The following is a 483,932-nucleotide window of genomic DNA, read 5'->3' on the forward strand; positions in this document are numbered from 1 at the left end:
TCCATGAGAGTGTTTCCAGAAGAGAGTGGCATTTGGGTCAGTGGGCTCAGCAGGCTGCCCTCCCCAGGGCGGGGGACCTCGTCCAATCCGCTGAGGGCACTGAGGTCCTGGCAGAAGAAAAGGGGAAGGGAGGTTTCACTCCCTTTCTCTCTCTGCCTGACTTCTGAGCTGGGACATCAGTCTTCTCCTGCTCTCAGACTAGGAGTCACATCATCCATCGGCTCCCCCTGGTCATCAGGCCTTCAAAACCCAACTTTCTCACACCACTGGCTCTCCTGGGTCTCCAGGTTGCAGACAGCAGACGGGGGAACTTCTCAGCTTCCACAACTGCGTGAGCTAATTCCTCATAAGTCTGTCTGTCTGCCTGTCTGCCAATCAGTCAACCAATCAGATCTTCCACTAAATCTTTGGTATTTCCTCTTGGCTCTGTTTCTCCAAAAACCCTTGATACATCAAGCATGGTTCACATCCTGTTTCAAGAGCTTGAAGGTTTCAAAATAATTAGGCATACTAAACCTGTAATCACACTTTAAGAGGTTTTAGACAATTTAATTAGTTTATATTTACAATACATGCTTAAATGTCCAATGGGGTGCCTGGGTGGCCCAAGCCCCAATCACTCGGGTGATCAAGCCCCGAGTCACGCTCTGCACTGACAGCATGGAGCCTGCTTGGGGTTCTCTCTCTCTCCCCTTCTCTGCCCCTCCCAAAATAATGCTCTCTCTTTAAATAAATAAACAAATGAAAAGTTTAAAAAAAAAAAATCGAGTCACAAAGCCACTAAGCAGGGCCAGAGTGGGGATGGTGGCCAAGCGAAGGCAGGAGGTGGGAGACATATGGGGGGGCTATGAAAATAAGTAGGTACATGGAGAAGGCTTTCACTGCTAGAGAAAGAAGCAACAAGTATGGAAACGGAAAAGCCAGCATGTACTACTGGGTTACATTTGAGACTATCAATGTGAACTCGTAATTTTTGATCACCATAGATGTAATAATAAAATCAATACAAATGTGTAAATACACATTCACACTGACACACAAATATGTGCCCTAACCCTTAGGGGCCTGGGAACAACACCACTCAGCAGCAATCAACATCCTCTCGATAAATAACCAAGCGTCCTTTTTCCCAGACTCTGGTTGACGATTACCATCTTGCTAGGAGACCTAGGAACAAGTAGGAAGACATTCAAAACATCTCAGCTGATAATCTGACTGCATCTTCTCAAGAGGAGAAACAAAAAAAAGTAAGAAACTGTAAATGTGAGGCTACCTCAGAAAGATGTTATTTACCCAAGACCTTAGAGAGAAAACACTGCATTTCTCCTTATACCAGTAAATGTAAGCCTGGTAGTTGTATTCCAATACTTTTTAGCTGCAATTAGCATTTTAAATGTTCTCAAACACTTTAATTGCCCTCTGCTTTTTTCACATCTATTACTATTTACTCGAAGAAACAAGCAAGCGTAGAGTGGTTCGATGAAATGGAGTTAATGGCCTCAAAACTGCCCCCTTGGGAAACTGCCTGGTTATTCCAAGAATGCAGCTGTAGCTCGAGTCGTGTTTGTAACCCATCTTCTGCACTGCCCTTTAGAACTCACGGTTTACCCTTGGATGTAGAAAATCTTCACTGCCCTGAGTACATTTCATTCTCAAAATAGAGTCTAATACAGCTGGGTAATCAAACTGAGTAACAACTCGGGGCTGGAAAAAAAAAAAAAAAAGGCACAGAGAGACTGGAATCTCCAAACTATTTTAACTAATAGTGCAGTATAATCAAGCGTACAGTTTCCCAAAGTCACTTTTGGAGGATAACATTAACCTAGTTAAATAAACGGAATAATTTCATGGTCACACCTCAGATATGTTATATGTACTAGCTCATGGCATTAAAAAATGGCCCTTGCCAAAATACACCTCCCCCTGTTCTACCAGGCTACTTAGAATTCAGAATACTTTGACCTGAGGGACAGCGAGCTGCTGCTAAAATACCACATATTTTATACAACAAGTAGCATGATCCCTTACCATGAATTTGTTTGACACAATGAATTGTCAGCCTGACTGAAGCAAGACAGAGGACATAACTGATGGGGGCGGCGGGGGGGGGGGGTGTCAAAGAGGACAGTCACCAAAGGAAGACCCTAAAACCACCTTCTACTGAAGGTGAACACAGCAACCCCCCTTCGGTTCCAGATATCCACCTCCAACAGATCAGACAAACACAGCTGCGTGGTCCAAGCGCGTGGTGATTTTTATTAAGAATAACTTTGGTTCTAAGAATTCCACCCTCAGTTCTGTAATACTTTCCATTAAAAACAATTATACAAGAGCAAATACAAAAAATATTAAATTATGAAAACAAATCCATTAAGGCTCCCTTTATATATATTATATACACTCAAACAAGTCAAGATTTTTCAGAGTAGAAGAATAAAGTCAACTGTTGCAGCTTAGAAAGCAACACTACTTTACTACCAGGAGACTATAAAACACTGAACTATTTTAAGAAAACCACAGAGTGGAAAAATGGAGCCATTTCTGTCAAAAAGTGGCTCAAAGCACAAAACTGCCCGGATGTTCAGGAGTCCTAGGGGTTTGGACCGCACAGTATTAACGTGTGGAGGGGAGACTGGCACCCTTTTAAACTCAGGCTTGTGAGCTGAGCTGAGCTGACGGCTTCAGGGAGCTTCTCGACCTGTATATCCCACTGTTTGGTCATAAGACATCACCTCACGCTATTTACAAGTCTTCTGGCCAGACCTTGTACTACTCGCTACACGTAACTGTGCAGACTAGTGAGTGAGACTGGGTGGGAGATGCTTTTGTCCTTTTTCTTCCCAGTGAAGAACGAATTCTAGGTAAGTTCTAGGAACAGAATCGGTCCTTCTGAAGGAGTCTGTCGGGGACCCTTGAGAATTCTATCGAGTGGCAGAATTACTTCAGAGACGCAGGACTTAAGATCCAACATCCAGTTAGGTGAAAGGCTATGAGCTAGTCCTGAATCTTCATCCTGCAAATCTCATCATTAGTCCATATACACAAAGACAGCACTCCAGTCAGCGTGCAATCAGAAATGTACCTTCAAGAGGATCACGTGACATACCTTCTTCTCTCAAAGAGAAGGAGGATGGAAAAAAAAAAGTTACCATTCCATCCTTCAAAAGTAGACTATTACAGAGCAACATTTTATCTTCAGCATCTCATGTTTCGTTCAAATAATACCCACTGGTGAGAAATCACCCACTGCGGGTGTGGTCGACATGTCCTCTAACTGGCAGTATGTGCTGTCTCTGTGTTTACCTTCATCTTGTTCACATGAGGACTGAGTATGAGCCTGTCAACTATGAAAACTAAAGCATTCCCATAGAAAGCTAATTTCTACTATGCTTATTAGGATTAAAAGCTCGGGATCCAGTTTTCTATGAGCCTTTAAAGGAGAGGACTCTGCAATGTAGAAATTACTGGCTGAATCGTCTGGATGGAGAACATACTGAATCCACATGAATTCTTCCAGATCACCCCCAGTAAAATGTACCAGCGGTAATAAAACGTACTTTGCGTAAGGATTTCGCTGTTGTCCGCCTGGGACTCACTTACGATAGCAAGCTAGCTGGTGTGCGGAAGCTAGGCGGCCTCTCCCTTCACCTCAGCGTTTCCTGAGGTGCATACAGTGGTCATCACCGCTGACAGAGCAGCAAAAGAGTCTTTCTTCACCGGAAAAAAAAAAAAAAGGCAAGGCAAAGCAGTATGTGATCCTTGATCCGAAATTTCCAAAACTGGGTATTCTAATGATATCCAAAATGTACAGATGCTATCAACCTTCCACCTAGGCCTCCTGGAGACCGATCTACGTTTGTTTCACATTAGAATACCCAGACAAGTCCTCCTTGCCTGGCTCCCGATGGGAGTTTCCCCCACACTGTTCTCAAAGATTTGGGCCCTCTACTTTTGACACTGAAGTTGGGTTATATGGAACTAGTTTTTATACTCCAAAGGAGCGGAAGGATTGTTTCATATAAAGGGACTAGCTCGGCAAGAAATTCAAACACAAAACAAAACAAGATCCTAATAGTTATCAAAGCAAGAATTGGATTTATACAATGTGCCTTCTCTGACCTGGACTGTCACTATGGAGCATTCTAGTATCAGAGAACCAAAAGCAATTAAAATAAGATCAAGATGGACCTTTATGTGTTTTTTGTTTCCGTATGTTTTACGTGTAACTTGTTTGCGTATTTTTAGGTATTTTTGTTTCCATGTTTTTAAACCTTCTCACCCTATTTCTGAATCTTAATGCCAACAAAGGTAACAGCTGTGCTCAACATTAACATCAACATTCTCAGGTGTCAACCTAACACGGGTGACAGTAGGACTACACAAGACAATTCTGGATTCTCAACAGAGAATTTACAAATATAAGATGTAACAGATCAATGCCTTTCTATGTGATCTAAATTATCTAGCAGATACCTAAAGGAAAAAACAAAACACGTTTTGTTGTTTTTTGTTTTAGATTTTAGAAGGAGAAAGGCTCTCTGCCCCACTAAACTTGGACTGAAAGAAAAACCAAGTAGTGCAATTCTGAAGAATTTATTCCAGTGTCCTCTTTCTTTTTTGCTGTTGTGGTTTTGTTTTTGTTTTCTCTAAGTCTTTGAACACAGGTTCACTTATCCCAACGTAAGTGCTGGTCAACGTCCTTCATTTGGCGAATAGAAATCAACTGTCACAGGCCATTTATCCACCCAGATTGTAGGAAAACCAAAACCAAATCCTTTTTAAAGTAACAATTCTCTGCTGGCTGGGGTTCTCTCCAGGGGCTTCTGCCCTGAGCTTAAGTGCTGTGGAGACACCTGCACACGGCCTCCCCGTGTGGTGTGCCGGGCGCGCGGTCTCTGTGGCCCAGGCCTACGACTCCTGCGCTTGGGCCACTTCTTGGCCTGTTCTCCTGAGATTGCCTTTAACCTTCACAAACTCTGGGGTGTTTTCTTGTTCTTCTTGCAATTTCTGCTTCTCAAGTTCATGCTAAATGAAATTCAGAAACAGGAAAATTATTTACAAAATGAGAGGCTTTTCGAAACACTACTCCTCTTTCCAAAGTCCCTAACACCTTCATTTCCCAGTGGAGGAAATTCTCTCCCAGTCTCCACCTTAGGTGTATGTATGTACGGACATGTGCAGGCCCTGGGGTCGTCCTGCGAGGGAGCAGCAGCCCCCCCGGGTGGTACTACCAGCAAAACCAAAACCAAAAACCCCAAAATCAAGGCTACGGAAACAGGATCCTGAGACCAACGTGCAGTTGGTTGGTGAGGCTGAATCTCACTCAATTGCTTGAGCTCCCCAGTGCTCTGCTGTGAGTTCAGTGATATTCCCCAGTTTGGGCTTTGCCTCCTGAATCCTTGTCTTTACCTCATTTGAATGTATTTTATGTAGCCCATTAGCTGACATTCTGTCTCATAGTTTCCTTTTGTGAAATCAGCATTTACATCTGACATGTCTGGTAAATTTTGCTTGTTCCAACATTCTTATTTCTCAGGACAGAAGAGATAACTTTTGAGAGGAGTCAACCAGAGAAAGTCATATACTGCATGATCTCCCTTATTTGTGCAATCTAGAGAAACCAAAACTGTAAACGCAGAGAGTAAAATGGCGGCTAGCAGGGGCTGGGGGAAACGGGAGAGATGTTGGTTAAGGGTAGGAACTTGCAACCAGTAGAGAAGTAATACACAGCACAGCACAGTAATTACAGCCACCAAAACTATACTATGAACATAAACAAAAGTACACTATGAACAGAAACATGCTAAGTGACTAGACCTTTAGTTCCCAACGCTGAAGAAATGATAATTACGTGATGTGACAGGCGCTAGCTAACGCTTCAGTGGCAAACACACCGCAATATAAAAGCACCAAGTCAGCACGCAGTACACCTTAAACTCACATGATACTGAATGTCAGATGGATCTGAATAAAGGAAAAAGACAACTTTCATCTCACTCTCACCTGCTCCAGCTTCTGCTGCCGTTTTAATAGTTCTATTTCCAAGTCAGATTTCTTCTTTTGTGCTTCTTCTTCTTTCTGCTTTATTACTTGATCTCGTTTTCTCTTTTCCATCACCTTTTGCAGTTCTGGCTTATTCTGAGGGGCAAGACCCCTGCATTAATAAGTAAATAAATAACAAAATTAGAAAGTCTTAATCTTAAAAACAAAAACAAAAGAAAGTTTTAATCTAATGGGCACATCCTTCATCAACAGAAATTTACGGTGTCAGCCACAGAAAAGGGGTCTACTGAATTGGCAGCATCACTATGATGCCTACTAGCTGCTAGTCAGCATGGGTCGTGTCAGAAATTCACGAGCATGGAAGAAAGACAAGAACAACTTCCAAGAGTACGCAAAATGCATTCATTCAATAAAAATGGACTGAGCACGTACTGTGTGCCAGATACTAGGCTATGTAAAGGGTAGTGAGGATGGTTTGGAGGGGGGAAGGTCGGAATAGCAGGCTCATTCAATGGGTATTATGATCGCTTATGATGCTGATGGAGACGGAGAAGATGGAGATGAAGATGGTGGAGAAGACAGTGATGGAGAAGATGGAGATGACAGAGAAGAGGAGGACAGGGATGACACAAGATGAGGAAGGTGGAGATGGAGAAAACAGAGATGGAGATGAGGGGGATGGAGATGACAGAGGAGAACAGAGATGATGGAGATAGATAGAGATGGTGAGGATGGAGATACCCAGAATATGAGGTGCCTCCACCTGAAGTTTTAGGGAAACCTTCCCAAGATGGAGCCCCCGATCCCACATACTAAATATAGCCTTGAATCGAGTGCCTGCGTGGTTCAGTTGGTTACACATCCGACCCTTGGTTTCACCTCAGGTCACAATCTCATGGTTCGTGAGATTGAGCCCTCCGTCGGGCTCTGTGCTGACAGCACGGAGTCTGCTTGGGATTCTCTCTCCCTCTCTCTCTCTGTCACTAACCTGCTTTCTCTCTCTCAAAATAAATACTAAATACACACACACACACACACACACACACACACACACACAAACACATACATATTGCCTAGAGTTAGGCTAGCACAGAAATGTAAACAGCAAAATGGCCCTGGACCCCTCTTCCAAAATTCTCAAATCTGTCATAGGGCTCTTGTATACCAGAAGGCACGTCTAAGATTTCATCACTGCTGAGGGGGCAGAGAATTCTGATCCCTTGACTCCTAGTGCTCCATACAGTGGAACTGCTTCAGATGTGTAGTTTACTACTGATGATGCACGGAAATCAGGCTTCAGGGAAATTTTACTTTTCTAAGAGATAAATCAGGCTGCCTTCTTTGCAGATGGGGAGAAACAAAAGCAAAACTTAGACCATTCCCTAGCAACCCTGCACCCAAAATGTTTGGGGTAAGTCAAGGACATTTCCTTAGGTGGAACTTCTATGTTTAACTGTCAGCTAGGACATTGCTGGTTTCTATTTTTCTACCATTTCCTTAAGATTTCTTCAGTCCAGGCTTTCCACGGTGCTGGCTCAGTCAGCCTATCTCCTCCTGTCTTCCTTCTCTCTTTAGCAAGTCTCCACTAGCTCTCAGGTAATCTCAACTTGATACTAACATTTACTAAGAGCATTTAAAATAAAAATGAAACAAACCACAGAACAGGAAGAACATCATCAATTTCAGGCAGCACAGGGTGGAAGTGATGGTGGGCGTATTCACTCTCACGCACCCACACACATGCACACTTGACCTGTCAGTGACCCAGGCTTTTCTGGGCAGCAGGAAGGGCCCTACTGAATCAACTCAGGACTGAGATGGGCCCATGCACCTTCCCACGCACCTTCTGGTCCTGCTGATGGTGACTGCTAGTCTGTAATTCAGGAATGTCTACCTTGGTGGTGGTTCTCTAAACTATTTCAATCAACCAATGTGTCTCAGCATCTGGGAGTCATCTGAGTAACTGTTAAATCAAATAACAATTTCCCGAGTGTGGGCTCTGGCTGCAAGAAACTCGTCAACACACTCCTCTCAATGTCTTTCAAGTTCACGCTATTTCATCTGTAAACAAATCCTCAATTTCACACTTCTTCATTTATCTAACTATAATTTTTTAAGATTCTGGCATCTCCCCTATCTCCATTTTTTTAATCACAAATGTTTCAAAGTTGTTTACAGAGTAAAGACCAGGATATGCCATCACTACAGATAAAGGATGCATAGTCAAAATAACATGTATCCTCACTTTCCCAATTTTCATTAGCAGAACTTTTAGTAAAAAAGAAGAATGAAAAACATTAAATTCAGCCAAAAAAAAAAAAAAAAAGAAGAAGAAGAAGAAACAAAGGAAAGGAGATGAGTTACTTCTGTGATTTAATTAGTGTGTTTTGCAGTTACTAAGATCTTATGATGGGGGCACCTGGGTGGCTCAGTCGGTTGAGCGTCGGACTGTTGGTTTCAGCGCAGGTCATGGTCTCACGGTTTCATGAATTTGAGCCCCTCATCAGTCTCCTTGCTGACAGTGTGGAGCCTGCTTGGGGTTCTCTCTCTCCCTCTCTCTCTCTGCCCCTACCCGACTCACGCTATTTCTGTCTCTCTCAAAATAAATAAATTTAAAAATAAAGATTAAAAAAAAAAAAGATCTTACGGTGTCGACAGAAGTATCGAGGAACTATTCTGGAAGTCAAATATGAAGTGTAATAAAAACTACTTATGGGGCGCCTGGGTGGCGCAGTCGGTTAAGCGTCCGACTTCAGCCAGGTCACGATCTCATGGTCCGGGAGTTCAAGCCCCGCGTCGGGCTCTGGGCTGATGGCTCAGAGCCTTGAGCCTGTTTTCCATTCTGTGTCTCCCTCTCTCTCTGCCCCTCCCCCGTTCATGCTCTGTCTCTGTCCCAAAAATAAATAAACGTTGAAAAAAAAATTTTTTAATAAAAACTACTTATGGTACTTTGCTCACAATAAATGTAAGTGGCACCTGCGCGTAAGAAAATTTGTTTGTAAATAATCTGAGTAAAGACCCACTCAGTTCCATGACTATTAAAAAGCTTCAGTAGGATACCACAGACAGAATTAAGGGACTTACATTTTAGGATTAAGAATTTAGCTATCTACATAATTTAAATTTCAAAACTTTTCCTTTCCCTTTATTTCACTGGCAAAATTAACCTCAATGGTTATTAAATTCTTCTGGATTATGCAAAGGATGCTCAACAACTTTGATGTATGAACACTAAGCGGGCATTCTGCTGCAGCCTATGAATGGGTTTAACTAACATCCAGTATTCATTTTCTAGTCAAAGACTTTACACAATGGAGACAGTAAGATAAAATATTTAGCCACAGAAAGCTCAGGGAAATGGTGCTTATCTGATAAATGTTCTGCACTTACAGCAGTCAAAAAGTCATGCAAATTTAGTTAATATTTTATCACAGAAGATCACTTCACTTTCTGTGCTGAATGGAAAGTCAAGCACTGCCCATATGATTATGAGTTGAAAACTGGATCAGCCTGTAGAGAGTGCCCAGAGATAAAAACAAGCCACTCCAAATCTCATGGACTACAGTGTCATTCTTTGCATGCTAACAGCTGATTTCTCTTTAATCACTTCTGACAGATACAATTAACAAGCACTTTCAATTCCTCTATGATTGACAGGTGCTTAAGTCCTGATGGCTTTGAACCACTCAACACCAACAGTTATTTCTGGGTCTAGTTCCTGTGACTATAATGTGACAGAGGGCACCCAAGACAGTTTTTTAAATTCGTAAGTGCTCTTTGCAAAAACAAAACAAACAAAAATAGGTAGATAACATATACACCCATATATGTAAAAGTAAAAGCACACCTAAACTCCCTGTTAAGCAAATCTTGGGAGCACCACATACACTGTATTCCATGTGGTTAGAAATTTACAGAGTAGAGTCCTTGCCCCACGGACCATTTCCCATTCTTACACCCACAGATAACTAAGACTTTGGTCTGTCCTCTTCCATACTTTCTATGGCCTCCTCCTCATTCTTCTGAACATCTGCCTAAGATGTCATGGTACAGAAGTGCCATCATTTCCCCACTCCCCTGACAAACATTTAGGTTGTTTCCAATTGCTCCCTATTAAAAGCAATGCAGCAATGAACTTCCTTATACATGTATACCTGCCCTTTTATAGAACTATTTCTGTTGGCTAGATGCAAAAAAGTGCAACTGCTGGCTGACCAGCACATTTTACGTTTCAGTGGATATTTCCAAACTGCCCTCCAAGAGAGGCTCCAACAATTTATCTTTCTACCACTAGCGATGAAATGTACAGACAACTTTTGAAGGTACATTTCACATTTCACATAAACCACTGAATACATCAAGGGGCAGACTGGAAGGGTCTATATTCATTCACTCCACCCCCACCCCAGACACATAAAACCCATAAAGGTGAAATTCCCTCTCTCCTCACCTGGGAGAGCACGGAGCCAGAGGCGAGGGCTGGCTCAAACCCTAACGGAACAGCTCCCCTCCCCACCCAGCCAAATATCTCCTGGCCTAATTTTTTTCTTAGGGTGGAAGGGGAGGGTTGCATTTGGATTTCAAGTCCTTGATCTTTAAATCTTGGAATCTTCTGGTTTGACTTGTCTTTATCTACATTTTTGGCTTGAGTCATTTTTACCTGCATGGATTCTAAATGCAAATACTTCTAACTCAACTTCCCATATTTTTTGCCACGTGGTACAGCAACAAGTATCTACTGAGGAACTATCTGTCCAGCAAAGCACATAAAATGAACAACTAAAATCACAGGAAACGAAATTGCTGACTGGAAGGTACAAGCCAAAGAACCAATTTTAGAGATGTGTTTAGGTGATTGGATATTCTATATCTGTGGCCAAAAGTACTTTGTAGAGAAGATAGAATCTCTCTAAGTTATATAAGAAATATCCCTATATTTTTAAGACCTCTCAAACACTTTTTTTTTTTACATTTTTATGTTTGAGAGAAAGAGCCTGAGGGGGGGGGCAAAGAGAGGCGAGCAGGGATGGGGGGACAGAGGATCTGAAGCGGGCTCTGCGCTTCAATCCCTACATTTTACAGCATCAAGACTGCTGTGGGGCTCAAACTCATGAACCGTGAGATCATGACCTGACTGAAGTCAGATGCTCAATCGACTGAGCCACCCAGGTGTCCCGAACACTCATCTTTCAACTACAAAAAGTAATTTCTCTTGAAATCTGCCAACTACAAAAAATAATGCCTCTTGAAATCTGCCCTTTAAGCCACTGAGAAGCTGACCAAAGAACCTGAGAAGCTGACCAAAGGTCTTCATAATCAGACCTAATGGCAGACTGTAACCAGATCAAAATTTAAAAACTCTTAATCTAAAACTGATCTAGGTCCAAAAGACGGTAAGTAGAGGAGAATTATATCCTGGACAGGGTGTAGGTTTCAGAGTATTTACGAGTATCTACGAGTATTTGTTTTCCTAAACAGTGAATCTGCTTTTATCTTATGAGCTCTAAAATGTAACCTGAAAAACTCTGTGAACCAAATGCTCCCGGGTTTTGAGCCAAATTTATGCCTAAGTAGAGCAAAGGTACAGGGCTCCATGGAATGCTTGCTTTGCGTTGATCTCATTTCTGTCTCCCTTTCTTTTCTCCACTTTTTTTTCTGAGTGATACTATTACTCTATTTGGTTTATCTGTATGAATTGCTTTTTATTCTATGTTTATTCTCTGGGTTTTCTTGTATTTATATGTCAAATTAGGGTAACCCCAAGATAACACACACTGGGTTACTGGAAAGATCACTGGTTAAGATAAAATATGGGAAGGTCCTTTACAAATTGTAGAAAAGGAAGCAGACTTTCATTATGATTCAAGCCAAAAATCAAGTACAATTATCCTTTAACCAAATATATATATTATCCATCTGAAACTTCCTATCATTTGGCACAGAAATTTCTTTATTTTCTAAATTTAGAAATTTTATTTCTAAATAAAAACCCCAGAGTCTCTAGTAAGTATATATGATAGAAGATGAATCAGAGAAGAAACTGCCTGAGACATTTTCACTCCACAAACCAACTGTATTTCTAATGTGAGGACCCCACCAAACTAAGATCTTATCTTCAAAAACCTGAAAACATAGGATGAGATACATGCATTGGATTTTGAAACCCACCTTCCTGCCTTTTCGGTTTCTTTCCCCCCTCTTGATATACTTCAAAAGCCAGGCCACAGCCCTTCAGAGAAAAGGGGGAAGAAGCAATGGGAATTTTCAGAAGATGCTACATGGGAGGTGGAACATGGATGGGACTAACTGAACATTTATTTTTTAAATTTATTTACTTTTAATGTTTATTTATTTTTGAAAGAGGGGGGGGGGGAGGAGGAGAGAGGGAGAGAGACACAGAATCCAAAGCAGGTTCCAGGCTCTGAGCTGTCAGCACAGGGCTCAACTCAGGACTGAAACTCATGAACCACGAGCTAGATCGTGACCTGAACCGAAATCGGACGTTCACCCAACTGAGCCACCCAGGCGCCCCGAATTGAGCATTTGTTATACCCCAGTCATTTTAACAGGTATTCACACGTTATTATTTAAAATTTTTTTAAGTAGGCTCCATGCCAAGCATGGAGCCCATCGTGGGGCTTCAACTCACGATCCTAAGATCAAGACCTGAGCTAAGATCAAGAGTCAGACATTCAACCGAGTCACCCAGGCGCCCCTATTTATTTTGTTTTTATTAAATGTTTTTATTTATTTTTGAGAGAGAGAGAGAGAGAGAGAGAGAGAGAGCGCGCGCGTGTGAGCATGATCAGTGGAAGGGCAGAGAGAAAGAGAGACACAGGATCCAAAGCAGGCTCCAGGCTCTGAGCTGTGAGCACAGAGCTGGACACAGGGCTCAAACTCACAAACCATGAGATCAAGACCTGAGCTGAAGTGGGACACTCAACCAACTGAGCCGCCCAGGTGCCCCATCCCCTATTTATTTTTTGTAAGAAGGATATTTTTATCCCCCATTTCATAGATGAAGAAACGTGTATCAGGAAGGGGGACCTTGTCCAAGGTCATAAAGGTAGGTCAAGTTAAATGGCAAACCAGGATTTAGATGATTTCCCTCTAACCTCAGAGCAACATCCTCTCTACACCATGGTACTTGAGGGAACACCAGCATTCTCCCAAATTACTTGAGCTGGGCCTGGCTAAAGAGTCAGCTGTGTAAACAAGGAAAAGAAATCATGGGCCAGAGAAAGTCAGACAGAAGGAAGGTCTATTTTCACAGAAAATGCCTGTTCTAGAAAATTTGGAACCAGATTCGATTGTACAAACCTATACGTTTTAGATATAACCCAGGGTACTAAGTACATTTTTGTGGAATAATTTGTAGGCTATAATTCAGAGAACAAGTCTGCCAATTTTGGTTTTACCTTTGCCTCTCTTCTGACTTGGAGCCTTTTCATAGATACAATAGAAGAACAAAACCAAACCAAATAAAACAAAAACAGCTTGGGCCAGAATGTCTCTTACTAGAGATCAACCAAGTCCCCTCCTCCCACTTTACAGATAAGGCAACTGAGGACCAAGAGGTAAAAGATGATCAGAAAACCACTCAGTGGCAACGGCTACTCTTTTGGAGTACATTAAACTTTCGATCTTTGTACCAAAATGCAGGCATCATTTCCCAGGTAAGACTGCCTTCAAACTCTGTCGTCTATTTAGGAACGTACAGTTCTGCTTTGCTTTGGGCATGACATCAATTCTATATATTTTTTCTTTTATGTGACAAAGATGGTTAGAAGCTAAGCACTTATTCAAAAAGGATCAAACGTGCATTCAGTTTAATCAGCATGAATCTAACAGCATACTGGGGCACGTGAATAATGCGTGGCAGGGGTGCACTAGGGAAGGAGAACTGCCGCCAACATCTCTTCACATTTTTTTATTTTTATTTTTAAATTAGGCCTTCCTGCTAAAATATGACCCGGCTGCTTAACTTGGTCTGTATATCCTTCAGTTCAATGGGTACCTACTAAGGCTGAGTAAAGAGTGGGGCAATGAATGACCCATAAGGTCCCACAGTTAAGATCAAAAGTTTCATTCTGAAGATCCAAGAAGAGCTCCAAAGGAAGCTTAAAGGCTCTTAAATAAAGTAATTCTGTGTCCTAATAAATAAAAATAATTTTGTATCCTTGGCTCTCCCAGTCAACCTGCCCTGCCCAGAATCACTTAAAAAGCAAACTATACCAACCCAACATCCAAATTTTTTATAGCACACATGGAGCAAACTGTCTACAAAGAAGATAAAAGGTAAATGTTTTCTCTCTTCCAAAAAAATAATAAATGCCCCAAATGTAAGGGGCAAATTCAGAATTTTTATAAATCTAACAAATAAGGTATTCCTCTTCAACTTAGGATACTCTTTTATCCTTAATCGATCCCCTCACATCCAAATTCTAAAGCAGGTGGCTATTTTCAAAGAGGACACAGTTCTGTAGAATGCAGAGTCATTCCAGCAGATGACGGGACTTTATGGGGGGGAGAGGGGGTGCCCTGGCTCAAGGACACCAGAAAGAACAAGGCAGCCTTAAAAACCATCAGGAAAGGTAAACATCTCTGAAGCTGAAGTCCCCAAAGGAAAATTCTGCTCAAGAAACCACCGTACCTTTTTTGATTCATGAGAAGTTCCCTGTGAAGATCCTGATGGTTGCGGGATGTTTTGACAGGATTGACTAGTTTCTGAGGCCTAATTAGCTCCGGATTGTCATCTTCCACGTAGTCTGGCTCAGCCATGATGTTTCTCGGAATGAGATAGGCGTCCTTGAGGTCACTGTCCTCAGACGGGCCGTCTGAAAGAGAAAGGTGACACGGTCTCTGGTCTTTCCTGCTGAGGCGTGCCATCCCCCAGGGCCCGCTGCACTGCTTCACTGAAAACTCCTATGAAGCTTCGAGAAAGCAGGAGGCAGAGAAAAAGAGACACAACAATGGCCGTGGTTTTCCGGGTGACTAAAGCAAAGGGGACCCACGATCTGACTCTGGTCACTACTGCTCACACTTTAAGTTTCAGGTCACACAGGATGCTTCCTGCCAACATGTCAAAAGACCAACTTAACCCCATAACAAGCACCTGGACACCTGACCGGGCTCCTTCATTGCTTCTTTCAGCCCCCTCCCCCCACCCCCGCAATGAATGTGCACCAGTAATGGGCAGACCCATGACACCCATCAATGTTGCGAGGCTTCTAGAGCACAGAGCACTGCTTCTGATGTTGCCACTGGCCGGGGTCTCCTCTCCCCTTACATGAGCACCCAGCTCACACTGTCCTCCGCTCCCTCCTCAAACGTCACCTTCTCAGTGAGGTCTGACCTCTCCCTATCCTACTTAAACCCAACCCGGCCCCCAGTTCTTCCCTGCTGTCAGTCCTGTGAGTTGGCTTCTTGGTTACTGGCTCTCGAAAGCAAATGCTCCCGAGGGCGAGAATTTTGTCTTACCTACCCCCTCTCCAGCTGCCCTACAACAGTGCCAGAAAAAAAAGGAAGTGACAAGAAGGGAAGACAAAGGGAGAATACTTCGTAGCAAGAACGCGTCTGTATAGGTTTTTGGCGGGGAGGGCAGGCAGTCACTGGAGCACAGCGCATCAACTCCATGGAAAGCCTGGGCAGAGTCCCACGGCCTTTCTGGGCTCAGACTCCTGATCAGTAAAGCAAAAGGAACAGAGGACGATCCCCAGGGTCCCTTCCCCCCCCCCCCCACCGCCCCCACCCCGTGTTCAATTCTAGTCATTCATTCTATGATTTAAGTGTGTCCCCCCGCATAAGAGATGCTCAGGGCACAGGTCTCCCCCACACACGCCCCTGTAGCTACGCAGGGGCAGTGTGTGGCGCACAGTGGGCAGTCCACGAACATTCATGATATTTAATGAGACAGAAGAACAAACTCAGCGAGGGCAAGAGCTGGGAGGAAGAAGGCTGGCTGGGCATCAGGCTGGAAGCTGATGGGTCCAGCCGGCAGGCACTCCATTGCTGTGGACCCCTAGGCACTTTTGGTGTTGACCTCAATCCTGCTCCCCTGCCACCAAAACAAATCTGTCCAATATTTCAAGATAATTAACATGCCATTTCATGCTTCCCTGTCCCTGTATGATGACTTTATTTCCCAAACCAAAAATGAGACGCAGAGTCTGACTATGGCACAGTATTTGACACTGGGCCTTCCCTCAAAGTCCAGAGAACATGCTTACTAATTCTCTGGCCAGTTTGACGCCTCTAGACGGAACAGCGACCACAGAACAGGCCAAGGTTGGGGGAAGACCCGCACGTGCATGGGCTCACACCCAAAAAGGCCACCTTCCCCCACCTCTCCAGGGACACGGAGAGAACGATCCCCTCCACGCCTCCTGGCCCAGCAGTGGTGCAGATGTACTTCCACCATGACACAGAGGAGCCAGGGGTTTCTGCCTATTCTCTCCACGAGTCAGAATTGCTTCTTTTACAGCTCTAAATCCCCAGGCCCAGCAAAGTGCCTGGCACGTGGCAGAAGCTGAATAAATGTTAACTGAATCAAATCTGGTCTAAACTAAAAAAGTGGAGAGGTCTTCCAGGGATAAGCTCCTCGACAGAAGACACGTTCCATCTTTATTTCTGCCATGACATCAACCCACCGAGCAAACATGAAGTAAAAGCACGTATATTCACATAAGAGGGTGGGATGAAGGGAGGAGAGAACACACGGTGTTGTTTCCACGGACTCTGGGCACAGGAGTGAAGGGGTAGGCAGTGGAAAAAATAAAGATGTGTTTTCAACTAAAAATTTTAAAACAAAAACAAAAACTGGATCCAGTTGCAGTCAGTCACAAGCAGGAGTTTTGCTCTCAAGGTCATGAAGACGCTTTCCCAGATCCTGAACTATTCCAAACCACTGGTGTGTTCTTCCACACCCAAGGGGAAAAGATGTTCCAAGCAGCAGTCAGCAATCACCCAGGGCCCGGATGTGACCATGTGTGAGCCTAGCAACAACCCAACGAACAGAAGAACTAGAATCTTCACTTTGCAAACAATAAAACGGGGAAACAAAAAGTAACTTGTTCATGCTAATATTACTAGTAATGGGAAGCTCAAACTAAAATGAATGTCTCTGGTCTCAAACCTGTTCTCTCTACCAAATTTGCTATTTTTATAGCAAAATCTCTTGTAGATTAATGTGAAAATAAAGAGATTAAAAATCCAAAGAATAAAGAAACCAGCTAAAATAGAAAAACTGTGGATGCACTATTTGTTTATATATTTTAGGTTTAACGACATAACTGAGGCTCAGAATTACTGAACACTGAGACGCGCGTAACAACTTATGCCAAATATTCCTTGAACGCTATTGACATGGATCCTTTAAATCAGAATGCCTGCAACCGCACTGACTGGAGAATTACAAACCTTGACCGTGGCAAGTCAGCAAGCCCATCACGGCCATCCTGGCTTCAATACGCTGCCCCGCACCAAAGTGTGCTCTTTGACTGATAGGTGAAAGGCACCATACACACCTCTGTGTGGCCCCAGCGGTCTTTCCATTCTCATTAATGAGCAGACAAGAAGGCCTACAGGATCCCATAAAAGGATCTGTTTCTCTGCTCCAAACCATGGATAATCTCCATGACACTGAATCAAAACAGGTCACAGCCTCCTAAAGTCAGTATCACCTGGGGGAAGGGGAGCCCTGTGGACGTGGGGCAAAGCAAAGAACTCATGCAAAGGCCACAAGGCAGGAGTGTGCCTGGGGGGTGTGAGGAGCTGCAAAGAAGCCAGCGGGGCTGGAGGAGTGAGTGTTGGCGAGGACAGAGAGGTGATGCAAGCAGGGAGGGGTCATGTGTCATGGGGAATGTGAGGGCCACTGTAAGGACTCTTGGCCTTTACTCTGGAGACAGCAGAAAAGACATTCAGGATTTCGAGCAGAGAAGTGACCAGACCGGACTCCTACTTTTTTATTTTTTACATCTTGATTTTGTTTTGTTTTTTTCCGTCTATAATTATTTTTTTATTTAAAAAAAAAATTTTTTTTTAACGTTTATTCATTTTTGGGACAGAGAGAGACAGAGCATGAACGGGGGAGGGGCAGAGAGAGAGGGAGACACAGAATCGGAGGCAGGCTCCAGGCTCCAAGCCATCAGCCCAGAGCCTGACGCGGGGCTCGAACTCACGGACTCACGGACCGCGAGATCTTGACCTGAGCTGAAGTCGGACGCCCAACCGACTGAGCCACCCAGGTGCCCCGATAATTTTTTTTTTAATGTAATTTATTGTCAAATTGGCTAACATACAATGTGTACAGTGTGCTCTTGGTTTAGGGGGTAGATTCCCGTGATTCATCGCTTACATACAACAACACCCAGTGCTCATCCCAACAAGTGCCCTCCTCAATGCCCATCACCCTTTTCCCCCTCTTCCTGCCCCAAATCAACCCTCAGTTTGTTCTCTGTATTTAAGAGTCTCTTATGGTTGTTTTCTTTTTTTTACAATTATTTATTTTTGAGAGGCAGAGACAGTGTGAGCAGGGGAGGGGCAGAGAGAAAGGGAGACACAGAATCAGAAGCAGGCTCCAGGCTCTGAGCTGTCAGCACAGAGCCCGATGCGGGGCTCAAACCCATGAACCGTGAGATCATGACTTGAGCCGAAGTCAGATGCTTAACTGACTGAGCCACCCAGGCGCCCTAGGAGTCTCACGGTTTTAAAAGACCACTGTAGTTACTGAGTTTAAAACAGCAGCAGCAGGCAGGGAAAAAACTGGGCAGGAACAGTGATACGGGTGACACATGGGTTAGACCAGGATGGTTGCAGCACAGGTCAGACGGGTCAGGATAGGTGCTGACTGGAAAGCCTCTGAGGTTTCCTGAAGGACTGGACAAGAGTCACGAAAGGCATGGGAGAAGCACGGGGGACTCCAAGGTCCCTGGCCTAAGCTACGAAAGGGTTGGCGCCATCATGCAGGGGTGCTGGGAGTGGAGGTGGACACGCAGAGTCTGATGTACCTGTTGGACAGACGTCTAGGTGATGACAGCAAAAAGGCGAAGGCAATTAGTGCTCAAACCCTGGCTGACTCTTTCCTTTGCCTCACTGGTTTGACCTCCATGGTCTCTCACTTGCCACCCCCACCCCCCCCCGCCTCCCCAGGCCCCCCTCCCTCTGCCCTCCTTTCTCACAATCCCTGCAAGCAAAGGCAAACAAACAGGGTGCTCACTCCCAGTCTCTCCTGGATGTCGGTGCCAGGGTACAAGCACATCTCGGGTCTTGATGCCAAGATAGAGGTAGAGCTTTCAATGTGCAGAATGGGAAAGGCTTCGGTTCTGAATCTAGGAAACAAGCTCTAGCTTGGAATTTTCTTTGGATTCCTCTCTAGGTTTAGTATCTGGGAAGTGCTGCTTCTCCCAGGGGACCAGGCAGGAAGGCGGGCCTCAGCCTGTCCCCGCCTGGACTGAAGCAGACACCCTGCTGCACACGAAGGTGCAGACGCTCCCCTTCAAACCCTTTCTCACTGGTTTGCCCTTCTGCACAAGTGGGGCCAGGACAGGAGACACGAGGCCCCTCAGCCTCAGTCAAGTGTGACCTGAGGCCTGCCTGTGGACCAGGCTAAAGGAGTCCTTGTGGCCCCTTACGGAGTAGACCCTGCCGGGGTCTGGGAAAAGGTCACTTAGTGGGGTGAGCCCTGGGGATGAACCAGCAGGGAGCAACCTCTGTTAACCTCTAGTACTCATGGCAGTGGCGGTGGCCACTGAAGGATCTGGCGTCTGCATTCTGGCCACTTCTCAGTGACTTTCCACCCTCGAGCCATGACCAACACATGGAACGTAAATGACCTTCTTCTTCAACTTTCTTCCCTCTGTCAACCATCTTCCTAATCGCTACTAAGTCAATGGCACTGGAAAATGCCCTTCGGATCCTGAAGGAACTCTTTCATTTCACGGATCCTATCCACCAATTAAACTGAAATGGAGGGTGCCTGGGTGGCTCAGTTGGTTAAGCGCCGATGCTCAGTTCCAGCTCGGGTCACGATTTCATGGTTTGTGAGGTCAAGCCCCGCATAGGACTTTGTGCTGACAGCGCAGAGCCTGCTTGGGATTCTTTCTCTCCCTCTGTCTCTGCCCCTCCTCTGCTCACTATCAAAATAAATAACTTCAAAAAAAATTTAAACTGAAATGAACACTTACTGCCCCCAAATGTTCACATTTCCCTGCCTTCCTCACCAGCATGCCTTTGCCAGCACCATTCTCTCCAGCAGAGATGCTGATCCTCTTCAAGTACCTACCCCTGAACTGCTGTAAAGCCAAATTTCACTCAACCTTTCAGATCCAGATAAATGTCAAATCTCCCAAGCTACCTTTCCTAATTCCCCAGTTGCGATTAAACTCCCTGACTTCTCAACCCCAAAGGAATTTTCTCTGTTCCCTTTCCCTAACAGTCACCAATCCCCACCTTCTATTACAGCAATGTGTACAAAATCGTCATCCCTTCACTGCAAAGACCACATCTGGTCTATGTTCACATTCCTCACACTCCCTGGACAGGGTCAATAAATAGTAGTCAAATGAAGTAACTACCAGTAGAGGGAGCCCCTGAGCTGTCCGAAGTCCTAGCAACAAGTTGTGTGTGCAGCGCAGAAAGTGGAGTTGGGAGGTCAGGGTTTCCTCCTTGAGCATCAGGTAATCCTGAAGCCTGACAGACAAAGAGGATGAGGCAGAACTGTCTGGAAGGAAAAGTACTTTGTGCACCGACATTATTACTACATGACACATTCTTCATGAAGAACAACACGAAGATATTTTTGTCATACTCCCCTGATCAAATAAACCGATTTGTATTTTTTTTAATTTCAATTCAATAAAGGAAAACTAGTGTTGGCTCAGTGTAGGAGAAATAAAACTGGCTTGAGATCCTGGATAAAACTTAACTTTCCTGACCCTCCGTTCTCCCACCTGTTAAAGTGAGTGTTGTAAGAATTGGTTGAAATGTAGATTTATTTAAGTACTCCATACAATCTCTGGCATGTCTATGGAAATTCAATAAATAGAAGCTATTATTAGATAAAATGTGTGACCAACACCACTAACACAGTTTATTTAGAGGTCTGAGAAACCTTACATACAAAACTCCACCTCTTTAGGCCTTGGTTTCTTTAAAAACATAGGCGTTCAACTAAATGACCCACAGCCCTTCTCACTGGTAACATCCAGTAATTCTAAGACCCATTCATGCTACAAACATTAAGAACCTTCCAAAAAGGGGCACCTGGGTGGCTCGGTGGGTTGGGCATCTGACTTTGGCTCGGGTCATGATCTCATGATTCGTGAGTTTAAGCCCGGCTTTGGGCTCTGAGCTGACAGCACGGAGCCTGGAGCCTGCTGCAGATTCTCTGGCTCCCTCTCTCTCTCTGGCCCTTCTCCACTTGCATGCTCTCTCTCAAAAATAAATAAATGACCATTTAAAAAAAAAAAAACCTTCTGAAAAGTGTAAAAAGGTCTATCCCACCTTCAAGGTGCTACATGGAGCTGTGAATGGCTTAGCCAGAGGGCAGGGTAGAGCAAGACATAGGCCCCAATAGCAAGGTCCTTTTATGCCGCTCAGAGACCAAGGCAGCACTGAAATACCTTAACAAGTTGAGTAATAGAGAACTGCATTTTAGACTGACCCTAATACTAAATACATCTTAGAGATTTGAAAGCAAACCTAAAAACTCTGCCTTGGACCAGGAGGAGACGGTGGCATCATCTGGTACCCAAAGGCATTCGACAAGAACCCAGAAGACCCCCAACGCCACAAGCCCAAACACGGTGCACTGAAAAATACCACCTGATGAGAATTCTGCTTTAACTTCTGGAAATCCACAAACAGAAGTCATTATTAAACACTACTATCCCAGGAGACAAGAAAATACCAACATTAGAGATGGATTTTGAGTCCTGGCTTTGTTGTCCCGATCAAAAAGGTTCACTCTGGGCCCACTTCATGCCTATTCGCAGGCATTCTGTGTTGACTGCTTTCCAGAGGTAAATAACCATTCCCACAGAAACACGTCACAAGTGGATTAATAAAAAATATTTATTGCATCTGAATTTCCTCCTCACACTGTTTTTGGAGTCAGCAGTTTTATCTGCTATTTCTACATCAGAAAGATAAAATTTAAAACCTAATCCCATGAGATTTAAAAACCACATTTAGAAATTATGCTAAATTTCATGTTTACCTTAATATTTAAAATCAAATTCTACCTAGAAGCACTAATAATTGAAGCCTTTTTGAAAACAACACCCGAAACATGGCAATGTATGCAGGTATACTGTAGGCTACAGGTGTCCGGTGACCAATCAAAGTGAAACAAGTAAACTTCTGAATTGCTACAACTACTTCCGGCAAGTTAGAAGTAATTCCAAAGCACTCTTGAGGAGCAATTGTTTCCCAGGCTGACTCTAAGAGATTCTAGCAACCCTCTAACAATACTCTGAAAGAGCCCGATCACTTAAGATCGCAGGCGGCCAGCCCCAGGCCTAGGTCACCTGGCAATGGAAAGCCTGCCCTCAGTACCCACTAATCCCAGGAGGGAGGCAGGCTGTAAAGAGGAAGCTGAGAGAGCGGTGAGTGAGTTAAGACAAGAACTGTTCCCCAACAGCCAAGGGTTGCAACGACAAACTCCTGACTTGCCTGGAACCTACAAATTCATCAGGGACAGTGACACCATCTGGCACCTGAAGGCATTAGACAAGAGCCCAGGGGACCTCTGCGGCCACAAACCTAAACTAAGGCTTAGAAATGGCGCCCAACCAGAGCGGTCTGCACACAGAAACGTCACTTTTTCACCTCTGCCCGGCCCCACGACTGCTGCCACTTCAAACTCTCGATAAAGTGGCTGCAAATACGCTGCTGTACAAACGCCAAATGGTGACGCCCTTGGGAAAATACCAAACTCATTTTCTCATCAGTTTTTTCATCCCCTAAAAATGTATTTTTATAAAAAAGGCACATATTTTATATTTAGAACATGGGAAAGGAGGCAAGAAACATGGGGAAGACGGAACCCAGGCCATTATCAAAGCTAAGCCGGTCTGGCTGAGGCGAGACCAACCAGAAGGTGGCGACGGCTCCACAAATAACTAGATGTCCGTCTTCCTAACAACCACCAGGAGAGCAGGGAGGCCTCACCCCTGACCCTCAACACTGTTAAAAGTGCAGATATGCCACGAAAGCAATCCACTCTGGGGTCCCCATGGATCTCCCCTAGAAGGTGTACATTAAGCTTCTCCCCATCATTTAATTCTGGATGAGGCCCTATGAGGTAGGAGTTATTATTCCCTATGGCCTACAAAGGAGGCTCAGACAGCTTCAAGAACATGGGTTCCAGATCGTACTGACTGGGTCTAAATTCTAGATTTCTCATTTACTGTGTCTTTGGGCAGGTTACCTCACCAGTTAAAGAAAAAAAAAAAAACAGGAATGGCAGATTATCTCGTAGGGTTGTTAGGAAGGGTAAATGAGAAACGTATACCAAATACAGTGACTAGAAATCATAAATCTTCGGCAGATGTCATCTGATATTAGCGCCATCACTGGCAATATATAACAATTAGTAATAATAACATTGTTATTCCTGCACTGGGTCACACAGTTACTACAGGACAGGACTAGGATTTGAACTTGGGTCTGCCTGATTCCAAAGGGATGCTCTTTGACCAGTCCATTCTTCTGCATTGGGATAATGGGAAGGAAGACTTAAGTTTCGCTTTTAACAGGATGATGATCTCTACCTCTTGAAAAGATTTTAGAAGCCTTTTAACATCACAGCTTTACAACCCCAAACAGAAGACATCTTGCAGAAAATTGCATTAAAGTGAGGAAAGAAGTCAGGAAAGACACATGTTCTTTCAAACACAAAGGTTTTTCGAAGAATGTTCGCAGCAGTGCTATACTTAATAGCTCCACACAGGAAGTGATCCAAATGTCCATTATCAGGAGGATGGATAAACAAACTGGGCGCACTGATACACTGGAATACTACGCAGCAATGGGAATGAATGGACGACAAGGTTGAATCTCACAAATGTAACTCTGAGCAAAAGAAGCCAGACACAAGAGTCCATACTTCATTATTCCACATACATAATGTCCAAAAACAGGAAAAACCAATCTTTGGTGATAGATATCAGGATAAAGGATATCTTGGGAGTGGGCTGGGAGTGAAGGGAATACGACTTTCGGAGTGCTGATAATGTTCTGTTTCCTGATATAGGTTCTGGTTATACAGGTTTGTTCACTTGGAAAATGCACCACTCACTACACCTTTACGGCCTATGTCCTTCTCTGTATATACATCACACCACATTAAATACTGTACGTATCAAATAGCTATTAAAATTACTAAGAGATTATTTGGTTGCTGCTATGTTATTAGAATTTTGTCATTTCATCCATTTTAAACCTTGTTCAATCCTTGAGAAATAATACAGTATAATGGAAAAGAAAACCAGGCTTGAAGACCACCCATCCTGGATTAGATCCTGGTTACATCATCTACCAGTTATGTGATTTTTGTTACTTAACCTGGGTCTTGATCTCCTCAACTGTGAATCAGAGCTCACATACCTACATTTGCAGAGCAGTTGTAAGCATTAAAAGAAAACTTCTGGAAAACATCCACCACACACAGTACCTGCCCCTGCGGCATATGCTCAATAAATTAGACAGTTAAATAGTTCCAACAAATTAATTCATTAATCTACCTCTTCATTAACTAATGTTCTATTAAGTGAAAATGGATGGCCATATGCCACAGGTATACTAGCTGAGACAAAATTTAATGGATAAACCCAATCTTGGTCTCTGCTCATCTTCTCGATTTGGACTCATGTGACAGAGAGGGATGTGGGAGGGGGGCAGATTGGAGGGGGTGATGAAAATCCCTGATAGACAAGGCCAAAGCACAGACTGGAGCCTGCAGCTTGAGCCTGCCAATGCCTTGAAAATCTTGATAATTTCCCAATTACTACGCTTCAGTCTTATCTGCAGAACTGGATGGCCATTTCTCTCCAACTTCTCAGTAATCTGTTGCAAATAACTATTCTGAGCACGGAGCAATTATATGAATATAAGGGATCTCCAAAAGCATAACATTTCCTAACTTGGCCCAATATAGAGTTTAAGTCTTCAAACATCAAGACAACTTTACTTATGTTCACAATTTGCTTAACCTCCCGTAGCCCTTCAGGTAAGACTTGAATCCTGCACATTCCCTCCCTCTACCTTGAGGGCAGATTCTAGAATTCCCTGCTGCCCTCTGGTACTACCCTAATTCTGTGAGGAGTGAATGGTGGGAGGGAGACATCTCCTCAGCCCTGGCCAACAGAAGCATTCATCTGAAAGAAAAGAGAGTGGCAACCGGGTGACCGGCATCACAATCGTGGGCAATGACACGCAGCACAGCTGCATGACGGCAGCCCACACCACAGGGCATGTCACCACCTGCCAGGCTCCTGGGCCCCGCATGTCCCAGCCTGCTTAGTCCTCTCTGAAGCCCCCAATAGCACAGAATGGTTTCTCAACCAAACAAGCACAAGAAAATGGTGAGGCTCAAGCTCTCATCCAGAGATATTTCATACTGAGATGGGGGGTCTCCTTCTGGGCTGCTATCAAGAAGGTGGACTGTGCCAGGGAGTCGGTCAGACGTTCTTTCAGATAGGAGGTCCTATGCTCCGACCCTCAGGTCCGTCCACAAGGACAGTGATCCATGAGGCAGCCAAGCACAAAAAGCTACCAGTGGATCACTAACACTAACAGATCACAGAAAACAAATTCCGTGCACTGTGTTCCTATTTGCATAGCAGCCAATGCACACGGTTCTCCTCAGGCCTCCTGGCTCCTCAGCCGCTCCGTGGAATTCAAAGCTGTTGTCCATGTCCTCCTCGATGTGAAAGCCAGCCCCTTGGACGACCCTCCCCTGACCCTCCCTACCTGTCTGCCCAAGCGTCCTCTTCCCTCCCGCTCTCTCAGTGCCCATTGTTCTACAGAACAGGTCCCTAGCTCTATACTCTTGACTCTGGTGACCCAACATGCCCTTGGCCTTTCTGCTATATGAGCCATTTCTGAAGGGTATAGAAGATTCTTCCTTTCTTCCCAAGCTCCAGGTCAAAAGTTTCAACTGCCAACTGGATACTTCACATCTGAAGCAAACACGTGTCAAGTCGAGCTCAACCTCGGTGGCTGGTTTAATAAGTGCCCCCTTTGGGCCAGATAAGAATAGAACACTAAGCAGGACAGAGCCAACCCCTAATATTCTGGCGGAAATCATTCCTGGCAAATTGGAGTCGAAATTTTTGTTTTCAATAGCAACAGAGAGGACGCCACACACACCTGTCTCCCACTGTCAGAAATAATCCTGTGGCTGTCCCTTAACTTCCTAACTTCACCATAGGCCAGCCAGTTTTCAAACCGACGTTATCTCTGAAATGTCCTACACCTCAGCCTTGATAGGGAATCAACCAGTCAGTGCTTCTTTCTCATAATAAATGTCTTTGAGACCGTCACCCACTGCCCCTGCTATAGTCCTAGTTCACGCTTTCCTCCCCTCGTCTCCGAATCGAGCAGCTGGCCCTTCACCGGCCTCCACTCCTCCCGATCACTCTTCCCACTGCACCCCAGCCAAATCCAACGCACTATTTCATCAGATCAAGAACCGCCAGGCCAAATATCACTGCCACATCAGGATAAAGTCTTAACTTTCCACCTGGTTCCCAAGGTTCCCTACAATCTGGTCCTCAATCACCCTTGCAAACTTGTGGCTCCTCTCCAACACAAAGCCTCTACTCTGGCAAACCAGTCCACACAAAACCTGCACACATTCCCATCTCCACCTCTGTTCCTCATTTCCTCTCAGGTAAAATTCCCTCCTCAAGACCAATGAAAAGTCCTTGCAGAGACCCAGCTCAAAGCTTGCCTCGCCAAAAATCTTCCCACTGCCACTTCTCAGGAGCCCTCTTCCTCTCGTCTGCATCGATGTGGGCAATTCTGCTCGCTGACCCCTTACCCCACGAATCTGACACTTACCATGAATTAATTTTTCCTATGTATCCATGTTGTCTCCTTCAAGAACAGATGAGTGTCCTGGGGCGCCTGGGTGGCGCAGTCGGTTGAGCGTCCGACTTCAGCCAGGTCACGATCTCACAGTCCGTGAGTTCGAGCCCCGCGTCGGGCTCTGGGCTGATGGCTCAGAGCCTGGAGCCTGTTTCCGATTCTGTGTCTCCCTCTCTCTCTGCCCCTCGCCCGTTCATGCTCTGTCTCTCTCTGTCCCAAAAATAAATAAACGTTGAAAAAAAAAATTTTTTTTTTAAAATAAAAAAAAAAAAAGAACAGATGAGTGTCCTTTGGCAGGGAAGAGACCTTCGACTGACTTAAATCATCCCCACAGCTCTAGCACGGTGCCTCAAACATAAGCCACAGGAAGGAGAGTCAGACACGCAGGGACTACATGATGCAAAAGAACCAGAAGAAAGCTGGGGCCGCTAACTCCTTGTGACTTTGGCTGTGGACCATGCAGGCAACAGATCTGTGTTTACTCCCTATTGTGTGCCCAGCACCATGCCTGTGTCACCCATGGCCACTCCATAAAAGTGGACTGAATGATGGGGGAAAACACCGAAGGGTGAGAGTATCCAAATTAAGTAGCTCCTTTCCCAAAGCTTTTCCTCACTCCTCATGAGAATTCCCTCCCTTCTGGCCCAACAGCACACTGTTCCTACTTCTCTGAGGCTACTTAAGTCTACTTCTATTAAAACTGTATTTGAAGTTTTCTTCCCCTCACATTAAGCTCACAAAGGGGAAACCTGACTTTTACTTATTTCTCATCTTCAGAAACATCTCTGTGTGCTTTCCATATATCGTTCAACTAAAATCGGCCAGGTGATATGCAGCAAGTACAGAGCTCAGATTTACAAAAAAGGGGCAAAAACAGAGGGTGGAGGGGAGGTCAACCCTTACTTTAAACAAATTCTCTGTCCTCATCTTATGTTGAAGGAGCACAGAATGAGTTAGAGTGAAGTCTCTTCTCTCAATAAAGATCAGTACAGGGAACCAAATGTCCAGCAGACATTTTCCTAACCCAGAAGATTATCCTCCCTCTTGAACAAGATGACCCAATAAAATGCTCACTAAAAGCCCACACGACATCAAATGCTATGTGTAAAAAATGAGTCTTTTGCCACAGAAAGCTAACTCAAATTGTTGTCTGGTGAGAAATAAATATTAATACATCGGCTTGCATAAATATTCCCAAAAAGCAACTAGTACTTCATTAATATGCAGCCCATTAATCTGCACAAACCTCTAAGCAACTGAAATGCTGTCCAATTAACAGATTTCTTTAATAATTAATTACCTTAAAGTCATTGGCCTTAAAATTGCCTTAGACAGATAAATTACACTTATCAAGTAACATTTGATACATGACCATTAAGTGACTCAGAGCTTCTCTCTCTCCTACATAAAGCAGCTTGATGAGATCTGAAGTTCAAGGACCCTGCTTTTACCAGAGAAGACTCCTCTGTGGTCTAACAGTGTCACCCAGTGGTAGAAGGCACAGCTTGTGTTCACAGCAGCTGTTGTTTTTAAAAAGAAGCATTTGACACATGTGTTTACTAAAGGGGAAAAAAGAAAACCACTGTTTTGAATTGCACAAAGAAAACTAGTTATGTGTAAATCCTGGAAAACATGGAACTGGTACAGAGAGCTACCCTACAGCCAAGGTTACTTTGAAGCCCTCAGGGACCATACAACACTGTTCAGATCTGAAGAGAGGCACAAGCGAAGTTCCCTGACTCAGGGGCAGTGCACGTTTGACTCTAAATCAGTTCAGTCCTGGGGCGCCTGGGTGGCACAGTCGGTTAAGCGTCCGACTTCAGCCAGGTCACGATCTCGCGGTCCGTGAGTTCGAGCCCCACGTCAGGCTCTGGGCTGATGGCTCAGAGCCTGGAGCCTGTTTCCGTTTCTGTGTCTCCCTCTCTCTCTGCCCCTCGCCCGTTCATGCTCTGTCTCTCTCTGTCCCAAAAATAAATAAACGTTGAAAAAAAAAATTTAAAAAAAAATAAAAAATAAAAAATAAATAAATCAGTTCAGTCCTGGGGCTGAGCAACAGGACCGCAGTCACCAACCCCCACCCCGCCATCTGCTTTATTGTCTACCCTTCAGCCACTTCAGTTCTCAAAAACAGATCTTCCAGAACAAGGAAAGAATAACCAGCCAATTCTGTTCCAAGGCTGACTATCTGATTTTAAATACTTATGAGGTGAAGTTTAATTGAAAATAATAAATTATTTAACTTCCTTATCTGTAAAAAGAGAAGGCTGGACCAGATGACCCTTGAGATCCCTTACTAGTTCTAACATTCTGATAATACGGAAGAGTTCGGCTTATCGGTTGCTCTAAACCACAGGAGCTTAGAGCCAAGAGCTGCAGAGGTTGGCCCCATCATTACAGCCAGATGGACATGAGAAGCTGCTCCTGTGATACTCCTCACGTACCCCACTTTGGCCTCCACTCTGGCTCACCCTTGTTCCTCAGAACCATGCACTTCTCCACATGCAATCCACAGTGAGTAGGTTTTCTGCTAGTGATACTGAATTTCCCCGGATGCAGCCACCTTCACCCCAAGTGTGCCTGTAAGAGTCTCAACTGCCTGGCCCAGGGCTAGAGAGGTCCACATAGGAATGGAGCATGGGCCAGACTTTATTAGACCAAAACTCCAAATCGCGGGGGGGGGGGGGGGGGGGGGGGGGGGAGGAGGGGGACTCTGAAATATCACAGTGAAGAAAGAGACCTATACCATACAGGATAAATAAAAATGAAAAACTATTCCTCTTTGCTTAAAGTCTCCTATATCAAGTACGTATTGTGCCATAAATGAATAAATTCAAGTCTGACCCCTAAAAACAACAATGGAATCATGCTACAGTTGACCTTACTCCCCCTACCAGCTAGTTTCTCTTAATACATCTTTGTCTTCTCTATAAATCCATAGATATTCTTCTTGCTTATTCCCACCAAATCCCAAATACCTGTGACTTTTATAAAGTTATTAACAGTTTTTTCTCCTCATTCCCCTACATTTAGAAAACCAGCATCTACTCTCATGGACCACTTGCAAGAAGATAAACTTGTGCTGAAGAAGCAGCCTTTCTTAAGAATTTGTTGGCAGTCTGTGGCAAAAGGCTTTAACACAAAGACACCTTGGAACCTGATAATTTCACTTCCAGAAATTTACTCCAAGATAATAATCAGAGATGTAGACAAGAATGTATAAGAATATTTATCTATGATCTATGATAGCAAAACAAACAAACAAACAAACCTTGAAACCACCTGGGACACCTGAATGGTTCAGTTGGTTAAGCATCTGACTCTTGATTTCAGCTCAGGTCATGATCTCTCAGTTTGTGAGATTAAAGCCCCTCATCGGGCTCAGAGCCCACTTGAGATTCTCTCCCTCCCTCTCTCTCTGTCCCTCCCCCCACTCACTCGTGCTGTCTCTCGCTCTCTCTGAAAATAAAGAAATCAACTTAAAAATGAAACTACTTAAATATCTAATAATGGGATAATGGACTTAACGGACTTAAACATCCTATTTTTAGAATACACAATAAAATTGGAAATATTCACAATATATCAAATAGGAAAAAAATATCAGGCTCCAAAACAGTATGCCCCCTCTTTTCTAGTATGCCCGTCTGCGTGTACAAGAGCTACTCAAAGTGTAGTGCAAGGATCAGATGTATCAGCACCACCAGGGAACTTGCTAAATGCAAATGCCCAGCCTTTGAGAGACTAAATCAGGACAGCTGCAGGCAAGCCCAGCAGTCTATGCTTTCCTGCTCACTATGTGCCACACAACCTTTGGGGTAAGATACTGAAATTCCCGTTGGAGGGACGGAGACACGGAGGCGCACCGAAGCTAGCTAATTCACCTAAGGCTAAAAGGCTAGTAAGTGGAAGCATCACACAGCTACCTCCAGAGTCCATGCTTTTGAACCACTTTGCTCTAGTGCCTCCCCAGGTGAACTCATACTTGGAAGTGTGCACAGTGCTCTTTCCCTTAAATTAACAGCCTGATGCATCCCACCTATTGGTTTTTCTTCTTCGTTGTGTTTTAGCACTTCTGTTACAAAAAGCTCCTGACCGGAGTGGGGGTGTTTTGACACCATCACTGGCACCTCCATTAACATACCTCGTGGTGAGCACCTGCCTGACACCTTTGAAGGCTATAAAAAGATCTCTACATTAAATACCAGCCCACAATGGCAGAAACCTCAGTGCTCACCAGCGACAGACAACGCTGACCATGATACAGACTAAATATAGAAGGCCCTTGGGGCGCCTGGGTGGCTCAGTCGGTTAAGCGGCCGGCTTCGGCTCAGGTCATGATCTCACGGCCCGTGAGTTCGAGCCCCACGTCGGGCTCTGTGCTGACAGCTCAGAGCCTGGAGCCTGTTTCAGATTCTGTGTCTCCCTCTCCCTGACCCTCTCCCGTTCATGCTCTGTCTCTCTCTGTCTCAAAAATAAAATAAACGTTAAAAAATAAATAAATATAGAAGGCCCTTCTGTTACCAGCTAAAAGGAAGCTGCCACGTGGCAATCCCATACACACGCTTTACAAACCACGTGGTTTACCATTTAGGAAATTATGCAACTTTTGATCAATTTCTTTTTCTCTTCTGGCTTCCGCGTTATTTCAAAATTCACACATAACACATTTTTGTATTATGCTATCTTATATTCACAAAATTCAAATTTAAAAAAAAAAATGCTACCAGATTTTATTCCCAAACTGCAAGTTTCTAAATAAAAGAGACCCTCCCTCAGCACTTTTATTGTGTATTATTTTCTAAGGAAGAAACACCTCGGTCATTCATTTCAGGAAACTACAAAGGGAACGGACTGGGAAGATGGTTGATTTAGGCCTCATCACTCCTGAGAGGAAGGAAACTACACAGAATAGAAAAAATGTCCAGCTGGACTAGTTTTCAAAGCCCTCAAATATTCCTGTCTTCAAGAGCTGAATAATAGTTTCATAAAATTTATGACTTGGGCCAACTAACCAAGTATTTTCAAAAGAGAAGACTATCTTTAAAAGGACTTAGTGACAAAAACTTTAAAGGAGCACGAGAGACCATTTTTCCAACTTCCTCATTACTAACAGATAAGGAAACTGAGGCCCAGGAAAACAAAATGGCTTGGCGAAGCTCACAGAGAAAGGGGCAATGCCTGGGCCAGAACCAGTATCTGACTGGTCCACACTCTGTGTTCCACATTGGCTCTCTCACTTCTGATGACTCTACTCAACTTTCTCAGTTCATTTTCCACATTTTCTACTGATTTGGCACAATCACTAATACCACCATGAACACTACCTCTTGATCAATAACTGGATAGCATCGTTAAAGATGGTATGTTGAAATTACAAGTATGCTTTAATAACGGCACCAAGACTCTACCTCCTTTGGTATCCTGCCAGATTTCAAAAAAGTACAAATTCATTATGGTGATTAAAAAAAAAAAAAATCCTCTCAAGGTAGGAGAAAACTATGTTTGCCCCCCCCCCCCTTTTTTTGACCTGATACATTAGCGGTGAACTACAATGTAAACAACCACCACCATCAGTGACTGCTCAGACGCAGTAACTTCGGACATCCCCTTTAGACCCCCATTTACCTTCTCATCCTCTGTCAAATCCCACCCTTCGTCAACTATCAGGACTTAGGATAAAATTTTTTAAAAAATTACTGGAGAAGTGAAAATCTGCCCTACTGACAACTGGAGAAACAAAAGACCAACCTTATAAGCTGTCCCCAATACTGCCACCAGAACGTAGAGTATGCTCAGAATGGAACACAGGCCCACAATGCCACCAGAAACACGACAAGACGTCCCTCTTATCTCACTAAGAGGTGGGACTGCTAACTTTTTCCTAAGTGACAGCGCTCAGTCCACATTCACGTGCTGCCTCCTAGATAAGGGTTGTCGGTACACCCCATCACTGAACTGTGCCTGCTTCCTGACCACATCCAACCCAGGTCTGGCCCCATTCCCCAATCCCGCCTTCAAAACATGCAGCTCAAGCACAAACCCAACTCTGCTTTCCAAGAGAATCCCAACATTCTTCTGGACCACATTTGTCTACATCAGCGAGTTAAATGAACCCACTTTGATGGGACTATACCTAATCCTGGTGGTTGCTGGCTCATGGGATTCAACACGCTTTTGTCTTAATAAGTTACAGTAACAAGTGGTAGAGGAAAAAGAACCTGAAATAAAAGGCCCACAAACCTACAAATCCCGACATCACTCTTCTGGGTCTGCTTCCTTACTGATAAAATGACAGCCCGTAATCCTATCATTTTCATCTCCAACTTTTCATCTCCAGTCTGCCACATTTCGGCCACATGTGCGTCCAACAGATTTGCTTCTATGGGAGAACGTGCCCTGGCTTCCGGTCACTCACCTTACCCTTTCGCTGACAGAGTTTGTCTGGAGAACTTCATTTTTCACCTTTAAAAATAAGGGGGCGGGGAGAGAGAACTTCAGGCCAAAAACAATCGTTACAATGACGTGTTTTTCTGAACGGTTAGAATGTTCCACCATTATAAGAATGTAAGTGGACTTTTATTCGATTCCTGCTTCCACAAGGAAAATGGGGCACGTCTCCCGTCTGGCTCGAACTAAGCCCCCGAGAGCAGCTATGCACGTGGCCCAGGTACTTTGAATTAAAGCCTGTTTTCCCACTTGCTCCTCTTCAGGTTACCTCCTGGGCTTTCCGCGAACAACATCAGCCGCTCTTGTTACGGAAGCCACCACAACCAAGACCTTCGGGAATAGTAAAGCACCTGCTGTCAGCAGGGCCGGGGTCCGGGTTTCCTCCCGTGTACTTCCGCCCCGTCCCTCCTCCGCGTGGGCCTCGCCTCAGGCCCCGAGGAGAGGGACGGGGCCGCGCTCGCCGCCGTCTGGAGCTCGCAGCCGGCGGGGGACACAGGCACACGCCGCAAAGGCAGTGTGGCACGTACACCTGGAGGGCGAGGGGCGCACGCACGTCTCGGAGGCAGGGTCTCCCTAAGACCACCTCCTTCCGACTCCAGGTTCTCTCTGAGGGCTACGCGCACATCAGTGCGGACGCTCGGGGGCACACGGGACGCCGCCCGACTAGAAGCGGCTGAAACCACGGGCGCTCATCTGTAACTCACACAGGAACCTGGCGTCAGATGCCTCGGGGCTGCTCCGAGGCTCAGTGGCGTCATCGGGGACCCGGGCTCTCACTGTGGCGCTCCGCCTCGGCAGCCCCAGACGGCAGCTCCAGGAGGAGACGCAACTGGGCAAGCCTCCCGCCGTCGGGGGGGGGGGGGGGGGGGGCGTCACTCCCAGAAGCCCCTGGGGGTCTCCCTGCTCCTGATTGGCCAGAACGAGGTCATGTGATCACCAGAGACAACGGAAACTGGGAAAACGGGAAGACCGCATTGCGGACGGGGGAGGGGAGCACGAGGTCTGTCGCGTGAACAGTCAATTCTGTCACACACAAGACTGTTATGGGCTGAATGTGTCCCCTCCCCCCCATATTCATATGGTGAAGCCCTATCCCCCAGGATAATGGCACCTGAAGGCAGGGCCTCCGTGAGGTCATGAGGGTGGGACCCCATGATGACATTAACGTCCTTGTGAGAGGAAGAGACACCAGATCTCGCTCTTCCTCCACCGTGTGAGGGCAGTGAGAAGGCAGCCGTCTGCAAGCCAGGACGAGAGTCCCCACCAGGAACCAAGTCGGCCAGCACCGTATCTCGGACCTGCGGCCTCCAGAACCGTGAGAGACACATCTGTCGTTTATGAAACCCGGACTGTGGTATTTTGTTATGGCAGCCGGAGCGAACACATCCTGACAAGAGGCTCGCTGGGCCCCTCTGGGGGAGGTCACTCGTGGGCTCCAAAGCTGAAAGGGAAACCACAGCAACGCTAATTTCTTAGAAGTGTGTAGCCCTCACAGCATCAGGAGTAAAAGCTGCAATAAGCAACAAAGACAGGAGACTTCTTAACGGAAACCCTTTTATCCTTAGCTTTTCCCCCTACATAAAACCTCCCTTTTTAAACTGGGGGGCAGCGGGGGTTGGGGGGGGAAGTTTGGCAAGGGTTCAAATGTAATCACATTAGTAGTGGGCGTGGGCCCTGGAGCAAGGGAGTAGACTACTCTGCCTCCTAACTCGCTCTGCTTGAACTCTGCGGATTAATTCAGTTCCCTCCGGAAGCTTGTCATTCTAAGACCCCAGCCCTTACCGTTTCCCACGGCTGTGGCGGAGTCACAGGAAAACAGAACACGGTGTCCCCAGCTCCAGAAAGCATCTTGCTTCCCACAAGCCACTACTTCGGTCACCCCATCTCACAGGCACACGGCGTCTCCCACGGGGCTACTCCGAAGCCTTGACTATCTCTGCCTACAGTTAACAGGCAGAGGAAAGCTTTCAAAGTGAGAATGGGGAAAAAAATCAGAGCAACCTCCTTGGCAAACCAGCAACACAGGAAAATGAAAGCCTAAAAACAAGTGGCCAGCATTTACGCGAGCAGACCTTAGGTGCCGCAATGTCTAAAAAGTGTAACGGCCTTTAGTCTTATTGGAATAGGAAGGAGGCTCACTGTTTTGTTTTAATGATTATATTTATTTTTGAGAGAGACAGAGACAGAGCGTAAGGGGGGTGGGAGGCAGAGAAAGAGGGAGATACAGAATCCAAAGCGGGCTCCAGGCTCTGAGCTATCAGCACAGAGCCCGAAGCGGGGCTTGAACCCATGAACGGGAGATCATGACCTGAACTGAAGTCGGATGCCCAACAGACGGAGCCACCCAAGCTCCCCAGGGGCTGTTTTAGAAAATATTCAAGATTTCAATAATGCATGTATTTCTGGAGTAGAGGCCTTAGAGAAATAATCACTTAATTTTAGTAGTGAGAAAAAGATACTTAAGTCATAATCCAGATCCTAAAGAACTTGAGAGAGTCCATTCATCATTCAAACAGAATGCTTTTAAGACCAATTTATAACTACTGCAATAGTCTCCTATTTACTTCGTAGTGTCTACCCTCAAGTAAATTCTCAAGGTAAATCACACCTTCTTCCCCCGCATGCAACTATGCAAAACTGAAACCACTTACCACTGTCTACACCGCGACCCGCCCCCAGCCCCCAAGTACTAATATATCCTCCATCACTCACTCTGGCATTTCAGTCAAATCTATTACTCCCTAATAATACCACAGTCAAATGGTGTTTTCCCCAACCCTGCCATACCGTCAAGCTACTTAAATCCTACAGCTGCAATACTGATTAAGAAAAAGAACAGGACAGGCTGGTAACAGTAAATGCTCTGCCCAACACTAGTTCCACCTAAGATGGAGAACTGCTTCTCTCTCCCTGAAGTTGCCCAGGTTTTAAATGTTTTCCTTTCTCTCGTTGCAAGAGGACTCATTACTCAAGAACTCAGCATCCAGAAACCTCCCACCAGATCTCAGAGCCCCTGTCAAGAACTTCAGAACCTGATTTGAACAGTATCTGTTTTTAAATCCACACGAATAGTAGCTACTGTAATTTAATTCAATGAGAAGGGCAAGGACAAATGACATATCATCACATTCACAATGAAAACCTGTCCTTTACTTACAGCTGGTGATAAAGGAAATCATTCATCGCTTCCAGAAGAACAATTATAAAATCATTATCAAGAAACTACAGATGTATCACGATAGCTTAACTTCCCTTATGCCTTGGGGGGGGGGGGGGTAAAAACTTATCTGAAAAGCTTAATAAGGATAGGACAGCTTTACCTACTTAGATTAAGTATTCAAAGTTGAGTATACTAAAGGACCATGAAAAATGAGGTAATTTTTTCAAAATTTCTGCAAGGCAATTCAGGGTTCAAAATCTGGAAATAAATACTCTTTATAAAGTTTGTAATCTTACAAATGTCAAAATGAACACGATTCCAAGTTTTTGGGACCAAAATAGCTAAGATTTCAAATTCAGTTTATAATACAAAATCTGCAAACACAATGGTACGTGTGACATATTAGGAAGGACACTAATGACCTTATTTTCCTAATTTTATCCATGAATCTTCAGAAATGAAGTCATAAACCTCATTTGCTCTTTATAAAATGTATTAGTACTAGGGACGCCTGGCTGGCTCAGTCAGTTAAGCATCCAGCTATTGATTTCAGCTCAGGTCATGATCTCATGGTCTGTGAGATCAAGCTCCGTGTTGGGCTCTGAGCTGACAGTAAGGAGCCTGCTTGGAATTCTCTCCCTCCCCCCTCTCTCTAACCCCTCCCCCTCTTCTCTCTCTCAAAATAAATAAACATTTAAAAAAAACGTTTTGGGGCACTTGGGTGGCTCAGTCAGTTAATATCTAACTCTTGATATCGGCTTAGGTCATGATCTCAGGGTCCATGAGATGGAGCCCCACATCAGGCTCTGTACTGACAGGCTCCCTCTCTCTCTGCCCCTCCCCTGCTCACTCACTCTCTCTCAAAATAAACTTTAAAAAATAAAGAAATTTTTAAGAAAGTTTAAATAAAATATATGAGTTCTAGAAAAGATCTGTTACCATTCTTAAATTTCTTTACATCTGATAGCAATATACAAAAACCAATGTTAAAGATAGTTATAAGCATTTTCCTTCTATGTACTATCAGACTTGCTCTAAAGTTAATAAACTTTCTAAACTACCTCAAATCAATGGCTTTCAAACTCCTGTCTGTAATCCTCTTTATAGAGTAACCCAATAAACACCCGCACTAAAATCAGCTCAAGTAGAAGTTTCCAGAAGCAATACACTGCCTTTGCTATATGCTGTACACTCTGATGTTTTCACTGTTTTATTTTTTTGTAATGCTGGTTGTGACCGACTAAATTGACTTCATGACCCACTAATGGACGCAGCTTGAGAAATCCTGCCCTGACTCATTTATGTGAACTTGCTACAATAATTTAGCAGCACTCTCAAGACCAGAGAAGGCATCTGAAAATGTAAATTGGATGAGCTGCTGTATGCCAACTGTCATCATCCCTTCCAAATAGAAAACACTTAAAATCCATTACCTTTTCAAAATTTTATTTGGAAGAGTATTACTGATACTAGAGTCATCACCTCTCTTCTGCCTAATCTTTATCCTGACTCCATTCACTAAAGAACAACTTCACATCCTTCTAGCTGTGTGTGAATGAGTAAAGGAAGACAAACTAAAGATTACTTAGAGAATTCTATCTGTTCCTGGTTAGGTAAGTCTTTTTCCCTGCTTATGACAGAACATGGGCAATAGAGGAAGTATTGTATTTTCTCAACTTTCTAAAATATTTTTAAAAAGCAGTTTCAGGGACACCTGGGGGGCTCAGTCAGCTGAGCTTCTGACTTCGGCTCGGGTCATGATCTTGCAGTTCATGAGTTCGAGTCCCACATGGGCTCACTGCTGTCAGCACAGAGCCCGCCTTGGATCTGGATCCTCTGTCCCCTTCACTGCCCCTCCCCTGCTTGTGCACGCTCTCTCTCTCTCAAAAATAAATAATAAAACACTAAAATTAATTAGTAAAATAAAAAGCAGTTTCAATAATTTCTCTACCCACAAATAAAATTATATAGTACATCAATACTTTAATGTCATTTGTCTATTTTTTAAAAATGACAGTGTAACTCAGATAATATGTTTCTTAATACCAAAACAGTAATTCTATTTGCATAATCTCTTAAGAGGCAGAACAAAATTCTACACAGGGAGCTAAAGTCAACAATGAGTAAGAGAAAGGGCTGCAGTCCCGGGGACCCAAAACCAAACAAAGGCCATTTAGTCCCACCACAGAGGAAACGGGTCAGAAAATGTAAGGGAGAAACTAGAATTGATCTATTTCTCGTCCCGGTCAAAGATGGAAAGGCAACAGTAAGGGCAGTAGGGAACAGCAGAAGGAAGTTAAGCTCTAGAGTCTGAGAAACTCAAACCAGCTCTACCACACATTAGCTGTGTGACCTTAGTTCAACAATAAAAACACTTAAAATAATTGCTCAATAAATATTAACAGTGGGCGGGGCACAGTCCTAAATGTGCACACCCACCAACTCACTGAATTTTCACAACAAAACTCTGAGGCAGGTTCGGAGGACCAGAGAGAAACTAGGAAACTTGCCGATGCTCATACAGTGAGTCATGGGAAGGCCAGAATTCAAACACAGCCCAACTCATCCCAAAACCTCCGTGGGGGTTGCCTTCTGAGCCCCAGGTTTCCTTATCTTTCCCTCTCAGGGCCGCTGTGTGGATTAACACCTCCTGCCTGTCAGATAAGGAACCATCACCACCAAGATCCAGTGACACAGCTGCCCCAGCACAAGGCACAGGGTGTCTCACGCAAACCGACTTCACCTGTTCAGAGTTACAAACTTTATCTCTTTTTCTTCTACCCTCTCACTGCCCCACCCCCTCAGACACACCTCCCCCACAAATACCTTTCACTGACCTTAGGAAATATGTACTGGAGGGTAGAGCAACGTAACTTGGATCATGAGTATATTTACTGAAGGAAAGAAGGCGGGGGTATCTAACGTTTATAAGACGAGCAAAGCTGTCAGGCTTGATTCAGAGCCAAGACAGTGACGGGCTGAAAGCCACAGAGGCTGGGACTCAGACAGCATAGCAGGAGTGTGCTGGAACAATCCTCCGGGTTATGCTCATTTTACCACGGACAGCATGAAGGCAGGAGGGAGCCTAGGCGGGTAGTGCCGGTGTGGAATGGACTAGGCCAGTTGTGGCTGGGGGATCTGGCAGAAATAAAAGGGCAGGGCCTCAAATATGCCAGGAATTCTGCTGAGGGCAATAAACCACCACACAATGCAAAGCAGGATTGCATTAACATTGGTTTTGGAAACAGGAAGTACCCGTACCAAGTAGCTAGTAAGTGTCGACAGAATTTTTCAAAATCGGGTTACCTTCTCCTTTCTTTACACGTTAGTTGGCAAATGCCCTCCCCTCCAGTTCTTCACACAAAAAAAGGTGGGTAAACAGAGGCACTGACAGGCTGTTCAAAGGACATAACCACAGTACTACAATCAAGTTAATTTAACCAAGTTGTTGAAAGACAGGCCAGTGATACACCATCACCCGATTACTGAAATCAGACCATTTTTAAAAGTAAATATAGAGTAACTGTGTAGGTATGTATGCTCCTATGGTATAACAAGTCAGCTACAAACGTGACGCTCAATTTGTTGTTGTAGCAACAGCAGACAATGCCTGCTCAGACTAGGAGTTAGCATTTTACCTCTTTGTTTCACCTTATACTTCTATCACTATTATAAAAACCAACTTCTGAGAATTAAGATATCACTAGTTTGTCAAACCAAAGGGAAATACAACCAACAGTGTCACCTGGAAAAAAAGCACCCAGAACCCTAAATGACATAAATTGAATTTATGAATGTTCAGAAAACAAGACATTGTTACTATAAAACTATTTAATAATCTCAAGAGATAAAAAGTTTGTTTTCAGACTTCGGCAAAAAATTAACCATGAAACTAACTGCCAGATTAAATAATCTTATCTAAAAAAAGTAGTTTACTAATACACTTATTATTTTAAGGAAATGAAGGACTGATTACACTGTGAGCTTAGAATCATTAATGTCACTCCTACTGAAGTTATAATTTAATGCCTGATTATAAGATAAACATACAAAGTATCCTAGATTTTGTCTTTAATCTTTTATTTTGCCTCTTGTGCTTATTTTAAGATAAGTTCTATTTCCACCTCATTAGCAAGAAACAAACTTTGTTTTCTCTTAAAATGGTTCACTGCAGAGACAGAAATACTCGACTCCGTGACTTGGGATAATTGTGTATTATTTCCTTACTAAATCTGTCATTGCCCCTTTTCCCTACAATTAACTAAACATCACAGGTCCAAGAGCACAGGTCCAAACCTCAGAAATGCCAGGCCCTGTTCCTGGGTCTGCCATCCCTGAGGCTCCATGCATTCAGAAAATGTTCGTGCCCCTCAGGATCAGTTTCATCACCTATGAGCCCCAAACCAAGAGATCGGAGGTTCTGGGGCAGTCTGATCTAAACCTGAGACTTTTACACACACACACACACACACACACACACACACACACACACACACATATACACACGATGCAATGCAATGCACTGGGCAACACAGTCAGCCTCCATGAGACAGACTTTTCAAAGCCACACACATTCCCCTATCCCCCCCAAAATAGGAAACGTGGGAAATCTGCTCTTTATCTATCTGCAGCTATAATACAAACAGGGTGACTCCTAAAAGACCTATGACCCATAAGGAATGCATACCACAGCCTGGCTATGAAATGCAGCCCCTCATTGCCACCTTGGGGTTTTCAATAGTCTGAGGTGATCAGGCAGTAAGAGAAAGTAAACTGCAGTAAAAGAACATTACATTCCTTTCTCACTACTCAAGGCGGGGGGGGGGGGGGGGGGAGCACTATTTTATTAATAACCATTACTTCAAATGGCCTTCCAAAGAGCCCTTCCCTGTCATCAGAATTGATGTGAAAGTCAGTTATCTGATCTCAGAGATCTACAACAAAGTAGTCCGTGGTGACTCCTCCCAAAAGCACAGAAGATCTACAGGTGCTGATCACAGAGTTTCTGAATTGCTCCTGGCTCCGCCAGGATGCTCTAACTGAAAAAGGAAATACACCAGTCAGCACTCAGCCTGCCAGGTATCAGCCGGGTCACAATATTCTCATCTGTCACAGCCCTGACTCACGAGAGTTCTGCTCTTGACACAACAAAGCTGTGCAGAACCTCCAGCTTGATTAGCGACTCACTGTGTGTTCCTCCGGACTGCAGTCTGTAGGGTACGTGTGGGCCACGGCCACCGGCCTGGCTGTACTGGTGGCAGTGCAATTTCAGGGTAAAATCGGAGAAGGCCATCCCGGCACTGCCACTTGTCAGACACACCCAGATACCAACATTTCTGTGGCTAAAAAAGTAGCACCAAGAGGTTCATTATTAAAAAGAAAAACGCCAGAGCAGGAAGCCTGCACCAAGAATTGACTTTCTTCCCAAGTGTTATCCTAAAATGTAAATTAGGTCGGGTCACTGCACAATAGCTTCTCGGAACCCCTGGCAGCGGCCCCCCACTCCCCCCCTGACTGGACCAGGGACTGCTTCTCACCACACCACAGGCTCCAAACTCACCTCACTCTCTGCGCTCCGGCCACACTGGCCATCCTTTAACTCTTACCTGGCTGAGTCTTTGCACAGGCCATCACCCCCACCCAACAGCATTTCCTCCCAACCCATCCCACCTTCTCCCCACACTGGCTCATTCTCACCCTTTTAACCTCTACCCAAACCTTTCCAGATCACCCCATCTAACCGGGGTTCCTCCACCATCACTCCCTGTCCTGAGCTCGGGTCCCACCTCTCGCAGTCTGGAACTGTTTATCTAGTGCTGGACACAGGTTACTCGATCATCTCCCCTCCAGATACAGAGCCACCGGAGGGCCAGGGCCATTTCTCTTGTACACCACTGTATCTCCAGGGCTTAGAATATACTAAATGCTCAACCATCATTTCTTAAACTAATTCAGTATCTCAATAAATTTTGCAAGGAGAAAAGATGCAGCCCAGAAACCTTTTTATTTGTCCTTAATTGGTCATGATGAAGAAAAAAAACTGTAGTCACTGGTATTGGGCTAAATTAACTTCTCTATTTCTCTCTACTAAATACCCACCCTTGGTTGGGTCTGTGCTCTCCTGCAATGTCTTGATTCAAATGGGATTTTAAAAAAATCATTTGAAATGGGTAGTAGAAACTGTATTATCAGTGATGGTTTGGTTCTCAGGTAATCCACAGAAATACTCCTACTACTAACATTTATTCAGTCCTTACTACGTTCCAGGCACCGTTCAAACACCGTGTATTTCATCTCATGTAACCTCCAAGACAGTTCTATGAGGGAGGTATTTTCACGCCCACTGACAGAATAGGAACTGAGGCACAGAGACTTAGCAACTAGCTCAAGGTCATGCAACAGGAAGAGGTGGGTCAGCTCAGTGGGGGGTACGGCCAGAGCCTTGGCTTCTTCAGTACCACAGCCGGCTTCTTTCCCTCCTAGAGAAGTCCACTCCCAGGGGAAAGAGACCAGGCAGTGCTGTCTCTTCTCATTTTGGAACCAGGCCATTATTTGCTAAGTTTTTAGAGAAAAAAGACAATTCATCTTTTGACCCACTCGGCCTCAGTCCAGCTAATTCTGTCCTAATTCTTCCAGCTTGCCTTCCTATTCCTCAGCATCTCCCACTTCCCTGAACCCCCCATTCATGCATCTCTACCACTTTGCCATTCATCACACAGTCCGGAACTATTTTCCAACCCAGCCTACGACAAGTGTGTGAGCGTCTAAGTGTGCCCACGCACACGATCAAACGTGCAAACCTCTTCCATGCAGATGCAAACCTCTTTCCAAACTCCAATTTGCTCTCTCTAGCTTTCAGAAGTCAGGAGGTAATAAGTTACCTGAACTATTTCAGCCTGAGATATAAAAGATAAAATAACTCCTTGACCTTCCTAGAGATCCTAAAATGTGTAACTTATAAAGAGTTACTTGTTCACAAAGTACAGTTTGAATTAATACACAGCCTGAACATGACCAAAATCAGGTGGAAATTTCAAGAAGTGTCCAGGATGATAATTAAATGATTGAATGAAGCAGGCCACTGGCAACAGTACACCTGACTGCGATTTTCCTATCTACAGTCCTCCCTTTCTGAACTCAAGAGTCCAAGTTGCTCACAGGTATACTTGTGGGGAGAACAGCGGGGGGACTAGAAAACTGGGTATGGGAGGGGCACTGGGCAGGGAGATTGTACATTCAGTGTTTGGAGCTGGAGACCACCTACATTCTGCTGCTGAATTTTTAAAAACCCTTCAACACCTTAATAGTATGTTGTGCCAGGTATAATAAAAGTATGCCCAAAGAGCTTCAATTCTTAAGCTGCCAAGAGCTAAATGTGAAAGGCAGCCCAAAGTAGCAGATGAAGATGTAAGGGAAAAAAAACACTTCAACCACTGAGTTGTACAGCTCCAACTAAAGAGCAGCAAAATAACACATTCCTCAACAGGACATGCTGATTCTGCTTATTTACATGTGAACCCACTGGATTGGCTTAACCTCCATTTCCCTTCAAACACTCCACAGCTGTGATTTACAAACCTGGCTTGCACATCGGAATCACCTGTGGCACTTCAAAAACAATACCAGGGTCTAGCTCAGTGGAGAACCATGAAAGGAGGGTCAACCATGATCAGCCACACCCAGAACAGGGTCTGGGCTAGAACACGACCATGTATAGGGGAAAGGCCGGTAAGGGCGGCAAGAACCATTTTGTCCACTCGTCTCCTCTCCCTCCATCCCCAAGACCAGCCACCTGAACCAACCATCCATCCATCTACCCTTGGGTGAGCACCTCTTGTGCCAGCACTGAGTACCAGAGACACATGGCAGACAACACTGGCAGACCTGCCCTCAAGGAGCTTCCATTCTAGTGAAACCACAGCATGGAGATTTAAGTTACCCCTTTAAAAGGAGGGGGGTGTGGCAGCTGAAAAGGTCCCTCCACGCAATTTCAATCGGTCTTACTGAACTTAAGTCCCTTAAGGCCACAGCTTCTCATTCAGTCCTCAGAACTAAGTTTTCTGTTGCGTTGTGCTCTGCTTCAACTGGCACGACCCAACACACTGCTCTACTCAAAGGCTGGATCCAGGTAATCAAACCCTATTTCCTCAGTGCCCCTATGTGCCCCACATCCTCAGAGAGGGTGACTGGAATGTCCCAAAGTCAAGTTTGTCCAGTCAACATTCTGGGTCTTATATTTTCTCGTTTCTTCACTGCCTATCAGGCTTGGGGGATACAAAGGATATACAGGAGGGGCATCTGGGTGGTTCAGTTCCTTAAACATCTGACTCTTGATTTCGGCTCAGGTCATCATCTCACAATTTGTGAGTTTGAGCCCCACATCAGGCTCTATGCTGACAGCGTGGAGGCTGTTTGGGTCTCTCTCTCCCTCTCTCTCTCTGCCCCCCCCCCCCCCCCCCCCCCACTCTCTAAATAAATAAAAAGAAACTTTTAAAAAAAGAAATACTATTTTTTTTTTAATTTTTTTAATGTTTATTTATTTTTGAGAGAGAGAGAGAGAGTTCAAGCAGGGGAGGGGCAGACAGAGGGGGAGACACAGAATCCAAAGCAGGCTCCAGGCTCTGAGCTGTCCACACAGAGCCTGACGTGGGGCTCAAACCCACAAACCATGAGATCATGACCTGAGCTGAAGTCTGGCACTTAACCGACCGAGTCACCCAGGCGCCCCTAAAAGAAATATTATCTAAAAAAGAAAAACTGGGGCGCCTGGGTGGCGCAGTCGGTTAAGCGTCCGACTTCAGCCAGGTCACGATCTCGCGGTCTGTGAGTTCGAGCCCCGCGTCAGGCTCTGGGCTGATGGCTCGGAGCCTGGAGCCTGTTTCCGATTCTGTGTCTCCCTCTCTCTCTGCCCCTCCCCTGTTCATGCTCTGTCTCTCTCTGTCCCCCCAAAAATAAATAAACGTTGAAAAAAAAAAATTTAAAAAGAAAAACAAAGGATACACAAGAGTCCCTTTTAAACGTCTTTTGGTAAAAACTAAAGAAGATCTGTAACACATTAATATCACACACTGATTCAGAACTAAACTGTGTAAACAGCAGGGAACACAGATTAGTCAGAGGGTGAGCACCCCACTGAAGCAAGCCCTGAAAGAAGGGTTTGGCCAGGCAGGGTCAGCAATGACCAAGCAGGATATTTTAAGGGACACCAAGGGGCCCAGAGGCAAGAGAAATAATGGCAACACCAGCCTGACCAAATTGAGGAGGACTCACGAGGTAAAAAAATGGCAGGAAAGAAGGCTACATAGGTACGAGGACGAGTTTAACAAAGAGCTCTGAATCCAGATGTGGTTTACCTCTGACACTGTACGACCACTGTAGCAGGTCCCTGAGAAGAAGGAAGGCACTGATGGAAACTGTTTTTGTCACTAACTCTCCGATTTAGCCCAACATATATACCTGACACACCAGTTACTTTCAACAAGAACCTCATCAAAGTTGTTCATAACACTAGCATTAAAAAGCAAGTCAAAGTATTTACTCCAGAGTCCAAATATGTAAAAATTAAAAAATCAAACTGCTTCCCACCAATCTCTCGGGCTTTTTCGTGCTCCCATTTGCACCATCTACAGAGCACACTGGTGTTCTGGAAGCCACTGACAGACACGAGTATAAACAACTATCTGGCCGCTCACATCTAATTTTGTTCCAGAACATGTGACCATCAACTGCCTGTCCGGGATGGTGTTTGGCACAGTTTGAATCAAGGTATAACACAGCAAGCCTTTCATCCCGTCTTTCAAAAGACATATGACATCAGGAAATTAAATGCAATCTGTTTATAGCAGCCCATGACAGAGAATCTGGTGAATTCCTTCTTCCCTTAACTCATCAAGTATTTATTTCGTGCCCGTTAAGTGCCAGACACTATTCTAAACAATGTGGAAGTAGTAACAGAGGAAACAAAGCCCCCGCCCTCAAGAAACCCACATGAGGCGGGGCGGGCAAGCAAATAGAAATAGAGTAAAACCCTGGTTTGCAAGACTAATTCACCTGGAAACATGCTTGTAATCCAAAGCACTTGAATATCAAGGTGAATTTCAAGAACCACTCGCTCAGTTGTGATCCTGTGACATTTGCCATCAGGTACTACTCGTATTACAAGACGTCACTTTTTTATCAAATTAAAATTTATTAGAAATGTTTGCTTGTCTTGCAGAACACTTGCAGAACAAGTTACCTGCGTTGCAAGGTTTTACCATATATGTATTTATCAAGGAGTAAGTAAGGACTAGGGAAAGCAAACACAGGGAAGGAAACAGAGAATGAAAGGCTGGGCTATTTGGGATATTCAGGGAAGATTTCATTAAAGAAAGAACAGACACCTGAGTGGTATTTGAGCAACTTTCTGAATGAAGTTGCTATGTAGGGAGAGATCCACTCCAGGGAGAGCAACCAGCATGAGCAAACGCTGAGACTAGATACCAAGGGGGCCTGGGTGGCTGCAGCACAGGGAGCCAGCAGGAGGGAAGATGGAAAAGTGGTCAGGAACAGGATTTTGGCATCGATACCAAAGGCAGGCAAGGGTAAAACACCCCTGCAGTTCATGAAGTTTATGATTACGGTAATACAGTAATAACAACACTCCTCCTTCCTTACTTAGCCTGCAAATTCTTCTAAGCCCGCTCTATTACACAAAAGATGATGACAGATCTGAGAAATAAATGCAGTGCAAACAGCGGTTTCAATAACAACATGAACAAATCACTACCTATATCTGGAGTGCATTCCCTAGCCTCCCAAATGTTCAACTCATAAAATCTAATGGATATTAGAAGATTTCCAAATTTAATGATGACTTTAACCATTAAGGATGTCCCCGAGTAGAATATTCTCAACTGTTTTAGGCAGAGGATAGAATGGCCTTTTAATGTAAAACAATATTAGAATAGGCACTAGTTTCCCATCACAGTTTACACTTTAAAGTGGGCTATGCCTTAGTAAACAGCCCTGGAGAGATTGCAAACACTGCAAGACGTCACCAGCACATTAACTAAAGCCACAGACCTGTATGCTCAGCTGGAAATATCAAAGGGATGTTCTCATCTTTAAGATGATAAGTGGAGGATGCAAAACTGCTAATTTCCTTCTTCGTGGACGCACCGTAGCTTTTGTAGACATCTAATAATCACTTAATTATATCATAAGGAACATAAACAAAGAAATGCCAACAGGATGCCAACATAAAACAAAGAAATGTCCTCCATTTTCAGAAAAAGAGACCCATCAGCAGATTTGGATTCCTGTCCACACACTGAGGACAAAAGCCTTAAAGCAGCAATATTTTTGGACAATACAACATCAGGGACATAATAGCGAGCAAACATCCTTTCTAAATCCATGGGTAAGCAGGGAACTAATCCCCAGATGTGGGCTGCCCTTTGCATTTCTCTGAAGCCACTTCAACTTCCAGCCATAAAACCGTAAAGAGAAAAACGCCACACTCACCTCACTGACAAACTACTCAGAGGCAGTAAATGAGAGGTTAATTACACGATGATTTCCAGGATATTTCTCAACTATGACAGTAGCTTTATCACCTAGTACAAGATCCTTTTGCCAATTTACCTAGATAAGAAACAGGATTTGCCTGAGGTGTGACAGAAATGAGAAAAAGCAAATTATGTCCCTGCTATAAAATTCAGCAATTAATACTTTCCTTGAATAATTCTGAATACAGTTTCTTTAATACATCAATTAATTGCCACTAAACTAAAAAGTTAAATTCCTGAGGCTTAAAATAGCCACAGAAAGGTTACATCAGTTCTGTTAAATAAACAAAAACTTGAAAGGAAGAAATGATCTTGCTACCACTCCAACTATACATATTGGGGTTCTTGTAACAGGTGATCCAGGGATGAGGAAAATCATTTAATAGATACATTTATTCTTTATTTAAAAAACAAACAAACAAACAAACCCTGGGGCACCTGTGTGGCTCAATCAGTTAAGTGTCTGACTTCTGCTCAGGTTACGATCTCGCCGTTTGTGGGTTCGAGCCCCACATTGGGCTCTGTGCTGACAGCTCAGAGCCTGGGGCCTGCTTCAGATTCTGTGTCTCCCTCTCTCTCTGCCCTTCTCCCATTTGTGCTCTCTCAAAAATAAACATTAAAAAAAATTTTTTTAAGAAAAAAAAGGCCTTAATTTTTTCCCTGATTTTAGAAGCAATGTGCTGATTGTAGAAAATTTGGAAAATACATAAAAGTATAAAGAAAATCATCCATGAATGCATCAGGACACATTCCCATATTTTGCTATTTTCCTTTCAATTAGTGCAACACACACCTCTTCAAAATTAGGATCATACTGAATAGACCATTTATTACATTTAAAAGCATTTCATCTGCGATAAAATACTTTTTAAATACAGTTGCATAATATTTCATTATACAGATGTGTTGTAACTGACTTAATTATACCTCTTCTGTCTATTCAGAATGCAAGATGAACTACTGAATTGTAAAGTAACAGACCAGGAAAAGATCTATGTTATGGTTTCAGAACCTACATTGTACCTAACCTTTAAAAAACCACCACTAGTCATATATTAATGAAGTATCAAAGAATATCCATAGTTATCCGAAAAGGTTATTTCAATGCTCCCACCTTTCCCAGTTTGTTAGATATAATGAGGGTATTGCTATTTTTGTCATTTTAAGTACATTTTTTATTTTTTTGAGTTTTAATTTCTAACACAGTAAGAATCAATAGACTTTACAACAGAAAAAGTTCTTTGGGGTCCTCAAATACTTTTTAACAGCGTAAAGGAGTCCTGAGATCAAAAAAGCTTAAAAATCCTGGGCTGTAGAATGAAGGCTCTCTTTAACAAATACACCCATGTACTATTTTGTTTGTGTGTGACTGATTTCTGCTTAAATGAGATTGCTCCAAGGCTTTTGAGAAATCATCCTATCTGCATTGGGTGGAATTCTTCCTCTCCTGGCCCACGTTTAGTCTCTAAAAAACTAGGCTCCCAGATACTTAATATATTTCAGCATTCTACTGCCAAACACTTTCTTCAAGCAGATACAGCAAGGAAAACAGGACCCCAGAAAGTCAGAGATGTAAGATCTCTAACGACAATTACCTCTCCCTTGCTGGTTAAACACAGTAAGACAAAAAACTATCAAAATACATCTGGGTAAGAGCAGAGTGATTCAGATGATGGTATCTGACACACACTGTTTTTACTTCCTCTTATCAAAATTACACAGGCAATTGTGTGAATTCCACAGACCAAATTATACACACATACACCCTTCCACCTATCAGTGCCCAGAACTCAAGGGAAATAAGAAAACATGCACTTAGTTCCTGTTACAATGTTACTTTCTAATCAACAATCCAAAGCCCCAAAACGACTACAGCAGGATAGATATTCCTTATATTCAAGCACTGCAAGGCTACTATGCCACTGTCTTGGTTTTTTTTTTTTGTTTGTTTTTTGGTTTTTTTGAGAGTGAGTGAGAAAGAGAGAGAGAATGCACACATGCATGCATGGGAGAGGCAAAAGGAAAGAATCTCAAGCAGGCTCCACACCCCGCATGGGGCCCAGCACAGGGCTTGATCTCACAACAGACTGTGAGATCTTTTTTTCTTTAATGTTTTTTTAAATTTATTTTTGAAGGAGAGAGAGAGAGACAGAGCATGAGCGGGGAAGGAGCAGAGAGGGAGACACAGAATTCAAAGCAGGCTCCAGGCTCTATGCTGTCAGCACAGAGCCCGATGCGGGGCTCGAACCCACGAACCACGAGATCATGACCTGAGCTGAAGTCAGACGCTCAATCGACTAAGCCACCCAGGCGCCCCTGTGAGATCTTGACCTGAGCCAGAATCAAGAGGTGGGGGCTTAACGACCGAAGCCACCCAGGCGCCCTGTCCTGTTTTTCGGTAACATTCAGTTTCTACAAAGAAACAAAATGATCACACTTTATTTTTTTTAACTTTTTTTTAGAAAAAGAGAGCAGAGGGAGGGAGAGGGGGGAGGGAGGGAGAGAGGGAGATGAGGAGAGAGAGCGGGAGAGAGAGGGAGAGAGAGAATTCTAAGCAGGTTCCATGCCCAGTGTGGAGCCCCACATGGTGCTCAATCTCACAACGGTGAGATGATGATCTGAGCAGAAAGCAAGAGTCAGGTGCTTAACCTACTGAGCCACCCAGACACTCCAAAATGATCACACTTTAAAAAATCAGATTGTGGGGCGCCTGGGTGGCGCAGTCGGTTGAGCGTCCGACTTCAGCCAGGTCACGATCTCGCGGTCCGTGAGTTCAAGCCCCGCGTCGGGCTCTGGGCTGATGGCTCAGAGCCTGGAGCCTGTTTCCGATTCTGTGTCTCCCTCTCTCTCTGCCCCTCCCCCGTTCATGCTCTGTCTCTCTCTGTCCCAAAAATAAATAAACATTGAAAAAAAATTTTTTTTTAAAAATCAGATTGAAAATTTTAAATACTCTTTCATTATTAGAATATGTATTTGTAGCAGGTGCCCAGCACACTTCAACACCAAGGTTAAAGCAGTGAACAAACGAAGTTCCTACTCTCATGAGGTTTACATGCTAATGGGGGAAGCAGACACTTAACTAAGGAAGCAGCAGCAATGAACTACATTGGGCATTGGGTAGTAACAGAGGAAGCCCAGGAAACCCTGAGACAACAGGCTGCAGATGTCGAGAAGACCTTCGGGATGAAATCAGTCCCGGTGGCCAACCCTTCGTGGACATGTGGCAGCGCAGATCTTAAGAAGTTTAAGATTAATCAGAAAAACAAAGAAGGAGCTCAAGGGCAGGGATTTATATATAATGAAATCAAAACTCACCTGGGGAGACAATGAGGCCAGCCACCAAAACGGAGAAACAAGCTTGGTGGATCAGAGAAAATAGGAGTTTTAGACATGCTGCACTTTTGACGCCCATAAAACATGCAAGTGAATGTGTAAAGGAGGCACTGGCGAAAGTGCTTGAGCTCGAGAGTCACAAACAGGCTAGATACACGGACTTGGGAGCCAAAAATCTACAGGATGGGTGAAGAGGAGCCTGCAAAAGAGACCGAAGGGGAGTATCCAGGAAGAGCAGTGAATCCAGGGCTCAGGGCTCAGAGATAGGCGACTACTGCACAGAGGAACACGTTCTCAGCCATGGTAAACTGTGTTCAGCAAGAACTGCTGAGCGGTCCATCGAGAGCACAAGCAAGCACCCTCTGAACTCAGCAATAGGGAGGATGACTTTCCTTCAAGGCTGGCTTCGCGAGCATGCACCTGGGACGTGGTTTCGTGCTTTGCTGCCACCATCTTGAAATTCTTAATAATTTTTGAACAAGGAACCCTGCATTCTCATTTTGCACTAAACTCAGCACACTATGTAGCAAATTCTGCCTGAGAGCAGTTTCAGTAAAGTGGTGGAGATAAGGGGGGAAAAAAAAGGAATACAGTAGTGTGAGGAGTGAATGGGAATGAGCAAATTGAGACATGAGGCATGTGGTGGAGAGACCAAGGAGGCCCCCATGAACCTCATCCCCCACCTCTCATCCCCTAGTACAACCCCTTCCCTCTGAGTGGAAGTAGGACCTGTGACTCACTTCCACCCAACAGGATATGGCAAAAGTGACAGGATTATCACTCCCATGATTATTACATCTTGCTGGAGTCTCTCTCTTACCACCTGTCAGGAGCTGCCATGAAGTAAGTGGAACCCCATGGACCATGAAGTACAGGGACCTCTAGGAAAAGAGGGCAACTTAAGTCCCATGACTGCAAAGAAATGAATTCTGCCAATAACTCCGTGAGCTTAGAAGCAATTCTTCCCCAGGTGAACCTCGGATGAGACCACAGCCCTGTACACCCATGGACCGCAGCCTGAAGCACAGAACTCAGATATGCTAGGCCTGGATTCCTGACCCACAGAAATGGTGAGATAATAAATGCATGTCATTTTAAGCCACTACATTTATGATAATTTGTCATCCAGCAGTAGATAACGAAGTACAAACGAGAAAGGAGAATATCCTCTCCAGACGTTTCATCAAAGGGAAGGAGACAGAAAGTAGCAGCCAAAGTGCAGGGCACCAGGGAAGGTATGGGTTTCACGGTGTCCGTTGTATTCTGTTTTTAAGATGGGAAAGACGTGAGCATTGGCAAATCCTTATGATAAAGAAACACCAGGGCAGAGGTGGAAACAGGAGGTGGGAGAGGGTGGTGGGAGAGAAACTGATTTTCAGGAAGTGAGGGGGATACTTCTTGCACCATCAACAGAAAAATAAGAAAGGACCCAAGAATGGGCAGATTTGCAGAGGGGCAGTGGGAAGAAGAGGGCACAGCCTGGAAATGGCCATTTTATTAGTGGTGGAAGGATGATCTGCTGACAGCGAGGGACAAGCAGGGATGTAGCTGACTATAAAATTGGAGATTTGCGTGTTGAGAAGGTGGGACAGAGCCACCGTGGAGAGCAGGAGTGCTGAGGAGGAAAACATTTAATTTCCTAGCAGGGCTAAGTCCCTGGTGAAGGTGGGGACCAGGATCTTACAGTGGCATCTGTGACGTGGTCTGGCAGAAACTGGCAGTCCAGGCACAGACATGGGGACAGTGAGCTGCCCGATCCTCCAGGGTTGGGATGTGCCCTCACAGCAGGCAGAAGGGAAAAGGGGATTTGGTGTACTGAGAAGGGCACCGTGAAACGTTGGCCGTGGAGTCAGAAACCAGAGGCACCGTGACTGACACTGAGGGTGGGAGCAGGACAAGGGGCTCGAAATGGACCCAGAAGGGCAAATATCCGACGTCACCTGGGACAGCCCATCAGAGGAACTGGATTGGAGGTTCTGGAGGCTACAAATTTCAGACCCAAAGCAGCTCACCGTGTTAGCAAGATCTCAGACAGTGACTCTTTGAGGGTGATCCACCCGTTCCAGTTTGAGCATTGAAAGTCCCGTGTCTGGGGAAACTGGGATGGTTCTATAACTGAAAGTGATCCCTGAAGAAAGCCCCAGCCCCCAGTCCCAGGCAAATGAGGCCTGCTGGTGACCCACCTTGGCGGCCACTGGGATCAACTGATGAGCTCTAACAACTCCTGAAGGCTGGAGCAGGAGACTGCCGCCCAGAGGCCAAAACTTTGGAGCTAGGACTAGTAAATGACTGCACAGATGGCAGGAGATGATCACTAACCATAGCAAGCCCAGAAGGCCAAGGAGTGAGAGAGGAAGGATGTGAAAGCAGCCACGAGGAGCCGGGGCGCTATCTGGGTGTGGCAGAAGGTGCCATCTGTGCCCACCAGGGCACAGACAGCAGCAAACTCCAAGAGCCGGGTTCCATTAGGACCAGGAGGTGAAGACTTCTGGAGGATAAGCAGGCTGATCACGGAGCAGGAGTCACAGCACGAGGCAAGTGCAAAAATCTAGGGTAAGAAGGGGAAGCACAGGACAGTCCTCAGAGGAAAGTCCCTGGAGTTCCAGGGCTACAGGAGCCCACGGAGGTAACTGCAGGGAGAGAGGGAATAGGGTGGGAGGTAACCCCGTGTGGGGTGTGGGGTGGCTGCTGGTGACATACTAAATGGCACTCCAAAGGAGCTGGTGTCCCATGAAGTCTGTGGGACACAAGCACAGGTGTACTTTAACACAATGAGACTGCTATGTGGTACATACACATTTATCCTGAAGAAAAGAAATTAGGAATTTTCTAAGCTCCACCATGGGTTCCTCTGGTCCTTATCTAAAAGTCCTTTCTGCTTGGGACTCAATACTCAGATGTCTGTTTCACAAATAATCATTTTTTTCTGATATTCAAACCTTCACCCAACCCTGAGATTCTCCTTAAACCTCTCACATTTCACTAATAACTTGTATGTTACCTGAATCCAGAAAATCCTCATGGATTTAACTGATATGGAGGCCAATAACTACTACAGAAACCGAGTACAGGATATATTTCTTGACAATCAAGTGCCAAAGTTATCACATCACCGTGGAACAGAGAAGGAGAGAATAGGTGCTATGTTGTGCTGTGTCACAGGGAGTTGTGTTTTCTGGCGTGTGTGTGTGTGTGTGTGTGTGTGTGTGTGTGTTTATGCACATGTGCAAGCATGCATAGGTATTAAGAGTATATACCATCTGGAGATTTAAGTCCCGTAGAAGCTCGGAAAGACTCAATAATAGAACACCGTTTCAACAAAACCTTTTTAGCCTTATTTACAAAAATATACATGCAGAAAAACTTCCTCAACTGAAGAACAATTCGAGTACTTCTATTCAGTCTAACCTTGCTCTCAAGTTCTGGAGAAGACAGAGTTCAGCCAGGCCTTGGGTGGGGCGGGAGAACTAACCAAACAAAAAAGCACAGTGAGCTCACAAGTGCCAGGAGATCCGATGGTTACTCAACAGGTTGGGCCTGGGAAGGAAACCGAGGGCCCTTTGCCACCCCTCACACAGCCCACAAACAAGCTCCCTCTCCCCGTCCTCTCGTTAATTCAAGACCAGGCTTCATGAAGGAAAATGGGCCCCTATTCTCATAGGGTAGCCTACGAGCCCCAGCACAGCCCCAGCACAGCCCCCACCACGCAGGCTGGTTAAGCCAGAACTCCTCAAAAACCAGCACACAGACCCTGAAACAGAAACTCCCACCAACCAGGTTCATTTCCTACAAAGGCAGTTACCAACAAATAAATATTTCTAAATTAGTTTCATTACTACAGAAAGAGAATTCTTTTATAAAGTAAAGCTTTCAAAAGTTAAGCCAGAATATATAAAATTTAATTTATATATAAATAAATGTGAATGTGAACAAGGAAGATAGGAACCCTATGTTAATAAGGGTAACTCATATTTTTTTTCTCCAATGAAAAGACATTGCAAATGCACCTACCAAAAAACCAAAAACCAAAAAACAAAACCCAAACCCAAGAAAACCCAAAAGCCAGTATAGGAAGGAGACAGAGAGATCTATTGGTCTCTATCAACATTACACTGTCACCAAATATTTGTGCCAGGCAGCAGTGCGGTGCGGGAATAGGTAGCAAGACAAGTCAAAGCCACTGTGAAAATATTACACCACGATGAAGAAGAGCATTTACATCCCTTGTCGTCTTACACAGGTATTGACAGAGACTGAACGGTTTCATGATGGACACCCAAGAACCCATCTTTTGTGATCCCACCAAGGAACAAGAAGCAAATTCAACTCGGAGCCTGTCAGAGCGGTTTGCTGTTCCTGCACACGTGTGTTTTTTCTATCCACAACTACTAGGGAGAAGGGGAAAGCAATGAGCAAAACAATTTCAAATCAAGGGCTATTTAGCTAAAATGAAATACTTCAAAATACTTATCCATCCTATAATGTCCATGGAATAGTGACATTTTTACCAGAAGCGCGTATCTTCCAAAAAATTCCACAATTTAATCATCGGGGTCCCAAACATTGAATAGAGGATGAATAAATACATGGGGATAAAACATACTGGACACACAAAAGATATTTTTAAAAGGTAAAGGACAACTCATCCAGAGTATGACAGAGATGGTTGGGCATTTGAAGAAATCTTCAGGGGGGAAAAAACAGCCTCTTACAGAATGCTCTCCCTGGCAAAGACATGATGTCCAAAACTGTAACAAGATGTCACTTTTTATTTAGCCTCATATCATACAGGTCTGCTGTTCTGTTAAACCCACAAGTTCAAGTTCACACATTTGAAAGACTAGATTATTCAGTGACCCATGGGAAGATCTCAACATTTATTCCTACCTCAGATACACATTTTCTTGTTTAGTCTTATTCATGATCATCCAAAGTTTTAATGCTTTTTAAAACAATTTTTAATGTTTATTTCTTTTTGAGAGACAGAAAGAAACAGAGTGCAAGTTGGGGAGGGGCAGAGAGGAGGAGACAGAATCCGAAGCAGGCTCCAGGCTCTGGGCTGCCAGCACAGAGCCCCATGCGGGGCTCGAACTCATGAGCTGTGAGATCATGACCTGAGCCGAAGTCGGATGCTCAACCGACTGAGCCACCCAGGAGCCCCCCCCACACCCCCCACCCGATCATTCAAAGTTTAAAAAAAAAACCCAACCTTTAGTAAGACAAAGTTTACCCAAGAAATTGCACTACGCTTGTCACCTACTCAAGGCACAAGCAACAATAGGTTACTGAAAACAAACAGGTTACTGAGAATGAATGCTAAACTCTGGATATTTGCAGGCTCCTCACTCAAGGCAACAGATAAAAAGATCCAGGCAAGAATGCACCTCCCAATAGCAGTGGTGCCTTGGAGAGGGAAGGAAAAGTCCCCCAAACAAGAATTTACCACCACCACTTGCCCCTCCCCAAGAAGCTTTTTTTCTGAAAATCAAAACAGACAAAGTTCAACTTCAAAGGGAGATGTTGTAGCAAGTCCAGAAGGCGGGAAAGTTGGCATATCCATCTCTGTGTGCAAATGAATGACCTCATGAGGCATAGAAACGAGCAAACAATGCAAAACAAACTGTTCCAACTCTGGTACCAGTTACTGACCTTCCAGACCAATGGAACATGCTGTCTCTGGCAGCACAAGCAGAATGTGCATAAGAGAGCAGCTACTCTGCTTGAAAGCAAATACCTTCTACATACATTCGCTGAAATCTAATAACAAAAGCAAACACTTCCACCTATGAATCAGCGCCCTCTTTAAGTGGTGTGACAATACACGTATATAAACAAGTCAAATGCATGGGGGTCTCCCCAAGCCTGCATGTGCACCGTCCCCTGCCCAACACTCACACACCCTAACCATGCTCAGTCACCTTTCCAACTCAGTCACCCTCCCCAACTACAAGAGGATAGCCTTTAATATTCATTGTAACGCCACCACCAATACCTACAGCATGAAGGCTTTAAGGCAACTAAAACCTGAGCTCCTAAGGATCATAATTCATGACATATGGTCTACTTACGAAATGTGCTGGGAATTTTCTATTGTGGGGGAAATGTTTAACACAATGAAAAACTACAACCAGAGGAAGAAGGGCCTTGAGCTCTGGTCCCAATTCTGTCCAACTATCTGCGTGAAACTCTGGGCAAGGAATGGTCTACCTCTCTAAACCAGAGACATTTCCTTCTAGGTCTAGATTGTTATTATTAGGAAATATCAAATCTAGACCAAGGCACAGGGTGCGAAATTACCATTGGGGAGGCACACACGAGACATATTTAGTGAGCTAACTTCAGTGCTGGCCCACAGTACACTTGCTCCCCAATCAAGCTTGACACAGCAGTGACACAGAAAGAACCTGAGAGGCAGTACAGAAGGAGGCTCCATGGAAAACCCTGAAAACTGTTTACAAACCATGCCGCTTGGCTCACATGTGATTCACGAGCATTCCTTCCAAATGTATCACTGTGGACATGAGTCAGTCAGCTCTTCCTGCTCCTTCTTTCTATCTGCCCCTCCCACAGCACAGAAAACATGGCGCACCTCCCCACCTGCGAAGTGTCATAAGACCTGATACTTAAGATTTCAGGTCTATTCCACCTGTGAAAAAACATGGACAACCAACAGGGTTTAGTAAACCACACACACGTTTCGCCAAACCATACTGATCCCTAATACTATACATATTTCCCATGGTGTTTTATGTTATAATAGTACTGATTGTGACCCGCGGTATGAAATAAGAGATCCATCAAAAATAGATATGTAAACAAGATGTGTATAGACATACATAGTGGAATATTACTCAGCCTTTAAAAAGAATGAAATTCTGGGGCGCCTGGATGGTTCAGTTGGTTAAGCGTCCAACTCTTGATTTTGGCTCAGATCATGGTCTCACAGTTCCTGACATGGAGCCCCGCATCAGGCTCTGCACTGATAGCACGGGGCCTGCTTGGGATTCTTTCTCTCTTTCTCAAAATAAATCAGGAAGGAAGGAAGGAAATTCTGACACCTGTTACAACAGGAATGAACAATGATGATAGTATGTTGACTGAAATAAGGCAGACACACAAAGATGAATACCATATCATTCCATTTATATGAGGTATCTACAAAAATCAAATTTAGAGAGACAGAAAGTAGAATGGGGGTTGCCAGGGCTGGGGATGAGAGAGAACAGGGAGTTAGTGTTTTGTTTAATGAGTACAGAATTTCCATTTGGGAAGATGAGAAAGTTCTGGAGAGGTATAGTCATGATGTCTGGACAACAATGTGAATAACTGGGGCACCTGGGTGGCTCAGTCAGTTAAGTGTCCGGCTCCTAGTTTCGGCTCAAGTCATGATCTCATGGTTTGTGAGTTCAAGCTCTGCATCTGGCTCTGCCCGGACGGTGTGGAGCCTGCTTGGGATTCTTTCTCCCTCTCTCTCTGCTCCTCCCCCACTCATTCTCTCTCTCTCTCTCTCTCTCTCTCTCTCTCTCTCTCTCTCTCTCTCTCAAAATAAATAAATAAACATAAAAAGTTTAATGTGAATGTACTAAATGGCATTGAACCATATGCTTAAAAATGGTTAAGATCGTTGTGTGTCAACTATACTCAAAATTAAAAAACCATTTAAAAAATGACAAATTTTATGTTATGTTAGCACAATAAAAAACAAAGCTGAGAGTCAACAGCTCAGAAACTCCCCTAAAAAATGAAAGCCTTCTATACGACATGGTATTAATGAAACCGGAACAACGAGGAAAAATATTTCCAGTAGTATTCTGTAGCATTCGTGTGAGATAGTAAAAAATACATGTATTAGTCTCTGCCCCAACTTCCTGACACAGAGTTCCAAAAATCTAGCACTAGGAGAATCTCTCATTCTAGGAGTTGGTCTTTGACCCCACTGAACGGGGCTCTGAAACCAGGGTAAATTCCTAAGTGGCAAGAGCAATGGAGGCATCTTTTGTCCTACTGAGGCAACTCTGGGTGTACTCCTGATGGGGGCTGGTCACCAGAAAGACCAACCCATGATCAGAAACTTGGAATTTTCAGCCCCAGCCCTCAGTTCTCAGTTAATAATTGATCGTGCCTCCATGAGCAAGCCTCCATAAAAATTCCCAGCATTCGGGGCTCAAAGAGCTTCTGGGCTGGTGAATACACCCATACACCGGGGGGTGATGCACCTCGAATCTAGGAGACAGAAGCTCCTGCACTCAGGCCCCTCCTAGACCTTGCCCTATGTATTTTCTTCATCTGGGTTTTCATCTGGATCCTCCACCATATCCTTCAATAAACTGGTAACCAAGTGTTTCCCTGAGTTCTGTGAGCCATTCTAACACATAATCAAATCCGAGGGCGAGGAGGTCACGGGAACCTCTAATGTGTGGCCAAGCAGGGCAGAAGTTGGAGGTAACCTGGGAACCAAATACTTGCAGCTGGTGTCTGAAGCGGGGAGGTGGCCGTCACGTGGGACCACATCCAGGCAGAGAACGTCAAAACTGAGTTAAATTGCAGGACACACAGCTGAGGTCACTGAGAAACGCTTAGTGGGGAAAACCCCCCACACACTTGGTGTCACAAGTGGTGAGCGTGGCAGTCGTGTGTCAGAGTAAAGGAGAACCACAGGAGGAGAGACTGGGCAGTTTTGTTTTTCTTTACAGCTAGAATCCTAACGCTGCAATCAACATATACTACTGAGTCTTAGTTTGCTCCAACTATAAAACAGGAACAGGGATGTTTATTAATAAATTAAAGTCACAATGCCCCAAAAAAATGTTTGTTGATGAAAAAGTTGAGAACACTGTGAAAATTTAGTTAAGAATAGACATTATCAGATCACTAGGAAAAGGGGATGTTATTGGAAAATTTAGAAAAATCTTCCCAAACTATTCTGGGGTTAATATGTGTCACTGCTATTAAAAAGTAGGAAAAAGAATAAACACCGATTTCAAGCAGGAGCTCAAAAAGTGTATAATCATCCAAGGCTCTCTTTGATCAAAAAATTATCTCTTTTTAAAAACTCTTTTTATCTCAAAGACATGCTGACTGATACCACAGTGTCTGCCCCTGCTTTTTTTTTTAAGTTGAGAGCTGAGGATTTCAGCTCTCAAAAAATGGTAGCAGGGGCCGTGTTCTCTTACCCTGATTTCACACCCAGTGTCCTCAAATGCCAAGTCCTTTAAACTCAGATCTATAAAGCTATATTTATGACAACACACATCCACAGAGCCAACTCTGGATAAGCAGGCCCAACGTCTTTTCCACAAATGTAAATGAACATATGCACTTACAATCCACAATTTTCTATTCACCTATAACTCCAATGTTAAAGACATTTTTTCTCCAAATAACCATCTTTGGGCGACTAATGTTTTTATGGCTGCAGGCCAGGAGATACAAGGAGTTAAATTAAGTTTTATTAAAGGTATTAGCATTAACACCAGTAAGAATGGTGGCCCCTTTCCTCAGTTCTTCCCAAATGGTCTCAGTCCTACAGCTGGCACCTATTTCTGTGCTTACACAGGGCGTCACAGGGGTCTCCTTCTTTAGGTCCAAGTACATGAAAGTACAAAGCCCTTTTCCAATCAGGCAAGCTCAATAAGCAAAATGGTGTCAACCTCACTTGCAACGAATGAGCAACTACTTTGTCTAACCTATTTGTTAAACCCAAGCATGGGCCTAGCCTCCCTAACAGATGTAAGCTCCCCAAGGGTAAGTATCCTGCATACCGATATGTGCCCGGGACACTGGGTCTTCCATTAGGAGTTTAATAAACCTAAGTTACTACATTTCCACAAACTCAATCCATTTTTATCTATCTTTCCTCACCTTGCCAGATCTCTCTAAGTGATATTCTCAAGGTTAGAAATATACAGAAGAGGGGTGCCTGGGTTACTCAGGCGGTTAAGCATCGGACTCTGGATTTCGGCTCAGGTCATAATGTCACAGGTTCGTAGACTCGAACCCTACGTCAGGCTCCGCGCTTAGGATTCTCTCTCTCCCTTTTTTATCCCTCTCTATCTCAAAATAAATAAGTAAACATGTTTAAAAAAAGAAATATACGAAGAAAAGCATACAATAAACAAGTTCCTTCCCTATCAGGGACACACATTTCCTTCTAAGATGCTGAAATAATACTACCAGCTTATAAATATGACCGGTCTTTACTCGGGGAAGAAAAATCCATCTCAAACATGAAAAGAGATGGGATCTTGGCAAACTGTTCACTTTTTGCTCCTTGCTATAAAGTCAATAATAGGATTCTTTATTTAGGATCTATAGTCAGTCCACTATCAGGAAGCAAGTAAGGGCCACTGATAAGGCTAGAAAACAAACCACACCTCAGTCACCAGAACAAAGCGTAGGGAGTTCCTGTTCAAAGACAAACATGACAATTTTGGAAGAGATTAAGATGAGGGAGAGGCAGAAGAGAAGTAGGCACATCATGCCTGACTAATCATTGATAACTAACACTGACACAATCAAATGTCAACTCACAGAAGGCAGTGATTTGATTCACCTGCAATTTACCAACCATCCGAAATCCCTCTTCCAATCACTCTCTCCACAAAATAGACCATGTTTTTGTTCAAACATGCACTAAAAAGGACAGCCCTGTTCACAAATCTTAAGACTTTACCAAAATTATAACAAAGCAAAAAAACAAAACAACAACAAACCCCACATTCACTTGCTATTAACTTCTACAGACATCTCGGAAAAACCCTGGAACCAGACACCAGGAAAGGACACCCACTCATTAAGTTATGCATTAAGCTCAAGTCAGTAAATAAACCGATTTTCTAAGAGAAAAGATATCTCCTTAATGGTTTATGAAACAGTTACCAAAGTGACACACCGATTTTGAAAACTAATTTAGTAGAACGTAAGCTTCTAAGAACATAAGCAAAAGTAGGTTTTGCTATTTAAGCATCACTTCTCAACATCCACAGCAACTGACGTTAAGTCTCTAAACACAGGAAGGCACAGAGTTACTGAATAAATGGACTCCAATCTGTTGGAAACAGCAATGCTTAAAGAAACTGTATTTTAATATTCAGAAGCCAGTTATCTGTTTTCCCTATTACAGTGCAGATTCCTTCTGAAGCCTTCTACTGCAAAGTAACCAAAATCTTACCAGATTAAGAATACACCAAATAAAACCCATGAAAGATTCACCTCCAAACCCTACTCATGACTTACAAGTTCCTACCTCCCTGCCCAGCTGGCAAACGACCCTAAAATTGCTTCCCTGAGCTTATCAGCCGAACAAATGGAAACTCTAAGCGAACACAGAACTTTCCGTCAGTAGCGTCACCCAAGCAAAAACACACAGAGGCAACAGAATCTCAAAACCAGGTTGACTGCTCAATACCTGGGATGAGACACGGATAAAATCGTTTTGTCATTCCCCAGTTCTTCTTTCCAAAGAGATGGGGTACCTCAAAACAAATCATGTGTGCAACCAAATACATGGAATTTAAAAGTCAAGGCCACACTACAGAAGAAACAGCTAAAGTGTGAGCAATGAGCAACAGTGTAAACAGCATCCCCTGCTCATTTACCCACAAATAAAAGCCCACGGAACACATGGCTATTTTCAACTTAAAAACATGCAAACTGTTAAAGGCCAAAGCCATAGGATTATGCTTGGCCTTTAATTCACTGGCCTTTCATTCATTTTAATTTACCAAAAGGAAATGCTAATGTGATCCTCATACTTGGCCTCCCAAGACCCTGACTTCATACCAAAATGGAACTTAAAATAATGCATTCTGCAGAATTTTCTTCCCAAATATTTCCTTCCTTACTGAGAAGACAAACGATTTAGTTATACTCGAGGACTAAAACCTAAGGAACTCTTATCCCGTGTTGCTTGGGCAGTAGAGAAGGCTTAGGCATCATCGCCTCCAGTGGGAGAACACCTGGGGTTACAGCAAACCAAGAACAAAGCAGAGTCCTTGTTGCTGGAAACACCCGTTTCATGCACTTCATCTTCTACTGGGGGTACAGGGGGAGGGGAAAGACAGGCAAGAAGCAAAGGAGCTTATAAGGTATCCGCAGTGAGTCCGGTCAAGTGTTAGGAAAACGAATAAAGCAGGGTAAGAGGGTGCAGGTCGGGGGGCCGATTTTATAAGGGGTGATGGAGAGGCCTCTCAATATCTGGGATGAGCTTTCCAGAGAGAGGATCTGGAGATCCCCACACACCCTGGGCAAGCGTGTGCTTGGCCTGTTTAGGAAAAACAGAAAAGAGGCCAATGTGGCTGGAGCGAGGGGAGGAGGAAAGTGGTTGGAAACTGGGTCAGGGAGGTGGCAGGAGCCAGACCAGCTTCTGATGCACTCCAACACTTGGAGAAATGGCTGATTCAGGAATCAGAGTTCTACACCACCAAACGCGGTGGAAATCAACTCCTTACAGCGACCCCCCCTGCCCCAGCATTATAAAGCCCCTGGGAGGTTCCAGGGACCATCTCACTTCAGCTGCACCTGCGGGTGTCCACGCCCATAATAGCTGTGGAACCAATGCCCAGTTCCTGTAAGAAGACACAAAGTAGGGCGCTCAGGATTAATGCTGGAGATTGTGCCGGCTGCTCTCCCAGGTGGGCAGTTTCAGATTTGGCATACTGACCACACACTGCTCGTGACAACCACTGAAACTCCAGGTTATGATGCATTAGAATAAAATCCTGTCTTCAGTCGCAGAGTACATCATCATCATCCCACTTGCCACAGGTTACCAAAGAGATCGGCTTTTCTGGGGCACTGCCGATCTCAAATACTCTTTGCCGTCGTCCCCAGAAACGCATGCCTCATTCTCAATTTACCCTGGACATCATTAGCGAATAGACAGTGGCCATCCCTCTAGGAGACAGGTAACAGTTCTTCTAAAACCAAAACCAGAGTGGTGAGGCGGGCGTCATTAATAACATACCCACGTTTTTCAACCTTCGCCTGAGTGCTGGCTGTAGGCAGGCACACTATTAATGTGCTCGTTGTTATTTCTGTAAAACTCGATCAAGTGTACACTATTATCCCCATTTTACTGACAGAGCTGTAACCTGAAGACCCGGAAGGTGGGACCAAGCACTCTGATCCCAGAAGATGCCAAATCACACTGCTTCTCTTTAAGGAACCGGACAGTGAAAAATTAAACAGTTGACAAAAGTTACCCAGGGAGAGAGGGGAAGACACAGCCTTCCCCATTTGGCTAAAAAGACAACCTGTGCCTTAAAATCCAGAGTCAGGACTCTTTAGGGAGATATATGTAACCCAGAGCTAAGCATACAGGAGAAAGAATCTGCTCATTAATGACAAGTGACATGACATGCAGAAAACCACAGTACGGACCGCAGGACTCCAAAAACAGGATGTAAGCTCACCTTTCTGGGCAGACAGCCACCCACCCACCGGCTGCCCTCCTTTTACGTTTCAGTATTCTTTCATCCGGGGAAGATCGCAAGCTGGCTGTGTGTAGCTCTCCGTTTGTTTTACAAGGGGCCACGGAAGTTGTGGCCTGACACGCCACCCCACCCCAAGTCACAGGGTGAGGGGGGCTGGAGGAAGTAGAAGAGGCTCGGCCAGCCTGCCAACCTGCGTGCTGAGTTGCCAACACCAGCCGCCAGGAAGAAAGGGGAAACGTTCATGAAGGAAGTGAAGCAACAGAAGCAAAGGGCAGGCAAACCCACAACCGTACATTGTCCACTCACCGGGAGGGCCCTCTGTGTTCCAACGTGGATGGGACAGTCCTCAGGGTATCACTGGGCCCGGGGACACAGCACAACGTACAAGACAGTCCTTTCCCCCAAAAGGATCTGCTGTAAGGGGTGGTGGTGGTGATGGTGGTGGGCGGGGGGAGGGATGTTTCTAGGGTAGTTCTTAGGAGGGAGGGTTTCAGCTCAGGAAATGTGCGACTAAAATGATATAAAACAGGATGTAAATGGAGGCCTCTTAAAAGGAACTTCTTGCTCCGCACTGGCAGTGCAGAGCCTGCTTGAGATTCTCTGTCTCCCTCTCTCTCTGCCTCTCCCCTGCTCACTATCTCTCTCTCTCAAAATAAATAAATATTAAAGAAAATAATAAAGGAACTCCTAGCACTCTGAGTCTGAAACAGGGGCCGAGCACTCCTCGTGTGTTTTATAGCGTGAACGGCATGACTGAAGCCAGCCCAGCCCCATCTACACGCCTGAACCCCGTGGGCCCTTCAGTGTCTGACTCGCAACGGCAGAATTTAAGCAGCAGCACTCTGGAGGCCAAGATTAGGATGAGAGGGGCCCCAAACTCAGAGTTCCCAATCAGGCACGGAAACATGCAATCCGTGAGCAGGGGACCTCACAGAAATCCAAAGGAGGAAAAGCACCTGCCAGTAGGGACCATGTGCGGGAGAGCTCTGCCTTCTCACCCTGGGGCGCCCCAGTGCGCGGAACCTTTCACTCCGTTCCATCATAAACGAAGCAGTCTCAAACAGGACGACGTGCTGTGTGATGCCGGCACCCACATCAAATGGTGCTTCTGGAACTTCAAGAAGGAACAGCAACTCTTTTGGGGAATGGAGCTCTTAACAGAAGGGACAGAGAACCCGTGCCAAGGGGAACAAGAGACACACACAGGTACGTTATCAACAGTACCCAGATGGCACTGAGCCCTGTTCCCCCCTGCCATTGCTGCACACCCCAACTGCCAGGCAGCCAAGACCTCCTAAGACCCTTCTAATCAGGCTGAGTAGTAAAAGGAGGCCAAGCGTCCTTGCCTCTCTCACTCCTTTCTGCCTCTCACTGGTCCCAGGCATTAGGTGGAGCTGAGGCACCGCAGGAGCCCCAGGGAAAGCACAGCCCCCCAAGGAGGTCCAGGCAAAGAGGTGAGATGATGGTGCCACTAGGTGTGACCGGATTACAGGGAACAGCTCGTGGACTGCTGCCAAAACAGTCACTGAAAAAAACATAAACCCTGAGAGAAAAGAACGCTGAAAACCGTAATGCAGGATGTTCTTTGGAATCCAAATAATAAGCAGACAAAGAGATGGGAGCCAAGCTCCTCCAATGAGGGAGGAAGCCGTGGGCTTACCAGAGAACCTCATGTCAGTCAACCCTTTAATGGGGACCTTTGCTCAAACACACAACAAACACTTACCTGCAGCCATGGACATGTACCTAGGAAGCTAAATTATTTGTCAATGATGATGCCAGGTCACTTTGGAGTCCGGAGGAAGGCTCTACTAATAATTATACACGACACAAAAGACACAAACCAAGCTTAATCCCAGACAAAACAGAAGGTACCTCATCCCTGTGTATGAACCCAGTGGGCTGCTCTCTCCTGCCATTAATCACTAACCCTGGACCCCTCACCCAGCAGTCAGTCCCTGCGCTTACAGGAGCCCATGACCCACAAACGAACCAGGCAAGGACCTCCACTGGGCATCACTGCCAACTCCAGGTTACTGGTGACCTACTGACCTGATTTTCTCCTCTGCCGGCTGACCTTCCCAGCCCACTCACCACGTCCTCCTTACTTCCACTTTGCAGGCTGCACCACTGAAATCGTACCTTCTCTGCAGAACACATCCTGGTTTCTAAGAACTTTGCCTGTCCACAGATTCTAAACCTCTGTTCAGCTTGGCCGTTGCTCTGGGCTGAATGTTTACATCTCCCCAAAATTCCTATGTTGAAGCCCTAAAGTCCACTGTGATGGTATCTGGAGGTGGGGCCTCTGGGAGGCGTTTAGGTCACGAGAGTGAAGCCCTTGTGAATGGGATTAGTACCTTTATAAGAAGAGACGAGAAATGACCTCTCTCACCGCCATGTGACGGCCATCCGTCTTGCATATGTGCAAACCAGGAAGAGGGCCCTCACCAGACACCATATGTCTCAGCACCTCGATCTGAGACTTCCCACCTACAGAACTGTGAGAAATACATGTCCACTGTTTATGCCACCCAGTCTATGGTACTTGTTGTAGCCCCTGAGCTGACTAACACAGCCATATCCATACCTTCAGGTCCAGTGTTCTCTCTTCCACTCTCCAGTTAGGGCCCAGAGTCCAGCCTTGGCCCTTCACCCCCAACTTCCTAAGCCATCTCTCTGTTCTACCAGCCTTATAAAACTGGCTCAGCACTTCAGGTACAGAAGGCCCAGGATGATGGTACAGGTGAAGTGGGCACTCACCCCAAACCTTGGGCAAACTCTAGTGGAGTCCGATGGGACTGAATATTTTGTTCCACTGCGTGAGTGAAAACAATCACGTATAAGGTCATATCCAGACACCAGCTTGGGGGGAGCACACAAAGGAAGAACACTACCATTTGTGAATACCTATCTATACGCAGGCATGGTGCCAGGGGCTTTACCTGCATTCCCTGCCTAATAGTCACATTGTAGAGATGAGAAAACTGGAGCTCACAGAGGTCAAGGAACTTACTACACTACACCAGGCCTACCTAAAATAAGCCTCATGTTCTTTCTAGTATGCAAGTGTTTGAATAAATGAAAACCAAAACTTTTTAAAATTGTTTATAATGTTTACTATTTTTGAGAGAGACAGAGTCCGAACAGGGGAGGGGCAGAGAGAGAAGGAGACAGAGAATCTGAAGCAGGCTCCAGGCTCTGAGTTGTCAGCACAGAGCCCTACATGGGGCTCAAACTCACGAGCTAGGAGATCATGACTTGAGCCAAAGTCGGACGCTTAACAGACTGAGCCACCCAGGTGCCCCAATGATAACCAACACTATACAAAGCCTTGCAGGGAGGTAATGTGAACAGCATCTTTCCACAATCATGGAAAGAACTCATAAACTTGTTCCTAGAGAACTACATTCTCATATATTTACTTACAAAAATACATTCTTACATATTTATTCATTTAGAAAAAAATCATTAATTTATTCACTCCTAGGAAGTTGTTGCACTCAAAGTCAAAATGGGAACTGGCAAGAGTCCACAATAGTTGTCATACATTCAAACGAACTCCTCGGCTTTTGTTGGGGTTACAAATAACTAGTTTAATATCTCTAAGATTTTATATTAGTATGAACAAGCACTAAGAACAAACACATCAATAAAAAAGACAGTTTCTTAGGATGACAGAATTGTGAGTTGGTTTTTTTCCCCTCTAACATTCTTTTTCTGCAATAAAGTCGTCACCCTCACCCCAGCAACTAGGAAATTTTGATTTTGGTTTATATTCTTCTGTGGTGGCAACTGCCAGCACAGGCAGTACGTAGGGTGAGGCAAGGCGAGGGAGAGCGAAGGAAGCCACACTGAATTGGGGATCAAGGGAAGAGAGTTCTAGGCCTTCACAGGCACTAAGGAGCTGTGAGACGCTAGTCTACTCGGCACCGGTGAGCTTCAGCTGCCCCGTGAGAGCTCCACGTTCTGTGAGGCCTCATCCCCCAGTCAATCCTGTGACTACTGGAAACACTTTAGCAGGGGCTGGTGACTAGAGCCACACACTTCCGAGAAAATGGTGGGTGTGTATTTAAAGAGGATTATCAAGGGAAACATCTATGAGTAAAAACTCATTTGTCTCCATTTAAAGAGTCGTGTTTATCTACATGAGGTTCGTAGAGGGAATATCTAACGTTTTACAATTATTCTGAAGAGGCTATAAATAGGCAGGATGTGAAGTTAGTCAGCTATGCACTAGGGCTCACCAAGAAGCACATGTATGCAACATGTTCCGGACTATTTGTAAGCTGTTTGGTTTCTGGCACAAATGGAGAAAGAAGGGAAAAAAAAAAAGTCTTGGTACATCCAATCATTACAGATTTCAGCTGTACAAATCAAACAGGAAGCTCACGAAGAATGCAATTTAGAAGCATTTAAATCAAACAAAACAAAAAAATCCCTATTCTGGGCATATATATGGACAGCTGCAAAGCCAACTGTGTTTTTGTTTTACTGCAAATTGTTTAAAGTCACCAACAGAGCAGAGTACAAGAGACATCCAAGGGGACATGTCCCCGGTCATTAGCAGTGTCTCCGCATTCCCCCTCCCTGCATACTCAGTTAACACAGACCAACTGGTCTAATGAACACCCCTGTGGCACCCACACCAGGCTCTTCGGGAACAGTGTGGACAGAGAAAAAGGTGAATCTTTCATTCATTAGAAGCAAAAGGCTAATAATGCTCAGAAAACACAACATGGAAGAGGAGGAGGAGCAGGAGAGGGCGAGGCTCTCAGCCCAGAAACTGCTGCTTCCCAGACCCCACCACCAGCCAGTGCCTCGGAGATGTTTTCAAGCAGTTAAAGGATGAGGGGCAATCTGTCGTGAGTAATGATCAAAGGAATTTTGTCTTTAAGGCTGTGGGTTGGCACAGGGCATTTATCAAAAGAAAAAAGACACCCGTTCAAACCTACGTAGGTATCTCTTAAGTCCTAAACAATCTATCACCTAAGAGCTCACCATGCTAAGAAGCCAAGCAGAACTACTTGCTAAATAAACATATTAATTACTTAAATACTTATTAGGGCAAGTGCATCACTTTCCATTGGCCATATTTGCAATAAATTAGAGCTTATAGATTTTTAATGTAAATTTTTAGAGTATGTGGAAGGCTCTAGAATGGTAATGTTTATGGGCCATAAGGAATAAGGCATCCCTTTAGTAAAGAATAATGGTTTAAAAAATAATCATAAACAGGAAGGAAGGAAGGAAGGAAGGAAGGAAGGAAGGAAGGAAGGAAGGAAGGAAGGAAGGAAGGGAGGGAGGGAGGGAGGGAGGGAGGGAGGAAGGAAGAAAAGAAAGAAGGGGTGAAGAAAGGCGGTGCCACAGGTAGCTAGTACACATTCTCTGGAGCAAGTATATAAGAGTTTCATGTGGTCTTGGATTAGTTACTCAAGGTCTCTAGATCCCAGTGTCCTCCTCAGTAAAATAGAGTCATGAGGTGAGGATCAAAAGAGTGACACACATAAAGCATTTAGCATGTGCACAAGAAACACTGAGTATTAGTGACTGTCATTCTGCACTGAGCTCAGTTCCGTCTCCACCCATAATGGGCTGTGTGGTCTGAGGCAAGCTAGTTTTCATGGCTGAGTATCAGATTATTCACTAACAAAGGAGGAGTCTGGGTTAGATGATCTCTTGATCTCCATGGCTTCTCCAAGCTCAAACCCTTTATGACAACGTGACGTGGTTAACAACTTCAAACTCTTTTAGGCTTCTGGTACCCACACCTTTCTTTTAGGATTTATCGTTCACAGCCATGACTTGATTGATACCAAGTGTGTGGTCATAAACACAACTGCACAGTGTGAGACTGTGCCTTATGGGAACCCCAGAACCTGCTTCGTGACGATCCCTCTCACAAGTGGTTTCCGGGAACACACAGTGGCAAAAAAGGAATACGTGGCAAAAGAATCCACGTGTTGCCCTTCCAGTGGCTTTCAAACGTTGAGGCTGTCCCCAAATCAGAATGCTGGTATAGTGTGTCTGTTGTGTCCTGGAGCGATGGAGCATATGTAAATTAAATTCATTTGCCATAACGACCCTCCTTTCAAAGGAGCTCTCAATTACTTCCTGTTGGAAACACTGCAAGAATCTCTCCCTTCTGAGCCTAACATTGAAGTCAAAAAGTTGCCACTAAATCTACTTCTCTTAAATCAGGGTGGAAGAGAAACTAAACTAATTCAGATTTATCATTCTCCTCCCGCTGTTTTAAACTCATCAATGACTTACCTTTTCTAAGGAAAGATGGGGCTTAAATGTCCTTACACGTCAGGAGATTTAAAGTGACTATTCAGAAGGATAATCTGCCATGGTGTGCACCATCACATGGAATTCAATCACAAACCCACGTTTTAAGCTCCTAATTGAGGCGGCGGCCAGGCACCCAAGTTATGTAAGCAACAGGATTTAATGCTGCTGCTAACTAAGCAAAACTTACAATAAAATTAACCTGACGCAGTAACATTCATAAAAGATTGTGCAAAAGGCAATTCGCTCTAATGATAAGAAGTATTCACGCACAATACCTGGATGAAGCCAGACCAATTTTGTTTCTCTATTAATCCTCTAGACGTCCCTAAGCTGCATCAACATGGCTGGCTTTCCCTGATCCCTGGCCAGTGTAAATTCCATATCCCTCTCACTAACCATGTTCATGAAGAGAGAAGAATCAACAAACTCTCATGAAATACGTGATTTGGGTAAGAGTCCTCAACAGGGACTAACAGACATTAGGGGAAAGGACAAAGTGGAAATTCACAGTGGAAGGATCAAGTAGTCACCCCGTGAACGCAGTGACCCGCCACGGTATCACCGAAAGGGAGACACCCGTTTTCCTGAGAGGGTGCAACGTGAAATACACAACCCCACCAACAAACTGATCCTACCCAAATAACTGGACATGAATCTAATCCAGCTCGAGGGCTAATTTCCGGTGTACAGACCTACAGAGACGAGTGGAACAGGTTTAATGTTCCAAGTCCAGAATGTGGGCCACTCTCCAAGACAACTGACCTGATTCTTCAACAAATCAATAGTTTAGGGAGAGAAAGGTGGGGCAGAAGAGCTCTCCAGAGTTAAAAAGCTTCAGGATGCTCACAATCAAATGCAAGTATGGGCTCTGTTCTGAACCCAGTTTGAAGAAACCTACTGTAGAAGACATTTTTAAGTTAACAGGTGGACAGCTACCCTAGGGAGTTGGGGATTCTACAGGTCCCTGGGCTTCCACCACCCTTTGCCGTCTGATGCTTCTAGAACTGCATGTTCAGGCGCCCCGCGATGAAAGGGCACATCGGCAGAAAGTAGGGTACGGGTGGCTGGGCCCCACCAAGTCCTGTACAGGAAGAGGAAACTCTCAGGTAGGAAGACTCACAAGATTCACAGTTGGTAGAACAAGAGGCAGTTCCTGGGGTTACCCAAAGAAGAAGTTTACAGGTTCCTCTAGTTAACAATTTTTGCCAATAGGTTTCCAACAGCCCCCAGCTTCATCTGAAACCCATTCATGTAAAAAGCATAAAGTCACTGCTCTGAGCAGGAAAATCAGCATTCGAAGCAAGTTACCTGTGTACTGGGAGAAAACACAGGACCAACACCCAAGTGGCAAACTCCCTGTTGCAGTCTTGAGCGGTCCTCTACCTACCGCCTTGACTCCCTGGAGAGTTCTGTCGAGTTTCTTTTGGCTTCTCGCCTTTCTTGGTTTCAATATATCTGATGGAAAGGCACCTGGGTGGCTCAGTCCAATTCTTGGTTTCTGCTCAGGTCACGATCTCACAGGTTCGTGAGATCAAGCCCCAAGTTAGTCTCCATGCTCACAGCACAGAGCCTGCTTGGGAATCTCTCTCCCCCTCCCTCGCTCTCTGCCCCTCCCCCACTTGCTCACTCTCTCTCAAAATAAATAAACTCTACAAATAAATAAATAAATAAATAAATAAATAAATAAATAAATAAATAAATCTATCTATTGGAGGTATAACTTACATAATGTAAAGGGCACACAGCTCCATCAATTTTTACTCCCTGAAATTTTAATTTTATTTGATTGGCCTTTCCGATATAACATCCCCTCTCCTCGAGACTAGTAGGGCCAGTCAGAAGCAAGCCTGGAATGGAAGAACAAACAGGTCAGGGCCTGTTTACAACTCCCAAGCCCCGCACGCTGGTGGCCTCCACAGCTGACACGTGCTGTCCAGCCAGCCAAACAGTGAGCGCGAGCCAATGGTGATGGCAACTGAAGATGCGGCTTCTTTACTGCCACCTGTGAGTCTCTAACTCTGTCCCCAAACCCCACTTTCCCAAAGCTTCCAGCTCAAGGCACAGGGCTTTTCACCTGCGGCTCTGCGGAACCCCTCCCAATGGGTGCAGAACACTGGCCGTCCACTTTCGCCAGTTCCAAACACCTGCCATTTCACCACTTAATCTTCTTTTAAAACACGGCAGACGCCCCTGTGGTTCTAACCCTATGGAGACTTTTAAAGATCACAGGGAAATCTTTTCAGATCCAAATGTAGTATCACTGTTTCACTCTTTAAAACCATGTGTTCTAAAATAAAGAGCAGCTTTTATGTTTGCTATTTTGAACTTAGTAAACAGGGACCATAATTAAAAATTCCTAAAAAATGAAAGGTACTACACTTTCCCGCAGTTAGTTTAACGATGCCGTGATCCCATTTTAGAAAGTGAGGAAGCTACGGGGCCAGTAAAAAGTGTCTCCCCAGAAACGAAGGGCAGAATCCTGGTGTAAAGTTAGTCCTTATGCCAAAGAGGTTATCACTCATCGTGGCTAAAATTATATAACCAGCTCCTACCAAGCTCCTTGACAATCTAGGGGGAAAAAAAAAAAAGATAAACAGAAAAACACATAGGAGGTGTTTAAAACAGTTTGAAAATTTTCAGAATATTAGGGATACACAAAGAATTCTTCAGTAGGGAATATGAAATCCTCCAATACTAGTTATATGTGAACAGGGAAAAATACTGTTTAAATACAGATTTTGTTACAAAGAGGGGAAAATGTATTAATGTATAATATAATTATATAAACATCTTGAAAAATGCATGATGCCTAATTAAATTACATCCATTAATAAGGCAGTAGCCTGGGGACAGTTTGTACAAAAATGGCATTTCTGGTAAACATAATATTTAAAATACTACTCAAATACACAAGCTCTAATGACATAATTATGTGTTTTTAATTTGGTGCCATCCTTACGTTATGCCTAGAAGAAAGCAACTTCACAAATGAATCACTTTTAGACGCTATAGTTTCCATATGGCAATGCCAAAATAAAAATGCAGAGCAGATATTCTCCTTAAAGCTATAGTTTTGGATTTACCTGGCAAGTGCACTACCCCCACTGGGATCCCAAACCCCTTCTGAGCCTAGAAAGTCAAAAGTGTTACAAAAGAGCCCAGGGAAAACAGACGCGGTTCTGCAGACAGAAGCCCCGAGTTCGATCATCGTAACCTTGGGCAAGCTTTTAAATCTCTCTGTGTTTTAGTGTCTCATTTGTCAAACACGAATAATGCTACCTGCCTCACAGAATCACTTAGAAGATCACAGAAGACCATGAACACCACCACGCCCAGCGTAACAGTAAATGCTCAGTAAATGCCAGCTATTACGATTTTCATCATCTTCTCAAGGCCCATCTCTGTGGAAATCATTCTCATCAGCAAAAAGCACCTCTTTCTGACAAAGGCAAAAAACACTCCTCAAAAGCAGATGCGTTGTGCAATAGTGGGTGAGCTGCAAACACATTCTGTTAAAATATACAAAGCAGGACACAACGGGCCGCATACTGTGTGATTTCTTATGTGTGGATGAAATTTCTACAAAAGCGAAATTTTAGAGACAGAAGAAAGATGAGTGGCTGCCGAAGACTGGGGATGGGAACAGGAATGGACTGCAGAATCCATTTTTTAAAAACAAATTTTTTAATGCTTATTTATTTTTGAGAGAGAGAGAGACAGACAGACAGAGCATGAGCAGGGGAGGGGCAGAGAGAAGGAGACACAGAATCTGAAGCAGGCTCCAGGCTCTGAGCTGCCAGCACAAAGCCCAGTGTGGGGCTTGAACTCATGGGCTGCGAGATCACGACCAGAGCCGAAGTTGGACGCCTAAATGACTGAGCCACCCAGCTGCCCTTGGACTGCAGAATCTAAAACGGGTCTGGGGTGATAGTTGTTCAAGCACATAAACTACACACTATAAAACTGCACACTGACAATGGGTGAATTGTGTGAATGTGAATTATATCTCAATAAAGCTACACTACCATAAAATAAAAGAGGTGTGTTTCCAAAAAGTTTGCACAGGCTTTTCATACCACTCCGTGATAACAGCAAATTCAGGTATTTTACAGAACATAGCAAAAACAGTTCAGAATGCAAGCCTGGCAGGATCAGACTTGGATCCCAATCTTGACCCAGCTTCCTTCCGGGGCAAACTTTTCACTTCTCTAAGCCTCAGTTTCCACATCTGTGAAATGGGAACCTAAAAGGATTACTTTCAGAGGCTGCTGTGAGCATTGCATTATCCTCCCTTCCCCTCTGCCCCCACCCCCAGGGTTTTGCATATCAATAAATGGAGTCACCCTTTGTGCAATTGCTGAGGCTAAAAGTGTGGATGTTATTGAAGATTCCTTTCCCTCTTGAATATTAGCTCCAATCCATTAGTGAGTCTTGATGGTTCCATCTTTTTTTTTTTTAAGTAGGCTTCACGCCCAGTGCAGGGACCAACCCCCTGAGTTGAAGAACCCACCAGCTATAGAGCATGCAAACTTGACCTCACCCACAAGACAGCTCTAAGAGGTAGTCAAGTGTGACTGCCTCCATTTTACAGATGAAAAGCAAATAAATGACCTGCTCAGAAACTGTACTAATTAGTGGGGAGCTTGCGCTTAGGATTCTGAATTTTTTTTTTAATTTTTAAAAATTTATTTACTTTGAGAGAGATAAAGAGAGGGAACAGGGGAGGAGAGACAGAGAGGGAGGGAGGGAGGGAGAATCCCAAGCAGGCTCTGCACTGTCAGTGTGGAGTCCAACGTGGGGCTGGAACTCATGAACCCATGAGATCATGACCTGAGCCGAAATCAAGACTCCGGCCGCTTAACCAGAGCCATCCAGGCACCCCTAGGATTCTGAACATTTTAAAAATCTAGGTCTCGGGGCGCCTGGGTGGCGCAGTCGGTTAAGCGTCCGACTTCAGCCAGGTCACGATCTCGCGGTCCGTGAGTTCGAGCCCCGCGTCGGGCTCTGGGCTGATGGCTCAGAGCCTGGAGCCTGCTTCCGATTCTGTGTCTCCCTCTCTCTCTGCCCCTCCCCCGTTCATGCTCTGTCTCTCTCTGTCCCAAAAATAAATAAAAATAAACGTTGAAAAAAAAAATTTTTTTTTAAATAAAAAAAAAAAATCTAGGTCTCTCTCTCTCCAACACACTACACTATTCTGTGTGTCCATTAAAAAAAAGGAAGAAAAATAAGAAATCTGACCACAGCATTAGCTATTTTAAATGAAATTAAGTTATAAGGGAAAAGAATATTATAAAGAACGTCTTTCTACATAGACATATCCACCATGACATTCTTAACTTCCTCCAGGACATGGGAATTTTAATTCATCCACATTAGACATTCATAAACAACTTCTGATTATTTACACTGCAACAGTTTATAACACGACTCACTGTACAGTTTCATAGACTCATCAGCATACAGCAGGCCCAGGTGCCTGGATAAAATGTTAAGTTTCAACCTTACTCTTTCGGAGTGTGCTCTCCGTTTGTTATGTTAATAATGACTCAGAAAGGTATATACCAGAGTCACAGCCCTCTCTCCTATACACTTCATTATGACAAACCTTGTGTCCAAAAATAGAATAAAACGTGTCATTTCTAATATCAGAGCCAGGTTATCTTTACCAGGAGCCAGGTAAGGACAGGTGAGGAGAAAAGGGAGAAGGAAGTCCGTCCCCCTTCCCTACGGGTCCCTCATCTTGGCACCACTGTGGGGGGGGGGGGAGCAGAAGGGGGGTGTCCCGCATCTTGGCACCACGGCCACGGAGTTACTAAAAATCAGAATTATAAGACTGCAGGCAATGGCACAACAGCCTCCAGTCACGTGTCGGGAACCATGACCCTCTGGGGCTTCATGACCTTGCATTTGCCCCTGCCGTGCCAGGAGGTACGTCTTACTAAGTTCATGTCACACATTGAGAATACCAGAGCTCCTAAGGGTTCTGTAACTTGCTGTAGGTCACAAAGCTGGGGCCTGGATTCTAACTCGGACATGTCTGGCTTTAAAGCTCCAAACCTCTCCCCTACCCCATATTAAGAAATGCACCCCACTCCCCAGTCCTACCCTCCAGCCCAGGGCCGGGAGTGAGCAGGGTGGTCCCCACAAAAACTTCGGAGCAACACAAGCTGGCACTGAGAACAGCAAAGATCATCGAGAACCCTCCAAATCACATGTACCTACAACCAGCCAGGAAGCAGACAGCTGGTCTCTAACCCGCATTTTCTCATTCTTGTTTTCTGAGGAGACATCACAACACGTCTTCAACCCAGAAAGTTGCCTAGGCTGGGCATCCCCCCTATTTAAGACCTCTGGTTCTAACGACGGAGTTTATGATTCATTAGCACAAGCAGGAAAAGCACTGTGGGCAGCCCAGAGGCCCCTGTGTTTCACGGACTCTACAGGAGGGTTTTCTTCACACTGCAGAAGCCCAAGACTTTGCTACATTGCTGTCACCAAACCACGCCTCCCTCCTCTTCCCCACCTACACATCACCACAGAGCATAGGCGATGGCTACTGCTTTCCAAGTGCTCTGCGCCCACTGTTTCCCCCTAAATGAAATCTTTAGAACAGCTAAGGTGTTCACCTAGTTTTATTTTATTTTTAATATTTTTAAACTTATTTTGAGAGTACACATGCGCACACGGGTGGGGGAGGGGCAGAGAGAGCCTATCTCTCCAGGCTCCACACTGTCAGCACGGACAGGGCTTGAACCCATGAACCGTGAGATCATGACCCAAGCCGAGGCGAGATCAAGAGTCCAACTCTTAACCGACTGAGCCACCCAGGCGCCCCATGCGTTCACCTAGTTTTAAAGCAACGTTCCTTTCTCTGAACCTCTCCCCTCCGTTTTCCCTCCTAGAGCTCACCAGAGTTTGGAAAACATTCTTAAGTCTTCCCACAAGTTCCCCACAAACCCCATCTTATCTTCTCATCTGGAACAGAACTTCTGGTCACCACAGTCATAGTCAGTGCCCCTCCCCCCTCCCCGCATGACACTAGCCCTCAGCTCCTGGGAATCCCTCAGGTCAGGACCCCATGTCCCCAAACTGGTTTCTTGAGGTTCACCTCCAACAAGAACATGGGGACAACACTATCCTTTCCCCATTTCTCCTGGATCAGGGCCACAAAGTGCCCCGACCCCTCAGCCACACTCCAGACAACAACGAAAGGTCCTCCTCCTGGGTTCAGCCCCCACCCCTACCACCCTGCTCTTAAACTGCTCAGCCCTCAGCAAAGCACCCTCACTTCCCTCCCATGCCTCTCCCCAGCCTTCACCTTGAGTTAGCAACACGACCCCTCAGCCTTGGCCGGGATTTAGTCTTTCTTTCGGAGACACCTTAACTCACGAAGAGCTACTTTCCCCTCACAGCCCTTAACATGACTGTCATTAAACCATGTCTGTGTAATGTTGTGCAATTCTTTATTTTTTTTTTTTAATTTTTTTTTCAACGTTTATTTATTTTTGGGACAGAGAGAGACAGAGCATGAACGGGGGAGGGGCAGAGAGAGAGGGAGACACAGAATCGGAAACAGGCTCCAGGCTCCGAGCCATCAGCCCAGAGCCCGACGCGGGGCTCAAACTCACGGACCGTGAGACCGTGACCTGGCTGAAGTCGGACGCTTAACCGACTGCGCCACCCAGGCGCCCCTGTTGTGCAATTCTTTAAACAGCGTCCTCACCCGTCGCGCCATGAGGACAGGGACCGCATCCGCTGTCAACTACAATACACCCAGTGCGAGGCCAGAGCTGGCACAGAAGAGGCTCTAAGTAAAGGTCTGTTACGTGAAGGAGTGAATGAAAAGCAAAGCTTCCCCCACCGGCCTTAGAAACAGCCCCTCGCAGATTTGCCAAGGCTAAATGGCCACCTACACCAGCTTGCCAAATTATTTCTTTTACTAATGGGAAATGAAATCAGAAAGCTTCAACTCCTTTTCAGCCGAGTGTCCTAAGTATTGAGCATAAGGAAAAGCTCAGATGGATAAGGCCCGGCACTTTCTGCACCAGAAAGGAAAAGGGGAGAAAAATGATTTGCTTTCACAAAGGAAAAGCAAAAATAGGCCAAGATAAGACAAGGAAATTATACAAGAAAATGAAGCCTCATCGGGTCATTTGAGAACCACGTGGCCTTGGGCTGTGGTTCACACAGACTTCTCATTGGCACCGAAGCTTTCTCAACACAGATGCCCAAAGTGAGATGCGAAATAGGCCAGTGTCCACAACTACTTTCTCTAGACTTCAAGAGGGGTGGCCACCCCCAACATATCTGGGGACTTCCACAAATGCCTGAAATCTAGATCTTACTGAACCAAATTTCCTGATCCATTTTTAACAACATTCTGCACAGAGAATCCTGGAAGGAGGAAGGTGCAGACCGGACGTTAACAAGAACGCTAAGCCACAACAGGACTCTACTGTAGACGTTCTTTTCAGAGAAAAGTCTTCTACCCTGAAACCACTCCCACAGAAAACCAGTATAAATCTTTTCCATAAATTATTTTCCCTTGTGACATTTTAAACAATTAAGAAATCAAAGAAATGAATGAATAAGAGCACCCATCCTACCACAGTTCAGGAACAGGATTTCCCATAGCACTTCCCTAAAACATAAACCAAGTCTACTTTTAAACATCCCCAAGAATGGTTTCTGCAGTCCACAGGGGCAAGAGGCTGGCCGTCACAAACAGCCATAGCAAGCCCTTAACACTGGACCACTCCCAAATTTTACGCCCCTCCCACCCCACCCCCAGAAACGTTATTGAAAAAGAACAAAGCTACTCAACTCTGACCTCTAGTCCTGCTGGGTTTACGTTGCGTTTACAGTGCTTATGTAGTCTAAGGCCACAGGAGGGTTGAAAAATAATATCTAGAATTCTGAAATGTCCTATTTGAGTTTCTTTTGACTTCTGTACGTGGAAAGGCCCCATTATTTCTGAAGGAACGCTGACCATTACAGCACACAATGTACTTCTCCCGATAAACTTCACACCCTGACTTACAGGTCACTACTGAGCTGCAAAAGCTCCCTCTAAAGCATGAGTGCAGATAATGGAGCCCCAAGTTAGAACAGGAACAAAGAATGCACCTGATAGTTCATAGCCACAACTTCCTTCTCGTAAGTTTTTCTAACTTCGAAAAGGACTGCATCATCCTCACGATCAATCTACTTCTAAACAGTTGTCTCCAAGACCTCTTTTTACTTTGCATGGAGTAATGAAGATGTCCAGAAACTTTCCAAGTGGAAATTGTAGAAATGAAATGTCCGAAAACTTTACAAGTGGTAAACAGAAGTACGTAATAACAAAAGCATTCAGTGCCAAATCTGTGGTTGAACAATGTGTTGTTTTTTTGGCTTTTTTTTACAGAACACATGCACTCAAAACCACTCACTACTCACAGGGAAATCCTTTTTTTTTTACTTTCTCAAGGCAAAGTCTTTCTGAAGTAAACCTATATCTGGCTATAAAACCTCTATCATTCCTTGTTCTACAAAAAAGGTGTCCTTCCATCAACATTTCTTATGAAATCGGAGAATTTTACTTTTTAAATATTTTAAAAGCTGAAATACCTTTTTTTAAAATAGTCAATCCAAAACTAGTCCCGAAACCTGAATAACACAGTCCCTAAAACTTTTCTGTCAGTTCATTCTTCCAAATTAAGTGGAAACTACCTTGTTTTTCCTATTTCTTCCCTCCCCCCTTCTGTACAGGTGGTTTCTTGTAAGGCTATAAGAAAATATATTTCAGACAACTTGTTGGTATTAATTCTGTGTGAAAGTGGCTAACCACTATTGTAGACTATGGATGTATTTCAATCTGATGTGACTGGTAAAGATTAAGAATCAGTAACTCATTTATTCTCTCTCTCTCTCTCTCTCTCTCTCTCTCTCACACACACACACACACACACACACACACACACACACACACACACACACCATGGCTGCCAAGCCATAAATCAAGCTAAAATGCCTTATTCCTCAGAGTGTGTTTGGGCAGTAGACATAAGTGATCTTCTTTTCTGTTTTTTTTTTCAATTTTATAATAAACGTACATAATTCTATACTTGAAAGTTTTCAACTTGAAACTACTAAGAAATCTCCAGACAGCCATCCCAGATACTATTTCAACTTAAAGCAACTTGGATAACTAAGATCTCCAAAGTCATGGCCGGGCAACGTGGTCAGGGGAGAAAACGAACACCTCCGTTGGTGAGAAATCCTCAGGTTAAAGAATGTAAAGTCTAACAAGCATCCCGTTTTTCTGTATTTCCCTTTAATATCATACTCAAATCACAGAACTTTGCTCTACCGTCACTGACTTAAGTCTTTCTGAGGAAGGAAGGGTATGGTATCTTGCCGCTCAGAATAAGATCTGCAATTTATACCCTCAACAGGATTCCTCTTCATATTTCAGAAGTGGCTCTTACCATCCCCTACACAGCGTGTCAAAACTTGGCCACACATCTCCATGCGATCCCCGAGGCACCCGAAGATGCTTAGCGAGATACTATGGGAACCAAATTTCTAGGACTTCATGGGTGCAGACGCCGCCCAAGATACATACCGGGTTTACTGGATGAGTAGCAACGGAAAGGGGTCAAAAATGGAAAAGTTACTTGCAGACTGTTTGGAAACAGTGCGACAGTCACCTTTAAAGCAACGGGGCAACCCCCACCCCCCTCGGCCCCTCCTTTGTCTGCCCAGGCACAGGCTCGCTCGGGCCCCGGAGCCCGCTCCGGCCACCCCGAGCGCGCCCGCGCAGCGAGGGGCAACCGGGCGCCGAGGGCTCGGCATCTGGCCGCGCGCGGCGCACCCGGTGGGCAGCGCATCCCGCTCCAGGCAGGGTCTCTCCATTTTCAGGGCCGAGGAGGCAACAATAAGCCGAGCCGAGCGGCCGCCTGGGCTCCCCTTCCTCGCGGCGCCCCCCGCCTCCCCCAGCGCCCCTCGGGCGGGGGGGGGGGGGGGGCACGGCACCGGGCCCTGCCACGCCCCAGCCCTGCACCCCAGGCCCTCACCGAGCACGGCGCGGGGCGACCGGGGCTCCCCGCACGCCCACCGCCCTGCGCGTCGTCCTCTCGCGCACGCACGGACCCCCGCCCCACCGCGCGCGCCGCTCTCACGGCCGGCCGCGGGGAAGGAAAGCCGGCGGCCCTTTCCGCCCTGGGGTCCCCCGGGCCGGGGGTCGGGGAAGGGCCGGCGGCCGCGCAGTCTCCCCGGAGCGCACCCGCCTCCCCCGAGCTCCCAGTCTTTGTGTGCAAAGTAAGTGCGGGAGGCGAACCTACCTCGGCGCGCTCACAAAGGCGCGCGGCTCCCTCCCCGGCGCTCGCTCCGGGCGGCCGCGGCGGCGCCCGGCGACCCGGCAGCTCAGAGCGGCCCCGAGGCGGCGCGGGCGGCGGCTCTGACGACGGCGGCAGCGGCGGCCAGTCCAGCGCTGGGCGGCTCTTTCACACCCCGCGGCCCCGCGGCTCCGAATTAAGCGGCGGGGCGGGGCGGGGGCGGGGCGCGACTGCGGAAGCCCCGCCCAGACCCCGCCCCGCCGCGCTGGCTGCGGGCTCCGCGCTTGGGACCGCCGCGGCCCGAGGGGAGTGCGCCACGCCAGGCGGGGAGCTCGGAGAAAGTCTGGGGATTTGGTTCCGGGAGGTTTTCCTTCTGTTGTTCTAGTTTGATTGGCTTCAGAAACTTGGAAAGAGGAGAGGGAATGTTGGGAGAGAAAAAACTAAGTGTCACCAGATGAGAGAGAGAAATGGGAAGTCGAAGGTGGCGGGAGCACGTTCCCGGAGCCCACAATTAAAGATCTCTCTCTCCCCCACCTCTCTCTGTCTCGGTCTCTCCCCTGAACTACTCGGCTCTCGGCTCGTGGGTGTCTGGCCTCTGTCTTCACTCCACGCTTGTGAGGTTTAGCGACACTGTCCCTATTGAAATCCTACAAATAAGTCACAGAAGAAATCAGGGAGGAAACAGGTTTAATTGTATAAATTTACTGTCAAACCAGGACTTGAAACCCGGTGACCTGGAAATTTACCTAGATTCCTTCCCTGTCCCCACCCATCAAAGAGTAATTGGAGATTTGATTTGTGCACAAGGAGGAAAGGTTTGTTTCACCTTTTTTTTTCCTTCTCTGATTTTCGTTTTTTACAGCTCTCTTACAGCAAATTGCTTCTCTGCCCAACCCTAAGACTCTCAGATTACCATGTGCCTGAATCACAACAGGTACAAAACTAAGAAATTGAGAGTACCAAACAAGGACAGGTTGATGGATTTTAAATCAAAAGCTTTTTAATTTTCTTGGCAACAGATGCATAAGGTTTTATTTATTGGGAAGTTTTTCAGACTAAAGAGCGTGGGTCATGATCACACAGAACAGTCATATCAATTATGGATTTCAGTAAACAATTACTCCAAAGATGCTCTAAAGCCAGCCCTTTAAGGGCCTGGCCATCCTTAGGTCCTGAAGCCCACTGAGGGGTGGAATCACCTACCACAGGATTTAGAGAGTAAGAGGCTGTGTGAACTTTATCCATAGCGTTTCCTCTGAGTCTTTCTTTTCTCCCTGCCCTTGGATTGTGTTGTTTCTGTAATTAACAATGGGTCCACCAGTCACCAAACCAGAACCGGGGATCCAGACTAGATTCTCTATTCACTCCTCACAAGGGAGCCAACCCCAAGTCCTAGGAATCCTACAGGGATCCTCCCCATCCTACCCGCCCTGCCACAACTGCCTTTGGGGTGTGTAACCATACCCTGGCAGTGGTCTCTCTCCCAACTGTCCCCAGCCTCCAATTACACACACTTTTTCCCTGCAAACTGCTTCCCAGTGAACTTTCCCAATACAAATCTGTTCAAATTTAAACCCTTTAACAAGTGCCCAATTCCTACTACATAATCAAGTCTAAGCTCCTTGCTACAGTACCCCATAGGGCAGTATACTTCTTGATATCACCTTGACCTCCTACATCCCCCAAATGCCCAGGGCTTAGCTCAGCCAGAATGCTGTATTTGCTGAATGGCCCTGCTCTGTGAACACAAGAATAGAGGAAAGAATCTGTCACCTTGCATAGTCTGGTAATTATTGCACTATATTGTAAATATGTGTCTTCCTTGAGCAGAGTTTGTGCTTGATATATACATGTATCTTTACCCCTCATCCTTAACATACTATCTGGCATATAAGAAGTGTTAGGAACTGAATTATGTCCCCCCTAAATTCCTATGATGAAACACTAACCCTCAATATGACTGTATCTGGAAATAGGGCCTTTAGGGAAGTAATTAAGGTTAAATTAGGTCATAAAGGTGGGGACCTAATTTGGTAGTACTGGCGGACCTTTTAAGAGGAAGAGACACCAGAGTTTTCTCTCTCTCTAAAACATGCAGAAAAGAGGTCATGTGAGGACACAGCTGAAAAACAGCCATGTGCATGCCAGGGAGAGATCTCACCAGAAACCAGCCCTGCCCCCATGTCTGTTGTTTAAGAAGCCACCATTATGGGGGCACCTGGGTGGCTCAGTCGGTTAAGGGTCCAACTTCAGGTCAGGTCATGATCTCAAGGTTCATGAGTTAGGCCCAGAGCTGGGCTCTGTGCTGACAGCTCAGAGCCTGGAGCCTGCTTCGGATTCTGTGTCTCATTCTCTTTCTGCCCCTCCCCTGATTATGCTCTCTCTCTCTCTCTCTCTCTCACTCTCTCTCTCAATCTCTCTTTCTCTCTCTCAAATATAAACATTAAAAATTTTTTAAAAAAGAAGGCACTATTTATGGCACCCTGAGTGAACTAATACAAGGAGCATGCTTTAAATTCTAGATTCTAACCTTAGAAAAGCACTAACCCACCAGTGAGCCTGTAATGTCCCCTTAAAGCAGCCTGGGACACTTGTATCATGCCAACACAGTGAGAAGAGTGTCTGGATGTGGTAAGTAACTACATGGCATTTCCCCTTCCCTCTGAGAGGAATGAGAATATGTAGCTCATTCCATAGTCTGGGGTATAAATGTCCACAGGTTCTTAGCCATCACCCTACCTTTGTGTCAGGAAACATAATTTAAACAAAAACAGTAAGAGGAGATCAAATGTTTTCTTTGAACTTCTTGAGTCAAAGTCATTAAAAGAAAGGACACTGGGGCGCCTGGGTGGCTCAGTGAGGTATCAGACTTTGGCTCAGGTTATGATCTCACTGTTCCTGGTTTGAGCCCTGTGTTGGGCTCTGTACTGACAGCTTGGAGCCTGAAGCCTGCTTCAGATTCGGTGTCTCTCTCTATGTCATTCCCCTGCTAGTGTTCTCTCTCCCTCTCTCAAAAATAAAAATAAAATTAAAAAAAAAAATTAAGGGGCACCTGGGTGGCACAGTCAGTTAAGCATCTGACTTTGGCTCAGGTCATGATCTCACGGTCAGATAGTTCAAACCCCATGTCAGGCTCTATGCTAACAGCTCAGAGCCTGGAGCCTGCTTCAAATTCTGTGTCTCCCTCTTTCTCTGTCCCTCCCCTGATCATGCTGTCTCTCTCTCAAAAATAAATAAACATTAAAACAATTTTTTAATTAAAAAAAAAGAAAGAAAGGACATCAATTTACTAAATCCACTATTTTGGGATTAGCTCGTTTCTGCTCCATTCAGTCTCAGCGAGGCTCTGTCATGCATTTGCCAGAGACCAGCTTGTTGTGGGTGGCCTCAAAGTCCAGATGTTGACTGGAGCTGTCTGCTTGGGTACCTCAGATGCCCTGTACATAGCCTCTCGGGGGGATGGCTGGGACTTCCTCACAGGTCAGCTGTGTCCAGTGGGGGTGAAAGAGGAAGCCATAAGGCCCCAGGAGGGGCCTAGCAGGAGGTCTAGCAGCCAGGTCATTCTGTGACATCCTATCATTTGAAAACAACACAGAGCCAGCCCCAATATGAGGTTCAGAGAAACAGACTCCACCCCTTGGTAGTAAAAGCAGTGGTCACATTACAAAGGGACCGAAGTACCGGGATCCTAGGACAGGAGGATTCATGGCGGTCATCCCTGCAAATAATCTTCCCTGGAATCAGAGTTGAGGAACCACATAGTGGAGGGTAGCTGCGACAGCTGAGAGCGGTAGTCTCAAGGGAAATCATTCTTATTTATAAACAGGCAAAAGCCACTTGGAAGTTGAACATAAAGCCCACAACAACAGATTCTATAATTGGTACTGGCCTCATGTACTGAACCGATAGATCAAAGTAAATACTTCAGTTTTGCTTATTTGTCTTTGCTTTCAAATAAGAATGAGATTAGAAGGAAAAATGGCTTTAGGTCTCTAAAGAAGCTAAGCTTGACCCAATTCCAAATCAGTGTATTAGTTATCTATTGCTGCAAAACCAATTACCATAGACTTAATAACGTAATACAATACCCACATACCAGCTCATCTTTGCTTTAGTTCAGGCATGGCCGGGCTGGGTTCTCTGCTCAAGGTCCCCCAAAGCCAAATCAAGAACTTGGCAGAGCCCACGGCTCATCTCATCTGGAGCCCAAAGGTCTCATTGGCAGAATTCAGTTCCTTCTTTGTCCGGTTTGTCCAGTCTGTAAGATTAAGGTCCCCGCTTCCTGTTGGCTGTCAATTACCAGCCACTCTCAGATTCTGAAGGCTGCCCACATACCTCCCCATGTGGCCCTCTCCATTATCAAGTCAGCAACAGCACATCAAATCCTTCTCAGGCTTCCTCTCTGTGCCTCCCTCCACCTCCCTCTCCTTCCATCTCTGCCTCTAGACTCAGATTTACAGGGCTAGTGTGATTAGGCCAGGCCCTACCCAGATCACCTCCCTATCTTAAGGTCAACAGATTTGAGAACTTCTTCACCTCTGCAAAGTCCCTTCACAGCAGTACCTCGGTGTGTGTACCTTTTAAAATGAGGAGCATCTAGAAAGGATCAGAACGATACATCCAAATCAAAAAGTATGTGCTATAAGCAACATCATGAGCTGTTACATTGAAATAGCTTCTTTGCATGAGCATTTGTGAGCAAAAAAAGTGGAACCACTTTACTAAATATACTAATGGCACCAACAATAAAAATGAATATTCTCCCCTTTAAGAGTCATCCACTGCAAAGCATTTTACAAACTCTACAACAGAGCCACAATTCCTATTGAAACTGAACCCTCTGCCATTTCTAGGGAGCTTAAAGTTTAAGTTTTAATTTCAAAATCTTTAATATATGTGTTGCCTTAAAATACTTAATTTGGCTTTTACAAAACACTTGCTCTTTGTTATTGACAATTTTAAAATCAAAGGGACTATAAAATAGTGATTAGAAAGCTATAACTAAATATCACATCAGAATCAAGAGAAACAGCTGTTAGCCACATCAACAACTCCTGAATGGTGCAAAGATCTGAGTTTTATGTCTTTCTCTTCACATGAATCCAACACCAGGAAAGAGGATTTCCTGAGAGTCTTCCTGTATAGTAAAAATCTCTAAAAAAGCAAGAGGGAGAAAAACCCTCAAACCCTCATCCTGCCAAAAATATTAAGACATTTTAGTAGTAGATATTAATAAGTAAACAAACAACTTCATGTTTGAGCCCAATGAAGATAATTCCTATATGTTTCCCAATTCAAATAACTAACATGTAAAATAAAGAGCCAGTTCACTGAGAATATTCTACATTTTGCTCCAACTTTCTTTTCTTCTTTCTAATATGCATTCCAGATACATACATTTCTTTTAGCAGAAAGTATTCCTTAAAACTCTTGCATTGGTAATAACTAGTTAAATGCCACTTATATATTCTTATCTACCTTTTTTTTGAGAGAGAGAGAGAGGGCACAAGACAGAGAGCACAAGTGGGGAGAGGCAGAGGTAAAGGGAGAGAAAGTATCAGAGAATCTTAACCAGGCTCCACGTCCAACACAAAGTCCACAACTGTGAGATCATAACGTGAACCAAAATTAAGAGTCTGAAGCTTCACCCACTGAGCCACCCAGGCACCCTTATTCTCGTCTACCTTTTAGGCGATGCATAAAGTTCATGGAGTAATGGAATAAAGACTAAGTTGGACAGAAAAGATTTCAATCATGGCTGTTACCAACTAGTTTTGTGACCTCAGATGAGATGTTCAACTCACCAGAGGCTGTTTCCTCTGGCTTTGATGGTTAGTGATGGTATAGCAATCTATATCCCTATCTATATCTACCTATATCTTAGGTAAACTGATGGCTACCAAAGGGGAGGAAGGCAGGGGGGTAGCTTAAAAAGGTGATGGGGGGGGCGCCTGGGTGGCGCAGTCGGTTAAACGTCCGACTTCAGCTCAGGTCACAATCTCACGGTCCGTGAGTTCGAGCCCCGCGTCGGGCTCTGGGCTGATGGCTCAGAGCCTGGAGCCTGTTTCTGATTCTGTGTCTCCCTCTCTCTCTGCCCCTCCCCCGTTCATGCTCTGTCTCTCTCTGTCTCAAAAATAAATAAACATTAAAAAAAAATTAAAAAAAGGTGATGGGGATTAAGGAGGACACTTGTCGTGATGAGCACCGGGTGTTGTATGTTAAGTGTTGAATCACTAAATTCTACACCTGAAACGAATATTACACTACATGTTAACTCACTAGAATTTAAATAAAAACTTGGAAAAAATTATGGCACTTTTATATACATATAGACAGAGGTGCATGTTTCTTCTATAGAATTTATAGCATTAATGGTGTTTCTGTTGCTGTCCAGGCTTGGCTGGATAGGAAGACTGCTCCATCCACTTTGAGTTGACAACTAAAGTCCAAACTGCAGCTAATGTTAAATCTTGACAGAGAAAGTTTGCTTATTAACTCTGCTTAGAGAATCGTATCACCACACATTAGAAATGCTAAGGATTCCTGGGCTTTAAAAAATGCTCTTCGGGTGATAACATTCTTTAAGTTGTTCCACCAAAATTTAGCATGAACTACAATTCTAACTAATGTTAATGCTCACTGGATAATGTTGATAAATAGCTAAACTGTATAAGGAAAAAGAAAGGAAGAATGAATAGCAAAAGGACAAGAACCCTTGTCCGACAGCTGAAGGCAGTTCCTGGAAGTGTTCTGTAATGCTGCCTGTTCACCTCAGACAGCCACCCTCATAGCTCGGGACAACCTGCCCTGTCCTGATTCCAACTTGCCCCAGTGACCAGCCTTTTGCAAGTCAACAGCTGAGACACATGGCAGGAAACAGAACTTTGACACGCACTTTACCTCCCCAGCTCATCTCTCTCTACAACAACTGCTTATGGCATCTGCCATTGCCTGCATGAGAGCATAAACAACTACTTAAAAGGATAAAAGAAAGACTCTGCAGAAATGTAAGAAACTATCTTTTTGTCTGAAAGACCAATACAATTGACAAACCTCCGTCCAGAGTGATGAGAGACAGACACCCAGAAAACAAGTAAAAAATACATTAGGAATGAAAATGGACACATAACTATTGATACGCAAAGGCTAAAAAGTAAATGCAGAAACACTATGAGCAACTTTATTTGAAAATTCAGATGATATAGAAACATCCCTGCAAAAATACAACCAACTCAGGATTACATAGGAAACTTGGAGGGTCCCATAAACTTCCAATGAATTGAATTAGCAATTAGATTTCTCACAGAATGGGAGGAATCTAGTACTATGGAAATTGATTTTAAGAATTATTTGCTGGGGCAGCTGGGTGGCTCAGTCACCTGAGCATCCCACTCTAATTTTGGCTCAGGTCACAACCTCACAATCCTGAGACGGAGCCCCGTGTTGGGTTCTACACTGACAGCCCAGAGCCTGCTTAGGATTCTCTCTCTCCTTCTCTCTCTGCCCCTCCCCCCCCACCAAGTAAATTAATAAACTTAAAAAATTATTTGCTAATGACAATTCTTAGCTTGGTTAGAAATATTATTAATCTCTTTGACAGTTTATCAATGGGAATAATGAAAAGCAAAACTCCTCTTTTCACTGCTAACTTCTCTACTTACCATATGCCTGTCCCCTTACCAAGAGGACCCCTGATGGTCTTGAACCCACAGACTTCCAGATAATCTTCATTTCCTCTCTCAGGCCCCACCTCCCTGTAGGTCACAAAACCAAACCACTGCTTTCTCTATTATTTCTCTCAAATCCCCATTTTCCTCTTCATTTCTATCAAATTCTGCCCAGACTATAGATACTTCATACTCACTGAATGGACACCCACAATACCGTCCTTCTACCTGCCCCACACAGTGAACACTGCCTCCCAAGTCATAGCTCCAGCAGGCCACATCCACCAGACTAATACAGTACAACAAATTACACAAGGCTTCCACTCTCTGATCCAGACCATTGGCTTTTATTTTACTAAAATTCAAAGTTACTGCTTTAAGAAATGGCTCTCTCAAAAATAGAGCTACCATACGATCCAGCAATCCCTCTTTTGGGTATATATCCTAAGGAAATGGATTCAGTACCTTGAAGAGATACATGTATTCCACATTCATTGCAGCATTACTCACAATATCCAAGATGTGGAAACAACTTAAGTGTCCATCAACAAATGAACGGGTAAAGGAATATTACTCAGCTATAAAACAGAAGACCATCCTGCCATTTGTAACAACATGGATGAACCTGAAGGTCATTTTGCTAAGTGAAATAGGACAGACACAGAAAGAAAAGAACTGGGTGGTCTCACTTATATGTGGAATCTAAAAAAGTCAAATACCTAGAAGCAGAGAGTAAAACCATGGTTACCAGAGGTGGGGAAGTAGGGAGAAAAGGGAGGTGTTAGTCAAAGGGTACAAAATTGCAGTTATATACGACAAGTAAGTCTAGACATCTGATGTACAACATGATGACTATAGTTAATAATACTTTACTGAATACTCGGAATTTGCTAAGATAATAGATTTCAGATGCTTTCATCACACACACACACACACACACACACACACACACACACACACAAATGGTTTAAATGGTTTAACTATGTCAAGAGATGAATTAATTGGTTTGACTGTAGTAATCATTTCATTATGTTATGTATACCAATCAGCATGTTATACACCTTAAATATATACAGGTTTTATTTTTAAAAAAGAAATGGTTTTATTTTTCCCTAACCAGTTGTCCGAAAGACAATGCTAACAAATTCAGCTGAGCTGAATCTATAAAGGCAGGGGAAATTCACTCTTACAGAATAATGAATTCTCCCATGAATTATAGTTACTGATCAGAAATGAGAGAAGAACTCCACACATCCTCAGAAATAGTAGCTTCTTAAGGGTTTAGAAGGAGCTGGGTCTCTAATATTCTTACTTATAAACAATTATCAAAACATGTCTGGCTAATGGTTTCTGAATTAGCTCTTTTCTTTGTATGTTTAGGATGAAAATAGATGAGCTAGATCATGAAGAATTCTGAATATTTCTTCTTTCATGAAGTTTTTTTGATCTATTTTACTACTTTGGATAACAAATTTAATTCAATTCCTCATTTTTTCTATCCGAGCAAAATAAAACTGAATCACAAAATAAAACCTTTAGTAATCGATAATCATGTGGATTTGGAATGAATATTTTCTTCTATTGTCCTTATTTACTTTTGAACAAGTTGATAGTCCCAACAATGGGAAAAAATAAGATTTTTTCACAATCATAGAGAAGTCATCAAATAAGATAATACAAATGCCTTGGAGAACAGTGCCGCACTTTGTGTAAGATAAAGATACTTGGTTTGCCTACAGAGAGCCAAATATTACAGTGATTAGGTCCACAGTCCAACAGATTTGATTATGTGTTGTGTATCCCCTGTTCCCCAGCTGAGTGAACTTGGCCAAGTTATCCACTTCCCTAAGATTCAGGTTCCTCATTCGTAAAGTGGTGATTTATTCATTTATATTTTTAATTTTTTTTAATGTTTACTTATTTTTGAGAGACAGAGTGCGAGTGCAGGAGAGGCAGAGACAGAGGGAGACACAGAATCCGAAGCAGGCTCCAGGCTCTGAGTGTCAACACAGAGCCTAACGTGGGGCTCGAACCCACAAACTGTGAGATCATGACCTGAGCCGAAGTCGGACCCTTAACCAACTGAGCCACCCAGGTGCCCTAATTTACTCATTTATTTAACAAATATTTCTCAAGCATGTTCTTTGTCCCAGGTACTATTCTACTCCCTGAGAATACAAAGCATAAAATATCGCTACGATTATGGGGTGTATATTCTAAAAGAGGGAACCAAGCAGGAAAGGGAGAAAGGAGGAAGGAAGGAAGAAAAAAGGAAAAAAAAACAGAAAAGCATATAGTATGTCAGATAGCATTCATTATTGCTATGTTAGAGAAACACCTAATAAAGCTGAGACAGGGATGAAAAGTGGCGGTAGGACTGTGTCATTTTAAGCAGGATGGCAAGGAAGGCGTCTCTGAGACAATGCCATTTGAGCAAATACCTGAAGGACGTGAGGGGGTTCCTTGTGCAGGCTTCTGGAGGACAGGCCCTCTGGGCAGCTAGACTGGTAAGTGCAGAGGTCTTGAGGCGCCCACGGAGCAAATTCCAGGCGCGGCAGGAGGCCAGTGTGGCTGGAGAGCCAGAGCCAGGAGGGATGATACATGGTGAGGAAGGAGAGGTGCAGAGGAAAGCAGAACAGATGGTATAAGGCCCTGTGGGCTGTGGCAAGAAGAGCCTGGCCTTTTCTCTGAGCAAGCTGGGAAGCCATTGGCAGGTGTGGAGAAGACAGACCTGTTCTGATGCACATTTTAAAGGGATCACCAGGCTGCTGGGTTGAAAACAGACTGCAGGGGGGGCGCCTGGGTGGCGCAGTCGGTTAAGCGTCCGACTTCAGCCAGGTCACGATCTCGCGGTCCGTGAGTTCGAGCCCCACGTCGGGCTCTGGGCTGATGGCTCAGAGCCTGGAGCCTGTTTCCGATTCTGTGTCTCCCTCTCTCTCTGCCCCTCCCCTGTTCATGCTCTGTCTCTCTCTGTCCCAAAAATAAAAAAAAAAAAAAAAAACGTTGAAAACAGACTGCAGGGGAGCAAAGGTGGAAGAACACTTAGAAGGCTTGTGTACTGGGGAGGCTGGGTGGCTCAGGTCATGATCTCGCTGTTCCCGAGTTCGAGCCCCCCTTGAGCCCCATGTTGGGCTCTGTGCTGACAGCTCAGAGCCTGGATCCTGTTGCAGATTCTGTGTCTCCCTCTCTCTTTCTGCCCCTGCCTCTCGCTCTCTCTCTCTCTCAAATAAATAAACGTTAAATTAAAAAAAAAAAAAAGAAGAAGAAGAAGGCTTTTGAATTAATCCAGGAAGGAAAGCGTGGTGCTTTGAATCAGCATAATGAGAAGTGGCCACATTATAGATATTTTGAAGGTGGAGCCGACAGGATTTGCTAATGGATTAGATGTGGAAAACGGGAGGAGGAAAAAGAGTCAAGGGTGATTTCCAAGTTTTCAGCCTGAAGACCTGAGCGAATGGAATCCCTTTTTCCGAGAAGGGGAGGCTCTGAGAAGAACCACTTCGGGAGAGAATATCGGGAGTTCAGTTCGGGGTGTGCTGAATCTGAGGTGCCCTCAGTGAGCCAAAGGTATGAAGCCAGTGGTTGGAGAGGAGTTGATAGCCGAGAGAAGGGTGAGGCCAGAGCTATACATTTAAAAGTCATCAGCGGGCACACGATACTGACCGTGAGACTCCATCTATCACCCAGGGAATGACAGAGGTCTAGGCCTGGGCCACCCCCACATTTTGGGCTCAGGGAGATATGTGGAAACAAGCACAAGAGAATGAGAAGCACCTTGAGCAGGAATGGCCGTTGAGAGAATGGAAACCAGGAGAGTATGGAGGACGGGTGAGGCCGGGATCCGGGGAAGAAAGAGTGGTCGCCTGTGTCAAACACTGCGGGCAAGTCCGGGTCCGGGGAGGTGGGAGCTGGGGCCTGACGGGTGGATTTACCCACCCAAGTGTCACTGGTGGAGCTGTGGGCACAGAAGCCTTACCGTGGTGACTTCAAGAGAGAGTCAAGGGCGGGATAATTGGAGGCAGCTGGTGGCTTTTTTTTTTTTTTTTTTTTTTTTTAGGGAGGGGATTATAGAGCCAAGAAAGGTTCTGTTTCGTTTTGTTTTAAAAATGGAAGAAATTGGGGCACCTGGGTGGCTCAGTCGGTTGCGCATTCGACTTCAGCTTGGGTCATGATCTCACAGTTCATGGGTTCGAGCCCCGCATCAGGCTCTGTGCTGACCTCTTGCTCAGAGCCTGGAGCCTGCTTCCGATTCTGTGTCTCCTTCTCTCTCTGCCTCTCCCCGGCTCACGCTTTGTTTCTCAAAACTAAATACACGTAAAAAAAAAAAAAAAATTAAAGATGGAAGAAATTAATGGCATATCAAGGCCTGTGTGTAATCCTTGGTATGCTTTTTCTAAGCTGATGGGAATGATCCTGTATCTAGAGGATTAGTGATTATCTTTATTGGCCTTCTAAACATTAAACCCCGGCGCGACGCTCTGCTCCAGCTGATTTGCCTTTTACCTGCTCAACATAGACGCTCCCACCTCTGAATCTCCTTCGTGCTGTTTTCTCTGGCAGGAATGCTGTGGCTCTCCCTTTAATAGAGCTAATTTTTTACCCATATATTAAGTTTCAGCTCAAGTCCTATTTCTTTCTTTTTTTTTTTTAATTTTTTTTCAACGTTTATTTATTTTTGGGACAGAGAGAGACAGAGCATGAACGGGGGAGGGGCAGAGAGAGAGGGAGACACAGAATAGGAAACAGGCTCCAGGCTCTGAGCCATCAGCCCAGAGCCTGACGCGGGGCTCGAACTCCCGGACTGCGAGATCGTGACCTGGCTGAAGTCGGACGCTTAACCGACTGCGCCACCCAGGCGCCCCTCAAGTCCTATTTCTATGAGTCCTTCCCTAACTTTTGTAACCCAGATTAATTGCTTCCTTTATTTCCTTTCTATTTACTTTATTATTTTTTAATGTTTATTTTTTTAAGTTTTTTAATGTTTATTTATTTTTGAGAGAGAGAGACAGAGTGTGAGCAGGGGAGGGGCAGAGAGAGAGGGAAGCACAGAATCTGAAGTGGGACACTTAAGTGCTGAGTCACCCAGGCGCCCTTTTATTTCCTTTTTATAACACTTAGTATCTCTAGCACACTTATTAAGTATCTCTGTGTGTAAAGGACTGAGCTAGATTTGGGAGGAGAATAAGTTAAATGGAAGGCACAGTATCTACCCTCAGGAAGCTAACAAACGTGTTATCTGTTGTACATGATATTTTTTGTGCGTATCTTTTTTCCCCTAATTCTCTCATGAATCTTGAGGGCAGGCAGCGTTTTCACCCCCTTGGGGCTTAGCACCATAAGTGGAGCTATAGATTTTTGTTGAATTATATTAAAAAATCATTATGATAAAGTATTATTAGATCACTTCCCAATTATATAAAATGGTCACAAAAAAACTTTTCTTAACATCTTATTTTTTCAAATATTTTTTTAAAAAATTTTTGACGTGTATTTATTTTTGAGAAAGAGAGAGAGCACAAGCAGGGGAGGGGCTGAAAGAGAGGGAGACACCGAATCCAAAGCAGGCTCCAGGCTCTGAGCTGTCAGCACAGAGCCTGACACGGGGCTCAACCCACAAAGCGTGAGATCATGACCTGAGCAGAGGTTGGATTCTTAGCTGACTGCACCACCCAGATGCCCTCTTCAAATATTTTTATAATCATTATTTTAAATCTTTCTAAAGGATGTTAGGTATTTCCCTCCTGTTATTCAAAGGTCCTTAGAGACATTATTTAAAAAAAATAAATGATTGCAATCTGTTTATGGAAGGCAGAACTGGGTGTCTTTACTGGGAATTTTGATAAAGCTGAACTTAGGGCACATTGCATGTTTGCTAGAATAACTGTTCTTAAGACTCAGTTTTATATATAAGAGAAGGATCTGATTAGCGGTTCTATGGAGCAATTGGAAACTTGTGCTTCAAAAAATATCAAGGCCAATAAAGAGACAAGGGGCATTGTCTTAATTGAGATTCCCACTATTCTCAGTGCTCTCCTGATGACACAGAGTAAGCCCAGGGGACTACTAATGAGCTAGGAAATATGAATATGCATCAGCTGGAACCTGACCAAGAAGCTGATAAAGGGTATTGTTCCTCTCCTAGGTCTGCCTGCTATAAAAAGTAGAAGGGTCCCGTGAGTATACTGTGGGCAGGTTTGTGGAGATTTTCTGCTGCTTATTGGAGAACACCAAACTTTAGTAAACAAGAACAGCACTGATGAAAAATATGCTTGAGTCTCTCATCACAATCAGTTTAAATAAACTGGGGAGGAGGGGCGCCTGGGTGGCGCAGTCGGTTGGGCGTCCGACTTCAGCCAGGTCACGATCTCACGGTCCGTGAGTTCGAGCCCCGCGTCGGGCTCTGGGCTGATGGCTCAGAGCCTGGAGCCTGTTTCTGATTCTGTGTCTCCCTCTCTCTCTGCCCCTCGCCCATTCATGCTCTGTCTCTCTCTGTCCCAAAAATAAATAAACGTTGAAAAAAAAAAATTAAAAAAAAAAAAAATAAACTGGGGAGGGGAGCATGGGTGGCTCAATCGGTTAAGCATCTGACTTCAGCTCAGGTCATGATCTCACTCCCCATTAGTTGGAGCCCCGTGTTGGGCTCTGTGCTAACAGCTCAGAGCCTAGAACTTGCTTCGGATTCTGTGTCTCCCCCTCTCTCTGTCCCTCCCCCACTTGTGCTCTCTCTCTCTCTCTCTCTCAAAAATAAACAGTAAAAAAAATTAAATAGAGCGGGGAAAATACAAAATACAAAGCAACCACAAGATGGTCAGCGAGCAGGAGGAGGAAGAGAAGTGAGGGGGGAAGGAAGGATAGAGAAAAGGAAATGAGAAGAAGGAAGAGCTGACCCGGAACAAGAGGGGGGCAGGAGGGAGGAAGAGAAAATAGAGAGGGGATGAGGAAAAGGAAATTGGCAGGAGAAAGGCATAGGATATTTTAAGATGTTTTTTGAAGGTCAATCCCTGGTTTTCACTATGGATGAAAGCCTCAGGAAACAAACCTTCCTGTTGAGGCATGTGTGTGATTCTTGTTAGGTTCCTTCTCAGCAGTTGCTGAGTATTAAGAGAAGGGTATCTGTAAAGACAGGGGGTTGCACCTGAAGGCTGGGCCCTCTCTAGTTTCAACCCCTAAGGAAGACACAGGACTTTTTTTTTTTAATTAAAGTTTATTTTTGAGAGAGAGCAAGACAGAGCACAAGTGCGGGAGGGGCAGAGAGGAGGGAGACAAGGGTCCCAAGAGGGCTCCTTGCTGACAGCAGAGAGCCGGAAAAGGGGCTCAAACCCACACACTTTGAGATCATGACCTGAGCCGAAGTAGGACACTTAACTGACACCCACGACGTGGGTGGAGCCCACGACACAGGAGCCCCACGACACAGGACTCTGAACCTTGGAATGGAAAGTGAGAGAGAGCCCTGGGCTTATTCAGAAAGGAGCCATGCTGTTCAGGAGACACAGTCTTTTTTTTTTTTTTTTTTTTTAATGTTTTATTTATTTATTTTGAGAGAGAGTGGGGAAGGGGCAGAGAGAGAGAGAGAAAGCGAGAGAGAGAATCCCAAGCAGGCTCCACACTCAGCGTGAAGGTGGACATGGGGTTCAATCTCACGACCATGAAATCATGACCTGAGCTGAAATCAAGAGTCAGATGCTTAACCAACTGAACCACCCAGGCGCCCCCAGGAAACAGAGTCTTAAAAAAAAAAAAAGGCCCATGTCAAATATGATTTAACATAAAATTGTGCATTCTATCCTGTGAAGCTTGATGTATCATAATTTCACAATAGATAGGAGACATGAAAGTCATTTATCTGTATTTGAATGCAGACAACAGCAGAAGGATAAGGCCAGAGCAAGACGGATGAAAACCGAGAGAAAGTTGTCCTGGTAGGGAGCGCAGAACACAGCCATGTCCCAGAAGGGCTGTCTGCAGAAATAGGAAGGAACATTCAGGAAAATGCCAAAGAAGCAGCCTGAGGTGCACACAGGAGCCAGTGCTGGGGGTCTCACTGCTGTTCAACGTGTAGGTTTTCTAAATCTCTGATAGTCTAGAAGATGCAAGGAAAGATACTCCCCTACAAATTTCGGAGGGGGCTCGGCTCTCCTGACACCCTGATTTCACCCTTGCAGCTGCCAGCAGTGTCTGTCACGTGATAAATTTCTGTTGTTTTAAGCCACCCAGTTAGTGATCCTTTATTACAGCAGCCTAGGAAGTTAATACACACGGTAAGTGTGTGTTTTGCTTGATAGGAGCTGCCAACTGTTTTCCAAAGCACCTGAATTTACATTCCCACCAGCACTGCACGAGGATTTTGGTCATTCTACACTCCGTCAGCACTTGGTGTTGTCAGTGTTTTTTATCTTAACCATTCTAACAGGTGTGTAGGGATAGCTCAAGTGGTTTTAATTTTCATGTCCCCAATGGCTTATAATGTCAAACATCTTTTCATGTGCTTTCTTGCCTTCCATATATTTTCTTTAGTGGAGCATCTGTTCAAATATTCTATCCTGTTTTTATTGGTTGTGTGTTTTCTTAGTGATTAAGATGTAAGACTGTTTAAATCCCTTATTAATTGTATGTCTTGAAAGTATTTTCTCCCTGTACATAACTGTTCTTTTTTATTTTTGTAACAGTGTCTTCCAGAGAAGTAAAAACTTGAAGTGTGATGTCATATTCACTCACTTATTTTCTTTTACGGCTTGTATTTTCTGTGTCCTAGGTGAAAAAGACTTTGCCCAAGCCAAGGTCCCAAATAGTTTCTCTTATGTTTTCTTGTAGAAATTTTATAGTTTTTGTTTTTACATTTAGGTCAATGATCTATTTTTGCATGTGGTGGTAGGTAAGGGTGAGCTTGTTGTTTGGGCTTTTGTGGGGTTTTTTTTTGGCATAGGAATGTTCAATTGTTTCAGCTTCGTTTTTGAAAAGACCATTTTTCATACATTGAATTTCCTGGGTACATTTGTGGAAAATCAATGGACTGTATAAGTTCGGGTCTATCTCTGGAATTTCTGTTCTATACTACGTGTCTATGTATCTCTCATTAATTTTATTTTATTTGTCTTGCCTTTACAGTAAGTCTTAAAATCAGTGTGAGTCATTCAAATTTGTTTTTCCATAAAATTATTTTGGTTATGCTAGGTCATTTGCTTTTCCATATACATTTTAAGATTTTTTTTTTAATGTTTATTTATTTTTGAGAGAGAGAGAGAGACAAAGCGTGAGTGGGAGAGGGTCAGAAAGAGAGGAAGACACAGAATCCAAAGCAGGCTCCAGGCTCTGAGCTGTCAGCACAGAGCCCAATGCAGGGCTCAAACTCATGAACCGTGAGATCACGACCTGAGCTGAAGTCAGATGCTTAACCGACTGAGTTACCCAGGCACCCCTTCCATATACATTTCAGGATCAACATGTTGATTTTTTTTAAATCTGCTGAGATTTTAATTGAGATTGTATTAAATCTATAGATCAATTTGAAGAGAGCTGACATCACAATATTTAGTCTTATAATCCATAAACATGGTATATCTCCCCATTTATTTTGGTCTTTTTAGATTTTGCTCATCAATTTTTATATTCTTTGGTGCATAAAACATGCACGTATTTTGTTAAAGTTATTCCTAAGTATTTTATGCTTTCGATGCTATTATAAATGATATCTTTTTAAAAGTTTCAGTTTTCTGGGCACCTAGGTGGCTCAGTTGGTTAAGCTTCTGACGTCGGCTCAGGTCATGATCTCTTGGTCTGTAAGTATGAGCCCGACATCAGGCTCTGTGCTGACAGCTCAGAGACTGGAGCCTGTTTCAGATTCTGTGTCTCCCTCTCTCTCTGCCCTTCCCCCGTTCACTCTCTCTCTCTCTCAAATAAATAAAACATAAGAAAAAATTTTTTTTAAGTTTCAGTTGTCAATTACTAGTTGCTAGTGTACAGAAATACACAAGTTGATTTCCTTGTTTCCTATGAACTTGATAAGCTCTCATATTGGTTCCAGTAGCTGTTTCTGAGAATCCTTTGGGATGTGTGATGCAGCTAATAATGTCATTTGTAATACAGAGAGTTTTATTTCTTAGGTTCTCTGTTTTTTCAATTTGCAATTGCTTTCAGGGGACGCCAAGGGAAGGGGCATGCCTGAGGCAGATGAGAAGAAAAGGATCCATTCCTCCTTTCTATGCTTTGAAAGCACACCTTAAACTGTTGCTTATATTACAAAGACTCATTGTACAATTTTTCTGTTAAACTGTTCCTGTGTCATCGGTGTCTGTGACTGACTCCTACCGCAGACTGTTTGGTTCCAAGCTCTTCAGCGTTCAAACTGTAATGCTCACTTTGGATGAAATATTTCCTCTTGCTGGCCACTTTTTAAAACGTACACAAAATGGAACATTTTGTGGCTAGACATAAGCCAAATGCCGCAGGGCAAGGGGAAATTAAAGCAAGACATTTGATTAAAGAGTTAAGACCAAAGAATTAAAGAATGTAAAGGACAAAAAAGGAAGCTAATGCTTAGCTTAATCATGCTACAGGTCTATTAAAGGAAACAGATACAGAGCCTTGAGACCTCCCCCGGATTCCCAGACTAGAAGCATATGTTGATTTGAAGTTGGGGAAGACAGAAGGAGAATAAACAATATTTGAAATGGAAGGATTCAGATTCTTTGAGGTTTTCCCAGCTGATATGGGGTGGCACCAGCCCTGTTCGGCAGCTTGCTTGTTAGCTGCTGGAAATAATAAAGCACATGGGGAGCTAAAAGAAAGAGGAAGAAAAATCCTGCAGGGTGAAAAAAATACATACCAAAATACCTTGCAGTTGAGAGGAGATGTGTCAAGACAACATACACTGACAATGAAGTATATTCAAGTTGCTCTGTGATCCCCAGGTAGTTTCTCTTTGCTCATTACATAATACATCTTAAATACAGGAGAAACAACCCCCTTATACCCACATAATTTCTTCATTAATACCTGGTTTTTAAAATCTTGGTTATTTCATAAACACCAGTAATGAAGTCTGTCTTTCAACACGCATTTCAACGAACATTTGTGCATCCACACGGGGGCCATGCAGTGTTTCCAGAGAATATTAACATGAGAATATTTTAATAATACCAAATTAAAATATGTAGAATATTACAAATGAGGTCACTGCCCTCAGCAAGCTCATGGTCCAGGGGAAGAGATAGACAACTAAGCAAACCAGTTATGAAGTAATAAAATGCTGTGATGGACAAACATCTGGGAGCCAGGATGAGGGATTTTGAATCCAGATTGGAGAGGAGAGTCAGAGGAAGCTTCTGGAAGGATCCAGCACATAAGAAGTATGTTAAAGGATCTGTACACTAGGAATCCTCTTATTGGCTATTGGTTCGGATAGATGGTCAGTTGATCAGCACAGGGAATTCTTAAAAAAGTCATCTTTGCCTTACACACTTAATTTAGTGTAAACATAACTACAGGGCATTTGTTCACTCATTGACTTGATTGTACAGTCAAGGATTCCTTTTAAATGTAAGCCTTTCTAATTGGAATTCTCTTGTTTTCTTTCTCACACAAATCATGCTTACAATGCATTAACTACACAATTTCCCATTTGTTTCTTCAAATGGGAGCAAGAATGTGGAGAGAATTGCAAAGCAATCTGAGTAAAGAAGCCTTCTTGATTTTTACTACTTTGCTCGTTTTATATAATTCTCTTGCCCACACCTAATCTGACAGCAATTTGTCTCTCTCTCTTTTTTTTTTTAAAGTTTATTTATTTACTTTGAGAGACAGCACAAGCAGGGGAGGAGCAGAGAGAAGGAGAGACAGAATCCCAAGCAGGCTCCATACCTTCAGCACACAGCCCCATGCAGGGCTCGAACTCACAAACTGTGAGATCATGACCAGAGCCGAGACCAACGGTGCAATGCTTAACCAACTGAGCCACCCAGGCACCCGGACAGCAACTTGTCTTAAGCAGCTCATCTTCGTTCTTTTCCAAGCACTTGATCTGATTTTCATAATAATAACCCTTTCTTCTGACAGTCATGTTTTGTTGATTTACTTAATGTTTAATCATATTATAGTATTACAATAATAAGTACTCCAGGTGTAAACCAGTGTGAAGCAAACACATCTTAGTAAGCAGACAACTCAATCAGTAGAAGCAGAAGTGTGTGGAAAAGAGGGTATCAGCTGCAAGCATCTAGCCTATACCGGGCTCACCCGGTATATCCTACAGGGAGAACTTAGTGACAGTTCATCCATGAGGTGCTAAGTTCAGGTTCATTAAAAGGATATCTACTAGAGAAAAGGCACAGACATCCCAAGTAGAGTGAGCAGCACAGAGATATGGAGACGGGCACAAAAGCGACACACAGGCATGTGCAGGATGGTGGTGGGTTCAGACTTCAACTAAATATCTCACGATCGGGCTTTGAATTGTAAAGGCATATAAGACAGTCCATTTTCCTTAATATTTCTATCATCAAAAACCTCATCTTTCCTTAATATTTCTATCATTGGGGCGCCTGGGTGGCGCAGTCGGTTAAGCGTCCGACTTCAGCCAGGTCACGATCTCACGGTCCGTGAGTTCGAGCCCCACGTCAGGCTCTGGGCTGATGGCTCGGAGCCTGGAGCCTGTTTCCGATTCTGTGTCTCCCTCTCTCTCTGCCCCTCCCCCGTTCATGCTCTGTCTCTCTCTGTCCCAAAAATAAATAAAAAACGTTGAAAAAAAATTAAAAAAAAATTTCTATCATCAAAAACCTCATCTTTCCTTAATATATCTGTCAACAAAAACCTCATCTTTCTCAGTATTAATGCTCAACATTGCTGAGGATACCCATTTTTAATGAACTTGCCAACATCAGTTACAAAGCATTCTTCTGAGTAATGGAGTATTGTAAAATGTCAGTTGCCTGTGTCATCAACTGCCATGGTACGAAGTGGTACCAAACAAACAAACATAAAACAATGCAGAGGCTGGTGAAGCCAGCGCCCAATTCAGAAATGGAGGACCATTAAAAAAACCACTGGAAGTGCTGAAAGAGACTTCTAACAACACAAACAATCTAGTGGTCATAAGAATCAGGACGCCTGAGTGGCTCAGTCGGTGAAACGTCCCACTCCGGATTTTGGCTCAGGTCACCATCTCACGGTTCATGAGATCGAGCCCCGCATCGGACTCCACGCTGACAGTGTGGAGCCTGCTTGGGATTCTCTCTCGCCCCCTCTCTCTGCCCCTCCCCAGCTCGTATTTATTTCTCTCTCTCAAAATAAATAAATAAACTTTAAAGAAAGAATAATAAATACAACCATGAAACCTATCAGAAGATGTGAGAAGTGTAGAAGAATTCAAACATGGCTTGGAAAGGCTGCAGAAAAAATAGAGGAGCCAGCTCCAGTGGGACCATGGAGTTGTTTAGCCTTTATTTCAAAGTAAAAAAAAATAATATACATATACATATACATATACATATACATATACATATACATATACATATGTATGTATAATATATGTATATACATGTAATATATGTGTATATATGAGTAATATATGTGTATATACATACATAGGGGTCAACTCCCAAGGAGCTTGAAGCGCCCTGAGTAGTCTTCCATATTTGGGACAAGCTGCACTTCTGACAAACGCAGTAGAACAACACAAGCAGCTGACGATGTAGGGAGAAGAACACAGGGTAGTGGAACTATTAAATCAGTAACACAGACATCTTATAAACCCAAAGCACACACATAAAAAAAAGTGTATTAATCTTGATCAGTAAGTATTCAAGAGTAAGAAACATTTGTTCCTGGTGGCCCATTGCCCTTGACACAAGACAATAATTCTGTTGATCGGAAAGTCACTTCCATGTGTGTATGTGTGTGTGAATGTCTTCCGGCCCTGCCAGTTTTCCAACCTGGCACTAAATCTCTGCCCTGTCTCGACATCATCCTTCATTCCTTCTCCTTTGACCCTCTGACAGAGCCTCCTGTAGCCCCCACACCTCCCCAGGACAGCGAGCAGAACTTGGCCCTGGCTCTGGAGAAAGGACTTTGTGACTGCTCCAGCCAGGGCCTGACGGTCATCAATATGACTGTTCTGGCAGCCCTTCAGGGAGCTCATAAGAACAGGCAAACAGGAGGGAACAGCCCTGTTTTGCAGCTGTGACATGATGTGCCAAAACGGGCATTAATGTCGCGTGGAAGAAAAACAGGCGTAAGGAACAGAAAGGATTTGCTTCCTGTTAGAACTGAGCTGTGGTTTACAATCCAGATCAAATTTCTTGGTCATTTTTATGGTGACATTCTAGTTTCAGGATCTAGTGCTATTGCTTAGAAGGAGAAAAAATCGACACAGAGGAATAATTGAATTAAATAAATATTCAGCAGTGCTTTAGCCCAGACCCACTCAGTTTGACACTACAAGCAAAATCGTCCAACCCCGCATGCAGCTGCTTATGGATAAATGAACAGCTAATTTCAACAGGGCTGCTGAATAATCAAGGCTTAAAAGGAGACGTCCTAATGGAATCTGCTCTCTTGCCTACCTCATTAGAAAACCTCCAGCTGTACATCAAAGGGGCGCACATCCTCCTCTCTCATTAGGGCCGGGGGGAGGCTGGGGACACAGGGTCCCCCAAAAGTACACTCGGGACTCTTTTAAGACAGTGGCTGTTTTGAAGCTGGCAAAGGAGAAGAGAAGAGAAGAGAAAAGCGATCTCCTGTTATGGGTGATGATTTTGTTTTGTGTTTTGAGGGCTGGTCACTGCTGGCCACTGCCAGTCCCTGGGTGGCCTTGGATTTATACAACACTCTTCTTGTAGCATGAACTAGCCAAGACTCCCCTCCCCTCTCCTCTGTCTTCAATATACAATTCATTAGAGAACAATAAAAACAATGCTGTCTTATATTTGAATGGCCATTTAGAGTTTTCAATTGTACTATATTATCCAAGAGCTGGAAATCTTGGAATTTAGATGCAAAAGTGTGTATTCTCCTCTAACACTTCTGCTATTTGGTTTCTCATTTGGGGTCACAGTTATCACTGGACCTGACTTTCATGGGAACAGATGGTGGCATTTGGGATGGATCCTTTCATAGCTTTAGGTGTCTTGTAAGTCTTTGTGTACCTTCGCAAAGCTCTTTGGGCTGTGTATAAACAGTACCACTGAACCCATGTGGTTCATGTGGTTTTTGATCTGCTCTGATATGACGTATTTGAACCTTGCTCTGTCTCTTAGCCGTCACATTATAAATCCTCACGTACACAGATTTTCTTCCCTACCAATTGCCTATGCTCCCTGTTGTCATTATCATCTCTCTCCTCACAAGACACTCCTAATTAGATATGACCATGGCCTGAAGGTGATCTTCAGAACGGATATTTACGAAGCAGGCACCAATTATCACCCAGGCAATTTAGATAAATTGCCACTGCTCAAACACTGTAGTCTAAATTGTGGTCATATGATTAAAAAGGAGAATTTCTGAAATGAATGGTTATTAATTTATATAGTACGGCAATCTGATTATACCAAAAATATTTTTACCACAGTCCAAAATTTCCTACCTCCCAATATATTTAATATTATATTTAGAGTATTATAGTTAGAATGACTTTAGAAATTGATCACATAGCTGAACAGACAGCAGAGACATGCAGAATCTTAAGGATGTCATCCAAATACCAGTTTAAAGTAGCAGCTTTGCCAATTAGAAAGAATGCACAAAGAATGCAGAGTAAAAGGCACATTAAACAGATTGGTTGAATCCAAATAGGTTGTGAGGCAAAGAGGGGGAACAGAATTGGGGTTTGGTGGAAGGGTCACATGATATGCCTTAATCAGAGGACACAACTGAAAGTAATTAGAAAAGAATGAGCAAAGGGGAGTCCGGGTGGCTCAGTCGGTTAGGCGTCTGACTCTTGATCTCAACTCAGGTCATGATCTCAAGGTTCATGGAATGGAGCCCCACGTTGGGCTCTGTGCTGACAGTGCAGAACCTGCTTGGGATTCTCTCTCTCTCTTCCTCTCTCTCTTCCCTTGTGCCCCTCTCTCTCCCTCTCCCTCTCTCTCTCTCTCTCAAAATAAATAAAGGAACTTTAGAAAAGAATGTGCATGAATTCAGGGGACCTAGAACATACGTAGGACATCCACTTGGAGTCCCATGGTGGCAGAGCCATTAATAAGAAAGTCTAAAATATCATTAGTCATCTGAAATGCAAATCCAAACCACCATAAGATACCACTTCCCACACAAAAGGATCGCTATATATACATGTTAGATCGCTATATATATATGTTAGAAAATAACAAATGCTGGTGAAAATGTGGAGAAATTGGAACACTAATATGTTGCTAGTAGGGATGTAAAAGGGTTCAGCTGCCGTGGAAAACAGTCTGGTGGTTCCTCAAAAATCTAAACCATCTGGGGGTGGGGTGGCGTCTGGGTGGCTCAGTCAGTTAAGCGTCTGACTTTGGCTCAGGTCATGATCTCACTGTTCGTGGGTTCTAACCCCCCCCCGCCCCGTTGGGCTCTGTGCTGACAGCTCAGAACCTGGAGCCTGCTTCGGATTCTGTGTCTCCCCCTCTCTCTGCCCCTCCCCTGTTCACGCTCTGTCTCTTTGTCTCTCAAAATAAAAAAAAAAAAATTTTGTTTTTAAATCTAAACCATCTCTTTAGCCATCACATTATAAATCCTCACTTACATAGATTTTCACCACATGACCCAGCAATTCCCCTCCTAGGTATGTACCCCAAAGAAGTGAAAACAGATATCCACACAGATTCCTGTACAGGCACATTCATAGCGGCATTATTTGCAATAGTCAAAAGGTAGAAACAACCCAAATGTCTATCAATGGAAGAATCAATACACAAATTGTGGTATATTCATACAACAGGATATTATTCAACCATAAAAAGAAGAAAGGACTGGCACATGCTACAACACAGATGAACTTTAAAAACACTATGCTAAGTGGGGGTGCCTGGGTGGCTCAGCCGGTTAAGTGTCCTACTCTTGGTTTCAGCTCAGGTCATGATCTCAAGATTTCATGGGTTCCAGCCCCATGTCCGGCTCTGTGCTGCTGGCAAAAGCCTGCTTGGGATTCTCTCTTCCTCTCTCTCTGCCCCTCCCCCACTTGTGCTGTCTCTGCCTCTCAAAATAAATAAACTTAAAAAAACCCAACATTATGCTAAGTGAAAGAAACAAGACCAGAAGTTTACATATTGTGTGATTCCACTTATCTGAAATATCCAGAATAGGGAAATGCATAAAAATAAAGGGCAGGTGGTGGTTACCTGGGGCCCGGCGGTCATGAGTAATAGGGAGTAACTGTTCATGAGGACAGAGCTTTATTTTGGAGTGATGAAAATGTTTCAGAACTAAATACAGATGTCACTGTAGAAAGGTGTAAGTGCTAAAAATACTTTATTTTTTTAATTTTTAAATTTTTTTAGAATTTTTTAAAGTTTATTTATTTTGAGAGAGAGACCACTTGAGTGTGCACACAGGGAAGGAACAGAAAGCGAGGGGGAGAGAGAACCCCAAGCGGGCTCCGTGCTGTTGAGCCCGATCTCACGAAAGATGAGATCACGACCTGAGCTGAAATCAAGAGTCAGATGCTCAAGGGGCGCCTGGATGGCGCAGTCGGTTGAGCGTCCGACTTCAGCCAGGTCACCATCTCGCGGTCCGGGAGTTCGAGCCCCGCGTCGGGCTCTGGGCTGATGGCTCGGAGCCTGGAGCCTGTTTCCGATTCTGTGTCTCCCTCTCTCTCTGCCCCTCCCCCGTTCATGCTCTGTCTCTCTCTGTCCCAAAAATAAAAAATAAAAAACACTGGAAAAAAAAATTTTTTAATAAAAAAAAAAAAAGAGTCAGATGCTCAATCCACTGAACTACCCAGATGCCCCCACAGTGTAAGTAGTTTAAGTAAAATAAGGACAAGGGTGTAAATGTACTAAATTCCACTGATTTTTTATTTTAAAATGGTATATTTTCTATAAGGTGAATTTCACCTCTTTTCTTTTTTGAAGGCTCAATGTAGCAGTTTATTGGTGAGAAAAAATTATGCTGAATTTCTATAGTTTTTCATTGCACACCCAAGCTAGTCTCTCTAGTTTATGTGTGGTCAGCCTCTGAGAAGTTTGCCCCAATGCTCCTGGGATGGAAATCCCACTTCCTTGGAGTAGCGTTCCCCAGAATACTTAGAAAAAAACACTTGGAAAGAAAAATGACATCTAAGTGGTCTACTGGAATTGGTTCTTCGGTGGATATGTTTATTCTGACCGCAGGCCAGCTTAGAACTAAGTCTAAAGACAATTACATAAGTAGAAGTCATCGTATTTCTAATTTTTTGTTTACTTTTGTGTACCTTGTATTTGAAATGTTTGTATTGTTTAAAAGAATAATTGGCACGGATAATTGATTTAGACTTATGATTTTTAAAAAATTATTTTTTAATGTTTATTTATTTTTTGAGAGAGAGAGAGAGACGGAGCATGAACAGGGGAGAAGCAGAGAGATAGCGAGACACAGAATCAGAAGCAGGCTCCAGACTCCAAGCTGTCAGCATAGAGCCCAACACGGGGCTCAAACTCAAGAACTGCAAGATCACGACCTGAGACAAAGTCGGACACTTAACCGACTAAGCCACCCAGGCGCCCCTAGACAAGGTAAAACCTGGTTTGTAAACAGCATAAAAAATTTAGAAGAATTTAATATTATTCGTATAATTTCTATATTATGCTATTATATGTATTAGATTTATATTACTTAAGTAAGTTTTGGGAAGATTTTGGTGTTATAGAGATAAGGCAAGGCCTGAGAAATAAAGCTAAAGTCATAAACAGTAAAAATATTAAGTGTAACTTAAAGGATTTAAGTGGGACCAAAGATTAGTTGAAGAGCCTTTAAAGTGACTTTTTTTAGAAACATATCAGCATTATATATTGCAAAATGAGACTTATAAACTTAATCATTACTTTTAAATTTACTCTTTTAAATCGAGTATTAATATTAAAAAGCACGTAAATCATAGAAATGCAATCTTTTTACCTAAGATGCATGAAAATACATACAGTATGTTCTTTGAGGTCTCACTGTAAATGAACAATGTGTATCATGGTGAAACTCTTTGATGGAGCTTTATCTTCTTCCGCAGGATGCTGCATATGGATAGGGGTTTCCTTGGCTGCAGAATTTCCTGTTCTTTATGCCTCAAGCTCAGGACAATAATCAAGACTTTTAAGAAAACATGCAAAATGCACTTATCTTGCTCACGTCAGCCGGTTGTATTAAATTTAGCACTTTATGCCCCAAATGCAAAGTTAAAACTTGGTTGTTGAGTTCAATACGCCATCACTTCTCCCTCAGTGTTAAAAAAAAAAAAAAAAAAAAAGACTCACTGGAAACAGACTTGCAGGAAAAGATCTGAATGGCAAGACTGACCATCAGAATCATTAGCAAAATACATGATTGCGTACAAATGCCTACTGCTCCCAAAGAATCCCAACCAATAAAAAAATAAAACAATGCACCTGAATTTTACATACATATGTTTTACTTGGTGCCCATTTTCAAAACTGTGTTTCATAAAGAACTCTCTCCAAGAGCAGTCAATTCTGTGTATTAAAAGAAATAACTTCGGCAAAGGGCTTTCGAATGCTCTGGTTTGAAACTCCCTGAATGGGATCTAGTCTGTCTGAAATGGTTTACTTCATGGATGGTTATTATCATTTAGCATTTATTGAGAGCCAGCAAAACGCCTGAACAAAAGGAAACAGAAAGGCATGAATCTGCAATCTCAACTCTGCCTTCTATCCTGCTGTACAGATCATTACAAAGCCCTTTCTACTTAAATTGAAACAGCCCATCTTTTTTCTGGGACAGGTTGCAATGATCTCACATATGTTCCTTTATTTCCTTGTCACATATGAATCTCAGCGTTTCCCCCCTTCTCTGCCTGCCCACCATCCTACCACTTCTTCAACAGATCACTTCTTCAACAGATCCGCGCCTTGATCCTCTCCCCAGGCAACTCTCCCCGGATTTCCTTCCTGAACCACCACAACATCTCCTTACAGCCAGCATCCATAAAAAGTGCCTTATTGCCATTGTTCATTTCTGCAGGATGACCTTGTGCTCATGGGATGAACTTGGATAAACTTGGATAAACTTGGGCTTCCTTGTCCATCTTTTCTGTTAAGTTACCTGTTTAGATGAAAGAAATGAGCCAGTGTGTATATACTATGGGGGGGGGGGGGGAAGCGCTTTTAGAATCTATCCATTTTTTAAAGATAAATTCCTTTTCTAGAATTTGGCACGGATTCCTCAAGAGTAGATCAGATTGACTATGGTCATGTGAAAAGTTCCCTGATTGATTTACAAGAGGGCTACCACCAGGCCCTCCCACTCTGGCCTTTCAATTTCAGGAGATTCCCAGAGAAAGGAGAACATTCCTGAAAGATGATCCCATCTTTCCTCCTTCCACGACATCTTTGTCTCCCACCCTACTGACATCATAAATAATCCTGATTGTCCCTTTTCCGTCCCTCATTTATCACACACTCCTAAGCCCATTGAGCACTTCTAATGCAGGACTGGCTACATACATTGTGGGATCCAGTGCAAAATGAAAATACGGGATCCCTTGTTTTTTAAAAAAAGATGAAGCATTTCATTTACATTTTTTTTAATGTTTTATTTCTGAGACAGAGAGAGACAGAGCATGAGTGGGGGAGGGGCAGAGAGAGAGGGAGACACAGGCTCCAGGCTCTGAGCGGTCAGCACAGAGCCCGATGTGGGGCTTTGAACTCACAAACTGTGAGATCATGACCTGAGCCAAAGTCAGTCGCTCAACTGACTGAGCCACCCAGGCGCCCCAAAGATGAAGCATTTCAAGACGGCCACACTACTGCATGAAGTCCGGTGCAGGGCCCTTCTAAGCTCAGGCCCCTATCTGACTGTGCAGGTAGTATGTCCATGAAAATAAAAAGTGTAGATTTCTGACCATCAGAATCAGAATCCCCTCCATAGGATTCAAAAATGGGCATATGAAACTAATTATGTAAAGGAAATCCAAAAGTAACTTTTTCTTAGGGAAAGAATGGGGAAGAACAAAGGCCAGGAATAGAGGATGGCAGAGAGAGAGACACAGAATATGGCAGAGGAACGGAGAGCCTGGCCAGCAGAAGACAGACACGAGGGGGTGCAGGAGAAGAAGGGCCAGAGAGGGGAGGGGTTCAGAGAAGAGCTGGAGGCCCATGTTCAGAAACAAATAACCCACTAGTCAAAAGCACCTTAGTGAATGAAGGCCCCCCCCCCTCAAGAGACCACCGGTAGTTTAAATAGATCTCTAATTGTGAAACTGACTGACAGACAAGAGAAACTTTACTTTATAGTGTAAGAGAATCTATATGCATACTACAGGTGGGCTCCTGGCTCTCGAATAATAATGCAAGAGGATACAATGATGCCGAAACTGGCCCAAGCAAAACAATCAACTTTATATTACAGGAGGCATGACAAGATCCTGCAGTGCCTTGGCATAGAAATTCATTAAGTGTTCATTGATGAATTACGTTTTTTCATTGATGGATTCCTAAATTAACTCAATTAAATTTGTGAATTAATTTCTTGATGAACAAAAGTGTGAAACGACCAGCTAATGCCTGATCCACAAATTACTAAATTAGCTTCCACCGAACAAATGAAATTAAATAATATATACTAAGGCTCCAGCAAATAATTGTTGAACGAATGAATAAATGGCTAACCTCAGACAAATCCCCTATTAGCCCCCAAATCTCAGAATTGTAATTTTCCATTCTGAAACGTGACACCTTCTTTTCACAAGGCAGCCAGAGAAAATATTGACTCAAAAGACGTTTGATTGGCAGCACTAACCTCCTATTTCTTCTACTTCCCACATGGCGAGAAATTTAAAACATTTCTGGTCAATCGTTGTGCCACTTTGTGGCGCAAATATAAAACTTAGGGAAGAGATGAAATGAGTAGAAAGATGAAGCCTCGGCTCACATTGCCAGAAGTCAGGAATGTGAGGCCTTGCAGCGTTCTTACTGAATGCGAAGAAGTGGACTGTGATGTTTTTTCTGTAATTGAGTTATACTTTTAAGGCATCGTTAATTGATTTTCTAAGCCATACAAGACAGCGATCAAGGTTTCAAAATATATGCCCAAGCGTCCAAAATGTGGAGACCAGGCAGATAAGCCGGGGTTTATTCCCACAGCAGTAGCAGCCTTGCAAGAGGATGAGAGTGGGTAGTGAGAGAGGTGAGAAGGTTCTGCTTCTCGGAATGGCGGAGTCACATCTCCCAACGCAAACAACTGTCAACTTCAGAGAAAACCCAAAAACAGCCTCCCTGAAGGCGTGGCGAGTGACCAAAAAAGCGGGCAGAACTTGGAGAGAGGTCTACATTTGAGGAAGGAAAGGCACTAGCTGACTTTCCCCTTCCACAGCTCACAGCTTCAAGTTAGGTGGTGCCTTTGGGATGACGGGGAAGGGGGAGGTGACTAACACCTGAACAGACACCCACAGTCTTTCTGGCCCTGGGAACCAGAGGACAGAAGCAGGGGAGCCACGGCAGCTGCAAAGTGAGGGGAAGAAACCTGAGAAAGGAAAGCAGGAGAGAGGGAGCCTCGATTTCTCTGCATAAATGCTGCCCGTTATCTCTGGGCTGAGCCCTGAACTCTGTCTTCACCGTTAGACTTCAAGGCTTAAAAGAACTAAACAGAGATTTTAGCTGCTGCTCACTACTTCGGGAAACAAAAAATCAATATTCTCTGTCAGCGGTTCTCCATTGAGCGGGCTGGGGAGTGGCTGGGATGTTACCTCCCGCCTGTAAGAGACAGTGCTACATACCGAAGTACCGTTTCACTCAAACTGTCAGTTGCCACTTCACAGCCGTGGGGTGGCAGAGAACACAGCCACAGGTTATCACCCTATCTGCACCCACAGATTATCAGGAAAACAGAAAACAGGTGTTGGCAAAGTTGTGGAGAAACTGGAATCCTTAGGCATTGCTGGTGGGAATGTAAATGGTGCGGCTGCCGCAGAAAACAGGCTGGTGCCTCACAGTTTGACAGAGATTACTACAGGATCCAGCAGTTCCACTTCTGGGTGCATGCCCGAAGGAACAGGAAGCAGAAACTCGAACGGATCCTTGTACTCCCATGTATATAAGCAGCATTATTCACAATAACCAAAAGGTGGAAACAACCAAGTGTCCGTTAATGGACGAGTAGATGCACAAAATGTAGTCTGTACAGACAATCGAATGTTAGTCAGCTGTTAAGAGCAATGAAACTCTAACACCTGCTACAACGTGGATGAGCCTTGGAGACCTTATGCTGAGCGAGATAAGCCAGACACAAAAGGACAAAAATGATTTCCATTTTTATCCTATTTTCATATAAATGATTCCATTTCTATGCGGTATCTATAATAGTCTCAAATGTATAGAAACAGAAAGTAAACGGTGGGCACCAGGGGCTGGGAGGAGGCGGTAACAGAGAGTTAGTGTTTAATGGGTACAGAGTTTCAGTTTGGGATGAGGTCGGGAGATGGGTGACAGTGATCGTTGCACAACAATATGAACGCACTACTGTCACTGATGTGCACATAATAGTGGTTATGATGGTAAATTTGGGGCACCAAAATGGTAAATTTTAGGTGGCTCAGTCAATTGAGCAACCAACCCTTGATTTTCACTCCAGTCATGATCCCAGGGTCGAGGGATCAGGCCCCGTGTCGGGCTCCGTGCTGAGTGTGGAGCCTGCTTAAGATTCTCTTTCTCCTTCTGTTCCTCCCCTGCTCTCATGCTCGCGCTCTCTCTCTCTCTCTATCTCTCTCTCTCTCTCTCTCTCTCTCTCTCTCTGGAAAATTAAATAAAACAAAAATTTTTTAAATGGTAAACTCTATGTTATATACGTACATTATGTTTTTTAATACACACATGTCAGTATCTCCTTAAATGCTGCTCTAAGATTCAGAGAAGTTTCAGGCCTCCCTTGTTAGAACTGGGACATATTTTCCAGGTGAAACATTGTTACGAATGACAGTTAATTCTCATTTAGGCGCAAGATGACTTAGTCTTTAAACCAGGTCTAGAAACAATACCATTAGTTGTGATGTTGCTTCTATGCGAGAATACATTCTGAGGTTCTATTTCACACAACTCACTTTGAAACATCCGGAACATAACTATGTATTAGATGCTGCTTCTGCTTCAAGCTCAGGTACGCTCACCAGTTTCTCTGGCCATCCCCTCTGATCCTGAACACACAAGAGCATCATCTCCCACCCAGTCAGGATAGAATAAGTATGCTGTCAGGATTTTGCCATAACGTTACTCTCTGAAAAAGAAAACAACCCAAGTGTATGTTTCAGACAGAGAGGTAGAGGAGAGACAGACTTAGTATCACATGCCCACAGAACTAAACTTATAATGCATTCTGCCGTTTCTCTACATGTCTCCAGCACCTTTTGGAGGGAAAGTATATGATCTATTTAATAACTCAAAGTAATTATTTCTCTTTTTAAAATAAGAATCGGTAGTGGGGCACCTGGTTGTCTCAGTCAGTTAAACAGCCGATGTCAGATCAGGTCATGATCTCCTAGTTCGTGGGTTCCACTCCCACATCCGGCTCTGTGCTGACAGTTCAGAACCTGGAGCCTGCTTTGGATTCTGTGTCTCCCTCTCTCTCTGCCTCTCCCCTGCTCACGCTTTCTCTCTCTCTCTCAAAAATAAACATTAAAAAATCATAATAAAATAAGAATCGGTAGAGAAGCAAAGCATTGAACACTGTGCAAAATCAAGTTCTCAACTTAACGCAATTACCTCGCTCCCAACTCATCTGTTTCATTTTAAATAGTCCAGTGTTACATTTGAATTTACTCTCATGTTCACCAATGTACTTGTTTGTCTCATTCTTACATTTTATTCTTTCTTATTCTTTCCTCCAGTTTAATCTCCTTCTCCCTTGAACTCGTCCAGTTGCCCTTTTAGTGATGGTTTGTAGCAGCAAACTGTCATTGTTTGCCTAAAATGTCTTTTATATTTTGTCTTTATTTTACCCTCACAGTTGAGTAACAGTTTACTGGGATTCAAAATTCCAGGTTGACAGCCGCTGTCTCTTATTCTCTTAACACATTGATGATATGATTTGTTTGTTTCTTCTTTCTCTCCTTGTAATCAATAAGTCTTCCCCCGGTTTAACAGTGGCTCCTTTGTAAGTATCTCCACCCCACCTCCTCCCCATCTCCTCTGGTTTATTTCAAGACCTAGTTGTCTTTTTTTTTTTTTTTTTTTAGGTTTTTTTATATGAAATTTATTGACAAATTGGTTTCCATACAACACCCAGTGCTCATCCCAAAAGGTGCCCTCCTCAATACCCATCACCCACCCTCCCCTCCCTCCCACCCCCCATCAACCCTCAGTTTGTTCTCAGTTCTTAACAGTCTCTTATGCTTTGGCTCTCTCCCACTCTAACCTGTTTTTTTTTTTCCTTTCCCTCCCCCATGGGTTCCTGTTAATTTCTCAGGGTCCACATAAGAGTGAAACCATATGGTATCTGTCTTTCTCTGTATGGCTTATTTCACTTAGCATCACACTCTCCAGTTCCATCCACGTTGCTACAAAAGGCCATATTTCATTTTTTCTCATTGCCACGTAATATTCCATTGTGTATATAAACCACAATTTCTTTATCCATTCATCAGTTGATGGACATTTAGGCTCTTTCCATAATTTGGCTATTGTTGAGAGTGCTGCTATGAACATTGGGGTACAAGTGGCCCTATGCATCAGTACTCCTGTATCCCTTGGATAAATTCCTAGCAGTGCTATTGCTGGGTCATAGGGTAGGTCTATTTTTAATTTTCTGAGGAACCTCCACACTGCTTTCCAGAGCGGCTGCACCAATTTGCATTCCCACCAACAGTGCAAGAGGGTTCCCGTTTCTCCACATCCTCTCCAGCATCTAGAGTCTCCTGATTTGTTCATTTTGGCCACTCTGACTGGCGTGAGGTGATACCTGAGTGTGGTTTTGATTTGTATTTCCCTGATAAGGAGCGACGCTGAACATCTTTTCATGTGCCTGTTGGCCATCCGGATGTCTTCTTTAGAGAAGTGTCTATTCATGTTTTCTGCCCATTTCTTCACTGGGTTATTTGTTTTTCGGGTGTGGAGTTTGGTGAGCTCTTTATAGATTTTGGATACTAGCCCTTTGTCCGATATGTCATTTGCGAATATCTTTTCCCATTCCGTTGGTTGCCTTTTAGTTTTGTTGGTTGTTTCCTTTGCTGTGCAGAAGCTTTTTATCTTCATAAGGTCCCAGTAATTCACTTTTGCTTTTAATTCCCTTGCCTTTGGGGATGTGTCGAGTAAGAGATTGCTACGGCTGAGGTCAGAGAGGTCTTTTCCTGCTTTCTCCTCTAAGGTTTTGATGGTTTCCTGTCTCACATTTAGGTCCTTTATCCATTTGGAGTTTATTTTTGTGAATGGTGTGAGAAAGTGGTCTAGTTTCAACCTTCTGCATGTTGGTGTCCAGTTCTCCCAGCACCATTTGTTAAAGAGGCTGTCTTTTTTCCATTGGATGTTCTTTCCTGCTTTGTCAAAGATGAGTTGGCCATACGTTTGTGGGTCTAGTTCTGGGGCTTCTATTCTATTCCATTGGTCTATGTGTCTGTTTTTGTGCCAGACCTAGTTGTCTTTAGTGTTCTGCATTTTCACCTTCATATGCCTAGGTGTAGGCTTACTTTTTGTTATCTTGCTTAAGACTTCTTTTGACTCCTGCATCTGAAGATTCATGTCTTCAAACAATTCTGGAAGATCCTCAGCCCTATCTAACTCCGCTGCACTCCACAGCCCAGTACAGAGTGCCTATAGGTATCTCCTGTCTTCTTAGGCTCCGTTCACTCCCTCTCAACCTCTCTTTCACCTTCCACATGCCGTCATCTCTCAGTGCTCTACATTACCTGTGTAATTTCTTTAGATTTATCTTACTATTCAGTAATTCCTTAATCATAAAATCTGTTAACTCATCCTTTTCAACAGTATGTTGCATTTATAGAAATTCTATTTGGTTCTTCAATAAATGTGCCTATTCCTTTTTTCCCCTTATCTAATTCTTGTGTTCTTCTTATTCCTTTGCTTATGCTCTTAATCATTTTTTTAAATATTTATTTATTTTTGAGAGAGAGAGCACAAGCAGGGGAGGGGCAGAAAGAAAGGGAGACACAGAATCTGAAGCAGGCTTCAGGCTCTGAGCTGTCAGCACAGAGCCCGATGTGGGGCTCGAACCCACAAAGCGTGAGATCATGACCTGAGCCAAAGTCAGACGCTTAACTGACTGAGCCACCCAGGCACCACCACCGCCCCCCCCCCTTTTTTTTTGCTCTTAATCATTTTTAACATTCTTGTTTTTTAGCCTTTCCCATATTGTATTAATTTTCCAGGACTGTCATAATAAAATGCCACAGACTGGGTGGCTTAAACAACAGAAATTCATTTTCTCACGGTTCTGGAAGCCAGAAGGCCAAGATCAAGGTGCTGACAGAGTGGATTTCCTCCGAAATCTCTCTCCTTGGCTTGTAGATGGCTGTCTTCTCCCTGTGTCCTCACATGGTCTTTCCACTGTGTGGGTCTGTAGCTTGTTAAAAAAATTTTTTTAAATGTTTATTCATTATTGAGAGAGAGAGAGACAGAGCACGAGCAGGAGAGGGGCAGAGAGAGAGGGAGACACAGAATCCGAAGCAGGCTCCAGGCTCTGAGCTGTCAGCACAGAGCTGGATGCAGAGCTCAAACTCAAGACAGTGAGATCATGACCTAAACCGAAGTCAGATGCTTAACTGACTGAGCCTCCCACGTGCCCCTGTGTGGGTCTGTATCTTAATTTTGTCTTCTTATAAGGACACAATCAGGTTGGATTAGGGCCTACCCTGGAGGCCTCGTTTTGAACTAATCACTCCTATAATGGCCAAATACAGTCATCTGCTAAGATAGTGGAGTTAGAACTTTAACGTATGGATTTGGGGGGTGCCTTGGTGGCTCAGTCGGTTCACCGTCTGACTTCGGCTCAGGTCATGATCTTGAGGTTCACAAGTCTGAGCCCCTCAGTATATGTACAGCAGTATATGTAAAGATTAAGTGTATGTGATTGGACATACATGATGACATGTGCGAGATTCTAGGATCCATCCTGTGGGAGGCTGACAGTCCCCTCCTTTGAAGAAGCCAGCTGTCCTGTTGGGGCTGTCTCTATGAGGAAGCCCACACAGCAGATGAGGGCAGCCCCTGGCTGACAACCAGGAAAACCCTGAAGTCCTGCAGTCCTATAACCACAGGAATTGAGGTCTGCCACGTGTGGCTTGGCAGCGAGGACCCCTGTGGAGACCTCAGCCCAGCCGACACATTGAGGACAGCCATTGAAGGCTCTATGCAGAGGACCAGTTCAGAGGCTTGACCCACAGAAATGTGAGTTAACAAATGCATGTCATTTTTAGACAGGTCTGGGCAATTTGTTACACGGTAGGCAATAACTAACATACCCCACGCCTCCCCGGCTCATGTAGGTGTCCAGCCCAAGTCTTGAGATTCCCAAGACCTCCCAGCCCTGGGGCACCCACAGCACCAACTTACACCACTGCTATCTGGTTTTCTGTTGCCTCTCTTCACTCTGGGCTCCTAGGACTTCCCGTTATTTTAACAATTAGCTGTCTATTCACCAAAAAATCTTTGTTATTTTTGGTGCAGCATATTTAGGTTGTGTTTTAAAGTTTGTTTGTTTGTGTTTAGGCTGTATGGCTTTGGGGTCATTGTCCTCCTTGTGGTTAGAAATGGAAGGACTCCAGTCAAACCGGAAGCTCATGTTCTTTTCTCTTTACATTCTTCTCACAGAACATGTATCTGCTTCCCAAGTTCAAATATGACCTCTCTGGGGAAGACGCTCAAACTTTCATCTCGAAGTCTAACTTTTCCCTCAGAAACCCAATCTATATCTTCTTTTGCCTTTTTCAAATACCTTTCCCTTGGAAGTCTTATCTTGACATTAAGGCAGCTTACTTCTCCATTTTTTTTTTTTTTTTTTTTTTGGCCAGTCCTTCAGATTGATTATCTCCTAATCAGATTCCAATATACCCTTTTATTCACCCCTTCACCCAGTTGGCGGCCAAGAGCTCTTTATTTGTCTTTACAACACTTCCCACATCTGCTTCTTCCCTTTCACAGCTATTGCCAACCGCTCACTGTGGGCTCACTGTCTAGATGCCTGTGGTATTTTCTCCGTGCTTCCTCGTTTCCTCACCTTGGCTAACGCTGCTACCTCCATTCAGTCTGCTCAGCCTGTCCATATCTTACCTATCTTTAATTTTTTTTCTAATGTTTATTTATTTTAGAGAGAAAGAGAGAGAGAGAGAGCGCGCACACACAAGTCGGGGAGTGGCAAAGAGAGAGAGACACACACAGATCAAAAGCAGGCTCCAGGCTCTGAGCTGTCAGTGCAGAGCCTGATGCGGGGTTCAAACCCATGAACCGTGAGATCATGACCTGAGCTGAAGTTGGACACTTGGCCAACTGAGCCACCCAGGTGCTCCTTCTTACCTATCTTTAAACATCCAGCCCAAAGACAGCTTCCTCCAGGAAGCCTTCTCTGACTCCTCGGCACTCAAACAGTACTTGAAACCTTAGATCTGGGAAATGCCATGCTTTACTTCCCTGTGTCTTTGCCTGATAAAGTGCCTTCCAGAGACTGTGACTCAGATGTGAAAGACTACCTGATCCCTGGCTCAGAAAAATTAGGAAGTGAGTCAGGAAATCTGGTAGTAGAAAGGGCCACAGAACTGGGATTCACAAAATATGCAAAAAGCCACAAGATTCTTACTGCCACCAGCCTAACTCAGGGATCCACCAGACCCTGGGTCCGAGCCCAACCCCATGCCTGACTTCTTTCTTATTCCAATTCCAGCCCTGCTCCCAGAGTGGCTCCAAACCAGAAGGCTTACTGATTCTAGCCGAAAACCCCAGCTTCAGTGGCATAGAGTACCCTCTTTTACGAAGCCCTCCATAACCTCACCTATTCTTCCAGCTTCGTCTGCCACAAGCTTTTTCCTTTTTCCTAAACTCCAACCATTGCCAACACAGGCATCTGAATGTAAGGAGAATTTGCACCCTCCTGTTTTCACTGACACTGCCTCTACAGCCTGGAATGACCTTTCTCCTTTGAACCACAAAGGCTTATCTCAACATTAAGACTCAGCTGGAAAGGGAAGGGGAAAAAATAGTTACAAAGAGAGAGGGAGAGAGGCAAACCAAAAGAGACTCTTAAATACAGAGATCAGACTGACGGATGATGGGGGCTGGGGGAGAGGGGAAAATGGGTGATGGGCATTGGGGAGGGCACTTGTTGGGATGAGCACTGGGTGTTGTATGTAAGCGATGAATCACGGGAATCTACCTCCAAAACCAAGAGCACTCTGTACACACTGTATGTTAGCCGATTTGACAATAAATTGTATTAAAAACAAAAGACTCAGCCGGAGTCACCTCCTCCATGAAGTTTTCCCCAACTGCCACTCCCTCCCTCACTTACCTGTCTACTGCTATCTTGTCCATCTCTCCGAGTCTCCATTTGTATCCAGCACAGAGCATGGCCACGGTAACACACAGCACTTATTGAATGATTTCTATGTGTCAGGCACTATTATCAATATTTTACATGTATTAACTCATTTATCCCTGACAATGAGCTTTTGAGATGAAGACTACAGATGAGGAAACAGAGCAATTAGTAGTTTCCTTCAGGCCACGGAGCCTTAAGGAAGGCCACTAAGAAGTGGTCGAGCCAAGCTTTGAACTGAAGGCATCTGACTCCAGAGCCGGAACCATCAACCACACACTATCCTGCATCTCAGGAAGTGTGGACTAAACAAATGTGTGCACCGATGAATGACTTCTCTAGAAAGATGGGAGGTAATCGACTGTCCTTTTTCTTTTGCCTTCATTGCTCACGTCAGCACATCCTACATGACCTCTTCTTGGATCCACATCTCTCAGGGAGGTTCTTATTCAAACCTTTATTTCTAAGTTCTCTTGGGAATAAAGCAGAGGACTGACCAACTGTAGGCCACTAGAGCTCTCAAGTGCCCAATGTGACCTGGACGGATGTCCTCCCAAGTGAAATAAAAACAGCGAGGTTTTTTTTGCTTGCTGAATTTCCTAGGATAGCACCTTGCATAATTCCTAGCTAGGATTATAGAATTTTTTTTTCCAAGAGAGAGAGAGGGGAGAGGGGCAGAGGGAGAGAAAGAATCTTAAGCAGGCTCCACATGCAGCATGGAGCCAGACGCGGGGCTCAGTCCCACAACCCTGTGATCGTGACCTGAGCCAAAATCAAGAATCAGATGCCCAACCAACTGAGCTACCCAGGTGCCCCAAGAATTATGGAATTTGAGAGCTGGAAGGGTCTTATAGATGATGCATTCCAATCCCTTAATTTAATGACAAGGAGGCCAAGGCTCAGATCAGCAGTCATCAAACTTCCCACGGCCACACAGCTAGTTAGTGATTCCCAGGCCAAAGGCCAGAGGAGACAAAATACTCCAAAATCTGACATTATTTCCCTATCCTTTTTTTTTTTTTTTTTTTTGAGAGAGACAGAGTGTGAGCAAGGGAAGGTCAGAGAGAGAGGGAGACACAGAATGTGAAGCAGGCTCTAGTCTCTGAGCTGTCAGCACAGAGCCCAATGGGGGGGGTGCTCAAACCCACCAGCCATGAGATCATGACCTGAGCTGAAGTTGACCGCTTAACCGACTGAGCCACTCAGGTGCCCCCCCCCCCCTTTTTTTTAAATAGAAAACTTGCTTCAGGGCACCTGGGTGGCTCAGTGGGTTAAGCGGCCGACTTCAGCTCAGGTCATGATCTCATAGCTGGTGGGTTTGAGCCCCCCCCCCCGCTCCCCCCCGCCCCATTGGGCTCTGTGCTGACAGCTCAGAGCCTGGAGCCTGCTTCAGATTCTGTGTCTCCCTCTCTCTCTGCCCCTCCCCCACTCATGTTTGCCTTCTCTCCCTCTCTCTCTCTCTCTCTCTCTCAAAAATAAATAAACATTAAAAAAATTTTTAAATACAAAACTTGCTTCAAAGGAGTTGTGATCCAATTACAATGATTTCACCCTTTACTTAGCATAATTTGCTCCCACTTCCAAGGGGGATTGGAGTCAAAAGATTTATAGTGGTTCTATAATATCCTACGAGAGGAATGTTCTTTTGCTTCACAAATGAAAAGGTTACTTTTCTTTACTTCACTAGCTCTAGCTGAAGGGCAAATGTGCTTTAACAAAATGTGCTTCCTTAAATAATATAATTAATCATCAACAAAGTTCTACCACACTCTGTAGTTTCTTCTTAGGTAGATAAATAACCAAGTTGATACTTCCTAATGGCCCTTATCCAATACACACACACACACACACACACACACACACACACACACACAATGTATTACTGTACATACAATACTTGTATATGATCTATAATCATTATATATAATATACATAATATATTATTATATATAATGAATATGTGTTGTATATAATAAATACCAATAATACAATATAGAGTAACTACCAATCATGTATAATAACTACGATTTTGACAGGTAAACCAATAAAACACGTTTTTGGAGTTTGTGGCCCTCTGCCACATGAGACCCCTGAATAACTGAAGCCAGCAGTGGTTTGGGAACATATAAGTTGCTGCACTGAGGACCAACACTGGGTTAGACAAACTGACGCAAAGCCAAGTTAGGCCAGTTTTAGATGACTGACCCTCGGGTACAGGACCTCAGCAGACATTCCAAGCAGCCAGGAAATAATTCCAAAGGGCAATTTAAGGTCACCGTGGGCAAAGACATAAGAAAACAGCTGTCCAATGTGAGATTTTTTTAAAGCTGTTGTCATATGACTTATTTGGAAATTACCTAATGGTGCCAGTAAGGAGGAGGAATACATACCCTCCTTTGTCTTCTTATTCTCTCTCCCTCTGTCTACCCAATCCTGTTCTGAAATAAGGCAGAGCTGTGAAGGGAGAGGCCAACAGGTACTGCGAATCTATAATGATTCAACAATAGTCATAACGCTGGCTAACATTTATGGAATGCCTAATATTCCAATTTAATTCTCCATTTAATCCCTTACTGTGTACCTGGCATTGTGCATTCCATGTACTATATTGTGTTATCCTCATACCTCGCCAATGAGATGGTTTTAGTTCTCCAATTTTAAACCTAAGGAAATTTCCTGAAGTCAAACAACAAACCAGAGGTTGAGCTAGGAACCATAGCCGCCTTGTCTGATTTGGGGACTCATGACCAGGTGTTCCACTCACTCTGCCTGCCACTGCAAAGCCCATCAGCACCGTCCACATGAGCAGACACACATACATACATACTGCAAACATGGCCAATGTTTTCCTCTATGCTAGAAGCCAGAAAATGTGAGGGTCTTGTCCTGTTTTGCTTCAACTTTGCCATATAATCTTAAGTCATTTACTTTCTCTATGACTCAGTTTCTATACCTGTACAGTGAAAATTACAGTGAATTAAATTATAATTCTCCTCTACAGTGAAAATTTACCTGTCCTACTCTAGGTCAAGGTATTTTAATCACAGATTGAATAAAATAATTGTGAAAGCATCATGAAGGATGTAGCACATATATAGCATTGGTATGATTGTGTTTACTACAAAACACAAAAACAAAATACAAAAACCTTTCTTTCTCCTTGACAGACAGGAAAGGTCTTTCGTATATACTTCTTCCATCCCATTATTTTAATGACTAGTTACACAAAGCTGGCAATAAATCACCCCTTATTTATAAGAAGGAATAAATGCAGAGTGTCTGGTCTAGTAGATGTTCAATAAATATTAACTTCCTTACTTTGTTTGAACGGGCCTAGGAGGCAAAGCTTGTGCAATGGTTAGTTATGTGTCAACTTGACTAGGTGAGAGTGGCCAGATATTTGCTCAAACACTATTCTAGATGTTTCTGTAAGGTTTTTTTTTTAATATATTTTAGGTTCCAGTATAGTTAACCTACAATGTTATATTAGTTTCAGGTGTACAATAAACTGTTTCAACAATCTGTGAAGGTGTTTTTAGATGAGATTAACATTAAAAAAATTTTCTTTAATGTTTATTTACTTCTGAGAGAGAGAGAGAGACAGGGACAGAGCATGAGCAGGGAAGGGGCAGAGAGGGAGGCACAGAATCTAAAGCAGGCTCCAGGCTCTGAGCACAAAGCCTGACGTGGGGCTTGAACTCACCAGCCGTAAGATCATGACCTGAGCTGGAGTGGATGCTTAACCGACTCAGCCACCTAGGCCCCCCATAGATGAGATTAATATTTAAATCAGTAGTCCCAGCAAAGCAGGTTGCCCAATTGAATGTGGGTGGACCTCATCTAATCAGCTGAAGGCCTGAAAAGACCAACAAGTCTGACCTTCCCCTGAATGACAGGATTTTTTTCTACCTTTGAATTCAAACTGAAATGTCAGCTCTTTCTGGGTCTCCAGCCTGCTGGCCCTGGACTGGCACTGAACCACTGGCTTTTCTGACCTCTAAATGACCTAAAATAACCTCTGGCCATTTTACCCTGCATAGCTTCTAATCTTGGGTCTTACCTCCAAAATCACATGATCCAATTCTTTATACTAAATCTATCTCCTCCCCCTGTCTCTCTCTGTGTCTCTCTCGAAACAGACACAGACACAGACACAGACACAGACATAGATGTATCCTATTGATTCTGTATCTCAGAGAACCGTGACTAACGGAGCCTGCTACAGGCTCATTGAGTGCCACGGGAAAATATGTTTGCAACATTATAAAACAATCATCAGCCACGATCTTCCTGTATGCCATTAGGTTCAAAGTTGAAAATCCTGAGGGTGGTGGAGGGGGGAATTATGCCCTAGGACTCACTTAGCTATATCACAGCCCTACCGTCATGATTCAGGACGTATCCTTGGGGAATCCAGTTCTTTTCATGGCTAGGACCTCACTGTCCTTTCTGTCCTAGGGTGCAAATCACTTATTTGGCTGCAAAAGACTCTTTTATTGCCTGTCTCACATTCTCCACTTCATCAATCTTGAATAGGTGTCAACACCACAGAAGGCAGTGGCTTGATTCAGTAAGTCTAAAATGGTCCCCAAAGGCTTGTCACCTGGGTACATTATGAATGACTTTTAGATTTTTGCTCTCCTTTGGTCTAAGCCAGCCTGAGAAAGAACACACCGTGGTTGCCAGACTTTGGTGCTTTCTTCCCCTCCCCCACATCTCCACTGATTTATAATTCATTTTTTTTTCTGGTTAACCGTGACCATGGTCAAGACCACGCACAGCACCCTCAATAGACTCCTCAGCTTGTTGGAGGGGATATGGCTATTAACAAGACAGCCTGGCTCCCAGAGGGTTTGGCTACTGAGATGCATTTTTCTTCCTTTCTCAATTCCTAGTGGAAAATAATGCCTGAGAGGAAAATAAGACAAACAGTGGCAATTCAAATTTCCCCTGAGCTAGGGTTTATTTTTTATTTTTCCCAGATCCCAGATAAATTTTCTTCCTGGTTTCTGTTTTATGTCACATTGGCTGACATATGTCAAGCTCTTAACATTGATTAAAAATAGACCACTTGGATAGAAACAGACTATCGCAACACAAGGGAATTTTGCTGTTTCATTCCGTTGTTTTAATAAGTGTAAGGGTAATAAAAGACTTAGATAAATAGTCTTGGAGACCGAATCCCCTGTTTATCTACAGAACAGACGTAACTTCTCAGCTCCCCTTCCTTACACTGTAGTTGATTACTCAGAAAGGTAAGGTCACCCTACCTTCACCTCTGCCCTCTCGTAGAAAGAGTCAATTAAAGAGAATGTCTAGAATTGCACGGATTATCTTTGTTTAGGCTACAATCTTGCTTGACAGTTGTGTGGGTACATAACTTACTTCCTCTGTTAGATTGAGACCTCCCTGAGGTTCCAGACAGTGTCGTTCATGTCTTTCCCACAAGACACAGCGTGCTATCTTGACACACAATAGGAGACAACTGGCTGCAAATATTTGTCGGTTGAACAAACAAGTGAATAAAAATATTTTAGTAGGTGTAGATGACAAGCCTTCTAGGAGCTGTTAGGCTCAATTATAATGAGGTGCAGGCTATCATTCGTCACCAGCAGTCTTGGCCAGATATTCGGGACTGCGAATTATACTAGCCAATTGGTAGGTATGGTTGTATAACCACTTCCTATAAGATCACTATTCTCATCCAGATTGCTGTTTGAAAATGAACCAAGACATTTCCACTGTAATTCTGACTCCATGCTAGCACTATGTGATACAGTCTGTGCAGATTTACTTTCTCAGATACCTCCTGGGGCTGGAAAAAGAACAGGATCAGTGCCCCCCACCCCCCCAGTAAGGGTACCTATTGCTAAAACCTAGTAATATTTTGCTAGACTGAGGCGATGTTGTAAGGAGATACTTTAGGGGCACCTGGGTGGCTCAGTCAATTAAGCGTCTTACTCTTGATTTTAGCTCAGGTCATGATCTCACGGTTCATGAGCTCGAGCCCCAAGTCATGCTCTGTGCTGATGGCTTGGAGCCTGCTTGGGATTCTCTCCCTGCCCCTCTCCACCCCTCGCCCACTTGCGTGTGCACTCTCTCTCTCTCAAAATAAACTTTTTCTAAAAAAGAAGATACTTTATTATTGCCCCAATCATCTTGCATATTCACTATCACATTGAGATGCTGACATATATAAGGAATGAAGAATTCATTGGGCTTCTGTCAACAAAGTAAGAATGGGGTGAGAATAAATGCTTTAGAAAGTAAAGGCCTACTAAACTTTTTCTTAAGAGATTTAGCACATTTGAGAAAAATGTACAACTAGATTTTTGTCCAAAAAACACTCAGTTAAAATTTTCTTCAGGCATCTCAATATTTTCCATTTCTGGTCAAGATCTGAACAGCAAAAAGGAAGTATGATCTGAGGTAATTATGGTCTGCCCAGGAGCAAAACAGGCCCCAGACCTCATGAGGAAGCTTGACCAAAAGAGGAACAGAGCCGTTTGACTTAAAAAAACTGAACTGCTGGAGTTTTTTACTGACTGGCCCTAATTCAGAGCAGGTGCAATCACTCGGGCTGTTTGCTGACAGGCAACATGGAGGAGAGAAAACAAAAAGCAGGGAGAAGCACTGAACGCTCAGAGGCTTTCAGAGGCTCCTGTTGCTAGGGAACCACTTCCTCTGTGCTCATACCCAGCTAACTCAAGCTATTCAGATATCACTAGAATAATCTTTCTTAGGCTTAGGAAGAAAGGAAACAGCTCTCAAAGCTCAGACGTCATGGTAACACCAGGCAAGGCCTGGCTTTTCCAGCAGACGCTAACGAGCCAAGGATGCCGGGAGAGGACAGAAGTGAATGGGCATCTTGTTTTTACTCAGACGGTCAGGGGGCTGACTCCCTTCTCTCCTCTGCCTACCTAGGTATATCAGTTGCAAAGCAGCGACAACATGCGCACACGAGCACATCCAGCAATTGTATCATCAGTCAGAGCGGAGAAAAGGTTTTATTCATCTTCGGATGCCGACATCATCCAACGCGGTGCTTTACGCTCAGTTCTCCACGTGCGTTGAATTCAATTCTTTTCACAGAGATGACTGAGGATTTGGTTCTGTGTGCACTGTGTGGCGTGCTATGCTGCGTACAAAAATGAACGGATAGATTCCTCCCCGCGAGAAGCTTCCTGGTCTTGTAAGAGAAACACAAGCCTGGATGGACTTTGGCTACAAATGGCAGCAACACACACAACAGCAGCGTGAGGAAGATAGAAAGGTTTTTGTTGTTGTTGCTGTTCTTACACATAAAAGAAGCCTGCAGAAAGGTCATCCAGAGCTGGTATTGAGCCCCCTGGTCACAGAGACCCAAGTGTCTCCTGTGTTTTCCTCCCACTATCCTTAGGTGGCAGTTTCATCCTCAGTCACCCTGTGGTCCAAGATGGCCACCATGAGATCCGGTCAACATTCTAGGCAGGAAGAAGGGGAGGAGGGTGCTCTCTTGAGGGAGATTTCCAGAAGCCCCGCAGTAGTAGACACCGCATTTGAAATCTTTCTATAAACAACGTGAAAGCCCTCTCTCCCTGTGTTACTGTTTGGGGGGTGTGAAATCAGTCTTATTTTGTACGGTTATATATTTTTTTCATTGTGAAAATTATAGCATCGTATTACAGCAAATTTGGAAAATAGATTAATTTGTCCCCAAGACCAACATTTATTTAAGAACAACAAATACTTATTGCACACTCATTGCACTAGGAGCTAGGGCTGTGAGCTGAAAAGCCACTACAAGCATTCAGGATTTTCTTCTCCATTTTGTAAAACTATGCATCAGTTTTTGTGTTTTGTAGTTGTAATAAGAGTAAATAATTCTATATTCTACTTTTTGCACGTCACATTAAATCATTAGCTTTTTTTCCATTTTATTATATAACTAAATTTTAAATAAGTAACATATACTTATAGTAAAAATGAAATGTTATTTTTAAAAAAAAACAGCCACAGGGGCACCTGGATGGCTCAGTCGGCTAAGTGTCCGACTTCGGCTCAGGTCATGATCTCACGGTTCGTGAGTTCAAGCCCCACATCAGGCTCTGTGCTGATGGCTCAGAGCCTGGAGCCTGTTTCAGATCCTGTGTCTCCCTCTCTCTCTGACCCTCCCCCGTTCATGCTCTGTCTCTCTCTGTCTCAAAAATAAATAAACGTTAAAAAAAAATTAAAAAAAAAAACAGCCACAAAACAATAATGAGATGCCACTAGACACCTTCAGAATAACCAAAATCCAGAACACTGACAACACCAAATGTCTGTGAGGATGTGGACAAACAAGAACACTCACTCGTTGCTGGTGGGAATGCAAAGTGGTTTAGCCATTATGGAAGACATTATACTCTAACCATGGAGTCCAGCAACTGCACTCCTTAGTGTTTACCCAGAGGAGCTGAAACCTTATCTACCAACTTCATCCACATAAAAACATGCACACAGATGTCTACTGCAGATTACTCATAACTACCGTAACTTGGAAACAATTAAGATATCCTTCAGTAGATGAGTAAACTCTGGTCCATCCAGACAATGCAATATTATTCAGTGCTAAAAAGAAATAAGTTATCAAGCTGTGAAAAGACAGGAAGGAATCTTAAATACAGAGTACTAAGTGAAAGAAGCCAATCTGAAAAGGCTATATACGGTATGATTCCAACTATATGACATTTTGGAAAAGCCAAAACTATGGCGATAGTAAACAGATCAGTGGTCACCAGGGGTTGAGGAGGACGAAGGGATGAATGGGCAGAGCACAGAGGATTTTTAAGGAAGTGAAAATACTCTGCATGATGGACATATGTCATTGCACATTTGTCCAAACTATAGAACGTACAATACCAAGAGTGAACTCTGATGTAAACTACGGTGTTTGGGTGATTATGATGTGTCCGTGTGGGTCTGTCAATTATAACAAATGTTCCCCTCTGGTCGGGGATGTTGATAATGGAGAAGGCTATGCATGTGTCAGGGCAGGAGACATATGGGAAATATCTGTACCTTTTGCTCAATTTTGCTGTGAACCTAAAACTACCCTAAAAAAAAAAAAAAGCTCTATTGAAGATAAAACTCAGCCATATCCCTTTGCTCTTACCATCTTATACACTGTCCCAACTTGAAACCGCCAGCACCTGAGGTACATCCCATAGTTCCCTGGTAGGATGAAACTCTAGTCACCAAACATGATTATTTTCTTAATAACCAACCCTTGATTGACTGCCTACCTTATGCTATTTCACTTCCCCTCCCCACTACCTATGCTTCCTGGGATCTCCTCCAAAGAAGTTGTGCTAGAATCCTTGTCCCAGGATCTACTTCTGGGGGAACCAAATTAAGGTAACTCCTGACAACTTAGCTTATATAACATTGGCAGCCCTATCTGTAAGGGAGGCTGGGAAATGTAGTTTTATAGCTGGGCATAAAACCACACCCAACAATATCACAATCCTGTGGCTAAAGAAGAGAAGATGAATATTGGATAAACAATTGGCAGAGATAAGTCATGTGCACACATAATTATAAGTTATGGGCCATAAGAGAGGTGTTGGGGAGATTACTTCTCAGTATGTACTCCATTATTTCATCAAGACCTCAGAATTTGATTTGGACCTTTTAAGCCTAGGTATGATTTTAATAGATGAATAAGTACTCTGACAGTGATGTGTGGGATGGACAAGAGTAGGTAAGATCCAGAGGCAGAAAGATCAGTTAGGAGGAGCACTTGGGTGGCTCAGTCAGTTAAGCATATGACTGTTGATTTTGGCTCAGGGTCGTGAGATCAAGCCCCGTGTCAGGCTCTAGGCTGGGTGTGAAGCCTGCTTAAGATTCTTTCTCTCCCTCTGCCCCTCTCCCACATTGTGCATGAGCTCTCTAAATAAATAAATAAATAAATAAATAAATAAATAAATAAATAAATAATCATTAGGAAACTATTAAAATACTTTGGGCATGGGGGTGGGGGAATAATGACCTAAACTGGAGTGTGACAGCAGGACCAGAAAAGTTGGAATAGATATGAGAAATACTGCAAAGAAACTCAATACAGAGGTTAAGTGGAAAGTAGGAATCAAACATAACATTGAAGCTAAAAACCAAGATGGAGGGAAACAGAAATTATACAGTTGGAGAGAAGAGTCAAGTTTGGGGGGAGTTTGTTCTTATCTGCTTCTTCTAGATTTCAACATAATATCTTAATAGAGTGAAGCAGATTAAAAAACAAAGATCCTCAACTTCGCCAAATCTTGGGCGGGGGGGGGGGGGGGGGGAGTCAAGACTCATTTATTTCATCTCAACCAAAGCATGACTTCATATACCCAGGGGAAATTCCAGGAACTTGCCCTACTCCAGGGTGCCCTCCTTACAGGAAACCAGGAGCATTAACCTTCCTAAAGGGCACCAGATCTAAGATCCCTGCTGATAAACGTGCTCAAAGCAGAGACAAAATCTACTCCCTCAGTATGGTAGTGCTCAGAAATTCTCAACTCTGTTCAGAAGACATATTGGTGTTTGCAGAGTTGCTGAAATGGCTAAGGGTATAGGGCATTGGACTCAACTGGGCCTATGTTGGGATAAACTAAAGTTTTAAGGTTGAGTTTCCTTATCTGCAAAGTGGGGACAATGTAGTACCCACTCCATAGGGCTGTTCAGAAGATTACACAAGAAATTCACATAAAGCACTTAGCATAGCACCTAATGCATTGCAAGTACTTAGTAAATACTAGCTAGTGTCATTGTTAGAGTATCCGGCAAACATGTGTACCAGACATTTCACGTTCAGTTGTTAGAAAAGGACAATTCAGAGCATGTGATCCTGAATACACTCAAATCAAAAATGGCAGCTGGACCAGATGAACTCCGGATACACTCAATGGGAGCAGAGAAAGTGTGGACACCTGAAGGAAGTAACACGATGTTCCATTTTCCTTAAACATTTTCCAATGGTTGGATGGACCTGCATCCTATGAATCCACTTTATAGCAGAGCAGCCATGAAAAGAATGCAGACACAAGAAAAATGTTAAAGCTTGAACTTCTGGAAACGTGGCTATTAGGGTTGAGGGCATAAAACCAACAAGGCGAGACTTGAGGCCCTGTATCGGTGCTCAACACAGAGGGCAGGCTCCAGAATGTCCGTTGAACACATGGATGAGTTAACCATGTAACCAAATGAACTGATGCCACAGTATTTACAGTGACGGCCAAATACCAGCACTGGGCCTCTGCCAAACGTGCCCTGACTTTTCAAGTCCTTGATCTGGTTCGGCTCCCAAAAGCCAAGGGGGCAGTGTGTCCCTCTTGTCAGTTTCTCCTTGGATAGGAAAGCTGAAATTTTCCACGATTACTATATACACTGGAGTCATGCTTGATCGAAATCCATCTAAAAGGTGCCAGGCACACGGCCAGATGAGCAAATGCTCACAAAGGGAATGTGACATCAGTCTTGCTGAGCAAGAGCAGAAACAGAAGTCCTTTACCACAGCCCTCTCAGTGGGAACACCGTGACCCCTTAGCTCCCGTGAAAAGAAAAGGACTAGAGAGGCAGGTGTGGCCCCAGAGCTGTCCCTAGTCCTCCAATGTCCTGTGTCATTAAGGTGTGAGCTGGGGCTGCACTTATAGCTGTTCAGCCACACCCATCCATTAAGTGGTTCCCCTTCCCGGTGGTACCCTTCAGAGTCGCAAAATGTTTGTACCACTCCATTATCGAAATCATGAGAAGCCTCCGAAGAGTATGGAATTAGCCTCTGACCCACAAGAAAATGTAACTGTGGGGAGCTTCAGGGAACTGTGTGAAGATCGCTGGCTGAGGTCAGTGCTCACCAGCTTGATGCAAGCTAGCATTTCCTGCCCTGTTTCCATGGCAATGGCCCCCACACAATCTCACCTGCTCCTCAGACACAGGCAGGATGGGGATATAACCTCTCAGGGATGCGACACCAGCTGATTATTATTTTTTATCACTTAGGAAGGCAGGCTGGGTTTGGCCAGATTTTTCAATTTCTCAAGAGATATCAGAACCTAGATTTTTACAGGAAATTTTCCAGGCTTTAAACACTGGCAATCATTTTTTTTTTTTTTTTTAATTTTAAAGACTGCAGGCCAAAGAAAACGTATCTGACTTTGCCCTATGGGTAACGCCAGTCCTAAGCAGTTAAAAATCACCATTCAGGGGGCGCCTGGGTGGCGCAGTCGGTTAAGCGTCCGACTTCAGCCAGGTCACAATCTCGCGGTCCGTGAGTTCGAGCCCGCGTCAGGCTCTGGGCTGATGGCTCAGAGCCTGGAGCCTGTTTCCCATTCTGTGTCTCCCTCTCTCTCTGCCCCTCCCCCATTCATGCTCTGTCTCTCTCTGTCCCAAAAATAAATAAAAATGTTGAAAAAAAAAAAAGAAAAAAAAAATTAAAAAAAAAATCACCATTCAGGCTTTCAGAATTACTCACTGTTTTTGAATAGCTGTGTGGAACACAGACCACATACCAACCCTCAGCCATAATTTGTTACAGAAAATTCACTTAACATTTTACTATGGTATTTTATTGTCTCTCATCATCTCTCTGTGATGAAGGGTAAGGAAGCAGAGGTGTTCTTTTCTAAGCTGTTTTTTAAAAACAGGCTCAAAATAAGGTAAATGATTATTCAAGTTCACATAGATCCAATCAATAACTCAGCTGAACATTAGAGCTCATGTTTGGGACTCAAAAATAAATGGTTTTGTGACTCAAATCCACTCTTCAACTCATGTCAAGTGAGTTCAAAATGAGTCACAATGTGGCAGTATCTAAGCAACTATGCTTTGTGATAGTCAACTTCGAGATGGAAAAATCCTATTCCTTCTTAGTAATCATTCAACACCCCCCCAATTAATGGGTAAGGACAGAATGCTGCATTCAGAAAAGGTTGGAGAATTTTTTTTTTTTTTTTTGAGAGAGAGAGAGTGCACGGCCACACAGGGAAAGGGGAGGGGGTGGGGGAGGAACAGAGGGAGAGAGTGAATCTGAAGCAGGTTCCATACCCCAGGTGGAGCCCAACTTGGGGCGGCACCCCATCACCCTGAGATCATGACCTGAGCTGAAATCAAGAGTCAGAGGCTCAACTGACTGAGCCACCCAGGTGCCCCAAGGTTGGAGAATTTTTAAGAAGCTTAGGAAGGCCGCCATTTTGACCAGTTAATGAGGTAGTAATCAAAGCAGCTAGTTTGCATTTATATTAAAAAAAATATTTTCAGATTTTTTTTGTTTGTTTTTTGTTTTGGTTTTGTTTTGGTTGTGAGATCTTAGGCTCACTGATTCTTTTGAGTACGTTGTGGTGTGTTGAACGTGGTGCCGGTGCCAGGGGCCCCTGTCTCGTTATGGATGCCCCCAGAAGCCGTGTATGTGGGAGGTGAGGGCAACAGCAGGGGGGGCAGTGGGAGGAGAAGCCGGGAGGAAGGGCCACCAGCTACTTCTGTGGGTGACAGGGGGCTTGGCGCTCGGCGGCAACTCTGGGGCGCCAGGGCAGGGCGTGTGCCCCACAGCTGGCCTCCCCAAGGGGCCAGGGAACAGAGGTATTGCTTCACTAGGTCGCAGCAGCACTTGCTTGAGGGCTACTGAGGGGGGTCAGAGCAGGTTCTGGAACAAAACCCCTGAGGCAGACACCTGCAGGCCTGGAAATGGGGCATGTCCGCAGAAGTGGAGGTGGGGGCACGGTGGCCACACTCCCCAGCTTCAGCAATCCTGCACTGCCACCATCCCCCCTCGGAATCTGGATGATGGCATTTTCTCAATGAAGTGCCATACAAAAATGACTTTAGAACAAATTTTTTCAACCATATGGCTTGATCTGTGCTCCTCCCATATACAAATTCTGGAGCAGTGGCTGACCCACCAGGAATCCTTAAGTAGGTGGTGGGGTCTGACTGCCATGAAGCCAAATTGAACCCGGCTGAGTGAGTGAGGGAAATAAAGACGCTGACCTTAGGGGACCCCCTAGGACCAAAGAGCCACTTCATTTAAACGTTTGCAGGGATGGCACAAAAACAGACACATAGACCAATGGAATAGAATAGAAACCCCAGAACTAGACCCACAAACGTATGGCCAACTAATCTTTGACAAAGCAGGAAAGAACATCCAATGGAAAAAAGACAATCTCTTTAACAAATGGTGCTGGGAGAACTGGACAACAACATGCAGAAGGTTGAAACTAGACCACTTTCTCACACCATTCACAAAAATAAACTCAAAATGGATAAAGGACCTGAATGTGAGACAGGAAACCATCAAGACCCTAGAGGAGAAAGCAGGAAAAGACCTCTCTGACCTCAGCCATAGCAATCTCTTACTCGACACATCCCCAAAGGCAAGGGAATTAAAAGCAAAAATGAATTACTGGGACCTTATGAAGATAAAAAGCTTCTGCACAGCAAAGGAAACAACCAACAAAACTAAAAGGCAACAACGGAATGGGAAAAGATATTTGCAAATGACATATCGGACAAAGGGCTAGTATCCAAAATCTATAATGAGCTCACCAAACTCCACACCCAAAAAACAAATAACCCAGTGAAGAAATGGGCAGAAAACATGAATAGACACTTCTCTAAAGAAGACATCCGGATGGCCAACAGGCACATGAAAAGATGCTCAATGTCGCTCCTTATCAGGGAAATACAAATCAAAACCACACTCAGGTATCACCTCACGCCAGTCAGAGTGGCCAAAATGAACAAATCAGGAGACTATAGATGCTGGAGAGGATGTGGAGAAATGGGAACCCTCTTGCACTGTTGGTGGGAATGCAAATTGGTGCAGCCGCTCTGGAAAACAGCGTGGAGGTTCCTCAGAAAATTAAAAATAGACCTACCCTATGACCCAGCAGTAGCATTGCTAGGAATTTACCCAAGGGATACAGGAGCACCGATGCATAGGGGCACTTGTACCCCAATGTTTATAGCAGCACTCTCAACAATGGCCAAATTATGGAAAGAGCCTAAATGTCCATCAACTGATGAATGGATAAAGAAATTGTGGTTTATATACACAATGGAGTACTACATGGCAATGAGAAAGAATGAAATATGGCCCTTTGTAGCAACGTGGATGGAACTGGAGAGTGTGATGCTAAGTGAAATAAGCCATACAGAGAAAGACAGATACCATATGGTTTCACTCTTATGTGGATCCTGAGAAACTTAACAGAAACCCATGGGGGAGGGGAAGGGAAAAAAAAAAGAGGTTAGAGTGGGAGAGAGAGCCAAAGCATAAGAGACTGTTAAAAACTGAGAACAAACTGAGGGTTGATGGGGGGTGGGAGGGAGGGGAGGGTGGGTGATGGGTATCGAGGAGGGCACCTTTTGGGATGAGCACTGGGTGTTGTATGGAAACCAATTTGACAATAAATTTCATATATTGGAATAAATAAAATAAATAAATAAATAAATAAATAAATAAATAAACGTTTGCAGGGAAACGTGGGTAAATACCAACAAGAACACCACCACCAACAATCTTTGAGATTTAAAAACTTCACCTTTTGTCTCCTACCTAAGAGCCTTTGTGACAATGACCAGCTGGAACCTCTACATGATGATTTCCACTGTCCGCAACCTGAGAACAGGAGGAAGGGGACACCCCAAGGACAGAGTGGGCTGGGCATCCAAATGCGCAGCATGTGACACAAGCCCCAGCTTTCTAGTCTGAGGACAGGACACGAGCGGTAGAAGTGGGGAGAGAGGTTCCTGCAGGATGGAAACACTGGAAGACCACCATTTTGTGGTCTCGTGTATTTCCTGTAAGTGCTGCTTCATCATTGCTGCTTTTGTGTGTTAGTGTTGCCTTCACAATCCTGTCTGCTCTAAGGGATTCTTACAAACACCCAATAACAAATTTTAAACAAACAATGAAATAATAGAGGAAAGTAAAATAGCATAGAAACATCTTGTGACACACACACACACACACACACACACACACACACACACACACATGCACACGCACACAAATTAGGCAATTCTGCTCCAAGTATTGCCACATTGAAAATTCATTCCTAGTAACTGATTCATTTTATGACCTGGATAAACTTCTGGAAAGCCTCGTGTCTCCAGAAGTGCTGAGGGGACTAGTACTTGATAAAGCTACCAAGGTGTCTTCTGGGGTGCGTGGGCACAACACCAAAACCAGGCATTGCCTCTGCAGGTGCATTTCAGCTCCTCTTCAAGAAACAGGTGCCTGGTCAGTCAACCAGGCCAACCACCCCAATCAAGGGTGCCTTGAGGACAGAGACCTAAATCAAACTCTCACTTTTATTTGTTTGTGTTTTCTCATTTATGAACAATAAATGGTCTATTTAATTTCCTGAATAAAAGAAATCTGGAAATGATTAGCTCTCTGCCCATGGAGAGGGGAGAAAAACCAGAAACTGCTCTTGGGTGACCCTGAGGAGGATGGACGCTGTGGTTTCAGAGCTGTGGGTGGTAGTATCGCTTACTGGCTGTTGCCTAGGACAGCGCTGAGAACTCAGAAACCGGATTTCTTAAGTCTGACACGTTCTCAATGCAAAATAATATTAAGCTAGGAGCAGAGTGGTACATCTCTAACAGGCAGGCCAGGAAGTGTCCTTTCCTGCATGAAGGAAAACCATTGCTGCCTTGTGTTGCCAAAGACAAGAATCATCCCCACTCCCTCCCCACCACCGCCCACCAGAGAAGCATCTTCTTGGATTCGAGGGCAAGGCCAATTGATTTAACAGCAAAGAAAATCTAGCTGCACTCTCCCCCACCCCATGTCTTTCTCCTACTTACACTGATAATGCAGGACCTGTGAATAAATTCTAGAAACATCTTCCTCCTTATGAATATCTGTTAGAGCCCAAACATGGCCTCCCCATCCAGTGGTGTTTTCGTTTTTGGATTAGGGATTATATCACTTCTGCAGGTGCTTATTCCTCTGATAGACCATCACTTCTTGGGAAGAATTTATATGACAGTGAACATTCAGTCAACTAGTATTTGAAGTAGAGACAAAATAGTGGGACTCCTTAGGCTAAAACAAAAGCATGGTATCTAGGTCCCACACAGGAGTGTAGGGATCAGGACTTGGCCGGAAGTCATCTGCAACCCAGCAGCATTTTCTCTAGTAAAGGGCCTCCCAGAACCCACAGACTGTCCTACAGGCAAGGGAACGGAAAGAAGGTAAACTCAGGCACAGGAAGGACATTTAGCTCCTTGAAGGCAAGCCTCATGTCTCCCTCATCTTTGACCACCACCCCCCACCCATGGTTCTCTTCATGTTTGTTAGAGGCCCAGCTGAAACACAGTTTTGATATTAAAAGTTGTACTATAAGCCAGACTTGATCATTCATGCATGCACTCATACTTTAGTCAAACAACCATTTATTTTGAGCTCTTTCATATTCCAGACATTGTGTTGAGAGCTGGGGGAAAAAAAAAACAAATAGAAAAATGCACTCAGCGTTCAGATTCTGGCTGAGCTCATTGCTTCAGCGAAAGTTTAAAAGAAAAGAGCAAGCATTCCCTCTTCGTCCAACAAACATTTATTGAGCACCCACTATACATAGGCCTCTGTTGTAGGCATTCATGATGTACACAGTGGCCTATAAAATGCTCAAACACTGCTGCCTTCATGGAGCTCATTCTAGAAGGGGAAGACACACAAAGAGTAAATAAAGGACATGGTGTGCCAGAGTGGTAAGTGGCTTTCGGACAAGCAAGATGGGGCAAAGAGGTTAGAGTTGAAGGACAGATCACAGTTTTTTGCTCAGGGTGGTCAGGGAAAGGCTTGCTGAGAGCAGAGCCCTAACAGGAGGTAGGGACGGAAGCCATGCAGACCAAGACATCCAACCATCCCATATACAAATTTAGGGATCAGGTCATCTACAGCCCCCAGCAGCATCTTCTGTGATTAAAAGGCTTCCTAGGACCTCAGACTGTCAGTTCTAAGGTCAAGGGGATGGAAAGAGAGTAAACCCAGGACAAAGGAAGTGTACAGCATCTTCTGTTTTCTAACTTCCTTACCTGAACAGTCCTCTGTTCATTCTTTGGCCCGCGCCTCGGAAAAATCGGTAAGGAAAATAAATAACCTTTTTTTGCACAAAGTGGGGTGTGACTGAAATACAGTTGGCTGGGTGGAAAGCTCATTTTGACTGTTCTACTGTGACATGAAAGTTAAGACCAAACACTTTATTTGTCTGAATTGCCAGAGAATAGGTCATTTTCTCACCTCCCAAGGCTCCCTGCCAAAAGTGTCACCTTCCCGCAGGGGGCCAGCCTCACACACATGCACACACACACACACACACACACGCACATGCACACGCATGCACACACACACACACACGGCGATATCATGTCGCTTAAGCAGCTGTTCAGTGGAACCCTGGTCTCACTTCCTCATAAAGGTTACAAAAATACATACATTTTTTTTCCTTATTGCATTCATTTTTAGTTGAAGAATTTTAACCGTTTGGGGTTTACTTCACACACAAGAAACCTACAAACCACAGGAAATGAAAACTTGACAAAATGCAGATGATACAGACAGCCAACTCTGAAAGCGTGCCGGGCCCCACTCAGCCACAGGTGACCTTTAGCAAAAGGAGTGCTCCAATGAAATGTTCTGACTGTCATAAAATAGCTTCAACTTACAAGATTCTCCCATTATGATCTAAGTGTTGCAATCTTGGGGCCCCCAAAAGCCCCAGCTGAGTGCAACCAAAAAGATGATAAGGATTCAGCAAAGTGTTCTTGAATTTTAAACACATTTGAAAGTTGCTTTAGCATTCAAAAATATTTGGCCTGCTTTTAAAGCAACGCATGGGCAAGAAAAATGGCAAGACAGAGCCAACATTTTAAAAACACATTTTACTTTCTTTTTGAAATATAGCCACCAGAAAGGGTGCAATTCGTTAAAAAAAAAAAAAAACTCTCTCAAGAAAGCATAGCTGCCCATTCATCTGTCTCCCCGTCCACAAGGGAATGAATGAATAAATGAAGATAGGATGTGCTAATCTCCGAAAAGTAGTACTACATAATTTCTATCATTTAGCTAAAGATAAGATTAGTTTGGGCAAGATCTGGAGTTTCTTTATGTCAGCTTGTAAACCTGAGTCTCTGTACCGAAAAGGTAACGCTCACTTTTAACCTTGCTCAATATTGATGCCTTTTATAGGCTGTTGTGTGTACGTGCAGTGCTTGGCTTGTTCCAAGGGCCCTTCCATGGAATAGAAAGAGATTAAATTAAGCCTCATGGCAAAACTTCTCCATGGGAATGCAAGCTGGTGCAGCAACTCTGTAAAACAGCATGGAGGTTCCTCAAAAAACTAAAAATAGCACTACCCTACGACCCAGCAATGGCACTACTAGGCATTTATCCACGGGATATAGGTGTGCTGTTTCGAAGGGACACATGCACCCCTATGTTTATAGCAGCACTATCGACAATAGCCAAAGGATGGAAAGAGCTCAAATGTCCATCCAGGGATGAATGGATAAAGAAGATGTGGTATATACATACAATGGAGTATTACTTGACAATCAGAAAGAATGAAATCTTGCCATTTGCAACTACATGGATGGAACTGGAGGGTATTATGCTAAATGAAATTAGTCAGTCAGAGAAAGACAAAAATCATATGACTTCACTCATATGAGGACTTTAAGAGACAAAACAGATGAACATAAGGGAAGGGAAACAAAAATAATATAAAAACAGGGAAGGGGACCAAACAGAAGAGACTCATAAATATGGAGAACTGAGGGTTACTGGAGGGGTTGTGTGGGTGGGGGGGGGCTAAATGGGTAAGGGGCATTAAGGAATCTACTCCTGAAATCATTCATTGCTTCACTATATGCTAACTGATTCGGATGTAAATTTTAAAAAATAAAAAAAAATTAAAAAAAAAAACAAACAAACTTCTCCAAAAGTCAGAGCAACCACAGAAGGTTCTGGGAAAGGAACACCTCTCATGGCAATGCAAAAGGGAAAGAAAACCTACAGAAGGAAAGATCTGGGAGCAGATGGCAAAGTGAGCCATAGAGACCAAAATGTCTGCCAACTGTGATGTAGCAGCCGAGAAATGAGGCACCAAATCAGGTGAGAACATGTAAACCCTCCCCCTGTCCTTGGATACTTCCAATAACTGGCTTATCTTCAGAGGGTCATATTGTCAGCTCCTTGCTGACATATAGATCCTTCTGCTTGGAATTATGTTGTCCTTCTTGTCACAATTAGTAAAGTATCATTGTTTTTCTCTGTTTTTCACATAACACCATGGCCACCTCAAAGGAACTGTTACATATGGAAATCTTTCCTTCACAATATCTCCACTCATATCACCATTTTTCATGGGTCCATTACCTCATTCTTCCTTTTCCCTGTGCAGTTATAAGCAGAATGTTGTAGGAGAATGATGCAAGATATCTCCAAAATTGCACCTTTGCATAAAGGATCTAGCCTCACTTGTGCACAGACATAAAACTTGGTTTTAAGGAACACACAGTCTGATGGAATCTTCACTGAGCATCCCAATGATTCAAGGCCTTACTCAAGTCAAGAAAGTGACTAACCATACATTGTGTCTGTAACCAGAAAGCACTCCTCTTCTTACCTGTTTGCTAATGTTTAAAGTCCTTTTAACAGCCACCAAATTTTTTCATTCCATAGGTACATTTGCACCATAAAATACCAATAGGCTGTAGAAGAGGCAACATATTCAGGTAAATTAATTACGTACCAATGTATACATGCCTGATTGCATGTTCTTTTCTTTTAAAGCTTATTTATTTATTTTGAGAGAGAGAGAGTTCACATGAGCAAGGGAGGGGAGAGAAGGAGGAGAGAAAGAATCCCAGGCAGGCTCCATGCTAGCAGGTCATAGAGCCTGATGTGGGCTCAATCTCATGAACGGTGAGATCATGACCTGAGAGGAGACCAAAAACAAGATGCTCAAACCACTGAGCCACCCAGGAACCCTGCATGTTGTTTTGATGGTAGCAGAACTGGGGACCAAAGGTAGTGAGGAAGGAACCCTACTGTGGAGGGGCAGGGCCTGGAGAGGGCAGTCTTGAGGCAAAGGTAAATTTTATCTATCTGATGATGAACATGCCTAGCACTGGTCTTGCTAAAATGAAGCACCAGCTGACAGCCACTCATGGTGTATCACATTAAAAGAGACTTATTATAAATGGGCACTCTATCCACTCAGCTAATATATCCATAAAGTCAAGGGGAAGTGCTCCCTGATTCTGAGTAGGCATTAGGGTTCTATTACACGCAGGTCACTTACTTAAAAAAAAACCCTCAAATATACACAGACACTGAATTATTAGAGAGCAAATGACAGGTAATGATGGTAAAGTTTAAACACACTCCCAATTAACCTGTTCTAGCCCCTGGGTAGACCCTGTAAGTATAAATTATAGATCTCAGGATAAAGTGACTGATGCTTGAGGATTAGGTCAGCGGCCACAAAAAGAGGCTGAATGCCAAATAGGTATTGCTTAGATTCATTATATAGTATTTGGTTTTCACTTTATAAATATCCTGGCTAATGTGTCTTTCTTCACAAAAGGATTTCATATCTATTCTTCAAGACCCAACTCATATGCTGCAATCCCTTGGATAACTTCCTGGATCCGCCAAATTGAGTTTCTCTCACCTCATCCCCCACTCCTGTCTGTGTTTTAGCATGCACTGTATCAGACCTGTTGTCTTAGCCCTCTGTGTCCATGTTTTAGAGACATTATTTAAGTACAAGCTCTAAAGGCAAGACTTCCACAGAACCCTGCTTTCTCTAGAATTTACATTTTACTTGTTTTTTAAAGGGTACAATTTCTCCATAATTTACATTTTCCTTTTATTTGTTTAATGGCTGCATTTCTCATTTTCCCACAAACTCCATGAAACATGGAGTCATGTCTGTCCTAGTTACCACTCTAAATATGGCATTATTCCTAGCACAATGTCTAGCACATAGTAGGCACCCAATAAACATTTCTTAGTTATTGTATTTTATGTTCATACTTTTCAAATAACCTGGCAGACACAACTTACACATAATATGATTTCAAAGAATGGTTAATAAACACAGTATATCTGAACTAATGGATGAAAACTAGAGGCAAAGTACACTAGTGCCACAGTGTAGAGATGCACTTTTGGGAGTAAATCCTGAATAAACAAAAGGGGCTCTGTAGTAAGTCCCAAAGTTGGTGAACCCAAGCACTTTTTAGAAGTAGTGAGAAATTTTTGCATTTTCTTCTCAAAATTTCTACTTAGAGAATAGCATTATTTGGTGTTTTTTAAGAAAATAGATGAATATTTATTCACAATCCAAATTCTAAAGCCATACAATTCAATCACAAAGAAATGTGGATTATAGATTTCTAACTAAACTGTGTCCCTCTTTTTCTGCAGAATTATGTTCATTGGGATCTCTGACTCCAAATGTATTTCTGGAGGAAAATCTTTACCACTATATACATTTCTAGTAACACACTCGAAGGACTTAAAGATTGAAGAATGCTAGCAGACTGTTTGAGAATGGGATCCCTGATTTCTCACTCAGAGGTGTCATGGTGGGATGTGTTGGAGTCAACTCATGTCTTAGAAAAGCTTTAGTGAGTAGTTGTGCCTTCACAACATGTGAGGTAGTCAAGTCTTTGGATGTGAACAAATGCCTTCAAAATCTAGTGGGCACTATACCAAGAGAGCAAGTGATACCATTTATAACAGCAACCAGGAAACTCAAAATCTCTCGGCCAAATTTGCATTGACCCAGCAGTGGCCATTATCCCAGCCTTCTCTAGCTGAGGAACTGAAAATCAAGAGTGAGTGTGCAAAAGTAGCATTCAGAACAATTTTCATGGGTATGATACACAAGCTCCAACTCTGCCCACTCTGTACCGCTACTTTCAAACTCCAAAACTCCTTACAAGCATCATCAATTCAAGGAAGCTTCTTAGATTCTACTTCCTCAATGTAACCAGAGGGCTTTGGTTGTATCAGTCTTTTCACATTATTTCTTGTGTTCCAAACACATCTATGCCTTAGACTTTTGTTTTCTTGAAGGCATGTGTCATGTCTTATGCTCCTTTATAGCCCAATCTAAAGGGTCTACATCTAAAGTAGCTACAGAGTTGGCTCACATCAAACCCACCCTACCTATATCTCCATTATACAGAGAAAGAAAATACCTTGCATATAGTGGACACAAAGGACTCAAGTAAGAATTTACTGAAAGACTACCAGGTTCCAGCCACTGTCCAAGGTGCTAAGATATTGTTAAATAAGACAGGCAAGGTTTCTACTCTCTAGGGAACAATAAGTAACCAAACCAATCCATAGAAAGATAATTTTAGATTGTCATAAGAGTTATGAAACAAATAAAAATGGGCAATGACATGAGGAGTGGTAGGAAGGAATGACAAAGTGGCCTCAGGGAGTAGACATTTCAGTGGATACCTGAATGATGAGAAGGAGGCAGCGAAGCAAGGATCTGCAAGGGGAGAGTGTCCTAGGGAGAGGCACCAATATAAAGCAATGTTTGTTATTGTTGAGGATAGACACTTGGGAGGGGTATAGAGGGAGATGGTGGAGATGCTTAATTGTTAATTCTCTTTCCTCCATCTATATCAGAGCAGGGTGCCACCTCTCCCCCCCACTTTGCATTTTTTTCATTACCATTTCCATTTTCTCAATCCTGCTCTCTGATTTCCATTAAAATGTAAGAACACGAGCCTCTGCCAGCAGCAAACACATCTGGATCCCTCTTCTAACCCCTAAACATCTAAAACACCAAGCTAAAATCCATTTGAATACAGAAGCAGAGACTTAGCTTTCATTATTGTTAGGTCCATTCAACTAATGTTTGTTTTTATGAGCATTGCATGTCATTATCCTTACTGATCATAGTCAGCAACTAACTTATGAATTTACTCATCACTGTTTCTTTCCATAGTATCTCATAGGGAGTCCTATTATGGGGTAAATAGTCTTAGCAAAGCAGCGTATTTCACTATGCACTAACATAAAAAGAAACCCAGCAAACGCAACTAAGTGTCATTTCCCAAGGTAATCATAAAAACTTCAGTGAACAGCTACGCTACTTATTTTAGTATTCCCAAATTTGAAATTTCTTCATCATTATCATCATTTACTTCATTGCAAGTATTTGTTCATCAAGAACTGGAATCAATAAAAGAAAGAAGAGAAGCAGCTAATTTCGGCATGATGACCAGATTGTCTAGATATCGTGCCTGGAATACATCACAAGTGACATTTCTAGTCATGTTTCCAATCATTTGGAAAGTCACACAGACTTTCTCTGGCAACATGCAAAGCTTTTGGATGCTGCAAGCCCTGCTGTCAGCAACAGCAGCCCAGAAAAGGAGGCGTCGCACTGAATGTACTCTACCTGATGCCATCTTCTGTTCCGACTCGAGACATTTAGGTTCTTCCCGGGAGTCCTCTTCTTCCTGAGTTACAGCCCCACAAACCAGAAAAATAGGGAGACATTAAAAATATGCACTAATTTACATAAACACTTTATGCAAACCTACTGAATTAATATGAGTTCAAGATCTGAAAAAAATTAGACCAAACACTTAACAAACTGAGTCTTTGGACAAGCAACAAATTCAACACCAGATGTTGAGTAGAATAACTACAGGGGTGCTGGGTTACAAACTCTAGGGTGCCAGCACAGGGAAGTGTCTATGGATGTGGTCCCTGAATCAATACAATCCAGGGGCCCTCAGTGACTAACATGTTTGGGAGCATCGATTACTTAGGCAAAGTTGTGGTAGGTTCCTCCACAAGTCAGATATTCCACCAGCATGGTGTAACAAAGATAATTATGCTTTACTCTTCAATATTCAAAGAGCTGATTTCACCTATTTTTGAAAAATATATCACCATTCAGTTATTTTTTATCTCTGGGAAGTTGAGTAAACACATTCTTCTTTGAGTTCCGGTATGGTATTTTTTAATGACATTGTGACTCCTGTAACATTGCTGAAGTAGACCGAGCTAGGAGTGAGGGAGGTAAATTAAAAAGAATGTCTACAAGATGCTTTTCTAATTCTGTCTGCAAGATGACTTTACACTGATTCCCTCACTTATTTTTTTTCCTTCCTTGAACAAATATTTGAGTGCCTCTTACAGGCTATTTCTGTGGGACCTTAATTTCTATGCAAGATCCCTTCAATTACACTGCAAGCAGTTGTCTACTCAGCATCCTTCCCAGACTGGCACACTTTCTGCACATATTTTGTTCCTCCAAAGAATGTGGCCCACTAGAAGATGTTTTGGACCACAACAAAGCATGGGGGTGTGGAGTTCCATAAATGATAACCGAGGCTACTCTGTAACCAAAGTGGAACAATGGAACTCAAAAATTGATATTATCCATGGTAGGAGTACTCCCCCATTTGTTGTGAGTTTGCAGCTCCTAAGTACTATCTCATCTAGATGAGAATCCATCATACTCTCAGGCTTAGTTAGTAAGATAAAGAAGTGTTCTTTTCAACTCATGAAGAATAGTTTCTTTAAATTGTCATCACACTCAACTTACAAGGGAATTGATTTCACCTATGTTGGGAACAAATGCTTTTCCAGAGATCAAAAATCATCTTCAAATGTTTATCAGGGAGCAGTTCCAAAAACTTATTCTACTTTTGAAACCCATGAACCAGTATGGGCGATGTGAGTAAACACGCGTTCAGTTCAATTATCTCAAATTTAAAAGTTGTAAGAAATTTTAATGATAATTGCTTCCAAAATTATATTTCTAAAAGGGATGTGAATTAATACTACACCAAAGGGCATGTAAATGATAGAAAGCCCCATTATACATAAACTAACTACAGCACCTAATTTCTTGTTTCACAAGGCCAAACAGGACTGTATATAATGAAAACACAGGAGTGATTTTATAATACAGCTATAGGGAAAGTCTCTCAAAATGCCCAAATAACCAAATAAAATTGTTTCATAGATGAAAGTACTCTCCTTTGAGCCTGTAACAGTGTTTACTTTTTATTGCTTTGAATTCCAGAATTGTGAAATAATGTAGCCCTTCAGCTTTCCTCCGAACATATTATTTTATTTTAAAGTGCCCCTCCCCCAATTTTTCTCGTTAAATAGTAAAAATTGCAAAGCCCTGGAATGATCTGCAGATGGAAGGATATTTGGAATCCTCTTGGCTGGAGAGCTCTCAGCATAGAATAAACAAGCATCTGTCTTCGATAGTGTAAACTATGTTCTATTTAGAGAAAAAAGACTGAGCTTCTTAGATTCTTGTGTTTCTTCTCTTCAGTGCAAGTCTGTGATTTGCTGAATTTGTTCTCACTGGCTTTTCCCCAGCAGAGCTAGAATAAAATGACAACAGTCCAACTGTAGTAGACATCTGTTGATTTTGCTGCCTGGCATTCACTCACTCTATCTAGTAAGTGTGACCCGGTTTCCTCTTTAAAGTCATCCTCTTCCACTCTTCACCAACTGTGGCTCCTATGAAACCAGCCCAGAGCTCCATGGACCTCCCTCCATACTACTTACTCCAGGGGTGGTCATGTGACTCAGGGCAGGCCCATCAGTCCACTGCATTTCCGTGTGATTGGTTCCAGGAGTCATGTGACCCAATCAAGGCTAATGATAGATTTCCTCTGGACTTTGGAATAGGAATTTGACTCCTATTCTTACCCAGTAAAATCTGAAGCGACTTTGAGGTTTGGAGCTGGTGCTGTCACACGCAGCTGAGACAGACATCCACACAGAGAAAGGCAGAGCCAAGAGATGGACTGATACTGAGTCCCAGTGATATCATTAGAGCCCCAAATCCAAGCATTCCAGAAGAAAGCTTAACCTTGGACTTTTCAGCCTAAGTCAGCTATTATGTTCCTTTTTCCTAAACACACACACACACACACACACACACACACACACACACACACACATTTAGGGGCCCCTGGGTCCTCAGTCAGTTAAGGGTCAGACTCCATTTTGGCTCAGGGCATGATCTCTTCCTGGGATGGAGATCTGTGACAGACTCTGTGCTGTCAGTGTGGAGTCTGCCTGAGATTCTCTCTCTCCTTCTTTCTTTCTCCCCTTCCCCCCCACCCCGCCTCAAAATAAATAAATAAATAAATAAACATTTTTTTTAAACCACGATGATTTAAAAAATAAAAACCCATTTCTATCAGGTTTTCTGTCACTTCTAACAGAACCAGCCAATGCACCTCAGCTCTGGGCAGCCAGAGTGGCTGCGTTGGTCAATAGCTTCTGTGACTCACACACTATCTTGTATTTTAATCTATTTTTAAATGGAATATGACAGGGTTGATGCACTGACAAAGTGCTCAGAGGAAGTGCTAATACAATTTGGCAAACAACTGAGCTTTTCATCTATTTCTTCTGAGGTCTAATTCCAAGATGTTTTACTGAGAGGTCATGAGTTTTGTATTCTTTATGAGATGGTCAGTCAGGCTCGACCACAAGAGGAGTCAGAGGAGAGGAAAATCAGGAAAAAATAAGTCTATCACCCTCACAGGTCCTAGAAAAGAGGCTCAGCCCACCTCGGAGGGCCACATGGGAAAGACACCAGAGTGGTTGGGGGCAAGAGACAGGAGCTAGGGGAGTCTTTAGGACACGGACTTTATTGGGGTTTCCACAAGGGAAAGGCAAGGCAGGGTGCAGTAAATAGCTTAGGATTGGCTACTTTAAATAATCAGTGGGCTTTGAGCCATAGGGATGGTCGCTAGTTGCCTGGTACCTGGCGCTGAGATAATTAAGGCAGAGGGATATTGCCTCCTGGGGTACACAGGCCAGACAGAGAAGGTCCAACTCTGGATTGGTTAGTTTGCCTCGTGCAGGCACAGTCCAGGCTGGACCCTTTGTTGTCTCTAAGAAATGGCTAGCAGAAAGGTTTTTGAGATATGTCAAAACATTACAATATACAGAAAATTTAAAATATTTGCAATACATCACACTAAACCACAACCTGAGTATGTTTACAATGAGTGAGTTCAAGGTATGTTTTAGTACAAATAAGTTTTTTTTCCCCTAAGATTCACCTGTTTGAGCAATAGAAAATCAGTCAACCAATCGATCAATCATTAACTGTATAAGCTCAGTGACATACTTTGAGTCATTTTAAGCTGGCCTCATAGTGCAACACTGACAGCTGGCATTTCACTCTAGGAGAGCAAGTTTAGAAACAAGATGGTAGTTCAAGAGAAAAATAGCATTCTTGACCAAGAATTAAGGAGATTTAGTCCCATTCGTCTCCACCTGTTGGAACAAGTACATGACTGACTCTTGGCGTCAACTTCCTCCATCTGGAAAATGGATTCCAAATATAACCATCCCTTCCCAAGAAAGTTGAATTCTAATTTTAAATAACTGCTTCCCTGTCACCAAACGTTTGAGGAGTCTTCAAGTCTTCTCTCTTATGGACTGTACTACAAAGAACGTCTTTCAGTGTAAGGGTTTTTGTTATTTCAAATTATTTTGGATTAAAGTTTCAAAGGTAGGATTTTGGATCAAAGATCATGAATGTTTTTGAGGCTCTTGATGTAAAACTCCCCCCCATACAAAATATTACAGTAAATTAATGTGTTAAAATGTGACAGTTCTGTTACATCCTCTCTAGCAGCATCTAAGTCCACATTTTGATGGATATGAAGTCTCCCATTGGAGGTAATTTTAGAAATGGATATCCAAAACTCACCATATTCCAGTGCCAAGAGTATCTCTCATTTCACTTGTTTTATTTTGGCACTGCATTGCTATTAGTAAATACATTTTTAATCTTCCATGGAATCCCATATCTAAGCCTCATCTATCCCACTATTTTGTAGGATCTTCCAGGGCAAAAACTATGTTTCCTCTTCAAGCTTCATTCAGGCTCTACCCTCTTTGTCAACAGGTGCTTGTCAAACAATTGTTGAATGGATTCAATTGTTCCCCTACTTTACACTTTTGTTTAATATCCAACCCAGTAACACAACCCACAATGAAACTTTGAACATTGTCCCGCCTAATAACAAAGATCAGGTCATAGTTTCTATAAGGCCTTCCTGAAGCAGCTCCCATCTCCATCCCAAACTCTAACCCACTGTGTAGCAGTTCATTAGCCCTCAACAACTCTCTGAGGTAGGTGACCTTATTATCATCAGTCCTGTTTTATGGATGGAGAAACAGAGGCTCAGAGTGGCTCATTCACCCTGTAGTGGATACTATGATGTGACACCTGGAGACTCCCTCGGGACTGAAAGATTTATTGTCAGAGCTACAAGAAACGTGGTTAATAGACAGCACTCAGCTGTCAGCATCCTGGAAGAGAGTTGCTAGGGCTGGTGGTACTTGGACTTGTTGACTTGAAGGCAGAGGGGCCCAGCCCCCTCACTTGATCTCAAGACAGCTCTGAAGGACCCTCCTAGCTCCAGAGCTGCCTGTTAGTGGAGGGCTTCATTGAGAAACTTCATTGTATCCCATCATTTCTCTCTGCCTAATCCTTCATCCTTCTCTTTCTTTCCACAAGGGTTGATCCCCAAAACACTCCCTAATGAACTTTGCATATGCTACTCTCCATTTCAGAGTCAGCTTTCCGGGAACCCACCAACACACCCAAAGTAACATTTCCTGGAAGTGCCAAGAGGGAATTCAGACCCAGGTCTACCTGGCTCCAAGTCCGATGACATAAACCACTATACTAAAATCCCTCCTTAATATCAATCAGTGTCTCGCCCTTGTTCAAGCTATGGATGCCTGGGCCGCAGCTCAGTTTCTGATTTGCTAAGAATGAGGTTTGGGGTGACCAACCATCCTGATTTGCTTGGAGCTGAGGAGTTTTCCAGGATGCAGGACTTCTGGTGCGAAAACCAAGGAAGTCTTAGGGAAACTGAGATGAATTGGTCACACTAATTGGAGTGTGACCCTGGTATCTGCTATTCAAATGACCTCTAGATGTTTCTGATGCACTGAAAAAGCTTTAAAAATATCGTATATTTGTAAAAGAGAGTCCTAATTATGGATGAGTGTTTTTAAGCTAATATTTTGAACTCTCTGTTAGGCACTGCCTGTAAGAACTTTACAATCTGTTTAGCAAATATTATTGTCCTCATTTTACAGATGAGGAAACTTAACAACTAAGATCAGAGAAATTAAGGAACTTTCCCCAAGTCACACAGCTAATAAGTGAGCCTGCAGAAAAACCCCGTTGGTCTAGAATCTATGCTCATAACCACCTCTCCATAATGTACACCAAATGACTTGTTCTCTCTAAATTTCCTCATCTGAAGATGGAGATAATATATATATCCATGGGTTTTTGTGAGGATAAAATAAATCTGTACAGCATCTATTCCAACGCCTGCTGCAGAGGGAATATATATTATGCACCTTTCCTTTTCTTCCAGTGTAAACACTTTGTTGGGTTGTATGTCCATTTTTTTTTAATTTTTTTTCAACATTTATTTTTGGGACAGAGAGAGACAGAGCATGAACGGGGGAGGGGCAGAGAGAGAGGGAGACACAGAATCGGAAACAGGCTCCAGGCTCTGAGCCATCAGCCCAGAGCCCGACGCGGGGCTCGAACTCACGGACCGCAAGATCGTGACCTGGCTGAAGTTGGACGCTTAACCGACTGTGCCACCCAGGCGCCCCAGTATGTCCATTTTTTTGGTCCACTGGACCACTAAGGAAAGGATTACAGGTCATCCACCAAAAGCTCTTTCCTGACTATATTTAGAACCTAGAAAAATTCCATTTATGTCAATATATATTTACTGAGGAACCTCCATGTTCATGGAACTATGCTAAAAAACGTGGGGAATGCCACAGTGAATAGAATATAATCTTGGGCCTCCAGGAACTCATAACCACAGGAGAGACATATGACATTGATCTTAGTTTTCTTAGGGAATGAAAAATCCTAACTCTAACAAATAACTTTCTCTCCCCTCCTCTTCATGTGGTGTTGTGTGTAAATCATGTAGGATAAGGAGTAGAAAGAATTTCAATATTGGAACGTGAGAGAAAGAGCTTGGTTAGCACTTAGGACTAAGGGAAGGGTAATATAAATAAATTGGTTCACCCATGTCCTCAGCTTCCTCTTTCTGGGTGGGCAAACACAATTCCAAAGCTGTGAACAAGTCTTTGAGCCTTCAGAGAAATGACTCTGGACCCCAGTGCACAGGTGAGGTGTCAGAAGCATCCAGTCAATTTTAAGACATGTTACACAGTTGTCATTTTAAAGAATTAATGCAGCAGATACAACTATTCTGAAATGTGCCAAGAACAATAGAGCAAGTGGGTGGAGACAGAAGCAAAGCCCATTGTCATCTCACAGGGTGGTGGAAGGATGTGGGCCTTGGAGTTAGGGAGACCAGGGTTCAAATCCTGGCTGTGCCTTGTAGAAACTCTGTGAGCCTCAGTTTCCTCATCAAAATGTACAAGTAATCACTTGATGTCCTTGCAGGACTGCTGTGAAGGTTAATGAGATGACAAGTGTAAGAATATCATACTAGTCACTACTAACATGACATAGAGTGGTGACTGTCTGCTCATCCAGCATCCACCCACCCCATCTGGTAAGAGCTGCCATCTCCTGGCCTCAAGGATTAATCTAGGTAAGAGGATGCAACTTAATTTAGGCTAGTCATCCTGACTTTACTGGGACTTCTCTGCTTGGTTGATGGATGTCTTACAGTCTTAGGTAGGAGCCTCAGAGCCAGTGACAGTCATATCCTCTGAGATAGCCTAAGAGAATGAACCCAATGCTCAATGAGAAGCAGAGGCAAAAGGCAGAGTGGGAGCTATAATGGATGGTGGTCCTGTGTCCTATTCTGTGGTTTATTATTTCTATATTCCTCTGCCAAATCTATCAGTTTAGGCTACCCCTAACTTCTTGCTGCTCAGAGAATGCCCTTTCAGATAATTGTAGATGAAGGGGAGCCCAAGAAGGGCTGGGCCCATAGAGGATATTCTTCAGGAGCAAACACTGCAATTCACTAAGTTACCTAAGATCAGGGAGGCTCTGAGACCTTGACCAGAGGCTTGGTTCATTTACAGCCTACCCTACATGGTGCCCTAGAGTGCTACGTGCTTTTCTGCTTTTCTTCATCTCTACTTATAGGAAAACTAAGTAGTTACAGGGAAAAGAAAAAGAAAAAGAAAAAGAAAAAGAAGAGGTATTAGATCTCATGCTTGTAAACTTGTAGTTCTCAAACTTGGGTATGTATCCAAATCATGTGGAGGACATGGCAAAAATACAGAGAACCCAGCCCTTTTCCATTTCGACAAGCCTAGGTCTCTGGATTTTATTTTTATTTTTATTTGTTAGTGCTTTATTTGTATCATATTAATACAGTGGAAAAGCATGCACATTGGAGTCAGACGAATAGGTACAAATCGCAGCTCTCCCACTTGTGAGTCATGGGATTTTAGCAAGTTCCTTACATCACGTGTGCCTGCATTTTCTTGTGGGACAGTGTAGCTAATAATAGCTCTTCCCTCGGAGGGCTGTGGTGTGGTGAGTTTGTTAGTGGGTGTAAATGGAGCGATGCCCGGCACGTGAGGTGGTGGCGGCGGATGGTTTCCCCTTTTAGGGAAGTGACTTCCTGCAAAGGCACCAGCTCTATGTAAGAACAGTTTTGTGTCAGCTCATTTATCCGTCCATTGTTTCCACGAATAGGACCCTGGTCAACTGCTTAGTTGTGTTTAGATATATACTGACAAACGCTTTTAAAAATCTGGTGTTTTATCTCCTTTTGTGGTCCTTAAAGAGATCCCTGAAAGATGATAGTACAGATGGAAAGATGTTAGGAGTCATCTGACATCTCCAAGCAAACCTGTTTTCTTTTCTTGTGTATTTGCCAGTTTCTAAAATGTCATATTCAAAGGACTTTCCTTAATTCATTTTAGGTACATGGTTATAGTTCAGTTCATCTTACCATCTGGAAAGTTCCCTAACAATCAGACTAAAATTTCTCATGTTAACATCTCATTACTTCTTTTTTAATTTTTTAAATTTTTTAATGTTTATTTTTTTTTAATTTTTTTTTCAACGTTTATTTATTTTTGGGACAGAGAGAGACAAAGCATGAACGGGGGAGGAGCAGAGAGAGAGGCAGACACAGAATCGGAAACAGGCTCCAGGCTCCGAGCCATCAGCCCAGAGCCTGACGCGGGGCTCGAACTCACAGACCGCGAGATCGTAACCTGGCTGAAGTCGGACGCTTAACCGACTGCGCCACCCAGGCACCCCTACTGTTTATTTATTTTTGAGAGAGGGAGACAGAGACAGAGCACAAGCAGGGGAGGGGCAAAGAGAGATAGGGAGACACAGAATCCAAAGCAGGCTCCAGGCTCTGAGCTGTCAACACAGAGCCCGATGCGGGGCTCAAACCCACAAACTGAGAGATCATGACCTGAGCCAAAGTGGGACACTTAACCGACTGAGCCACCCAAGAGCCCCTCATTCCTTTTTTAAAACATATCCTAAATTTTTATTAAGTTTTTTATTTTAATTCCATGATAATTAACATACAGCGTCATATTAGTTTCCAGTGTACAATATAGTGACTCTACACTTCTATGCATTACTCAGTGTCCACATGATAAGTGTCCTCTTAATCCCCTTCATCTACTTCCCCCACCCCCACCCTCCTCCCCTCTGGTAAGCATCTGTTCTTTATAGTTAAGAGTCTGTTTCTTGATTTGTCAGTCTCTCTCTTCTTTTTTCCTTTGCTTGTTTGTTTCTTAAATTTCACATGAGTGAAATCATATGCTATTTGACTTTCTCTGACTTATTTTACTTAGCATTATACTCTCTAGATCCAACCATATTGTTGCAAATGTCAAGATTTCATTCCTTCTTATGACCAAGTGATATTCCATTATATATATCTATGTGTATATTTCCACATATAACTACATATATCTGTATATTTCTACATATATGGATATACCACATATATCTATTTATATCTACATATGTAGATATACCTATTTATATCTATATCTAATCTGTATCTATCACTTCTTTATCCATTTATCTATCCACGGACACTTGGGCTGCTTCCATAATTTGGCTATTATAAACAATGCTGAAGTAAACATCAAGGGTCCATGTATCCCTTTGAATTAGTGTTTTTGTATTTTTTGGGTAAATACCCAGTAGTGCAATCTCTGGATCATAAGGTAGCTTTACTTTTAACTCTTTAAGGAACTTCCATACTGTTTTCCCTAGGGGCTGCACCAGTTTGCATTCCCACCAATAGTGGACGAGGGTTCCTCTTTCTCCACATCCTCATCAACACTTGCTGTTTTTTGTGGTTTTGATTTTTGCTGTTCTGACAGATGTGCTATCTCATTGTAGTTTTGATTTGCATTCCTCTGATGATGAGTGATGTTGAGCACCTTTTCATGTGTCTATTGCCCATCTGGGTGTCTTCTTTGGAGAAATGTCTGTTCATATATTCTGTCCATTTTTTAATTGGATCATTTGTTTTTTGGGTGTTGAGTTGTATCAGGTCTTAATAGATTTTGGATACTAACCCTTTATCAGTTATGTCATTTGCAAGTATCTTCTCCCATTCAATAGGTTGTCTTTTTTTTATCATTTTATTTTTTCATCATTATGAGTATATTTGATTAGCTCTCCTGGTGATGCTAATACACACCCAAGTGTGAGAGTCACTATTGTAAAGGATGGAAGTTTGGCCCAGAACTCAGATAATATCATCCAAGCTCTCTCTTTTTCTGTCTCTCCATTTGTCTGTTTCTATGTGTCACTTCTCAGGCCCCTCTTCACTGCACAGTCAAGACCACCAGGAGCTCTGGAGCTACATCCTTTCAGCTCATGCTTCAAAGGGGGACAAGGAGTATTTTAGTCCCTGCGCTCACATTCAGAGTTCTAGGGGAAGACTGTGACTGGTCTATCTTGATTCACATAGTCACAGCACACGCCTATCAGGGAATGGGGACTATGATTTTCCAGACCCATACTATTGCCCCTTCCAAGAGCTGCTGGAGGGAGAGGTACTGTGATTGCAAGCCTCACTAGAACCTCAGAAAACAGAAAGGCACAGTTCCCTAAGGGAAGGAAGGCTGTGTCCTGAGGTAGGGGAGGAAGGATACTGGTCACATTGCTGTTGAAAATATATACTCCCAAGTAGGCTGAATTCTCCAAAGCCACAGGACTAAAAATGCCTACCATGTGCCAGGAGCTTCATATATGTTACATGTAACATGAGACAATATTTAAAACATTTAACAGTATGGATTAGCCACCAGCTGACCAGAATGGGGAGGGTCCTGGAGGTCCCAGAGGGAGAGGCCTTACTTAGCCCTTTAGTTCCTGGACTTGCAGAGTTTAGAGGTCCAGGAAAAGGGGTGATGTGGAACATGGATGCCACTTAGGGATTGGAGAACAGTTATTTATCAGTCAACACAATGGTATTTTGATATTGGAATAGCCAACATGTTCTTCCTGATGTATACCTGCTGAACATTTTCAACCCTCAGTATCATCAGCCACGCTTCTAAAATAGAAGTACATCATGGAAGTAAGCTATAATACACCAGAGGTATGCAAACCTCTCTCTAGAGTACCATTACACTCAAAGATTTGGGAAGGAAAGGGGCACCTGGGTGGCTTAGCTGGGTAAGTGCACGACTCTTGGTTTCAGCTCAGGTCATGATCTCACAGTTCATGGGATCAAGCCCCATGCTGGGCTCTGCACTGATGCTGTGGAGTCTGCTTGCAATTCTCTTTCTCTTTCCCTCTCCCCCCTTCAAAATAAATAGATATTTTAAAAATATTTGGGAAGGAAAACATTCCTTCCCAAACAAATCTGATGACATTGCAGAAGGGTGTGTAGAACAGACATAAATGTTTAGGATGATCATGAAATGTCAAAGAAGTTTGGATGCAGGGTCACTGACTTGGGGTTACTTCTATAGACAAGATTGGAAAGCATCGTCAGGGGAACTGCAATGTTGATATTTGTGCCCCCATTATACAGAAGGGGCCCTGGCAGGTTGAGGACTTTGTCTAACGGTGCATGTTTTAAATGGGGACAAGAATTCACACCATCTACCTGGGGCAGAGGCCCAGGTCTCTCAGCAGTATCATACTACCTTTAAAGTCTGCTCCTTGATGGTGTTATTTTTAGAAAATTCCATCTTAAGTGGCAACAGCTAGTTATCACCTAGCTATACTTGTGAAAGGACCAACTGAAGAGAATTTTGGATAAGGAAGAACTTTGCAAAGGAATGAACAATTGTTCCTCACAGTTAAGGAGGGCCATTTCAAAGACAGGCCATTGTCTGTTTCAAGGTCTAGAGAGCCCCAGGCCAAGAAAACCACAGAACCGATACTACATTTGTCACATGGTGGAAATTTCAGAACCAGGAGCAGAGGGAAGTTTGACACAGTCTCTACAACTGTAATTCAGCACACTGGTCCAAAATTTAAAGCTGCAAAATGAGTGCAAAAATATTCAAATTAAAATAAACTGTCAGACTCCTGGCAAATGGAAGGAGTAAAATCTGGTTGCCTGTACATGTTGCTATAGACTGAATGTTTGTGCCCCCCTCAAATTCAGATGTGGAAATCCTAACACGCAAGGGGATGGTATTTGGAGGGGAGGCCTTTGGGGGTGATCAGGTCATGAAGGTGGAACCGTTAGAGGAGATGAGTGCCCTTATAAAAGGGACCCCAGGGAGTTCCCTTGCCTTTTCCACCTGTCAGGACATAGTCAGGAGAAGGCCATCAATGAACCAGGAAGCAAACTCTCACCAGACCCTAAATCTGCTGGTGCCTTGATCTTGGACTTTCCAGTCTCTAGAACTGTGAAAACTACACGATCATTGTTTAAGCCACCCAGTGCATGGTAGTTGCGTGAGCAGACTAACACCCTAAATTACTGAGGGTTATTATACATCCTGCGTAGAGATTTGTATTACAGTTCTTGAATGAGTGACAGGAGAATCATAAAACTCTTCAGCTACTTACAGCATCTAGTTCTACTCCAGAAACACTTGTTGAATGAATAAATGAATAAATAAATGAATGTTTTTTTAAGAAAAAAATTTTCCAAAATATTCTTTCTTCCTTCCTTCCTTCCTTCCTTCCTTCCTTCCTTCCTTCCTTCCTTCCTTCCTTCCTTCCTTCCTTCCTTCCTTCCTTCCTTTCTGTAAAACTGAAACTCCAGGAAGCTATGCGTCTATCATGTGGCTTCAAGCACTAGGAGGCACACTGCCAAATAATCCTGGGAGAAGATGTAAGTTTGAGAGATCACGTACCAAAAGGATTTCCTACATACGCTGTGAATGAGAGAAGCAGGATTTATGTTGGAAATCAGGGCACTAGTTTTTATTCTTCTCCATACTGGTTCACAAAATTAGCAATATCTCATATCTGCCTAGTACCTCTCAATTTATAAAGAGCTGTCCAATACATGGTTTTATTTGACTCCTTCAAAAACTTGGTGTGCTGGGCACAGCATTATCTCCCTGTCTAGGGAAAATGTACTGTTTCCTCTGCTCATACTTACACTTCTGACCCAGATGTGTGGGTTTTGTCCCACACTGAACAATTCTCTGACACCAGCTCGGTATTCACAGTCCACTTCGACACTAACCAGAGTTAGCACAGACCCCCCAGGTTAAGGGCTCAGACCCTCCCCCGCCCCAAGGTTGGTCCCACTTGAAACTCCAATCAATAGTAGGTCTCTGTGTTACCTACAAATTCTGTTCAACTTGGTTACAAATTGGAGGTTCCCACAACTCCCTCCTTGGGCTTGGTAATTTGCTAGAGATCCCAGAACCCAGGAAAACAGTTTACTTACTACTGCTGATTTATTACAAAGGATATTTTAAAGGATATACATGAACAACCAAAGAGGTACATAGGGCAAGGTCTGAAAGGGTCCTGAGTGCAGGAACTTCTGTCTCCATGGGGCTGGGGTGCACCACCCTCCCAGCAGGTAGATGTATTCACCAACCTATAAGATTTCCCAAACCTGTACTTTGGGGATTTTTATGAAGGCTTCATCATGTAGACATGATCAATTATTAACTCCATTTCCAGCCCCTCTCCTCTTTCTGGAGAATTGGTTGGCAGCAGGGGTGGAGGGGAAGGGAGCGGGAAGCTGAAATTTCCAAGCTCCTAATCATGGATTGGTCTTTCTGGTGAGCAGTCCCCATCCAGGACCTCAGCTAGTGTTGTCTCATTAGAACAAAAGGTGCTCCTATCAGCCAGGAAATTCCAAGGTACTTAGGAGCTCTGTGAAAAACCGGGGCAGAGAACAATATCATACACACGTGTGTGTGTGTGTGTGTGTGTGTGTGTGTGTGTGTGTGTGTGTGTACATATATATTTCTTACTATCTCACACCCCCATTTTCCATTTGAGGAATTTGGGCTCCACAGTCACAACTGTAAAGAAAGGCAAGGCCAGACACTGTTCACTAACCACTAGAGTTTTCCAGAGCTCCCATCCATCCCTCAGAGTTTAGGCAGAGGGATCAGATTATAGGAGGGGGACCCAAAAGCAGAGAGGGGGCAACGGTGCTGGTTGACCCACACTGAAGCAGAGACCCACACTGAAGCAGTGTGAACATGTTCTTAGAGCTATCACAAGAATTCTAGAGGTGACTTCTCAGCCCTGGGTTTCATGTCCTGATCAGCCTTACTTGCAGAACTTATTCTAAGCTGAGACATTTATGGAAGCTGGAATTATGTTTGTGTAGAGGTCACACCCCTAGGTAGTGACACCCAACAGCTCTTTTGATTTCCTGTAGAACCTTCCAGAATAACTGAAAATTTGATGGTGGACTTTTTTTGGGAAACCTAAATTTTTCTAGTCCTAGCTGAAACTGAAGCTGGTGGTAAGGAAATTTAGGCTCAATGTCCGACACCCAACTGCTTTTCCTGAAGCTTGAATCAACAGAGAGTACTATTTATAAATTGCCCAAGTGAACTTAAAATTTTGTCTAGATTCATCCTGGCGAAAAAAAGGCTAAATTGGGGGTTGCTTGATGTCAACTAAGGAACGGAAGAGAGGGAGGAAGGAGAAAGCCGACCTGCTGTCCTGCCTTCTCCTGGGCTCCAGCACTATGCAGGGTCCTGACTAAGCACACATCTTAAAGCAACATCATTTTTAAATATAATTGCACCAGCTCTTTTAATTACAATAGTGTTTTGGAACTCATGGCTTTTCAGTTTCCCTCACAGAAGCTTTATGCTCAAAAAAGGCCTAGCAAAGCCAGAGAGGACTAAGGATTTCCCTGGGTCAATATATACCTCTCATCTTTCCGGCTGTGGTCCCAATAAGAGAATTTTTGGGAAAAAAATTTTTTCTTCCACGCGTCCTCATTAATGTCATTGTAGAAAGACAATGACATCTGGTGGGAAATGACAGCCACCTGCCAGTCTCACAGAATTGTGTGAAGTTGACGAGGTTCACACGGCCCTGGCCTTCACTTCCTCCTTAACAAAATGGACAGGAATGCAGCCCTTCTCCAGGCCAGGGCAATGCTTCCAGATCAAATAAGGGAGTGATTGCAAAAAGCATCCCAAGCTTTTTTACATAACAGAAGGCTCAACATTCTTATTTGGAAAGAGAATTATGAAGGTCAGTTATCTTTTTGCTTCATTAAAGCCCAGACACTTCCGTGTATATACAAAATCAACACAAATGGATAGAATTCTGTCACCTTGCACACAATGATCACTCAGCAAATATTTATATTTTGTGGGCTAACCTCACCATATAGACAATTGCAGGTCTGCTTGGAATGCACAGAAAACTCAGCAGAAGGAACAGGTTGGGGGTAGGGCAGATTATAATGAAAAGTGCTGCTCAGAGTTCTTTTCTTCCCTTTTCATTCCCTTTTCTGCCTATAAATGCTTCTCTGCCCAATTCTTACTTGTGGATAGAACCTGATAGACCCACTCCAAGACCATAACGGTCAAGGTCATACACATGCACACTCAAACATAAATACACACAAACACACACATAGACAAACACATAAACACACACATACACAAATACAAATACACAAGTATATCCACACAAATGCACACATATGCACACAATTGAAACACACACACATATACACATACTTAAATACACAAACACACATACATGCACACTTAAATACACATACATACACATAAACATAAACACACAAATGCACATGTACACACGTACACAAACACACACATAAACACACATACACATACTACTCAAACACACATACATGGACAAATATAAACACAAACACACACATACATACACACACAAACACACATATATAAACATATACACATAAACACATATACATGTACTGACACATGCATGCATGTACGTACACAAACAAGTACACATACAAACATGCACACAACCTACCCAGAGTGGACAACACAATAAGGAATGACCTGGTAACGAAATCCTTCGGTTGCTAAGCCTTCCATGCCCCCTGCCCCTGCCTCTGACCTTCATATTGGGAACCATGTTGTCTATTTCAGCATCTCTTTTGTCAGAGCTTCCAGACAGAGGAGTTACTGGGAACTTGAGTGTTAACTTAAGCGATGCCCAAAGTTCCTTTACAAGGAATTAATAACCAGAGTTCCCTTCTTCCAGATGTTCCTCCACAGTCGGGGCGCCCCTCCACCCACCTTCCTGCTGGCGGACGCTTCCCACAGCCGCTGCAGACGTGCTCCAGATGGACCGCTGCCCCAGCGCTCTCAATGAGCCTTGCCTACTCTTCTAAGGGAGAAGAAATGTGCTTCCTGGGGAAGGGGTCAATAGTGGGCTTTAATCTAGAAAACCAGGGAAGAAGTACTATAGTCGAATGGCAAGCATTTTTAATTTCATGGGAAACTGAGTCATTCAACAAGCAGTGATTTGAGCACCCACTCTGTGCCTGTCAGTGGATTCAGTGTGGAAGAGACAAGAGGGACCAATGCATGGCCCTGACCTTCAAGGACTCCCTAGAGCAGGAAACCAATCATTAGAACAGGAGAAGCACTAGGGAGGGTAAAGAGGAAGGGACTCAGGAGTCTGCATGTGACAAGAGGGGAGAGAAGGACAACTTCTCAGGGGAGATGACACCACGTGGGAAGGGGTGGTTTTCCAGGTAGGGAACCACTTTGAGAAAGAAAAAAAAAAAACACCTCTGATATTTTTTGCTTTCAATTTCTTTCTAAAGTTTTTAAAGTGTATTTATACCTTATATCTCAGAGACAGCCTATGTACCCTATGTCTTCCATGGGTCCCATTGTTCTCTGCCTCCCATTTATCTGTGAGGATAAATCACAGGTTCCCTTGCCCTCTGGCCCCCCACTGCAGTCCTGGGGAACAAGGTGCAGGAGGCCTGAGGGAGGATGGTGAGGTCAAGGCTCTTATTCCGCTCTCCCATCAAGACAGTCTTCTCTAGGAAATGTTCTTTTTTTCTAAGTTCCTGTTGCGGCTTCCTCTCCACCCTCATCCCTTTGGGTTTAGGAGCAGTAACAGCTCTTGCCCTGAGACTAGTATCCCTTGCGGTTCCTCTTCATCCCACCCACACCTAACAAAAGTTGCTTTATTAAGCTCTCCTTGAATTATTCTAATTGGAGGGCCATCTGTTTCCTGTTGGGATCTTGACTGATAGAGCAAATAGCAAATATATCAGGGAGGGAAGGATGCAAAAACTATATAAACGTGTGTGTGTGTGTGTGTGTACATATATGCCAGTGACAGTAGTGATAGTGTCTGATTTAGTCATTTATTGCACAGCCATTTATTGATGACCAACTATGGGAAAAATACAATGGATAAGGAAACCACACTTTCTGGATTTTATCAGAGTGTCAGTTACAACATTTTTTGTTATGGTCAGATTATGTATTTTAATTTGGAGTTCATTAAATATGATCTCAATAGCCATGGGCAAGGGGAAGATGAGTATGATGAATCAGTTCTCTTAGTGTTTATACTCAAGCATAGCTTAGTTCTCTACAGTTCAAGTCAATAAAAGAAAAAAAGCAAGTGGAGAAAGTCTGAGATATGATCAAGTACCAGATGTACATTTTTCAGGTTACACTATGGGTAACCTCACCTGCTAGGAGGTAAGTCTGTTGCTTTGGGGTCAAAGCAGTGGTGAAAATGAAGTCTCACCATGAGCCAGACAGCAGAAGCTTCACATACAATATTGAATCTATTCTTCAAGGAAACCCCTATAAACCAGGCATGGTTTTTCTCATTTTGCAGAAAGCTGAGGCTTAAAACATTAAGCAGTGAGCAGTACTAGTTAGCATCTGGATTCAGATTCAAGTCTATATCCAAGACCCATTCCTCTTTATTCTACGTCTCTTCCAGGAATAGACCACTCACGGCCAAGACCAGAGGGTATTTGGTGAATAAGAGACAATTACAGCTTTGAAGGCAAAGGGCTATCCTGCAATTTTGGCTTACTCTCTGTTATTATATCTGCACAGTGAGAAATGGGCTGGGAAACCAACCTTACAGGAATTTCCTTTTGATTCTGCATGGGAGAAAGAGACCTCAGCTAACAATCTGCTCTGAGATCAGAAAGAAGGTCAAGGGGCAAACAAAACAAGCTGTACTCCAGCGGCACACCAAGATTTGTTTCCGTGGAGTCTATGGCTCCCTTTGAACTATCTAATAATTATTAGTTTCAGGAGGTAGTAGAGTTTAGCATGTCAATGGGAGGGTATCTAAGGGACACATTTGAAACTTAAGGCTGTCCTGGGGCGCCTGGGTGGCTCAGTCACTTGAACGTCCAACTCTACTTCGGCTCAGGTCATGATCTCATGGTTTATGAGTCTGAGCCCCGCATCAGGCTCTATGCTGGCAGCATAAAGCCTGCTTGGGATTCTCTCTCTCCTTCTCTCTCTGCCCCTCCCCCACTCATTCTCTCTCCCTCTCTCTCAAAAATAAACATTAAAAAATTTTTTAAAAAGAAATTTAAGGCTGTCCTACCTGTGATTAGCTACACTGGGGCTAAGACTGAGCAGCTTTGCTCTCTGCTTCCTTTGGGTACAGGACAACCAATCTAATCACACAAGAGGATTCTTATGAGTGGCAAGTAATACAAACGCTTATAAATTTAAAGTAATCCATAAATTTTGAAGAATTCAAATTTAAGACCTGTTGATGCTCTTATAAAAGCCTACCTTCCCTTCCCTTTAAGTACCCATATACCATGGTTTAAGTACCCATATACCACGGTTTATGCCCATTGTCCCAGAATGATTATTAATGCTGTCTTCTTTCCTTCTCAGAAGTGTTGTTTTAGATGATAAATTATCACTCTATTTTTGCTATATATAAGTGATTGATAAAAGAAAGTGAGGCAGTGGGATCCTGAGCTTCAAATACCCCAGGTCTAGCTTCGGAATAAGTGCTGTCTTGCTGCGTGTGCCTAGGTTATTCAATTAACCTCTCTGATCCTTTATGTGCCAAATGAGAAGAAAACATGTGGCCAGTGACTTTTATGAACAATAACAAGCAGAAATCGTTCATAAAGTTATACATCCTGGAGCCAGAAACAACCTGGAGAGATCATTTAGCACACCGGGGCTATGAAGAGCCATCCAAAAATCACAATGATCTAGTCAGTTTTCCCCAAAGATTTCTATTGTTTTGAAGAAGTCTAGCAACTCAACCCAGCCAAGGTAAACCAAATGATAGAGAGCTGATGGCCTGGTGACTCAAGTCTTTTATCAAGTGGAATTCTAACTACTAATCACACTTTGTCTGTTTGTTGCATTTGCCAGAAGAAAATATCTAGTGGCCCCAGTGCCCTATTAACAAACATCAGAAAGGTGACCGTCCTGGATTCAGCAGCGGGTTCTGAATGGGGATTGTACTTGCCACTTCATGAGCAGATTTCACAGAGAAGGGTGGGATGGGGGGACCCCAATCCCAAGGGCCTGTCAGGTGTAACCAGGGGCACCATGACTGGATCCAGTGATTTGTTTCTTCAGTGTCCCTGAAGACTGTCACAGTCTGCTCCTCTCTGTCTTGTTTGCTCTTGCCTCAAGTCAGCTATGTCTCCAATCCCCAGTCCTCAACAAGTCCTAGCAATTTTATTCAGATAATGTCTGATAAATTATCAATTTAGAGGGATACAGGGGGTGGGGAGGTACAACGAAAAAATAAGCCACCAATGTGCATGGTATTTGGCCCAAAGCCTAGAAAGGGAGCTGATCCCATCCTTAGGCCTCTACTGAGGGTAGAGACAGAAAGGATATAATACCTCAGCCACTTAATGGACAAACTAGAAAAGGCTCCCCTGGTCCCTCTGCTCCTTCATCTTCTTGTAACTTCTCCTTTCCTCCTTGTCCTCATCCTAGACCCCCAACCCTGCCTCCTCCAAGCCCACCTCAGTCCCAGAAATGACACCGGGAAGTTCCTTAAGATTTGCCATGGCTGGAATCTGGAATCATTTCCAGGGCAAGAGTCCTGGGTTTTTTAAATAACACAGGGGTTTGCATTTGTGGAATTGGAAAGTCTGCGATGCCTGCACAACAATTAATCATAGGCCAAATTCAAATTTGTGTGCCAAAAATTTATAAAGTACTGTGTTACAGAATCTGTTTTTCTCCCTCTTATGACAGCTTTAGAGGAACGGAGGAGGGGCAAATAAAAATAGCCACTTTCCAATGCCTCTACTTCTAGGGTAACATATAAGGGTGTCCTTGAAAGCTAGATCATCCTTCTGCAAAATGGTTGCCTGTGGGCTTCAGTGTGAGCAACTACTGTTTGAGCATAGAGTTTGTGACATCCATCTCAATGTACTTTCATCCAGACTATTTCTACGGTTTTGTGCCTTTATCGCCATGGGGCCAATTGCCACACATTGGCCCAGTCCCAGTTCAACTTGTGGTCTTGAAACACAAATACCAAGATTAAAAATAGTGTCCATAGTGGGGCACCTGGGTGGCTCAGTTGGTTAAGCATCTGACTCTTGATTTCGGCTCAGGTCATAATCTCAGAGTTGTGAGATCAACCCCACATTGGGCTCTGCGCTGAGCATGGAGCCTGCTTATTCTCTCTCTCTCTCTCTCTCTCTCTCTCTCTCTCTCTCTGCCCCTCCCCCACTCACGCATGCTTATGCATATGCATTCACTCTCTCAAAAGAAATAAACATTTAAATAATAATAATAATAATGTTCACAGTATTTTTAAAATCCATAAAAACAAATCATTCCTATAGTAATACTCCTAAGCCAACTTCGATCATGGTGGATTTGCCAAGAGAGAGGCAGAAACCCACTGTGGGCAGTTCCCTGTGTCTTTCTAATTTAGCAATCAAACTCCCAATTGAACGAGTTATTTGAGTAAAAGGAGAAAGAAGGGATAATGTCAAGTGTAGGTGGAACTAAAATGCAATACCTGGAGGGCTATTGGAGAATATTGGAAACTATTCACCAAAAAGTTACCGCTTACACTCACACGTCTATCATACTTAACAATTATAAAAGATAGTTCACATACGTTATCTCACATGAGCTGTGAAACAGCCCTTGGAGGAAAACACTATCATACTCACTTACCACTTGGACATGCTAGGGCTCAAAAAGGTTATTATGTGATTGACCAAGATCGTAGAGCTAATACTCAACTCCAGATCTGTCTGCTTTCCACTCTGGGGTTTATCTCACTATAGCCTGGCTATATGCTCCTGTATACCGTGTATAAACTAGTACGCCAGCTTTCAGGGAATTACAGATTAGAAAGCATTGCCCTGCCCTCTTTGAGGCTAAGTCATAAATGCAAATAACTCTAATACAAAGCAGATGTGACCACTGCAAAAGTGGCATGAACACATGCTGTGGAGGTTTGGAAAAGGATACAACCGTAATTTGGGGGGAGATTAGGAAAATCTTGGTGACAGAAATAGGTTTGCGTTGAAGCATGGATACCCGGCATACTGTGATCAGGGAGGGTGGGTAGGTTGTCGGGTCAAGGGACAACATGAGGAAAAGCAGGGAAAGTATGGTGTGTGACGAGAATAGTAAGACATGGGTTCTACTCACAGGCCATTTGTACCTCCTAAGGCTTTTGTACCTCCTAAGCATGAGCACCTCCTAAGGCTTTTGATTTAATTCTCAAGGCTTCTGGGAAGCCCACTTTGGAACAAAAACATCGCCCATCCTGAAGATTAGTCTGCAAACTGTGTGCAGACTGGGTTAACATGGGGAAAGCCTGTAAGCGGGGAGGACAGGGAAGAGTCCATTAAAAAAAAAAAAAGGCAGTAATGACCACTGTGATGCAGGGGCTAACTAAATGAGGTCATGCAAAATCTAGGAGAAAAATCAACAGAGTCAAGAAATAATCCCCAGTGGAAAGGCTATTCTTTGAAGGTGAGCCATTTCTTTGGGCAAGTTATGAAGCTGGAGGGAAGCACCATCACAATGAATGGCCATTAAGCCTGGCATCCCCCAGGGCACCTTGCGAGATAAAGGAGCCTGGCTCCCTGACTTGTAACTTTCAGAACTCCAGAAAAATTGACTGGATGGCTTACTTCCATATGGAAGCCTTGGGGGCATTTCAGTGTCTGCAGAGAATTTAACGTAGGGAGAGTAATTGGTGCCGACATCAGACGAGATCCAATAAAAAGATGAACGTCCTGATTCTAAAATGACAATAAAAATGAGGGTGAAGAAGGGGGTGGCAGCTAAAAAAAACAAAACAAAACAAAACAAAAAAAACCCAGCCTGGGCCTATCTCTGTATCCTGACCTGGATCCATGAAGCACAATCTGCTGCAGCTCCCAGGGCATCCATTTTCTGCCATAAACAGCAATGACACTCTCCTTCCCAGATGTCGAAACAGACTAAATAACCTCCACTTGCCACTGGCAGCTCTGACAGCAGAAGTTACCTGAAATCGCACCAGCCCTGGATGAACTCTCGGCCCAGCCGGTCCCTTGGATGCTACAAGCAGGCCGGAAACAAATGGCGCTGGGAGCTGGCACAAAAATTTAGCCGTGCTCACTAATAACCTTCACCTGGGGGTCAGGAGCCCATCGGACGGTGACACACGCGTGCGGCGCAGGCGCCTATGCACGCGCACGCGCACGCGCGCGCACGCGCTTTCGTACGTACCCGCACCCACATCTCCCCTCCCCCCTGACGTGGCCTCTCCGCACGCTGTAAAGCAGCGAGCGCCTCGTGTCCTTGCCAGGCTGGAACCGGAAGTGGGACCCAGTCATACTTGTCCTGGAAAAGTGACCTCTGCTGCTCATTTCTTCTGGAGGTAAGCACTGAATTCATCTCATCTGAGTGGTATTAAAACATTCTTGGGACACCTGGGTGGCTCAGTCGTTAAGCGTCCCACGACGTCGCCTCAGGTTGTGATCTCACAGTTCGTGGGTTGGAGCCCCCCCCCCACCCCCCCGGGGCTCTGTGCTGACCCCTCAGAGCCTGGAGCCTGCTTCGGATTCTGTGTCTCCCTCTCTCTCTCTCTGCCCCTTCCCCACTCGTACTTTGTGTCTCGCTCTCAAAAATAAACATTAAAAAAAGAATTAAAAAAACCTTTAAAAATTAAAAAAAAAAATTCTTTAATGTCTTAGTTTAACCTCATGGTTCCTGACATCTCGTTAATCTCTGTCGACTCTAACAGACTTGTTTTTAAAAACCCTGGGGCCAGGCCAAGCCCTCCATTGTAAGTGGTAAGGACAGCCCAATCGTATTTTCGTATTTTCGTATTTTCGGACTCTCCCAGGATCAGCGAATGTGGGAACAGAGAAAAAGAAGACAGCAAAAGCCTTCCAGTCCATCAGCTCGGGCTACGCGTCAGGAAGGGGAGACCTAACGGCATGGCTGATCCCAGGCAAGGAATTTCTTAAATTACTATTATTCCTAACACAATGTGTGAGAGAAGAGGGAATTGTGTGGTGCCATAGCGGTGACCTTCAGTAACACTAGCCCATTGCAGACTTGTCCCTCTGGCGGTGTTTGGAGACTCACATTAATGAGGGAGGGCCGAAAAGGTGTAAGGAAGTAGGTAAGCACACTCAAACGTACCTCTTAGCAAACGAAACAGAATTTAAAACTGTCATACCATTAAAGCCGACTCTAAGAGGTCCATGAAAAAAAAAAATTGTCAGAAATAAAAACTCTTCTAATTCTTCTTTTCAAATGAAGAATAGAGAATACACTGGTAAGTAAATGCAAGAGGGACACCTGGGTGGCTCAGTGGGCTAAGCATCTGACTCTTGATTTTGGCCCATGATTGGTGAGTTTGAGCCCCGTTTGGGGCTCCATGTGCGGACAGCGCAGAGCCTGCTTCGGAGTCTCTCTCTCCCTCTCTCTCTCTGCCCCAGTCCTGCTCATGCTGCTCTCTCCTTCCATCTCAAAATAAATAAACTTAAAAAAAAATAATTAATGACCACCGGTCTCACAAAAAGCGCATTTGTTCTTAAGGAACAAAAAAATACATGGTTTGTTTATGTATGTACACAATATTATATGTACATTTAATATATATAAACATGTATGTGTGTCCATGTCTAACCCATATGTGACCAACCTTCTGTCATAGATCCTCAAAGAATGTTAAGTGGTTGAACGAAATCCATCTCCCAAAATCAGGATTTGAGAGATATTAAGGCTTAGAAAGAGAAATCTAATCACTTTATTTTCTCTAAATTTGTAAATATTATAAAAGACTAGTAGTAAAGTTTTCAGTAAATTGCTGGGCAAAATAAGTACAATAAATGAATCATCCAAACAAAGTAACAGGTTTGAATGGATAGCTAACAAGGTGTTCGAAGTCATAGAAGAACCTGCTAACAAATGGTTTTCTAGTCTTTCCTCTAAAAATGTTGAGAAGTTATAGCCCATCTTCAGGAAAGTGGGTCCCTAGAGATAAGTCCCTGACAAAACCAGGAAAAAATACGGGGGACACCTGGCCCAGTTGGGTGGTTAAAAATTAAACTGGACGTATCTGAAGTGAAATCAAAACAGTACAGCCCATTGAATGGGAGAAAATATTCGCAAATCATGTATCTCATCAGAACTTAATGTATATGGAACACCTACAACTCAACAACAAAACCAAAAACTAATAACCCAGTTCAAAAATGGACAAAGACCTTGAGTAGATATTTCTCCCCAAAAGATATACAAATGTCCAATAAACACATGAAAAGACGCTCAGCATCATAAATGATTAGAGAAATGCAAATCAAACCACAATGAGATACCACTTCACACTCACTATGATCACTGTTATCAAAAAAAGAACAACAAGTGTTGATTTGGATGTAAAGAAATTGAACATTTGTACATTGCTGGCGGGAATGTAAAATGGTGCAGTCACCATGGAAAAAAATATGGTTGGTCCTCAAAAAATCAAATGTAGAAGTGTTACATTCCTCAGCAATTCTCCTAGGTTTATACATAAAAGAATCGAAAGCAGGGACTCCAACAGACATTTGTACACCCATGTTCATAGCAGTCTTGCCACAATAGCCAAATATGTCCATTGATGGAGAAGTGAATAAACAAAATGTGATATATACATGCGATGGAATATTATTCAGCCTTAAAAAGGAATGAAATTCTGACATGATACGACATGGATGAACTTTGAAGACATTATGCCAAGTGAAATGAGCCAGACACAAAAGGACAAATACTGCATGATTCCTCTTATATGAGGTACCTAAAATAGTCAAATTCATAGAAAGCAGAATGGTGGTTGCTAGGGACTGAGGGGGAAGGGGAAACAGGGAGTTAGTGTTTAATGGGTAATGAGTTTCAGTTCCAGAAGAGACTCTGGAGGTGGATGTTGGTTATGGTTACAAAACAGTGTGAATGCACTTAACGCCATTGAACTATACACATAGAGTGGTTTAGGGGCCCCTGGGTGGCTCAGTCGGTTAAGCATCTGACTCTTAATTTTGGCTCAGCTCATGATCTCATGGATCATGAGATAGAGCCCTGCATCAGGCTCTATGCTAAACATGGAGCCTACTTAAGATTCTCTTCCTCCTTCTCCTCTGCTCCTCTCCTGCTTGCATGTGAGCACACACTGTCTCTCTCCCTCTCTCTCATAATTAAACAAATAAATGAAAAAATTCTTAAAAGAGTGGTGTAAATGGTAGGATTTAAGTTAGCTATATTTAACCACAATAAAAGAGTAAAAAAAAATAATTTTACACATTCTAGCTCCGATTCTGTCACAGCCACTCCGTATGTGAGTTCGTAAGCTGTCATAGCTACCTCTCTCTCATCTACTTCCCTTCATTGTTGCCACAGTGAGATTCTTCTCAAGGATACAGAGACCGGACCTCTGGGTCAGGTGCTCATCACATGCAGCAGCTCAGAGAATTTGTGCCTCCAGGTGACTTCCAGGAGCTCTCTACTTGGAACCAGGATAAAAAGAACAACGATCGCCATCAGAGTGTCCCTGAGATTGAAGAGAGGTGAGCCCAGTACCGCAGAGGAAAAGGCTCTGTTCTCACGGCTGTGATCTCCACGGGCTGCTCTTGCAACTGGGGGAAGTCCGGTCTCCCAGGACATACTCTCCTCCCTTCTGTGAGCTGTGGCATCTGGGATAGATTAAGGAGCTACATTACTGCAGTAAGTAGGAGGCCCCCATATTTGTTTTCTTTTTCATTTTTCATTCTCTTAAAATCACTTTATTCTTTCTGTCCTTAAACATGGCTTCCTACCCTCACTTTACCATAATAATGAGATACCAATACATTTTGGATTTTTTAAAACTTCAAGAGTATCTCAATGAATCCCATCTTGTGGAGGAGATGGCAAACTTATAAGGAAAAAAAAAAAATACAAATTCAGACCAGGCTGTGGAAGACACAGCACATGTTAATGGCTAGGAATGGCAGGGCCTTCAGCCCCTGGAATTGCTGAAAAACCTTCCAGCTGAAACACTCTGTCGCATTCTCCCTTCCATTTCCCATCGTGCCATACCTTTTTATGACTCCCCAGTCTCTCCACCTTAGGAAGTTTGAACCCAGATTGATTCCCACCAATTTCAGAATCTATGGAACTGAATTTCCCGTGGAAACAGCCTCTTCTGCAAAGAGGCAGCCAGGCCACATTTACTCTTTTCTTTAGGCATCAGATCTCAACCCTGGCAGTATGTTTGAAGACAAATATGGGTAAGTTGGACTTAATTAAAACGTAACTGGTTGCAAAAGCCACTGCTAGTAGAATGAAAAGACAAGCAATAGCCTGGGAGAAAATATTTACAAAACACACCTCTGAAGAAGGACTGGTATCCAGAATATACTCTGGATAAAAGTACTCTTAAAGCTCAACAATAAGAAAACAAACAACCCCATTTAAAAATAGGCTAAAGATCTAACTATCTGAATGGAAACCTTTCCAAAGAAGATATCCAGAAGGCAAATGAGCACATGGAACATATTTCATCAGGGAATTGCAAATTAAAACAATTCAGTACCACTACACACTTATTAGAATGGCCAAAATCCAGAACACTGACAACATCAAATGCTGGCAGGGATTGGGAGCAACAGAAACTCTCATTCATCACTTGTGGGAATGTAACATGTTGCAGCCATTTTGAAAGACAGTTGGGCAGTTTCTTACGAAACTAGACAAACTCCTACCACATTACCCAGCAATTGCAGTGCTCAACATTTATACAAATGAGTTGGAAACATGTCCATATAGAAACCTGTACATGAATGTTTATAATAGTTTTATTTATAATTGCTAACACTTGGAAGCAACCAAGAGGTCTTTCAATAGGTGAATGGATAAACAAATTGTGGCACATCCAGACAACAGAATGTTACTCAAGTATAAAAATAAATGAGCTACCAAGCCATGAAAAGACATGGAGGACTCTTAAATGCCTATTACTGAGTGAAAGAAGCCAACCTGAAAAGGCTACATACCGTACGTTTTACTACATGACATTTTGTAAAAGGGCAAAACTGAAGGTAGTAGAAGATAAGTGGTTTCCAGGGGTTCTAAAGAAGGAGGGAGAAATACGTGAAGTACGGGGAATTTTTAGAGCAATGAAACTCTTCTGTATACTACTTGGTGGATACATGTCAGTATGCATTCTTCAAAACTCATGAAATGTACAACACAAAGAGTGAACCTTAATGTAAACTATGGACTTTAGTTAGCATAATGTATCAGCCTTGGCTCATCAGTTGTTACAAAGGTACCATGTCAAAGCAAGATATTAGTGGGTGAAAGGGGGGTGAGGAGAGGGGGAGGAAGGGCCAGGAGGTATGGGAACTCTCTGCTTTCCACTCAGTTTTTCTATAAACCTAAAACTAATCCCCCCAAAAAGTTTGATTTAATATATATATACATATATATATATATTTGGGAGTGTTTAAAAAATACTGATTACTAGGCTCTAATCCAAAGATTCTTATTCTTATTTGACACATGGGTTTCCCCAAAGTAGTCTTAGGCTTAAATCCACAGTTTGCTGCCAAAGAGCAAGAAATCCCCCAAGTTACCAAGTCAGGAAGACATGATTTTCCAGACTGGTCCATCAGCATCACTTAAGATAAGTACACACATCTACTGATATTTTAGGAAGTCACAGAAGGGAGGGGGACTGACTGGAAGCCAAGGCCATTGATACAGAGTCTGAGGCTTAATGATTTATAAACTCATTGCTGGAAAGAGGTTTAAGGAGCAAAATTGTCAGAGCTTCAGATGACAAGTGGCTTTTATACTAAATTCTTTCTCAGAAGTTCTTAAGAAAGGCTTTGTTTCAGAACATGAGTCCAGAATTCATACTTGCTTTGGGCTACAGTTTCTAGAGATGTCCTTAGTGGTGGCCAAGACTAGCAGCGTGACCCCCTTTCCCTTTAGGGCTTCTTATCTCCTTGGACTTCTCTTCCTAAACACCGGGTTTCTGGTGCAGCCCTGGTCTTGGCTGCTGAGCCTCAGGATGGCCCTTCCCTCCTCCCGCCTCTCCCCCAGAAGTGGACACCCTGCTGCTTCTTACTGTACAGACAGGGTTAGAATCTCACTCAAATCCATGGTCACTTCTGGCTAACCAGATTAAGTTAACTACATTGTTGTAATGGGGGATAATGGACTATTATGTTACCCTCTGTCAACAATGACACTATGCATCAAAAGCCTCTATATGGTTCATGTCCCTTGGCCCTGCAATTCCATAAATGTCAGCAAAACTTTAGCTATAAGGATGTCTGCTTTACAGCGTGGTTAATATTACACAGAAAACATTTTGAAAATATTTTGCAGGGGACTCCTTCTCAAAAACTTTACCTGTAACCATCACCTTTATGGCCCCAAGGAGAGGAGGGAGGGAATGCTACCTAGAGCTGGAGGACTTTGTGACAGGAAAGTCTTGGAGCAGGAAAAAATAATGCAAATCACTTGACATTTCTGGAGGAGAGGGAAAGAGAATAGGGAACTTGGGAAGGGGGGGTTGGGGATAGGCAGATGTGGGTATTCTGTTTTCCTTATTTTGCATCGGAATTCTGGAGTAAGACTTGTTAAATGAGTTGAGCAGAAAAATCAGAACATCAGGGTTCATGGTTGTCTAGCTTAGGGGCTCCTGCAAGCATTTGGGAGAAGGTTCTTATTCAGTCATGTCCCAGATGGGGCTGGAGAGCTGCCATCTCAGCACTGGTGGTAGGAGGGGGCTGTTGGGGTACCCCAAGGACATATTCCTGGACTCCTTCAGTCTGTTAGCCCAGAGACTTTACAAGTGTCTATGTGCCTTAATGTGGGCACAGAGGATTGGTAGGCTAGTGTTCTTGGCTCAGGACACAGAGGTGACAATGTGCTGGGACTTTAACATAAGATTCAAATGGCTGGTACCAGGAAATCCAGTAGTAGGAGCCACATAATGGCTCCAGAGGTCATAAGAGACTGTTACAGCTCAACAGACATCAGGCCCAGGACAAATCAAACCCACTAATCTTCCTTAGAGGGCAATATGGATCCAAAGCCTTAAACCACAACCCCACCTGTCCTACCAGAAGTCCAGACTCAAACTCAGGGAGGAAACTTGGAAACTGAACATTCATTCAAAGAAACTGACCTGAATGGAATTACTTAATCCAGAAAAAACAGAATTTTCATTTTCTTCCTACAATAGTGTTGGAGGCCAGATTACATCAATGATGGAAAATAAATGACATTTCTTGGCTCATCTGTGTAGTGCTGTGTTAAATTTTCAAACCACTACATTTACCATATAGCCAAGTTACCCTTAGGCAGGAGGTTGGAGGACCCTTCTTCAGAGACCTAACCCAGGGAAGGGAACATTGATTATTGTTGTTGGCGTGTTTATGATACAAAGCTGGTGGTCCACCCATTATCCTGTAGTGAAATCACTAAGTGGCAAACTCCAGATCTCACAAAAAGAGTTTCTGACCTCCTTTTTACTACTTTCTTGTAACTATGAATGGACAATCAAGGCTCAGCAAAGCTCACTTGAGAACTTACAACATGAGAGAGAAACAAACAAACAAAAAAAGATGGGGAACTCAGAAGAATCAGAGATAATACAAAGAGTAGGGGGGAAAATTTTTAAAGTCATTAACATCTTCAGAGAGAAAGGAGAAGATCTTTAAAACAACAGATGATATGCAGAAAGGAAATAATCAGAGCTCAAGAAAGAACCTTTAGAAATTACAAATATGACAGTGAAATTAAAAGAGGCCAGAAGATAAAAATCAAAGGTATCTCCCAGGAAATGAAACAGAAAGTTCAGTAGGATAGAAAAGTAAAAGAAAAAGATCAATTCAGGGCTGTTTTAGTTACCTATCACTATGTAATTAGTTACCCCCAAATGTAGTGGCTGAAAACAACAATAAACGTTTATTATCCCACACAGTGTTTGTGGGTCACCCAGTAGTTAGCTGAGTGGTTCTGGCTTGGGGTCTGTCCTGAGCTTGTGGTCAAGCAAGATGTTGGCTAGGCCTGCAGTCACATAGGGCTTGACTGGACTGCAGGGTCACTCCCAAGATGGCTCCCTCATAGGGCAGCTTGTCGCTGGCTGTTGGCAGGCTGTCCCTGGTCATGTGTATAGAGCTTCTTGAGTGTCCTCGTGACATGGCAGCTGGCTTGCCCCGGAACAAATAATCCAAGAGAGAGAGCAAGTAGGAAGTTGCAGTGCCTTTCAGAAGTAACATACCAATCCTTCCATCACATTCTGCTTGCTAGAAGTGAGTCACTAAGTCTGTCCCAGGGAAAGGGAGCTAGAAAGGATTAATGGTAATGAAATGACTCATAGTTTTGCCAGGCAGTGGTTCATGAGGTGGAAAGAACACAGGTGCTGATGTCAGATGGTCATGGGCTTGAATCTTGGCCCCTCCTCAAGCAAATTAACCTCTCTTCAGTTTTCTCCCCTCTAAAATGCATATGATACCACTGTACTTGGTTTTAGTGAGTTGAGAATAAACCATTTAAGGTGACTTGCACAGTGTCGGTGACCAATAAATTACAGTTACTATTATTAATATTGTAATGCCTTTGAGTAAAATAGAAAGGATGTGGTTTATTCTGATGTCCTGGCTACATCCCAAACCAGAACTCAGAAAAACAGCAAAACCCCCTCTGGATGGCCTCACTAATCAGCAGCTAAGCAAGTGCAGTGCTTTGCTCTATCATTTCTGAATGATGATGTGGATTCTGCCTAGAGCCCATAAAAAAAGCCCTCTGGCATATGGGTGTGTGGATTTGGAGGAAACTTTTCAGCTAGTGAAGGTCATGTTTTAGTTTTTAGTTCTTGGCAGGTCTTTTGCCAAAATATGTTTGAATCTCCAACCTCACAGCAGAGTCAATAACAGCATGATTTAGTGAGTGGCACAAAGTCATCAACCATCCTGACATCAAAACTCCCCTAGTGAGACGAGCATTCATTGGTAAATTTAGGCCTAATTTTGGTTCTCCATCCTCCCCTCAGTAAACGAAGTGCATTCCTGTTTATAACCTACCTGGCTTTTATGAAATCAGTGATGTGGGACATGGAAAAACAGTACGGCTTTTTGTGACGTTGGTTTGGATTTTTGAGGTAGGTGAATTACATCAGTAATAATTCCAACTTTGGTTTGTGTGCACATCCCTATTTTATGCGGCCATTACAGTTGTTGATCAACAACTTGAAAAGTGGGAAGAATTGAAATTTTCATTCCTAGTTCTACAGATGAGGAAACAAACTCAAAAAAAAAAAAAAAAATGAAGCAACATTCCTGAAATCATACTTGTTTGTGCAGAACTAAGATCAGAGTTCAGGTCTTCACAGGGTCCAGTGCACGTCCCATCACCTCCCATCCCATGGCACTTCACTAGTGATAGGAGGGGAGGAGCCTTCACTATCAGATGGTGCATCAAAGCAGGATCCCTGGCCCTCTGATTTGAGGTTCACTGGACAAAGCCTGCCCCAGTGACACATGCTCAGGCGTGGGCCTTAGGCCTCAGTTTAGCCAGGGACATAGTCTCTTTTGGCCATGGTTTCTTGGCTCTAAAATGAGAATCCTGACCTACTTTGTTCGACTGTCCTCAGGGAAGAGATAAATATTTTTAGAGAAAATTAGAAATGTGTTTGTAAATGTCCTGATACAATATAATAATACTTTGCCTTCAATGACGCATTTTTTTTCCTCTTGAGAATCTAAAAGAAATTCATAATATTTCCATTAACTAAGTATCTTGTGGAGGATGAAAGATACAAAAGTGTCAATAATTTGCTTTGGAAAAACCACACAAGTCATTTGCCCATTTGTTTTCAGATTCATTCTGTCCTCTCCCCACTACATTTTTTGGGCTCCCTTGCTCTCTAGGTGGGAGGGACTAATGGGGACAGTTTATACTCCCCCTCCACCGTGAAAGCACAGACCAGTACCATAATCAGCCTGCCATTTCAGTAAACCCTGGAGTCCTAGCCCACGCCAGCCCCAATTGTCCCACCAAGACAGCCACAGGGCAGTATACCCTGTGGGTATACCAGGGCAGTATATACACAGGGACACCCCTGGTTAGCTCCCACTACAACCCCAGCTTTTGCACCAATGTGACAGGTGCAAAGCACCCAAGAACTCTCCAGGACCACCCTACTTTGGCTTTAGACAACTTGCTAGGGTACCCTCAGTACAGAGCACCCTAAAACATCTTGTTTGACATCTGCTTCAAATTCAGCTGCCTTGCTAGGGTGCCCCTTGTGAGGAGTGCCCCAGAACCCCAGGCCCATGCCTGCATAGTTTCAGCCACCCCACAGGACACCCCCTGTGGAGAGTGCCCCAGAACACTCTCTCCCATGCTGGCCTCAGATCCAGCCACGCAGCTAGGCCGCCTGCTGTGCTGGACAATTGGGGCCACTCCAGCTTGCACCCAATTCAGCTTCCGCTGACCTGCCAAGACACCTCTGTGGAGAGCCCTGGGACACCTCAGCTTGCACTTAATTCAGCTTCAGCTCTCCTTCCAGGGCACATTTTGCACAGAGAGTCCTGGGACCACATTGGCCCATGCCCAGTTTAGCTCTAGCTGCCTGCCAGGACATTTCCAGTGTAGAGTGCCCTAGGACATCCTGGTCTGAACCTCACTTCAGCTTCAGTAGCCCCTTCAGGGCACCCTCAGTGTGGAGAATCTAGGAACACCCTGATTTATATCCACTTCTACTTCAACTATCCTGCCAAGATGCCCTGTGTGTGTAAAATGCCAGATCTCTCTAGCTTGCATCCGCTTTAGTTTCAGCTATCCTGCAAGAACACCCTCTGTGCAAAGAGCTCAGGGACTTCCTGGCTCACACACTACATCAGCTACCCTACCAAAGCACCCCCTGTGCATTGCACCCTGGGACAACCTGGCTGGCACTGGTTTCAGCTTCGGCTTTTCTGTCAGGATACCCTCAGTGCACAGACCCTGGGATACTGCAGCCTATATCCACTTCAGTTTTAGCTGTCCTGACAGGGCACCCACTATGTGCAAAGCCCAGGACGCCCAGCCCATGCCGGTCACAGGTCCAGCCAGCCAGCAAAAGTCACCGAGCACATACAGTCTACATAGGACACAACCAAACACATGACCATTCCTTCAAGTTTAGGAGAAGTAGCTGTTCTGCCTAATCCGTAGAAAAAAAACAGAGAAGGGCAAGTAAAATGGGGAAACAGAGGAACATTCTCCAAAAGAAAGAACAAGAAAAAACTTCAGAAAAAGAACTAAACGAAATGGAGATAAGCAATATGTCTGATAAAGAATTTAAAGTAATAATCTTAAAGATACGCACCTGGAGAGAAGAGTGGAAAAACTCAGACCTTCAATAAAGAGAGGAAATGTTAAAAGGAACCAGTTAACATTGAAGCTTACAATAACTGAAAAAAAATTCTAGAACACCTAGAGGGAATCAACAGCAGAGGAACGTATCAGCAGTCTGGAAGACAGGGTAATGGAAAGCACCCAAGCTGAACAGCAAAAACAGAAAAGGACCTTAAAATTTTTTTTAATAGGTTAAGGGATCTCTTTGACAATATCAAGAGAACAAGCATTCACATTATAGGGGGCTCAGAAGAAGAGAGAGAGAGAAAAATGGGTAGAAACCTTACTTGAAGAAATAATAGCTGAAAACTTATGTAGAGAAAAACATAGACATCCAAGTCCAAGAAGCACAGAGTTCCAAACAAGATGAACCCAAGGAGGTCCAAACCATGACACATAGGAATTAAAATGTCAAAAGGTAAAAGCAGAATCTTAAAAGCAGCAAGAAAGAAACGAAAAATTACATACAAGGGAAAACCTATAAGGCTACCAGCTGATTCAGCAGAAACTTCGCAGGCCAGAAAGGAGTGGCATGATACATTCAAAGTGCTAAAAGGCAAAAACTTACAACCAAGAATACTTTACCTAGCTAGGTTATCATTCAGATTTGAAGGAGAGATAGTTTCTCAGACAAAAAATAGTTTATCACCATTAAACCACCCTTACAAGAAATGTTAAAAGCACTTATTTTTTTAAATTGTTTATTTCTGTTTGTTTGTTTGTTTTGAGTAATCTCTGCACCCAATGTGGGGCTCAAACTCACAACCCCAAGATCATGAATTGCACATTCTACCAACTGAGCCAGCCAGGTGCCCCCTTAAAGGTACTTCTTTAAGTGGAAAAAAATGGCCATAATTGGACATAATAAAATTACAACTAAAAGGATGTAAAATATGACAACATCTACATAAAATGTGGAGGAGGGAATAAAGAGGAAAAGAACAGTAGAGGAAAAAGAAAAAAATTATTGAAGAAAAGAAAAAAATGACCATCAAATTAATATAGACTGCTATTTACTTAGTATGGTATATATGAATCTCATGGTAACCACAAATCTAAAACCTGTGATAGATACACAAACAAGAGAAACAAAACCAAACATAAACTGTAGAAACTCATCAGTCACAAAGAAAGAGCAAGAGAAGAATAAAGGAACAAGGAACATAAAAACAACCATAAAACAAGTAACAAAATGGCAATAAGTATATACCTATCAATAATTACTTTAAATGTAAATGGCCTAAATGCTCTTATCAGAAGACATGGGGGAACAAAATGGATAAAAAGCAAGACCTGTCTATATACTGTCTATAAGAGACTCAACTCAGACCTAAAGACACATACAGACTGAAAGTGAAGGGATGGAAAAAACATTACCATGCAAATAGAAGAGAAAAAAAATCCAGAAGAGCAATACTTATATCAGACAAAATAGACTTTAAAACAAAGACTGTAAGAAGAGACAAAGATGAACATTATGTAATGATTAGGGGGTCAGTCCAACAAGAGAATGTAACAGTTGTAAATATCTATGCATCCAATACTAGAGTACCTAAATACATAAAGTAAATATTATTGGACATAAAAAGAGAAATTGAAGGGGGCACCTGGGTGGCTCAGTCAGTTAAGCATCTGACTCTTGATCTCTGCTCAGGTCATCATCTCATAGTTCATAGGATAGAGCCCCACATTGGGCTCTGTGCTGACAGCACAGAGCCTGCTTGGGATTTTCTCTCTTCCTCTCTCTGCCCCTCCACTGCTCGCTTACTCTAAATAAATAAACAAGTAAACAAACATATAAAAAAAGAGAAAGTGATGGTATTGATGGTAATAAAGTAATACTAGAGGCCTTTAATATCTCACTTATATCAATGTATAGATCATCCAGGCAGAAACTGAACAAGGAAACTGTGTCTTTGAATGATACATTGGATCAGATGGACATAACAGATATATACAGAATATTCCATACAGAACCAACAGAATATACATTCTTTTCAGATGCACATGGAATGTCCTCCAGAATAGATCACATATTAGGTCACAAAATAAGCCTCAATAAATTTAAGAAGATTGGAATCATACCATATATCTTTTCTGATCACAATGGTATGAAACTAGAAATAAATTACAAGAAAAAATCTGGAAAAAACACAAATACATGGTGATGAAACAACATGATACTAAACAACAAGTGGGTCAACAAAACAAGAAAAATTTTTTAAAAATACATGGAGACAAATAAAAATAAAAACATAACAGTCCAGGGACACCTGGGGGGATCAGTTGGTTAAGTGTCTGACTCTTAATCTCTGCTCAGGTCATGATCTCACAGTTCATGAGACTGAGCCCCACATTGGGCTCTGCACTGACAGCATGGAGCCTGCTTGGGATTCTCTCTTTCCCTGTCTGTCTCTCTGTCCCTCTCACTTGCTCATGCACACACACTTTCTCTCTCAAATAAAATTTTTAAAAAGAATAAAAAGAAAACACAACAGTTGAAAATCTTTGGGCCATAGCAAAAACAGTTCTAAGAGGGAAATATATAAAGATACAGTCCTAACTCAAGAAATAGGAAAAAGCTCAAATAAACAATTTATAGCTAATAGGACTAGGAAAAGAAGAACAAACAAAGCCCAAGGTGAGTAGAGAAAGGAAATGATAAAGAACGGAGCAGAAGTAAATGACGTAAAAACTAAAAACAGAAAAAAAAAAAAGAAAAGAAAAGAAACATCATTGAAAACATCAATGCAACTAAGAGCTGGCTCCTTGAAAAGATAAATAAAATTGATAAACCTGCCACCACACTCATCAAGAAAAATAAATAGAAAGGACCTAAATAAATAAAACCAGAAACAAGAGGAGAAACAACATCTAACACCACAGAAATACAGAGAATTATAAGAGAATAGTATGAAAAATTATGTCAACAAATTGGATAACCTAGAAGAAATGGACAAATCTTAGAAACATACAATCTTCCAAAACTGAACCAGGAAGAAATAGAAAATCTGAAGAGACTGATTACAAGTAACACAATTGAATCAGCAATTAAAAAAACTACCAAAAAATGAAAGTCCAGGACCAGATGGATTCACTGGAGAATCTTACCAAACATTTCAAGAAGAGTGAATACCTATTCTTCTCAAACTATTCCAAAAAGTAGAAGAGGAAGAAAAGCTTCCAAATACATTCTATAAGGCCAGCATTACCCTGATATCAAAACCAGACAAAGACATCACACACACAAAAAAAGAAAACTATAGGCCAATATCCCTAATGAACATAGACGCAAAAATCCTCAACAAAATATTAGTAAACCAAATTCAACAGTACATTAAAAAGAACATTGACCATGATTAAGTAGGATTTATTCTGGGGATTCAAGGATGGGTCAATATTTGCAAATCAGTCAGTGTGGTACACCACATGAACCAAACAAAGGATAAAAATCATATGATCATCTCAATAGATGCAGAAAAAGCATTCGAAAAATTCAACATCCATTCATGATAAAACTCTTAACAAAGTGGGATGAGAGGGAACATACCTCAACATAATAAAGGCCATATATGAAAAATCCACAGCTAACATCATACTCAATAGTGAAAAACTGAGAGCTTTTTCTCTTAGATCAGAAACAAAACAAGGATGTCCATGCAGAAAAATGAACCTGGACCACTTTCTTGTACCATACACAAAAATAAACTCAAAATGGATGAAAGACCTCAATGTAAGACAGGAAGCCATCAAAATCCTCAAAGAGAAAGCAAGCAAAACCTTTTTGACCTTGGCCACAGCAGCTTCTGACTCAACACATCTCCAGAGGCAAGGGAAACAAAAGCAAATATGAACTATTGGGACTTCATCAAAATAAAAAGCTTCTGCACAACAAAGGAAACAATCAGAAAAACTAAAAGGCAGCCGACAGAATGGGAGAAGATATTTGCAAATGACATCAGATAAAGGGTTAGTATCCAAAATCTAGAAAGAACCTATCAAACTCAACACCCAAAAAAACAAATAATCCAGTGAAGAAATGGGCAGAAGACATGAATAGACACTTCTCCAAAGAAGACACCCAGATGGCCAACCGACACATGAAAACATGCTCCACATCTCTCATCATCAGGGAAATACAAATCAAAACCACAATGAGATACCACCTTACACCTATCAGAATGGCTAACAATAACAACTCAGGCAACAACAGATGTTGGCAAGGATGCAGAGGAAGAGGATCTCTTTTGCACTGCTGGTGGGAATGCAAGCTGGTGCAGCCACTCTGGAAAACAGTATGGAGGTTCCTCAAAAAATTAAAAATAGATCTACCCTACAACCCAGGAGCTGCACTACTAGGTATTTATCCAAGGGATACAGGTGTGCTGTTTCGAAGGGACACATGCACCCCAATGTTTATAGCAGCACTATTAACGATAGCCAAAGTCTGGAAAGAGCACAAATGTCCATCGATGGATGAATCGATAAAGAAGATGTGGTACATATATACAATGGAATATCACTCAGCAATCAAAAAGAATGAAATCTTGCCATTTGCAACAATGTGGATGGAACTAGAGGGTATTATGCTAAGTGAAATTAGTCAGGGAAAGACAAATATATGACTTCACTCATATGAGGACTTTAAGACATAGAACAGATGAACATAAGGGAAGGGAAGCAAAAATAATATAAAAACAGGGAGGGGGACAAAAAACATAAGAGACTCTTAAATATGGAGAAGAAACAGAGGGTTACTGGAGGGGTTGTGGGAGGGGGGATGGGCTAAATGAATAGGGGGCATTAGGGAATCTACTCCTGAAATCATTGTTACATTATATGCTAACTAATTTGGATGTAAATTAAAAGAATAAAATAAAAAATAATAAATTTTAAAAATAAAATTAAAAAAGATGTGGTAAATATATACAATGGAGTATTACTTGGCAATCAAAAAGAATGAAATCTTGATATTTGCAACTACATGGATGGAACTAGAGGGTATTAACTAAATGAAATTAGAGAAAGACAAATGTCATATGACTTCACTCATATGAGGACTTCAAGATACAAAACACATGAACATAAGGGAAGGGAAGCAAAAATAATATAAAAACAGGGAGGGTGACAAAACATAAGAGACTCTTAAATATAGAGAACAAACAGAGGGTTGCTGGAGGGGTTGTGGGAGGGGGGATAGGCTAAATGGGTAAGGGGCATTAGGGAATCTACTCCTGAAATCATGTTGCACTATGTGCTAATTAACTTGGATGTAAATTAAAAATAAATAAATTATTAAAAAGAGAAAAATAAAGAAATGAAACAAGAATGTCCATTCTTACCTTGTTTTATCTGACATATTACTAGAAAGTCCTAGCCACAGCAATCAGGCAAGAAAAAGAAAGAGGCATCCGTATTGGTAAAGAAGAAATGAAAGTGTCACTATTTGCAGAGGACATGATACTAATATATGTAGAAAATCTTAAAGACCACCAAAAAATATTAGAAGTAATAAATGAACTCGGTAAAGTTGCAGGATACAAAATTAATACCCAGAAACTACCAGTGGTTTTTTACACACATAACAAAGGAGCAGAAAGAAATATTAGGAAAACTACACCATTTACAATTGCATCAAAAAGAATGAACTACATAGAAATAAACCTAACCAAAGAAGTGAAAGACCTGTACTTCAAAAGCTATGAAACATTGAGGAAAGACATTGAAGATGATACAAACAAATGGAAAGATTTCCCCTGCTCATGTATTAGATGAATTAATACTGTTAAAATGTCCATTTACCCCAATCAATCTACAGATTCAGTGCAATCCCTGTAAAATTACCAACAGCATTTTTCACAAAACTAGAACAAATAATCCTAAAATTTATAAGGAATCACAAAAGACCCTGAATAGCCAAAGGAATCTTGAGAAAGAACAAAGCTGTAGAAATCACAATTCCAGATTCCAAGATATACTACAAAACTGTAGTAATGAAAACAGTATGGTATTGGCACAAAGATAGAAACAAAGATTAATGGAAAAGAATAGAGAACCCAGAAATAAACCCACAATTATAAAGTCAATTAATCTATGACAAAGGCAAGAATATACAGTGGAGAAAAGACAGTCTCTTCATTAAATGATATTGGGAAAATAGGACAGCTACTTGTAAAAGAATGAAACTGAATCACCTTTTAACACCATACACAAAAGAAAACAAAATGGATTAAAGACCTAAATGTGAGACCTGAAAACATAAAAATCGTACAAGAGAACACAGGCAGTAATTTCTCTGACTATAGCAACAGTTTTCTAGATATGTCTCCTAAGGCAAGAGACACAAAATCAAAAATAAGTTGTTGAGAATACACCAAAGTAAAAAGCTTTTGCATAGCAAAGAAAACCATCAATAAAACAAAAAGACAACCTACTGAATGGGAGAAGATATTTGCATGTGATATATACGATAAGGGGTCAATATCCAAAATATATCAAGAGTTTACACAACACTGAAAAAACAATCTCATTAAAAAATTGCCAGAGTACCTGAAAACAAATTTTTCTAAGGAAGACATTCAAATGGCCAACAGATACATGAAGAGATGCTCAACATCACCAATCACTAGGGAAATGCAAATCACAACCACAATGTGATATTACCTTACAGCTGTCAGAATGGCTAGAACAAAAAAGACAGGAAACAACAAATGTTGACAAAGATATGGAGAAAAAAGGACCTGTGTACTTTTAGTGGCAATGCAAATTGGTATAGCCACTATGGAAAACTCTAAGGAGGTTCCCCCCAAAATTAAAAATAGAATTACCATATGATTAAATAATTCCACTGTTGGGTATTTACCCAAAGAAAACAAATCACTAATTTGAAAAGATATATGCACCCCTCTGTTTATTGTAACATTATTTATAATAGCCAAGACATGGAAACAACCTAAGTGTCCATAAATAGATGAATGAATAAGGAAGATGTGGTATGTAAATGCAAAGGAATATTATGCAGCCATTAAAAAGGGCAAGATTGTGCCATTTGAGACAACATGGATGGACCTAGAGGGTATTATGCTGAATGAAACAAGTCAGACTGAAAAGATAAACACCATATGATTTCACTCATAAATGGAATCTAGAAAAAACAGTAACTACAACAAAAGAATAAATAAAAAGCAAAATCAGACCTGTAAATACAGAGAATAAACTGATGGTTGACAGAGTGCAGGGTATAGGGGGTTGGGCAAAAATGGGTGAGAGGGAGTGGGAGATAGGGACTTGCAGTTATGGAATGAATAAGTCACGAGGCACAGTATAGGGAATATAGTCAATGATATTGTAGTAGCAATGTATCAGGAGAGATGGTAGCTGTACTTGTGAAGAACATAACATAACGTGTAAATTTGTTGAATCACTATGTTGTACACTTGAAACTAACATGACATCGTATGTCAGCTATACTCACATAAAAAAAGAAAATCAGGAAGTGTGAGCCTTCCAGCTATATTCTTTTTTAAAAACAATTGTTTTTGGTTATTCTGGGTCCCTTGTGTTTTTATATAAATTTTTTATGTTTGTTTATTTTTGAGAGTGAGAGAGACAGAGTGTGAGTGGGGGAGGGGCCGAGAGAGAGAGGGAGACACAGAATCTGAAGCAGGCTCCAGGTTCTAAGCTGTCAGCACAGAGCCCGGCACAGGGCTCAAACCCACAGACCATGAGATCATGACCTGAGCCGAAGTCGGACACTTAACTGACTGAGCCACCCAGGCACTCCCTCATTTCTATACAAATTTTAAGATCAGTTTATCAATTTGTGCAAAAAACGTGGCTAGAATTTTGATATTGTGTTGAATCCATAAACCACTATGGGAAGTATTAATGATATAAAGTCTCCCAATCCATGGACATGGATGTCTTTCCATTTGTTTAGATCTTCTCTAATTTTTTTATTTTTTATTTTAAAGAGAGAAAGGAGACTGAGTGGAGGAGAGGAGTGTGGGGAAGGGGCGGGGGGGGGGGGGGAGAGGGAGAGAGAGAGAGAGAGAGAGAGAGAGAGAGAGAGAGAGAGAGAGAATCTTAAGCAGTCTCCACGCTCAGCACAAAGCCCAGTGCAGGGTTGAATCCCACACCCCTGGGATCACGACCTGAGCCAAAATCAAGAGTCAGATGCTCAACCATCTGAGCCACCCAGCTGCCCCTTCTTTCATCTTTTTCAATGATATTTTGTAGTTTTCAGTGTACAAGTATTGTGCCTCTTTTAATTTACTGCTAAGTATTTTCTTGATTCTCTTATAAATGGAATCATTTTCTTAATTTCATTTTTGGAGTGTTGATTGCTTATGTATAGAAACAATTTATTTTTATATATTTATCTTGTAACCTGCAACCTTGTCATACTTATTCGTTAGTTTCAATTGTTTTTTAGTGGATCAGTTAGATTTTTCTTTTTTTTTTTTAATAAATTTTTTTTTCAACGTTTATTTATTTTTGGGACAGAGAGAGACAGAGCATGAATGGGGGAGGGGCAGAGAGAGAGGGAGACACAGAATCGGAAACAGGCTCCAGGCTCTGAGCCATCAGCCCAGAGCCCGACGCGGGGCTCGAACTCACGGACCGCGAGATCGTGACCTGGCTGAAGTCGGACACTTAACCGACTGCGCCACCCAGGCGCCCCAGATTTTTCTATATACAATATCATGTCATCTACAAATAGAGATTATTTTACTTCCTCCTTTACAATCTGGATACTTTTTATTTCTTTTTCCGGCCTAACTGCCCCAATTAGAACCACCAGTACCATGTTTAATAGAAGTGGCAAAAGTAGACAACTTGGTCTTTTTCCTGATATTAAAGCAGAAGCTTTCAGTCATTCACCATGAAGTGTGATGTTGGCTGTGAATTTTTCAGATGCTTTTTATCAGGTTGATAAAATTCCCTTCTATTCCAAGGTTTTTTGGTTGGTTTTCAGTGTTTTTGTTAAAGGAATATACTTTTGTGCCCTGCCCTAACCCATAAATCTTTTAGTCTCTACTACTCTAAATTATTCTTCTAGTTCCATGGAAATGCCAGCAAATAGCTACATTTGATCTGTTCCCACTAACTGGCTTATTCCCTCAGATTGAACAAAGCAGTTAGGCTGCTTAGAAAGGTATTTAGGATGTTCTATAATGTATAAAGCGTTCATGGTAGTAAAATGTAAAAAGAAAAGTATACTATGGTAAAACTGAATCTATTTTATTGATACCACAAGTCTATTGGTGCTTAAGTCCCTTCTTCCTGTTACCCACAGCAATTGACATTAGTGTGCCTTTCTCTATATTTGTGGAAGGTGGGTAGGGATTGAGGTCATGCTTTCCTCGCTGTGTAGCCTGGAGCCAATTACTTAATCTCTCTGTGCTTTAATTTCCCCATCTGAAATGATCTGAGTATAACTTGTGGAGAGGCGTACATCTGGGTAAAGTACTTAAGTTAGTGCCTGACACTTGGACGGTTAGCTCCTATCGTCATTATTATTACCAAGCTTCCCAAACTTAGCCACATCTGAGCTCTGTGTCTCTATTTCACATCTCACAGGCTGTTTGGCATTTGCATAGGAATAAGAACGAGTCATTTAGAAAGCAGAAAGGAAGTCCGTTAGTTAGAGTCTAATAGCCATCACGACAGCCCCCACTTCCAGTTACCGTAGCTTGTCAAATGTTCCACCAGATCTGAGTCTGTGGGTTTGAAGATCAACTTAGACACAGAAAGAATATTTGAAGGTCATTTTGAAAATCCAGGCCTACAGCAGTTTTACTTTATCCTCAGCATTTTAATTAGCTTAAAAAGATTTTCTAGAAATAAAAGAAAAAGTAATGTGCTGTAGATATTGCTTCTCAACGTTATTAAGTAGACAGAGACATTGGGCATGAGCCTCTTTTCCTGTCCCAGAGGGAACAGTTCCTCCCACAGACGTGCTTCCCGCCACCTCAGAGATGGACTCCTGTGCTGCCTGCTGCTGCTGTTTGTGCAAGGCTGGGAGTGCGGGGGAGGGGTCACGGACTGTCCTTGGGAACAACCCATCTTCAAGCCCTTGTCTCTTCTATTTTCTTAACTCTCAAGGTGGGTACTTTCCCTACCACCCCTTATGGGAATTCGGGCTGAACTTTTCTTGACTTTTTTTTTGCAGAGACAGACAGTTGTCCCCCCAAAATACATGCTCCCTTTCCCTCGCCACACTTGTCCCTGGAAAGTGGCTACTCAGCCAGGTACCACCGTTCATGCAGGTGGGTGCCACCGTGTGACTGAGTTCACTAATGGAGCGTCCACAGAGGCGATGCACTTCTTGGGCCACTCATAAAACGTTGTGGGGGCTCTCCATACTCTTATTTCATCCTGGATGGAATATAGATAGATAACTTCTAGAGAGTTAAAGGTGGTAAATTGCATCACCCCTGATCCCTGAACAACTCTTCTACCAGCACTGTTATCTGAGGGAGAAATAAAACTCGGTTGTATTAAACTTGTGGAAGTTCAGTGTTTGTGTCAATGGCTGGCATCACCCTAATTCAACTTCTCTCACTTTAACAAACCCTGAATATTTATATAATCAGGGTTGTTTTACACTGGGCATTTGTCTTAGTCCGTCTGGGCTGCTCTAACAAAATACCACAGAGTGAGCAGCTTACAAACAACAGAAATTTACTTCTTGAAAGTTCTGGGGTTGGAAGTCTGAAAGCAGGGTGCCAGGAGGGTCCGGTGAGAGCCCTCTTCCAACTCAGAGACTCCTTGCTGTGTCCTTACATGGTGAGAGGATCTAGCTAGTTCTCTGAGGCGTCTTTTTTTAAGGGCACTAACCCTAGTCAGGAACGCTTTACCCGCATTGACCTAATCTCTTCCCAGAGGCCCTCAGGCATTAAGTTTTCAATATATGAATTTTGGGAGGGCACCAGCATTCACACCACAGCAGCATTTATACAGGGAGAAAGTTTTCTTTTTCCCTTAATAGTAAAAAATTAAAAAAGAAGAAAGTAAAAAACCTTGATTCATTTTAGAACCTAGGCTTACTGGAACATGTTGAGAGATTAACATGTATAAAAGCACATGCATGAATATGTATTTGTAATCATATATGTTTATATGGATTTCTCTTACCTTCTGAGTAGTCATCAGTTCATTCTTTAAACATAAAATGCCTACAGTATGCCTGGTAGTGTCTGCACATAGTAGAACATAAAGGTTAGTAAGATATGGTCCTTAGCTCCAAAGAGATCACAGAGACCTAGGCTTAGGTTCCAGAGACCTAGAACCTAGTCCTGCAGCGATCCCATGTAGTCAGATAGTTCATCTAGAGTGACACAGAACTCCAGCTCCACTCCATATTTTGGATCAACTTTAGAAATTGTCTGGAGCGTGTGCTCATATTTCATTTTCAGGAGGAGAGTATCCTCTAGGATGAGAAGCCTATACCAGAATCCTCCCAGATGGAAAATTGGCCCTCACACAGTCTTAACACAAATTCCCAGGAGGCCAGTACTAGTGAAGACAGGGAGAAGAGTAAAGGAGGAGACAACAGAAACTCATCCACATCTGAAGAATAGACAAGTCCTTGGGCCTCAAATACACAGAGGCTCCAGTTTCTTCCGTTCCAGGGTCACTGGCTTGAGAAAATGAAGCATGGACATTTGTAAAGCTAGTTTGAGAAGGAAATCACAAAAATAAACGTTGTGGAATCTATGTATAAGGCTCTCATAGCTTCAAAGGGTTGTAAGGAAACAACATTGCTATGAATTTGTTGCAAGTGAAACAGACACATATGATTTAGATTTCCATGAAAATAAACCCAGCTCCACAGAGGGAATAGAAAAAGCACCTGAAGGTCATATGCCTTTGGGTGGGCCTTTGTGTTTGTAAACCCATAAGCCTTACAGAAAGAGTTGGGATTCTCAGACCCTAAGCAATATTCTAGCTCCCTGCAGGGCCTGTACTGCCTCACTAGGCTGGGTAATGAAGCTTGGTTGGGTTTTCTAGGGGCTAGAATCTTGACTTGAAATGAGAGATTCTTAGGGGGTCTCTTAAAGAAGACAGTAAGATGGGGGAGGTGGAAAAGGAGAGATTGAGATTTACTGCTTAAAAGGCAAGGTTTATGAACCACAGAATATCTTTTACTCTAGATTTTATGATCAATCAAAGCTCTTAATCAGTTTGGGCTACTATAACAAATACACCATAGATGGGGTCGCTTAAACGACAAATATTCATTTGGAGACTGGGAAGTCCAAAATCAAAGTGCCCACAGATCCAGTGCTTTGTGAGGACCTGCTTCCTGGTTTGTGGATGGCCATTTTCTTCATTGTAGTCTCACATTGTATTCTCACATGAAGCGAGGGGTGTAGGGAAAGGAGGAGAAGCTCTCTGGAGCCTCCTTTTATGGAAGCTCTAATCCCCTCACAAGGGCTCCACTCTTAGGAGATAGTTACCTCCCAAAGATCCCACCTCCTAACACCATCATATTGGAAGTGAAGATTTCAACAAATGAATTTTGAGGGGACATAAACATTTAGTCCCTAGCAGCTCCCAATTAAGTCTGGGGGGAAAGTGAACACAGGAAAATGTTCATTGGGAGGTATCTTCTGTTACAAAGCAGGTACAATGGTTTGATGTGTGTACTGCCTCAGAGCTGAGAAGGGAAATATAGCAGGATTGGATGTCTGGGCTACCCTTAAAGAAAGAAAGGGCTGAATCCACAGTATAGGATAACCTGGAACCAAATCGTAAACAGTTGTTTGTTAGATCTTTGAGGGTACACTTTTTAAAAAACATTCCACATTTAAGGACAATAGTGTTACACTTCTCCCTAGAAACCATGTTACCTGCATGGCAGCTAGAAATCTGTACAAACTTTCTGCAAATGGCTTGATCCTACACAGGAGGTATTACTCAAAAGGACAAGTGCAGCTTAAATGACTCTTTCATTCTTTCTTTTTGTGCCTTCTTCCATAAAAAAGTCCTGTAAACTGTGATCATTCTCTGATCTTCAAAAGCAGAGGTGTATTATTCTAAAGATAGCACCATCATGATTTGGGCTTTGGTTGCATTGCTGGAGCCATGTCTCTTGAATCTTAACTATGACAGTTTGTTCCAGCCTGGACTTCCAACTGTCAGTAGATGTATCTCAGTGCCATGGGACTTTTTCTAGAACTAAGGCATACTGTAGCCTGAGACTCAGCACACCATAGTTACCAGGCAATCAACACCTCCCATTAGCAACTCTCAACTGATGACTCTTGGGAGTTGATGTGTATATACCCCATCTCCCTCAGTGGGATCATGCTGAGTCATGTGTTTTACACACTTCCCAGACTTCCTCTGCGGTATTAAACTCCAGTTTGTCCACTGTGGTAGTTAATTTAGTGTCAGGCTTCTTTTCCTTGGATCACTTCCTCCATTTTCTTCCTGGGGCTTCTGGGGAAAACCTACACTAAAATAGGCGCTAAAATGCTTAGCTAAATCTCCATACTTTAGCAGCCCAACTCACTTCCTAATTTTAAGCAAGAAGCTTAGAAAGTGATTACAGATGGGGTGCCTGGGTGGCTCAGTCGGTTAAGTGTCCAACTCTTGCTTTCGACTCAGGTCATGATCTGTCTCTCTCTCTCCCCCTCTCCCTCTGCCTCTTCCCCACTCGCATGCTCGCTCGCTCTCTCAAAGAAAAACAGAAAAGAAAATGATTACAGCAAATTTTGGGTACATCAAAAAGCTCTAAGCAGGTGTAAGAAGACAAAATATCCTCTAGAAAACTCTTAAATTCCAAATAAGTAAAGAGGGCTGGGCATGGGCATTCCCTGTCATCATTCCATCATTCTCTCTCTCTCTCTCTCTCTCTCTCTCTCTCTCATCCTGTGTGTGTGTGTGTGTGTGTGTCTTCCCCCTGCTTTCTTATTCACTGCCACACTCACCCTCATATGGAGCAAGAAAGCTTTACGGAATAACCCCTAATGTAAACTTAAATGTCCAGCCAACACAATGCTTGTGAGCTACTGGGTGGTCTGAGACCTAAGCTCAAAGCTATGGTCTGGGTTATTATTTAAACCTTTAAGATCAACTTCATTTACACTGTTTTCTTTAGCAAAGGTTTTCCATTGATCAAACTCACTTCAGTCTACCAACTTTCTTAAACAATAATCGACAATTATCTTTCTCCCTTTTTGGTTATTTCTTTGGTGTTGCGGTTTTTACTACGTGTGTGTGTGTGTGTGTGTGTGTGTGTGTGTGTGTGTTTTCTTTTTAACTGCCAATGGTAGAAGTCATAACTTGAAAGTAAAGCAGTGAGAAATATAAAAACAGAACACACTAAATAGAGATGAAGGAGAAAGGAGAAGAGAACCACCCCGAGGGTATCAATTCCAAGTGGTGTGGACACCCAGCTGGGCCAGCAGGGGTCATTTATGTGAGCCATCCATCACTGAGGGCCTCAAGAAATAGATTTCTTTCTTTGTCAACAGCTTCGCCACCCTGATGTATCCATATAGACTAGAATATTGGATTAGGAGGTCATATTTTCCTTTCACTGCATGGTAATTTATTTGCAAAATTCTGAATCACATACAAGCTTGCAAAGCAATCAGCTGAAGAGGACAGATGCTTTTAAAGTTTCCAGTGATCATGTAACACTACTTACATTCACCTACAGCTTTTTTTGGAACATGCTCACTTTCCAATACCCAAGAGAAAATCCAAACTGTCGATAATGGTATCCAAATACCAGTCAATTTATTGATTTATTTACTGAACACCTACTAGGTGCCAGGCACTGAAAAACAAGACAGAGAATGCCTGCCCTTATGGAACTCTCAGCCCAGTGGAACAGAGGAATTAAATCAATAACTTCGCAAAAAATATTTCTTTCTCAACACATAACATATACTCCTCTGTTTTTACCGCATCATTCCCCTTAATCCCGTTATATCTAAGGTGACCAAATGTCTGGCTTCCCTGGAACATTACCAGTTTACTCCTGCTGTCCCAATGTAATTATTAATGATGACACCTTCCACTCTCAAAAGTGCCCCAGTTTCTGGGGTAAATTACATGAAGACTTAACTGTAACTACCCTCTCTACACCCCTTCAATCCCACTATTGATTTTCTGTGTTCCATTTTCTTACAACAGCTAGCTCTCCAGACAGACATCATCATTCAGCAGGTATTGACCACATTCTGAACACCTCATGAGCAAGAGTGAGGAAGCAAGGCAAATCTCTTTCTTCACTCTATAAACCAGTCTGTCCCACAGATAGACAATTAGTCAACTTGTCAGGCAGGCAGTGCTGTGTAGCGGGAAAATATTGATTGGGCCAGGAGTCCAAGAGCTGTTTTCAGTGATCGCTTTGCCATTTACTAGATGTCATTAAACTTGCTGGAGCCTTAGTAAGTGGCCTTATCTTCAAAATGGGGATAGTAACACCTGCCTGGACTACTTTTAGAGGGTTGTTTTGAGAAGCAAATATACGAGAAAGTATCTCTAAACTGTAAAGTGCTATACAAATGTAAAGTGTTATAAATATGCAAGTAGAACACACTTGATATTTTATGTTGCAATTGACATAGTTAATCCAAATTATGATTCTTGCTAATAAAAACATATACTGTCGGGGCGCCTGGGTGGCGCAGTCGGTTAAGCGTCCGACTTCAGCTCAGGTCACAATCTCGCGGTCCATGAGTTCGAGCCCCGCGTCAGGCTCTGGGCTGATGGCTCAGAGCCTGGAGCCTGTTTCCGATTCTGTGTCTCCCTCTCTCTCTGCCCCTTCCCCGTTCATGCTCTGTCTCTCTCTGTCCCAAAAATAAATAAACGTGAAAAAAAAAATTAAAAAAAAAAACATATACTGTCTGTGTATAAAGTACAAATATTTTGATCGCATGATAATATTAAAATAATATTAGGAGAAATTTTGATATTTAATATATTACATATAATATATAACATTAGATACTCAGAATAAATTACTGAATCCTACAGTGTTCTAACTAATCACAGCCATTATGCCAATTTCACAGAAAAAAATACAAGCGATAGTATCAGCAGTCAACCCCACCCAACTTTTTAAAATAAAATAGCCCCAGAGTCAGTCTAATATATCTTATTTAGTTTTGTCAAAGGACATCACATTTTTTTTCCATCTCTGTCAGCCACATGCAGAGATCTCTAAGGTATTTTGTTAACAAAAATGCCATCAAGTTGTATACACACCTGATTAAAGTTACATGTTAAGCAAAAAGGATATTCACTAAGATAGTATTTTTTACACATGACGACAAACTAGTTCCTAGATGCAGGGTATCATGACAACAGTCTGCCTGTCCCAACCAGGAAATTACACTGGCAAGTGATATATCATGGGGCTCTTGAAATACTAGAATAGATACACATAACACTGGAGAAATTTGTTCATATGAATGATAAGGCAAGACTGTGGTAAATTCAGCTTCTGTTATCTCACTTATTTGTCTTACCACCCTGAGAGGCGGGTTTTATAATTCCCATTTAACAATGAGAACACTGCGGTTCAGAGAGGCTGTGCAACTTGCCCAACATCAAACAGCAAGTAGCCAAGCCAAGATTCAACTTCCAAGCCTTTCTGATTCCAGCGTTCATGTTCTTTCCAGAAAACCACACTGCTTGTCAACATTTTCTTCTTCAATAGATGTCTAATTTGATTATATTAACTGCATAAACTCTTCAGAATTAATTTCCGTGGATGTCCCTGTATTAGTCAGGATTTTCTAGAGAAACAAAATCAATAGGATGTAAAAAGAATTGGTTCACATAATTATATAGGCTACCAAGTCTGCAAGCTGGAGACCCAGGAAAGCCAGTGGGGTGATTTGGTCTGAGTCTGACAGCCTGAGAACCAAAGTTGATTTAAATCCTCACCGAAGGGCGGGGATGAGATGAGATGAGATGTCCCAGCTCAAGCAGTGAGGCAGCAAAGGGGGGCAATTTCCTCCTTCCTCTAACTTTTTTTCTGTTCAGGCCCTCAACAGATTGGATGATGTCCACCCACACTGGGGAGGGCAGTAATCTACTCTACTAAAATACTGGTTCAAATGCTAATCTCATCTACAGACACCCTCGCAGATATACTCAGAAACAATGTTTAACCAGGTATTGGGATATCCCTGATCCAGTCAAGTTGACACATAAAATTAACTATCCCAGTCCCTGAAAATACTGGTCCCCTGGTGTTTATAGAGGACTTTGGCAAGGAAAACTGGTCCTAAACCAATGTTGTCATCACTTGAGCCATTGATTCAAATAAATGGACTGCTAGCCACCCCCATAAATTTGGGACTAGATTTGTTCAGGCACACACACTTAAATTCATTTCAATAGAATCTTCTTCACTGAAAACAACACTGATTCATTTGTAATGGATTAAAATGTTAACAAGGAGAATAAATGTCCTGCCATACATAGTCAAAAATCCATTGTTTTATTGCTTATTAAACAATGGGAGGGAGGGGAAGTATATTGAATGACAAGATAAAGACTTTCCCTGGAGCGCTCACGGATACCAACATTGTCAAACACAAGCTATATAGCCATTACACTTTTCTTACATTGGCCATTCTGGATCAGTAGGGAATTGGAAGCATCTACTAAAATGACTGTCAAGGTGATTATTAGGAATTAGCAGGACTTGTTTCCCAAAGTTTAGGCCACATCTTCATTGTTCAAGCTGAGTAACAGTTTGAGTCTGCAGATTTACCACTGCTCTTGGCATTTCCTTACAGCTCTGTGCTTTTAAATAGTTCACTTTCTGGTACCTTAGTAGTGAAATGCAGTGGGTATGGTTTTGCAAATCTCTCAAAGAAAACAAATTAATATACGTCATCTCCCCCTGTGGCACATGGAAGCCCATCTGTCCCAGCCTAACCTGCCAAGTCAGCTCAGTCCTGAGCCAGCTAGTGTTGGCTGCCGTGCAGGCTGGTGTCCAGAAAGATGTCGCCAACCTGCTGTCTCGAGGCTTGTATTGCAAAATTGGGTTGTATTCCGGTGTTTGTTCATTCTAAAGTCCTGTGTGTGCTGGCGGGAAAAATAGGTGGAATTCATCCCCCCAAATCCAATGGCCTTTCATGATGGTCCAGATACACACATCTGTTGGAGCTATTTAAGGGTGGTCTTGATTGAAAACCGGGTGATGGCTGGTCAGATGACTCCTCAGGGTGTCTGTCTGTTCAGTAAAGGAAAAAGAACTTGAATTCCAGATCCAGAGAAATGAAGCATTGAAAATTAGCAAGAAAATTTGGGGCAAAAAGACTGTGTTCTTAGAATGATTATAGGAAGAATTCCCCAGTTTCAAGGGGCTAACACATTGTAGTGCATTATTCAGGGAGAGGAGATTGAGAAGACTCCTTTCCAGAGGGTTTAAAGCAAAAGAGCATCTAATGTTCTGTCAAGCTTCTCTGAACCAGGACATGGACTGAAATGCCATTCATATTCAGCTTCCACAGATCTGTCGATATCTAGCTTAATAGGATTCTAGAATCCCTTCCTAGGAAATACAGTAATGCTAACATCTAATTTGCATATTACTCTATAATTCCCCAAAGTACCATCAGGAAACCTCCGAGGAAGGTAGGGCATGATAATAGTTTAAATGAGATAAAATACTGCAAGAGGGGAGTAGTATGGAGAGGGAGCAGATAGCAAAGATAGCAGTCCTCCAAAAATATTCCTCTCTTTGGCAAAGCATGTGTGTGCCTCTAGAGTATATTAGGAAAGCCAGTCTTAAACTGGACAAGCTGAAAGGGACCTGAGCGATCATGAAGTTTATTCTCGTTTTTAAGTAAAGAAATGAGTCCATGAAAGGGAAGTGATCAGACCAAGTTCACATGTCAAGAGAGAAGCAGAACTGAGGAAAAACACCAGTCTCATAACTTCCAACGCTCTACTCTTTCCACTTGTCCACACAGTCTCCCCTGTAATCCTGATGTCTTTCAGTTTCATACCTCATTCTTACCAGGAACCCGAGTTTAAAACTGATCATAAGTGATCAAGAAATCATTTTAACCTATTGCCTATAAGAAAAATACTGTACACATCATTTTAACTTTTAAGTGCTAGTTTTAAAGAACAAATAAGTAGGAAAAATAGTTATGGATAGTAAGACTGATAGTAAAAATTACAAAAGCCAAGAAGGTTTTTGAATTAGAAGGCAGTACACCCACATTCACTATTTTTATTCCATGATAAATTTATTCAGCTAGTCATTAAATATTTCTGAGTGCCAGGCATTTGCAGCAACTATGTAAGGTATAAGGGATGGAACAAGACAACAATGAACAAGATAGGTCCCACTAGAGGGACATATATGTGCAAAACCACAGAAGCGTAAAGGAACAAAACACTCTTGGGTGTGGCTTGGTGTTACTATAGCCTAGCAAGTGTGAGTGTAGCAAGAGATAGGGCTGCAGATGTAAGTGTGACCAGACCGTGGAAAACCTTCACTGCCACTCTAAGGGATTTGATGTTGACTTTTAAGGAGAGACGCATATGGTCAGATTTATATTTCACAAGGAATAATACAGTGATGGGGGTAGGATGCACTGAAAGACTGGAGACCTTTTGGAAGGCTGAGGAAATTGCCCTCTAGATTCTTTGGCCATTCCTTTTTGGTGGCTTTTGCAGCGTCCTCCACCTTATTCTTGACATGGTAGAGAATTTATTGCTCTGTCCTTGCCATTTTCTTTTCTCTAAGCCACACACTTCCTAGGTGATCTCATCCTGCTCTGTGATTTTTAACATCTTAATATTACTTTTAATATTTAGTAATATTTCTGTGCTCATGATCCTCAAATCTTTATTTCCTATGAAGACATGCTCAATGCCATTGGTCATTAAGAAAGTACAAATTAAAACTACAGTGAGATACCAGGTCACACCTACTAGCAAGGATGTCTATAATCAAGAGGACGTACATTAACAAATATTGGCAAGGATGTGGAGAAGTTGAAATGCTCCTACATCGCTGGTGTGAATAGAAAATGGTGCAGCCATTTTGGAAAACAGTTTATATGATCCCGCAGTTCCACTCGTAGGTGTCAACCCAAAAGAAGTGAAAACTTACATTCATACAAAGACTTGTATGTGAATTTTCATGGAAGCCTTATTCATAATAGCCTGAAAGTAGAAACAAATGTCTTTCAACTGGTGAATGGATAAATAGAATGTGGCATCATAATGCAATAGAATATTATTCAGCAATAAAAAAGAAAGAAGTATTGATGATTATTGATACAAGTTACAACATGAGTAAACTTCAAAAATATCATGCTAAGTCAAAGATGCCAGACATATAAGACCACATATTATACGGAAATGTCCCGAAAAGACAAATCTATGAATATAGAAAGAATAGTGGCTGCCTTAGGCTAAGAATGGGAACAGAGGTTAATGTAAATGGGCATGAGGGATCTCACTGTGGTGATGAAAATGTTCTGAAACTGGGTTGTGGATATACGACTTGGGTAAGCTTTCTAAAAATCATTGAATTGTACGCTTAAAATGGATTAATCTTACAATATATAAATTATACCTCAATAAAGTTAACTTGAAAAAAATCTGTTTCCAACCCTGACATCTTATTGGAATACAGACTTCTACATCCAGTCAATTATTTGGCATCTTTAGACACCTAATAAGTATCTTAAACTAAACATCGCCTCCAAAAAAGTATGTTTTAAAATGAGGTGTAATTTATATAGTGAATACAATTCAAGTGTATAGCTTGATGAAGTATACCCCTGTAGAGCTACCACCTAGGTTTCATGTATTTCTGTCAGACCAGGAAATTCCTTCATGTCTATGTCAATAGACAATAGACAAATAGAAATAGACACATTTCTAGTCAATATTTCTGTCCTTCCAGAAATCATCGCTTTTCTGATTTCTGTCACCATTGATTAGTTTTGCCTCTTCTTGAACTTCTTAAAAATTGGGTTTGTGTTCTTTCACTCAGTATAACGTCTATGGGACTCTTTCAGGTCATTGTAGTACCTGTTGTTTCATCTTTTTCATTGGTACGTGTATTGTGTGTTCTGCATGTGATTTTATCACAGTGTGTTTATCCGTGCTCCTGTTGATGGGCATTTAGGTTAACTACACTTTGAGTTATTACAAATAAAGCTGCTATGAACATTCTCATACATGTGTTGGTGGCTATAAGCACTCATTTCTGTTGGATATTTTCTTAGAAGTGGAATTGCTGGACCAAGGGAGAGAGATCCTTGATATTTCCCCCTAAGCCTATCTTTCTTGAATTTCCCCCACATCATAAATGCCACTGTACCTACCTAATTGTTCAGGCTCCAGATGTAACTGTTATCTCACCTTCTACCCCATTACTTTTGTCCTCAACTCCTTCTCTGCATAGCAGCCGAGGTTTTAGAAAAATAAGTCATACCATATCATTCACTTGTTTAAAACCTTTTTGTTTTCAAACTTCCAGTGAAGTCTAAATTCCTTTCCTGATTTACACAACCCCACTTTTTTATCTGGCCATTACCTACTTTTGAAACTGTATCTCTTGGCATGGTGTTCCGGCTGCCTCTGGACTTCCTTTTTGAGTACACCCAGCTCGTTCCCAGGGCATTGGTACCAGTTCTCTTCTTCAGCTAAGAATGCTAGTCCTCTGATCTTTGCATGACTAACTCCTTCCGTTCGTTTGGGTCTCAGCCCCAATGTCACTACATCTGAAAGGCCTTCTCTGAACACTGAATTTGGGATAGCTATTTGGTCACTGGATTTCACGGCAATGTAGTATAATTCATTGCTGGGAAATTATGACCATCCTATTTTTATTTATGCCTTTCTTTATTGTTCATCTCCTCACAAGAATGTATGCTTGGGAAAAACAGGGACTTCATCTGCCTTGCTCATCGCATGCCTGTGCTTAAACCGTGCCTGGCATGTAGAATGAATGTATGATGTTAGTGACAACGATGGTCCAATTGTCACTTCCTTCAACAGTCCTCAGAAACTCACATATAGAGCTGGAGAAAGTAGATGGTTGGAATAATCCATATTGTGGATCTGCCAGGTAGATGCACACTTTGTTCAGGAAATGAGGGCTCTGAGGGTCTTGTCAGGAGAATGCCAGAAGTGACCTACCCCAGAACCCAGGTTGGATAGTAAAGAGAAGAAGCTATGTGGGGGGAAAATATGATACGGAGGAAACGAAGGCAGTCTTGACACGGTAGCAGAATATTTATATCCAGATTATGTTCACAACTGAGTCAGAAAGTGAGGCCCGAAAGACTGAAGAAGCATTGGGACTTCATTGCTCTGTCAGTGGTTCAGTAACATGATTGAGTCTTCTGTATAAACTTATTCTATGTGGTCAGTGCTTGGCACTAGTCAATAAGTATTTGTTGAATGGTTTGATAAATTAATTGAAGGAAAAAGAAAACAACAAAGAGATAGTAATAAATGAATGAATGATAGAATACAAAACTCATGCTCTACTATGTTGCTTGCAGAAGTTAAAAGAAATAATACCTTGCCACAAATTTGTCAACCTACTTTCAGGTCTCTGATGATATGCATAGTCTCTCCCTCCCCACTCCCACTCAGTCTAAGGGACAAGGCAAACTGTTTGGGATAGTTTTCTTATAGACTCATGGATAAGACTATCCATTTGTATATTCTTTCACTTCCTATTCCACTAAATTGAATAATACTTTATATAAGTACAGTAAGTCTGCTGCAAAATAAAAAACCCAAACCCCATTTTCACTCAATTCTCCTTCACTGGCTCTATAAATCACCGCTATTTTCTGAGTCCAAGATACACTAAAAACATTTACTAAGTACAAACATCATAAATCATTAACTGTTCATTTCCAAAAATTTATTTTAACTCCAGCCAGGGTTAACTATTACTTGGATTTATTTTTACTCACAAGCATGCAATATTATTTCAGGATAGTCAGTGCTGTAATGTCGAAAAGATCAACTAAAAATAAATTTTAAACGAATGCAATGGGAAATGTTGGCAGTAGAATACAGAGTGTATGTTATGGCTTAAAGCTGCACAGAACCCACTGGAGCCTTGATAATGTCATCCCCCAGCCCTCAGAAGGCAGCACAGGGTAGCTCTGTTGACATCCTGGGGAAAGACTTCACTGCCTGAGAAAGAGTGAGAAGCAGGAAGTTCTGTGAACTCACAGAAGGACAAAGGAATAAGGGAAGGAGAAATAAAGGAGGCAGTAAAGCAAATGAGCCCAGAGGAATTCCCAGAGCACGATGGAGCCAGAGATCTTGTCAGAGCTCTGAGAAAAAAGCAAAGAGACTCCATTCATTTCTGCTTTACAGTAGGCTCTTTTGTTTTGCTCACATGGTTTCTTTTTTATTCATATGTCACAGAGTTGGAGTCAGGATGATCTGAGGAAAACAGGGAAGTAGGAGAGAGAGGAGAGGGGATAAGAATGAAGAAAAGCACTTCCTTTCATCAGAAAAAAAGCATTTTATTTCCACAGGGAAATGTTCTAAGATAAATTTATCTTCCCCAACCAAGAGACTTCTCTGAAAATGCTCCCCAGGCCAATAGGCCAGTCCATCCCTGTGGAGTACAGTTCTTTCCAGCTGGCTCCTTGGCTTTACTTCGACTAGGTACCAATTCAGTGCCTCGGCTTATCTTTTTTCTCCATCTGAAAATGTAACTTACACCACCGACTGATGGAGATGTTGTAAAACATGCTGAACATTTTGGAACATAACTTGTTCACGGACAAAAGCTCTATCTCTGGGAATTTCATTCTCCTGACACTCCGCACCAGCTAGTGCCACCCCTGTGGAACATTTACCGTGTGCCAGTATTGTGAGGAGCAATTTACACACAAAGCCTCGGTGGAATTGAACAGTATACACACAAATGTGTAACAACCAGGGAACAAGTTTTCCACATTCTGCAGCTAAAGAAGCTGAAACGCAGGAAATGTAACTAACTTATTACAAAGGTAATAAATGTCTGAATCCAGACCGGTATCTACATCTGACTCTAGAGCCCAGGCTCTCTTCAAAACAGCCTTAAATTATATGAGATAAAGCAGTGAGAATAATGGGTTTGTTGGGAGTGAGAGATGAAGTCTGTTTCAAAGCAAAGCTGGAATTATCCACCCCACCACTGAGCACATGCATTTGTACAGAAACTTGATTATTGACTAGACCGTGATGTAAGTGATGGTTTTCTTGGATGCCAGGCCAGGCTATTTCTCCTGACCACAGCCACGCCTCTTAACCTGCTTAGTCTCCTTAAATCTTATCTGTAAAATGAGATGGTCTCTCAGGGCCCTTTCAGCTCCCAAACATTCCCTTAGGATTCCCAGGGGTAGCCTATTTCTGGGTAGCCGGAAGCATGTCACACACCATTTGAAAAAGGAGGTTAGATGCAAAAATACAAAATTAGGTCAACAGCACTTGGAGGACCTATAGGACTAGTGAATACAGGGTGTCCGGACATTTAGACTAACAAATTATTTGGGCTGAATGGGTTGGTGTGCTAAGTTTCAGTTGAATGTGTTGCTATACTAGTTGCTGTTTGTTCTGGATATTATTGCCGTGTAACAAGCAACCCCAAAACTAGTGGCTGAAGGCAACTATTTTATTTTGTTCACAATTGTGGAGTCAGAAATTTGGAAAGGACTTGGAATGAGCTGTTTAACTCTGACCCACATGCATCAGCTGGGGTAGCTGGGGCTAGAGGATACCCTTCCCAGATGGCCTTCTCATGCACATGTCTGGAGTCTCTCTCTCCACACAGCTTCTCATCTACTTGGGCCCCTTCCTCTGGCTTAGACTTCTTCTAGCATGGTGGTCTCAAGTTATTCATACTTCCAATATGGCAGTAGCTTCCAAAAGACCAAGACAAACCTGCTAGTATTCTCAAAGGCCCTGCCTTGAAGTAGAATAATGTTACTGTTTTGTGAATCAGAGTAATCACAGAGTAGTCCAGATTCAAAGGGAGGGGAAACAGCTTCCACCTTTCAATGGCAAAAGTGTCGATCTCCCACGGTGTCTCACCTGAAGATCTGACCAGAAAAGAGCCAGATAACTACTAGATTTGGAGGAAGTGGAGTGATCCAGGACAAAGAGTTACAGCCATCCACAGCATATGGCATGCCTAGCAGTTTTGGCTGCCTGGCATTCTTGATTCAACCAGCTGTCTTCTGGCGGCAGCACTTTGGGGAACCTGACCTCCTCAGCTCTCAGTTCATATGGTTTGGATAGAAGATAGCTTTTACCCCTGAAACGTGTGACTTGGGCCTGACCAAGCATCATCAGTGCCTAGAACAGTGCCTGGCACATAGTAGGTGCTCAATATGAATGAATAAAAGAGGAATATTGCATTCCTCTGGCCACAAGGATTGTTTCAGGGATACGTGATTCAAATTCTAGGACTTCTTCTGGAACGACTAGGAAAGAGGTATCCTCCTTATGCTGGACTTGGAATTTTAGGCATGTAATGCAAAGCTAGTGACAGACACCATGAGGTAAATCCCTGCAAGGGAATGGAACTCACCCAGGGGAAACAAAAGCTGAGAGATGAAAAGAGACAGAGTCTTGATGACATTGTTTGACATCCAGCTGTGCCTAAAGTTAGTCTGACCCCTAAGACAATTCAGCTAACTGACTAAAATCCACAACACTGACACCACCAAATGCTGGCAAGGATGTGGAGTGACAAGAACTCATTCATTGCTGAGAACGCCAAATGGTACAGCCACCTTGGAGAGGGGAGTTTGGTCACTTCTTAAAGACCTGAATATCGTCTCACTGTACAATCTAGCAATTTTGCTCATTTACCCAAATGAGTTAAAAACATGTTCACACAAAAACCTGAACATGAGTATCTATGACAGATTTGTTCATAATTGCCTCAAATTGGAAACAAGATTTTCTGTAGTAGGTAAATGGGCAAATGAACTGTGGTACATCCATACAATGGACTATTTTTCAGAAATAAAGTAAATGAGCTTTGGAGTCACAAAAAGTCATGCAGGAAACTTAAGTGCATGTTGTTAAGTGAAAGCAGTCAGAGTGAAGGGCTAAGGGCTGCATACTGTATGATTCCAACTATATGACATTTTGGAAAAGGCAAAATTATAGAGGGGTTCAAGTGGAGAGAGAAAGGAAAGTATGAATAGGTGGAACACGGCATTTTTAGGGCAGTGAAAACATTCTGTATAACACTATATTGGTGGATATGTGCCATTATGCATTTGTCAAAACCCATAGAATGTACAACCCAAAAAGTGAACCCTGAGATAAACTATGGACTTCGTTAATAATAGTGTATCCATATTGGTTCATCAGTTTTTACCAATGTACCACACTAATGTGAGATGTTAATATTAGAGAAAGCTGTGTGCAGGGGACAAATAGTTAGTGTAAGAGAGGTTATATGGAGATTCTGTAATTTCTGCTCAATTTTTTTGAAAACTTAAAATTTCTGTAAAGAATAAGATGCAAGTCAATAATCTCCTTTTTAGCTTAAGCAAGCTTAGGTTAGTATTCTGTCACTTGCGATTTTAAAAAGTTCTGATAGGGTCTTGAGATAAAGCCTAGCTTAGTGGCCAGGAAGTGACATGAGAAGACTGTGACAAGACTTGATGGAGCCACAACAGCAGTTAGCATGGGATGTGAGGATTTCCCAACAATAAGGCAGCACTATGGTGGGGCTCCCCATGGCTTTGGTGATTAGACAATATGCCAGCCGGAATTAGGGTGCCGAGTCAGGGGTGGGACTCTGGACTAGATAATGGAGAATGGAAAGAGCAAGGTGGGAGCTGAAGTATTGAAGAGATTGCCAAGACAGGCCCAGGGAGCAGGGCAAAAACCAGATACCAAGAAGTGAGGGCAGCTTAGAGTGACAGAGTAGTGATGCCTCCAGCCAGGCCCTGATCTGGAAGTGGAAGGCCAGTGAGCCTGCAAGTTGGGATTGTCTGCCCCACCCTCAGGGGGAGGGAGGAACAAGGGAGGAGAAGAGCTCTGTGTTTTAGGCCAGGCAGAGAGCATCCAGTTGGATCGCCACACTAGCCTACAAAAAAGTCTGTTAGGGAAAGCAAACTGGGTGGAGAAAGATGTGAATCTCTGTATCTCCAGAAAAATCAGAGGGCACCCTCTGGCCCACCAAACACAGATTCCATAAGAGTCCCCTTTAAATAGAATTCCTGAAAACCCGCTATTTCCTTTAAACCCAGATTCCAGCACTGTTAGTTCTTTTCTGATGTCACATGTGACATGTTGATATTATTCTTCCTCTTGTCTTCTCTCCACACTTAACTCCCCAACTTTCTGAATAAATTTTGTGTGACTTAACAAATGTTCTATAATCATCTGTGAACAGTGTTTTAACTCTTTCTTCAAAGAAGCTTGGACAGTGAAAAGAAGCTGGATCTCAGGACCAGGCTCAATGTGAATTTTGACATCAGGTGATGCTAATAAAGTGTGTTATTGATCTTGGTTGTAATTAAGAGCTCTCTCTCTGTAGGCAGCCAAACTGATCCTCTCTTCTTTCTCGTTAATGGGTTTAATAAACTGATGGTCATCTTTAGAGAGATAGGTCAAATAGCCCATTAGCCCCTCATTCTTTCCTTCCCAAAAAGAACTGAGTCCAAAATATAAAGACACACACACCATACAGATTGAGTAATGTAGGCAGGATGTCTCCAAGTGAAGACATAGCTTAATCAACAAGGGGAAGCTTGACCTGAATAGAAGTTCTTCACATTTTAAGGTTGGGGCATTTTAAGGTTGTGACATGGTTCCCCAGGGAGCTTGATTGCGTAACAAAGGGAGCCTTGGGTCCCAAGAGTGGCTCTGTTTTTGTCTGTTTTATGTATTGGGATTTCAAATAAAATTTCCTTTGAAAAGGTTTCCCTAATTTTCCTTGGAAAAAAATTTAAAAGACATGAAAATCACTGCCCAAGACAAATTAGTTGAATAAAGACACATTGCTACTGAAATTCAGGACTGAAAATGAACACCTGTCTCAATGGTGGTCTTCTTTGAGTCAGTAGAAGCACTGGCACCATGACCTTCCATTCATTCTTTGACTTCTGCTACCTGTCCAGTGACAGTTAAGTTTTCCTGAACTTGACTCACCTTCAAGGTTTTGCATGAATGTCACTTCTCAATGAAGCCTACTCTGACCAGACCATTTAACATGTCAAATGCATGTTGCCCAATAGGGACTCCCAGTTACATTACCTTGCCTACTTTTTCTTTTATTCCTTAGCATTTTATCACTAACATACTGTATAATTTACTTACTTATTATACTCCCCTTGGGACAACCTTAGCTTAATGAAAATAGCAATTACTGCCTGTTTTGTTCATTGGTGAACCTAAAGCAGTGCCTGGAATATGGTAGGTTCAGGGCACCTGGGTGGCTCAGTCAGTTGAGTGTCCGACTTTGGCTCAGGTCATGATCTCACGGTTTGTGAGTTTGAGTCCCACATCGGGCTCACTGCTGTCAGCACAGAGCCCACTTGGATCCTCAAAAAAAACAAAGCTATATATATATGATATATATATATATATATATATATACACACACACACACACACACACACATACATATGATGTATGTATACATACATCTATGTATACATATGTATATATGTATACATATGTATACATATGTATATATGTATATATGTATGGTAGATGCTCACTAAATATTTGTTAAGTGCTGGATGAGTTGTTTCTCCCTTGGCTGAATCATGGGAGAGTAAGTGAAGAGTGATAGTATGTTGTATGCATTGAGAGCTCAGTATCTGGCCAGGTAATAAAATGCTGGATTGGTTGTACAGCCAAACTTTAGCAATTCCTCCCTGGATCCTATATGACTCCTTAGCTCCTGTTCTCCTTCTCTCTCTCTCTTTTTTTCTCTTTTGTAATCAAATATCCTGAAAAATATTCTGCATTTCTCATCTCCACTGTTCAACCCTCCTTATCTCCTAGACTCATTATAGTCCTTGCAGCCACCACTCTAATTGAAACAGTCTCTTAAAGGTCACCAATGATGTCTTTCTACCAAAATCAAGTGTTACTTTTTAGCTCTCCATCTCTTGACCTTTCTACTCCCTCCCTTTAAAAAGTATCTCTTCTGGCTTTCGTACTCTTCTGGTTTTCTTTCTGTCTCTGTTAGTTTGACCCCTTTCACATTCTTCACTGGCTCTTAAAATGGTGATAGTTTAAGCCCATGCAGTATCCACAGACCTCCTTCCTCCCTCTGTTCTGTTTCTCCCTAAGTGATCCAGCCACTCCATGACTTCAACAATGACCAAGATAATAATGGTTTCTAAACTCTATCTCTGGCTTAACCTACCCTTCTAAAATTCAGTTCTACATGCTTCTCTGCCTCCCAGCTGTCTCTACTCTAGTGCCTCAGAGGCACTTCAAATTCAACATGTCCAAATTCAAACACATCATCTCCCTCCCAAATCTATAACATCACTTTCTCCATAATTGTGCAACCCTTAAGCTACAAGTCATCTATAATTTCTCCTCCTCATGTAAATGCCATATTTAATCAGTTTCCAAGTCCTGTCAATTCTGTCTCCAAAACATCTCCTTAATCATATCATTCTTGAATCTATCATTATTTATTCCCTAGGTTTCTTTTTTTTTTTTTTCAACGTTTATTTATTTTTGGGACAGAGAGAGACAGAGCATGAACGGGGAAGGGGCAGAGAGAGAGGGAGACACAGAATCGGAAACAGGCTCCAGGCTCTGAGCCATCAGCCCAGAGCCCGACGCGGGGCTCGAACTCACGGACCGCGAGATCGTGACCTGGCTGAAGTCGGACACTTAACCAACTGCGCCACCCAGGCGCCCCTATTCCCTAGGTTTCTATAGGAACTTCCCAAGTGATCTCCTTAGCTGAACAATTAATTTCCCATGATGAAGTGATGTTCCTAAAATGATTTTCCTTAAAATTCCCTAGTAATTCTCTATGATCTTCGGTATAAAATCCAGTCTCGTCAGTAAGGCATGCAAAGCCTTCATGATCTGTCTCTACCTGTCACTCTACTCCTATTCCCCACCAGATTCCTCCATGCAGCCATATGCAGCTATAGTGAAGTGTTTCTTTCTGAAACACCCTCACCCACCTTTGCTCTGGCAATTTCCACTTATTCTTCAAGATTTCATTTATGTGTCAGCTTCTCTGATTAAGTGCCTCAGTGCTTACTTATGTCAAAACACCTATTGTTCCTTCCTTTTTTTTTTTCTGTTTTGTCTACCTTCCCAACCAGATTGAGGGCTATTTGAGAAGAACATCATTCTCTTTTCCCTGCATATCCACCTCCCCCCCCCACCCCCATGCCAAAAGCAGTCACAATGTCTTCCTCTTAACAAGTGCTTAATAAATGTATGTTGAATGAATTAATGTCTTCAAGCTAGGATAAGTACAGGGAGGTCAAGACAAGATCTGACAAAGGGTAGTGGACATCTGTTACTGTTTTGGGCCACCCAGTATCTGAACCTTCCTCCCATGTCTAGAGAATTTCTCTGATTCTCAGTGGGAGTCAGAGCCTACCTCACACTCTTGATGCTGAAGATATCAGTAGCTCACTCTCCAAGTCTTGTAGCTGTGGCAAAGGCTCTGGTCTGACTTCCTGCAATCAGATGGACACCTTCTCCCCCAAGACTTTGAGTGGGAAACTAGCAGCTTCAGATAGATGAAACTGGAAACAGTGGCCATTAGGCGTAATTTGCATTTCAAGGCCACAACAGCAGCAGTGGGAGTAGCCACATGGAGAGCCCGGAACTGGCAGAATCAGGAGTGGCATCTACCCTAGCAGTGCAGTAGAGCTATCTTCCCAGGACAAGTTTTCCAGCACTGCTTGGGATGTTGTTCCGGGCTGTGTAGCTATCCCTTGGTCAGTTTTGTTTAAATCAACCAGAGTTTTTTTCTGTTGCTTGCAACTACAAACACTGACTGGTACCTAAAGCTTTCAAAGGTACAACATTTAACCAAGATGCAGCACAAAAGAAGGCCCAAATAAAATTCCAGGGGCATCAAAGTCTAGCAGTACCCAGTGGGACTGCATAACCTGCTTGCTCAAGTGGCAGCTGGCCTGGATTTTACCCCTGTCCTTCCTCAAAGCAAGGTTAAGAATAGATTTGATTATACCTTTGGGACCTAGAATAACTTTTCTTTAAAAAAGAAAAAAATCTGAATGCTTGTTGTAGAGTCAAAGCCTGCATGTTCCGTGGCATGCCTAGAGTTTAGCACCAGATGAGACCTATTAAACGGCTACAAGACAGATGGAATTTGGTTCCAGGCAGCCTTTCTGGGAAGGATGAATCGCTGAAGTAGAGTGGCTATGTTTGTAAGCCAGGGAACAATGCCATTAAGAAACAAAAGCCCAGACAGACCATGTGATCTGCCAGCCCTTTGGAAGCCAGTTTGTCTGAGGACTTGGAACTGAGTGACACTCCAAGGGGTGGCTGGTAAGTGAAGTATTTCCGTGCTCACATGACCTAATGCATTGTTTGCTCAGCACACCTCAGTAAGATCCTCGTGTTTTGACATTCCCCTGACACCCCCTCTTCCCTACTCAGTCAGCCTGGCTTCATACACTAGTGCCTTCAATACTAGTGCCTCATTCCTTCTTCCTGGTTAAAATCCACTAGGTAGATCAAAACTACACTGTGAGTTCATCTGCTAAGTAAAAAACATACTTCATCATGTAATAATTTTCCCTAGTACCAGCACCCTTACTCCCTGGCCAAATGAATAATGCAGTGGCCTATTAGAGCTGAGGTATAACCAAGTTCACATCTTAGTCTTAGTGACGTCTATACAGAGATGTGAAATGAGTTAGACAGTAGTTGCAATATACCAGTATTACTCTATCTGGAGCATTTATCAACATGGGGCTCTGCCATCACAGGGAGCAGAGACATCAAGGGCCCACCCTCTCCAATAATACACACTCTACTGTTACACTGCAATGCCTAAAATCAGCAGCAATAATGTCTTTGAGATAATGCATAACTCCAAAGCTACTTATAACAATGCAAATGTGTTACGGGAGAAATCATTAACAGCCACTGACACATCCACAATAGTAGACCTTGAGGGAATGAAATCTAAGATAGGGAAGAGGACAACCTGAAAAAAAAAAAGGTCTAATCCCATCATGGAAGCCAATCATGGAGGAGGTATCTTAGTGATCATCTTGAAGAGCCCAGGCACTTGAGAACTCGGAAAGATGAGAGTCAACAGCTCAAATAAGGAGTACTACCTAAGAAAAAACCCTGGGGCCAGGAGAATAATTTGGAGACAAGACCAGTCTGAAAATCCATTGGTAGCATCTCCAAGGCCTTTCTTATGGAAGTGAATGGGTTTCATTCACAAATGTCTTCTAAATACATCTTCCCCAGACAACTACTGACTGTGGCCTGAGCCACATCTTGGGATATAGGTCGTCTGAGATGCTGGAGGAGATCATCAAAAGGAATGACCACCAGTTGACCCAAGAGCTGGACCTGGGTAATTGGAGGCTCCTCACCCTATCCCTTCCCTTGGAATGTACATTCTGCCCACTGTTGCTGCACTAGGAGCCCCTTCAAGGATGCATTACTTGACAGAGTAATGTGTTTTGGCACCATCTAGAATGTATATGTGGCTGAACCCCACTAAGGCCTTTATATAAACTCTGAAGAGTCTGGCTCCTGGGTGGGGAGATCTATTCTTCTCGCAGCTGTCAAGACAAACCACATATTTAAGTTCCTTTGCTTATTAAAATGGCCAACTACCAATCTGGAATGGTCTGCCTCTTTCTTTGGTCTCTCCTCGCCCTCCATGTATGGGGACCAGTGTCCCCATTGGATTTCACTTGGGGAACTCCCAAGCTTGTGAACCAACAGAGGAAACCATGGAAACTGTATCATAATGGAAAGACATTACAAAAAATAGAATTCCCTGAAAAAGCACTTTGCAAGCACTGTAAAGCTATCACAGGTGACAACATTCAAGTCTATGAAAAGTACAAACACAGCTTATGACTTTTGCTGATACTATCCCACAGATATCACGAAACTGAATGTGTTATGGGAGGAATCATTGAATTCATAGGACCCTGAATCTAGCCCTTAGACCCAGGCATCAGGGCCTCTGCCTGCAACACTTTGCTCTGGAGAATTCCACTCAAGGAGTCCTAGGCCAGGAGATGTACCCATTCAGCACCTCTCCCCTTCTAGATCGTGATGCAGGTTCTTGGGACCCAAGAATTCCCTGAATAGGCCATCCTAGGTGGAGCCTTCTTCCACAGGCCTATACTACTGAAGGACCACAGGGCAGGTATGTGCACTTCTAGTCAGGAAGAGGCAGGATGGGAGAATAGTAGGACCTGCTTTGGGGCAGGATGGGACAGCAGTAGGACCCGCAGGCTGAGGAGTACAAACGCATGTGCTAGTGGCCCCTCAAGGTACAAGACAGAATCGGGTGGCACAAAGAGGGAACTTGGTCTCAGGCTCTTTTTAAGTCTTGCTCAAGTCCTGCAAATATTAGGAGCAGATCTGCCTAAGGCATTATTTCTGTGTCAGCACATCTGTTAAGGGACCAGCTCCGTGCCGTTGGACATCCGCTAGGTAATGAGAAGGAGGAAGATGACTGACCTCAGCTGGGCAGATGGGATGTGCACATCTGCTCCCTTCCTTCCTTATTATGATCTCTGGGGGAAGGTTAAATCTAAACACAAAGACTCCCCCACCCCCAAGTCTTCCCAGGAGAATGTTCCAAAGCAAACCCATAAATGTGGATTTTTAAGGAAACTCTCTTTGCTGTTAAAACTAGAGGACATTTAGGGAAACTATTCAGTTTTTCTATAATTTCTGATACATGGCCCTTGTCCTGCAAGGAGCAGAGCGTGCTGTGATAGCTTGTCTTCTGCATCTCTTTTTGAGCTTACCAATCAAGGCTGGGAAACCACCAGGGAAAAGGAAGTCTGAACAAGGCTGGGATATTAAGCATAGAGCAGTGTTCTTTTTTTTTTAATATGAAATTTATTGTCAAATCTGTTTCCATACAACACCCAGTGCTCATCCCATCAGGTGCCCTCCTCAATGCCCATCACCCACTTTCCCCTCCCTCCCACCCCCCATCAGCCTTCAGTTTATTCTCAGTTTTTAAGAGTCTCTCATGGTTTGCCTCCCTCCCACTCTAACTTTTTTCCCCTTCCCCTCCCCCATGGTCTTCTGTTAAGTTTCTCAGGATCCACATAAGAGTGAAAACATATGGTATCTGCCTTTCTCTGTATGACTTATTTCACTTAGCATAACACTCTACAGTTCCATCTACGTTCCTACCAAAGGCCATATTTCATTCTTTCTCATTGCCAAGTAGTATTCCATTGTATATATAAACCACAACTTCTTTATCCATTCATCAGTTGATGGACATTTAGGCTCTTTCCATAATTTGGTTATTGTTGAAAGTGCTGCTATAAACATTGGGGTACAAGTGCCCCTATGCATCAGCATTCTTAAGGGAAGCAAGTCGAGTGGAGTGACCTGATATGCTAACCCTTTGAAAAACTGTGGAAAGTCCTAGAACATTGGTATTTCCCTAGACCATCCCAGATACCCCCAGAGTTGTCCCTGGGTGTCCCTCTGCCCTGGTCTGTGGCTCTGAGAGCTGCAGGGACAAGTGGGCAAAGAAATGCCAGGTTCTTGGGGCACCTGGGTGGCTCAGTTGGTGAAGCATCTGACTTCGGCTCAGGTCATGATCTCACGGTTCGTGGGTTTGAGCCCCGCGTTGGGCTCTGTGTTGGAGTCAGAGCCTGGAGCCTGCTTCAGATTCTGTGTCTCCCTCTCTCTCTGCCCCTCCCCTGCTCCTGCTCTGTCTCTGTCTCTCAAATAAACATTGAAAAAAAATTTTTTTAAGAAATGCCAGGTTCTTGAGAGAAGATTATAACATACCTAGACTGAAGTCTACCTGCCCTGTGCCCCTACCTCCACCTCCAAAGAAGGTAAAGACTTGTGAATAAGACCAGAAAGCTTTTCCCAGTGGCTGGGAAGAGAAAGAGCTTACAAAAATAATGAAAGGAATTAGAAGAGAGATTTAATCCACAACATCTCTTGCTCTGAGCTCCAAATGTTTTTTTAAATACCCACCAGTCTCCCTATTTTAATATTTACAGGGCCACAGTGGATTTTTCCATTTCAGGTTGATGTCATTCCCAGGCTACAGGTTTCCCGATATCCCATCTGCTAATGCAGTTGACTCCTGCAGACACAGGCCCATTCACTCTGGTCTGAGAGGGCATCCTTCCTTCCTGTTTTTGCTGCAGCCTGGAAAGTGATGCCTGGAAAAAGGGACTGAACTTATTGCCCATGAAATCTCCATGACGTCAGAGTTTCTTTCCTTTTGCTCCTCACTCATCTCTTCAAAGGTGGCCCTCTGAACCACCCTGGCCCATGTCCCTGGAAGGAACAGAGTGCCTGGAATAGACCCAGCTTTACACTCCAATGTTTCCCTCTTCCATTCTACCTGCAAAAAGTCTAGACAAAGAGTTTTACTTCCTCTCAAGGGACAAGTCCAGATGCAAAGACATATAGCTTCTAGTAAACCATGGTTGTTGATAATATGAGTATGACATAGGAGATAAACATCCAATTCCAATGGAACTAGACTTGTGCCACATTTTATAATCTCATCATGTGTTTGGAGACCACCTTGTGTGTGACAGTACCTATTGACGATTCTAAGATGGGATGGATAAGGCCAATGCAAACTTAGCCATTAAAACAGAATATTATATAAAAGAAAATTTTAAGAACAAGCAATTTTTATCAGCCCAAGTGTAATTTTAATAAAATACAAGTGCTCCCAAATTACAAAATTGACTCTTTAGTTTCTAGTTCAAAAGCTACTTATGACATTATCAAAAGAGTAGCAATGAAAAGAGTGGTAATAGATGTCCATTCATGTGCGCGCACACACAGACACACACAAACACACGCGCCCACTGAGACACGCATGTAGAGTTTTTATGATTACCCCTTTCCTAACAAATCAAGCTCTACTATTTTCCCCTAATGAGGATGGTGGCAGAAACTACAAGTTAGGAATAGGAGTTTAAATCCCTATTATACTGGAAACATGGGATTCCATTACAAAGTAAGTTCTCCCTCCTGATGCCCACACCTTAACTGTGGGCAGGTCTTCCTCAGACTTGATGCTTGGCCAAGATTCACAGCATATAGAAGGAACTTTTACATTTACCGTAGAGAGCCACCGTAATTATCCAATACTTAATGGTAAAATAAAATGCTGTTTAAGTTTTCCCCACACTCATGTTAAATTTCCTGTGTGTGGATGGATGGAAGAAATGAGAGGAAAGGAATGGAATGAAGGGGTGAGGATAAATATTTAAATGACTGACTTTTCAGTTTATTCCAGTTTTTTACTTCACATATACTCTTCAACTTTTCCATTTTGATAACCAAAGAATGTATTTTGTGAGCCACTTTCCAAATGTTCAACATCTTCCTCCCCCATATAAAATTTAAGGTATGTAAAGACTAAAAAAAAATTACCTTGAATTCAACTAACAAATTTTTTCATATTTTTTAAAGGAAAAGTGAATCCAAATAATTTCTGAAAAATATGTGTCTGAGACATTGAGCCTCCCTTGAGTTCATTGTGCCCCTCTGCTAATGAGCAGCAACATGCTGTTGAGTAGGATGGCCTCATATCCAGACCAGAAGTAGGACTTAGTTTGTCAAGCCAAGCAGAGTAGTTCCATCTCCTTCCTTGGACATCGGGGTAATAAAACTCCCAAGACTTGTTTTATGGTGGAAAAGAAATACTCCTGTTCCCTGCCTTTCTCCTCCAGCTAAATGAGGATGGGAAAGCCTGAAGCCCGGGCAGCCATGTGGTGACTATGGGGAGCCAGCCTTTAAAACCAAATGACATTGTGAAAAGCAGAGAGGCGACATGCAAAGAGCTGATCCTTCATGCACTTTGAGCGACCGTATCAGCCATTGCAAGGCCTGCCCTGACTCCAGACTGTTCAGTGATAAAAGCTGTACTTTAATCATTTGAGTTGGGGGTTTCTTCCACTAAGACACAAATGCACCATCCCAGATAACAGCATATCTGTGTGTTGGCAACCATGTGGGTAATTTTAGGAAGAAATCCACTATATACTGAAAATTATGAACTTCTTTCCTTTTAAAGTTATTCAGTCAAAGATGAAATGCAGATCTGGAAAAAAAATGAAAAATATTTCTCAACACCAAAGGTTGAATTAAATTTAAGGACACAAGGTAGTGAGTAAACAGGCCTGAGGTAATCTCTGCTTGCCAGGGCCAGGGCTTGAGTTAAGAGCTGTTTTATGACAGCTTAATTGATCTGCCAACATTTTCCCTGTCAGGGGAAAGCATATTTTAGAGGAACAGAAACTTAGGAACTGACCATTTGAACCAAGTCAGCAAATATATATAGGTTTGGCGACTTGTCACTTCCAAGGTCTTTCCAACCATGGTCTAAATTAAGCTTAAAATGATTCAGCAGTCCTAGAGAAATCACTTTTGAGCAAGAACAGGTGAAACTAGGTAAAAAGCCCATTGTTGACTCTAAGAGAGTAAAGTTACCAACAATGGAATAAAAAGAACTTGGAGATTCCCAAAACAGAAGTTCTGTAGTCACACTGCTACAGCATCATCCTCAATGGACATCCATCCAATCAATTCCTGCTTTCTCCAGGAAGCATTCCATCAATTCCTTTTCCATCCATTCCTCCCTGGAGAACAGCTTTTCACCCACTACAAATTCCTAGTGGTAACTAGCACGAAATCTGTAGCCCAAGAGCAGGTGTACTTTTAAGATGACAGTGGGGGAAACTTTCAGGATACTGAATAAGCTTGAAAGGCTCTGAGAGTTTTAGAGACAAATGGGACATCACTGCCTTAGAAACTCCTGTCTATGCCCTACCCTCAAATTTCCAGAAGAGCAAAATCAGGCTCTGAAAGTTTGTGAGATGTGCTCAAGACCCATTGAGCAAGTTGATGGGTGAATTTGGACTAGAGACCAGGTCTTCAGACTCCAAAATCTGATGTTTTTCTCTTCATCAAACTTTTTGTGGTATCTTATGTGTCAGCTTGGTTAGGATATGGCCCCCACACATTTAATCAAACACTAATCCAGGTGTTTCTGCATAGGTATTTTGTAGATTCCCTTAACATCTACAATCTCTGACTTTAAGTAAAGAATATTACCTTTGGTAGGGTGAGTAGGCCTCATCCAATCATTTAAAAGCCTTAAGAGCAAACACTGAGATTTCCCAAAGAAAAAGGCATTCTGCCTCAAGCCTGCAGCAAGTCCTGCCTGAGTTAGCCTGCTGGCCTGGCCTGTGGATTCAAATTTGTAGGTCCCCACAGCTTTCTGAGCCAATGCCTTAAAATCTGTCTACATAGATAAACAAATAGATAGATAGATGATAGATATACAGAAAGTAAATAGATAAATGATAGACAGAAAGTAGATAGATAGATGATTGATGGATATATGAGAGATACATAGATTGATAAAATACATAGATACATAAATGGATAGATACTGAAATAGATATAAGTATATAAATACAACACACATGCACACGCGCGTGCGCACACACACACGCGCACACACACATGCTCTGTTGGTTTGTTTCTCTGGAGAACCCTGACTTATATACTATTCAATAAGCAAGATAGGGCAAATCCAAAATTGCCCTGATGAATGTCAATAAATTGAGAGAGAATCCTTGGGATGGAAAATGGAATATATGAGCTCCAAAGGCACAGCTGTCATAGGGATAGTTCAATAATACCTGGGGCCCCAGATTCTTTCTGTTTTTCTGCTCTGTCATCTCTGGCTCCTTTTTTCTTTTTTTTTTAATTTTATTTAAATCCAAGTTAGCTAACATAGAGTGTGATAATGGTTTCAGAAGTAGAACCCAATGATTCATCACTTCCATATGACACCCAGTACTCATCCCAACAAGTGCCCTCCTTAATGCCTATCACCCATTTAGCACCTCCCCTCCAGCAACCCTCAGTTTGTTCTCTGTATTTAAGAGTCTCTTAAGGTTTGCCTTCCTCTCTGTTTTTATCTTATTTTTCCTTCCCTTCCCCTATGTTCATCTGTTTTGTTTCTTAAATTCCACATATGAGTGAAGTCATATGGTATTTGTCTTTCTCTGACTGATTTCACTTAGCATGATACATTCTAGCTCCCTACGTGTTGCTGCAAATGGCAAGATTTCATTCTTTTTGAACACCAAGTAATATTCCAGTGTGTGTGTGTGTGTGTGTGTGTGTGTGTGTGTGTGTGTGTGTACACCACATCTTCTTTATCCATTCATCAGTTGAAGTGCATTTAGGCTCTTTGCATAATTTGGCTATTGTTGATAGCACTGCTATACATCAGGATGCATGTGCCCCTTCAAATCAGCATTTTTGTGTCCTTTGGATAAATACCTAGTAGTGCAATTGTTGAGTTGTAAGGTAGCTCTATTTTTTATTTTTTGAGGAACCTCTATACTGTTCTCCAGAGTGGCTGCACCAGTTTGCATTCACCAGCAGTGCAAAAGTGTTCCCCTTTCTCTACATCCTCACCAACATCTGTTGTTTCCTGAGTTGTTCATTTTTGGTTCCTTTCTTAGAGGCAAGTTGTGGAACTTGAAGGTAAGTTTTGAAAGATTTCCAGTCTGTTGCCTAATATATAACTGTGCTGTTGAGCCTAATATTTGAAGGATGCCATTGATTCTATTTGCAGAGTAGGAGTGAAAAATACATCTACATAAAGTGCAGATAAGGCAATTTTTGTTTTACATTTCAAAGATGATTTGACAAGGCATGACTTACTGAGTGTGTAATAGTCATTTTAAAGCACTTAACACATCACAGAAACTTCCTTTCCCCTTCTTACTTTGTCCTGCCATTCACTTTACAGAGAAACTACCAAGACTCCTTCACACCTGGTAATGAGCATTGTCTACCTTAAGGATCTTAGAACATTGAGGGTGCAAGAACATAAAGAAGAACATCTTGTTGCAGGATGTTGATTGGTTGTTTTTGGTTTTGTTTTTGTTCTCAGTGCTTATTTCACAGAAATGCTATCAGCCAGTTCCTAGATTCTGGCTTTCACAAATTCTTTGGTCTCTATGAGGTAGAGCAGCTGCACATTAGAATTGCTGGAGAGAGCTTTTTAACTACCGATGCAATATTCCCAGCTCTGATCAATTAAACTCAGGTTTCTCAGAGTATCAACATTAGTATTAGTAACTTTTTAAAATTTCCCAAGTTATTCTGGATGCAAGTAGGGTTGAAAACAGCTGGGACAGAGAATGGGATCAAACTATCAGTTAAACAAGAGCATGAACAGTAAGAATGGCAGCAGCCGTCAAATGGGTATAATGTTTGTGTGCCCCCCAACCCCTAAAATGCACATGTTGAGACCTAACCCCCCATGTAGCAGTATTTGGAGGTGGGGCCTTTGAAAGGTGATTAGGCCATGAGAGTGGAACCTTTATGAATGGTAGTAATGCCCTTATAAAGAAGACTTCAGAGAGCTCTCTTGCCCCTTGTGAAGACACAGCAAGAGGTCTGTGGGTGGGAAGCAGGCCCTCACCAAACCATGCTGGCACCCTGATCATGGACTTGCAGCTTCCAGAACTGTGAGAAATAAACTTCTGTTGTTTGTAAGTCACCCAGTCTGTGCCATTTTGTTATAGCTGCCCAAAGGGAATAAGACAGCCATCAACCCAAAGTAAGAGAGAGAGAATTTATGGCCACTCTCCTCAAAATCTCTTCACCCACTTACTTCAACATTTTATATCCTTTCCTTAAGTTGCTAATTTATCTTATTTATTGCCTGCCTTTCTCAGTAGACTAGAAGCTCCACAAGGGTGTTTCTTTACAACTGGATAGATTTCCAACTCCTAGGCCAGTGCCTGATCACATTTTATGTTCTTAACTATTTGCTGGAAAAAGGAATGAATGGATGGGAATTATGTCTGGTTTGGGAACTGTCTGTGTAGAGCAGTTGGAAAATACAATGGTGACTGAAAAGATGCTCAACGTCCTTCCTCATCAGGGAAATACAAATCAAAACCACACTCAGATATCACCTCACGCCAGTCAGAGTGGCCAAAATGAACAAATCAGGAGACTATAGATGCTGGAGAGGATGTGGAGAAACAGGAACCCTCTTGCACTATTGGTGGGAATGCAAATTGGTGCAGCCACTCTGGAAAACAGTGTGGAGGTTCCTCAAAAAATTAAAAATAGACCTACCCTATGTCCCAGCAATAGCACTGCTAGGAATTTACCCAAGGGATACAGGAGTACTGATGCATAGGGGCACTTGTAACCCAATGTTTATAGCAGCACTCTCAACAATAGCCAAATTATGGAAAGAGCCTAAATGTCCATCAACTGATGAATGGATAAAGAAATTGTGGTTTATATACACAATGGAGTACTACGTGGCAATGAGAAAGAATGAAATATGGCCCTTTGTAGCAACGTGGATGGAACTGGAGAGTGTGATGCTAAGTGAAATAAGCCATACAGAGAAAGACAGATACCATATGTTTTCACTCTTATGTGGATCCTGAGAAACTTAACAGAAATCCATGGGGGAGGGGAAGGAAAAAAAAGAAAAAAAAAAGAGGTTAGAGTGGGAGAGAGAGCCAAAGCATAAGAGACTCTTAAAAACTGAGAACAAACTGAGGGTTGATGGGGGTGGGAGGGAAGGGAGGGTGGGTGATGGGTATTGAGGAGGGCACCTTTTGGGATGAGCACTGGGTGTTGTATGGAAACCAATTTGACAATAAATTTCATATATTGAAAAAAAAACATTTTAAAAAATTAAAAAAAAAATACAATGGTGACAATGCTAATGCTATGCTTGGAAGAGCTGGTCAACCTTAGTTTGGGACTTGTCAACCATCTGTGTCCTGAAAATGAGCCACACTGGAAGATCCCTCAGGAATAAATAACCTAGTACGTCGTTCAACAAGGAGCCTCTGGAACTCAAGAAGGAGGATTTCACCTTTGGCCTTTGGAGGAAATTAATAGAATTCAGATGGTCAAGCAAGAGAGATGGTACCACACAAAAACGTGAAATGTACAGAAACTCTTTTTTTTTTTTTTTTAACGTTTATTTATTTTTGAGACAGAGAGAGACAGAGCATGAACGGGGGAGGGGCAGAGAGAGAGGGAGACACAGAATCGAAAGCAGGCTCCAGGCTCTGAGCCATCAGCCCAGAGCCTGACGCGGGGCTCGAACTTACGGACTGCGAGATCGTGACCTGAGCCGAAGTCGGATGCTCAACCGACTGAGCCACCCAGGCGCCCCCAGAAACTCTTTCTAAAGTGAAGAATTCACCAGAACAACCAGCTAGTGATTATCTTAAGCAAATATAGATTTTAAAACTAGCCTGGGACAAGAATAGCTTGTTTCAAAGGCCTGAAGCTGATCAGGCATTTGGGAGATAGGCTAGTGGTGGTGCCTCTCTAAGAATATCTGCGAGGGAGAGGAGTGGAGTGATGGACAGCTTGCCCTGGGTGCTGGGCATGGGGTCCCCATCTGCAGGACATGCTAGCCAGCTGGTCGCCGAAGAAGTGAGCAATGCAAAAACTTTCATCTAAAGTTAAAAGTCTGTGCTGGGCTGCTGGAGCTACTGACATGCATTCTCAGGTTAGTTGAAGAAAAACATACAAATAGTGCCAGCAAATGGATTAAAAATCTAAGCTCTCCAAACATTCAACACTGTCTGTATTTGTTTCATGTCCCTTAACTTCTTTTTTTTTAATGTTTGTTTATTTTTGAGAGAGAGAGAGACAGACAGACAGACAGACTGCAAGTGGGGTAGGACCAGAGAGAGAGAGGGAGACAGAGAACCCAATGCAGACTCCAGGCTCTGAGCTCGAACCGTGAGATCATGACCTGAGCCAAAGTCGGACGCTTAACCGACTGAGCCACCCAAGCACCCCTCCCTTAATTTCTTAATAAAACTTCATTGAAAAAAATCTAGCCATATGTTTTGAGATAGGTTTATATGCCCCAGGGTGCTAAATGGGCTGAGACTGCAAGAGGGGGTCTGCTTGAGAGCCTGTCTGTGCTATCTGAGTACCCTGATACACTGTACAGAGCACATGTCTTTTCACAATTCTGCCCCTTCGCTTCTTTCAGCAACTATGAAGGCAACTGACCTCTGGACTTCTAGTTCTGTGAGATAAGACATCTCCTTCCATTTAAGCCAATCAGAGTCAGGTTGTTGGTCACCTGCTGCTGAAAATGCCTCTGTCTTTTTCACCGAGTGAACACCTTCTCAGTTTTGAGACCCTGCTCTTGTGTAGCATTGATTCACTGACTCCCTTCTTAGTGCTCCAGATTTCTGTTATGGCACCTCTGCTCTATCAGCTGGACAGCAAGCCCTTAAAAGAAGGGCTTTCCCCCCAGAACTGACAGAGTCCCTGACACAACAAAGGTGAATGAATGAATGAATGAATGACCGTGGAGATAGAGATTCTCTGTGACAGCAGAAATGCTGAAACATAATTATGAGTCAAGAGAAAAAGAGAAAGGAATGATAAAGGAGAGTGTGGAAACAGGACGTTAGGAGAGAACAAAATGGGAAAAATATGAGACTGTGAGTATGAGAAGCTGATATATGATCAAATTAAGGTTTATGAAAATTTCATTGGATGGGAAAGAAAAATCTGTGTATAATTGTATAAATTATTTTAACAGTAAGCCATAGAAATAACTATTAATGCCATTCTGGCATTTATCACCTCATAATGCAGCTGTCAGTTTGCCTGAGTCCTGTCCTAATGGCAAGCAACTCAAAGGCAAGCCTAATGCTTGGGTCTTCATGGCATGCCCAGCCCTGAACCCAGCACATGGCCAGCACCCATTAAGGGCTGTTGAACTGAGGACTGAATGAAGACTTGAAGGCTTCAGAGTTAGATGTCACACCGATTACTGAAAGCACAAAAGAAATAACCTGCTGAACATTTTATTTGAAATTATTTTTCCCCATTAAATCGAATTACTTTTTTTCTTCTTTAACACTCTCTAGCTTAACAATAACATGTAAATCATGAGCTTTTATCTTGGATTTAGAAAGTGACCCATTAAGTAGGAAATCATGTGCTTGATACTTAAACCAGATTAACTAAAAAGATCTTTTAGATATTGGGTTCTCTGCAATTCAATAGAAAAAAAAAATTTTTTTTTTTTAGCCAAAAGCATTGTAAAGCCAGAACTAGGGGAAAAAATTAAGCCATTCTTAGCAGGGTCTTCAGTACAGCTTGGTGTCTTATTAATGTGAACAGTATTATCCCTACACTTCTCCACATACTATTAAAGTCACACAGAGTAGGAGGTAAATGCATCCCTTTGTTCTCCTCCCATTTTAATGGCATCATTATTTATATTATTAATATCCTATATTTTTTCCTGTAATGCTTGAAGTTCTATATAAATAGTCATTCTTTCTAATCTAGTACTAGAATCATAAAAGCTCTCATCCTCATTTTGCAAATAGGAAAACAGAAGCATGAAATGGCTAATGCTTTGCCACGCGGGAGATTCACTGAGAGGTTCAAAAAATGGACTACAAGGACAGTTGAAAGGAAACTTCCTCTGGCCAAGTTCACTTCAGAATAAATTTTTCTGGGTCTCTTATCTCAAACCTGAGTAATAAACAGCTCGTTCTTCAAGGGGAAATATCTTGAACCCTTCTCCCTAGTGTAGTCTTAAGTTATTTCCAACAATTTCTAAAATAATTGATAGACCACAAATATATTGGCAATACAAAATAAAATACCCATGGTAAAAATATATGAAGGCTCATAAGCCTCTCCCCTAATTTTTATTTTATTGATTCACCCTTTATTTAATAAACATTTGTTAAGTGCCTTCTATGTGCCAAGTACAGTTTTTGATGCCACCCATTATAGATATAAAGAAAAAAAAAGATATAGCCCCTTCCCTTCAAGCTCTTCACAATCAGAGTCAGACACATAAACATGGGGCAGTTTAATAAGTGCTCACATAAGTGAGGTAAGCACCAAGTGCCAGTAGAGGACAGGATAGGGCACCAACTGGGAACTGGTGTTGAGGATGGTGTCAGAAATGGGGGACAGAATAGGAGCAGAATGAGCAGGACATGTCCAAAGTGTGTGGTGGGGCGGGAGGGAGAAAGCACATGGCCCGGCTGCTACTGGTAGTCATTTCATAACCACAAATGGAACCACTTGTAGGGTGAAGCCCATGTTACGGATGGCTGAGCAGAGAGATGGAAAAATCTAGGTGGTCAATGGCTTCATTGAACTGAACTGCTGAATCAGTCAACACTAAAGTCACCCTACCTCAGAGCTTGTTTTTAAGTGAAAGAATACATTTCCATATTGTCTAAATTTAAGTAGGGTTTTCTGTCTCTTGCAGCTAAAAGCATCCTAAGTGATTATGTAGAGGAGGTTTAGGGGGAAAGATAGTTCATTTCTGCACACATTGAATTTGAAATGGCTGTCGGTCCACCTGGAAATTTCCCAGGGACAGGTGGGTCTGACTGTCCTTGTCGAAACAGTCATTGTTTTAAAATAACCTCAGCATAGAGGAGCCTGGGTGTCTCATTCGGTTAAGCCTCCAACTCTTGGTTTCCACTTGGGTCATGATCTCACGTTCATTAGATCGAGCCTCAGGTCGGGCTCTGTGCTGACAGTTGGACCCTGCTTGGGATCCTCTTTCTCACTCTCTCTATGCCCCTCCCCTGCTTGCGCTCTTGCTCGCTCACTCTCTCTCAAAATAAATAATAAATTTAAAAAACATAACCTCCGCATAAACACTTTGAATATCTATCCCATAAGGATAGTTAGTTGCACTTGAAGTAGCTCCATGGCATCCTCAACAACCCAGATGCTTTCTTGCCTTCCTGCCCTGCCATCTCTAGATTACTTGCTTTTATTCATAGGTTTGTTCTCTCCTCTCACAAGATGGTGACAGCAGCACTAAGCATCCCATTCACACCCCAAAATGTCCAAAGGCCAAACTTGGGCACATTTTTCCTTGTTCTTTCTTGAGAGCAAACAGAGTCTCGGAGTTGATGCTCAGAGGTTGTCAGTATGTGAAGGACTCTAATCAGGGGTCTGTATTCAGACTAAGCTACACCAAGCACTACAAATGAGGTTAGCTACGTCTGAACAAGAGGATCCACCATATGCCTCTTTTGGGGCCTGCTTGGCAAAAAACATCTGTACCTGTGGCAGAATTCATGTGAAGCTTTCTTTATTGCAACATATCATCTCGGAGCAGGTTGTGAATGGGTAGGCATAGCCCCTACCTGCCTCTAATAGGTGGAGGATACCAATGTTTACTGGACAATTTTGAATGGTCAAAAGAACTCAGAATAACTTGTAACTCCACTACACCAAGTTACTTCTCCTTACAGAGACTCAAGTATTATACATCCAGGTCAGAGGAGTCCTGGTAGAAGTTCAGTCATAAGAACAATCTTTCCTGCAGACAGACCTCCTGGAATCCTAGGAAAGGGCCTGAGAATGAGAGCCTTCTGAGAGAGCCATTGCTTCACTCCATCCCAGGGTCTAATCATTTAGTGTTTTTTGTCCATTGCTGCTTCAGGTGTGTTTCTCCTGAAACACCCAGATCAGTCAAAAAGGCAAACAATTCCCAGATAAGAGGACTCTTACTAGTTCAGGGTATGTGCATGGATGCTCCCCCTCAAGTTCTTCCTTAAATAGCCTCCCACGTACCCTTTATGGGGCTTCTACTGCACAATTTTCTCACGCCCTCTATTCACCATCAGTACTTCCTGGCCAGCAACTGCCCAGCTCAACACCTCCCCTTATCTCCCCCTAGGTCTCCAGAACTTACCCACTTTATAACTGAAAGTTATACTTTTCCCACCATCCCCAGCCCTTGGCAACAAGCACTCTGTTAGTATGAGGACAACTTTTTTAGCTTCCACATATAAGTGAAATCATAAAGTACTTGTCTTTCTGTGTCTGGCTTATTTCACTTAACATATGTCCTCCAGGTTTATCCAGGTTGTCACAAATGACAGAATTCTACTCTGTTATATACCTGTGTGTGCGTGTGTGTGTGTGTGTGTGTGTGTGTGTGTGTGTGGTTATATTTTCTTTATCCATTCACCCATTGACAGACACTCAAATTGTTTCTATGTCTTGTGTGCTATGAATAATGCTGCAGTGAACATAGTGCAAATATCTCTTCAACAAAGTGATTTTATTTCCTTTGGATATGTACCTAGAAGAAAAGATTGACGGATTATATGGTAGTTCTAGTTTTAATTTTCTGAGGAATTGCCATACTGTTTCCCTTAATGCCTCTACCAGTTGACATTCCCATCAACACTGTGTAAGTGATAAACATTACCTTTTCTCCTCTCCTTCTGGCTTTTTGATAACTGCCATCCTAACAGATGTGAAGTGATATGTCATTGTGGCTTTGATTTGTATTTTCATGATGATTAGTAGTACTGAGCATCTTTTCATATACCCATTGGCCATTTTTACATCTTCTTTGGTAAAATGTCTATACAGGGCCTTTGCCCATCTTTTAATTGGGTCATTTGGTTTTTTGCTGTTGAGTTGTATGAGTGCCTTATATATTTTGGATATTAGCCCCTTACCAGATATATGGTTTGCCAATATTTTCTCCCAATCTATAGATTGCCTTTTAATCTTATTGACTATTTCCTTTGCTATGCAGAAGCTTTTTAGTTTTATGCACAGGCGTACCTTAAAGATATGTAGGTTTAGTTCCAGACTACTGCGATAGAGCAAATAGCACAAAAAATGAGTCAAATGAATTTTTTTGTTTCCTAGTGCATATAAAAGTTAAGCTTACACTGTACTGTAGTCTATTTACAGTGTGCAATAACATTATGTCTAAAAAAACAATTCCATACTTTAATTAAAAAATACTTTATTGCTAAAAAATGCTAACCGTCATCTGAGCTTTCATCACATCATAATCTTTTTGCTGATAGAGGGTCTTGCCTCGATGTTAATGGCTGCTGACTGATCCGGGTGGGGTGCCTGTGGCAATTTCTTAAAATAAGACAACAATGAAATCTGGCACATTGATTGGCTATTCCTTTCATGAATGATCTCTCTGTATCATGTGCTGCAGTTTGAGTGCATTCTACCCATTGTGTATTCTTGGTGCCTTTGGCAAAGATTTTTTTGAACATACATGGGCGACTTTTAAAAAAAGAGATAACTTTGAATTAGCTCTAATGACAAGTGTATATATATCACATTTGAATTTTTATAAGAGTATGCATTGTTTTATATAAAAAAAAGTATTAAAGGCAGTTTATGATTTCCAAATTGCAGTACATTAATTACCCTTAGTAATAAGTAATGTACGACACATCTTTTTGAGATCTGGGGCTTTAAGTTACAGAAACTGATTCTCCTTATGGGGGTGGTCTATTTGAGGGGAAGTTTCTCTTTTTCTGTGGACAACCAAATTATGCCAGTGTATTTAGTTTCTAACAGTTGCCTGAGTTGTCATTTTCTCTTTAACTAAACGGGGGATACCCACAAACCATCTTGCCACAACAAAATCATAAACACTTCCCATGGCAGTCCTATGCCCCTTGTAGAGACTCTCCCCCTTCCTCTAAATCCCCAAATTTCCAAACTCTCACCTCCCCTGGTACAGAATTACAAAACCACGTGTGTCAACCTCACATCAGGAGTGTTAACTTAGTGAGCTCTATTTTCTTTGGAAAGGAGGAACTGTGAATGTAAAACTAAAGGCAGTTCAGATCAGGTTAACATGTGTCCTTGGCTGGGGGAAAAGAACCACCTCTAATTTACCATGATTAATATAGCACATTCTTTCAACTAGCCCCTGTGGGTCCTGGAGCAGAAGAAATGTTCATTTCCAGCATACCCAGTGAGTAGAATAGTGGAATTTTTTTAACTGAGGTACAATTGCATGTTATATAATCAAGAGAATGGAAATTCTAACACTACAGATCCAAGTATTGAGGGAAAATGGGTCTAATCAATGAATTGGCATCTTTTTGGTAGCTCTTTGGTGTGACACTCCAGGCCAGTGACTATGAACAAAGTAAACCTTGCTCTTTTGTTAACCACCTGTGAAAATGAGGGCAAAAGATCAAGTAGGTCATGGGCAGATTGCCAGATTCTCTCTGATGAGCTAGAAATAGACGCTGCTCAAAAGTGGGCTGACCTCTTCCTTTTGTACTTCTCTCCCTCCAACGTATGTACACCTACTTAGATAGTATTTATCATTCTTATTTGAATTGTAAATGCCAGAGTAACCTCACTTGAAAATTATGCTTTAAAATTTGATGAAATTATACACTCAATTTTTATTTCTTAGCTTGGAATGTATATGCCCCTCAGCTCTAAATTTTCCGAAAATTTTGCATTTTTACCATTCTCTGTAGTCTTTTATGGACAGTCTCCAATAGTCAAAGCTGTGCAATGTAAATTTTCATGGTGTTATGAGGATAATTTATTTTCTTTCATTCTAAGAGAAGCCAGGAAGCTATCTCTTTTCCAGTTGGGATGAAACTGAATATCTGGATTGGAAAATTCCTAAGTACACTGGGTATATCATGCACTGTCATGGCACTGTGTTTAACGTCTTTTGAAAGTAGAAACCTAGTGTAAGAAATTGTCAGACCCTAAAATGAATGGGATGGAGTCCCCAGCAGCTTATATCCCCCCTTGTTGGGAGGTAGGGAGCATGAAAAGGAACTAGAAAAGTAATATTTGCATGGATTTATAAGTTTTTTCTATTAAAAATTTTTTATATAAAATCATCTGCCTAGCAGAGAACTTCCTTAATAGGATATTTGTTTTTATACGTAGTCTAAAATTGTGTTCTCTTCTATTTTGGCCCATAAGAAAAGGAAGGGAAGATTTCCTTATAAAGAAATGCAGGAATACTGGTTTGTACCAGAAAATGGAAATGCAGCGTAGCAGAGTTGCTACCAATAATGCTTATAGAAGGGGGATGTGGAGTTAACAGTGGGATGAGGGATGATAGATGTTCACACACAAGTTTAAAATTTGCTTCTAAGTAGTACTAGCCTCTGCAGATGGTACTCTCAAGGATCAACTTCAAGATAACTTTAAGACATTAAAAATAAAAATAAATTTGTTGAATGAGATCACTTGCCTGTAGAGGTGAATAGCTCCAGGAGCTTTTCTGTTAATAGATATCCAGGAGTCTCTCCAACACCAAATTCAAATTAGCGTGGCCTTGATGTAGCTCCAACAGAACATGACTGGAATCTGATTCTAACCAAGGAAGCTGAAACCCAATTAATTAAACTATCCCAGGTCTTAACAAAGACTGTGCCAAGAAAAGAAGGGTGGGCATGGAGCCTAGACAAGGAGAGCTGACTAAGCAGCTATTTAGTTATTGGTAGCATGAGTTCTGCACTGGCCAAGGAAGTCTTGCTTTGACTGGTTGAATTGAGCTTCCTATCCACTACAAAGGTTACCCTTAGAGTGGAAATGATTCAGATTTCTTACCTCCACTGAGTCCTAGTTTCCCCATCAGTAAGAACAGTAGGAGATAAGTTCCAAGAGGCAATAGGATATACTTTGTATAGGATCTGCAGGCCACCATGAAGACGTGATTAATATTTTAGGGAACCGCAGAGGCTTCGGAAAGTTTTGAGTAGAGGAGTGATTGGGATTATCAGGAACTAACATTGCAAAAGGATTAGAAGTATCAAATTAGCTAATCCATGTAAGGCCTTAGCACCATGCCTAGTCTATTAATAGTGCTCAATAACTGGTAATCATGATTATAATTACCATACTTCAGTGATGCTATCAAAGTAGCTCCTCTTCACCAAGACTAAATCATGAAGAAATAGAAAATCTGAATAGACCTATAACTAGTAAGGAAATTAAATCAGTAACCAAAAAACCTTCCAACAAAGAAAAGCCTTGGACCAGATGCTGTTACTGGTGAATTCTACCAAATGTGTAAAGAATTAATATCAACCCTTCTCAAACTCTTCCAAAACAAATTGAAGAGGAAGGAACACTTCCTAAATAATTCTGTGTGGCCAACATTACCCTGATACCCAACTTAGACAGAGGCATTGTAAGAAAAGAAAACTAGAGGCCAATATCCCTGATGACAATTGATGCAAAACTCCTCAACAAAATCATAGTAAGCAGAATGCCATCCACATGTTAAGAAGATTACACCATGACAAAGTGGGATTTATCCCTGGAATCTAAGGATAGTTCAACATACAAAATAGCAATCACTGTAACACACCACATTAACAGAATAAAGAGGAAAAATTATCACAGCAATTGATTCAGAAAAAGCACTGACCAACTTTAACTGTCTTTCATGATGAAAATACACAACAGAATAGGAATAGAAGGAAACTACTTCAACACAATAAAAGCCATATTTGAAAAACCCATGTTGTGCTCAATGGTAGCATCAGACCCAATGATGAAAGACTGAAAGTTTATCTTCTAACATCAGGAACAAGGCAAAGATGTTAACTTTTGCCCTTCTATCCAACACAGTATTGTTGAGTAGCATTCCAAATTCCAGTCAGAGCAATTAGACAAGAAATAGAAATAAAAGGCATCCAAATTGTAAAGGAAGAAGTAAAATTATCTGTTCACAAATGATATACTCTTATATGTAGAAACCATAAAGATTACACACACACACACACACACACACACACCATTAGAAGTAATAAATGAGGGGCACCTGGGTGGCTCAGTCGGCTAAGTGTCCGACTCTTGATTTTGGCTCAGGTCATGATCTTGTGGCTCATGAGTTCGAGCCCTCCATTGGGCTCTGCACTGGCAGTGTGGAGCCTGCTTGTGATTCTCTCTCTCCTCCTCTTTTCCTCTCTAACCCTCCCACTCCCCCACTCTCACACACACACTCTATCTCTCTAAAAATAAATAAATAAATTTTTAAAAAGAAATAATAAATGAATTCAGCAAAATTGCAGAACACAAAACACATGGACAAAAATCAATTGTATTTCTGTACATCAACATGAGCAATCTGAAAAGGAAATTAAGAAAACAATTTCATTTACAATAGCATCAAAAAGAATAAAATACTTGGAGATAAACTTAGCTGAAGAGTCAAAAGACTTTTATACTATAAACTACAAAATATTGCTGAAAGTAATTAAAGAAGACACAAATAAATGGAAAGATAAACTGTGTTCATGGATTGGAAGACCCAATATTGTTAAGATGTCAGTACTACTCACAGCAGTGTAACTAGTCACTGTAATCCCTGTCAAAATCCAAATGATGTTTTTTTGCAGAAGTAGAAAAAAAAATCCATCCTGAAATTCATATGGAATCCCAAATAGCCAAAACAATCTTGAAAAGGAAGAACAAAGTTGGAGGTCTCACACTTAATGGTTTCAAAACTTACTAAAAGCTATAGTAATCAAAACATTGTGCTACTGACACAAAAAACAAACACATAAACCAATTAAATGTAATAGAGAGTCCAGAAATAAACCTTCATATATATGGTGAATTGACTTTTCACAAGGGTGCCAAGATCATGCAATGGAAAAAGGACAAGTTTTTCAACAAATGGTGTTGGGAAAATTGGATATCCACATGCAAAAGAATTCATTTGGACCCTTACTCAAAATGGATCAAAGATCTAAATGTAATAGCTAAAACTATAAAACTCCTAGAGGAATGCATAGAGAAAAAGCTTGATGGTATTAGATTTGGCAGTGATTTACTGAATGTGACACTAAAAGCATAGGCAACAAAACAAAAAATAGACAAATTGGACTTTGTCAAAATTAAAATTTTTGTACATCAAAGGACACTATCCACAGAATGAAAAGGCAGCCCACAGGATGGGAGAAAAATATTTGCAAATCATATATATCTGACAAGGGATTAATATTAAAAATATTTAAAGAATTCCTATAATTCAACAACAACAAAACAACTCAATTTAAAAAAAAAAGGCAAAGGCCTTGAATAGACATTTCTCCAAAGAAGATCACAAGTGACCAGTAAGCACTTGAAAAGAAGCTCAATATCACATTAATCATTAGGGAAATGAAAATCAAAACCAAAAGATACCACTTCATTCCCATTATCATAGCTATTGTCAAAACAAATGAACAAAAACTTTAGAAACAAGTGGTGGCATGAATGTGGAGAAATTGGAGCCCTTGTGCATTGCTGGTGCATTTGGTACAACCACTATAGAAAACAATATGTCCATTCCTTGAAAAATTACGGATAGAATTACCATGTGACACAGCAATTCCACTTCTGGGTACATACTCAAAAGAATTGTAAACAGGGTCTTGAAGAGATATTTGTACATGCATGTCCATAACAGCATTATTCCCAGTTGCCAAAAGGTAGAAATGACTCAAATGTCCATTGACAGATGAATGTGTAAACAAAACGTGATATATACATATGATGGAATATTATTCAGCTTTAACAGGGAAGGATATTCTGACATGTTTCAACATGGATGAACCTTGAGGACATTATGCTAAGTGAAATAAGCTGGATTCAAAAGGACAAATACTGTCTGATTCCACTTACATAGGTACTGAGAATAGTTGAATTTCTAGAGACCGAAAGTATAAGGGTGGTTGCCAGTGGATGAGAAGAAGGGTAAATGGTGAATGGGGAGTTAGTGTTTTATGAATACAGAGTCTGAGTTGGAGAAGACGAAAAGAATTCTGGAGATGGATGGTTGCACATCACTGTGGATGTCCTTAATGCGACAGAACTGTATATGTAAAAATAATTAAAAATGTAAATTTTATCTTACGTATATTTTATTATAATAAAAAAAAATGTAGCCCCCACTTCCTCTGAGTTCGTACTCTCCAACAGATTTCTGGTTATCATTTCTCTTTGTGTATAATTTTCCTGTAGAGAAAATAAATGGATGGCTTAGTAAGCCCTACCCTGACAGTCCTCCAGGCTGACAACTAAACGGTCATTCAGATTTATACATCAGGCTCTTGTGAGGGTGGGTATCAAGGAACTAGGTCTTACAGAAGGATGACTGACAAAACTGTGTTTCCTGATGGCATAACGGAGACTCAGACCCTAAAAAGCAGTGACAGCCTAAGCCTGGGGTCTAGGGATATCTTGGCTACCACTTCTCTGTCTAGCAGCAAAAACAGCCTGTTACTAAAAGCAATGGTGTTTTCAACTCCAAGATAGGCCCTGTTTCCCTTCCTTTTTATAAAACTAATTTTTTTTTCATTTTATTTATTTGAGAGAGAGACATGGAGCAAGAGTGCACAAGCAGGGGCAGGGGCAGAGAGACAAGGTGGGGAGAGAGAGAGAGAGAGAGAGAGAGAGAGAGAGAGAGAGAGAGAATGAATGAATCTTAAGCAGGCTCCACACTCAGCAAGGAGCCAGATGCAGGGCTCAATCCCATGACCCTGGGATCATTATCTGAGCTGAAATCAGGAGTCAGATGCTTAACTGACTGAGCCACCCAGGCACCCCCCCTAAAACCAACTTTTAGTTAAAAATACCCAGGAATGATTTCCCAAACCACAATTATTTTCTCTTCCTGTGTCAGGCAGGCTACTTTGTTGAAGTAAGAACTAGATTAAACTTACCACTGCTGTAGAAAGACTTGCTTAGTGTGGGAACTGTGTCCTTACACTGCCAACATTTAAGGGAGAGGGAGGGAGGAGGAAAACAGCACCTTTCAACTAGGAAGCAAAGTTTAAAAGAATAAGGTAGAACCCCTTCTTCTCTGTATATTCCAGCCTCCCTTGTCTTCCCAAGGGTAGGAAAGGAGTCTCTTCCTTGTGCTCTTATGGTGTCTATTGTTGACCCATAAACCTTCTCATATTGCATTGACGCCACCTGTTTACTGTATCTCCCACTGGAATGGAGGGAACTTCATAAACTCTGTCTTCAGTCTTTGTTTCCCCAGAGCTAGGGCTGTCCTGGCACACAGTAAGAACATGATAACTCTTGGCCAGAAAAATAAACAGCATACTGCTGTGTTTCATTAACTCTACAATCCCACCAGTTATTAGACACTTCAACTGCAAGACCACCAAGAAAGAAAAAAAAAATTACAATCAGAAGAAAACCAGGAGTCATAGAACATTCCAATTTTAGGGTTATTATCACCTTGATTGCAGGCCTGGAACATGGAAGAGATGGCCACAAAAGGATTGAAGACTAATTGATATCACTTCATAAATACAGATATGTGCACATACATCTACACCGCCAAAAACCTGCTTTTTTAATTAGTTCACTTGGCCTCTCTATCTTCAGCTTTTCCTCTCAGACAAGGCATTGTTTCAGATTTTTAAAAATCACTTTCTTGTCTGAATACCAGGTAACTAAAAACAGATAGAGGGACTTGTCCCCATTTCTTAGCTTTGGTTATGTTCTGAGGCTCAGCTCTAAAAAAGAGTATTATTTGTTGTTTCCACCAAGGCAGCTTAAATGATGAGGATCAGTGTATCACAGTGGGAAGTACTTTTGCCTCCAGGCAAGACTATAATAAAATAAGCTCATTCGTCATCTGCCGAGGGAAAACATGTCACTACAAAATTACTAGGTAATGAAAAATCTGGGCAGTCTTATGGCACTTTTAATCAGAAGATCTCAAAACAGTCCCACACTATCATCAACAAAGTCTTGTCATCAGCAGGATGCAAAGTGGAAAGTGTCCCTTTCCATTGTGTTATGCACCATGAATCTAAGTTGTTTTTTTTTTAAGTTAAGCAAATGAATAAAAAGCAAATAATGATGATGATGATTATATACATAGATACATTTACATATAAGTACACGTACACACACATGAAATTTTAATTTAATTGCATGTCTAGTGAGATCATGGACGAATATTTCATTGTAAATCCTCAAGCACCACACCAGTAATAATAAGGATCTGGGCTTCAATCCTGGCTCTTCCTCCCTTCATGACCTTGGGCAAGTGTCCTACCATCTCTAAGTGTCAGTGTCCTTATTTGTAAAATGGGACTCATAAGGATATGCACCTCACTGTAACTGGGGTCCATGGAATATTCCCTGTAAAGCAGAAATACGGTGAGTGCTCTATAAATATTAGCTCCCCGCTACAGAAAGAACTACAATAGAGGCCCATTTACCATGCCCGCAGACCCACTTTCCCCCCGACAGCCCGGTCTTAGTTTCATAATGTTTTCATTTCGCCACTGCCAGTTTGGTCTCACTTCCCTCCCCACCCAGTTTGGGACCTGGGCAGCTACTGCATTTACTACCGCAGGGTCCGTTCTTCTTTGCCCCACCCACCTCACCTTCCTCTCTTCTTTCTATGATATCCCTCAGGCCAGGATTGTTATGATGACCTCAGCTCCAGTCTTCTCAACTTTAATCCATCCATCCTACCTGTACCTGTTCATGAAATCCTAAGCATGACATTTGTCTGTTCAAAATTCTTAAAGCTTCCCCACTGCCTACTAAATTCAGTTCTGACCACAGCATTCGAGACATCCCACTTTTGGCTTCAATCTACCTTTCCAAGGTACCTCTCCAATTTAGCCAATCTGATGTACCTATCCCTATGCTACATTCCCCCACATCATTTTATTCACACAATTTTCTTCTATTGTAATGTCTTCCCCTTCGTCTCTACCTTTAAAAATCCTAACCCACCTTCTAAAAAACCAGTCTCAAATTCGACCTCCCCTGCAATGTACCTTTCCAACCTCCTTTCAACTGTCTCATATGTGTCTTCTTTGGGACACTTATATTTCATCTTGCACTGAGGTTGTTTCCATCATAAGGCCTGCCTCACCTCTGTAGTCTATCCATGCCTTTGCTCATACTAGTGGGCAATTAATATGGATGTTACTCTGCTGTGTTTAATTGGTTATATTTGAATACACGTATTTACTTTGAGTCCCTGTATCACATATGCCACTAAAACAGGAAGATAAAATAAAATCAACCCTTTGTATGTGCTGCTGTATTTAGCAATATAGGGTGGGTCCTAGGTTGCTGGAATCAAATGGTACATCATGTACATCATCGGTTCCTTTAACATGCAACAAATAAAAACTTGGCTATGATGTCCACTCAGCTAACTACAGTACTACTAAAAATATCTTAATCTGCATGTGTATATAAACTGAAAATTGACCAACAAATGTTTTGGTTTTTGTTTATTTTTTGAGGTTTTGATTTAGTGGTGCTAGGGGAAAAACAAAAACAAAAACAAACCATTACAGTTCTTGCTATAACAGAGGGTTTGGTGAAATCCTCTGTCCAATCTCAGAATAGAAGGATGTAGAAAATAGAGCTGAGCTTCAGTAATTTAAGATAAGCATGTAAAATATCAAATGAAACTATTTTTAAAAATATGTTTTAACCCTATCTTCACTGTTTTGCAGTTTTCAATGCTAATGAGTCTTCTTGGTGAGCAAGTCAGACAAAATATGTTAGACTAGATGGAAAAAAAATGATTTTTGAAAAATCAGAATGTCTTAGTAATGGATCCCCAAATAGTTCTCAGTTTTTTAAGTCTGGTCCTAAGCTGCTTGGCCAGAAATATAACCGAAAAATGCTCAAGAGGTATCTCTAGAAAACACTATTCAAGAAACCCTGCCTCTTGGGATTACCAAGAACTTTGACATGGCTGTGCAGCTAAATCCAATCAGAATATTCAACAATTAAAAATTCAGTAATGCCTCTAAAAAAAATAGATAAATATATCAAGATTATGCCTTTTAAGAGCAGCAGCACTTTTTTTTTTTTCAAATAACCTCTTTCTCCTGCCTCTAAGTCTTGGAAAACTGTCAGAGGAACACCCATATCATGAATAGTTTTATAGGTCGCTTCCTTTCTTTACTGCTATGCATAGGGTTCATCATTTCCAAATTTTCCCAGACTGCTTTGATACCATGTGATTCCTTTTAAGTAGGGGCAGTTTCTTAATTCTGTGATCAAATCTTCTATATTGTGGGTTTTCATATAAATAAATTCATGTACCAGTTAAAGAAAAGAAAAAGCTTTCCCCGACTACCTTACCCTTAATCTTTTATTGAGACACCGTTGGCTCTGAAGCACCATGGGCAGTTAATTAAAGGCCAATTTTGGCCATTATTAAGGCCCCAGTGCTTATTGTCATTGCTTCCCTCTACATCCTTTAAGAACCTTATGAGAATTTAAAAGGCTTCACACACTTCCTCTCACTACTAAGAGTTCCCCTCAACATCTTATTCACTAATAACATTAACCATGTTTGTTTCCTGAAGGAATCCACCAATGATCAGAACTCTCCTCCAACACTATTCCTTCTATAACAGCATTGGGAAAACTCACCGTTGGCATTTCAATAATTGATGGTCTGGGGATAGAAGTCTGGAAAGTAACTGCTTCACAGTCCGATTTACCTTCTAAGGACCCAGACGAATCCTCAGGGGTCTCAGCAGGCTGGTTGGCACTGTGATTACTTGAACTCAGATTTGCACTGCCATTTCTCTCTGAACGGATGCTGGAATCTCGCCTTTTCTCTGGAGTTCCTTCTTCCTCTCTCGAGCGACTTGGGTGCTGGTCTGCTTTGGCCGTGGGCTGAACATAGATGGTGGAATGAGGATCAGCTGTGCTGGGCTGATCAAAGGGCGCATTCTCCCTTGTATTCCCGAAACAAGCAAGCAGAGCTGAGCATGGAAATGGATGCATCCTTCTAGATGGAGATTTCAGTCTCTTGGTGAGCCTTGCTTTCCACGTGGACATGACCTGCAGTGAAACATTGCAAAGTTCAAAGTGGGGGAAACTTTTCCAGGGATTCAGATCACCTCCGGTTTCCTTCTAATAAGTATCTCTTTGTCTGAGAGAAGGACTTACTAGTGGTTACTCCTAAATACAAAATTAAGAGATGGCAATTCCACCCTCCCTAGGAGTCACTTAGCAGCCAACTCCCCTTCGGAAGCATCCATCCCATCCCGGGTGATTTCACGCTCTTCCTTCCTTGATGCCGTCAGTGGCTAAAGAAAGCTGCCTGTGAGGCATGTGTTGGCTTGGGTTACAGTCCCAAGGCCGGGCAGACGCTCCAGTGTAAGGTAGTGCCAAGTCAATAGACAGTTGCTTCAGGTTACCTTGGAGGCATAAAGATAACGTAGCCTGATAGCGTCCACCATAATAGCGTTAGCCCGTGTATCAATAACATCATAACAGCAACATAACCTTCTTCGGTTACCCCCTTCAAATATTGATTCCCCCAAACAAAACAAACACCACCCATTTATCCATCACAAACGAAGACCCCCAGAGGGTCCTCGACCCTGGCAGCTGTTTCATTATTAAAATAGGAGGTACATTTGAATCTTTTGTCTGGAGAGATCCATGTTTTGGGGGATTAATGTCATGGGGACTTATCTGGATCTTTCTCCAAACAAGCTTCCTGGCTTCAGGATCCATATTACTCCTTCTGGTAACTATAAATGAGTCTTTGTTAATTTGCTTTTTCACTACCCATCTAGGTCCTTGATTAATTTTCAACAACACCGAAACAAAAAACTAATTAGCCCAAATGAACAATTAACACAAGTATTATGTGTGAATGCGTGTTCCATTCATTTACTGTATATATTACTTAATTTTAGAAAATAACCCCCTTTGGAACATAGATCTTCTATTTTTCAGTGCATCAATATGTGAATGGTGAAAAATAACAAATTATAACCATATTCTAAGAATATGCTCAAAATTGAGATTTTTCCTTAGCCAAACATCTGCTAGAAATGTTAGAGAAATATAATACTGTAATGGTTTTACCATTAATAGTGACTTTCAGATCAAGATTTCAGGGTATATTACCCATTCTAATTTATTCATTTTCTCTCTCTTTTAATTTAATGTCAAGATGTTCTTTTAGGTCCAGACAGGTGGTGGATATTATAGCACTAATCCTCCATTTTACAGAGACAGAAAACAACTCTTTGAAATTTCAAGAGACTAATGCTAGGTTATACTGTTGAGAAGGGCTGGTAGAAAGTCCGAGATCACTGCTCCCTATCTGATCTGTGAGTCTCATTCAACCTGACAGTCATCGATATAACAGCTATACTGGGAACATTGCTCTGAATGGGCAGTCATAGCCAACATACACCAAGTCAGATATGGCTTGAGGAAGGCAGATACAGCATCAATGCAGACTTTGCTTTAGTCTTTACCAAAATTTAGAAATAAATGAGGCCTCTGGGTGGCTCAGTTGGTTAAGCGTCCCAACTTCGGCTCAGGTCATGATCTCGTGGTTTGTGAGTTAGAGCCCCATGTTGGGCTCTGTGCTAACAGCTCAGAACCTGGAGCCTGCTTCAGATTCTGTGTCTCCTTCTCTCTCTCTGCCCTTCCCCCACTTGTGCTCTGTCTCTCTTTCACAAAAATAACCATCAAAAAAAATTTTTTTAAATAAAAAGCCACCATTTTTGAGAGGTTACCATGCAGCCAGCCTGTGCTAACTCAGGTATACCAGATTTCCCAGTCTTGAGAGATCATTCCCCTTTTAATATCCAAGTACAAGCAGTGTAAATCCCCCCTCCCCATGATAGCAAGAAGTCCAGGCTTTCAGCAGGCTCCCTCACCAAGTGTTTTGTTTCACTTCTACCATGGTTGCTATCGTCCCCTCAGGCAGGGTGACTCCAAGATGCGTCCCTCACATGGGGCCTTCTTGGTCCCCTCTCTACCAAGTATGTTTACAGTCAAGCGAATATATAAGGATTAACAGTGGTTTAATGGTTTATTGAAGGCTTGTGGCTGATAGGAGGAATTAAAGAGAAGTAAAAATCATTCCTAAACCTGGTCTCATTCACTCATTCATTTATTCCCTCAACTACATGCCAAGCACTGTCTAGAACTAGAGAGACAACAGTTAACAATGCAGCTTTCAAGTGGCTACAGTTGGTAGACTTCTGGGCAAAAAAGTTCTGAGCCTTCCTCAGACCCATTGTATCTCTCTTCTTGGCCCTGAGTTTGCAGCCCGGCCACAAGGACCACCTCGTCTCCCTTAAGGGGCACACCCAGGAACTCTGGCCAAAGTGCCAGCCCCAGCCCACGAAGAACAGTGACTTCTTTTTAGCTAGCATGGTAGCTAAGTCTTACCTAAAATAACAACATTAACAGATAATGGTTATTGAGTGTTTATTAGCAGTCATGAGTCTCAGCAAATTAACTCATTTAATGCTCACAACTCTAGGAGAAAGGTGATATTATTAATTTGCATTTTTACCCATTAGAAAAACAAGACACAGAAACTTAAGTAACTTGCCCAAGGTCACAGCATTGCTAAGGAAGAGAGCCAGGATTATGAGCCCAGGCAGCCCGGCCCCAGAGTTCATGCTGTTAATCACTATACAATATCACTTTCCAGAAATACACATCTGCCCCAAAGAGGAACTTTCCAACAGGCTTCAATCCCATACTCACCTCTAAGAATTTATTCTACAGATATACCTATGCTTAGAGATATGTCTAGAAATGTTCATTGCAGCAGTGTTTGGAATCACAAAATTAATTGTTAATCAGTGGAAGACAAGTTAATACATATTTTAAAAATGCAGCCAATTGAAAACTATGCAACTATTAAAAAGAAGGATGTAGAGACTTCATTTTTAATATGGTATGCTAATTAAGTACATGGATTTATATTCTTCCCTTTCTAAGAGATCATTAAGATACTAGTAGTGGAATTTTTTTAAAGACTTGAATTTACAATACCAAAGAGAATAGGAAGGAAGCTGTTAACATACAGGAAAATGCAACAAATTCCTATAAAACAAAAATCAGATGAAATATTAATTAATGAAAAGAAAACTCAAAAAACAGAAAGCCAGCATGCTGAGCATAACCACATGGAACCTCTTGTCTTGGGCAACAGGTACAATGGAACTTAAGAGAAGGTCTGGGGCACCTGGGTGGCTCAGTTGGTTAAGCATCCAACTTCAGTTCAGGTCATGATCTCACAGGTTATGAGTTTGAGCCCTGCATCGGGCTGGGCTCTGTGCTGACAGCTCGGAGCCTGGAGCCTGCTTCAGATTCTGTGTCTCCCTCTATCTCTCTGCCCTTCTCCTGCTTATACTCTGTCTCTCTGTCTCTCTCTCTCTCTCTCTCTCTCTCTCTCTCTCTCTCTCTCTCTCTCTCAAAAATAAATAAACATTAAAAATTCTTTTAAAAAAAGAGAAGGTCTGAAAATGTGAGCTTAATTGAAGGTCTGCCTCTGAAAGTCAAATTTTTCTATACCTTCCTATACCTGCAAAGAGGCTACAAAATGAGTAAGAGAATGAATAAATGAGTGAATGAATAAATTAAATCAAATAAATAATTAAGCGTGAATAAATAAAATAAAAGTTAAGGTATGGGGGTCAGGGTTTTATTTAAATTTGTCTTCAAAAAAAGGTTTTTTTCTGATCAGTTCTTATCTACGGTTCTTATCCATTTGATGAATTGTCTAGTGAACTAACAAGGCCAGCTAGTGTGGATGTCAATGTCCAAGAATAAAGGCCCTCTGCTGCTTTATTTCGGCCCCAATATAGTAGCTGAGGGTTCTCTGCCTATCCATTTATTAAAAAAAATTTTTTTTAACGTTTACTTATTTTTGAGACAGAGAGAGACAGAGCATGAACGGGGAAGGGTCAGAGAGAGAGGGAGACAGAATCTGAAACAGGCTCCAGGCTCTGAACTGTCAGCACAGAGCCCAATGCGGGGCTCAAACTCACGGACCGTGAGATTGTGACCTGAGCTGAAGTCGGACACTTAACCGACTGAGCCACTCAGGCACCCCATCTGCCTATCCATTTAAAGTGAACCCGTTGGTTACCGAGTCTCGTCAACATTTACGGAGCTCCCAATCCTCAAACTGTTCCGTCATGTGAAAATACAAACAGATCATAAGACATCACAAGACATTTGAGAACTGCCAACATCAAGGGCAACAAGCAAGGCAGAAGAAAAGATCCTAGCAAGGAAGAATGAGGGAATGGCAGCGGGATAGGCAGCAGTATCTGCCATTTAAAGTGTGGTTCGCATATGCAGTCAACACCTAGCAGCTGAGCTCTGAGTGACGGGAGGAGAGCAAGGAGGGGAGAGTCTTTGCAACTTGATCCCAGGAACATACCCTTCGGGTGCCGCACAAGTCATGACAGGGGTCCTAGAAAACGTGAAAACATTAATTTGCGCTGCCATAAAAACTGTATACATAGCTATAATAAAATAAATACTATTCCCATTCTTTTTTTCAACTTTCAGAAATTAATACACAGACCAAGAGTTGCGTACTGGTGATGCTCAAGCAAAATTAGGCCTAAAGATGTGTTTTGTTTGGCTAATGACATTTTAAAAAATTTATTCCACCACTGTTAGAGCACAGAAACCTCCACTCTCTGTATCTTTCACTGAGTCAGTTCACAAGTTTATGTAAACGGAACACTACAGACATTAGAGCTTGTGGTCTATGGTGGGTATTTGCCCAGCATCCTTTCCCCCTTTCTTTTGGTAACAGCACCCTGATTTCCTTTTGGGGAACTCCTCCTGTCCTTTGGATAGAGCTTTAGGCCTGGCTCTAGCGGTGGGAGGTAGGTGACCAACATCCCCCAAGCCCCTGATCACAGTGATGGGTTCAAGGATATACAGGAGAACATATTGTTCCAATCAGAATAAATCCCCAAATTTGACTTGGAAGAAACTTCCTCTTCTTTCCAGTGGATTAACTCAATTTCAATTTGAGAAAGTAGAAGACTGGAGCAGCTGCCAACATCTTGTCTTTTTGAGGGGAGACAAGCAGGGTAGAATCAGCACAAAGCAGGATTTAAGAGATGGAGAGAAAGAAACTGGGTCCTGAAAATACTTTTGAATGAAGCTTTGCATAGTCTTCATTTCCCCCTGGATTTCCTTTCCTGTTTCATTTGCATAAGTTGAGTTTTCTGTCACTTGCTGCGAAAGAGTCCTATTCAATAAATGGCCCACAAGTACCAGCAAATCACAGAAGACTTCATTATGATTACAGAATAGGATAAAAACATTATCAACTTGACAATGGCAAAATAAAGGGAGAGCTGGGAGATTTTGAGAAATGAACAAGTTGTAAGGTGGTGATGTAGTTGGAGAGAAGGATAGGTTTGCTAATATTGTTGTATTTCAAAGTTAGAAGGACTCCCTATGGTTGATGCAAAGAGGAATGGACTTGGGGAGCCTGGGTGGCCTGGTCATTTGGGCTTCTGGCTCTTGTCTTTGGCACACGTCATGACCTCGTGGTGCATAAGATCGAGCCCCACATTGGGCTCTGCACTGAGCGTGGAGCCTACTTGGGATTCTCTCTCTCTCTCTGCACCTCTTCCACTCATTCTCTCTCTCTCTCTCTTTCAAAATAAATAAATAAACATTAAAAAAAAAAAAGAGGAATGGAGTTACATGTCATGTCTAAAGCTGCAGAGGTGACCAGAAGGAGAATTTAAATAGAGATGGAACCATATCAGGAAGATACAGGGCGGAGTAACCAACTAAATCCTCACCTGCCCTATTAGCAAATCAATGGTAATGTCTAGAATTGATAAAGACAAAACCATATTAGCGGGATAGATGGTCATCTATCATAGCAGAATGTCAATAGATAATATTTCAGGTCAATAAATTAAGAAACAGAAGTATAAACCTTTATAATATGGTTCCATGCATCAGAAAACCAAAGACAGAAACAGATAAAAATCGGTTGCCTTTAAGGGAACAGGGATAGAGGTGAGGCTGTGAGACAGATGATTCTCTTCCATTATAAATCTTTATGTATGGTTTATACTTAAATCATATGTGAGTTTTCCAATACATTTTTTAAAAGAAAGGAATGTGGCTAATTTACATATGACAATATGGAAAATCTCCAAGATTTATTTTGAATGATAAAAGCAAATTGAAAAACAAGTTATATTGTATGTTCCAAATTGTGTTAAATATGTGCACACATCTATAAATATGCCTGTATAAATATATACATATATGTGTTTATACTTATATAGAAAATTTATGGAAGTATCTGTCTCTGGAGAGAGAGCCCTAAACATCTGGACTAGGAAGAAGACACTTTTCATGGTAGGTCCTGTTGTTTGACTTTTTTGTAACCATATGCAAATATCAATCTTTCCATTTAAAATAAAAAGCTAGCATAGAAACATTCCCAAGTAACATGGTGCCAACATAATTATTTCTAGGGTCACAGATAGAAGTCAAAGGTTTGGCCCAAACGATCTCTCCAAAGAGAAGACTAACAAGGCTGATATAAGACCTAAGAGCGAATGAAGTCATTTGGTGCCATTGTCAGAATGCCTTAAGAATATTAGTCATGGTCCGTATAGAACTCAGAGGTGAAACACTAAGAGTAGGACTCATTTATTCAAAAGATATCTACTGTGAACCCATGACACTGAAGATTCTGAGGTAGGGGCTGCTATGGGGATATGAGCAAACAAGACAGAATTCTTGCTTTCTTAGAGTTCAGAGACCAGTAGGGCATATGAGCAAGTATGCTAAGTACAATAAGGGAAAGCTGCTGGCCTCCAGAAATGAAATAACTTGCGTGGGGAAGGATGGCTGCTCTTACAGCCCATGTCCTTGTCTGCTGACATTCACTTTCCCCTTGGGGATCCCACTCATCCCTGTCCTGCCACAACAACCTTGGGAGGCACTGCCCTCCCCTTTATACATCAGCCCCAGAGAAGCCACACCTGTCGCCTCTCCTCCACAGTTCAGCCCAGTCGACTGGGTGAAGGGATGCCCAGAGAGCTGGTGAAACAATATTTCTGGCTGTGTCTCTGAGGGTGTCTCTGGAAGAGGTTGGTTAGCATTTGAAGTGGGGACTGAGTAAAGACCACCCTCCCCAAAATGGGTGGGCAATCCACCAGGGCCAAAATAGCACAAACAGGCAGAGGAAGGGTGAATTTGCTCTCAATGCTTGAGGTGAGACAACCACCTTCACCGGCCCTTAGGTATCCATGCTCCCGGTTCTTGGCTTTGAGATTTAGCTGGGGTTTATACTTTAGCTCCCAGATTCTTGGGCCTTGGGACGAAGACTGAATTACACCACCAGCTTCCCCAGTTCTCCACCTTGCAAACAACAGATCTGTGGGAGCCAATTCCTATAATAAATCTCCTCCTATGCCTATCTATCTGATTTTGTCTATCCCATTGGATAGGACGCTTCTCTGATGAGTCCTAATATAGTGGCGTTTAAGCAGACTTTATTGATTACAAAAGAGAATTGCTCCTCTTAAAAACCTGGGTTTGTTTTTTGTTTTTTGTTATTGGTTTTGTTTTGTGTTTTGTTTTGTTTTGTTTTACTGGCTGCATAGGTAACATCATTGTCAGTGCCCCAAAGCCCTAACTGATCCCTACCGTGTCCCCCAGCGCTTCCTCACTGCCTCTTTACTGTCCAGTCTCCAACTAGTAATGACCATCTCACCTCCCACCCCCCCTTGCCCATTTAGACCACATTAGAAACTAGGATCAAGAGACAAGACCGTGAGAGAAAGGAGCCATCTCTCCTTTGACAACTGCCTTTCTAGGCTCATCCTGTCCCAGTGTGATTGATGCTGGGAACATCCCCTGCCCTGAGGGGAAGACTTCCCTCGCCCCCAGGCCAGAGCCCATATCCCAGCAAGACAATCACAACAAAATTCAGGGATCCAGTATCAACCCCTGAAAGTAGTAGAAGGGGTCAACCTTTTTCTAAGTGTTAAGGAAGGAGGGTGATCTAAGCAAGAGAGGAGTGGAAGATGCAGGAAACCAGTCTAAGACCCACAAACGTAGTCATGGTTCTAGAGCAGGCCAATAACAGTGTCATTGTTTGATTTCACACACACCCCTCATATTTATTTTAAGATCAAAATGAATTTAAAATGAGGTTACACTTCCTTGTTGTCATTAAAAATTTCTCAAACATTTCTGAGACTGTTGAAAATGCCCTAATTGTTGCAAAACTAAATATGACTGTCACAGGATGTGCCTCAAACTAAGACTGGCCCTCCCTCACATTTCCAGAATTGTTTTTACCCCTCTTTTTAATCCTCACACGGAAATCCCAGCTGATTACAAAGTAACCTTCCTTAGAGAGCATAAGCAAAAGCTTTTCTGCTTCCACTCAGAAGCACAGGTGAAATTTGATGGGCTGATGTGTCAGACTGAAAAAAGCAGACATTGTCTGTTCAATGCCCAGCAAATCTCTAAGCATCAGGATTATATTTATATCATTATAGCTTCTTCCAGTACATCTGAGGTAATACTGATCTCTCAGGTTCCTACTTAGCTTCCTTCACTGGGCCCCTAATCTTTGCATGCATTCAGAGATTCCCCCAGATGGGCTCATTTCCCAGCCCAGTTCACCATTCTTCCTGGTCCACAGCCTGCAACTCAGGGGTGTTTTCAGCACCCCCAGGGGGCAACCACAAGAACAGACAGCGGGTACTGAGGGCAGTGCTGGTGAGTGAATAAAGGCAGATAGAATTGTATTCTTCTATAGTCCATCTCACTCTACAGTGATTAGGATGTCTTATCCATAGAGAGTGGCTAGATAACTATAAAGTTTTGCTCCACGCAGTTTCAGAGTAAAAAGGCTTCTTTCCTAAACCACATGTGTTATGTTCTTTCTCAGTAGCTGCGCCTAGACAATGGTTCATCCCGTGCTCACATCCCTCCTTACTTAAAACTTACAGCCCCTTGTAATTCCCCTCCCCTGAGGGGGCAGGTGTGGTAACCATACCCGTTTTCCTGCATGGCGCATACCCCAGGCAGGTGGTGACAAAGGAATGAGGAGGGCAGATGCCCTGGTAGTTGGACTACAGACTAAAAATCTTTACGCTGTACCAAAAAAAAAAAAAAAAAAAAAAAAAAAAAAAGATTGTAAAGCATCATTTATGATCTCATTTATTAAAGAGACACTGAATTTGAAATTAAAGTGGGGCTCCGAGGCGGCTGACTTGGTTAAGTGTCTGACTCTGGATTTTGGCTCAGGTCATGATCTCACAGTTCCTGAGATCGAGGCTGATTCTGGCTCTGCACTGTCAGTACAGATTCTCTCCCTTCCTCTCTGTGCCTCCCCTGCTCACATGTGCTCTTTAAACAAACATTTTTTTAAAAAAGGAAATTAAAAGTGGATATGTTTCCTGATATGGTTCAAAGCTTTGGTCCAAGTTATAAACAACTAAAGAATAGTAAAATAACAGTAAAATAATTTAACAGTAAAACAATGCCTTAGCTCTGACTGCTATAACAAAATACCCTGACTGTGGCTTCAACAGCAGGCATTTATTGTCTCACAGTTCTGGAGGCAGGGAAGTCCAAGATCAAGGTGCCAGTCGATTGGGTTTTTAGCTTACAGAAGGCTGGCTGCCTTCTCACTATGTCCTCACCTAGGATATAGCAAAGAGAGAGAGAGAGAGAGAGAGAGAGAGAGAGAGAGAGAGAGAGAAAGCTGGAACAAGCGAGATCTGGCCTCTCTTCCTGTTTTTTTCAAGGACACTAATCTCATCAAGACCTCACCTAAACCTAAATACTTCCCAAAGGCTTCATCTCCAATACCATCAGATTGCAATTCAGGGCTTTGGGAGGACACAAACATTCAGTCCATTACAATAATTTTTTTTTAAGTTTATTTATTTATTTAGTGAGAATGCAAGCAAGCAGGGTAGGGGCAGAGGGAAAGGGAGAGAGAATCCCAAGCAGGATTCACACTGTCAGCGCAGAGGCCCGTGTAGGTCTCGAACTCATGAACTGTGAGATGGTGACCTGAGCCGAAATCAAGAGGCGGGCACTCAACTCACTGAGCCACCCAGGCTCCCTCCATAACAATAATTTAAAGGGTTTAAAGCCATAAGGACAAAAAGGACAGAAAAGGAGAACAACAGAAAATCAGAGATATTAGAGGAAACTGGAAGGGGAGTGATAATTGTCTGAGCTGACACATAGAAACCCACACATTAAGGGATACAGGATGGTCAACCAGCTAATCTCCATTAAGCCGTTATCCACCTCTCCTCTACCACACTTCCCAACCCTCTCAAAGGCTTAGAAACCGGGGGCACAAAACAATCTGGAGGTTAGGAGTGGGGGATTATTTGGAAATTTGTTAAAGAGCACTTAGACACCATGTCCTTTCTCTAGTCCAGGTAGCCACATTGTTGCTCTCCCCCCACCTCCCTGTGACCACCCCCAGGAAAGACTAACTTACTTTCTGGAGGAATTGAATCAGAATGTTTGTGGAGTTGAGTCTAGGGAAAGAGGAAGGTGTGGAAATGAAGAGGGAAGACAGAAAAAAATGAGATCAACCCATAAAGTTCAGTATCTGGTGAATAGAAATTCCAGAAAGAGAGAACACTGAAAATAATGAATAAGAAATTACCAGAAAGAAAGGAAGAATAAAAGGAGGGAAGAAAAAAAAATGAATTACTATCAGCCTGTCATTGTCTTTCTCCAACTCATTGATTTTCTCTAGCATTAGCTATCTAATTCAGTATTCCTTATCATTAATAATGCCCACTTTTCAAATTGCCTAAAACATTGCACTCATACCTCCCTCCAGTGCCATCCCATCACTAGCTCTGATCCCTATTCCGGGCTAGTAAAAAGTTTAGCAATGGTAATACTGCTGCACACCAGGGGTTATCACCACTCCACCATCACCAATTATGCAGCTATTGCCAGATGGGTGGTAGGTGACCCGCCATCAAAATTCAATTCCAGAGTCTGTTTCCTGAACTACTGGGTTCCTTGGCAAGCCGACTCTGAGCTGGAGTTTGATGTGTGGAAAGCTTATCAAGGAGTGCTCTTGGGATTGATTCCTGCTGGGAATAGGTGATCCCCCTGTGTGACCAGCTACTGAATCCAGGCTGCTCCCAGAAAGGGGGCAGGGCTTTGGACAGGGCAGCTCTTTGGCAGAGGGCACTTCTGGGAAAGGGACTCATCTGAGAACTGTAGGCCACCAGCACTCCTGACGTGGGGGGGGGGGGGGGGATGAGTGCCTCGGTCCTGAAGGTGGTAGCACATAACATTATTCATATGCACTCCCAACAGCTCTTGGAACAGTTAAAGAACAATTTGAGGGAGGGGAGAAGGTTGGGGTTGCTATATAATGGGTGGTAGGGGTACAGAGAAATATTATTATGTGGATACTATTGTTACCCTATTCTTAGAGCCCAAGAAATAAAGATTACATGTGGCTTGTTATTCACCTCTATGTCACACAAAAACTCCGAGACTGATAGTTGAGAGAAAATAGAAAGCGTAAAATCTTCTATCTCTCAGGCTCAACGTTTACATTTGGCTCCATAAGAAACAAGCACTTGATTGTACAGAAAGACACATCTCACATTAAATTACACTGGTTCTGTTTCTGGTGCACTCTGGTCTCACCGATATTATACTTAGTAATAACGCTCTATAAATGTCATGAAGGATGACCTTAGCTTGAGCTGCAGCTTAGACTAACATCTTTCATCTGGTCATCAACACGTGAAACTTTCTGCCTCCTACCCTATAAACTTGGACACAGTTGTGAATTCAAAATGTCCTGTAAACCCCTCCCTGGGACCAGATGCCTGATGAATTGAAAACCAATGGGAACAAGCATTGAGACTCATGCTGGAATGTAGAGCAAGAATCAGGGCTTGGAAGTTCCCTACCGGTAAATACCACACAATGCTGACAATTTTATTTGTGTGTGTGTCAGGGTTGGGAGGGGTGTTGCTATAAAATTGAAATAACATTTTTACTCTTCTTATTGTTGCTGACTTATTTCTTAAGAGAGTGGAAACTGAAATTTTAACTTTCAGAAGGTTCAGTGGTGTATAGAGTACTTAAGTAATGACACCCTTAGCTTGAAATTTACTTCTAAATTACATGCCTGCCTCCAACATGGCTTCATAAGAAGTAAGCAAGTCATATTCACATGAGAGATATAAGGAAGACACTCCCAAGTGTATAGAAAAGCCTCAGAGAGGGAAACGAGTGACACGTTAGGACTGAGGGAAAGTTAAAGCTCAGGCAAAGCCTGTAAAATGAAGGGGAGCAATGAATTAATTAGATGAGGCTACACTACTTTGCAGAAATGTATAAACTTTAAAAAATCAAGAGTTTAATCCAATAAAGGTTGCTTTCTCTTTCTTGCCACAGTCCAATGCAACTCTTCTGGACGGCTCTTCTCCAAGTGAGGACTCAATGACACCGGTTTGTCTCCATCTTGTAATTGCACCATCTGGAATATTCCAAGATGGTGGCCAATGGTTTTCCATTTGTCAAAACTCATAGAACTATATTTGAAAAGAAGAAATTTTATTGCATGTAAATTATACTTTAATAAACCTGCATTAAAATAATAAGATATTGGTATCTCAGGGAATCTTCAAGAAAGCCAGAAAATCATATTTTAAGCCTATGCAGGTAGAAATAATGCTAAAATGGGACACCTGGGTGGCTCAGTCTGTTGAGCATCTGACTTAGGCTCAGGTTATGATCTCACAGTTTGTGGGTTCAAGCCATGTGTGGGGCTCTGTGCCGACAGCTCCTTCTCTCTCAGAAATAAATACATTAAAAAAAAAAAGAATGCTAACATGGCATCCACATCCCATGGACATACTACCACACCCAGCCTGAGTAAAGGCACTCTAGCCCGCACCATTAACAGTGGCCTCCACCGCCCCTGTGGCTCTCTGGCTATTATACCTGTAATCTTGTATTTTATTTATTCATATCCTCTTTCATTCTTAATTAGTTTTGCCAGAGTTCCTTCCATCTTATTAATCTATTCAAATAATTCATTTTTTGTTTCGTTTATGTTCTCTTTTATTGTTGATTTTGCCCTTACCTCTATGAGATAAGGGCTTTGCTTTTTCCCAACCCTTCTTTAGCCCATTTTTTTCAACCTTTTTATAATTTTCTTTTTTTCTTTTTAATTTTTTTTAACATTTATTCATTTTTGAGAGACAGAGCACAAGCGGGACAGGGACAGAGAGAGAGGGAGACACAGAATCGAAGCAGGCTCCAGGCTCTGAGCTGTCAGCACAGAGCCGGATGTGGGGCTGGAACCCATGAACTGCAAGATTGTGAACTGAGCCGAAGTCGGGCGCTCAACCAACTGAGCCACCCAGGCGCCCCTAAAATTTTCTTATAAGAACATTTAAAGGCACAATTTCTCTTTCTGTGTGCTATGCAATTTCGCAGCCACTCTCCACATGTAGCTATTTAACTTTAAGTTCGTTAAAATTAAAACTAGTTTAAAATTTCAATTTCTTTGTCACACTAACCACATTTCAAATACTGGAGAGTGACATGGAGTTAGTAGCTGCCATATTGAACAGAGCACATATGGAACATTTCCATCATCACAGAATGGAACAGCACTACTCTATTGTTTTAGATGCAGCCAAAAATTTTTTGACGTACAGTTTTTTCAGTATTTAATAATTTCCTAGACATGGGGTGTTTGTTTTAAATATCTGTTTATTACTAATTTCTAACGGGTTTGTTTTGTAATAATCAGAGCACAAGATTTATATGATATTGGTTCTTTGGAATCTATTGAAGTTTCATTTTAGGTCTAGTATGTGTTTGCTTTTATATCTACTCTGTGTACTTGGGAAAGGAGTGTATTCTCTGCTTGGTGTCAAGTTTCCTGGTTTTTTCTTTTTTAATGTTTATTTTTATTTTTGAGAGAGAGCTCATGAACAGGCGAGGTACAGAGAGAGGGGGGGACAGAGGATCCAAAGCAGGCTCACAGTGACAGCAGAGTCCGATGTGGGGCTCAAACTCCCCAACTGTGAGATTACAACCTGAGCTGAAGTCAGATGCTCAACCGGGCGCCCCTGCTTGGTGTCGAGCTTTAATTCTGTGTCTATGTTAGGCTGAATAATGGCCACAAAGATATCCATGTCCTCTCCCCAGAGCCTGTGACTATTACTTTATATGGCAAAAGGGGACTTCGCTAATGTGATTAATTAAGGACCTTGACATGGGGAGGTTATCCCGGACTGTTTGGGTGGGCCCTATATGCAATCGCAAGTGTCCTTCTGAGAGGGGGGCCCAGGGAGATTTGAGTACAGAAGAGGGGGATGGCATGTGACAATGGAAGCAGAGGCTGGAGGACACACGGAGCAGATACTCCCCCTCAAGAATCTAAAGGGAAGAAGATTGAAGACATCTTGGCTTCAACTTCCTAAAACTCATTTTAGACTTGCGGCCTCTAGAACTACAAGAGAGTAAGTCTGTGTTGTTGCTTTTGTTTTTAATTTGTTTATTTTTTGAGAGAGAGAGCAGGAGCAGGGAGTGGGGGTGGGGAGCAGTGAGAGAGGGAGACAGAGAATCCCAAACAGGCTCTGGGCTGACATCAGCAAACCCGATATGGGGCTCAAACTCATGAACTGTGAGATCAGGACCTAAGCCAAAGTCAGACGCTCAACTGACTGAGGGACCCAGGTGCCCCAAAGTCTGTGTTATTTTATACTAGGTCTGTAGTAATTGTAATACCACCTAATAGTTTAAGTTTCTTAATTTCATTATTCTGATCTGTATCTTTCCTTACTTTTAGTTTGCTTGTTTTATCAATTTCTTTTAATGATATTAAATCATATTTATCATATTTATATTTACATATATTTATAAATCATATAAATCATATTTATCAATATCTTTTAAAGATATTAAAACTTTTAATTACATGTGTTGACTTAAATATTTCTCCCTATGTGTACTATCTCCCCCAAGTGTACTATCACTTGCTTATTATACTTTTAGGGTATTTTTTAGGTGTCTATATGTTCATGACAATTATATCTTCTTGCTCTGTTTGTTCCTTTTGTCAGGATATAACATCCCTCTTTGTTCCTTAATATATTTCTTGTTTATAGTACTATTTTATTGGATATTAAAATCACTTCTCATGTTAAAAGTATGATGCCTTTGGCTACCTTCACTAGAATAAATTTGAGGTGGTATCTAATTCCTTACCCCACCTCCTCCCAATTCAATCTCAATATATAAATTCAGTATATAATATTATATTGAATACACACAGAGAAATAAATGTATATATGTGTGTTTATATTAACCCATGTGTGTATATAGTATACATTAGTATAAATACATACATTTCTTAGCCGTGCCAGGAGAGGACCTAGAAGCAGTGACACCTGGTGGCAGTGTGCACACCTAATTCCAACATCCTGGTTTCCAAATACCCATTCTCCAATGAAAGGAAACAGGGCTTTTAGACTGATCAGGACAAATAAAATAATCTGATTAGTTTCAAGTACCTTATGATGCCAGAAAGTACAGATGTACTTAAAAAATGGTGGCATGTTAGGGTCTCCTGGGTGACTCAGTCGGTTACGCAGCTGGCTTCAGCTCAGGTCATGTTATCACGGTTCATGAGTTTGAGCCCTGCATCGGGCTCTCTGCTGTCAGCGCAGAGCCTGCTTTGGATCCTCTGTCTCCCTCTCTCTCTGCCCCTCCCCGCATGCTCTCTCTCTCAAAAATAAACACACATTAAAAAAATTTTTTTTAAAGGTAACATGTTAAGAGGACACAAAATTCAACCTGAAAGAACTTCCAATGCCTAAAGCTGGAACAAACTAATCAACAAAATAAATAACAATAATATTGGTTTATAAGCCAAAGAACAGAATTAATATGCCTGAGAGCATATGATATAAATAAGTAATTGAGTAAATAAGTTGGGGATAAGGGATAACTCTTCCTTTCAGAAAATATAAATTAATAAAGATAGAAATGAGGGAAATAGAAAATCACCGCAGGAATACCAGTGGACTCCAAATTGCTCTTCAGTAAAGGACCATAATTCTCCAAAGGGAGCGATTGTCCACCACAACGTTTACATTTCCCTAAGGCAATAAATTTGGGTATTTTGTCATTCAAGGTCTTAGCAGGCAACAGATGGAACACCCAAAATCTTACATTAAAAGAGTTAATGAGGGACTATGTACAGGGATTTGGGCAAGTCTAAAGGAACCAATAAGGAGAGGCATCCCAAGCCATGGGTCTGAAAAGTCAAGAGGAGGGTACCACAGACCCACAGAGGGATGGAACCCCAGATGCAGGGTTGCCTGCCAGGAGCTGTCGTTGTGGGGAAATGAACCCCCTGCCAAAACTGCAGCGATACAAACAGGGCATGGGGAAAACAAATACCCAACCTCTCCCTCTCCTGCCTTCTGATCTCCCCTGGTGCTTCTTCCCATCGACCAAACCCAACCAAAAGCCAAAATACAGAAATTTACAGAGCTCAGCCTCCTGGAACCCACAATAGAGCAAGAAGCATAGAGAATTATACCAGGGAACAAATGGAGAGTATGTTTACATGAGTCAGGAAAAAAAAATCACAAATTTTAATTTCATTTATATGTTTTGTGGGTTGAATTGTGTCCTCCAAAAAGATATGTCGAAGGCCTAACTCCCAGTACCACAGAATACAACCTTATTTGGAAATGAGGTTACTGCAGATGTAATTAGTGAAGATGAGGTCATACTGGAGTAGAGTTGTCCCTTAATCCGATATGACCTGTGTCTATAAAAAGAAAAAAGAGAAGAGACACAGACACACAGGGGAAATGTCATGTGACCAGAGAGGTAGAGATAGCAATGTGTCTACAAACCAAGGAACACCAAGGATTGCCAGAAAATGCCAGAAGCTAGGAAAGGCAAGGAAGGATTCTCCCCCAAAACTTTTCAGAGGGAGCATGGCCCTGCCAACACCTTGATTTTGGACTTCAGCCTCCAGTACTGTGAGACAACACACTTCTGTTGTATTTAAACTTCGAGTTTGTAGCACTTTGCAATGGCAGCCCTAGAAAACAAATACAACATGTTTATGTGAATTGCAAGGGAGATCATGAATTTTAATTTCCATCACACAGAAAACTTTTGATTTAGTGAAACCCACAACTTTCCCAACAATCTTTGTATTGCACTTCTGGATCACAATATTTGAAAAAAATAAACAAATGATTTCAAGGATTCCTTTTTAAACCATATCATCTCCTAGGTCTTGGATGTACATCATCAATGCTATACAATGAGCATCAATACTGACATAGACTCTTACAGAATCCTTTGCTTCAAAGAGCAAACTGTCATTCATGTACTTCATTTACAGAAAATGGGCTGATAACACATTGAAAATTTCAACAACTAAAACAAAAATTTTTTCAACAACTGATCAGATCATAATAAAATGCCTTTTTACATTTACCCATAAATAACCAGTAAATTAAAATTTTTTAAACAACTTGCAAGCAGAAGTTAATAAAATTTAATATATCACAGTTATCCTCACCCTTTCTTTAATGAGATGTTACTTTTACTATCCCATGTGTCGTCTGATATCTGAGAGCATAGCTGAAAGACAGCAAGCTGTTGACAGAACTGAGACAACCAGGCTGTGCCTGCTACCAATCGGAAAGAATCAAGGAGCAGAAAACTGCAAACCGAGAGGGAACCAACCATGCTTTTAAGATTTCTCAATAGACTGTCATTTGCTGGTTGGAAGATTACATCTTTGTATGACCTTGTTTCCTCTTACTAGGCCAATGAGGGATAAAACAGGTGTGTTTGGGTACATGTCAGATGATGCTGGGCTGTGTCTCATCTTGTCCCAATTCTGTCATTGTACAACTACGTGACCATGAACAAATGATGAAGTCTGTCTTGGCTTTCATTTCTTCAGGTGGAAAATAAAAATCTAGACCTATTTCTGCTATGGGACCATTCTGGAAGGGTTTCTCTGTCAGAGATCAATGAGGTAAGGTCCATTATTAAATAATTTTAATTAATAAATGATATACAAATCCCTGATCTGTAAACATACCACCTCTCCATTGTTGTAATACATAAGGAGTTTGGGGATTATGATGTGCATCGATTAAGATGCTTAAGAAATGATTCAGATACAGAAACCGACCTGCCCTGGGTGTAGGATCACTGAGAGTGCCTTGTCAGGGGTAGTTGTGAGTTCATCCAGGAGCTCTTTCTCGGTGAAGCTTTACCTTGGAGGTTCCCAGCTTCCCCCTGTCTTTAGGAACAGGCTGTCAACTGATAAAGTCTGCTTTTCAAGATCATATCACCTTTACTAGTGGAGCTCAGAACACAGTAATAGAAGCCCTTTTGCTTTGTTTGAGTCTTGATAGCCTTGGCTTTTTCTTCTTCCACCTGAGTTAATTGGACTAACCAGAGGCAAATTCAGGAGGCTTCAAGCCTCTTAGGCTAGCCTGAGGCTAGCTAACAGAGACTGTAAGTGGATGCAACCAGCATCTATTAAATTTCCTCCCTGTTCACATTACTGTATTTCAAAGTCCTGTTCTCCACTGCCTTTGTAAATGTGTTTTGCCCTGCATATTGGAAGGTCATTGTATCAGTTTTCATAAGCATCAGTCGTGATGGCTTAGTAGCATGAGAAAGACAACTCAAGATAAAATGGTTTTAGCAAAGTAAGACATTTGTTGTTTCACATAAGGGAGTATAGACCCGGCTTTGGGGAAGGCTATACCTGGGGCTCAAATGGTGTTTTCAGATCTTGGGGGCATGAAGAGTGTCACAGAAATGTCACCCAAGAGAAACATCTACTATAACCCTGAGAGGTCAGGCTTCCAGGAGCAGGTGACATTACTAAATCCTGAAAGATGAGTAGGATGAATTATACGGGAAAAGAGGGAAATTGGGGGAAGGAAAAAAGGACATTCCAGATAGACGTGGAGCACATGGTGAGGTCTTGAAGCAGGAGAAAGCAAAGTTTCCCTAGGGCAAGGCCAACCCTTCAAATGGCTGAAAGGTGGGACAGGTGAGAACTAATGCTCTAACAGAAAGCGGCGTATGGATGAAGTTGGTCTTCCGTCACTGAAAATCTGAGGTTTATCCCGAAGGCTCTGGGAAAGCACTGAATAAATAAGGACAGCTTCAAAAATAGAAGGCATCATGAAAACTGAGCCTAAAGTAACGTGAAATGAAGAACAGGCAGCCCTATCATCTGGTCTAATGATTATGGTAGTTTAAGGCAAAAGTAGGTATATAAATACCTAGTCCTGAGAACTGCTTTCCAGTCACTTTCCCTTTAACTGCTTCTATAGAATTTATCAAATTATACTCTACTAATAGAATCTTTTTTAAATTACTCTAATGGGAGTAATAGGAATAAACAAAAGACTTTAGTCTATGCCAGACAAGAATCCCCATGTGACAAGTAGGAATCAACTGTCTGAATTCATTTCCCCAAAAAAGAGATGAATTTATGGATAACCATGCAATGTATCATCCAAGCTGTGACAGTTCCTTAAAAACCAGTTTTCTTGAGTAACAATTTACATACAGTAAAATTTGCTAATTTCAAGTGTTGGTTTTGTTGATAGTAAATGGCTGAAGTGATGTAACCACCACCATAGTCAAGACATGGTGTCACCAGTGACCCTAAAATTTCCCTACAACCCTTGTCAGTTAGTCTCCTCATCCTGTCCTTCAACTCTGGCAACCACTGATATTCTCTGTGTATAATATTGAATTTTCTAGAATTTCACATGAATAGACTCATCTGAATATAGCCTTTTGTACTTGTCTTCTTTCATTTAGCTTTTGAGATTCACCCACGTTGTTAATTTCAGTATTTTGTTTCCTTTTTAATACTGAGTAATAATTCATTGTTTGGAGATACCATCAGTTAATGTTTATTTTTTCCATGTGGGTAACTAAATGTGCCAGCACAGTTTATTGTAAAGACTATTCTTTCTCCATTGAATTATTTCAGACTTTTTGTGGAAAAACCATTAATTATACATGTTTGTCTATTTCTGGATTCAGTTCTGTTCCATTGATCTGTGTGTCTAAATTTATGCCAATACTACACGGTTTTGTTTACTGTAGCCTTGTAGTAAGTCTTGAAATCAGGTAGTGTGACTTGTCCAACTCTGTTCTTTATTTTCAAAATGATTTTTTGGGGGTGCCTGGGTGGCTCAGTCAGTTGAGCTCAGGTCATGATCTCACAGTTCATGGGTTTGAGCCCCAGGTTGGGCACTGTGCTGACAGTCAGAGCCTGGAGTCTGCTTCAAATTCTGTGTGTCTTTCTCTCTGTGTCCTTCTCCCACTCATGCTTGCTCACTCTCTCTCAAAAACAAATATTAAAAAACATTTTTAAAAATTATTTTGTCTATTCTCCCTCCTTCACAATTGAATATAAATATACCATCCATTTGTCCATTTCTACCAAAAAATTCTACCAAGACACTGACTGGAATTGCACTGAATCAATAGATTTGGGGAATACAGTAGGCTAAATAATGGCCACCCAAAGAACCTGTAAATGATACTTTTTATGGCACTTTGTACATATGATTAAGGATCTTGAGATGGGGAGATTATCCTGCACTATCTAGATGGGCCCTAAAAGCAATCACATGTATCCTTATAAGAGGAAGACAAGGGAAGACTGTAGACAGAAGAGAGGCGGGGAGACTGAGATTAAAGTGATGGAGCCACAAACCTAGGGATTACAGCGACCAGAACCTATGAGAAGCAAGCAGTGATTTCCCTACAGACTCTGGAGAGAGTGTGGTCCTGCTAACACCTTGCTTTCATCCCAGGGATAGATTTCAGACTTTCAGCCCCCAGAATTGTGAGAGAACTTTTAAGCCACAAAGTCTGTGGTAATTTGTTATAGCAGCTGTAGAGATCTAATATGGGGAAAATTAACATCTTAATAAAATTGAGCTTTCCAACCATGACAATGTGTCTCCATTTATTTAGGTCTTATTTCATTTCTTTCAACAATATTTATAGTTTTAAACACACCAATCTTGCACATATTCTGTTAAATTTATCCCATGTCTTACATATTTTTGAGGGGCTACTGTAAATATTTTTTAAATGTCAACTTGCAATTGTTTATTTCCAGCCCACAGCACTGTGACTGATTTTTGCTTATTAACCTTGTACCTTGTGACCTTGCTAAATTTATGTATTAGTTCTGGAAGGTATTTTTGCTGATTCCATAGGGTTTTATACTTAAATGATCATGTCACCTGTGAATAAAAAGTTTTACTTCTTTCTCTCCAATTGATATCTCTTTTCTTGCCCCTTACTCCTAATTGCTTTGGCTAGGAACTATAGTATAATGTTGAATGAAAGTGTCAAAATGGATATTTTTGTCCTGTTACTGATCTGGAGGGGTGTGCATCCAGACTCATCCCATATTATATCATGTTAGCTGTAGGTTTTCTATCAAAATGAGGAAGTTCCCTTCTATTCCTGGTTTTCTGGGAGTTTTTATCATAAATCTGTGTTGAATTTTGTCAAATCTTTTTTTTTCAATGTACTAAATGATCTAATGGTTCTTTTCTAGTCTAATATGGTGAATAATGTCGGCTTTTGAATGGGAAATTAACCTTGCATTCCTGGAATAAACCCCAAGTGGTCGAGATGTATTATCCATTTTATAATCTGCTAAATTTGGTTTGCTAGAATTTTGCCAGGGTTTTTTGCTCTGTTCATGAAGGCTATTGGTTTATGATCTCTTTTTCTTGTAATGTCGATCAGGCTTTACAAGAAGATCATAAAAACTGAAGATCTCTGACTCAGGGCCAATACTCCAATTAATTTTTTTTAATTTAAAAATGTTTACAAAGCATAACATACATATAGAAAAGGTATATATCATAAATGTACAGTGTAATCTATTTTTATAAATTACACAAACCCTTGTAACTGGCACCCAGATCAAAAAATATTACTAATGTCCCAGAAGATCCCCTTGTGCCCTCTTCTTTTTATTACCACTCCCCAAAGTTAAACAATTGTCTGACCTCCAGCAGCATAGATGTGGGGTTGTGTTTTTTTTAACTGTATGTAAATGTAATAGTATAGTCTGGCTTTTTCACTCAACATCATGCTGTTGGATTCATCCATATTGTAATCATAGGTTGTGAGTACCCTGGACTGTCAATACAATAAAATATCTGTTTTACTGGGAATTTGGGTAGCTCCCAGTTTGGGTTTTTACAAATAGTGATGCCATGAACATTCTAGTACATACAGTCATTTCTGTCAGGCATAACTAAACATTGCTTTATGTCATAAATTGTCACTAATGTAGAAAAAATAGGCATGAATGTTTAAGAAGCTAAAATTTTTTAAAAGCTAAAAAAAGAGAAATTAATCAACTTGCTTTAAGTACTAAGTAAATCAAAATGCCACCCATCCTTTTATTATTCTGTCTTTCATAATGTAACAGTGCCCCGTACCAACCCCTTCACTTGTGCTGATCTGTTTCCTCAAACGTATTGCTCTATCCACATTCTCCTACCCCCACCACTCCTCATTTCTTCTCACTCTCTACTGGCCACTTCCTACCACCATCTAAAAGTTCTTGACCCATTCCCATAAGTGAATGAACTCAAAATCTTATACTTTGAGATACTTAGTGGTAATGCACCTTCTAAAACTGTCTTGGGTATCCAGGATTTAAATATATTTCTTTTGTGTCTGAAATTCACACATAGAGTGTTCCATTGGTTTAGACTTTCTAGATTTTGGTCATCACATCAGTTAGCTTAGAGCAATTTATCTTTGTTCGTACAATAACAGACCTAATTTCAGATGTTACCTCTTGTGACCAAGATCGTAAATAATTCCATGTACTTAAAACTATTATTTAAGAAGGTAAGGAATGATACAATCAAAAGAAGGCTGGCAACCTCTAGCTTTATTCTCATCCATGCCAAGAACTTGTACTCAAAATTCAAAAAATCTTAAAGTCTTTAGCAGATAATGTGGAGAAGCACTCTGTTCTCTGATCCTGAAACACCAACCTAATTTTAAATATATATACATATTTTTATATTAAGTATGTTAGTACATATATATTTTATATATAAACTTAAAGTTTGTATTTTTAAGTTTTAAATATATATTTGCATTTTCACATGCAATATTAGAGAATATTCGGAAATACTTAGAACCAAAACACATCAGACATAGGATAGGTCACTAAAGGTTTCTTAAATAGTTCCTATTCCTTTGCAGCATATGTTGCTTAAAATGTTAACAGAATCACTCAAAGTAATGCCATGAAACCCCCCCATTCATAAGTACAGTGGTTTTGCTACATAATTTATAACAGCACCTTTGCTTCTTAAAGCTTCCCACTTTCTTAAAGAATTAGTTATTTTGAGGTGCCTGGGTGGCTCAGTCTGTTAAGCATCCAACTTCGGCTGGGGTCATGATCTCACAGTTCATGGGTTTGAGCTGCAAGTCAAGCTCTGTGCTGACAGCTCAGAGCCTGGAACCTGCTTCAAATTCTGTGTCTCCCTCTCTCTCTGCCCCTCTCTGCCCACATTCTGTATCTCTCAAAAATAAATAAACATTTTTAAAACATTAAAGAAAGGAATTAGTTATTTTCAGTAAATTTTTAAATTATTGATTATGCATTTAATGTTACACAATCTAGGGAAATATTGAAAATTTTTGTAACTTCACCACACTAAGACTAATATAATTTCTAGTCTTTTAATTTGAATATGTTTTCCTACATCATAGTCTATATATAATTTAATAATCCTATATTCTTCACTTATAGCATAAGCATTTCATACTGCTACAAAGTCTTCACATTATGTTCAGTAGCTATCTGTTCTATGTTGTATGACTACTTTCTGTTTTTCACTGTAATAAACATACTGGAGAATTTCCATGAATACAGATTTTTCCCTATATTTTCTATTAATCTACTAAGAAAGTAGCACAAATAATAGAAATATTTTCATGGTTCTTGAAATTGTCAAATCTTCTCCTGAAAGAGTGAATTTTATTTCTTCTTTTTAAAAATTTTTTAATGTTTATTTATTTTTGAGAGAGAGAGAGAGAGAGAGAGAGAAAGGGGAGGGGGGCAGAGAAAGAGACACAGAATCCAAAGCAGGCTCTGAGTCATCAGCACAGAGCCCAACACTGGGCCCTAACCCACAAACTGTGAGATCATGACCTAAGGCAAAGTCAGATGCTCAACCGACTGAGCCACCCAGGTACCCTATATTTCTTCTTAACAGTAATCATAGGACTCCCTGGCTAAGGAAGATGCAGTAAGCAGAGATTGTAATACAAGATTCTGTTAGCTGATAATGCTTTTTTAAAATGTGACTCAAATTCTAGGTTTTGAAAATATGGTCTTTTTATTAAAAATAATAAAACATTGGGGGCGCCTGGGTGGCTCAGTCGATTGAGCGTCCAACTTTGGCTCAGGTCATGATCTCACGGTCTGTGAGTTCAAGCCCCAAGTCGAGCTCTGTGCTGACAGCTCAGAGCCTGGAGCCTGCTTTGGATTCTGTGTCTCCCTCTGTCTCTGCCCCCCCACCCACTCATGCTCTGTCTCTCTCTCTGTCAAAAATAAGTAAACATTAAAAAAAATTAAAAAAAAATAATAAAACATATATTAGGTTTCTTTGAAATTCAGAGAGATAAAAAGGGAAAACAGCAAGCAAAATTAGGCTACAGTTTACCTGCTCAGATTACTCTGGTTAACATATCATATTTTAACAAAAGTAGTAAATGTATTCAGTTAGAAAATGCAAACTTCGTAGAATAAAACATGCCACATCAATCCTTCAATCCTTGTTCCCAAAGCTATTTACAGCTTAAATTTTAGTTCAAAGTATAGAATCTATTATCTCTTTGGAGCAAAGGGGAGGATTTGAAACAGTTATTGTTCCGTGGGTACAGAGGTTGAGTTTTCAAAATGAATATAGTTCTGGAGATGAAAGGTGGTTGTGGTTGTACAACAATATGAATGGACTTACTGCCACAGAACCACTCACTTAAAAATTAGTAAGATGGTGTATTAGTTTTCTGGAGCTGCGTAACTAATTACCACAGACCTGGAGGGCTTAAACAGTAGTCATTTGTTTTCTGATGTTTCTGGAGGCTAGAAGTCCAAGATCAAGGTGGAAGCATGTTGGGTTTCCTCTGAGTCCTCTCCTCCATGGTTGGCAGATAGCCACCTTCTCTCTGTACGTTCACATTTTCTCTCTCTGTGGGCATCCGTGTCTTGATTTTCTCTTCTCATAAGGACACCTGTCAGACTGGACTAGGGCCCACCCTGATGACCCCATTTTAACTTAATCACCTGTTGTAAAGCCTTTCTTCAAATACAGTTACATTTGAGGTTTTGGGGGTCAGGGCTTTGACCTGTGGATTTGGGAGGACACAATTCAGCCCACAAAAAATGGCACATTTTATGTTGTGTGTACTTGATCACAACTAAAATTTATTTCTAAACCAGCCTATTTTTGTGTTAATGGAAATGACCCAAAAGTGGAGAGGAACCCAAGGATGCAGGAGAAAGGAGGGTATGGAGCTAAGTCCTGGAGTAGGTGAGATGGGATAAGCATGATGTTCGTCATTTGTAACAAAAGAGAAAACAAAGTGTCTTGGGTCCAAAACCAAGAAGGGTGGCAAATTTGGTGGGAATCTGGTCAAGGATGTTCTCTCGTTACTGTGTTTGCTTTCTCAATTGGAATCAAGGTCATGAGCTAAGAGGAAGAACAGGGCAGGTGCTGAAATTTTAAGAAAGGACAGAAGATGTGAACTGGTCTTCTCTGTAAATAGAAGAGTTAATTGATTGGGGAATGAGGTAGAACTTCCAGGTGCAATGAAGGCTTCCTAAGGTTGATAGTCATGCAGCATGTGAGACAGCCTTCATAATTGGGGGCCTCCAACCACACTTAGAAGTTCAGGTGCAGGGACAGAGATGGCCAGAGATAGATTTAATCAGTGTTTGCCAGAAGATTGCTGGGCAAAGATCAAAGGAATTAAGGATATATGTAAAGCAATGATTGTGATTATAACACTAGTAAGCTTGGTGGAGAAAGGAAGTAAGGTATGGGATGGGAGTAATGAATTGAAAGAAAATAAAGAAATAAGCCCAGAGGACATATCTTGACTGTGTGACTCTGGAGGCCAGGACAGCTTACATTCTTGGTCCTGTGGAACTGTTATAATCGATGTCACCCAGAAAAGAGTTCATACCCCTGTCTGGCACCCTGATTAAAAGGCTGCTGGCATGGAATACCTCTACATTGACTGGCTCTGGTGGCCAGTGAGGCTTATGTTCTGGGTCCCACAGGTATCTAATTAACAACAACAACAACAACAAAAATTCCTAAACAGCTACCAACCCCCAGGGCATAGCAAGAGGCCATAAACCTAGCTCAGTCTTTCTGTGAAGGAAGCCTATTGGCTAATCATCATGGCAGCAGGCTGAGGGTCAGGCTTGTAATTAAACATGCATGTAGGGGTTGACTATAATCCTTTCCAAGGACCTCAGAGGGTGGGTCCTATCCTTGTAGTCTCCCTCTGCCATGCTCTAGAACACCAGTGTCTCCTGGAGGGCAGTGTTATGTGCAGTTGGTGCCCTAGTTTTTATGTCTGGTGCCTCAATTTTTGCCCAGGGAACACTCCTTAACCACCCAGCTCTAGTGGCCAGAGGGGCTTGCATTCCTGGATCCCACAGGACTGGCAATCAGAGAGATGGTTCTAGGCATGCTACCACTCCTAGGGCACTACACAGATAAGAGACTGAGGCACCATCCCCAGTCTTTCTGTGAAGGAGGCCCCTTTGCTTGTCCTGGAGATTTGACCAGGTTTCAGGCTTGATACACATTTAGTAGCCTCCAGAACTTCTCTCAAAGAACGTAGGCTGCAGATGCCATCTGGGTTCTCTGCCTTGTTCCAGTTTGCCAGTGTCAACTACAAAAGAGCTTGTACATTCATCTGGAGACCCAATTTTTGCAACTACCACCCAGGGGACGCCTCTAGATCAGCAGGCCAGCAGGGCTTATGCTTGTAGTCCCACAGGACTGTATATATTTGCATGCATTTGAAAGTTGCTGCCTGAGGGCCTAGCTTACAAATAGCCTGAATCTAGGTGCTGAGATCCTTCCCTTAGAGACGCTGACAGTTCTTGGTGCATCCTTAATACTGAGGGCTATTAAAGACGTAATAGGCTGCTTGGAGAAGCACAAAGGTTTGAGAGACAACCAAGAGCTGAGGCAAGGGTGAGCAACAGGTTCACCTTCTATAAGGGATTACTCTTTCAAGCCTGGGAGAGGTGGTTGCTTCATCTTACACAGAGAGTTAAGCAACATGACAGATCAGATTGGAATATACTCCAATTAAAAGAACAAGCTGAAACCTCAGGGAAAAAAAAACTTAATGAAACGGAAATAAGTAATTTACCTGATAAGAAGTTCAAAGTAATGGCCATACAGATGCTAAGCAAATTGAGAAGATGGATGAACACAGTGAGAACTTTAACAAAGAGATGAAAAATATAATAAAGTATCAAATAGAAGTCACAGAGCTACAGAATACAATAGCTAAATTGAAAAAATACTTTAGACAGGCTCATTAGCAGACTAGATGAAGCATAAGAAAGGATCAGTCTACTCAAAGACAAGGCAGTGGAACTCACCCCATCAAAACAGTAAAAAGAGAAAATAATTTTAAAAAGTGAAGATAGCATAAGATAGCCTATGGGACAACATCAGATGGACTAACACTCATATTATAGATATTTCAGAAGAAGAGATAGAGAAAGGGGCAGAAATTTTAGAAGACATAATGGCCAAAAAGTTTATTAAACTGGGGAAGAAAATAAATGTCTAGATCCAGGAATCCCAGGGAGTTCCAAATGAAAGGAACTCAAAGAGACCTACACCAAGACACACTATAATTAAAATATCAGAAGTTAAGGACAAGGAGAGAGTATTAAGCAGCAAGAGAAAAACAACTTGTTACATACAGGGGATGCCCATAAGGCTATCAGCAGTTTTTCAGCAAAAACTTTGCAAGGAAGGGAGTGGCATGATATATTCAAAGTGCTAACAAAAAAGGAGAAAAATAAAAGAAAAAAAAATCCAACCAAGAATACTCTACCTGGCAAAGTTATCATTCAGAATTGAAGGAGAAATAAAGAGTTTTCTAGGCAAGAAAAGCTCAAGGAGTTCATTACCACTAATCTGACCTTATAAGAATTATTAAGGGGACTTCTTTAAGCTGAAAAGATAGGGTACCAATTTAGTAACAAGAAAACGTATGAAATAATAAATCTCACTAGAATTGTAAATATATAGCAAAGATGGTGTATTAATCACTTATAAGGCTAATATGAAGGTTAAAAGACAAGCATAGTAAAAATAACTATATTTACAATAATTAGCTAAGGGATATCCATGATACACAAAATAAAAAGATGTGAAATGTGACATCAAAAAACATAAAATGTGGTTGGAGGAAGTAAAAATGCTGAGCTTTAGAATGAGATCAAACTTAAGTTGTTGTCAACTTAAAATAAACTGTTATAGGTATAAGTTGTTTTATGTAAGCCTGAAGGTAACCACAAAGCAAAAACCTATAGTAAATACACAAAAGATAAAGAGGAAGGGATATAATTATACCACTAAAGAAAATCATCAAACTACAAAGAAAGAGAGCAAGAGAAGAAGAAACAGGGAGGAACGATGATAACAGCCAGTAAACAATTAACAAAATGACAATAAGTACATACATATCAATAATTAAATTTAAATGGGCTAAATTCTGCAATCAAAAGACAATGAATTAAAAAAACAAGACCCTTCTATATGCTGCCTACAAGAGACTCACTTTAGATAAGGACACATACAGACTGATAGTGACAGAATGGGAAAAGATATTCCATGCAATGGAAACTAAAAGGAACCTGGAATAGCTATACTTATATTAGACAAAATAGACTTCAAAAGAAAGACAGGCAGGGGCGCCTGGGTGGCACAGTCGGTTAAGCGTCCGACTTCAGCCAGGTCACGATCTCGCGGTCCGTGAGTTCGAGCCCCGCGTCGGGCTCTGGGCTGATGGCTCAGAGCCTGGAGCCTGTTTCCGATTCTGTGTCTCCCTCTCTCTCTGCCCCTCCCCCATTCATGCTCTGTCTCTCTCTGTCCCAAAAATAAATAAACGTTGAAAAAAACAAAACAAAACAAAGACATACCTTACATAACAATAAAAGTATCAATCCACAAGAGGACATAAAATTTATAAATATTTATGTGGTCAACATGGGAGTACCTAAATATATAAAGCAAATATTAATAAATGTAAAGGGAGAAATAAACAATAATACATTAATAGTAGAGGACTTTAGGGGTGCCTGGTGGCTCAGTCGGTTAAGCATCTGACTTCAGCTCAGGTCATGATCTCATGGTTCGTGGGTTCGAGCCCCACGTCAGGCTCTGTGCTGACAGCTCACAGCCTGTAGCCTGCTTCAGATTCTGTGTCTCCCTCTCTCTCTGCCCCTCCCCTGCTCGTGCCCTGTCTCACTCTGTCTCTCAAAAATAAATAAATGTATTTTAAAAATTGAAAAAAATAGTAGGGAACTTTAATATTCCTCTTACATCAATTAATAGATCATCCAGAAAGAAAATCAGTAAGGAAACATTGTCCTTAAATGACACATTAGATCAGAAGGACTTAACAGGAATATACAAAGCATTCCATCCCAAAGCAAAATACACATTCTTCTCAAATGCAGATGAAACATTTTCCAGGGTAGGTCATATGTTAGGCCACAAAACAAGTCTCAATAAATTTAAGAGGACTGAAATCCTATCAAGCATCTTTTCTGACCACAATAGTATGAAAGTAGAAATTAATTACTTGAAGCAAGCTGGAAAAGCCACAAATATGTGGTGATTAAACAACATGCTCCTGAACAACCAATTGGATCAAAGAAGAAATCAAGAGAAAATTGAAAAATACCTTTAGAAAAACATAAATGGATAACATACCACAATTTGTGGGATGCAGCAAAAGTAGTTCTAAGAGGGAAATTCATAGTGATAAATGCCTACTTGAGGAAACATGAAAAGCCTCAAACAACCTAACTTTACACCTAAAGGAACAGAAAAAGAAGAAAAATCCCAAAGTTAGTAGATGGAAGGAGATAAAGGAAATAAAGATTAGAGCAGAAATAAATGAAATAGAGACTAAAAGGATGATATAGATCAATGAAACAAGAGCTGGATTCTTGAAAAGATAAACAAAATTGATAAGCCTTTAGCTAGACTTAACAAGAAAAAATGAGAAGACTCATATAAATAAAATCAGAAATGAAAGAGGCAGTGATACAACTGATACCATAGAAATACAAAGGATCACTAGAGACTACTATGAGCAATTAAATGCCAACAAAATAGACAACATAGAAGAAGTGGATAAATTCCTATAAACATACAACCTACAAAGAAGGAATCATGATAAAATAGAAAATCTGAACATACCAATTACTAAAAAGGAGATTAAATCTGTAATCAAAAACCTCCCAACAAACAAAAGTCCAGGACCAGACTACTTCAATGATAAATTCTACCAAACATTCAAAGAATTAGTACCAATTCTTCTCAAACTGTTCCAAAAAATAAAAGAGGGAACTCTTCCAAAATCATTTTATGAGGCCAGCATTACCCTAATACCAAAACCAGATGAGAATGCCAGAGGAAAAAAAATATTACAGTGCAATATCTGAGATGAACATAGATGCAAAAATCATTGACAAAATATTAAGAAACTGAATCCAACAATATACTAAAAGATCATACACCATGATCAAGTGGGATTTACTCCAGGGATGTAAGGATGGTCCAAGATCTGTAAATCAGCCAATATGATATATCATATCATAATATGTCATATTAACCAAGTGAAGGATAAAAATCATATGATCCAGATACTCAGATCAATGGAACAGAATAGAGAACCCAGAAATGGACCCACAAACGTATGGCCAACTAATCTTTGACAAAGCAGGAAAGAGTATCCAGTGGAATAAAGACAGTCTCTTCAGCAAGTGGTGCTGGGAAAACTGGATGGTGACATGCAGAAGAATGAACCTGGACCACTTTCTTACACCATATACAAAAATAAACTCAAAATGGATGAAAGACCTAAACATAAGACAGGAAGCCATCAAAATCCTCGAGAAGAAAGCAGGCAAAAACCTCTTTGATCTTGGCCACAACAACTTCTTACTCAACATGTCTCTGGAGGCAAGGGAAACAAAAGCAAAAATGAGCTATGGGGACCTCATCAAAATAAAAATCTTCTGCACAGCAAAGGAAACAATCAGCAAAAGTAAAAGGCAGCTGACAGAATGGGAGAAGATATTTGCAAATGACATATCAGATAAAGGGTTAGTATACAAAATCTATCAAGAACTTATCAAACTCAACACCCAAAAAGCAAATAATCCAGTGAAGAAATGGGCAAAAGACATGAATAGACACTTCTCCAAAGAAGACATCCAGATGGCCAACCAACACATGAAAAAATTCTCCACAGCACTCATCATCAGGGAAATACAAATCAAAACCACAATGAGATACCACCTCACACTTGTCAGAATAGCTAACATTAACAATTCAGGCAATAACAGATGTTGGCGAGGGTACAGAGAAAGAGGATGTCTTCTGCACTGCTGATGGGAATGCAAGCTGGTGCAGCCACTCTGGAAAACAGTATGGAGGTTCCTCAAAAAACTAAAAATAGAACTACCCTACAACCCAGCAATTGCACTACTAGGCATTTATCCAAGGGATACAGGTGTGCTGTTTTGAAGGGACACATGCACCCCCATGTTTACAGCAGCACTATCAACAATAGCCAAAGTATGGAAAGAGCCCAAATGTCCATCCAGGGATGAATGGATAAAGAAAATGTGGTATATTTATACAATGGAGTATTACTTGGCAATCAAAAAGAATGAAATCTTGCCATTTGCAATTACATGGATGGAACTGGAGGGTATTATGCTAAGTGAAATTAGTCAGTCAGAGAAAGGCAAAAATCTTATGACTTCACTCATATGAGGACTTTAAGAGACAAAACAGATGAACATAAGGGAAGGAAAACAAAAATAATATAAAAACAGGGAGGGGGACAAAACAGAAGAGACTCATAAATATGGAGAACAAACTGACAGTTACTGGAGGGGTTGTGGAGGGGGAATGGGCTAAATGGGTAAGGGGCAGTAAGGAATCTACTCCTGAAATCATTGTTGCACCATATGATAATTTGGATGTAAATTTTAAAAAAACATTAAAAATAAATAATTTAAAAATCATATGATTATGTCAATAGAGGCAGAAAAAGCATTTATCAAAATTCAACATCCATTTATAATAAAAACTCTCAACAAATTGGGTATAGAGGGAACACACCTCAACATAATAAAGGCCATATATGGCAAGCTCACAGCTAACATCCTACTCAGTGGTGAAAGCTGAAAATATTTCCTCTAAAATCAGGAACTAGACAAGGATGCCCACTCCTGCCACCTTTATTCAACATAGTATTGAAGAAATTGAAGAAGACACAAATAAACATAAAGATATGCTCATGGATTGGAAGAATCAATATTGTTAAAATGTCCATACTACCCAAGTCAATCTGCAGATTCAGTGCAATCCCTATCTAAATTCCAATGGCATTTTTCAAAATAATACAACAAATAATCCTAACATTTCTATGGAAACACACACACACACACACACACACACACACACACACACACACACTCCAAATAGCACAAAGTAATCTTGAGAAATAACAAAGCTAGAGGCATAATGCTTTCTGATTTCAAACGATATTACAAGGCTATAGTAATTAAAACAGTATGGTATTGGCATAAAAAGGTACCTAAGGGCTCCTGGGTGGCTCAGTCAGTTAAGCATCCGACTTCAGCTCCAGTCATGATCTCAAGGTGCGTGAGTTTGAGCCCCACATAGGGCTCTGTGCTAACAGCTCAGAGCCTCAAGCCTGCTTCAGATTCTGTCTCTGTCTCTCTGCCTCTCCCCCACTTACATTCTCTCTCTCTCTCTCTCTCTCTCTCTCTCTCTCTCTCTCAAATGTAAATAAAACATTAGAAAAAAAAGACACATAGATCAGGGGCACCTGGGTGTCTCAGTCGGTTAAGAATCCAACTTTGGCTCAGGTCATGATCTCACAGTTCACAAGTTCGAGTCCAACATCAGGCTCTCTGCTGTCAGCGGAGCCCACTTTGGATCCTCTGTCTTCCTCTCTGCCTGCCCCTCCCCCACTTGTCCGTGAGCACATGCACACACTCTCTCTCTTTCTCTGTCTCAAAAGCAAACACTTAAAAAAAAAGACACATAGATCAGTGGAGCAGTATAGAGAGCCTAGAAATAAACCCGCACATATGTGGTCAACTAATTTACAATAGAGGAGCCAGGAATATGCAATGGGGAAAAACCAATCTCTTCAATAAATAGTGTTGAGAAAACTGGACAGCCACATGCGAAAGATTAAAACTCGACTACTATCTTACACCATGTACAAAAATTAACTGAAAAGGGATTAAAGGCTTGAAAGTAATACCTGAAAACCCTAAGAGAAAACATAGGCAGTAAACTCCTTGACAATGGTCTTGCCGATTATTTTTTAATCTGACACCAAAAGCAAAAGTAACAAAAGCAAGAACAAATAAATGAACTGCATCAAACTAAAAAGCTTCTTCACAGCAAAGGAAACCGTCAACAAAATGAAAAGGCAATCTACTGAATGAGAGAAAGTATTTTGCAAATCCTATATCTGATAAGATACTTATACCACAAATATGTAAAAAACTCATATGATTTCACTTACATGTGGAATCTAAAAACAAAACAAACAAAACAAAACAGAAACAGACTCATAAATACAAGACAAAAAAACTGGTGATTGCCAGAGGGCTGCTTGAAGGGGATGGGCAAAAGAGGTGAAGAATATTCACAGGTCAAAACTTCCAGGAAAAAATGAATGAACAAATAAATAAATGTAAAAAGAAAATAAAATGGACTCAAAAATTACAAGAGATAAAGCCCTAGGAATTAACCTAGCAAAAGCTATGCAAAAAAATTAATTAAAATTAAAAATAAATGTTTAAAAAGTTATGTAAAACATTTGGGGAGAAAACATTTAGGGACAAACTATTAAGTAACATAAAAGGAGACCTAAACAAGTGGATAAATTTAATGTTATTTTGGAAAAATCAACAGCAAGATGATAATTGTTCCCATATTAACCTATAAATTCACTGCAATTCAAATAGAATTTCCAATTGCATTTTCCATGCAACTTAATGAGGAGATTCTTAAATTCATATAGAATGGAAAAGGACCAAGAAAAGCCATACAAATATTTTTTAAAGTAACAGTGATAACAATAAATGTATTTCCATATCACATTTTGTGATTGGACAGTAGCAGCTATTAAAATGGTAGGATTTCACCCATGGAAGAAAATAGAGAATGCAAAATTAGACCCAGACAGATGTATATCATAAAGGAACTATCATTATAAATTAGTAGAAAAAGAAAAAACTGTCCAAATGATAACAATGGAGAAAAAGATAAAAATTAAATCCTTACCTGACACCATTAAAAATTTTCTATGTTTATTAATTAATTACAAGTAAAAAGAAAACATTTCTTTTAGAATAATAAATAGGAGGGGCACCTGGGTGGCTCAGTCACTTAAGCATCTGACTCTTGATTTTGGCTCAAATCATAATCTCATGGTTGGTGAGTTTGAGCTCTTTATCAGGCTCTGCACTGACAGTGCGGAGCCTGCTTGGGATTCTCTCTCTGCCTCTCTCTCTCTCTGCCTCTCTCTTTCTCTCTCTCATAAATAAATAAATATTTTTTAAAAAGAATAATATGAAAATATTTGTATGATATTAGGGTAGGAAATAATTAACATGATAGGAAAAGCATAAATCTTAAAGGAAAGCATTGCTAAGTGTGATTACATTAAAAGGAAAAATTTTCTGTATGGCAAAAGGCAACAAAGACAAAAGCAAAGCTATAGATCAGGAAAACAAAATACTTGTAATGCATATACTGACAGATAAATAATTTCTCACTTATGTAAAGAATTCCCCAAATCACTAAGAAAATTAAAAACAGGGTAAGAGACAAATGGACAAAAGGTAAAACCAAGAAAAACACAGAATAGGACACATAACTGTATGAAAAGATAGCCAACTTACTAGACGATACAAATTAAAACAATAATAACAGTCCATAACATACTCAAATACATTGAACATTTTTTTCAACATTTTTTTCATTTTTTTCATCGAACATACATTTCAAGTCCAGTAAAAGCAAGTGTTGGTGAATAATGAGTGATTTACATAAATATGTACTGGAAAAATTCCAGCAGTTAGGAGGCAGTGATTAGAACCCCATGGGCACAGAACGGTGTCCTGGCCATATGAGGCAGGAGGCTAGCTCTGAGACCGTCATGAAACCAGTGTGCTCTATGAGACCCAGAAAAACTCCTCTCACAGGCCAACAAGCACAAAGGAAAATCATCACTGCCAAGGATTCTGAGTGAGGATAAAGTCCAATCCTGTACCATATTTAGGTGTGGACACAAATGTTTCCTATTTATTACTAGGGTGCAGAACTCCCCAGTAAATGCACCCAAAAAAAACCCCTGTGCACAAGTGTTCATAGCAGCATTCATTATCAGAGCCTAAAGACTATAACAACCCAAATGTCCTCAAGTCACGAATGGAGTAAAAGAAGTGGTATATCCATATGGCAGAATATTACAAAAGGAATTAAGTACTGATTCATGTTACAACATGAATAAACCTTGAAAACAGTACGCTGAGTGACAGAGGCCAGATCAAAGGCCATGTATGGTATGATTCTGTTTGTATGAAATGTCTAGAATGGGCAATCCACAGAAACAGAGAAGAGATTAGTCTTTGCTAGGGTTGCCGGTCAAGGGAAAAGGGAAATGATTACTAATGGGCACAGAGTTTCTTTTGGAGGGTGAAAAAAATGTTTTAAAATTAAGTAATAGTGACCCTTACCTAATCCTATGGTCTGCTAAACCACTGAATTGTATACTTTGCCAGGTTACATTTTGTGGTATGTGAGTTATAGCTCAATAAGCCTGTTATTTAAATATGTATGTACTTATTTACAGTTTTAAAACATAATTGATGGATTAAACAGCATAATAGATTAGAAATAGTTGAGGAAAGAACGTGCTGAAAGACTGAGCTGTGGAAAATGATCAAGGACTCGCTAAAGAGAAAGAAAGAGAAATACAATAGGAGAGGTAGGTTATGAGAAATGTAGACTAGAAAACAAATTCCAACATGATGGTAAGATTTACAGAATAAAGAATAAAGAGATGTAGAAAAGACATATTTTAAAAGATAGTAATTTTGTGATTAATTTTTTTTCAAAATACAAGCCTATGCCCAATCTTCACTTGTATAACCCTCCAATTTATATTTTCCTTATCCCTTTGAATTTCTCCAAGTACATGTTGCTTCTAAAGTGGTGTCCTTTGCAATTACTGCATATTTAAAAATACGTTATGTATCATTGGTCTAGATTACATATACAATAGGTATCATATATTTACATCTTCATTCAGCAAAACAGAATTATTTTTTATTTTCAGAATGAGAGATCACATGCACATGTGTGTGTGCAAGCTGGAAGGGGGCAGAGGGAAAGGGAGGGAGAGAATCTTAAGCAGGCTCCGCACTCAACGCAGAGCCCAATGTGGGGCTCAGTCTCACAACCATGAGAGCGTGACCTGAACTGAAATTAAGAGCCCGGTGCTCAACCGACTAAGCCACCCAGGTGCCCTACAGCAAAATAGAATTATCTACTTAATATCAATGATATTTTTTATGAACAATATTTGTCTTCTCTTTCAGTTCAATACTATTCTTTTTGGTTCCATTTGTAACCCCTTAATAAGAAATAATTTTGCTTGTCATCAAAAATTGTCAAACATACAGTTTCTTGAATTTAGTCCTTCTGTAGATGGTTTCACAAAATTTCATTCTATCAGTAATAGTTCCTGTTACTATCTTCTCAAGGTTTGCCGTGGCTCTGGAAGCTGGCTCCTGTGAAGGTGTGCAGGCAGAGCCAAGAATGCATGTCTTACAGTCCTTGCTTATGCAGCAGGAAAGCCAAAGAACCCTGAGAGCCTTTTTCACATTCATTCCCTGGATCAGTGTCCTACCCATTTGCTCAGAAACTACACCATCAACTGTCGCCGGATCCCTAAAATGTGCCCTTCCTCCCAGAACTATTCCTTCAACAGAACAGTGAATACTGTTTCTATAAAGTGCCATGCATGGTTAGGCCCATTCCTCTAAGAGTCAAAAAAGAAAAAGAAAAAAAAAAGGAAAAGGAGAAGAAAAAGCAACAAGCTATATCCATATTCTTGCTAAATGATGAAACCAGCAGACTCCACAAACGTGCTGGGATGATGCTTGGCTTTCGTTCCTCCTGGGTCCCTTGTTACCATCTCCCTTGGTATGTCCCCCTCCTCCTTCCCTGACACAGAGCTTGTATCAACGGACACAGCACACTGAAATAGCTCAGGGGTTATTTATGTTTTATTCAGACACTTTCTTTTTGGTGAATAAAGTCTTCCAGACACAAAGATGTCAGATCTCGAAGGGTGAAATTCCAAAGCACTAATAGATAGCGAGGAACAAATTTTGGGCCAAACACATAGCACGTATTAGTATGTGTATTAAATGACTGACAATATCAAGATGGAAGTGCCAGAAGGGTGCCCAGACTGGTGAGTTTTGGTGGACATAACTGATGGAAGATCAGTGAGTCCTTGGAGGAAGTACTCCAAAGTTCCATAGAGCCAACGTGAACTCGGACTAGTATCCTTTCATTGGTTATGTGGTTAAAAATTCAGAGGGGGAAAAAAAGCTAACTTTTACAAATTCTTCTTCCTCCCGTTTCTCCCTAAGCACAAACATAGTGTTATGGAATGTTTGAGAAAATATTTACCAAATGGCCAAGCATATGGTCAGTGGATCAGCCAGATAAGCTGACACCAACATCAAAGGAAGGGCAGGAGGGATGGGAAGGCTATGAGTCAGTGTGTCCACATCTCCTAGCGAGACAACCCCCCACATCCGCTGAATCTATTCTAGAGCCACACTTGCTCTTGCAAACACCTCAGCCCAGAGAGCCACAAAGGAATAGAACTTGAATAGAAAATGCTTGCCCTGCTGTTTCCTCTGGAAGCTGGATGCAGCCAGCTTCCGCAGTAGACAAGCCGTTATGATCAAAGAGAGAGGGAACCTGTTCCCTGGCCTTCTGCACCTGGGAAGGAAGGAGAGCGTTATCTGAGGTTGCTGCTGTAGACAAAAGTGCCCACCAGGAGGAGCACACGATGTATTCTCCACTGGGGGCACACATGGACCCTGGCCTGCGCGTCGACTGCTTTATGGAGCATTGTACTGCTGGGTCCAGCCAGCAAGAGGCTCAAGAAAATTAGGCAGTGGTACCTGGAGAGAATCTGGTTCTCACCTCGCATAGGGAGAAGAGAAGAAAAGGAGAACTCCATGTTAGTGACTTATACTCGATGTATCTAGAAACAAGACTGGGGGCACCTATCCACAAATGTAAACAGTTGTTATCTTTGCCTGATGGGATTATCAGTGATAGCTGTTACTTTATTTTTGCTTGTATCAGTTTTCTAAATGTTCTACAGTGAATATATGTTACTCTTAAAGGTGGGGGGGGGGGGGTAGGTGGTGGGAAATGTTCTCTAAATGTCTCCCACTTCACACACTGGAGAACATTAGCTCAGTTGACCGTCACACAACAATTCTCTAAGGTGGGAAAACCCACATCACCATCTTCAGTATGCAGATAAAGAAAATGAGGCTCCAAACTTCATCATTCTGCACTGGGTTATACTTATGCCAAGTGAGCTGACGTCACAGGCAAGCCCTGTTTTTGATAGCTAATACAGCCACCCACTGCCCTGAAGCCATCTCACACTCTCCACCTCACCCCCTGTGACCTGCTGAAGGTTGCTGCTCATTGTTTAATCAATGGCTACTTGATCAGAGAAGGCAGCTTCCTTTATTCTGAGACTCAGGATCTATACCCATTGGTCAAGAAGTACAGTGTGGCTTGCTTTCTCCTGCTTATGGCCTCCCTTTGAAAAGAGGAATCTTAGAGACCAGAAGAGGTTAACTAGTGTGCCCAGGATGGCACAGCTACCAAGTGGCATAGCTACTATGTAGACCTGACATTCTGACTATAGAGACCTCGCACTTAACAATTAGATTATAGTCCCTCAATTAACTAGTCAAGATTCATTCAAAACAATACAGGTGTGGAATTCTCAGCTGGCATACCACTGGAGCTGGGGAGAATCTCTTTGTTCTTGACCTGCACTGGCCAATGTGAGTCAGAAGCACTAGAGGTAAGAAGATAGCATGAATGGGAGATTGGTCACATCCAAAAGAATTAATCAAATACATTGAGGATAATGGAAGTCAGTCTTCTCACCATTGACGAAGGGAGGTACAAATATGGAAAAGGCAAGACCCATGTGATATTGGATTGTAATTAGGGTCATTGGCATGAACATAGGGTTTCTAAAAGACATTGCTACAGATATAGATAACGTGTGTGTGTGTGTGTGTGTGTGTGTGTGTGTGTGTGTGTGTGCCTCTACCCACTGAGAGGACCCAGATTCGATGACAGTCTGGTAGCACTGAGCACTTTTAATGCCTAAATCCTGATTTCTAAATACCATTCTCAACTAAAAAGAACTAGGGCTCCTGGCAGACATGGCTAAAGCATCAGATGAGCTCGAAATCTCTTACTGCAGAAATGAGGAAGTTCTCCAAGAATCATGTAACTATCAAAAGTCACAGGAGTTTGTAAAGGCACTCATTGGCCAAATCTGGGTCAGCTTGAGCATCACAGTAAATAATACTAGTAATGGATTCTAACTCATTTAATAAAAGAGGAATCCATGGATCCATGCTGATATAAACAAGGAAGAGGAAGCTCTACCTTATGCCAACTAATATGTGTAGAAGAAATGGTACCATTATATAATTACTTGTCCATAATATTAATAATAATTTGGGCAGGCGTAAGCATCTGTGGATGCCACAAATAATGGAGAAAGGTATAATGAGAAACCAGCTATTTATACAGTCTTGAGGTATCTCCCCACAAAATATGTATTAACATCTTAATGAATACTTAACAATACTTATTAATACCCCATCACAAAGTACTCATTAATTAACTTTACTATGGAGAAACCTGACAGACACCATCTTTTTTTTAAATTTTTTTTTCAACGTTTATTTATTTTTGGGACAGAGAGAGACAGAGCATGAACGGGGGAGGGGCAGAGAGAGAGGGAGACACAGAATCGGAAACAGGCTCCAGGCTCTGAGCCATCAGCCCAGAGCCTGACGCGGGGCTCGAACTCCCGGACCGCGAGATCGTGACCTGGCTGAAGTCAGACGCTTAACCGACTGCGCCACCCAGGTGCCCCAGACACCATCTTAACCAAATGACAAAAGTCAGTGTCACCAGTAATAGGTTAAATCAACATCACATACCTGCTGATAATGTGCACTGAGAAGAACACACAGTCATTTCTGTGATACTCTCAAGTTACATTTGAACCTAATCATGACAAAACAATGTCCAAATTGAAGGATATTCTTCAAAGTAACGGACTGGGACACTTCAAAACTGTCCAAGTCACAAAACATAAGACTGAATAGCTTGTTCCAGATTGAAGACAACTGAAGAGACACGCTAACTACATGCAGGGCATGATTCTGGAACTATAAAGGACATCACTGGTACAATCGGGGAAATTTCAGCAGGGATTTGTGAATTAGAAGATAGTACAGTATCAGTGTCCATTTCCTGATTTTGATAGGTGTCCTGTGGCTATGTAGGGAATGTTCTTGTTTTAAGGACACACACATTGAAGCATTTAGAGGTAATGGAGCACTGTGCCATTTGCAACTTAATTTCAAATGGTTGAGATGAAAATGGAGAGATGAAAAATATGGTGGAGTATCAGCAATTGTGAATCTGGGGAAGGATATATAGCGCTTCTGTAGTCTATTCTTGAAATTGAATTTTTTTCTAGGTTTAAAACTATTTTAAAGTAAAAGTTCCCAGGGTGTCTGGGTGGCTCAGTCGGTTAAGCGTACGACTTCGGCTCAGGTCATGATCTCGCGGTTTGTGAGTTCGAGCCCCGCGTCGGGCTCTGTGCTGACAGCTCAGAGCCTGAGGTCTGCTTTGGATTCTGTGTCTTCCTCTCTCTCTGCCCCTCCCCTGCTCATGCTGTCTCTCTCTGTCTCAAAAAATAATAAAACATTAAAAAAAATTAAAGTAAAATTTCCCCAAAAAAGTGTATGATAAAATTCAACACCAACTTTGAGTTTAGCAAACGAAATAAATAATACATGTAAAGAAGAAAGAGACAGACCAAGACAGACACAGATACAGAGAAAGCTCTAGAGAGTCATTATTTGAGACAATTTTCTATGTTTATGTACATACATAGGGGCTTTATTGATGTTTTTAAAAATAGGATTATATTGAACAAATGCAACTTGCTTTTTTTACTTAGAAATATATGTTAGCAATCTTTCCATATCAGTGTAGATAAACCTACCTCAGTCTTTTTTTTTAAATTATTGCATAGAATTGCTTTATATCGCTCGTCCATCATTTTTAAGCCAATTCCCCATCGGCAGATATTCAAGTCGCTACCTAGTATCCTTTAAAACATTTATTTCCTTTTTACACTTTTACTACCAAATAAGATCACATGTTTAAAATCAACATGTGAACTACTGCATGTCATAGAAGGAAAAAAAAAAGCCTCAGACTTGTCATGCAAGTATTCAAAAGTAATGATAAATTCAAGGCAAAGTTAGTGGCAATGGACAAATCATTAAGACCCTTCAGTGGGGCCTGAATTTCCCATACGCCCACTCTCTAGCAGTGCATCTGGAAAATTTTCAAGGGGTCTCCCTCATCTTATTTCTTTCTTTTAAAAACAAGTGTTGGGGCGCCTGGGTGGCGCAGTCGGTTAAGCGTCCGACTTCAGCCAGGTCACGATCTCGCGGTCCGGGAGTTCGAGCCCCGCGTCGGGCTCTGGGCTGATGGCTCAGAGCCTGGAGCCTGTTTCCGATTCTGTGTCTCCGTCTCTCTCTGCCCCTCCCCCGTTCATGCTCTGTCTCTCTCTGTCCCAAAAATAAATAAATGTTGAAAAAAAAAATTTTTTTTAATTTAAAAAAATAAATAAATAAAATAAAAGCAAATGTTTTGGGGTGCCTGGGTGGCTTGATCGGTTGAGCGTCCGACTTCGGCTCAGGTCATGATCTCACAGTCCGTGAGTTCAAGCCCCCCGTTGGGCTCTGTGCTGACAGCTCAGAGCCTGGAGCCTGCTTCCAATTCTGTGTCTCCCTCTCTCTCTGCTCCTCCCCAGTTCATGATCTGTCTCTCTCTGTCTCAAAAATAAATAAACGTTAAAAAAATTTTTTTGAAAAAAAAAAGCAAGTGTTTTGATTTTACTTTGATTTAGGAGGCCTCTTTGTCAGTCTTCTTAGGAATGGGTGTTGCAATTTCTTCCCTTATCCTACAGCTATAAGCATTTTCCAGAACGCCTGCACATGTGAAATTATTCAGACGTATTGGTAATCAGCAAGAAAAAAAAAAAAACAACAACAGAATCAGAGGAAACCATTTTGTCTGCTGTATTTGTTTGTCACTAAAGAATGATTCTTTCTTGATACACTTGTTGGGGATGGCAGTTTCTGCATACATGTCATTATTCCCTAATTAGAAGAGGGAAGTTGTGGGGGGGGCATCCCTGAAAGAATGTAAGCTTCTCAAAGCAAGATAGGGTTGGGTCAGACATATCCAAACCACCACCACCCTGCCAACATCCTGGGGGGAACATTAAATACAACAGAAGCAGAGAGCTTGGCCCAGGATGAGGATTCAGAGCCTTGGACATTTCTCTTGCAAAACTGACCCCCAAAACACTGGGGAATTGCTGGAAATACAAGGTAGGATCTCTGTGCATAAACAGAAAGTAAGCTTCTGTGTGGTTATTTTTGTGAGGCTTTTGATTTTGTTCAATGGGGCTAGTGAAGCTAAGAGAAAGGGTATCCTAGGAGTCCTTCCTGCTTGCTTCCATTTCCTAAGAAGTGACACTGTCATCGAAGACTCAAGTTCTTACGAGTGAAAAGTCTATAAGCGTCACTGCCACAGTCATCCTTCCACTTAAGCCACACATGATGGTCACTTTAAAAATATTACATTTTCAATTCATCATCATTCTTACAGCTGGGGTAAAAATTTGATTCATGTTAACTGCACTGATTAGTAAAAGCACTTAAGTGTCCTTGTCTGTTAACTACAGTATTGACTCATGAAGTTTTAGATTGAAAATGAAGGCACAGGTAGGCTTTTTAACCAAAGCACATTCATAGATACTCACTGATTTTCCCAAGCACTATATTACCTATTTCCCCCTACCTCCAGAAGAGAGTTATATAGAGTCTGTTCCAATAAGCATAGGTTAGATGAAAATAATTGATACTACTAAGAAAACAGGAAAAGGAAATCAACCCTATATTTTTGAACAGTTGAAACAAGTGAGAAGGAACTCTTCAAAACAGAACAATAAAATATCACATTATAGTATATTATTTTTTTGTCTAATAGAAAAGGGAAGACAGGACAATTACTAATAGTCAAACTAGTTCAAAGAAAGCACAACTCAAAGGTGCTTCATCTGAGATGGCTGGGTTTCAAGAGTGTTAATAGGCATTCCAGAGACATGCTGACGAGTAAATTTCTCAGGCGTTTCCAGACAACTGGTCCATGTGGCCGTAATAAAAAGATCCAGGAACGTATTCATCTGGCTTTTTGTTGTCTGACAAGACAGTTGGCCTAAATTCTTCTGCATTTCACATGAAGCAATAGCATCATGGAGGTGTACAGAATTACAGGATGCTTCAGAAACATCGAGTCACCCCACACAGAAGAGATAGCTCACTACTGATCGCAGGTGCCATTCTAGAACACATTATGGCCATGACTGATTGAAGTCCAATCACTTCCGGTCATTTCTATTTGACGATTCCTTGCAACATCTTCAAACCCAGAAGTGTGTCATGTGAATGTGCCTGCTTCTCAAAGATCACTTTAAAGTCCTAGTTTCCAGATCATCAAACTCTCTCACCCTGCATTTCTCAGCCTAGAAGTTACATCCAATCCAGAAGTCAAGTGACCCGAATTCATTTCCTGGCCATGGTGAGCAAGTCATTAAGTGTCCCCTTTGCTTTTACTTCCTCATCAGTAGAATGGCCCAGTGCACATGATGCCTCCATTTAGAACTCTGTGACATGAAATCTTTAGAAGAAAAGTGCCATTCAGACTCAACTAATATCTACTGGGATATCCACCCTGAACTGGGCATCTGTTATATATTTTACTTATATTTTTCCATTTAATCCTCACAGTAGCCCACTTAGGTAGATAGACATTATTAGCTACAACCTAAGATTAAAAAAAAAAAAAACACAACAAAACAAAACAAAACAAAAACCACGAGGGCCAGACAAGGTGAATTACTCTTCTCAGTACAACTAGCCCTCGGCGAATCCAGGAATCAAATTCCAATCTGGTGCTCTTTTCTTCTTACTATTTCTACTTCTATGTTTTTATAGTCAACATAGTATTACAGTAATAAGAATTTCCAGGGGCACCTGGGTGGCTCAGTCGGTTAAGCTTCCTACTCTTGACTTCAGCTCAGGTCATGATCTCACAGTTGTGGGACTGAGCCCCATGTCAGGACTCTGTGCTGGGCATGAAGGCTGCTTGAGATTCTCTGTCCCTCACAAGCGCCTCCCCCACTTGTACACTCGCTCTCTCACTCTCTCTCTCTCTCTCTCTAAAAAATAAAAACAAAGGTTTCTCAGTAGAATAAAATTTTTAGGAACCACCAATAAATTGTATTAGAGAAAGCAAAGGAGACTGCAAAACTCATTTGCAAAGTTTGGGTCTGAACCAGGCTTTTGAGCACTTACAGGCCGAGGTCAAATACATAGATATTGGGGAGGCAAATATATATACCTATAACCTGGAAAGGAGAAAACTCCAGAGTCCTTTCTGAAAGAAACAAGGAATTTATGAATTTAGGATTGAGGAAGAATAGAGATACAGGAGAAGGAAATATATGGCTGGCAGTGGAAGACTCAGAAACGACTGAGACTGAGTCAAAGACTCAGAAAAGACTTAGGAACAGCTGAATTCCTGGGAGAGACATTCTTAGCTAATATCCGGCAGGTGAGCAAGCGTACCACCTGCTAGACACCGCACAGCCCGGATCCCTCGCAATGTATTTATAGCTGCTCCGTCACTAAGGCGCCAACACTTGATCTGTTCTTTCCAAAATAGGTTTTAAAAAATTCAGAAGGAAAAAGGCAAGAGCCCTGTAAACAACGTCTCTGCACCCAGTTGTAAACACTGCCGCCACAGAGGATCGCGGCCAGTGGCGTGCAAAGTGTGAACAGACTTGCAGTCTGAGGAGAGCGAGGTCTTGAGGGTGGGGGCTGCAGAAGGGAGGAGCGGCTTCTTTCGGCTTCCTGGCTATCGCAACCTGAGGAGGAGAAACCACAGCTGACCCACCTGTTTGGAAGGACAACACGGTGAGCGAATTTCCTCGATGGCTATTTAATGCTGACCCTGTGCCATGGTCCAGAAAGGCGTGTGGCCAAAAGAAGGAAGCAAGGCTTGGGGCACCTGGGTGGCTCAGTCGGTCATGATCTTGCGGTTTGTGAGTTCGAGCCCCGCGTCGGGCTCTGTGCTGACAGCTCAGAGCCTGGAGCCTGCTTCGGATTCTGTGTCTCCCTCTCTCTGCCCCTCCCCAGCTTGTGCTGTCTCTATCGCTACAAAAAAAAAAAAAAAAAAAAAGAAAAAGAAAAAGGAAGCAAAGCACCTGGAGTCCTAATTTTGTGAGGCTCTCAGGTGCTTTTCAACTCCTTCCTAGGAGAAAGAAGTTCTGTCCGAGAGAGACTAGTCTATGGGAGGTAGAGGTTTTATCAGAGAAGACCCAAAGTCTTAATTAATGATTGATAACACCTAGATTGGAGTCACCACAGAATTACTGTGCCACAATCTCTCATCCAAGATCCAGAAAAAAGGCTGTGAAAATAAAAGGTACTTTTTCATACCTCATTTGACAAGCAGCACCTGATTCATCTCCTTCAGATGACAAAGCCCGACCTGGGTCTATGAGAGGGTTTTGTGGGTGCTGCCCCAAGCCCCTAGATGATTATGAAATAATTAGCATATGCCCCGTACTGTCTTTCCAAAATCTGACAAATGGTGGATTCCAAGAACACCTAGCTCCAAGTATTTCGGTAATGGATTGAGGACCTGTATTGATATGTCTTTATGTGTTCTTTTTTTTTCCTTCTTTTGTTCTAAATGCAGATCAATCTATGTCTCACACGTATAACCAACTAATGCACGGTATCTTAATAAGCAGCTATATGTTCCCAGGTATGGTAGCTTGCAAGGTCAACTTGAGGAAGAGCCCCTCTGCACGGGGTGAGTGTCCCACACCACCCTGGCTGGGAGGGAACTGCCAGAATTATCTGTAAAGTACCTACGACAGCCTCACAGGGAAATCTTACCTGAGAAGCTTTAAAAAAAAAAAAAAAAAAATAGTGCCCTGAAGAAGGAAACGTAAGATAAGGAGAGAGGGAGGCAAACCATTAGAGACTCTTAAATCCGGAGAACAAACTGAGGGTTGCTGGAGGGGAGGCGGGTGGGCATGGGCTAAATGGGTGACGGGGATTAAGAGGAGGGCATGTTGTTGGGATGAGCACTGGGTTTTATAGGTAGGTGATGAATCACTGGGTTCTACTCCTGAAATCATTATGACACTATAAATTAACTAACTTGGATTTAAATAACATTTAAAAATTTTTAAAAAACAAAAAACCAAAAAACACTGCCCTAAAACTGATCCACCTCAGTGGCAAGTAACAACCTTACCTCTGTCAATTCTCACAGTTTAATTTTTAATTTTTCTGTCTCACACGTTACAGCTTTCATTCAAATCCTGGTGAGCTTTAGAAATTCAGCACCAAGCGTGCCTGCACAATGTCAAATTCTGAAAATTTTTATCAGTGAAAAGCATACCGAAAACAACCCCAAAACGCAGTATATGCTGCTAATCCCCCTGTTCTGTTCCATGTTTGGTGGAACTGTTTTATTTCAAATACCCTGTGAAAGGATAGGCACTTGACAGTCACTTTTTCTGGATGAGTCTGGAAGATAACAAACTGAGCCGTCTGCTTAGAAAAGACACTTCCAAAGAGCTGCTCAAACCCGTAGATGGAGCTTCTGGATCACAACAGGCTCTGCTGTTTTTTAAGGATCTGATAATCAAATATTTTCTTATCCTATACACCAATCTAATTTGTTCTAAATTTAACACTCTTTAGTGGAGTGTGGATGACAAATATCCGTACTCAAGAAACTACACCTTATAAATGTTAGATCTCGTCTCCCATGTGTATTTAGCCATCAAATTAAAGGGTCATCTGCTTGGACGTTTTGAAATCCAGAATAGATCAGGAATAATGTCTGCCCCAGACTGCTGCTGTTTAAACGAACGTTTTTAGTCCAGAGTTTTGTCACTTTTGTCAGAATGCCCGATTTGTAGATTTTGTGGGGGGTGGGGGGGGACACGCCTGGGTGGCTCAGTCTTTAAGCATCTGACTTCAGCTCAGGTTGTGATCTCATGCTTCCTGAGTTCGAGTCCCACATGGAAAAACTCATGCCCCAATCTAAGTGAGCCCCGCTTCTGTCTCCCCCCCCCTCTCTCTCTCTCTGCCCCTCCTCACTCGCACCCTCTCTCTTCAAAAACAAAAAAAAAAAATCTTGTGTGTTTATCGATTATAGCTAAAAACAACAAAAATTGCACATGTATACACACACAATGAGAGAGGAAGCAATTTAAAATGAAAATAGGGGCACCAGGGTGGCTCAGTCAGTTGAGCATATGACTCTTGGTTTCAGTTCAGGTCATGATCTCCAAGTGTCATGGGTTTGAGCCCCCCATCAGGCTCTGCACTTACAACGCAGAACCTACTTGGGACTCTCTGTCTTTCCCTCTCTGCCCCTCCCCTGCTCATGCGCTGTCTCTTTCAAAATAAACTTTAACAAAAAATGTTTTAAAAAAATAAAGTGAAAATACAATAGAAAAACAGTAGTTGCTTCTTGTCACACCAGAAAGAGAAAGAAAGACATAATTGCCTACATTTACAAAAGAAGCAAATAGTAAGGAGGAAGAGTTATTCAGGGTCTAATAACCAGGAATTACAACCAAGATTCATGGGAACAAAATATTTATGCTGTGTGGCAGAGATGGCTTGTGGCCACAAACTATTTCTTCTTCCTCAGTGAAAAAAGAATCCTGATTTTACTTGGGCAGCCATGAACTCAACCAAAGGATGTTATTTCCCAGCCCCCCTTGCAGCTAGGTTTGGCAAGTGCTTAAGTTCTGATCAATCACCTATAAGCAAAGTGCTGAATGGAAGTGGACCTTCGGGTGGGGAAGGGGTGAGAGGAAGGGAAGGGCTGAGGGCTGCCCTCAAAAGTCTGGCTCAGCTTAAAGGCAGTTCTTTGCAGCCTTCTCCCTTCTGGAAAAAGGAGCTCCAGAGCCAACTCGGACCATGGGTTAAGAATGGAACATGCCCCTCTGATGTAAAGCAAAAAGGTAAGAACTAAATCCCTAATAACTTTGTGGCACTGCCGTGTTTACTTAGACCAGCTATCTCTGGACTTCCACATAAGAGAATCAACTCTTGTGCATTTATTGTCATTTGTTTTGTTGTTGTTGTTGTTGTTGTTATATTCAGCTCTGTCAAAAACCTAACTGATTGAGGTTGGTGGTTGGAGACAATAAATCAACGGCAGGGTCCACTCAGTGTGACAGCGCAGCACAGGCATCACTTAGGGGCTTGTTAGAAAAGCAAAGTCTAGGGGCACCTGGGTGGCTCAGTCAGTTAAACATCTGACTTCGGCTCAGGTCATGATCTTGCAGTTGCTGAGTTCAAGCCCCACATTGGGCTCTATGCTGACAGCTCACAGCCTGGAGCCTGCTTTGGATTCTGTCTTCCTCTCTCTCTGCCCCTCCCCTACTTGTGCTCTCTCTAAAATGAATAAATGTTAAAAAAAAAATTTTTTTTTAAAAGAAAGAGAAGCAGTCTCAGCTCCCCCCCACCCCACCCCACCCCTGCCCCACACCCAGGCCTCCTGAATCAGAGTCCACATTTTAACAAGATCCCCGGGTGACTTCTGTGCACAGTTGGAAAGTTTCAGTGGCACTAACATAGAGTAAATGCTCTTTGAAAAGCCAGACCAAACATCATGGATTTGAAATGAACTGCTGGGCCATGTTCTTATTACCTAGATTTATATCCTGAAAAAATGACACTGAAAAATATGCCCTGATTTTGAATTCAGACATCAAACTGCTTTCAAATGATAAGTTTCTGTTTTCAAATGATAAGTTTCTCAAAATGCACTAAAGAAAAACAAATATAAAGGTTACAAAAAGTAAACACCTAAATTTGGGCTTTTTAAAAATATAATTCATAATAAGGTAGAGTCATTTACACATAATGATCAAGCTGCCGAAATTCAGAAACAGGAACTCTTTTGGCCATTTATTACACTAAAGTTTTTTTATTCTCAATTTTAAGTTACTAACCACCATTTCTCTGACAAGTTCGGTTATGTCCTAGCTGCCCAACTGAAAATTTGTTTAGCTGTGCAGCATTTGAACCTGAAAATTATACTTTCAACATATACATTCAGTCTGGAAAATTTCTCCTCCACTCACCAAAATGACTCCCAGTAAGTGCAATTCTTTATTTATTTTTTTAAATTTTTTTCCAGTTTTATTTATTTTTGAGAGAGAGAGCATGAGATGGGGAGAGGCAGAGAAAGAGGGAGACACAGAACCCGAAGCAGGCTCCAGGCTCCAAGCTGTCAGCACAGAGCCCAACGCGGGACTCAAACTCAAGGACCCTGAGATCATGACCTGAGCTGAAGTCCAAGGCCCAACCGACTTGAGCCACCCAGGCACCCCTGTAAGCCCAATTCTTTAAATGAGCGAGACGTTTTGAATCAGTAAGTCCAGGGAATTTTCAAATACTTTTTTAAAGCAGTATTTTAGATAAAATTTATATACAATAAAATGTCCAGATCTTAATTATACTACTGGATGAGTTTCACAGCCATATTCATCCATGTCACCAACACCCCAGTCAAGATATACGATATTCCCGTCACCCCAGAAAGTTCCCTTGAGCTGCTGTGCAGGCCTTCCCTGCCTCCACCTTCCACGCAGGGGTCAGCCTCTGTACGCTGGGGTTCTTGCTCTTAGTGGCCAGAAAATAGAGCCAAGAACGATTTTACAATTGACAGCTGATAAAGAACCATAGAGCTCTATGTTGCCTGCAGGCCCTTTTCCCAGGCTTTAGCCCTCTGGCAAAAGCTTGTCTAACACATGGTAGAAAGGAGTAGAAAACACCTTGAGCTTGGTTCAATCAACAGCCTGAGTGTTGATACGGTTTGCTGAAACGTTGGCTATACTTGCTTGGATTCTCCATCTATTTTCTTTCGGTAGGTTTAAATAGGTATTCTTTTGGGAAACCCTCATTTCAAGTAGTGCCTCCTGCCCTCCCACATCTGATACCAAACAGAGCCAGAATGTAGACTGATGTGCAGTTGAAAATACACAGTTTACTCTTTAAAACCTTTTGATTATGCCGTGTTATTGCTTAGGGTTGAAGGTGGGAGTTAGGTAAACCAAACATTGTTCTTTTACCCTAAACCAATATATTTAATTAAAAATTAGTGCACAGAGGGGGGACGTCTGGGCACTGTCTTCCTTCTTGGACTCAACTTCATCCATTTTTCAGTCGTTCGCGTTTCCCAATTTTAAGGAAACGGACGATGACATACATACAATCCTCCCAAACATTATGAGAAAGGCACTTTCAGGTTTTCGCACACTGCAAATGTAAGATGCCACTGATATTACATTTTAATTACAACCCCCCCGTAAGCAAGTCTTGATTGGTTGTATCAGCAAAAGGAAAAGTATGAGACCACATACAGCGCAGCTCCCGGTTACTCCTAACCCACAAGTCTGTATCCTGGAGAGTCACTGCGTCTCCCATCAAGGGCGCGTCGGCGGCGCCCGAGGGTCAGAGCTCTGATTTGGGGGGCGCCGCTGCATACTTGGGGGCCAGTTCTGTGATCAGATCCACGTAGTCGGTTTTTTCCGCACAGGCTCTGCACTCCTCGCCCCAGCTGCGCAGTATCTGTTTCAGCTCCGCTACTCTCATCTTTGAGAGGTCCACTGATGCCAGGTCCAGCTGCTTTTCTAAAGGACAGAAAGGGATGGGGGGTGGGGGTGGGGGTGGGGGTGGGGGTGGGGGGAAGCACAGTTTTTAAAAAACCAATACAACTGTGAAACACCTAGAAAGGCCAGTGGTGTTACTTATCTTGGTGCCGACTACCCTTTGTTCCAAAGTGGGAAACACTTCCGATTTCTATGGAAACCAAGATCTACCTAAGGAAAATGTGTTATCTACAAAGCTAGTGGCATCATTTGCGTTCTATTAAACTTGCTCTCCAGGAAATTATAACTTGCTCCAAGACAGGGGCGTGGGTAGCTTTGCAGTATTTGCGACCACTCCATGGCTTCTCAAGATCATAATTACTAAAACCACTGTGCTGCCTCCTAATTGTTCTTCCCAGGAAAAAAGAAGGGGATTGATAAACTGCAATGCCTTGGGGTGGCCTTGCGTGTGGCCGATCGAAAGCCCTCCGTCGTAATTAACTAGAAAGTGACGGTTCACTTTCTGTACAAAGATATGTCTGCATTAAAACAGACGGGCACACCTATTACAAAGCACTGTCAAGAGTTTTTAAATACGAATGCAAAGAAACCAAAACACGTGAATAAAATTAAGAACATTCTCATTGATCTTTAATTGTTTCGGTTCTCTGCTTGAACTCACCTGGTCCTCTGCCCCTACTGGGATTACAAAATCATCACAGCATTCCTTTCCGGTCCTTTGGGATATACCCACTTCTCCCATGCTAGTGCCTTAGTGCCGGCCAATCTGGTTCCTTACCTTCTTACTATCGACTCTTGTTAACAACTAACTCCTGGAGAAAGACTACTGTTTTCATTTACAGACTATCTGCAGAGAATGTCAAGAACTCAACTACTTCTCTATTGCCAAACTCAAAAAGAAAAAGAAAAAAAAATAAGCTCATCTATGACATACTCATAATTTCCCCATCAGAAAGAGGAAATTCTTTCCTTCCAGCGGCAAATCCCCTTCCCCCTGCCCCATGACAGGCATGTGCTTGAACATGGATACAACATTTAAGCTTGCTTATTAAACAATTGGTAGCAGCACAGGAGTTTTACAGCTTGACTTCTCTTGAGTAGCCCTTTCCTTTTTCCCTGCATAATAAACACAGCATTTAAAAGCCTTTTAACAACCTAACATAGTGGTCAAGTGATTTATCAAAAATTTCCAGTAAGTGTGCGCAAGTGTAAAAGTGGGACTTTATACTTAGGAATTAATTTAACCAAGGAGGTGAAAGATCTATACACTGAAAACTACAGTACTTCGATGAAACAAATTAAAGAGGACACAAATGGAAAGACATCCCATGTTCATGGATCAGAAGATTAATATTGTTACAATGCCCATCCTACCCCAAGCCATCTACAGATTTAATGCAATCCCTGTCAAAATTCCACTGGCATTTTTCACAAAGAAAGAAAGAAAGAAAGAAAGAAAGAAAGAAAGAAAGAAAGAAAGAAAGAAAGAAAGAAAGAAACTCAATTTGTACGGAGACACTAAAGACCTAGATTAGCCAAAGCAATCCTCAGAAAGAACAAAGCTGGAAGCATCACACTTCCTGATTCCAAACCATACTACAAAGCTATAATAAAGCAGGGTGGTACCGGCATAAAAGCAGACACATACACATACCAGTGGAGTAGTATTGATGAGAGAGCATAAGGCAAGCTGAGGGCTGGGCACCAACTAACAATACCCCCTCCCTCCAGGTGGGATATGCGTGATATTCCTCAGGCACTCCTGGCTGCCCAAGAACAAAGGCAAAAAAAAAAAAAAAAAAAAGCCAGTGGTTAACTGATAGAGTTCACAGTCATGCGACACAGGACAGGAGTCTCCATCAGTTTATAGATGTCTTAGTAAATTAGAAGAAAAAGGTAATCTTATCAATAGCTTAGCCTCCAGAAACCCATAGACTGACTCAGTTTCCTGGAGCATTAACATCACCCTCCCCTCCGCAGTGATATGGGGAACAAAGAAGAAGAAGAAAATATAAATGACATTAAATTTCTTTATAACCTGCAGCCCATTGACAAATACTTGAAGCAAATACAGAGTAGAACATTTCTCCAGGAACTCCCTGCTGTCTTAATGTTAATGCCTTACTAGAGGGAAAATAACCTTAGCTTGACAATAGCAAAGCCTCAGGTATCTTAGGAGTCCTCTTTAGCATATCAACGTCTTTCTGGAGGCCTCCCTTTTGACTTTACCTCCCCCATCTTCATAGTATATAACCAGTCACTCTTCACAACCCCAATGCAGCTCTATCTGCCCACAGGTCCTGTCCCCATGCCTTAATAAAATCACCTTTTTGCACCAAAGATGTCTCAAGAATTCTTTCTGGGCCATTGGCTCCTGATCCCCACCATCACTCCAAAATCCCATCAGTATCAAAAGCCCAGAAATAAGCCCTTGCATATACGGTCAACTAAGATTTGACAAAGGAGCCAAGAATATGCAATGGGAAAAGAATAGTCTCTTCGGTAAATGGTGTTTGGAAAACTGGATAACCACATGAAGAAAAATGAAACTGGACCCTTGGCTTTCACCACTCATGAATATTAACTTGAAATGGATTGAAGAATTAAACATCAGATCTGAAACTATAAAAATCCTGGAAGAAAACCTAGGGAAAGTCTCCTTGATATTGGTCTTGGCAGCGATTTTTTGGATATGACACCAAAGCACAAAAACAAAAGCAAAAATCAGTAAGTGGGACCATATCAAACTAAAAAGTTTCTGCACAGCCAAGAAGCCATCAACAAAATAAATAGCAAGTTACGGAATGAGAGAAAATATTTGAAAATTATATATGTGATAAAGGGTGACTATCCAAAATATATAAAGAACTCATACAACTCTACAGCAAAAAAAATTTAAACAATCTGATCAAAAAAATTGTCAGAGGAACTGTATAGACATGGACAGTTTTCCCAAAGAAGACATACAAATGGCCAACAGGTACATGATAACGTGCTCAACGTCACTAATCATAAGGGACATGCAGAACAACACTACAATGAGATTTCACCTCACACCTGTTAAAATGGCTGTCATCAAAAACCTAAGAGACAGCACGTATTGGAAATGATTTGGAAAAAATCACTGTTGGTGGTAGTGTAAGTTAGTACAGTCACTATGGAAAATGGTACGGTGGTTCCTTTAAAAATTAAAAGTAGAACTACCAAGTGATTCAGCAATCCCACTTCTAGGTATATATCAAAAGGAAATGAAAACAGGATATGAAAGAGAGATCTGCACTCCCATGTTCTTTGCAGCATTTTTCAGAGTAGCGAAGATATGGAAACAACCTAAGTGTCAATAGATGAATGGATAAAGAAGATGTGCTCTGTGTCTGTGTTTGATACAAACGTATATACATACAATGAAGTGTTATTCAGCCATGAGAAAAGAAATGCTGCTACTTGCAACAATATGAATGGACTTTGAGGACATTATGCTAGGTGAAATAAGACAGAGAAAGACAAATACTCTGTGGCATCACTTATACACAGAATGTCAAAAAGCCAGACTAACAGAAACAGAGAGTAGAATGGTGGTTACCAGGGGCTGGGGAGTGGAGAAATTGGCCGAAGAGGCTAGCCAAAGGGTACAGACTCTGGGGATCTAAAATGTACATCGTGGTAATTATGTTAGTAACATTGTATTATACACTTGAAAGTTACTAAGAGAGTGCATCTTAAATGTTCTCATTACAAAAAAGGTATGGTTATCGTAAGGCATGATGGAGGTGTTAGCTAACACAGTGGTGATACTGCAATATATAAGTGTTTCAAATCAACATGGTATATGCCTTAAACTTACACAATGTTTATGTCAATTAAGTCTCAATAAATGTGGAAAAAATAAATAAAAATAAAATAATAAAAGCTGACATTTTCAAACTTTTTTTTTATTTGGAGGGTCAGCTACACTCTGTGCTCCCGAGAACGCTTATATTTCTATAGTGATCCCCATTCTTAAAAAAAAAAAAAAGAGAGAGAGAGAGAGAAAGAGAGAGAGAGAGCTAGCAAAAACCTTCTTTCGGGTTAAAAACGAAATGACACCTTTCTAATTGAAAACATAATCCACTCTACATTTACCTTATTTGTTAATTTCATGGCTGACTTAACAAAATACCTTTAAACATAGAAGCTTTGATAGCTCAAATTATGAATATCCCACAATTCAAAGACCCTGTTCAATCTCAACTTTCCTGCCAACAATAAGCTGGGAAAGGGAATTTAGAACTAGTAGTCCAGTCAAAATAAATGATTGAAAAAATAAATAAATAAATGACTGAGGGGGAGAACAAACTTTCTTGCTAGTGTCAGTAGTATCTTTGAGTTTTTCTAGAGAACTTGGCTTCTGGCATTAATTTTAAAACAGGAAAAACTCTGTAACCCTAAAACGTAAGGAAAATATTGATACCAAAATTAAAGCTAGTTTATGGCTCCCCAAGGGCCTCTAGTGGCCATCACTGCCAAAACATTAGTAAGTATGTGTTTCTTCTCAATAATATCTGATTGATTTTTCTATTAGTCAAGGAGCCAAGTAGGATCCCTTGAATGTAGCAGACATTGTTTAAAATACATCTGGCAAATGAAAGAATCAGCATAGTTTGTCCCTTCTGTGAATATTGTTTATATGGACTCAATGATTCCTGCCTCTACTTCATTACTTGGAAGCCAATAAAAATGGATGCCTTCCCCATAATCACTACCTTGGAGATGAGAGCCTGTCCTTGGCAAAAAAAAAATTGAGAAATAGGTTGCCTTTGGTATCTTCCGACCTTAAACCTAGTTAAAGCCAGCTATGATGCTATGGTGCATAGGCATATTACACAGCTATCTTGGAAAATAAGACTAAGGTAATTCAGAGTTGAATGCTAATTACTTAGGTAGTTTACAATACTACAGTGGATATGCAACATAAAAAAAAATGACTTAAGCAAAAGAAATGAGTCTCTCCTGGTAGAATCTCAGGTGTTAAGGATAGACTAAGGGAGGGATGGCTTTTATCACACCTATTCAGTCTACCCAAAAGGCTGGCCCAGATACAAATCCTCAGTACTGTGTAAGAATAGATCTATATCTGTGGAATTCATAAGGCCAAGGATACTGTTTTAAATAGGACATCTTCTGTTCTTCACTGTTTATTTTAGGCACCCTCGATAAGGTTACTTCATCAAGCAAAACCTGACTTGATGTGAATAACCTATTTCCTAAAATGTAAACCCGGCAGAATGGCAGACAAATCTAGGGGAACAAGTCATAGTCATATTTAAAACCGCAAAGCCCTGACATCACCTTGGAATCGATGCAACGTTTTGCCTTAATAGCTTACCAAGAGCTAAATCACCATGAGTAGCTGCTCCCTTTACATTTTGAATTTTTCCTTGACAGGCATAGTTGGCCTTGCCTTGGTGATGTAAGAGATTAAACGTTGCTATCTGGGTTGGCGGTTCTACCTAGTGCTGATTGCGCTTTACTCCTTTCTGTTCCCCCAAAGGAGCTCGGATGTCGCTTGGCACCATTCAGCAGCCCAGCGACCTACTGGCCAGTGGAGAATGCCTTCTCTTCCCACATTCACGTTTTAGAAACAGGGCCCTCGGTGTAGAGAATTGGCAATGCTCTGGACATAGTGGAAAAATACATTTGACTCCATTATACCATATTTCAGCTCACAGATCTGGCTGTCCATCTTCTTAAGCTTCTCACAAATCTTTGTTGCAGGCATATGCACGCTCATTGGGCGAGCGACCTCACTTAGGATCTTTGTGGCTGCATCCTTCGTCGCTCCCAGATAGTAGCACTGACGGAGAACAAAGATAATTTAGTGTCGCTGGGTGACGGAAAAAAGTTAATATAGTTCAGAGAAGTGAGAGAGAGGTTAACCTAGTTTTCATGGCCCAGCTATTAAATTTTAACCCCTGCTGACTAAGACACCAGAAAACAAATGATTCCATCCCCGTGATCATGTTAATTAGAAGTGCCCTGCGATTCACACGATGCTCAAAGACTAATGAGGGCTGACACTTGCTAAGTGTTTTCTCTGTGTCAGGTGCTGCTGCTCTCACTGCTCTCGGGGCTTTAAAGGTCTTAACTTAGTGAATTCTCACAACGATCCTGTGAAGTAAGTACTATAATTATCTCCATTTTACACCCAAGCCAACTGAAGGTCACCCAGCTGGCAAGCAGAAGAGACAGAATGGAAAAATCTACCATTTCGGCTCTAGAGTCCATACCCTTCCCCATCATGCTATGCTGCCTTCCCAGCTGCCCAACTTAAGCACTTTCATTTAAAAATATGAAACTTAATGGTACAAATAAATGCTGAGAGGTTTACAATGTGTCAGTGGTGAACAGTCAATAATGCAGATTTAGCTGACAAATTGAACACGAAAATTCTAGGCGAAATGGATTGGCCTACAATTATCTGTAGTGAAGTGAAACACTATGTTGAAATAAGTCATCTTTGGATACTCAGAAAACACCATTATAAAATAATATAAAGAATTAGTTATGAATGATGTTATAAAAATGTTTTGATAGGTTTCACTAATAGTCTTTTTTTTTCAATTTTTTAAAATGTTTTTATTTATTTTTGAAGGAGGGAGAGAGACAGAGCATGAGCAGGGGAGGAACAGAGAGGGAGGGAGACACAGAATCCGAAGCAGGCTCCAGGCTCCAAGCTGGCAGCACAGAGCCTGACACGGGGCTCGAACCCACAAACCGTGAGACCATGACCTGAGCCGAAGTCGGACGCCCAACCGACTGAGCCACCCAGGCACCCCTGTAATAGTCTTGATAAGAAAGAGAAAGTCTACCCACTCAACCCAGGACAGAAATTTGTCATTAGGAATTTGTGTGAATTTACTTAAAACGTGGAACTGGTTGCCTATGGTTTATTCAGAAAGCAAAATGAAACCAGATATGTTCTAGATGAAAATACATGAGTACACTTCACTGGAAGATCAATTTCTGCTTGCTATCTACAGTGAACATCCTTGAGGCAAGCATCTAAGCAGGAGACATTAAGACTAAGATGAGAAACGAAGCCATTAACACTTTTCTTCAAGCATAAGGGAAAAATGAAAGGTGAAAATGTACCATACCAGGCGGTTTTCTTTTCCTTTGACATCCAAGCAAAAGCTGACCAATTCCTTTTCTATGGTGTCCAGGGAAAAGTTGACTCCTCTGGCTATCAGGGAGTTATAGAATCGGTTCAGGAATTCTTTACATACTAGAAGAATCAAAGAAATTATGTATTTATGTTTAATATAAACATTACCACACCTATGTGGGTGTCCCACTCATCAAATAAAAAAGTTAAATATGATTCAACACATTATGACAATGGATTCAAATTATAAGTAAGAATGGTTTGGGGCCAGGGTCACCTTGGTGGCTCAGTCAGTTAAGTGTCTGGATTTTGCCTCAGGTCATGATCTCATAGTTCATGGAATCAAGCACCACTCTCAGCACAGAGCCTGCTTGGGATTCTCTCTCTTCCTCTCTCTGCCCCTCCCCTGTTTGTGTTCTCTCTCTCTTTCTCTCAAAATAAATAAATAACCATTAAAAAAAAAAAAAAGAATGGTTTGGGGCCTATAGCTATTAACTTAGTATTAGGCCTTGAATAATACTTACTGAATCAATCAATAAATGAATCAATCTTTGGAATCAAGTTGAACCTAAAATGAGAATTTTCCCTCAAAATTTAACCCTAAAAGAAAATATAGCTTTATGTAGGATATGATGCTTGGGACAGCTTTGTTTAAAGCACAGAGGAAAACCTGAATACATATCTTATATGAAACCCCTTGGTCGTCTGCATACGTCTGTATGTTCTATCATCATGGACCTACATGAGACTCCAAACTGAACAATCATATTCAATCCCAGCATCCAGAGCCAGCGAAGGGGTGGAGGGAGCTGAGAAGTGGCACAAGCAACAACAACAACCGTACTTAACGTTGTACTTAACAGGTGTTAGCACTGTTCGAATGTGTGTTATTAACCCATTCAAGTCTCACAACAAAGTGTGGATATAATTGCATTACTATCCTTATTTCACAGATGAGATAGCTGAGTCAAAGAGTGGTCAGTTAACTTGCCTAATAAGTGCTAGAGAGGGAATGAAATCCCTGCTCATCTGACCTGGGCCCTACACACTTAGCCAGTAGGCACCTCTGCCCTAGGAGGAAGCTGCTTTCCATGTGGCTTTCTCAGATGGGGCAAGTGTCTGGTCCAAGTAGGAAAGAAGAAAATGGAGGCCAGAAGCTTCTGCTGGAAAACAGTGGCACTAGATTTAGAAAGAATTCTAGAGAGGGGCACCTGGGTGGCTCAGCCGGTTGAGCGTCCAACTTCAACTCAGGTCATGGTTTTGCAGTTTGTGAGTTCAAGCTCCCCGTCGGGCTCTGTGCTAACAAACAGCTCAGAGCCTGGAGCCTGCTTCAGATTCTGTATCTCTCTCTCTCTCCCCCTCCCCTGCTCATTCTCTACCTCTCTCTGTCTCAAAAATAAATAAATGTTAAAAAAGAAAACTTAAAAAAAAAGAAAGAATTCTAGAGAAACATACTAAGGAAGAAAGGAGAGCGCTAAGGCCCTGGGTGCTCTCTATCCCACTCTTGATTCATGGTATTAACAAAAACCAGGTAATGTGCTCTGTCCCCCATCCCTAATAATCAAGTGTCTGATTATCTAGCAGTCTGGTAAATGAGGCAAGATCTACCGATCACCCTAATATACAAACTAGACACCTAGTGTAGTTTAAACTATTGCATTTGATTAAGTTAGTTTATTTAATAAATATTTATTGAGCATCCTATATACAAAGCACTTTAAGAGCCCCGCTAAATGATAAAATGCAGGAAGAAGGAGGCAAAATCCAGAAAGGAGAAACACATCACAAGAAGTAATGTGAGAAAAGAGAATGGCAAGTGGGAGAAAAATCTAAATCAAGATTAACTATGTAAACAATAATAATGAACATGTAGGGGTATAAACATAGGGTAAAATCCAAATGCAGGACAATCCCAACACATAAGATGGAAAATAAAGGAGAATTCATGTGAAATTTCCTAAGATCCTTTACCACCCAGGAAGAGGGTAGAGAAACATTCTTGTTAACACATAATAATTTTTAGCCAACTAATCATGTTAACAATGTAAGGGTAATAACTAAAAGCATAAGTAATATAAAGATTACTTTCAGATCAGTATTGGTGCAGGGCATGGGGAAGGATTGTTAAAACATTTATCAGTCCACTAGAAGGCAGGAAAGGAAAGAGAGAAAGAAAGAAAGAAAGAAAGAAAGAAAGAAAGAAAGAGAGAAAGAAGCACAATAAGTTTTTAAACACTCACAAAATTAAGTAGGAGAAATACATCCAAATATATCACTGATCACAGTAAGTATGAATGTATTAAACTCTCCTTTATAGAACAGGATTTTTCAGAGTAAAACTATTAAAAATTCAATTATATGCTGAATATAAGAGAGTCACGTAAAAAGTATGAGGCTACAGCAAAGAGTTTGAAAAAACAAAAAACAACAAAATTGAAGAAACTTTAAAAATAAAAAGATATGCCTGAAAAAGGCTAACCAAAATCTACTTTAGCTCTGTAAAGCACTTTTGAGAATAACAACAGTCACTACTAATCAGAAAATGAAGCACTTACCAGAAATACCAAAAAAAAAAAAAAAAAAGTTATGAACTAATGAACAGCCAATAACATAGCCTAATAATATAGAAAATCCTTATAGAATTATAAGAAGAAATTGACAAATTCACAATAAAAATAGATGGTTGAACACTCTCTCAGCAAGTATTTGATCAAATCGACCAAAAGTTAGTAAGACATTAAACATTTGAGCACTATTCACAAATTTGACCTTATAACATATAGAACTCTTCTCCCCCAAATTAGAGAAATTCTTATTAAGAAAATATGCAATATTCACATTAATTTGCCAGGCAGTAAGCCAAAAAGCAGGTCTCAACAAGTACCAAAAACTCTGTACCAAGCAGGCCACCTTCCCTGAATATAATTAGAAATCAGTAACAAAAATAACATGATACAACTCAGTGTCCATCCTCTCGTATGCCTGAAAATTTTTTAAATACACACTTCTAACTAACCCATGGGTCAAAGAAAAAGTAGTGATAGGAATGTCCAATTTTTAGTACTTAGTTCCAATAAAAATGCTGTATATAAAACTTAAGGACTATAGTTAAGTCAGTACTTCCAAGGAAATTCATAATATAAAGTATGTATCGTTCAGTAAAAAAAAAAAAATGGAAAATTAATGAGTAAGCATTCAACTTAAGTTTTTAAAAGAAAACCAAACCAATAGACTACCTGATGTAGTTAACATGTTCAGAGATGATTTTCAGTTCTATCAGGAAAAAAAATGTGAAGATAAATTAATGATTGAAATAAAAATTATTCAAAGAAAAATTGAGGCTAGTTTCAATTCAAGGGGAGAAAGATGTTCATGAAAGATGAAATCCTGGTGCACTAGATAACTCACCTGTGAATGATATTTACATGGGCACAACAATATAAACCCTGAGATTTATTTTTATCCAAAATGGTGATATAAATGTATGTAAAATGGGGGCACTTGGGTGGTTCAGTCGGTTAAGTGTCCAACTCTTAATTTCAGCTCAGGTCATGATCTCATGGTTTGTGGGATTGAGCCCTGAATCAAGCTCCTCACTGACAGCACCGAGCCTCCTTGGGATTCTCTCTCTCTCTCCCTCTGGCCTCTCCCACCCACCATTTCTCTCGCTCTCTCTCTCTCTCTCTCTCTCTCTCTCAAAATAAATAAACATTTAAAAAATGTATATAAAATGGGGGAATGGGTGTGCAGGAGACAGACGTGGGTGGGTATAATAGATCTAAAACTTCATTTTCCACAGGTAACTAAAACTGCAAACCTGAAAAAGAACACTTTGAGCAGTTTAGTTAGATTAATAAAGATATGTGTCAGGGACATCTGGGTGGCTCAATCTGTTAAGCATCCGACTCTTGATCTCAGCTCAGGTCATGATCTCACAGTTTGTGAGTTCGAGCCCCATGTCAGGACAGAGCCTGCTTGGGATTCTCTTTCTCCCTCTCTTCTGCCCCTCCCCCACCCCCAACTAAATAAATAAACTTTAAAAAATAAAAAATAATAAAATTAGAATAGTAATGCAATTTATTATATGATCATCTCAATAGATATGTATGTGTTTGATTAAATCCAGTTTTGGCTCATGATTAAAGTATGACACATACAGACACATAGCAAACTCAGACTAGAAAAAAACTGCATTAAGTTGACAAAGTATGTCCACAAAAACTCTACAGCAAGTGTCCTACTTAGCAATAAAATGATCCTTTATCAACACTTGTATTCAATATAGAACTGGATGTCTTAGCTCACAGAACAAATGTTTATTTAGAACGGAAAAAAATTTTATCATTTGCAAATTATATGATTGTCTCTGTAGAAAAACATTCTTAATAAGGAGAACATTATGCAAAATTGCTGAATTTCAGAGTGATAAGAAGACATGATGAGGAAACTGCAAATTTAAAATAAGGTATAATTTACAATCATGATAAAAATTCTAGTGTAACCAGGAATAAATTTAATGAAATGTATCAAAGCTTTAGGGGAAAAATTACAAAACTTGATCAAAACTTTAAAGTAGACCTCAGGTGAGAAGATAAAGCCTTGTTGTTCATGGATGGAAAGATTCAATATTATGGAGGATAATCATTTTTTTAATGTTTATTTATTTGGAGAGAGAGAGCACACGCACACCAGCAGGGAAGGGGCAGAGAGAGAGAGGGAGAGAGAGGGAGAGAGAGAATCCCAAGCTCCATGCTCAGCAAGGAGCCCAATGCAGGACTCAATCTCACAGCCACAAGATCATGACCTGAGCCGAAATCAAGAATCAGATGCTCCACCAACTGAGCCACCCAGGCGCCCTTAGAGGATAATTATTTTTAAATAAATCTGTACATTTCACGTTATTCCAATCAAAACCCCAAAAGGACTTTTATAGATTTGACAACCTGGTCCAAAAATACATACGAAGAAACAAGAGCAAATCAAAGCCAAGAAGTGTTTGAAGAAGAAAAAAAGGGGGGAGTTGGTGGAGTAGACGTTATCAGATATCAAGATTCATTTCTAGAGCTACAGCACTGAAAACACTGTGGGAATGGCACAGAAACAGACCAAGAGAATTAGTATAGAAACAGATGCACAAAAAGAGTCTAGAAACAAATAGACACCTTTAGAGGAGGTTGGTATAGGATGGAAGTGATGCTAAAAAATCAATGGATGGAAAAATGGGCTAGTCAATAAATGATATTAAGACAACTTACTGCGGAAAAAGATAAGACTTAGATCTCTACCTAAAACGACACACGAACCTGAACCCCAGGTGAATGAATAGAGATTTATATGGGAAGAGCAACACTACAAAACCTCTAGAAGAAAAACCAGGGAAGCATCCTCATGACATTAGCATGGAGAAAGATTTCTTAAAGGTCCCAAAACACAGATCATACATTTGGTGACAGCAAAAGTGAACACTTTTGTAATGCCAAAAAAATCATAAACAAAAGATAAGACAGGCCACCAGCTGGAGGAAGATATTTACAACTTCTATAAGTGACTAAAGATTAATATCTAGAAGACATGAAATATCCCTATGGTCGTATTCTTAGGTCCAGTCATTACCAATCAGTATAACCTCTATAATCTCAGCTGAAGCATCCCGTTGTCTGACCATCACCTCCTATCCTCCCAGCTCATGTCCTCTAACACCCAACACCCACCCACACATACAATCCATTGATTTTTCCGCCTTGTCACCACGCTTCCTTACCCAGCTTAGGTTCTATGTTCAACAGTGTAATTGCTCCTTTGCACACAAATTCAACTCCCTTGCATCTCCCTCCCTTGCTGTATGCACCCAGCAAAACCCCAACCCTGGTTCAAACCATCTCTCCACCCAGTTTGTACCTATGCTGGCTGCACGTGGCTGGAGGAAATAACACAGTGGTGCCCACTGGTCTTGCTTTAAATTCATGACCACTAACTTCCAGTGAGCCATCAGAGCTACTCAACAACCCTACTCCATTGACCATTCTCACACTACATCCCACACCCCAAGGGATGATTGCAAAGCTTCTCTCTCCTCAAACCTTGTCTGATACCTCCACTCCCACCTCATGATCCTACATCCTATTTCTCTGAGAGGACAAAAGCAACAGGAGGGAACTCTCCTGCTTCTGCCACCACACCTACCACACCTGTCCTTGCATGTCCTATCTTAATTCTGTGAATGAACTTTGCCAAACCTGCTACTTGCTGAGGAGATCCTATCAACTCCCTGCTCCTGCGTTCTGGCCTCTCCCTCCGGTCTCCTTTCCCATTGGCCCACGACATGCTGTTACTTCTCACATCTTAGAAGCAACAAAAAACTCTCCCAACACCACATCCCCCGTCACCACCAAATACCACCCGATTCCCCCACTTGTCTTTAACAAAAACGCTTAAAGAGTGTTTGTGGTTTCCAAGTCTCTCCTCTCTTCCTCTCCCTGACACTCCCCACACCTAGTTGAAAGTCAATGAGTTATAAAAGGTTTGTTGTGAACAACAGAGTCCTTGACCTCCCCTTCATACTTGATTATTTCTTTGCTGCTTATTTTGTCCTGCATGACACTTAGAGTCACTTGAAATGTATTTGTGGAGATTATTTGAGACCAAAAATGAAGATGCCTTATGTCCATAAAGGGATTGTGTTCATATTTATCAGGCTGAGGAGCCACTAGCTGGGGAATACTTTAAACTAAATGGATAGCTTGATAATTTTTTGGACCCCTGATGTGAATTTTTTTAATGTTTACTTATTTTTGAAATAGAGACAGAGCATGAGCGGGGGAGGGGCAGAGAGAGACGGAAACACAGAATCCGAAGCAGGCTCCAGGCTCCAAGCTATCAGCACAGAGCCTGACATGGGGCTCGAAACCCCGAACCACGAGATCACGAGTTAAGCCCAAGTCGGACGCTTAACCGACTGAACCATCCATGTGAATTTTAGCTGTAAACCCAACGGAGAACATTTTGTGATTATAATCTCTCAGAAATATATTTATTCCTTTCTTCTCTTCTGGTCAGTGTCAAGGAAATTTTCCTTACAGTCTCTGTGGGCAGGGATGGGTTAGATTTATTGTTTGTCTGAGGGAGTAACGCTTTGGGAACCCCAGATTAACAGAGAAGAACATCCCAGTAGACTCCCCCTTTAAAACAAGTCTTGGGCTTTGACTTCTGTCCTCCTCATACCAAAGATTAGCTTTACTTTGGCCAGTGTCATCCAGGCAAAATGACCATAAACTCCGTTTACCATTCAGGATTGCTTCTTCCCCTTTAATTTTGCCCTAGCAAGTCTTTTTATCTTGTCAGCTCTTGGTTCCTTTATGATATTTTTATATTTTCTCCTGCATTGTTAGAATTTCTTGGCCAGAGGATGGCTATAATCTGACCCACTGAATTCCCAACATTCTAACCAGATTCTTTAAAAATATAAGTCAAATTATGCTACTGCATCCACTCAAAACCTTCCTATGGTTTTCCATATCACTCAGAGTCTAATCCAGTCTTTAGATTGTCCCACAGGCCCTGATGACCCAACTTTCTACTGCTTCTCACCCCTCAGCTTCTGTCACCTCTCCCACTGACGCCATATTGCTCTGTCCTCAGTGAAGCATTTAATTGGATGTGAGGCATGTATTTTTGGGGTGAATAAAAGGGCTCCTGCATATCTGTAAGAAAAACACAGTCCAGTGGGGAAAAGTTAAGTTGGAAATGCATATAACTTATCACCCAGCAATTCTTGTTCTATGACCTAGAGAAATCATCATATATGTGCTCAGGGAGACATGTATAAGAATATTCAGAGCACCGTTGCTTAAAATTATGTAAAAGTGGGAAGAACCTAACAGAACCTCAGAGAGAGAATAGTTACACAAACTGTATTTCACTCAAAAAGTGGAATTCTAGAGACAAGTTAAAAAGAATGAACCACATCTATAGTTATTAATGTACATAACTGCCCCAAAATAATGTTGAGTGAAAAAAGTTGCAGATAAGTATGTACAATGTACAATCATATACATGTAAGATCACAAAAAATTATAGATTATTTGTGGATACATACATTTATAGTAAAAGCTCTTTAAAAATGGGAAAGAGGGGCGCCTGGGTGGCGCAGTCGGTTAAGCGTCCGACTTCAGCCAGGTCACGATCTCGCGGTCCGTGAGTTCGAGCCCCGCATCAGGCTCTGGGCTGATGGCTCGGAGCCTGGAGCCTGTTTCCGATTCTGTGTCTCCCTCTCTCTCTGCCCCTCCCCCGTTCATGCTCTGTCTCTCTCTGTCCCAAAAATAAATAAACGTTGAAAAAAAAATTTTTTTTTAAATGGGAAAGAAAGTCACATTAAGTTCAGAACAGACATTTCTCCTGGAAAGGATGGAAAGAAAACGGTAGCTAAAGCCATTGTATTTTATTTTTTTAAAGACAGAGAATGGTAGCAAATGTAGCGAAATATTAACATTTAATCAATCTAGATACTAAGTATATGTTATATAAAATGTTTTCTGTATGTTTGAAATATTTCTGAATTTATGTTAAAAACTCACCACAATGTCTTTGACTCTCACAAAAATCCCCAACATGCTCAATACAATATCTGGTAATATCGGGACACCTGTGTGGCTCAGTCGATTAAGCGTCCCACTTCGGCTCAGGTCGTGATCTCACAGTTCATGAGTTCGAACCCTGCATCAGGCTCTGTGCTGACAGCTCGGAGCCTGGAGCCTGCTTCAAATTCTGTGTTTCCCTCTCTGGCTGCTTCTCCCCCGTTCATGCTCTGTCTCTCTCTCTCTCTCAAAAATAAATAAACATTAAAAAATTTTTTAATTATTAAAAACATTTGGTAGTATTAATGAAATTGAATTTAGAATTTTAAAGTGTCATCACAGATCAATTAAGCAATTATCAGTCAGGGCCCAAAAGGAAAAAACAGTATTTTAAAAATAGCATAATGCCACCTGCAGGAAAAGAGCTACAATTTTTTCAGAAAGATAATGATAAATGTTTAGAGTCAGTTTAGTGGAATAATTAAACTACCAGTGGGCTAGAAACATTATTTTCAACAGTTCCATCCACACCTTCTAAAACTGAAGTCAATCCCACATTATTTGCTTGATTTGGGAGGGGAAAAAATTAAAAAGACACCAGATTAGTCTTGGTGCAAGGCTAAGGGGGAATTACTATCTACAAACATAACACATGTTATGAGGAGTTAAGAGTTTTGGGGCGCCTGGGTGGCGCAGTCAGTTAAGCGACGGACTTCAGCCAGGTCACGATCTCGCGCTCTGTGAGTTCGAGCCCCGCGTCGGGCTCTGGGCTGATGGCTCGGAGCCTGGAGCCTGTTTCTGATTCTGTGTCTCCCTCTCTGTCTGCCCCTCTCCCGTTCATGCTCTGTCTCTCTCTGTCCCAAAAATAAATAAATGTTGAAAAGAGTTTTAAGAATAGCCAGAACTTCCTAAATAATTTGTATACAACTTCATTGTTCCAATTTTATTTGTAAAATTTCCTTAAATAATTTAGTTCCCAACACCACACCAGAAAGGAGTATAGGTAGTAATTCAGTGCATGGGGCTCGGAAGCCAGACCCGCTGGGTCCAAATCCTGGCTTTACTAATCACTAGCTGTGTGACTTTGGGTCTTTCACTGTTGAATCATCTGACAGTCTCATTGCCATTCCTATGAGGGTCATCGGTCTTTTTTCTCTGGCTGTGTTGGAGATTTTCTCTTTTTTTCCTTCTTTCTCTCCCAATGATTCATTTGGAGACAATTTCTTCAATCTTCTTACAAATTCTTTTATCAGCTATATTTCATCTGCTGTTAATCCCTTCAATTTCTATTTGTAGATGTTTAATCTGGTATTTTTCCAAATATGGGTGGACATTTTAAATAGTCTTTTACCCTTTATTCATATGTTCAGTCCCTTCCTTTCTTTCTTTAACCATCATAAATGTATTTTCTATTCTGTGCCTGATAATTCCAGTACCTGAAGCCTTTCCACTAATCTCTGCATTGTGTCTCCCACTCGTCTCCACTTTTCTGAATGTGAGCTCTATTTTTTAGACTTTGACTCTCAGAATTATTTGCAGACTGGGCTAAAGGTGGATTCCTACAGGTAAGAGCAACATCTGCCGATGCCTGCTTAACATCCCTTTAAAGTAAAATTTCAGTTTGAGATGCTTCAGACTACTCAGGTTGTGTGCATTTGGGCCTCCATGCATTTGCAGGCTATGTTGTGATTATGCGTTATCTGGACACATTTTTGTTTTCCCTTTTGGTACAAAGTTCAAGAACCACAAGTCCTTTTAGTCTCTAATCATGGGGGTAGAGTTGTGGTTATTTCCAGGTCACCTTTTAAAATGAAGGTCTAACTCTTTGGGGTTCCAAATGAATTGGGGGAGAACCTACTATTACATTCCTACCTTGGGAAGGTCCTGAGCTTTGTTTTCATTCTCTTTATTTTGCCAAAGCCATGAAAACCTAAATTAAGATTGTCTAGGTAACAAATGCCCTCATGGCAAAAGCCATCTTTCCGCTCCTTTTCCTTCTTTTAGTTTCCACTTCCACCTTGGCTTTGGCCTCGGGGTATGCCTTTCTAAGGTACACTTAAAAAATATTTTTACATTTTTATTTTATCCAGTGTTTTCAGCTAGAGGAACAGTCATGTTCTCTTTTAGAGCTTGAAGTCCTACTTGTTCTTAATGCTGTTAGTAGGAACAGAACATTAAATATAACAGCCTCTCATTCATGTTTTTAACAAATATTCACTGAGCAATTATTAAGTGCCAGACGGTGGTCTAGGCTGTTGAAAAACAAAGTCCTTACCCTCAAGGATTACATTCTGGGGGAATAAATAAAAGTATCTTGTGGCTGCGAAGAAAAAGAAACATGGTAATGAGGATAGAGGGTGACAAAAACATACTATTATCCTAAATGGGATGGCCAAAGCAAACCTCTTAAACTATTTGAGCAGAGACCTTAGTTAAGAAAGGGAGAGAAAAAATTAGTGGACTGCCTGGGGTAAAACTCTCCAGGCAGGGCAGTGCAAAGGCTTTACTGCAGGAGTGACCTGGGTGGGTCCAAGAACAGTCAGGGCACCAGACTGGTGGAAGCAGACTGAGCAAGAGGGGCAAAGACAGTAGAAAATGAGGTCTAGTCAGACACGCAATAATCACAATATGGTTTAATACATCCAGGAAAGATGGCATAAGCTTCACATTTAATAAGTCCAGATGCTCTGGCTTATCTGAAATGTTTTCAGGTAGACACTCCAAAAATTAAATTGGTAAGTAATCAAATCAGTTGTTAATGTCTCACAAATTCTGCTTTAAATATACAGGACACAGTTATAAGAGATCTTTAAGCAAAATTATAACCTAGCTGAACAATTATCTATATCTATACAAAGTTTTAAAATAACATCGTGTAGATATTTTAAATTTCTGAAGAGAAGTTTAATTATTGCAGGGCCGACATAAAACTGGACTCCAACCCTTAAGACTTCATTAAGTTACTATACAAACTACGGTCATCCAGTATTCAGTGTATACTGTGACCCTGTAATTTCCTGGTAAGTAGGGATAGAGTTCCAAGGTCATAAACGAGTGAGGAGGATATACACTTATATAAATTATTTCAGTGAATGAAAAATGGAAGTGTTACAGTAGACCAGAAGCAAGGGGCTAGCATAGCTAGCATAGCTATTATCTTCTTTGATCTTGTTAACCACCCTCTGAAGTAGGTATTAGCGCTCTGATTTTGCAAGGGAGAGGCATGGGGGGCGGGGGGGGGGGCGGGGGTGCAACCTAGATTCACGTGTTCAGACTGCAAGTGCACAGCTGAGGTTCTGCCAACAGAAAAGGAATCATTGCTGGGTATTCCTCTTAAGGAGTTAATGTACTCCTTTGTAAAGCAACTTTTCTCTGTAAAGCCCTAAACAAACGTTAGTTATGTTCTCTGGTTTAAGCCACCTCAACTCAATTACAGACAATTTAGCGTTTTATTTTTCTTTTGGGAATCAGACATTTAAATTTGAAAGACATCTGTGCAGGGAGAGGCCAGTCGCGCCCGTCAGCTGCAGCAGAATCAATGCAGCGTCAGGGTCAGCTGCAGCAGAATCAATGCAGCGTCAGGGTCTTCGGAAACTAGGGGGTCTGCACAAGATCTAATCCAAATCCAAACCCTCCACCTTTGACCGCAGTTCAATAACCTCAAAACCAGAACGCGGCCTCAAGGTATCACTGGGCCAGGATCGAAGTTTTGCCTAGGCTTGGGAGAAGGCGATGGGAAACCAGGAACTGGGCCTACATTTCCGGAGTTAAATGTTATTTATAGCCCAGGCCGGGAGAAGCCAAAGCCGACAACAGCTGCGCTGCAGCGCGGTGCCACCGCCATGCAAGCAGGTCTCACACCGCTCACCTTCACAGTCGGCCCCGGCCTCCTGGCCCAGCACCGGCCCCAGGTTAGAGACCCAAAGCCCGGCATAAAATGCCACCATCGCGGCTGGGCCCGCGCACCGCATGCTGAGCCAGCCGCTCCAAACGCCTCGCCACCTGCGTCCACCAACAGCCACGCTGCTGTCGGCCCGGGCTGTTACAAGAAGCAGAAGAGCCCGGCTAGTGGTTGGGGAAAAAATCTGCCCGGAGTTGCTAGGACAAGTGACGCAACTCAATCGGCAGTTTCCATTGGCTTCCAGGAAAGGGCCTAGAAAGAGTCCGCGCCCCTTCCAGGCCCTCCCTCACTGGAGCATGCGCGCTATCGCCCACGGTGTGCCTTTCCGGTAGGGCGGGGGATTGGGGGACGCACTGAAGCTATTCGCAGACAGTCCGAGAGGAAAGGCTAAACCTTCACGCTGATTGGCGGCGACGCGGGAGGCCGGGGCGGATGGACGGGACGCAGTGGGCGGGCGGGAACGTGAAATTTCCGCGGTGCCTGATGGGGCTGTTCGGAGGCCGGGAGCTGTTGGCACAGGGGGACCACTCGTTACTGCTGCCGCCGTATCTGCCGCCTCATGGCGGCCATCGGAGTTCACCTGGGCTGCACTTCAGCCTGTGTGGCCGTCTATAAGGTGAGGGCCTGGGGGAGCTGGTTTGTGATTAATGTCGGCCGCCCAGTTCTCCCGGTGCGGAGCCAAGTCCTTTGATCTCCTGCGGGGTTTGTGAACGGCGTGTCGCCGGCCTAGGAATGTCGCGTGGAGACACATTACTGGGGGCAAGTTTGGAGGCGAAGCGCCGGGCGGACCGGCCTCGTCATCCGCAGCTCCTCCGGAAAGTCCACTGCGTCCTGGCGGACGGTTGTGACGACGTGGGCGCGCGGGGTCTGGAAACGTCCCGGCAGCAAAAGGCCTGGTGGGGGGCGGTCCTGGGGACGTAAGGGCCGTTGGAGGCCCAGAGGGATCTCGGGGACGGCTGGTCCCCGGGGCGTCAGGCCCGCAGGTGGCCCGGAGGGTCTCGGGGACATCAGGACCACAGGAGGCGCGGAGAGGGGCGGTCCTGGAGACGTCAGGGCCGCCGGAGACCCGGAGGGGGCGGTCCCGGGGACGTCTGGGCAGCTGAGGCCTGGGAGGTCTTGGGGACATCAGGGCTGCAGGGAAGCCGGAGAGGGGCCGTCCCAGAGACCTCAGGGCTGCCGGAGGCCGGGAGGGATCTCGAGGATCTCCAGGACACTGGAGGCCCGGAGGTGGGCCTGAACGTCCGACACCGGCGGCTTCTGAATGTTTGCCGCGAAAGGACCGGGTGGTCGCGATCTGAAACTGGAGTTGCTAATCCCTCGAAGCGTGTGAATCGAGTTGGTGGCATGCTCTACTTGACCTTTCTTGAATGAGAGAGCCTAACAAGGAGTTGTAGCTTCTTGGCATCAGTGGGGAGGCGAGAGGAACAATAATAACCAACTCCCCTAATACTAGTCTCGCACGTAAATGTCAAGTAACTTGGAAGGAAAACCAAAGAGATTTAGTGCTACTTCATCATACGGAGAAAAAGGAAGAAAGATGTACCTGTCGGGGAAGAACGAAAACTAGAAAGGGTGATGTCATAAGGCTTGTTATTGTATACAGAAAGATTATTATGTTTGATCCATTTATCGACTGTATAGAAAAAATGAGGCAGTTCTTTGTGGAACATTGACCTTGTATAAAATCTAGGAAATTAATAACGGCCATTGAATCTACAAATTTAAAATATTGATGTAACGATTTTTCTATCTACGCATGTGGCAAGATAACACTGGTCCACATATGTCTGATGGGACTATCTATCTATCTGTATATGTCTATATGTGTTTTGTTTTCAAAAGACCTAATAGAGTTCTATTTTTTTTTTTTTTTCCAGGATGGCCGGGCTGATGTGGTTGCAAATGATGCAGGTGACAGAGTTACTCCAGCTGTAGTTGCTTACACAGAAAATGAAGAGGTACTATTTCCCTCATTTTTGTATTTTGAAATAAGCAGAATTACATGCATTGTAATATACTGCTCTTTTTCAGGTTGTTGGATTGGCAGCAAAACAAAGTAGAATAAGAAATATTTCAAATACAGTAATGAAAGTAAAGCAGATCCTTGGCAGAAGGTACGGAATAAAATAATAATCTTACATATGGGAAGAAAATGTGTTTATACATTCTAAACATAATGTGCAATGAAACTGGAAACACCAGTTTGGTTTTCTGTTGCTTTTTATGATTGAGTCATTTCAGAGATTATCCCAAGTAGGCTCTTTCTTTTGATAATTAGTGTTGAATCTTATCAAGGATGGGATTCACTCAGATATTTGTTTCTTGCTGACGGGTCTGTTCTTATTGATGAATGCCAACATTCATATAGTTTGATAATTTGTGTCATTTAGAAGTGGTAATTTGGACTTTTCACCTTTTTACGTCACTGAAAGAATTTGAAAGATTTTGTGGGAATTTGAAGATTTTTCTGTACTGAAGTCGAATTTTGCAAAATCTATTACAGTTGGTCATAATGTATATAGAAGCTATTGATTTTCTTCCTCGGGTCCTTTTGTGACACTTTCTGGGAACTAACTTTTCCAGCTGCATTATGAATTTAATCATTAAAGAAACAGTTTAATTAACATCTTAAGAATCAGGTTAATCATCTGTTGTAACTTTAATTAAAAGATTAAAGAGGCTTGCTTCTCCAGACTTCTGTCTCCTCGAATTATAGATTGACATAATAATTAGAGGTTTTCATTTTCACTGGAGTAGTAATACTTGATACAGTGTTTTTAAATTTTCAAAGTGCTTTCACATCTATTATTTAATCCTCTCAAATCCCTAAAAGATTGGAAGGGCAGGTTTTATTTTTTCCCATTTGTAGATGAGAAAATCAAGACACGTAGAAGTTACAGTATTACTCAGAGGGGTGAGCTAGATAGGACTGTGGTTCAGAACTTCTAACTTAGCCCCAGGTTCTTTCTACTTCTGAGAGTTTAAGTAGAAATGTCCTGTGTTGATGTTAGGATTCGAGGGTTATGGATTAAATCTAATATTTATTTCTTTTATATGTATAGGTATTTTTTTTTTTATTATCCCTTACACGTATTTAAGCTGAACTTGATAATTATTTTTCCCCCTTAGGGTATTTATGCACGAAGTCAAAAATGATATTTTAGAGAGAATTAAAATTTTTGTGATGATAAGTATATTCCCATATCCATTTATGTGTTGATAAAACTTAGTATTGAGCATATTGAAAATAAATTAGCTGGTGTCAAAAATTTGCAAGTTAAAAAAAAACCTCTAAAAAGGCGGGGAACCGTACATGGGCCTTGAAGCTAGATTCGCTATAAGCAGCCAAAATAGGGCTTTTTTTTTTTTTATTAAACTTTTTATTTTGAGATCATTGTAGATTTACATACTGTTGTAGGAAGTAATAACAGAGAAATCCAATATATTACTGGATTTACCACTTTCTCTCGATGGTAACATCTTGGAAAACTATAGTACAGGGGCACAACCAGGATACTGACATTGATAAGATCCAGATACAGAACATTTCAGTAGATCTTTGTCCTGGTAGCCTTTTTTTAGGGCAGATGATCAGAGTAATGATATGGTTGTCTTCTGCCATATCATGCAACATCTTTGTATTGTCAGGAACAACTTAAGTGTACTTTTCTCGCCCCCAAAGTTAACCTTTTAACAAAGTGCAGTGGTGACAGTCAGATGGGTATTATATAGCCCCAGGGCTAGTAAAGGATGAGCGCTCTTCAGACCTGCTGTTACACCATGATCCTGCGCGCACTTCTCTAGAGTGAGCTGCGTCCTGGTCCACATGTTCTGCCCTCAGTCTACTTAGAACACAAGGTGATTTTTACAGATATGCACTTGTACCAGGTCTTGGCCTTAGAAGCATTCTGTCTTTTGTGGAGGAGCCAGTCCCCTTTTATCAAGCCAATAAGACCCCTTGAAGCCCCTGGTCCAGTACCTGTCCTGGGCAAATTCCCAAAGTTGGGCTTTCTTAGTCTTGGCATCCTGCCTGTTTGCACCGTACTTACAGGGAGCACCACTTAACTTGCTGCCACGATTATCCTCACGACCCTCTCTGTAACTCTCATTCCCCTGTGGCCTTCCAGCCAGAAATGCGGTCCTTGGACCTGGCTTCTCAACAATTAGCCCTGAGAGGGAAGAATCGGCTGGCTCCTGGAAATACACTGAGAGCACACAGAGCTTCCCCACACCTTCAGATTTGCACCTTGCTGCCCAGGAGCTTCCCACAGCTAATCTTCCTTCCCAGTCCACTATGGCCAGTTCCAATAGCAGTGCGGGCATCCGGTGGTCCAGACAGGAGACACGAACGCTTCTCTCCATACTAGGCGAGGCAGAGTATATTCAGCGCCTCCAGACTGTGCATCATAATGCAGATGTCTATCAGGCTGTGTCTAAGCGAATGCAGCAGGAAGGCTTCCGCCGCACCGAACGTCAGTGCCGCTCCAAGTTTAAAGTTCTGAAGGCGTTATATTTAAAGGCGTACGTTGCCCATGCCACGAGTGTGGGGGATCCGCCGCACTGTCCGTTTTATGATACATTGGATCAGCTTCTCCGAAATCAGATAGTGACTGACCCAGACAACTTAATGGAGGACACTACTTGGGCCAAGCACTGTGATCAGAACTTAGTGGCCTCTGACACCCCAGGGGAAGAGGGACCCAGCATTCTCAGAGCAAAAAGGACTCAGGCAGCAGATCATCAGCCTATCTTGAAAACAGTTAAGGAATCAGATGAGGATTGTCAACTGAGAATCAGTGACCAGATGCGAGAAACCAGTGACCTTGAGGACTCCTGGGATGAATCCTCGGGTGCAGGTAACTCCCAAGCATGTGAAGGATCGGGGTGCCAGAGTCACTCGGTTCTAAACAGCAGGATATGTTTGGATGGTGTTCTCTTCAACATTGTCTCCATTTCTGCCCCATGCCCTCTTATTTTTTAAGCCTCGTGGTCAGATAAAGGGCTCCAGGTTTTTAAAAGCAATGACCTTAAGTATCTAAGGTATTAGAACTTTTTAAATGTGGACGAAGTATTCTTTAGAACCAGACTAGTTTTGCCATTATTGATAGTGGGTGTGTAGGAATTCGTGACTAGAGATGGGGCTGGCTGGCTATGTGGAAAAGGGTTCAGGAAGGCAACAGGGAGGTTTTAGAGGTAAGACTGCAATTGGCCAAAGTGTCCAGATTAAGGAATTGAGATCTTCCCAGTCCCTGGTGGAAAGAGGCCTTTCTAGCCTTAGTTTTGTAACTGTCTTCTCAACTCCGCTGCTGGCTCCAAGCATTCCCCTAGCAGGAATGTCCTCTTTGCAACATTGTTGCTTTGTTTTTCAGGGTGCTCTCAAGGGACCCCCAGCTACAGCAGCTCCCACCACCTTTTCAGAGGTGCGGTTGCTCCCTGTCAGAGCAGCCCCATGACCCGCCTGGGTGTGTCCGGTGAGCCCAGTCCGTGTGCCAGCACCAGCCGAAACACTCCTGGGGTGGCCTCCGCACCGCGGCCTCCGGTCTCCTCCTCCACAGTTCCTTTTGTTTCTGGTGGGGATAGGCCTTTGACCGGTGAGCCCCCTCCACGGTGGGCGAGGCGAAGAAGGCGGTCAGTGGCCAGGACTATTGCGGCCGAGTTGGCAGAAAACAGGAGGTTGGCACGAGAACTTTCAAAGCGTGAGGAAGAAAAATTGGACAGGCTGATTGCTATTGGTGAGGAGGCCAGTGCTCAGCAAGACACTGCCAACGAGCTCCGCAGGGATGCCGTGATCGCAGTCAGACGCTTGGCCACGGCGGTGGAAGAGGCCACCGGTGCTTTTCAGCTAGGGCTCGAAAAATTGCTTCAGAGGTTAATTTCGAATACCAAAAGTTAAGAATTGATTACAAAGAGGCTGTTTCCTAAACTGGTAGAAGCCCAGTTCCAACACCTGCCTTTTGGTACCCTGGCTCCTTTTACACGTCCTTAGGAATAAAGGAAAGAAAAAGCGGATGAACCATTAATATGCAGAGTAGCGGGAACGTATGAGCTAGTTGCTTTTCCAAGCTTCTTCACGAATTGGAAGACTTCTCGGGTATGCGAGGAGTGGTCTGACAGAACAGATGGAGTCGAGACCAGAGAGGGGGTTAGCTGCGGCCTCGCTGCTAGTGTGGGGCAGTTTAGTTTACCTCGACACCAGTTTCCTCATCTGTATGGGGGCCCGGTAATAACTCCTGACCTGCCTACCTCACAGGGTTGTTGTGAGGACCCAATGGCTAGTAGATGTGAAAGGGTTTAAAAGTTTAAAAGCACTACACACTATATACATGTAAGTTATTAATGCGTATGACCTTGGCCGAGGTATGGCTAGGGTGAGGCACGTTAGTTGACAAAGAATTGTGTCTGCCGTGACCTCATTGCTTGAATCTTTACCAGTTTAACTTGACTGCTTCTTAGAAGTGTAAGGTTTTCATTTTTTTAATCCCTCTCTGGCTCATTAGACTGATCTAGATCCATGTGTTTATACCTTTATCTCTTATATTTTCACTGCTGTGTCTATGACATACTTACTAGTAAGCACTCAATGGTCAAACCAGCTTTCCTTCCCTTTCACTGGTTTTTAGTGTCTTACCGCTCTAAGGATATAAATCAGAACGGACAGGGAGCTACAGTTGTGTGTTACGATTCATATGGTCTTCGATATGATGAGGTATTGGCTGTTTTATAAAATATTAAATGTAAGTAAATTCTTTGCATTCCATATTATTTGGGTCCCTAATATACATAATTACATGTCTTCAGGTTTAGGGTGTCACTTGGAATAACATGTGGAAACAATTTGGAATCTGTTTTCCAAGTGCTTTCAGCTAATTTCATTCCTTTCTTTTAGCCTTTTTTCTGTCTAGTATGTTACAGAGGCAAGCCCTAGAAGACTTTGCTTCTGGGGAACTTTGCAAAGTCACTTTTTCTCATACAGTGTAGACAAAAGTTCACCGTGTTAATGGCCTGTGGTGGAAGAGGACAGCGGGAACAGCTGAGGATGGTGTGGATAAAGACCGCCTGCAGTAGATGACTCCTTTTAAGCACAAAGCCCTCAATAAATACGTCCTCCTTTCCCCCAAAACATCCACGCTTCCTTTAGGAGATACGAAGACGTTGAGCCATACTTCCAATTTACCTTAGAAAGAATGCCATTATTGGCCGTCATGAAACCAACAAACTTCAAAGCTTTTAAGTGGTTTGCTTAGTACTTTCAGGAAATACAAATAAGAGCCTTGGAATTTAAAAGGCTTTCCTCCAGTCTACAGGCTGAAAAAAACAAGTGCAGGCACATTTGAAGAGGTTTTGTTTTATATTTTGTAGGCTTGGGTGCTTACCTATGTGCTGGAAATGCAGGTGGGTGGAGAAAGAGTCAAAACAACACTAGGAATATAGCCAGAGCGTGAGTCGGAGGCAGGCAAGCTGCACTGACGAACGGGTGATGCGTGTAGAAGGCAGCTGATGTGCTAGAGCACTGGATTCTAACCCTGTCACGGTGTGTGACCTCGGGCAGGTGACTTGCCCTTTTGGTGCCTCAATTTCTTTAAAATGATTTGTACTAGATGACTTTTCTAGTACCTTCTAGTTCTAAAACAATTCTATAAGTGACATAACAAGAAAAAGGCAAAGTAAACTTTTAATTGTAATATTTTCAGTCACAGTAGCATATTGTATGTTTGAAATACTGGTAACAGTTGTATTTTAAGAGAGCATTCTACGGTATTAATATTTATTAATATACTCCACTTACATAAGCACCACACCAGACGTAGGTTCCTTGCTTTAAAGAAGCCCATATTAAGGCAGTGAAACGGATATATATGTGTGTGCATTTTCTCCATTGTTTTAGGCCTTTGTATGTGTCTGTTTTAACTGGGTAACACTAATATAAGTACGTAGACTTTCTGGAAAAACAGGGAAGTACTCAAAGGAGAGTTAGGCCTGTACTCTATTAACCTATTAATGGTAGCAAAGTACGTAGGCAGGGCTTTATTTGAGATAAGTGCTACAGAACAGGAGTGGAGCTAAACTTAGGAGGTAGTACTGTGAAAATCTTTTGGGTGAAATAACTTTAATGTGAGAAGAAAAGGAAAGTTCTTAATGAAATAAACAGAAAAAGAAAACACTGTTAAGAGGAGGCCATTCTCATTGAAAGAGAACAAGCTCAGAAACCCTGCCTAGGCTCTGGGCCCCGCCGTTCGTGCCTGCCCACCCTTAGGCAGGTCACCTTACCGCTCTGTGACTCCCATTCCTCACCCACAGAGGGAGAGACAAACAACCCTCCTACCTACCTCGAGGGAGTGTGGTGAGGGCCAGATGAACAGATGAATGTAAAAACGCTTTCAGATGTGGAAGGCACTGTCTTGTGACAGTGATGGGGAAGACCGCCCTGGAGCACATTAGTGCTGCTGTGTGCCAGCTCCGACAGTCTGCTGATGGTGCAAGAGACATTTAAGGAAGGACGAGGAAGACAAAGCGGCAGTGCTTGTAAAGGTTGTGGTACGACGGTGGGGTTAACACTCTGCCTCCTGAAGACCGTGATGTAAATGAGGTGCTGTGTATGCCAACCTCCCACCACCCTTTGTGTTTCTGTTAAGTGATTTAATCCTGGTGTGGACAAATAAAGTTTTTACTTGTATGTACTTGTGGTCAGTCCGCTACTTTCTGGCGATAGCCACGACCATTTGTCGTCACCTCCACTCTCTGCTTTCTGCTTCTCTACCAGCTAATCTCCAGGGTCTCGCCTTCATACAACCCGGAGAGCTTCGTGTGCTTTCTGTCCTCACATGAGAGGGGCCCTCTTCGCAGGGGAGTTGAGAAATAATTTTCCATTTGTAAAATGTCTATAAATTCCATAATATAGGCTTTTTGGCAATGAACTATCTTGACTTGGTAGCTTACAGGATGGATAGATAACAGGATAAATTGTCCTGGTTGACCACAACGCTTGTTCTAAAGAGAACAACTGGTAAGTGTCATGCTGAAATGGTATTGGTGCAAATAAATAAGTATGGGCACGCTTCATCTTTTTTTTGGCGTACTCTTAAAATAGTTATCCAGGATCCAGTCGGAATACCGGATTTAGAGAAAGGGAGGAAAAGAGGGCTTAGTGAAAAGAATACTAAACTTTGTATTAAAGATCTGGATTCCAGTCAGTTCTGCCATGAATTAACCATGGGACTTTGGGCAAGCTACTTAACCTGTTTCCTCTCTTAGCAGTTTTTAGGTGGTAGAGAAGAAGTGTGAGGAATCTGCAAGTGTTCTAGACAGTTCTAAGCCGAATTAGTCACTTAAACCCTTCTGTCTTCCTCTTATTTACGCAGGTTAGGGTCTTTGGATGCCCAATAACTTCAGCAGTTAGTCGCTATTAATTTTCAACTCCTCTTTTTAAAGACTGGTCTCTGAATGGAATAGTTGCAACCCCTTGGAAGAAGGGTTAAAGTGGAAGGGTTTCCTTTAATTTCTAGATGAAATTATAGCAAGAATCAAGGACTCCTGTCACTGCCCAAAGGGGCAGAGGTACTTTAGTCATTTACCTTGTAACTGGGAGGCAGGCGGTTAGATGTAAACAACACCAGCCTGATAGAGAAGCCTGGAATCAAGTACCAACTGTTCCTTATTAACTTATAAGGCATTGACTCTCTATGAACTATTACCTCCAAAATAATACCTGCCAAATTAACCCCGCTGAGGTGTTGTGAAGAGCAAGTGAGGTAATAGACGTGAAAACATTTTTTAGTCTGCACAAATTGGTATTTTGAGCAACATCATATCCATTGTTCTAATTTTTCATCGCCGTACACATTTATCTAATACCTACTTTGGGTAGGACGTTATAGATCTGTCTACTTGCAGTACGCTGCACCTTTCCACATAGAACATTCACACTTTAGCTCAGTTTTTTGTTTTTTTGTTTTTTGTTTTTTGCTTTGGGTGTTGATTCATGTTCACGAGCCAAGGAACAAAGATGGTGTTAGGTATTCTGGTCTGCCCTTACTTTGACATCTTTCTTTTCGTCCTTTTTATCTCAGTGATTGTCCGTGATCAGTCTTCACCATCACAGATGGGAGTATATATGACATAAAATCATTGATATTCTGAAAAATTACCCTCAGATGTATAGCATCTGTTAATAGCAAGATCAGAACAAATAAGAGCTATTTACTTCCAAACATGAAGGTTAACACGTGTGTGTGTGTGTGCGCGTGTGCGTGCGTGTGCACGCAGGTTAACACTTTAATAGGATTACTATAACCACTAAATAATTGTGTCCATTTAATCCTATCACTTATAATATATCATGATTTGTTAATATTAAGCAACTTCATGATTTTGTTTATATTTTTATATTTGTTTAGTGATATTAAAAATATAGTCTTCTTTAAATATTACTCATCAACAATACTGATTTTAATAATTATCTTTATCTTTACGGACAGCTCTGATGATCCACAGGCTCAGAAATACATCACGGAAAGTAAATGTTTAGTGAGTATGGTTCTATTATTACCTCTCCGTTACACAAAGTCGTTGCCAAGGTCATAACCAATTATATTATTTTGAAACTTTCTATCTTTATTAAAATCATTCCTTATGTAACACATCTACAATTTCCTTTATAGGTCATTGAAAAGAATGGAAAGTTACGATACGAAATAGATACTGGAGAAGAAACAAAGTTTGTTAACCCAGAAGATGTTGCCAGACTGATATTTAGTAAAATGAAAGGTACTGAGCAAAAGAGACCTTTTAAAAGTTGACCTTAGGGGCGCCTGGGTGGCGCAGTCAGTTAAGCGTCTGACTTCAGCCAGGTCACGATCTCGCGGTCCGGGAGTTCGAGCCCCGCGTCAGGCTCTGGGCTGATGGCTCAGAGCCTGGAGCCTGCTTCTGATTCTGTGTCTCCCTCTCTCTCTGCCCCTCCCCCGTTCATGTTCTGTCTCTCTCTGTCCCAAAAATAAATAAACGTTGAAAAAAAAAATTAAAAAAAAAAAAAGTTGACCTTAAAGAAAAGTTAGAGGTGTTTCTTGATCTGGAGAGAAGCAGGGTAATTGAGCAGATTAAGGAGACCTAACACTAGACCTGACTGTGCCACTAACTGTCCATGTGACCTTGGTTATTTGACTAACCTTCCCTGACTTTGGTTTCCTTAGAAGTAATGTAAATGGGTTGGTCCAGGCTCACATTTTCACAGCTTCTTAAATTGAAGTGGCCAAATAAGTGTGAAGAGTTTCTTTCTCTGCTCAAGATTGACAGTGCTCTTTGAACAGTTCTTTAGGTAGATTAAGTAGGTCTGGCTCATTAACACTTCCAAGGAAGACTCAAAACCAAGTGGCAGTGCTGTGGAACAATTTGGGAAATTCGGGAGCAGATGTTAAGACTCACTTCAGCTCTGGAATTGTTACGAATTTGTGGGATGGAAGGCATTCTTCTAGTGTGTTGAACTAACATGCTGTTTTGTCTTCACATGGACACATGAAAGACTCACTGTTAATGGAAGCAGTCTAATTTGGGAGATGGTTGAAACTTTGAAGCCTAAGAGCCAGGCTTTTTGGAAAGTACCTGGTTCCGTGTCCACAGATTTCCAAATCCACAAAAAGTTCTGCACGATTTAAGACAGCCAGAGAAGAGGGGCGCCTGGGCAGCTCAGTCAGTTAAGCATCAGACTCTTGGTTTTGGCTCAGGTCATGATCTCACAGTTTTCGTGAGTTCAAGCCCTCCTTCGGGCTCTCGGCTGGCAGTGTGCAACCTCCTTGGGACTCTTTCTCTCTTCCTTTCTCTCTGCCCCTCTCCCACTCATGCTGTCTCTATCGCTCCCAAAATTAGTAAGTAAACTTAACAAATTTAAGAGAGCCAGAGAAGAACATGAATGGGGTGGTCAAATAAGTGAATTGGAAAATCTTTACAGTGAGAAGATCATGGTACAAATTAATAAACCACAAAGTATCATGACATTTTTCTTGTGTCATTAGAATTTATTTTTATTTATTTTTTAATACAGAAACAGCACATTCTGTATTGGGCTCAGATGCAAATGATGTAGTCATTACTGTTCCATTTGATTTTGGAGAAAAGCAAAAAAATGCTCTTGGGTAAGTTTATCTTGTTTGCTTAGAGCAAATATAGATTTTATAATATCACAATGTAGTAAAAGGTAAAACTGTAATTGAAAGTACCTTAGGCAATAAAATTGTATTTGTAAACAGATGTATATATTTACATATGTAATTAGTATGGTAAAAAGTATAGTAACGATCATTAATATTTCCTATCTGTAATGCCAAGAGAACATAAAATTAGATGTACCTTATTAAGCTGTTTTGATTGGAAATATTTTTAATTACCGGGTTAAGTTCATGTTTATAAGTTGCTTTGCCTTACTTTCATATAATCAAGGTTTATGTTGGAATTATATAAAAATATATACAGTTTTAGATATATTTGCCATTATTTCTTCACCTTATTAGATCTTCACATCTAAACAAAAAGTTGCGTTTATTTTTTGTAGGTCATTATGAAAATGTAATTGATGAGCATGTATACCTTTGTTTTGAGGATAGAGTTTCATCTGGCGCTTTGGCAGTCATCTGAGTTGCTTGTGGACAGATAATTGCTTTATTTACTTGAACTTGTGGGATGTTAAAAACTGACCCTAAATTAAAGAAACTGGAAAATTCCAAAATGTATTATAAATTTGTCTTAATCTCTTTCTAACATTTATAAGCAGGGACATTTTTGAGACTTTTCTTTATTCGTTATAAGCACGTTATTTTTTTTTTTGTCAAGAAAATACTTGAACGTGTTGTGATATTAAATTCATTGAAAGCAAATTGTCCACAGGGAAGCAGCCAGAGCTGCTGGGTTTAATGTTTTGCGGTTAATCCATGAACCATCTGCAGCTCTTCTGGCTTATGGAATTGGACAAGACTGCCCCACTGGAAAAAGGTAAAAACCGTATTTGCAGCTTTAAGTTTTTCAGGGCAGAAAACATTTTTAGATTATAGCAATGGGGATGATTATATAAAGCAGTGGGTTCCAAGCCTTTATGGATGAAATGACATTGAAACTCTCACCTGGGGTTTTTCAAATAGATGAGAAAGACTTCCTAGGAGAGCAGAGAAAGGACATAACAGGAGGGAAGATTGAACTTTGCTGTCCTCTTATTACTCATGTTATTTGTCTTTTTTTTTTTTTTTTAATGTTTGTTTATTTCTGAGACAGAGGGAAACATAGTGCGAGTGGGGGAGGGGCAGAGAGAAAGGGAGACACAGAATCTGAAACAGGCTCCAGGCTCTGAGCTGTCAGCAAAGAGCCTGATGCGGGGCTCAAACCCACGAACCATGAGATCATGGTTGAGCCGAAGTCAGACACTCAACCGACTGAGCCACCCAGGCGCCCCTCTCATATTATTTGTCTTTATTGGAGGAGGATTTGAAATTTATAAGCCCAGCCAAATTCCAACTCAAGCCAAGGCACTGTTAATTTTTCTACCAATTCCAATTATTAAACATGTTTAGAAACAGTAAATCTTTTATATACATTTTTCTTGGCAGGAGATGGGGGAATCCAGCATGGGATTTAAGGTGTTTTTTTGATAATGAAATAGTAAGACATGCTCCTAATTTAGTTGTTGAAACTTCTAATACATCTGACAAAGACACCTTTAGGGAGATTAATTCTGATGTGTTTATTTTCCCTAGTTGTCTCACCTTACTACTATTTCACAGTTAAAGAAATAAGTATGTATAAATCAGTAGGAAGTTAGTTTATGTAGAATATCAGAAATGAGCTTCTAGTTTTGCATATGTTTGATTTTTACAGAATGTGTCATTGTAGTAGTAACTTGGATAATATTAGCACATAAAGTTTCTGTATTTAATTCTGTTACGATTCATTATAACCACGAAAAGAAAAGTTAGTGTTTTGAACTCCAGTTACTCAAAAGAATCCAGTTTACATATACAACTAAATAAAAACAGACTTTGGTTTTGATTCAGAATATAGGGGTTCCAGGCTTAATTCAGCACTAATCAACTATTTGTGACATAAAGGGATTAAACTAAGTGACTTCCAATGTCCAACCTGCCTTTAAAGTTTTGTGATTCTCTCATAACTTACTTACATTTTCTTTCTTTTAAGCAATATTTTGGTGTTTAAACTTGGAGGAACATCCTTATCTGTCAGTGTCATGGAAGTGAACAGTGGAATATATCGTGTTCTTTCAACAAACACTGATGATAACATAGGAGGTACACATTTCACAGAAACCTTAGCACAGTATCTGGCTTCAGAGTTTCAGAGGTAAATATTAATGGACTTCATGATCTATTTTTTATTTTTATTTTTTTTTTATTTTTTATTTTTTTTTCAACGTTTATTTATTTTTGGGACAGAGAGAGACAGAGCACGAACGGGGGAGGGGCAGAGAGAGAGGGAGACACAGAATCAGAAGCAGGCTCCAGGCTCTGAGCCATCAGCCCAGAGCCCGACGTGGGGCTCGAACTCACGGACTGCGAGATCGTGACCTGGCTGAAGTCGGACGCTTAACCGACTGCGCCACCCAGGCGCCCCCTTCATGATCTATTTTAATTGAAGTTTCTCTTCTGGGTTTTTGTACTGTTTTAAATTGCCTTGCTTCAAAGGAGGATGTGGGGTTTTTTTTCAGTGCTTTGGATATTTTTGTGTCTACAGTTACAATGTCCTCTCCAGGCATTTGCAGGGAAGCAGAGGGCAAGTTGTCCAGTACAGTGGGCTCGGATTTCTCATTTAGTGCGAGGGCCTGCCAGATGTTGAACTTCATGAACGTGGGTCTCAGTTAAATTTCTTAATACCTCGGGTGCTATTATGTCTAGATAAAGGAGTGTACAAGCACTTGAGGGCTCAATACCTTCTGAACAATTTTTAAAAGTTTAGATCTGATGAAGGTTACCTTATGTTACAGTCACATCCCAGTGAATTAGTGTCTTATGGAGTGTTTATTTAATTACTAATCTGCTATCACAAGCAGCATTTTGGTTTTGTTACTAGATGTAATCATTCCATTCAAAATCAAGAGTCAAATAGATAAAGGTTCTATTTCGGACATTGCCACTCTTAAAAAATATTTGGCTGAAATAGTATTTTCATCAGTTTGACTAAACTGACTAGGTAAAAAAAGTCTTGAAAAGAGGTAATTACTTACTTGTTTCAAAAAGACCTATACTGGGGTGCCTGGGTGGCTCAATTGGTTATTATTATGGCCACAGAATAGAGCAGTTCTAAGTATCAAATATATTTGTTACTCATTTTTTTTAAGGAGGCCCTTCTTTTAATTGCAAAGAATTTTCTTCAGAGATTTTGGAGGGTTTGAAGCCTGTAGTAACATCTGATATTAATATTAATGTATGGGCTTATTGTCCTGGCAGGCATTATCTACATAATTCTAAATGGCCTAGTAATTTTTAAACTTCAGAGACTATATTTTTAATCTAGATCCTTCAAACATGATGTGAGAGGGAACGCCCGAGCCATGATGAAGCTGATGAACAGTGCTGACATTGCAAAGCATTCTTTGTCAACCTTGGGAAGTGCCAATTGTTTCCTTGACTCATTATATGAAGGTCAAGATTTTGACTGCAATGTGTCCAGGTAAAACTGAATGAAGTCCAAAGAACTTTAAAAAACAAAATTCCAGGGGCGCCTGGACGGTTCGGTTGGTTAAGCCTCTGATTTCGGCTCAGGTGATGATCTCACAGTTGGTGAGTTCGAGCCCCGAGTTGGGCTCTGTGCTGACAGCTCAGAGCCTGCTTCCGATTCTCTGTGACCTTCCATTTCTGCCCCTCCCTGACTCATACTCTGTCTCTCTCTCTCTCTCAAAAATAAGTAAACATTTAAACAAACAAAAAAAAATTCCAGGCCGGGGTGAGGCAATGCCCAGGCGGTGGGGCCGCTGCTGCCTCCCTCCAGTGCCAGGAGGGTTGGGAGAAGGAGCGGGAAGCCCATGGCACCTGCAATCAGGGCGGATCCCACGCCTGCCCCTTCTGCGTCTGCTTCGCGCCCCCGTTCCCCTTGGTTCTGCGACCCTCCCGCCTCCTGCCTCCGCTTCTGGGCTCCTGGCCACGTTGGGCCAGCTGGGCGGCCCCGGTGAGCCCTGCAGGACAGGCCTGGCACTGGGTCGCCGTGCCTGGCACTGGGTCGGGCCTCTGGCCCAGCACGCCTTTGTTTCTCCTGCCCCGCAGCGAGCCTACCGCCAGGCAGAACTTCGGAGCAAAACAAAGCCCCCCCCACGGAGGCGCTCCTGAGCTTGCTAAGTCGCCAGCCTAGAGCGGAGGGGACCAGCCTGCAGGGGTGGGAGACCTGCCGGTGGGAGGCCGGGAGCTGCAAACCAGAGTGTTTCTGGTCTGCACAAGTTCCCCTGAGGCACTGAAGGTCGACCTGGACCGTGGGAGGGGAACAATCCCCACTTCCCTTAAGCGTGCACTGACGGCGGGCTTTGTTAAGTTGCAAACAACGTGCGGAATCGTTTGCCTACTTTGAGTTTGGGCACAGTTCCCAGTGTTCTTGGGGCCCAGCGGGCATCCTGGTGCTTTAGATGCACTCCCAGGAATCCACAGAATCTACCAGTTGGCCTTGGTACCCTCAGAGAGATCTCAGGACTTGCACAAAGATGCGGAACCTAGGGGCTTTGTGGTCTGGGCTCCACATCAGGAAACTGACAGACTTGGGCCTGGATAGTATTGCACTTGTGGGTGAATCACCCAAATCCAGTGCTTCTGGGCAGGTACCTGCTCTACTGATCCTGTGGGATGGCAGCCATCTGCTGTGGGCCTCCTGGAGTGTCCTTACGGATCAGTCCTAAGGAATGGTAGCTGTTGACCCATGGGCCTTCTGGGCTCTGTGTGCTCAGGTCTCTGCCTGGCCTGTGGAAGAGAGCTCTGATGGTCACTGGGCTCCCCACAGCCCAGGTCCAGGTGAGGTGGGCCTCTGCTTTTTCCTGAAGGACTGTCCTGTTCCCTGGGGTGACCAGCTTGTCTCCTGCCATCCTAGCTTTGTGTTTCTCAGTTTATAGCAGCTAGACTTTGCATAAAGAAAGAATCGGCCAGAAACTTAAGGCTTTCAGGGCACAGACAAGGAGAATTCAGACAGTTTTCTATGACTTGGAACCACATTATCGACCAGCCTGATCACAGTACTGAGCCCCGGCGATGCCATGTGTTGTTTAGGTGGAAGAGGGGCAGCCCCTTTGGCCGGCAGCACCCCCCCTTCCTCCTCCCACCTTACCTCATGTATTCATTGCCTGGTTCAGGTTGATGCTGTCCTGTGAGCTCTGTGCTTGCAGGGAATGTGGACAAGTTCAAGCCCTGGTCCCGAGGAATTCTCAGTCCCCTTTCCAAGGTGGTTCCGTCAGCTACCGAGGCCTCATGGCCTGCGGGTGCTGCGCCTGTGGTTCAGGACACGGGCCTGAGATGCTTAGGGAGGCTCCAAGCCTTGGGGGAGCTGAGCCCAACTAAGTCCTGGAGAAGTGGGAGACAGTCTGCATAGAGTCCCTGGGGCACAGAGCAGCTGGAGTCCTTCCGCTCTGGGGAGGGACACTGTCCGGGAGAGATGACGCACTTGCTCCAAGAGGTGAGGGGGCTGCACCGGTCTGTAAGCAGGGGTCTGACCTTTTGTGGCACTGTCCGTGTGTGTTGGGTGGAGGTGGGGGCGCTGCACGACCGGCATCTGGGTGAAGGCTGACCCTAATTAGAATTCAGGATGGAGAGGCCAGGATGAACCCAGCCAGGCCCTGAATGCCTGCTGCGGAGCCAGGGCCCCATCCTGGTGGTAATAAAGAGCTTCCTAAGTGCAGGGAGCAGGAGGCGCCATTGTCTAAAATGTGGCTGGCAGGGTGTCTCTGGCAGGAGTGTGGGGGGAAGGGGGCCATGGGAAGCAGGCTAGCATTTCAAGTGTCAGTGTGACCAGGGCCCGGGAGCAAGACCTTGGAGGTGTAAGGGAGTCGATGCAGGGGAACTTTGAGACTGTAAGGGCGTGAGGATGGGTCCTGAGAGGGATATGACAGCAGAGATGATATGGAAAAGGTGGTAGGAAATAGGATAGCAGAGTTGATGATACTGGACTGGTGTCATCTCACTTTTCTCCTGCCCAGCCTCTTCATTAGAGGCACCCGTTTAAGAAAAACAAATTGTTTTAATGACTTTATTAAAATATTCAAATACCATAAAAGTGTATAGTTCTGTGGACTTTTGTATATTCACAGACTTATGAAACTATTACCAACCAGTATCTGTTTCTGGTTCTGCTTCTAGAACATTTTCGTTCCCAAAAGAAATTCTATACCCATTAGCAGTCACTTCCTGTTCCCACCACTCTCAACCTCTGGCAACCACCTATGTACTTTCTTTATGTTTTTGTCTACACTGGACATTTCACATAAAGGAAATCATATGGTATATGACCTTCCATGTTTGGTTTCCATCACTTAGCATGTTTTTAAGGATCGTTTATGTTGCAGTACATATCAATATTTTATTTCTTCATGTGATTCAAAGGCAGCCATTTTTAACTTACTGTTGTTGGTTCCTTAGAGTTGTCTCCGTATTTCTAAATGAGAGATTTTCACCCTGATTCATGAAATTTACATGTACTCTATTGACTCCCTACAATGAAAGATGAAGAACAGTAGTTTCTTTACCATATTTAGGTTTTTCTTTTCTAAGTTAAAATAATGGATCAAGCAAATATAAGATACTGAGGTATAAAATTATTAATAACGTCTCTACATAACTTTATGCCTCCTCCTGGAGTAAACATATGTGATGAAATCTCCCACGGTTTCGAAGCCGACTGGTGAAGTGCATCGCAAGTATGCTGTCCCCACATAGCAGCACGGCTGTTCCCGGGGAGGCACAGGGCCTGAACCCCGTGGAGCAGAGTGGTGGTTGTCTGGCCTCAGAACTCCCCCGTCAGCTGTGGTGTTGGCCGCGGTTATGTTATACAGTCATTTTCAGGTTCTGTAAAAAAATCAGCAGCGGGGCTAGGCTGAAAGATGGGCCCTGAATCAGTCACTTGGGGACAGAAGTTAGTTGTAGTAAAATGCTGTGAAGAAGCCTTAATAACCACTGGGCTGCACCCTGCTGTTAATTTATAGAGGGTTCCTGAGAATTATTAGGGTTAATGCTGAGAAAATAAAATGGAGAATTAAAATAACAACAAGAACAAAATTCCAAATACATTTATATTTAGGTGTAATTTTCTCACCTTGGGTTTTTTTGTTCATCCTTTTGAGATTTATTAGCCATCAGTAGAAGGAGAGCTCTCCCGTGTTTACTTGTGAGGTGTAGTTCTTGTCAGAATAAATAACCGTTCCCAACGTTCCCAAAGTAATGACATCAGTTGTGATTGCTTGCGCTGCTATTTACAGCTACAAAGAGTAGTGTGTGAAAAAGCATCCTAGGTCTTTGAAAGAAAGGCTTAAATTGTTGCTTAAATTTGATGTGGGGCTTGCACGTGTTTCAATGGTATTTAACTTACTAGTGAACACAGTGTAGCAGGAGTCTAAGTAGTAGTACGTGTTAACTCCTCAAATCCCGGTAACAGCCCGTGAAGTAAGTAGTGGTCTTTTCCGTATTTTACACATGAGGAAGCTGGAACAGATATCTCATTCTTGCCCAGGGCTCCAGAGTAAGAATGTGTAGTGTTGGCTACGGACTGGGCGTTCAAACCCAGCTAGTTTGACTCCCGACGTCCATACTGTCACTGTCATACTCTAGTGAAGATTCATGTCTGTCTTGGTTTTGTTGGCTCTGGTCATCCATTGGCAACCTTTTTAAGTTTCGATGGTGTTCATGATATTTAGTGAACACAGGTTTAATGTACGTAAAATTGTTTTAAATTCCCTTATCTTTTACAGAACCCAAAATATTGGTTTCAAGTGACTATGCCTTTACCCGGAGAGAGTCCAAAGAGAGCACATTGCCCTATCATTTTGCCTGGCATGTTACTAACAGTAGTAATACCTACCAATGGTTCACTATTCAGACCTCTCAACAACCTAATAGGTAACTTGGAAACATAGTAAAAATTTCCAGAATTACAGTATTATTTTTAGGATTCTACTGACTGTATTTGGTTAAATTTACTCCTCATCTGGCCCTTAGAGTTTAGCTTCTTCACCCTCCTGGGCTTTCCTGAAGATTCTAGATCTGTGTGCCCAGCACTATAACCAGTAGCCAGTGGCTATTTAAATTTTAATTAATTAGAAATAAATCACAGGGGGAAAAGGAAGAGCAGTAAAAATTCAGGTCCTCAGTAGCACTAGCCATAGTTCAAGTGTTCAATAGCCTGACATGGCTGGTGGCTCATAGAAAGTTCTATTAGCACTGCACTAGCTCTTTTAAGAGAGATTTCAAACTATAGCCCCAAAGATAGAAAGGTATTAAATTGAACAGAAATCTCTTTGTGGGCAGAATGTTGTGTATTTTTTCTGTTTCTAGAATTTCTAACTTAGTACTGAGTTAGTCCAAGTTCTCAGTGTATGTTTGTTTATTACTGCTTATCTATTAGGAATGAAATAGAATTTGTAATGTTTCATTAAAGAAATTTTGCCTTTATCACAAAGATTTCAATGGTAAAGTATATTTCAGTATCTACAGATAGCACAAAAAATAAAAATCAGTCATCTGCATTTAAGTCTAGCATGAAATTAGGGAGTGCGTTTTTCATAAACATAGATTTTTAAAAATTTTTTTAAATGTTTTTATTTATTTTTGAGAGACAGAGACAGAGTACTAGTGAGGGGAGGGAGGGACAGAGAGTGAGGGAGACACAGAATCCAAAGCAGGCTCCAGGCTCTGAGCTGTCAGTATAGAGACCGATGCAGGGCTCGAACTCGTGGACCACAAGATCATGACCTGAGCTGAAGTCAGACACTTAACCAATTGAGCCACCCAGGCGCCCCAAACATAGATCTTTCTTAAAATTATATGCTAGCATTCGAGCTTCTCAGAGCAAGAGAACTAAGTTTATGTACAGCATTGTCTCAGATTATAAAAAAAAAAAAAATAATGAGAAATAATCTTTTAAACTTTCAACATACAAAAATAGCAAAAGCTTGTAAATGATGGTTTGATTTGAATCTGTGGCTTTGTTGGGAATGCCATACACTGAGTATTTATTTTTAGGTTTTTTTGAAAGCTTACAAGTAAGCCATGGGTAAGAATCTTCCAACTGAATTTGACATTGAATGCCTTCATACATTTGTAGATGAATAATTCAGATGTTTTCTCCCTGTAGAGTTCACTGCTAGGTGTTAAATATCTTGTTCTGTTCACAAACCTGTTCTTTTTTTTTTTTTTTAAGTTTATTTATTTATTTTGAGCGAGGGAGAGAATATATGGGTGCGAGGGGGTGGGGAGAGGCAGAGAGAGGGAGAGAGAGAATCCCAAGCAGACTCTGCACTGATGTAGAGCTCGAATCCACAAACCGTGAGATCATGACCTGAGCCGAAATCAAGAGTCAGAGGCTCAGCCAACTGAGCCACCCAAGTGCCCCTACAAACTTGTTCTTAAAACATCACATTAGGCTTTGGCATTACCCTTCACGAGAAAACTTGTTTCATTGTATTAAGCCTTTCTCCTTGCTTTTTCCTCTGTGTGTGTGTGTGTGTATGTTTACAGAGCAAGATTTGAACTTCTCTGTTCTCCACTTTTTAATAAATGTATAGAAGCAATCAGAGAACTCTTAGAACAAAGTGGATTTACAGCAGATGATATCAATAAGGTAATACTTTTATATTTTTCTTATTTATTTTAGGAGTAGTTTCAGACTTGGGATTTAGGAAATGGCCCCTTGGTACTAAGATAATATTTTTGTTAATTTAAATATTTTCTGAGTTTGTGTTAATGAGCAAGGAAAATTGAATTTTTTATTATTGGCTCCAGTGGTAAATATTTACCAGTTTCCTAGCAAAAAAGAATAGTTCCTTTCCAATATGTATATATTTTTTTCAATGTTTATTTATTTTTGAGAGCGGGGTTGGGGCAGATAGCGAGGGACACAGAGGATCCGAAGCAGGCTCAATGCTGAGAGCAGAGAGCCGGATGTGGGCTTGACCCTACGAACTGTGAGATCATGACCCAAGCTGAAGTCAGATACTTAACTGACTGAGTCACCCAGGCACCCCTACAGAATATCTTTTAATATGTAAGCAAAAGCATGTTTGCATGTTTTCTATGTGCCAAGCACTGTTTCTAAGTATTTTACATGGATTAACTCATTGAATCGTCACCAACAACACTATGAGGCAGGTGCTTGTATTTAGCCCCATTTTTTCAGTGAACGCACCGAGGTACAGAATGATGAGTAACTTCTGGGCCATCATGTAGTTAGCGGTTGAGCCAGGATTTTACACCGCATAGTTCCCCAGTTTGCTGTTAACAGTACACCAGACCGCTTTTCTCTGCTCGCATAAGAAAGTATTTTGAGACTTTCAAAAATATTCAAATCGTTAATATTTCCTTTTCCCCCAAGATTGTTTCTACTCCTTTAAAAAAAATACTCATGAAAGAAAATGCAGGAAATACCAAAAGGCAACCACTGTTGTATTTTGGAACATTTCTAACTAATCCAATCTGTACGATTTTGAATTTTATTTTCTTTATATAATATTATAACCAATTCCTTTCCCCATATTACTGTAGAATATTCATAACACAATTTTAAATAGATTCTTAATATGCTAGGAAGGGAAAGGCACCATAGATTATTTCATTGATCTATTGTGGACACTAGGTTGGGTCTCCCCCTCATCACCCAAAAGTGATGCCCACCTTTGAACATCGGCTTTTACCATATTTGGGGTGGATTCCCAATGTAAAATTATTGGGTTGAAGAGTGTAAATAGTGTAAGACTACCTTTACCTTCAGTTACTTTCTAACAGAGTTGCATCATATGTAAATAACTTGGATTTAAATTTAAAAAGAAAAAGTTGCATAACTAATACTCATTATCAGCAGTACCTAAAGACAGGCATTTTCCCTCCCTGACTCTGAGTCTTATCATTTAAAGAAAGAACTGTTGAAGAAAGATAGTCTGAATATTTTATTGATACCAGAGGATTTTCTCTTAAATGTTTAATTTTGTGTTTCCTTCTGCCTAAATACTTCATTTTCTTTGCGTTATTTATTTAAATCTTTGCGGTTTTTAAAAAATGTATTTATACAAATGCGTTACATAATCAGAATATTAACTGTAATATACAGTATTATGTAGTAATATACTACAGTCTTCTTTAGGGTTGTTGTGAGGGTTAAGTGAAATATCGCGTGTACCATAATAAGTGATCGGTTAATGGGGCGCCTGGGTGGCGCAGTCGGTTAAGCGTCCGACTTCAGCCAGGTCACCATCTCGCGGTCCGGGAGTTCGAGCCCCGCGTCGGGCTCTGGGCTGATGGCTCAGAGCCTGGAGCCTGTTTCCGATTCTGTGTCTCCCTCTCTCTCTGCCCCTCCCCCGTTCATGCTGTCTCTCTCTGTCCCAAAAAAATAAATAAATGTTGAAAAAAAAAAAAATAAGTGATCGGTTAACCTAAGTTCTCTCCCTTCATTAACTGGTCATAGAGCCCTGACATTTAGATATCACGATATCACAAATGGTACAGTTCTCAATTGCCTGAATTCAGATCAAATACATTCCTTGGATAAAGAATGCTGTTAAAGATTCACTCACCAGATATTTCTAAAATAGAAGTTTTCGAGAACTTCAAAAGGGAGTTGTCTCTAGTTTGTTGACCTTACAGTAACAAACAACCCCCAGCGGCAGGTGGGCAGCTGAAGGTGACTGTAGGTCTGTTGCTACAGCTGTTTTCTAAAACGGGCTTCTCATTCCGTGACCCCAGGCTGAAGGAGCAGCTATCTGGGACAGGCATTTCTCATGGCAGAGGGGAAAGGAGAGAGCTTGCGAGAACATGCACGGCTTTTAAAAAGCTTCTGCTTAGATACAGTGGGCTTCAGTGGACTCCCATTCCGTTGGCCACAGCTGGACACATGGCCAGGCCTGACAGCGGGGCCGGGACACGTACCCCAGCTGCGGAGAGGGCTGCAGCGCCAGGGCAGTGGCGGTGGGTGTGGAGGGAAAATCCTCCTATGGAGAGGGAGGAGGGATTGACTGGACTTTTACATGCCTTAAAACAGTGAATGCTCACAGCAGCACCACGAGGTAGGCATCGTCTTCTCTGTGTTCAGATGAGGAAACCATGGTTTCCCAAGAGGTTAAGCCCCTAAGTGGCGGAGCCGCCGTGAAACCGGGGCTGGAGCTCAGGCAGTCTGCCTCTGTGACCCGAGCTCTTTCTTCACTCCTCATTGCACCCATCGCCTTTCTCATCCTCCTGTCTGCAGGTCTCTTCCCAGCAGGATTTGTTTCCGTCAGAGCACTCTTCTGATCTCTTGCTTGAGCAGGACATGCCTGGTTTCTGGCCTGCCCTTTAGTGTGGACACTTCCCCTTACTGACCCTGTTTCGGTGTCCCCTCCTGCCCGGCCGGACCCATACCTGGTCCAGGCCCCCCCTCTCTGAGTGTGGGAGGAGGTGCCGGTGGCCCCCTTCTGGCTTAGGGGAGGGGCTTGGGGACTCACTGCGTGTGTGTCCTGCCTACGGGTCCTCCTGCTTTCACACCTGTGCTTCCCCCTCACTTTCCGTGGTGCTCGCTGTTCCCCAGTCCTGAGCCACTTAGGGATTCTGAGAGTCAAACCGTCTTGCTTTCTCTGGTTTTCTCAAACTTCATCTAGTCTAAGACACTTACCTCTTTTTTCCAGCTTCCAGATCTTGTTGAAATCCCAAACTCAAGATCTCGCTCTCATTTATTTTGCCATTATACACTTATATCTTCGATTTCTTTGTGGTCGGTTTTGTGGGCTTATGGAAGAGTACTTTGATGTAGTTAATCCTTCCATTTTAACCAAGCTCCCACATTCTACAGCTGCAACTTTAATAGCTACATAGTATTTTTTGGTATTGACATACCTTAATATATAAAACCAATTGTTTATTTTGGCTATGTAGGTTACTTTGGTTTTATAAACAGCGCTCTTTGTGGCTCTGTGAGCGTCCTTAACTCCTGCAGAATAAAATTTAGGAATAAATCCCAAATTTTAAAACTTTTAATATTCGTTCCCAAATTGCTCACCAAAAAACAATTTACTTTCTGAGTAGGTGTAAACATTCATTAATATTGCAATTTTTCAAAACTCCATTTATTCATACTTTCTTGAGAGAGCTTTAGAGTTATTTTTTAGCTTCTTATGTAAAATCCCACTGTGATTTTGTTAGTTTCATTAAGTCTTTAAAATAATTTGGGATGGTGGTGTAACTTCATGGTATTTTGTTTTCCTAACCATGAAGTTGATCTCTTCCTCTGTTCAGATCTTCTTAAATTTTACATTTCTCAATATTTACATTAAGTTATCACTATGTGTGCTGTGGAATTTATGGCTATTGTGTATGAGAGGTCTTCTGTATTTTTATTTTCGAATTTGTTTTTGCTATAAACAGAATACTTAATTGGATTTTCCTTATTTATCTTATATTTTGCCATGTCATGAACTCTTGGTATTTCTGTTTTCACAACGTCTTCTAAATTTCCTCGGCATACATTTAAATTCAATTTTCTAATTAATCTCCAACTAATTATTGAGCACACCTATTCTGGGCAAGCAGGTTTTAGGCTCTTAATATATAGCAGTAAATGTAAGAAAGTCTTTGCCGAAGTAGAACTTAACATGCTAGTAGGGATATTCTTGTAATACGTAAAGGAACATACAAAGAAAATAATGTCCAGGGGCACCTGGGTGGCTCAGTCAGTTGAGTGTCTAACTTCAGTTTAGGTCATGATCTCACAGTTCATGGGTTTGAGCCCTGCGTCGGGCTTTGTGCTGAAAGCTCAGAGCCTGGAGTCTGCTTCAGATTCTGTACCTCCCTCTCTCTCTGCCCCTGCTCCACTTGTGCTCTGTCTCTCAAACGTGAATAAAGGTTAAAAAAAAAGGTTTGTTTCTTTTTTTAAAGAAAAGAGTGCCCAGTTGGGATAACTGCTGTGAAGAAAAATAAAGCAGGATAAAGGCATAGCTATTGGCAAAGGGTGATTTTTCAGATAAGAGCTCCATCTAAGGAGGTGACCTTTTTTTTTTTTTTAATTTTTAATGTTTATTTAGTTTTGAGAGAGAGAGAGAGCCAGCACGCACGAGCGAGTGGGAAAGGGGGAGAGAGGGAGGGAGACACAGAATCTGAAGTAGGCTCCAGGCTCTGAGCTGTCAGCACAGAGCCTGACACAGGGCTCGATCTCACAAGCCGTGAGATCATGACCTGAGCCAAAGTTGGACGTTTAACCGACTGAGCCACCCAGGACCCCCTAAAGAGGTGGCTTTTGATGAGAGACCTGAATGGAGAAACCGGTTGTGTGCATATCTGCCAGTTTTATAAGCAGAGGGAACAGCAAGGCGAGAGCAAGCTTGTGTTTGAGGAGCAGCAGTGAGGGTAGCGGGTGGAACTGAGGGAACCAAATGGTAAGGGAGATAGAGACCAGGATCACATCACAGTTTGGATGCCTCTGGCTTCAACGTAAAGAGTGCAGTGTGGCTGGACATACGAATCTGGATTTTAAAAGAGAGTTCTGAGCTGGAGACATACTTATCAGTGTCCGTGTGCACTTAGAGCCTTGACTGGATGAAATGACCTATGAGATAGAGCCCCAACAGAGAAGACACCTCAGGACAGGGTCCAGGGGCTCTGGACATTTACAAGCCTAAAAGGGACCTAATGGTAGTGGCTTTAGGAGTAGCCAGTGAGGAAGCATGAGACCCAAGAGACAAGTAAAACTGGGTAAGGGAGCAAAACATCAACTGTCCTGTGCTGCTGGAGGTCCAGCAGGTGAGGCCCGAGGATTGACCACTGACTGGGCTTGACAATATGCAAGTGACTGGTGCAGGTGGTTTTAGTGGAGTTATGGAGAGAAACACGTTACTGGAGTGAGTTTAATATAGAATAGAAGGCAAGATCACGGACAGTCAAGTACAGAGAACTCTCGAGAAGTTTTGCTATAAGGGCAGCAGGAAAATGGGCAGTAGCTGGGGTAGGCTGAGAGTTCTGGGAAAGGGCTGTACAGGAGTGGTAATACTTTTCTCTCACAAATATGTATCCCTCACTCTTTTTATTAATTTGAGAGAATGAGAGTATGTGCAAGTGGGGAAGAGGCAGATGTAGAGAGAGAGAGAGAGAGAGAGAGAGAGAGAGAGAGAGAGAGAGAATCTTAAGCAGGTTCCACACTCAGTGCAGAGCCCAATGTGGGGCTTGATCCCATGACCTTGGGATCATGACCTGAGCCAAAATCAAAGAGCACTCAACCAACTGGCTGAGCCACCCAGGTGCCCCCCCTCACTTTTTTTTTTTTTTTTTTAATTTGGTTGCCTTGGTCAGAACGTCCTTCTTTTGTTCTCTTTTTAGTAGGGATATTATTATTAGTCTTTTTAACAAAAAATGTGATTATTGATAATTGGGTTGAAATAGATTCTCTTGGGGCGCCTGGGTGGCTCAGTTGGTTAAGCGTCCGACTTCAGCTCAGGTCACGATCTTACAGTCTGTGAGTTCGAGCCCCGCGTCGGGCTCTGTGCTGACAGCTCAGAGCCTGGAGCCTGCTTCGGATTCTGTGTCTCCCTCTCTCTCTGCCCTTCCCCACTCATGCTCTGTCTCTCTCTGTCTCAAAAATAAATAAAAACATTTTAAAAAAATTAAAAAAAAAAGAAATAGATTCTCTTTCTCATATTAAGTATTTTTCTTCCTATTTTTAAAAGGGTTTTAGGGGCGCCTGGGTGGCTCAGTCGGTTAAGCGGCCGACTTCGGCTCAGGTCATGATCTCGCGGTCCGTGAGTTCGAGCCCCGCGTCGGGCTCTGTGCTGACGGCTCAGAGCCTGGAGCCTGTTTCAGATTCTGTGTTTCCCTCTCTCTGACCCAACCCCCATTCATGCTCTGTCTCTCTCTGTCTAAAAATAAATAAAAGTTAAAAAAAATTAAAAAAAAAAAAAGTATTTTAAAAGGGTTTTAATAGGTGGTGAGTCATTACAAATGTATTTTTGGATACCTCCAAAACAATCTTATGGCTTCTCTTACATTTGTCTTAAAGTTATATGATATATTACTGATAATTTTCTAATGTGGATCTGTCATTGTATTCCTGGGACAGACCTCATTTGATTATGAAGAATTCTTCTTTTAATATATTACTTACTTTCCTGTGATAATGTATGTATTATTTTCACTTTATGTAAAGTTAGCAGGCGCTTGGGTGGCTCAAGTCGGTTGAGCATCCGACTTCGGCTCAGGTCATGATCTCACAGTTCGTGGGTTCGAGCCCTGCATCAGGCTCTGTGCTTGCTCAGAGCCTGGAGCCTGCTCAGATTCTGTGTCTCCTCCTCTCTCTGCCCCTCCCCCGCTCACACTGTCTCATTCTGTTTCTCAAAAATAAATAAATGTAAAAAAAATTTTTTTTAAAAAACAAAACTCCTGAGAGTGGCACCAGGGTGGCTCAGTCAGTTAAGCGTCTGACCCCTGATTTCAGATCAGGTCATAATCTCACAGTTTGTGAGTTTGAGCCCTGCATAGGGAGCCTGCTTAAGAGTCTCTCCCTCTTTCTCTGCTGCTCCCTGTTCATGCTGTCTTTCTCTCTCTCTCTCTCTCTCTCTCTCTCTCTCTCTCTCTCTCTCTCTCTCTCAAAAATGAAAAAATAAAATAAAAATAAATAATACTCCCAAGAGACGCTCAATATGGGTGTATTGGAATGTGACTTTAGGTTGCCACTTTAATATCTGTAAGTTTAATCCTTTTGGCTCAAGTGCTTGCTTAGAATGACAAAATACCACGATATATCTGATTCATTTACTCAACATAATACCTTCTAAGCCAAAACTTCCAGCACTTTAGCTCCCTTTTATGCCAAAGTAATATAATCCTACACAGTGTTCTTCAGGAAAGAGGCTAATATTACTTTCCTTTAATTCATAGCCTGAGGCACTGTGTGGGAGAGGTTACCCGCTCAAGCAGTTGTAGGGGCCAGGAGTGAAAGTGAGTCACGTTGTCAGGTATAGGAAAAGACAGCTGCCAGAAATTATCAATCTGAACTCAGTATAAAAATACAAGGTTACATTTTAAATTCCAGCTTGAAAAACATAGCAAATTGACAAATAGAAATATTTAATAATTAATGCTTCTTCTTTCACAACAAATTTCTCCAGATTTGGAACCTGAAACCCCTTTTCTTCTGTTCCACGATGTCAGTGTCAGGTCTTACATTTTGAGTTAATGTTTGATATGGAACTCAACGTTAGATCCTTTAGAAGTAATATTTCAATTTTTTTTCATTTTCATCATGAAAAATATCTACTCACAAAATAGGTTTCTCTAAACAAAGATAGAACCTTTGTACCGTGGTTTTTAAATCTATAATTAGCATAACTACTCCAAAGATATATGTAGAATTCTAAAATCAATCTTTGAGGCATCTGGATGGCTCAATCAGTTAAGCATCTGACTCTTTTTTTAAAGAGAGAGAGAGAGAAAGAGAATCCCAAGCAGGCCCTGCACTGTTAATGCAGAGCCCAGCGTGGGGCTCAAACTCAGTAACCATGAAATCATGATCTGAGCCAAAACCAAGAGTTGGACGCTTAATCAACTGAGCCATCCAGGCGCCCCAAGTATCCGACTCTTGATCTCAGCTCAGATCTTGATCTCAGGGTCATGAGTTCAAGCCCCACCTTGGGCTCTGTGCTGGGCATGAAGTCTACTGAATAAATGAATGAATCATTGAATCAATCTTTAACCACATAATGTGGGGAATATGATTTTACGTTGTCATTTTCATATCTGTAAATTAAGTTCTACACAAGAAAGTGTGTCAGGTCCCTTGCAAAGTGAGTAGTCCAAAGTATTCATTTCTCTAGGAGCCAGCAAATTGAATCTTTTATAGGGAACAAAAGTATTGGTAGTGTTTATGTAGAATATGTCAGTTAGAAAGACCTTTGATCTATCATACGTGATGCACCAGTGCTGAGATTTCTCTCACAGATGGTATGAAAAAAATCCATTCTTTCTACACATAAACTATATGAATATCTTTTAAGTTCTATATATACCACAGTTAAGCTGCCTGACGGCCACATAGAATAGCAGGTTGACTGTACCATACCATTCTTCAAAAGGAAATACGTTCCCCACCATTTTTCTTGAAACCTGTAATCCTCATGGTCTTTCTTTCATCTTTCTACTAGATTGAAAAATGGGTTTGATTTTTACTTATTTTTGAGAGAGAGACACACAGATCACGAGCGGGGGAGGGGCAGAGAGAGGGAGACAGGGAATCTGAAGCAGGCTCCAGGTTCCAAGCCTGTCAGCACTGAGCCCTATGTGGGGCTCAAGCTCACAAACTGCGAGATCATGACCTGAGCCTAACCCGGGCGCGTAACTGATTGAGCCACCCAGATGCTTCAATTTTTAATTTACATGTTTTATAGACCTATTTCATGATGATTTATTTCTTGTTTTTAACATATGACCTTGTATAATCTTTTTTTTTAATTTTTTTTAACGCTTATTTATTATTGAGAGACAGAGAGACACAGAGCATGAGCAGGGGAGGGGCAGAGAGAGGGGAGACACGGAATCGGAAGCAGGCTCCAGGCTCTGAGCTGTCAGCACAGAGCCCGACACAGGGCTCGAACCCACGAACTGCGAGATCATGACCTGAGCCGAAGTTGATTGCCCAACCAACTGAGCCACCCAGGTGTCCCTGACTTTGTATAATCTTATAATTTTTTATTTTTATGTATCTTTTGTTACTAAAATTTATTTTTTTAATGTTTATTTTTGACAGAGACATTGAGCAGGGGAGAAGCAGAAAGAGAGAGAGACAGACAGAATCCCAAGCAGGCTCTGAGTTGTCAGTGCAGAGCCTGATGTGGGGCTTGAATTCACAAATCATGACATCATGACCTGAGTCAAAACCAAGAGTGGGACGCTTAACCAACTGAACCACTCAGGCGCCCCTTGATACTAAAATTTAAGAGTATACAGAAGTTTTTGAAATTAAAACCAGCCAGTTTCTCTATTTTTTATTTTTTGCTTTTTGAGTATTTCTGTTTTTCCTTTACTAGATTTGACAGATAATTTGTTGTGTGTGTTTTTGTGTTTGTTTGTTTGTTTTTTGCTCAAACTTGTGTTACTACTATCCCCAGAAAAACTTCCTTAGATTTTTTCAGGTCATGTTTTTCTCTTCTCTGATTGGTTTATTTCTGATTTTTTCCTATTTCTTCCAGTCCTTTTAGGACACTTGTATTATTTTCCTAAATTCCTATACTGAATGCTAATTTATTTTTTTCATTTATTCTTTTCCCTAATAAAAAAGTTAACTACAGTTTTACTACTTAATAGCTTTGGTTTTATTCCACAGGCTTTGACAGATTTTATTGTTTTCATATTTTCAGAATAATCTGTAATATTTTTTATTTTCTTCTTTGTTGTTTAAATTCATGTTTTTAATACCCAAGTAGTTAAGGTAGTTTGATTTTCCTTAACAGTAGTTTTATGAAATTACTGTGAAAGTTATATTTGAAAAGCTTTTGGTAAGAGAAGTTATTTATGTTCCGAATGTATGTATTTTGTACTAAAATTTAAGTCACAAAAGAAATCTACAGACTAGGTATTTAAAGAATTTATTTAAATTAAAACTTGCTGGTTACCATCAGCATTAATAGTAACACATTGTTAGTATTTGTTACTTTTTTGTTTTTATTATTTTTTAAATTAATTTACATCCAAGTTAGTTAACATATAGTATAATAATGATTTCAGGAATAGAATTTAGTGATCTATCACTTATATATAACACCCTCCTTAATGCCCCTTTCCCATTTAGCCCATCCCTCCCCCCACCCAAAACCCCTCCAGGCACCCTCATTTTTTTCTCTGTATTTAAGAATCTCTTATGGGTTTGTCTCCCTCCCTGTTTTTATATTGTTTTTGTTTCCCTTCCCTTATGTTCATCTGTTTTGTATCTTAAATTCCACATATGAGTGAAGTCGTATATTTGTCTTTCTGTGACTAATTTTCCTTAGCATAATACACTCTAGTTCCCTCCGTGTTGTTGCAAATGGCAAGATTCCATTCTTTTTGATCACAGAGTAATACTCCATTGTATATATATACCACATCTTCTTTATTCATTCATTAGTCAGTGGACATTTGGGCTCTTTCCATACTCTGGCTATTGTTGATAGTGGTGCTATAAACATTGGAGTACATGTGCCCCTTCGAAACAGCCTTCCTGTATCCTTTGGATAAATACCTAGTAGTGCAATTGCTGGGTCATAGGGTAATATTTTTTACTTTTTTAAATGAAAATTCCAAAAGCCAAGATTTTCTAGTTTGATTTTTTTTTTTTTTGCATAGCATCACTTAATTGCTTATTAATAAGGCTTTTTGAAATTGACTATGAGAAATTTGAAAGGGCATATTTTACATTTTTATTCTCATAGTGTTTATCTGGGATCATACATTTTAGAGAAGACTTTTATGTTTACTTATCTCCCAAACTTTTAGGGAAGTCTTAGGGAACTTTGCCAAGGCAACCCTGCTTTTCTTTTTTTCTTGGTATCATTCAGCTGATGTTCCTCATGCCCTCACCCGGAGATCAATATGGTATTATTCATCAATTCACACCTAGTGTTAAAGAGACCTGGTTTTCATCAGTGGATCCTTTTGTCTAAAAAGACTTCGAAGTCAGAAGTGGTTATTGATGATTTCCCTTCTTGGGGCTACCTATTTATTCAATATTCTGAATGCTTCTGGAGTTGTAAGTGTTAAATGTATGAACTAATAAGGAAATTAAAGTTATTTATAAAGGAGTAATTTTATTCAGCTCTACTGAGGTGTGATTGAGAAAAACAATCGTAAGATATTCCTAGCAAACAGTGTGAGATATGTTAGATGTATACACTGTGAAAGGATTCCCACTGTGGAGTTAATTAACACATATCTCACACCATATTTTTACCTTTTTGAGTCAGGGGTGAAAACACTTAAGTTTGCTTTCTTAGCAAATCTCAGTTATGTAGTATGATTATTATCAACTATAGTCACCATGTTATACATTAGATCCTCAAACCTTATTCACTTACAACTGAAATTTTGTACCCTTCTACTAACCTCTCCCTATTTCCCCCATGCTCCAGTTCCAACCACTTTTCTGCCTTCTTTATGAGTTTGACTTTTTTTTTTTCAGATTCCACGTACGAGTTGACACCATGCAGTATTTGTCTTTCTCTGTCTGGCTTATTTCACCTCACATACTGCCTTCCATGTTCACTCATGTTGTTGCAAATGACAGGATTTCCTTTTTATTTATTTATTTATTTATTTTTTTTAGCTGAATGATATTGCATTGTGTTTATATATATACCACATCTTTACCCATTCATCCATCAACAGACACTTAGGATATTTCTATACCTTGGCTATTGTGAATAATGCTGTAATCAACGTGAGAGTACAAATATCTCTTTGAGGTAGTGATTTCATTTCCTTTGAACATATACTCGTAAGTAAGATACCTGCACATATGGTAATTCTATTTGTTTATTTCTTGAGGAATTTGCAAACTGTTTTCCATAGTGGTTCTATCAGTTTACATTCCCAGCAGTGTACAGGGGTTCCCTTTTGTCTATATTTTTGTCAGTACTTGTTATCTTTTGTGTTTTTGATGAGAGTCACCATAACAAGTGTGAGGTGATACCTCATTGTGGTTTTGATTTTCATTTGCCTGATGATTCGTGATGTTGAGCATCTTTTCACGTGTCTCTTAGCTACCTGTATATCTTCTTCAGAAAAATGTCTCTTCAGGTCCTTTGCGCATTTATTTTTTTTGATCAAGTTGCTTTTTTGCTGTTGACTTTATGACTTCCTGGTATATTTTGCATATTAACCCTTTTCCAGATAAGTGGTTTGGAAATATTTCTTCCCTTTTTATGGGTTACCTTTTCATTTTGTTGATGGTTTCTTTTGTTATTCAGGAGCTTTTCAGTTTGGTATAGTACTACCTGTTTATTTTTGGTTTTATTGCCTTGGCTTTAGCTGTCAAATCCAAAAATCTCATTGCAAAGACCAGTTTCAAGGACCTTCCTCCCAATATTTTCTTCTGAGAGTTTTATAGTTTAAGGTCATAATTCCAGTCTTCAATTTGAGTTATTTTTTGTGTGTGGTGTAACATAGTGGTCCAGTTTTATTTTCTTGCATGTAGATGTCCACTTTTCCACATTCCATTTATTAAGGAGACTGTCCTTTCTCTGTTGTATATTCTTGGTTCCTTTGTTGAAAATTAATTGACCATATATGCGTAGGTTTTTTACTGGGCTCACTGTTCTTTTCTGTTGATCTGTGTGTCTGCTTTTATGCCAATACCATTCTGTTCTGATTACTGTGGCTTTGTAATATATTTTGAAATGAGGAAGTGTGATGCTCCAGCTTTGTTCTTTCTCAAGATTGCTTTGGCTGTTTCGGGTCTTTTGTGGTTCCATGTGAATTCTAGGATTGTTTTTTCTATTTCTGTGAAAAACGCTATTGAAATTTTGATAGAGATTGCATCGAATCTGTAGATCACTTTGTGTAGTATGGACAAATACTACAAATGCAAATGGACAAATATAAATATTTTAATAATATTAATTCTTCCAATCCATAAACATGGAATATCTTTCAACTTATTTGTGTCTTCTTCAATTTCTTTCATCAATATCCTTATAGTTTTCAGTGTACAGATCATTCACTTCCTTGGTTAAATTTATTCCTAAATACTTTATTCTTTTTATTGCTTTTGTGAATGGGATTGTCTTCTTAATTTCTCTTTCCAATAATTTGTTGTTAGTGTACAGAAAATAATTTAATTTTTGATAACTATAAACTTACTATTGACATTTGTTAATTGTTTTCTATTTTGTAGCTCATTTGTTCCTTTCTTCCTTTTCTTCTTTCTTTGTGATTTGATGACTTTGGTTTTATTGGTATGCTTTGATATCTTTATCTTTTGTTGTATCTATTAGAAGTTTTGCTTTGTGGTTACCATGAGACTTACATAAAACATCTTGTAGTTATAATAGCCTATTTGAAGCTGATAATAACTTCAACACATGTGAAATCTCTACATTCTTGCAGTCCTTCACATTTTATGTTTTCAACATCACCGTTTACATCTTTTTATATTACTTGTCCATTATCAAATTATTGTAGTTACCGTTATTTTTGTCTTTGTTTTTTAACCTTCATACTAGAGTTACAACTGACTTATCCTTTACCATTACAATATTAGAGTATTCTGAATTTAACCACAGTTGGCCCTTCCTTGAACAACACAGGTTTGAATTGCACAGATCCACTCATAGGTGGATTTTTTTTCAGTAAACACAGTGCAGTACTGTAAGTGTATTTTCTCTTCTTCATGATTTTTTTTTTATTTTTTTTAATGTTTCTATTTATTTTTGAGACAGAGAGAGACAGAGCATGAGCAGGGGAGGGGCAGAGAGAGAGGGAGACTCAGAATCCAAAACAGGCTCCAGGCTCCGAGCTGTTAGCCCAGAGCCCAATGCAGGGCTTAAACTCACACACCGCGAGATCATGACCTGAGCTGAAGTCGGACGCTCAACCGACTGAGCCACCCAGGCGCCCCTCTTCATGATCTTCTTAATAACATTTTCTTTTCTCACGCTTACTTTATTGTAAGAATATAGTATGTAATACATATACAAAACATGTGTTTACCGACTGTGTTAATGGTAAGGCTTCTGGCCAACAGTAGGCAATTAATAGTTAAGTTTTGGGTTAGTCGGATGTTGTACATGGATTTTCAACTATGCATGGGATCAGTGTCCCTGACTCTCTAATTGTTCAAGGTCAACTGTATATATTTACCATTACCAGTGGTTTTATAGTTTCATATGCTTTCATGTTATTAATCAACATTCTTTGAAGGACAGCTTTGCTGGGTAGATTATTCTTGGCTGACAGGTTTTTCTCTTTCAGCACTTTGAATATATCCCTCCTGGTCTCCAAGATTTCTGTTGAAATATCTGCTTATCATCTAACGGGAGTTCTCTTGTAACAAGTTGCTTTTCTCTTGGGGCTTTTAAGATTCTCTCTTTGTCTTTAACTTTTGACACTTTCATTATAATGTGTCTCATTGTGGATCTCTTTATTCATCTTATTTGGTAATTTTTGTGCCTGTTGGATCTGGATCTTTCTTTCCCCAGGTTAGGTAAGTTTTCACCCTTTTTAATAAGCTTTCTGCTCCTTTTTCTTTCTTTTTTTCTTCCGGGGCCCCTATAATATGTGTGTTAGTGTGCTAACTATTGATCCTGTAAGTCCCTTAAGCTATCTTAATTCTTTTTCTTTTTCTTTTTTTCTTTTTGCTCCTCTGTTTAGATGAATTCCTCTATCCTGTCTCTGAGTTCACAGATCCTTTCTTTCATTTGGTATAGTCTGCTGTTGAACCCCTGTATGGAATTTTTCAGTTCAGTTGTTGTATTCTTCAGCTCTGTGATTTCTGTTTGGTATTTTGTTAACATTTTCTGTCTTTTTGTTAAAATTCTCATTTTATTTATGCATCACTCTCCTGACCTTAGTGATCATCTTTTTTACTCTTATTTTTAACTCTGTTGGGAAAATCACTTACTTTTGTTTTATTAAGATACGTTTCTGAATAGAATTCTTTTGTTATTTTGTTTGGAATACATATATTGACTCTCTATGTTGGTTTCTGTGCATTACATAAAACCGTCATCTCTTCCAACCTAGGTACACTGGACTTACATAGGAAATGAACTTTGTCCATCAGCCCAGCCTAAGTTCCTGGTTGCCTCTCAAACCTTTATGCCTAAGCTGCCATCCCTGTTCTTAGCGGCTCTCAGTGGTTGACAGTGTGCCAACCACTGTAAGTGTCCCAAAGAGGAGGATCGTAGTCAGGACCTCCATACCGGCTGATTGGAAGCCAAACTCTCAGGTGGCACCTGGGAAGTATGCAGTTAAACCTCTTCCAGGGAGAAATTGGAAAATGGGTATTTTTGCCTGGCTCTGTCTGTGCTGAGCCCAGGTATCTAGCCACGGGGCACGGGGTGCTGCTTCACTGATTTAAAAACTGCTTCTTTGTTTTGGATAGTCCTGTGGGACTCATGAATGCCAGCCCCTCTGACTGGCAGAGCTGGGTGATTTGGAGCCCCATCCCCTCACATGACAGCCATAAAAGTTGGGGTGCTAGATGTGTGGACAAGCTCATAAAGGAGCAATTTTATTTATTTTATTTTTTTTATTTTATTTTTTTTCAACTTTTTTTTAAATTTATTTTTGGGACAGAGAGAGACAGAGCATGAGCGGGGGAGGGGCAGAGAGAGAGGGAGACACAGAATCAGAAACAGGCTCCAGGCTCTGAGCCATCAGCCCAGAGCCCGACGCGGGGCTCGAACCCACGGACCGCGAGATCGTGACCTGGCTGAAGTCGGACGCTTAACCGACTGCGCCACCCAGGCGCCCCTAAAGGAGCAATTTTATATAAAGTTCTTTAGAGACAACGTATTTAATCAGACGGCACCAAGAGCTTAAAATGTATTTGTATAAAACATCTTTTTCCTCAAGAAAATTTAGTATTCTTCCATGGTGAAGACAGATTGTCACAAAAATGCTGTAAGATTTATGCAAACATTTTTTTTTTATTTTTTAATGTTTTTATTTATTTTTGAGACAGGGAGAGACAGAGCATGAGCAGGGGAGGGGCAGAGAGAGAGAGACACACAGAATCCGAAGTAGGCTCCAGGCTCTAAGCTGTCAGCACAGAGCCCGACGCGGGGCTCGAACTCACAGACTGTGAGATCGTGACCTGGGCTAAAGTCGGACGCTTAACTGACTGAACCACCCAGGCACCCCACAAACATTTCTTTTAGAAGTACTGGAATAATACAAAGTATTAATATATTTCCTGTTTAAATGAGATTTATGGTTAAGCCTCATATGCCCAAAATTAATCACGAGCCACGTGTATGTAGCTGTACTGTACTTCTAATGTGTGGTGAGATTGCTCCTTTTTAAATTTTGTGGTTTATGAGTAAAGAATTTGTTAAATACCAACAATGTATTAAATATATATTTATATGTATTTTAAGCACAATATAATGTATGATAAAATAGGGCTTGTATTTACCATTATATGTGGTAAAGATGGCTGAACCTATAACACTTAATTCTGAGAAACAACCATTGTTCTAAAAGTAAAAACCTAAAAATTATTTTTATTTTCTAGGTTGTTCTTTGTGGAGGGTCTTCTCGCATCCCAAGGCTACAGCAGCTGATTAAAGATCTTTTCCCAAATGTTGAGCTTCTGAATTCTGTCCCTCCTGATGAAGTCATCCCTATAGGTGCAGCTATAGAAGCAGGGATTCTTACTGGCAAAGAAAACCTTTTAGTCAAAGAGTCTCTTAAGATAGAGTGTTCAGCCAAAGATATTTTAGTTAAGGTATGTTTAGCTTTTCTTTACTTTTCCATAAAAGTAGTATAAATTTATTGCCATAGTTATTTATATATACCATGTTTTTACAGTAAAACCTTGTATACTGGTAAAAATTTTAAATTTAGATTTATAATTTTACGTTTAATGAGTTTCTTATGTTCTTTAAGTTAGCATTTACCTAGCATGTTAATTTCTTAATTGTAATTTTAATCAGAAGCTTCACATACAGATAGAGGGATACATGTTTCAATTTATTGTTAAGTGAAGTAGGTTGGGATTCAGGATCATTTCTGTGTTCTTTGCCTATGTTGTCAGTCAGGAATAAGTATTACATTTATAATAGGAATGGCTTTATAATTGTAATGGTAAATATCAAAGGATACGTATATTATTTTTCTGCTTATTAGGGAGTCGATGAATCAGGAGCCAAAAGCTTCACAGTACTGTTCCCATCAGGGACTCCTTTGCCGGCTCGAAGACAACACACATTACAAGCCCCCGGAAGTATATCTTCAGTATGCCTTGAACTCTATGAGTCTGAGGGGAAGAACTCTGCAAAAGAGGAAGACAAGTTCGCACAGGTGAATACATAAAATTAGACAATGAATTAGTCATGTGAAGCTGCTTAACTTTTCCTTCTGCATTAACTCAACTTAATATCTATTAACATAAAATGTATATAGGGTATCTAACACATTTTTATGAATGAATTCTTACTTTTTAAAATTTTTATTTATTTTTAATTTTCTTAATATTTTAGGGTTTTTTTAAGTTTATTTTGAGAGAGAGAGAGAGAGAGATAGCACCAGTAGGGGAAGGGCAGAGATAGGATCTCAAGCACACTCTGCACTACCAGCGTGGAGCCCAATGTGGGGCTTGAACTCACGAAATTGGGAGATCATGACCTGAGCCGAAAAGAAGAGTCTAATGCTCAAACGACTGAGCCACCCAGGAGCCCCTACTTACTTTTTTAAAAATTTTATTTATTTATTTTGAGAGAGAAGGAGCGTGAGTGGGGAGGGAGGGAGGGAGAGAGAGAGAGAGAGAGAGAGTGAGAGAGAGAGAGAGAGAGAGAGAGAGAGAGAGAGAGAGAGAATGAATCCCAAGCAGGCTCTGCACTGTCGGTGCAGAGCCCCACACAGGGCTCAAACTCATGAACTGGGAACTGTGAGATCGTGACCTGAGCTGAAACCAAGAGTTGGGTGCCTAACCTACCAAGCCACCCAGGAGCCCCACTACCTAGAGAAGAAATAAGCAATTTTAATTTCAAAAAGTCACAAGAAAATAAAACACAATATGTATTTTTTTTCTGTTTATCTTTGTACTCTTGGCCCTCCTTGGTAAAATGTAAGCAGTAGGGAAAATGACTTTTTTTGTTTACTACGTGCCACGTGCTGATTAGGCAATTTACAAACCTAATCTCAAAGTGCTGTGAGATAGACATTATTATGGTCATTTTATAGATGACTGAAAAACAAGCTCATGGCAATAAATACCTTGTTCTTTTCCTGATTGAGCTAAAATTTATCCTCAGTTGGTTTTATTCCTGGGCGCTTGCTCTTGCCATTATTACCCTTCTGCCTCTGATACAGACACCTTTGCTTTTTCAAAATACCACATTCCTATTTCATACTATAGAGTCCTCTGCATCCTTTAATAGGAATGAATTGGAGCCACATTATCTGCTTAGAAACATGCCCCCCAAATATAATTACATTAAAACACACATACAAAGACGGCAGAGCTTTATTTACAGTATGATGTCATTTGTGTTTAAATAAAAAGTTTGAGAGCATGAGTGTGTGTGAGGGAGGTGGTGTTTGTGACGGTGTGTGTATAAATATCCAAGCATAGATAGAGAAAATATCTATAAGTATTTCAACTATATTTAGGAAATCTAACAGTGGGTAGATTTGAAGGTACCAAGAGGGTTTCTTTTTTCTTTTTTTACTTGTTACCACTTTGTACTGAGTCTTTAACAAGCAGCACAGGACCTGAGCATGAAATACTTCTATAGTGAAAAACAAATGTGGGTAACTGAAGAGAACGTGTAGTGTCTTCAGCATTATATCTATTCTCTGATTTCAACGAAAGAATGATGAAAACACACACACACATACATAACATATCTGGGCTGCACCTCAGACATCTTAGAATCTAGTGGAGTGGGGCTCCTTCGACTAGTCAAGCTTTCAAAAGCTCATCCAGATGTTTCTGATGTGAATTACTCTACAAGCACTTTCCTGTGTACTGTATTTTTTAAAATTTTTTTATTAGTTTTCTTTATTTTTGAGAGGCAGAGAGAGACAGAGTACATGTCGGGGGGGTGGGGGGGCAGAGAGAGAGGGAGACACAGAATCCGAAACAGGCTCCAGGCTCTGAGCTGTCAGCACAGAGCCCGACGCGGGGCTTGAACTCATGAGCCGCGAGATCATGACCTGAGCTGAAGTCGGCCGCTTAATCGACTGAGCCACCCAGGTGCCCCTGTGTACTGTATTTCTAAATTCATTTGGCTGTCTTAGTATTCCCTCAGCTTCTCTCTCCTGTGCATTTATTTCCCTTCGTACACTCCTCCGAGGCTGCAGCTGTTGTCACCGTATCCTAACTTACAGATGCCAGGAGCAGAGTTAGTCACCTAATACTGAATTTGGAAGATGTTCTTTTAGAGATCCCATCTGTTCTAACCTCCTCATTTTACAAATGAGTAAATCAAGGTACATGGTGCTTGCCTAAGGTCATAAAACTTGATATTGGCAAATCTGAAAAGTCACTTCCAAACTTGGTTTATTGGTATACCTTTTTTTTAGGAAACCAAAGCATTTTATAGTAAATTCATTAATATCTCGTTTGTACAAATGTACAAGTGTAATCTTAGTTGTACAAAAGAATTTGCCATGTGTTTCTTTAAATTGGTTGTCCAAGTGTATTTAAAATATTTGAATTTTTAAAAGTACATGTAGTAAGTGTATACCAAAATATCGGCACCTGGGTGGCTCAGTTGGTTAAGCGTTTGACTCTCAATTTTGGCTCAGGTCATGATCATGCGGTTCGTGGGTTCAAGCCTTGTGTCGGGCTCTGTGCTGACAGTGCAGAACCTGCTTGGGATTCTTTTTCTCCCCCTCTCTCTGCCCCTCCCCTGCTCTCTCTCTCAAAATAAATAAATAAACTTATATTTAAAAAAGGAGTATATACCAAAATATAACTTACATGTTACTGGAAATGGCTTAATTATCAAAAAGGAAAAGCAGTCTTTATTTTCTGAGACAAAGAATATTTCATAGAAACAATCATTTTAGTCTAGGACATGACAGTTGTCCTTCTAGAGGAGACATTTCCAGTTAGGAAAGCTTAATCCTATTTTCAGATTCTGGTAAATGGTAGAAAAATTGAGAACTGCCCTATTTGAAAAGGTTTGTTCCAGTAATGAGTAAAATTTGGTCTGTTGGAATAATTGATGCATCAATTTATTAATATATCAAAGTACTAAATCATCTTTGTATTTTACATAAACAGGTTGTACTCCAGGATCTAGATAAAAAAGAAAATGGATTACGTGATATATTGGCTGTTCTTACTATGAAAAGGTACAAAATTAAACTACTTCTGATATTAAGAAAATTTACTTTGGGGCTTGACCTTTTTTGTTCATTGATTGATTCTCCACCCGTTGTTATTCCAGGAACATCATGTATTAGAAGCTTACAAAGATTTTATCAGTGAATTATATTTTTTGCCCTGCACAATGACTGTATTTTACAAAAAGAAGTGTATCTCAAATAATTTTCATTCTGAATTTTTTATGAATTCTGTTTTGGTCTGGTCAACCTAAAAACTGGTCCATGCAAATTTGAGATATAATTTTTATCAATTTTAAATATAATTTTCTAAGGTTTACATGATTCATATTATTTGTCCTATGAAAGGATAAGTTTATTTCAGTATTGCTACAGAAAATCTCTAGGAAATAAATTACTTATTAAATCCAGCTATTACCGTTTCACTAACAACTGACCATCCATAACAATATGTCTTGCAAGTAAATTGTTTCCAAATTAACATTAGGAACAGACAGTTCATTCCATGAGCATACTTATTTAGCAAGCATGTCAAATTCATTAGGGTAGGTTTGCCTTGGCCTGTGCTTGAAAATGGCATGATGCGTCTTCTCAGTTTGCATAAAGTCTTAAACTTAAGATAGTTATCATTGTGGTTTTCAAAGAATACAACTTCTGTCTCAGTGGTGTAGGAAGAAATTTTTAAGAACAACTACGTAATTGTAGCATATGACACTAAGTTTAGACTCTGAAATTGTTTCTTCTTGATCTCAATACTCTTCTTTCGAAAATTAAAATTATCTCTTGTTTACTCAAAGTCCTCAAATAATCTCTTAAGAGCTTGCTGCTTTTATGAAATGAGCTTATGAAATGTTATTTTTTGTTTGTTTGTTTGTTTTAGGGATGGATCTTTACATGTGACATGCACAGATCAAGAGACTGGAAAATGCGAAGCAATTACTATTGAAGTGGCATCTTAGTGTTTTAGAGAAACCAGGAATTTTTTAGAACTAGAATATCGTTATTATTTGGTTTTGTCTATAAGCGATGTTTATATTAAAATACTTTTTTGAATGAACTATATATGTTTCTATTAAAATACAATATATTAGTAAGTGTTGCAACCTTTTATTGTTTTCCACTTACGATGGGAAATATAAGGACCTTTAGTAGTGAGAAATACAAGGAACTTTTTCTATCATGAAGCTATTTAGAATTAAATTGAGTGGATTGCAGGAAATTTTACTGGAAATTTAACATTGTGTTTTTTAAAAACTTTTGTTTCTATAACTTCAAGTTTGAAGAAGTCTTTTATTCTTACTAGATCATGAATTAAGAACAATTTAAAAGTCTTTGATAGTAGATGAAAAAAGTTGGAGAACCATGTGCAAAGTAAGATACCATTTTTGCTTAAACAAGTAAATTCATAAACTCAACAATTGTGTATAGATATGTGTGTGACAAGCATAGAATACAAAGTCTAGAAGGCTACCCATCAAACTCCTCTAACAGTGGCCTTTCTGTGGACAGAAATATTATAGGGTGGCACTTTTACTTTTTACAGTTTTGTTTAATTTGATTTTTCTAACAAATATGTTTTTCTTTTGAAATTAAAAGGTTGGTTTGTTTGTTTTTGAAGAGACGGCTAGCCACATTCTGTTCAATAGAGAACATTCACTAGTGCATTGAGATACTCACTGGGTTACTAATGAGAAGGTCATTCATTCACTAAGTAAAACAAGACAACTCACCTGTGAACATTGAAAAACGAACTAGAAGGTGAGCAGTGCACATCAGACTCTATTATCAAGAGAGAATTTTCCATTCATTTCTTTCCTTGGTTCCCAGAAGATTTGAGAAGAGGAAATACCTTTACTCAGTGGTCAAATTTAAAAATTGTGCTGTTTTTATCTTGTTCAAACTGTGGAGGTGCTTTTTCATTATAGTTTATTTCTATGGACTTACGTGGCGGTAATATTCTATTTCTAAAGATACAGAAACCAAACTCAAGGTTTTTCATTTATTCTGTATTAAATTATTGACAGAAAAAGAATTCAGATACGATTCTGAGTCCACAAAGAAGCAGGCTCAAAGGCATACACTTTTGATTAAGGATGAGTACTTAGTTATTTTTTAGGATCTTTTCCAAAGTTATAAAAACTTTGAAATCAAATAAATAAATATAAATTATTTTCAGAAAATAGGAAAATAGCATCTGAACTAGTTGAACTGCTAAGTCTATGCTTTCAGTTATGCTTTGGAAAGTGCTTTAGGATTTTATTTTGTAGTTACTGTTAGCTCTTTCAACTAGATCAGGCACTGGCAAACTGTGGCCAGTGTGTCAATTCTATGCCATTCCTATTTTTGTAAATAAAATTTTATTAAAATATAGCCAGGCTTAATGGTATATGTATTGTTGGTGGCTGTCTTCATACTATCATGGCAGATTGAATAGTTGCAACAGAGACTGTGTGGCCCACAAACTCTAAAATACTGTCTGGCTCTTTACGGAAAATGTTTGTCAACGCCTGAAGTAGATTAATGAAACCTGTAGAATAAAATACCATAAAGATTTATTCAAGAGTTTTCTTTTCTTCCATATCCATGGAATAATTTACTTATTTGCTGTCTTTACTAGATTAATAAGTATTGTGAGAGCAAAGACCATCTTAGTCACTATTATGTCCCAGGCCCTAGGTCACTACCTGAACATATAGGTGTTAAGTAAAGGTCTATTGAATAAGTGAATTACATGGAAGAAACAATAAGTCATCTTTGTATTCTATAGGACAATGGCCAGTAAGTACATCTTTTACATATTCTATGGTTTGTTTAGAAACATAAAAAAGAAAGGAATACCACTGCTTCTGGCTTTATTAGTCAGCTTTGCATGATTTTCTTCCCGAAACATATAAGAGTTGAAATTGTCACCAATGGTGCTCTGGCTAATGAATGTACTCCAAATTTCCTTGCGTCCTCATGTGACAGGATTTTTTTCTTCTGAGTGAGGGAAGGTCTGCCAATTAACTTCTCTTGTGTTTTACTTTTTCAAGGTAAAGATAGCTTTAGCATTCTTCTAATTCTAAAATGATACACATCCATTATAAAATTCAAATTGCAAAAGAAGAAAATCTAAAACATCCTATATTCTACAACTCAGAGTAACAACCATTAAGATATTTTTGATGAACATCTTGATAATCTTTTCACGCACTTACCAGTATCACGTATATTTAAAAACATGAGCACTTTTACCAGTAAAGCAAGAGGTTATGTCAAATTATAATTTTGCCTATCTACGTGTCTGATATTGCCTAAAGGACAGAGCCAAGTATACAAATAGAAATAAACGCCAATATATAATACTGTGAAAGTCTTGAGAGGACACAACATACTTAATCACAAACTGAAAGCTTTTATATGTCGGAATTTTTAAGGATTAAAATAAAAAAGGATCAGCACAAAACAAGTGTGGTAAAATGTCAGAATTTCTAAAATAACAGTAACCATGTCACAAACAATACCATTGTCTGCTTTAATTATCTCATTTTTTAATTTATTTAACGTTTAAGACAGAGACAGAGCATGAATGGGGAAGGGTCAGAGAGAGGGAGACACAGAATCTGAAAAAGGCTCCAGGCCCGGAGCTGTCAGCACAGAGCCCGACCCGGGGCTCGAACTCACGGGCCGCGGGATCATGACCTGAGCTGAAGTTGGCCACTTAACCGACTGAGCCACCCAGGCGCCCCCATTATCTCATATTTTAATTGTGACCTCACCATAACTCCCTGAGTAGTTGCAAAATGCCCAGAGCAATATTGCCTCTATTATTTCTGTGTTCTACATGTGGGAAAAGATTCAGGGAAGTTAATATAATTTATCCAAGGTCTCACAGTGAATGTGAATTTTGAACTCATATTCATAATGCTTTTTTGGTAAACTTAAATTTTTCTTGACTGCTTCTTATTCTAAACACTTTATGTGCATTATTTCATTTAAATTCACATTTTCCACTGTCCATTCTATTTTCTGCCTCTTGAAGAACATTCAAATGAAACAGAAGACAGCCCATGGGTCTCCAGATACTATGTTTGCAGTGGTCTTCATGAAAAAAAGACAGGGGGGTTGGCATAATTCTGTCTGTTTTCCTTGAGAACATGGATGTAGGCCTCTGGCTTTTGATTTCCCTCTCCATTTATAGCCAGAATTTACCAAGATCCTCAAACTTTTTAGTCTCAACTCTTCTACACTCTTAAAAATTATTGAGAACGTAAAGCTTCTATTTACATTGGATTTACATATGTGTAGTTTTAGTTATATTTACCATATGGAAGTTAAAACCTAGAGATTTTAAAATAATCATTTTTAAACAAAAATTACATGTTAACGTAAGTAACATTTTTATGAAAGATAACTTTTACAAAAGATGAAGGGCCAAGTGTGGAGGTTTTCTTGCTTGCATGTGGGAGGGGCAGAGGAAGAGGGGGAGAGAATCTTATGTGGAGCCCAACACGGGGCTCCATCTCACAACCATGAGATCATGACCTGAGCCAAAATCAAGAGTCAAACGCTTAACTGACCCAGGTGCCACCCAGGTGCCCTATGTTTTTTCAAATCTCTTTGATGTCGCCTTGAGAAGATCCTCTGTTTCTTCATTGAGTCTATTGCAGTATCTGAGTTGTGTATCCTTTGAGAAACTTCACTATATACTTGTGAGAGGAGAGTAAAGAAGGCAGGTAACATTGTGCTGTTCTTATGAGAAGTTTGGAACTTACTAGGCCCCTGAAGAGCTGTTCCTAAAATAGTAGACACGGTGGTACCTCTTGAATAGAAAAGGTCTAATCTGTCCCCTGCAGTTAGTGGGATTGAAGATGAAAAAATAAAGGAAACATGATTTACAAAAAAGTCTAATGCATTCTATAAATTTGGATCTGAAATTGATCAAGATCCAAAACCAGACAAGGTAACTATAAAATGTGGGAAGTGCATTTAGTGCATAGGAGAGAATGGAAGGCAAGAGTTAACTGCTTTAGATAGGGCAACCAGGAGAGGCCTCTGAAGAAGTGGAAGAAGTTAAGACCCAAGCGATAAGAAGGTAGCCATGTGAAGAGAGACAAGAGCTTGTCCTCTAGAAAGTAATTTAGAGTTGCCTTAAGATACTTATTATCTGCTTCTCCCACTAGGATATAAATTCTATGAAGACAGAGTTTTTCTTTCTTACCTATTTTTGGTACCTCAGACGGTGCCTGGCACATAGGAGATGCACCATAAAAGATTTCTTCATGGGTGGAAAAAGTCCTAGAGAACAGTGAGAGTGGCACAGAGTAAGGTTAGGGTGGCAGCGTTCCAGTCACTTAAGGCTTGGTAAGCTATTTAAGGTTTGGATTTTATTCTAGGTACACTGGGCAGTATTTAGAGCAGGAGGACATGTTCTGCTTCATGACCTTAAGGTCACTCTTCCGGCTGTATGGAAAAAGGATTAGAGGGGAAGCAATAGTAGAAGTTAAACCAGGTAGTCAGTCTTGCAGGACTGCAGGTAGGAATGACAGCCTGTACTAAAGTCATAGCAGCGATGGAGAAAAGGGGCAGAATCAATGTGTATTTTGGACATCGCATTGACAGGATGTGCTAATGAAATTATGGAACGAGGAGAGGGTAAATCAAGATGACACCTAGATTTCCTTCTTGGACCCCTGAGTCAATCATAGTGCCAGTGTATTGAGAAAGTTTGGGGGGACTGCGGTGGAAAGGATCAGGTCTGGAAGCAAAAATCAAGGGCCTTTTTACGAGCGTGTTCAATTTGAGATGTTTGTGCAAAACCTCAGAGGATATGTCAGCTAGGCACTGTGGATATTCAAATCTGGAGTTCAGGGAAGAGGTCAAGGCTGGAGACAAACAGTTGAGAATCTTAAGTATAAAGATGGTATATAAATTCATGGGAACCGAGGTAGTCCCTTAGGGAGAGAACCTAAGAGAGGTCTTGGGGCCAAGCCCTGAACAACCCTAGCAGTTTAGGTTAGTTAACGGGAGCCAAAAATGGGAGTGAAGAGAGGTCAAGAAAACCAAGAAAGAAACTGAGTCAGGATGGATGCTCCTGGGGTGTTGTAAAAACACAGGACAGGCAGTGAATACACTTGGGGAGGGAAGGAAGGCAGGCAATGTGGCTGTATCTAAGACTTAAAGGGTCTCTAGGAGTAAATCTAGCAAAGATGGAGGAAAGGAGGCATTTTCTAGCATCAAGAGCAGAATCGAAGTCCTGGGGACAAGGAATATTTGAGGAGGTCACAAACTAATATAGGCAGGAGTGATGAGCAGTGAGGCTTGAGAAGCAGACAGGAACCACCATGTGGCAAAGGGGCTTCCATGTTATAGGGCTGGATAGGACCTTTTATTCCTTATCAAGGTAATAAGATGCTCGTTATAGAAAATGGTTAAATATGTGAAAAACGATAAATCAAAAAGGAAATCACTCCCCAGAGATTTTATATTTATCTTCCTATATATTTTTACCTAGTTGAAACTTTTATAGGTTTCTGTTGTTGCTTTTTTGCTTCCCCCATGATACTAAAGGCTTCATAAACACCTGATTAGATGGCTAGATAGTGTTTCAGAACGGAATCAAATACATTAATTTCTTTAATGTTCTTTGTTTACAGTAGTTCAAAGTTATACATGATGCTTTGAAATATTTTTATAATTTAAGACAAATTTCTTTTAAAAATCCTTGGTCGATGTCAAACGACTTTCTTTCTGTTTTCCCAATTGACTCTTCTAAGATTTCTGCATTAGATTGTTTATCTCATTTTTGAGAGAGAGCACATGTGGGAGAGGGACAGAGAGAGGGAAAGAGAGAATCTGAAGCAGGCTCCACACTGCCAGCAGGGCCCTATACGAGCTCTAACCTACAAACCATGAAATCATGACCTGAGCCAAGTCCAATGTTTACCGGACTGAGCCACTCAGGTATCTTGCCCGCTGCGTTAGATTGTTTAGAGTAATCACCATGGATGCGGTGTGAAGAATGGAAGATGGAAGGGGGGGACGGGGGACCGGTTAAGAGCTCTTAGTCATCCAATTCAGAGAACCTCGAGTCCTGCAGCCTTTCAACCAAGCTGTGCGCAGACTACCTGGGAGCTTATTAGAAAGGACAGAACCTCATGTCCCAGCCCAGACCGACCTAATTTGAATCTGCATTTTAACAAGCTCCCCAGAGGATTCCTATGCCAATCAAGTGTGCGAAGCACAGATGGAGACTGGTGGTTTCAAACTCCTGCACACGAGAATCACCTGGGGAGCTCTAAAAAATTCCAATGCTCGGGTCACACCCCCATACCAAATAAACCAATCTCAGCGAGTGGTACCAAAAACTAAAACGTCTCCAAGCGACCCCAACATGCAGTCAAAAAGAAAACCTTTATCTAGGGGTGTAGCGTGGAAGAAAACAATGGTTACTGGGACTCAGGTGGCCGAAGAACAGGCACCGAAGGTAAACCTACTCTGCACCACACAGCTCCGCTCTACGTTTTGGATTTTGCACAACATACAAGCAGTGGTCATGTGAAAGCACGAAAAACCGTGGGAAGGCCCGACGTTGCGCACTCCTCAATTAGGAGTTACCCCACGCCGTCGAAGGAGGCTGGCAGCTTAACCAGGAGGAGCGCCCGAACCCGAACCCGAACCGCGTACGCGCCCCGCCCACCTCCCCCAGCGATTCCCGCAACCTCCTGCGCGTCGGGATGCGACGTGGGGCGCATGCGCGCTCGCCGTGGCCGGGGTCGATCTTCGGTGACGTCAGGGCGCCTCGCGGGCACCAGCCCCCAGCCCGGGCCCCCGACTCCCGCGCCGGCCGGGCGGGGGCGGGGCGTCGGGCCAGCTGAGCTATCCCGTCAGACCGCGCCAGTTTGAATGAAAGCTCCCTAAGATGGCGGCGGCCGGGGCCGAGGCGCGAGGAGGTGAGGGCTGGAGAGCGGCGTCCCTCACTATCCCCCGTTCTCCAGGCAAACTCCCGAGGCCCGGGAAGCGGGGCCGGGACCCGCGGACCCGCCAGAGCGCGACGCGGCGAGACGCCGCCTCCCGCTCTGCTGACACCTTGGCCCCCAAAGGCGCGCCGCGGGCTTCACCTATCCCCCGGCCCCTGACCCTTCTCGCGGCACGGCCCGCTCGCTCCCCGCAGTCTTCTGCGCCCCGCTTCCGCGGGGCCCGGCCCGCACGCCCTGCTCCGAGGTCGGCTGTCTCTCGCTCCGCGGACGTCCCGCGGACTCCGTGGCCCGACCCCCGCTGCCCGTTGGGCCCGAGGCCCCTCCCCGCCTGGTCGCCGTGTGGAGGTATTCGGGCGGCCGCCGCGGCTCCTGGTAATCCCTGGGGGAGGAGGGGGGCTCGAGGGCCTGTGGGCACGCGTGTGGTTTACTCCTTTGTGGTGGTTTGGGCGGGACGTTGTGTGTTCCGGCTGGCCTTTTAACTGGGAAGCGGGAAGTGCCCGGTGGTGTAAACGTGACCTCGATAGCGGAGGAAAGAAAGAAATTGGGGCTGGAGTATAAACGCTCAGGAAATGAGGGAGCGTGCACCCCAGTTTGGACGCACTGGTAGGGTAGATTTCCTGTCGGAGAATAATATCCCAGTAAGTGGGTATTTGAAGACGTAGCCTCTGGCTTACGGTGATTGTTTTACCCACCGGGAACTTGCGTGTTATTTACGTGGACGCCAGAGAACTAGGTGCTGAGCCGCGCGCGCGCGTCTATGTGTGTATGTCTGTGTGTGTGTGTGTGTGTGTGTGTGTGTGTGTGTGTGTGTGTGTGTGTGAGTGAGTGTGCGCGCGCGCGCGTGTCTGAAAGACGGGAATTTTCAAGACATTCTAGAATGTAGAGGTGTTTTCCAGCACTCCTCTCCACCTAGATTATCATGTCTTTATCCCCCAACTTTTCTTCCACTAGGGATTAGTGTGAACCTAGTGTGAGGTTTTTGTAGTGGTAATGAAATGTTAAATCTTGCAAATGAATTATTTTCTACATTATTGTAGATAATAGAATTGTTACCAGGGATTTGCGGTTTTTTAGGTTCCAGGGTGTTGTTTGTTTGTTTCTCAAAAATAGCATTTCCGTCGAGAGTTGTCTTGAATCCTCAAGTTACTTAAACTAGATAAAAATGGGAGGAACAACAGACATACACACCTTGGGTCGATATCCAACAGGAACCTCCTTTGCACGTGATCAGCATAGTGAGGTTAACTTTACACAAAACACCCCGAAGTTTTTTAGATGGAAGACTTGTAAGTGGTCATTTGTGTTAAACCACTCTTGTACCCTCAAACCGCCACTCCGCAGCAAGCAGTCTCTCCGCCAATCTTGGGGGGGTGGGGGGGAGAAATACCTTTCATTTTCTCGGTCTCGAATTACGAACCTTTTGTAGGAAGCGGGGTGGTGGAAATCCTGCTTCAAGGTTTCTGACAATGAAGCCCCTGTGTGAGTTGGGGAGGGTGAGGGAAGGCTGTGGTGAGAGCAGCTGTGCTCTCTCTTCCTTGGAAATTACCTCAAAACAAAAGGTTATCACAACTACCTTGGAGAGCTACCAAAGAAAGCTTGAGTTTATTGATAGATTTTGTTTGGTTAATTCCCATTTACTCCAACCCTCACATTTTTCCAGTGAGTCTGAAATCCAGAAAGATGGGACTCTCGTGTGGCAGGGGCAGAGCACCCTTGATTGTTTCTAGTGCTTACCGTAACACTGGTCGTAAAACCAAGTTTATTACATATTTCTAAACATCCACTTGTGTTAACGTATTTTACATGCCGTATGGTAGCACACTGTTTACAGAAATTTCGGAGTAAAATCTTCTGCAGCACATTTAGTTACTGGCTTCTGTAAGGTTAATTATGAGTGTGTCTGATTTTCTTTAAGCTTGGTATATGGATTATGTAAATTGAATACACTGTTTTGTAAACCTTGGCTTTAAAAACAACACAGGAAATGAGTATTATGAAAATATATTCCCCATTATTTATTATAACTCTAGGGCTTATTTACCTTGATAATAATACACTACAGCAGAGGCAAAGTAATAAATGGAGTTAAAATTTCATGCAGCTTTCCAGAATGGGGAAAGTAGGACATGTGATGTATGAGTATGTGACTATGGAACTATATTTCAATTAGATTTCAGTTCTTATTGTCCAGCTAAGGTAAAGGGGACTAGTTCTTTTTTAACAACTTATAAGGCTGCTTTAAAATCTATTTAAGATATTTTTACTGACAATAAGTTTGTCTTAGGAATCTACATTTTGTTAAACCAGCAATTCTATGTAGAATATAATGGAAAAGTCAAAAACATTATCTCTGTTGTCCTTTGTATCTATATGTAATTTTAGGAAAGCTTACAGACTTGAAACTGTTCGTTCAGGTGGCTTAGTAGAAATGAATTGACATTAGTTAAGCATAGTAGAATAGAGATCCATGAGAAAATCCAACAAGACCAATTTATCAAAAACAGTTCTTTAATGCTTAACTTTTCTGGAAGACACATAAATGGTTTCTTGTCATATGAATTTTTAGTCCTGTAAAATTGCCAGTTGAAGGGTGGGGATATGGAGGTCTTAAGTTTTTCCTTTTTTTTTTTTTTTTTTTTTTTGGTTTTAATTGAGTAGCTATTTCATTAGTAAAGAATTCTATTTTCTTATTGTAGCTTGGTGTGTGCCTTGCCTAGTTTCACTTGATACTCTTCAGGAATTATGTAGAAAAGAAAAACTCACATGTAAATCGATTGGAATCACCAAAAGGAATCTAAACAATTATGAGGTGGAATACTTGTGTGACTACAAGGTAGTAAAGGTAAGGCAAATATCTAGCCCCTTAAAAGAGACCTAATCAGACTTCAGTATTTCATATTTCTGTAACATAAAAAGACCTTAAAAGTAAGCAAAAGCTCTTCTTAATGTTAAAAATTCTAAGCCATAATAAATTTTTATGTCCTATCATCTATATTGCCAAATAACATTGAGAGGATTTTGAAGCATTAAATGTTCTTGCATTAGAATATTTTAAGGTGCTTATATCATTCTACATCCAACTCTTGATTATCTCCGTGTGGATTACCAGAGCAAATGTTTTATCTCATATTGGCTTTTCCTGTCATTCATTTTGTTCCTGAATCATATTTCCCCACTATCACCTGAAATAAACAGAGAAATTCAAACCCAATTTTAGTGCTGCTGAATCTCCTCATGAAGCATCACCATCGTGTATGTCCTGTATTGTGTCAAACTCCAGATATTAGTGAGGCTCTGTGGTCTAATAGAATGGCCTGGAGTTCAAAGCCATTTCTAGTCTTCGATTGGTACCTTGTGGTTTCATCAAAGTCATTTCGCTTCTCTGGGCCTCACTTGATTCCTGTTTCTCTCAAATGACAGGGTTGTTTTCTTAAGAACCTTCTTCAATCTAAACCTTACGATATATTTTTGAGTAATTCATTTTTCTCCAGAGTAGCCTGCTCCCTGTGTGGAACTCTTTTCTGGTCGTTTGTCAGTTCTTCCAGACAAATGAATTAGGACTCCTCCTCCTCTGTCTTCCATACCGATTCAGTCATTAAATCTAGTTCTTCCTTTGCGACATCCGCCATCTTTTCATGTAACTGCCTTTCCCGCTCAGTGGCATTTTATGATCAAGCATTTCACCTATACTCTTGGCAACCTTCAACCCAAAAACAGCCCAGTCATCTTCCATCTCAGTGTTTAAATGGTGGTCTGACCGATCTACCCAAGAGTATCCTATAGTCACACATATTGGTGCCAGTAATGTCTGTTTCTAGTCTCCGCTCCGTTCTACTAAAGCCTTTTGTCTGTTGCTTTCTTTTCCTTTTCTTGTCAGCAGTTTTTCCAACTTTTATTACTTTTCTGGACTTCTTACTCTATCCTTCACCTTCATATTCAGCCACAGACCTCTTCTACCTCAGTTAATCTTTCACTTCAGTGAAAAATAGGATCCTGCAAGTATGAATTCTCAACTTGGCATCACACAAGTTCTCTGTAACTTTGCTGTTACTGTTTTTCCTTTTTTAGTCCTTTCCATCCCCTTTAAAGGACTTTGCTTAATCTGTGATGTTTTTGTGTGTGTGTGTGTGTGTTTCTGCCCCCCTTCCCCCTTATTAAGCTCTTTTTCCACTGACCTCTCTCAATCAGTAAAACCTATTCAGGTCTTCCCCAACCTCTCTTTGACCTCGTGTCCCTACTCACGCATTTCCTGTCTTTGCTTCTACCTCATTTTCCATTAACTTTTAAAAACAGCTTTGTTGAGATGTAATTCACAAAGCATACAATTCATTAATTTGAAGTATACAATTCTTAGCTTTTAGCACGCTCTCAGAGTTCTTCTGAAGTTGACTGTGGTGATGGTTACACATTCTCATTATCCTGAAAAGGAACTCCACTCTGCTCACTCATCACTCCCTAATCCTTCCCAGTCTCCTTACCCCACTAGCCCTAGCCCTAGCCCTAGGCAACCACTCATCTACTTTCTGTCTCTATTATAGATTCCCTGTTTGGGCAATTCATGTAAATAGAACATTACAATCTGTATGTGTTTCCTTGTAATTGGTTTCTTTAACCTAGCGTGGTGGTTCAAGGTGGTGTTTTCAAGGTTCGTCTATGTTGTAGTATGTATCAATACATCATTCCTTTTTATTGCCAAATATTCCACTATAGGACTATCACTTTTAATTTACCTATTGATCACTTAGACATTTTGGTTGTTTTTGTTTGGGGGTTATTATAAATAATGCTATTATGAACATGCATGTACAGGTTTTTGCATGGATGTGTTTTCACTTCTCTTGATACATACCTAGGAGTTGAATTATTGAGTCATATAGTTTCTCTGTGATTAACCATTTGAGGAACTGCCAACCTTTTCCAGAGGGACAGCACCATTTTACATCGAACTAGCAGTGTTACAAGTATTTGAATTTCTCTACCCCTCACCTGCACGTTTTATTATCTGACACTTTTGATTATTGCTATCCTAGTGGGAATGGAGTATACCTCCTTATGGTTTTGATTTGCATTTCTCTGATGGCTAATGATGCTGAACATCTTTTCATCTGCTTTTTAGTCATTTGTATATCTTTGGAGAACTGTCTATTCAGAGCCTTTGCCCATTTTTAAAAATTCGGTTGGCTTTTTTTTTTAATTATTGAGTCGTAATAGTTCTTTATATATGCTAGATAGTCCCTCATGAGATACACAGTTTGTAAATATTTTCTCCTGGGAATTGTCTCTTCACTTCTCATTAACTAATTGCCAATATGAGCACCTCAAATCTTACTCTCCTTCATAGCAACATCTAACACTGTTGACCTTCCTTTCCTTCTTTGAAATTTTCTTGTCCATGGAGAGACTGCCTAGGTTCACACTCTGGCTCTACCATTTATTAGTTGAGTGACTTTTAGCAAATTACTTAGCCTCCCTGTCTTTCCATTTCTTCACCTGTAAAATGAGGATAGTTATGGTACCCAACTCATAATGGCCGGGACCACCATAGGGTTAAATGAGTGGATGTAAGTATATCCTTACAACAGAGACTGACCTATGATGTTCATATTGAAGAAATGTTTTCTGTCATTGTTGTTCACCTCTGTCTCCACCTATTTTTCTTACTACTCTTCCGGAATCTCCTTGTTGTCTCTTGTCTGTCCTTTCTCGGAAATGTAGATAATCTCCATAGCTGTGTCCTTGGCCCTCTTCTCACCTTGAAGTGGCTCTGTAGATGCCCTCTTTCCCAGTGCTTTCTACTTCTATCTGTTTGATTCATGACTCCCGAATCTTTGTGAGGCGTTGACCTCTTATGGACTTCATTTCAAAGTAGACACTATACAGGTACCCAAATTCAGCATGTTTAAACTGTACCGATTTTCCTCCCTCAAATCTGTACCCTGAGCTAGGATTCCCTATCTAGATTAACAAAACCAGAATACTTCCAGTTACCTAACCTTGTAATTTTATACATTTTTAATTCCTCCCTCCTCCCTACCTGCTCGTAGGTCATCAGATTATATTGTCTCTATTTGTCTTTTCTTGTTCATTCTTTTCCTGTTCAACTGTACTTTCACAAAGCTAGTTTCCTAGGGGTCTGTACTGAGATTGAAGGAACTACCATTATTCTTATACAGGATTCTGAGTGTTGTTAGATTTTGGATAGTTTTTGCGCTTTGGTTTCTCCTTTGTCCTTCTCATCAATCCTTTTGGTTTTTTGTTTAGGAATAAGCAACCTTACTTGCACACTTAGGTCCTCACTATGCCACTTACATCCCTCATTTCTTCTCCTTTCTAGCACAAATTGTTTAATCTGTAGGACAGTATTATTTCATCATACCTCTACCTTTTTTTTCTCTGTCTCCCCACTCCTGTTCAGGGCGAGTGAAAGATCTTATGACACTGTCCTTTTATTGTGTGTACCCCTCCATTTAGCTCATCAGAGACACTATTTCACTGCCATATTCCTCAAAGCCATTAACAGTTTTTCTAAAACACAGTTCTGGTTGCTTTAGGTACGGGCCTTGCTTTAGACCTTTTAATGACTTGTCTACCAATCTAAGACGAGACCCTTTGAACTAAGGTCCTTTATTATCTGGCCACCAACTACCTTTCCAGCCTCATCGCTTGTCACATATCATGCTTTCTATCCACACTGCAATACTCCTAAGCTCTTTGATTTAGCTAAGGTTTACTGAGCACCTACTATGAGCTGGGCACTCTTCTAAGCATTGGGAACATAGCTTATATTCCAATTCGTTGAACACATTATGTACCCTTGTGCCCTTTTGCTGTTCTTGTCTTGTTCCCTCTTTAGAATACTATTGTTTCCCTCCTTGACAAAATTCTCTTTGGCCTACAAGGTTCAGCTGAAAGGTTACCACCTATTACTGAGCCTTCCCCCATATCCCTAAAATTAATTGCTTTATATTCAGGACTTAGAAAGCACTGTTCTTGTTATTAGTCTAGAACTTGACATATTTTATAGCTTGGTTTCATACCTTCTGTGCTAAATTGTCAACTATTTAGGGCCAGGACTATGTCTTACTGTAGTCTCTAGTACATAGTGGGTATTAAGTTAGTGGCTAATGAATTTAACTGGCTTCTGCATTAGTGATTTCTCCACTCTTCACAGTCACCAATAGACTAGACCCTTTTAGCTTCATGCTCAGATTATAGCAGCAGTCTGTTGATTAATAGCTCCTATATCATCTTGCTGTAGTCTCAGTAAATATTTGAGTTTCTTCTGTGTGTGGATACTATATTAGGCACTGGGAAAAATAAAAGATTAATCAGAAACTGTCTCTCATCTTGAACTCACAGCCTACTGGAAAGATTGACAAGTAAACCATGGCAATATAGCATAATAAGTGCAGGGGGAGGTGCACCTGGGCTAGGCCACAGAAAGCTTCCCAGAAGGGATATCCCACTGAGGCCTGAAAAGACAGGTACGGTAACTCACAGTTTTCGTACAGAGAATGGAGTGCTAGAATGTGGGACTGGGAAAGAATGAGATGAGTGAAGAACTTTCAGCATTCTACAGCAATGGGGAGTCATATGAAAGGTTTTAAAAAGAGGGATACAATCAGATACGTAATTCAGAGAACTTTCTGCAGTGAGGAATGTAGGAGGGGAATGACACACACACTTAAACATTCTGAAAAGCTGTTACAGTAGTCTAGGCAAGAAAAGTGGTGCTTAAAGTAGTAATAATGGAGATGAAGAGAAATAAGTAATTTTTTTTATTCTCATGGTTACAAAATGTACAAGTGTGGTTGAGTGGTCAGAGGATTGGGTAGGGATCCAGCAGTGTGGGATCACACATATTTCACATATATGAAAACATGGGTTTCTGACTTGCGCTGGTGTAGATAATACTCCTCACCAAGACCCAGGAATATAGGAGGATTAGGATAGGAAGACTAGATTAGGTTGAGAACATTTAAGTGTAAGATGATCAATAGATAGTTGGAAATGTGGCCCCAAGTCAGGAGTGAGAACTGGAAACATAGATCTTGAAGTAATTGGCAAAAAGATGGCATTTGAGGCTCCGGGAATGGGTATGGTTACCCACTAATTAACAGATATTTCTTGCCATCTCTCATGTTGTATGCTTGACACTAGGGATCTCAGCAATGAGTGACACAGAGGTATGATCCCTGGCACATGGAATTTATCTTTTGGTGAGGGTAGAAAACCCTTAAATAAAATTGTACAGCATGCTTATAGTTGAGGTGAGCCCTAATGTACCGGAAGGGTCTAACTTATAGACAAACTAGGCAGCTGTCCCTGAGGAATGGTGTTTAAACTCAGTGCTAAAGGATGAAAAGATAAATAGGGGAGTCTTGAAGGAGAAGAGAGCCTGACTTCTTTAAGGAACAGAAAGTGTGAGTGGAATGTAGTCAGCAAGAGGGATCAAAAGAAGGCTAGAAGGATGGATAGGACCCAGAAAGCACAGATCCCTGCAGCCCAAGAAAAGAATTTGGACTCTAGGGCTTTAGGGAAACATTGAGTAGTTTTGAGCAGGGGAGTGACTTGATGCAGTGGGTGTGTTGAAGATAGCATTCCGGCTGTTGTGCCATGAATGGTTTGAAAGTGGTTCGAGGGTATTACAGTAATTCACACAAAGAAAATGTGTGAAGAGAACAAGGATGGAGGAGTAGTTGGGGGGGGGGGAGGGTCTCATGGGAAGAGCTATCAAAGAAACTGATACAAACTGGCAAGAAAGGTAGGAGGAAAACCGGAAGAATGAATCTTGAAGCCTAAGGGAGAGATAATGTCAGCAAAATAGAGAAGAGGCCAGTGGGTCAAAGAAGAACCGAGAAGTACCCACTGGACCGAGCAATGGAAGGGTCATTGATGCCTTCAGAGCAGTGTCTGTGCGTGGATAGAAGCCTAAATAGAATGAATTAAAGAATAAGTTGGAGATGAGAAAGTAGAGTCAAGCAGTATGGACAACTCTTTAAAGAATTCTAGCTTTGAAGAAAGGGATAAAGTGCTATGTAGGTTTTAAGGGTGTTTATAATTTTGTTTTTTATTAAATCTCAATAGGTAATATATGCATGTGATTTTCAAAACTGAATGTTGTAAAAGTTGGATGTTCTTATACTGAAAAGAAATCTTCCACTCTTGTCACCTTAGTCTCCTGTCCCTCAACTAGTAATTTATCACATCTTTTTTGAGATTCCTTACATATTCTAGCATCTGTATCTCAAAGGAGGTTTGGTTTCATTTTGCTTTTTCAAATGCAAAGGGAAGTTTAAAAAAATAAAAACTGCAGGAGGTTTAAATGCTGGTGAGAACAAGTAGAGAGGGAGAGACTGGAGAGGCGAGAGGTAGGGTAACTGATGGAGGAAGTGCATCTCCTCGTATCTGCATCTGCCTTTTCGCTAATGATGTGTCCAGGGGAGGGTGCAAATGAGAGAGTTTCTGTTTTTTCTCTGTATTAGGAACAGGGAGGTGTGTTGCTACTGAAAATAATGGGGGGTGGGTAGTGGGATAGTGACCTTGAACAAGGTGGAGGAGTTCTGAAGTAGGCAGTTTGGGGAAACGGAATGAATGCTCACTGGAGGAACAACACAACAGATCTGTTACTGTTACGAGTTCATGTCAGGGTCCAATTCAGCAAATAGTAATAATGCCATTTGCTGCCGCATGTTCTTGACACGTTATCCTTTCATACAGAAAAAATTATGACAAAACTGAATACTCTTTGTTAACATCCTTAGCTCATCAGTGAAGAATTCACCACCCCCATGCACATTGGTAAGACTTCTCTCTCAGCAAGCATAGATTAAGAAGGAAATATTACCAAAGCTTTGACTTCATAAAATATCCAGGTAGTTCTATGTCTAACGAACCATCACTACACTGCATGGCACATACTGACAGAATTTTCCACATTGAGCATTAAATTAATATTCCTAAAGGACTGATTCACTTAGAGTGGTGTGTGAAGAGCGGGAATAACATAGAAATCATTTGACTAAAACCATATTTTGGAGATCAGGAAAACAAAGCTCCAGGAAAGGACTTTTCCAGGGTTGTGTTGCTTAGTTGTGTCCGTCTTCGACCACTAACCCAGGTCTGAGAATTGCTACTTGGTCAGTTACTGGCATGAAAAGCCACTGAGTTTCCATGGAACACTAGTGTTTTCATAATTAGACTCAGGCTATTCTACCACTAACATTGAATATGATGATTTCAAAACTTGCAGAAGAAAGTAGCTAATGGGAGGATAGCTTTTATTTTTTGTCCTCCAATATATACATTTGAAAAACAACCCAGATTAAATTTAGCAGCTTTTATTTCTTTTAAAGATTCATATATAGTTACTGTTGTGATTTTTTTTAATTGCATACATGTTGATAGTCCTACTTTTTGTTATGCATTCAGAAACATTTAATAGAGCTTAAGATACAGCAAGCAGTTGTGCTTGGTTCTGTGGCTACGAAGAAGATTTCATCCCTCATGGTTTCTGGTTAAGATTAGAAATGGAAACACAAGGAGATTGGCAGTGATCAGTTCTTCTTGGGCAAGAGAGGAAGGAAAGACTTCATGGGCAGGGACAGGGGGACATTTGAGCTGACTTCTAAAGATGAGTAGATTTTTCTACACATAAAAAATGAAACCAAAATACGCTCATTATGGAAATGGAAGAGGTCATTGTAATCAGAACTTTGTGAACAAAGCAGAAAGGAGTGAAGAGGACTGGCATGTTCGAGTACTAGCTGCAGTTAGTATGGCTAGAGGGTGGTATGTAAATGGAGTTATAATGGAAGACTGTCAGAGAGATCTCAGGGACTCAGTCAAGAATGATCTTCTTTGCTATAATAGGAAGTGTGAACTTCATTCTTTAGGCAGTGGAGGAGCAATTAAAATTTTTAAGGAAGAAAGTAACAGAATGACTGGTACTGTGGATTTCTTATTTTTGTAAGAAAACTTCAGTAATGATAAATTGGGATGTTGTCAGTCTGGAGGCAGAGAAACCAGTTAGGAGATTAATGTAATAATCCCAGCAAGAATTGAAGACCTTAAGTAACTAGAGCTATGGTAAAGAGATGGACAGGAACAAGTATCTGAAGAAACTTGATGGATTGAGAACAATCTAGATTGAGCTCCTAGTTTGCAACTCATGTGACTGGGTAGATGATAAGAATACCCTTGATGAGGAAAAGAAAAAATCCATTTTGAAAGAACAGTGGTGAGTTCCATGGAAATAGAGGGATTTAAGAAGCTGTTGGGCATCCAGTAGGCTCTTGGATATATGGAGGTGCAGGAAAATTTTTGGGAGTTATTAGCATGTAATTAAAACTGTTGGAGTGATGAGGTTGCCCAGAGAGCATTTAGAGCAAGGATTCTTAACCTTAAATCTGGAATCCACATATCCTCAATTATCCAAAATATTGCATATGTGACTTTGTTAGGGGAAGGTCCATCGCTTTCTTCAGATTTTCAAAAGGGACAGACGCTTACTTGGTGTGAAAAGGGGCCAAGGACAGAGCCTCGAGTATCTGCACTAAGTGATGGGCGGGGACAATAGTCTCAGCAGAGAAGGCAGAAAAGGAACAATAGTGAGGAGAGAAATGTGGTATCAAAGCCTAAGTCAAGTAACATGAGGGCTTGTAGAGTCTTTGGCTTGGCAATGAGAAGACTGATAAATTGTTCCTAATAAACACGATGGAAACCAAATGTATTTGTATGTAATGAAACTCCCCACAGAAACACCATGTTTTCTGAGAATTGTAAAAACTATTGGCCTACAAAAAAAGTTCAAATGCCTCCATCAAATATTCAAGGCTAAGATTTGTTCTCACCTTGCCATTACAGTTTAATCTCTCACTTCAATATTCTGAACTTTAAAGCTAGCCAAATCCATCTCTTCACTGCTTTCTGAATACTTCATACAGATCTTAGCTCCTAGTTTTTGCTGGTGGTTTTCATCCTGCCTGCCCTGTTCCCTACCCAACAAATCCTATCAGTCTTTCACAGTTTAGTTCTGTTTGCTCTGTGCTCTTTTCTGACTATATTGATTTCCCTCTCTATATTCTAGTGGTAATTATTGTCTTGTTTTGGCATTTAAAATTGTACTGCCTTGCATTGCTACTTACTTGACATATTACTGCCTTCTTTTCCCAGTGAGCTTTTACTCCTAAAGGCTAGCACTACCTTATGTCTCATCATACCCCCTGGTGGCTGAACTTGCACATACTTATTTTAAATACTAAAATACTTGAATGAATTTAACCTAAGCCAAACATAGTGGGGGAAAATGTCTTTAAGAAAAAATTCATATGATGCATTCTAAATTATACAGGAGTGATTTATGTATCATTTTTACAACTGTACTCCATTTCTATGGGTAATCAAGAGTTGATTGCGTGTCAGAATAAGATACTGATACAATATATGAGGCTTGATGAACTTTTGGGCTTTTATTTGGAACTTTAGCATATTGAATTAAATTTGTTAAGCCACACATACTAATTTTTCTCTGTAAAATTTATCAGTTCTTCAAAACAAATATCTTTTTTGGATTGCAAAGTAAAATATACTTACTAAAATAAGTATGAAGTAGAAATAAAATATCACTAATATTTCTCTACTATTTTGCCAAAGGCACTTTTGTTTTATAAACATCTTTACCATCTATAAATTAAGTAAGTATCAATGTGATTAACATGCAAAACTTAATCACTAACAATGCATCTGGCTCATTATTAAACAATACAATATGTTAATTTGGAGCCCACTTCAGTGGCATGGTGTTACTAGTTTTGCTGAATGATAATTGAGCTTAATCATCTGATTTGAAGCCAGTGTTTCTGTTTCTTTCATCATTTGCTGACAACTTCCAGGGTTATTGTAGGAAAAAGTGTAGTAGAAAAAAAAGAGGACCAGAGTTGCATTGCTTTATTCTGGAGTCAGAAAAATTAAAAGCTTTCCTAATTAATAAGGAAAATAGATATCCGTTAGCTACTGCCACGTGGATCCCATCATTGTCAAGAGGATATCTGCCAATGTAAATTCTAAATTGTAAAAGTTACCTGGCAGGAGGGAGAAATCTGTGTCACACTTTGCCAGTTCGACTAACACTTAAATATGTGTCTAAACTTTTCTTTTTTCCCTGAAATCACAATATGTATTTCCATGAAAGTACAGTTTTTGTGCATATCCTCACACTTTAACCACATTTTTTAAACAGGTAAAGCATATTTTGACCATTTTCATAAGAAGGAAAGTTCTTTTAATTCACCAGCAGTATTGCTTACCGAGTAGAATGTAATAAAACATTGAAACGACTCAATGGGGAGAAAATTTGCTTACTCCCTGGCTAAGCGACTTGCTCCTGCAAAGCTGCCTCAGTGGTCCTCACCCCAGTTTGTGCCTCTGCAACATTTCCTAGGCCATCCAGGTTATTTGGCGTTAATAAATTATGGATAGTAAAACAAGTGTCATATGCACCCTTTTATAGTAAAAACTTTGTTAGAAATTTCAAGGAAAAGCAAATTTAATCCATATCGATGATTTAAAATAACTAAAAACTGGAGAATACAATTTAATCACTTTCATATTTTAGAGTGTGGACATATTCCAGAGGACAAAAAATTGAAGGACTTCAGAATTTTTTGTTTTATTTTTGAGAGAGAGTGTGAGAGAGCACAGGTGGGGGAAGGGCAGAGGGAGAGAGAATCTTCAGCAGGCTCTGCTTTCAGCTTGTAGCCAGACGCGGGGCTCAGTCTCACAACTCTGGGATCATGACCTCAGCCGAAATCAAGAGTCGGATGTTTAACCCACTGAGACACCCAGGTGCCCCTCGAAGTTTTTTTTTTATTATGCACACTTGACTGCCTTTTTAAGAGAAACTTAACATGGCATTCCCCAATTTTAAGGAAAGAAAACAGAGTCAAGTCACTGGGGTAAGAAGGCAAAATTCTAGGTACCATGGTGGCCACAACAGCAGTCTGAGGGATAAATCAAAATATTTGATCTTTGGTGGCTTCAGTGCCTGCTTCCTAATCCATTCATGGGTGAGTCTAAATAAGGTGAGAATTCTCTGGAATCGTGATGTCTAATAAAAACAATGTAAGCTACATATATGTCATTTTAAATTTTTTAGTAGCCATATTAAACAAGTAAAATGAAACAAGTGAGATTGCACACCTGGCTGGCTCAGGCAGTAGAGCATGGGACTCTGGATATCAAGATTGTGAGTTTGAGCCCCACATTGGGCATAGATTACTATAAATAAATGAGCAAATAAATAAATCTTTAAAAAGTAATATATTTAGTAAAACCAAAATATTTCAATATGTAATCAATATGTGTCATATGTGAAGAAATATTTTACTTTTTTGTGTATGTGTTTGATATTTGTAACTCAGTATGTACTACACACTTAAAGCACATCTCAGTTTGGGCCCACCACATTTCAGGTGCTCGATAGCTACATGCAGCTAGGAATAACTATGCTGGACGTTATGTCCCTAGAACATCGAAGGGATGTGTGCCCATGATACTGAGAAATAGTGTTTGCCTTCTTTGCCTTCTGTCAGTGTAAAATACTAAAATTACCTACCTCAGGGGATGCTTACATAGTGCTGGCCAAGTAAAGCGCTAACCTAGGTCATAAATTGTTAGTTTGAAGACTCCCTGTTTCTATGATTAAGATAAAATACTTTTTTTGTTTAACAATCACTGTTTGGTACAGTATCATGAGTTTCAGTACTTTTGTCTTCAGGTGCAATTGTTTTACCTAGGCTCAAACATACTGTGCTACAACTAAATTCTGTATGTATTTTATGTAAGCAAAGAAAAAATGGTTTTATATTTTTTTTATGTTTTGTAGTTCATCTAGAAACCTCTGGCTCTTAATATATTCTGAACTTTAGAATGATAACAGCTGCCTTAACTCTTTAAGATAGTGAATTATTTTAATGGGGACTGTCATCTAATTTCAATTTTCTTTTATATTTTAAGGATATGGAATATTATCTTGTAAAATGGAAAGGATGGCCAGATTCTACAAATACTTGGGAACCTTTGCAAAATCTCAAGTGCCCATTACTCCTCCAGCAGTTTTCTAATGACAAGCATAATTATTTATCTCAGGTAAAGAAAGGCAAAGCAATAAAAGACAATAACAAAGCTTTGAAACCTGCCATTGCCGAGTACATTGTAAAGAAGGCTAAACAGAGGCTAGCTCTGCAGAGATGGCAAGACGAACTCAACAGAAGAAAGAATCATAAAGGAATGATATTTGTTGAAAATACTGTTGACTTAGAGGGCCCACCTTCAGACTTCTACTACATTAATGAATACAAACCAGCTCCTGGAATCAGCTTAGTCAATGAAGCTACCTTTGGTTGTTCGTGTACAGATTGCTTCTTTGAGAAATGTTGTCCTGCTGAAGCTGGAGTTCTTTTGGCTTATAATAAAAACCAACAAATTAAAATCCCACCTGGTACCCCCATTTATGAATGCAACTCGAGGTGTCAATGTGGACCCGATTGTCCCAATAGGATTGTACAAAAAGGCACCCAGTATTCACTTTGCATCTTTCGAACTAGCAATGGCTGTGGCTGGGGTGTAAAAACCCTTGTGAAGATTAAAAGAATGAGTTTTGTCATGGAATATGTTGGGGAGGTATGTTCAACATATAACAAATAATGTGTGTGAGAGGTTTATGCTTTTTGAAAAGTTAACATTGTACAGCAGTAACAGATATTGGTACATATTTATATTATCGTTTGCAAGTATGTAGAAATTTCTGGCTTGGGAAAAAGGTTTCACGGCATAGTTAGAAATATAAACTTGTATATGAACAAAAAAATACATATAATTATAAATGAAATAGTCCTGTTTTCAACAAACACCCATTTATAGTCATTGAAACTGGCATTTGTAAAATATGGCAGCTATTATGACATAAACGTTCTTTTTTGTTAATTTTTATTTAATGTGTTTTTTTACCTTACATTCAGGTTAGTTAGCATATAGTGCAACAGTGATTTCAGGAGTAGATTCCTTAATGCCCCTTACCCCTTTAGTCCATCCACCCTCTCGACACCCCTCCAGTAACCCTCTGTTCTCCATATTTGAGAGTCTCATGTTTTTGTCCCCTGCCCTGTTTGTATATTATTTTTGCTTCCCTTCCTCATGTGAGTGAAGAATGACATAAAAGTTCTAAGAAGAAAATCAGATCTAAATGCATGCTGACTTTGGAACTTTTAGATTGTAATTCATCCATTTGATTAAATACGGTTAACTGTAGTTGGCAGAACTCAATTACTGTATCAACATGAGAAGTACTATAGAGTAGGCATGCTTTCTGAGCAAGTGGTAGAAAATGCAATACATAAAACCATTTATTGCATCCATGAAAAAATCCAAATTCTTTGTAGCTCAGCTAGAGACTGTCTCTAAATTACCATTGACTGTGCAAATTTATGTATTTATTTATTTTTTAACTTTTATTTTTTAGAGAGTGCAAGCGAGGGGGAGAGAGAGAGAGAGAGAGACAGACAGACAGACAGACAGACAGACACACCAAACAGGCTCCACGCTCAGAGCAGAGTCCGATGTGGGGCTCGATCCCACAACCTTGAGATCATGACCCGAGCTGAAATCAGGATGCTCAACTGAATGAGCGACACATTCGCCCCCGAGCAAATTTATTTTTATACATATAACGTATATATACAAAAATAGTATTTACCATGTACCACATACTATTCTAAGCACCTTATGTGCTAACTTATTAATCCTTGAGTAACTCTGAGGTAGCAGTGTTAGGTCCATTCTTTATCATTGAGGAAACAGGCACAGAAAAATTCAGCAAGGTCCCATTGTAGTGAAGAGGGGCCAGGATTCAAAACCAAGGCTCCAAAATGAGTGCACTTTGCTGCTGTACTACACTTCCTCAAACTGAGTGGTATATTAATCTGTGACTAGAAAAATACAAGTGTGACCGCATATCTTGGGCTGTCAAATCTAACATTTTAGAAGTTATGTGGAGGGGCGCCTGGGTGGCTCAGTCGGTTAAGCATCTATCTCACTTGGGCTCAGGTCGTAATCTCGTGGTTCGTGGGTTCAAGCCCCTTGTTGGGCTCTGTGCTGATAGCCTGGATCCTGCTTCAGATTCTTTGTCTCCCTCTCTCTGTCTCTCCCTTTCCCCTGCTTGTGCTGTCACTCTCTCAAAAAATGAATAAACATTTTGAAAAATGCAAAAGTTCTGTGGAATTAGGCCACATATAATTATCTGTATTCATCTAGAATTCTGAGATTAAATTGGAGCCCTGTTTTGATCCTTAAATTTTTAGACAATAGCAGATTATTATAAATCACTGTTCAGGATACTAGATCTTGTATGATCAAACTCTTCTCTGTTTTGACTTACTGAATGCAGTAGTTATTTATATCTGGTTGACACCATGAATTGCTTTAGACATTTTTGGTTTCTTAAGCTGAGCATCTGGTAAAGCTGTGTTCTTAGAACTGCAGAGCATGGTTTTGATCCACAGAATTTCATGAAAACAACCTGGTCTGCAAAACTAAACTTTGCATACAATTGACTGCAAATTTAACGTACCTTCTTTCCTGTATTTGTAACAAATTTCCACCTTGTAACTAACTGCATAGATGAGTTACAGGAAAAATAAGTTTTTAGAGCATTTTTACTGTAAATTTCTTCCTTTACATTCCAGGTAGGTCCTATAGAAAGCTATATTTGGGTAGCTTTTTGAACATGTGAATAAATGAGAATAAACGTAGTACTGTCTCCCCTTGTTGATTGTGGGCTGTCCTGATTCCTAAGCAGCCATGATTGTCCTGCACTCGTATCTCCCCTTAGCTTCCCATGTCTTTGCTTCTGTGTGTAGAGTAGTTTGTGTGAATGTTTTGATGACACATTGACTTGTTACTTTTTAAACCTCTGGAGGCACTAAAACAATAATAATAGTTTTATGGATGAGTGTTTCTTTAGTTCAACAATAGCTATATAATATACTATAGTTTTTTCTTTTTAGGTAATCACCAGTGAAGAAGCTGAAAGACGGGGGCAGTTATATGACAACAAAGGAATCACATATCTCTTTGATCTGGATTATGAATCTGATGAATTCACAGTGGATGCAGCCCGATATGGAAATGTCTCTCATTTTGTGAATCACAGTGTAAGTGTGATTACACTGTTTTTAATGATTTTCCATAGTTGAGGAATAATTATCTTTAAATGACTTAGCCTTTTACTATTTCCAAAGTATTGTAATACAGAGACCTCTTTGGTTAGATTATTGTATTATTGCCATATTAGGAAAATCCATTGAGGTGCCTACCAAATACCATGCATTTTGCAAGAGTTTTTACATACGTTCATTTAATCTTTCCAGAACTCTTTAGGTATTATCTTCTTGTAGAAGAGAAATTAAGAGGTAGCAAGGTTAAGAATTACATACAACTGTAGAGGTTTCTTACAGAAGTTAACAGCTGAATTTTAGGATATGCAGCTAAACATAGCTATATGTTCTTAAAATGTAAATATGTTAACATATTTACAGAATTTAAGAATTCATAGAGTATTGAAGTATTGAGGGCCATTTTCCTAAATTACAATTGTAAATTAAAATTCTAAAATACAATTCTAAATTGTACTCTAAATACAATAGTATTAGGCTTGTGAGATTGATGTTTCCTCCATCTTATAGATTACAAGGAAAATGTGTCTCCAGAGAGTATTATATACCTGACCATATAAGGAAGTGTAGACTATGCTAAGCTTTTGATGGGTTTTATTCCAAGAAACTAGTTTATGTTGAGTAGTGAAATGTCAGAGACCTTCTGACTCCTTGTTAGTTTTCTGATTTAAACTTTTACTTTAATTTTTTTCTTAGTGAAAAATTTGAAATACTCTCAAAATAGATGTATTCTATTCAAGGGCACCTAAAACAATGATTTTGGTTTCTTAGCTCTTTCTTCTTGCATAGTCCAGAACTTAATGTAGAAATCTCAAAATATTAAAACCAATCAGAAGTTACGGCAATGAAACCTCCATGCAGTATGAAATTTGAGTTGTATAATGCTAATTTGATTTTTTAAATACAGTTTTTCTCTTTCTTTATGCCTTACTGAACTATGTACAGGTGAAATGATAATGTTATATAAAACTTGCATTATAATTCTTCAGAAAAATTAAAAAGTTGAGATAGATGAAATGGGATTGGTGAAAATGTTAATTGTTGAACTGCAGGGTAAATGTATGTGGATTTATTATTTTTTCTAGTGTTAATGTATGTCTGAGATTTTCTGTAAATGAAAATAGTATTTTTAAATTTGAATGCCTCAGAGACCTCTAAACAGTAAACAACTTAATTTCCAATGAAACTTAAAAATAATAGTTTGGGGAATTAAATATTTCATATGGCATGTAGAAGAGCCTGTCCATTACATTTTTACTTAAACGGGTTCTAATGTTCCTTTTTAGTGCGACCCAAATCTTCAGGTGTTTAATGTTTTCATTGATAATCTCGACACCCGTCTTCCCCGAATAGCATTGTTTTCCACAAGAACCATAAATGCTGGAGAAGAGCTCACTTTTGATTATCAAATGAAAGGTATGGTTTTCAAGTAAGGTTTGATTGATTTCAGTTATTTGCATATGAAGACTGTAATCAGAGTAGGAAGAGACCTCAGATCATCTGAACCAAACAATATTAAAGAAGAAAAAAAATGAGGCTATAAGAGTTGGTCTTTTTACTCAAGGTCACAAAGCTACTCTGCCAGAGGTAAAACTAAAATCTGCCTGACCTTGAGCTGAGTAATGCTCTTTTCTCAGCATCACGCTGTCACCTTTTTTTCATAATTTCCATTATCAAAGTTTGTTCTACATCTTTTCTCAATACTACTTGTATTTTAAAATTGTAAGGCATACATTCCTGAAAATTTACCAAGAGATGTATATTCAGGGCGCCTGGGTGGCTCTTTTAAGTGTCCAGCTTGCTTAGGTCCTGATCTCACGGTTTGTGGGTTCAAGCCCCGCTTCCGGCTCTGTGCTGACTGCTCAGAGCCTGGAGCCTGCTTCAGATTCTGTGTCTTCCTCTCTCTCTGCCCTTCCCCCGCTCACACTCTGTCTCTTTCTAAAAAATAAATAAACATTAAAAAATTTAAAGAGATGTATATTCAGAGGATTGAAAATATTTAAATCACATCTGAACTTATTCCATTCCTACTTGGATTTGGTTTTTTTAAAAAAACACATCAATTTTATTTGCTTTGTTGGGACCATATGTTTTTTTCTTTCCTTTGTTTTTCTAAGTGTTAATTATAGTTTGTTACTATTTGGCCTGACTTTATGGCCCTTAAATAATGTATGAAATTGAATGTGTATCTGATTTTCCCACTAAGTTTCATCATTTCGCAAAGCTGTTCTTGGAAGTATGGCTAATAGCATATGCTTTTATCTCTTACTAGCTCCACACCATCCTTTCAAGATAATTCATAATTTGTCTCTGAACATTCACATTGATTTAAAACTAATAAGAGATTTGAACTTCATTCTGAATGGTCTTAACTTTTTCTTGTGTATTTCTTTTTCTGTGTACTCAGGTTCTGGAGATGTATCTTCAGATTCTGTTGACCACAGCCCAGCCAAAAAGAGGGTCAGAACTGTGTGCAAGTGTGGAGCTGTGACTTGCAGAGGTTACCTCAACTGAATTTTCAGGAAACAGCTGATGATTGTAGTTTGTTTTTTTCTAATGTTAACCTTTAAAAAAAGTATTTGGGACTCTTTTCATATTATCAGGATTATATACTATGTTAATTTACAATTCATGTTTCAAACTATTGGCCAAATGCATTACTGATGCTTCTGAAGAGAACACAGGGTCACAGAGACTAATTTAAAATACACGTATTTAGTGATTAGACACCAAACATGAAAGGAAAACTGACAGATCAGCATATACATACATAAGAAGTCTGTGTGAATAGAGAAATGCCTCCTTCAGTGTTTAAGTGTTAAACTGATAACGTAACCATCACTAAGATCAAATATTCAACCTGCCATACACCTTGAATTTAGAGAAAGAGTTAATTTGGGCAAATACATACAAGTGCTATTTTTGTTATGTTGTCATTCCCGTTAATTACTCACTGTACTTGTATTTAAGAAAAATGGGTGATACGGAATTACACTCTATTTTCTACTTTCATTAAAATACTGGGATCTTAATGATACCGAAATTTAAGGTCTAAAATTCAATGTAAACACGTTTAATTACAGCTTGATTTCATATTTTGAAGCAATCCAGACTGTTATGAGGCATGTATGTCTGAATCAGTAATTCTTAAAAGATTTTTAACCTTGTAAAAGAATAATTTCCAAAAAGCTCTAAAATTCTGGAACGGATGGCCATTATGCTGCTTTGAAAGGGTGGGGCACTGGGACCGGGAGGGTTTCTTGGAAGTGGGGAAATGGAGCACTTTCAGGGCCCCTCTTAATAACACAATTAAGAGATCCATGTTGCATACCTGGTCTAAACAGAAACAGCAAAACAAGATACTCCTGAGTGCATCTGCACCTCACAGTGTTTCATACAATACACGAATATTACATCTTCTGAATTCCAGGCGGTTTTAACATTTCCACCAAATTTAATTATTTTTATATTCCCCGCAAGCTCTTCTTGAAATAATCTATATTTTGAACTGATACTTATTTTTTATACATGAATTTTTTAAATGTGATAAAGCTAAACTTGGCTTGGCCAAAGTGTGTATCTGAATTATGAGAACATTTTTACTTGAACCATGAACACTGAAATGGAATACAGTTGTTTGGTTTTTGTTTCTGTTTTTCTGCATAGTAAAACCTCAGTTGGGAACAACTATGTTTTCATCTCTGTGATTTTGGGATTTGTAATCATGGTGTCCAACATGAAGGTAAATGCAGCAAGTAAATCTAGCTTTCAGTATTCCTAATTAAATTTTACCTAAGCTGATTGCCCCATTGCTTTACTGACCTAAAATAAGTTTGAGTAAAATTGCACTGATGGCAAGAATCCAGCACTTCAAATACCTTCTTAATCCTTAACCTCTTTTTTGGGGAGAAGCTACACTTTATTATGCATTATATTGCTACCACATGATTTGCTCTTTCATAATATGGGATAAATTCTTTACATGTTTGGAGTCTCACAGTGTATTAACCAAAATCTGCAGAAGGTGTCACGGAAAAATACATTTCTTAGTGCCGTTTCTTATGTTTTCTTTATGAGGAAATAGTCACATGGTGTCAGTGGTGAGAAAGCATCACAGATTTACAGGTGCTCCCAATGGCCAAGCTTACTTTGAATTCTGATTCTCACAGGTTTAAAAAATGTAATATTCTTCTTAAAAAGTTAATGTTTTACTGTCCAGTTTTTTGATCTTGTCTTTTTGTGGTAAAAAAAAATGTAAAACAGGACAGCAAAGGGAAGAATGGCTATTTTCACAAAACTTGTTTTGTACTGTCCTTAGTAATAGACATTTAATGGGTCTTTGAGATTTTAGTTACCTGTGTTACCCTTGTTTGATTACAAAGCTGAACTTAATCAGTAAAATAGAAACTCTCTACATGAGGCTGTTAGGAGCTTTTAACCATTTTACGTCAACATTTAGCTTCTTTGGTTTCTCAAGCTGTCAGAATTTGTTCTCTCAATATGAAGCCTATGTTCAACGGCCATGTTTACATGAAGTTTAAACCGTAAGTTAATCTCTGCAAGTTGTATTATACCATTGTTTTCAAGATCTACTTGAGGATCGTGATACAAGTTGTAATCTCAGGGTTTTTTCCCCCATATGTGCAAAATCTAGACTGCACTTTTTTTTTTTTTACAGTTCAATTTTCTTTAGCAAAATAAATTTAGTTTGGCATTTGATTTTCTATTTATGGTGGTTTAGTTTTGTTATTGAATATTTTATTTTCCTTACCAGTAAGCTACAAAAGGGGCAAAAAGATAACCAATGTATTCCTGACTACTTGCTTTTGAGATTAACCAAAGGTTGTTATACCATCACTTTAAATGTTATTTGCCTTTTAAGAAAGTTTATCATTGTCACGGTTGGTCCATTTGAATATTAAAGAATTTTACATAGCATAATGTGGATGGATACTTCTAAAATATTTTGAGCATTATGAATCACCAGGTTACTTAAACACATTATGCTAAATAAGTAAACACTGCCTGGAACCACAGGGGAATGTTAGACTTAAAGCTCCTATTCTTGGAGCAAGTCTCAGGCCCTTTATCTGCGTTCCTGTGCGTCTCATAAACCCATGAGGCCGGTGCTGCCAGCCCTACAGCGCAGCAAAGGGAAGGGGTCAGGACTGGTTAGGTAACATGAACATACCCAAGATCACGTGGCTCGGGGGCAGTAAACCACCTATTTATACTGGACTCTATTTCGTACTGCTAGTTTAAACAAACTGTAAGTCTTGGATTCCTCTCTCAGGCAAATGTGGCTAGCCACTGCATTTCTTCTGTCATGTATCTTGGCATTTTGAAACTTGTTTTCACTTTTTCCTTTATACTTTACAGTTTTAGAGTAAAAATCGAGTAGCCACTATAATAAACCCTACCCCTACCTGTGCTCTTTTTGAGAGGCATTATTGCATAGTGGCTAAGAGCATGGACTCTCGAGCTTGAATTGCCTGTATTTTCAGTCCTGACTTCACTCCTTCTCAGCTATGTGAACTAACCTCTCTGTGCCTCAGCCTCATTTGTGAGTGGGAAGAATAAACTTAACCTGCCTCAAAAGGTGGTGATGAGCATTGAAGGAGTTAATATCCAGTGTGTAAAAGAACTATCATCACAGAGTAAGCACCACATGTAAGTATCTGCTGTAATTCTGTACTGTAAACCTGTACTTTTGTAGTCTTTGGTGATCCCTGCAAGTTTTTTTTTTTTAATCGAAAGTCTGTTCTAGTGCTCTTAGCCCTTAAATTCATTCACCTGGCATTTATTGTGCCAGGTTCTCATAAAACAAAATATGGCAGTATGTAATATTAAATGGATGATGTGATTATACAGTGCTAATATATTCAGAAGGATGTTTACAGGCATGTATTGAGTCCCCACCTTGGATTATAAGCTATACTATTAAGATGAGGTCTTTAGTGTCAGTGAAATTAGTTATATTTGATTACATGACTTATTAATGAAGTGTAACTAATTTTTAGAACTACAGATTAAAAATGAAGTCTCTGGGCTTGTGTATTAGGCCTGTTGTAGTTACGACTGGAAACTCAGTGATCTGTAATCTCTACTGGTCTCTTTAGTGATTTTATATTCACTTTGCTTTCAGGCTGTAGAACTCGTAGGAGAGATGGGTAAAATGGGATAACTGTATTTCTACCCCAGTCACACACAGTCTGGAGAATACTTAATCAAAAACTGGGAGTATCTGTGGCGTTAGAAAGAAGGGGTCAGTGCAGCAGGGTGATAATTGTTGGTTTAATTGACCTGCAAATTGATTTAGAGACTCCAACTTAAATTTGTTTTAAGGAAAATCTGTGCCTTTGCTCCCTTAATCTATAAAATGTCAGCATACCCAAAGTGTTGATGAATATTTGTTAATAGAACTTTATTAAACCACATATATAGCTGTATAAAAACATAATCCATTGACAGACTTTAAGGAAATCCAACAACTAGAACACACACTTTTGCCATTTCATTCTTTTCTTTTGGGTCCTAATTTCTCTCCTTTTCATTTTACCTTTGTGTTCAAACCAGCATTCAGAAGTGACCTTTTGAGATAAATAAGGGGCTGATTGTTTTTAAGAGTTTTTATGACCCAGGATGCAGCCATCTATCAGGGTGAATGTGCCATGGCGCTTGAGAACATTCTCTGTTGGGTGGAATGTTCTGTGTCAGTTGCAGTTGGTTAATGGTGCCATGGAGTTCTTCCATAGCCTTGCTCACTTCCTGTGTGCTAATTCTATTACCGATAGAGGAACAGGTAGAGTTCCCAGCTCGACTGTGCATTAGTGTTTCTCCTTTGGTTTTGCTTTCTCTCTTTTGAAGCTGTTGCAGCAACATACACATGTAGGATTGTGTCTTCTTAGTGAACTGGACCTTTTGTGAGAAATTTGTCTGATGGTAATATAGTCGTTCCAGCTTTAAGTAGTGGAAGTATTTAGATATATTTTTCCAGGCTTTACTTTTAACCTGCCTGCATCATTTGAATTGAGTTTCTTAGAGACAGCATATAAAAACGTTGTGTCTTTCCCTGGGTTTTTTCTGGTGTGTGTTGACCACTTTCACTTAATGTAATTATTGATGTTTGGATTTAGTTCTACCTTATTTTCTGCTTTTTACCTCTATTTTTTGTTCTTTTTCCCCTTTACTGCCTTGTTTTAGGTTACATGAACATTTTTAAATATTCCATTCTGACGTGTCCATTATGATTCTGACCATTACCTCTTTGTGTAAGTTTTCTACTGGTTGCTCTAGAATGCAAGGTTTTTCATTTTTAAGTATCTGAGAATGAGCTTTTTCTTTTTTCAGTGACTATATTCTCCCCTGTTGCCAGCTTCTCATATAAATACTGTAAATGCTCTCCTTTAGGTAGCTCAGCTTCTGGTGTGGAGGGAATTTCAAAATCAGAGGAGCTCTGGGAATCTGCATTGGTGCTAAAATTTAGTAGCCTTTTTTCCTGAGGTATGTGTTTCCCACTGCTTAGAGTGGTTATTTCTCCAACACTAGGAGCCATATTTGCGTCTTGATTTCTGCTTTTCAAGTCAGAATAAGTATCCTTTGGGCAAAGTACATTTTGTTCCATCTGAGAGGCAGGAATATTCTCTTTGATTCTTGGTCTATAGCTACCTTTGTTCAAGAAGGTAATATCCCCACTGTTTCTCTCTTGGGATGATAACAAAACAGTGTCCGATTGGCTGTCCCAGCCTTGACTCCCTTGTTCGGATATGTGTGTTGACTGAGAAGAATTCTGGGAAGAGATGTGAGTTGACTCTCCATCAGAGTCACTAAAAATCTTTGGCGACTGAGAGCCCCCTGCCTCTGTGGAAGAAGGGAGGTTTTCCAAACTGTCATCTGTGATTTCATCATTTCTTTTAAAGAACACTTCCCACTGTGGTACTTCTACATCAGCCTTTTGCTGGTGATGTGTGAGAGCACCCAGGTCTTCTTGAGATGAAGCTGGGGTTTGTAATTCTTCTTCACCTTCGCTGTTGGATTCTTCACATTCTATAAAGTTTGCCAAAGGAAAGGGGTGCATACTCTCTTTGTACCCTGTGCTTTGTCTCTCTTGTTCAGGCTTGCTTGGGGAAGCTGCAGTCATCAGATACACGTCAGGGTGAAGAGTTAGCTGGTATGGAACCTTGTGCCTTAGCGGTAACGGCACAGGATCATCAAAGAGGTCATCTTCCTCCTCTGTGGGGAAAAACACAACAGAAGTATGGGAAACACAGAATGCAAAGGGAATCAATTTGTGCTTTTAATTTAAAATCCAATTTGTAGCATGTAGCTGTAGTTTCAATTGGTGGAGCTGCAAATAACGTGTCCCTCTTCTAAGAAAAAGGCCCCTCATTCTTAGCGTAATCTGAACAATTAACCACCCTTCAACTAATGCCGGATTTTAAGGTTGAGAATATTGATCTGTGTTCCCCAAATAAGGCCACAATGCCTGTAACAGTGTTTCTTAAACTTGGCTGAACATTAGCATCATCTGGAAAGCTTTTTAAAAAAAAACAGTTTTCTATCCCATTCCAGATCTACTGAATCCCTAAAGGTGGGACCCAGTAATTTAATTTTCACTTTAAGTTCTGTATGTGATTCTGTTCATCAGCCAGGTTTGCAAACTGTATGCTCTGCAAAAAGTAGATCATGAGTTGGCTGATTTAATAAAAAGTCATTTTCTAGTTTTTACTGATATCTACTTGGTACATGTCATGAGCTATGTCCTCCAAAGTTCCTAATTTGAAGCGCTGGCCCCAATGTCATGGTATTTGAAGATGGGATATAAGATGGGATTAGTATCTTTGTAAGAAGAGGAAGACCAACTTCTCACTTTCCTTCTTCATGCATGGACAGCCTGTGGAAAGGCTCCTGAGTGTGTACTGAGGAGGAGAGACTGTCTGCAACCCCGGAAGTGGGCCCTTTCCAAGAACCAAATCTGCTGGCACGCTGACCTTGGACATCCCAGTCTCCAGAACTGTGCGAAATGTCTTGCTAAGTCACCCAGCCTCTAGTATTTGTCATAGCAGCCTGAGTCGGCTAAGTGCACACTGCTGGGTGACAGATACTTGAGGGGAATGCGGATTAGATCAACTTCAACTAAATGTGCCAAATGGGGTTTACTTTGAATAAGGCACATTTAGTGTCATGAACAAAGTCAACAAATGTACTTTTTTTTTTAAAGCATGTTGCATTAGCAATATAATGAGCCCAATTCATTTACTTTCTTTACTTATTTTTATTTTTTAGTGAGCAAGGAGGGAGAGGGGCCAAAGGAAAGAAAGGAAATCAGGCTCCCTGCTCAGCCTAGAGCCCCACATGGAGCTCAGTCCCACAAAGTGTGAGATCACGTCCTGAGCCAAAATCAGGAGTCGGATGCCCAATCGAGTGAGGCACCAAAGGTACCCCTCCACTTAAAATCTTAAAGTCAGGAAACCTTACTTGGAGAGTGAAATTACCATAAATTGAGAAGGCTTGTAACGGGGGAAAACAAGTATTTTCTTGGTCTTTAATGGCACCTGAGAAGGAGATTAAATGCTCATGAGACAGTCTATGGCAACTTAATTGTTCTAGTATTGTCTTATAACTACCCACCTAAAAAGATAAGTGTTCCCAGTGATACAAGGATGTAGCTAAACACTACATTTTTAAGAGCTGGTTTTTAAAAAATGGACCACAGAGTAGTCCTGCTCCCATGGATCATCTTGCTCCCATGTTCCGAAGGAGACAGGTCTGGAGAAGACGGGTCAACATACACTAGGTCAAAACCAGATCAGTATGGTTCCTGGCTCTGTGTAATTCTTAAGCAACTATTGCTCTCCTTTTCTGAAAGACTTAAAGTGACTAAGATGTCTAGTACTGTATTTGGAATCAGCCTGATCTCTAAGATAGGGGGCTTCATTTCAACATACAGATTATAGATCTGTTTTAGCCAAAGTTAACTTTTTAGGAAATATTTTTGTATCCTAAGTTTAACAGTATCACGGTGTGTTTCAGCTATAAGATAATCTGTACATTTTTCCCATCAATCCATCTGTATGTATTGAAAAACAAGTTTCTATACTATACTATCAAGTTAATTCTGACACAATGATTTCTCTGTGAAATCGGAAAGGTATAGAACACTAAGAAGTGTTAAAATCCTTAGTATTTATACAAGCTGATAAACACACTTAAACCCAATGTTAAAAAGGACAAATGTTATAATTCACAGATGGTATCTATCTGTGTCTGTATAACTTGGTATAACCATATTGGAGAACTGGACATCATCTCGCAAGCACCTTAATTTCTACAGTTTAACCCAATGAGAAGTGTGAAACAGATTTATGTACAATGTTGTTCATCACAATATTTGTAAAAGTTAAAAATAGGTTGTTAACCTAAGCATACAAAGATCCAATACATCATTATATAGCCATAATGCAAAGTATGCAGCTGTTAAATTGTTTTTGAACAATAACAAAAATTTCCCAATGAAAAGTTTTTCAGGGGCGCCTGGGTGGCTCAGTCGGTTGGGCGTCCAACTTCGACTCAGGTCACATTCTCACGGTTCGTGATTCGAGCCCCTCGTCGGGCTCTGTGCTGACAGCTCAGAGCCTGGAGCCTGCTTCAGATTCTGTGTCTCCCTCTCTCTGGCCCTCCCCCACTCAAGCTCTGTTTCACTCTCTCTAAATAAACATTAAAAAAATTAAAACAAAAAAAGTTTATTTCAGCCTGTGTGCATCTATCTGCTCTTACAGAAGGTGGTAGACAGCCCTTGCGTAAGCTGCCCTGGTCCCGACTTCAGGACTGCTGTCCACCTCTTTTTAAATACATAAAAAAAATTTTTTTTGAGAGTGCAAACAGGGGAGGGAAAGAGAGCTGGGGGGGGGGGGGGCAGGGGGTGAGACAGAGACTCCCAAGCAGGCTCCATGCTGACAGCCCGATGCAGGGCTCAAACTCAAACCCTGAGATCATGACCTGAGCCAAAGTCAGGTGCTTAACAGATGGAGCCCCCCCAGGTGCCCCATTTTTAAGCATTTTTAATGTCCCTGAGTTCTGTAGATATTTATATATATATGAAGAAGGGGGAGGAAATACATTAAAACACTATTCAAAGTAACTTAGAGTTGTGAGGTTCTATATAACTATTTTCTCAATTAGCTGCCATGGGTAGCTGCTAATTTATAAGAACAAAAACTGATTTTATAAAACTGGTCTAGGGAAATAATTGTAATAGCTGATAACTACTAAATTATGTAAAGATTTAAAAAATAGCACGAAGCGCTTTATTGAAATGCTTTTCAAAGAGGCTGACAAGGACTCCTGGGTTTGCCCCAAGATTTGAAAGTAAAGAAACTGGAAAAACTGGTCAGCACACTAGAAAGCACCGCAGACCTTAAAGCACTCAGGATGGAATTCCAAAGTCAGTGACACATGTGGACTGAAGCGAACATGGCCCCAGTGGCTTACAAAATACATCTGCAAACACCTACTAGAGGGACTGATGCCAAAGAGTTGCCCAGAGACCTAGACCTGTACAAATAAAAGCTATAAAAATTACTATATTAACAAGGAATAAAAACACTAAGGAAGCAACAAGGAACAAAAGGAAAAAAACTAAAACAATAAAATGGAAAAACAAACATCAATTTGAAAACTCAAACTAGTGGCCCAATCAAAAAAAAAATACATATTCAACAAAAATGTGTCATCTGGGTAGGTGCATAAAGGGACAAAATGTTAAGCTAAAAATGATTTTGTTTTCAGCCAAGAAAGAATAGCAGGAACTACGTTTTACCTCCCCCCTGAAACAACTAAAAAACCAGACAAAATATAGCAAAGGCTCTCAAGAAAGTAGACCTCAGGCAGTGAAGGACAATGACACCTGAGCGTGGGAAACAAATGACGTGAGTTCTAAGACTGCCCCAGTTCACTTGGTGACTGTTTCCAGGCAGGAAGGGTACACCCAGATAGAGCCCATGGGCACTTTAGTTGAGGAGGTGACTGGGAGTCAGGAAGCCAAGGTGGTTGGAGTCTACAGAGCAGAGGCCCGGAGAGGCCCTCTAGCATTCGGCAGACTGATCGGTGCATCCTACTGAGGTAACTACTTGAGGCCAGGGTGCCTGTTCCCAACAGCCAGAGTGGAACCCCTTGATTCACAGGGTGTCTGTAAGGGTACTAAAGGGGCCTTGCCTTAGGAGTGGGGAGAGTTCATTCCAGACTAAATGCTGCCCTGCTCCTACCTAACAAAGATAAAAAGCAAGACAAAAGGATCAAACTGTTCCAAGCTTCCAAGCCAGTTAACTACATGCCAGAACAAAGTGCATGAATATTTTTAGAAATCCAAAATTATGCAGAACCTAACAAGGTAAACTTCAGAAAATATGGCATCCAACAAAATATTACCAGACAAGCAGAAAGGGGAGAAAATACAGTCAATAAGAAAAAAGCCAAAATCCTGAAATGATCAAGAAAACGTGGGAATAAATCTTCATGATCTTGGATTGAGCAATAGTTTCTTAGGACAGCAAAAGTTCATGCAGCAAGACAAAAATGAAATAAATTGGACTTAATCAAAACTTAAATTTTCACACTTCAACAGACGCCATCAAGAAAGTGAAGACAAGGTGTAGACTGGAAAAGAATATGTGCAAATCCTATCTGACAAAGGCATATACCCAGAGGATATAAAGAAATCTTACAATGTAATAAGACCAATAATCCAATTTAAAAATGGACAAAAGATGTGAAATGGACATTTCAGCCAAGAGCATCAAAGCACATGACTTAAGCTGAAATCAGTAGTGAAATGCAAATCAAAACTACAAGGAGATTCAACTTTATATCCACTAGAATGGCTATAATTGAAAAGTATGAGCTACAATGCAGAGAAATTGGAATCCTTATAGATGGTGGGAGCAAAAAGTGTGTTCAGTTTGGAAAATAATTTCTCCTTGTTAAAAAAATGCTAAAACAGATTTATTGTGTGTATGTTACAGAATAAATGTGCCTGCCCCCAAATTCCTGTGTTGAAACCCTAACTCCCAGTGTGGTTGTATTTGGAAATGGGGACTCTAAGGAAGTAATTAAAGTAAGTTCATAGGGATGGGTCCCTGATCCAATAGGATTAGTGTCCTTATAAGCGACATCAGAGAGCCCTCTCCCCCTACCGCCCTCTGCCTCCAGCACATGCCTTTCCCCAGGAAACGGCATGTCAGCACACAGCACCAGGACAGTGGCCAATAAGTCAAGCAAGAGAAGAGGCCTCAGAATGAAACCCACTTTGCCAGCACCTTGATCTTGGACTTCTAGCCTCCTGAATTATGAGAAATGTCTGTTATTTAAGACACCCAGTTTGAGGTATTTGTTATGGCAGCTCAGGCAGACTGAGACCACCCTCCCCACACTCACCATAACCTAGAAATTCGACTCCCATGTTATTTACCCCAAATAAAATCATATGTCCACACAAAGACATGTCTGCAAATATTCAAAGCAGCATCATTTATAACTAAAAAAGCAGAAACAACCCAAATGTCCATCAACTGGTGGATGGATAAATAAAATGCGACCAAAAAAAAAAAAAGTAATGATACATACTATAAGACAGATGGGCTCTGGAAACATGCTAAGAAGCCAGGCAGAGAAGACCAAATGTTGTATGGTTCCATTTACCTGAAATGTCCAGAAGAGACAAATCTATAGATTTAGTGGTTGCCTAAAGCGGGAGGTAGTAATGCGGAGTAACTTGAAATGGGCAGTTTCTTTTTGGAGTAATGGAAATGCTCTGAAATTAGTGGCAAATGGCTGCACAAGTCTGCTAGTAATAATCATGGAAGTGTTCACCAAAAAAGAGTGAAATTTATGGTATATAAATTATACCGCAATAAAGCTTTAAAAAACTGGCAGGTTAAAGAAAAAATAAGTATTGTGGAGTTTTTAACAATAAAATGTATGGCAATAATGGCACAGACTGTGAGGAGGAAGTGGGACCCGTGTCTTAAGTTTCTTATACTGTATGACACTAGAATAATATTTGTCCTAACTTTTCACTCTGGTAGGTTAAAGATGTATACTATACACTACTAAAATAGTTACTGCCAGTAACCAACAAGAAATTAAATATAATCTATCGTTACTCCATCCAAAGGAAGGCAGAAAGAAAGAAGAAATGTAGAGGGAACAAACAGCAAGATGGTATATTTAAAGCTGCCCATATTAGTAATCTCATTAAGCATAAATGGTCCGACCAAGCACTCCAATAAAAAGACAGAAGTTACCCGATTGGCTATAGAAAACAAGACCCAAAATGCTGCCTATAAGAAACCCGTCTTTAAATATAAAGACAAATTAAAAATACAGAGATGGAAAAACATATACTAACTAATCAGAAGAAAGTTTAGTAGCTATATTAACATCTGGTGAAGTATATTTCAAAGGTAGGAATATTACCAGGATTAAGAGTCATTTCCTAAATATAAGAGGACTTAACAATCTTAAACATGTGTGTCCCTGATAGCAGTGCTTCAAACTGATGAAGCGAAAAGTGATCGAATTACAAGGAATAACAAACCCACAACTGTAACGGGAGATTTCAACAACTTTCCCTCAATAATTTGCAGGGCAAAGTAGACCAGGGAAATCAGCAAGGATATGGAAGATTTGAACATTATCAGCTAACTTGACCTAACCGATATTTGTACACCACTCCACCCAACGGCAGTATATATAGTTCTTTCAAGTACAGTGAAACATTTACCAAGACAGACCATTATTCCAGACCACAAGTCTCAGTAAAAATCATAACAGCATTTTCTCTAACCCCAAAATTAAATCGGACAACAAAATTATCTCAGGAAAATCCTCCAAAATTCAGAAACTCAGTAACCCATTTATTCTAAATAATCCATGCAAAGAAGAAATCAAAAGAAAAATCAAAATATTTTGAATTGAATGAAAACACAAGTCAAATCTGTGAGATAACAACTAAAGAGAGAAACTGATAGCACTGAGTGCCTGTGTTAAGGGACAAAAAAAGTCTCAAAGCAATAACCTCAGCTTCCACATTAAGAAATTTAGAAATAAAGAGCAAAATAAACCAAAAGCAAGTAGATGAAAGAAACAAAGATCAGAGTGGAAATCAGTGAAATTGAAAACAACACAACAAAGAAAAAATCAATGAAACAAAAAGCTGGGTTTTTGAGCTCAGTAAAACTGGCAAACCTCTGACTGATCAAGAAAAACTAAGATACAAATAATGTCAGGAGTGAGACAGTTGGTATCATCAGATTCTACAGATATTAAAAGGATAACAAGGGAGTATTGTGAACAAGTTTGTGCCAAAAAATTCAACTTAGGTGACATGGACAAATTCCTTGAAAGATATAAATTACCAAAGCTTACTCAAGAAAAAATAACCTGAATAGCCCTCGACTTATTAAACAAATTGAATTTGTAGTTAAAAACCTTCCTGCAGAGAAAACTCCTGGCCCAGATGGCTTCATTGGTAAATTCTACCTATCATTTAAGAAAGATATACTGCTAATTCTTTATAAACTGTTGCAAAAAATAAAGTATGAAGAAACAATTCACAACAAGAAGGCCAACAGTATCCAGATACCAAAAGATACCAAAACCACAAAAGATATTGCAGGAAAAAGACAAAACAACTTTAGACCAATATCACTCCTGAACACAGAAGAAAAAAATTCTTAATACAAGTTTAGGAAATCAAGTTGAGCAATAGCTAAAAAGGATAATACATCACAACCAAATGGGGTTTGTTCCAGAAATGCTAGGTTGGTTTAATACTTAAAAATCAATCATTGTAATTCACCATATTAACAGACTAAAATAGAAAAACTGTATGATCATCTCAATAAATGCAGGAAAAATATTTGACAAAATCCAATATCCGTTCCTGATTAAAAAAAGTCTCTGAATACTACTGATAGAATGGACTTCCTCCATGTGATAAGAAACATCAATGAAAAGTTCACAACATCATACTTAAGGGTGAAAAAATGAATGCTTCCCTCTCCCCCAGTCCCCACAAGATTGGGAACTAGGCAGTGACATCAACCTTTGCCACTTCTATTAAATATTATAGTTGAAGTCTAGCTAGTTCAATCAGAATAAGAAATAAAAGCATCCAGACTGTAAAATTATCTATATTCAGACACACTATGATAATCTATGTAGAAATGAAGTAGAATCTACCCAAAAAATCACTAGAACTAGTAAATGAGGTTAGCAAGGTTGGAAGATACAAGATCAAAATACAAATATCAATTGTATTTCTATATACCAGTAACAAATTGAAATGTGAAAAGGAATATAATGTACAATAGTATCCAAAAAATGAAATATCTGGGGATTAATCTAACAAAAGACATATAAGACCTATACACTGAAAACCAGAAAATAATGCTGAGCAAAATCAAAGACTTACATAAATGGAGAGAGATACCATCTTCATGGATCTGAAGACTCGATGTTGTTGTCAGTTCTTCCCAAATTTAATACAATCCCAAACTCTGTTTAGTGGACATTTTTATACAAATAGCAAGCGGACTCTAAAATTCATATGGAAATGTGAAGTACATGGAATAGCCAAAACAACTTTGAAAACTAACAAAATAGTTCAACCACTTGTATCACTTAACTTCAGAATTTATAAAGGTACAATAATCAAGACAGGGCAGTACTGATGCCAAGATAGAAATCATGGAACGAAACAAAAAGTCCAGAAGTAAACCCTCGATATATTGTCAGTTGGGGCACCTGGGTGGATCAGTCAGTTGAGTGTCCGACTTCAGCTCAAGTCATGATCTCACGGTCAGTGAGTTTGAGCCCAGCGTCAGGCTTTGTGCTGACAGCTCAGAGGCTGGAGCCTGCTTGGGATTCTGTGTCTCTCTCTCTCTCTCTGCCCCTCCCCCACTCACACTCTGTCTCTCTTTGTCTCTTTCAAAAATAAAAACATTTAAAAAAAATTAAAAATATATTGTCAATTGACTTTCAAGAAAAGGGCAAAGACAATTCAGTAAAGATTAAGTCTTTTCAACAAGTGGTTCTAGAATGTCTGGAATGTCTGTAGGAAAAAAACAAATACCAAAAAACCTTGAATATGTAGTTAGCACCGTATACATAAAAATAACTAGAAAACGGACCACAGACCTAAATGTAAAACCTAAAACTACAAAAACCTCTACCAGATAATAGAGGAGAAAATCATCTTTGTGACCATGAGTCAGGCAAAGAGTTCTTAGTTAGCTACAATACAAAAAAAAAGGTAAACATTAGTAAATTGAACACCATTTAAAATTTCTGCTCTTCAAAAGACTCTGCTAAGAGTCTGATAAAGCATTTACATCCAGAAACTCTCAAAACCCAACCATAAAAAAGCAACAAATTAAAAAAAAAAATGGATAAAGATTTAAACAGGTGCTTCATCAGTGAAAGTACACGGATGGCAGATAAGAACATTAAAGATGTTCAACCTCACTAGACATTAGAAAAATACAAATTAAAACCATGAGATATCACTGCACACACATTAGGATATCTAAAATTAGAAAGTCTACCCACACCAAATACTGGCAACAAAGTAGAACAAGAGAACTGGCAAGAATGGAAAATGGTCCAACCACTATGGAAAACAATTTGGCAGTTTCTTAAGGATACAACTACCGTATGACCCACTCCTAGGTATGAAAGCATACATCCATACAAAGATTTGTACTTGAATGTTCATAGTTTTATTTGTAATGACCAAAAACTGCGAACAACCCGAATGTACAAGAGGTGAATGGATCAGCAAACTGGTATATCCACACAGTGGAATACTACCCATCAGTAAAAAAGAAACTACTGATACATCCAACAATATCAATAAATTTCAAAATGTGCTAAGTGAAATGAGCCAGACATATTGTATGATTCTATTTAGTATAAAATTCTAGAAAATGCTAACTAATGTACAGTGATAGATAGCAGATCGGTGGTTGCCTTGGCATGGAAGAGGACAGCAGGGGGTGGGGGACAGCTGGGAGGAATTACCAAGTGCCATAAGGAAACCTGGGGGTAATGGCTATTTTCCTGATCTTAATTATGGTGATGGCTTCTCATATATGCATATGTAAAAGTATCAAATTGGACACCTTAAACATGCAATTTATAGTATATCAATTATACTTTGGTAAAGCTTTAAAAAAAACCCTACAATTAAGTTTACATATGAGAAGGATTATACGATGCCATACATGATAGATACAACATCTAAAAATACAACTGGTTTTCTAGAATCAGTACTGGAATTTGCATCTAAGTGTTTTCGATTTGATTCTAAATGAGAGGAAATGCTGAAATGGAGATGGGAAACACAGGACTGGATTCGAATCCCAGCCCCATCACTTACTTCTGGCTAGGCCTTGGGGGTACTTCCTTCACCTCTAAACTTTAGTTTCCTTGTTAGTAAAAAGTGGGATGATACCCCTTGGGTGGGCTGAAGTTTAGCTGTAGTGTATGTAAAGGACCTAGCACAATACCTGCCATAGACAGTAGTTGTTTAATAAATACAATCCTGTTACCTAATCTGTTTGGTCATGTATTAGCTACATGGTACAGTAAGTGACTTTCCGCCAAAGCAATGCAAATTCAGAATCCTAACCACAAAATCTGGCTGCTGTAAAGCAGCCGATCTTTATTTGGAATCTCAAGTTCTAAATTCCTCAGAGGTTACCTCTGCTCTTCCCTGGAAAATGAAAGTAGCAACGGAAGAAGGTGACAAAGTACAGAAAATCTGTTCGTATAAGCTCTGCTGGTCAATCTGGTTGGAAATGGTAAGAAAAGTTTCCACTGTCAGCATTTACTAGTATCTTGAAGGAAATCTCCAAGGTTAACAGCCCAGCCTGTCCTTATGGCCTATACAAACCACAAGGCCTACTTTCAGAAAGCTGAGAACACCATTCAGTACAGGCACAGTTCTGTCACCCGTTTTAAACCTGTGAAGGAGATTGGACTCCTGATTTCACAGGCTGGAGAAAGACAAAGCACTTCCTGAGACCATGGGAACAAGTCTGAGTGACAGCAGTCCCCGGCCCACCCCTGCCCAATGCAGCTTTCACCAGGCCAGAGTAGCCTTGAAACCCACACCTCTGAATCCAGGGTCATTTTCTTACCTGAGTCTAGGTGAGTTTTTCTAGCTCTCTTCAATTTTCCAAGTGGTTTATACTTTGGCTCAGTACTTTGGGAAGATCGGCATAAAGGCTTTAAGCTGAAACGAATATGAACATTATATTTTTCCTGTTGGGAAAGCTACTGGAATGTAAGCATACTTTATAGAGACTATAAAAACTTGGCCATGGGAAAAATCATATAACTACTTTTAAAAACCAAAGAGCCATGTTTAATAATTAAAAAACCACTTCACTATAATTAAGTGGTAAATATGAGCACTTAAATACAACCTGGTACACAGCTATCTAATTGTAGGATTAAGGGAAAGCAAAACCCATGTATTTGCTCTTGCTTTACAGAAAAGCAGTTCCCTATTCTGCAAGACTCTTAAGTACTACAGTGACACCTGGCATTCAGGGAATACAGTATGGCTAGCTGATTACTCTCACCTGTTTAATGGGGTTGACTTATCTCTTACAAAATCTCAAATTTGATCTCTTCACTCTAGAGTTTGGAAGCTAAGGCACAGTGATGATAAAATACAAGAGTGTGTAAACACAGCCTGCCCTTTCTCTTGAGGGCCTCAATGCCAACTGTGCCCTTATGCCAGACTCCCAGCAGCCTTTAGGATTATCTATAACATACCCACTGGAAGAAAGCCATCATGCTCCCAACCAGACACGTATTTACAGCCATCTTATGTCCTGGCCCCTGTTCTCAGACCCAAAACTATCCTCTGCATCCATCGTGTTCAACGACACAAGTTCCACAAGTAGCAATTACTCACATTTCTACAACTTTATCCATAGTTGTGCCTATTGGAATGACATTGGGATACACATTCACAGGACAGATGTAGCTCAAGAAATCTTTAACCTAGAAGAAGGAAAATAAAATGGATCGATTATCTCTGCGGTGAAAAATGTGGGTATTATGGATGCAAACAAAAGGGAGGCCAGGAGAAAGAGCATAACTTTCTCATGGTGTGGTTCTCACTACTAGCTGCACATGGGGATCACCTGGGGGCCTCTATTAGAGGAGAAAGAAATCTCCAACTCTGAGACCCCATGCCCAAAAGTCCTTTTGATACTGAGCTACAGTGGGGCCTGGGATTCAGGATATTGAAATGTTCTTCAGGTGATTCTGTTCCACAGAAAGGACTAAGAATCACTGACTAATGGAACTCAAAGATTCTCTATTTCTTTAAAGTGCATTAGTTTCCTTGTCTAAGAAAGTCACCCATAATTAACAAATTCCCTTCAAGTAAATTAGAATTAAGTGGAGTATTTAGTACACACAAAAAAGCAAGGTCTTCGAATTACATTGCTTTTCTCCAACAAATAAGAAAATTACATCTTCCAGGATGCTTGATTTGTTGTAATGTTTTTCTCTAGAGGACAACTACATGCAGAAATTTCATGGATACCTTGATTTTCTGCAAAGCTCAGAATGCTCGACAGAAACTCTGCCGCTATTCCTCAAAACAACTCTATAACCCAGACAAGTTTCAGCTTTGTCATTTATTAGATCTTGGTGACCTTGTGATCTTGGTTAAGTTACCGAAAGTCTCTAAGTGTTAGGGTCTTCATCTAGAAGTATAAATGAGATAACGCATGTCAAGTGCTTGGCCTGTTACCAAGCTGGCATATATTTAACATTCAATGAAATTATCCATTACAGGGGCGCTTGGGTGGGTCAGTCAGTTGAGTGTCCGACTTCAGCTCAGGTCGTGATCTCGCAGTCTGTGGGTTCGAGCCCCACATCAGGCTCTGTGCTGACAGCTCAGAGCCTGGAGCCTGCTTCCTATTCTGTGTCTCCTTCTGCCTCTGCCCCTCCCCAGCTTGTGCTCTGTCTCTGTCTCTCTCTCAAAAACATATGAACATTAAAAAAAAAACAAAACTCTGAAAGCACATTAAAAAAAATTATCCTTTAAAAAAATTATAATGACAACACAAAGGTTTTTTTATTCCCTTCTGCAAATGGGGAGACTGAGTTCTAAGTAATCATTAGAACCCAACTTTTTTTTTTATTTAAAAAATTTTAATGTTTATTTTTGAGAGAGAGAGAGAGAAAGAGAGAGCTGGGGCGGGGCAGAGAGAGAGGGAGACACAGAATCCAGAGCAGGCTCCAGGCTCTGAGCTGTCAGCACATACCCATAACCGTGAGATTGTGACCTAAGCTGAAGTCAGACACTTAGCTGACTGAGCCACTCAGGCACCCCAGAACAACTTTTTCAAATAAAGAACCAAATCAAAAGAGGTAGGAATCTAGGAATTATCAATAACTCCGTATTAAAATAAAGTGGCTACCTTACTGAAAACAGAGGAAAACAAGACCCATTCATTCTTCAGATAGATTTCATAAGCAAATTCTCCTGCACTTTCAGAGCAGGCATGCAAACAGAAACTATTATTTACCGGCCCACAACTTTTACGATTTGTATAATTAATTCAAAGCTGAGGCTAGCAGAAATCTGAGGCTTGTCAAGGCAACAGGGATAAAGAAAGTAATGTCAACCTATACCAGAAATGATTCGCTTCTACTTAGAAATGAAGTGGCCACAGGAGACAAGAGACACCCACTAGAGAGCCACCGTTTGTCACCTGTACAAGCTGATGTCACATCAGATGCCTGCCTTAAAACCATTCACAAACACAGTCCATTCTCATTACCTGCAGGGGTTATGTTCTCGAGGTCTAGAATTAGCAAACACTAGGGGCACCTGGGTGGCTCAATTGGTTAAGCATCCAACTTCCGCTCAGGTCACGATCTCCCAGTTCATGGGTTTGAGCCCCACATTGGGCTCTGGGCTGACAGTGCAGAGCCTGCTTGGGATTCTCACCCTGTCTCTCTGCCTCTCTCTCTCTCTCTCTCTCCCTCCCTCCTTTCTCTCTCAAAATAAATAAACAAGCTTAAAAAACATTAGAATTAGCAAACATTGAACCACGCTCCTGAGGAAAAGACAAGGTTCCAGTGGACCTCTGGTCACAGTGTCTCTGTGAGCCCATCAGTGCATCACCTTGTTTTCTGTGGGTTTCTATTTAAAGACACCTACTTAATTTGTGCTGTTGATTCATTACTATTGAACTCATACCCAGCAGCACCATAACTCCTGTCAGTAAAAGCTTACCAGACACACGTATTTTCTCCATAAGGCCCACCCTTGCCTCTGTGCATGCTTAGGAACGCTACACAGCACCCCAGCCTCGCACTTAGGGGCTGTTCTAAACAGGAAGTCCCCAGCAGAAAGAACAGAAGTGTGTTCAACACAGCGCTAAACCGACTGCAAAAGGACACCTGTTAGCCCTGAGCTGAGCAGAGAGGGTAAGTACCACCCAATTCCGAAATTGGGAATATGCAGGTCATTAACCCCTTTCCCACCATTCTGCTAGGCATGTCTGCAAACAGCCATGCAGTGCTGTGACTTATTTTGGGGTCACAAATTTTAGTGAACAGGTGAACCTGGAAATAATCCACAAATAAGGAGAATCAGCTGTATTTAGACAACAAAACTGACAGGAAATGATCCTTAAATCTACTATTTATGTTTATAAATCTAATTCAGCATAATCTATACTTAGGATATAGGCCTATGAATAGAGTTTTCGGGAAAGCAGGCCTCCTCCCCACCGCAGAGCTCAAAGCAACCCTCCGCTGTGTGTGATCACTGGTGCTGACGCAGGGGGAGTGGGGAGGGGCGAGGGCGTTCAGCCACTTCGTGTCTGCTTACACACCAGGGAAATATCTCCTTATTGGAACGTAATTGCATCAAATCCCAGGAAAGCTTATGCTTCCCAACTTGGGTGCTAACTACACCAAAGGAGTGAAAGGGGCCAGATGTAGCCCTGAGTGAGAAGTAAGGCCTACACTCTTCACCAATGAGACACCTGCCCCGTGGCTGAGACAGCAAGGATACCAGCCATTGAAGGATGGACAGGAAGGGACCCCGATGCTGAGCCCGATGCCAACCAAAGACAGATCCCCAGGAGGGGACTCTGACAACAACATGAGATTTCAGGATAAAATGGGGGAAGAACACATTAACTAAAATCTATCATCACAGTGAATTCCTTCCAAGCTGCTCTTGGATAACCTATTTGCACCTGAAAGGTAAGGTCAGATATTTCATAGACGCCCCTGTGATGTTTTGATAATATGCTAGTCATTTACAGTACTATGGCTGACTTGATAAGAATGCCACTACCTGGAGCTCTGGAAGAATCCACCTGTTCAAATCATTAACACATCCACGGCTCACTGCTGCAGTGCTGTAACCACATATCCCAAATACAAAAGGAATAGTTACCAGGGAAATCAATTTTTTTTAAATTTCTTTTTTACATTTATTTATTTTTTGAGAGACAGAGAGAGACAGAGCACAAGTTGGGGAGGGGCAGAGAGAGAAGGAGACACAGAATCCGAAGCAGGCTCCAGGCTCCGAGCTGTCAGCACAGAGCCTGACACGGGGCTCGAACCCACAAACCGTGAAATCATGACTCGAGCCAAAGTCGGAGCTTAACCAACTGAGCCACCGAGGAGCCCCCAGGGAAATCAATTTTTAAGTGCTGCAATGGTCAAACTAAAATTATGCGTGACTTAAAGTGTCATTCAAAGTCTGCTTTTATATACCTTTTTTTTCCTGACACACACAAAATTACTAAAACTCAGCACTTAGAAGATGCTAGCATTTACTTTGGAAGTGCGTGAGGAGTTTGCAAATAAATCACACGTATCAACTTCCACTGTAGTAGGTCAATTTCCTATATAAAGAGGATCCTAACAAAACCATTTAATAGGCCTTCTTCAACTAAGTCATTCTAATACAGTATACATCCTTCTTAAGGACAAGGTTTTTATCTCAGTCACTTTGATTCTTCCCCAATTGCTGAATGTTCAGGACTATTTTTTAAATAGCTTTCCAGCGCAAATTTTAGAAGAGACCAAAACTCTGGACAGCACCTTAAGGCCACCCATAATGGTTTTATCTATAGTGCTCCCTCGGGTAAGCTTTATAGATCCTCTTAAAAAAATAACAATAAAATTTTAAAATTAAAAAGGATTTATGATCCTCTCATGACGACTGAAAACAACAATTGAAGTGGGGAAGTTAAAATACATGCAGGAAGCAAGACAGGAAGAAAACCTTAATCATACGAATTCTTCTGTGTTTAGGCTGAAAACAGGTGCTAATAGCAATTTCCTTTGTGCTTGGTAAACACAGCTCATCTACTGAGATATCTTCGCTAAATTTCCTTCAGAAAAGCCACAACAAATCTTAAGCAACAGAAAAAGATCCCTCTGGCAGCCAAGGGGTTAGACTGCTGCCATCCAACATGAATGCCACCGAAGTAGTTGGCAATGGGGTTCTGAAGATGTGGGATCCTCTTACCTCACTGTAGGAAGAGTGAAAAGAAAAACAAGCTCTGTATGAACTCTCTCCAGTCCTAAAAGGAAAGGAAAACACAAAATTTAGAGGTCTTTTATCAAAACTAAGCTACGTTTTAAATTTCATGCCTTCCCATCTTCTGCTATTCCGGTATGAAATCACCCTATAATCAAGGGTTTCTCCCTGGGACAAGAGGGACCTCTTTCCAGAAACAAAGATTTGTGGACATTGTGAATACCCAATATTAAGGAAGTGTTGCTACAATATGCTGATCATTATGCCCCTCAGCTCCACCAAGGGCTTCTAGTTCCCCACAATGTCAACTCACTCCCAAGTGAGGCCAAACAAGATGTCTTCACTCGAGCCACCCAACTGGAGCAGACCTCAGGAAATTTAGACAGGAGACAGGTTTTGGAAGCAGAACCTCTTTAGCGTTTAAATTTCAGAAGTCATTTTCCACAATTATAATACATCCCCCTCTTTGGGTTAGGCTAAATTTGCATTTAAACTGAAATAAAGCACATAATTTGCCTCAAAAGCAAGGATTCTCTCAAAAGACCTATGACATTGCTTTCTTACCTCACAATTACATTTGTTTTTCTGGTCCTTTCTCCAAACCACATAGTGGATGGCTTAATGCTGATTGTGTGGAGTGGAATTGTATTTTTGGAAATATTTCCACAGGGTAATTTATTCCAATGAAAATATTCTTCTGCCTAAAAAGATTTCAAAAACCGAAAAACAGTTCCACGTTTTCAACAAATCTGTTTGTGGGCAGGGTCTCAAAAACAAATGCTGTGATAAGTTTACAGACATGAAATAAAAAAGCAGACATGAGGAGATAATCAGATAATTCCAAATTTAGAAACATTCTGCGGAACTGGCCTGGACTCTTCAAAAATGTCAGTGTCCTGAAAGAAAAACAAAATGTGGGAGATTTGATCTACACTTGAGACTAATGAGGCCACAGTAACCACAACGCACATTGTGACCTTCACCAGGGGTGCCCAGCTCCCCCTCCATACACTAAAAACAGGACACTAGTATACAACTGGGGGAACTGTGAATGCAGGCTACCGATCATCCAATTTTTTCAAAATACAGTTAGAGAATAAAGCAAAAAAAAAAAAAAAAAGCTGAAAGACAATGGGACTATTTTCCCAAAGACATCACGTTTAGACAGGGGTCCTGCAAAACCATTAGCACTCAGTGCAGACCAAATGTCATCAAGGGCCTTTGGTGCGTGTGCTGAGGAGGAGGAGGGCTGCAGGGGTGCACCAGGGCTCTGCGAGCCGTGAGCAGTACTCCCGAGGCCACGTGACCTAAGAATGAAGCCGCTAGAAGGAGTATTTCAAGGCAGGTAGCCATGCGGGAAGTGGCAGGAGTGACCGTTGCCAATTTAGCTACTTCATGGGATGCAAGAAAACTCAGAGCAAAGAGAAATATGCCAATTTACAGGGCTTGTAAGGACCAGAGGCTACAAGTCCAACAGAAAAAGGACAAATAATGGGCATCTGGGTGGCTCAGTCAGTCAAGTGCCTGATTGCTGATTTCAGCTCAAGTCATGATCTCATGGTTCGTGAGTCTGAGCCCCGCATCGGGCTCTGCTCTGACAATGTGGAGTCTCTCCTCTCAATCTCGCTCCCCTGTGCACTCTCAAAAAATAAATAAATAAACTTAAAAAAAAAAAAGGACAAAATAGTTGCTATTCTGTATGTACATGACTTTGATCCATCCGTAAATTCAATGAGTATGTGTGTGTGTGTGTGTGTGTGTATGTGTAGACACACAAAAGAATGAAACTGATGACTCGAGTTATAATATGCAGCTTACCAATTATCAAAATAATCTTACCTTGTAGCTATCCTACAGTGGTCTGAAGTAGAATATTCCATGCTGTAGATAAGAATTTTTTCTTTTTTTTTTACATTATGCTTTACTTTAGGGCTGATCAAGTTTACGTTAGGTTTTCGGGTGACGGAGCCAATGTTACTACCACAGTGAGTATTTAAGTATATAAATACAGTGTTTACTAAAATAAAAATTATTCAGCATCTGAATGCTCAGATATTTGAAATCTTAGGGGAAAATTATGATGATGCAAACCCCAGCTTCTGAAGATCATGATTTAATATTTGCGATGCTGAATGACTATATAAAATGAAATGAAACAAAATGTTGAGGGCAAATCCAAAATTTAATACCTGACATTTAATAATAGAAAGGCTTTTAATAAATGAAGGGAGTTCTAGGGCGGCATTCAAAAATAAATAACAAAAATGAGAATGCAAGCTGGTGCAGCCACTCTGGAAAACAGTTTGGAGGTTCCTCAAAAAACTAAAAATAGAACTACCCTACGACCCAGCAATTGCACTACTAGGCATTTATCCATGGATACAGGTGTGCTGTTTCACGGGGACATATGCACCCCCTTGTTTATAGCAGCACTATCGACAATAGCCAAAGTATGGAAACAGCCCAAATGTCCATCCAGGGATGAATGGATAAAGAAGATGTAGTATATATATGTGTGTGTGTGTGTATATATATGTGTGTGTGTGTGTGTGTGTGTGTGTGTGTGTGTGTGTGTGTGTGTGTACACACACACACAATGGAGTATTACTCGGCAATCAAAAAGAATGAAATCTTGCCATTTGCAACTACGTGGAACTGGAGGGTATTATGCTAAGTGAAATTAGTCAGAGACAGATAAAAATCATATGACTTCACTCATATGAGGACTTTATGAGACAAAACATGAACATAAGGGAAGGGAAAGAAAAATAATATAAAAACATGGAGGGGGACAAAACAGAAGAGACTCATAAATATGGAGAACAAACTGAGGGTTACGGGAGGGATTGTGGGAGGGGGGTTGGGCTAAATGGTTAAGGAGCACTAAGGAATCTACTCCTGAAATCATTGTTGCACTATATGCTAATTTGGATGTAAATTTTAAAAAATAAAAAAATTTAAAAAATAACAAAAATAAATAACAAATGAGTTGCAAAGACCTAGAAATGCTCATTTGAAATTGGACTAGTAAGAGATAAAACTATTTCAAAATCTGAAGCAAAGTTATATCTAGCTATTTATCTCAAATGAGTAGAAGAAAAGTAGTTTACAAATGTGCACATAGATCATGAGTCTCAAACATATATCGTAATGGATTATAAATGTTTTCTTAAATCATAAGCACTAACATATTAATTTCATGATAAATACATTAGTCACTACATAACTCATTACAAATAAATATGTATCAAATGTATATGGATATAATTCATTAAGAACCCTGGGGGTCTGGGGGCGCCCAGGTGGCTTAGTTGGTTAAGTGTCCGACTTCAGCTCAGGTCATGATCTCACAGTTTGTGAGTTCGAGCCCCGCATCGGGCTCTGTGCTGACAGCTCAGAGCCTGGAGCCTGCTTCAGATTCTGTGTCTCCCTCTCTGTCTGCCCCTCTCCTGCTCCCACTCTGTCTCTCTCTCTCTCTCTCAAAAATAAATAAACATTACTAAAAAAAAAAAAAAGAACCCTGGGGGTCTGTGTCTATCTGCTAACGTGGTTCACGGCAAGGAGCACTGGAATGTCTCAGTGCACGGCCTCAGGCTAACGCCGTCGGATCTCTGCCTCAGTTTTCACATGTGTAAACTGAAGGGCCTAGAAAATGGGATTCCAGGGGTGCCTTCTGGACCTAAAATTCTGCTTTTCATGCATCACACCAACAATAAGAAACACAGTTTATACTCTGTACCTTCGGATGGCGACAGGCATGGATCTGAGTATTCCGGTCTGTTGTGAGGTGATGAAGAATGTCGGGCATGTTCCTAAACATGTCTAATTTGTCCACATGAACCTGAGGAAAATAACACAGATGAGCATGTTGTTTGAGTTGTAGTTTCTATAAAGAAGTTGTTCAAGGCTAATTACGGCAAATTATCCACTTAGCGAACTCTCTCTTCTTTCTTGAAACCTAGTTTTTGGCTATTTCAGTGCACCCTGGTATCCTGTCAGGACGTCAACAAAGTACAAACATCATATTCGCACCAGTCAGCCTTAGCGCCTATTGGTGGTGGTAATAAAAAATTCTGGACGCCCAATTTGTGGACTTCATTGAATCACGCTGATGCAACTGACCCCGAATACAGGGGTCGGGGTGCCAGCCCCCACAGTCAAAAATCCACATACCTTTCTACTCCCCAAAAACTTAACTACTAACAGCTGATGTTGAGCAGAAGCCTTACCAGTAACATAAACTGTCCATTAGCACATATTTTGTATATGTATCATACCATACTCTTACAATAAAGCAAGCTAGAGAAAAGAAAACGTTATTCAGAAAATTGTAAGAAAGAGAAAATACACTTAGAGTACAGTGCTGTATTTTTCTATCGAAGTATAGTTGACACACAACGTTACATTAGTTTCTGGCGTACAATGTAAGTGCTTAGACAACTCTGTGAGTCTATACATTATACTATGTTCACAAGTATAGCTACCATCTGTCACCATACATTACTGTTTGGGATACAATACTGTATTTACCAAAGAAAACCCACGCATCAGTGGACCTGTGCAGTGCAAACTTGTGCTGTTCAAGGTCAACTCTACTGTCCTTCAATCCATCAAGAGTCATTCAAATAATATTTATTGTACGCCTACTATGTGTCAAGCCTAATTCTAAATATCAGGTATATAGCATGAACACAGCAGATGAAAACAAGAATCACTGACTTGTGAAGACACATCCCCCGCATGCAACGGTAAGTAAGGGCAGTTGGTGGGGGGAACACAGCTGGAGTGGGAAGCAGAGACCCAGAAGCCCCTTACCACACGCCCCTTTACTGGATTAACAGGGGGAGGGGCAGATGCAGAAAAACAAAAAAAACTTGAGCCACCTGTAGAATTTTAAGGTAGTCTTTATTGTTTTAAATTGTTAAACCAGTGTGTCTGTTTTTCGTAAAGACTCTTCTACACGTGGGCCTGGGTGGCTCAGTCGGTTAAGCCGACTCTGGATTTCGGCTCAGGTCATAATCTCAGTTTACAAATTCGAGCCCTGCCTCAGGTTCTGAATGCCGAAAGCGCAGAGCCTGCTTGGGATTCTCTCTCTCCCTCTCTTTTCTTCCCCCACACTCTCTCAAAATAAATAAACATTAAAAAAATTATCTTCTTCAAAGTAAGTAACATGTACCTCAGTTGATATTAGGACTACAAAATGGCAAAAAAAGTACTCTCATTTTGAAGTCTGATTAACAACAGATTAGGATAATGTCAAATCACTGTGGGTAATTTATACCAAGACAAGTATAAAAAGAATCCAAGCACAATTGCTTACTTATCCTGTGGCCTATTCCGCTCCCTCCCTGTTTACTAATGACTAACAAGAAGTAACAACAAATTTGCTTTTCTGGACTCTCTAAGTAGGAGACTAAAAGGGGTAAATTTTGAGATGTATAGACAGAGATACAGAAACTTCGATCCTCAACAAAAATAAAGGGGCCTGAAAAGTTGCCACAGATCATCTCTGAAGCCTCCCTGTTGCCCCTTTTTAAATTCCTGGTATGAAACTGTTTCCTTCCCCTACAGAGGGATTAAAGAGCCTAAGAGAGGGCTCACTCCAGGTGACTCTGAGGTCACCAGGTCACCACCAGAGGCTGCCTTCCCCCATCCCTGGCCACTCCTCAGCCTCCTGACCAGGAGCTTCCTGCCTTCTCTATTTCACATGCACGAAAATGTACGAGACAAATTAGGGACTGAGAAGCAGCTGCCATCTCTGTATTTGGCCGAGACAGGACATGAGGAGACATACGGCAGATAATATAGATAAGTGCGTGCATATATACACAACCTGTTATCGCTGTGATTTTAATTTAAAAAGCCGGGAAGCCTGGGTGGCTCACTCAGTTAAGGGTCAGACTTCAGCTCAGGTCATGATCTCACGGTTTGTGAGTTTGAGCCCTGCGTCGGGCTCTGTGCTGACAGCTTGGAATCTGGAGCCTGCTTCGGATTCTGTGTTTCCCTCTCTCTGCCCCTCCCCCAGCTCAAAAATAAACATTAATCTGAAAGGACACTTTAACACCAAAACAACAGGAAGGACAATCTCAGAATGAAAGCAAATCCTTCCCAAAATGGAGAATTGGCAACTTTACACCAATGTATTTGGACAGAAGGACCTAAGGAAGGACAAAATTAAGGAAAGAAGGACTAAGGGAGTCAAGACTTATAGAGGAAGTGAGGGAGGAATGTTTTAAATCTCAAATGCAGAAAAGCTAGATCTTTTTTATTTTACTGAATTACTCTGCGTATAATTAAGTTCCGGGCACACATTTGTCAGCTGGGGGATCCATGTTATGAGGCCCAAACCAAAGTGGAACTTCAGTGTCCAACTAGCCAGGGCGCCTGGGTGGCTCAGTCCGTTAAGCAAATGACTTCGGCTCAGGTCACGATCTCATGGTTTGTGAGTTCGAGCCCCACACTGGGCTCTGAGCTGACAGCGTGGAGCCTGCTTGGGATCCTCTGTCCCCCTCTGCCGCCCCCCACCCCCGCTTGTGCTCTCTCTTTCTCTCTTCTCTTTCAAAATAAATAAATAAACAAACAAAAAAAAAAACTCCAACTAGCTCCAGCACTTTGTTTTACTCAGAGTCTTTCCCAAACCTCCATCTTCTCTGAGGGGACGAGAGCACCAGCCGCGTGCTTAGCAGCCACATTCCCACACCGGGCTCTGTTGCTCAGTTCCAGAGCCCGGCACACAGAACCACGGGCAAGGGGACAGGTGAAAACTCCCTGCCAGCCTCATCTGACACCGATCCACCCACAGGATTCGGAGCTCTAGGACAGTGGTTTTCACATACCTTGACCATGACCTTCAGTAAGAAATAGATTTCCCAGTACACACAACAGACATGCATGTAAATGCATGTGTCTGATTCCCTACATAAACTGTCACAAAACGATAATCACTCTGACTGCAAGCAATACACTCAGATGATTTCTAGTTTGAGATTCTTTCTTTTTTTTTTTTAATGTTTATTTATTTTTGAGAGAGAGAGAGACAGAGTGAGAGCGGGGGAGGGGCAGAGAAAGAGGGGGACAGAATTGGAAGCAGGCTCCAGGCTCTGAGCTGTCAGCACAGAGCCTGATGCGGAGCTCAAACCCACGAACTACAATCACGACCTAAGCCAAAGTTGGACACTTAAGCGACTGAGCCACCCAGGTGCTCCCCAAGTTATTTTCAATGCTCGTCACAATCACGAAATTTATTGTGTGACCCACAGTTTTGAAAAAAAATACTTCCTCTGTGGGCTCTTCTCTGCCACCAGGGCTGCCGTGGGCTCCTCCCCTGAGGAGGTGGACAAACAGAGGTGACATCCTACTTCACAGGGGCTTCCAACTTGCGCCACACACGCCCTGTGACGGGCTGCTTCCCTCTGCTACTGGGCTTGGTCTCTGGGGGAGGAGAGGAGAGGCTGGAAGGAACAACAGAAAAGAAAGAGCTGTCACCGTACCTGGATTCCAAACTCCTCGCTCAGATGGGTGAACAGATACTCATACCCGTAAGCTGCTTTGCAGTTCAGCCACACGACATGGTACGGACTCCGAGTGATCCAGCTGCGAACCAGCTCTAATATTCCGCTCAGACACTCCTCCTGGGCGGGATTTTAAAAGGCATTGGACACTTTTAAGAGCATCGTCGCCCCTTCCATTCCCAACAGTCACAGATATTAAGGCCAACGGGGACAATTATGATCTGACTTGTTATTCTACAAACTTCCTACTAAAAATAATGGCCACAGTCCAGTCACCACCCTACTTCTCCAAGGAGACTTACTCGACTAGGAATCTGGTAAAATTTCGGATCGCAGAAAGTAGTATCTAGGTATACACTTTGGATGTCTTTCACTCTGGAAAAACAGCAACAGCAACAATTCGTATTAACCATCCACTGTGAAATAAAATATACGTAAACTTTAAACCCTCAGTTATTTTATAGGGTGTCCCATTCCACTTGGAATTTTTCTGTTAAATCAACTGTGTTGGGAAATGATTGCCACACAATAAAATACACAGATTTTATACATAAGGTTCAATGAATGTTGACAAGTTCACATAAGTACTACCCCAATCAACACACAGAATGTTGCCATCATCCCACCCGAAGAAGAAAAACTTGCTTTACTGTGACACATAATAAACTGTGATTTCTAATGGAAACAAAGGCTTGCATTTGGGGGGTGGGGGGAGGAGGAATATGACTTTGCAGACGGTTCGGTCATTCAAGGATTACGTGAAGCCCAGTACCTGCCCCCAGAATGCAGGAGCTCCATTCTGGCAGCTTCCCCCTGTGCCAATCGGAAGTCTCCCGTGTACAAGACCGTTCCATTATTGCCCTGAAATAAAAACCTGAGAAAGAAATACATCCTGGTGACTTCTAAGTCTCATACAGAATCCTAATAAAGCAAATAAACACTAAATCCATAGCAAATGTTTCCTGCCACACATAGCCACCTCCGATACAGGGTTAATGGGATGTCAGTAGCTCTAAACCACACCAGGCACTCAGCGGCCACCTTTCCCCTGGGGTAGGAAAAAAGCACATACTGGAATACTACTGCAGTGGCAATAGAAATCCCCTGAAATATGTTAGCCCTCTCAACTACAGGAGATCTTTCCTGCACACAGAGAGAAAAATCCATGTGATAGGAAAATGCAAAGTCAACGGAGAAATGGCCATTGAAGACTTCCATTATAAGAAGCCACATTTCAAACTCGATCTTTGCTTCAGTCCCCCAAGTTCAATTTAGAAACGAAGATTAAAGAAATTGCCATCTACATTTTAAAGAAGTCAAGAAATCTGCAGATACTATTTTCTGGACCCTAAAGATTCATTTACATAAATACAACACACATCTACGTAAAATAAAATGGTGAAGTAGATGAGCCCCCTTACATAACTGATCCTGGACAATGACCAGCTGGTAAGAGAGTCACAACAATCTCTTCCTTCTAAAAAGAAAATAAAGAAAAAATAATAATAACAGAAGTTAGTGTTAGGACCCAGCCTAAAAAAGCCCTCCTTAACAGAATATATTCAAGTAGTTCTCAAGAACATGGTATGCCTTTTTTGATTTCCTTGTGCACCAAATCCTGGACACAAGGGGAATCGTTGCCCACAAAGTGACAGTTAAACATACAGTGATTGGATGACCCAGCAATTCCACTCTCAAGTACACACACGAGAGAAATGAAAACTTACACCCACATGAAAACCCATGCACAAATGTTCACAGTAGCACTATCCATACTGGCCAAAGACTAGTAAGAGCCTGAATATTGATCAACCGATGAGTAAATAAACCAAATGTGGCCTATCCACACAGTGGAGTCTTATCTGACCACAAAAAGAGACGAAATACTGATACATACCACAACATGGGTCAACCCTGAAACCATCATGCAAAGTGAAAGGCATGAGTCACACGAGACCACAAGACCACACATTGTACGATTCTACTCATATGAAATGTTCAGATTAGGCAAATCCAACAGATGGAGAGTAGGGGTTGCCATGGGCTGGGGGAGGGAGAAATGGGGAATGACTGCTAATGGGCACAGGGATTCCTTTCTAAAATTGATTGGGGTGATGAATACACAACTCTGTGAATACACTGAAAGCCAGTGACAGGGGCGCCTGGGTGGCTCAGTCGGTTAGGGGTCCGACTCTTGATTTTGGCTTCGATCATGCTCTCATGGTTTGTGAGATCAAGCCCAGCATCCGGCTCTGTGCTGACAGTGTGGTGCCCGCTTGGGATTCTCTCTCTTCCTCCCTCTCTGCCCCTCCCCCACTCGCTCTCTATCTCTCTCAAAATAAATAAACTTAAAAAAAAAAAAGTAATGAACTTCTATCTTCTTTTAAAAAAAGCCAGTGAGGGGCGCCTGGGTGGCTCAGTCGGTTAAGCGGCTGACTTCAGCTCAGGTCTTGATCTCGCAGTCCGTGGGTTTGAGCCCTGCCGTCAGGCTCTGTGCTGACAGCTCAGAGCCTGGGGCCTGTTTCAGATTCTGTGTCTCCCTCTCTCTGACCCTCCCCCGTTCATGCTCTGTCTCTCTCTGTCTCAAAAATAAATTAACGTTAAAAAAAAAAAAAGCCAGTGAATCAGATGGTATATGATATCTCAATAAATTGTATGGTATATTACATCTCAATAAATCTATTACTAAACTAAAAAAAAAAAAAGGAAATAGAAAACACCTGATGTAGCCTGGCCCCCGGTCACCACTGTCCAGTGTACTGTCCTATTTGGGCAGAGCTCTGGACACACCGGCTCGCTATCAGAAGTCTACCATCATTCACTCTGGTGGCCCCTTTAAAGCACGGTCCTGTGCTGAGTGCTGGAGACACAATACGCAAAGCCACAGCGCACAAGAAGACCAGGGTGGGACGGCGAGACTCTGGTCAACAAGAGCTGCCTGCTGTCCCGTGCCCAGTTTTGAGAAAGCCTCTCACCCACAGGAGTGGCGAGGCAGTGAGGCAATTAGAGGAGTCTCGGAAAAGTGTCAGTCAACCGAGTTGTTAGGAACCTTCAGGCTTTCCTTCTTCCCTCTTTACAGCCTGAGAAAGGAAACAAATCTTGGTGACTTCTAAGTCTCACAGAGTCGTCCCTCGGGCAACAATTCAATGAGTACTACTTTCCAGGCCCCATCTCCTCCAGAGAGGAAATGTGAAAAGTCAGCCCCTTCCTGGTGGCAGTCACACAACAGACACCCTATAGAGTTCCCCGTGTGAACAAAGCACTTATACCCAGACCATGGAATGAATATTAATTGGAGTTGTCACAAAAGAGGAAAATACCTCCCAGCCCCAGGAATAATTTGAAGTAAAAAATAAATAAATAAAAGTGTGGTGTCTGGGTGGCCCAGTCAGTTAAGTGCTGACTCTTTTTTTTTTTTTTTGAATTGTTTTAATGTTTGTTTATTTTTTGAGAGACAGAGAGCAAGTGGGGCAGGGTAGAAAGAGAGAGGCAGAGAGAGAATCCCAAGCAGGCTCCGCATTTTCAGCACAGAGCCCGATGCAGGGCTTGAACCCATGAATCTAAAGACCATGACCTGAGCTGAAACCAAGAGTCAAACGCTTAACCAACTGAGCCACCCAGGCGCCCCAAAGCGTTGACTCTTGATTTCAGCTCAGGTCATGATCTTGTAGTTTGTGGGACTGAGTACCGCGTTGGGCTCGGTGACAGAGTGGGTGCCTGCTTGGGATTCTGTCTCTCTCTCTGCCTCCCCCACATGCATGTCAATAAATAAATAAACAGTACATCCGCAGTCCTGCTTATTATTAAAACAATACATTCACAACACAAAAATACCTGCTTCTAAATTTAAGGACAAAAAAATACATTAGATCTACCTGGACAGGGTCTCTTTCTTAAATAACAAAATGAGTCAAAAAAAAAATCAAACTATACATAAATTTGCTACAAAAGCATTAAGCACTATTTTATATCCTGAATATTATGATCAACTTAATAAACGTGACCATGACATCATGTAGAAATATCAACAGCTGGAGTCTTCACCATTAGCAGGTACTACTAGAAAGGAGCAAATCAGAAACAAGTCGTGTCCAAACCTTTGGATGGAGAAGATAAAAAGATCACAAATTTTTCCCCCTACAAACTCATTCAATTGCTGTAATTTTTATTTATAGTTAAATGAACATTCAAAATCACAGAAGATAATCATTTTAGCACTCAATAATAATTCTTTTTAATTATATTTAATATATACTTACCTCGCCTGATGCTTCATCGACTAACGATATCTGGGTAGGAGTTTCAATTTCAATTGATATCTATTAAAATAAGAGATCACACAGACATTATACTAAGTATTTTCACAGTGTTTCACAGCTTTTTGACATCTCAAACACAAAAACGGGATGAAGAGAAGTTCCTAAGCCTCTCTGCATAACAATTTCTGATTTATTTCACTATGCGAAACATTTTAACGGCTTGGAAACGACAGAGCTAAAGCACTGCCTTTCTCATGGCTCACAGGGCAACATGGATTAAATGCCTTATAAACTTAAATATCCTTTGACGCAGCAATTCTATTTCCATGAATTCAATTCTTCTCACTGTGCTGACAGCTCAGAGCCTGGAGCCTGCATCTCTCCGTCTCCGTCTCCCTCTCTCTCTGCCTCTTCTCCACTCACTCACTCTCTGTCTCTCAAAAATAAGTAAACATTGAAAATAAAAATTTTTAGAGAATTCAACTGTTCTCCCTGCACCTCCCCATCCCTAAACTCCTGTTCCCCACTCCCTATGAACTTGAGTCTTTGTAAAACATGTGGTCATGTGTTCTACATGCTTAGGTTTTGTGCTGCCGAACTCAGCCTGGGGCCAGCCCCAAGTCAGTCCATGAGGTATTGGCCTAATCCACAGAGCAGAGGGCTCCACGGTGCCCTTGCACAGTTTACTAGAACAGCAACTAGCATGAGAGGCATTCAGTAAGAAGCCGACAAATGAATTAACATAATTTTTCATAAAACTTACAGTGATGGGAGATTTGGATGTTAAGAATATACTTGCATTCTGGAATAAACACGCTGCATCCACAATGCACTGTTGTCTACTACTGTTAGGTTCAGGTAGCTATTACCTTAGTTAGGATGTTCACATGGTCATATATCAAATGGCCTTTCTCCCCCATGCACTATCATTATCAGTTTTGCCGGCAAGGTGAGCAGCTTCTCTATTATATCCTATAAAAACTCATCTAGTATGGGGACTGTCTGTCCTTTGAACATTTGGCAAAATGCACCTATAAAACCATCTGGACCTGGGGCTTTTTTGAAGAAGTGATCTTTGTAAGTTGTTTTAATTTCTTCGATGTTTATTCAAGTTCTCCACTTTTCTTGCCTCAATTTGGTATTTTCTTGCTTATCTAGATTTTTATCCACTTTGTCTAAACTATCATACTGTCATTAATTTTCAAAAACTGCATTACTGCTATTAATAGTTATTTTCCTTTTTATCATTCCATATTTGTATATGCATCTTCTTTTTTTAAATCAATCTTGGCGGAAATATCTCTCTATTCCTCTAAGGATGGGCGTTTACTTTTGTTAATCTTCCCTTTTATTTTCTGTGGTGGTTGTCAGTCTCTGTATCGCTAACTTGTCCTTTTATCTTTACTATTTCCTTCTTCCACATATCCCTACATTTGCTTTTCCTTCTATTGAGTTGAAGTCCTATTCCATTTAATTCTAGTCTTTGTTTTCTCGGAAATGTACTTAACGCTATCAACTTCCCTTCAAGCACTAATTCAGCAGTGTTCCACACACTTTGATGTGTCGTGTTCTCGCTGTCCATCAGTTCGAAGTATTGGATGTTTTTCTTTACAATTTCCTCTTGCACCTAATGGTTGTTTATTGTATGCATTTAGTTCTCATGTGTGTGGGATGATTTCAGCTCTCCTTTTTATCTGTGACTCCCAGCATCACTGCATTGTGGTCAGAGCACAGATCGCTAGGACTTCTTACTTCTTTTGGGACACAGGATATGGTCAGTTGTTGTAAATGTTCCACGTACACCAAAGATCTTGTTTTCCCTTTGGGTGTAAAGCTATGGATTGCTATTAGTTCCCATTCATCATGTCCTTCGAATCTTGTGTCTTCCTGTCTCCTTCATCTCCAGTCTCTCCGAGCGGCGTGGGAAGTGCTCCAGCTACAACAGTGGGGCCGCCTGGTCTTCCCCAGATTGGGAGGCGGCCCTTGTACCACATCAACTCAGCTGAGTGGGAACTGTCCTAGAAGTCCCTTCCATGTGCACCTCCAGCTTGGGGCTGGCCCCAAGAAACTTCCGCGTGAGATCTGGAAGGCCAAAGAGAAGCAGCAACCTTTCTTCGTGCTCTGAAGCTGCCAGAAGTTCTACTCAGCTCATGCACGCTGAGGGTCTGACGGCTCAACCCGCAGACGCAGGGCAGAACCGCGGCAACCCCCGCCTTCGGCTGCATATCCTCCGCTTCTTGGGGGGCCCGGGTCAGGAGTGTGCAACTCGGCGGCAATAGGGGCGGCTACACTACAGGGCTGGGAGGAGCGGAAGACAGACGGGGGTTCCGGTTTGTCTTTGTAGGTTCCAGCGTCTCTCCGCTCTTCATTGCTTGCTCAGCTCCCCTTCCCCACAGCTGGCAGGGGTGAACCACAACAACCCCAGGCTTAATACTCAGGCCACGGTTACAGCCTTGCTGTTGTGTCCCCCTGCAGAGTGGGGGCGGACCCCACCCTAGCTACCGTCAGAGGTGGAGGCTGAAGATGCCACGCCTGCACCAAGAGTGTGTGAACACACTTTTTGGGGAGAGGAGGGCAGTGCCCCAGCTGGGAGGAAGTGGCTCTTGAGGTGACAGGGGATAGGAGTGAGTGGCCCTGCTTTCACTGGGGTTAGCGGGTGTGCCGGGGCTTGCGTGGTTTCAACTTCAGGTCAGCGCGGAGGGAGGGGCAGGCTTTCATCAGCCTGCGTGGGGCAGACGTGGAAAGAGGATGTGAGAGTTGAGAGCTGTCAACAGACAAACATCAAACAGACTTGCTGACATCTGTTCAGACTTCTCTGCGAGCTCCCACAATTATTTAAGGCTTAATCCATACAGTGAACCCTGGCTGCACTCCCCCTCTATGGTACTCTCTCTCAGATCGAGCCCCCGGTGATCAGTTATGACTTTATCCACTTTGAGGCTATTTTGTCAATTGCATGTAAGCTCACGTCTTCCTGGTCCATTGTTCCTTGTGATAGCAAATAACATCCCCCTTGAAACTTAAGGTCTTTTTTTGCCTTTGATTCTATTTGGTATGATAGACAAATTGCCACCCTGGCATTTTTAGTTTCTAATTGTTTAGCACATCTTTTCTTTTCTTTTTTTCCATTTCAACCTGCATTTATCTTTTTGGTTTATCTAAGTCTCTTGTAGACTAACACTGATGGATCTTGCTTATTTTTGTTAAACCAAACTGAGAAAACTATTTTGAGCAAGAATTGAAGACATATTTACAGTAATTACTGTTATAACAGAACTTTTCCTGTCATCTTCACATTTTCCACATACCATTGTTTTGCTTCCCCCTTTACTATCGACCTTCCATTGGACAGATCCAATTTACCCTGTCAGATTCAAAGTTGCCCGTCCTATTTTCACTCCAGTCATCGTCCCTTATGATAACCCACAAACTATGTTCATTTTTCCTAAACCATGCCATGACCTGCATAAAAGGATTTATCAATTGCGTCAGTAAACATTTTATACTTTGAAGTATTAAAATACAACTCAGCAAGGGGCACCTGGTTGGTTCAGTCGGTTAGGCGTCTGACTTCAACTCACATCATGATCTAATGTCTTGTGAGTTCCAACCCTGCGTCAGGCTCTATGCTGACAGCTCAGAGCCTGGAACCTGCTTCGGATTCTGTGTCTCCTTCTCTCTCTGATCTTACCCCACTCGCACTCTGCCTCTCTCTCTCTCTCAAGAATAAATAAACATTAAAAAAAATTTTTTAATAAATAAAATACAACTTAGCAAGAGTTAATGAGACTAAACCAATAAAACTAAGACCCCAGATCAAACCGTTCAGAGATAAGAAAAACAAATCTGCAACAATAAAATGTCGACCTCTTCTAAACTGATGAATTACTAAGACTAAACATCAATATTGTAATAAATGCGGATAAATGTAGTGTAGGAGGAACTGCGCTGTGAATAATCCCAACATGTTGTTCAATCTACCTTGAAAAATATTTCCCACTTGAGCAAAGGAATTAGTGCCATTTGAAAAATGAAACTTACAATTCGTTTCTCCCAAAATCTGTACCTCGGGTTAGTTAACAACAACTCTTTAGTAACAGGTGAACAGTATAAACAAACCTTCAAGCTGAAAGGAAGAAATTTAGAAAAGCTGTTTCAGTACAATCCAAAAGGAACCATCTGGGTAACCAGAAAATACATTTCATCATATTATCAGTTACCTCCAATCATTCAGAAACTAAGCTGGCTTAAAAAGCATCAGAGCAGGGGCACCTGGGGGGTTTAGTTGGCTAAGCATCCAACTCTTGATTTCAGCTCAGGTCATGATCCCACAGTTCCAAGAGTTCAAGCCCCACAATGGACTCTGTGCTGACAGCACAGACCCTGCTTGGGATTCTGTCTCCCTCTCTCTTTGCCCCTCCGCTGCTTTCTCTCTGTCTCAAAAATAAACAAATAAACTTAAAAAAAAAAAGCATCAGAGAAATTCCCAACATCCCACCAACTGTGACTATCTCAGTCCCATCACAGCTGCAAAAGGGGCACCTGGCCAACTCAGTGGGCACAGCATGTGACTCGATCTTAGGGTTATAAGTTAGAGACCCATGTCTGGTGCAGAGAATATTTAAAAATAAAAATCTTAGGGGCACTTGGGTGGCTCAGTCGGTTAAGCATCCGACTTTGGCTCAGGTCATGATCTCACGGTCCGTGGGTTTGAGTCCCACGTCGGGCTCTGTGCTGACAGTTTTTTGTTTTGTTTTTTCAATATACGAAGTTTATTGTCAAATTGGTTTCCATACAACACCCAGTGCTTATCCCAAAAAGTGCCCTCCTCAATACCCATCACCCACCCTCCCCTCCCTCCCACCCCCCATCAACCCTCAGTTTGTTCTCAGTTTTTAAGAGTCTCTTATGCTTTGGCTCTCTCCCACTCTAACCTCTTTTTTTTTCTTTTTTTCCTTCCCCGCCCCCATGGGTTTCTGTTAAGTTTCTCAGGATCCACATAAGAGTGAAACCATATGGCATCTGTCTTTCTCTGTATGGCTTATTTCACTTAGCATCACACTCTCCAGTTCCATCCACGTTGCTACAAAAGGCCGTATTTCATTCTTTCTCATTGACACGTAGTACTCCATTGTGTATATAAACCACAATTTCTTTATCCATTCATCAGTTGATGGACATTTAGGCTCTTTCCATAATTTGGCTATTGTTGAGAGTGCTGCTATAAACATTGAGGTACAAGTGCCCCTATGCATCAGTACTCCTGTATCCCTTGGGTAAATTCCTAGCAGTGCTATTGCTGGGTCATAGGGTAGGTCTATTTTTAATTTTTTGAGAAACCTCCACACTGTTTTCCAGAGTGGCTGCACCAATTTGCATTCCCACCAACAGTGCAAGAGGGTTCCCGTTTCTCCACATCCTCGCCAGCATCTATAGTCTCCCGATTTGTTCATTTTGGCCACTCTGACTGGCATGAGGTGATATCTGAGTGTGGTTTTGATTTGTATTTCCCTGATGAGGAGCTACGTTGAGCATCTTTTCATGTGCCTGTTGGCCATCCGGATGTCTTCTTTAGAGAAGTGTCTATTCATGTTTTCTGCCCATTTCTTCACTGGGTTATTTGTTTTTCGGGTGTGGAGTTTGGTGAGCTCTTTATAGATTTTGGATACTAGCCCTTTGTCCGATATGTGTGCTGACAGTTCTGAGCCTGCTTCAGATTCTGAGTCTTGCTCTCTCTCTGCCCCTCCCCCACTCACGCTCTGTCTCTCTCCCTCCCTCTCTCAAAAATAAACAAACATTAAAAACAATTTGTTTTTAAATAACAAAATAAGGGGGACCTGGGTGGCTCAGTCTGTTAAGCATCCGACTTCAGCTTAGATCATGATCTCACAGTCTGTGAGTTCGAGCCTCATGTCAGGCTCTGTACTGACAGCTCAGAGCCTGGAGCCTGCTTTGGATTCTGCATCTCCCTCTCTCTCTGCTCTTCCCCCACTTACATGCTGTCTCTATCTCTAAAATAAACATTAATAAATAAATAGAATAAGAATAAAATAAAATAAAATAAAATAAAATAAAATAAAATAAAATAAAATAAAAAGCTTTAAAAGAAAAAGTGCACAGACTTCAAGCTGTATTACAAAGCTGTAATCATCAAGACAGTATGGTACTTGCACAAGAACAGACACTCAGATCAATGGAACAGAATAGAGAACCCAGACATGGACCCACATACATATGGCCAACTAATCTTTGACAAAGCAGGAAAGAATATCCAGTGGAATAAAGACAGTCTCTTCAGCAAATGGTGCTGGGGAAACTGGACAGCAACTTGCAGAATAATGAATCTGGACCACTTTCTTACACCATACACAAAAATACACTCAAAATTGGAAGAAAGACCTCAATGTAAGACAAGAAGCCATCAAAATCCTCAAGAAGAAAGCAGGCAAAAACCTCTTTGACCTTGGCCACAGCAACTTCTGACTCAACACATCTCCAGAGGCAAGGAAAACAAAAGTAAAAATGAACTATTGGGACCTCATCAAAATAAAAATCTTCTGCACAGCAAAGGAAACAATCAGCAAAACTAAAAGGCAACTGACAGAATGGGAGAAGATATTTGCAAATGGATTATCAGATAAAGGATTAGTATCCAAAATCTATAAAGAACTTATCAAACTCAACACCCCAAAAACAAATAATCCAGTGAAGAAATGGGCAAAAGACATGAATAGACATTTCTCCAAAGAAGACATCCAGATGGCCAACCGACGCATGAAAAAATGCTCCACAGCACTCATCATCAGGGAAATACAAATCAAAACCACAATGAGATACCACCTCACACCCGCCAGAATGGCTCACATTAACAACTCAGGCAACAACAGAGGTTGGCGAGGATGCAGAGAAAGAGGATCTCTTTTGCACTGCTGGTGGGAACACAAGCTGGTGCAGTCACTCTGGAAAACAGTATGGAGGTTCCTCAAAAAATTAAAAATAGAACTACCCTACAACCCAGCAATTGCACTACTAGGTATTTGTCCAAGGGATACAGGGATGCTGTTTCGAAGGGGCACAAACACCCCCATGTTTATAGCAGCACTATCAACAATAGCCAAAGTATGGAAAGAGCCCAAATGTCCATCCAGGGATGAATGGATAAAGAAAATGTGGTATATATATACAATGGAGTATTACTCGGCAATCAAAAAGAATGAAATCTTGCCATTTGCAGCTACATGGATGGAACTGGAGGGTATTATGCTAAGCGAAATTAGTCAGTCAGAGAAAGACAAATATCATATGACTTCACTCATATGAGGACTTTAAGACACAGAACAGATGAACACAAGCGAAAGGAAGCAAAAATAACATAAAAACAGGGAGGGGGACAAAACATAATAGACTCTTAAATATGGAGAACAAACAGGGTTACTGGAGGGGTTGTTGCAGGGGGGATGGGCTAAATGAGTAGGGGCATTAAGGAATCTACTCCTGAAATCATTGTTGCACTATATGCTAACTAACTTGGATGTAAGTTAAAAAAATAAAGTAAAAATAATAAAATAAAGTAAAATAAAATAAAACGAATGTGCATGGCCAAAGAATAAATCAAAAGACTATTCTTTTAAATTTTAATAAACATGAAACATTTTAATGAACACAAATTCATGAGAACTAAGATCCTTAACCCAGCATGTAAACACAAAGTAAATTAATTATGCATGCATTATGTACTTACTAAGTGAAATTCCTCCCAATTACCAAATGTACCAGTAGTCATCCCTAAATTAAACTATTTCAGAAGTTTAAAAAAAAAAAGTGCAAAGGGACAACAGGGAAGCAGCAAATGAGAAACTACGGTGCCCTCCGACCTCTTCAAAAGCCATTCCCCATCACTCTTCGGTGAAAGGTACATGATCAGATATGTCCGGCAAGATCCCATCAAATGAAGCTACCTCTCAAGAATGGAAACGGCTGTGGGGAACAGAAGGCTTCTGTGTTTAACTTCATATAAGCCTGTTTCTTAGTGAGCAAAAATCAATTTCATGATAAACTTTAAAAATTCGAAAGCAAAGCTCAGAGGTGAAAACTATAGTCTGCGGTAGACCATATTTTCCAAAGATGGCCACACTAATACATATCTCAACCGTACATGGTCTTTTTTCCAAAATGGAAATCCCTCCACTGATAGGAGGGGTCTGTTTTAACCTCCCCTTCAACCTGCCTTTGTAACCTACAGAACGTGATGAAGGAAGGTTGCACAGACGTTGGAGGCTATGTCTTCTGGGCAACATGGCTACCTGCTAACTTTCCCTGGGCGCATACACTTTTTAAGCCCCGAGTCTCTCTTTAAGAAGTTCAGCTATCATGGGGCGCCTGGGTGGCGCAGTCGGTTAAGCGTCCGACTTCAGCCAGGTCACGATCTCGTGGTCCGGGAGTTCGAGCCCCGCATCAGGCTCTGGGCTGATGGCTCAGAGCCTGGAGCCTGTTTCCGATTCTGTGTCTCCCTCTCTCTCTGCCCCTCCCCCGTTCATGCTCTGTCTCTCTCTGTCCCAAAAATAAATAAACGTTGAAAAAAAAAAATTTAAAAAAGAAGTTCAGCTATCTTGAAACCACCATGCTGAAGATCTTTGCTAGTGACAGAGATGCCCAAAGCCCCAGCTGCCTGGTTCTTCTCAGCCTGGGCGTCAGACATTGAATGAACAAGCCTCCGGATAATGGCAGCCCCCATAGGACACCTTGCCAGGCAGAAACCAGCAACCCCCACTGCGCTCCGTCAGAGTTCCTGACCCACAGAATATATGATTAGTTGTTTGGGGTAATTCATTACGCAGCAATAGATAGTTAAGACACGGGCCATAAAATCAGGCAGATCTGGTTGAAATCCGGGTCCTGCCACTTACTGGCTGCGTGACCTTGGGCAACTAATTTAATAATTTAATAGTCGTCACTATTATATCCGCAGCACCCAGTACCGTGCCTGACTCATCATAGTCACTCAAAGAAACTGCTGGACTAATAAATTCCCCATGCCTGGAATCAACACATATTAGCTATCATTCTCAAGAAGGCAGACTACAGATACCAGTTCACAGAGAAGACTGACACCCACCGGTTCCGAAGTTAACAAGTCAACGAGGCCTTTTCCAATACCTATCTTGAGATTTGTTATTGACATTTAGGCAATGCCTACAGGAAAATAATGTGGTAGTTTTGCTTTAAAATCCAAAAACAAGTGATTTTCTTCACAAGAGAACAACTAGTTATACACACAAGTGTACACACAGTCGGAGAAATAAAAATGAACACACTATTGCTGCACACCCAATAGCATGATGAATCCCACAAGTGTCATGTTAAGTGAAAGGAAACAAATAGAGGAGGAAATGATTCCATTTCCGCAAAGGTCAAAAACAGCCAAAGCTAAGCCCTGATGACAAAAAGTCAGACTACAGGTTGTCTCTGGGAAAGGAGGACTGACTGGGAGGAGGGACGGAGCTCTGTTCTGGGACACTGGTCCTGTTCTATTTCTTGACCCGAGTGGAAGCTTCACAAGTGTGTTCACCTGTAAAAGTTCATCAGATTATACCCTTATGGTGTAAGTACTTTTCTGCGTGGGAAGCTATAGCTCAATTAAGATGTTTACTTTAAAAAACATATACGGGGCACCTGGGTAGCTCAGTCAGTTAAGTGTCCAACTCTTGGCTTTAGCTCTGGTCAATAACTCTCGGTTTGTAAGTTCGAGCCCCACATCGGGCTGTACTGCTGCCAGCACGGAGCCTGCTTGGGATCCTCTCTCCCCCTCTCTGTCTCTGCCCCTCCCCTGCACACCCATGCTCTCTCTCTCTCTCCCTCAAAATAAGGAAATAAATTTTAAAACACACACACACACAGCAAAATAAATTACCTGCACTCCAACCTTCTTTTCAAGGTAGGGGCTCTTAATCCTTTCATGTGATCTAAAAACAAAAAAATCAAAAATCATAAGCACATTTTTTTGAGAGGATTCCTTAGACCAAGCAAACAGTTGGCTGCTCTTTTTAAGTTCCTTTTACGAGAAGATACACGAGAGGTCCACTTTTATAAGAGAACGGATTCAGATTCATGTGGGCCATTGGCTCTTTCTTCCGCAGCTGAAGAGGGCATCTGAAAACAGGCCGGGAACCACTAAAAGCTGAGCATCTCTGGCCACCATGTAAATGGAGAACGATCTCCTGCATCTTAGGACTAAGTCTAAATCACTCCGAGTAGCCACAGAAGAATGAGTGACCAGCCCCTCACTTCAGAACTGCTTCCAAACTTGACATTCTTCTTTCATTTCAATCCAGTCATCCTTCGGGCCACATTATCTGTGACCCATTCCATTCTGGTCACTTAAGTTAGTCTGTCTGGAAATTCGAACTTGCTTCCACAGATTCCTCCAGGAACTCTCTCAGGCTTAGGCCAGCATCAGAAGAGTTCCACTCCCTTCTCAGGGGTGTCTGGGTGGCTCAGTCAGTTAAGCGTCTGACTCTTGATTTCCCACAGTCATGACATCGAGCCCCACGTCGGGCTCTGCGCTGAGTGTGGAGTCTGCTTGGGATTCTCTCTCTCGCCCTCTCTCTCTACCCGCCTCAACTCACCCTCTCGTTCTTTCTCAAAATAAATAAATAAACTTTTAAAATGGGAGGAAAAAAGAAGAATTTCATTCTCTTCTTAGCCTGCTGTGACTACTGGGCCGAAAGGTGGTGTATTTCCATTCACACAGGGCTGCTCCACAGCTGTCCAAATGAACAGATAGACGGCCTTTAAAGAAAGATAACATTTAAACCAAACAGTACATTAAACATACAGGGCATTCTAATGCATTCTGAATCTTCAGCATGGGAAGGATTGCTAGATAGCAATGATCACACCTTCTCAATTTACTTAATCAAACCAATCCCAATTATTCTAATTACCACCATGCACACACACACACACACACACACACACACCCTCATCAAATTACACGAACTCCAGAGAAAACAAGGCAGTCACCACACCCCACGTGGCAGACCTTGACAGGACATGTGCCTGCACAGGACGGTTCACCTGCCCCCTCGGAGGGTGAATGTCCTCAGATCACTCCTGGCCCCAGGCTTCTAGGGCCTATGGGGGCATCCCGGGGCAGGACTTGCCGTTGGGATTTCCCAAGAATTTGTGCCATGGCAAAGAGAGGCTGAATCGGGACTCAGCTCCTCACTCCTCAACTAAATCAGCGGGCAGCACTCGATAGCTGCGCTCTGTAGAAGGGGTTTTGTGTGACCTGTCATGCATTTCTGCCCAGAACCACACATACGCAATCGTGGGGGGATTAGTTGGCTTGTGCTCTGCATCCGGCCTAGGGATCAGAACTGGCCTTTCTGTTCCTGATGCCAAGATGGATTAACTTGCCTCACCTCCTTGAGGCAGACCAGATCTATCTGGAATAGGTCAGGGAGGACGGAGAAATATGCAGATGCCCAGGCTCCTGAGGTTGTGAGATACAATAAGAGAAACAGAAAAACCAGCTCACTCAGGACTGCACTAGGCAAACCTCAGGACTAAGCGGAGATCACACACGGGTGGCGTATGTACTGCCCTGGCGGGAGAGCTAGTTGGAAGCCTCACCAGAGTGGAGAACGCTCCACCCAGGAACCTCAACTGGGACTCCAACGAGGCTGTTCACCGAGGGCCTTCCCCAGCCAGAAGGTTGGATTTTGTGAGTACCGGATTTGATGTCTTAACTCTCCTCTGTTCTTCTCTATCCTTCTCTCCCTTTTATGTTTACTCTAAGTGTTTAATTCCATACATTCCTTTTGCTTATAAAAAGCTTTGCTCCAAGAACCAGAAAGTGCGGCTATCGTGAATGACTATTATTCAAAACAAGCTGTTTTAATCAAGACGGCCGAGGACCACTCCAGCCCCCTTCCTAACTGGCAGCCTAGAGCACTGGGCCAGTTTACTTTGTGCTAGGCCTGCACCCAGGGTCTCCTCTCCCCTTTTCCTGGACCAGATTAAGTCATCGCAAATTGTTCCCTAGAGGGGTCTTCTCCCACCCTGGCCCACTATTTCAGGCCGTGGGTCCCCTCTTGTCCTCCGCACCTTCCTGAGGCTTAGTAAAGCCCACCCTGAGCACAGCACTGGATGCCTGGTGGTCCACAAACAGGCATCGAGTGGTCCATGGGATCTGATGTTGTATCAAAATGGGATGTTGGGGTGCCTGGGTGGCGGTCGGTTAAGCGTCCGACTTCAGCCAGGTCACGATCTCGCGGTCCGGGAGTTCGAGCCCCGCGTCGGGCTCTGGGCTGATGGCTCAGAGCCTGGAGCCTGTTTCCGATTCTGTGTCTCCCTCTCTCTCTGCCCCTCCCCCGTTCATGCTCTGTCTCTCTCTGTCCCAAAAAAAAAATAAACGTTGAAAAAAAATTTTTTTTTAAATAAAAAAATGGGATGTTAATGTATCTGTGTGATTTTTTCTTCCAAAATCCATAGCATTTGTCAGATATTCTGTATTAGTCTGCTCAGATTGACACAACAAAATACCATAGACAAGGCAGCTTAAAGCACAGAAACTTCCTACAGCTCTGGAGGCTCAATTCCAAGGTTGGTTTCTGGGAAGACACTCCTCCTGGCTTGCCACCTTCTTGCTGTGTGCTCACACAACATTTCCTTAGTGTGAGAGTGTGTGTGTGTGTGTGTGTGTGTGTGTGTGTGTGTGTGTAGAAAGAGAGAAACCTCTCTTCCTCTTTTTATAAGGCCATCAATCTTAACAAATTAGGACCCCACCCTTACAACCTCATTTCAGTTGCATTGTCCCCTAAAAGCCCCATCGCCAAATATAGTCACATGGGGGTTTAGGGCTTCAACATATGAAACTGGGGAGGGGGGGAAGCACAATTCAGTCCACAGCACATCCAAAGAAATCTATGTCTCAGAAAGGTTAGAAGACCACCAGTAAGCAACATGGGAAATTTCTGAAAACAGAAGTTCTGGCCCTTGATGAGTTTAACGTTCTGATTGAGTAAAAAGACACACATATGATTAGAGAACAGGAAAAGTTATTATAAACTGCTCAATAATACAAAGTCAGTTTCTTGTTTTTTGTTTTTTTTTCTATTTTTTTTAATTTTTTTTTAATGTTTATTTATTTCTGAGACAGAGAGAGACAGAGCATGAACGGGGGAAGGTCAGAGAGGGAGACACAGAATCTGAAACAGGCTCCAGGCTCTGAGCCATCAGCACAGAGCCCGACGCGGGGCTCGAACTCACGGACCGTGAGATCATGACCTGAGCTGAAGTCGGATGCTTAACCGACCAAGCCACCCAGGCGCCCCATTTCTTGTTTAACGTACAAACGAATGATCGAATGATCGTGACTTCAGATTCCTTTAGATGGATTCTTTCTTCAAACTCACTATTCGTAACATAAAGGGCAAGCCCCTAAGCCACACTTCACTCATGGTTATCAGGGTAAAACAGAGGTACCCCCACCCAGCAGTCGATTCACAATGAGAAACAAACCAAAAACAAAAGCATTACTCTGGAGAATAAGCAGAAAGACCCTCAAAGAGGCTCACAGTGCTATTTTGCAAAGGGAGAGAGCAAGTCCAGATTCTCCTCATTAATGTGATAATTGGTAGGTTCGAGCAAGAAAGCTGAGGCATCTCCCCACAACACTAACTTCAGCACACGAGATGTTAAAAATGGACAATGGTTGTGAAATTAGTGCTACTCCAGCTCTGGAGATTGGCCCGGATGTTTTAGAGACACCCCGCCTCTCCTGAAGCATCTAATCTCCAGGCTGTATCATTAGGGGTGACACTGAGGCTTAATCCCTAACCGTGTGCAACTGTGCAATCTTAGTATTCTGGTTGCCTCGCCTTACACGAATCCTTTATACTGGATGTGGCAAGAACATCTAAAAGGAGGGGCCGCTTGCACTTTGTAGAGCTCACAGACAGGATGTTTGTGAGTGAATGCACCTGCCTGATGGTAAGTGTTTGCGGGGTAAGGCGGAATTTCATCTGAAACTTGTCTTCTTTATAACACGGTAGCGAAGATGTGGAGGAAGAAGTGAGTAATCCTCGCTGACCTCTGACTATGAGCTGCTAGGAGAACTACCACGAGAACCTAAGAGTTATGCCTGGTCAAACTGGCCCGGGTCAAGGCGCAACCCGTTGTACAGATGAGGAAATAAAGCCTCAGAGAAGTTGAAGAGCCAGGCTGGGACAAGGTGCACTTGCTAGTCTCGGCCCTGGCCTCCCGAAGCCTGCACTCCCTGGCTGGAGCCCCCACCCGCTCCGGGCGGCTTCCCCGCGGGGCCCCGACCCTGGCAGCCCGCGTCCCCGGGGACGGGCGGCGAGCCACGCTCTCTCACCCTTGTGGCAGTGAGACAGGAAGTAGGCGCGGGCCTTCAGGTTCTCCCTGTCGAAGCGGTCTATGGAGATGGTGGGGTACTCGGCCATCTGTCCCTGGAAGCAACTCATAGCGCCCGCGAAGCCAGCGGAACCGGCCCCGACTCAGCCTGCGGAAACTGAGGTCTTCCCGGGCCGCGCCGCCACTTCCGGGAACCTGCCGTCGCCAAGCCATTGGCCGGCCGGGCGCAGCCACGTCCAATCAGAGGAGCCGTGCGGTGGTAGGGGCGGTGCCGAAGAGCCTCAGGGGAGACTCTGCGGCCAGCGACCCGTGGAGTTAAATATCGGAGCTGCCCGACGCTGGGCTGGGACAAATGCAGTGCCTAGGGCTGGGGCGGCCGGCTAGGATCTAGGGTGCGGCGCGAAGAGGGTGGCGCTGCCGGGAACTTTGACTCAACACGGGTGACCTTCTGGTGCAGAGTGCCCGTTGTCTGTGCAGGAACGATAGCGCGAAGGGAAAGTGAACACCCGTAGCAGGTGCTCCATCCGAGGAGGCAAAGACACGAAGGGGGGTGTAAAGCTTCTCTTTGAAATCCGGCTGCGTTCCACCCCCTGCTTGTCTGAGAGCCTGAAAGCCGAGCTCAGTTCCTTCTTTCCGTCATCTTCCCAGTTTCTACCTTGGGGGATAACATGAGAATTGTATGAGGAAAAAATTGTATGTGACTCACGGTAGATTCAATAACTGTTAGTTCCCGCTTCCATTTACAATCTACAAACTGAGTGAGTGAACAAGCCCTGATGATCACAACTCAGATGCGTGATCTTAGGGTAGGTAAGTAAAGATCCCAAGGATAGCTTATGGGTTGGCCTTCTGCTCTCCTTCCCCCCCAAGCCCCGCACCCCCGCCACCAGCCCACCACCCTTTTGAGCTACATTTTTAGAAGTTCGAAGGATACATAAACGAAAAAGAAGTGGTGGGTGAAAAAGGATAGGTCTTAAGGGGGGAAAGTTCTGGGATTTTTTAACCACCAAAACAACTTTATGAAAAGGTTTGTTAAAGCATTAAGAATCACCGAATGGCGAATGGGCCATTTATTGGGCCCCTTCCTAGCAAATCTGCTTTAAACACCTTGATATTAATACAAACACCTTGAACACTGTTGAGGTCTTGCTTTGTGCATACCATCGTTACAAGCGTTGCAGCGTTTACATCGACGACTAAGACGTGCCTTCAGGTACGTTTTCAACCCATTTGGAGACAACACCTTTGCAAAATATGGTAAACAAATGCTTCCACAGACACACAAAGTAATATGGGGAAAAATCCAAGAACAATGAATTTTAAGCAGTGGAATCAGGAATCAGAATGCCAACCTCAGAGAATATCAGCATTTCCCTGCACCCTGGTCCTCAAAGTTCTATTCCAATTCTCATAAGAGGAAGAAGAAGAAGGGGAGGAAGAGAAAGAAGGGTGAGTGGGAATGGTATGACATCAGAATCACTCATCTGAGTAAAGCATTCCGCTAGTAAGCTGTTGCCAACACCTTTGATTTGGTATAAGATGGTTTGTCTTCGAATAAAGGAGGACTAAGCTGTCTACACCTAACACCAAGTTCTGCAGTGAGACTGGTACCTGGAGAATCTGGCGTGTCTACCTCGGCCAGAATTTGGAACTCCTGGCAAGGCAGGCCAAGATAATATTCATATTTTTCTCTCTCCACTTATGTATCCTCCCTTCTTTCCATGATGGATACAGTATGAAAGCACAAAGGGAAATAGAGTCAGGATGAAGGGAGAAGACAGGTTAGGAAATAATGAAGATGGGTAAGCACGGCCCACAGACGTGCACACGTGTACTCTTGGGAGAAGTCAGCCAATTATGCGGCTCTTCCAGAGGGAGCCACAAGCATTACTAGGCTATAATATCCTCAGGTCAAAATAAACAAATTTTCAGGAGAGGCCAAATTTGCTGGCTACTGCATCCCAAGAGAAGTGCCTCCTGTAGCTGCCAGGAGAGAAGACTGAAATGCAGTCAACGGCATCAGCTACTGCTCTGCTTCCTCACTCCCCACTTGGGACTCTTTCTGCCACCCCAAGCTCTTTGGACTTCTAAGCCCTGGTTTGTCTCATCTCGAAAGGACTGAAAACAGCTACCAAGTGTATATTAAATACCAAAAAGGGAGTTCTTGAGGTAAGTGTAAGTCTTTGCCGGGAAATCACTAGCAGATATATTTTTCTTATTTTATAAGCCGTTGTCAATAGAAATAAACTGGGTTATAAATTCACTATATTCTGTACTATTATTTTGGAAGAAATAGTGCCACACTAGGAAGTATGCCATGAGATATGTTTTTTAAAGAAGTGTATTCATGTGTTAGGGCTGCTATAACAAATTCCACAGACTGGGTGACTTAAGCAATGGAAATTTAATTGTCTCATAGTTCTGGAAGCTGGAAGTCTGAGATCATATTGTACTATACCATTTATGTAAAATTATGGAAAATGTGAAGTGACTGAAAGTGACAGAAAGCAACTCAGCAGTTGGTTGGGGGCACAGGAAACAACAGGTGTATGCATATGTCAAAACTTACCAAATTATATGCTGGTTAGTATGTGCTATTTATTGCATTTCAATCATAGCTCAATGGACTTGTTTTAAAAATGTTTGGAGAATGTATGGGAGAATGTGGACAAAGGGAACAAGATTAGCAAGGATATCCCTTCTCTGGAGGAGTTAGGAAGATACTACATGGCTAACTCACATAGCAAGAAGGTGGCTTTGAAAAATCACAATGTATGTGTATTCTGCATTAGTTGCACATATCTCTCTACCACCAGTAGCTCTTCGTCATTCCTCCCACTCTCAACCCTCTGATCGATTAAAAAGTGTTATTATTCAACTCAGAAAAAAGAAGGAAGGAGAAAGAAAGAAAGAAAGAAAGAAAGAAAGAAAGAAAGAAAGAAAGAAAGAAAGAAAAAGAAAGAAAGAAAGAGGAAAGGAAAGAAAAGAAAGGGAGAGAGAGGGGGGGAGGGAAGAAGGAAGGAAGGAAGGAAGTCCACTGAAAAGTCCTGGAAAATGGTAGGTACTCAATAAATATTAGCTTTTATTATTATCTACTGAGCATCCACTAAGTGCCAGGCATTGTGCTGGAACCGGATGTACATAAAGGAACGAGCCATGGAACAAGAGCTTACAGTCTGGGAGAAGTAGAAACTCATGGAAATAAATGCAAGAGGTTTCACAAGCGCTTTAATGGAAGTGTGCTCAGAATGTGGTGTGGACATCAAGCAGAAGAGCTCAATTATGGAAAGGAATTTGCCACGGAAAAACTTATCAAACAAGGTGACCCTGAGTTCAGCTTCCAGGCCCAAGAACAGCTGAAGTCTGTTCTTCAGCTTTTCATTCAGTCTGGGAATTGCAAACAGTTCCTTTTAACCAAAGCACTAGGGGCAAAAGGGATAAAATAATAGGGACTCAACAGGGGAAGTCAAGGCTAAAGTGGGTAAGAAGGGACCAGACCAAACCAAAGAGTGTAATTTGAGTGGCAGTGAGAAGCCTGGGTGGTTTGAAACAAGAGAGTGACAGGTGAGATCAGAACAAGTACGGACCCTGGGAGAGCATCACCAACAGTATTTGGGAACCTGTTAGAAATGTAAAATCATGGGGCTCCTGGCTGGCTCAGTTGATCTCAGGGTTGTGAATTCAAGTCCCAGGCTGGGGGTGGAGCCTACTTAAAGTTGTTTTAAAAAATGCAAAATCTCAGGGCACCTGGGTGGCTCAGTTGGTTGGGCGTCTGACTTCGGCTCAGGTCATGATCTCCCGGTCTGTGGGTTCGAGCCCCGCGTCGGGCTCTGTGCTGACAGCTCAGAGCCTGGAGACTGCTTCAGATTCTGTGTCTCCCTCTCTCTCTGCTGCCCCTCTCCCGCTCAAGTTCTGTCTCTGTCTCTCTCAAAAATAAACATTAAAGAAACTTTAAAAAATGCAAAATCTCTACTGTAGCCCAGATATGCTTAATTAGAACTCTCTAGCAGTCTATTTTAACACACCCTCCAGGGGATTCTGAGTGTGAAAGCAATTTGAGTTAGAGCACTCAGGCAGTCTGGGGCAGGGCATCTCCATAGGAAGCTGCCACAATACGCCAATGGTGTGGAATCATTTATTCACTCAACAAACAGTCCCCGACCAGCTACTGTGTGCCGGTGACTATTCCGAACATTAAAGAGACCGCAGTGAGCAAAGCAGGGACAAACCTATGTAGCAATGCAGTATACGTTCGAGTGGAAATCATTATCTATCATCTATATAGTCCCAGGTGCTGTCCTAATGGTTTATATTTCTTGTGTCATCCTCAAAACTACCCTATCAGACAGGTACAGTTTTGTCTTCACTTTACAGTTAAGGAACCTGAAGTTCAGTCAATTTGGTTAACAATATCTCTTTCTGGAAATCACATTCTTGCAGAAGATAAACAATAAAATTAAGAAATAAAGCAATTTAAACAGTATATGAGGTGGTGATAAGTGCTGTGGACAAAAGAAACACTAGAGCATAATAAGGGGTATAGAGAGCATGATGGGAGGAGGGAGCTAGAGAGACGGGGCTGGGAAAACTTCAAGAAGAGGAAGTCAGCCAAGGGGATAAACGGAGCAAGACCATTCCAGGCTGAGGCAAAAGCCACAACTAAGGCCTCAGTGTGGAAGCTAGGCTAGGAACTGCCAGGTCAGCATGGCTGGAGTGGAGTGATCCAGGGCCCCAGAGCAAGGGAAGAGAGAATCTTGTAAGGTTTTGCTGGGTTTTACTTTGCAAGATGGGGAGCCATCGCAGGACACAATCTAAATGATGTTTTAAACGGAGTGCACTGATTGTTGCTTTGGGCATAGACGAGGGGAGACAAGAGAGACCTATTGGGGACTATGGCAATAACCAGAGTAGGGGGAAAACGGTGGTGGCTTGGGCTCGCTGGGAACAGAAAAGCCAACAATGACGGAAAAAGAAGGCAAGGCAAAGAGTGGACTCTAGGACCCATTTACTGAAGGAGGAAGACTGTGGAAGGGGCAGGTTGCGGATGGGGTGCTTAGAGGCGGGGGCGGGGAGGGGGTTCTTGGATAACCAAGTGCATGTTGAATATAGGCTGGGTATACAGGTCTGGAATTCAAAAAGAGATCTGGGCTGAGGAAATAAATTTGGGAGTTATAGGCAAATCGACAGTATTTTAAATAAACGAATAAAGGTAATGATACAGAAAAATGATCTAAGTTACGCGTGTTGTTTTTTGTAGGTTAGGGTTAGGCACCATGCTCTACCCTGTGAGTTGGTTAGTTCATTTAATTTCAACAAAACGAAAAGAAGCATGAGACAGGACATATCTACTATCAGGAACCAAAATCGCCAACGGAATTCCGTCTGGGGCTGCAGAGGCAAAGAACACATTCGGCTCCTTACCTCTGCCTGGGATTCAGCCCTTGCAAGCCTCGCACCCTGGGGTCAACCGTGACTCTCCGAACTGGGTCCGCAGCCCAGCCCAGCCCAACCCTCGCACCTGCGCCCAAGGGCCCGCTCGCAGGGGGCGGGGCCGCAGCTCGGGGCTCCGCGTTGCTAGGAGACGCGAGGGTCGCCGAGGCCCCGACAGTTGGCCTCTCGCTGACCAGCCCGCGGATCCTGAGCACCTCCGCGCTCTCCTGCGAGCTCCCGGGAGGGGTGCCTCGGCCTCTCCAGGTCGGTAAGCGAGGGTAACCACGGACAGACTTACCCAGCGCGGGGGGGTGGGGGGTGGGGGTGGGGGACCCGTCCCGAGGGGCCCGAAGGGCCCGCCCCCTCCGCTGCTCCCGTCCCGGCCCCGCCCCGGAAGCCTCGGCTCCGCCCCTTCCGCTCTGGCATGCCCTGTGGTAGCTGAGATTTGTGTTGCTGGCGTTTGTATTCTCCCTTATAGCAGTGGTCTTTATTTGATATTTATTGAGTTTCGGAATCTTATTTTCCAGTAGCTTCCAAGCCGACTCGCGTTTTCTGGGGCTTGAGGAGCTGCTATTCTGGGGTCTCCTTTCAGAGTTCTGCGGACCAGCCATTTGACCTCCTGTTTGCAGAATTCTTTCTCCGTCCCAGCCTTATGTAGCACATTTACCTTACATACAAAATTGGTGATTTCTGGGGCGCCTGGGTGGCGCAGTCGGTTAAGCGTCCGACTTCACCCAGGTCACGATCTCGCGGTCCGTGAGTTCGAGCCCCGCATCGGGCTCTGGGCTGATGGCTCGGAGCCTGGAGCCTGTTTCCGATTCTGTGTCTCCCTCTCTCTCTGCCCCTCCCCCGTTCATGCTCTGTCTCTCTCTGTCCCAAAAATAAATAAAAAACGTTGAAAAAATTTTAAAAAAAAATTGGTGATTTCTGGCAGAAGAAAGGTTTGAGAGGCTGGAGAAGGCAGGTCAGCTGGGGGGGGGGGACCCAAAAGGAGTGGCTTTACGCTGAACAAATGCAGATTAGCCCGCCTAGACCATAGACTGCAAAGGCATTTTTGGGAAACCAGTTTTTTCAGCTGACCACTCCCCCCCCCCAAAAGTGGAGGGAAGGGAGGCATAACTGACGTCAGAAACCTTCTAAATTCTTTTTAACGTTTATTTTTGAGAGAGAGACAGTGTGAACGGGGGAGAGGCAGAGAGACAAGGAGACAGAATCCGAACCAGGCTCCACGCTCTGAGTGGTCAGCACAGAGACCGAGGTAGGGCTTGGGCTCAGGGACCGCAAGATCATGACCTGAGCTAGGGTCAGACACTTAACTGACTGAGCCACCCAGGCGCCCTGTCAGAGACCTTCTAATGAGACCTTTTTAAGGTTCCAGAAACAAGCCTAGGGGTGTTTACTGATTGGCTCCTTTGCTCTATGACGGTGCGTCTAAGAGCAGAAAAAATTAAAGTAGGGAAAGAAATGGAAGATTTGGGATGCTAATGCTCTTGGGGTTTTAATACCGCTAAACGGAAAAAGCACTTTTCAGAGCAAAAAAAAGGAAGTGAAAAGGACTTTTGCTTAGAAGCCTAAATGTCCATCAACTGATGAATGGATAAAGAAATTGTGGTTAATATACACAATCTAATACTACGTGGCAATGAGAAAGAATGAAATCTGGCCCTTTGTAGCAACATGGATGGAACTGGAGAGTGGTACGCTAAGTGAAATAAGTCATAGAAAGACAGATACCATATGTTTTCACTCTTATGTGGATCCTGAGAAACTTAACAAGAACCCATGGGGGAGGGGATGGAAAAAAAAAGAGAGAGAGAGGTTAGAGTGGGAGAGAGCTAAAGCATAAGAGACTCTTAAAAACTGAGAACAAACTGAGGTCTGATGGGGGGTGGGAGGGAGGGGAGGGTGGGTGATGGGTATTGAAGAGGGCATCTTTTGGGATGAGCGCTGAGTGTTGTATGGAAACCAATTTGACAATAAATTTCATACATTAAAAAAAAATAGAAGAGAGCTTAAGATGGTTGGTACATCAAAGGCTTCTACTATTAGATTAGAACCTTAGATCATCCAGGATTTGATATAGCTGATTTTTTTTAAATACATGTATAAACCTTAATACTGTCTAATAAAATTCAATTTTTACAAAACTAGAAAGTCAGGCATTGCCATTTCCTGTTTCTGTAACTACAACTTAGTATTATGAAGATCAAATCTATTTTATAGTATTTTTTTTTTTGCCACAATTCTCAGCGAAGTAAACCTCTAAATTTCAAAGTGTTGAATGTTGCTAGCGGAATTAATATTACCACTGAACTTCCAAGGATTACTGAAATATTTAATCGAAAAATTGTAAGTTGATCTTTCCCAATTTTAGTTTCATTCTGTTTTTTTAATAAGTAGAAAGAGAGACAAAAAGGTAGAGGAGGGATTTGCACCACCACTACATAGTATAGTTTCAGGAGCCACTGGGGTTTCTATTCTGAAAATGCATCTATGTTCCCTTTGGCTACTGTGGGAAAACAAAGTTTTGAAATGCCTAATATGTCTAGAAGATGCATATTTCTACCGGGGTGGGGGGGTGGGGGAAGGTTACTTCTCCAGTACAACCAAATGCAGCATATTTTCTCTTCTATTGAAAGCATTTTTCTGTTTACAGTTGACATGATTGCTTTGTTTGAAAGTGACAAAAGATTACATAGATGACATTGAAGAAACTATTTTTTGAATGAATACGAGTAAATAAAAGTGTTTTGTAATGTATCAAAAAGCCAAGCGTAAAGCCAAAATGCCTTGGGGTAAAACAAAGCATGATTGTGCCACAACTTTTAGAAAATGTGCTTCATCTGTAAAAGCAGTATAATACAGCCACTAAATTCATGTAACAAACATGGCTAATTGTGAAAGTATTTTTATACGGTGAATTTGTACCTTTTCTCCTTTTGTTCGTGTCATTTTGGTATGAAGAAAAGATTATACATAGTCATATATGTTAATGGATTATCAGGCTGTATCACATCTGTCCAACTCACTGTTGGTCATATCTAGTGTATTGTGCAGCAAAAAACAGTGAGCCTCCCATTACAATGAATGGAAACAAAGGGCAAATGTTTCCTTGAAATATGTCACACTTACTGTTTTGTGGGGTATTCCAAATTTTACATAAATTCATACAATAACATAACGAAGTATTGACTTAAAGTACATCGTGAACCTAAACCTAATGAATAAAGAAGGGCTAAGTTTTTTAAAAGTCCAGTATTAACAATCCCTTAATTTTCTCTGGTCTGGGCATGTTGGTAATGCATGCTGGGAGAAAACCAAACAAGACTCCTGATATATCCATTTGGGTGGGTGCTACTTTCATCAGAGTGAACTGTGTAACTCAAAGGACTTCATTTTAATTCCTTTAAATCTGGAGCTAAGCCCAAAAAACTGTGAGAATTATGGTCTCGGGACAGAATGTAAATGCCGTAACTTTTAGAATATTAAGTAAAAATGCAACAAGAATCTACAGGAGGGAGGAAGAAGCATTGGACAAATTCGCTTATTTTTCATAGAAGAATCAGTTGGTACTTGTGTATGATTGACATACAGAGTTCAAACAAATGACTCAGCCTCCTAACAGTCTCCATTAATCTATTTTTATTAAGTAGGAGGAACTTTTTAGGCCACATCTTTCACATTGAGGAAATACTTATCTGAAATTCAGTGATTCCATCAAGTTTACTTCCATTTCCTACTTTCCCCTCCCTGTTGAATCCAGGCTGAGCTAAATTTGTTATACTTGTAAGAACATTGACCATAAGACTCTTTTTCATAAAACTTTTAAAGTCTGTTCTTCCAACTCATGCTTAGGATGATACTCACCGATGTTAAGGATGGACACTTCTAAGTGATGTGATGATTATTTTGACTTTTCTTTTTTTGGACTTTAATGTATTTCTTGACTTTGTCAACACACAGTAGTTCCCCACCCCCTTATTCATGTATCTGGGAGATACATTCCCAGACGCCCCAGTGGATGCTGGAAACCAAAGATAATACCAAACCTTGTATATTCTGTTATTTTCTTGTACATACACATCTGTGATACAGTTTAATTTGTAAACTAGGCACGGTAAGAGATTAATAACAATAATAAAGTCGAACAATTATTACAATATATTTTAAAAAGTTATGTGAGGGACGCCTGGGTGGCTCAGTCGGTTAAGTATCCGACTTCAGCCCAGGTCATGATCTCGCAGTTTGTGAGTTCTAGCCTCACGTCGGGCTCTGTGCTGACAGCTCAGAGCCTGGAGCCTGCTTCCGATTCTGTGTCTCCCTCTCTCTCTGCCCCTGCCCCACTCACATTCTCTCTCTCTCTCTCTCTCTCTCTCTCTCTCTCTCTCTCTCTCAAAAATAAAAATACACATTAAAAAATACTTTTAAAAAAGCATGTGAATGTGGCCTGTCAAAATATATTTTCCTGTACTCTTTTTTGTGATAATGTAAGATAAACTGCCTACATAATGAGATGAAGCAAGGTGAACGACACAGGCATTGGGATGTAGCGCTAGGCTACCATTGATCTGACATTGCGTCAGAATGAGGACCCTCTGCTTCCAGACCGTTTGACTGCAGAGTGTGAAGCCACAGGTAAGGGGGAACTACTGCAGTGAGTATTTGTCATTGCAATTGAAAAAGTTCAAAAAATAAGAATGGCACCTACTTTATGAGGCCCAATCTGAATGTATTTCAGCCAATGGAAATATATTTTAATAGAAGAATGAATTCAAGGAATCCTGGTGGAAATTCTGGGCACTTTATTTCAGTTAACTGATGCATTTTGGTAATAAGATGACACTGGGAAAACAAATGCAAGATTATGTCTTTGAAAGGGCCGCCTGGGTGGCTCAGTCGGTTAAGCGTCTGACTTCAGCTCCGGTCATGATCTCCTGGTTCGTGAGTTCAAGACCCACCTCAGGCTTTGTGCCAACAGCTCGGAACCTGGAGCCTGCTTCAGATTCTGCGTGTCCCTCATTCTCTCTGCCCCTCCCTCTCTCATGCTCTGTCTCTCTCTCAAAAATAAATAAACATTTAAAAAAATTTTTAAAGAAGATTATGTCTTGAGGCACCTGGGTGGCTCAGTTGGTTAAGCGTCCGACTTCGGTTCAGGTCATGATCTCACAGTTCTTGAGTTCAAGCCCCACAGTTCTTGAGTTCAAGCCTTCTTCAGATTCTGTGTCTCCCTCTCTCTCTGCCCCTCCCTGCTCACTCTCTCTCTCAAAAATAAATAAACTTAAAAAAAAATAAAAAGAAAAGATTATGTCTTTGGAAAACTGACTATAGAAGTTTGGTGAATAGACAATTACATGCACTAGAGTTGAATGTTTGAACTTCAAAAGCTATTGGTGACTGCTTATTTTGTTGTAAAATCAATGATCTCAGTATCCTAGTCATACAGCTTTCACGGACTTTGTATTCGTCTGTCTTTTCACATCAGGCTGTCGCAGGAGCAGGGGCCAGTGACCACCTGAGCGAATGGACTGGAGTGACTGGGATGTCTCCAAGTAGTGAAGACATGCAAAAAAGAGGCAACCACTGCTTCCCAGCAAGAAGAATAAGAAGACAGTAAGAAGATTGATCTTACCTTCCCTTTTCAGGAGAAAGAAAAAGTGGGAGATTCAGTTTCGAATATAATCAAATGGAACAGTGGTGAGATATTTTGACAACCTACTGAGTAGTTGAAAATGAGAGTGTGACTTCAGAAATGTTGTAAACTATTGCCTAGAACACCTGAATTAGTATAGAGCCTTTAGCACATCACACTCTGAATGCGGTTTTATTTGATGAAGAAATAAAAGCAGTTCTCTATGTATCTTTCAGGATTTATTTTATTTCCAAAGTAGAGCATGAATCCTTCTCAGTCTTAGAATGGAATGCTTAGAATTTGATATACCTAGTGGGATTCTCCACTTTCCAATTTTTAAAAAAAAAATTCTACTTTTGTTCATTCTTAAGGGGACTTTCAAAGTTGTCACGGTTATGCTCTGTTAATGTTGTTTTAAACATCTTTCAGAAATAATTGCTAATAAGACTTCTGTAGCCATGGCTAGTTCTGACGCGAAACCAAAATCAGTAAGTCGTGCCAAAAAATGGTCAGAAGAGATAGAAAATCTGTACAGGTTTCAACAAGCAGGATATCGGGATGAAACTGAATATAAACAAGTGAAACAAGTTTCTATGGTAAGATTTCTAGCTAAACCTGAATTCTAAATATTTAGTGAAAAGTATTAAAATCAAACAAAGAACCAGAGAATAACTAAAAGGGAGGCCTACTCCAATTCTCTCATTTTACTGACGAGGAGATTGAGGCCCAGAGGAGTGATTTTCAGGCAGACTGGAGGCAGAGGTGGTCCCTCAGCATGGGAACATTAAGAACTTTCTATGTCTTATTGAGCAACCGTGCTCCGCTAAATGAATCATTCCTGTAATCCACAAAACTAGCGTCTTTTCCCCTTACTCAGGTAATTCTATTACCAGATATTCAGTTTGTTGTGTAATTATTATTTGTTTCAGGGGTTTTTTTGTTTTGTTTTGTTTTTACCACGAGTTATGAAGAGGCTAGATTCTGTTTATTATGGAGATTATAGGTGACAAAAAAAACTATTTGACTCCTGACTTTGGTTGTGCATCACATTCCCACCTCAATAACGTTGTGATTGAGATAAACTCAGATTTAAGAGAACACGAAGAACATCCTTGAAGGGGAAGTCCCACAAAGTGAGAGGGGGATGTGTGATGTAGGGAAGAACACACCTATTCACTGTGTGACTTGCCAATTTTGAAGAGGTCTTGCATTTCACTTTCGTATATATTTATTGCATACAAACTGTCGGGAAGGAGAACATTTCACCCGGACCCTCTTTGTTCTTTTCGCTGGTCTAATCATTAAATTGACACAAGACAGATTAACAGGAGAAAAAATAAATTTCATCTAATTTCATACGTATGAGGGCCCCAGAGATATGAGACCCAAAAAGTGACCAAAGCAGGCTGTTTATATACCTTTTAAGACAAAGAATTGATAAATGCGTGGAGAACTAACAAGACAAAGTAACGGGCTTGAGTACTGATTAGTGGGGAAACTAAGCCGAATTTGTTTACATTGCCCTGTTGGCCCTGAATTCTCTGTCTGTGGGGATAAGGAGGCCAGTCTACCTCCGGGTGCAGGGAGGGTAGCTGTCACACGGGAGATTTATTTCCCGCTTTCAGAGGGACAGAGAGGAGACTCAGAGTGTCCTTCGGGCACCGGTTGTGACTTTAACTCAAAACAACCAGATGCCAAAGTGGCACGTTCTGGCGTGGCATGTCACTACCATGTGCACATTTCTGTGCCAGCTGCTTTAGGAAATAACAATAGAAGTGAGCACCCGACCTTAAGAAATGGAGTCGGCTAGTAGGAAGAGAACCAGATTTGGAATCTGTCCAGGGTCTGCATCCGGGCTCTATGTCTCATGAGCCGGGTAATCCTGAACAAGGTTCTCAACTTGGCTGAGCTCAACAGTAGAATGGTGACGGCAGGGCCCTCTTTAGAAAACAGTCGCGGGTATTAAATGAAATCACGTGTTTGAAGTGCCTGACATTGTAGGGCTTAATAATTTGTTGAGCGAATGAATGCTAAGTGTTTAATGAATTATGGCTTTTATTATTCTTATAATCTTGGAGTCGAAGATTAAAAATGACAAGAACAGTCAAACTTTATGCAAGTCAGAATATGCATACCTTTAAAAAGGAAGCACAAGAATTTCGAGGAAGACAAAATCGCTTCCTTTGGGGGACAATCCTCCAAAATGGTTCCATGTCCCTAGAGACATCTGCAGAAGACCTTGAAGGTCGGACAGGATGGTAACTGAAGGCTTGCCTCGATTGGCATGTCTCTACCAGCATACGGAGGTCTGAAGAATTTGAGCAGAGTTCTCTTTCCTCACCTGAAGCACATGTCCTTTTGGGACACCTACGCTATTAGAGCTTATTGACCTCCCTAGCTAGTCCTGAGGACCATGCCACTCCGTTCTAGTCACAAAAGTGAAGCTTTCCTAGGCTGAATGGGAATCATCAAGGCCAAGAAGAAAAAATTATAAAATACCAAAGGAGTACTTCAAATGACTAGAGGTTGATGAGCACAGAACCAGCACAGCTGTTTGGAGGCTCATCCCATATACAGTGGCCATTTCTTAACTGAATGAGATGGTTTTGGGGAACCTAGTAAGTGAAACACAACCTGCTCCTGGCCCCAAGAGGAAGAGAGTTATAATGACATCTTGAGAACACCCTCCTTTCTCTGCTGGGGACAATGGAGGCTATGAAAAACAAGCTTTACCTAGTAATAGGAAGCATTGATTTTTTTCCTATACTGTATGTCAGAAAGTCCGCCAAGGTTTATCAGCTATGCTGCTACCTATTTTTGCTAATTCTTAAATAAATGAGACAACAGAAGAAAACGAAAATGCACAACTAGAAAATAAAGGCAGGCATTCCTTTGTATTCATGATGTTTTCTTATTCCAATGGAAACATGTGACCAATGGGTGGGGCCAATGAGAAGTGATGAGCTGCCTGTAGAGATGGCGGTGAAGAAGAGGGTTTGATAATCTAAACCACAACGCCCGAATAATCAGGTTTTGACAATGATAGAGTAGATCTTACAGAATCCAGAAGAAACATACAAACAATGACCGCAATGCACTGACCCGATCGAGAAAGCAGAACACGAATTTGGAGAGGAAGCGGAGAAAGATGTCCCAATTAGGTCAAGCCAAATGATAAAGTAAGCAAGCCAATATGGCATCTGAGAAAGAATAGGGGGGAGGGGCGGTAAGAAAGGTGAAACTCAAAATCATGACCTCAAATTTCTATTAAAAAATGGGTTTAAGCTGAACTTGTGAGGTGGACGTGAGGAATGCATATGCACCCTGCGGTACCAAGAATCTGGCTGCTTCCATTCGACATTGCTGTGCTGTCAATGTCCAGCACCAGAGTGGAGCCTGAACCTAATCTCCTCCTCAGGCATTACTTTTAGAACTCAGGACGTAGTAATGTCCGAGATAACTTGTAAACCTAAGAAAAATAAAGTTTAGAGTATTTCGAATGTTTCATCTTGGCCACTGAGTAGAAATTTAAATCTAGAAATTGGGATCTAGAGAGAAGCACCCGATTAGTTGTTTTGCAGGAAAGGGATGCAACTTATGATGTGTCTGAGGTGTGTATAATACTGTCTTGAGAAATCAAGTATTTTTAGATTTAACTTTATGCTTTAACTCTTGGAGGTGAAGTATACTGCTAACTATTTGACAGTAAAATACTGTATCAAAATAAAACCAGCGTCACAGTATTTGTCCTCTGGTTTCTGTTGTGCAGGTAGATCGCTGGCCAGAGACCGGATACGTGAAGAAACTTCAGAGAAGGGACAATACTTTCTATTACTACAACAAACAGAGGGAATGCGATGACAAGGAAGTCCACAAAGTGAAAATTTATGCTTACTAGCCTTTGTTCTCTGTGTTACTTGTCCCTACTTTTTAAGAATTCATTGTTCCGTTCTCCATCATGTAAATGTCATTTCACAAAATAATTCAAAATGCAGACTTCAGTCGAATGTTTTGAAACACAAAAGCCATGAAACCTGGTATCAATCATCCTGTTCTATTCCAAAATATAATTGCAGGAACATTAAAATTGTGCCTGTCTTGGTCCTGTTCTTCCAACTATCTTAACTGAGGAAGAGTCACCATTATGCACAGAAAAAGCCAGCCCCATTCGAAACCACTCCAGTGCCTCCGCTAATGTTAATGTACTCCACAGCCAGCCCCCCCCCCCCCCCCCCCCCCCCCCCCCCCCCCCTTTACCACTGGCCAAGACCACTCCTTTGAATTGTCAGATCTGCGTCTTGTGGCCTGAGGGCTTTCTCTCGTCTCTGGAGTCCCTTGCGTCTTGCTGAGTAGACTGGAAATGCCCTGGGAGCAGCCCTCGACCAATGACTGATGGGGAGGCGGTGCATAAGAGCCCCAGCCACCAGGTACCTCAGAGGAACCCATCTGAGGGGTGTGTTTTACACCAGCACCCAGCCTCCCAGCAGGACAAAGCTTCGGTCGCAGGCAGCAATGCCTGACTGTCTGACTGTCTCACATAGTCTATTGGCGGTTTCCCTTCCTTCCTGCTCCCCACACTGCCTGCCAGGGGTTCCTTTCCTCCTGAATCAGCTGCTTGTACCTGGAGCCTCGTCCCAGGGTCGGCTTCTGGGTTCCCAATCGAGACATCTTCTGTTTGTTTGGGTTTTTTTAATTTTTAATTTAAATTCTAATTAGTTAACGTACGGTGCAATATTGGTTTCAGAAGTAGAGTGCAGTGATTCATCGCTGACAGACAACAGTCAGTGCTCATCGTAACAAGTGTCCTCCTTAATGACCATCATCCATCTAGCCCAGTCCCCATCTCCCTCCCTCCCTCAGTCCTCAGTTTGCTCTCTATTGTGAAGAGTCTCTTATGGTTTGTTTCCCTCTCTCTTTTTTCCTTTTTCCCACATGTTCATCTGTTTTGTTTCTTAAGTTCCACATGTAAGTGAAATCATATGGTATGTGTCTTTCTCAACTTACTTCACTTAGCGTAATACACGCTAGCTCCATCCACATCACTGCAAATGGCAAGATTTCATTTTTTTTAGAAAGCGAGAGAGGGCGTAAGCAGAGGAGAGAGGCAGAGTGGGGAGAGGGAGGGAGGGAGGGAGGGGGAGAGAGAGAGAGAGAGAGAGAGAGAGAGAGAGAGAGAGAGAGAGAGAGAGAATCTTAAGCAGGCTCCGTGCTCAGTGAAGAATCCAATGTGGGGCTCGATCTCATGACTGTGAGATCATGACCCAAGCCAAAATCAAGAGTCAAACACTTAAACACTTAACTGACTGAGCCACCCAGGCGCCCCTTGATTTCTTTTTGGTGGCTGAGTAATATTCCATTGTGTGTGTGTGTGTGTGTGTGTGTGTGTGTGTGTGCATATACATATATATGTATATAATATATATACATTATATATATATATAATTTTTTTAAGATACAGAAGCCCAGAGGGGCCATGTGATTTCCTCCAGTGTGCTTAATTTAATTTTATTTCTTTTGATGTTTATTTATTTTTGAAAGACAGAGGATGAGCATGGGAGGGGCAGAGAGAGAGAGGAAGACACAGAATCCAAAGCAGGCTCCAGGCTCTAAGCTGTCTGCACAGAGCCCAACTTGGGGCTTGAACTCATGAACCACGAGATCATGACCTGAGCCGAAGTGGGACACTTAACCAGCTGAGCCCCCCAGGCACCCCTCACCCTCTGAAGGGTGAGCTCTCTGAGAGTAAGGCTTTGCTTTCTCCCCTGCTGGATTCCACAGAGTACAGAATACGGGGTCTGACAGGCTCCATACAGACTATTCTCAAATGAGGGAACTGACTGCTGGCTCCACACACATCCTCCTCCCTGCTTCGGGCCCCCACTTCTCTGTCTGGCACCCCCTGACCGTCCCCATCAGCTTGCAGAAGAGGGGCTGGGACCCCTCCATGACTTGGCCCCCTAAACAGGCTCTCAGCAAGAAGAGCGGTCGTCAGGAGCCACCTGCCACATCCTGCAGCATGTCAGATGCCCGTTGGTGCCTCCTCCCCGCAAGTCCTGGGGACCCTCGGGCCCCCTTGTCACGGGGAAGAGTTTAGAGCCGGCAGGAGAAGCGTCTCCTACCCTTCCCAGATCAGGGGATTTCTCCTGCCTCCAGCTCCTACGTTTTGCTTTGAATTGCCTCCCTCTGGTCTGGGTTTTGTCCTACTGTCTTGACCCCAGATCCTGTCCTCTCTGCAGGGATGACTCTTTTGGGTGGTGTGTCGGGCTCTTTAATTCAGAGCGTCTTTTCCCCCAGAGATACTGTTCCTCCCATTGCCCCATGGCCCGTGCGCAGCCTGCAGACTGAGGTCGCCCGAATTCCCAAGCGTTGGCAGCTTCCAGGGGACCATGACCGAGCGCGGGCTTGCTCCTTGAGGGCGAGACTGGATACCAAGCCCACGGCGCGTAACATGGGGGTGCTGCTAAAGAGATGGGAAACACTGGTAGACCCTTGTGATGGCTAATTTTATGTGTCAACTTGCCTGGGCCACGAGATGCCCAGATATTTGGTCAAACACTATTTGGGGCATGTCTGGGAGGGTGTTTTTGGATGAGACTAACATTTGAAATGGTAGAATGAGTCAAGTAGATCACTCTCCCGAATGCGGGTGGGCCTCATCCAATCAGTTGAAGGTCTAAAAAGAACAAAAAGGCACTCCCTCCCCTTTCCCTGTAAGGGGAAACTCTTGTTTCACTAGGCACATGGGTCTTTGTCTTTGAGTTGGAACCACACCATAGGCTCTCCTGGGTGTTCAGATTGCCAACTGCTAATCTTGGCACCTGCCGGCCACCATAAACACCCAACCAATTCCTTATAGGAAATTCCTTATATCTCCCATTGATTGTATCTCTGGAGAACCCTGCCTAATACAACCTTCCCGCCCAGAACCCACAATCCAGTTCAGAAGGTAACAAATACACGATGAAGTGAGTCACAGCCCAGCAGCACATTATTTGATACCAAAACATGGATAGAAAAAAGATGAATTCCATAGACTGGTGACATTAGGGGAAGCTTTTGGGAAGTTTGGGCATGACCCTTGAAGGACAAATCTGAGCGGAACAGAGCCTAGTCACAGGTACAGAGTTTCCCGGGCCTCACCAAGAAAGCCTCACAATGGGTTGGGTGGCACCTTGGAGGGAAGCAATAATGGCTTTTTGATGTTTGTGTCCAGTGCCCAGCACAATGCCTGACACAGGGTAAGTGCTCACTAAATGTTTGCTGAATGAATCAAGGAACGAAGATATTGGGACAGCTGCCATATTGAGAGCTGCCACGGATAAATTTAGACTGACAAAAGACTGTAAAGGGATGTCGAAGAGGGTACTTATCTATAGGAAAACGTGCAATCAGATTGCACAGCAGTGGTAGCAGTGGTAGCAGTGGTATATATATATATAAAAAAGTAGTATCTAAGAGAGACAGACCCAGCTTTCTGGGTCAAAGGCTGCTCTAGCAGGCATTCAGCCATTGATGGTAACAGCTGAGGAGCAGAGGGTCACCACTGAATTTCTAAAAGTGTCATTGCCTCCTTCTGTCTCCAACCTGATCCTTCTGGAGCATTTCTGCACGTAGCTTTTAGGTAGTGCTGGCAACCCTCTCTCCTGGGCCACATGTCCATCGTCCATCCCGGGGTCTCACACATCCACACAACCTCAGCCCTGCCCAAGGTCATTACTGAATTCGGTGCGGAGACCAAGCTCCCTTCCTTCTATGGCATCTTTTGGTGTTGAGCTAATGAGCACTCAGGATTTCACCTGCAGTATGAAATCACCCCATAGCTTTATCAAGGGCACAAGAACAATTTTAAAGACAAACAGAAAGGATCTTGGGGCAGCCCAGTCTTCCTATGGTTTAGTTATAGAAAAGCCTCCTCTTGATAATCTTACTTGAAGAGGAATCAAGAACAAGGCTGCGTTCTTTTGCTTTGGGATGAGTGGCTCTTCAGAGACGTGTCAATACGTCATCTGAATGTTACCTCAAGTGTGCTTCCTCTTCCCTGTGGGGGATGCACATCTGAGTGCCTGAGGGGCAATTTGGATTCTGTTATCTTCCTTGCTCCCTCCAGTCCTACTGACTGTCCCTGAAGAGGACATCTCCCCAAGCCTTCCACAGCCTCCGTCCTCCCTGCCGCCACGCTCCTCCCTTCCAGAGGACTACAAGAGTGTCTACTCTGGTTGGCCAACCTCCACTCCACTCAGCCAGAGTGCAAAACTGAAATGTGACTCTTTTACAAGACTCTTCAGAAGTTCCCTATCATTCTCAAGATGAGGCTCAATGGCCACCGGATGTCTCCCATGGCTCTTCATGACCTTGTCACTGTTTATTCCCTGGGCCCCTTCTCGGAGAAGCTCCCACCTTCACACCTGACTAACCTTTTTGCACATTCTTACGGCACCCAACTTTCTCTCACCAACCAGCTTTCTCCCCGCCTGCCTGCCACTTCCCCCACCAGCCACTCCAAAGCTTGTCCTGGCTGGCTCTCTCTCTCTCCTTGCTTTGCTGACTGTAGCCTCCCTTCAGGAGAAGCCCATCCTTGCTTTCTTCACCCCCCTGAATCCGAGTTAGGCGCCCTTCCCTGACATGTTCTTACAGTATTTTTATTTAGGCACTCATCATGCTCTATCGTACAAGTCTGTTTTCTTATCCAGCCTGCCCCACCCCCTTCCTGGGCAAGACTGTGAACTCATGGAGGCAGAAACCTACAAGGGTCTGTCTTGGCATCTCTTAGCACTGTAGTTCTAGAATGAATGGATGGATGGACAAATGGATGAATAATACCTTCTACTAATGACTAACAAAATAGAATTCTATTATTAGAACTTCAACAGAGCCCTATGATATAAAGGTAGGAATCATTTATTACCAGAATAAACTGGGAAATACTGGGTACATGTCTTTTTCTTTTTTTCATGTGGAAGCAATACATGTTTACTGAAGAACATTTAGGAAATTACCTTGAGTAGGGAAATCAAAAGTCACCTGTGGCTCTATGTTCACACACAAAATGTAACTTTGGTGTTTCTCTTTCTATCAATATTTTAGGCTCAGAAATTCTCACAGTAACCCAAGATGGCCCAGAGAGATGTAGGTCACAGGGCTAAATCTTAGAGCCAGGATAAGGACCCAGGCATCTTGCTTCAAAGCCCTCCCTTACACCATTTCTGTCCCTCTTAAGCTATAGCTACCTAGACTCACGGCTTTGAAAGAAAACATACTTTAATTGTGCTATATTTATTTTGCTATGTTATGTCTTGCACAGAACAATTTTTAGTGGTTTACCTAAGTTCCTCTCACTTTTGCACATTATCTTTAACAATGATGAAAACTGTTTACCCTAATGAAAACCACCAAGAAGGCCATCTGGTTACCTATTTCTGGCTACTGCCCACCATGTTCAGGCTACGGCCTCATTGCCCTGAAGGTGATGGGCAGTTTGCAAATGTCCTCACGGGAGACCTGAACACGGCAATCCATTCAAGATGAAAATCACCTCACAGAGATTTCTGTAACTTGATGCATTAGATTTCTCACTAGTGTCATTTCTGGCACAAGAAGTGACTTCTGAAGTGGTTTTCAGATGTGAAAGTCAACACGTTCTTAAATTCAGAGAAGTGAATTCAGAGAAGTAAATCTAGCCCTAGATTTCTCTTTCTCATGAAAAACAACTTCCTTCATTCCGATACCCAACAAGGAAGGAATGTATTGAACTCACTTAGCAATTTCACTGCCTGTGGATTTTATGTTGAGCAGGAATAATGGCTAGAAATCACTGTTTCTCCCATTTTTATGTTTTATGAATTAGGATTTCTAGACAAATGTCATCAAGAGAATGGGTGACAGTAAAGGTCAAATCCTTTTATGACTTAAAATCTAGGCACGTGAGCATGATGGAGTCCTTTCTTTACCATTATTAGTATGCATATAGTAAGAGATAGGGTTGGAGAAGAGGAGGAAGAAGAAAAGGTGGGGGAGGAGGGAGGAGGGGGAGGAAAAGGGAGGGGGAGGGGAAGATAGGAAAGGAGACAGAGACACAGGTGGGATGGGACTCTAGAAAAAGCTGCTGGGGATGGGAGTCTGCTGTCTGTTGAAGCGCACGAATGGCTTCTCCCTCTTAGGTAGTTGATCGGAGGCAGATAGACACTTTGGTCCTGGTGAGTGTAGACCTTTTATAACCCAAGGAAGGAAGCCTCTCCTAATAATCCTTAGCATGCAAAACTGCTAGTAGACAAAGAAGTAGAGAAAGTTCTGTAGGATCCAAGGCACCTCCTAGGAAGAAAGGGAAGACTCTATCCTTTTTGAAGTTCAACATGATTAGAACTTCTCTGGTGGGTAACAATGGACACCAAGGAACCTGAAAAGGGAATACAGTGATGGGGGACGGGGGAATCTAATGGTACTGGAGTCTAATGGTGGCGAAGCAAGACTAGCCCATGGTGGAATGTGCCGAGGCAGGACGGAGCTCGTGGTCCTGCCATCTCGGTCCTGCAGGTGTGCTCCATGAAGGACTAACAAGTTACCACCTTGGGAGCCCACAGTGGGCACCACTGCGGCCTTTGCTGAAATCACGGGGTGTCTCAGACCGCAGGTCAGTTTTCCAAAGTGAAGCACTGAGAGTTGAAAAGTAGGGGTCGTTCATTGAACTTGCTAGAAGGAGGCATCAGGTAGAAGCTAGGAGAGAATGTAGTGCGGGACGGCTCTTCTGGGAACATGGAGAAGAAAAATGAGGAAAGAAAGCCACAGAGCAAGGACAGTATAGTCTGCTGCGATGGTGGCGCTCCAAATCCCGGGAATGGCGCCAACACCGCCACCTTCCGTGTCCCAGTTCTTCCCGGTCAAAAGCATTTCGTGCTTTCTTTTTGCCATACTGCGTTGGGACCCCAGGAGGGAGTAGAGAGGCAGAACTGACTTCATGGTGGGGAAGGGGGCACAGGTTCGGAGCACACCATCTTCCGACTCGGAAAGCCACGAAATCAAAGGGTATTCAAACTAAAACAAGCCTCAGAGGACCTGTAGCCCCACAGCCGAAGAAATCCAGGCCCACAGAGATGTGAGGCGCGCCCGAGGCCTCACCATGGCCGAGGTGCTAGGCTTAGCCCAGACCCCTTCTGCGCACCACTACGCTGCCTGTAACAAGTCGGCTGAGAAAGACGTGCAGAGGAAGCTCTCAACAGGCCTGGTCCAGAGGCTGAGAACTGTACGTTCAAGTCGTGCTACTGTCTTTATGCTTAATTATGGTGCCGGCTATTTCCTGGGCTGTCAAACCCCCAAAGGATAACTGACAGCAAGAGCTATACATGACGAGCCGTCAGTGTAACAGTTTGGGCAGGGCATATACACCGGCTGAACTGATACCCTGATGGCCTCTTAGACAATACTCAACCCATTTCCCCTGAGCCGTCTACAGGCCAGGGTGCGTCTCAGCAGGGCAGAGGGATGGTATGGGAAATCCTACACCCTATCCTCTCCTTGGCCCGGAATCTCTACATCAGGGTGGGAGGGGGGCATTAAACCTCAACCTTGTTGTAAGCACTGTTCTCTGCTCTGCGGGAGCAACTCCGACCAAGCTTCCAAGTGCTGTCTTCTGTACCAACAAGGCAACGAGCTAATGTCCAGGAACACGGCCAGGATGGACCAGGAGAGGCTTTGCCCAACCCTTGGGAGTGGGAGACATGGGGAACTTGAGCGGTGCTGGGGAGATGTCAGGAGAGAGGGTGGGATGTGAGAGAAGTCTCTGGAAGGGTAGACAGAGGGAGTGATGGACCCAATCATTCCCGGCGTCTGTAGCGTTACCGCTCAAGTCTTGCAAAAACCGTCAGCCTCTTGATTGAGGAATAGCAGCTCGCAGAAAAGCCGGAGTTTTAAAATCGCCCTAGAAAGGTGCACTTGGAGGTGACTTTTGCGACACCCATCTGATGCCCTCCTAATTGCACTTATGTTTGCATCTGGTGTCCAGTGAAGGGGTTCAGGACAGCCCCCCCCCCCAAATGTGCCACTTTGGCATGTGGATTACTTTGAGCCGAAGGCGCTTGAGATGCTATGGACTCATGAGTAACTTCTGTCCCTCCCTTAACCACACACAGGAACCTAAATTGGGGGTCTTTCCCAGAATCAGGGTTAGTAACAGAGACAAATCTTATCTGGGTGACCCATCTGTATGGCAGGGCAAACATCGAATTAGCAAACATGTGCTCGTCGCCCTGGGAAGTGCATTCGTTTCCTCTGAGGTCCAGACCCCTGCCCCCTTCTCCTTAGTTCAGAGGGACACAGACACCTCATTTTCCCCGTCTTTGCAATTTCTGTTGTCTGTGCGGATTCCCTGCATGTACACCTATTAAATTTGATTTTCTCCTGTTAATGTGTCACAGGTCAATTTGATTCTTAGTCCTGTTGGAAGGACCTTTGAGGAGACAGAAGTCCTTGCTCCCCGACACCGGCACGTGGGACACAGGCTGACCCTCCTACTGTCCTGGCCTCCGCAGCCAAGCCCCCTTTGCAGCTTCTCTTTCCCTGCCTGCCACTTAAATACTAGTGGTCCCTGCGCTCTGTCCTAGGCTGCTTTCTGCTCCCCTTGAACCTGAAACCCACTGACTCTCAGTAAGCCTGTGGGTAGACTTAGGGGAGATGGTCTGCAACCCCCATTAAAACAGCACTGGGTCCCCCTCTCGTGTTTTCTGTTTCAGGGGAGGCCATCACCATGCACCCAGCTGCCCGAGCTGGAAAGCTGGGGGTCATCCTGATTCCTCCCCCCACACTCCCCACATCCGGTAAACGGCCAACCTTAGCCCGTGACTCAGTGGAGGGACGGACGCACGGGGGCCTGAGAGCACAACTTCTGGAGCCACAATGCGTGGGTCCACTCCCTACCCGTGTGTATCTTTTTTGGCACATTTAATTTCTCTGTACCTCATATCTTCAGCTCCAAAATGCAGATAATAATGGCAATATTTTCCTCACTTTTGTGAATAGGGCCCACATAACTGAAAATGTGAAGACCTGACACATATTTAGGTCAAAGCCTGGCCCTCAGTCAGGGCTCTGTGTCTGCTGATGTCACCATCCTTCCTCTCCTGGATCAGCCTCCTAGCTGTCTCTCTCGTCCCCTGGGCCACCATTCTGAAAGGCAGTTCTGGTCCTCACACCTCTCGATGGATTCTCGTCATTCTTAAGATCAAGTCCAAAGTGCTTCCAATCACTTGCTGACAAGGTCGCTTTCGCCCTGCCTTCTACTCATTTCTTTGCTCTTTCCCCCAGCACCTGCTGGCCATGCTCTGCCCTCCAGCCAAATACATCCTTTTCGATTCCTCTCTGACCACACGCTGCCTCTCCGCTGGGCTGTGGCGTTCGCTGTTCTCTCAGCCTATTCTCCGGCCACTGCTTTCTCCATGCCCTTCTTTGTTGTCGCCTGCCCGGGGCTGAGACAGACAAACTGAAGGGACCCAGGGCGGTGGCAGGAGGGGAGGGGGGATGGGTTATTGTGCTCCTTTTCCTGCTTCCATTCTTGCCCGGACCTGACCCCCACTTCATTTGCCTTATAGCGCAAATGGCGTATGACCTCCTGACAATGGAATACAAGGAATGAATGATTTCTCTCGATGACTCTAGAACAGGTAACAGCGAAGGAAGGACCAGGTGAGAATGCCCAGAGAAAGCCATCATATGCATCTCAACGCCAAGACCCCCTGGCTCCAAGGAAGAACGCCTGGACCCTGGTCTTTGTGCTAACCGGTTCCTGGATGCCTGAGGGGACACATGCACCAGACCAGCAGCCTCAGTAAACACTCCAGGCCCTGAGCAAAGAGGAGACTCCCTCCTTTCCTGTGTCTCCCAGACACCCTGTCCGCACCTGCACTCTCCCTATGCCTTCAGTGAACCCTGCTTTCACCTCCTGCTGGCTCGTGTTTGATTTCTACCCCCCCCCTCCAGGCCGGTGCTGCGGGAACCCCACCCCACCCCCCCACCCCGAGTCCTCGGACCCCACCTGCCAGCAACATTTGTATTTTCCTGCCGCGTGACTGATCATTCTTCTCTTCCAACGTGTTTGACTTATGGGGTGTTTCTATTCTTTTAAGGACGTGCCTTACAAATTAAAACATGCATACTTATTAAGTCTAAATGTAATGAAACCTCAAAGATAAATAATAAAAGGACATTCCTTTACTTGCTCCTGACTTACACATTATGTTTATCTGGCATTTTACTTCCATATATATTTTAAGGCCCACTAGACATCACAATTCCTAAGTCTTGCGGTCGCTCTTCATTTACATTTGCCAACATATTTGCCACTGTCTTCATCAGCCTTTCTTGTATCTCAAATCTTCCACCCGGGATCATTTACCTTCTGCCCAAAGGATTTCCTTTACAATTTCCTCTGGGGGCGCCTGGTGGCTCAGTTGGTTAAGTGTCAGACTTTGGCTCCGGTCACGATCCCACAGTGTGCGAGTTTAAGCCCGTGTCAGGCTCTGTGCTGACAGCTCGGCGCCTGGAGGCTTCTCCCGATTCTGTCTCCTTCTCTCTCTGCCCCTCCCCCGCTCGCATTCTGTCTCTGTCTCTCTCAAAAATAAATAAACATTAAAAAAAATTTTTTTTTAAATTTCATCTAATGAGGGGGGTCTAGGTGGCTTCATCAGTTAAGCATCCAACTTCAGCTCAGGTCATGGTACCACGGTTTGTGCGTTTGAGCCCCGCATTGGGATCCGTGCTGACAGCTCAGGGCCTGGAACCTGCTTTGGACTCTGTCTCCCTTTCTCTGTGCCCTTCCCCTCCCCCCGCCCCTGCTCACACTGTCTCTCTTTCAAAACTAAATAAACATTTAAAAAAATTTTTCTAATTGCATCTAATGAGTGTCTTCCTGGTGATAAACTTACTTTTAACGTATCTGAAAATGTCTTTATTTTTTACCCTGTTTCTTAAAAGCTGCCTTGAGGGGTGCCTGGCTGGCTCAGTGAGCATGTGACTCTTGATCTTGGGGCTGTGAGTTCGAGCCCCACGTTGGGCCTATAGCTTACTCAAAAACTAAAAAAAAGAAAAAGAAAAAACAGTTGCCTTGTGAATTCTAACGTGGTACTTTTTCTTTCGGCGCTTTAGGAGATCCTTACGCCCCCTCCAGCTTTCTGTGAGTCTGACTGCTGTTCCTTCCAAGACAAGCCGACCTCCTCACCCTGCTGGCTGCTCTTAATATTTGTCCCTCATCTTTACTGCTTTGCAATTTCATTATAATGCATCTATATGCAGATTTCTTTTTAATTTATTCTGCTTGGAATTTGCACTCATGTCATTCATCAGTTCTGAAAAAATCCAAACCATTACCTCTTGAATATTGCCTCTACCAGATTCCCTCTCTTTTCCCCTCTGGGACTCCAATCAAGTAGATGCTTCTGGTAGTTTTCTCTTGGGGTCAGAGTCACTACCATTCTTACCTGGAGATAATGTCGAGAAATGCCCCCAGGACCTCGATCATGGGCCTCAGGAAATGTCTGTTGAGCACACTCGAACACTGGGTAAATGTTTAATCTTTCCAAGTATCATGAATCACAAGCTGTGTGGGGTCAAAAGACATGTCATCAGAAAGAAGGGTTTTACCCACTTCAATGAGAAAGAGCTGAAGGAATTTAGCCTAATTTTACTGAGCCTTTGTAATGTTCCCCGACTGCCGATTTCCCTTGCTAGAAGGAGCCACCTTGGCCTGCGTTTCCTATCATGGAGGTACTTGCACACACAGGCAGGGAAATCCTAGTGAGTCATCCGGGAGGTTTCTCTGAGGGTGGTTTCTACGACAGCTCTGGACCATTTGACTGAGACTCAGGGAGACAGATGGCTTCCCTACCCCTCGGTGAATTTCCTTCCTCGGTTCAAGCTTTCTGTCCCTTTGGTGGCACCACACTCTGGCTCCCAAAGACATTTCTTCTTCTTCGCGTTCTTTTGTTTTCTTAATCATTATTTGAGAGAGAGAGAGAGAGAGAGAGAGAGGGAGAGAGAGAGCCAGCACTCACAAGCAGGGGAGAGGAGCAAAGGGAGAGAGAGAGAGAATCTCAAGCAGGCTCCAGGCTCAGCAAGGAGCCCTGATCACAGCACACGCGGGGCTGGATCCCACAACCCCAGGATCACGACCTGAGGTGAAATCAAGAGTTGGACACCCAATGGACTGAGCCACCCAGACGCCCCTCCCAGGGACATTTCTGAGATTTACAGCTGAGTAAACCGTGGCCCTGACACGATTACTTCTTGGGATTCGAGGAGCTCCTGGAAGATAACTGGATAAAAGCCTTTACAAATGACAGATCTTTTGGTGTCTGGGAGGTATTATTTCCTCTCTTTTCAGAACATTTGCAACTTACAAAATTGGAAAGTTGGCACTGTAGTGAGGCCTTTCTTAGACATCCTACTTCTTCCTTAAGATTTAAGAGAGAGGGGCGCCTGGGTGGCGCAGTCGGTTAAGCGTCCGACTTCAGTCAGGTCACAATCTCGCGGTCCGTGAATTCGAGCCCCGCGTCAGGCTCTGGGCTGATGGCTCAGAGCCTGGAGCCTGGAGCCTGTTTCCGATTCTGTGTCTCCCTCTCTCTCTCTGCCCCTCGCCCGTTCATGCTCTGTCTCTCTCTGTCCCAAAAATAAATAAACGTTGAAAAAAAAAGATTTAAGAGAGAACAACTCTATAAATACTTAGGAAACCAAGATATTTCTGTTTTAAAAACAAATACCCATTTTTACCCCAATTCTCTAGTGGGTATTGAGTGTTCTCTGCTTGGTTTGCCAGCAGGGTTGTTTAGTTGCTAGAATTTAGATATGTTGCATCTTCGTCTTTCTGTAAACTAGCTGGAGGTCTGGTTAATGCAAGGACTTAGTGGTTATCAAATATGAACTGCAGCAAATTTGAATAAGAACCCTTATTCTTGGATTACCTCAGTTCTGTTGCTTTAATCCTTTTTCTTTCTCCTCTTCTGCTTATTTTTCTTTTAAACAGGGTGTGGAGGAGTAAATACAGTCAACAGATTTAAAAAGAAATCTGGTCGCCCTTGGGGCACAAAGCTGACCCCCATGGAGGTACTAATTCGGCTTGGCCAACAGGTGGCTGAGACAAGCAATTCTGTAGCATCTCTTCACAGCACAGAGAGGAGAGATAAAACTGGGATGGTCAGGTACACCACTCCATGTACGACCTGGTTCTTCCTCCAACCCAGGTGCTCCAACACTCTGCCTTTGTAAGGTCGTCTTGTTAGGCTGAAAGGGACTTCTCACACAAGTCCCATTTGGTGACCATTGCCCCCAAGTTCAAGGTATTACAAATGGCACTGACTACTCACTATGTAAAATGATATTGACCTTGGTGGTGACTTAAACATAAAAGTCTAAATCCAGGATTTGGCTAAAGCATTTGTGTGGATTAGGAGAGGTGGAAGCAAGGTTCAGGTTATGCACCAAAGTCAGGAAGAGGTTCTGTCCCAGACTCTCTGGCCCAAAGCTTCCCGCTTCCTGCCGCTTCCTTGTCCATTTGTTTGTTGATGCTGAGAATATGGGAAAAGAAGCAAGTGGAGAAGTAGCTTTTAGGATTAATAAAATTTGTGCTCTTAATGTCTGATTTGTCCCTAACTGTTGGGTGATCTTGGGCAAGTGACTTAACATCCGAGAGTCTCAGTTTCCTCAACTGTCAAATAATAACATTTTGCTTAGTGTGTGCCTAAAACCATTCTCAGCATTTTTGATACATTTAACACAAGTGTAGGGAAGACATTTTTAAAAATTTTTTATTTACTTATTTTGAGAGAGATAGAAATAGCATGAGCAGGGGAGGGGCAGAGAGGGAGAGAGAGAATCCCAAGCAGGCTTCACGCTGTCGGCACAGAGCCCAACCTGGGGCACTCGATCCCACAAACTGTGAGATGATGACTTGAGCCGAAACTGAGAGTCAGAGGCTTAACTGACTGAGCCACCCAGGCACCTGGGGAAGACATTCTTACTACCCTTGTTTAACAGGTGAAGACATCCAGACTTTAAGGCACTCATTTATGGTAACATCACATCGACAGCGTGTAGCCAGGACTTAAACTCAGGTCTCTTTGTTGCTACAGCCTTAGTCACTAGGTTGCTAGAGTGGATTAAGTGATTTCTCTGATCAGTCTCAATTTTGAAGTTTTAGAATTCTATAATTTAAACCAAAAATGAAGAGGGAGAAGATAAAGAGAAAGAAAGTTCAGGTAGAAGGGTTCTACCTAGAGGATTGGCCACCCTAGGCAAAGTCAGTCTTTATTGGCCTTTGATTCTGTCTCTAGGTAGAGAGAAGAGGTTGGATGAATGGATGGTAGGCAGTCAGTCAAGAACTCAAGAGAGAGCAGTTCTACTAACTGTCCAGGCTCAGCAGCCACAGGAACCACCTCCCAACCTCAAGCTTCTTACAAGATCTTGGCCATGGGTTTGCTGTGCACTCCAGGTATCCCATCAGCAGGCTCTGAGGACACACTGAGACTGACATCACTCTAAGCGAAAGGCAGCTCCCACCCCCATTCCCAACACAAAGGAAGATGGTTTTTACCTTGAAACTAATTATCAAAGGTTCTGCACTTAATTTTGTATTCACAAATTTGTATTCTTTTTCTTAAAGAATTCCCCCACATCTGCAAATTACGGAGGCTTCAGGTACTGCAAAACCTATACCCACTCTTGTCCTAACATATTTGTTAGGATGAAAATACTTTAAATAGATTGAAGTAGGGCTCCTGGACTTTAAAAATATGGATTTTTTTTTACATTTATTTATATATTTTTGAAAGAAAGAGAGAGAGTGCACTCGAGCAAGTTGGGGAGGGGCAGAGAGAAGGAGAATGCCAAACAGGCTCAAAGATTTCACCATGGAACCCGATGCAAGGCTCGAACTCAGGAACTATGAGATCGTGACCTGAGCTGAAATCCAGAGTCAGGTGCTTCACTGACTGAGCCACCCAGGCACCCCTGGAATTATTTTTAAAGAAATGCTGAATTCAATGGATTTTTCTAGACTCTTCAATGGCCAAAAAAAATGATATTCAGAAAAGTAACTCACTTGCTGTGTAGTTTTTACCAAACTGTGGTATGCTCTACTAAGGTTCTTCACTGCTTAAAAGATGACTCCAGTGTTTTCCTACCAAGAAAATGGTAGATACCTATGAAACTCTCATTTAATGCTGATCTCTTGTCAATGAGTTTGTTGACAATGGGGTTGGTTAGTGGGAAGGTGGCTTTAAGTACAAATATTCCTCAAAAGAAAAATTTTAATTAGTCCCTTTGTTTTTAATCTTTAAATTAGCAACTATTAAGAAAAGCACCCAAATAGAAGGCAAAGAGTTTTTCTTCAAAAATTATCTTTCCCCCATGGGGCGCCTGGGTGGCTCAGTCGGTTGAGCATCTGACTTCAGCTCAGGTCATGATCTCACAGTTTGTGAGTTCAAGCCCTGTGTCAGGCTCTGTGCTGACAGCTCAGAGCCTGGAGCCTGCTTCGGATTGTGTGTCTCCTTCTCTCTCTGCCCCTCCCCCACATGTGCTCTGTCTCTGTCTCTCAAAAATAAATAAATGTAAAAAAAATTTTTTTTTAAATTATCTTTCCCCCAAAAAGATTTTAACTTGTGCTTACATTCCTATGAAGTCTCTCATATTATTAGTATTCTCTCAATTATTTTATCATGAAAAACAAAGTCCTCTTTAGAAAACACATGTTACCCTAAAAGGCTCTCAATCGGTGTTAGTTTTGGTTGCTTATAGAGATCAACTGACAAAGCTAATACCAAAAAATGCAAAAAGAAGCAAAACAGTCATTACTCTAGGGTTGATGACCTCACATTTGCAAAGACTATATATATTTGTAAATAATTTATGATCAATTTGAAAGCCTCATAGCAAGTGTTAAAATTGTGGAGAATACAAATCTATACATATAAGTTGAATTTTTAAAATAGAAATGATCCTAATACTAGCTGAATGGATGTTAGAAGTCGGGGATGAACTAAATATCCCCCGAACTGAGAAGGCACTTTGAGACCAAAAAGCCATTTACACAAAATTTTATTCAGGGTAAACTACTGACAGGGCATCAGGTGGGCAATGATCTACAGCAGGTGCACAGCTATTCTTTGCAAAATCCAGACCTTAGTCCAGAGATTATGTAGAGCAAGAGGACATGTAGAAGGGCACTGTCATGAGATCAAAGGGTTCACATGCACCTCAAAGGGCTTGCGTGCATCTAACTGGCAGCAAACCTTTAACTAGATCTTGGTCACCACTGCTCATCAGGAAGGAGAAGAATGTTATCTTTAACAAATTCATGTAAGGCCAAAACAAGCTTCCCCTAATCTCAGCCTTCATGGGCATTTCTAAAGTATGTATTAATCTCCAAGGGGCCTCTAAGAGGGGTCAATGAGCAAACATGAACAAAATGGCGGGCCAAAGATGGAGTCAGTATTGTCTGCATTCCTACAATGGATACTTGGATGTTGGGGAAAGTTTTCCAGCACCAACATTATATGTATATGAAGAAGCTGCATTTATCTAATACTCAGAAGGAGTAAAAACTGTGTGCTCAGGAAAATCTGAAGATGATGTGCATAGTGTCTCTAGTGATCATGAAGACACTGAGATTGAAGCTGCTGTGAACTATTTAGATAAAAATATTCCCTGAAAGGTGATTTCTTTTTTTTTTTTTTTTTTAATTTTTGAGAGACAGAGAGATAGAGCATGAGTCGGGGAGAAGCAGAGAGCGAAGGAGATGCAGAATCTGAAGCATTCTCCAGACCCTGAGCTGTCAGCACAGAGCCTGACACGGGCCTTAAACTCAGACACGGGACTTGAACTTACGAACTGTAAGATCATGACCTGAATCAAAGTTGGATGCTTAACTAATTAAGCCACCCAGGTGCCCCCTAAAGGTGATTTCTAAATTAACATTCATATCACTTTAAATGTGCATATGAAATGTACTTACTAAATGTTATAGATACTTAACTATTTCATAAAAGTTTATATATTCAAATTGTCAAAATCAAGCCCATAAAAACTTTTTTAGCCTTTCTTTTTGGAAAAACAAGCAATCACTTTATACTTGAACACATTTTCCACATAATAAAGATTTCCATTAAAATGTACCCAATGGAGTTCAGACAGGTTACTTGATGTATGTAATGTTACATACATTTGCATTTTCTCCTTAATAATGAAAAAGTTATGAACTACGTATACCAAAACAGTGATGCAATTTTTAAGCTGATTTGCTTTTCCTGGGCAGGAGGTAAACTCCCTTTATTTTGCCAAATGGAGCCAAAAGATTCATGATTCACTGGAAGGTATGTTAATTTGCATTACCATCTAAGTGATTTATATGATCAAATGACACACACGTATAGGAATCTGAAACATGTAAAGAAATTTCCTTATTGATAGTAAATAATAGGCATTCAAGATTGCTCTTCAATAAGTGATTTTTATATTTCTAAAGTACTAAATTCTGTCACTTTATTCTGTTATTATCACTTGAGCTAGAAGGGCTTTTCAGGAGATGCCATTCTACCCCTGCACTTGTTTTTAAGTTAATGGTTGATGTGGTTAAATTGAATCTACAATTATTTTCACTTTGCCCCTTCTGTGATTTGTTCCATTTTGCCTGTTTTCTCCTTTAATTTTGAATTAATAGACTATTTTAGCCAACTGAGCCACCCAGGTTCCCTGAATTCATAGACTATTTTAAAAAATATTCTGTGTATCTCCACTATTGCCATATGTTTTTGTTTTATTGTTTTAGTGGTTGCTTTAGAATTTACAATATGCATTTTTTTAACTTATCACAGTCTATCTTCAAATTGTATTCTTGGTTAAATTTATTCCTAAGCACTTTATTGTTTTTTATTCTGTAAGTGGGATTGTTTTTTTTAATTTCTTTTTTGGATAGTATGTTGCCAGGGTATAGACACACAACTGGTTTTTACATGTCCTGCAGCTTTTCTGAGTTCCAAGAGTTTTTTTGGTAGAGTCTTTAGGGTTTTCTGTATATAAGATCATGTTATTTGAAAACAGACAATTTTACTTCTTCCTTTCCAATTTCAATGTCTTTTATCTCCTTTTTTCTGCCTAGCTGCTCTGGCTAGGACGCCAGAACTATTTCGAATAGAATGACAAGAGTGGGCATCCTTGTCTTGTTCCTGATCTAAGAGGAAAAGCTTTTACCTTTTCACTGTTAAGTCTGATATTAGCTGTGGCCCTGTCATACATGGCCTTTATCATGTTGAGGTACGATCCTTCTATACCTAATGTGTTCAGAATCTTTATAATGAAAGGATGTCAAATGCTTTTTGCGCATCTATTGAGATGATCACTTGATTTATTCTTCATTCTGTTGATGTGGTGTATCACACTGACTTATTTCCATATATTGAATCATCACTGCATCCTGGGGATAAATCCCCCTTGATCATAGTGTATGATCCTTTTAATGTGCTGTTCAGTTTTAGGTAAAATTTAAGAACCTTACAACAGCATACTTCCATTTCCTTCTTCTGACTTTTGCTATTGTCTCTTGTACATAGCACAGAGTTTGATTTTGCTTTGCATGGCAGTCTAAAGATCTTTTTCTTTGAATAGGTGGTTTGAGCCCATTTACATTTATTGTTACAACAGCACGTTTGGTCTCTGATCAATCATATTATTCTGTCATCTTTATCATGTGTTTTCACTATGTGGTAGAACTGTTTTTCTCTCTTTTTTTTTTTTGAATCTTTTGTTATTTAGGAATGTTTATAGCTTTGTCCTAGCAGTTACCTTCACACTTGATATAATTTTCTCAGCCTTCTAATTCCTTAATTAGGCTTCTACTCTTTGCTTGGTCAGGTTTAATATGCTTAGACACACATCTATTATCTATGTGAAATCAGTAAACTTATTCTATTTTCCCTTTGCTTCCTTCTTGCATTTAAAAAGAAGATGTTTTGGGGTGCTGGTGGCTCAGTCATTTGACTGTCCAGCTCTTAGTTTCGGCTCAGGTCATGATCTCACGGTTTGTGGGTTTAAGCCTCAAGTCAGGCTCTGCCTTGGCAGTATGGAGCCTGCTTGGGCTTCTCTCTCTCTCCTTCTATCTCTGCCCCTCCACTGCTCATTCTATGTTTCTGTCTCTCTCTCTCAAAATAAATAAACTCTAAAAAAACCAAGTCGTTTTATTTCTACTTTATCAGAACATTCACTTATATATTGATCTTCCACCCTAATCCCTCCTCCCCTTTCTGTAATCTTAGAACTGCAATTAAAAACATTCTAAGCTCCCTACCAGTCCTTTTGTCAAATTTCCCCAATCATCCCTTGGTTGGATGAAGTTCAGCTTCTAGTATAGTAAATGGCAAATTTCTGTGAAGGGCCAGAAAGTAAATGTCTGTAGTTCCATGGGCCATACAGTCCCCATTGTAACAATTCAACATTGCTGGTGTTGCACATAACAGTCACACATAATACATACAAACGGAGGATGGCTGTGTTCCAATAAAACTTTATTTACAAAAACAGATGGCAGCTGTTTGACCAGACTGGTAGGCTATAGTTTGCTGACTCTTGATTAATAGATTACTCGGGCAAGGTACACAATTACAGTATTTTGTAAGTTCTTGCATCTGTAGGACTGCTTTGATACAGGAGATAAATTATTGTTGTATCTGCATTCCCTAAGTTCCTTGAAAATTTTGCTTTACTGTTTTCTTGCTTCGTATTTTGTTATTAAAAAGTTCCAACACCATTCTGACTTACTTTCCTATATAAATGACTTGTTACCTTGTCTGTGGGTCCAGAGGGTTTTAATTTTTTTTAACCTTTAAATTCTAATATTCTGGGTCCTATGATAGATTGTTTTGGTACACTGTTTCATATTTTATTTCAGTGAAATTTGCATAGGTAATTTCAAATGGTAGTTATTAGCTCTTTTATTCCTGTCATTTGTATCCATTTAAATACTTTGCATCTATTATCTCATAATTTACTTGTAGTCACTTTTGAAATAATTGTCTTTTTACTCAATTTCTTTCCAGTATTCTGCCAGCTCTTTTTGCAACTATTTCTATTCAGAATTTTACATTTGTGAGTTACAGTGTTCTTGCATTTCTATAATTTGTCGGATTAAACTTAATTCATGTTGCAGTGCTGTATTAAGTTAGCTTCTGCCTTGTGAGTTTAAATAGCATTTTCATGGGGCGCCTGGGTGGCTCAGTCAGTTACGTATCCGACTTCGGCTCAGGTCATGATCTCATGTTCATGGGTTCAAGCCCCGCGTCAGGCTCTGTGCGGACAGCTTGGAGCCTCGGGCCTGCTTCAGATTCTGTGTTTCTCTAGAGAGAGAGAGGGAAACATCCCCTGCTCATGCTCTGTCTACCCTTTCTCTCAAAAATAAGTAAACATTGAAAAAAAATTAAAAGAAAAAAATAGCATTTTCATAAGCTGAAAAAGCATGATTTATACTTTCTGTACTCTGTGTATTACCTTTATTCTTGCTTATGATAAAGTGTGTTGACTTCCTGACCAGCAATAACAGATCATTCTACTGGGACCAAGGTGTTTGGTTGCTTACTCTATTTCTTGGATCAAGAGTGCCCTCTTCTGTGCAGTTTTTTAAAAAAATAAATGGCATTTTGTTTGTATGGTTGGGGATTGTGTATTTGGATTCTCTGTTATAACCATGTTGCTTATCTTCAGCCCCTTCTTTATTTTTGCCATTAGACACTTCCGCTTGCCAAGGTGGTTTTCCTCCCCTGGAAATGCTGCCTTCCCAACCCCACACCTCTGTGTTCCCTCATTTACCAAGGTCGTCTCTTTCTACTTGCCAGCCATGACTCTGATACCAGAAAAAAAAAAAAAATCCATTCACTGGAAGAGAGAGCCCAGTTATTAATGTATAAATATTTTTTAACGATTAAAAACATTTTCATCTGAGGTTGTTCAGCAGCAGCTGATGGTTCAGTATAGACAACTAAAAGCTGCTCCTTTAAATACATTTTTAAATAGTTAACATAAAAATGTATAAAGAGGGGCACCTGGGTGGCGCAGTCGGTTAAGCGTCCGACTTCAGCCAGGTCACGACGATCTCGCGGTCCGTGAGTTCGAGCCCTGCGTCAAGCTCTGGGTTGATGGCTCAGAGCCTGGAGCCTGTTTCCGAATCTGTGTCTCCCTCTCTCTCTGCCCCTCCCCCGTTCATGCTCTGTCTCTCTCTGTCCCAAAAATAAATAAACGTTGAAAAAAAAATTAAAAAAAATATATATAAAGAATAATGCCACAAACTTAACCATATCCACGGCTCCCCTTAAAGAATAAGACATTACAAGTGAGGTCTTCAGGTACTTACTCCCTCTCCAATTGCGTCTCCTCTTTCCCTGCTTTTGGCCTCCTCAAATACCGACCGAAGCCAGATACAGTATCATCTCACACATTTCTAACTTTATTTATGTGTATCATATATAAAGTTGTTTTTCTCAATTTACTTTTTTGAGATTCATCATGCGGATATATGTATCTCTACTTCGTTGATTTTTAACTACTGTATTCTATCATGTGACTATAATACAATTTATGTGTACTATAACTCCCTGTGTTCTTTACAGGGATTAAGGTCATTTTCATTGTTTTGCTATTAGTAACAATGCTTCTATGAACAGTCATACATGTCTTCTTACATATATGTGTAAAAAAGTCTACATCAAGGAGTGGAATTTGTGGAGGGTAGGGTATGAATGTCTTCAACTCTATAAAATATTGCCAAATTGTTCTCCAAAGGAATGGCAAAGATTTACACTGCCAAAACAGTATATGAAAATCATTACTGCTCTATATCCTTGACAATATTGTTATTGTCCAATTTTGAGGGATTTTTTTTTTTTGCCCATCTGTGCATGTAATTATTCTGATTTTATTTTTTTCTAGTTTCATTGAGAGGTAATTGACACGTAACATTGTGTAAGTTTAAGGTGAACAACATAATGGTTTATGTTGCAAAATGATTACTAAGTTTAGTTAACATCTATCGCCTCACACAGTTCTAATTTTTTTCTATAACAATTTTTAAGATCTACTCTCTTAGCAACTTTCAAATAAAGTATTCTTAACTACAGTCACCCTGCTGTACATTATATCCCCAGAAATTATTTATAGTAATCAAAACAGTATGGTATTGGCATAAAAACAAACACATAAACCAACGGAATATAATCAAGAGCCCAGAAATAAGCTCATGCATATGTGGTCAACTAGTATTTGAAATATTTGACAAGGAGGCCAAGAACACTTAATGGAGAAAAGACAGACTCTTCAATAAAGGGTGCTGGCAAATTGGATATCCATGTGCATAAGAATCAAAGTAGACCCATCACTCACCAAAATTAACTGAAAATAGATTAAAGACTTAAATATAGGACCTGCAATCATAAATATCCTAGAAGAAGAGAGAAAGCCCCTAGACCTTGGTGTTGGTGATGATTTTTTTTTATATGTGACACTCAAAGAATAACAGAAACATCAAACAAAAAAACTTCTGCACAACAAAGGAAACAATCAACAAAATGAAAAGGCAACCTACTGAATGGGACAAAATATTTGCAAACCAGACATCCGATAGGGGTTAATATCCAAACTATATAAGGAATTCATACAACTGAATAGTAAAAAAAACAAAACAAAGAACATTTAAAAAATCCAATTTCAAAAAAATAGGCAAAAGCAAAAAAAAAAAAAATAATCAAATTTAAAAATGGGCAGAGAACCTGAAGAGACATCTTTCCAAAGAAGACATCCAGATGGCAAACAGACACATGAAAAGATACTCAACATCACTCATCAAGGGAATGCAAATCAGAACCAAAATATCATTTCACACCTGTCGGAACAGTTACTATCACAAGACAAGAAATAACAAGTGTTGGTGAGGATGTGGAGAAAAGGAGACCCTTTTTATCCCATTTCTTTCCAGTATCCTGTCAGCTTTTTGCAACTGTTTATATATTTCTGTTCAGAATTTTAAATTTATGAGTTATGGCATTCTCACATTTCTACAATTTGTTTGATTAAACCTAATTCATGTTGGAGTGTTTGTATTAAGTTTTCTTCTGCTTTGTAGGTGGGTTTTTTTTTTTTACATTTTATTTTGTTCCTAAACACATGACATCTTTTTTCTTTCCAAGTTTTTATTTCAATTCCAGTTAAACATACAGTGTAATATTGGTTTTAGGTATAGAACTTAGTGATTCAACACCTTCCATACAACACCTCGTGCTCATTACAACAAGCACCTTCCTTAATCCCCATCACCTATTTCACCCATCCCCGTACCCCCCTCCCCTCTGGTAACCATCAGTTTGTTCTCTATAGCTAACTGTCTCTTTCTTGGTTTGCCTCTCTTTCTCTTCACCCTATGTACATTTGTTTTGTTTCTTAAATTCCACATATGAGTGAAATCATATGGTATTTGTCTTTCTCTGACTGGCTTATTTCACTTAGCATTATACTCTCTAGCTCCATCCACATCACTGCAAATGGCAAGATTTCATTCTTTTTTATGGCCAAGTAATATTCCATTGTGTGTGTGTGTGTGTACCACATCTCCTTTACCCACCTAATGTCAATGGACATTTGGGTTCTTTCCATAATTTGGCTATTGTTGATGATGCTTCTATAAACATTGGAGTGAATGTTTTTGTATCCTTTGGATAAATACCAAGTAGTACAATTGCTGGGTCATAGGGTAGTTCTATTTTTAACTTTTTGAGGAACCTCCACAGTGTTTTCCAGAGTGGATGTACCAGTTTGCATTCCCAGCAACAGTGTAAGAGGGTTCCCCTTTCTCCAGATCCTCACCAACACCTGTTGTTTCTTGTTGTCAATTTTAGCCATTTTGACTGGTGCGAGGTGATACCCTATTGTAGTTTTGATTTGTATTTCCCTGCTGAATGATGTTGAGCAACTTTTCATGTGGTTAGCCATCTGTATGTCTTCTTTGGAAAAATGTCTATCCATGTCTTCTGCCAATTTTTTAACTAGATTGTTTGTTTTTTGGGTGTTGAATTTTATAAACTCTATGTATTTTGGATACTAACCCTTTATCAGATATGTCATTTGCAAATATTTTCTCCCATTCTGAAGGTTGCCTTTTAGTTTGGCTGATTGTTTTCTTCACTGTGCAGAGTCTTTTTATTTTGATGAAATCCCAGTAGTTTATTTCTGCTTTTGCTTCCCTTGCATCAGGAGAGGCATCTAGAAGAATGTTGGTAGGGGGAGGAGCCAAAATGGCGGAGTAGCATGGAAGTTTTCTGCTTCTCTTGTCCCTGAAATGCAGCTAGACCAATATGAAACTATCTTGTATACCTAGAAAACTGATCAGAGGATTAACACAACAATTTGCCTAACTTGAGCCACAGAACTCAGCAGGCATGTGGCACAGAGAGGTGACCTGGGGAAGAGAGAAGCTGTGGAGGGTAGGGAGCAGTTTTTGCTTATGGAGAGAGGATGGAGACAGCAGGGAGAGTATAGGAAAACTACTACCCTTGAAAGCAGCTGGAGAGAAAGAATGAGATGCAAACACCCACAAGGGATGAATAAGAAAGAAAGAAAGAAAGGAGAAAGGAGGAGGTTTAAATACCATTAGGACTCTGTCAACAGGAAACTGTAGAGGCTGAAACTCTGCAGCTCTATACCTGGCAGAGCTCTGGTGGGAGGGGTAAATCCCCAGGAGCAGACAGCGAGGTTCGGGGGGTCCTCAGGCCAAACAGGGAGAGGCAGTTCCCCTGTTGAGAGGACATTTGGTAGAGGCTGTGTGACCTCCCCACAGGCAAAGGTCCAAGCAGACCCTGGGGAACAGGGTTAAGAGAACAGAATGTTAAGGGGCAGTGAAGCCTGGCACCAGATGTGTGTTGGGATTTACCATAATCTCTGAAATTCTGCTGCTACAAGATCACACGGACTTTTTCTGGAGCAGACTGGCACCCAGCTGAAGTCTCTGGACATCTGCAGCCCCATCTGAGATAAAATTCGGGAGGGAGGTGCCACCTGGCAGGCTGATGGCTTGATTGAGGACAGTGTAGAAGTGGGGAGTGGATGAAAGCTGGAGACAAAGGAGGGTGCTTGATTGCCAGTGGCCAAGAGCACAAAGATCTGATGCTAGAGACTGGGTATCTTGGTGAGCCATTTTCACCTCTCCTGAGCATGTGCATACTTGTGTACACAGGCCACAACGATCCACCCCAGTAAATTAAGCAGCACACTACGCCCCCACCCAACTATGCCAATTGCGCTCTAGAGGAACACCACAAGTCCCTCTGCCTGCTTGGTTTACGGACTATAAAGTGCTTCATAATCTGACTTCTAAGGGAAACTGGATGTAATTTCAGTCATATTTCATTCTGTTCATTGGTCCATCTATTCAATTTTTTTTCCTTTTATTATTTTTTTATTCTTGGATACAGAAAAGGAAAAGATTATTTTTATTTTCTGTTTTTATAAAAAAGATTTTTCTTTAATTTTTTCTCCTATATTTTTTATTTTTTGCTAAGCCTTTTTATTCTATTTTATTTTCATTTTACTTTATTCTTTTTTATTGTATTCATTTTTTAAAATTTTACAACATTTTCCTACTTCTTTCCCCCTATTTTTCTTTTCTTTTCCTTTTTTCTCTATTCTACCAAGCTTCTTTCAACAACCAGACCAAAACACACCTAGGGTCTAGCATCCTTTATTTGATTTTTTTTTTGTGTTGTTTTTAATTTTGTAATTAAAAATTTTTTATTTTATTCTTTTTTTTCCTCCAAAATGATGAAATGAAGGAATTCACCCCAAAAGAAAGAACAGGAAGAAGTGACAGCCAGGGACTTAACACAGATACAAGCAAGATGTCTGAACCAGAATTTAGAATCACGATAATAAGAATACTAGCTGGGGCTGAAAATAGATTAGAATCCCTTTCTGCAGAGATAAAAGAAGTAAAAGCTAGTCAGGACGAAATTAAAAATACTATAACTGAGATGCAATCTCGAATAGATGCCATAGTGGCAGGAGCGATGCATCAAATCAGTGAAACAGAGGACAAACTTATGGAGGATAACGAAGCAGAAAAAAAAGAGGGAAACTAAGGCAAAAGAGCAAATATAAGAATTGGAGAACTCGGCCACTCATTAAAAAAGAATAACATCTGAATCATAGGGGTCCCAGAAGATGAAGAGAGAGAAAAAGGGATAGAAGATTTATGTGAGTGAATCATAACTGAAAACTTTCCTAACCTGGGGAAAGACACAGACATCAAAATCCAGGAAACACAAAAACTCCCATTAGATTCAACAGAAACTGACCATCAACAAGGCATATCATAGTCAAATTCACAAAATACACAGACAAGGAAAGAATCATGAAAACAGCAACAGAAAAAAAGTCCTTCACCTACAAGGGAAGACAGATCAGGCTCACAGCAGACCTGTCCACAGAAACTTGGCAGGCCAGAAAGGAGTGGCAGGTTAATTCAATATGCTGAGTTGGAAAAATATGCAGCCAAGAATTCTTTATCCAGCAAGGATGTCATTCAAAACAGAAGGAGAGATCAAGAGTTTCCCAGACAAATAAAAACTAAAGGAGTTCATGACCACTAAACCGGCCCTGCAAGAAATTTTAAGGGGGACTCTCTGAGGGGAGAAAAGATGAAACAAAACAAAAAAGACCAAAAGCAACAAAGGCTAGAAAGGACCAGAGAACATCACCAGAAACTCCAACTCTACAGGCAACATAAGGCAATAAATTAATATCTTTAATATTAATGGACTGTCAATGGACTAAATGCTCCAATCAAAAGACATAGGGTAACAGAATGGATAAGAAAACAAGATCCAGCTATATGCTGTTTACAAGATATCCATTTTAGACCTAAAGACACCTTCAGATTGAAAGTAAGGGGATGGAGAACCATCTATCATGCTAATGGCCACCAAAAGAAAACCACAGTAGCCATACTTATATCAGACAATCTAGGTTTTAAAATAAAGACTGTAACAAGAGACAAAGAAGGGCATTATATCATAATTAAGGGGTCTATTCACCAAGAAGACCTAACAATTGTAAACATTTATGTCCCCAACGTGAAAGAACGCAAATATATAAATCAATTAATCACAAATGGAAAGAAACTCATTGAGACTAATACCAAAATAGTAGGGGACTTCAACAGCCCCTTACAACAATGAACTGATCATCTAAGCAGAAAATCAACAAGGAAACAATGGCTTTGAATGACACACTGGGCCAGATGGACTTAACAGATATACTCAGAACATTCCATCCTAAAGCAGCAGAATATACTTCCTTCTCCAGTGCACATGGAACATTCTCCAGAATAAATCACGTACTAGGACACAAATCAGCCCTCAACAAGTACAAAAAGATCAAGATCATATGCATATTTTCAGACCAGAATGCTATGAAACTCGAAATCAACCACAAGAAAAAATTTGGAAAGACAACAAATACATGGAGACTAAAGATCATCCTACTAAGGAATGAATGGGCTAATCAAGAAGTTAAAGACGAAATTGAAAAGTACATGGAAGCCAATGAAAATAATAACAACACAACCCAAAACCTCTGGGACACAGCAAAGGTGGTCATAAGAGGGAAGTATACACCAATCCAAGCCTTCCTAAAGAAGGAAGAAAGAAAGGTCTCAGAAACACAACCTAACCTTACACCTTAAAGAGCTGGAAAAAGAAGAGAAAATAAAACCCAAAACCAGCAGAAGAAGGTAAATAATAACGATTAGGGCAGAAATCAATGCTATTGCAATTTAAAACAAACAAACAACAACAACAGTAGAACAGTTCAATGAAACCAGGAGCTGGTTCTTTGAAAGAATTAACAAAATTATTAACCCCCTAGCCAGTTTGATCAAAAAGAAAAAGGAAAGAACACAAATAAATAAAATCAAGAACAGGAGAGATCACAACCCAACACTGCAGAAATACAAACGATAATAAGAGAATATTATCAGCAATTATATGCCAATAAATTAGGCAATCTGTAAAAAATGGACAAATTCCTAGAAACATATAAACTACCAAAACTGAAACAAGAAGAAATAGAAAATCTGAACAGACCCTTAACCAGTAAAGAAATCAAATTATTAAGCAAAAATCTCCCCAAAAAGTCCAGGATTGGATGGCTTTCCGGGGGAATTCTACCAATTTTTTTTTCCTTAGTATTTATTTATTTCTTGAGAGACAGAGTGCAAGCAGGGGAGGTGCAGAGAGAGAGGGAGACACAGAATCTGAAGCGGGCTCCAGGCTCTGAGCTGTCAGCACAGAGCCTGACACGGGGCTTGAACCCACAAAGTGTGGGATCATGACCTGGGCAGAAGTCAGATGCCTAACAGACTGAGCCACCCAGGCGCCCAGAAGTCTACCAAACATTTACAGAAGTTAACACCGATTCTTTTGAAGCTGTTCCAAAAAATAGAAATGGAAGGAAAACTTCCAAACTCATTCTATGAAGCCATCATTACCTTGATTCGAAAACCAAACAAAGAAGCCACTAAAAAGGAGAACTACAGACCAATTTCCCTGATGAAGACAAATGCAAAAATCCTCAACAAGATACTAGCCAACCAGATCCAGCAATACATTAAAAAAAAAAAGAAATTATTCACCACAACCAAGTAAGATTTATACCTGAATGCAGGGCTGATTCAATATCAAAACAATCAATGTGATACATCACATCAATAAAGGAAAGGACAAGAACCATATGATCCTCTCAATAGATGCAGAGAAAGCATTTGACAAAATACAGCATCTTTCTTGATAAAAACCCTCAAGAAAGTAGAGCTAGAAGGATCATACCTCAAGATCATAAAAGCCATATATGAAAGACCCACTGCTAATATCATCCTCAATGGGGAAAAACTGAGAGTTTTCCCCCGAAGGTCAGGAACATGACAGCGATGTCTACTCTCACCACTGTTATTCAACACAGTATCGGAAGTCTTGGCCTCAGCAATCAGACAACACCAAGAAATAAAAGGCATCCCAATCGGCCAGGAGGAGGTGAAACTTTCACTCGTAGCAGATGGCTTGATACTCTATATGGAAAATCCAAAAGATTCCACCAAAAAACTGCTGGAACTGATCCACGAATTCAGCAAAGTCGTAGGATCTAAAATCTATGCACAGAACTCAGCTGCATTCCTATATGCCAATAATGAAGCAACAGAAAGAGAAATCAAGGAATCGATCCCATTGACAATCGCAAATTGCAAAAGGTAGTTAGTCTGCTGCATTTTATGCTATTGCCTTTTTAAATGTTTAATAATTTTTAAGTTTGTATGTATTTTGAAAGAGAGAGAGAGAGAGAGAGAGAGAGATCAGGGGAGGGGCAAAGAGACAGGGAGAGAGGGAGGGAGGGAGAGAGAGAGATCAGGGGAGGGGCAAAGAGACAGGGAGAGAGGGAGAGAGGGAGAGAGGGAGAGAGAGAGATCAGGGGAGGGGCAAAGAGACAGGGAGAGAGGGAGAGAGGGAGAGAGGGAGGGAGAGGGAGATGGAGAGGGAGAGGGAGGGAGGGAGGGGGGGAGAGAGAGAGAGAGAGAGAGAGAGAGAGAGAGAGAGAGAGAGAGAGAGAGAGAGAATTCCAAGCAGTCTCCACACTGTTCAGCAGAGAGCCTGATGCAAGGCTCACATTCACGAACGGTGAGATCATGACCAGAGAGGAAATCAAAAGCTGAACACTCAACCGACTGACCCACGCGGGTTCCCCAATAGGTACGGTCAAGTAAAAGATGACAAATGAAAAGCATCCATTATCCCAGATAATATCTGAAAAATTTGATTCCGTATTATTTCTTACATGATGAAGTCCTTTTTACATGTTTTCCTGGGTGTTTTTTGTTTTTTGTTTTTTGTTTTTTTTTTGTCACTTCCTATTGCCGTGGACATCTTTTACTGCTGTAAGAATACACCGCTTCGTGACTTGTTTTATCAATTTCCTTTTGTGGACATAAGAGTGACTCCTATCTTTTTCTGGTGTACGAACACCTCAATGAACATTTTGAGAAAATGTAGCATATATCAGTCCTAGGTTTTTCAGGATAAATTTCCAGAATTTCGGCTTAACACATTGTTAAAGTTCTTGATACATATTTCCAAATTACCTGCAACTTACATCCCATTAGCAATGAATATGGCACTGGGTTTCCGTCCCCCCATCAGGAATTTTCAAAACATAACCTATCTCCTACAAAATGTAGCTAGACAATGCCTCCAGCAGGTCACCAACGTTGTGGTCATGGAAGTGCTTTAATGCTTTTGAAAAGCATCGAGGACCTCAGAGAGCTTTTGTTTACATGGGACCTATTTGTCAATATAGAAATTAAAACTCAGACATGTTAAAGACATTTAATTTATGGTAACATTGATACACCATTATATATAAATATCTTTTTATGTCAAAGACTATATTTTATGCCCAAAAATGTCGTGAGAAGAGTGGCACTGCTTTACTGTTTTGCAAATCTGTTCAATGTATTACTAGAAGGCAGCTAGATTCTCATTTCTGCTTCTACATTCAAATGGTGACAAAATCCCAGGTCACACAGCCTCTGGAAAGCTCAATTATGTGCCCATAAGAGAATCAGGATAAAATCGGCAAATAATATTTTAGTATTTTCCTGAAAATAGCTTTAACCACCTGACAAGGTCTCAGGAATCCCCAGGGGTTCCCCCGACCATACCGCAAGAACTGTTGATACATACACTGTCAAAGACATAGTGATATTTCTAGCTTTAAGGGAGAAAACAAAAATTAATTTCCAGACGTTGTAGAAGTCAGTACCAAATTTTCATCTGAATTATTTAGGAGGTCTTTTTTTTTTGTAAGAGAGAGAACGTGTGTGCATGGGAGAGAGGGGGAAGTGGGAGAGGGAGAGAGAGGGGGAGAGGGAGAGGGAGAGAGGGAGAGGGAGAAGGAGAAAGGGAAAGAGGGGGAGAGGGAGAGAGGGGGAGAGGGGGAGGGGGAGAGGGGGAGGGAGAGAGGGAGGAGAGAGAGAGGGGGAGGGAGAGGGGGAGGGAGAGAGGGAGGAGAGAGAGAGAGAGAGAGAGAGAGAGAGAGAGAGAGAGAGAGAGAATATTAAGCAGGCTCCATGCCTGCTCAAGTTGACTTGAGGTTCGATCCCAAAACTCTGGGATCATGACCTGAGCCAAAATCAAGAGTTGAACCATCAACCAACTGAACCACCCATTTTAGGCTGTCTTAAAAGACTTTTTATGCTGATATAAACCGCAAATAAATTAGTTATTATTCAACTGATTTATACTTTTCTTTTGACTTTGTGATCATCACCCTGTGCGTGATACTTGTTCTCATCCACTTTCAGTGGCTCATCCTGAGTTTTGCTAATAGTTGTAACCGTATTTTTCTTCCCCAAAGGTAGTATGGATCCTACATTGCTTTTCTGACTGACCTAAGAGGAAAAAGAGAAGCTAGAATCAATGCATTTCTTTGAGTCAAGGCCAACTCCTCATGCAAGTACTTTCCTTTCCCTTGGATGAGGACAGTGGTGAGGAGAGAAATGGAAGTAAAAATCAGGTCCTTATGTTCCTACCCAGTGATTTTTGGTCCAGTGTGGGGATAACGACATGGATCTCTGAAATGTTTCCTGGTCAGCGCCTGCCATGTCCCTGGTATCTCTGAGCTGATACTGACCCTGAGTGCGTTTTCTTTCATCCTGAGTTAGCTGGGAACTTGATCAACTTTCAGCAAAGTAACTGGATGGGAGCCAGGCTAGAATTCTGGCTCGCAAGGAGATGGTGACATCCACATTTCAGAAGTCTCGTGGCGTTTAAAGTGGGCTCCACTGTTCCCGCTGCCCATCCTCCTCCCCTTCGCTCTCCCTTCCCCACCAGGAGAGAGGCCCACACTGCCCCCAGATCTGAGGCCCGGAGGGCCATTTTGGTGGCACGATGACACTGAAATTACTAGTCAACGTTTTGCTCCCTGCTTTTGCAAAGACCTAGTTCTCCCTGAAACTTGTAGATAAAGAAATCCACTTTCAAACCGTAATGATTTAATGACTCTTCCCTTCCAGTAGTTTTCAGTTTCCGAACAAGCGTGTAATGGGAAATATCAGGCCTTCGCCGTTAACGTTTCAAGCCAAAGGCCCAGCCTCAGATTCCTCAAAGAATTGTCAGAGGAACAAGACTGTCTCCTTACGGATCTTGGAGGCACTCTCAAGGATTTTACTGATGACGACTTCTGTAGCCGTGGTTTCCCAAACCGATGGCAGATAAGCCTGCTGTTAGTAATTGCGTGTACGTAACTGAGACAAGTGTTTTTTTAAACATATGTAATTATCTAAAAAAAAAAATAGATTGGCAGTTCTTTGAGGCAGCCGATACAGGAAGAGAACATTCTAAGAGTTTCATTTCATCTCCCGTGGGGCCACCTGTCACATTTTTATTGGCTTGCAATGGAGCCCAGGCACAGAAATTCTAGCTAGAAAATATTTTTAAGTAAAAATATGCTCTATTCACGCTTTGTACATACAATTCCTGTGCCTAGGCTTCACTGAAAGCCAATCAATCAGTGGTTGAGCAATTATGTTTCATCACTTAACAAATATTGTTGAATAAATTAATGCCAGAGAATTCTCCTCTTCGGCAGAGAGGTCAACAGAAGTGGGTCCCTACATATCAAGCGTGGAGGTTGAACCAGGAGAGAGAAGTGGTTTGCCTTTCTGTGAGTTTTGTTCCAGAGCTCACCTAGCTTCTTCCTAGAGAGTGGAGTTGGAACATTCCCCAATAACCCAAGCCTACAAATGGCTTTCCTGTTCTAACTTCCCCATGGCAGATACTGAGGGGCCAGCATGTGGCCCTTGGTCACCATTACACATGGTCAGACTTTTCTCCTGTTTTGCCTGGGGGTCGTCCCTTCCGTGTAAGTTCCTAGAAGGCACATGTTTGGCAGACGCTTCTTTTATTTTCTCCACAAAGCCTGGAACTGGGTGTAGGGCCGCGGCGGCCAGTGCTTGGGACTAGAAGTTTAAACAAGCAGCTGAGAAACGAGGCAGGGACTTGCCGCACCTCGAGAACGGAGACCATCCCTCCCGTCCCTCCGTTCACCGCCCACCCCCACCTCGCATCTACCGCAGGGCCCACCACGCGCCTCCTGGGGGCTCCCAGGTGTATCCATCTCTCCATTTCCGCCGGGCCGGCTCCTCCCCGCTGTGATCCCCATGGGGGGAGGCTGTGTGTTGCTGCTTAGCACAGAGTCAGAATCAAAGAAACCCCAGTGTGAGATCAACCCCCCAAAATGGAAAAGTGATCCTAATCACTGTGCACATTCAAAGAAATAACGTAAGCAGCCGCTGGGTGTTTACAATCAAGCCTTGCATAAATGCAAATCAGCCATCTGAATGTAGACTCCACTCACCGGGATCAAACCCTCCGCCTGCGGCTTTGGGAGCCTGGAGACTCAGACTGGGGAGCTGTGTCTCACCTGTCGGGGAAGGGAGAAGAGTAATCCAGGTGTTGTGGTGGGGATTAAACGAGGTCGCGCTTCGCTGACAGTTTGGCACGAAACCACAAGCAATTTTTAAAAACAGAACACAACAAAGAGATTCACTACCGAAGGCTCTTGGGAGTTTGTTAGATTAACATTTCCCAAGGAGGGCCCCAGCTGCGGGGTGGCGAGCCTCGGTTCAACAACAGACCACCAGAGAAATTAAAACGGAGGAGTTTACTACCGAGGGCCCCGGAGGAGCCCCACAGCCCGCCTAGGGGCGCCACGCTGGGGTCAAGGCCAGGGGCAGGCAGAGGGAGCGGCGGGACGGACGCCCAGCGCACGCCTCTGTTGGGCTGTGTGGGTGCAGCGCTTCCGCTAAGGCCTGAGCGGTCAACTCAAACCAAAAAGCGGGGTTTGGGTCGGCTTCACCCGGGTCTCACCTGAGGGGTGCACGAAGGAAGGTTCGGGGAGGCAGGAGGGACGCAAGGGCTGGTGGGGGAGTGCTACGGGATCTTACCTTCGCGGGCGACGGCCAGCGCATGCGCTCACGCGCTCACCGCGCTCACCGGAGGGCTGGCGTCTGTCCAAGGGCCTGCCGACGCCACAGGGTGGATGCCTTCGCAACAACGTTGCAGAGGAGCTTAGCTAAACTCTCCACAGCTCTCCAACCTCCCAAAGCCAAAAACAAAAGATAAATCACTCTCTGGGATAGTTCACCCAGGAAGTATAAAAATCCTCCTTAACGTTCTCACCGGCTCCCCAGTGAATCAAATCACAATAGCTGTGCACAAGTGTCGGCTACCTACCTGCAAATCACAGTCATGCCCCAGACCCGCACCCGCTCCTTCCCACTTCTCAGTCTCCCCTGCCCGCTCTCAGCCTTTTCCAAAGTGCACACAATCAGGCTGATAAGGCGCCTCCCAGGCCTCCCCCTCCCCGTCCCCTACAAACAAGGCGTCAGCTTGGTGGCCAAATGGAAATCTGGCACAGCGGGAAAAGATGGCCACCTGCCCCCACTCCCCGGAGCTGCCCCCATCCTTCGCTTGGACTAGTGTGCTGTTCCCTCCTCTCTGCCACCCTCATTATGCATACATCAGGCCGGGTGATAGTGCCCCTTGACTCTCTGATGTTCTTTTTCATTCTTTTTTATCTACGTTTCAGTTTGGATCATTTTCCTCCTCCTCCCCCTCCTTCTACTCCATGTTTTGAGAGTGAGAGTGCATGAGGGGGAGAGAGATGGGGGGAGAAAGAAAGAGAGGGAGAAGGGAAGAGACAGAGAGAGAGAGAGAGAGAGAGAGAGAGAGAGAGAGAGAGAATCCCAAGCAGGCTCCACACTCAGTGCAGAGCCAGACACAGCACTCCATTTCATAAACCCTGAGATCATGACCTGAGCAGAAATGCTAAACTGCCTCAGCTATCCAGGTGCCCCTGGATCATTTCTATTGACCACCTTCAGGTTCACAGAATACTTCCTCAGCTGTGCCCAGTCTACTGATGAGCCTGTTAAGAGGATTCCTCATTGTTGCTGCTGCTTATTTCTAGAATTTCCATTTGACTCTCATCGTCTTGACTCTAGTGATCTTCCCCACTTCTTCACATGTGTTGTCCACCTTTTCCATTAAATCCTTTGACACCTCAATCATAGGTTTAAAGTCACTCTCTGATAGTTCCAACATTGGGTCTCATCTGAGTGTGATGGTTGTTATTGCTTTGCCTCTTGACAATGCTTTCTTCTAGGTCTGATAATATTTTTATCAATTATATTATCAAAGTTTTTTTTTTAATGTTTATTTTTGAGAGAGAGAAAGAGAAACATGCAGGGGAAGGGCACAGAGAGAGCAGGCAGAGGATCTGAAGCAGGCTCTGTGCTGACAGCAGGGAGCCTGAAGCGGGGCTCGAACTCACAAAATGCTGAATGATGACCTGAGGGAAGTTGGACACGTAACTGACTGAGCCACCCAGGTGCCCTGGTCTGATCATTTTTTGCTGAAAGCCAGGTATCATGCATAAAACAGAAGTAGAAGGAAATAGTTTTATACCTGGATCTGTGCACATGTCTTCTATCGGGCGCTGTGGAGAGCTGAGTCCGTCTAGACTGGAGACGGCTGTTACTATGGGCACTGCAGGACAACACCAGCCTCCAAATTCCCTGGTGTTGTGTGGGCCGAGCGTGGAGCCCAGGTTGCTGGAGAATTTTCTCAATATTTTAGTCTTGCCAGGGCCTCGTAGAACAGGCCTCAGGTGCCCCCCATGGGCAGGCAGCTGTTGCTGGTTACCCGATGTGCTGCGTTAGCCTCTGGGGCAACATGGGGGGTTCTTGGATGTCCCAGACAGGCGTGAACTTTGATCTGAGGCAGGTCCTCTGTGCCCGGTCCTTGTGGGTGGGCCTTTCTCAGCATACCTGCCCCTTCTCCTCGTGTCTGTGGTTGGTCTTGGGAGGAAGTTCCCGGCCCCTTCCCAGAAGGAGTGTTGGTATCCATGTAGGCCCAAGCCCTTCCTCCCCTCCTTCCTCGAGGGTAGAGGGTTTATGCTTCTGCCCCTGCAGCCGTGCGTCCGTGCCTGTGCCCAGGGCCAAAGCTTTGGCTGCCTCTCCTCCAGCAGTTTGAGGCTTTGTCTCCTGGGAGAGAAGGGCCTGGGCAGAGGCAGCGCCCATCTCAAGGCCACAGCCAATTCCCTGCTGCCGGCCTGCCCCACAGGTGGGGCTTCTTCTGACCCCTGCCTTGCTCGCCATCTCTCTCCTGAACCCCTACTGGAGGCCTGTGGAAAAGAGCCCACAAGTCGGTGTGAGTCCCATCTGACACACGGTCCCTCACCGGATGGCCAGAGCTTTGTTAACATTTTAGCTGATTTCTTCTGGAATGCACGGCACACACCCCTTCCTCCTGTGCTGTGCCCATGTGAGCCACACGTCCCACCTCTCCCTAGAGGGGCCTGCCTCTCCTCGGAATTTGCTTTCTACCTTGCCTTGCAAAACTCAGCTAAGTTCAAGAAAAGTTATGATTTTGTAGTTTACGAACTACATTTTTCCTCATTGTTAGGGACCCAGTGGCATTCCTCATTTCCTCCATCCCAGGCGGAAGCGGAAAGTAAGAGCTGGCTGCACTGGCCCCGTCTTAGATGCTCTGTCCCCCTCCAACCCACTCCTCACACTCCCCAGAGGGATAAAAGACAAGTCTGGTCGTGACACATCTTGCCTTCAATCCTTTTGGTGGCTTCCTGTCACTTTTAGGATGACCGAAATCACTTAGGAGGCCTAGACTTGGCCCCTGCCTACCCCCTCTCCCTTAATCTGTCCCCATCCCCGCTTTGCTCTCTGACTGACGGCCGACAGTCTGTGCTCATTCTATTCCCTCTACCCCTGCTGCCTCTCTCCCTCGGCCAACCCTTTCCCTACCCATCCAGACCTCAGAACCAGCTCCATTTCCCCAGGGAGCCCTCGCTTGGCGCTTTCCCAACCCCAGCTGTCATGCTCACAGATCACCCTGAACCCGGCAGCACTTAACGCTTCTCTCTAGTCGCCTCCCAGCCAGTGTCTAAGCCGCTGAAGTAATCGGACTGTTTATGGTGAACACAGCACCCAGCACCCAGCTTCATAAATGCTGCTGTTGTGCCGGCTGAGAACAGGTGGAGACCACTCGGGAGCCCTGCTTTCCTGAACCTGCTTTTGCTCTGTACATGGCAACCATCTAGAGAGCTGGGAAATAGGTTGATGTTTCTGGGAATGACAGTTAAAGATACCGGTTGGTACTGGCCTCCTTGGACTGGGTGCCTGCCTGTCTTCGTGCTGCCTGCCACCTGCATTGTTCTAGAAGTCAGACGACCTTGGAAAATGGCCGGGCCCAAGTGAGTCTCAGGCAGGTACTGACAGGTGCAAGTGTAGGTAGCACTGGGAAACATGCTTGTATTGCTGGAAAGCGAAGACGCACCGCATTTCATGACATTAACAGGGAAAGGGTCCGAGACGTCGATGATGAAAAGTTACTAACCAGCTCTTAAGATTTGCTGCTTTGATCCACCATCCGAAGCTGTTCCTTCCTGTGATTTGACACGTTTTATCGGATCTGAAGATATAGCCAAGGATATAGAAGGTGAAATTGTTTTGATAGTTTGCTGTATTTCCAGGGACTTGTTTGGTGTTTTTCAGCTAATATCAACCAGCAGTTCCTGCGGTAAGTAGCAGATTGGCCGAGGCTTTATTTAGTGTAAACGGAGAGAATGCTGATAATAGCACTGTATACTGATAGGTCTTAGAGAAATTAAAAACGCAGGACTTACAGAACATGAGACCTTAGACGTAACTCTATCGTCGGTGTCAACTTTAGAAAGGCAGTATCTGGAAGTAAATCTTCTGTTGGCGGTGGTAGGCATCAGTTGTTGTTAAACGTAATTTTGTTCATTTTTGGCCTGGGAAGATGTAACTGATGCCAGTGTTGATATTCATGTCCTTCCAGGAAATCACTGTTATCTTTATGGAAACTTCCAAGGAGAACTTCCTCAAGAACTACATAACCAAGTGTCTACAGCTGCTGATACTTGCCTATTTTTAGATATTTTCCCTTTCAGTCTGAAGGTAGCCCCAAGTGATTGTATGATACTCTTCAATTTTTCAGAAGTAGTGGGAGAGGGGCAGAGAGAGGGGTAGCCTGCGGATTGGAGGCAGGCTCTGGGCTGCCAGCAGTGAGCCAGATGCGAGGCTCGAACTCATGAACCACCGCCTTATCACGACCCGAGCTGAAGTCGGAGGCTGGACCGACTGAGCCGCTCAGGTGCCCCGCGGAGAAGTAGTTGGTTAGCTTTACTCAGAGGTTGGAAAATTACGCATTTGCTACTATCAGGGTCGTGATGTGTTATACACAAATGTATTTCTTCACAGAGCAAGTTTCTGCATCTGGAGACAAAAGATGAATGGGTAGAGAATATTTCTGGCAGGGTCCTTTATCTTCACATCAGAATCTCATTTGAGACTCATCTGTGGGAGGCGTCTCATCTGTCAGCAAAATTTCTGCTTGGTGAATCATCCATTTTTTCCCTTCAATTATTTTAACAGTGGAAATGATAGGGGGGAAATGCTAGAAAATACATGGTTTCATCAACACGCTTGGTTCAAAGCTTGATCCATAGTTTGAAACGCGGGGTCCTCCCTTTCAATGAGAACATGTAACCTCTTGCTGTTTTTTAAAATAAGATAGTCCCGAGCGATCACCGCCGTCTCCACGGGCCAGTCCTCAGAAAGCCCCCAAGCCCGGCGGCTCCCAGCGGGCCCCTCCTACACCCGGCACCTGCTGGCTCCGTGGACCCCGGTGTCGCCCTGCAAAGACTGACTCGGGCCGGCAGGAGTCCTCCCGAGGACAGCCAGTCTGGTATCCCGCCTCCGGTGTGCGGAGCGGCCACGCTCGAATGCCGTGCCCGACACGAGGCCTCAGCCTCGCCCTGGGACAACACCGTGCGGACACCGGGAGGAAGCAGAACAGTTGGGGGACACAGGAGCTCAAAGGGGAGAATGCAGAAATACAGGGAAAACCAGCCGAGTCCGCGGAAGGCACAACACCGCACGTGGGATCACAGCCTCCTGCTGACGGGACAAGAGGCACCGAACGCTTGGGGCTGGCAAGTCCAAGTCTGTGTTTGTCTCCGGAACCCTGTCGGTGCAGAGACCCGATTTCCCATGTCCTGTGGGTCTTCGCGATAAACCCCGCTAAGTGGTGCCGCTGATGTGTCTTCCCGAAGGCTTCCGGTGCCTAACACAGCGAACCGTATTAAAATGTTCCATTTTAAAGCATCGGTTTGCTAATGATCACATAATAGGGGTTCACGTCTGTGTTAGTGAATGAGGAAGAGCAAAATGCCTGCAGGACGTAGTTTTCGTAGTTGATCATTCCTAACAGAAGAGCAAATAATATAAAAAATTCATTGTGGGGTGGGGCCCCCGGCTGGCTCAGTCGTGGCACGTGTGGCCCTTGATCTCATGGTTGTAGGTGTGAGCCTCCCACTGGGTGAAGAAATTACTTACGATAAATCTTTAAAAAATATATTAAAAATTCATTGTGGGAGGAGTTAGAATTCATGTAATCAACTTGAGCTAAAAATAGCCTCAAGCCAATCATAATACGTGCTTAGTACCTGCTGTGCTTTTTACCCTTTGGCGTGACACCATCTCCAGGGCTCCCCATGGAAGGAGTGACACAAAAGTCATTTGATTTGTGATCATTCATTTGAACAACTGTTAGTTAATATGGTCCACAGTGGGAATTGCATGATGTAGCCGATGTCAGGCTGTTGAGGTGCGCCTTCTCGGCCGCCTCTCCTCCCGGTGAAGGCGAAGTCACATGGGAATAGCTCTGGGAGCTTCCAGGCCCTCGATTAGAAGGAGCGGCCCCGTCGTTGCTGACGTCTTCATTTTCTTGGATTTGGACGCCGACGTCATCATCGAAGACTCCTGACTATCTTTAGGGAAGATTTAGTAGAGATGAGAATCATCTCTACTTTCCAAAATTTTCCGGAATAGGAATCGACTAGATTTTTTTTTCATTAAACTTGTTATTTTGAGATAACTGTATATTCACATGTTGTTGTGAGAAATAATACAGATCTACCCCGTTGCCCCCAGTGCGGTAACATGTGCAAAACTCAGTGTAATGTTACAGCTAGATGTTCGCTGTGAGTCGAGGGACAGAACATTCCATCCCCACAGGATCCCTTCTGCTGTTCTTTAAAGCCACACCTACCTCCCTATTCCATCCTCTGTGGCAATCACTATTCCGTCCTCTATGTCTGCCATTTCAAGAACGTTACATAAATGGAATCATACACAGCGTAATCTTTTGAGACTGGCTTTTTTCACTTCCCTGGAAATTCATCTAGTCAACCTAGGTTGTTTGTTTGCTTGTTTTTTGTTTTTTTTTTTTTTAAAGTCAC

General features: G+C 41.9%; 8 protein-coding genes and 1 long non-coding RNA gene across 45 annotated transcripts; 6 read left to right on the forward strand and 3 right to left on the reverse strand.

The window, feature by feature from the left end:
* Window positions 1–2,231: 2,231 nt before the first annotated feature.
* FAM107B (family with sequence similarity 107 member B) lies at window positions 2,232–167,998 on the reverse strand. Of its 4 annotated transcripts, none has more exons than XM_023256382.2 (5): window positions 167,865–167,998; window positions 145,377–145,437; window positions 14,657–14,840; window positions 6,004–6,154; window positions 2,232–5,025 (listed from the first exon to the last, which is right to left on the reverse strand). In XM_023256382.2, the coding sequence occupies exons 2-5, from the start codon at window positions 145,384–145,386 to the stop codon at window positions 4,909–4,911; spliced, it is 462 nt and encodes a 153-aa protein (XP_023112150.1). In that variant the 5' UTR covers window positions 145,387–145,437; window positions 167,865–167,998; the 3' UTR covers window positions 2,232–4,908. The 4 variants fall into 4 exon arrangements, with proteins under 4 accessions (XP_023112150.1, XP_006933327.1, XP_023112149.1 ...); XM_006933265.5 differs by lacking the exons at window positions 145,377–145,437; window positions 167,865–167,998 and adding exons at window positions 33,509–33,555; window positions 34,245–34,404; XM_023256381.2 differs by lacking the exons at window positions 145,377–145,437; window positions 167,865–167,998 and adding an exon at window positions 82,631–82,775.
* On the forward strand, window positions 167,176–276,923 carry LOC123386800. The gene is made up of 7 exons (XM_045062599.1): window positions 167,176–167,188; window positions 167,903–168,239; window positions 168,708–168,815; window positions 244,369–244,441; window positions 250,511–250,564; window positions 256,071–256,145; window positions 275,316–276,923. The coding sequence occupies exons 1-7, from the start codon at window positions 167,176–167,178 to the stop codon at window positions 275,346–275,348; spliced, it is 693 nt and encodes a 230-aa protein (XP_044918534.1). The 3' UTR covers window positions 275,349–276,923.
* Window positions 171,250–220,433, forward strand: LOC123386446. The gene is made up of 3 exons (XR_006600313.1): window positions 171,250–171,571; window positions 176,898–177,005; window positions 219,243–220,433. It is a non-coding gene; the product is annotated as an uncharacterized LOC123386446 (long non-coding RNA).
* A 12,146-nt stretch (window positions 276,924–289,069) lies between the features above and the next one.
* CDNF (cerebral dopamine neurotrophic factor) lies at window positions 289,070–309,551 on the reverse strand. Its single transcript, XM_006933269.4, has 4 exons — window positions 309,300–309,551; window positions 296,851–296,978; window positions 295,406–295,547; window positions 289,070–289,735 (listed from the first exon to the last, which is right to left on the reverse strand). The coding sequence occupies exons 1-4, from the start codon at window positions 309,400–309,402 to the stop codon at window positions 289,557–289,559; spliced, it is 552 nt and encodes a 183-aa protein (XP_006933331.3). The 5' UTR covers window positions 309,403–309,551; the 3' UTR covers window positions 289,070–289,556.
* Window positions 309,552–309,753: 202 nt separating this feature from the next.
* Window positions 309,754–354,045, forward strand: HSPA14 (heat shock protein family A (Hsp70) member 14). 2 transcript variants are annotated; one of them, XM_003988117.6, is made up of 14 exons: window positions 309,754–309,948; window positions 311,210–311,290; window positions 311,364–311,446; window positions 319,808–319,856; window positions 319,991–320,096; window positions 321,367–321,457; window positions 322,206–322,310; window positions 323,505–323,666; window positions 324,837–324,992; window positions 331,019–331,121; window positions 347,709–347,921; window positions 348,323–348,496; window positions 351,429–351,499; window positions 352,371–354,045. In XM_003988117.6, the coding sequence occupies exons 1-14, from the start codon at window positions 309,892–309,894 to the stop codon at window positions 352,447–352,449; spliced, it is 1,530 nt and encodes a 509-aa protein (XP_003988166.1). In that variant the 5' UTR covers window positions 309,754–309,891; the 3' UTR covers window positions 352,450–354,045. The 2 variants fall into 2 exon arrangements, with proteins under 2 accessions (XP_003988166.1, XP_044916866.1); XM_045060931.1 differs by lacking the exon at window positions 324,837–324,992.
* Window positions 310,238–315,352, forward strand: LOC123386447 (zinc finger and SCAN domain containing 29). Of its 2 annotated transcripts, XM_045060934.1 has the most exons (5): window positions 310,238–310,904; window positions 311,210–311,290; window positions 311,364–311,446; window positions 313,460–314,188; window positions 314,702–315,352. In XM_045060934.1, exons 4-5 carry the CDS (start codon window positions 313,627–313,629, stop codon window positions 315,223–315,225), a joined length of 1,086 nt encoding a protein of 361 aa, XP_044916869.1. In that variant the 5' UTR covers window positions 310,238–310,904; window positions 311,210–311,290; window positions 311,364–311,446; window positions 313,460–313,626; the 3' UTR covers window positions 315,226–315,352. The 2 variants fall into 2 exon arrangements, with proteins under 2 accessions (XP_044916869.1, XP_044916870.1); XM_045060935.1 differs by lacking the exons at window positions 310,238–310,904; window positions 313,460–314,188.
* Window positions 354,046–359,219: 5,174 nt separating the features above from the next.
* On the forward strand, window positions 359,220–382,616 carry SUV39H2 (SUV39H2 histone lysine methyltransferase). Of its 6 annotated transcripts, none has more exons than XM_023256393.2 (6): window positions 359,220–359,421; window positions 362,145–362,290; window positions 374,464–374,595; window positions 377,511–377,657; window positions 378,965–379,094; window positions 380,086–382,616. In XM_023256393.2, the coding sequence occupies exons 1-6, from the start codon at window positions 359,391–359,393 to the stop codon at window positions 380,190–380,192; spliced, it is 693 nt and encodes a 230-aa protein (XP_023112161.1). In that variant the 5' UTR covers window positions 359,220–359,390; the 3' UTR covers window positions 380,193–382,616. The 6 variants fall into 6 exon arrangements, with proteins under 6 accessions (XP_023112161.1, XP_023112158.1, XP_023112159.1 ...); XM_023256390.2 differs by having other exon boundaries at window positions 359,224–359,421; window positions 374,464–375,129; XM_006933270.5 differs by lacking the exon at window positions 359,220–359,421 and adding an exon at window positions 359,428–359,820 and having other exon boundaries at window positions 374,464–375,129.
* A 1,459-nt stretch (window positions 382,617–384,075) lies between these two features.
* On the reverse strand, window positions 384,076–479,846 carry DCLRE1C (DNA cross-link repair 1C). Of its 23 annotated transcripts, XM_045060917.1 has the most exons (17): window positions 479,057–479,846; window positions 477,535–477,686; window positions 476,946–477,011; window positions 454,946–455,064; window positions 428,427–429,080; window positions 418,088–418,172; window positions 414,047–414,106; window positions 411,209–411,264; window positions 410,560–410,661; window positions 410,090–410,162; window positions 409,767–409,907; window positions 406,016–406,117; window positions 402,841–402,977; window positions 402,265–402,319; window positions 397,663–397,751; window positions 396,878–396,972; window positions 384,076–385,910 (listed from the first exon to the last, which is right to left on the reverse strand). In XM_045060917.1, the coding sequence occupies exons 5-17, from the start codon at window positions 428,636–428,638 to the stop codon at window positions 384,994–384,996; spliced, it is 2,124 nt and encodes a 707-aa protein (XP_044916852.1). In that variant the 5' UTR covers window positions 428,639–429,080; window positions 454,946–455,064; window positions 476,946–477,011; window positions 477,535–477,686; window positions 479,057–479,846; the 3' UTR covers window positions 384,076–384,993. The 23 variants fall into 23 exon arrangements, with proteins under 23 accessions (XP_044916852.1, XP_044916853.1, XP_044916860.1 ...); XM_045060918.1 differs by lacking the exon at window positions 479,057–479,846 and having other exon boundaries at window positions 477,535–477,690; XM_045060925.1 differs by lacking the exons at window positions 454,946–455,064; window positions 476,946–477,011; window positions 477,535–477,686; window positions 479,057–479,846 and adding exons at window positions 423,957–424,008; window positions 433,847–433,972 and having other exon boundaries at window positions 418,166–418,172.
* On the forward strand, window positions 433,982–443,574 carry MEIG1 (meiosis/spermiogenesis associated 1). Of its 5 annotated transcripts, none has more exons than XM_006933273.5 (4): window positions 433,982–434,119; window positions 439,338–439,549; window positions 439,914–440,080; window positions 443,254–443,574. In XM_006933273.5, the coding sequence occupies exons 3-4, from the start codon at window positions 439,943–439,945 to the stop codon at window positions 443,380–443,382; spliced, it is 267 nt and encodes an 88-aa protein (XP_006933335.1). In that variant the 5' UTR covers window positions 433,982–434,119; window positions 439,338–439,549; window positions 439,914–439,942; the 3' UTR covers window positions 443,383–443,574. The 5 variants fall into 5 exon arrangements, 4 of the variants coding, with proteins under 4 accessions (XP_006933335.1, XP_044916876.1, XP_011281915.1 ...); XM_045060941.1 differs by having other exon boundaries at window positions 439,338–439,465; XM_011283613.4 differs by having other exon boundaries at window positions 433,985–434,123.
* Window positions 479,847–483,932: the final 4,086 nt, after the last annotated feature.

This window comes from Felis catus, chromosome B4 (assembly GCF_018350175.1).
Source record: "Felis catus isolate Fca126 chromosome B4, F.catus_Fca126_mat1.0, whole genome shotgun sequence".
Lineage (NCBI taxonomy): Eukaryota > Metazoa > Chordata > Mammalia > Carnivora > Felidae > Felis > Felis catus.

What these genes read in the sequence shown, in the direction of transcription:
- LOC123386447 (XM_045060934.1), top strand. Translation starts at nt 313,627, where the DNA reads ATGGCCAGTTCCAATAGCAGTGCGGGCATCCGGTGGTCCAGACAGGAG. An exon ending in GGATGAATCCTCGGGTGCAG is followed by an intron (nt 314,189 to 314,701) that starts GTAACTCCCAAG and finishes TTTGTTTTTCAG; the next exon opens with GGTGCTCTCAAGGGACCCCC.
- LOC123386800 (XM_045062599.1), top strand. An exon ending in AACGGCATGGCTGATCCCAG is followed by an intron (nt 168,816 to 244,368) that starts GCAAGGAATTTC and finishes ATACTTATATAG; the next exon opens with AAAATTTATGGAAGTATCTG. An exon ending in CTCTGTCAGAGATCAATGAG is followed by an intron (nt 256,146 to 275,315) that starts GTAAGGTCCATT and finishes TATCTTCTCAAG; the next exon opens with GTTTGCCGTGGCTCTGGAAG.
- DCLRE1C (XM_045060917.1), bottom strand. Translation starts at nt 428,638, where the DNA reads ATGGCTTGGCGACGGCAGGTTCCCGGAAGTGGCGGCGCGGCCCGGGAA. An exon ending in CATTGTCCAGGATCAGTTAT is followed by an intron (nt 410,662 to 411,208) that starts GTAAGGGGGCTC and finishes TTTCTTTCTCAG; the next exon opens with GTTTTTATTTCAGGGCAATA. An exon ending in AAAAACTCACCTAGACTCAG is followed by an intron (nt 385,911 to 396,877) that starts GTAAGAAAATGA and finishes TTTTCCCCACAG; the next exon opens with AGGAGGAAGATGACCTCTTT.
- MEIG1 (XM_006933273.5), top strand. Translation starts at nt 439,943, where the DNA reads ATGGCTAGTTCTGACGCGAAACCAAAATCAGTAAGTCGTGCCAAAAAA. An exon ending in AAGTGAAACAAGTTTCTATG is followed by an intron (nt 440,081 to 443,253) that starts GTAAGATTTCTA and finishes TCTGTTGTGCAG; the next exon opens with GTAGATCGCTGGCCAGAGAC.
- HSPA14 (XM_003988117.6), top strand. Translation starts at nt 309,892, where the DNA reads ATGGCGGCCATCGGAGTTCACCTGGGCTGCACTTCAGCCTGTGTGGCC. An exon ending in CCTGTGTGGCCGTCTATAAG is followed by an intron (nt 309,949 to 311,209) that starts GTGAGGGCCTGG and finishes TTTTTTTTCCAG; the next exon opens with GATGGCCGGGCTGATGTGGT. An exon ending in GATATTTAGTAAAATGAAAG is followed by an intron (nt 320,097 to 321,366) that starts GTACTGAGCAAA and finishes TTTTTAATACAG; the next exon opens with AAACAGCACATTCTGTATTG.
- SUV39H2 (XM_023256390.2), top strand. Translation starts at nt 359,391, where the DNA reads ATGGCGGCGGCCGGGGCCGAGGCGCGAGGAG. An exon ending in CTCATTTTGTGAATCACAGT is followed by an intron (nt 377,658 to 378,964) that starts GTAAGTGTGATT and finishes GTTCCTTTTTAG; the next exon opens with TGCGACCCAAATCTTCAGGT. An exon ending in TTTTGATTATCAAATGAAAG is followed by an intron (nt 379,095 to 380,085) that starts GTATGGTTTTCA and finishes CTGTGTACTCAG; the next exon opens with GTTCTGGAGATGTATCTTCA.
- FAM107B (XM_023256382.2), bottom strand. An exon ending in CTTCTCATGAATCAAAAAAG is followed by an intron (nt 6,155 to 14,656) that starts GTACGGTGGTTT and finishes TTATTAATGCAG; the next exon opens with GGGTCTTGCCCCTCAGAATA. An exon ending in GGCAGCAGAAGCTGGAGCAG is followed by an intron (nt 5,026 to 6,003) that starts GTGAGAGTGAGA and finishes AATTTCATTTAG; the next exon opens with CATGAACTTGAGAAGCAGAA.
- CDNF (XM_006933269.4), bottom strand. Translation starts at nt 309,402, where the DNA reads ATGCGGTGCGCGGGCCCAGCCGCGATGGTGGCATTTTATGCCGGGCTT. An exon ending in GGCCGGGGCCGACTGTGAAG is followed by an intron (nt 296,979 to 309,299) that starts GTGAGCGGTGTG and finishes TGATTCTTCTAG; the next exon opens with TATGTAAAGAATTCCTGAAC. An exon ending in GATCTGTGAGCTGAAATATG is followed by an intron (nt 289,736 to 295,405) that starts GTATAATGGAGT and finishes TCTGTCCTTTAG; the next exon opens with AAAAGCAGCTGGACCTGGCA.